General features: G+C 38.8%; 1 protein-coding gene and 1 long non-coding RNA gene across 30 annotated transcripts; one reads left to right on the forward strand and one right to left on the reverse strand.

Annotated features, from left to right (window-relative positions):
- The first annotated feature begins 154814 nt into the window (after positions 1 to 154814).
- On the forward strand, positions 154815 to 484021 carry CAMK2D (calcium/calmodulin dependent protein kinase II delta). 29 transcript variants are annotated; one of them, XM_004009602.6, is made up of 20 exons: positions 154815 to 154996; positions 156607 to 156701; positions 256668 to 256727; positions 323296 to 323350; positions 399486 to 399551; positions 403019 to 403091; positions 413486 to 413588; positions 420951 to 421034; positions 429631 to 429725; positions 432383 to 432505; positions 432751 to 432834; positions 433276 to 433318; positions 436640 to 436677; positions 440905 to 440964; positions 443161 to 443202; positions 445660 to 445708; positions 471928 to 472003; positions 475597 to 475691; positions 477555 to 477783; positions 481957 to 484021. In XM_004009602.6, the coding sequence occupies exons 1-20, from the start codon at positions 154932 to 154934 to the stop codon at positions 481958 to 481960; spliced, it is 1539 nt and encodes a 512-aa protein (XP_004009651.2). In that variant the 5' UTR covers positions 154815 to 154931; the 3' UTR covers positions 481961 to 484021. The 29 variants fall into 29 exon arrangements, with proteins under 29 accessions (XP_004009651.2, XP_060272685.1, XP_060272696.1 ...); XM_060416702.1 differs by having other exon boundaries at positions 436643 to 436677; XM_060416713.1 differs by lacking the exons at positions 440905 to 440964; positions 481957 to 484021 and adding exons at positions 438055 to 438087; positions 480718 to 480813.
- LOC121819804 (uncharacterized) lies at positions 458810 to 481703 on the reverse strand. The gene is made up of 2 exons (XR_006060104.2): positions 481389 to 481703; positions 458810 to 474036 (listed from the first exon to the last, which is right to left on the reverse strand). It is a non-coding gene; the product is annotated as an uncharacterized LOC121819804 (long non-coding RNA).
- Positions 484022 to 487587: the final 3566 nt, after the last annotated feature.

Consider the following 487587-nt stretch of genomic DNA (forward strand, 5'->3'; position numbering starts at 1 on the left):
CTGACTCTGCAGCCCCATGAACCATACCCACCAGGCTCCTCTATCCATGGAATTCTCCAAGCAAGAATACTGGAGTGGGTTGCCATTCCCTTCTCCAGGGGATCTTCCTGACCCAGGGATTGAACCCCAGTCTCCCACACTGCAGGGCAGATTCTTTACCGTCTGAGCCACAAGGGAAGCCTGTAGTATCTTATCTAACGAACCAAATAGAAATCAAATTTATCTTTCAGAATAAACATCCAAAAACAATTTTCAACATGACATTAATTTCTCTGGAAACAATACTTTAAGACTTAAAGTCTCTTCCACCTTAAGAGTTGTGAATGACTGGGGAGTAATTTCAATTGAACATCTAAATTCTAAACAACTGTGGGAAAGAGTGTTTTTATAACCAAGATTAAAAAAGTAAAGCAAAACTTGAATTTTACTTAATTATCTGAAACTATATTCTTGTGTCACCACCACCAGAAATTCCAGAGGCTCCTTTTCAGCAAAAATGATGGTAAAACTCATTAGTCATAGAGTCATTTTGTCTCTAATATGTGTCCCACTAACATCCCTCTATTTTAAGGTTTTCCTGATTGGAATAATCAATCCTCTTTAGCACCTAGAAGGTAGGGAATTATCGCATATAACACCCACATTGTCTACTACTCGTTCAGACTTAACAGCAACAAATTGTAGCCGTTCAGACCAGGTCGTCCCAAAACATGCCTCATTGGAATGTTAGCTATTTCGACTTAAAGCCACTTTAAAAGCAGCAGATCAAGCAGGACACTTTGATCTTCCTTTTTCTCCTAGAAAGGAGACAAAAATCGCAGGTGAAAGGCACCTTCTCTGTATCAGGAGGTAAAAAGACATCACCAGAGATGGGAAGTTAAGGCTGAGAGAAAGCTGTACCAATGAGCTTGTTAAACTAACCCTCATCTTCCTCGTCACATTTCCAGAAATCACTGCACTAACTCAAACCCCTTGGCCTTGTCACGTCTTCACAGTTTACCATCCTTTGTCCAACCCAAGCCATAAGCTCTAATTGCTTCTCCTGGGAAGCTGCCCATGTATATGTAAAAATAAAATATAATCTTTTTATTAAATTTGTTTTTCTCTTCTTCAATTTTTGTTCAGAGCTGTATGAGTTAACTTAGCATTTCAAAGGTCACAGTCACAGGTGTCACAAAGCTATGATCTCCCTGCAGGGAGGAGTTTGCAGTGACTGTGTAGGTGGGGAGGATGAGTGGAGAGGTTCTTCCCTCCTTTTTTCCCTGGACTCGGTGCTTGTGCACTTCCCAGCACCTGGACTGTGGCTGGACTGTTTCTTCCTGTCCTTTCACATAGAACCATGGCTCCACATGTTACATTCTTGGTACTTTTATTATCCATCTCTGAGTCCCACACCTTTTCCTGCCCTAGAACTAGGCACATAGATGCCTGTGTCCAAAATACTGTTATTTGAATCCATCCCATCCTGAAGTTTCCTGGCATAAAGGGATGCATGTGTAGAGCTACCAGCCAGTTGCTGTTGATTAGTCGCTAAATCATGCCTGACTGTTTGCAATCCCATGGATTGTAGCCTTCTAGTCTCCTCCATCCATGGGATTTTTCAGGCAAGAATACTGGAGTGGCCTGCCATCTCCAGAGGATCTTCCTGACTCAGGGATCAACCCTGCATCTCCTGCATTGGCAGGCGGATTCTTTACCGCTGAGCCACCTGGGAAGCTCTCCCTTGCCTGGAAGAGAGAGTAAAATCCAAAAGCACCATTTAGACCGTTTGTTTCAATCCTACCTCCCAAGCCTTGGGCAGCAAATGTCTTTCAGTCCTTTCAACCTGTCAGCTACTGGTTTCTGTGACCTTCTCTCAAATCCTGTCAGCCTATGGGGATTTCCTCTGTCTCTCCCAGCAAATCATGTTTCAAACAGGAACCCATCCTTGTCAGCAAAACAGATACATTTTTACTTCCTATATTTCTTCATTGTTATCCAGGAAGCAACCATGAAGCTTCCAGAGCAGAGATCGGTCATCATTTTCATTACTGACTATAGTGACTGCACCAGTTGCCCTGCCTCAGGTTACCAGATTCTGTGTCTCCCTAACTGCAGTTCTTAATGTGGCTAAACCTGGACTTGGGTCCACTCATCGTAAATGCAGCAAAGCCAACCTTCTGACACTGGGTTGTGGTAAAGAAAAATATAGCTTGTTTGTAGGGCCCCAAACTTATATGCAGAGTACATCATGAGAAACGCTGGGCTGGAAGAAGCACAAGTTGGACTCAAGATTGCTGGGAGAAATACCAATAACCTCAGATATGCAGATGACACCACCCTTATGGCAGAAAGTGAAGAGGAACTAAAAAGCCTCTTGATGAAAGTAAAAGAGGAGAGTGAAAAAAGTTGGCTTAAAGCTCAACATTCAGAAAACGAAGATCATGGCATCCGGTCCTATCACTTCATGGGAAGTAGATGGGGGAACAGTGGAAACAATGTCAGACTTTATTTTGGGGGGCTCCAAAATCACTGCAGATGGTGACTGCAGCCATGAAATTAAAAGATGTTTATTCCTTGGAAGGAAAGTTATGACCAACCTAGATAGTGTATTGAAAAGCAGAGACATTACTTTGCCGACTAAGGTCCATCTAGTAAAGGCTATGGTTTTTCCAGTGGTCATGTGTGGATGTGAGAGTTGGACTGTGAAGAAAGCTGAGTGCCGAAGAATTGATGCTTTTTAACTGTGGTGTTGGAGAAGACTCTTGAGAGTCCCTTGGACTGCAAGGAGATCCAACCAGTCCATTTTGAAGGAGATCAGTCCTGGGTGTTCTTTGGAAGGAGTGATACTAAAGTTGAAACTCCAGTACTTTGGCCCCCTCATGCGAAGAGTTGACTCATTGGAAAAGACTCTGATGCTGGGAGGGATTGGGGGCAGGAGGAGAAGGGGACGACAGAGGGTGAGATGGCTGGATGGCATCACCGACTTGATGGACTTGAGTCTGAGTGAACTCCAGGAGTTGGTGATGGACAGGGAGGCGTGGAGTGTTGCAATTCATGGGGTTGCAAAGAGTGGGACACAACTGAGCAACTGAACTGAACTGCACTGAACTGAAGCAAGGAAAATGGGCAGTTCATGCTCAAAAGACCCAAACTCCCCACAGCGGTTTTCAGGGGAGGGTTTTCAAAGGCAGTGTGAGGGGGAGCTGTGGGGTGCCTAATCAGCTTGTGCTTGATTCTAGGATCAGTTGACATCAAGGTGAAATTTCTAGCATCGTCAGTCTTCTGGCTCTAACTGAACCAAATCTACGTGATTTTGGTCAGCAGTTTTCATCTGGTGGGGATCTGGTTTCTGTAAAGACAACTTAGGAATGTGTGTGAGACCTTTATCTATATCTCTGAGGGAAGTGGGAGTTTGGTAACTCTGGGATGGGGCTGATTTATAGTCCTACTTGTTACCAGTTCCCCAGCCCAACAGGTGTTCTTTGTTTCTACGTGTTTACATTCCTAATTATTGACTCTTGAACCAGCTTTTGAGACTCAGGGGAGGCCCGGAGACACTAGAGCAAAAGTTGTTTACTTCAAAAGATGGGGACTTAGGGGATTGTATACAATTTGGTTAGGACCCCAAATAAACCCTTTCCTTATCTGCAGCTTCTTGCATTGTTTTGTTTTGGTTGTCAGTAGGAGTGCCTACTATGCACTTATCCCGTGCTGCAGCAACTCCACCCCCGGATATTTACCCCAAGCTAGTGATCAAACCAATGCATACCTAGCAGAGCGTTTTGAACACTGTAGTATTTACTTAACATTGAACACAAAATAAAAAAGGCCTAATATAATCATTTGTTATTTTAATCATTTTTCTACCATGTTAACCAACACGTGGAAATTAGTGGAACCTAAATAAACATCTTACCTGTTACATATTACTGAGGGCTGCCACCAAGTGTCATGCCAACAAGTTTCCTTCAACTGGTTGAAGCCATATGTAACTAGTTTTTAGTTATTTGAGTCAAATCCTTTAAAACTGGGGCTTTCCTGGTGCCTCAGATGGTAAAGAATCTGCCTGCAATGCAAGAGACCTGGGTTTGATCCCTGGGTCAGGAAGATTCCCTGGAGAAGGAAAGCGACACAATGTGAATGATTTATTGAATGCTGAAAGTGTTCGTCATTCAGTTGTGTCCGACTCTTTGCAACCCTATGGACTGTAGCCCACCAGGCTCCTCCAGGCAAGAATACTGGAGTGGGTAGCCATTCCCTTCTCCAGAGGATCTTGCCAACCCAGCAATTGAACCCAGGTCTCCCGCATTGCTGGCAGATTCTTTACTTTATATTGAATGGTAACTACAATTAGATCTGTATATACATTTCACTCACAATTGATCCATGTCTAATCATCATGATTAAAATTCAATTCTGACCGAAATTGCTAATAAATATAAACGGAAATTAAAAGGCATGCAGATGTGCATATATGACTTTCTAATTGTAGGATGCACTGCTTAGGAAATGAGAATACTCCTCAGCTCTCTCCACGTCACTATCTCTGCAGTGACTACCCTTTTGTTTCTGTGCCCTGCCCCACTCCACCACTGCCTCTTTTCTTGTGCCCATTTGTCTGTCTCCTATTTCTCTTAGGCTCTCGTCTTTCTGATACTTTGCTAACCTTACCCACCTTTCAATAAGTATAATATATTTAAAATCTCTAAAAAACTAAACAAACCCACTTGTTGAAATTTAATATTAACTTCTGTTAGTTCTGAGCACCTATCTTTAAAGAAAGTCTTTGAGCAAACTTCCATGTTTAGGATAGTTTATTCCAAATTGCCATTTATGTTCCAACCTAATTTGAGAGTGAACAAGACTACTGATTGAAATTTGTATTTTTACTTACAATCAAGGTAGTGATAATATTTCAACAAAGATAACTTTATTTGCTAGTACCAGATTCACAACTATTTTTGTGTGTGGATTTCTATATTTAATTATAATCGTATAATGTTTGCTTGAATTATGGTTCCAGAACTAATTACAGCTATTACTGGCCATTAAATGAGGAAATGTGTTTGCAGCTCAAAAATTTGTCTTGTATTTCCTAGTGGAAAAGGGCATATGCTGACAGTTATATAAAATTATAACTAATTTTAAGTGGATTCATATCATTACCCTGCATAATAAAACAATAAGCAAGTCTCTGCCTTATAGATTATGAATTGTTAAATATTTGTATTATTTCTGCTTGCCTAAATTGCCAATATTTTTATATTTATGTTCAATTTTGCAAGTAAAATTAATGTAAGATTTAAATAGTTATGAACAAAAAGATGAATTACCATTTTTCTATTAAATTGCATGAATTCTTTCCATCATGAAGTAGTTTATTAAATTATCTCCCATTCACTTTCAGAATTGATGCATTTGTCAATTACCTAACAGGTTGTGTTAAAGTATAATTGCAGTAGAATATATTTTGAATTATTCTAAATTGTGACTGACACAATTTAAACAATTAACACAGTCTAAATTATGACTAACAATTTTAAAGAAACTGTAACTATTTCATGAATTACCTAATCCTACCTCTAAATTTCACCTAACCCTTCCTATTAAAAATGAAGTTATAGTTTCAATAAATTTCATATTATTAATATACTGTAGTCCTCCTTTTCCCTCTGAACATCATTTGAATATTTTTTCTACCATGAATTATTTTGTTTCCTTTAAAATTCTAAATAAATGTTGGATTTTTTGTCAATATGGAAATATTCTAATTTCCTTATAATTCATACTAATTTACTTCATAATTTACTTGCTCTTTATATTGTCTTTCTCTTTTGACATTTGTCTTTAAAATGTCTTTTTAACCTGCCAGTCACTGATCTGAACCATTTCTTTAGTTGATTTTGATGTTGTCCATGCTCATGAAATACTGCCAAGTAAATCCTTGAAAATTTTCCTTATCATTACTTGTCTTTTCTCTTACACTAAAAAAAAAAAATTTGTGTACTATTTCCATGCAAGATATAAATTTCTGCTATCTGACTTCTGAAGTCTATTATCTCCACTTCAAGAAGTGAAGAAACTTGAACAAATAGATTTCAGCTATTGTTCAAGTGTTTTATCCTTTTATCTTACATATGTTCTACTGACATTCTTACTATTATTATTCAATATCTTTTTTAAAAACTTTGATGTATCCTTCAAGATTTGAGTAAATCTTGAATTGAGTAAATCTTGAAGGATAAAAATAATGAGCAATACAGTAGAATTTGCCATGCTAAAACCCTTCACCTAGTTCTCACATTCACAATCTGTGTCATCTTAGGAATTCTCCAGGAATCAAAAATTTAACCAGTGTTACTGAATGAACTTTCTATAATTGTGTGTGAAAGAGAGGAAATGCCTGTTTCACAAAAACACTAATAACTTCCCTTTATTTATTTTACCGCCTTTCTCTGAATCAGAAACCCAATCCTGATGCATAAGTAGAAGAAAAGTAGTTATCTGGAAGCTTCACATTACTGATATATATATATCCTCTAGAGAGAAAAAAAAACAAGAATCACAAAAGTTTTATTACTCAGATCCAGGTCTTTAATTTTAGTGTTTTTTTTTTTTTTTTTTTTGCAAGATGAGAAACATGAGAAGTCTGTAGGAAAACAGTGTTCTCTTAGACCATTTGGACAGGGCATACCTTCTTATTCATTAGAGTTACTAACAGAAAAAGGATTACTAGGAGGCATATCATTGTTAAACATATTATGAGAAGCAGTTTAAACTCACTGGAGCTCATGACTAGATTAAAATGTTTTTCAAACTGCATACATAGGACTAACAGACTGAAATAACTGACAAGAAAATTTTGGCTCAGTATAAGCAAGGACTTTCTAGCATTTCATGCTGCTGGCAGTGCAACGTGGTAGACTCAAGAAACACTGTGTTTCTGTTATTAAAATAAATCTAACAGAAGTGAAACACTACATGTGAGGGGTATATCCAGACCTGGTGTGTTAATCGGAGCCAGGAGAGTCACCCAGAGCCGAGACTGCTACAGCAGTTTGGGTCCAAAACCACCTTACACAGACTGCCAGAAAAATGACCTCCCATAGTTTCCCAGTCCAAGTTCCCTTCCCAGGAGTGATTGTAATGAAGAGAGTATGTGTGTACACTATTTATTTTTCCTGACTTCAACTGAAATCAGGAAAAAAATTAAAGAAAAAGAGGTTTGTGCCATCCTCAGAAGCTTGTGAGCATACAACTTCTCACTCTGGGATATCATTCAAATCTTCAGTCTCATGACTTCATCTTTAGTTGATGGCGTACACCCATTCTAAACTCATTTCCAAACCTATGTCCAAGAAAGATAGGGCCACCTCTATTTGTAATTTACTTCATGTCCATGTGGTTTTCTCATTATAATGTCTTCACATAAGAAGGCACACCTGTTGCCAGGGCAACCTAAAAGCACAATTTTTTCCCTTAAAACCTACACCACCTGGACAAATTCCCTCGGTATTCTTGGTTGGCCTCACTTTTGTGCTATTAAAATGCAAGCATTCTGCAGTTTCCTCATTACTTTTCCTGTTTTTTACACAGTCTTGTTGATGTATACTCTTTTCTTTTGATTCGCTGATATTTTATTTTTATTGACTAGTTTGAATGCATTTCCCCACCTTGAAAGCATGGTAGTTCTCCCATCTTTTGCATATGTCTGTGTCAAAATTTTTATCTTCATTAAAAAATAAAGAGGGATCAACTTTTGTATTTTAAAAGCCTATAGTTAATAAAATCTTCAGTGTATGTTTCAAGGAATGAAGGTTAATACATTGCATTTTTGTACAAGCAGTGGAACCATGTATGAGCATTACAACCACTTTTTAACTTGTGCCATTTTTATTTCATCACAGAATCATATCTCCTTTAACTTGCTTAACATGCTCAACTCATCTGTAATCATTTATTTCCCTTTCGACATTAAAATTGAAATCCTGGCCCCTGGAAGCCCTCTCACAAACTAACCTCTTGTCTTTTTCCATACTACCTCAGATATTTCTGAAAGCATCTTGGTGTTTCCTACTGTTCATGGGGCTCTCAAGGCAAGAATACAGAAGTGGTTTGCCATTCCCTTCTCCAGTGGACCATGTATTGTCAGAACTCTCCACCATGACCCATCCATCTTGGGTGGCCCTAAATAACACAGCTCGTAGTTTCAGTGAGTTAGACAAGGCTGTGATCCATGTGATCAGTTTGGTTTGATGGACATGAGTTTGAACAAGCTCTAGGAGTTGGTGATGGACAGGGAAGCCTAGGGTGCTGCAGTTCGTGGGATCACAGTCAGACACGACTGAGCAACTGAACTGACTGAACTGATCTTAGTGTTTGATATCATTTAAGATATGTCAAGCCTATTCTTATTTTTCCAATCCTAAGAGGTAGAATCATCTATGTTTCAGAAACTTCTGGATTACATGTAGAGGCAAATAATAATAGTAATACTGATACAGTAATACTGAAACAGCAATACTGATATTAAATCATACATTAGACTATCCCATGTGACTACAAGAGGCAAGAAGTGACACCAGAGGACCCAAGAAGTGTCTGCTTGCTTCATTAACACATATTGAACATTAAAAAGTATGTCCACAAATAACATAGTAAAGCGTAATGTTTTAGCTTATTCAAAATTATGAAACTGTTAAAAGGGCAAACATAGATTACAAAAGTGAAACTTTATAACAGTGTTTTTCTTAGCATGTTGAAACAAATCATATTCAGCAGTAGAATTTCTCAAAAAGAAGAGACGATCAGAAACAATAGTTCTTGTCAATAAAATGTCCTGCCCTTTCCTCTAATATATTCAAGACTGAAGAATGCATCTTAAGGAACTTTAAAGTTAGTTCTTTGCTATAATGATAGGACTTCTAAATTGGTAGCTTGGGAAAGAGGTCAGACAACCTATTTTTTTCTTATGCATCTTAGCCAGTTAATTACTATTAAAAAATCAGTAAATGAAGGAGACATTTCATGTTTGTTTTGAATAATTAGAAGACATTTCCAAAATGAAGTTCTTATAGTATATCCTAAAGATATATTTCTTCCATAAAATGGAATTTTTAAAAAATATTTCTTTTTCCTTGAAGTGTGGCTTTGTGGATTTACGGAAAATATTGTTCTTTATTTTAACTGAATATGGAAATAGGGAAAGACCAATCATTGCCAAATTTCATTTAGCCAGCAGTCATTCATATAATGCAGATGTGTGTGATCAAGTCTCCTTAGAGAGCTTAATGTTGCATCAGAAGGTGAGAGTCAGCTTAGCTATATTTTCAAGAGCTGTCATTTTTCCTAATTGTATCAACTACAAGTGTGCTAAATTCATTTATAGATATATACTGAGCATCACATCAAAATCAAACTTCATTCATCACACCTATTCTTTACTTTTTAATTACTGAGAAGCTTATCAATGGGTAAGACTATTGTCATACCTTTGAGTTAGGACTTCTTAATCTTTTTTCCCCCCTGAAGAAGTATAATGGCTTTGAAAGAGGTTAGATGTGACAGGGATTTGAGTTTTTCTTGAAGGACCAAAGTCTGAAAATAACAGTTAGTATAAAATCGTTAAGAATTTATCAAGAAATAAGTATTAAATTAAAAAAAAAAACTCAATTGATCTTTGACTATCAGAAGGCAAGGTCTTGAATCAACTTTTTATTTAATTATACCTTGGCTGAATATTCTAGGTAGAAAGAACTTGCCTTTTTCTTACACTAATTTGTAGAGACTAGATTAAAATGTTTTACATAGCCAAATTTTTACTATTGTGTACTATACTAATTTGATTAAGAATAGAGGAAATAGAATGAGAATAGAAAATAAATTTTTTCCCAAGTGTTACATAGTTTAGGACTCAGAATAAGTCTCTTGGAAGAATGAAATTGAATTTATAAAGGAAATTAACACCCTAAAAGTTTCTCAGGTTGAGTAACTCTATATACGATTCATTCTGAACAATTCAGCAAACCACACAGCTTTGTTATCTATATTTACCTGTACAGACTTTACCTTCACTGTGTATTTCTAATGCTATTTATAGTTTGAAGTTAATCAGCAACTACTGTTGTCCATATTTTAAAATGTATATTGTTTTACTACAAACATTAATTTTTAATATAGTTCAGTTCAGTTCAGTCACTCAGTCATGTCCGACTCTTTGTGACCCCATGAATCGCAGCACGCCAGGCCTCCCTGTCCATCACCAACTCCCGGAGTTCAGAGAACTAAATGATTGTCAATGATGTTTACAATCACGTTTATGGAAAAGGCAATGTTTGTCAATGATGATAAGCTATGATGTTATAACATGGTGTTGGTAGACCACCACTGGAAAACTTTATTACTGTCCCAGAATTAATGTCTAGGGTTCACAATATAACGCCAAGTGAGGCAAGTATATTTTCCTATTTTCCCAGAATAAATGTCCAAATCTACATTATGTCAAGTAATATCAAATTCTAAAATCAAAAAACTATCAGCTGCAGAGCCAACCACTTTGAAGAGAGCATGGCTGAGATGCACTATTTCAGCTCAGTTGGAACCATCCAGCACCCCAGCCCTCCACCTCCCTACTTCCTCTGCACTATATAAAAAGAAGGAAGACCAGAAGTCATCTTTTAAAGGAATCAGAGGTGATGAAGCAGTTTTCCGTACTCCTCCAATCGAGGAGGAGGAGTATTTCATTTATTTTGCCCCATCCTACAGTGTTGAGGATGCCAGAACCTTTACTCTTTCCACTAAATTATGGCTGCTGATCATCTGTGGGGATATAAATGCTTCTTTCTCAAGGCCCTGTTTTCTGGAGACTGTTGTGTCTTACACTTTCCTTACATGTTCTTTCTCATGCCCTTAAGACAGATGTCTTGACTGATACATCAGCCTCAGCGGGCGTTCTGTGTGCAGAACAAACTTCTTTATCTTCAAAGCCTTCCTATATGACTCCCTTGTCCAAGAGGAAGACTCAATACATATGTACTCAGCGTTTTCTCAGAGAGGTGCCCCTTTGCAAGCTCTCCCTACACTGTCTCTCATAATACTGTGTGGCTCTGAGAATTAATTAAATGTGACCCCGCCGCAATCATCCACCTTGTGAAATTTTCTAAGCTACTGAACCAGCAGGGTACTTGGTTTTCTCAACTTAAAACTGGTAAGAGAAGAGAGGAGCAAGAGACAAGATGAGAGAGAACTGCAAGGGGACGTAGCCTGTACTCCCACTGTGTGATGTGGCAAAGATACCTGTTTCCCACAATTACACGGGTGTAGGTTAGGCACAGAGTTATATCACCAGCACTCCCTAAGAGAAGTACAGTCTAGGATAGAATTCCCAACCGCAAGAGGTAATGAAACAAACTTCTCTTGGCTTTACTTACCTCTTTGGAATTCACTGGTTTTCCTGTATTTGATATTGATGTATCTGAAATGATAATTATCTCTTCAAATAGTTTCTTTACACCATCTTTACATTTTATTATTCTGGAACTATCATTAGGAGCGTGTGGGAACACTTCCCTCTTTTCTCTCTTAAACATATTTTCATTTCCTTCTCTTTCTCTGCTGCACCCCAGGTAATTTCTTTGTCATTTAGTGATTCCTTTTTCAACTGTGTAGTATAGTATTTTATCCATCAATCCGGTTTTTAAATCTAATTTTAATTTTTAGAGCTTCTGTTTTGTTCTTTATCAACAGTAATCTGATCTTTGTTTATATTTTTGATTCATTCTTTTTCTTTAAGGAATTAAAAAATACTCATTTATTTATATTTTTCCGATTATTACTGTTAGGTAGTTAGAATAGGAAAAAGGAGTCCAAAATGGTGGTGGCTATAACACAAAGAAGGACAAAAGCCTGCAAAAATGAAGCAAAAGAAGATCCATGGACTGGAGTGAGAATTTCAGGTGAAAGAAACACACCCCCTTCTTGCTAGCCCAGTTTGTACAGGGCAGGCTCGAGGCGGGGAGGAGAAACATACAAAAGGAAGAGGCCAAGATGGATTGAGGCCTCTCCTTTGGGGTCAGCCTGCCCTCACGCCTCGGGGGTGTACTATCCTTTGCTTGCCAAATAAAACTGAGCTGTAACCGAGCTGTAACACCGATCCACCATTTCAAATCTTTGCTGTGGTGAGACAGAACCAAGAAAATTACACACTCTCCTGACATCTCAATATCTGCAGGCTTTGCGAGTATGGTTCATAACATTCTGTTTCTGCTAACCTTACTTATGGCTTATTTCTTCATGTTTTGAATGACATTTTATTAGGAAATGATATTCTTTGGAACTCGAAGAAACATTTGAAAAACGTACTGTAAGTTCTTCCGCCCGAAATATTTGCATGTTCTTTTGCTGGGCTCTTGGGGTCACTGCCAATCCAGAATCACCTGGGCTTACTTACTGGCTTGGATTTGAAGTCACACAGTAGCATGAATATCCATGGTCTTGGGGTGATGTAGGGCAAAAGGCATCTTAGCTTGGTGTGTGAGTTAGGTAAAGGAGGTGGTTGAGGATATGGACTCAGGATCATTTGGTTTGCATATGAAAGGCATGCTCTCAAGTAGTTGTTCGCTGACTCTAGGAATTAGGGAGCCCTGGGCAGGGCAATCTCTCCCAGATAAGCAAGACCCCAAAATATTAAAGTATCATAAAATAGTAAAAATCACAATACACAGGCTAGACTGGCAAATACTCTCAACATCTTCCTCTGAAGGGGGAATTTCTCCTCCAGTTCAGTCACTAAGGGTGTTGTCCTCTGGGAAGTGGGGTCTCAGATTTTTGAAGTTATCACTGACCCAGCCTTCTATGACAGCCTTCTAGACCCATGCTTTGCCTCCAGCCTCCCTGGGTGCTTGGGACTTTAATATCCAGGCCCTGCGCTATTGACAATTGTTAGGTTCTCTCTAGACAAACAGTGACTTCAGTGCTCATTTTTTGTCTGGATTGGTGTTTTCTTGTCACTTCTGCTCTCTGATGGTTCTTCTTCATTTACTACCACATTCGCAATGATTTTTAAAACTTTTTTTTAAACACTTAACTAATTATTTCAGGCACCTGATGCTGGGAGTGTTTTTTATGCTCGACTAGTCAAACATTTTTTCTAAAATTAAAGTCTTAGATTTACACTGTAATGACTCTTTGCTTTCTGAAAATTATTCTTAACAAATTCTATTAAAACCAAAGGCAAAAAACCCTAAAACAGTATCTAATGAAATTTTAATCTTGAAATTTTTTACGGCTTTCAAACAATTTTATGCATTTTGAACAATTGCCACCAGCATATAAGCTACTTAGAAACTTTGACTGTTTTGTAATTACTGTTTTCTCTGAGAAATTTAAAACTTTTCCTGTAGTTATATATATTGCAATCTGAAATCTAATTTTAAAATGTGAGAACATCTGCCTTCCTTTTTCAATATTGGAACTGTTTTTTTAGGGATGTAAATATTTTTAATATTTTCTCATTCACTGATCTTAGAATACAGAAGCTATTGCCCCTATCTTCTGAATACTCAATATCCTCTAAATGGGTGGTAAGAAAACATTTCAAAGCTAAACAAAGAAAACTCAATGTGCAGTAGACAAGAACATAAATGTGTAGGTTCCTAAATTATATTCAGAAAATTTGAATTGCATGATATATTATCTGTAATTTAAATATCAATTTTGTCACTCTGTTTTAATTTTTAAGTTCTGATAATACCAAAAAAAACACAAAAATTGATAATAGAGCTCAATTATTATAAAAACAACTATTCTTGGTTATTCAATAGAGCAGTTTGGGTTTAATTTGTAACCTCTCTGTTTAATTTTTTTTTTTTTTTTTTTTTTTTTTAGCTGCACCAGATCCTGATTCAGCACAAGGGATCTGATCTTGATCCTCCTTGCAGCACATGGGATCTGTTTTAGTTGGGCATGTGAACTCTTAGTTGCAACACGTGGTATCTAGTTCCCTGTGAAAGTGAAGAAAGTGAAGGTGTTAATCGCTCAGTCATGTCCAGCTCTTTGTGACCCCATGGACTGTAATCTGCCAGGTTCCTCTGTCCATGGAATTCTTCAGGCAAGAATACTGGAGTGGTTGCCATTCCCTTCTCTGAGGGATCTTCCTGACCCAGGGATCGAACCTAGGTCTCCTGCATTGCAGGAAGATTCTTTACTGTCTGTCAAACTTGGGCCCCGTACATTGGAAACAAGGAGTATTAGCCACTGGTCTGCCAGAGAAATCCCTCACTTTTTATTATAATTAAACTAGCTAGATGCTCATAAGAGCAATGTGTTTTATGTTACCAACAAACATTGGGAATTCAAACAACTATTGTCACTAATTAATCATTATTTTAATTTTCTTAGGAATCAAGCCAGATTTGAGAACTAACTATTGATCAGGAAGTTTGGGAAAGACCTGTTTAGCAAAAGGAATATGAACAAATATGTTTTGCATGTATTAACTATTCCAAAGTTATTTGCCAGTTAAGTTATCTACCTTGCAAGAAGCTTTCTAATATTTATGTCAAGATTAGCAGACAGGAAAGATGAAGGAAAAGTTCTGAATAAATAAATTTTCCTTTCATGAGGATTGGCTCAATCTCCAAAACAAAGAAATGCCATTTAAAACAAGGTATTTTTCAACTATCAGATTACCAAAGAAAACAGTGTATATTACTAGGGTTAGCCAAGGGGGAAGTGAAATCAATGTTTTATGCACTGCTAATTTATATATAAATTGCTATCAGCCACAGGAGGAAAAATTGACACTATGTATTATTTAAAAAAATTTTTAATGTCTACATACTTTAATCAACTAACCTTCAGTACTTTTCCTAAGAAGTAAAAATGTATGTTAAAGCTGTAGATACACAAATGTTTATCACAGTTTTGTTCATAATTCTGAATGTTTCTAACAAGAGTGAGGCTCTCTGCTAAAATGTAGGCTAAATAATTTGCATAGCTCTGCTCTTTCAGGAAGGACACACCTTCCAATGACTTAAGGTTACCTCCAACCCTCCTCTCGAAGGACTCCTCCTGCCAGCCTGCCTACAGCGCGGCTGAGTTTTCTGCCTGAACTAAAAATGACTTCTTTGGTTCATCACCTCAATATTGACTCAACACTTACTATTAATAACTTGTATGATGTTTTACTCCTGATTTTTATTCTAATTTTTAATTTTTATATTTTAGATTTTCTGCTGCTTATTTTTTAATTTAAAAACTTATTCTTATATTTTTAATAAATGTAATGTAACTTCATTTGATAGTCTTAAAAACCACTTTTAGTCTTAATAACCTCTTTCTTAACTTTTTACTGTTTAGACATAGCTTCTTTGACATCTATTTATTTTCAACTTTCATTTTCTTAAGTTAATTTCTTTTTTCATATTTTAAAAATTATATTTGTCTTTATAAATTTTTTACCTTAAAATTAAACCTTATTTCTACTTTTTTGTTTTCAGTTCAGTTCAGTCGCTCAGTCGTGTCCGACTCTTTGCAACCCATGAATCGCAGCATGCCAGGCCTTCCTGTCCATCACCAACTCCCGGAGTTCACTCAGACTCACGTCCATCGAGTCCGTGATGCCATCCAGCCATCTCATCCTCAGTCGTCCCCTTCTCCTCCTGCCCCCAATCCCTACCAGCATCAGTGTCTTTTCCAATGAGTCAACTCTTCGCATGAGGTGGCCAAAGTACTGGAGTTTCAGCTTTAACATCATTCTTTCCAAAGAAATCCCAGGGCTGACCTCCTTCAGAATGAACTGGTTGGATCTCCTTGCAGTCCAAGGGACTCTCAAGAGTTTTCTCCAACACCACAGTTCAAAAGCATCAATTCTTCGGTGCTCTGCCTTCTTCACAGTCCAACTCTCACATCCATACATGACTACTGGAAAAACCATAGCCTTGACTAGACAGACCTTAGTTGGCAAAGTAATGTCTCTGCTTTTGAATATACTATCTAGGTTGGTCATAACTTTTCTTCCAAGGAATAAGCGTCTTTTAATTTCATGGCTGCAATCACCATCTGCAGTGATTTTGGAGTGCAAAAAAATAACGTCTGACACTTTTTCCACTGTTTCCCCATCTATTTCCCATGAAGTGATGGGACTGGATGCCATGATCTTCATTTTCTGAATGTTGAGCTTTAAGCCAACTTTTCGCTCTCCTCTTTCACTTGCATCAAGAAGCTTTTTAGTTCCTCTTCACTTTCTACCATAAGGGTGGTGTCATCTGCATATCTGACATTATTGATATTTCTCCCAGCAATCTTGATTCCAGCTTGTGCTTCTTCCAGTCCAGGGTTTCTCATGATGTACTCTGCATATAAATTAAATAAGCAGGGTGACAATATACAGCCTTGACGTACTCCTTTTCCCATTTGGAACCAGTCTGTTGTTCCATGTCCAGTTCTAACTGCTGCTTCCTGACCTGCATACAGATTTCTCAAGAGACAGGTCAGGTGGTCTGGTATTCCCATCTCTCTCAGAATTTTCCACAGTTGATTGTAATCCACACAGTCAAAGGCTTTGGCATAGTCAATAAAGCAGAAATAGATGTTTTTTTGGAACTCCTTGCATTTTCCATGATCCAGCAGATGTTGGCAATTTAATCTCTGGTTCCTCTGTCTTTTCGAAAACCAGCTTGAACATCAGGGAGTTCACGGTTCACATATTGCTGAAGCCTGGCTTGGAGAATTTTGAGCATTACTTTACTAGCATGTAAGATGAGTGCAATTGTGTGGTAGTTCAAGCATTCTTTGGCATTGCCTTTCTTTGGGATTGGAATGAAAACTGACCTTTTCCAGTCCTGTGGCCACTGCTGAGTTTTCCAAATTTGCTGGCATCTTGAGTGCAGCACTTTCACAGCATCATCTTTCAGGATATGGAATAGCTCAACTGGAATTCCATCACCTCCACTAGCTTTGTTCCTAGCAATGCTTTCCAAGGCCCACTTGACTTCACATTCCAGGATGTCTGGCTCTAGATTAGTGATCACACCATCATGATTATCTGGGTCATGAAGATCTTTTTTGTACAGTTCTTCCGTGTATTCTTGCTACCTCTTCTTAATATCTTCTGCTTCTGTTAGGTCCAGACCATTTCTGTCCCTTATCGAGCCCATCTTTGCACGAAATGTTCCCTTGGTATCTCTAATTTTCTTGAAGAGATCTCTAGTCTTTCCCATTCTGTTAGACTTCACCTATTTAAATGTCTATTTCTTCACTTATCATTTCACTTTAATTTTTTTTTTTCTATTCTGTTAAACGATACCATTCCATGGTTCATGATCATGAGGAGAGTCCTGGTCCTGCCCACAGATGACTCCTCAGCCCATCTGCATGGATAGGTAGGGTGGCTCTCTGTTCTCTCACAGTCCTTTCTGAACTCAGCTTGAACAAGAGAATGTCATTTCTCCTTGCCAGCTCCACTGAAACTTAACTGGCAATAAACTTGAAATGTAACTGACAGTGTGTTGTAAAGGCAATCCAGTTCTTAACAGAGACTCATTTGAAAGAAACATGGTTGATTAAAGACTGCATTAAAGTTGTGTAATCCTTCCATGTCTCTCTAGGTGCTTCCACAAGAAAGTTGGTGCCTGAGTTTTAGTGTTACAGTCCCATCTAGATTGATCATACAAAATTACACTTTGGGGTGCTCTCATTGGCTTATTTTGAAGAATTGTATAAGAAATTGCCCTATGAAAGTGTTATTGCATTTACTGTGGAGAAGTTCCTGGGAGCATAGGGCTTCTCGTGCAATTGGGGTTTTTTTTTTGGTATGGCTATTGGTATATCAGCTTTATCTTATTGACACTGTAAATTATGTAAACCATTGCTTTTTTGTTGGCTGCTAGAAAACAGAGGGCTTGTTGGCCCATATCCAACAAGCACCCAGTATCTCTTGGCAAACATTTTAATACTCCCAGTTTCATTTTATTTCTCTTATTTCAATATTCCCTTTGTGGTGATTTTCTTAGTTATATATTTTTATTTTATCCAGATATATGCATAGTGATACTCCACTATAAAAAATTTGGAAAACAGTAATACTCTGAAAAAGGGAAACACAAAGAAAAGGTCAACATTATAACCCAATTTTGCACATTAAAAAACAAGGACAATGCGATAATTATAGGCACTCAGTTATTAGCAGAAGAGAAACTGAAACATCCACCTTTGAGTTATAAAATAACTTAAAATTCAAAGCCGTCAGATTCTGTTGCTATGTTACAACTGCCAGCTTTCCATCAACAGTGGGGATTAAGCACCAGTCAGAAATAATCATATTCTTTGTGCTGTTTTCTCTACTTTATTTTGAGTAATATTAAAGTTCCAGAAATATATCAACCCAGAAAAATCCAGTGAGTATAAGTAACAGAAACTGTTAGCTCCCTGCTCTTTGCCATATGCTCAGAAAAATCTTAGGCAAGTTCAACTAGATGTTTTCTGAATAACCATCTAGAAACACTGCAGTTTTACTGAGTGGGGTATTGTGATAATTTTAAACTACACACATTTAGTCGAGAATATATAGAAGAGCATAATGTAAAGATTCATTTTGCAATTTAATATTAAAATATTTAAATAATACCAATGAATATTTCAGGTAATTAATAAATATTTCCAAGCTGTAAAACTTTGAAACTCAACCACTTTTCAATGGAATTTTATATTTGCTTTGGAGTTCAATACTGTATTCAGTTCAGTTCAGTTCAGTTCAGTTCAGTTCAGTCGCTCAGTCGTGTCTGACTATTTGTGACCCCATGGACTGCAGCACACCAGGATTCCCTGTCTATCAGCAACTGCTGGAGACTGCTCAAACTCATGTCCATCGAGTTGGTGATGATATCCAAACATCTCATCGTCTGTTGTCCCCTTCTCCTCCTGCCTTCGATCTTCCCCAGCATCAGGGTCTTTTCCAATGAGTCAGTTCTTTGCATCACATGGCCAAAGTATTGGAGTTTCAGCTTCAGCATCAGGCCTTCCAATGAATATTCAGGACTGATTTCCTTTCAGATCTCCTTGCAGTCCAAGGGACTCTCAAGAGTCTTCTCCACCACTACAGTTAAAAAGCACCAATTCTTCAGTGATCAGCTTCCTTTATAGTCCAGTTCTAACATCCATACATGACTATTGGAAAAACCATAGCTTTGTCTAGACAGACCTTTGTCAGCAAAGTAATATCTCTGCTTTTTTTTTTTTAATTGAAGGTAATTGCTTTACAAAATTTTGCTGTTTTCTGTCAAACCTCAACATGAATCAACCATGTGTATAGATATAGCCCCTCCCTTTTCAACCTTCCTCCCATCTGCCTCCTCATCCCACCCCTTTAGTTTGATACAGAGGCCCTGTTTGAGTTTCCTGAGCCATACAGCAAGTTCCCATTGGCCATTTAGTTTACACATGGTAATGTAAGTTTCCATGTTACTCTCTCCATATATCTCACTCTCTCCTCCCCTCTCCCCGTGTCCATAAATCTATTCTCTACGTCCATTTCTCCATTCAGTTCAGTTCAGTTGCTCAGTCATGTCCAACTCTTTGCGACCCCATAAGTCACAGCACGCCAGGCCTCCTTGTCCATCACCAACTCCCAGAGTTCACTCAGACTCATGTCCATCGAGTCAGTGATGCCATCCAGCCGTCTCATCCTCAGTCGTCCCCTTCTCCTCCTGCCCCCAATCCCTCCCAGCATCAGACTCTTTTCCAATGAGTCAGCTCTTTGCATGAGGTGGCCAAAGTACTGGATTGCTGCCCTGTAAATAAATTCTTCAGTACCATTGCTCTGGATTCCATATATACATGTTAGATATAATATTTATCTTTCTCTTTCTGACTTACTTCACTCTGTGTAATAGATTCTAGGTTCATCTGCCTCAGTGGAACTGACTTGAATGTGTTCCTTTTTATGGCTGAATAATATTCCATGTACCACTACCTCCTTATCCATTCCTCTGTCAATGGACATCTAGGTTGCTTCTATGTTCTAGCTATTGTAAATAGTGCTGGAATGAACAATGGGATACATGTGACTTTTTCAATTTTGGTTTCCTCACGTATATTCCTAGGAGTGGGATTCCTAGGTCATGTGATGTTTTTATTCCTAGTTTTTTAAGGAATCTCCATACCATCTTCCATAGTGGCTATATCAGTTTACATTCCCACCAACAGTACAAGAGTGTTCCCTTTTCTCAACACTGTCTCCAGCATTTATTGTTTGTAGACTTTTTGATGAAGGCCATTGTGACTGGTGTGAAGTGATATCTCATTGTACTTTTGATTTCCATTTCTTTAATGAAGAGCATCTTTTCATATGTTTGTTAGCCATCTGTATGTCTTCTTTGGAGAAATGTCTATTTAGATCTTTTTCCCACTCTTTGATTGGGTTGTTTGTTTTTCTGGCATTGAATTATATGAGCTGCTTGTATATTTTGGAAGTTAATCCTTTGTCAGTTGTTTCATTTGCTATTACTTTCTCCCATTCTGAGGGTTGTCTTTTCACCTTGCTTATAGTTTCCTTTGCCGTGCAAAAGCTTTTAAGTTTAATCAGGTCTCACTTGTTTACTTTTCTTTTTATTTGTGTTGCTCTAGGAGGTGGGTCATAGAGGATCTTGCTTTGATTTATGTCATCGAGTGTTCTGCCTATGTTTTCTTCTAAGAGTTTTATAGTTTCTGGTCTTAGATTTATTTAGGTCTTCAATCCATTTTGAGTGCATCTTTGTGTATGGTGTTAGCAAGTGTTCTCATTTCATTCTTTTACATCTAGCTGTCCAGTTTTCCCAGCACTATTTATTGAAGAGTCTGTTTTCGCCTCATTGTATATTCTTGCCTCTTTTGCCAAAAACGAGGTACCCATAGGTGCATGGGTCTATTTCTGGGCTTTCTATCTTGTTCCATTAGTCTGTATTTCTGTTTTTATGCCACTACCATATGGTCTTGATGGATGTAGCTTTATAGTATAATCTGTAAGTCAGGAAGGTTGATTCCTCCAGCTGCATTCTTCTCTCTCAGGATTGTTTTGGCTATTCTGGGTCTTTTGTGTTTCCCTATGAATTGTGAATTTTTTTCTTCTAGTTCTGTGAAAAATGCCATTGGTAATTTGATAGAGATCACACTGAACTTGTATGTTGCCTTTGGTAGTATAGTCATTTTCACAATATTCATTCTTCCTACCCAGGAACATGGAATATCTCTCAATTTGTTTATGTCATCTTTGATTTCTTTCATTTATGTCTTATAATTTTCTGTGTACAGTTCTTTTGTCTCCTTAGGCAAGTTTATTCCTAGACATTTAATTCTTTTTTTGTAATGGTTAATGGGATTGATTCCTTAATTTCTCTTTCTGATATTTCATTGTTAGCATATAGAAATGCAAGTGATTTCTGTGTACTGATGTTGTATCCAGCAACTTTGCTAAATTCACTGATTAGCTCTAATAATTTTCTGATACTGTCTTTAGGGTTTTCTATGTATAGTATCACGTCATCTGCAAACAGTGAGAGCTTTACTTCTTTTCCACTCTGGATTCCTTTTATTTCTTTTTTCTTCTCTGATTACTGTAGCTAGGACTTCCAAAACTGTGTTGAATAATAGTGGCGAAAGTGGACACCCTTGTCTTATTCCTGATCTTAGGGGAAATGCTTTCAGTTTTTCACCATTGAGAATAATGTTTGCTGTAGGCTTATCATATATGGCCTTTACTATGTTGAGGTAGGTTCCTTCAGTGCCCATTTTTTGAAGAATTTTAATCATAAATGGGTGCTGAATTGTGTCAAAGGCTTTTCCTGCATCTATTGAGATGACCATAAGGTTTTTATCTTTCAATTTGTTAATATGGTATATCACCTTGATTGATCTGTATGTATTGAAGAATCCTTGTATCCCTGGAATAAACCCAACTTGATCATGGGGTATGAGCTTTTTGATGTGTTGCTGAACTCTGTTTGCTAAAATTTTGTTGAGGCTTTTGCATCCATGCTCATCAGTGATATTGACCCATAACTTTCTTTTTTGTGTTGTCTTTGTCTGGATTGGTATCAGGGTGATGGTGGCCTCCTACAATGAGTTTGGAAGTGTTCCTTCCTCTGCAATCTTTAAAAGAGTTTTATAGGATGGGCATTAGCTCTCTTCTAAATGTTTGATAGAATTCTCCTGTGAAGCCATCTGGTCCTGGGCTTTTGTTGTTCGGGGGATTTTTTTAATCACAACTTCAAATTCAGTCCTTGTAATTGGGTTGCTCCTAATTTCTATTTCTTCCTCGTTCAGTCTTGGAAGAGTGAACTTTTCTAAGAATCTGCCATTCCTTCCAGGTTATCCATTTTATTCCCATGTAGTTGTTCATAATAGTACCTTGTATTCCTTTGTATTTCTGCATTGTCTGCTGTAACCTCTCCTTTTTCATTTCTAATTTTGTTGATTTGAATCTTCTCTCTTTTTTTCTTGGTGAGTCTGGCTAAAGGTTTGTCAATTTTATCTTCTCAGAGAATCAGCTTTTAGTTTTATTAATCTTTACTATTGTTTCATTCATTTGTTTTTCATTTATTTCTTCTCAGATCTTTATGATGTCTTTCCTTCTACTGATTTTGGGGCTTTTTTGTTCTTTTTCCAGTTGTTTTAGGTGTAAATTTGGGTTTTCTATTCGATGTTTTTCTTGTTTCTTGAGGTAGAATTGTATTGCTACACGCTTTCCTCTTAGAACTGCTTTTGCTGCATCCCATAGGTTTTGAGTTGTCCTGTTTTCATTGTCATTTGTTTCTAGAAATTTTTTGATTTCTCTTTTGATTTCTTCAGTAACCTGTCCTGTTGGTTATTTAGAAATGTATTGTTTAATCTCCATGTGTTTGTGTTTCTTACATTTTTTTTTCTTCTAATTGATATCAGTCTCATAGCATTGTGGTCAGAGAAGATATTTGACATGATCTGAATTTTCTTAAATCTATGGAAGTTTGATTCGTGACCCAAGATGTGGTCTCTCCTGGAGAATGTTCCATGTGCACTTGAGAAAAAGATGTATTCTGCATTTGGATGGAATGTCCTGAAGATATCAATGAGATCCATCTCATCTAATGTATCATTTAAGATTTGTGTTTCCTTATTAATTTTGTTTTGATTAGCTGTCCACTGGTTTGAGGTGGGTGTTAAAGTCCCCTACTATTATTGTGTTACTGTCAATTTCTGCTTTTGTGTCTGTTACTGTTTGTCTTATGTATTGAGGTGCTCCTATGTTGGGTGCATAGATATTTAAAATTGTTTTGTTTTCCTCTTGGATTGATCACTTGATTATCATGTAGTGTCCTTCCTTATCACTTGTAATCTTCTTTATTTTAAGATCTATTTTGTCAGATATCTTCTTTATTTTAAGATCTATTTTATCTGATATCAGGATTGCTCCTCCAGCTTTCTTTTGCTTCCCATTTGCACATAATATATTTTTCCATCCTCTCACTTTCAGTCTATATGTGTCTTGAGGTCTAAAGTGGGTTTCATGTAGACAGCATATATATGGGTCTTGTTTTTTTATCCATTCAACCAGTCTGAGTCTTTTGGTTGGAGCATTTAATCCATTTACATTTAAAGTAATTATTGATATATATGTTCCTACTGCCATTTTCTTAATTGACTGAGTTTGATTTTGTAAATCTTTTTTCTTCTTTTGTATTTCTTGACTATATAAGTCCCTTTAACATTTGTTGTAAAGGTTATTTTCTGGTACTGAATTCTCTTAACTTTTGCTTGTCTGAAAAGCTTTTCATTTCTCCATTAATTTTGAATGAGATCCTTGCTGGGTACAATAATCTTGATTGTAGATTTCTCCCTTTCAGTACTTAAAATATATCCTGCCATTCACTTCTGGCCTGCAGAGTTTCTGCTGAAAGATCAGCTGTTGAGCTAATGGGACTTCGGTTGTAGGTTACTTGTTGCTGCTCCCTTGCTGCTTTTAATATACTTTCTTTGCATTTAGTCTTTGTTAGTTTGATTATTATGTGTCTTGGCTTGTTTCTCCTTGGGTTTATCCTGTATGAGACTCTTTGTGCCTCTTGCACTTGATTCGCTATTTTCTTTTCCATGTTGGGAAAATTTTCAACTATCATCTCTTTGAAAATTTTCTCATACCCTTTCTTTTTCTCTTCTTCTTCTGGGACCCCTATAATTAAAATATTGGTGTATTTGATATTGTCCTAGAGGTCTCTGAGACTCAGTTCTTTTCATTCTTTTTACTTTATTCTACTATTCAGAAGCTATTTCCACCATTTTATCTTGCAGCTTACTGATTCGTTCTTCTGCTTCAGATATTCTGCTATTGATTCCTTCTAGAGTATTTTTAATTTTAGTAATTCGGTTGTTTGTCTCTGTATGTTTATTCTTTAATTCTTTTAGGTCTTTGTTAATTGATTCTCAAATTTTCTTCATTTTGTCTTCAAGGTTTATGATCATCTTTACTATCATTATTCTGAATTCTTTTTCAGGTAGTTTACCTATTTCCTCTTCATTTATTTGGATTTCTGTGTTTCTAGTTTGTTCCTTCATTTGTGTAGTACTTCTCTGCCTTTTCATTTTTTTTTTAAACTTACTATGTTTGAAGTCTCCATTTCCCAGTCTTCAAGGTTGAAAGCTTTCTTCCTTTTTGTTTCTGCCCTCCCAAGGTTAGTCCAGTGGTTTGTGTAAGCTTCATATAGGGTGGGATTTGTGCTGAGTTTTTGTTTGTGTGTTTGTTTTTCCTCTTATGGGCAAGGCTGAGTGAGGTGGTAATTCTGTCTGCTGAAAATTGGGTTTGTATTTTTGTTTTGTTTGTTGTTTAGATGAGGTGTCCTGCACAGGGTGCTAGTGGTGGTTGGCTGATGCCAGGTCTTGTACTCAAGTGGTTTCCTTTGTGTGAGTTCTCACTATTTGATACAACCTAGGGTTAGTTCTCTGGTAGTCCAGGGTCTTCAAGTCAGTGCTCCCACCCCAAAGGCTCAGAGCTTGATCCCTGGTCAGGAACAAACATTCCACAAGTGGTTTGTTATGGCATTAAGTGAGATTAAAATGAATATCCAAAAATGAGAAACCAAAGATGAACCCCAGACAAATGGCAACTACAAAATCAGGCAAATAATAACTAAAATAATGGAATATACACATATACATATACACCCATGAGCAAAGTCAAACAGTCCAACAAAAATAAAGTGCAGTAGATTGACCCAGGGAACAAAGGAAATCAAAAATTATATTTACCAGTTAAAAACAAAACTGACTAAAGCACAAACTGGAAAACAAAACTAGACCTAGGTGCCAAGTGGGGAATAAAGCAATGAAAACAAAACCAACAAATATGTTGAGAGGAAAGGAAAGAAAGAAAATAAAGGATAGATATGCAAAGTTAAACAGAGGTAGATGAAGAAGATTTATATGCATTAGAGATTAACTGTAAGGGGAAATGAACAGTAGGAAGAGCAAACAAAGGAATAAATGTAAGAAAATATAATCAGTTTTTAAAAATTAAACATTAAATTTATTTTAAAAAGAGAAAAAATGGAAAAAGAAAGAAAAAAAAGGAAAACACAGAACTGCAAGAGCCCAACATAGACACAGAGGTTTATAGCAATAAAAAGTGTGATTGAATATACACATATACATATACATCCAAAAGCAAAATCAAAGCAGTCCAACAAAAATAAAGTACAATAGATTGATCTGCCGAATGAAGGAAACCAAAAATTATATCTACCACAACAAAACTAACTAAAGCACAAACTGGAAAACAAAACTAAAGTAAGGTGCCAATTGGGGGATAAAACAATGAAAATAAAACTAACAAATATGTTGAGAGGAAAGGAAAGAAAAAGAATAGGTATGCAAAGCCAAATTGAGGTAGATGAAGAAGATTTATGTATACATTATAGATTAACTGCAAGGGTAAAGGGACAGTAGGAGAGGCAATCAAAGGAATAAATGTAGAAAAATAATAATAGGTTTCAAAAATTTTTTAAGAAAAAAAAAAAAAAACTTCATAGAATTGCAAAAGCCCAACTTAGAGGTAGAGGTTTACAATAACAATAAAAAATGTGACTGAGGAAAAAAAACTCAAAAGCTTAATTAGATTTCATAGTGGCCCTTAGGAAGCATCACTATGAACAAAGCTAGTGGAGGTGATGGAATTCCAGTTGAGCTATTTCAAATCCTGAAAGATACTGTACTCAATATGCCAGCAAATTTGGAAAACTCAGCAGTGGCCACAGGACTGGAAAAGGTCCATTTTTATTCCAATCCCAAAGAAAGGCAATGCCAAAGAATGCTCAAACTACCGCACAATTTGCACTCATCTCACATGCTAGCAAAGTAATGCTCAAAATTCTCCAAGCCAGGCTTCAACAATATGTGAACTGTGAACTTCTTGATGTTCAAGCTGGTTTTAGAAAAGGCAGAGGAACCAGATCAAATTACCAACACCCACTGGATCATCAAAAAAGCAAGAAAGTATCAGAAAAACACCTACCTCTGTTTTATTGACTATGCCAAAGCCTTTAACTATGTGGATTACAACAAACTGTGAAAAATTCTTCAAGAGATGGGCATACCAGACCACCTTACCTGCCTCCTGTGAAATCTATATGCAAGTCAAGAAGCAACAGTTAGAACTAGACATGGAACAACAGACTGGTTCCAAATCGGGAAAGGAGTATGTCAAGGCTGTGTATTGTCACCTTGCATATTTAACTTACATGCAAAGAACATCATGTGAAATGCCGGGCCGAATGAAGCACAAGCTAGAATCAAGGTTTCCCGGAAAAATATCAATAACCTCAGATATGCAGATGACACCACCCTTATGGCAGAAAGTGAAGAGGAACTAAAAAGCCTCTTGATGAAAGTGAAAGAAGAGTGAAAAAATTGGCTTAAAACTCAACATTCAGAAAACTAAAATCATGGCTTCGGGTCCCATCCCTTCATGGCAAATAGATGGGAAAACAGTGGAAACAGTGACAGACTATTTTGGGGGGCTCCAAAATCACTGCTGATGGTGACTGCAGCCATGAAATTAAAAGACACTTGCTCCGTGGAAGAAAAATTATGACCAACCTAGACAGCATATTAAAATGCAGAGACACTACTTTTCCAACAAAGGTCTGTCTAATCAAAGCTATGGTTTTTCCAGTAGTCATGTATGGATGTTAGAGTTGGACTATAAAGAAAGCTGAGTGCTGAAGAATGGATGCTTTTGAATTGTGGTGTTGGAGAATATTCTTGAGCTTTCCTTGGACTGCAAGGAGATCCAACCAGTCCATCCTAAAGGAGATCAGTCCTGATATTCATTGGAAGACCTGATGCTGAAGCTGAAACTCCAATACTTTGGCCACCCGATGCAAAGAACTGACCCATTTGTAAAGACCCTGATGCTGGGAAAGATTGAAGGTGGGAGGAGAAGGGGCCGTCAGAGGATGAGATGGTTGGATGGCATCACTGACTCAATGGATGCAAGTCTGGGTGAACTCTGAGAGTTGGTGATGGACAGGGAGGCCTGGTGTGCTGCAGTCCATGGGGTCACAAAGAATCAGACCTGACTGAGCGACTGAACTGAATGCCAATAAAATCAACACTACAACAGGGTGGGGGGCGGGGAGGAGGAGGAAAAAAAAGAAAAAAAATGCAAAAGAATCTATAGAACAAGTCAAAACATAAGAATAATAAATGTTTGTCTTGAGTCACTGCTGTCAGAGTCCTTTCCCTCGCTGGGAGTCACAGTCCACCTCACTTTCCTAGGATGCCCTCCAACACTTTCCTGGTCTCTGGACCTGCTGTGGGGGCAGCTCATATTCTGATCTGGTCCTACTCCTGTGTGTTCTTGCCTCCAACGTCCACAGCTATCAGAACTACTGCATTTTCTTTTGAGGGAGCGCTCAATGACCTTTTCTATATTCCATAGATACAGAGTCTGCCTAGTTGATTGTGTGGATTTAATCTTCAGCTTGTACAGCTGGTGGGAAGTTTTGGGGTCTTCTTTCTTAGTCACACTGTCCCTGGGTTTCAATTGTGGTTTTATTTCCACCTCTACATGTGGGTCATTCACTTGGGTTTGCTCCTGAGGCTGCCCTGGAGGACTTGGGTTTGCTCTTGTGAGGGCCAGGTGTGGAGGTGGTGCAGCTGCTTGGGTCGCAGAGATTCTGGCAGCACCAGGTACTCAGGGGAGTTGGTGGCTAGGGCAGCAGGAAATATAGTGCTCTAGAAGGGTATGGCAGCCAATGCTGGCCAATATGCTCCAGTATTCTTGCCTGGAGAACCCCCCTTTGTAGGGAAGCCTACAAAGTCGCAAAGAGTCAGACACTACTGAAGCAACCCTGCATGCATAGATGCAAGATTTTTTTTTCCTGTGGTAGCTTTGCCCCAGTGAGAGTTGAGCGTGAAGGTGGCACAGCTGCTTGGCTTGCAAGGACCCTGGAGGCACTAAGTTTGCAGCAACACGGTCTGCCTCCACCACAGGAGTTATGAAAAGAGCAGAGTCTCTTTTCAAGCCTTTTGTAGCTGGTGATCAGAAGACCTCTTTGACCAATCTTTCTCTGTAGCTCCACCCATTGAGGCACTTAGAGGGCTCCCTTGCCTGGGGTCTTTCTCTGTTTCTATGTGCCATCAGGCACATAGAGGGCCCCCCCTGGCTGGGGTCCTACTCTGTAGATCTGCATGTCAGGCATTTAAAGGGGCACCCTGGGTGGGGTCCTATTCTGTAGTTCAGTGCGTTAGGCATTTGATGGGCTGGTCTCTCTTTTGTTCAGCTGCGGATGCTGGCCTGTGGTGAAAGAGAGGCTATGGTGATGGCTCCACCCCTTTTGCGTGACTCAGCAGTATCACCTTGCTTCCGTGGCTGCCTGGCTTTCCTCCCCTGGCATTCCCACCACAATCTCCTCCCTCACATCACCTGGATCCGTTTCTCCACAGTCAACAGCAGCTCTTGCCCTGGGATTGCCCCACAATCCCTAAACTCTAGCTCCCAGCTGCTGTGCCTTCCAGGGGACCTGCGTCCCTGTCTGGGGTATGTATGGCTGCGGTAAGGACTGTCTCATTCTCGTTCCATTTAGGCTCTCACAGGGAAGCTCTTTCACCCTCACCCTTAAATGCTTCCCCTCTGACTCAGACAGTTGCCCTGCTGTGGTGACTGGCCCCTGCTTCAGCTCCCCCACCCCTGGGGGCAGGTCCAGTCCTACCAACACACCTGCTTTTCCCCCTAGTGCCTTCATCCTACCCAGGTTTGCTTGGTTCTATATATTCTTTTCCACTAGTCAGGTACTCCTATCCGCTCTCAGCTGGTGTTCTGCAGGCACTCCTGTGTCTGAAGAAGTATTCCTGATGTATCCGTTGAAAGAGATGTATTCCATGTCCACCTGCTCTTCCACCATCTTGTTCTCTTATGTCTTTGCTTTTTAATATGCTGTCTAGGTTGGTCATAGCTTTTCTTTCAAGGAGCAAGAGTCTTTTAATTTCATGGCTGCAGTCACCATCTGCAGTGATTTTGGAACCCAAAAAATAAAGTCTCTCACTGTTTCCATTGTTTTCCCATCTATTTGCCATGAAGTGATGGGACCGGATGCCATGATCTTCGTTTTCTGAATGTTGAGCTTTAAGCCAACTTTTTCACTCTCCTCTTTCACGTTCATCAAGAGGCTCTTTAGTTCTTCACTTTCTGCCTTAAGGGTGGTGTCATCTGCATATCTGAGGTTGTTGATGTTTCTCCTGGCAATCTTGATGCCAGCTTCTGCTTCGTCTACCCTGGCATTTTGCATGATGTACTCTGCATATAAGTTAAATAAGCAGGGTGACAATGTACAGCCTTGACATACTCCTTTCCCAATTTGGAACCAGTCTGTTTTTCCAGGTCTGGTTCTAACTGTTGCTTCTTGACCTGCATACAGGTTTCTCAGGAGCCAGGTAAGGTGGTGTTACCTTATACAGTATACAATATTGTATTGGGTTGGCCAAAAAGGTGGTTCAGGTTTTTCCATAACATCTAACAATATAAGTACCATCTAGAGATTTTTCAGCAAAATTATTTGCTCTTCTCTGTTTTCTGATTATAAGATTAATTATTGTAGAAAATGGAAGAAGCAAAGTAGACAAATGAAAATGAAAACTTTACAAAACAATTATAAGCTAGCATTTATTCATTGCTTACAAGTATGAACACAAATCTAAGAACTGACATATATTTTCTCTACCTCCCAACAACACTGCATAGTAACTACACTGCTTACCCTTATTTATAACTGAAGAAAGAAAAACTCAGTGAAGTTATTTGTGATTAAGGTAATGGACCACTAATCATAAAAAGTGAAAGTGGATTTTGATGTATTACATCTCATTTTTGTTCACTTATTCATTTTGATAGATGATGCATGGCTAGATAAAGAGATAGATGATAGATAGATACATAGATAGATAGATAGATAATAGGTAAATAGGCCTTTCTTGATTTCTAAGTTGGTTTAAATTACATTTGGCTGGAAGGGACAACAAACCTAACAGATATCTTTAACATTTAAACACACAAGCACTTATTCCTCTACAAGAATTCTAGAGATAGGCAGATGTAAGCCAGTTATAATCGTTCAAAAATGCCATCAGCAAGCTTTCCATCTTTCTTCTTGCTATACTTAGCATAAAAGTCTTCATCCTGACTCTCATCACCTTGTTATCATATGGTAGCTGCTGCCTCTTTAACTGTCATATTTCAGGAAGGAAAAAAAAAAAAAAAACAAGGGGAGGAAGGATCATACCCTTGGCCCTGTGCCTTAGAAGCCCCTCTTTTCATTAGCCCAATCTAGTACATATAGTATTTCAGCTAATTCAGTAGTACATAACAAATTATCCCAATACTTTATGGTTTAGAACAACAGTGAAATGGCTGACAACCCTGCCTTTGTATAGGTTTGGATCAGTTGCACTAGGGGTAGCTAGTCTCTGCTCCAGGTGATGTTAGCAGGGTCAGCTCACTTGCGGATGGAGGATCCAAAATGCTTCACGCACAAACCTGGCGCTCAACTGGGCACTGAGAATGACTGGGAATTGACTAGGTCTCTCTCCTTTCTTTTATGATTTCACGTCCTCCAAGGCCATTCTCTATCTCCCCATGAACTTTTCCTAGCCAGATGGTTAAAATTCTTTACATGATGCCTGGCTTCTAAGACAGTGAAAAAACGGAAGATGCAAAGTCTCTTCAGATATATGCCCAGAAGTCAAGCAACACCACTGTCACCATTTACTGGTCAAAGCCACTGGTGGGGCCACTGGTGGGGCCAGCTCACATTCAAGGGCAGCAGAAAACAAATTCGACCTCTAGTTGGAAGGAGAGGTGTACATGTACAGGGATAGAAGGAATTTGGGATAGCCATCGTCACAAATAATCCAATGCACGTGTATGCTCTTATTCCAATCACTGTCTACAGAAAGCTGTAGTAAATCAAAAAACAGCCAGGCAAAAATAGGGTCTGCCTTAATTCAAGTCCTTTTTTTAACCAAGGAATTCCTATTCCCTCTTTCTCTCTCACCCTCTAGCTCTCTCATTCCCTCTAGCTCTATTTTTTCTCTCCCTCTCTTTACCATACATAACACTCAGATATAATCTCCAGGATAAATTTATACAAAGTGATAGGTTGAGCATTAAATCTACAGTCAATCTTAACTTTAAAGATAGGAAAAAATTAGACCTGAAAAAGTCTTCTTGGGGCAGGGAGCAGTGGGTAGGGACAGTTGAAGGAAACAGATGATGGGATCAAGAGGTACAAACTTCCAGTTATAAAATAAATAAGTCATGGGGATATAATGCACAGCACTGGGAATATAGTCAATAATATTTTAATAACTTCATATGGTGATAGAGGGTTATTAGACTTACCGTGATGATCAATTCCTAATAGATATAAACATAAATCACTGTATTGTATACCTGAAGCCAATACAATATTGTATGTCAACTATACTTCAATTTCGGAGAAGGCAATGGCAACCCACTCCAGCACTCTTGCCTGGAAAGTCCCATGGATGGAGGAGCCTGGTGGGCTGCAGTCCATGGGGTCGCAAAGAGTTGGACACAACTGAGTGACTTGCCTTTCACTTTTCACTTTCATGCATTGGAGAAGGAAATGGCAACCCACTCCAGTGTTCTTGCCTGGAGAATCCCAGGGATGGGGGAGCCTGGTGGGCTGCTGTCTATGGGGTCGCACAGAGTCGGACACAACTGAAGCGACTTAGCAGCAGCAGCAGCAGCATACTTAAATTTAAAACAGAAAAAAAAAATTTCTCCGTATGGTTAGGGTATCAGTAATCTGTTTGTTTGTTTATTAGGTATTTTTTAAAACTATTTTCTGATTTTCCACAAAGTGGTATTACTTCTGTATTAAAAAATAATAATAAATATTTTTTTAAAATCTGAATTTTCACCAGTGATGTATTCCATCATACAGATGCAACAAAAGGGATACACCATTCCCTTATAATTGAATATTTAGGTTGTTTATAATTTTTCTCTTTAAATCATGCAAAGATAAATGTATATAAATAAAAGTAAATGTGTTTTCTTAAAAATTGCTTTCCAAGAGATGTATTTTAGACTTTGACTAGCAATTTATGTAACAGCCTTTCTAATCATATTCAGCACTACTGGGTATTTCTGCAGTTTTTAAAATTTATAACAGCTTATTTTTTATTGCATTCTTTTTATTAATAGTGAGTTTGATTTTTTTTTCTTTTTTTAAAAATTTTTATTTTTAACTTTATTTTACTTTACAATACTGTATTGGTTTTGCCATACATTGACATGAATCAGCCACGGGTGTACATGAGTTCCCAATCATGAACCACCCCCCCTCCCATTACATTTATTGGCAGTTTGTATACTTTATTTTATTTTAATTGGAGAAAACATGAAGTAGCTATACATACACACATATATACCGCTGTACATATCTCCCCTCTCTCTCGAGTCTTCCCCACCGCTCTCCCCCACATTGCACCTCTCTAGGTCATCACAGGGCACTGGGCTGAGCACCCTGTGCTAGACAGCAGATTCCTGCTAGCTATCGGTCTCACACATGTATCTATCTGTCAGTGCGACACTCTCTGTTCATCCCTCTGTCTCCTTCCCCTCCTGCCTTTGTATATTTTCATGTATGAATTGTCTGTATCATTTCCAGTTTTTCTGTTAGAACTAAATTTGTATTTCCTTTATCTCTAAAAATCTCTCTGTAAAAGGCATATTAACTTCTTGTTTAACTTAGTTTATTATGTTTTCCTAATTTCTCATCTGCTCTTCTGAATTTTTTCTTACAGAAAAACTTCAAAATGTTTTACTTTTGAAATCTATCAATCTTTTCATTTACATTTTCTCCCACAGCATATATATCCTCATATATTCTACCCTCATCCTAAGATATTAAGTTTTCAGTTAAATTTTCTTCTAGTATAATTTAGAATTTTCTTTACTTAACTTTTTGATTCACTTGGGTTTTATTTTGTTATATGATGAAATGAGAAGGTTTAAACTAACACATCCTCTCATAGTAAAAGCTGTTTCTCAGCACCATTTATTGAAGGATTCATCAATCCAAACTACATATATATATATGTAAATTGTTATATATAATATTTTGTATATTTATAGCTGGCTTCCCTGATGGCTCAGATGGTAAAGAATCTGCCTGCAGTAGGGAGACCTGGGTTTGATCCCTGGGTTGGAAAGATTCCCTGGAGGAGGGCTTGGCAACCCACTCCAGTATTCTTGCCTGGAGAATCTCATGGATGGAGGAGCCTGGCAGGCCACGGTCCATGGCATCGCAAAGAGTCAGACATGACTGAGCGCAAGAACAACAGCATATATATATGTGGAGCTTCATGGTGGCTCAGATGGTAAAAAGTCTGCCTGCAATGCAGGAGACCTGGGTTTGATCCCTGGGTCAGGAAGATCCCCTGGAGAAGGGAATGGCAGTCCACTCTAGTATTCTTACCTGGAGAATTCCATGGACAGAAGAGCCTGGAGGGCTACAGTCAATGGGGTCACAACGAGTTGACACAACTGACTGACTAACACACACACACATATATATACACACACACTATGGTCTAATTAGTTTATCTACCAGTTCCTATGGTAATGAATAGCACTATTTCTAGTTTTATAATATATTTTTAAAATTTATTCATTATTAGGGCAAGATCCCAGTCCAACTTTTCCAGGCTTAAAATAAAAAAGGAAGAATGAAAAAACGTTTAGTTTCTCTCAGTTTTCTCTTTTTAACCATTCCAAATAAATATTCAAATATTTATTTTAAAGTTTTTAAATGATCTTACAATTATTTTCACTTAGTTATAAGAAGTATATGAATTAATTTGGGAAGAACTGACATGATTATACTCACAAAAAGTTTTATGCCTTTACCCATGAGAACTTTTCTTGTTTTCTAGTAATTTTTTTCAGTTTTCTTAATGCGCATCATGATATGTCTTATCAGAATATATCTCGTGATAGTATTTTGTTGCTATTTGGAATGAAATACTTTTCTTTCATTATACCTGCTAAGTGATAATTATTTAATGAAAAGCTATTGTTTTTCATGATTTTCACACACCTGATCCTTTTATTGAGTTATTTTCTGCTTTCTAAGGGTTTTCAAATCATTTTCTTTAGTATTCTTGGTATATACTGTATTGCCAGAAAATGAATATTTTCTGTCTCCTTCGCTGCAGAATAAAAATCTTATTTTTTTTTCTGTTTAATGTCTTATATATTGGCTTGCACCCCAGAAGAGTGTCATGATATGTTTGTTCATTTGACTGATATTTAGTGAGTGATCAGCCCTTGTCATGGCCCTAATTTGTGCTACAGTTAGGTCATTTTGTAATTTCAGAACCACATGCTTGTTCGAAGTTCTCATTCTATTTTTGTAATTATATTTCCTATACCAGTATTCAGACTTTTCATGGGGAAAATTCCTCACACTACTTTTTTTCTTCTTCTTTTTTGGTCTTTGCAATCCCAGCACAGAAATTCAATTATGTATTCACTGGATGTTTGATGAATGGAGAGATGAATGATGCAGTGTGTTGTTGGAGCCTTGTCTATGGAGAATGAGCTGAACAGGATGTGTTCACTTACATACACAACATTTCCACCCACCAACTTTCTCAGCCTCCAACCAAAGAGCTGTGATTTTGGAGAACAAAAATATAATGAGAAGTACAGCTGAACTGAAGGACTTATTCTAGAGAATGATCTGGTGGTGAAAAGCAGCAGGAAGCACGGAGGCTTTATCAAGAAATCTTATTTTTAGTCTGCTTATATGCAGGATGTTCATGCTTGTCATCACTCAGGAGTTTCTCAAGGAATAAACTCAGAACAACCTCTTCAATTTTTGGTAATGGGTTAATTACGGGAATGTAAAGTCGTTGTAGCTACACAAATGAAACTAAGGATTTCAGTATTAATGTGTATGCAAAGTTTAACTCAGACAATGGTAGGGTTAATCAATATGGAGACTAGTGGTCAGAAGGTATCACTTTTTTGCCTTTATTGTCAAAGTAACATCTAAAGTTGTATATGTGAATGTTGCACTCACCATTTAAAATTTTAATCCCAAAGTGTGATTAACAGATTTAAAATCATAGACTTTTAAAAACAGGTCTAGTTTTCAATATATATACACAAGTCTTTAACAACTCTAGTTGTCAGTTTGTGTAAAAAGTGATTTAGGAACAGAAAAAAAAAAAAAAAACAGATTCTCTAGTCTGGACCACTGGTTTTGACATCAGGAGTTTGTGTGTTTGGTCTGGGAGGAAACATCTTTAAAGAAACAGGTTCTAAAAATTCCTATTGCTCTAATTTTATAGCTAATGAATTTTATTCTGAGTCATAATTCTTGGATTTGTGCATGTTACTATCCCTTATTCTAATGAGTGGACCAGGAAGAAAGCATTATTTTCTAAAAATAGGGATGTTCACTCATGAAATTGTGAAATTTTGTATAAATATATTCTGAGTAACTTTAGAGCTCAGATCCAATCGTTTTCTAATCTGTTTTATTTAAAATTAAGAAGTGTGTCAAACAGAAAAGCTAAGGCATTCCTTTTGGCCAGTACTAGTGGACAAATGGGCTTCCCATGTGACAGAAACCCTGGCAGGTTATAGTCTAGTGAGTTGCAAAGAGTCAGACATGACTGAAGCAACTTAGCATGCATGCAGTGAATAAATGTTGTATAAAAGTACTCATTGCATACTCAAAAATAGTAAGATGATGAAATGAGATTAATTGTATCATTCAATTCTTTAAAATGAACAAATATATCCTAAGCATTTTGTGAAGAAAGAATCTGGCATATGCATGACATGTCAATTGTGTCATGAGCATGAAACAGCCTTTTTTATTGCATGAACATGGATATGGATATTTAACACATAGTTAATTGTGTTATCATTCATTTAGCTTTCAACAATTATGATGGGGGTAATTCTACACTGATATAGTACTGTATAATAAAAGGAATATGACAAAATGTATCATCAGGAGAAGAGTTTTATGTTTGTCAAGCTTTGTATTATTGTGTTCCCTATAAAGGGCCTCGGGAGATAAAGGGAAAAATAAATGAGAATTTTCTAATGAAATATTATCCCCAGAGGGAGAATAAATGGCCAGAAAAAATATAAATAATAACTAAGGTTGACCAGTAAACTAAATAGCTTTTTCCCTGGCTTCAGTATATTTTTTTAAAAATTAATTTTAAAAATGAACATTTCCCAAATAATACCAGCTATCTTTCGTAGAAACAAAATGTCATAAAAAATCAGGCATTTTTTTAACAGTGGTTCTGTGGTTATATTTGTATTTTGAATCAGGCCTTTCACCACAACAAATTAGATATAAAATGTGAAACTTTGCTTCAATCATTAGTGGCCAAATGCATGTAAAATACCAGCTTGACTTCTTACCCACTTTGCATAATGAAACCAAAGCTGCTAAGAAAAACACCTACTTTTCTACAAGTCTATAGTCTCACTTAATCTAGACAAACATTAAGAGAGAAGGACCTGCTAAAGATGGCAAATTTTACCTAAACCAATGAAATTTTAAAACATTTCTAAGTGAACAAAGCAAGACATGCCATCAGCTTATGCTGCCGCCTGAGGTTACATGCATATTAAGTGATTCAGATGGCTCTAGAGCTGACTCAGAAACACTGCAGTTTTGATAAGAAATGTAAACCATGTTGTGATTTATAGGGCCAATACTGGAAGTATTTCTGGACATATTTCAATTTATCTTTTTTCTAATGCATTATTGCAAAGCTTCTAATTTCCATCCTTGTCTCTCTTACTAAGTGTTGATATTATTTTCAATATTGATCATTTTATTATTAAGCATAACAATTACAGTGTTATAATTTAACATTTGCTCACATTCTTCATATGTATAAACAAATATAAATATAAAGGGAACTAGCAATGATCATATATGCTTATATTTTATACATTTAAATACAGAAATGCTTATATGTTTTCTAATTGAAATAGAGTTGATTTATAATATTGTGTTAGTTTCAGGTATACAGAAAAGTGATTTGGCCACATATATCTTTTATTCTTTCAGATTATTTTCCATTATAGGTTACTACACGATATTGAATACAGTTCCCTGAGCTATACAGTAAATCCTTGTTGTTTGTGTGTTTTATGTATAGTAATTTGTATCTGTTAGTCCCATCCTCCAAATTTATCCCTGTCTCTCCCCTTTCCTCTTTGATAACCATAAGTTTATTTTCTATGTCTGTGAGTCTGTTTCTATTTTGTGTATAGTTTCCTTTGTATTATTTTTTAGATTCGACATATAAGTGATTGCTGTTATTCTTCAGTCACTCAGTCATGTCCAGCTCTTCATGACCCCATGGACTGCAGCCTGCCAGGTCTCCCTGTCACTCACCATCTCCTGGAGTTTGCCCAAGTTCATGTCCATTGAATCAGTGATACCATCCAGCCATCATATTCTCTGTTGCCTTCTTCTCTCTGCCTTCAATCTTTCCCAGCATCAGGATCTTTTCCAATGAGTTGTCTCTTCTCATCAGGTGGCCAAAGTACTGGAGCTTCAGCTTCAGCATCAGTCCTTCCAATGAATATTCAGGCTTGATGTCCTTTAGGATTGACTGGTTTGATCTCCTTGCTATCCAAGAGACTATCAGGGTCTTCTCTAGCACCATACTTTGAAAGCATCAATTCTTCAGTGCTCAGCCTTCTTTATGGTCCAACTCTCACATCTGTACATGACTACTGGAAAAACCATGGCTTTGACTGTATCGATCTTTGTTGGCAAAGTGATGTCTTTGCTTTTTAATACACTGTCCAGGTTTTTCATAGCTTTCTTTCCAAGGATAGAAGGATACAAGTGATATCATAAATTTTTCTTTCTCTCTCTGACTTAATTCACTTCCTATGATACCTTCTAGGTGCATCTATATGTTGGCCATCTCAAGGTGAAGACAAAGGACCAAGTACCTGAACAATTAGGGACAGAGTTTCATAACATTGTACAGGAAGTGGCAACCAAAACCATCCCCAAGAAAAAGAAATGTAAAAAGGCAAAATGGTTTTCTGAAGAGGGCTTACAAATAGCTGAGAAGAGAAGCAAAAAGCAAAGGAGGAAAGGAAAGATATATCCATCTGAATGCAGAGTTCTAAAAAATAACAAAGAGAGATAAGAAAGCCTTCCTAAGTGATCAATGCAAAGAAATAGAGGAAAACAATAGAATGGGAAAGACTAGAGATCTCTTCAAGAAAATTAGAAATACCAAGGGAACATTTCATGCAAAGATGGACACAATTAAGGACAGAAACAGTATGGATGTAACGGAAGCAGAAGATATTAAGAAGAGGTGATAAGAATACACAGAAGAACTGTATAAAAAAGATCTTCATATCCCAGATAACCAAGATTGTGTGATTAGTCACCTAGAGCCAGACATTCTGGAATGCAAAGTCAAGTGGGCATCACCACAAACAAAGCTGGTGGAGGTGATGGAATTCCAGTTGAGCTATTTCAAATCCAAAAGATGATGCTGTGAAAGTACTGCATTCAATATGCCAACAAGTTTGGAAAACTCAGCAGCAGCCACAGGACTGGAAAAGGTCAGTTTTCATTCCAATCCCAAAGAAAGGCAATGCCAAAAAATGTTCAATCTACTGCACAATTGCACTCATCTCACACGCTAGTAAAGTAATGCTCAAAATTGTCCAAGCTAGACTTCAACAGTACGTGAACTGAGAACTTGCAGATGTTCAAGCTGGATACCTTTAGAAAAGGCAAAGCAACCAGAGATCAAATTCCCAACATCTGTTGGATCATAGAAAAAGCAAGAGAATTCCAGAAAAGCATCAACTTCTGCTTAATTGACTACACTAAATCCTTTGACCATGTGGATCATAACAAACTGTGGAAAATTCTTAAACAGATAGGAATACCAGACCTCCTTACCTGCCTCCTGAGAAAACTATATACAGGTCAAGAAGCAACAGTGAGACAACAATCCAGACAATAGCAATCCAGACATGGGATAATGGATTGGTTCCAAATTGGGAAAGGAGTACATCAAGTCTGTAACTGTCACCCTGCTTATTTAACTTATATGCAGAGTACATCATGCGAAATGCTGGGCTGGATGAGGCACAAGCTGGAATTATGATTGCCAGGAGAAATATCAATAACTTCATCTTATTAAGCCAATCGTATGTTGACGGACACTTAGGTTGTTTCCACATCTTGACGATTATAACAAGTACTGCAATCAACATTGGAGTGCATGTATCTTCTCAAATTAGAATTTTTGTCTTTTCCACATATATGCTCTGGAGTGTAATTGTCAGACCATATGATAGCTTTATTTTTCTTTTTCTGAAAAACCTCGTACTGTTTTACATAGTGGCTACAACAATTCACATTCCCACCAACAGTGTAGGAGGGTTCCCTTTTCTCCATACTCTTTCCAGCATTTACTATTTGTTGCCTTTTTGATGATAGCCCTTCTGACTGATGTGAGGTGATACTTCAATGTGGTTTTGATTTGTACACACTTACATATTTATATATGTATGTATATACATAGCTCACATGCATATAAGGTTTACTGCACACCAGACTCCCTTTTAGGCACTTTATATATGTTAACGAACTTTTCCAACAACCCTATGTAATACTATTATTATCCCCATTTTATTAAAGTGAAAACTAAGGAGCAGAGAGATAAGTAATTTGTCCAAAGTCACATATATTGTAGGTGGTGAGAGGAGAATTTGAATATAGGCAGTCCAGTTTCAACATTCATACTCTGAACTACTGATAGAGAACATTTGAGGAGATCATCATTTCATTTGTAAATAAGGAATGGACTTTAGTAGGTCAGCAGTAACCAGCCAACAAATAAAAAATGCTAAGCTACGGCATAATTTACTATTAAATATTTGACTAGGGAATGATGTGGCATGTATGTGTTTGTACACTTGGGTCCTTTTGTTAGCAGCATGTGAGGAATTCCAAAGGCATATTTAAAAGAACTTGCTAGAGATTAGTTATTATTTGAGAAAACATGCTTTGTCTACCCATTTAGTCTAGAAACTGGAAAATTTTTTTCTAGTTCCTGATTGCCGGGAGAAATATCAGTAACCTCAGATATGCAGATGACACCACCCTTATGGCAGAAAGTGAAGAGGAACTAAAAAGCCTCTTGATGAAAGTGAAAGAGGAGAGTGAAAAAGTTGGCTTAAAGCTCAACATTCAGAAAATGAAGATCATGGCATGTGGTCCCATCACTTCATGGGAAATAGATGGGGAAACAGTGGAAACAGTGTCAGACTTTATTTTGGGGGGCTCCAAAATCACTGCAGAGGGTGACTGCAGCCATGAAATTAAAAGACGCTTACTCCTTGGAAGAAAAGTTATGACCAACCTAGATAGCATATTAAAAAGCAGAGACATTATTTTGCCAATAAAGGTCCACCTAGTCAAGGCTATGGTTTTTCCAGTTGTCATGTATGGATGTGAGAGTTGGACTGTGAAGAAGGCTGAGCGCCGAAGAATTGATGCTTTTGAACTGTGGTGTTGGAGAAGACTCTTGAGAGTCCCTTGGACTGCAAGGAGATCCAACCAGTCCATTCCGAAGGAGATCAACCCTGGGATTTCTTTGGAAGGAATGATGCTAAAGCTGAAACTCCAGTACTTTGGCCACCTCATGCAAAGAGTTGACTCATTGGAAAAGACTCTGATTCTGGGAGGGATTGGGGGCAGGAGGAGAAGGGAACAACCGAGGATGAGATGGCTGGATGGCATCACAGACTCGATGGACATGAGTCTGAGTGAACTCTGGGAGATGGTGATGGACAGGGAGGCCTGGCGTGCTGCAATTCATGGGGTCGCAAAGAGTCAGACACAACTGAGCGACTGAACTGAACTGAAAGGGAGTTATGCTTCCCAGGTGGTGCAGTGGTAAAGAATCTGCCTGCCAATACAGGAGGCACAAAAGACACAGGTTTGATCACTGAGTTGGGAAGATCCCCTGGAGTAGGAAATGGCAACCCACTCCAGTATTCTTGGCTGGAGAATCCCATGGACAGAGGAGTCTGGCAGGCTGCAGTCCATGAGGTCACAAAGAGTTGGGCACAAGGGAATTACGGATCCTCTTGTCTTCCTTGTGACTTAACTGGTGGTTCAGATGGTAAACATGTCTGCCTACAATGAGGGAGATCTGGGCTCAATCCCTGGGTTGGGAAGATCCCCTGGAGAAGGAAATGGCAAACCACTCCACTATTCTTGCCTGGAGAATCCCATCGACAGAGAAGCCTGGTAGGCTACAGTCCATGGGGTCACGAAGACTTCACTTTCTTTCTTCCTTGTATCTTTAGAAATTCTCTCCACTTGGATGTTCTTCATCTATTCAAAGGCCTAATTTTCAAGAATCAGTGCCCTCTCCAATTTTATTACAAATCTTTCTTTGCTCTTTATGATCTAATAGTTTTCCCATCTTAGTTCCTATGGAACATAGTATATGTACCACTAGTTTAGCAATTAAACATTTCTTGTCATATCTTCTACTTCTGCCTCATTTCCCATCATCTTTTGAGTACCTACCTCTAGCTGAATTGAAAACTCTCTTGCTTTTTCCTTCTCTCTATAACCTGCCGAATATGGTGAAATACCTTGCACACAGAATAAATATTTGTTGATATGAGTTTCTTTAAATCAGCTTGGTCACGCCATTCATTTAATAACAGCCTAACCCAAGTCACAAGGAGATTAAGTAAATTGTTTATGGTTTTAATAGTCTTAGAAAAGTTGATCAAAATTCATATTTCCTAAATCTTGATCTGGTATCTGCTGGTGTGTCATGCTGCTTCTATATTTGGAAAATAATTATCAATAGCCCAGAGCTTTATCTTCACTTCATCTTTCCAAAGAATAAGAATATAATAATATAAATCCAATTAATAAACCTTAGATGAAAACAGTAATGTTTGAACTTAGCACGGAAATCTGCTGAAATCTAGAAATGCCTTTGTCTCATGCAACTACCCTAAACATTTTGCTTATTATTTTTCTAGGAATATTTTAATAACCATTAACTACTAGTCACACAGCATTCTCCTCCATTATGGTAAAATTCCTAAAAGAAGAGGCCCCATCTGCTTCATCCATGAGCATATGGGAGTCTAGTGCCTAATATAAAGGTATGCAATAAATATTTATTGAGGGAAAAATGAAAGAATAAGCAAAGACTACTTTTTATTGAGACTGTCTCCATATATTACAGTTTAGCCCCCAAAACAGTGCTCTAGGATGGTTCGAATTCCCGGCAAAAGGAAACAAGCTGAGAGAGGTGAACTGATCTGCGCACTGTTACACTGGCAGTCGAGTTAGAGTCTGTGCTTGCATTCTATAGGCTCACCATACCTACCTAATAATAATGTGCTATTGCTCTGAGCAGTCCTACATCTTGGCTTTTCCAGTTTAGATCTGAGTCTCTCTGCAACCAGAGACTGTTTTCCCTTTGTACTTTATAGGATTCAAAAGCTCACATTCTTCATTATTGTAGGTAGTTGTGGAGGGATATATTTTGTTGATGAAACTTGCTTGAATTTGTTAATATTCAAGAGGAAATTCTTGCAATACAAAAGTACTAACAGTCCTATCTGCTAATACTTACTATAGGTATTAGTAGAGCTTTACACTGACAAGCAGTATAAAATTGATCATGTACTTTTGTAAAGAACAAAAAGATTTTGGAGAAGGAAATGGCAACCCACTCCAGTATTCTTGTCTGGAGAATCCCATGGATGGAGGAGCCTGGTGGGCTACAGTCCACGGGGTTGCATCGAGTCGGACACAACTGAGCAAATTCACTTCCTTCACTTCCTAAGCGTATTCTGAACTTCCAACCTACAGAATCACAAGCTAAATAAATGGTTTAACAAAAAAAGAAACAACAAAAAAATTTGATGAGTATTTGATAGGTGAATGAATGAATAAGTGATATTAAAGTTATGTACTTGATATTTTTAATTATAAGATGACATTACTGGGTCAATAAATCGTGAAATGTTTGACATGAAAATAGTTATTTTATTTTATTTTATTGAAACGCTACTATAGCATATTTAAATTCTGACCAGGAGTGTTAAACATTTCTCAGTTTATTTTATCAGCTCCAAAACATACAGGTAAATGTACTGAATGAAATATTTCAAAACCACATTAAGGAATAATTCAGAAAGCTAAATCAAAACGGAATTCAGTATAATGAAGAAAAAAGCAAATGAAAATTGTTCTTAGTATGTTAAGTCTAATTCCCCTTTCTTTTATCAGATTACTAACTGAACTATGTAAGGTTCTGGTCATTCAATTTTAAATATGCTCTGAAACTTAGGGAAAACAGGAGGTAATGGAAAAAATATGTTAAATGGTGATTTAATTTATAACAGGCACTTGAATGTGAAATTTTGTCTTTTTTATGTGATATTATTTCTTCTGATTATTTTATACCTACTAGCTTGGGGTTCAGTACCAAATGACCCTCAGGCAAGAAAGGCAGTACAGCAAAATAATTTGTAAAGTAAAGCTAATTTTTAGCGAAATTTTCAAGCAATTCACTGCTTCTTAACATTTCAAATTAACCTTCTCATGTCACACATTATTAAAAATAAATCCAATTAAGTTACATAGCTTCTGTGAAGTAATTTCCACTTGGACCTCAAGATGCCATTTCTACCTCTCCAGGGAAAATAACATTAAAACAAAAAAGTCTTAAACTAAACTAGAGATACTGGATTTTTAAATTTATGTAATGCAAATATATATATGTTGTATTTAACACTATTACTTTCTTATATGTGCATTATATAAATAGCTTATGTAATCAAAAATACCTAAAAACATGTTCTCCCACATACCTGATACTCTCACATAAATAAAACATGGATAGCCACCAGGTATTAAGAAGAGAAATTCAACTGAGTACATTTAAAGATCTAACTGGTTTTATTCAAGGATTCATGAGTCACACAGCATCCCATATAGCAAATATCAACGGAAAGGAGCTCTGAGGATCTGTACAAAATGGAAGGATTTATAGGCAGAAGAGGGTAGAAAAAGGAAGCCTCTGGCAAAGAGTGGGTTGTTTCAGGGGAGGCTGCCCTCCACTGGGGGAAGGCTGAGGCCTATCAGGTAAATTACTTCATTAGTGCTGATCAAGTAAATCCAAATTGACTGGTTAAAGGTCACATTTCTGGGAGAGGCTGGAATTAGGTTAGATATTTAATCTTGGTGTGCTGATGTGAGGCTTAGCACAAGTGACCCCATTTTGCATCTGTTATTTCTTTTTCATAAAAGGTAAGATGCATCTGAAGAAATTTTCCATCTTATACTCTCTTTTTCTGTTGTTGTTTTTAAATTAAATGAAAGTATGATAACACATTTATAGGAGACTTGGAAAATACAGAACAAAGTTATAGATAGTTCCACTATACATTATAATCATTTTTAAGTAGATAAATTAAGATTTTTTAGGTGGAGTTTCAATATCAGATTCTCAAAAATTAATAGAATGAATAGACAGAAAAGTTGAATGATATAGTAGACCTGAAAAGCATTATGAACCAATTCAACATAATTAAGATTTATACATTTTTCACACAACAGTAGGAAACAAATTCTATTTTAGTTCCCATAGAGTATAAACCAGAGAAGGCGATGGCACCCCACTCACTTTCATACATTGGAGAAGGAAATGGCAACCCACTCCAGTGTTCTTGCCTGGAGAATCCCAGGGACGGGGGAGCCTGATGGGCTGCCCTCTATGGGGTCACACAGAGTCGGACACAACTGAAGTGACTTAGCAGCAGAGTATAAACCAGGAGACCCTGGAACATATCCAGGGACATAAAACAAGGTGCAAAAATTTCATGGTCTTTAGGTATTGAAATCATACAGAGTCTGTTCTCCTATCACTGTGGAATCATGTTAGAAATCAATACCAAGAGATATTTGTGAATAATCCACATATTTTCAAGTGCAATGTGACATTTAGCAAGAAAGATCTTTGACATAGACACAAGAAGCTTCAATAAAGTTAAAAGACTGAAAAAACACAGAGGGATGATTGCAAAGAAGAAAGCATTTAAATGAGAAATTAACATCAAAATGAGAAATTAATGTTAAAGATATTTTTAAAACTGCACATATTTGGAAAAATGTCCACTTTTACGTGATGTTACACCTTCTTTTTTATATGTTTATTTTCTCTTCCCTTTTGGAACTAAGACAAAAAAAAAATAAAGGAAAGTAGGCAAAACAGGATCATGAATAAAAGGAAAAGAAAATAACAATAAAGGATCAGTGATAAAGGGACTAAATACATTTTTAACTATACCAAATGCATATTCTTTAAGTGTTTAAAACAACAACAAAAAAGATTCTTAAGGGACACTGTTGGTCTGCAGAAACTTTTCCCGCATATTTCTCTGCTGAGGCCTGAATAGATTATCCTGATATGTAAACTGATCTCATGTTCCATACTTGCAATCCAGAAAAACATTTGTTTGCAACATTCATCTAGCACTAAACTTAAATTTTCATAATCATATTCTTGTTTTCAAACCAATGGATGTTTTCAAGGACAGCTATATGCTAGATGCTATGCCTTGTGTACAGAAAACATGTTCTATGAAAAATTAGACTACCTACGTTTGAGCTCAAATATCATACTTCCTCACTTGAAATCCTTGAGGACAAATCCTTTAAAAGCTCTCAGTCTTGCTTTCCTCCTCTGTAAAATGGAGATCATATCTACGGTGCTGATGTCAATGAGTTTATGTCAGATGCATAAATTATCTTGGCTTTTGGAAAACACTACACAAGCAGATAGCATGTGTCTAGTACCACAGAATGTGTCTTATTCATAGTTTTTATGTTTTAAGGTCCTTCATACAGTGTCTATCATGTTTACAGTGCTTAACAAATAATGACTAAATGAACACATTAGTGACAGCTCATAGCAATCAGAAGCTCTCTCACTAGAGAGAACAAAGGGACAGAGCTACAGTGGGAGTCCAGGCCCAGGTGCTTCTAATCCCCAGGCTCCCTCTGGAGATTACTTTCCCTAATAGTCTCAGAGACCTGGTTTGGAGTTGGGCTGGGCTCCCTGAAAGCAATAAGATGGATGGAACCAGCTAGCAGCAGATAAGATTTAGCTCTTGCATGTAGACTTATGTCAACACTGTTAATCATGTTTCTGCGAGTTTGCTCCACTCTGGTAGAGGGAATAGGAAACAGGAAATAAAACACAATGTCTTCCCTTCACACAATGTCTTCATTTACATTCATTTGTTGAATAAAATTTGTGCTGTTACCAAGTTACTGTTATGGTGGTGTGTACAGTAGCTGCTAGCAAACCCTCTGAGAAGTGGCTGATCTCATCTTTCAGATAATCAGATTCTATTTAATGTTACCAATTTAAATTCTATAGCCATTTATGGGCCCATTAAATACTTTCATTTACTTTCACAAGTCTGCCTTTTCATCTACCACATGACTCCTTTGGCAAAATAATGGCAGGCAAACCACATTTTTTCTCATCTATTGCTGCTATCTGCCTCAACATCTTCATGATCAAATGTACACATCCTTAAGGACTGTAAAATGGAATTAAGAGATATCCTTTGGCTAGTTTTAATCTAAGACCTCAAATAATAGCATACCCACCTAAAAAACATGCCATTTGGGAGGTGAGCAAGTATTTACCAGCTTAGTACAAATATCTGAGTAACTACTAGGCATTAGCACATTACTCATATAAAATATGATTACTAAATGTTCTTTGCTTATGAATAACGTATTGTAGATAAATATGTATTATTATTTAGTTAACTATATATAAGCTGGAAAGCAATGAAATGGACAGAAGGAACATCAGAAGGAACCCCAGAAGCCAGAAAGTTCAATGACCTTGAGTGAAAAAGAAAAGAGTTCAATTCTATATAGGGCATAAGTGTGGGCTTCCCAGATGGTGCTAGTGGTAAAGAACCTGCCTGCCAACGGATGAGGCATGAGCGACTCGGATTGGATCCCTGGGTTGGAAAGATTCCCTGGAGGAGGACATGGCAACCCATCCCAGTATTCTTGCCTGGAGAATGCCATGGAAAAATGAGCCTGGTAGGCTACAGTCCATAGGGTCACAAAGAGACAGACACGACTGAAGTAACTTAGCATGCGTGCATGCAGAGCAGAAGTAGGAGGGTAAAAGATTTTGTACATCATCACATCTCTGGGACTCAGTTTCCTCATTTATAGAGGTAGGAGAATGACTCATAGCTTTGAAGATTCTATGATGTGTGATAGTTTTAAAATATGTTCACAAATTCTTAGACAACACTCCTCCTTTCAGAGTGGAGACTAATGATCTGGACTTAATGAGTCACTCAGAATAGAATAAGGTGGAAGTGACTAAGTCACAAAAACATTGCTGCTTGTCCGTTGCTCCCTAGATCTTGGATTGCTAATTCTGGGAGAAGACAGATGCTCTGTCAAGCAGTCCTATGGAGAGGTCTTCTGCCAAAGGAATCGAGACCTCCTGCCAAAAATCATGAGACAGCACCATCTTAGAAGCAGATCCTCCAGCCTAATCAAACCTTCAGATGAATGCAGTCTGGTTGACATTTTGTCTATAACTTCGTGGGAAACCCAGAGCCAAAATCACCCAGCGAAGTTGCTTCAGTGATAGCAGTCATGAAATTGAAAGAAGCTTGCTCCTTGGAAGAAAAGCTATGACAAACCTAGACAGCATATTCAAAAGCAGAGACACATTACTTTGCCAACAAAGATCTGTATAGTCAAAGCTATAGTTTTTCCAGTAGTCATGTATGGATGTGAGCTGGACCTTAAAGAAGGCTGAGCGTGAAAGAACTGATGCTTTCGAACTGTGATGCTGGAGAAGACTCTTGAGAGTCCCTTGGACTACAAGGAGATCAAACCAGTCAATCCTAAAGGAAATCAATCCTGAATATTCATTGGAAGGACTGATGCTGAAGCTGAAGCTCCAGTACTTTGGCCATCTGATGCGAAGAGCTGACTCATTGAAAAAGTCCCTGATGCTGGAAAAGATTGAAGGCAGGAGATGACAGAGGATGAGATGGTTGGATGGCATCACCGACTTGATGAACATGAGTTTGAGCAAGCTCCAGGAGATGGTGAAGGACAGGAAAGCCTGGCGTGCTGCAGTCCATGAGGTCAAAAAATTTCAGACATGACTGAGCGACTGAACTGAACTGAACTGAACTGAAGTTGCTTCTGGATTCCTAACTTTCAGAAACTTCGCCAGATAATATATACTTGTTTTAAGCTGCTAGATTTTGGGAATAATTTGTTACAAAGCAATAGATAACTAATAATATGACACTGAAATAAATGAATGCTATATAATGAAAAATTCATATAAATGCATGTTAATGAATAATGAATCATAACTCTTTATTTTGGGGAAATCAGTAGCAGGATTAGGGAAATTAGTAGAGCTTTTCTTACAGAACCATTGAAGACTAAAACTGAAAACATATAACTCTGATAGAAATACTGGGAGATATAAATGGACCATATAACTTGATCATAGTCTTGACTTTGACTCTGAAATAATACAACCCTCTGGGGAAGTTCATTATAAAGCAATTTGTAATGAACCTGTCTCACACGCAATTGATATTTATTAAATGAAGGAACATGGAAAAATGACAGGGAAATGTGTAAGTCTGGAAACAGTATGACCATTAATGTTAGAGAATACTTATTTTGTACCAGACACCTTGATAAAGATTTAACATGAATAAACAAGGAAGTACTTATATTATTCAAAACAATTGATATGAAAGCATTCACTGCCTAAAACTAATTTAGAAAGAGAGAAAATACAGGAAGAGAACTGAATGGAAATAGAGTGTTGGTAGAAGAGAAACAGTAGCTCTATGAACCCAAGACAGTTCTAGAAAATGTGCCTTATCAGTGTCTCAGAAGATATTTCCCCTGGGCTACATGATTTTAACTAAGAGAAAAAAAAAAAAGGTTTACCTGGTCTGAATTAGTGAAATACAACTTTAAACCGTGTTTATTTAAAACTATCTAATGCCCAAAACAATTATACAAATAGGCCTACTTACTTCCTATTATCTTTAACGTTGCCAATATAATTATATCTTACTATTTCAAAATTTTGTCCTTTATTTCAGCATACTAAGCTAGAACTACAAATAAAGATACAATAATGGTGATGATAAATTAAAATTTAAAGATGTTGAAATATTTATTGGTTATATACAAAAATGTTTTACTTAAATCATGTATGTACTTTAATAATTTATAAATGTATATTCCATTAAATGTCACTTCGATTAGGATCTAACTATATTGGTAGAGTTATGAAAGAAGAAATTTGGGCTTAGAAACAGTCCCAATTATCTATTTTCACATCCTTTATCTTTCACCTTTAATTGGGATAATGAGCATCAATCCTGCTTTTTACTAGGACAAAGTGTTCTTGGACCACATGACTTGAGGTAGAACTTTTAAATACACTGTTAAATTTTGTTTTTTTGCAACTCAGACTCCTTCAAATACCAAAAGCTATTAATACACATCCTATCTGACTCGTGAAGTACCTTGAAGTGACCTTTCTACCTAAATAGTAATGGTGACTAAAAAAAAACCAAACAACAAATTGAACCATAGTCCCTATAAAAATACAGAGCAACATGTCTAACATCCTGGGTCCAGCTCAGTTTCAAGCTGTGCCTAAAACAAATGCCCTGGCCTGCAGCCTGCATTCCTTTCCCAACTGCCCCGCCTCCCTTGCTCTTTTTCTTGTTATCCTACAGTTAACCTTCATTTGTTCCCTGGTTCCCTTGCTGTTACTCTTGACACAGTGACTGGCTGCCATCCCAGTTCCAGACTTTTGGCTTCATTCCCTGCACTCCGAATCACAGTTCTTCTTCCTAACTTCATCTCAAATCATACCCTGATAAGGAGCTCTTTTTTTTAGAAGTGACTCCAATGCTTCTCCCACACATACCATTTCCTTGCAGCTGATATTTTGGTAGGGCTGGCCCACAGAATAGGTACAAGATACTGTAGGCTTGGCTTACATATGGGAAGTATCATCTGCCTATGGCATGCATGCCATTATTGGACATCCCTAGTGGAAATGGAACTCTGGGCCATCAGCCTCTTCCCTGTGTACTTCTTTTTGTTTTTAATTGAAGTACAGTTAATTTACAATGTGTATTAGTGTTTGGTATACAGCAAATTGATTCATATTACACATATTTATATATTCTTTTGCATTTTCTTTTCCATTATGGTTTATTGCAGGATATTCCCTGGGCCATACAGTAGGATCTTGTTGTTTATTTTGTATGTAGAAGTTTGTATCTGCTAATCCCAAACTCTAATTTATCTCCTCCCAGTCCCTTTCTCCTTTGGTAAGCATAAGTTTGTTTTCTATATCTGTGAGTCTGTTTCTGTTTGGTAAAGTTAATTTGAACCATATTTTAGATTCCACATATAACTGATATCATGTGGTATTTAGTTTTTCCATTATTTATTGTTGCTGTTTAGTCACTAAGTTGTATCTGACTCTTTCGCAGCCCCATGGACTGTTGCCTGCCAAGCTCCTCTGCCATGCAAAATTCCCAGGCAAGAATACTGGAGTGGATTGCCATTTCCTTATCCAGGGGATCTTCCCAAACCAGGGATTGAACCCACATCTCCTGCATTGGCAAGTGGATTCTTTACCAAGAAAGCCTTATTCCATTATATATGTGTAAATAGGTCCGTGGGGTCCCAAAAGAGTCAGACATGACTTAGTGACTGAACAACAGCAAACACATTTTCTTTACTCATCAATCTGCCAATGGACGTTTAGGTTGCTTCCATGTGCTGGCTTTTGTAAATGGTGCTGCTATGAACATCGCGGTGCTTGCATATTTGTGAATTGGAGCTTCCTCTGGATATACTCCCAGGAGTGGGATTGCTGGATCATACGCTAGTCCTAGGTTTAGTTAAGGAACCTCTCTGCTGTTCTCCAGAGCGACTACACCAATTCCCACCAAGAGTGCAGGAGGTTTCCCTTTCTTCCACACCCTCTCCAGCATCTGTTAGTTTTGACTCTTTGATCATGGCCACTCTGACTGGTATGCAGTGATACCTCATTGTAGTTTTGATTTGGATTTCTCTAATAATTAGTGATTTTGAGCATCTGTTCACGTGCTTATTGGCCATTTGTATGTCTTCTTTGGAGAAATGGCTATTAAGATCTGCCCCCTTTTTTTGATTGGGTTGTTTTTTGTTGTTACCCTTGTCAGTCACATGCAGATGTTGCCCCCCCATTTTGTAGGTTGCTTTTTCATTTTGGTGATGATTTCCTTTGCTGTGCAAAAGTTTGATTACCTATGTACCTCTTTTTAAAGAGATTATATTTCTGAAAGAGACTACTTTAATACCCTCTCAAGGACTAGATTACTTACTCCCAGTCAAACCCCCAGACCCGTGGAATAATATCAATTGTATTTTCACAATTGTATTTTGTGTGTGTGTTTGTGCTCTGACATGTCTGACTCTTTGCAACCACACAGACTATAGCCCACCAGGCTTCTCTGTCCATGGAATTTTCTTGGCAAGAATACTGGAGTGGGTTGCCATTTCCTACCCCAGGGGATCTTCCCAAACCAGGAATTGAACCTGTGTCTGCTGGGTCTCCTACATTGGGAGGTGGATTCTTTACCACTGCGCCACCTCCGAAGACCACACTTAAATATACACATATTCTATTCATGACAGGGGACTTCCACATCTTAAAAAAAAAAAAAATTAAACCAAGAAAAATCAGGCATTGGAAACTTGGCACCCAATATTAAAAGTTGGCCAATCCCTGACAGAAACGCACAAACAATCCAAAGTGCCTTGCTTGACTCAAGCAACAATTGGTAGAAGCTCATACAAAATCCTTAGGCTTTCTCTAATTTCAAAAACCTGATGAAAACTTCTTAGAATAGGAAAATATAAGGGAAAAAAAATGACTTAGATCAATATTTTCCATTTGTGCAGAAAGTTTACATGTAAAAATCTATAGAGAGGAAAAAAAGTTTTCCCTTTGCCTATGAATGCTCTATGTCCTTTCTGCATGGCCAGATCCTGCTATATTCCCAAGACTTCAAAGGTTGGGTGGTGCAATAGAAAATGAATGTAACATGGAAGATCCTGCAATTCAGTTTATTCATTTATTCACAATTACATTTTGAATTTTCCCACTGTCCACTGTGTGCTGGGAATATTAACATCCCTGTCTTCACACAGCTTATGGAAAAAATAGAGAAAAATCCAGTAAATAATTTAGAATGTATGACAGGTTGTGCTAAGTACTGTGGAAAAAAACAACAACAACAACTAAGAACAAAAAGAGCTTGGCAAGTGCTACTGTGTTAAACAGTGTGGCCGGGGAAGGCTTTTCTTAGGAAAAGACATTTGACCAGAGGCCAGAATGAGGGGAGCTGTGCAGGGGTGTGGGGAGAATTTCAGGCAGAAGGAATCATAAATGCTAAATTCAGGACAAAAATATGCTCTAAAGGGTCAAAGAATTTTTTAAAAAGGACCAGAGTACCTGCAACAGAAAGAGAAAGGAGATACGTCATAGGAAACTATTTCAGAAAAGTAGCCAAAGGCCAGATCATATAGGTCTTTATAAACTGTGAAGTGCCATACAAAGCCCTCCTGGAGAGATTTGCTTACTGGTCCCAGTTTTTCACCTGTGGCTAATAGGATTATACACTCAAGCCCTTGGCAACATTTCTTTGCGGCATCCTTACCCACGTGTAGAGAATATTTCCTCACACCGGCGGTCAATGGATGTTAGCGAATGTGATGCAAACAGTGGCCTTAAATGTTTTCACATGGTGCTGCTGCCGCTAAGACGCTTCAGTTGTGTCCGACTCTGTGCGACCTCACAGACTGCAGCCCACCAGGCTCCCCCGTCCCTGGGATTCTCCAGGCAAGAACACTGGAGTGGGCTGCCGTTTCCTTCTCCAATGCATGAAAGTGAAAAATGAAAATGAAGTCACTCAGTCGTGTCTAACTCTTCCCGACCCCAAGGACCGCAGCCTACCAGGCTCCTCCGCCCATGGGATTTTCCAGGCAAGAGTACTGGAGTGGGGTGCCATTGCCTTCTCCGGTTTTCACATAAGGTATCTTGGTTTCTGGGAACCCCTCAGATTACTATTGGAAGAGTGGGCTCCAGGAAGTCAATGCGCCTTCAGCCAAGGCCCAGAAGAATGTTCATGGAGCAACCAGAACCCATCCTGGAACCTAAAGCAGAGCCACCCCAGCTGACCTGGAAACAAGAAAAACAAATGCTTACTATTGTAAACTTCTGAGTCAGGGTGGTTTAAGGATCCTTACCCAAGCAAGAGCTGACTAATGTCCCCTTGGAGAATTTAAATCAAAGGAATAGTGATCTGAATTATATTTTTTAAAGATCACTGTTACAGGTGTTTACAGAGTAGAAGGAAGAAAGACAAGAGAGGAAATAGAACAGTTCAGAAACCACTGCAAAATCCCAGTGAGAAATGGTGACTGCTCAGACCAGGAGTGACGGAGTTGATAGGATTTGCTGATGGCTGGGATGTGAGACCTGAAACAGAGAAAGGAGTGCTATAACATTGCCTTACACCAATTTCATCATCCAGCTCGTAATTTTACCTATCCGCCAGCCCAGCCTACATTTCTAAGCATAAAAATCAACATATAAAGAGTGTTTTTGTCAACTGCCATATATCCAGGGACACAATTACTGTAGCAGCTGAGCAATTCTCTTTGGGTAGTCAGGTGGAAACCAAATTGTCTTGAAGAATACTAGAGCCGAACAGGGAAATTTTTCTCTAATACCGCATGACAAATTTGCTAATTGCCTATGTTTTTAACAAGAATGTCTAAATCAGGAACATCATTATCTTTTTCTGAAACAAGCTCTGTTTCCATTTTGCAGTATGCAGTGAGGGTTTTTACAGATGTTGCTGTTCCTGGTAGCTTACTCTGTCACACGCGAGGACATCTCCCTCCTCAACTGAATGGGTGTTGCTCTTTGGAGTCCAGTGACGGCTCAGGCCAAGGTCTACTTCTCGTTTTGAACCATGGCTTTTGTTTGAAATCTCTACATTCTCTCATAACCTATGAAACCATCAGACAGTCCTCGAGCCTCAAGGACTACCTGGTCCCCCTCTTGCCATTCTTTCTTCAAGCTTAGAGCCAAACTAAACCTGAGAGTCTGATCTTCACTCTCTTTCATATATGGTTAACTCACTAAAATCAAGATTTCCTACTGAATCAAAGTGTATCCTGCTCAGAAACTCTTGTGCAGTGTTCTGGGAGTGTAAATTGATACAACCATTGTGGAAAACAGTATGGAAGTGCCACAAAAAGTTAAAAAGAGAGCTACTCAGCAGTCACACTTCTGAACATATATCCAAAAGAAATGAAATCAGTATCTCAAACAGATACCTGCACCCCTATGTTTTTTTTTGAAGCAGTATTCATGAGAGCCAAGATATGAAATCAACCTAAGTGTCTACACATGGGTGAATGGATAAAGAAAGTGTGTATATAGAATATTATTCAGCCTTTAAATAGAAATCTTGCCATTTGGGATGACATGGGTGAACTTGGAGGACATTTTGCTAAATGAAACCAGTCAGGTACAGAAAGACAAATACTGCATGACCTCACTTATATGTGGAAACTGAAAAAGCCAAACTCACAGAAGCAGCAAGTAGAATGCTGGATGCCAGGGGTTGGGGAATAGGGGAAATGGAGACATATTGGTCTAGGGTTTCAGTTATGTAGGACAGAAAAGTTTTGGAGATCTAATACAGTGATTATAGTTAACACTGTATTATATACTAAAACTTGCAAAGAGGGTAGACCTTAAATGCTTTTACCACAAAACAAAAAAAATGACAACATGTAAGGTGATGGATATATAGCTGCATTGTAGTAATCATTTCAAAATGTGCATGCATGCTAAGTTGCTTCAGTCGTGTCTGACTCTTTGTGACCCCATGGACTGTAGCCCTCGACGCTCCTCTGTCTGTGGGATTTTCTCAGCAAGAATACTGAAGTGGGTTGCCATTTCCTTCTCCAGGGGATCTGCCTGACCCAAGGATTAAACCCACGTCCCTGTGTCTCCTGAACTGACAGGCCAGTTCTTTACTACTGAGCCACCTGGGAAACCTCAGCACCATTAGCCATATAACAAATGAAGAAAATCAACCTCCGGGACTCTTACATTAATAATCTCCTCACTTCTCCCATAAAAGCCTTAGTCTGCCATTATCTAGGTACACATACCTTTACTGCACCACACCCATCAGCTGCACGTATACAGACCCATCTTTGTGCCTTTACCTTACCGTGTCCCCAGTGGTCCTTGATGGGTATTTGTTTCCTCTCCTCTGAGAAATACAAATGAGAAGGGACCAGCAAGTGCCTACACTTTGATGAATTCATTATTACTATTTTTGATATTCACCATACAACATAGTAAATTAGGTTCTTTTACTATCATCAAGGCTGTATTTTGTTTCCCTGCTTATTTAACTTATATGCAGAGTATATCATGCAAAATGCCAGGCTAGATGAAGCACAAGCTGGAATCAAGATTGCTGGGAAAAATATCAATAAACTCAGATATGCAGATGACACCACCCTTCTGGCAGAAATCAAAGAAGGACTAAAGAGCCTCTTGAGGAAAGTGAAAGAGGAGAGTGAAAAAGTTGGCTTAAAACTCAACATTCAGAAAACTAAGATCATGGCATCTGGTCTTATCACTTCATGGCAAATAGATGGGGAAATAATGGAAACAGTGGCAGACTTTATTATTGGGACCTCCAAAATCACTGCAGATGATGACTGCAGCCATGAAATTAAAAGACGTTTGCTCCTTGAAGGAAAATCTATGACCAACCTGCTGCTGCTGCTGCTGCTGCTGCTAACTCACTTCAGTCGTGTCCAACTCTGTGCAACCCCATAGACGGCAGCCCACCAGGCTACCCCGTCCCTGGGATTCTCCAGGCAAGAACACTGGGGTGGGTTGCCATTGTCTTCTCCGATGGCCAATCTAGACAGCATATTAAAAAGCAGAGACATTACCAACAGAAGTCCATCTGGTCAAAACTATGGTTTTTCCAGTAGTCATGTATGGATGTGAGAGTTGGACTATAAATAAAGCCAAGTGCCAAGGAATTGATGCTTTTGAACTGTGGTGTTGGAGAAGACTCCTGAGAGTCCCTTGGACTGCAAGGAGATCCAACCAGTCCATCCTAAAGGAAATCAGTCCTGAATATTCATTGGAAGGACTGATGCTGATGCTGAAGCTGAAACTCCAGTACTTTGGCCAGCTGATGTGAAGAACTGACTCATTTGAAAAGACCCTGAGGCTGGGAAAGATTGAAGGTGGGAGGAGAAGGGGATGACAGAGGATGAGATGGTTGGATGGCATCACCAACTCAATAGACGTGAGTTTGAGTAACTCCGGAAGTTGATGATGGACAGAGAAGCCTGGCGTGCTGCAATCCATGGGGTCACAAAGAGTTGGACACTACTGAATGACTGAACTGAACTGAACTATTGTACCTATGACATTCAGGGTCAAAAAGTGCCTAATGTCTACCTGCCAGCCACAGAGGGAGCTGGTCTGGTAGATCACAGTGAAAAACTAGCCTATAAAGCTCATGGCATTGCCGTGAAAACTCATTGCAAACATTCATTAAACTCATTAAAGTCCTAAGAAACTCAAGAGTACTCAAAATAAATTGCATTTTGGCACAAAGAGTTTAAGTAGAAATCTCACAGGAAAAGAGTTTAGAATTGCTTGCAGTCTGTAGGAGGGTTACATTTCCTGCATTTTAAGAAGAAACCTCACAAATGTTCAAGAGAGATTTATTGTCTGTGGTTTCCATGCAGCCAGGAAGCGATAGGTAAATAAGATGCCTTACTGGTGAGAAAGCTGTTACTTGTTTTTCTCTCCTCGCGCAGTACGAACATGCTATCACAGTACAATTAAATCCACATTTGGAGACATTAAGCAGACACAAAACCTGCACGATGCAATCTCACTCCGCAGGGAAATGATTCTGCCTCTTGCTACATCCCTCATGACTCTTTTCCTTCCTGTTCAGGGAAACATGTGCCACTTAGCCTCTTCCATTGCTTACAGGTCATGGAGGACAGGTGGCCCTAAACGAGTCCAGATAAAGGACTAATGTCTTAGGTTTTCAAAACAGCCTAATACTCTCTAGAAACAATATCATTAAGCAGCCTTTCAAGAATCCATTATTGCTGGATTGTAGATGGAAGAGAAAGGAGAAATTCTTCACAATCTTCTGAGAAATTCAAACTACATTTCTCTAACGCTCTCTTGAGATAAACATTTGAGGAGTCAGGAAATGTAGTTAAGTTCCACTGTTATTTCCCATCAGACCTAGAGCAAATCCCATTCTTGACCTGTGTGTATCCATTGCTTCCATGGTGATCAGTGGTGTTTCTGTTCCTGCTCACTGAGATTGCCAGAGTGAAGGAGAGGCAAACGGTGCCAACACCTGTCACCTTCATTTTCCTATTGATTCGCCATGTGGAGTTGAGCACACTATGGCTAGACAGCGTAAGCAGATAACGCCTTCTGTTTTAGCAAATAAGAGATAAATGCTTCATAAATTTGTTTAAACACTTAAAATCAATATAGATTTTTGGGACAATATTTTAAAAAACATACAAAATATGTACTTGATCTCTAACTGCCTATTAGACATTTCTTCCAGGGGGTCCCTCAGAACCTCTGTCTTGACATGCTCAAAACCAAACCTTGTATTTTTTTCCTCTGTGAACAAAGTCTTCCATCTGTATTCCCTAACCCAGCATTTGTTTCCCTTGGCCAGTCCCAAATTCCAACATCATCCTGTACCCATCTCTCCCCCATCTATATTATCTAATCAGTCAGTAAGTCATAGAAATCTTGCCTGTAATAATCTCTCAAATTTGTTCATTTTTTCTCATTTCGCCATCACTGCTATACCTTTATCATCTCTCATGTGGGTTATAAAGAAACCTCCTGAGTAAACTCATTGCTGCCAGTCTCTCATTCTCCACCAATCCATCTAGTACACCTGCCAGAATTACCTGGCTGAAACACTTACCTGATAATGTCATTCATCGACTTAAAAATTGACTTGTTGCCTATAAGATAAACTCAAAGTCAATTCAACATCCTTTTTTTTTTTTTTTAAGTCTCTGCTATTAGAAGCCTTGCAGTCTACTAAATATGATGAATACAAAGATGAAAAGGCATGGACTCCTAAGGTACCCACGGTGAACTTCCAGGAGAGTCAGACATATTGATAGTTATTCACAATGCAATGCAGTATGTGCCCCACAGAATCATGCGCAAGGTATGGAAACCGCATGGACGGCCTTCAGAGTGGAAGATATCTGAACTTGGGATGGGTGTGCCAAGTAAATGAAATGGAATATAGAGAGTCCATAAGAATGAGACCGCACTCCAGGACTTGTCTGTTGCAATTATTTTTATTGGTGGGAATACTGATATCAAGAACTAAGACAGAGAACAGTGGAATATGAATAGTTCTTGGCGGAATACGAATAGTATGTGGTAGGGAGATGGTGGTAATGGTGTGGCGAGAAGACAGAAAGTGATCAAGACATGAGAACAATGAATGAGGAGGAAGGTGTTTAGGTTGAAACGTCCAAGTGCAGGTCTCAGTTCAGGGAATAAGTTGGGGCCAGAAATAGTCGCTAAACCCACAGAAAATGGGGTAAGTCTTCTAGAGAAAGGACATAATGTCATAAGAGATTTGGGGGACTTGGAGTATAACCCACCCAAAAAAATTAAGATGAAGCCTTTGAAAGTAAGATAAAACTCATAGAAGGGTGATGTCAGAATATCTGGAAGAAAACAATGAGTCAAAAATAATACTGATTAATACAGTTCCATTCTGACTGCACACTCCAACCACAGCCTACACTCTCAGCCTCACTCACTCCTGCCACTTCACCTTTTACCAATCTGCTCTGACTCTAGGAATAACAGGAATGTAAATACTAGTAGCTGTCTCTGAAGTGCATGTATAATGTGGAAGACACGACATTATGTGCTTTGGTATTTTAGCATACTTAATCCTCACGTTCTGTGAAATAAGTGCTATCACGAACTACCCCCATTTCACAGAAGAAATGAGGACTAAGCGGGATTTCTCTGAGACTACACAGATGGTCATACAGCATAGCTAGGATTTAAACTCAGACATACTTTAGCTATACTAGGTTATTTGCCAGTCCCAAACATAACTAAATGTCTTTATGTCCTCCTGATTTTATATTTGCCTGAAGTAAACTTTATGTACCCATTCTCTCTGATGAAATCACATTCCTCCTTAGAAATATAATTCATATGTTACCCCTGCAATGAAGCCTTTCTCTCTACCACCTTTATTCCAGACAGAATTGCCATCTCCTTGCTCTGCCTTCCCATTAATATTTCATTCGTACTTTTATTATAATATACAGAGTGCACAGAATGAACCCCCAAGGATGCTCATTCTTTAATCCCTGAGACCTGTGAATATATTACACTAAATGGCAAAAGAGACTGCAGATAAACTTACAGACCTTAAGAGGTTATCTTGGATTATGCATGTGAGCACAATCTAATCATAGGAGCCCTTAAAGCAAAGCTCTTTCTCTAGCTAGAGTTCAGAGATGTGTGAGAAAGAGGAAGTCAGAGATTGAAACCTTGAGAGGGACTTGATCCACCATTGCTGAAAGAGGCTTACATGGGAAAGAATTGTAGGAAACTCAAGGAGCAAAGAATGGCCCTTGAATGACAGCCAGCAAAAAACAACAACCAGAGACAGTCCTACAATCACAGGGAGTATATTCAGCCAACGATCTGAATAAGCTTGGAAGCAGATTTTCCCCTAGAGCTGCTAGTAAGGAATGCAGCTGAGCTGAAACCTTCATTTTAGCCTCGTGAAATCTTGAACAAAGAACTCAGCTGAGCTCACCTGGACTTCTGACCTAAAGAAATTGTGAGATAACAAATTGTGTTGCTATTAAATTTGTGGTAATTTATTTTGGCAGCAATAGAAAACTAATGCAGCATACTAGATAATGTTCCGGTTCGTTTTTTATGCATTGATTGTAATTGTTAGAGGTTCCACTCATTGAGGCAAGGAGTCTTGCATCATCTGTCTGTGAGGCTTAGGACTATGACTGACTCAAGAAGCCATGCAGTCAAGTGGAATGCATTGACTGGAAGATCTTTAGATTCACCATCTCTGCCCCATAAGGGACCTTCACACTGTGGCTTATTTGTTCTTAATTCCACCTGAACATAAGCGCTTCATCCTCTGTGCTTGGAAGAGCATCTCCTTAGCACCAGGGCCACAGAATGAACATACTGAGCTTCCAAGAACTGCAGATATTTTGACCAAGGGCTACTTCAACAAACTGAGATACTTTTTTGTAAAAAGATTTCTGTAATCTAGGCTCAATTACGTGCCCCATAACTTGCCCATTCCTGGGTCTGCCTGATAGCTGGTTCCCATGCTGTCTTTTAGTATAGAAGTTGGGTTCATGAACATGGATTCTCTTATCTAGGTAGGCCTGCCAAAAGCTACAACTCAAGCAGTCGATCTTGCAGCCCTCAGCTCAAGGTCATTCCCCTGGCCCCACCCCAGTGGTGACCTTACTCTAGGTCAGAAACTGCTCTTTTGGGGAGTAACATGCACCTTCCTTCCTTCTCTGGAAATATAATGCTTAAATGGCTGCAAGAAAGCATGATTTGCAGGTTAAAGAAATAAACCACGTTGGCTTAATAATATTAAAATTTTTTCTTTTATATGGTCTAAGAATTTTTTGGAGTTTAAATCTTTGAGTACCAAATAAAAATTCTAACTGCTTTCATTTACTAGATTTCTACGTGTGCCTGATTCCTCGTTTGAGAAAGGAGGACAATAATAATACCTATGCTATGGAAGGAATCAGTTAACAGATTAAAAGTGCTTGGAACCAGCAATTCCACTTTGGGGAATTATATAGACCTCAAAGCACCAGCTAATAAAAATATATGAATAAGGATGTTTGCTGCCAGATTGTGGAGGCGAAAATAAAACTGGAAACAACACAAATACCTATCCACTGTGTATTGTTACATAAATATGGCACATACACATTATGGAACATTATGCATTTGTTTTAGATTTCTCCTGGGGATCATTTCACATCCTCTCAGTTCACATTTTACTCTAGCTGTTGCTGTAGTAACCAGCTGCTCAGAGGTATAATTGACAGCACTTTCTTTCAGCTGCATCACATATTTCTCGCTTTGTGTCCAGACTCTTTACCATCAACACTTGAGACATTTGTAGGAATGCAGCCATTTCAATACAGCCGAAAACTTGAAGTCAAAAAGGGCACAGGGCATATCCTGACCACTAGGGAGCTGAAACCAGCATCCATGTGGTTTCTCCTTTGTCCCTTCAGCAAACAATTATGAGATGTGTTCTACACTGCTCCTTAGAAATCTCACTTTCCCACAGTTCTGATCAGGTTGAAAACAAACCACTGGCTGACTTGTCCTCCTTCCTGTTTCATTCTTTCCAGTCCTCCAGTCCTGATCCTCGGGATCACGTTCCAGAATAAACTGCCTTCAGGCAAGCTCTTGTCCCAGACTTTTGGGAGGTAACCCAGGTTAAAACAGTTAGCTGTGTTAAAAAGGAGAAATATATTTGTTGACCTGGAAGGCTATCCATATTATATTGTTAAACAAAGAAAAACAAATCGCAGCTTAATGTCCATAATGTCTTTTATAAAAACAATCAATACTAATGTGTGTATGTTTCCATAACCTTAGAAAAAGGTTAAAAAATGCATATAAACTTATTTGCCCTGGTATCCTCAGGGAAGTGGAAGGAAATTGTTAGCTTGTCCTTATTAATTTTTTTATCATTTCATTAGTTACAATGAACAGATATTAATTTTACAATTTAAAACAAAAGAAAAAGTTGTTAAAAATTAGCATCAAGCCAACATCCCAGGAAAAAGCACTGCAAACCAGAAAGAAAGAAAAATAACTATACTATTGGACTTCAGCTGAACTACACTCTATCATAAGCCCTTTTACTAACCTCGGGCAAAAAAAAAAAAAAATTTCTTACTTGAGACTGTCATTGTAAAACACATACCAGAAAGTATACTCACAGAGCCAGCATACTGGCTGTGACAGAGACACTCCAGAGACCCCTGAGTGAAGGATGAGTCACTCAATAAGGACTCAGGATGATCAACAGAGAAACAGATTCACATCCATTCCTGTAGCAGGGATTCTGTTGAAGAATGAGAACAGCTATTCTCAAGAAAAAAACCTGGTAGCGGAAAAAAAAAGATTTTGCAAAAGAAATAAAATGACGGCAATGCTAACATCACACGTGATATAAACCTCTTGTCTCGGACATCTTTGAACTTTGCATATAAAACAGATTTCACACAAGAGAATACAGAAAGTTAAAATCTAATCTGAACAAATTTCCGTTAGCTCCATTTGCTTGTATTCCTTAGATTCATTATGGATTACTTTAAGGGAACAAACATTAATTGTATGTGTGCATGCATTTTAAGGACGATGCTTTTGAGTTCCTCCCTAGAAAGCTAGACCTCAGATTCAATATCTGGTCCCACTAGTTAAATATACTAGAAGTGAGGGAAAAAATCTTTTAAGATCGTATGAGACAAAAGAATGAAAAAAGTATACCCTAAAAGACACTCTGTCAATAGATAGTTGACTTCCAGGGTATGATTATAGGTACATTTTTCTATGCTACTAAATAAGTGGACCAAGTAGGCAAACCCTGTGATGCAAAGGCTACGGTGATTTGCTACTGCAATGGATAATTTTATGTGTTAACTTAGCTGGGCCACAGTGTACAGATAACCGGTTGTTGTAGAATAAAAGTTCATGCCCCACCCCACCCAAAATCCGTATGTTAAATTCTGCCCCTGACATAATGGTATTAAGAGGTAAGACCTTTGAGAGGTAATTTGGTTCATTGAGGTCATGAGAATGGAACTTCTATGTTGGGGTTAGTGGCCTAATAACAGGAAGAGGGGGCTTCCCAGGTGACTCACTGATAAAGAATCCGCCTGCCAATGCAAGAGGTGCAAGATACGTGGATTCAATCCCTGGGTTGGGAAGATCTCTTGGAGGAGGGCATGGCAACCCACTCCAGTGTTCTTGCCTGGAAAATCCATGGACAGAGGAGCCTGGTGGGCTACAGTCCATGAGGTCTCAATCGATCAGACACAACTGAGCTCGCACACACATACAAGAGGAGGAAGAGACTCTTATCATTGTCTCTGGCTCCCTCTCCCCAGAAGGTCAAAATACAGCAAGAAAGCAGCTAACTGCAAACCTAAAAGGGGGCCTTTACCAGACACTGAACATTCCAGGACCTTGACTTTGGACTTCCCAGCCTCCAAAACTATGAGAAATAAATTGCTGTTGTTTAAGCCACCAGTTTATGGTATTTTGTTATAACAACATGAATGAACTGAGATATCAGTCAAGCATTATTCCAGATGTTTCTGTGAGGCTGTTATTAGATAAAATTAGCATTTAAATCGGTGGACTTTGAGTAAAGCAGATTGCCTTCCATAATGTGGGGGGTTGCATCCCTTCACCTGATGTCCTGAAAGGAACTGAAATCTGACCTCTCCAACAAGAAACAATTGGACTTCAACTGCTATCTTTGCTCTTCCTGGATCTCCAGCATGACTGACTGAACGGGATCTGCAACTCTTGCCTGAGTCTCCAGCCTGCCAAGCCTCCTCCATTGAATTTTGGACTAACTAAAGCTTCACAGTTGTATGAGCCAAATCCTCAAGATAAATATCTTTACATACATATGTCCTATGGGTTCTGTTTCTCTGGAGAACCCTGACTAAGACAACTCCAAAGTGTTCAAATACTCTGGAAAGTGCATTGTCTTATTACCATAATTAATGATAGGTATAATTTGATCCTCACTACATGCATTGGAGAAGGAAATGACAACCCACTCCAGTGTTCTTGCCTGGAGAATCCCAGGGACAGGGGAGCCTGGTGGGCTGCCATCTATGGGGTCGCACAGAGTCAGACACGACTAAAGCGACTTAGCAGCAGCAGCATAATAGTAAATATTCATTGAATGCTTACTAAGTTCTAGGAATCATTCTAACTATTACTTTACAATTTAACTCACTGATTCCCCACAGACACGCTGTGAAACTATCATCCCTATTTTACAGTTGAGGGCAGAGCAGGCACAACACTCAGGATTAAACAACTTAGTAAGTGGCAGAGACATATATGAAGTCATGTATTGCATTTTATAGACCACGCACCTAACTATTAGACTAATGATTTTCAGCAAAAGAACAATACTCAGCGAAGATATGATACTAAAATCAAATAGCATATCCATTTTTTTCCGGAGTTCAAATCTCCCTGACCCTGGGAATGATCTTTCTTTCACTGTGCACCTTGATTTCCGTATCCCCAAATACTCAATATCCTCAAATTTCTGAGCAATATCTCTCACTGTGACCCTCATCCTATGTCTACCTTCCTTTGAAAAAGCCATAATTGAGAATCTTCCACTCTTTGTAAGTTGCAGTAGAGTCTGATGGAATCCGTGTTGTATCTTGAGTCACATATCTGAACTCGGTCTTGGTTCTGATGTTACTGGGTCCGTGAGCCCTGACAAATAGCACACTCTCTTAGTTTCCTCATTGGTGAATGGGTGATATAGCATCACCCACCGAAAATGAACCCTGTGAGGATGATAGGAACTAACACCTGGCAGGAAAGTGTCTAGCACAAATGTCCTAATATTCATAACAAAGCCCTTTCAATCACATCAGAGTTTATGTTAATGAAGTAACTTCTGAAAAGCACCTAAGATTGGGAGCTGGTTGCCAGAGGAACCAATTATAAATAGAGGGTGGAATTTTCAACCCTACCCCCTGATTTCCTAGGAAGGGAGAAGGTCTAATGGTCAAATTAATCACCAATGGCCAACAATTGAATCAATCATGCTGATGTAATGAAGCTTTCATATAATCTCAAGTGGAGGGGTTCAGAAAGCTTCTAGGCTGATGAACACGTGGAGATGCAGAGTGACTGGAGCACTTGGAGGTGGCATGGGAAGGAGGTGCCTTTTTCCCCATACCTTGCCCTGTGCATCTTTCCATCTGGCTGTTCCTGAGTCATATATCCTTTTATAATAATTACTGGCAATGTAGTAAGTAAAACATTTCAGAGTTTTGTGAGCCACTCTAACAAATTAATAAAACCCAGGGAGCAGTAATTGGAACATTCAATCTCTAACTGATCCATCAGAAGCATAGGTGGCCACTTGGACTTGCATTTGACATCTAAAGGAGGAGGAAGAGGGCAGTCTAAAGGACTGAGCCCTCATCCTGTGAGATCTGACTCCATCTTTGGGGAAATAGTGTCAGAGTGGAGCTGCACTATAAACACCCAGCTGCTGTTGGAACATTACTTGATGTGGGAAACCCCCACCTACATTAGAATTGAATTAGAATTGTTGACTAGAATCCAGTTTCATCACTAATCATTCAAACTTCTTTACTATCTGGATCCAAGCTACACTTCTCATTTTTTCTCTAACTTAGCCTTTGCATACACTTTCCCTGTGAGCCAAGAGGACTTAGTTGCTATCCTGAGCATGTCTTTATGTCATGGTCCTGCCTGTGGTTTTAGTTCATTGTATCCCTCCCTGCATCAAATTCATGTTCACCTTTTATGGACAAGATGAACTCTTACCTTTTCTGTTTTATCTTCCATAACAACCCTACACAAATTCCCTTCTTTTAAAAACATATAGTAATGTAAGTATTCTTTTGCCACATTGCAAGTTGCACTTTATTCCTTTAAATATATATCCTGTTGCCCTAGAGACCAAATATTCTTTTATTCCCGTGTATCTACCACTATCCCTAACCCAAATGTCTCAATTTATCACTTAAATGGTTAACTGACAGGCACTCAGAGGAAAAAATCTTATATCACATGCCCTCTTCCCATCACCCATCCTATATCAAAACAAAAATACGCATGTAAAATCTAATACCTTTTATACTTTAGAAAATTACTTTTAAGAAAAATAAGTGGGTAAAAGACACACAAATGCAACAGTAGCTTGATTACACTCAACAGGGAATGCTTCTAAAATTCCTAGTTATGAATATTTTAATGAGCAGTATCGATAAAAGCCTCTTACCCTTTGGCCTCTTTGTGATGATAAAGATTCAGTTAGTAATAATAGCTCTTTGAAGACAGAGAGAACTCAAAATAATTTATTTTTCAAGAGTATAAAAGGCAATGATCCTCCAGGGAAGTTGTATAAGCCATTTCCAAATAGAAAGCTGTAGAGGCCAAACTTTTTGAAAGCATGGATGAATTATAGTTTTGTAAAAACAGACTGAAACTCTATCTGAGAAAAAATATAGTGAACAGACATAAGGAAAGCAAAATATTTGCCATAAGAAAGAATCCACAATTTCTACAAAACAGCTACAATGCTCAAATAAAGTACTCTTGCGTATCTTGAGATTTTTCTCGTGGTGAAGATCAGATACCTAAATTCAAAAGCTTTTGACATCCTCATTGTCAGCCTCATGCTCATCAAGAAAGCTGTGTGATGGAAAGCATAAACTTGGTAGCTGAGGTGCTGACTTAACCACTTATGTGACCTGGAGCAAGACTTTCAACCTTTCAAAGGCTTAAATGGGAGTAAGGATACTGCCTCAAAAGGTTCTCCTGAGGACTGAAAGAACCAACGCAATGGACTACTCTGAACACAGAGCTTGGCACACATCACACATCCAGGAGATGTCAGCTGCTATTACCAGGACTTAATACATTATAGGAGAAAGAAGTAAAACACTTTTGAAAAAGTAATGATAATTATTGAGACATGTGATATCTACAAAGCCAAGAGTACTTCAGAGTTTGCCTGATGCAGAATTCAGAACAGCTAAAGACTTAAAGAATGAGGTGAAGTGAGAAGCTTCCAGTAGGAATCACTGATGTAAGTGTCAAGGTAACTTCCTTTGTAGGCATTTCCTTCATCTAATAGACGATGGTAAGACAGAACATATTGAAAAAGTCAGATCTCCCTCAGGGTTTAGTTCATTATAAATGACTTTATTTAAAGCACACAGTTATAACCTAAAATCTCTATAGAATAGAGCCCACTGTATCACAGAATTTATTTTAATGACCCTGGACCTAATCCAGAGGTTTTTAGTTACATGGAGTTCCATAAGGGCTTTATTAAAAGGTGGTTACAGCAGTCATATGTCCTAGTCTCTGAAGGTGGCCTAAGGAATGCCAAATATGGTATATGACCATAGAATCATATAAGTTATGAATTGAAAGGTTATTACAGAATTTCTCATTCAACCCCTCCATTGTAGAGCTAAGGAAACCAGGACATTGGGAAACTGAGTGTATAGCCATGTTCTTTAGTGTACACTTTTTAAAAATGCAATTAAAGTGATGGTGCCAGAGAGGAACAACTTATTTTGACACATCTTCAGGAGCCTCTTAGCAGAACAGAACAAGCCAGGAATGAACCAGTAATTCTGAGAAAGATATAACAAAATTTTCAGCAGACCCATGTGGTTTTCTTCTTAAAACTATAATACTGATCACATAGTCTTTATTTCCTCACTTCCCCTACCCTGCTGAGTCTTGGTTTGTGGACATTTCATTTAGCAGTGTGTCTTACTACTCACATGCTGACTCTTGGTGATGGCAAATAGCACATGAACAGCACAGATTCCTTATCCATCTAGGATGAGGCTTGTGGTTTTTCAATCTAGACAGAGCCCTGGTTTCACGGATACTTGCTAGTCAGCTTTCCCCTCATCAGCACCCTGTTTAGCTCTCTATATGACTGACCCTATTAACCAAAATAACAGCAACAATAAAAAATCTTTTGTATGTTGATTTAACATTACAAATAATTAACTTTATTAATTATTTCTATATACCAGGCATTGTTCTAACAACAAACCCTAAAAGATAGGTTTACTTAGTATTCTTTATATAGAGATGAGAAAACTGAGGCCAAAGAGGGTAAACTGCCCCTAAAACACAAGCTAGCATCCAAACTCAAGGAGTCCAGCTCCAAACCTACATTTTTTATCTTTACATTCTTAATTCTTGCTGTCTTATAGTCATTAGATTCTATACATCATTTAGTCTCCAATAAAATCTTTTGGAATAAATATCATTAGCTCTACTTTACCAGGGATAAAGCTGGGATTTTGAGAGGTTAAGTTTAAAGAGGTTACAAAACATGCTGAGTAGCTAGGAGTGCCAGGATTATAATCCAGGTCTGACTGACTCCAAAGCCCAGTGATTTTTCTGGCCTTTAACAGCACTGTTTCTCACTGAGACTAGAGCGTGGAGTCCTGGCTGCGTCTTGCTCTCTGTAATCCTGGCTTAGGGAGAGGCCATCTGGAACCACGACGTGGCCATCTACACTGTGCTGACTACAGGTCTTGCAAACCCTTCCTGCCTTACTCCATCAAGCCGGGATCTCAGGCTTCCTTCACCACCCTTTGAACAGCAGATATTGGATGCTGGCCATCCCTCTGCCGGGAACCCAGCCACAAAACCAGTGAATTTCCTCAGCCCTGGCCCCAGCTTCTTTCCCTTTTCCCATTATTCTATAGCACTGAAGACCAGTATTCCTTCTGGCCCAAATGATCCAAGTTTCTACAACCATACACAGCATATTCTCAATTTAAAATAATTCAATGTGATACTATTTATCAACACAATTAAGTTACATATAGGCATATGAATCATATTTTTATTACATGTGTTCTTAGTCGCTCAGTTGTGTCTGCCTCTTTGTAACCCCATGGACTATAGCCAGCCAGACTCCTCAGTCCATGGGATTTTCCAGGCAAGAATACTGGAGTGGGTTGCCATTTCCTTCTCCAATATTATTATGCTAATAGCAGTATTAACATGTTTCAATAACACAAGAAATATAAAAAAACTTCCACCAAAATATATTCACTGATAGAAACACACATCTGCAACGTACTTAGTCTTAAAGACTACTTGTTAATCTTTATCATATGTGTTAATGCTTTCCTTTGATGTATGTATACACATTTGGCTGCTCCTGAATGACATGATTCCTGAGTCAGTGGATGTCCAACTGCATTGCTTAACAAGATGGGATGCTTTATCTGTAAATCATTAAACTGCAGTTTGAATTAGCTATGTGAAATTCAGCAAGATAATCCAGTGTGTCCATTTCAGTCGGGGTCGACTTAAAAATGCCTGAAATCGATCATGGCAGGTCCGCTGCTAATAAGCTGATTGCCCTTGAAAACAGCATACACCTCTTTTAGTGCTCTTGGGACTATTATAGGAGTAGTTTGTCAAGTATTTGGTCCAAGAGATCAAACATGCCCTAAAAAATATTTACCATATGACTTTCATGTATATTTGTGAAAAAGAATGAGTGGTTGACTTAACATTAAAGATAACTACATAAAATTAGATGCTGCCAAAAGTGGAAGAGAGAGGCTAGAGACCTTAAAGCAATTTGCTTATTTTTCTGTACTTAATTTTGCTCTGTATCATTTCCCTAATGCAAGACTTTAAGAAAAATCATTGCTTTGAGCATTTGACATATATTTTCTTTTATGTGAAGAGTTTAAAAACATTTAAACTAATGCCTATTCTAAAAGTGCTAACTGTTGAAAATATCTTTCCAACTAGATATTATTAATGTCTACAGTTCTAAAGAATAATTTTCCCTTAGATCCTAAGAGTCCCTGAAAGTTATGCATTTTGCCAAAGTCATAACTCTTAAGATGGAGACATAGTTGCCTATTCATTCTTGCAAAAACATTTTGGCATAATTATGTAATCATAAAGCGAAGATGCTCTCCTCTGAACCAAAATGACCTTTCAGAGGTAGAATTTATTATATTTATCACCATCTTTAATACTTTTGCTGAATGTCATTTTCAGTCAGACATTCAGCAAAAGACTTTACACTTAGCCAGACAGTAAAGTTCTAAGCATGCTGATAGATACGCAATTGCCCTGTTTTCCTTAGATTTTAAAGTGAAGAAGTATTATTTTTAATAACATCATTTGTAAACTCCCATCATCACAAGTGGATAATTCTTTTAAAAAAAAAAAAGTGTGATATTACAACTAACGATCAAGAGGGGCCAATGTCTAGACATAAATACTTAGTGTATAAATACAGAAATTTTGCTTCTATCCACTAGGAAAATTATTGTGAGTAGTGCTTACACACAGAACAGGCTCAAGGACTTGAAGCAGCAGTGTTATTCTCCATTATTCAGGAAATAGCCTGAGCAATAGAAGCAGATGGTTCTGTTCCTGGAGACTCGTTCTTCTTCTACAAATGTGGGTAATACTGGACAAGCTACCTGTGCTCTCCAAGCCTCAAGTTGTTCTCTAATTTAACAGAATTACGTGTAACATAAAGACCTAATTCTATTACTTTCTTTCTCCTGCTTTTGCCAAACCAAGCACCAGAATCTTAAATCTAATGGCAGATATGATCACAGAGTAAGCTCCAGGATTTGAGCAAGCTCCGGGAGTTGATGATACACAGGGAAGCCTGGCGTGCTGCAGTCCATGGGGTCGCAAAGAGTCGGACATGACTGAGAGATTGAACTGAACTGATGATCATTGCATCTAGAAATCCATGTTAAACAATGAGTTCATTATGAGCTTAATGAATATGACCAAAATGTTTACTTCAATTAACTGAACCCATGTTCTATTGGATCCCTGGGTTGAGAAGATCCCCTGGAGAAGGAAATGGCAACCCACTCCAGTATGCTTGCCTTTGAAATCCCATGGACAGAGGAGCCTGGCGGGCTGCAGTTCATGGGGTCACAAGAGTCAGATACAGCTGAACACACGTGCTCCTCCATACTCTGTTATGAGAAATCACCAAGTTTAACATGTAACCTTATCTATACATTCTGCATACATGATATATTAGCACATTCTCATAAAGGATTTGATACTTTTTTAAACTCTTTGTTACTAGACTGGATTCTATCTCTTTTTAATTTTTATTTAAATATAGTTTATTTACAATGGGGTGTAGGGTTTGAATTCTATTTTTATGTCACCTGTAGTTCACTGTCCTACTGAGTTGGGGCTAGGGTATCTATTTTTATCTTTCAGGCTCTTATTAGCAGGTTTTAATTATGTTTATGTACTTGCCCGAAATATAGCCTTCCAGTTTTGGTTTTTCTCTTAATAGATAATCATTTGGTTGCTATTATGTGTCAGATACTGTAGTTTTGTTGATTTTCTCAGAATCAGTTGATTTCTACGGAAAGGTCTGCGCTGGTCATCTCTGCTCTAACACACTGGCCATGTGAATGATGCTTTGTTCTTAGGGCCAAGATCAGTGTCTTCTGCTTTACGTGTTTCATTGTCTCTGCAGGACCCAATATTCTTTTCCATGCTGTGGGAACTTCACAAGGGTTTAAACGCCTTTCAGCGAGGAAGTGATTTCCTGTTGGAGCATAAAATGAAACCAGATCCATGTGCTCAGTGCCATTATATTTTCAATGTAATACATTAAATATTCCTAACAACCGTAGTTCAAAGTCATTTCTGTTTAATCATTGCATGCTCACTCTCTCCTAGTGGTCATGAAAAGTTACAAAGCAAAATCCTGGTGAGATAACATTTTTCTGTAAGTGCGAAGCTTTTAATCCCTGTTGTAATCAGAAGAGCATTTACCGGTGGGTGACAGGAAATAGACAAGTAGGTAATGGATTTTGAGTCATTTGAAAGAGGAGAGGAGAGCAGGAGCTAAGGGTGGGGTAAGAGGGTGCAGCTTAGAGAAGGGTGTTAAGGGCTGAATAGAAAAACGATCATTCTGGAAACTGGCCTAGAAGGAATATGCTTGATTTTTTTCAATGTTAGTTTAGAGTTAGATCATAGTAGGAGTGATTCTATAAAATTAGCTAACAAGTCTCTATCTGTTCCTGTAATAATACCTTCTATTCCTTCAATAAGTTTTCCTGGAAAATTTTTAAGACCACCTAAATTGTTATTAATTCCTGCCCTAGTCTACACAAGGAGGTAAATGCCTAACAAAGACTCTGTCAGAAGGAAAAGCAGTTTGTAACCAAAAAGAGCAGCATTCAATGAGAGTGATGCCATCAATGGAAAGATGACTTTGAAGAACTTTATGAGGCCATGAAGAGGTTAGTGATGATGAGTTAAGCTCCAGAGATGGAAATGATGTATACATGAGAAACATTTAATATTTCCTGTTGCACGGCTCTCAGAATAAAGACACCATAGGTAGCCCTGCAACAATTTAAGGTGAACTGACTAATGTGCAATGTGAGATTTCCTCTCTTCTTTCTTTGCTTTTTACTCCAGCCACTGTTTATTCTTCTGGAACTCTGAATGTTTAAGTTCATATTTTGCTCACACTGGAGCAATTTGGCCACCGTTTTCCCATCTAAATATTTCTCATGTTTTAAAACTCAGCTTAAAAATACTTACAGAGTCCCAACTAAATGCCCTTCTGTATGTCCTTGTCACTGGGCAATTATTAGTTACCTCTATTGTTTTATTTTCTGTGTTTAAGTTTGTCCTCTCCACTAGTTTACAAAGATAGTTTGCTTGTCTACACATGTTCACAGCACCTAAGAAAGCGCTTCATATCTAGTAAATGTTCAGTATTATTTGCTTAATTCAGAATAAGGTGTAGGGAAATATGAGAAGACAGACGTAAAGAGCTATGCATTAAGTGGTATGGTATTTATTTAGTTCTGGTTCCTCTCAGAATTTATCTTACTCTTTTATCAGTCAGTCCAGTTCAGTTGCTCAGTCATGTCTGACTCTTTGTGACTCCATGGACTGCAGCACGCCAGGACTCCCTGTCCATCACCAACTCCCGGAGTTCACTCAAACTCAAGTCCGTCGAGTTGGTGATGCCATCCAGCCATCTCATCCTCTGTCGTCCCCTTCTCCTCCTGCCTTCAATCTTTCCTAGCATCAGGGTCTTCTCCAATGAGTCAGTTCTTTGCATCAGGTGGCCAAATTATTGGAGTTTCAGCATCAGTCCTTCCAATGAATACGCAGGACTGATTTCTTTTAGGATGGACTGGTTGGCTCTCCTTGCTGTCCAAGGGACTCTCAAGAGTCTTCTCCAACACCACAGTTCAAAAGCAACAATTCTTTGGCGCTCAGCTTTCTTTATAGTCCAATTCTCACATCCATACATGACTACTGGAAAAACCACAGCTTTTACTAGTTCTAAGTCCAGTTCTAAGTGTTGCTTCCTGACCTGCATACAGGTTTCTCAAGAGGCAGGTCAGGTGGTCTGGCATTCCCATCTCTTTAAGAATTTTCCACAGTTATTAAAAAGCATCAGTTTTACTTTTTTATATTCTAGAGATAAAAGTCCTACATTACAGCATGGGATTGTTGGAAGGGTTACATGAGGCAAAGCAAATGAAAATGTACTATAAACTGAAGAACACTGTACAGAGATGGGATCTTGTTTTTATGACCTGAACTGTAATTTGACCACATGGCACATCAATTTGCTTCCATGATTACGCAAGCTTTCCTTTACCCTTCCACAATGACTTTGCAAATGGATATAGATTCTGAGCTACTCCCTCATGAAAAAGTGAAGTCTGATTCACACGTCCTGACACTGGATTCTTGGTTGTCCTTACGACTCTGTCTTAACTAGCAGAATGCACAGATCTGACACTGTTTAGTAACAGGACATGGAGCTTCCACACAGGCCTTCTGGAATGCTCCTTCTCAGGATGCTTCCTTTCAAATTCTGGCTCCCATACTGTGAAAATATCAAGCCTCATGGAGCAGTCACACGTGGGTAGGTGCTTCTGTGGACAGGCCCAGCCTCACCTGTCCTTCAGTCATTTTGTCCAAGTGCCAGGTTTGTGCATGAAGAAGTCCCTAGGGGATTTTAACCCCCAGCCATCCTTGTCATCCCGGCCACTATGTGCCAGAGAAAAGCTAGCCCCACTTTGCCTTTCTGAATTCCTAACTCATGGAACCCATGAGTGTAATACAACACTTATTATTTTATGCCACTAAGTTTGGGGGTGGTTTATTACACAGCAATAACTAACTAGAAAACCTTCTCTCATACAGCCTGCCACTATTTCCCTTACCATTCACTAGCTATATCAGCCAGGATGGCTTGATAACACTAGTCGCTCAGACGTGTCTGATTTTTTATAACCTCATAGACTGTACCCCACCAGGCTCCTCCATCCTCAGGATTCTCCAGGCAAGAATACTGGAGTGGATTGCCATTCCCTTCTCCAGGGGCTCTTCCTAACCCAGGGATCGAAGCAGTTTCTCCTGCATTGCAGGCAGAGTCTTTACCATCTGAGCTATAGGTATTCTGATAGGTAACACTGGGGTTAAATAAAGAAATGGAACTAATTTTAAAAATTAATTACAGCAGTTTTAAATAACAAAAGCTAATTCCTTATTCACACTGCACACCCATTTTGGGTCAACTGTGAAGCTCACTGATCACAGTTACTCAGGGATTCAAGCTAATGGATGATGCCAGTCACTGGTCTAGAAGGCAAACAGAGTTCTAGGGGGTCTTGTTGATCTTGTTCAATTGTTCAGCTGTGTTGACTCTTTGCAACCCCATGCAGCACACCAGACTTCCCTGTCCTTCATTATCTGCCTAAGTTTGCTCAAACTCATGTCCATTGAGTCAGTGATGCTATCCAACCATCTCATCCGCTGTCACCCCCTTCTTTTCTTGCCCTCAATCTTAACCAGCATCAAGGTCTTTTCCAATGAGTTGGCACTTTGCATCAGATGGCCAAAGAATTGGAGTTTCAGCTTGTACCAGCAGTTAAATGTTAAGACTGAAAATGACATGTGCCACTTCTTATAACTTGTTGACCAGAACTACTCATGTGGCTTCTCCCCTACACAAAGCTGCCGGAAGTATTAGTCCTATCGTGCATTTTAGAGAAAGAGAGCCAGAAATACCTGGGAATTAGCACTAATGACTACTACACAAGCTTTTTCATGGGCATTGTGCATCTAGGCATCCCAGATAAACACTTTACCACAGTCTTTGGTTCTGACTCTTCTGCTGTGACCTGTGTTAGTTCTTCCCACTTCCTGAGGCCAGAAGCTTTTTTATTGCTCCCATTTCAGTATTCAAGAACTGTATCTATAGCTAATCTTCCTGTCTACCCTTCCTGCACATTATCTGCATGTAAAGTAGTGGCTGTGGTGGTCTCCATGACAACCAAGACTATCTAGTGCTTTTGCTAAACCCCTAATCATGAGGTTGTTTTTTTTTTTCCCCACCTTTCTCTTTCTGTCTTTTCTTTATCAAAGCCAAAATCAGATTTATATAGAGAGCACATCATTTCTTCTCCACATCAAATAAAACATAAACCCTGGACTCACATCTCTGGCCTGAAATGATTACTCACAAGAGGTATCACTGGGAGATATTTATTTTTTAAAAAATCAAGAGGAGAATAAGAAGTAACAGAATGATGTTAGAAGACAGAGAGGATCTTGTTAAATGAGAACACAGGGAAGGATTTCAAAGAAGGTAAGAGAAGGTTAATAAGGAAGATCAGTGTATGTTTTGGTGCAAATCCTTGACTATGTATTACATGCAGTCCCCAGATGTTTTTATGTATTCGTTTTCTTTCATTTTGAAAGTTCAGATTCCTTGCATATAAAATGGGGAAATATAATACTCTCCCTACCTTACTAATGAGGTAGTTGTAAGAATAAAATTGACAAGTCCAAGTAAAAATGCAGTAAATGTAGAAAGTGCCGATCAGCTACAAAGTATTAGTATTACATTCATTTTTAACCAAACATAAAAATGATGGTTACTATTAAAGAATCTCTGATGACTTTGGGAGGTTTGTAGAAGGCTTTAGAAATTTTCAACCTAGAATATGGCTTAACTCAGATGATTAAGACTTTCAGGTACAAGGTGGTGAATGATAGGCATAATCAAAGCTACTGAATGTGAGGCCACCAATTAAATAGTTTGCAGGAAGTCTTGCCAAGGGCCAAAATCCAGAGACATACTCCTCTGATAAGTGCCTTTGAATGATACTGATGAACTAAATAATTTAATAGCCTCCTATCCACCCACATCCTTCTTAAGATTTTAGCAAAATCAGACCCTGTTTACCAGTGCTTTTTAAAATGCATCTATTTAGGTTTCCATGACTTTAAGTATGTTCCCTCTCGTATCTCCTGTTACTCTTTCTCTGATACTTTTCATGAATCCTCTTCTTTCCCATCTCCTAACTGTGGCTACTTTCCCAAGTTTTGATAATCTGTTGTCATACATTAAAATGGCATCAAATAGTCATGTTTCAAAGACAATATAAAGCTACACTTTTAGCGATGGCTTCTGGATCCACACTTCCTCCTTCCTCTTAACAACAAAGTGAAGTGAACTCGCTCAGTCGTGTCTGACTCTTTGCGGCTCCATGGACTGTAGCCTATCAGGCTTCTCCGTCCATGGGATTTTCCAGGCAAGAGTGCTGGAGTGGATTGCCATTTCCTTCTCCAGGGGATCTTCCCGACCCAGGAATCGAAGCCGGGTCTCCCGCATTGCAGGCAGACACTTTACTGTCTGAGCCACCAGGGAAGGCCATACTTAACAATAAGGTTATGGGCAAAAACAGCTGGCTGCTATTGAGACACATTATACCAAGCCCCGGAAGAATTTTACACAAATTATTTTATCTGCATGCAAACCTATGACTAGGTGAAAAAGCTATCCCCATTTTACAGAAGAGGGAACTAAACTTCAGAGAGGTAAAGCAATCTATCTATTTTATGGTAGACAGAGGAAGCATTCAAGCCCTAGTGTGTCTTATTTCAGGGCCTGATCACCTTATTTTTATGCTTTAAAATTTTTCTTATGGACACATTATCAGCATCTCAAAATCATGATACCCAGATTCAGACACGCAAGCCAACATTTTATCCTCTCTTCACTATTTCTATTAATATATTAACGTTTGGTTAATAGTTCAGTCTTAAAACCTCAGAATCATTATAAACTTCTCCAACGTCCTTCCACTGCCCCCAACCCCAGACACTAAATTCATTCACTAGATTCATTGTTCCCAATATATTTCCCACCCAGAGCTTCTGTTCCGTTTCTTCTACCATTTTCCTCATGCTTGTACTCCTACAGTAGCCTCCCCAAATTTCATTCTTATCTCACATCTCTCTCTCTGAACATTGTTCCCAGACTAAGCCTCCTAAAGCACTATTTCAGTCATCTCAATCTCTAAACTCAAATCTGAGCCCCTGAACCCGATGCTGCAAGCATATGCTAGATCTACCCTGAGGCATATTTTATATTACTCCCTTGTAAAAAAAAAATCCACCTAAGCTGAACTAATTGCTACTTCTTACATTTCTCTCCTCTGCCTTTCTTCATGTCATTGCGTAAAACTCTAAAAACCCATTTTTACTTATGAAATCCTACTCATCACTGAAAGCTCCAATCAAATGCTCTTTCCTCCATGAAGCCCAACTGAGTTTTTCCTTTAAGAAGTCTTCAGTTCAGTTCAATTCAGTTGCTCAATCATGTCCGACTCTTTGTGACCCCATGAATTACAGCACGCCAGGCCTCCCTGTCCATCACCAGCTCCCGGAGTTCACTCAAAGTCACATCCATCGAGTCAGTGATGCCATCCAGCCATCTCATCCTCTGTCGTCCCCTTCTCCTCCTGCCCCCAATCCCTCCCAGCATCAGAGTCTTTTCCAATGAGTCAACCCTTCGCATGAGGGGGGCCAAAGTATTGGAGTTTCAGCCTCAGCATCAGTCCTTCCAATGAACACCCAGGACTGGTCTCCTTTAGGATGGACTGGTTGGACCTCCTTGCAGTCCAAGGGACTCTCAAGAGTCTTCTCCAACACCACAGTTCAAAAGCATCAATTCTTCAGCACTCAGCTTTCTTCACAGTCCAACTCTCACATCCATATATGACCACTGGAAAAACCAGAGCCTTGACTAGGTGGACCTTTATTGGCAAAATAATGTCTCTGCTTTTTAATATGCTATCTAGGTTGGTCATAACTTTTCTTCCAAGGAGTAAGTGTCTTTTAATTTCATGGCTGCAGTCACCATCTGCAGTGATTTTGGAGCCCAAAAAGATAAAGTCTGACACTGTTTCCACTGTTTCCCCATCTATTTCCCATGAAGTGATGGGACCAGATGCCATGCTCTACGTTTTCTGAATGTTGAGCTTTAAGCCAACTTTTTCACTCTCCTCTTTCACTTTCATCAAGAGGCTTTTTAGTTCCTCTTCACTTTCTGCCATAAGGGTGGTGTCATCTGCATATCCTCTTCTAATTTCCAGAATATTTGATTCATACTACTATTAATGTGCTTTTCTGATACTACCTTAAGTTCTAGTTCTGTGTTTATTCTGTGTGTTTATTTTCTACTGTAACACTGTAACCACTAGAAAGGAAAATATCTTTATTTATACATCTTTTATACATCTTCATATTTTTTAGAGTATCTAAAATAATGCTTTGCACATAGTAGGAAATCAAACACTGCTTGAATGAGCATGAGAGAGAAATTCAGGCATTGAGCATACCTTCAGAAAGATATATAAATCATAGAAATGAACAGTTTGTAAAGCTTGAATTGACATTTTATGATATGCCTCATATATAGTGTTATATATTAGTCATCAGTGACTGTGTTCAATTATTTATCTTCCAGAAGCTACAACTCAAGCAGAAAGGGATTTATTTTGGAGAGTCTATCTTAATTAAAGAGTATTTGCTGGATCTTTAACAGTCAACATTGGAGAGAAAGAGAGGCAATCATTTCCAAATTTTTCTACATTACCTACTATAACCATGCTTCATGCCAAAAAAACATGATGTCTGTGTTGTGTGAAATGTAAGTTGAATTTATGGCTTATAACAGAATTGAGAACTAAATTTGTGTAATTTCAGCAAAACAAAACATCATTTATAACATTATATGTTAAAAATAAATAGTATTCTACTTTTTATTCAACCCCCAGCTCCTTTCCTAAGGCATACCAGCCTCATATATACAATATAAAGTCAGAAAAATTCACTATAGAAACTTAAAATTCAAAATGAGTCATTTTTAGCTGTGTTACTTCTTCTTAAACGGTTTAAAGTTGTGCTTTATAAAATATTTTAAAGCCATTGTCCTCTTACGATTTCTTTGATTGGGAATGTCCACACTAGCAGTCGTGGAGTGGGACAAAAGCTGAGAGTTCATTTCAAACCTCTGACTGCTGCGTGAATTTCTGTTCATCACTGATGAAGCCAGGCAGCCTCTGAACCTTGCCATGAGGTGCCTAACATGGTAACTACTTCTGTTTTCAAACAGCTTCCACTGCCAGAACATTCTCTGTTGAACAAAATTCTACTTCTGTCCTCTAGAGTCTTGAACAATTGCCCTGATGTTTCTGAACACTACTACAATCCTTTAATTACTTGAATACAGTTATCCTGCCTTCTCTTTCCCAAAGTGTTCTAAGAAAGGGGTTTACTTTCAATCCAGCATTAAAGGATATAATTATTTCAAAAGCCTTAGATACTGTCGGGACCAAATGATCTTTAAAAGTCTTCATTAGGAGTTTTGGCTGATCCTCATTCTCCCTCATCTCCTAAACACCCTCAGTCACCTGCTCTGCCTGCTTTATCAAAGGGAGTCTAATAGGATTTGTTCCTGACACAGGAAACCATTAGAATATTTAGAAGACATCTTAGAACTTCATATATTCATGTAGTTATGGAACTAAGGATCCATCTTGTTACCATCCTGACCTTGCACTCCCATGAACTGGCTCATCTCTGATTGCTTTGAACTCCATCTTTGTACCTAAACTTCACTCACTTTCCCTCTTTCTGAACCAGACATCTACCTATTTGCTTTACTAATATGGCTGGAGTATCCTTTAAGGAATTTGCTTGTGTACATTTTGAATATTTTTTCTTCCTCTCTTTCTAAATAGTATCCTGAGGGCATTTTCCCTAACCCACAGCCCCCATGAGCCAAGACCCAAAGAAAAAGGCCACTATGCACTGTTTGAGACAGAAAGATTTAGAAGTCAAGTTGAAGGCTGAATTTTTCTGCTCCTAGAAACAAGATGATTCAGAGGCCGTGAGAGGGGAGGAATTCTGATTGAGAAAGCTGAGAGGCACCTCAGACTAGAGAGGAAAGGGTGGAGAAGCCAGAGTCTTCAAAGTGTGGGTGGAGTCTGGGAAAAGTAGCGGGGGGTGAAATAGGTCAGGAGCAGGCACAAGAAGAATCAAGATGGTGAAAACTTACTGCTCAGCTATAGTCAGAGGAAGACCCACAATCACGGCAATTATTTTTCAGTGCCCTGAAAAGTCTATCTCTGCACCTTTCCTTTGTAGTATTTGTGGAATTGTGATTTTTACATTTGTGTCTGACTGTTGGATGACTGTGTGCCTCTCTCCAACTCAGGCTGTGTTTCCTGAGGAACAGACTGGACTGGGTCCAGTTCACGTATCACTGTGTCTCAGGCACCCGGAATGGTATCTGACACATAGTAGGCATTCAACAAATATTGGTTGAATGTATGTAGTATGAAAAATAAATGATATTAATGTGAAGAGACTACAAGTTAGTCAAGAAGAGGTAATTAGCTATCCATGTATGCTTAAGTTAACTAATAGGACCACCAGTATATACTTTCTCATAGTGTTGTTTGAGTTTTCCTCAACTACAACTTTGGTGCGGTCATAATACTTCATTAAACAGCCTACTTAGTTAGGCACCATAAAACAGACACATTTGAACTAAATAGAAGCCCTCGACAACCTGGAGGCCACCAGCATAGAGCCCACTGAGGAAGAGCAACACCAGCGGCATCCTGGCAGAAAGAACTGCACACGCAGTGCCTAAATGCAGAAGATTCCAAGTTTGGGTAAGCTGAGTGTTACATAAGAAGCTAGGGTCAGCCAACACAGGTTGCTCCCAAACATCACACCTAGCTTCTGTTCCAAAACTCATTTTTGGACTATATCAAGAGGTTCTTTTTAAAAGTTATTTATTCATTTATCTAAGTATTTCTTGGAGCCAGTTTGAATATTTGAAGTCATAGAACAATGATAATATCAAAGAAGCTGACTCTGTTCCATTTTTTGTTATTTGAAGCACTTAATCAAATGATGAGTGAATTGTTTGTTTGAATAGGAGTAATTTTTAAAGGAGTTGTTTAGTATATGAACTCTTATATGGAAGCCAGGCAAACCTCCTTGGACCTTGAAGCCCAGCTAACCAGACTGGTTTTTTTTCTCTTTCCTTGACAAAGGTCTTAAAGCCAGGCTAGATCTTTTAGAACCTCAAAATAAGTATTTATACTTGTTAAGGAGAGAAAGGGACTCAAAAGCAATTATTCTGATCTTATAAAGCCGCTGTCAGTTGTATCATTCACATTAGCCATGCAGCACAGGCATCTTTCCATAAGCTCTTCTTAATGAAATGTTTTGTTTTGGTTGTTTTGTCTTTGTGGTTGATTTTTTTTTTTTCTGCTTAAGTTGAGATGGAGAAAGAAATAAAGTAGACTGTTGCACCTTCCCTCCTTCTCCACAATCCTCTCTATTATCTTTAACTCAAACTTCTATATTCAATCTACTTTAAAACAACTTTGCAATTTGGGAAAGAGAGAAAGGGAATAGGGAAGGGAAAACAGGAATTCTTATTGGGACTGGTATAACAATTGCCAGAAAATTTGCATAGGCATAGCCTGGACATGGAAGCCACCTAGATGTCCATCAGCAGATTAATGGATAAGCAAGCTGTGGTACATATACACAATGGAATATTACTCAGCTATTAAAAAGAATGCATTTCAATCAGTTCTAATGAGGTGGATGAAACTGGAGCCTATTATGCAGAGTAAAGTAAGCCAGAAAGAAAAACACCAATACAGTATACTAACGCATATGTATGGAATTTAGAAAGATGGTTACGATAACCCTGTATGCGAGATAGCAAAAGAGACACAGATGTATAGAACAGTCTTTTGGACTCTGTGGGAGAGGATGAGGGTAGGATGATATGGGAGAAGGGCATTGAAACATGTAGAATATCATATGTGAAACGAATCGCCAGTCCAGGTTCGATGCATGATACAGGGTGCTTGGGGCTGGTGCACTGGGATGACCCAGAGGGAGGTGGGAGGGGGATTCAGGATGGGGAACACATGTACACCCATGGCGGATTCATGTCAATGTATGGCAAAACCAATACAATATTGTAAAGTAAGATTAATTAATTAATAGAAAAAGAAAAAAAAGCACCGAGAGGACAGAAAGCATGCTATCAGGATTCTTCCGCTCCCCTCCCCACACTAAGGTCACTGCTCTGTGAGAACGGTTGCTCTTCAAGATTCAGTCAATGCTTCTCTGACCATCTCAGAAGTTTCCTTCCACGCTATGATTTGAAACCATGGGTTTAATTTTCATTTGTTTCTTTTTTACGTCTTTCTTTCTTTTTTGTCTGTGGCTGTGCTGGGTCTTCATCGCTGTGCGGGCTTTTCTCTAGCTGTGGAGAGCGGGGGCTGCTCTCCTATCGCTGAGCTCAGTCTCTAGGACACACGGGACTGAGTAGCTGCAGGTCCTGTGCTCTAGAGGACAGCCTCGACAGTTGTGGTGCACGGGCTCAGTTGCTCCACCACATGTGGGATTTCCCCAGATCAGGAATCAGACCCACGTCTCCTGAATTGGTAGACAGATTCTTTACCACCGAGCCACCAGGAAGCCCCTCGGTTTGTTTCTTTTTATTTTATTTATTTTTTTATTTATTTGGTTTGTTTCTTTTTAAATGACTTGATTTTAAAAGTGATGAATGAAAACATTTTCTCGCAAATTCATACTATAAAATATAATAGACATTTAGAGTTTGTTATTTTCCATTCTCAAAAGCATGCAAAAAATTAAGATAAGAAAATAGCTCCAAAGAGCCACTAAATTATGCTCAGTGTGCTTACTTGAAGCATTGTTAAGCCAGTACTACATTTAAGTGTTTCGATTCATATATCATTTACTTAGGTACATAAAGGATAATTGATCTAATTTTGGAAACTCATGCTTTCTTAGTATTTGTCAAGGCCTGAAAACATAAAGTTATCATCTAAATGCATGTTTATTCCTACTCTTTTAAAATGTATACATCCTTAGCTAAGATTATAAAATACTGACTGATGTCACAATTTTTTAATGCTTACTTTTTCTTATTTAAAATTGATAGAGGCCAATTATGTCAAATATTGGGGGGGTGTGTATTTGTATATAATTGTACATAATGTAGAGATTTTATGATGCATATTAAATGCTATATATTTGTATATGTAATATAATATACATACTATACTGTATATGTAATATAATATTAAAAACAGTTCAGTTCAGTGGCTCAGTCATGTCCGACTCTTTGCAGCCTCATGGACTGAGCTTCCCTGTCCATCACCAACTCCCAGAGCTTACTCAAACTCATGTCCATCTAGTCAGTGATCCTATCCAACCATCTCATTCTCTGTTGTCCCCTTCTCCTCCTGCCTTCAATCTTTCCCAGCATCAGGGTCTTTTCCAATGAGTCAGTTCTTCACATCAGGTGGCCAAAGTATTGGAGTTTCAGCTTCAGCATCAGTCCTTCCAATGAATATTCAGGACTGATTTCCTTTAGAATAGACTGATTGGATCTTCTTGCAGTTCAAGGGACTCTCAAGAGTCTTCTCCAACACCACAGTTCACTAACATCAATTCTCCAATGCTCAGCTTTCTTTATAGTCCACCTCTCACATCCATACATGACTACTGGAAAAACCATAGCTTTGACTAGATGAACCTTTGTTGGCAAAGTAATGTCTCTGCTTTTAATATCCTGTCTAGGTTAGTCAAAGCTTTTCTTCCAAGGAGCAAGCATCTTTTAATTGCATGGCTGCAAGCAGCCTTCTACAGTGATTTTGGAGCCCAAAAAAACTAAAGTCTCTCACTGTTTCCATTGTTTCCCCATCTATTTGCCATGAAGTGATGGAATCCAATGCCATGATCTTAGTTTTTTGAATGCTGGGTTTTAGGCCAACATTTTCACAGTCCTCTTGCATCAAGAGGCTCTTTAGTTCCTCTTTGCTTTCTGCCATAAGGATGGCGTTATCTGCATATCTGAGGCTATTGATATTCCTCCCAGAAATCGTGATACCAGCTTGTGTTTCATCAAGCCTGGCATTTCACATGATATACTCTGCATATAAGTTAAATATGCAGGATGACAATATATAGCCTTAACGTACTCCTTTTCCTATTTGGAACCAGTCTGTTGTTCCAAATCTGGTTCTAACTGTTGCTTCTTGACCTGCATACAGATTTCTCAGGAGGCAGGTCAGGTGGTCTGGTATGCCCACCTCTTGAAGAATTTTCCACAGTTTATTGAGATCTACACAGTCAAAAGCTTTGGCATAATCAATAAAGCAGAAGTAAATGTTTTTCTGGAACTCTCTTGCTTTTTCGATGATCCAATGGATGTTGGAGAAGGAAATGGCAACCCACTCCAGTGTTCTTGCTTGGAGAATCCCAGGGACGGGGGAGCCTGGTGGGCTGCCATCTCTGGGGTCTCACAGAGTCGGACACGACTAAAGCAACTTAGCAGCAGTGGATGTTGGCATTTTGATCTCTGGTTCCTCTGCCTTTTCTAAATCCAGCCTGAACATTTGGAAGTTCATGGTTCATGTACTGTTAAAGCCTGGCTTGGATAATTTTGAGCATTGCTTTCCTAGAGTGTGAGGTGAGTACAATTAATAAATACAGATGTATCATAATTATGTGTGGACTTTACTTCATATATGATAATGCAATTATTGAGCATAAATAAATATATGTTTATATATAAATACATTATGTAGTGTGTGTATGGGCTGCCCTGGTAGCTCAGCTGGTAAAGAATCTGCCTGCCATGCAGGAGACCCTGGTTTGATTCCTGAGTTGGGGAGATCCCCTGGAGAAGGGATAAGCTACCCAATCCAGTATTCTTGGGTTTCCCTGGTGGCCCAGATGGTAAAGAATCTGCCTGCAATGCGGGAGACCTGGATTCAGTCCCTGGGTTGGGAAGATTCCTGGAGGAAGTCATGGCAACCCACTCCCAGGCATGGCAACCCAGTACTTTTGCCTGGAGAATCCACACAGGCAGCCCATGGTGCTGGTGGGCTACAGTCTATAGGGTTGCAAAGAGTCGGACATTACTAAGCACAGCACAGGACAGTGTGTGTATATACAAACACACAGGTCCTATAAACAACATAATATGAACATTGGTTTCCTGCATAGTATCAATAATACAAATTTTCCTTGGGACGCATCCTCAATCTCCCACCTAACCCTATCCTATCCCTCTTTACTTTCTATCCATATAGTATGTGTAGGTTCCCTTCCCCATTCAACCCATGAATGAAGAAATTACTTAAGCATAATCCAATCAAAGCAACATAGTCTGGAGGGATTAGATCAGATTCATTCTATCATCCTGGAAATTTTCAAAGTCATAATGGCCCTCAGAGTGGTTTTTCTTTACCAGTTGAGACAGACTGATTTTAAGATGGCTCCTGATGTTCACATCTTTGTATAAATTTCTCTTTTATGTGACTTACTTTCCACCAATGGAGTATAGCAAAGATGATGCGATATCACTCTAGTCTTTGCTGGTTTAATAAAGTAAGGAGTCAGGCTAGAAAAGCTCAAATGGCTTTTGAGGCTGCAGGAAGCCTCTAGGAGATGACAGTTACCTCTAGGAATTCGGAAAGTCTCTGGCCCATGGTCAGAAAGTCTCTGACCCTCAACCCTACAACCACAAAGAAATTTGGCCAACATTCTGAGTAACCTGGCAAGTAGACTCTTCAGCACTCAGACCTCCAGATAAGACTGTGTCCCAGCCAAAACTCTGATTGTAGTACTTTAAGACACTAGGACCCAGCTCAGTTGTGCCCGGACTCCTGACCTACAAGAGAAGTGGACTATTTTCCATCCCTGAGAATGGCTTTATTTAGAAATTCATCACCTACAGATGGAAAAGAATAAATCTTTTTAGATGTGGATTTCTGACATCATTACATCAATCAAAACCAGAGAATTGTATTCCATGAAAGTGACAGAATTGATATAGTATGTGTTGCCTGTGTTAACAGACAATTCATGGCTAATTAATCAAAGACACTCCTGGGAACATCTTTATCTCATCAAAGTTTAACTCTTAACTGGATATATTGGGCAGTGAGACTCTTCTGCTTGCTTTGGCTGGTTCAACCATAATCCACAAACATTTTTACCTCCAACTCTCGTCTTCTCTCTCCAGTATGACTAAGAACATCTCGGCAACATGTCAGCGTCAGCATCTCTTTTCTCTTTTTACTTTTAGGATGGCAACTTCAATTAGTGGCTTGTCCTCCTACTTTTATATGCTCTCTGTACAGCAATATTTTACTTGTGATTATCCCAGCCCTCCTACTGATTCCATTAAAGAGTAAGCCAGGAGCAGCTTTTTCTGACTCAAGCTTTCTGTTCCTCCTTTGTTTTTCCTGGCAGATACAGTTCCTTTATTATATGTAACACCTACGGTAATTGCTGCTGCTTCCAAAAATCCTTTCTGAATGTTATTAAGACATGCAAAATGAAAAAAAGTGTTCACAAAATAGAGATATTACTTTTATTTACATTTCTGCATTCTCTAAGGGAAGAAAGTAAGTGGAAAGCTTTCACCCTGGTGTCTCATTAATTCTGACAACACCCCTAGAGGCAGGGAAGTGACGAGAACCATTATTCTTGTTATAGTGGAAAAAACACTGAAAACCCCAGAGAGGTTAGATATCTTGTTGTAGGTGACACATGGTTATTGGGAGCCTGGAGGGAAAAAACATACACACAAACTTCGGGTTTCTGACTCTGAGGTACTTCAGTCATTTCTCTACTCTACTTATAGGTATCTGATTGTGAAGTCCACCTTAATTTCAAATGTTGCAGGCAATTAATTACATGAAAAAAATGTCGGTAACCCAAACCCCAAAAGACCTCAGACAAACCTTCTACTTGTCCAGACTTACCAATATGAAGTATCCCATTTCCGAGTGAACATTCAAGCATGAAGTACAAAAGGTACGATGAGGGAATGGCAAGCACAAAGGGCTGGCCTGCTCAGGATGTATCCCCTCCTCCTGGGATGTCACCATGTATAAGCTAGAAACCGGAAAGGTATCAATACATTTACTCAGAGTCTTTTGCAGTTAGGACACTGAGTACAAATTAGGCGCTGACAATAAGGTATACTGATGCAAAATGGCGGAAGGCAGAAGTGAGGAGGAAGCCATGTTTAGGCTCATTAGTTTGCCACTGCTGACAGGCACAGTCATGGAGATGTTTGGGCTTTTGCCTCTGCCACACATGGAGAGGTCAGCTGAGCTGACTTTGGGAAGCCAGTGCTTCATGGAGGAATCCAGGGCAGAGCGTCCTCTCCTCCCAGCAGCAGCAGTAGTTGTGCCTTTCGGTCCCGCGACCACAGCTGCGCGCTTCTGTTTCCTGCTTGTGAAGCTTGAGTGATGTAAATGGGAAGGGCGTAGGTTTAGAATAGATCTGAATTCTGCATTCTGCCAGTGTCTCTTATGCGCTTTGCAGTCATTAGTGACTTAACTCCCTTGGATCCTAAGGGGAAGAAACTGGATTCAGTTCCCTTTTCTGTAACATAAATATAATAACAACACTTCTAAGGATTATAAGGAAGATTACAGTGAATCTACACTGAAACATCAAGCATAGGGTCTGGGATCAGATGCCCACTCCATGAGAACAAAACCAGTGTTCTGTTTGACTCACCACGCTATTATGTAAGTGTTCAATAAGTATCTGTTTAATGAGTGTAAAAGCCTATCAAGTATGAATGTAGGAGTTCAAGTATTTCTCTGTAGAATCTCCCACTTGTGAAGAGTATTTGAGTACAAAAAAGATCTTCATGACATGGAAAATCATGATGTGATCACTCATCTAGAGCCAGACATCCTGGAATGTGAAGTCAAGTGGGTCTTAGAAAGCATCACTACGGACAAAGCTAGTGGAGGTGATGGAATTCCAGTGGAGCTATTTCAAATCCTGAAAGATGATGCTGGGAAAGTGCTGCACTCAATATGCCAGCAAATTTGGAACACTCAGCAGTGTCCACAGGACTGGAAAAGGTCAGTTTTCATTCCAGTCCCAAAGAAAGGCAATGCCAAAGAATGCTCGAACTACTACACAATTGCACTTATCTCACATGCTAGTAAAGTAATGCTCAAAATTCTCCAAGCCAGGCTTCAGCAATATGTGAACCATGAACTTCCTGATGTTCAACCTGGTTTTAGAAAAGGCAGAGGAACCAGAGGTCAAATTGCCAACATCTGCTGTATCATGGAAAAGCAACAGAGTTCCAGAAAAACATCTATTTCTGCTTTATTGACTATGCCAAAGCCTTTGACTGTGTGGATCACAATCAACTGTGGAAAATTCTGAAAGAGATGGGAATACCAGACCACCTGAACTGCTTCTTGAGTAATCTGTATGCAGGTCAGGAAGCAACAGTTAGAACTGGACATGGAACAACAGACTGGTTCCAAATAGGAAAAGGAGTATGTCAAGGCTGTATATTGTCACCCTGCTTATTTAACTTCTATGCAGAGTACATCATGAGAAACGCTAGGCTGGAAGAAGCACAAGCTGGACTCAAGATTGCCGGGAGAAATATCAATAACCTCAGATATGTAGTTGACACCACCCTTATGGAAGAAAGTGAAGAGGAACTCAAAAGCCTCTTGGTGAAAGTGAAAGAGGAGAGTGAAAAAGTTGGCTTAAAGCTCAACATTCAGAAAACGAAGATCATGGCATCCGGTCCCGTCACTTCATGGGAAATAGATGGGGAAACAGTGGAAACAGTGTCAGACTTTATTTTGGGGGGCTCCAAAATCACTGCAGATGGTGACTGCACCCATGAAATTAAAAGATACTTACTCCTTGGAAGAAAAATTATGACCAACCTAGATAGCATATTCAAAAGCAGAGACATTACTTTGCCAACTCAGGTCCCTCTAGTCCAGGCTATGGTTTTTCCTGTGGTCGTGTATGGATGTGAGAGTTGGACTGTGAAGAAGGATGAGCACCGAAGAATTGATGCTTTTGAACTGTGGTGTTGGAGAAGACTCTTGAGAGTCCCTTGGACTGTAAGGAGATCCAACCAGTCCATTCTGAAGGAGATCAACCATGGGATTTCTTTGGAAGGAATGATGCTAAAGCTGAAGCTCCAGTACTTTGGCCACCTCATGAGAAGAGTTGACTCATTGGAGAAGACTCTGATGTTGGGAGGGATTGTTGGCAGGAGCAGAAGGGGACGACTGAGGATGAGATGGCTGGATGGCATCACTGACTCGATGGACATGAGTCTGAGTGAACTCCGGGAGTTGGTGATGGACAGGGAGGCCTGGCATGCTGTGATTCATGGGGTCGCAAAGAGTTGGACACGACTGAGCGACTGAACTGAACTGAACTGAGGGAGGTGATTTGGAGCCTGGCACATGTTTCAAAGGAGTGTGCTACATTTAGTCCCAATCTAGCAGATGTAAGTCACCCTCTCATTATATTCAGTATTATTAATATAATCATCTTCAATGGAATACTTCATTTCTTGAAATATTGTTTCCCTCCACTTGAGGTTCTGAGTTTGTATGAACCATATGAAGAGATTTCTTTCACTCTCTAACATTATAAATTTCACCCAATTCTCAACCCCAAACCTCGAGCCTGTTTCTTCCCCTGAGTCTGTGCTACTTTAGTTATCCAGACTAGAATATTCATTAAATTCATATTATTGCAAGCAGCATCAACAACAAAATAGCTCAGAACATAGTAGGAAGATGAGGAATATTACTTTAGTTTTGTAGGGCTTCTCAAAGAACAAGTGGGTGAATGCAACTCAGCTTCTCAAAGGACTAAAATCCATAAGTGTAAACCTATTAATAATCATGAGAATATTTTTTCTTTTTGTGTGCTTCAGTCTTCTCTTTGGACTCCCTAGTTAATGTAGCAGAATTTGATTGTCAGCAGTTCCTAGTTTGCATGTTATAGCTCCAGTCACACAGAAACTGAATCCCTCTCTAGTTCCAGTTCCAAGCTCCTGGGTAAGAAACTCGAATTGACCCTGCTTGGGTGTTGACACACTCATATTGAACTGCAAAACTCCACAAGGGCAGTAACTGCGTGTGTTTTGATCACCTATAACACAGTGCACATAGCCAATGTTCAATAAATGATTACTGCATGAATGAATGGTCTGATCAATGTGCCAGACAAGTAGGCTCAGGCACAAATGTGGCGGCCAGGAGTCTGTCCTTGTGCACTGAATCCGGGATGCAGTTAAGAAAGCATTCCTGTGCTAGACTGACCCTCCAAAATGTACCAGCTATAGCTACTCTTTAATGTTGCTACTGTTTCCTCTCCAGCTTCCCCCCACTCTCTTCCCTCACTGCCCACTCTATCTGTTCTCTGATAACAAGTCTTTTCTTATATTCAGGTCTTTAGGGGCTTCCCTGGTGGCTCAGACAGTAGAGCATCTGCCTGCAATGTGGGAGACCCAGGTTTGATCCCTGGGTCAGGAAGATGCCCTGGAGAAGGCAATGACAATCCACTCCAGCACTCTTGCCTGGAAAACCCCATGGATGGAGGAGCCTGATAGGCTACGGTCCATGGGGTCGCAAAGAGTCGGACACGGCTGAGCGACTTCACTTTCATTTTCTAGTTTCAGTTTGGCCTGGAATCTGTGTCTTCTTGTCTTTTAAATGGCACTGTATTCCCATCTTTTAACTGGTCAATGTCACCAGATCACCTAATCTTCCTACCATAAAATGCCTCTCTAGTTCCTTAGGATCTTACCATGTTATTTCCTTCATAGATAGCATTTACCACAATCTTATAAAACCCTGTGTATTAATTTGCTTTTTATTTATTTTCTCCTCCAAGTAGTTCACAAGCTTAAGTACCATAGATATATCTGTTTGGGTCACTGCTTTAGCTCCCAAGTTTAGTACAGTGTCTGAATTACTATAGGGCTCCACATGTTTGTTGAATCAATCTGGTAAGACTCCAGACTCTTCTTATGAATGTTCACATTTTTCACAGAAATGATAATAATAAAACACAAGGATAAAATCAGAATATCTGAATTTATGTCCTAGATCTGCCATTCCATAGCCAAAAAAATTTTTTTAATCAGTAGCCTTCTGTTCCCTCATTATAAAATGGCAAAGTTTTAAGTTTAGCTGCCTAAATTTTCCATGGAATTATTTAAAGATCAAACAAGTTGTTACATAAGATCATTTTGTGATTGAAAAGTGGAATAACAATGTTATTTATAGTATAGGTATTAATTGTATAGAAACATTAATAATCAATTAAATTTAATAGTGACAGCTATTAACATTAAACAGTTTGCCAGCAGTCAACTGGCAAGGACTTAACTTATTCCAAGTTGATAGGACTATATGTTGTACTGTTTCTGTATGGAATAACACTTGATCATTTTCCCAAAGTTTTTAGGAGACTCGTAGCACAATCAATGACATTGTCTGCCCACAATGACACTGTCTTCCACAATGCTCTTCCAACTTTGCTCAGACCTGTCTCCCTATGAAGGCTTTCTTAAAATTCCCACCTGGAAATAACTGCTCCCTTTTCTAACTTATTCCACACTTTATGTGCTTTCCCATGGGCACTTCTCTTATCACTGCGTGAAATACAGGAAATCTGAGAGGACAAGACAGTGAGAATTCAAAAGCTACCAGTAGGACAGTCTGGTGCTGCCAGACTCTGGGCGACAACCTGCAGCAGAGAGAAGTTGCTGTCATTATTGCTGGGTTGCTTTTCCCCCAGAAAGAGGGAGAGGATAGGTCAGTGGCAAAGAGGAGGAAAAGTGATGTTAACCAGGAAAGGAAATGAACCGCAGGAAAACAAAGAATGTCACTAGGATGCCCATGCCCCAAGTACTGAAGAGACCATCCACTATGGTTTCTGAAAACTTGGAAAGAAACACTAAGAAAAGCAAGACTCTATGTGTCCTATAAATTACGTAGATATAATGATAATACAATAACAACAACTAATTTTAAAGTATTTATTATGTGTCAGCCACTGTGCTGTTTTCTAGGTCTTACTACCTCATTTATGTATAACAATTCTGTGAGTAGGCACTATTATTATATCCATTTTTGAGATTGAAAACTGATACCTATAAAGGTTAAGTTACTTACTTGAGCTAATAGGTGACTGACTGACTTAAGATCCTGCTCTGAACCACTAGGCCATAATGCCTCTCCACAATGAGATTTGAGTAGAAGGTATCATTAATTTCCAAATAAAATTCACAGATATTTGCTAAATATATGATATTTCTCATTGATTATTTTCTATAGCTTTATTTTATGCATATTTGCATTGAAGAAAAAAGAAAAAAAATTGTTCATATAGTTATTGTTCAGTCACTGAGTCACGTCTGATTCTTTGTGACCCCATGGACTGCAGCATGCCAGGCTTCCCTGTCCTTCACTGTCTCCAGGAATTTGTTCAAACTCATGTCCATTGAGTTGGTTATGCTATCTAACCATCTCATCCTCTGCTGCCCCCTTCCCCTTTTGCCTTTAATCTTTCCCAGCATCAGGGTCTTTTCCAATGAATCGGCTCTTCTCATCAGGTGGCCAAAGTATTGGAGCTTCAGCTTCAGGATCAGTTCTTCCAATGAATATTCAGGACTGATTTCCTTTAGGATTGACTGGTTTCATCTCCTTGCAGTCCAAGGGACTCTCAAGATTCTTCTCCAGCACCACAGTGCAAAAGCATCAATTCTTCGGTGCTCAGTTTTCTTTGTGGTCTAACTCTCACATCCATACATGACTACTGGAAAAACCATAGCTTTGACTAGATGGACCTTTGTCAGCAAAGTGACATCTCTGCTTTTTAATATGCTGTTTAGGTTTGTCATAGCTTTTCTTCCAAGAAGCAAGCATCTTTTCATTACTTGGCTGCAGTCACCAACTGCAGTGATTTTGGAGGCCAAGAAAATAAAATGTGTCAATACTTCTACTTTTTCCCCTTCTATTTGCCATGAAGTGATAGAACGAGATGCTATGATCTTAGTTTTTTGAATGTTGAGTTTTAAGCCAGCTTTTTCACGCACCTCTTTTACCTTCATCAAGAGGCTCTTTAGTTCCTCTTCACTTTCTGCTACTTGAGTGCTATCATCTGCATATCTGTGGTTGATATTTCTCCTGGCAGTCTTGTTCCAGCCTGTGATTCATCCAGCCTGGCATTTCACATGATGTACTCTGCATATACACAGGCTCGATCCCTGGGTTGGGAAGATCCCAGGAGGAGGGCGTGGGAAGTCCCATGGACAGAGGAGCCTGGTGGGCTACCGTCCATAGGGTTGGAAAGAGTAGGACAGGACTGAAGCAACTTAGCACTTGCACACCCACTCTGCATAGAAGTTAAATAAACAAGGTAACAATATACAGCCTTGTCATACTCCTTTCCCAGTTTTGAACCAGTCAGTTGTTCCTTGTCAGGTTCTAACTGTTGCTTTCTTGACCTGCATGCAGGTTTCTCAGGAGACAAGTGAGGTGGTCTTGTATTCCCATCTCTTTAACAATTTTCCAGTTTGTTGTGATCCACACAGTCAAAGGCTTTAGCATAATCAATGAAGCAGAAGTAGATGTTTTTCTGGAACTCCTTTGCTTTCTCTATGATCCAGTGAATGAATGTTGGCAATTTGATCTCTGGTTCCTCTGCCTTTTCCAAACCCAACTTGTACATCTGGAAGTTCTCGGTTCACGTACTCCTGAAACCTAGCTTGAAAGATTTTCAGCATAACCTTACTAGCATGCGAAATGAGTGTAACTGTCTGATAGTCTGAACTTTCTTTGGCACTGCCCTTCTTTGGGATTGGAATAAAATCTAATTTTTCCAGTCATGTGGCCACTGCCTTGTTTGACAAGTTTGCTGATATATTGAGTACAGCACTTTAACAGCATCATCTTTTAGAATTTTAAGTAGCTAGCTGGCGTTTCATCACCTCCACTAGCTTTGTTAGTAATTAGTATTTCTTAAGTGACCCAGATAGAGGTATTTCAAACAATAGAGACACTACTAAGCAAAATCCCACTGGGCCTTTTGTGGTGTCTTTTTATGTTCATATTAATCTCAATTACTAGACAGGCTGCTTCTTGTGGGCTGGATTTGAGCCCAGCTCAAATCAATTTACATTTGTCTGAACTTGGACAAATCATTTAATCTCTCTATGCCTTAGTTGGGCTTCCCAGGTGGCTCTGTGGTAAAGAATTTGCCTGCCGACACAGGAGACACGGGTTTGATCCCTGGGTCAGAAAGATCCCCTGGAGAAGGAAATGGCAACCAACTCCATTATTCTTCCCTGAAGGATCCCATGGACTGAGGCACCTGATGGACTGCTGTCCAGGGGGGTCGCAAAGAGTCAGACATAGCTGAGCATGCACCCTTTAGTAACCTAATATATAAATGGAGATGATATCATCGAACTATTGTAAAAAGTAAATTTCTGTTTCCTTAACCCTTCACAGGTTTTGCTCACAGAAAACGTCCAGTAAATATTATCCTGTAGTTGTTGTTGTTATTAGTAAACCACTGATGTTTGGTTGAACAACCTTTGGCGAGTACACAGGCTAGTTTCTCCCTGATGTTTCTTTCTTAGCCCTCGGTACTGCTGCACATGGCAAGTGTTAGAGAGCAGGAAAGAAAGAGCAAGAGAAATTGGGCATTTGATTTTAACCACATATTGGGATTTAGAATTTTTAAAAGTTTTCATAATCTACTGTGATATTGTACAATACACATAGTGAAGTGTATCATTTGGTTTTAAAAAGTAATTTTTCTAATTTTTAAAAATATTTACTTATTTATTTGGCTGCACCAGGACTTAGTTGTAACATGTGGGATCTTCAACTTTCACTGTAGCAGGTAAACTCTTAGTTGCGGCATGTGGGATCTAGTCTCCTGCTCAGAGATCAAACCCAGGTTCCCTGTATGGAGAGTGTGAAGTCTCAGTCACTAGACCAGCAAGCAAGTGCCCCAAAGTACATTTTCACTGAATTACTTTTCTTAATTACCACTGCCCTACCTATACTCTAGGTAGGATATAGCTTTTTCATTTCTATCACTTACACAGTGAGAGGCTAATGAAATATTTAGAATATTTATTCTTTCAATATTTAAATTTAATCAGCTTTGAGAATAGACAAAATAATCCAAAGAATCAACATTGAATAAGCCAAGAGCTGTGTATGCCGCGCATTCTCATCTGGACAACTGCAAGTCCTTTCCTTTGGCCCTGATCAAAGAGCGTACATGTTCCTGCAGCCAAGTGGGTTAAAGCACAATCAGTGCACATACACACACATAGAAAATGTAATGAACAAACCTTTTTCTTTAAACTTTGACATAGAATTAACTTTCAAAATAGGCATGAAAAATGGCTCAGATAATAAAGTAGAAATAGAGAAAGGCTGTGGAGTAGATGGATGAAGAAGCCAATCCAAGGAAAAGTAAGCACAAAGTCACATTTTTATTTATAATTTTAGCATTGATCATAGATAGAACTAGGACTACTCATTATGGAAGATAAGAGGGTAAATAAGTACATTTCAGAGAACCTTAAGTTGTATCCTTAATTAGTTTAAAAAATAATGAATCAAGGGAAGTGGAGACTGGGGCCTTATATAGAGTCCAGAAAACATTTTTCCCCATGATCACCATCATCATCATGACAGATAACACACTTACCATATATATAACTTACTTTATATGCTTTATCTCATTTAATCCTCACAATGATCCAATGAAATAGATTCCACTAATATTTTTTCTTTTATACAGAAATTAGTTTTGAGGATTGAAGTTATTGGAATAATGTTCTCAAGGCAGTAAATAATCATAATTCTTCACAAAGTATCTTTGACTGGTTGGTTAGATGATTGTTTTTCCTCACCAGCTGCTTAAAATATTAGGATCTTGTGCATTTTGAGTGAGATCTCAACTTTCCTTTTCTTCACAAGAACAAACATCTGGAGAGGTCTCATTTATCTTTACATATATAGTGAAAGAAAAGGAAGGTCATATCAAAGTTTCATTTCTCTTTTCAAATGCTTAAAATTTTAAAGGCTCCTCTGTGAATGGAACTTTCCAGGCAAGAATATTGGAGTGGGTAGTCATTCACTTCTCCAGGGGATCTTCCCCACCTAGGGATCAAACCTGGGTCTCCTGTATTAAAGGCTGATTCTTTACCATCTGAGCCACCAGGGACGCCCATATAATGAAAGAAAAGGAAGGTCATATCAAAGTTTCATTTCTCTTTTCAAATGCTTCCATTTTTAAAATAATTTAAGGGTATTAAATTGCAGCAACATAGGAAACATCATGAAAGGCTACATGTAGATTACTATGAATCAAAAGCACTAATTTTCCCTGAAATGATCCCTATACTTATCCAATGGATATGAGAGTCTTCCAAAACATCCCAGTAATCAAAATAAAGATAATATTGCTGCCCATGAGTCCCAATCCCTGATTTAAGTTTGCTGTACAAAGGAAATTTATTTAATATTGCATTCATTAGGGGTCAAAATACTGAGTTAACAAACTAACTAATCAGAAAAGCACATCTTGACACAACTCTTGTGTCCACTCAGTTCTTGAGGACAGCCCTTGCTTCTTTGTGAGAATATTAATTTTCTATCTGATTTCCTCTCAATTTTTCCATACGACTTGCATACTTGAGTACATATCTGTTAATTTAAAAATATTTAAACATTAAAAAGAAATAAGAAAACCCAGACCTGGAGGTAAATGTGCTCATCCCTTGGAGAAACTAATTTCCTGATAACTGATGTTTCAACTCCTGCTTTCCTTAGACTTCTGTCTCTCTTCAATAAGAGGCAGAAAATCAATGATCAGATGTTGTAACTTTCCACTTCAGAGAGTGCAACCTGTGTTTTCATTACAAGCCTGCCAAGTCTTAATTCTTAAATGCTGACAAATTGTCTGTGTCAATAGAACTATAATTCAACTTTATTTATATCTGTATGTAACAGTCCCTAAAGTTCCAAAACTATTTGCAAGTGGTTTGTTAAATATCTAGCATATACAAAGGTTTATCCTGTGGACTCTCTTCTGGCATTGTAATCTCTTCCTTTCATTGTAATCTCTTCCTTGTTTAAATAGAATACTTAAGCAGTTTCATGTTTTGATCATTGTTCCTGAATTGGCTCAGGATTGCTTCATATTTTTATTGCATCATTGGGACAAGAAAACAAATAGCCTATGACACTTGACTGCATTTGCAAATTGCCTAGACAAGGTCCTCTTCCAGAAGTGAATTAATTCTTTTCTAAAAGGTACTCAGAATCCACATTTAGACTTCCAATATTGAACTTTATTCTTGATAGGTTTTCTCCAAAAATGTCACAAGAAACTGGAAAGCTGAAGGTGTGAAAGGGGAGCTCAGAGAATTCTGTCTTTCTAAATAAAGACTACTCTGCCATGGAATGATTTCCTAAATCGGATTGATTTCTAAGGTTGGCAGAACATTATCTAATTTTCAGTAAAACCACATAAAGGACCATTGGAGATGGTCCCTAACAGGCATTTGGGAGACTTTTGATATTCTTGACAGCTTATTTTAAAAAGAAACATATATGGGGAGATATAATGAATTGGTTCTGTAAAGAGACATTTAAAATTTTATGTGATAGAATTGGCAGAATAAAGATGCATTTAAGGAGAAGCTTTGGTTATATAACGCTAAGTGCTTTGCCAGCTATCTCCTTGAAATGCATCTTTCTAACACATTTGTTCCAAAACACTTTCCACACAATAAGTATTCATTTCAACCAATGTGGGGATGACTCCAAGGTTCATGCATGATGTAATGATTCCAGGGATTTTTTTCGAAGTACTAAATTTGACTCATATAAACATTTTAAAGAAACTTTTAAAGAAGAAAGATTTCATTCTTGGCTTTTTCTTCTAGCAAATAAAATGTTTAAAATGTGTTAGAAATAAGAAAACTAGATATCTTCATTTCTTAGTTTTTTTTTCCCTGTGAATTTCCTATTTAATTCAGGCAATGAGTAATAACATCATAAAGATGTGTGCTAAAATATTAGCCAAGGCACAAGAACAAGCAGAGGATAAAAAATTAAACAGTATATTTTGTTTTAATTTTTATCTCTGAACATAAAATAGTGTCTTTGAATGGTTTAGTTATTGAAAATGATTACCTGTAAAAGGGGGGCAATGTTTTTGTAGACAATATGTTGGCTCAGATTCCTTACCAAATTATGTCTACCAAGGCAATTAGCAAAGAGAAGTTTGTGTTTAGTAACACAAACTTTTTTTTAAAACAAAACAAGCAATAAAATAGATGGAAAAGAAATTCTACCTTTCAGTATTTGAAAAATTAAAATTTCAGATAAGGGAAAACCCTTCAATAACAACAACAGAGTTATCACTAACCATGTATAACGTACAAAATCACTCTCCACCAAAATGCAGGACTTCTCCTAAGGGTAGTATCCATTTCAGTATGTAATTTGATTCAGTGTGTAATAATACAAAGAAGAAAATAAATGATGAAGAAAGACACACCATGCACACACACACACACACACACACACACACACACACACACACTTATTTCCAATGCATCAGAATGGTTGCAGAAGTAAAAAGAGTAGTGCAATTCCTTAAGACAAGATTCTTGACAGTCAATAAATTTTATGTCATTCAGTATCTCATAAATCTTTGTGTGACTCACCCTTTCAATACTAAAGCAAAGGAAAAAAATATATAGCTGCATTTTTGATACACATTGTTGCAAATCATACTAAACATTTGCAAAAAGAATCTGTGGGTCAGGAACTTCTATTAATATCCAGATAATCACTACTAACGAGGCGATTATTCAGAGCTATTACATTGAACACTGCTGTAATTTGAATTTTATGCTTACCATTTCTCAAGATCATGAAAAGGTTTTTGTTATATATTACTCTCTAGGCAGAAAAGGTTTTTTTCTCCCTTGAAAAGTCAAGCATAAAGAATTGGTCAAAATTCCACAGGGAACCCAAAGTCAGAGCTTTGTGATAACCCAGAAGTGTGGGATGGGGAGAGAGGTGGGAGTGGGGTTCAAGAGGAAGGGAACATATGCATAACTGTGGCCAATTCATGTTGATGTATAACAGAAACCATCACAATATTGTAAAGTAATTATCCTCTAATTAAAAATTTAAAAAAGAATTCCGTCAAAATTTAACAAAAAAGGAATATGTTAGAAATTATTTTAAAGCTTGGTATCTATAAAATAATAACTAATAGTGGGAATTCAGACACTATGCATTCTGGTTCATAAAATAATGTATTCTAGTAAACATAACTTTTTCCCTATATTTATACACCTTTATATTTTTTAAAAAAGAAGCTGGGTGAAAAAATATCTCCCCTGTAACATCATTCTGGGTGACTTTCAGACCTAGTCTTCTCTTTTAAAGGGCAACATTGAAGGGCCAATGAGATTGCAGCTGCAAATCTAATTTGGCAGATAAAACATTTCCATACCTAAGAAATATCTCACTGAGAGCATGCCAACTTTGGGATTGGTCAAAGCTTTAAAGTGGTGACAAGCACAGTCCACTTACCTGGTGAGAGGACAGTTGGCCACAGGCCCTACGTGACCAGGTGGGGAAGAGAGGGGCTGCCCTACCTGAGGACAGCAGTAGCCTCCTTGACCTTCAGCAGCCTTTCCTTCTTCACTCTAAGAGCTTTTTTCCTACTTCCCTTTTAAAGGGCAGCCCTAGGGGAAGACCGAGCTTCCTCTGTGGCTCAGGTGGTAAAGAATTTGCCTGCAATGCAAGAAACCTGGATTTGATCCCTGGGTTGGGAAGATCCCCTGGAAAAGGGAAAAGCCACCCACTCCAGTATTCTGGCCTGGAGAATTCCACAGACTGTATAATAATCCATAGGGTCGCAAAGAACAGAACTCAACTAAGCGACTTTCACTACTCACTACTAGGGGAAGACTGGTAGCTATGATAAGAGAAATTTTTAGGCTTTTTGAGTTATTTAGGTCAGTTCTAAATTCATATAAAGGAAGCCAACATTTTGGTGCTACCATGCATAATTTATTGTTCTGCAGCCATGCTAGGAAAAACAGTCTCCTTCATTGCTTTTCCTGGGTTTCAAACTCAAACAAATGCCAGAAGAGCATATCTATGAAAGTCAGTAAGGTTATGAAAGTAAGTAATATATTCCACTTAGAACATAATCATAACTTGGACTTTAGTTTAAGAAATAATTAAAACATATTTAATTCACTTGAGTTTTAGTTGTGTCTTTCTATATTCTAAGTATATTATACGTTTCCAAAATTTTAACTCTGGTTTTTAAAAAACCAGATTTTTTAACACAGGTAAATTTTAACTTTGAAATGTATTCATGTATCTTTAATTTTTTACATGATAAACGGAACTAAACGAGGAAAATATGATCAATACTGGCACATCAATGGCATAGCATAGAATGATTACAGCATATATAATTGGCACTCCAAAAACATATGCAGGCTTTGAGTTTAAATGTGCAATTGAGAGTTCACAGGTCCTTTACAGTTACTAATGTTTAGCATTCTTATTTTTTTCAGCTTTGGGCAAATCATAAGCATCTTTCATCTTCAGACTCCACTGCATGATACAGGGCACATTAAACCATGCTAAGTAATTTCCTCAGAGAGTATGCTCTCACTCACGGCCCCTTTCACTGGATACTATCCCATTCACTGTCTGTGGGCAATTCAGGTGGCCACACTTCTGTAATTTAACTCCACCACCCCAACCACAACTGCTTTTCCAGTGCTGGACTCTGGCTCGATTACAAGCAGGCTGTGGGTGGAGCAACACCAATCGGATTACCTCACCAGAATTTAAATAAGAGACAAAGTCTGGTTGTCCACAGGCAGGGCAACCAATACCCCAAACTAGCAATTTCAACACTTCCCCTTGCTGCACTCCTGGGCTCCAGCACAGTTGCTGTGTGAAAGTGTTAAGTCACTTCAGCTGTTTCCAACTCATTGCAATCCCGTGGACTATAGCCCACCAGGCTCCTTTTTGTCTGTGGGGTTTCCCAGGCAAGAATACTGGAGTGGGTTGCCATTTCCTCCTCCAGGAGATCTTCCCAACAGAGGGATAGAACCTAGATCTCCTTCATTGCAGGCAGACTCTTTACCATCTGAGCCTAAGTTTAATTTATTTATCTAATATGCTTTCAGTTTGAGGGTTTTCAAAAAAATTTTTAGGTGTACACTGAATATGTCACAAGTTATATACAAGTAACATGAAATAGCACTCATGAGCTGCTATGGGAAAAAATAGATAACCTAAAATGCTGCATATCACTGAATATGTTATTATATGAGGACAGTAAGGTACCAGAAATATTCACCAAATATAGAAATGTAGAGATCTAGCAATTCACATCAAAAGAGGGCAGATTCTGATTCTTATACCTGAAGTTAAATAAAATTAAGAGAGAGGAGAAAAGCAGCAAAAGATAACACAAATCATCTTAAGCAGCCTTGGGGAAAAAGTAGAAAAAGAGTAAGTTTTCTCCCTTATAAGTATGCTGTACTGATATTCAGCTAACACTTTGAGAGAGACTACTTGCTCCTAGAGGTAGAAAATTTTAAAGAAAACAAAATTAAAAATTTTATAGGGTAGTGACTTTAGGATAATGAAGAGTATGAAAAGGCAAAAGATATGACAATGAGAGATGAATTCCCCAGGTCGATAGGTGCCCAATATGCTACTGGAGAAGACTGGAGCAATAACGCCAGAAAGAATGAAGCCACTACTGCCAAGTCACTTCAGTCGTGTCCAACTCTGTGCGACCCAAGAGACGGCAGCCCACCAGGCTCCCCCATCCCTGGGATTCTCCAGGCAAGAACACTGGAGTGCACTGCCATTTCCTTCTCCAATGCATGAAAGTGAAAGTGAAGTCGCTCAGTCGTGTCCAACTCTTAGCGACCCCATGTACTGCAGCCTACCAGGCTTCTCTGTCCATGGGATTTTCCAGGCAAGAGTACTGGAGTAGGGTGCCATCGCCTTCTCCAGAAAGAATAAAGAGACAGAGCCAAAGCAAAAATAACGCCCTGTTGTGGATGTGACTGGTAATGGAAGTAAAGTCCAATGCTGTAAAGAACAATATTGCACAGGAACCTGAAATGTTAGGTCCATGAATCAAGGTAAATTGGAAGTGCTCAAACAGGAGATGGGAAGACTGAACACTGGCATTTTAGAAATCAGTGAACTAAAATGGACTGGAATGGGGGAATGTAACTCAGATGACCATTGTCCCTACTACTGTGGGCAAGAATCCCTGAAGAAATGCAGTAGCCCTCATAGTCAACAAAAGACTCCAAAATGCAGTTCTTGGGTGAAATCTAAAAAATGACAGAATGATCTCTCTTCATTTCCAAGGCAAACCATTCAATATAAATGTGATCCAAGTCTCTGCTCCAGCCAGTACTGCTAAAGAAGCTGAGGCTGAACAGTTCTATGAAGACCTACAAGACCTTCTAGAACTAACACCCCCAAAAGACGTCCCTTTCATTATAGGGGACTGGAATGCAAAAGTAGGAAGTCAAGAAATAGCTGGAGTAACAGGCAAATTTAGCCTTGGAGTACGGAATGAAGCAGAGCAAAGACTAACAGAGTACTGCCAAGAGAACGCACTGGTCATAGCAAACACCCTCTTCTAAAAATGCAAAAGAAGACTCTACACATGGACATCACCAGATGGACAATACCAAAATCAAATTAATTCTATTCTTTGCAGCCAAAGATGGAGAGCTCTATACAGTCAGCAAAAAGACCAGGAGCTGACTGTGGCTCAGATCATGAATTCCTTATTGCCAAATTCAAACTTAAATTGAAGAAAGTAAGGAAAACCACTAGAACATTCAGGTATGACCTAAATCAAATCCCTTATGATTACGGTGGAAGTGACAGATTCAAGTGATTAGATCTGATAGACAGAGTGCCTGAAGAACTATGGACAGAGGTTCGTGACATTGTATAGGACACAGGGATCAAGACCATCCCCAAGAAAAAGAAATGCAAAAAAAAGCAAAATGGCTGTCTGAGGAGGCCTTACAAATAGTTGTGAAAAGGAGAGAAGCGAAAAGCAAAGGAGAAACAGAATGATGTACCCATTTGAATGCAGAGTCCCAAAGAATAGCAAGGAGAGATAAGCTGACAGCGACAGTGCAAAGAAATAGAGGGAAATAATAGAATAGGAGAGACTAGAGATCTCTTCAAGAAAATTAGAGCTACCAGGGGAACATTTCATGCAAAGATGGGCCCAATAAAGGACAGAAATGGTATGGACCTAACAGAAGCAGAAGATATTAAGAAGAGGTGGCAAGAATACACAGAAGAACTGCACAAAAAAGATCTTCAAAACTCTGATAATCACGATGGTGTGATTACTCACCTAGAGCCAGACATTCTGGAATGTGAAGTCAAGTGAACCTTAGGAAGCATCACTATGAACAAAGCTAGTGGAGGTGATGGAATTCCAACTGAGCTATTTCAAATTCTAAAAGATGATGCTATGAAAGTGCCACACTCAAGATGCCAGCAAATTTGGAAAACTCAGCAGTGGCCACAGGACTGGAAAAGGTCAGATTTCATTCCAATTCTAAAAAAAAGGCAATACCAAAGAATGTTTAAACTACTGCACAGTTGTACTCATCTCACATGCTAGTAAAGTAATGTTCAAAATTCTCCAAGTCAGGCTTCAGTAATACGTGAACTGTGAGTTTCCAGATGTTCAAGTTGGTCTTAGAAAAGGCAGAGGAACCAGAGATCAAATTGCCAACATCTGTTGGATCATCAAAAAAGCAAGAGAGTTCCAGAAAAACATATATTTCTGCTTTATTGACTATGCCAAAGCCTTTGACTGTGTGGATCACAATCAACTGTGGAAAATTCTGAAAAGATGGGAATACCAGACCACCTAACCTGCCTCTTGAGAAATCTGTATGCAGGTCAGGAAGCAACAGTTAGAACTGGACATGGAACAACAGACTGGATCCAAATAGGAAAAGGAGTACATCAAGGCTGTATATTGTCACCCTGCTTATTTAACTTATATGCAGAGTACATCATGACAAATGCTGGACTGGATGAAGCACAAGCTGGAATCAAGATTGCTGGGAGAAATATCAATAAACCTCAGATATGCAGATGACACCACGCTTAATGGTAAAAAATGAAGAAGAACTAAAGAGCCTCTTGATGAAAGTTAAAAGGAGAGTGAAAAAGTTGACTTAAAGCTCAGCATCCAGAAAACAAAGATCATGGCATCTGGTCCCATCACTTAAGGCAAATAGATGGGGAAACAGTGGAAACAGTGTCAGACTTTATTTTTGGGGGCTCCAAAATCACTGCAGATGGTGATTGCAGCCATGAAATTAAAAGATGCTTACTCCTTGGAAGGAAAGTTATGACAAACCTAGACAGCATACTAAAAAGCAGAGACATTACTTTGTCAACAAAGGTCCATCTAGTCAAGGCTATGGTTTTTCCAGTGGTCATGTATGGATGTGAGAGTTGGACTATAAAAAAAAGCTGAGCACTGAAGAATTTATGCTTTTAAACTGTGGTGTTGCAGAAGACTCTTGAGACTCCCATAGACTGCAAGGAGATCCAACCAGTCCATCCTAAAGGAGATTGGTCTTGTGTGTTCATTGGAAGGACTGATGCTGAAACTCCAATACTTTGGCCACATGATGCAAAGAGCTTACTCTCTTTTGAGACCCTGGTCTCTCATTTGAAAGATGCTGGTGCTGGGAAAGATTGAGGGCAGGAGGAGAAGGGGATGACAGAGGATGAGATGGTTGGATGGCATCACTGACTCAATGGACATGTGTTTGAGTAGACTCTGGGAGTTGCTGATGGACAGGGAGGCTTGGCATGCTGCGGTCCACGGGGTTGCAAAAACTTAGACATGACTGAGTGACTTAACTGAACACTCACTAGCAAAGTAATACTCAAAATTCTCCAAGCCAGATTTCAACAGTACTTGAACCGTGAACTTCCAGATGTTCAAGCTGGATTTAAACTTTAAATGTAAACTGATTAAATGCTCCAACCAAAAGACACAGACTGGCTGAATGGATACTAAAGCAAGACTCATATATATCCTGTCTAAAAGAAACCCACTTCAGACCTAAAGACACATATAGACTGAAACTGAGAGGATGGGAAAATACATTCCATGCAAATGGGAAGCAAAAGAAAGCTGGAGTGACAATCCTCATATGAGACAAAATAGACCTTAAAATAAAGAATAGTACAAGAGATAAGGAAAGACACTATGTAATGGTCAAGGAATCAATCCAAGAGGAAGGCATTGCAATTGTAAATATCTAGGCACCCAACATAGGAGCTCATCAATACATAAGACAAACACTAACAGACATAAAAGGAGAAACTGACAGTAACACAACAATATCAGGAGACTTTAATACCCCCATTACACCAATGGACAGATCATCAAAGGGGAAATTAATAAGGAAACACAAGTCTTAAGTGATACATGAGATGAGATGGATCTCACTGACCCCTTCAGGACATTCCGTCCAAATGCAGAAGAATACACCTTCTTCAAAGTGGACATGGAACATTCTCCAGGATAGGCCATATATTGGGTCACAAATCAAACCTCAGTAAATTTAAGAAAATCAAAATCATACAAGCATCTTCTCCAACCACAGCACTATGAGACTAGATATCAATTACAAGAAAAAATATATAAAATGCACAAACACATGGAAATTAAACAATACATTTCTAAATAACCAACAGGTTACTGAAGAAATCAAAAGGGAAATCAAAAAAATTTCTGGAAAAAATGACTATGAAAACATGACAACTCAGAAACCTATGGGATGCAGCAAAAGCAGTTGTAGAGGGAAGTTTATAGCACTACAATCCTACCTCAAGAAACAAGAAAAACATCGAATAGACAACCTAACTTTACACCTAAAGCAACTGGAAAAAGAAGAACACAACAACAAAAATAAAAACAGTGGAAGGAAAGAAATCATAAAGATCCAAGCAGAAATAAATTTAAAAGAAATGAAAGAAAAAATAGTAAAGATTAATAAAACTAAAACCTGGTTCTTTGAGAAGATAAACAAAATTGACAAACCTTTAGCCAGACTCATCAAGAAAAGAAAGAGAAGATTCAAATCAACAAAATTAGAAACAAAAAAGGAGAGGTTACAGCAGACAATGCAGAAATACAAAGGAATATTCAGTTCAGGTCAGTTCAGTCGCTCAGTCGTGTCCGACTCTTTGCGAATATAAGATAATATTATGAATAACTACATGGGAATAAAATGGATAACCTGGAAGAAATGGACAGATTCTTACAAAAGTTCACTCTTCAAGACTGAGTGAGGATGAAATAGAAATTATAAGCAACCCAATTACAAACACTGAAATTGTAGATGTGATTAAAAAAAAATCTCCCAAACAACAAAAGCCCAGGACCAGATGGCTTCACAGGAGAATTCTATCAAACATTTAGAAAAGAGCTAATGCCCATCCTATAAAACTCTTTCTAAAGATTGCAGAGGAAGGAACACTTCCAAACTCATTCTATGAGACCACCATCACCCTGATACCAATCCAGACAAAGACAACACAAAAAAGAAAGTTATGGGTCAATATCACTGATGAGCATGGATGCAAAAGCCTCAACAAAATTTTAGCAAACAGAGTTCAGCAACACATCAAAAAGCTCATACCCCATGATCAAGTTGGGTTTATTCCAGGGATGCAAGGATTCTTCAATACATACAGATCAATCAAGGTGATATACCATATTAACAAATTGAAAGATAAAAACCTAATGGTCATCTCAATAGATGCCGAAAAAGCCTTTGACATAATTCAGCACCCATTTATGATTAAAATTCTTCAAAAAATGGGCATAGAAGGAACCTACCTCAACATAGTAAAGGCCATATATGATAAGCCTACAGCAAACATTATTCTCAATGGTGAAAAACTGAAAGCATTTCCCCTAAGATCAGGAACAACACAGGGGTGTCCATTTTCACCACGATTGTTCAACATAGTTCTGAAAATCCTAGCTACAGCAATCAGAGAAGAAAAAAGAAATAAAAGGAATCCAGATTGGAAAAGACGTAAAGCTCTCACTGTTTGCAGATGACATGATACTATACATAGAAAACCCTAAAGACCGTATCAGAAAATTACTAGAGCTAATCAGTGAATTTAGCAAAGTTGCTGGATACAACATCAGTACACAGAAATCACTTGCATTTCTATACGCTAACAATGAAATATCAGAAAGAGAAATTAAGGAATCAATCCCATTCACGGTTGCAAATAAAAGAATTAAATGTCTAAGAATAAACTTACCTAAGGAGACAAAAGAACTGTACACAGAAAATTATAAGACACAAATGAAAGAAATCAAAGATGACATAAACAGATTGAGAGATATTCCATATTCCTGTGTAGGAAGAATCAATATTGTGAAAATGACTATACTACCAAATGCAATATACAGATTCAATGCTATCCTTATCAAATTACCAATGGCATTTTTCACAGAACTAGAACAAAAAATTTCACAACTCATATGAAACACAAAAGACCCAGAATAGCCAAAACAATCCTGAGAAAGAAGAATGCAGCTGGAGGAATCAACCTTCCTGACTTCATATTACACTACAAACCTACAGTCATCAAGACAGTATGATACTGGCACAAAACCAGAAATATAGACCAGTGGAACAAGATAGCCCAGATATAAACCCATGCACCTATGGGTGCCTCATTTTTCACAAAGGAGGCAAGAATATGCAATGGGGCAAAAATAGCCTCTTCAATAAATGGTGCTGGGAAAACTGGGCAGCTAGATGTGAAAGAATGAAATCAGAACACTTGCTAACACCATACAAAAGGGTAAACTCAAAATGGATTAAAGACCTAAATGTAAGACCAGAAACTATAAAACTCTTAGAGGAAAACATAGGCAGAACACTTGATAACATAAATCAAAGCAAGATCCTCTATGACCCACCTCCTAGAGCAACACAAATAATAACAAAAGTAAACAAGTGGGACCTGATTAAACTTAAAAGCTTTTGCACAGCAAATGAAACTGTAAGCAAGGTGAAAAGACAACCCTCAGAATGGGAGAAAATAATAGCAAATGAAACAACTAACAAAGGATTAATTTCCAAAATATACAAGCAGCTCATACAACTCAATACCAGAAGAACAAACAACCCAATCCATAAGTAGGAAGAAGACCTAAATAGACATTTCTCCAAAGAAGACATACAGATGGCTATCAAACATGAAAAGATGCTCAATATTGCTCATTTTTAGAGAAATGTAAATGAAAACCACAATGAAATATCACCTCATACCACTCCAAATGGCTATCATCAAAAAGTCTACAGACACTAAATGCTGGAGAAGACTTGGAGAAAAGGTGGGAATGTAAATTGATACAGCCACCTTGGAAGACAGTATGGAGATTCCTTTAAAAACTAGGAATAAAAGCACCACATAACCCAGCAGTCCCACTCCTAGGCATATACCCTGAGGAAACCAAAATTGAAAAAGACATATGTATTCTATATTCATCGCAGCACTATTTACAATAGCTAGAACATGGAAGCAACCTAGATGTCCATTGACAGATGAATGGATAAAGAGATTGTGGTACATACACACAATGGACTATTCAGTTCAGTTCAGTTCAGTCACCCAGTCATGTCCAACTCTTTGCAACCCCATGAATCACAGCACACCAGGCCTCCCTGTCCATCACCAACTCCTGGAGTTCACTCAAACTCACATCCATCAAGTCAGTGATGCCATCCAGCCATCTCATCCTCTCTTTTCCCCTTTTCCTCCTGCCCTCAATCCCGCTCAGCATCAGAGTCTTTTCCAATGAGCCAACTCTCACTTAGCCATAAAAAGGAACTCATTTGAGTCAGTTCGACTGAGGTGGATGAACCTGGAACCTATTATACAGAGTGAAGTAAGTCAGAAAGAGAAAGATATATATATACATTCTAACACATATATACGGAATCTAGGTTGCCATCTATGGGATCGCACAGAGTTGGATATGACTGAAGCGACTTAGCAGCAGCAGCAGCAGCAGAACAATGGTACTGAAGAATTTATTTACAGGGCAGCAGTGGAGAAATGGACATAGAGAATAGATTTGTGGACATGGGGAGACAAAAGGCAAGGGTGAGCTGTACGGAAAGAGTAACATGGAACCTTACATTACCAGATGTAAAATAGATAGCCATCGGGAATTTGCTGTATAACTCAGGAAACTCAAACAGGGGCTCTATATCAACCTAGAAAGGTGGGATGGGAGGGAGATGAAAGGGAGGTTCAAAAGGAAGGGGATATATGTACAAGTATGGTCGATTTATGTTGAGGTTTGACAGAAAACAACAAAATTCTGTAAAGCAATTCTTCATAAAAAAAATATGTAAATTTAAAAAAAAAAAAGAAAAGAAAAGGAAGAAAAAAAGGCAGCAGAACCAGAGATCAAATTCCCAACATTGTTGGTTCATTGAAAAAGCAACAGAATTTCAGAAAAAAATATCTACCTCTGCCTTATTGACTATGCAAAAGCCTTTGACTGAGTGGATTACAACAAACTGCAGATAATTCTTCAAGAGATGGGCATACAAGACCACCTTACCTGTCTCCTGAGAAATCTGTATGCAGGTCAAGAAGCAACAGTTAGAACTGGACATGGAATAACAGACTGGTTCCAAATCGGGAAAAGAGTCCGTCAAGGCTGTATATTGTCACCTGCTTATTTAACTTCTATGCAGAGTACATCACATGAAATATCAGACTGGAAGAAGCACAAGCTGGAATCAAGAGTGCCAGGAGAAATATCAATAACCTCAGATATGCAGATGACACCACCCTTATGGCAGAAAGTGAAGAGGAACTAAAGAGCCTTTTGAGGAAAGTGAAAGAAGAGAGTGAAAAAGTTGGCTGAAAACTCAACATTCAGAAAACTAAGATTATGGCATCTGGTCCCATCACTTCATGGTGAATAGATATGGTAACAATGGAAACAGTGAGAGACTTTTATTTTCTTGGGCTCCAAAATCACTGCAGATGGTGACTGCTGCCATGAAATTAAAAGACACTTGCTCCTTTGAAGAAAAGCTATGACAAATCTAGACAGCATGCTAAAAAGCAGAGACACTACTTTGCCAACAAAGGTCCATCTAGTCAAATATATAGTTTTTCCAGTAGTCATGTATGGATGTGAGAGTTGGGCTATAAAGAAAGCTGAGTGCTGAAGAATTGATGTCTTTGAACTGTGGTGTTGGAGAATACACTTTAGAGTCCCTTGGACTACAAGAAGATCCCACCAGTCAATCCCAAAGGAAATCAGTCCTGAATGTTCATTGGAAGGACTGAGGCTGAAGCTGAAACTCCAATTCTTTGTTCACCTGATGCAAAGAACTGACTCATTGGAAAAGATCTTGATTCTGGGAAAGATTGAAGGCTGGAGGAGCAGGAAACAACAGAGGATGAGATGGTTATATGGCATCATTGTCTCCATGGGCATGAGTTTGAGCACGCTCTGGGAGTTGTTGATGGACAGGGAGGCCTGGCTGCTGCAGCCCATGGTGTCTCAAAGTGTCTGACACGACTGAGTGACTGAACTGAATAGACTGAGTAACTTTCTGATCTCTTCAAAGCTAATAACAAAAGAGGGGGGATTCACTCTCTGTTTCTTAAGTCTGCATCCAATATTTGATTGTTCTGTCCATTTTCTTATAGTGATCTAGCAAGCCCTGGACCTCCATATAAATTTTGGCCTTTCGGTCACAAAGACTGTTTATCACATGGCTCTAACCTAATTTTATAAAGCAAGATGATAATGTTTAATTGTTTAAATGAGCCCAACACCTTCATTTTATATCTGAGAAAAATAAATTTCAGGGATGAGAACTGCTTTGCCCGTGTGGACATAGCTAGAGGTCAATGGTCAAGATCCAAGAGCAGGTGTTAGTCTGCTCTTATGTCCCTGGGTATGTTCCAGTGTCTCCCAGTTTATAATCTGTGGAAACATGAATAGAGCTTGTATGCTGCTATGGTGTGACAGTTATGTAAACCTTAGTTATTTTGGACTGGCTCACAGCTCTTTTCAGCTCCACCATATACTTTGACTTTTCCATCTATTCATTCTATTACTTTTTGAGAGTTTGATATTGAAACTCCAACTAAAACATTAATTTGTCTACTTAAAATAACTATAATATGTATTCAAATTATATGGAACTTTGTTCTATATTTTCCAAGTCTCCTATAAAGGTGTTATCATACTTTCTTATTTTAAAAAATGAAAAAGAAAGAGAAAAAAAAAGAAAAAAAAAACAGGTGTCAGACGCTCAGCACACTCCTCACATGCATCTAGTACACAGTGCTAACTACTTCTGTTGGCTTGGTCTTTAAAAACAATGTGGACCTAGATGTCATACGTCGGACAGACAGCTTATTCTGATGCATGATAAATCCCTAAGTAAGACACTTTAAAATTACACTATTGTCTTAATTATGTTGATGTTCCCATGAAAGGGAAATAAATGGGAACTAAGATGCAGAAAAGCTAAGAGGCTTCCTTATTTTATGTTTTCCAGGCAGAAGATGACCCAGGTATAGAATGTTTTCCCTGCTGCCATCTCTGACACTACATCGGGAGTGTCATATACATGCCCTTACACAGCAATGACCACAGGACTAGAAAGTGTCAGTTTTCACTCCAGTCCCAAAGAATGTTCAAACTACTGTACAACTGCACTCATATCACATGCTAGTTATCTAATGCCCAAAATCCTTCAAGCTAGGCTTCAACAGAATGTGAATTGAGAACTTCCAGATACACAAGTTGGATTTAGAAAAAGCAGAGGAACCAGAGATCACATTGCCAACAGCTGTTGAGTCATAGAAAATGCAAAGGAATTCCAGGAAAACATCAACTTCTGCTTCATTGACTATGCTAAAGCCTTTGACTGTGTGGATCACAGCAAATTGTGGAAAATTCTTAAAGAGATGGGAAAATCAGACCACTTTACCTGCCTCCTGAGAAACCTGTATGCAGGTCTGGAAGCAACAGTTAAAACCAGACATGGAACAAAGGACTGGTTCAAAATTGGGAAAGGAGTACATCAGGACTAAACATTGTCACCCTGCTTATTTAACTTCAGTGCAGAGTACATCGTGCAAAATGTTGGGCTGGATGAATCACAAGCTGGAATCAAAATTGCTGGAAGAAATACCAACAACCTAAGATAAACAGATTATACTACTCTAATGGCAGAAACTGAAGAGGAACTAAAGAACCTCTTGATGAAGGTGAAAGAGGTGAGTGAAAAAGCTGGCTTAAAACTCAACATTCAGGAAATGAAGATCGTGGCATCTGGTCCCATCACTTAAGTGGAAACAATGGCAGATTTTATTTTCTTGGGCTCCAAAATCATTGTGAATAGTGACTGCAGCCAAGGAATGAAAAGTCTCTTGTTCCTTGGAAGAAAAGCTATGACAAACCTAGACAGCATATTAAAAAGTGGAGATATCATTTTGCTGACAAAGGTCCATCTAATCAAATGTATGGTTTTTCCTGTAGACATGTATGGATGTGAGAGTTGGACCATAAAGAAGGTTGAGCATCAAAAAAAACTGATGCTTTCAAATTGTGGTGTTGGAGCAGACCCTTGAGAGTCCCTTGGACTGCAAGGAGATGAAACCAGTCAATCCTAAAAGAAATCAACCCTGAATATTCGTTGGAAGGACTGATGCTCAAGCTGAAACTCCAATACTGTGGCCACGTGATGAGAAGAGCTGACTCATTGGCAAAGACCTGATGCTGGAAACATTGAGGGCAGGAGGAGAAGGGGGTGACAGAGGATGAAATGGTTGAATGGCATTATTGACTCAATGAACATGAGTTTGAGCAAACTCCGGGAGATAGTGAAGGACCAGGATACCCAGCATGCTGCAGTTCATGGGGTCACGAAGTTGGACCCGACTTAGTGACTGAACAATGACAACAACATTTAAGATGCTCTGCAGGATTCTAGATAATAATTATGTGCACAATTCTGTCATACTTGTTCAGATAAAATGCCACATGTGAAGAGAAGCTTTAAATTGCTAGCTATTGAATACTTTCTTCTTTTGTTAAGACAAAATATAAGTTTTCATGCAAGAAGAGAGAGTTATAGAGACATTATAAAATTGGGTTGCATGCTACGTGCTCAGTCACTTCAGTCATGCCCAACTCTACAATCCTATGGACTGTATCACACCAGGCTCCTCAGTCCATGGGACTCTTCAGGCAAGAATACTAGAGTGGGTTTCCTGGATCTTCCTGACCCAAGGATCGAACCCACATCTCCTGGGTCTCCTGCATTGCAAGCAGATTCTTTACCCACTGAGCCACCTGGAAGCCCCCAAAATGTGAAAGTGTTAGTGACTCAGTCGTGTCTGACCCTGTGCGGTCCCATGGACTGTAGCCCACCAGGATCCTCTATCCATGGAATTCTCCAGATAAGAATACTGGAATGAGTAGCCATTCCTTGCCTTCTCCAGGGGGTCTTCCCAACACAGGGATCGAACCCAGGTCTCCTACATTGCAGGCAGATTCTCTATTGTCTGAACCATCAGGGAAGGCCAGGCAGCTGAGATCTTAGTTCACTGGCCAGGGATTTTATTGGCATCCTCTGCACTGGAAGAATGGTGTCTTAACCACTTCCCCACCAGGGAAGTCCCAACGTTGGGTTACTGAACTGCAATTATCTCATATCATAATTAAATATAGTTATTTTCAGAAATATTTAAAATATGATACAACATTGTCAGGAGAAGGAAATGGCAACCCACTCCAGTATTCTTGCCTGGAGCATGCCAGGGACGAGGGAGCCTGGTGGGCTGCCATCTATGGCATTTCACAGAGTCAGACACGACTGAGCGACTTAGTAGCAGCAGCAGCAGCACATTGTCAGGACCTAGTGGTCGGTCTATAAATTCATTAAATCTTTCATAATGAATAGCCACTCACTCCTTAATCACCCATCACATATACACAAAAGACAATATTATATACTAATCTTTGTAACCATGTTTATGCTTTGTCCATGAACTTGCATTGGTGACATGTACTAAAAAGTTTGCTATCAAATCTTAGGATTATATAATTGTCCTTAAAAGTTAGTGTAGTTTAACTTTAGAATATTCACTTCATTTAATTTATGGCTCTTTAACATTTTAGATACTTTTAAAAAATCTTCAAGTGTATTCATCAGACTTGTCCAAATAGATAAAAAATTTACCACTAAAAATAAAAGAGGTCTAGACAGTTTAAAATACTGCTGTATAGAAATGAAAAATGCTGAATACATTAACTGCTTATATTTATGTAACAGGAAAATTTTTAATATTCATTTTTTTCATCAACTTAATTTTATTTAATTCATTAATTTGGTTTGTCATTTTCATAACAGCATTTCTTTAGTGGAACTAATTTTTCTACTAATGCTTAGAAACCTGACCTGTCAATTATCTTTCTAGATATCCATTGACTAGATTATCTTTTTCCTCAATGCCAACCCCTCTTATTGAACATTATATAGAAAAAATCACATAGAACATATTGCTTTCTATCTCATTTCATTTAAATGTTTGTAGAATCATCCATGTTGTTTTGAACAACAGTAGCGTGGGTTCTTTTTCCTTGCTGTATTATAATGATTGTCCATTTCACCAATTATGGATACATACTTGGATTATTTTCAGTTTGGGGCTATTAATATTATACTGAGAAGAATACTATTAGGTTATTTATTTTGTGCTATTTCTGTTTGGTGTAAAGCTAAGAATTCTAGGTCAGTTCAGTTCAGTTCAGTTCAGTTGTTCAGTCATGTCTGACTCTTTGCGACCCCTTGAATCGCAGGAAGCCAAGCCTCCCTGTCCATCACCAACTCCCGGAGTTCACACAAACTCATGTCCATCGAGTTGGTAATGCCATCTAGCCATCTCATCCTCTGTCGTCCCCTTCTCCTCCTGCCCCCAATCCCTCCCAGCATCAGAGTCTTTTCCAGTGAGTCAGCTCTTTGCATGAGGTGGCCAAAGTACTGGAGTTTCAGCTTTAGCATCAGTCCTTCCAAAGAACACCCAGCACTGATCTCCTTTAGAACGAACTGGTTGGATCTCCTTGCAGTCCAAGGGACTCTCAAGAGTCTTCTCCAACACGACAGTTCAAAAGCATCAATTCTTTGGCACTCAGCTTTCTTCAAAGTCCAACTCACATCCATACATGACCACGGGAAAAACCATAGCCTTGACCAGACAGACGTTTGTTGGCAAAGTAATGTCTCTGCTTTTGAATAGGCTATCTAGGTTGGTTATAACTCTCCTTCCAAGGAGTAAGCATCTTTTAATTTCATGGCTGCAATCAACATCTGCAGTGATTTTGGAGCCCCCAAAAATAAAGTCAGCCACTGTTTCCACTGTTTCCCATCTATTTCCCATGAAGTGATGACACCAGATGCCATGATCTTCATTTCCTGAATGTTGAGCTTTAAGCCAACTTTTTCACTGCTCTTTCACTTTCATCAAGAGGCTTTTTAGTTCGTCTTCACTTTCTGCCATAAGGGTGGTGTCATCTGCATATCTGAGGTTATTGATATTTCTCCCAGCAATCTTGATTCCAGCTTGTGCTTCTTCCAGTCCAGCATTTCTCATGATGTACTCTGCATAGAAGTTAAATAAGCAGGGTGACAATATACAGCCTTGACATACTCCTTTTCCTATTTGGAACCAGTCTGTTGTTCCATGTCCAGTTCTAACTGTTGCTTCCTGACCTGCATATAGGTTTCTCAAGAGGCAGGTCAGGTGGTCTGGTATTCCTGTCTCTTTCAGAATTTTCCACAATTTATTGTGATCCACATAGTCAAAGGCTTTGGCATAGTCAATAAAGCAGAAATAGATGTTTTTCTGGAACTCTCTTTCTTTTCCATGATCCAGCAGATGTTGGCAATTTGATCTCTGGTTCCTCTGCCTTTTCTAAACCAGTTTGAAAATCTGGAAGTTCACGGTTCATGTATTGCTGAAGCCTGGCTTGGAGAGTTTTGAGCATTACTTTACTAGCCTGTGAGATGAGTGCAATTGTGCAGCAGTTTGAGCATTCTTTGGCATTGCCTTTCTTTGGAATTGGAATGAAAACTGCCCTTTTCCAGTCCTGTGGCCACTGCTGAGTTTTCCAAATTTGCTGGCATATTGAGCACAGCACTTTCACAGCATCATCTTTCAGGATTTGAAATAGCTCCACTGGAATTCCATCACCTCCACTAGCTTTGTTCGTAGTGATGCTTTCTAAGGCCCACTTGACTTCACATTCCAGAATGTCTGGCTCTAGGTGAGTGATCACACCATCGTGATTATCTGGGTCATGAAGATTTTTTTTGTATAGTTGTTCTGTGTATTCTTGCCACCTCTTCTTAATATCTTCTGCTTCTGTTAGGTCCATACCCTTTCTGTCCTTTATTGAGCCCATCTTTGCCTGAAATGTTCCCTTGGTATCTCTAATTTTCTTGAAGAGATCTCTAGTCTTTCCTATTCTGTTGTTTTCCTCTATTTCTTTACATTGATCGCTGAAGAAGGCTTTCTTATCTCTCTGATTTCTAGATCATAGTGTACTATATGTTCACTAGATCCTGCCAAAAGCTTTTAAATAATGCCAAAGGCTTTTCAGAACTGATCCACTAAAGTACAATCCTACTAGCCAATGCTTGGGATTATCAGTTTAATTTTTTTTAATATTAATCATTTTAGAGGTGTACAGTTATATCTCACTATAGTTTAATTTCCTTTTTCTTATTACTATTGAAGTTAACTCTTCTTTTCATCTATTTTTTCCCTACTAGGGTATCATGGCCTCCCAGGTGGCACTATTAGTAAAGAACTCACCTGCCAATGCAGGAGACATAAGAGACGTGGGTTCAGTTCCTGATTCGGGAAGATCCCCTGGCGGAGGGCATAGCGACCCACTTCAGTATGCTTGCCTGGAGGATCCCATGGACACAAGAGTCTGGAGGGCTACAGTCCATGGGGTCGCAGAGTCAGACATGACTGAGGTGACTTATAATGCACACACAGAGTATCATATTCTGAAGTGTATGCTTAATTATTTAGCACATTTTAAAAATTGAGCTGTCTTTTGCACTCACATTTATTTGTAAGGAATTCACTTTATATTCTGGATACCAGTCTCACGTCTGTTATAAATGATGTTAGTATCTTCTCTACTGTGTGGTTTGTCTTTTCATTTTCTGGTGGTGTTTTTCGATTAATAGAAGTTTTAAATTTCATTGTAGCCCAATTCAGCAATGTATCCTTCATGATCTTTGCCTATTCTAAATTTGTGATGAAATGTTCCAATGATTTTCTCTAAAACAGTAGTGTTTTACTCTCTAAATTTATATTTGTGTGCCTGAATGCACAGATGCTTCAGTCATGTCCAACTCTTTGAGACCCTATAGAATGTAGCCCACCAGGCTCCTCTGTCCATGGAATTTGTCAGGCAAGAACACTGACTTGCCATGCCTTTCTCCATTGTAGGCAGATTCTTTACCCACTGAGCCACCTGGGAAGCCCAAATTTATATTTATAGGTTGATAATTGTGTATGGTGTGATTCACTTTGTTTCATATGGTTATTCAAGTACCATTTGCCAGGAAAGACACTCCTTTATCCATTACTCTGAAGTGCCAAAATTATTAAAAACCAAGTGATTATATACGTGTGGGTCTGTTTGGGGGCTTGTATCTTTGATTTAATAGTGTAACTAACCTTGGGCCAATGCCACATGTCATTTTATGAACTTTATATCAAGGGTAAATACTCCACTTTATTCTCCTTCCTCCAGATTATTGTGGTCATTCTTGACCTGTTGTATTTCCATATACATTTTACAATTGTTGATTAATTTGCATAAATGCACACATGCTCACAAAGTATTGGCATTTAGATGTGGAATGCATTTACTCTATAAAGCAATTTGGGAAGAATTTTAGTAGCTTATTTACATTGTGGAGGCTTCCAAACCATGAGCATAGTATATCACTCCATTTAGTTTGGTCCTCTTGAATTTCTCCTGATAATGGTTTGGTAGTTTCCTAAATGGAAATCTTGCATGTTTCATTATATTTACTACTAAATATTTAATTTCTATGCTTCTTTAAATAGTATTGAACTTTTATTTTATTTTTTAATATAATTTTGCTGGAAATTATAGCTCAATTAATTTATATCCAACCATGTCTTCTGATACATTTGGTTTCTTTATCTTCTATAAGCAAAAATAATACACTTTTCCTGGGCTTAACTCCTTGCTACAATGTAGCTCATTTTAAAAAATTCTTATTAACATTGATGCTTTGATTGCCCAGTGCTTTCCTAGATCACTTGAAAGTATTCTTTCATTATCACAAGGGTACAATGTGTTGCAATGGAAACACTCTGGGAAATCAATCAGACCTCAATTTTAATTCTGGCTTCTACATTCACTGTTTTGCTTGAAAATGTTACTAAAGTTCTGTGTTCTTATTGATAAATGGGTGTATGGCAAGTGACATCTAAGATGGCCCCAGTGATCCCACCTCCTCATATTCATGCCTTTATGTAACATTTCTCCTCTTGAGTGTGGGCTGGACCTGCTAACTTGCTTCTAGTTAAATGAATATGGCCAAAATAATGCAATGATACTTTCAAGGTTAGATTACGAAGAGACTGTGGTTTCTGCCTTGATGCCTTCTCTTGCTTGCCTGTTTACTCTTTCTGATAGAAGCTGCTGGTAGGTTGTGAGCTACCCTTTAGAGGAACTCACATGGCTAGGAACTAAAGGAGATCACCAGCCAACAGCCAGTAAGAAGATGATACCTCAGTCCAAAAGTCAGCAAAGGACTGAATCTTGCCAACAACCACATAAATGAACTTGAAATTACATCCTCTGCAAGTCAAGACTTTGAAGAAATCATACCCATGATTTCCATTTTGCATACAGTGTTCGTGGCAAAAGCACACAGCTAAGCCATGAGTTATTTTAATCAACAAGTTAAAAAAAACACTTGTTATTTTAATGCACAATTTGGGGGGGATTATTTGTTATTCAGCAATAGATAATTAATGCAGAATATAATCCACTACAGAGTATATGACCCTTAAAAGATGTTTAATGTTGCTAGTTAGTGAAAAGTTTTCTTGATTTTGTATAGAATTTAGAATTTAATTTTAAAAATTATTCAGGTAATTGAGTAAGAAATATAATCTCTGATCCACAGAAGTGTTGAAGTGGCCCTCCTAACATCCGTGCTATTAAATACAAGAGGAACTAGAAATACCAACGACAGAAGAAAGCTTGTTAATTTTAAAGGAATGAACAGATACATAATTTCTAGGTGACCTCCCCAATTTCACCACTAGACCCTCTAGTTGTGGTATTTAACCCAAGAAATTTTTCCTCTGGATTAAGCTGTGAATGGATTGTTCTTTGACTTTCACTGCAAAATTTCTATATTACAGAGCAATTGCAGAACCCAAATTTATCATGACTTTGGTATAAAACCAGAGTAATTATCACTATAAAAACAGGAACTGAGTTCCTACATGCTGTCTCTTTATGTATCCGAATGTTACCTTGTTTTTTCTGTCAGACATTGACCACTAGAGTTAAATTTGATTTCATTTATTTATGTTATACTGATTTGAGTTCCTTTCTGTCACATCTTCCCAAAAGCAGTTTGGTCCCATCACAACTTTATTTATTTAATTTTTTTCTCCCCTAGGCAATATATGTATTTTTAAAAATTTGTATACACCCACTTTTCTGGACTGTTTTAAGATATTTTATATTTTTAATTAAGTTCCTAGAATAACATGGATAAATAATAGTATTTGAAATATGTAATGCATATAAATTCTTCTGGATATTAATAGACATAAGGTCCCTAAGAATTTAATATGAGGGTGATAAATGAAACTGGGAAGGGAAATGAGTTAAACGGTATATTATTACAAATATTTATTGCAATGATTAAGATGCTTATATCCTGAACTATAAAACATAGCCATTAAATTTAATGGAAATAATTCTACCTAGAGCCCTGTGTATCTTCTGACATTTTCATAGCTCTGTTGAAAAACATGTCATCAATAATGAAAACTACCAATAAGCTCGTTAAATCACAGCATGGTTTTTTTTCCTGTCTCATGGTTTTGTCTAATGGGCTTTTCCTTTTAACAAGGAAAACAACAGGTACGTACTATCTGGTGTGTCCAGGGTAGCAGATGTCATTAAAGCTGCTTTTCTACTTTTGTGCCCTCTCTCTCTCTCTCTCTCTCTCTTTTTTTTTTTTTTTCAACAGTTTTGAAATAGATAGCTCCAGTGCTGGCATGAATTTTTAAAAAATACATCCATCATGACTCAGACTATTCCTGAATCAGGGCCTATGGGTCAGCCATAAAAAACATTTTTCTTTCTTAGAACATGAGAGGTCTGAATTTTGCCAGAGACCTGTCTGCCAGCTAACCAGAACCTGCCAGTGCCCAGGAAGCAGGGCTCTTATTTGAAGGTCTGGCTCTGGCTATAACATAAGAATCATCAAGACAAAGATGGACTCGGGTTGGTGGCTGGATTTTCTACCTGGCCACTCAAGAAATTCTCAGGATTCTTCATCTTTGACCATGCTAGCAAGCAATACCAGGCCACATGAACAGCCAGTTTTAAAAGCAGAGGGCAGCATGGTGACTGTCTTATTCTATCAGTGTGTCTTTTACCTGAATGTTTTTAGCTGTGGGAGAATCCCAGGGACGGGGGAGCCTGGTGGGCTGCTGTCTATGGGGTCACACAGAGTCAGACACGACTGAAGTGACTTAGCAGCAGCAGCAGAGAACCCTTAAACACACAAAAAACAAAACAATTAAATGCATCTTGCAGATATTTTTGAACATTTCCAAAACTAAGGAATTGCTTCAGTGATCATAATTTGTTTCAGACTCTTGGAAACATTTAGATGAGCATAATATATTCGTGGGGGTTATTGGTGTGTTAAACATCCAGCGGAATTTAAGTGGGTATTTTTTTTATCACATCATCACATCTAACTCCATTTTATTTTCCTACTCTGGAGGTAAAAAGAATTCATTCTTTATAAAATAATTTAAGCTTGTGAATTGAGAAATTTTATGTAAGCATGCCATGTGTTCTTTATGTTGCAGATACTAGACGTACATATGTTTTAACATCTAAACTATCATTTCACCTTGGTCAATGAGAAAAACTTAAAAAAAATCCTGCTTGAGGAGAGTAACTACCTTCCTTAGGGAGTGAGTTTTTACCTGGACTTTAAAAATATGCAGGATTCTCCCAGCCGGGAAAGAAAGATACAGGAATTGCTGGATGGAAAATAACCCTAGCAAAGGCCTGAAAAAACAAAATTTCCTGGACAGTTAGGAGACTCCTATTTCACAGCTAGAAATACGGAAGTGGACAACTAGAAATCCTTCTAAAGAAGTAAGAGTGTGAATGCCAGGCAAAGGATTGTGGCATTGATTCTTTGGGAGTTGAAGGACAGCAGATATCAATACTTTTAAGAACAGCAATGACATGTTACAGACAAATCACGGTTTGCTAATAGAGAGGAAGAAGACAGGAAAAATAATGGCAACAGAAAAGGCTATTTAAATGGCTATTCAAACAACAGCGGTAAAAGTATTTGGGCCATAAAAAAAATCAGAATTTATTTCCTCTAATTTTCTTGAAACCTCTCTTTCAGACCAGCATTAAAAAAAAAAAATCTTTATCATTCCGACTCTCCATTTAGCTCATTATCTTTGAACTTAAAGTCACCATGAACACCAATAGACTTTTCATTTTAATATACCTGCCCATGCTATTTCTAATTTTATATAATCTGGGAATGTTAATATGAATCATCATGCTTTAATTAACACTGATTAAGCTCTTCTCTTCTTGGATAATAAAGTAATTTCCTACTTGGTTCAATTCCCAATGCTATAAACTCCCATTTCCATTTATGAGAAATATATTATTGGAATTATGTCAAAGGAAAGCATTTATTTCTTGGGCAAGTATAATTCACTTGATTTACAACAGAAATTCTGAGAAAAGACTAGTCAATCCAAGGTCTATTTTGAAGCCAAGCCTAGTCAACCGGGCCATCTAATTCTCTGTTTATCCTCTTACTCACTGCTGTCCTTCCTACCCCCCAGGCAGATGCCTTCTTTCGTCATCAGAGTTCAGAGGCACAGCAGCCATCCTAGCACTATGATAGAATAGGTCAGAGAGGCTGAGCTGCAAATTGGACGAACTGCCCCAGTGGACAGCTAGTTTTAATTCTGGTCAAAGTTAGGCAGGACCAAAGGTAGAGCTGACAGCTAGCTGTAGGCTAACTGGAGTCAGGAAAGATAAATTGCAAGACAGGTACTCAATCAACTTCTGAGGCCTAGACTCTAAGCCAATCAGCCAGGGAGGACTGCAGTCCAGTACCCTAGAGCTCTCCATGGACAGGTGGGGTCTGGGAAGAACATTCATGCCTCACGATAAGAGCACATTTAAACAGAGGCAAGAAGGAGCGGAGGGAAGAAAACCATGCTTTGGCTATCTTATGTCTCAGGCAAAGGTAAGGAAGTAGCAAGGATGCCAGTATGTTTGGAGCACAGTTAACAAAGCAGAGTGGGAGCAGCTGGACTTAAGGAGAGACCAGGAGGCAAACTACGTAGAGCTTTGAGGGTCAGAGAGCAGGCTTTGAGTTTCATTCAGTACAGAAACAGATGGCGTCAGTTGACATGTATTCACACCAAATATTGATGGAAAATGGATTCTATGTATCTAGAACAGAAATAAGGAGATTGGTTAGAGACTCTGGCAGTAACTCAGGTGAGAGTTTATGATGTCTTAAACCAGAGTGGTAGCAATGGAGATGCTGAGAAATGAACAGATTCAGGATATATTTTGAAATATAACCTACAAAATTTGCTGGTGGATGGGATGTGAGATATAGTAAAGATGCAGGGAAGATTTAGAGTTTTGCCATGAGCAACTGCAAAAATGGAATTTTCATTACCTGTGTAATGACTTATGGAGGAGACCACTGAAAGAGCTGATCTGAATGTTTGATGGGAGAATCAGCAGTCAATTTTGAGGCAAGCACAGTCTAAGACATCCTAATCCAAGTGGAGATTAAAATGGAGTCAAGAAAATAACTGGATATATAAAAGTAAAGTTCAGGGGGAAAAAAAAAGTCTAGGCTAGAATTATGAAATTTGGAATCTATCCGATATAAATATAATTTGAAGTCATGAAATTGGATTGAGATCACTAAAGGACTAAGTATAATGAAAGAACAGTGGTGTTCCAAGGACTGAGTGTTGGGAAATTCCAAATTTTAGAGACCGAGAAAGCAAAGAGGGACCCTCAGGAGTTAGGGGAAAAAATGATGAGTGAGACAGGAGAGAGAATGTTGCCCAAAACTGCAAGTGAAGAAAGTGCTTTAAAAAAAAAGCATAAATAATGAACTGTGCTGAACTCTGAGGAGAGGTCAAGTAATTTGATTATTAACAATTGTTAGATTGAGTAACAAAAGGTTCCAAGTGGCCTTAACAAGAGTAATTTTAGTTGAATTGGGAAGAAAGACTTGTGAGTGGGTTCAAAAAAAAAAAATATGAAGATAGCAAATAGAGATACTAGGCAATTCTTCCTTGAATTTTTCTATAAATGGGGTATAATATGGACAGAAGATGTAAAAACAGACAGGGTTTTTGTTGTTGTTGTTTTGTTAGGTAAGAGATATTGTAGTATATGTGTATGTTCATTTGGATGATCCCAGTAGCCAGTGAAAATGTGATGACATGGAAGGGCAGCCGTGCTGGAATATGTGGGTGGGGGTATGTTCTGGGAGCAACCAGGAATCATATTGAGGTATGGAGTGATGCTTGCGTAATTGGTTATATTTGACTCTTCTCTCTCTCTGAATTCACCCTCATCCAAACCAGGGGTACTTTACTCCTAGAGTACCAAACTCAAAATTTCTGACTCATTAATATTCCATCTTCAATTTTCTGTCTATTAGACACACTTTCTCTTCTTGACATAGCTCTTTGTTGTCCCTGTTAATATTGTTAGAAATAATTTTTCATTCAAGTATCAACTTATTTTGGTATGTTTCAACTTTCCTCCCTCCCACTAAGATGTTCCTCACCCCAGCATCTTTTAAGTGAATTCTACATCAGCAGCAAAGGATGCTGAGAAAGCAAATGTCTCATATTTTTAATAAATATAATTGGGAGCAGGCCCATTTCAGGGTATTTTAATTGACTTTATTACCAATTCCTACCACAAGAGAATTCCATCAGTACTCTAAAATAAATCTCATTGATATCTACCATAGGAAATATAAATAATGCTTATATGGGTTTTTTAAAATCCCTTGACAAATTTTTGAATGCCTTAAATTTTAGATGTTGCCCATTTTATCAACCTGGTGTCTGTCTTTCAAAAGGAGAATACTTTCCAAACATGCCAAGTTTGTGGACTACAGTTTTGATCATCTGGACATCAAGGCAGATACTGGTGATACAAAGATGGCACAGGGAATTCCCTGCCAGTCAAGTGGTTAAGACTCCCACGCTGTCACTGCCAAGGGTTCCATCCCTGGTCGGAGGGACTATGATCCCACAAGCTGCATGGCCAAAAAAATCCAAAACAAACAAAAACCCACAGAGATAGTATATTTCCTATCATCAAATAGTAAAGAGTCTAGTGAGATGTATAAGACTATACTTAGTTCTATAAGGGATGCTTAAGTGGTAGACGAGGAAAAATGGAAGTTAACATTTACTGGATGGCTATTCTAAATCATACATGGAGCATATAGTATTTCATTTATTATCACAGCAACCCAATATATTAAATATAGAGATATTTAAATGATTTTAATTCAAAAATGGTAATCCACTCCAGTATTCTTGCCTGGAAAATCCCATGAACAGAGAAGCCCAGCGGGCTACAGTAGATGGTGTCACGAACAGTCAGACCTGACAGGGACTAAACAACAAGCAATATGATGAGCTGGAATGCAAACTGAAGTCCACTTCCTCCTGGAGTCCTGTAGATAGGAAAACTGGCTGGCTCCCCACCCCTCATTCTCCTTCTCCATAAAGGTCCCACTGGCCTCTAACTAACCATTCATTCAAGCCCAATGTTTTCATAATATGAGGCCTTACATGAAAGCTCTGTAAGAATCTCTGCTATAGTAGTCTTAACATAAGCTAACAAAAATAGCTAATAGCTCTTACTGCTGATAATGAGCTACAACTATATATACTCTGTGCTTTCCAGTCTAGCCTACGGCTACATATACTCATAAGTACTGGACCCATTTTTATTTTCCATCCCTTCGAGGTCTCTGATCTCCTTCCCAGTTTCTCTGCCTGGTATTCTGCTCCCTACCACCTGACAGTTCTAAACTCTGAATTTTTCATGTTAGCTTCTGTTTTTCAGTTGACCCCTCCAAACACAAGCTCTCACCTTTGTTATTTAATATCAGCCAGTATCATTCCAATGTGTGTACGAAGTCACTTGAGTTGTGTCCGGCTTTTTGCGCTGTCGAACTGTAGCCCTCCAGGCTCCTCTGTTCATGGGATTCTCCAGGCAAGACTACTGGAGTGTGTTGCCATGCCTTCCTCGTCATTCCCATATGGTCATCTCCAAATCCTGACTTCTCCTAATTTACCCCACTCCCTCAGCATTCAAGCCTTAGCAGGATTGTTGGTTCTAGGAAAAGGCTTAAAGCTGTAGTTAACAGAATCAGCAAGTGAAGGTTAAAGGTAAAGATAGGAATCTGAGATCATAGTTGATAAATTTAGTAATACCTGATAATACCCAGTAAATATTGTTCCTGTTTTCTACCCAAAATTTTTTAAAAGTCCGTGCAATAAATTCTATTGAGATGTGTCTGGCAGTTATGTGAAAGAATGTACCTGATTTTGCTTAGTCCAGACAGAAATTGTTGAGAGTCCCTTGGACTGCAAGGAGATCCAACCAGTCCATTCTAAAGGAGATCAGTCCTAGGTGTTCTTTGGAAGGAATGATGCTAAAGCTGAAACTCCAGTACTTTGGCCACTTCATGCGAAGGGTTGACTCATTGGAAAGACTCTGATGCTGGGAGGGATTGGGGGCAGGAGGAGAAGGGGACGACAGAGGATGAGATGGCTGGATGGCATTACCAACTCGATGGACATGAGTTTGAGTGAACTTTGGGAGTTGGTGATGGACAGGGAGGCCTGGCGAGCTGCAATTCATGGGACAAGACTGAGCAACTAAACTGAACTGAACTGAAAAGAGTCAAATGTGAGTAAGCTCCTGAAGGTTCTTTCAGAGTCCAGTAGTTCTGCCAGCTTAGCCAATGGAACAAATGATATTCTATCAGAGGTTGTGACCCACAGAATTAAATTCCAATTTTGATAGTCTGGCTGGCCTCTTCAAAAGGCTATTGATTACCTAATGAACCAACTACTGCTCCATGTGTCCTTAAACCTCAAGATATGCCCATGAAGCATCAAATGAAGTGAATATTTGCAAATTGTCTGCACACCTGGATGTGAACCCCCAACTGTCTATTACTAATTCAAGACCTAGTGTTTTACTGGCTTTAGTTATTTTATGGAATTATCTGATTTAGTCGGCCACTTGGATCAAGGTAATTAAATAAACATTGCACCTATTAAGGACTATTCATGGACACCAGCCCTTACAAATATCCTTGGTTCCAAAAAACACCTGCTGCTGCTGCTGCTGCTTTATCTTCTCTTATCTCTCAGGCGCAGTGAAATTACTGCTACATATACAGTACCAGCAAAGGAAAGTTTTGATTACTGAGTACATAGTTGGAATTCTTTTATTTGTCCAGTTGAACCTGATGTTCCTATAAATACGCCAGAAGATAAGAATAAAGAAATGGGATGCTTTGTTGCTTCTGAAGTCCGAAGATGTGCTCAAATCTTCCTCTCTCCAAAATGACAGTGAGCACCTGCTCTAGCCTTGCATACCTAAGCTATGACAAATGAAGGAAGTTTCTATGATTTTCTTGTGTCTCTTTAAAGGCAAAATTCACTTCAGAGATCCTCTGGGATTCCGATTTGGGCAAACTTAACATGGGCTCAGTATATTCAGCAGCTTTCAACTTAGAGAAGAAGAGTGTTACAAAGTTAAAAGTGCATGAGGCTACTTGGTCTCTCCTATTCTTAAAAAAAAAAAGTGCTGTAATTTCAATAATTTAAATGCAAAATAGTTTCATATTTTACTGCCGATGTCAGAACTTCTGTGAAACTTCATGACATTCTGGGACATTTCCATCTTTCTTATTGTCTGAGTGAAATTAGTGTTTGAGAGTTCTTTGCATATTCCTAGCTCAGAGTATGATTTGCATATTTTGGCGTTTAAACCAAAGTAAGTTTTGATCAAATTAGCATTATATCAGCCACTTTTTCCTTTTATATTATTTTATTCTCCAGAAAGTCTTTTTTTTTTAAAAAGAACCACGTTATTAAAGAGTAAATATAACAATAAAACGAACAATCTTCATTTTCTCTGTTTGTCACTGCAGTGTTATATCTGTGCTGGCAATAATTAAACTCCTATATCTTAGGAGTTTAGGATGAGAACATAAATGGAATCAAGAGAGCAGTTTGGTAGAACTCAAAGACCTTAGTATTAGATAAACTAGGACTGAGGGGCTTCCCTGGTAGCTCAGCTGGTAAAGAATCCACCTGCAATGCAGGAGACCCTGGTTCGATTCCTGGGTCAGGAGATCCCCCAAAAAAGGGATAGGCTACCCACTCCAATATTCTTGGGCTTCCCTGGTGGCTCAGATGGAAAAGAATCCAACCACAATGCAGGAGACCTGGGTTTGATCCCCTGGTTGGGAAGATCCCCTGGAGGAGGGCATGGCAACCCACTCCAGTAATCTTGCCTGGAGAATCCCCATAGACAGAGGAGCCTGGTGGGCTACAGTCCAAGGGGTCGCAAAGAGTCAGACATGACAGAGTGACTAAGCACAGCCCAGCAACTAGGACTGTTTCCTGGTTTTACATCCTACTGACTGTATAATCTTTGAGACTGAGTCTCAGCTTTTTTGTCTGTAAAATGACTGTAATATCATCTACTGTTGTGAGCCGAATGTTTGTGTCTCTCCAAAATTTATGCGTTAAAATCCTAATCCTCAATGTGGTAATATTAGGAGGCAGAGCATGTGGGAGGTAATGAGACCATGAGCATGGAGTTTTCATGAATAGTATTAATGGTCTTATAAGAAAAGGCACACACAAAACAACTTGCTTCTTTACTTTCTCTGCTCTTCACCATGTGAGGATACAAAGAGAAGAGAGCCATCTATAAACCTGCGAGAGGGCCTTCACCAAGAACCCAACCATGCTGGTACTCTGATCTCAGACTCCCAGCCTCCAGAAAGATGAGTAGTAATTGTTTGTTATTTAAGCTACCTAGTCTGTAGTTTACCTGTTATGGCAGCCTCTGTTGACTAAGACACCTACCAAATAAGGATGGGGTATGTATTATATCTAGCATAGTACTCACCCATAGGAAACTCTCAGCAGTTAATCATAATACTAATACTGCTGAACTGAAGTGAAAGTCAATCTGTTGTGTTCAACTCTTTGCGACATATAGTCCACGGAATTCTCCAGGCCAGAATACTGGAGGGAGTGGGTAACCTTTCCCTTCTTCAGGGATCTTCCCAACCCAGGGATCAAACCCAGGTCTCCTGCATGGCAGGCAGATTCTTTACCAGCTGAGCCACAATACTGCTGAAGTGGTGTTCTAATTTACTTTTGTTGTTGTTCAGTTGCTAAGTTGTTCAGTTGGTTCTAGTTAGTTAGTTGTTCAGTTAGTTAGTTGCTAAGTTAGTTGCTAAGAGTTGTCATGCACAACTCTTTTGTGACTCCATGGACTGGAGCTCGCCAGGCTCCTCTGTCTATGGGATTTTCCAGGTAAGAATACTAGAGTGGGCTGCCATTTCCTACTCCAGTTGGTCTTCCTGACCCAGGAATTGAACCTATGTCTCCTGTATTGGCAGGTGAATTCTTTACCACTGAGCCATTGGGGAAGCCTTTAATTCACCTTAAGTCACTTCTAAAAAGCTATTAAAACACTTAATAGTTTCTAAATTGGTTCCTGAGTTGTGCCATTAAGATCTATTTTTTAGTACACATCCAAAGTACGCCACAATTTGTGGCTCAAGGAGTTCACTGTATACTGGGAGAAACAGATATATACAAATATTTACAATAAGATGGCATACAGGTTCAAAGAGCTGTTTATGCAAAGTGACTTGGGTTATAAAGGAAATGACTAACTATGAGATGTGGAAGTATGGAAAGGTTCACAGAGCAGAGGACATTTGGTCTTATCGATTATGTAGGGTTTTTTCTAATAAATGCAATTACCTAGTAAAGAGGGCCCTTTATGGGAAGCAAAGGGCGCTGAATGGCTGCTTTTCTCCAGCAACTTAGGGCCCAAGATCTCCAGCTGCTGCTGTTATTGTTGCTATTGTTCAGTCGCCCAGTCGTGTCTGAGTCTTTGCAACCCCATGGATGGCATTACACCCGGCCTCTGGAGGAGCAAATGGCAAGCCAGCCCAGTAGACTTGCCGTGAGAACCTCATGAACTGTATGGAAAAGATCCACAGCTACCACTTGCTCTAAAACCCAGAGATGAGCCTGTGGCTCCACCGCCAGTCCCGCCTGCAACTGCAGGCAAAGCGAGCCACCCCATGACCTTTCATTACTGTGTCCTGTGGCTTCTGAAACAAATCCCTCCAAACCTCCAAATCCTGTTTTCCTGTGTCACCCATGAGAAGTCCATGCTTCCTAGATCGCTCAGTTTCAGGCAGATATTCATCCCCACCCTTCTCTCCGCCCCGCTGGTCTGACCACATGTCTCCTAGACTCTTGGCCACCTAAGCCCTTCTGCCCAAGCTTATTTCCTGTCATCAGAAAACTTTTCCTTCATTACCCTCTTCACTGAATATTTTCTTCAGAGTTTTGCTGAATTTTAACTTTGACTCTTAGAAACACCGCTTTCCCTCGAGCCCTTCAAATGAAGGGTTTATTTTCACATTTTCCTCTCATACTCTAAGTACCATTTTCGCCTGGAGCTTAAGAGACTGGCCTCTCTGCTCCAAACCGTCCCTCCTCTTTTCCCCTTCGAAACTTTCATGTCTTTTGAAACGTCAAGTCTCATACCTTGCCACTCTGTATCCCTCCTCATTGGATGTGTGTGGACCCCTGGGTAATTGATTTTTGCTCCTTATGTCATTTTGCTTACCTGTCATCATGGCTATCTATTTTCAAAACCCAACTAGATGATCCGACTAGCACCTTCGCCTCTAAATGCTTTTGTTTCCTTGGTTCCAATTACCTACCACTCACATGTCACACCGAGACCTTGTCATCACCTCAAACTGTGCCATCTCTGAATTTGTTTTAAATCATGTCATTCTATCTTCCTCTGTTCTTCCAGTCCACTCACTCTAGTACTTCATTCTTCAAGACCATCAGTTCATTGACCCTGTGACTTATCGTGATTCATCATAATCCCGTGTCTTCACATGTCACTCAATCCAGCTTGTTTTCATGATTTTGCCCTGTAACTGCTTCCCGACAAATGTCTTTAACTCCCTTTTCCCTTTCTTCCTCAAGCATGCCTTCCTAGCAAAACTTAAACTATAGTCAGATCCAACTATCTATTAACCTGTTCCTACATTTAAGTCGCTGAATACTCCTAGCAAATATTACATAATTATGCTTATTGGCATCACCCATGAATGACCTCTTGCCAGAGACAATGGCTAAGTTAATGTCTTCATCACTTTCTCCTCTGAAATGTTTTTTCCTCTAGGTATATTACTCATACTTTATATGATTGCCTTGAGTGTGTTTGCATTTAAAACCATCATACGGGAATTCCCTGGCAATCCAGGGGTTAGGGCTCCCAGCTTCCACTGCAGGGGCACAGGTTCAGTCTCTGATTGGGGAACTAAGAGCCCACAAAGGCTGCAAGAAGCAACTAGAGAGAAGCCCTTGTGCTCCAAAAAAAACATCCCCCATGCCCAACTAAACCCAGCGTAGCCAAATAAGTAAATTAAATGAATAAATACTTTTAAAAAAATACAGGATTTCCTCACTGCTAGCTGGGCCAAGAAATTTAATTGTCAGAAACTGCTACAAAACCCATAAGTAGTATATCAGACATTAGTTTTCTGTTGTATTTTGCTTTGTTTCATTATATAACGCCACTAAGAACTTGTGGCAAGATCAGCTTTGAAATGTCTAGTCATCTAACAGTGTAGCCTAGGTGTATTTTTCTCCCCCTTGGCCCACAAACAAGATTTTAGACCATGTTCAATTTCCCAGCTTCCAATGATCAGATATTTTTCATGACATTTAACTTCCTACTATCAGATATTATTCAATGCCCTGGCCTTGGTTCTCCCAAAACTCATGAAGAATGTTTCTCCTCCGAGGCCATTGCTTTATCCTAGATCTTGAACTCCATAAGCTCCTAATCTTGAGTCTTTATAGAATTCATCTGCTTAGAAAAGCTGCTTTGTATTTGCCATAGCCTTCACCGAATGTTTCTTATTTTAGGGTGGTGGGGCAAGGGTCTAAGAAGAAAGGGTCAGTTTCCTTATCTGTAAAATAAAAAGAAGAATAGAGAAGATATCTGAGGTGTATGAGACGTTTCAGTGAGTTAATATATGTCAATGCCTTAGTAGAGGCCCGGCATAGAACAAATCCAATAAATGCCACTTTTATAATTATTACTTAAATCAATCACTCAGCCCCTGGCTTCACATTGCCAAGTACAGGCCAACCTCTCCAAGGGAAGAATACTCAAATTTTTTGGTTGGTTTTATTCGCTCCTTTGTCATCTATTGCTTTCCTGCTCTCCAGAGGTTCTCCTTCAGGCTTCTATCGGCTTCTCTTCCCAGGAGGCATCCTAAGGTCCCCTCCATATTATTAATTCCAATACTTCAGTTACATTATATTCCAATTTCACTAAGATTCTCTGGGAAATTTATCAAATAGCAATTGTAAAATACTTATGCAATTTTATAATAATTGTAATTGGAAGATGCCCTAATAGTATAACTGTTTAGAAGTAAAGATGCCCACAAACATTAAAGTTAGACTTAATTATAACATTTGTTTGCCACATGAGCGCCATTGAGTCAGTTTATTTTCAGTGTATTTCAGTCAGTCTATTTCACTTTTCAAAATTTACCAGAAGCCCTTCATAAAATGTCAATCAGTGCGACTAGATTACTAACAAGAATTGCAGATTTTAAGCCCTCTAGTGGTCAACACCATGTTGATCAATTTTTAAGATTAACGGTATTCTTCAAAGATAAAAAATTACTCTAATTTATAAAAATATCTCCACCAAAAGATGACAGGTCACTATTTATGTGCCCTAAACGATTTACTATGTTTGAAGGTGAGTAATTCACTCTATCAAAAAAAGTTGTTGAATACTTAATTGTTGTTAAATACTTAATTTGTTCCTAAAATCATATATTTGTCTCTATTATAGTAAAAAAGAATTGAGAATCCAAGATAAGTCATCAATACCTCCTGCCTTGAGTGTGGGTCCAATATTTTAGTAACACAATAAGTTTAATTTTTTATCATGGTATATCATAAAGGCCAGATATGAGCACTTATTATTTATATGTATAGCTTAGAGGAGCTAATAAATATTTCTAAGTTTGTTTCTAATAGCTTTTTTAAAAACATAGATAATAATATCTACTTTATAAAAATTATGAAAAAGAAACAAGATTAAAATGTATATTTTGACTAGTATACTGTATGGAACAGAATATTTGCTCTTCAAATCTCTAAAATAATTATGGTAGTGTTACCTCTGAGTAATAAAGGAAAATTAAGGTATTTCTCTAATTTCTTCAAAAACCATCCTCTTACTGTAATTACTTGATTAAGTCTAAACTCAAGTACATTTTATGTGTACTTAAATAATAATTATTCCAACTTTTAAGTTGTAAATGACTTAATAAGATAGTTAGCTTCTTTCAGAATTCTATGATTTAAGTTTTTAACACACTTACTAGTGTGTCATTGGAGAAGGAAATGGCACCCCACTCCAGTGTTCTTGCCTGGAGAATCCCATGGATGGAAGAGCCTGGAAGGCTGCAGTCCATGGGGTCGCTAGGAGTCGGACACGACTGAGCAACTTCACTTTCACTTTTCACTTTCATGCTTTGGAGAAGGAAATGGCACCCCACTCCAGTGTTCTTGCCTGGAGAATCCCATGGATGGAAGAGCCTGGAAGGCTGCAGTCCATGGGGTAGCTGAGGGTCGGACACGACTGAGCAACTTCACTTTCAGTGCGTCACTGGGTGGGGGGCCGTGCTGGGCCCGTGCTGCTCTGTGTGGGCTTTCCCTAGCTGCAGCCAGCAGGGGCTATAATCCAGTTGCAGCGCACAGGCTTCTCATTGCAGTGGCTTCTCTTGTGGAGCATGGGCTCCGGTAGATGCACACAGGGGCTCAGCAGTTGCTCTGTGGTGTGTGGAATCCTCCCAACCCAGGGATCCAACCTGTGTCCCCTGCATTTGCAGGTAGACTCCTGACCACTAGACCACCAAGGACACCAACCATTGTGCCATTTGTTACAAGCAGGACTAAGTCTCAAGGACTAAAGGCAATATTAGATGATTTTTTAAATATTACTATCTACAAGTCATTCTATATAATTAGTTTAGATGAAAATGAGAAGTAAAAAGGGACGTGACAGTACTAATATATGGAAAATCATCTGATTTCTCTTAGTTCTAGAAATGTAAATTGGCTTTCTGATGAAGTTATGTACTATTTTGTTAGTTATATTTTACTTATAAAATATCCCTGCTTCATTATGTGACTGAGTATATGTAAATACTATAAAAATAATACAACTTAGCCGTCATTCATTTTCTTCAACATAGAAGTTTTTACTCATGTGGATCAGGTGACCATTTATCATATTTCACTGTAAAGCCACCACATTAAGCTTTAATATCCTTCATGTGTAAAGCTAAATATCTGTTTCTATTTTCTAACTCCATATCTCTGCCAAAATTAGATCTAAAAAATGTCTAAAAGCAATTCTCTAGGGTTCTACTTCTAAAAAAAAAAAAAAAAGAAAGAAGATTGTAAGTTTGTCGTTGCCAGATAAAATGAAAGATCAGTTAAGTAGTGTCTGCATCTTTGGAACCCCATGAACTGCAGCACGCCAGCCTTCCCTGGAGCTTGCTCAAACTCATGCCCATCTAGTCAGTGATGCCATCTCAAGTCAATTTGTTTCAGATTATCAATGAATGATTATTTAGTGTAAATTTTATGCAATAATTTTTAGTATATTTATGTCCCAAATGTTACTTGTTATTATTTATTATTCATTATTTATCTGAAATTCATACATTGCTGTGTTCAGTCACTAAGATGTGTCTAACCCTTTGTAAGCCCATGGATAGAAGCACACCAGGCTCCCCTATCCTTCACTATCTCTCAGAGTTTGCTCATATACATTGCTGACGTCCATTGAGGAAATCCAACCATCTCATCCTCCGTCATCTCCTTCTCATCCTGCCCTCAATCTTTCCCAGCATCAGGATTTTTTCCAATGAATCTGCTCTTCGCATCAGATGGCCAAAACATTGGAGCTTCATTTATCTGAAATTCATACATGCGGCATACTTATTCACTACCTGATATTTAGTAAAATTAAAATTTAACCAGTGGGCTATATTTTTATTTGCTGAATCTGGTAACCATTAGAGGAAGACAAAAATTATTTTGGAGGAAACATACAAAACAAATATTTCAAAACCTGCATCTTATATTTTAATTGAAGAATCAATGGATCTCCAGTCCCCGAGAAATGCAAAGCCAATCCCTAAAGAATTTTACATATGTGGAGAGACGAAAAGGACTAGTTTTGCTCCAAATCTAGATTGTTTCTATTGCTCCTGGCATACTTTCAATTCTGATATAAATCTCATAAATAATTGACTCAGGAAATCTCTGAGAGTTAGAGGGTAATGTGCAGTCTGAAATGTAAAAATTTAGAAGTATTGTAGATAACTGCCCTACCCACCAGAGACTAACTCACAATTTTAAAATATACATCCTTACCTTCTAAATCATAGCTAGTTGAACCAGAAGTAGATGACACATTCAACTGAAATCTCTTTACTAGAGATTTGTAGTTTGAATTATATTTTCTTTGTGTGACTGGACCTGAAATATGCAAAGGCACAGCATTTGATGGGGTCTCTACTTACCCATCAGAGAAGGCAATGGCACTCCCCTCCAGCACTCTTGCCTGGAAAATCCCATGGATGGAGGAGCCTGGTGGGCTGCAGTCCATGTGGTCGCACAGAGTGGGACACGACTGAGCTACTTCATTTTCACTTTCATGCATTGGGGAAGGAAATGGCAACCCACTCCAGTATTCTTGCCTGGAGAATCCCAGGGACGGGGGATCCTAGTGGGCTGCTGTCTATGGGGTCGCACAGAGTCGGACACGACTGAAGCGACTTAGCAGCAGCAGTAGCAGCCACTTACTGATTGGAGAAGGCAATGGCACCCCACTCCAGTACTCTTGCCTGGAAAATCCCATGGGTGGAGGAGCCTGGTAGGCTGCAGTCCGTGGGGTCACGAAGAGTCCGACACGATTGAGTGACTTCACTTTCACTTTCCACTTTCATGCATTGGAGAAGGAAATGGCAACCCACTCCAGTGTTCTTGCCTGGAGAATCCCAGGGACGGGGGAGCCTAGTGGGCTGCCGTCTATGGGGTCGCACAGAGTCGGACATGACTGAAGCAACTTAGCAGCAGCAGCCATTTACCCATACGCTGTCTTTTAGAAACTAGAAAAAGTCACCCTTTTTAGGACAACTCAGCCCTGAGGGTTCACAGCTTGGCTAGCAGAGCTAAATTGTGCTGCAGACTGTATCCAACGCTGGACACCTTTGTGTTCTCAGCAACCTGTACAATTGTATGTGATTGCCTTGACATTTTATGCCACGTGAATATATGGCACAGAAAGATGGATAAACGAGAGACAGAGTATGAATACTGCTAACTCTTTGATGGTTTTTCCATTTCTAAATCCCAAACCTCTCTGAGACAAACGTTTATTCCTACTATGTTTTGTAAAATATCCTTGAATTTGTGTAATACATTCTTCCATTTTGCTTAAGATAGTTTAAGCTCATTCTTGACACTTGAAAAAAGAAAATTGTAATTAGCTACATAAATGATGGCTTTAAAACAATATCTTAGGAATCACTGATGCAGTCTGATAAAATTCTGGCAATCAATAATCTGTATTCGATTGTCATTTGAATACACCAATGTGCCTTCTTTTTACTTCTGGTTGATCTTGGCTTCAGAAGCTAACAAATTCTTCAGTGAACAGAAAGGATTGCCTTCAACTGCATCCACAGTGAATTTAATTTTCATTCACTTCCTATGCATAATGAGTTCCTCAGAGTGGACTATAGACTGTACTGCTTGATATAAAATGCCTTTTCTTTCATTAGAACAATTTATAAATATAGAATTGAACGGTGGTAAAGAAGGAATCAGAAGTTTTATATAAAAACAGTGTAATGACATGAAGGCAAAAAGGATAGAAACAAAGGCATAAATAACAGCAAGAATGGAACCACTTGATTTATTAATAAGACCTCTCTGGGAAGTAGCTTATACCTCACTAGCTTTTTGTTTTGTTCTGTTTTGTTTCATTTTTATAGGGTGGAGAAAACCTCTACTTTTTCATAAACTATAGCATCTCGAGTCTTCACAGAACCATGTTCACAGACATATTTACTTCCCTCCCAGGTGGCCAAATAGGGAGTTATTTCTTTATTTATTTTGTGCTGTCTTTCTGTTATTTTACATGAGAGGCAAACTCACGCTAGCACATGAGTCATTACAGATAATCTCTCATATAATCGTGTGTTGACAAACATCCATTTCGCACATTTTCCAGAGGATGTCCCAGCCCTTGTTAACTGTAAGGTGGACAGTTTTCCTTCTTACAGTAATAATCATGGTTTGAGTATAAATAAACACATGGTCATTAAAGAAATTCAGTTCAGTTCAGTTCAGTCACTCAGTTGTGTCCAACTCTTTGCGACCCTATGGACTGCAGCACGCCAGGCCCCCCTGTCCATCACCAACTCCTGGAGTTTACCCAAACTCATGTCCATTGAGTCAGTGATGCCGTCCAACCATCTCATCCTCTGTAACCCCCTTCTCCTCCTGCCCTCAATCTTTACCAGCATCAGGGTCTTTTCAAATGAGTCAGCTCTTTGCATCAGGTGGCCAAATTATTGGAGTTTCAGCTTCAACATTAGTCCTTCCAATGAACACGCAAGACCAATCTCCTTTAGGATGGACTGGTTGGATCTCCTTGCAGTCCAGGGTACTCTCAAGAGTCTTCTCCAACATCATAGCTCAAAAGCATCAATTCTGTGCTCAGTTTTCTTTACAGTCCAACTCTCACATCCATACACAACTACTGGAAAAGCCATAGCCTTGACTAGACAGACATTTGTTGGAAAAGTAATGTCTCTACTTTTCAATATGCTGTCTAGGTTGGTCATAACTTTCCTTCCAAAGAGTAAGCGTCTTTTAATTTCATGGCTGCAGTCACCATCTGCAGTGATTTTGGAGCCCCCCAAAATAAAGTCTGACACTGTTTCCACTGTTTCCCCATCTATTTCCCATGAAGTGATGGCACCAGATGTCATGATCTTCATTTTCTGAATGTTGAGCTTTAAGCCAACTTTTTCGCTCTCCTCTTTCACTTTCATCAAGAGGCTCTTTAGTTCCTTTTCACTTTCTGCCCTAAGGGTGGTGTCATCTACATATCTGAGGTTATTGATATTTCCCCCAGCAATCTTGATTCCATCTTGTGCTTCATCCAGCCCAGCGTTTCTCATGATGTACTCTGCATATGAGTTAAATAAGCAGGGTGACAATATACAACCTTGATGTACTCCTTTTCCTATTTGGAACCAGTTTGTTGTTCCATGTCCAGTTCTAACTGTTGCTTCCTGACCTGCATCCAGATTTCTCAAGTGGCAGGTCAGGTGGTCTGGTATTCCACCTCTCAGAATTTTCCACAGTTGATTGTGATCCACACAGTCAAAGGCTTTGGCATAGTCAATAAAGCAGAAACAGACGTTTTTCCGGAACTCTTGGTTTTTCGATGATCGAGCAGATGTTGGCAATTTGATCTCTGGTTCCTCTGCTTTTTCTAAAACCAGCTTGAACATCTGGAAGTTCACAGTTCACATATTGCTGAAGCCTTGCTGGGAGAATTTTGAGCATTACTTTACTAGCGTGTGAGATGAATGCAATTGTGCAGTAGTTTGAGCATTCTTTGGCATTGCCTTTCTTTGGGATTGGAATGAAAACTGACCTTTTCCAGTCCCGTGGCCAGTGCTGAGTTTTCCAGATTTGCTGACATATTGAGTGCAGCACTTTCACCATTGGGGAGAGATTAAAGAAATTACCACTTCTTGAATCTGAGCTAAGAAATTTAGAATAGGTTACAGTGATATCTATTTTCTTGTATTTTTACTTAACCTCCTTCTGTATCAATAAGAATTCTGGGAGTGAGTTTCTTAACTTCATGGGGTTGACCTTTAAATTTTTCCTGATGTACAGTAACGTATAAAACAAAAATTTGTTTTTTATCCAGTTATTATCTGGTTTATACATGCTTGTAGCGTCATGTATTAAATTCTCAGAACAGGCTTTCGAATTCAAGAGACCTGAATCAAATGACAGCTCTATTTGCCTCCTAAGGTGTGACCTTATGAAAGCAAACATCCCATTAATTGAATTGTTTGCCCAAATGTGTACTAGGTATTATATAATAAACCTTACTTTTCTTGATTATTGAAAGTATTAAAAACAATATATATAAAGTGGTTAGCAAAGTGTTTGGCACATTGTAGACCCTAAATAAACAATAGTTATTATGGGACAAATGCAGATGAGCCTGAAAATTTATTTTAAGGTCTCATTTTTTAGCATGGCCTCATTTGTAATGGATTCCCTAGTGGGTCAGTCGGTAAAGTGTCTGCCTGCAATGCGGGAGACCCGGGTTAAATCCCTGGGGTGGGAAGATCCCTAGGAGAAGGAAATGGCAGCCCACTCCAGTATTCTTGCCTGGAAAATCCCATGGATGGAGGAGCCTGGCAGGCCACAGTCCATGGGGTCACAAAGAGTCAGATGTGGCTGAGTGACAAACACAAACACGCACATTTTTAATATAGAAGATGACTAATGGAAATCATAGAAGCCTGGGGAAAATGGGCTGGTGATTAGAGGAGAAGGCTCAGTGGGTAAAACAGTCCTATGATGATGGCTTGCAAATGGGAAGAAATGAATCCCAACAGGTATTTTTAATACAGATATCCCTAATATAAAATCTACAGGCTGTGATAATGTTGAAAGTGGGAACTATAAGGAAGAAATCAAATGATACTCCAAGGACTGATTGTGAATAGTGGGGAAATGGAACCGTTAACATAAATTGAAGCTTTGGGAAGGATACACTTTGGCATCAAAGCATGAAGTGAGATATAAGGATGAGCATTTCTGGAGAGCTATGGGGCTTGGGATCATGATTTGGGAGTTACCTACGTGGAGGCAAGAGTCGAGGGCTTTAGCAGTGTTATCCATTCCAAAATAGTGGGAAAGGCCTACATTCAAGGAAAAAGAAAACAAGAAAAGAAGAACAGGCAGAAAAATGAAGGATGAGTAGCAGTGAGAAAACCAGAACTAGAATTGAAGAGGTCAAAGAAAGCCAGTTTTAAGAAAATCTACATAATTGGTTATGTAGATTCCCATGAAGATGATGCTTGGGTCAAGTTGCCTGGATTTAGTCACTGGGAAGGGGTTAGTTGCTCAGGCATGTCCAACTCTCTCTGACTCCACAGACTGTAGCTGGCCAGGCTCCTGTGTCCATGGGGTTCTCCAGGCAAGAATACTGGAGAGGGTTGCCATTTCTTCCTCCAGGGGATCTTCCCAACCCAGGCATCAAAGCTGGGTCTCCCAAATTGCAGGCAGATTCCCTACAATCTGAGTCTCCAGGGAAGCTGCAGTCATTGGGAGTCCTTGGTTATTAGTAGGACCCTTAGAATGCTAGAGATAGTACCAGATCACATAGACTTTAGCAGGTGGCTAAATCACTGCAGATGGTGACTGCAGCCATGAAATTAAAAGACGCTTACTCCTTGGAAGAAAAGTTATGACCAACCTAGATAGTATATTCAAAAGCAAACTTTGCCGACTAAGGTCCGTCTAGTCAAGGCTATGGTTTTTCCTGTGGTCATGTATGGATGTGAGAGTTGGACTGTGAAGAAGGCTGAGCGCTGAAGAATTGATGCTTTTAAACTGTGGTGTTGGAGAAGACTCTTGAGAGTCCCTTGGACTGCAAGGAGATCCAACCAGTCCATTCTGAAGGAGATCAGCCCTGGGATTTCTTTGGAAGGAATGATGCTGAAGCTGAAACTCCAGTACTTTGGCCACCTCATGCAGATTTGACTCATTGGAAAAGACTCTGACGCTGGGAGGGATTAGGGGCAGGAGGAGAAGGGGATGACAGAGGATGAGATGGCTGGATGGCATCACTGACTCGATGGACGTGAGTCTGAGTGAACTCTGGGAGTTGGTGATGGACAGGGAGGCCTGGCGTGCTGCAATTCATGGGGTCGCAAAGAGTCGGACATGACTGAGTGACTGAACTGAACTGTGGCTGCTGTTGATAGGTATAGAAGACTTCCCTGGTGGCTCACATGGTAAAGCATCTTCCTCCAATGCGGGAGACCCGGGTTCGATCCCTGGGTCAGGAAGATCTCCTGGAGAAGGAAATGGCAACCCACTCCAGTATTCTTGCCTGGAAAATCCCATGACGAAGGAGCCTGGGCAGCAACCATCCATGGAAGTCGCAAAGAGTCAGACACGACTTGGCAGCTAAACAAGTGGTCGCTATTGATAAAAGACACGTAATCGTGAACCCTTCCTTATGTGTCTGAGTACTACCTTTAATATGGCTTTACCAGCCTGTTGGACGAGCCTGGAATGAAGTTCAGGAAGAAGACCTTGGAAATGTGCTAAGGAAATGAGATGGCCTCCAAGGATTCTTCTTTCCCTTAGGAAAGGGGTTTTCCTCTAGTCACTGTAATATCTAGTTATGATTTAGGATTTTTATTACATGTTTAATTTTATATTGGAGTATAGCTGATTAACAATGTTTTTGTTTCAGGTAGACAGCAAAATGGCACAGCTATATATGTATATACATATATATATATGTATATGTATGTATAGATGTACCCATTCTCCTCCAAACTCCCCTCCCATCCAGGCTGCCACACAGCAAAGACTTAGGATATTATCATTCAATTCCCCATCTTAACATTTAGTCACATTTGCAGATATAGTCTAACCTGGATTAGCCCTGAGGTTAAATAAGAAACTAAGTTGAGGAATGAGGGTACCAGAGCCAGGAAGAAGCAAAAACTGGGAAATAGACCTCCAAGGGAGAGAGGAAGGTTGGGCTCAGCCGAAATTCTGCAGCAGGAGGTGATAGCTACATAAGCAGTATGTTTAGAGAATGAGTCACCTAGCTCTCTGGAAAAGCAACTGTTGACTGGTTAATATTATTTGACACTTGGGGATTGGTGCAGTTAATTAGTGAAGCAGAAAATTCAGCTGCATTTCCCCTGAAGCCAAGTGACTTCTGTAGTCCATTTGTTCTTTCCACACTGTCCCTTCCCTTAAAGAGCAGCCAGTCCTAAGTAGCTAAATATTTTCAGAGTTAGCCATTTGAAAAATATGAAATATATGTATGAGTGTCTGGCTGTGGCATGTAAAGTAAAAATAAATAAAAATATGGAAGATAACATATAATGATTAAAAATACAGGCTCAGCTTACCTTGGTTTGATTCTTTATCTTGCTTGTCACTTCCTTGAGACGAACAGATCTGTTCCTGTTGACTCATTTGTAAAACCAATGCAATAGAAAGCTATCTCAGAGAGTCATGAGTCATGGTAAATTCTCAACAGATGCTACTAATTAGTATTTTAGACACTCTTGAGTGTAAAACATGAACTGGCCCTTGTTTCTAGTGAGAAGTAATGTTATTTAAATTTAGTCCCATTTTTTCACTTATAAGATGAAAAGTATCATTTGTCTTACATGATTACTGTGAAACTGTACCACGGAAGGAGTAGTTATTACTATTCCTCCATCCATTTTCTCCATCACCAAAACAAGAAAGCTTTAAGGAAGAAACTACAGTTAACTTTTTTGATTTTGGAATACATATTTCGATTCCCAAATATAAGCAAATTCAAAAGTTTTATCTCTTTATAACATTCATTACTTTTATTACACAAATGTATTCAGTGAAGAAAAATTCCAAAATATTGGGAAAAAATCATTCATATTCTTATCCCAAAAGATAAGCACAGTTAAAATTTAGAAGGTTGTCCTTTGAGAATTTTCTCTCTCTGTCTATCTATCTATCCTTCCAAACAACAAAGCATATCACACTGGGGTTAAAGTAGAATCTTTAGTAACTTGAATTTTTAGTTAATATGTTGTGACATTGTTCAGTGCCAGTACTTTGCTTCCACATAACTTAATACTTCATATGTTTCATTGTATGACTGAGCCAACGTTTGGGAAACTCCTTCCTATAGTTTGTCGTTGAGTTCCTCAAAATATCTTCAGACAATCTGTTAATCAAGTACTCCCAACTCATTAAAATAAGGAGAATACCATCTTGACAGGGTCTTAGCAGTGTTTCAGAAAGAGGTGCTTAGAGGTGAGATATTTATTTGAGGTCTGGCCTGACGAGGTGTAAGCAATCTTTCAAGAAGGGAAATGGAGAATTGGGCAAAGTTTAAAACTGGTGGATACTGTGAAATTAGTCTGGACAACTAACCTGGATCAAGCTATTTGATTAGGAGAGCAGATTAATATTTCTAAAATCTTGATCTGAAGAGAGTTCCTGAAGCAGTCTGTAAGATTATTTATTGATTTATAGTACTATATTACCTAGGCAGAGTTTTCCTAAAACAAAAAATAAAATCTAAGTCACATCAATATGTTTACATATTGTTAACATCTATAGCCTGCAGTTTTGTCTCACTCATATTAACATAGTTGATTTCAATTATCAACGTTTTTGTTTTTTAATTAGTTTTCCCTATACTCTGGTTTCTCTTCAGATCATATAAATCTTTCACCTTTTTAATATTACTTTTCCCTAGTATGTTTTATATATCCATTTATTTCTATTTTCACTAGCACTACCACCTAAATCCAAGCCTCTGCGTTCCTTTACCTTGCCTTTTGAGCTGATCTCTTTCAGCTGCTAACACTCATCCTCCACAAGGCAGTCAGAATGAATTTATGATGCAGAATGTCACGCCCATTCTTAAAACCTTTGCAGTATTTCCATATTGTTCTTCAAATGGTTTGAAGCTCCCCATGAGAGTCTCTCTGATCCACTGCTATGGCCTTATTCTGTCCACTGCGCCCTAATCCAATGGACCTCTTTTGGTTCCTTGAATTTGTGGTGTTCCATCTCTTAGAATGCTTTTCCCTGTACTTTCTTTTATATAGTTAGTTCCTACTTATCCTTCAGATCTCATTTTGCTCATCCTTTTCCTACCCACCAAGACAAATATTATACATTTTCATAGCTCCCTATATTCTTCCTTTGTATTATTTAATTTTTTTTACAAATAATTAATGCCTATTTGTAATTTAATGCCTATCTCCCCCACTCAAAAGCAAGCCCTATAAAAGTAGAGACACTATTTACTTTGCTCTACATTACATCATCAGACTCCGTGGCCCACTACACAAACACATAATTTATAATATAAATATTTCCCAATCAGTGGCACAAGCCTTCACATTTATGCCACAGGCGTTCTTTGTTTTGTTTCTTATGTACTTTGACAACTCACCCAGCTTAATTGCCTTCACCTTCAAAAACACCTTTTCACTCTTAAATTGAGGGCATGTCTTCTTTGTTAAATGAGCCAAATAATTGTGAAAAGAAGTGTTGCTCACAAATAAGCTACTAATTGAAGCTTTCTTTTTTTTTCCCCCCCCCACAGATATAATAAAGCATTGAAAATGGGAGGTTTTAGAGAGAGATGTGCCTATCTCTTTGCAGGGTATTGCTATAGCTTCCAGAAACTCTAAAAATATGTCCTTTTGAATGAAAATAGGAATGTGTGTGTGTGTGTGTATGTAGTAGGAAGTGAGAAGGGTAAACTGGTTCTTTTATAAATATTTATTTTTTAACTTGAACCATATAGATATGTGTTCTGACTGGAGTTGGGCCATTCTGTAACAAAGCTAACTCTCAGTTATCACACTAGTGAAAACTAGTATGATGTAGAAAAAACAAAATATGGTCATAACCCAATCATCTATTTCCATTCATTCATTCATTTGTAATTTTACTCATCATCTTTGAATTATAGTGATACTTTCTATCTGTCCAGGACTTTTGATTTTAAGAGTTTTATTTACATACTTTGTTTGATATATGGTAGACCAACCTGGAAAAAAAAGATGAGTTTAGCTTAGTCATTCAGTCGTGTCCAACTGTTTGCAACCCCATGAATCGCAGCACGCCAGGCCTCCCTGTCCATCACCAACTCCTGGAGTTCACTCAAACTCACGTCCATTGAGTCGGTGATGCCATCCAGCCATCTCATCCTCTGTCGTCCCCTTCTCCTCCTGCCCTCAATCCCTCCCAGCATCAGATTCTTTTCCAATGAGTCAACTCTTCGCATGAGGTGGCCAAAGTACTGGAGTTTCAGCTTCAGCATCATTCCTTCCAAAGAAATCCCAGGGTTGATCTCCTTCAGAATGGACTGGTTGGATCTCCTTGCAGTCCAAGGGACTCTCAAGAGTCTTCTCCAACACCACAGTTCAAAAGCATCAATTCCTCGGCCCTCAGTTTTCTTCACAGTCCAACTCTCACATCCATACATGACCACTGGAAAAATCATAGCCTTGACTAGATGGACCTTTGTTGGCAAAGTGGGGTTTCTGCTTTTCAATATGCTGTCTAGGTTGGTCATAACTTTCCTTCCAAGGAGTAAGTGTCTTAATTTCATGGGTGCAGTCACCCTCTGCAGTGATTTTGGAGTCCCCAAAAATAAAGTCTGACACTGTTTCCACTGTTTCCCCATCTATTTGCCATTAAGTGATGGGACCAGATGCCATGATCTTTGTTTTCTGAATGTTGAGCTTTAAGCCAACCTTTTCACTCTCCTCTTTCACTGTCATCAAGAGGCTTTTTAGTTCCTCTTCACTTTCTGCCATAAGAGTGGTATCAGCTACATACCTGAGGTTATTGATATCTCTCCCGGCAATCTTGATTCCAGCTTGTGCTTCTTCCAGCCCAGCGTTTCTCATGATGTACTCTACATATAAGTTAAATAAGCAGGGTGATAATATACAGCCTTGATGGACTCCTTTTCCTATTTGTAACCAGTCTGTTGTTCCATGTCCAGTTCTAACTGTTGCTTCCTGACCTGCATACAGATTTCTCAAGAGGTAGGTCAGGTGGTCTGATATGCCCATCTCTTTCAGAATTTTCCACAGTTGATTGTGATCCACACAGTCAAAGGCTTTGGCATAGTCAATAAAGCAGAAATAGATGTGTTTCTGGAACTCTCTTGCTTTTTCAATGATCCAGCAGATGTTGGCAGTTTGATCTCTGGTTCCTCTGCCTTTTCTAAAACCAGCTTGAACATCAGGAAGTTCATGGTTCACATATTGCTGAAGCCTGGCTTGGAGAATTTTAAATATTACTTTACTAGTGTGTGAGATGAGTGCAACTGTGCAGTAGTTTGAGCATTCTTTGGCATTGCCTTTCTTTGGGATTGGAATGAAAACTGACCTTTTCCAGTCCTGTGGCCACTGCTGAGTTTTCCAAATTTGCTGGCATATTGCGCTCAGCACTTTCACAGCATCATCTTTCAGGAACTGAAACAGCTCGACTGGAATTCCATCACCTCCACTAGCTTTGTTCATAGTGATGCTTTCTAAGGCCCACTTGACTTCACATTCCAGGATGTCTGGCTCTAGATGAGTAATCACACCATCATGATTATCTGGGTCGTGAAGATGTTTTTTGTACAGTTTTTCTGTGTATTCTTGCCACCTGTTCTTAATAACCTCTGCTTCTGTTAGGTCAATACCATTTCTGTCCTTTATTGTGCCCATCTTTGCATGAAAAGTTCCCTTGGTATCTCTAATTTTCTTGAAGAGATCTCTAGTCTTTCCCATTCTGTTGTTTTCCTCTATTTCTTTGCATTGCTAGCTGAGGAAGGCCTTCTTATCTCTTCTTGCTATTCTTTGGAACTCTGCATTCAGATGCTTGTATCTTTCATTTTCTCCTTTGCTTTTTGCCTCTCTTCTTTTCACAGCCATTTGTAAGGCCTCCCCAGACAGCCATTTTGCTTTTTTGCATTTCTTTTCCATGGGGATGGTCTTGATCCCTATCTCCTGTACAATGTCACGAACCTCAGTCCATAGTTCATCAGGCACTCTATCTATCAGATCTAGGCCCTTAAATCTATTTCTCACTTCCACTGTATAATCATAAGGGATTTTATTTAGGTCATTCCTGAATGGTCTAGTGGTTTTCCCTACTTTCTTCAATTTAAGTCTGAATTTGGCAATAAAGAGTTCATGATCTGAGCCACAGTCAGCTCCTGGTCTTGTTTTTGCTGACTGTATAGAGCTTCTCCATCTTTGGCTGCAAAGAATAAAATCAATCTGATTTAGGTGTTGACCATCTGGTGATGTCCATGTGTAGAGTCTTCTCTTGTGTTGTTGGAAGAGGGTGTTTGCTATGATCAGCGCGTTCTCTTGGCAAAACTCTATTAGTCTTTGCCCTGCTTCATTCCATGTTCCAAGGCCAAATTTGCCTGTTACTCCAGGTGTTTCTTGACTTCCTACTTTTGCATTCCAGTCCCCTATAATGAAAAGGACATCTTTTTTGGGTGTTTGTTCTAAAAGGTCTTGTAGGTCTTCATAGAACCATTCTACTTCAGCTTCTTCAGTGTTACTGGTTGGGGCATAGATTTGATTTACTGTGATATTGAATGGTTTGCCTTGGAAACGAACAGAGATCATTCTGTCGTTTTTGAGATTGCATCCAAGTGAAGGAGTGAAAAGAATCCACTAATTCAGCAACAAAGAGGACTCATAATACTATGTTAAAGATTGAGGATTTTTAATACTTTGGAAGACAAAGGCTAATGATAACATATACTCATTTTTGAAAAGAAAAGGTATTTTTAAGCATCTGTTAAGGTACAAGCCCTGTGTTAGTGCTGTGGCGAGGAACGGAATAGCTGTTCCTTACCATTACTCTGATTGTGAGTGTGATAAGTGTTGTAACAGAAGTAAGTGAGTCATTACCAGAGCGACTGACGCTGAAAGCTTGGCCTCTGTGCACTGGTGCCGAATTAAATCTTGGAGACAGAGTTTTGGCCGAAGAAGAAAAGACTAGCTTTATTGTTTTTCCAGAGAAAGGGGGCACACAGGCTCCTGCCCTGAAAAATTATGTGTCCCATCCCAGGAGGATTTGATGAGGTATTTCATAGCAATGATTCCAGGTTGGGGATGCTGATATGATGAGGGTGTGTGCAGGGCCTGCACTCCTCTCAGCTATTCTCAAGTAATCTTCTTGATTGGGCTTCCCTATTGGCTCAACAGTAAAGAAGCCATCTGCAGTGCAGGAGAATGGGGTTGGATCCCTGCATCAGGAAGATCCCCTGGAGAAGGAAATGACAACTTGTTCCAGTATTCTTACCTGGCAAATCCCAGGGATAGAGGAGCCTGAGCAACTAAATAACAACAAATCTTCTTGATGAGCTTCTCTGCTTCCTTTAATGTACCCTCAGGTGGCTTCTTGGCAACTCCTTCCTTGATTAGCAGTTGTTTGCATCTGCTCTTTGAAACTCAGGGAAAGTCATGGAAGCTGGAGGCCATTCTCTACAAACAAGAAAATGATGGACAGAAAGGCTCCCGAGTTTAGGAGCCCCACAGGGTCCTGCTCTGTTTCAAGAGGAAGACAGCATCTGCTAATTTTTGTTTGTTAATGACTCCAGTTATTTCAATTTATCCATTGTATTTAATACAATTTCTTACTACAATTCTTTTAACAGTGATAGGTATGCATATCTGGAGAAGGCAATGGCACCCCACTCCAGTACTCTTGCCTGGAAAATCCCATGGATGGAGGAGCCTGGTGGGCTGCAGTCCATGGGGTCGCTAAGAGTCAGACACGGCTGAGCGACTTCACTTTCACTTTCCACTTTCATGCATTGGAGAAGGAAATGGCAACCCACTCCAGTGTTCTTGCCTGGAGAATCCCAGGGACAGAGGAGCCTGGTAGGAGGCCGTCTATGGGGTCGCACAGAATTGGACAGGACTGCAGTGACTTAGCAGCAGCAGCAGCAGCAGGCATGCATATATGTTCTCGAAGCATCAGTATACTGGCTAGTATACTTGAAAGTGATGGGAAAGAGCTACTTTTTGGATATTGCTTATTTTCTTGTTTAGTTGCGCATTTATGTTTATTTTTAGTTAAAAAAAACAGCACATGATGAAACAAAGCAAACATTTCTGTTACTATCTTTTGTTTTATAAATAGTTAATTTCATCTGCACGTTTATCTTGCATAAATGGATGTTAGGGTGACCAGAAAATCCACTCACTTGTAGACTGTATTTGTGGTCTGACTCTATGTGGTTATTGTACCTTAGGAAGACTAACTGAAAAAAGCAGCAGCAGATTGCTTTAACAGAAAAAAAAAGCAACGGTGAGTTGCTTTTTTCCCCTTGACTCTAAATCTACTGAGTGGCTTACAATACAGAGCCGGGTAAAATTCTCACAGAAATCTACCTATTACAGATGGATTCTGCTTTTGAGGGAGCTGTGGAAATAGCCATCATTCCATTGTTTCCTGTATGCTACTTTGTAGCAAGGGGAAATCAATACCTGTGAATATCCACTTTGCTCATTTAAGTATTAGAAACTTATCCCTTCCTAGTAGGGCTACTGAAGTCTTGCAATGTTTAATTACAAGATTTCTATCCTTTATTCCCATTTTGTATTTGTATATGGTGATCATTTTCAGGTCTTCTATCTCTTTGCTACTGTTTGTCAGCTGATGCTATCACAAAAAAGGGATGGGATACATTTACAGCAAGATTTCCTTTTCCTCTTGGCACCGATATGATTTCATGTGATTGAAGTCTAGCAATCCAGGTAGTGTCAGGGCTCTGCGTACTATTACTTTTCCAACCACCAACCACCCCATACCCTTTCTCCTTTATTTGCTGTTATTGCCTTTCCAGTATTAATGGGTGGATTTTAAAAGATGATAAAATTATGAATACTTTGCTTCCACCTTAAGCAAAGTAGAAATCTAGAAGCTGAAAGCAATACACCAAGTGATCTCAATTTTTGTGTGATTAAACCAACTGAGAAACCAAACAAGCTACTATTTAGAAATTTTTTGTCCATTATGCACATGAAAAAATTCATTTCAAGCCACATTTTTCACTTTACATTGACTTTCGTCTTCACAATGAGATCTAGTCATTTAAAACTTTTGGCACTGCCTTTTATTACAATATAAAATTTAGTAAGGCCAATATATTTAAGGAAACACACTCCTTCTTCCTTGACAAGTAAATTAGTTACTACATTCTTTTCCCATGCTGTCAATTATTATTATATTTTAAAAATCCATTTCAGTGCATAAACACTTTTAATGATGGGATACTGTGACCACTTTGAAAATGATCACCCTCATAGTAAGAAGTCTTGAATTATCAACTTCTGACCTTAATATAAAACCTGTGATTAATCTGAACCCCCAAATAATTAATTTATCCATTCAACAAAGTTCATCAAGCAGCTATTATGTGCCAGAAACTGTTTTAGTCGCTAGAAATAGTGCCTGAACAAAACAGCCAGTAATTCATGCCCCTGGGGAGCTTAAATTCTAGTTAGGAAGTATAAACAATTAACAAGAAAAAATGTGTAGTACTGTAGGTGGTAATAAGTATCGAGGGGAAAAAATAAAGCAAGGAATGGGACTGGAAATCATGTCTGAAAGAGCCGCAGTAATTGCTGGAACAGCCAGGGAAGGCCACCCCGATAAGACAATATTTGAGAAAATATTGGAAGGAGGTGAAGAAATGAGATAGGAAACTAAGGGATGAACATTCTGGGAAGCAGAAAACAGCAAATGCAAAGTCCCTACTCCAGGAACAGTAGTAGGCAGCGTGGCCAGAGGAGAGTGAGCCAGGGCACCAACTGAGGTAAGAAGGCTAGTGGAGTAGGGGTGGAGGAGAGATCCTCTAAGGCCTTCTAAGTCATTTTTAGAATTTTGTTTTTCATCCAGTTGAGATGGTGCGAAGCCTTCAGCAGGTTTTGAGCATAAGCATGGTTTGTTTCAAGAGGATCATTCTGGCTCTTGAAAGCGAGGAGGCGAGGGCAGAAGCCAGAGACCAGGAAGGAGACAAGAGAAGATAATCCACGTGGACTTCAAGCGTAAGTAACCTCAGAAGGATTATTGTAGTAGGTGGTCCAAGCACTAGACATATCTTCAGTTTTTTATTATTCTTGCCTAGAGAATCCCGTGGATACAGGAGCCTGGTGGGCTGCTGTCCATAGTGTCGCACAAAGTCGGACACGACTGAAGCGACTTAGCACGCATGCATGCACTGGAGAAGGAAATGGCAACCCACTCCAGTGTTCTTGCCTGGAGAATCCCAGGGACAGGGGAGCCTGGTGGGCTGCTGTCTATGGGGTCGCACAGAGTCGGACAGGACTGAAGCGACTTAACAGCAGCAGCAGCAGTTTTTGATAAATAAGAGATATCCTTTAAGTAATACAAAATATAGATCAGGGAACAGCGAAAATATATATTAAGCAGTGTATGCTTAAAAAGCACACTTTTATTGTCTAGTAATGTATCAGTATTAAAACTAGGTTATGTTTGTTTTATTGTATCACACAGTTATTGTAACCATTTACAATTGTGGGTAGTTTAAATAACTGAGATAAATATAGTAATTATGTAGGCCTCATTACTCGAATATTTAAAAAGCAATTTTCTTCTCAAGTTGTAAAATTCTATCTTTATTTATTGTTTTAATTTTACTTCTGTTTAATTTTTAGATTCAGAGAAGAACATTAAATTATTACAGTATAACTTTTGGAACCATGTTGATAAATACTTAAGGTATATATTAAAAATGTTTAGCCTAGACCACATTGATTTTTTCCATCTTTCTAGCCAAATTATTAAGACACCTTGTTTCTTTTCTTCATATAGTTTTTAGTATCATCTTGTATTGCTCATTTTACACAGCATTTGCTTTTCATGATTAGGAATCAAAATATGTACAAAATTCAATTTTGTTATAAGCATTAAAAACTGTAAACATTTTGAGAACTCTAGTAAAAGCTGTTATTGGCAGAATAGCATTCCTCAGACCAGGAAATGGATTTAAGTTATGTGTGACCGTGGACAAATTCACTAGTTAAAGGCAACCTTTGGGAGCAAGCAGTAACTCCTTTCAATCTTAGACTCTCTTTCCTAGTTATGGTTCACCTTCCCGCTGTGAAATTTTGAGTTCCTGACATAATGCTGAGGATGAACAAACAGCAATAGAGTTGCAAGGTTTTTAGTTTCCTCATGCTAGAAACAAAAAGCAGTAATTTGGAGAAGACTTCTTGTTTTGGTCTGCCTTTATGAAAGACACAGGACTGGAAGGAAGGCCCATGGGTAGTTTCGGCTATCAGCAATTCATCTATTTTAAATGTAATGGATAATATTTTTGTCGTGTTTACTGCAAACAGTGACAGATACGCTGATGAGTAAGACGTGTTCCTGGACTGCTCCGTGCTTTTTCAAACAGCCATGTACAGAGTATAGCCAGGTGTCACTCTCCGATCAGATCTTTGAGCACACAAGCAGAGCGCATGCAACCTCTCCTTTCCCTTTTTCCTTTTGCAAAGCGAAAGGTACTAGACTTGTTCACATGATGCGAGTGACGTCAGCCCCTACTAGGTCGCGTGACCGACATCTAACCTTCCCACTACCCCGCCCCCGCCGCCACAGCAAGAAATCTCGCGAGAAACCGCCTTACTATCAGAACTTCGGGAGGTTACCGGGGAGTTACTCAGGAGGGAAGGTGTGGCTCGGCTGCGGAGTGCTCGCTTTCGTTCTGTTCACGTTCATGGCCCAAGCAGAGGCTTTTGGGGATTGCCAGAGTCTGAGCAACCCAGTCTAGAAAACGGCGGCGGAGGTGGAGAGTGAGGCGGCCGTCATATCAGAAGTGAAACGTGGCGGGGCGGGCGTCGCCCCTCGCCGAAGAGGCCGCGGGGGAGGGAGGAACCCCGCGCAGAGCGCCCGGGAGCGGGCGCAGTGGCTTCTGCCGGGGCGGGCGCACCATCATCGGGGCTTGGGGGAGGCAGGGACCCGTCTCTGGAAGCAGCGTTTTGCCCACATCCGGCCCCCACTGTGTCAACACCGACTCAAGCCGAGACGAAGCGCCTGCACCTCTGGCCCTACCGGGGCACCGCGGCTCGGGGGGCGGTCCCTGGTGCCCGGCGTCCACACCCAGGCTGGGGGCCCCCGCGACCCCCGGCCGCAGTTTCCGCAGTCCACGAGTTACCCCGCTTCTTCCCGCTAAATCGGCCCCACGTTCCGGCAGAAGCCTAATTGCGGGTTTAACTGTAATTTTCTTGTCTCGCCTCCTTCACCTACACCCTCTCCAGGCGTCTCCCCCGCACATCCTCCTCCACCCACCTGGTCTCTCCCTAGACGGGCGTGCGCGCGTGTGAGACCCGGGGAGGGAGGGAAGGGAAGGAGGAATCCGCGGAGGGACAGGGTGAGAGTCGCTAGCGGGAGGGATAGGATCGGCACCAGGGGGCTTCGGGAGGGAGGGGGCACTGGCAGGCGGAGGGAGCGGCGGGAGGAGGCGCTGGGGCGGAGGCGGAGGCCCGGGGACGGCGGACGAGGCTTCGCCCGAGCGGAGCGCTGTCTTTCGCCGCGCAGTCTCGGAGCCGCCGCGGGCTCGTGTGGAGCGCGAGGCCGCCGAGGTGCGGGCGGGAGGGAGGCCGGCTCCGGCGCGCCCCGCGCCCGCGCCCGCTGACAGCTGCAGCTGGGCTCGCGCCGTCCGCTCCCGGCTCCGCGGCCTCCGCCCCCTCGGGCTCCCTCCCCTCCGCCTCTACCCCTCCTGCCCCGGTGCGGATCGTTTCGCAACTGCTCGCCTCTCGCCCCGTGCCCGGCTGTTTTCCATCTCCCGGCCCCTCTTCTTGAGTACTTTGCGCCTGCATCTGGGGAGAGGGTCTAGAAAGGGGTCGGAGGGAGCGTCGGGAGAAGAAGGAAGCGAGGCCCGGAGGAGGAGGAGGATCGGCGGACAGCAGGGAGGAGACCCCACGCCACCCTCTCTGGTCATCTCCCCTCCCGCCCCGCCCCTGCGCACACTCCCTCGCCGGCGAGCTACTTTCGGACGAGGAAAGTGAGGGCGGCCCTGGGTGACAGCGCCGCGGGGCGAGTCCCGGGGAAGCCGCGCGTCTGCTTTCGTCTGGTCCGCCGCGCTCCCAGCCAGGGGGACAGCCCGGACCGAGGATGGCTTCGACTACAACCTGCACCAGGTTCACGGACGAGTATCAGCTTTTCGAGGAGCTCGGAAAGTAAGCGCCTTTGCCGGGTACTCGCACGTCCCCTTTCCAGCAGAGGGCGGGTCGTGTTACCCCCGACCCACGGGCCTCCCGCGTGGGGCGAGCGAGTTGGGAGACGGGAGGAGAGGGAGGAGGGCCCCCGGTGTGTCGGCTCGGAGGAAGGTGTTGTCTTAGTAAGAGGAGGGGACGACTAAGGGGAAAGACCTTCCACCCCGGCTGTGGCCCTTTCTGATAATCCTTAGCCCACCTTCTCCCGCTCCCCCACCCTCCTGCACTAGAGACTTAGTGGATTTACGATCCCTGCAGTTGTAGCTGTCATCCTGAGAAGTGTGCGAGCGCGCGCGCGCGTGCGCGTGTGTGTATGAAGAGGAAACAAGAACCCATGTAAAATGCAACATAGATCACGTTTTCTGTAAATAGAGATGCCGCCGGGTTCGCCGGCGAGTCAGCCATACGACCCACGTTCAGATGAGAACTCACTGCCCCAGACGGTGCCATATTTATTGATGCCGAAAGTTCAACTTGGCGTAGAGTCTGTTTCGCATCCAGTAGTTGTTCTGTCCGGGAAAAGAGCCTCCCAAACGAACTCGACCCCCTGTCCCATATCCACTATTATTCCTTGCACTAGATTGCTCGCTTATCATCACCCTTCCTAGGATTTACATGAACATCTTCGAGTTCTCTGGGAGGATTTATTTACACAGGCAGTGGAAAAGCCCTCTGGAGACTGGGAGAGTGCTTCCCAGGGGTAACCTAACGTTGTATGTTGTTTGAAAACGACCTTCTACACCTGACCGACAGGACTACTTGGCAATGTTAAGGAAGGAGACAGGAGACCTACTGAGAACCTGTGCAAAAGAACCTAGGGGCCGAGCCGTGAACGTTAATTTATGTAGCATCAAACCCAACCCCAGTTCCACTATCGCTAATGTCGAACATTACTCAAGAAAGGTGCATTTATGTGTATGTTGTTGTTTTCTACAGTTGAGTTAAAGGACGTGTAAATATCTTTTAAATGTAATGAAGATCACATCCTCATATATTTATGTTGTCTGCTGTGAAAACATGGAGAATATGTCGGAAGAGCAGCTTAATTCAAATCTCTCCCCTCCCCCAGTCCAAAACAGGGCAGAGAGAAATCACCACAGCAGGATTTGTTAAACCACACACAAATATTCCTAAGATTTATTTTAATGAAAGCAATCGCCATATTTACTTACTTGGAGCCACATTAATTTTTTTTTCCTACCAGAATAAATAGGCAGCAGATTTTTGCTGCTCCTCTTCAGCTCTTTGCAGGATTTTTTCTCAGAGCATTTGGTGCTGAGTGTGAATTGTAAAATGTTTTCAAATTTCATGTGCAAACAAGAGTCGTCATTATTGGCAGTTCCTTTCATTTTGTTGATTAATAATGTGTGCTCCCAGTTAAGTAAAATTTATTTTTGTTCTTCAACGTTAAAGAAGGCCTGAGTTTCCAGGAAGGATTGTTCGTTTTCTAGTTATTACTATATGGTGCACTGATATTTGACAGTTCACTAAATTCAATAAAAATACTCAGATGTAAGTTTTTAATAGAATATCAAGCTGATTATACTGATGACCTGCTAATTATTGGTTTTCAGGGGGGCATTCTCAGTGGTGAGAAGATGTATGAAAATCCCTACTGGACAAGAATATGCTGCCAAAATTATCAACACCAAAAAGCTTTCTGCTAGGGGTGGGTATTTTCAACCACATATATGTTAATTGTGCATTTGTCCTGTTGGTTATTGGTTCTGTTGTATGTTGGTTGTGTTCTATGTAAATAAGTCATTTAGTTATAATTGTAGCTGTAGGTATCATATTACCTTTTGAGATTATTTCCTTCCTGAGTGCTTCTTGGTTTGTGCAGTTTAAAAATGTGACAAAATACAATTGTTACTTGATAAATTGTTATTAAAATCTTACCTTTTCCGTGGGTAATAACATAACTAACTACATTTTAAAGCAAATACATGTCACTAAGTGCAATTTGCCTTTAGCTCCACTGTGAAATAACTTTCAGAAAAACCCTGGAATGGAAAAATGTAAGTCTCACAACTGTCATTATTCCCTTTTGCTTTTGAGAGGAAAAATAGGTCATAACTCAGTTAAATCATATATTTCAATTGTAGTTACACTTGAACTTAATTCATTAAGGTATATTTAACAGTAATGGCTTTGGGAGGAACATTTTATGGTTGCTATATTCCAGGAAATTCAGCTTGATTTTGATGTTTCTGAGTGCAGTTTAGACCTTTACTTGATCATCTGCAGTAAGACTTCTCACTCATGTAATGTATTTTACACATGCTTTATAACTGCAAAGATAATTCATACTCATAAAATAGCTGTTGACATAAGCAAAAAACTTGGAGGGGTCTCATTGCATTCTTTTTATTTTGTTGAACTCATGCAAAAGTACTTATACCAAAAGGTTCGGCATTCCAATTATTGTGAGCACGTGTCTAAGGTATTAATATTTTCATGGGAATTTATGGTTTGATGAAATTAAAATGAAGAAAATGCCATAGTGTAAGCCCCTTTCAGTGACCTGATTTAAGTAATGAGAAAAGAAATCCCATCAGGGTTGCTTTTCCTTCTTTAATTTGCTTCCTAGTATCTGGTATCATTGTATCTGGTCTCTGCCATAATTTTTTTTTTTTCCTCCTCTTTGTTGCAGATTCTGCTTTTAATGTGTAATTTAGGTTGACATTTCAGTTTATTCATTTAAGTGAAACTTTGTATTTCTTTCACCTGATTTTAATGAGTCTGAGGACCATCTTACATGTAAAAGTAACCAGCACCATAGATTCAGGACAGGAAGACTAATAGGATGCAGGTTATGCTCAATTATGTTCTCTCTTTCCACTTCTGTCTACTCCACTGGAAGATTTTTAATGGTAAAAAGGAGTTGCTATTGTACATGACAGTTTAGTGTAGAAAAGAAAAATGCAAAAATGTAGTCAGATTCTTTCAGCGCTTATATGATTCCTTCCTGTATACTTGATACTTTTGGCAAGAGTGGGGGTATCAGTTCTTTTAGAGGTGTTAAAACACCTATCCCCTATCTTTCTGTGGCTTTAACATTTTCTCTTAAAATAAATGTCTTGTGTTTCATTTTTACTAATTTCTTAATTAGAATCGTCCCTTTTCATCCACCACCTTTCACACTGGCTACACCAGGATGGTAAACACCCCTGTGTCTGCTCACATATGTTTCATTTTACTTTTGCTTCAAACGTGTGAAGATAAGTCTTCTCTAGGCTGCTGAAACGCTCTGCTGCTTTTCTGCTGATGTTCCTCACTTGTTCAAACTCTGCTTTCAACAACAATGTACCCCACAGCTACCTTGCCCCTTCTGGATTTAATGATCTTAATTGTTCAGTTATATTTAGGGAAAATAGGGCTAAAATACTTGCTTCATGTTCTCCCTTTTCAATTTTCTTGTGACTTTGAGCAAGTTTCTTAACCTGCTGAAGAATGAGGTGAAGAAGGTGACTCTGGAATTAGATGCCCTGGGTTTAAGTTAAGATTCCTCTACCTGTGATTTGTGTGATCTTGTGCAGTTTACATGCTTTCCATGAGCCTCATTTTTCTCATCTGTAAAACTGAGTAATAACTCTTTTATAGGGTTTTTGTGACAATTAAGTGACTTAAGATGCATTCCATGAATATTAGCTGCTATTATCTCATTGGGTTGTTGTAAAGATTAAATGGTGACAATTTAAATTATAAATCTAGTTGGCAGCCTTGATTTAGCTGTGAGAACCCAATTTGAATCTTGGCTCTATTACTAGTGTACTCAGTATGTAAATTTGGTTCTGTCACATAACTTTTTTGACCTCAGGTTGTTCTTCAGTAAAGTGGGCGAAAAAAATCCCCGTATGGTGTCATGGGTGGTTTTGAAGATTCAGTGAATTTTATGAGACTCACTTCTAAAATACAAAATGCTGTGTCAGTTTTACCTGTTACTTCTCACTTATATGATATTGTTGTACTTTTCCTTCAAAATGTTCAATTTATTTTGTATTGTCATGCTGATTAGAGTAGTTTATAAAATATTTGTACCTATGCATGTATACATTTGTTAAACCTCTACTCAAGCTATAAAGTCTTAATGGAAAAACACTATGCTTTCATTTTTTTTTTTTTTTACTATAACATTTCTACCCCATCGAGGGTGTTAGGAGGGGCTCATTACAGAGTAACTAGAATCACATGTGGCTGTTAGGTGGTTTGTAAAGGAGTTAGATGCCTAGTTCATTCCTAAGAATAAGCAAATACAGGATGTAAAGAAGTCTGTAAGGTTGTATACTAAGAGCTCGTGGTTAAAAATATGAATTCTCCTTTCAGAGCACTCCCTTTCCAGATTATGATTTTAAAAAATTTCTTTTGCAGAAAAAAAATTTTAATTAAGGGGAAATGTAGAATAAAATGCAAAATAACATTTTCACCCCAAGGTAATGAAAAAAAAATTTTTTTTGGTTGCACATGGCAGATTTTGTGAAACATGTAAATTTTTTGTACAAATTTGTTTTTGTATTTGAAATGCCATGCCTTTTGTAAGTCCCAGTTTTACACCTATTTGTTTCAAAGACCAAGCAGGTCTTCCAACTCCATGTTCTTTAAGTGTAACATTACAGCTGAAAAAAAAGGCCATTGTTTGTACATCTAAGACCATTAGAGAACTGCCAAAAATTTGGCTACATTCCTGGACGAATTTGCACCTCCAGTTATACTGTCACCTATGCATTTTTCTGTGCCTTGAACTTAGTGGATTTTGAGCAAACAATTTCAGTCACTTCACCTCCCAGCTGTTAGTCACATACATCATGTTTGGGAGACTCAGTAAGAAATTCTTTCCTTTTGCATTAACACATTCAAAGAGCATTCATTATACAATGGATCAGATAGAGAGGCACATTACAATGTAGTTGACTTGTTTTTAAAAGAAAAAACAGTGTAGATGTGTTTCAAGCATCTGATATTTTATATGTAACTTCTGTCCTCTAAAATTTTTTTGTTAGCTTGCTAACATTTACTAAGAAGACATGCTTAGTAAATCGTGGGTAGTGATAATAGAATTTTCTCATATTATTAGGATGAGAATTAGAAATTATCATTTTGATCAGTCAGGTCAGTAGTTAACACATGCTAATTTGCCTTGCTGTTTTGATTTTTTTGTCTATGTTGATGTCCTTATAACTAAGTTATTGTCAGATTATGAAAGGTCCGCAAAGGACTGTGATCGCAGTTCAGAACCCAGTGGATTGAAGCTTCTGAAGGTTAGATGTCTTTAGAAATAGTGCATGTGATTTTCTTATTTTAAAACTTGTGGTAAACGGTTTTTTATGGCGCTACTGATTTCTTGCCGTTCATCTCTTGATGAATTTTTTGATCTTTAGAAACCATTTCTTATTATATAGTCTGTGATACACTATGTTGTTGTTTTGTAAAATATTAAAAAGTACAGTAGAAGCTTGAAATAATATATGTTATTACAAGTATATTTTACCTCTATTGCTGAAGTTAAAAAGGGGTTTCATTTTATATTTATGTAAAATTTCAGATACAATGCAAGTGGATAATTTTGATCTTTGCTGGTTTTGTTAATTCGTAGATTGATATTACTAGAACATGAATCAGGATTTTATGAACTGTTGGATCATGTACACAAAATTAAGTCTCAGCTATGAAATCTGAATTCTGCATTTATGTTCCTAAGTAAGGATATCAACTCAATATAAAAACTAAAATATAGTAATTACTTTGAGTTTTTTCCATCATGAATTATCGTAAAGCACGTAATAGGATTTTCTTGGACATTTGACTTCTTTTGTTAACTAGAATCTTAATTTGTAAGTCTTTTCCTTAGGCTGATACAGAGGCAGGCCAACTCCTAGTGTCTCTAGGGCTGGGTTGGTGTTTCTTTTTTTTTTTTTTTTAAGATATCTGACCCTTCTCATTTATTGGAGTATGGTGTGTACAGTGTTTTTTTTCATAAATTATTGACAGTTAATTGCCAGTTAGTTAATTGGTGGTTTACATGGAAAGCTGTGTTAAAGCTTTTAAGTCATAATAGTATCATTTAGTGAACTGTACTGTGATACATTAAATGGGAGTCTTAGCAAAATATTTTTACTCTGAAATATGCCTTTATATTTTATTACTTTATAGATTACTAAGCACCTTCACAAAGGTGACCTCATTTTATGTTTTTATTTGATAAATATTTAATGATTAAAATGGGCAGAATGTTAGGAATAATAGGCCATCTACACAAATAGACATCATAGAAGACATAAGTGGTGTTTTAAGTCTAGCATGAATAAAGTGCTGTGGAATTTCCAAGGAGGGAAAGATTGTTTCTGCCAAGGGAGATGAAGGAAGGCTTTTATATAATATAAATTTAAATATTTAAAACCATAATGCAGATGGGTTCAAGTACCAAAGTCTAAATAAACAATTTGGAGAGTGTTCAAAATGGTTTAGATATCTGATTATAATGAAAGTTATTTTATTCATATGGTACTTTTGTTAAAACTATCAGTAAAAAGTTATTTTTGTTGTAGAAAATTTTTTAGGTTATAACTGGTTATGATTCCAGTTAAAGTAGGTATCTCAATACATCTTAAGGTGAACTCTTAGACCTTTCACCTGCTATAACCTCTTTCTTTAGAATACGGAAAAAGCTGATAGGTTTGGAGGAGGGAGAGCACAGCTCTGTTGTTTGGTTTTGATTTTGAAATCAACTATTCTTGTTTATGGGGCTTCCTAGGTGGCGCTAGTGATAGAGAACCCACCTGCCAATGCAGGAAACAGAAGTGGGTTTGATCCCTGGGTCCTGGAAGATTCCCTCCAGTATATTGCATGGCACCTCACTCCAGTATTGTTGCCTGCAGAATCCCATGGACAGAGGAGCCTGGCAGGCTACTGTCCATAGGGTTGCAAAGAGTCAGACATGACTGAAGTGACTTAGCACGCAATGTTATTTATACACAATCATGGAACATTATAATTGATTTTTTTTTTTTTTTTAGTTAGGTGAACCCCTTTTCTAATACTGTCTCATGTTAACAACATATGAGATTGCTTGTTACCACCAAAATCAATAACAATAATCTAATAGAAATGTTATAGCCATTATTTAAAGAACACCTTCTAAGTGACATGTATATATTTGTAAGATATTTTATTGAACCCACACTGCAGCCTTTAGAGAAGCAATATTATCTCCATTTATAAATAGTTACTAAGAGTTACTTTTACTAAATGGCAGAGTCAAGAATTTCAGCCCAGGTTTCGGTCTCTCTAAAGCCTGAATCTTGCCATCACACATCCTATTCCTTGCTGTTACAGAAAACTTAACCTTTCTGTATTGATCTGTATGTGCTTCACTCATCTCCCTGCTAAACTTCAGATTCCTTTATAAAAAGGACTATTCCTTTATAAAAAGTCTTATACATTTTACGTTTCCAATGCAATGTATGGAATTGACTGTTCGGGTTTCCAACTTGTGAGAGAAGATAGTCTTTTAATTGCTGCAGTAACATAAGATCAAATTAAAGTTTCAAAAGGCGTCCCCATGCTAATTTGTGAAAGGAAAACAATGTAGTGAAAAATCTTATTAAAATGATAGAAAGTGATTACAGAAGAATGAGATACTTTGGTGAACTTAATGTATTAACTAATTAAAAATATCTTAATATACAGTGAGCTCTTAGGATTACTTCTTCTAAATGATTTACTTGTTGCTCAAAAAAAGCACTCAGCCCTTAACCAAAGCCCAGAGAAACCTGCTGATAAAGGCATACTCCTTCTCTGGCTCATTTTGTTTGATCAGTGAAGAATGGAAGACAGATGTTTCTTGCATTGTTTCTTCTTGGACAGCACTGTTATGTGTGTCAGTTCTCACGGAAGTGTAGAAAATGAAAGAAAAATACAAAACTGTTAAATTTTTTATTGTTGGAAAAATAACTCTTAGGTATAACAAGTAGTGCGTGCTAAGTTGCTTCAGTCGTGTTCAACTCTTTGCGACCCCATAGATTATAGCCTGATAGGCAAGATGGGCACAATAAAGGACAGAAATGGTAGGAACCTAACAGAGACAGAAGATATTAAAAAGAGGTGGCAACAATACACAGAAGAACTATACAAAAAGTATCATAATGACCCAGATACCATGATGGTGTGATCACCCATCTAGAGCTAGACATCCTGGAATGCGAAGTCAAGTGGGCCTTAGGAAGCATCACTACAAAGCTAGTGGAAGTGATGGGATTCCAGTTGAGCTCTTTCAAATCCTGAAAGATGATGATGTGAAAATGCTGCACTCAGTATGCCAGTAAATATGGAAAATTCAACAGTGGCCACAGGATTGGAAAAGGTGAGTTTTCCTTCCAATCCCAAAGAAGGGCAATGCTAAAGAATGTTCAAACTACCACACAATTGCACTTATCTCACAAGCTAGCAAAGTAATGTTCAAAATTCTCCAAGCCAGGCTTCAACAATATGTGAACTATGAACTTCCAGATGTTCAAGCTGAATTTAGAAAAGGTAGAGGAACCAGAGATCAAATTGCCATCATCTGCTGGATCATGGAAAAAGCAAGAGAGTTCCAGAAAAACATCTACTTCTGTTTTATTCACTATGCCAAAGCCCTTGACTGTGTGGATCACGACAAACTGTGGAAAATTCTGAAAGAGATGGGAATACCAGACCACCTTTCCTGCCTCCTGAGAAATCTGTATGCAGGTCAGGAAGCAACAGTTAGAACTGGACATGGAACAACAGACTGGTCCCAAATAGGGAAAGGAGTGCATCAAGGCTGTATATTGTCACCCTGCTTATTTAACTTCTATGCAGAGTACATCATGAGAAATGCTGGGCTGGAAGAAACACAAGATGGAATCAAGATTGCTGAGAGAAATATCAATAACCTCAGATATGCAGATGACACCACCTTTATGGCAGAAAGTGAAGAGGAACTAATTCTCTTGATGAAAGTGAAAAAGTTGGCTTAAAACTCAACATTCAGAAAACAAAGATCATGGCATCTGGTTCCATCACTTCATGGTAAATAGATGGGAAACAATGGAAACAGAGACTTAATTTTTGGGGGCTCCAAAATCACTGCAGATTGTGACTGCATCCATTAAATTAAAAGATGCTTACTCCTTGGAAGAAAAGTTATGACCAACCTACGCAGCATATTACAAAGCAGAGGCAATTCTGCCAACAAAGGTCCGTCTAGTCAAAGCTATGGCTTTTCTGAAAAAGTCCTGTGTGGATGCGAGAGTTGGACTGTAAAGCTGAGCACTGAAGAATTGATGCTTTTGAACGGTGGTGCTGGAGAAGACTCTTGAGAGTCCCTTGGACTGCAAGGAGATCCAGCCAGTCCAAGCTAAAGGAGATCAGTCCAGGGTGTTCACTGGAAGGACTGATGCTAAAACTGAAACTCCAATACTTAGGGTACCTATTGTGAAGAACTGACTCATTGAAAAGACCTGATGCTGGGAAAGATTGAAGGCAGGAGGAGAAGGGGGTGACAGAGGATGAGATGGTTGGATGCCATCACCAATTTGATGGACATGAGTTTGAGCAAGCTCTGGGAGTTGGTGATGGACAGGGAAGCCTGGTGTGCTGCAGTCCATGGGGTCACAAAGAGTCGGACATGACTGAGCCCCTGAACTGAACTGAGGCTTCTCTGTCTACGGGATTCTCCAGGCAAGAATACTGGAGTGGGTTGCCATTCCCTTCTCCAGAGGATCTTCCCAACCTAGGGACTGAACACACACAGAATATAAAGGTATCAAGGAAATGGAACCAACTCCAATATTCTTGCCTGGGAAATCCCATGGACAGAGGAGCCTGAATCTGATATGACTGATAAATATAGTGCCCGTAGCTTTTAAGGGCTCTACTAGAGGTATTCACAGGGCCTTCCGTGTATAATAGATATGGTATAGACTGGATTTCCTGAAGAGATTTATGGGTGAGATTGTGTTTGGAATGGTAAATGGGCCTGACGGAAGAGGGAGAAATGGTCGGCCAGGTAGGGTAAAGCAGCCTGTTCAAAGGCAGAGAGAGAGTCCTGATCTACCCTGCAGATGCAGTGAGGACACCTGGTGCTGTTGGAATCCTTTCTCCTTTAAGACCCAGTTCAGGCATTGCCTCCCCGGTGAAGCTGTCTCTGACTTCTCCACACCTCCTTTGCTTCTCTAGACAGATATGATTATTTTTCTCATCCTCTGAATAGCTCCTTCATGTTTCTTTAGGAGCTTGTCACACTTCCCCCCTTATATTATGGTTATTTATGTTGTAACTTTCAAGCATTTTGTGGACATTCTAAAATTTATCTTTGGATCTGTGCCTGGCACAGTAATTACAGTATTGAATATACTTGTAAATGTTTTTTGAATGGGTAAAAAATAAGATTCTGACTCTTGAAATAGGCCTATGATTAACAAAGACTGTGACATATGAAATAAATGAAAATTGACCTGAGGCTTCATGTCAGGTGGCATTCATTAACTGAATGAATTAATTCCCTGTTATTCACAATTTTCTAATTATTCCATTAGTTTTCAGATGACATATTATCCTTTGTTGGAGTTTTGTATAATTCCATAAATTTGGGGGCAACTATGTACAAATTCTTACTGCATTTCCTTTTCGTAAAACCATGTGAAGTGATTCAGTAATACGGGGTAACATTTTCATTGTGTGTCCATCAGTACCTCTTCAGTAATGCCAAATTCATGGCATTATTACATTTTAAAAAAAGGGTTTTAAAATTTTCTATTTGTTCTCCAAAGGTAGTTACTTTTTCACTTTTCTTTTAACAGAGCTCACTTTAAAAAGCATTTTGGTGATATTTTATGAGTTTTGGATATGCGAATCATGGGTATTATTTGCTTAGAGTGATTATTGGATATTTTGATAAAGGCAGTTAGAGGCCGCAGCATCTATCAGTTCTTAAACTTGGTAAAAGGACTGGGAAGTGTACTTGTTTCAATATGAGGAAAGGGAACACATCTTAAAGCATATATTTGTGTTTCCTCTTCAGGGAACTTTTTCTTGTGTGTACTAATAGGAAATTGGGAATTTCACAATTCTGTAACTTTATAATTTTGTTATATATTTTAGAAAATATGTTCTTTTCATGAAAGCATTTTGATCATATTTTTAAATGGCAGTTTAAAGGTCAGATGTGGCAGAAGTGATTTGTAAAATTCATTCCGGCCATTTTGTAGAAAGTATTTATGATGAATTTTTTATTTTAATAGAACAAATTGTATATGCTTTTATATCAAAGATTTACATATATAAAGATTATAAAGGTCATATTTGTTGCAGAGAGACTTGTACACTTTGGATAAACCTCTAAAATCCAGTTATTATTATTTGTTACCAATTTAGATAAAAATATTTTAAAATATTATAAAAATGTTACCAAATTTGGGAAATACAGAAAAACAGAAAGAAGACACATTCAAAGTTAAGTTATCCCAAACATTACGGTAAAGATTTTGTTTCTTTCTTTCTTAGTTTGTCAGAATACTGGACTTAAATACACAGTTTTAGTCCTGTCTTTTGACTTAATTTTACAAAGTCTACCTGTCTGACTACAAATCCTTTGAATTACGCTTCACTAAGTAAAACATTAGTTTAGTATTGCTGTTTTTTATTATTATTATCCTTTGCTATGATAAATGACAATAGTAAACATTGTTTTGTAAAACTTTTTCATATTTCTAATTATTTTCTTCGGGAGTATCCATAAAGGAGAACTAATAAGTTAAAGGGTGGAATTATCAAAATTCTTGATAAATGTTGCCAGATTGCATTTTCCAAGCTCTGTACATTTCTGCCAATAATACTTAAATTTGCTAGTAAAACTGAACTTTGGGGAACACGATTCTTAATTTCAATGTAGCAAAAGAACAGTTACCTTGTTCTACACCCCTGCTAGATAAACAAAGATACAAAGATAAAGGTCCTTCATTTCAAGGTAAAATAGATGTGGAGTCAAATACGTTATCAAGGCATGTTGATAAGTGAGACGGTGCAAATGTTTACTCATTCTGGGGTGTAGAGAGGTAACTGTTGTTTGAAAGGAAAGGGAGACCTTCAGAGGAGGTGATCTAGGAACTGTGTTACGAAAATGACCACTTTTGAATTTAAAGGGAGAAAAGATACAATACTTTTTGTAGTATTGTATTGTAGTATTGTATTGTAAAAGAAACAAGGACATCAGTAGGTGCTAATAAAGAGAGAACTGGAAAATAGATGAATTTTCTTAACCCTGAGTGATCAACTTACGGTTTATAAAGTTTCGTGAAAGCATGCAAACACTGATGAAAAGAGGTGCAGTTTTTTTCTTTCAGTGAATCATTTAAGTGCAACAAAATCTGTGGGAAGGTATTAAATAAAGTGGGCTTCTGGGATTTTACAGCCCTGAGTCATTAGGTGTGAACAGCTGATAAGAGAGGAAAAACAACTTCTTATCTACCTTACATTTTGTTTTATGTAGCTTTGGGGCAAATACAAAAAAAAAAAAAAAAAGTGACTAAGTGAAAGAAAAAGGACAGGAGGATAATTAGAGTGGATTTTTAAAAAAGTTAACCAGTATTAAAAGTGCCCTAAGTAATCCCATTTGTGTTTATGAACAAGAAAAGCTAGATAGTTTCTGCAGTTGTGATACTGGATTGATAATTGTTTTTAAAATGTAGGTTTTCGTTTAAAACCAAAGGTAAGTAAGGTGTCTAAAAGTGGTATTGACATTCCCTGCCTGAATTTCCAGTGTCTAGAATAGTGCCTGGCACCCTTCACACATATTTATTGAATAAATGTGTGTGTTAGTCGCCCAGTGGTGCGACTCTTTGTGACCCTATGGACTACAGCCCACCAGGCTCCTCTGTCCATGAGATTTTCCAGGCTAGGATATTGGAGTGGGTTGCCATTTCCTTCTTCAGGGGATCTTCCCAACCCACGGATCGAACCCGGGTCTCCTGCACTGCAGGCAGATTCTTTACCGACTGAGCTACAAGGGAAGCAACTCATTTACTGAATAAATGAATGAATAAATAACTTACAAAACTATATCGTATCATGGTAAATGAATACATATTTAGAGAGCCAGAAGTTTTTAGATTTGTGTACATTGTATTGTTTCAAGTAAAGCTCAAAATTAGCAGATTAATTCTGATATGATATATAATTCAGCACAAGCTGATGGCTGAAAAATAGTCATTTATTCCCTTCATTTACATAATGGGGAAAAACTCACATTTATCAAGAAGATAACTTGAAGTGCTTATTAACCTCCCTAGCTATGCTTAACTGTGCAATATTTCCCTCCTATTATTACAGGGAAATGTGTTATAGCATCTATAAAACATTTTAATTTCTAAGATCTCTCCAGTTTAAAGTACTATATTACTTGTTTAAGGGGGATGATATTGTTTTACTCAATGTGTGCCTCTGTGTGTATATATATATAAATATATATCTAATTTAGAGTAGAATGTTTTTGTGTTGACATAGGAGCTTTGTCAAGGAGGAAGCCTTCTTTGACTTCAAAAGCAGCGACTCATGGTTGATATAGTTGTTAGAAAGTAGGGTGGGAAACATCCGAATTCCAGATTGTCAGCAGGATTTCAAGGTCAAAGTCTACTCCTGTTATCTGAGCACAGAGCTCCTGATGTCTGGCCAGTTTTCATTCTAGTAGATTTAGAGAAAGGGAAAAAGTGTCAGAGTATTATTTGACTCCTGTATAAATAGGATTAAGACCTACTTTCACTGATATTTATGTGCTCTGCACATAATTATCTTTAGGAAAAAAATATTCTTTGGATTGACTTTGCCCCCTGCTTCTTATGTATTTATGATCAAGAACAGGGGAAATAGAAATTGTTAACGTTAAGTCTATTTGAAAGAAAATATATGTCTCACCTTGACAGAGAACCAGTTATTGCAGAACTTAGAGCTCTGTGTGCTCCATTCGGTGCTCATAGTCACAGTGTATGTTATCTGCCAGAGACGTTGTAAAGAGAAGGCACTTCAGGCATGGACAGGAATGGCCAAAGTATCACTGAGATACTTGATCTTTTAAAGTAATAATGATTTTATAAGATGAAATAAGTATGTGTTGACCTTTTACAAACTTTGAGAGACTGTTTTAGATAGGAGACTATTTTAGGTAGGAGACTATTTTAGGTAGAGACTTTATGTTTAACCTAAACCAGCTAAATCCAAATTTAGAGATACCAGGGTTAGAAATACACAGTGAACATACAAAGGGTGAGTTTTAAAAATAGCACCTAGCTTTGAGAGGATAATTTCTCCTCCATCCTGGATGTAAGTGTTTCATTCATACTGTCTGTAGCAAGCTTTGGGGGAGGAAGGGTGGAGGGAAGTGAGAAATGTCTTTTGAAAAATTCTTGTGGCTCACACCAATGCTTATTTAGCATCTCTGCTTCTGGGATTTCAGACATTCCCTAACCAGGTCCCACAGTTCTGGATTCTTGTGCCTGGTGCTGCGAGACCTGTCCTCCTGGTGGCATGTTGCAGCTGTTACACAGAGCGCATCACATTCCCCCCGGGTTAGGGGGTGGAGGGGCCAGCATACCCAGCTGAAATAGCAGAGGGATCTAGGGAGCAACGCAGGAATTACCTGGACTGGAATTTGGCTAGATCTCTGAGTCAGTGGGCTTCCCTGATAGCTCAGCTGCTAAAGAATCTGCCTGCAATGCAGGAGACCCCAGTTCAATTCCTGGGTTGGGAAGATCTGCTGGAGAAGGGATAGGTTACCCACTCCAGTATTCTTGGGCTTCCCTTGTGGCTCAGCAGTGCAATGTGGGAGACCTGGGTTTGATCCCTGGGTTGGGAAGATCCCCCTGGAGAAGGGAAGGGCTACTCACTCCAGTTTTCTGGCCTGGAGAATTCCATGGACTGTATAGTCCATGGGATTGCAAACAATCGGACATGACTGAGAGACTTTCATTTTCTGAGTCAATAGCCCTAATTCCTATAAAAATATTTGATCATTAAAACATTTTATATCCGCTTTGGGCTTCCCTGTCAGACCTCTCCATCATTACCCACTTGCCCTGGGTTGCCCCGCAGGCATGGCTTAAGTTTCATTGAGTTAGACAAGGCTGTGGTCCTTGTCTAGTTTCTGTGATTGACTACTTTTCTGTGAGTATGGTTTCAGTGTGTCTGCCCTCTGATGCCCTCTTGCAACACCTACCATCTTACTTGGGTTTCTCTTATCTTGGGCGTGGGGTATCTCTTCACGGCTGCTTCAGCAAAAGTGCAGCCTCTGCTCCTTACCTTGGACGAGGGGTATCTCCTCACCACCACCCTTCCTGACCTTTAACGTTGATGGCTCCTCTAGGCCCTCCTGCGCCCACGCAGCCACCACTCCTTGGACATGGGGTTGCTCCTCCCGGCCGCCGCCCCTGGCCCCTGGCGTGGGGTTGCTCCTCCTGGCTGCTGCCCCTGGCCTCGGGCGCCTCCTCTGGTCTCCAACACAGGGTGGCTCCTCCCGGCTGCCACCCCTGACCTCAGACACAGGGTACCTCCTCTCGGCTGTTCCTGCGCCGTCGCAGCCTGGCACTCTAGGCCTCTGCCCTTGACCTCGGATGTAGGGTAACTCCTCTTGGCTGCCGCCCTTTGGGCATGGGGTCCGCCCGGCTTCTCCCCCGGACCTCGGCCATGGAGAAATATCAATAACCTCAGATATGCAGATGATACCACCCTTATGGCAGAAAGTGAAGAGGAACTAAAAAGCCTCTTGATGAAAGTGAAAGAGGAGAGTGAAAAAGTTGGCTTAAAGCTCAACATTCAGAAAACGATGATCATGGCATTTGGTCCCATCACTTCATGGGAAATAGATGGGGAAACAGTGGAAACAGTGTCAGACTTTATTTTTGGGGCTCGAAAATCACTGCAGATGGTGACTGCAGCCATGAAATTAAAAGACACTTACTCCTTGGAAGAAAAGTTATGACCAACTTAGATAGCATATTCAAAAGCAGAGACATTACTTTGCCGACTAAGGTCCGTCTAGTCAAGGCTATGGTTTTTCCAGTGGTCATGTATGGATGTGAGAGTTGGACTGTGAAGAAGGCTGAGCGCCGAAGAATTGATGCTTTTGAACTGTGGTGTTGGAGAAGACTCTTGAGGGTCCCTTGGACTGCAAGGAGATCCAACCAGTCCATTCTGAAGGAGATCAGCCCTGGGATTTCTTTGGAAGGACTGATGCTAAAGCTGAAACTCCAGTATTTTGGCCACCTCATGCAAAGAGTTGACTCATTGGAAAAGACTCTGATGCTGGGAGGGATTGGGGGCAGGAGAAGAAGGGGACAACAGAGGATGACATGGCTGGATGGCATCACTGACTCGATGGACATGAATCTGAGTGAACTCCAGGAGTTGGTGATGGACAGGGAGGCCTGGTGTGCTGCGATTCATGGGGTTGCAGAGTCGGACACGACTGAGCGACTGAAGTGAACTGAACTGGACTTCCCTGGTGGCTCAATGGTAAAGAATCTTTCTGCAGTACAGGAGATGCGAGTTCGATCCCTGGGTGGGGAAGATCCCCTCGGGGGGAAATGGCAACCTAGTCCAGTATTCTTGCCTGAAGAATCTCATGGACAGAGGAGCCCATGGGGTTGCAAAGGGTCAGACACAACTGGGCAACTGAGCACGTACACATGCCCTGCTTTATCCCCAGGGAAGTAAAGTCGGCCTCTTTTCCTCTGTTAGGTTTTGTGCCTTTGGGAGCTTCACACTTAATAATGAGGAATACTGTGGCCTATATATATTACTGGTGAGGAAGGAAAGCAAGAAAGCATTTTCCCTAGAAGATGTCAGAGCAGAACCATTTGTTATACCTCTAACGAAGCAACCTGTAGGTGGCATGAAAATAACAGAATATGCTCAGTTCCCACAAAACATAACTTAGAGCTTGGTTTGGAGAGTAGGAGACACACATGATTATAGAAGAGAGGAAGAGAAGTAGCAGCAGAATGTAGTGTACTCACTGGACCTAGCAGTGAGATTTAGTTGTGGAAGCAGGAGAAGTAACGTTGAGGAAGTAAAAGTTAAGATGGATGGATGGAAGAAAGGAAGAAGGAGAAAGGACACAGATGCAGAAAATCATGTAATGCTTGGGCAAAAGATAGAGGATCTGTGGGATATTAGGGGGAAAAGTTTGAAAACATGAAGATCTCTGCCAAGTTGATAACATTGTCTAAAATACAATGGAGACACTTTAAAGAGGGCATGTAAGACATTACTTGGCAGCAGTGAGTAAGCAGGATAGATTAGCATAGAGTGTAAGGTATTGAAATTCTGAAACCTTAAGATAATAAAGGATAAGGCTGACTGGGGTTTCAAGTTGAATCGTGGGGAAAATTGTAATCTTCATAAAGCAAATTGAGAAATCAAAATCAAGGACTGATTTTGATGAAGGACGATGATGAATCAACATGTGTTTAACCTGTGTGTGCTAAATCACTTCAGTCATGTCCAGCTGTGCAACCCTTGGGCTGTAGGCTCCTTGTCCATGGGATTCTCCAGGCAAGAATACGGGAGTGGGTTTGCCACGCCCTCCTCCAGGGGATCTTCCCGACCCAGAGATGGAACCTGCCTCTCTTCACTCTGCTGCATTGGCAGGTGGGTTCTTTACCACCAGGGTCACCTGTAAGCCCCCAATCTATTTGCAGGTAGAAATACCGAAAGAACCATTGAAAATTGAGTGGGGTCCTTGAGAAAGAACCACATGAAGCAGTGCAGTGTACTCGATAGGTTAAGAGCATCTACTCTGAGAGCTGGACTGTGAAGAAGGCTGAGCGCCGAAGAGTTGATGCTTTTGAACTGTGGTGTTGGAGAAGACTCTTGAGAGTCCCTTGGACTGCAAGGAGATCCAACCAGTCCATCCTAAAGGAGATTAGTCCTGGGATTTCTTTGGAAGGAATGATGCTAAAGCTGAAGCTCCAGTACTTTGGCCACCTCATGCGAAGAGCTGACTCATTGGAAAAGACTCTGATGCTGGGAGGGATTGGGGGCAGGAGGAGAAGGGGACGACAGAGGGTGAGATGGCTGGATGGCATTGCTGACTCGATGGACATGAGTCTGAGTGAACTCCAGGAGCTGGTGATGGACAGGGAGGCCTGGTGTGCTGCGATTCCAGTCGCAAAGAGTCGAACACGACTGAGCGACTGAACTGAACTGAACTCTGAAATCAGATTGCCAAGGTTCAGGACTTGTCTTTACCACTTCCTAGTTTTGTGATCTTGGGTTAACTTCCTAACCTCTCCAAACCTGTTTTTTGTTTGTTTTCAATCTGTAATAAACTGCAGTAATCAGTTTAGCTGCTATTTGTGACTTCTCTGCCCAGAGATGATCATAAAAGATATACTAGTGGAAAAGATCACAAAGGAGAGAAGATAGGAAAGAGAAGAGAGAATAGGACCGTGGTTGGGGGAATACCTTCATTTTAATAGATTAAAGGAGGAAGTAGAATTAGTTCAAAAGAAGTGAAAGGATATGTCAGAAAAGGAAAATGCAGTGCTTTGAACTCTGAGAGAGTTTTTGCAAAGGAGGGGATGGCTAGTCATGTTCGATGTTACAAAGAAATGGAAAGAAATGAAGACTGAGAAAAGGCCTTGGTTTTCCAGATGGCAGAATTTCAGTCGTGTGAAAGAAGCAGTCATGAGGATCAGGGTAGTCTGTTATTCATCTTTACCTCCTCCTAAATGAGCATATTGCGTGAAATGTAATTGGTATTTAATAAATATTTCCCAAATGGATAAAGAAAAGGCTATTTCTTTGGATTAAAGAATAAATGGCGATAACATGTAAAACCTGCTGCTTTAATAAAACAGGAAGAGAGACGCAGACACACATGCCAAGGGGTGATTTCAGGGATTAACCAGGTCAAGGGAATTAACTTTGGTGATAAATAAAACTGAAGCTTATTTGAAGGAAGAGGAAAAAGAATCCCTGGAAAATAATAATGTTAGGAAAGAGGGTAAAATGTATGTGGTGGAGTCCTGGAGGGTTTGGGTGTATGTGGGGAAAGGACATTCTTTCTCAAGGAGCAAGATGTGGGAGTGGAGAAGACGGCTGCAGTTCAGCTGACAATAGGAGAAATGGGAGCAAGATTGAGAGAACAGATTTGAGATGGCCCCTGGGGGTTGTAGTGAGGGGTCCCCCCAAAGCAGTGTACAGTAGATCATTAGCAGGTACAGTGAACGTGGCCTTGAATCTAGCCCCAGACTACCTAGGGCTCCACGGGGTCAGGCGACTGAGATGCTGGCACTTTTTAAACACTTAAAGGGGAAGGTTTCGCTTCCTTTAAAAAACAAACACACACACACATTAATTTGTACAGCCAGTAAGAATAGAATAGCTAGAATTTAAATCCAACCCTGAAAATGAAAGTGTTAAGTCACTCAGTCGTGTCTGAGTCTTTGTGACCCCATGGACTGTAGCCCACCAGGCTCCTCTGTCCATGGGATTCTCCAGGCAAGAATACTGGAGTGGGTTGCCATTGCCTTCTTCAGGGGGTCTTCCAGACCCATGGATCAAAGCCAGGTCTCTCACATTGCAGATTCTTTACCATCTGAGCCACCAGAGAACCCTCGGTAAAGCAAAAGCCCTTCTTGTTGTCGTTCTATTCTGTTCTTTCTAGGGTGGATCTGGCAGGACAGAGGAGGTGTGGAGGAAGTCAGATAGCAGAAAATTGGGAAGAAAATTTTATTCTACAGGAATGACAGCCAGAATATACCATTGTGGAATGTTTGGTAGCAGATTTCTTTTCCTACCTGAAAGGGAAGCTGAGGACTCTTCAGTTCACAATCTAAATCAGCTATTTCTATCAGTTTTATTCAATTTCTCTAAATAAACAAAACACTCTGCAGGCAACTTTTACTGTTTGAGCTGTATATCATTTCATCAGCAGGAAACCAATGCTGATGGAGAAAAATTATTACAGATCAGGAATATGAAATATTGTGAAGACATAAGCTAGTTTGCCAGCAAAAACCTTTGCCAACAAAGGTCTGTCTAGTTAGGCTGTGGTTTTTCTAGTAGTCATGTATGGATGTGAGAGTTGGACTATAAAGAAAGCTGAGTGCCAAAGAATTAATGCTTTTGAACTGTGGTGTTGGAGAAGACTCTTGAGCTTCCTTTGGACTGCAAGGAGACCCAACCAGTCCATCCTAAAGGAGATCAGTCCTAAATATTCATTGGAAGGACTGATGTTGAAGCTGAAACTCCAACAGTTTGGCCACCTGATATGAAGAGCTGACTCATTTGAAAAGACCCTGATGCTGGGAAAGATTAAAGGTGGGAGAAGGGGACGACAGAGGATGAGATAGTTGGATGGCATTACTGACTCAAGGGACATGAGTTTGAGTAAACTCTGGGAGTTGGTGATGGACACGGAGGCCTGATATGCTGCAGTCCATGGGTCACAAAGAGTTGGACAAGACTGAGCAACTGAACTGATAAGCTAGTTCATCCTGGCTGTTTTATTGGCAACCTTTAATAAGGTTTGTTGTCATGAACACTGGATTTTATGTGCCTTTGCTTACTTTCCTATCTGCATACCTCTGGTTCATTGATTGTAATGATAAGGACTTTTGGTTAGATAAGTTGTTTTTTTTTAATGGGAGGATAATTGTCACACAACACTGTGTTGGTTTTTGCCATACACCAATATGAATCAGTCACAGGTATATACTTGTTCCCTCCCGCCTGAACCGCCCCCATCTCCCACCCCCTCATCCTCCGGGTTAGATAAGATTTCCCTGAAGCATTGACATGCTGCTGCTGCTAAGTCGCTTCAGTCGTGTCCGACTCTGTGCGACCCCATAGACGGCAGCCCATCAGGCTCCCCCGCCCCTGGGATTCTCCAGGCAAGAACACTGGAGTGGGCTGCCATTTCCTTCTCCAATGCATGAAAGTGAAAAGTGAAAGTGAAGTTGCTCAGTCGTGTCTGACCCTTAGCAACCCCATGGACTGCAGCCTTCCAGACTCCTCTGTCCATGGGATTAGTGACTAACTTTCTTAAAAGTTTGTATCATGTTTCAGTTTTTCTAAGTTCGCTACAGAGGCAGTGAACCCAGAGATTGTTGTAGAGGTAGATGTGATCAGAATGTGTTTCTTTTTTCCTTTTTACGGAAAATATTTCCCACACCTGTATTCATTCCCTGTTCTTCCTCCCTTTGCTGTCACTGTTGATGTTTAGTGTCTAATTAGCCCTGCTTTTCCCTTCCTTTACCACCTGATTTCCCACAAACAACATTGTGTCTTGAGTTCTCACTTCTGACTTCTAAGCTCTAGAAAGCATCTTCACACCATTCTGAAATTTGGCATATTTTATGCTGAATTTTTTGATGCCCTGGATGTTGTTTCTGTAGTTCCCAAGGGGTCTCATGTCTAACTTGACCCCATTATATCAGTCCTCATTCATTTACTCATTTATTGAACACAAATTTGCTGAGCAGCTCCTATGAGTGGGCACAGTTCTAGATTCTAAAAATATAGATGTGAGCAAACTTGGTATGAGAGAGGCTGGAGGAGCCATTTGTATAGATAAGTGCTATGCAGTAAATAAAACGGGGCTATGTGTTAGACGGTGAGTTCAAGTGGGGTTAGTTTGGAGAGGCCTCTCTGAGGATGTTCACATTTGAGCTGAGACATTAATCATGAGAAGAAGCAAAAGATGCGAAAATATGAGAGAGGGACATTTGAAGTCAAAAGACCAAGGTGACGATGAGCTTGCATAAGAGTAGGAAGAAAGTCATTACATCTAGAGTATAATTAGGAGAGAAGTGCACAGTGATCTTTGGGAGGTGGGCAGAGGGCAGATAGGGTAGAGTCTTTCAGCCAGTATCAAAGAGTTCGAATCTTATTTTAAAGCAGTGGTAACTCAACATTCAGAAAACTAAGATCATGACATTTGGTCCCATCACTTAATGGCAAATGGAGAAACAGTGGAAACAGTGAGAGACTTTATTTTGGGGGGCTCCAAAATCATTGCAAATGGTGACTGCAGCCATGAAATTAAGAGATGCTTGCTCCTTGGAAGAAAAGCTATGATCAACCTAGACAGCTTATTAAAAAGTAGAGACATTACTTTGCCAACAAAGGTCTGTCTAGTCAAAGCTATGGTTTTTCCAGTAGTCATGTATGGATGTGAGAGTTGGACTATAAAGAAAGCTGGGTGCCAAAGAACTGATACTTTTGAACTGTGGTGTTGGAGAAGACTCTTAAGAGTCCCTTGAACTGCAAGGAGATCTAACTAGTCCATCCTAAAGGAAATTAGTCCTGAATATTCATTGGAAGGACTGATGCTGAAGCTGAAACTCCAATCCTTTGGCCACCTAATGTGAAGAACTGACTCCTTGGAAAAGACCCTGATGCTGAGAAAGATTGAAGGCAGGAGGAGAAGGGGACGACAGAGGATGAGATGACTGGATGGCATCACCGACTTCATGGACATGAGTTTGAGTACGCACCGGAAGTTGGTAATGGACAGGGAAGCCTGGCGTGCTGCAGTCCATGGGGTCGCAAAGAGTCAGACACGACTAAGTGACTGAACTGACTGACTGACTGAAGCCATATTGAGGATTAGCAGAGTAGTGATATGACTAGATTTTGTCTGAAAAATCTCTCTCTGGCCACCATTTGGGAAAAAAAAATTGGATATGTAAGTGGAAAAAAAAGACTAGTTAGAAGACTCTTGAAGCCTATGAGGGATGGGAAAGTGGTAGTAGATACAGTAAGAAGGATGCATTTTGGAAGGAGAAAATATAGGACTTTTTGATGGAAAGACTGTGAAGTGAGAAGGAAAGGGAAGAGGCATGGCTGCTAGATTTATAGGCAGATAAACTCTCCGGTGATGGTGCTGTTAACTGGGATGGGCAGTAGTGGAATAGAATTAGATTGGGGTGGGAAATCGAGAGTTCAGGTTTTTGATGTGTTAAATGTAAGATTCCTCATCCCGCAGAGAAACCTCTTACCTCTTAGCAACTTATTCCCCATTCCCACCTGCCTTCTTTCCCCTGCCAACTCCAGCCACTAGTCTACTTTCTATTTCCATAGATTGTTTTTTTTTTTTATTTTAGGAACTTTATAAATGTATGCGTGCTCACTTGCTTCAATTGTGTCCAACTCTTTGCAACCCCATGGACTGTAGCCCGCTAGGCTCCTCTGTCCATGGGATTCTCCAGGCAAGAGTACTGGAGTGGGTTGCTATGCTCTCTTCCAGGGGATCATCTCAACCCAAGAATCGAACCTGCATTTCCTGTACTGCAGGCAGATTCTTTACCGCTGAGCCGCCGGGGAAGCCCAGTAGACCTATAGTCATACATTATGTAGTCTGTTATGGCTGGCTTCTTTCATTTCGTGTAATATTTTCAGAGTTTATGTATGTTGTAGCATGTTTTATTGTTGAATAATGTTCTGTTGTTTGGATCTACCACAATATGTTTATCCATTCATTAGTTGATGAGTATTTGGGTTGTTTCCACTTTTTGACTATTAGCATAAGTAATACTTCCTTGAACATTTGTGTTTAAGTTTTCTGTGTAAACCTGTGTTTTTACTTATCTTCTGTATGTGCCTAGGAGTGGAAAAGATTATATACACACACAAAATACACGCATTCAAGGAATAAAAAATAAAGAATTTATGAAAAAAGCAGTTCCCTATGGTGTAGTATAGAAATTGATTACTAACCTGATAATTTTCATTATAAAATATGTACATGTAACACATGAGTAAGAAAATATTGTGACTTACATATTTTGATGTATGAAAAAGAAATAGAAATAGAATTTCAAAGGAAGAAAGTGAATTATGACCATCTTCCTTTATGTATGAGGAATAGACATCACACCAAATAAAATGGTCTTTGTTTTATCATTATTTTAAATTAGTTGTGCCCAGAGTTGAAAGGAACATCTGTTTCATGTCAAAAAATCATCAGTCCAACCTGTCTATTCCTATATGATCTCCTTACTCATCTCAACTGTTACTAGAAAGAATTTGACATGGGGATCTCTATTTTCATCATGGATTTTTTAGAATATTGATACAAATATGTATTTTTCTTTTGAATGGGATGTGTGGTAATATTCTTTTACTAGCCCCACCCCTCCTTGTTACCCCTTTGTAGGAAAGAAGTCTGTTTCTGCCCATTACTTGCCAGGCTGTGGTGAATACCCACAGTCTGTGGACAGTGGACAAAATAACTTGCTAGATATTTTGCTTTTGTGGTGGGGAGCTATTTGGGGAAATGATTGGGGGGTTGGGGGCTGCTGAGAAGTAGACTGAAGTTATCTTTCACTAAATTTCCAGATTAACTTTGATTTTCAGTGAAAAGTTTCCATTTTCATCTTTTAATTGAAGACTGAATTTAGGATACACTAAAGGCCCAAGAATGTTGCCTTTCTCATGAAATTTGAGTAATGAATTTCAGTTCTATTTTGCAGCAATGTATTGATATTTTCTTGATCTGGAAACATAAGATTAACCCATTTCTGCATGTATTGTACTTCTAAGTGCTAAAAAAGAACTAAGGAACTTTTTTTTTAAGGGATCTTCTAATTCAGTTAATATTTGTTTACAACATTAAAAAACGCCCACTTTGCATTAATGTCAAGACATATGTTGAATGGATTCTATATTGTCATGTATGTTTACTATTTGATGGATATTTCCAAGAGAATTGATAAGTATTGTTCTCCACATGACATCTTTCCTAAAATGATTTAATTATTGAGTAGTTTTGGAAACTATAGGTTGGATGAATTGCCTTTCAGGTTTGACTATCCTCAATAAATTTTTAGTGACGTGCAGAAATTCATATTGGAAAAGCTTGCTTTAATATTTGAAATAGTTAATATTTGCTGATGTTATTTTATTATGTAGTTTAGTTTTTTCATTCAAACCAAGTAGATAGCCAGCCAGATGGACAGGATTCCCAAGGAAGAAATAACAGGGATTGAGTAAGGTACCAGATATATTTGCCAGAATCTAAAGGGGAAGACAACACATAAAAGATATAGTTTTTTGCATTCACCCATGGTGCAACATTGTATTTTTTATTAAATAAAATCAGGTTGGTAAGTCAACTAGAAATATGAGACTGGTTAACTTTCCCACACATTCTTTCTCCCTTGTGGGTTTTTATATGGTTATATTTAAACAGCCTCATGAAACCATTATTTATGAAGGATATTGGAAGGGAACATGTACAGACCATTTTGTATAATATTAAGACCTAATTTAGGAAGAACTATCAGAAAACAAAGTGCAGTAATTTCATAGATAGTAGTTTAATTCATTGATTCATCGAACTTAATTGTCTGCCTTGCAGTAGTGATTTTCAGAGAGATACTTGATTCTTCACTTGTTCTTATGAGTCTGCAGTATCTGAAAGTTGTGATGTCAGTTCTTTGATAGAGAGTTGGAAACTTTGATTTCTCAATCAGCAAGATAACCTTAGGTAATTTACTGAACTGTTCATGATTTGAAAGGCTAATCTGGAGTTGTGAAAAATATTGAGGGAACCTACAAGGCACATTGTTGTAGATATGTATATTCCATCTGACTGTAGCTTCCCAGGAGAGGGTACATTGCAACTATGACCCAAACGTGATCTTCCTTCCACTCTTTCTCAATGCATGTTCTCATTTATTATTGAGCTAAATGTTTTGTTTTGGACCTATTTCCAAGTTTAATTATTAATGTAAAGAATATATTCATTAACTAGATGACACAAAATGTTTATTAAAGAATTATGGAAATGCTATTAATTCCTTAGCAAAAACATTAAAGAGAGACAAGCGTAGATGTAATTAGTAGGTTATTGTAAGAAATACATAACATGAAATCTACCATTTTAACTATTTTTAATTGTACAGTTCAATGCTGTCAGGAACAGTCATATTGTTGTGCAACTATACCAGTATCCGTTTTCCAGAAATTTCTCATCTTCTCTAACTGAAATTCTGTACCTATTAAATAACTCTCCATTTCCCCTCCCCTTCAGCCCCAAGCAACCATTTGATTTTCTGTCCCCATGAATTTGACTCTTCTGTGTATTTCCTTGCAGAAGGAAGTGGCAACCCATAGTGAACTAATTCAATATTTGTACCTTTGTGACTGGCTTATGACACTTAGCATAATGTCCTCAAGGTCCATCCAAGTTGTAGCATGTGTCAGAATTTCCTTCCTTTTTAGGCTGAATGATACCCCATTATGGCTATATACCACATTTTGTTTAGTCGTTAATCTGTTGGTGAACAGTTAGGTTACTTCCATTTTTTTGGCAGTTGTGAACATAGTAGGGATTTTTAACAGTCTATCCAAAAGGCTATATGACCATTAAGTTGAACATCCTAATTGGGTGAAAAACAAAGGAATAGAAAGGGTTTATAATTTTGATTTCTGTATTGTACATGGTAATGTGTGGGGTCATTTTATTCAAGGATATTTATATTTCGTAAGCTATTTACCGTGAATATTCTACTACATGGAGTGTTGCAGTATATATCATGATGTATGTTTATTTACCTGAAGGCAAAAATGTCATTCTTAATAATATATACGTTTGGCATTATGATAGGGTTGGCCAATTCTAAACTCTCATTTCTTTTTTGACTTTTTTAGTGTATGATGAGATGATAATGAGTCAAGAGAAGTGAGGGGGATATTTTTGACATTTTTTTTTAACCCTTTACCTTTGCGGTTTATAAAGATTTTTTCTCTAGCCTTTGGCCTGACTTTAGTAATTAATTTTCATTTGACTAGTTTTATCATATTAAGTTTAGTATGAATGAAGGACCATTCTATTTCTGTTTTCAAGTCTAAATGCCATTATTAATTGTAGTAATACTTTGAAAAATTGTGGTTTATTGAGTACCTCATTGCAGTGATATATGGAGTGCTCTCTGTGCCCTAGGCTTGCAAGGTGTCTGCAAACTTTATTAAAAGAAAGTATATGCCATTGTATTGCCTGCTTCTTTTGTTTCACTTGTTTTAAGACAAATATGAAACAAACTTTGATTAAATCCCATTATTAATTTTTGTAGTGAATTGCCTTTCTAAATCAGTATCTTTTAAGTGCTAGGGTGTATTGAAGTATGATATGCAGTGTTGTTTTCTGGGACTAATCTAGGTGGAGAGTTTAAGGTTTAAAATACTTTGTTGTACATTTAATGTCTAATACTAGATACAATAAAACTGTGTTTAAAATATGTCAGTATCAAGTAGCAGCATCTAAAATTCCTTTGAAATAAATTGGATGACTTGAAAGATCTGATTGCCTGTGAATATTTTAAAGAGACATTTTAAGTGGGAAAGAAAGCCTCTTTAAAAAGTATTCTAGAAGTTTGCTATGTTAGTTTTTATTTTTGTATCTTTAAAATGATTTATTGGACCAAATGATCAGATCCTAACTCCATTGCTTCTAAGTGATAGATTTGTTATTGAAAGATATTTTAGTGATGAATCAGTAGACTTTTCATTCAACATAAGATATAAATGAGGAGATACTTTTTCCTAAATGATCTCGCTCTATATATTCTTGAGTAGTTATATAAAGCTGGTGGAGTCTTTAAAAATCTGTCCTAACAAAGAAAGTAAAAGGATAGTTTGCATTCTTATTATTTCTGATACTCTAAATTTTAGCCATTTTATTTGTAGGAAGTTATGGGAACTCATATTCTGTTGCTCTTAGCAAAGGTGATATGCTAATGTATTATGTAAATATATTTTCTCTAATGCCATGCGGTTTTATATGTCTACTTGTCTCCCTTTTGTTTTTCCTCCTAATTGTTTTATCTTCAGTGTAAAAATGTTCTCAGCCACCTTTTTGTTTCTTAGAAAATTGCTGTTTATTAAGTTACTGCAACTATACTTTAACCTTATTGAGTGTCTTTACTATTAGAACAGGAATTAATAGCCCTTGTCTTGAGTCTCTCTCAGGGTTATTGTGAAAATCAAACAATTTAATGTGAAACATTCCGCAAATTGTGAAGCACCCCTATACATTTTATTTATGTCTGTAAAGGCAGAATTTTAAGTATGTCCCCTGTGTGTTATTCTGCCTTAGGCTCCTATATGCTATTGGTATTACAGTTTCTCTAATAGGCAGGAATTTCATTGTCGTGTGTGTGTGTGTGTGTGTGTGTGTGTGTGTGTGTGCGCTTATGTGTTGTGGATCATTTTCAGAATCTACTTTATTAATTTTACTGTACAGTATAAGCTGCAAGTTTGTCATATAAAAGAATAAAAAAATCTTGGTTCATTTGATTTTTTTCTGCCCTTTTTTTTTTTTTTTGAGACATTTTAAAAAAAGTGGGATGTTCACATTTTATTCTCGTTTTCCCTTTGTAGTAGCTTGAATGTATGTATTGCATTTAGAGAAATACAACTGTGTCCACAGTAAAACATGTCTTCACATTCGCTTTCCAAGTTTGTTGTCTCTTGTTGGTTATAAAGGTGTTGTCAGCTTAATAACCAGTCTTTCCAGACTACCAGCTAGCTCTTGAAATGGTGAAGCTGCTTTGTCGTTAATGCTGGGACTTCCCACTCTCTTATTGTCAGTAGGTAAGACTGAACAGTTGGAGCTATTTGGTTTGCATACTCATTAAGTGCTTTGTATATATGCTATCTACTTGGAAAACTTATTTTTGAGAAGGTTAAATCTAATAGGTCAATGAAAAAAGAGCAATATTCTATATTATATTCTAATTAGTATGCCCTGCAGTATATTAGAATATAGTACAATATTATTCTGGAAATTTGTTAGTTGTGATTTAGTAGGAGGTTCTGTGACTTTTCTTTCAGTTATCAAGTCTGAATTAAATCAGGTAAAAATCATCACAGGTTTTCCATGCCCGTACACCGCTGTATTTTAGAAAGAGCTAAGACAAAAGAAATAAGGAACTTTAAACAACTGGACTAATCTCTTACAACCAACATCTAGAATAGGGCTTTTATATTACTCTTGATCTTCTGTGTTTCATAGGGATTTTGTGTGTTAACATTTTTATACCCTCAGCTGAAAGATAAAACACATCAATTACCCTTATTTTTAAAAAAAATTGCTAAACATGAGAACTTCAAACAAAATTCCCATTTTTTTCATTCTATTATAGAAGTCAGGTGGAAATGTTATATTTAAAAATAAAAGTTGTTTTTTCCTTAAATTTTTTTTTCTCTTGTCAGTTCTGTTGAAAGGCAGAATGGAAACTTGTTCTCATTTGTACATATTTGGCTTACTCTTTGGCTTACCAGTGGTTGAGTCATGAACACAGTTACTTTGTGCTATGTGTTTTAAAAGGCAGATGTCAAGTACTCACCTTATGAAAAGGCCTATTATAATTATATGTATGCATCAGAGTTTACTCATGAAGAAAATGACACTTATATAATTTCATACTTTAAAAACTACATGCTTGAGCAGAGCATATATTTCTATATTTAAGAAGTGAAATGGCCCTTTACCTTTAAGTAAAAACATGTTTAGAAACTCTTGTTTTTTTCTCTGTCTCTGCTTTTAGAGTGATAGTCGAACTTTCAACAGAGTGGCAAATTAACTTTTGGTAATTTCAACGTTATGGAAATTGTATTTAAATTTATGATTTTCCCTGATCCCTTGACTCTTATTCTCTTTACTTGTGGATTTTTAGCTCATTTAACTCATTTAAAAGTAGTTGAAAAAGTAGGAATAAAACTGATGTTCAGTTTGGCCATTAAGAAAGATAGGTACTTGCTGAGAACAGGGTTTTTTTAAAATCAGACCAGCATTTAGTGTCCTCTTTGATCTCTCATTTGTGGTGTTCATGCCTAGACATTTTAAAGCTAACCAAAGAGAAAACGCTTTTGTAGGAGAAAAGACCCTGAGGACTGAGGCTCCTTTCCATAAATATAGTGAAAGTTGCTCCGTTGTGTCCAACTCTTTGTGACCCCATGGACCCATGGAATACTCTAGGCCAGAATACTGGAGTGGGTAGCCTATCCCTTCTCCAGTAGATCTTCCTGACCCAGGATCAAACTGGGGTCTCCTGCATTGCTGGCAGAGTCTTCACCAACTGAGCTATCAGGGAAGCTCTCCCATAATTATTAGGCAACCGCTGACACAGGTGTACAAGGGAGAGTCACAGATACTTCTTTTGGAAATGTGCAGAAGCCTCAAGAGATGGTGCTGTTCTTGCTGCTGCTTTGCTGAATAGCCAGGAGCCATTCACACGCTGCTCTGTCACTTCAGCCTGCCTCTTTGCACGTACAGCTCTAACGGTCTGAAGCCTCTTCCTCATGCCTCTCCCCTAATCTACCTGTTTCCGTTCAAAATTTACACCTTCTTTAGTGGGCAGAGGTTTGGTAAATCTGTCCTATGTGGGCTCTTTTACTTTATTACCTATTTTTATTAATTTTGTCCTTTGTTTGAGATTACTTGGAAATTAGGGAATAACTACTCGTACATCTTTTTCATTTGTATTGCCTAGCACTTCTCATAGAGCATGATTTCTTGACATGCATTTTTTAACACAGCGTGCTATATGGGCAAGGTACGAATGTTTTAAAGAAATAGGCACATATACAGGGTTATCATTACCATCTTTCTAGATTCCATATATATGAGTTAGTATACTGTATTGGTGTTTTCCTTCTGGCTTACTTCACTCTGTATAATAGGCTCCAGTTTTGTCCACCTCATTAGAACTGATTCAAATGTATTCTTTTTAATGACTGAGTAATACTCCATTATCTCCAATTAAAATAAATAAAGTTATATTTTAAAAAAAGAAATAGGCACGGACTCTTCAAGGAGGAGTCATAGTGACTAATAAAAACTCAAATTTCGTTCCTTTTGCTTAAATATTGTGTAGAAAGTCACATTTGAAAGATGGCCAAAGAAAGATAGCTATAGGAAGAAACATTTTCAAGTCTTTAAAAAGGGATATATTAAGTATTCAGAAGAGCTAACATTTGCTTTAACTCATTAACTTACCCTGTGAGTGTTGCTGAAATTTTGGCTGTGAATATAGATACTGTGTCTTTTAACTTATGTTCCCTCCTTTGTATAGGATCATCACACAGGGCGCAGGGCAGGATGGGGGAGTTCTTAAAGGTCTTCTAGTTCAAAAGTTCCCATATCGCAGGCCCAGGGCCCTTGTCATTGAATTACTTCTCGAGGTCTTTGTATCCATGTCTACTGGTTAACCTGTGTGAAGATATATGAACTCCCATACCGTGACAACATTGTGAATGAGTGCCATTTTGATTAAAGGCAAATTCATTTAAAAGTTTTACTGAATTCATACAAGCCCAACCAATAATACTAGGGCCTCCACCACCGTCATGTGATAGTTGGGTGTTTTGACTTTGGAAGGTGGATGCTGATGCCTCAGGAGCCGAGGCACCACTGCAGGAGAGCAGTTGCCTACTTTTACAGATGAGGAAGCTGGGCCCCAGGAGGTGAAATGACTCATCCGACATTACAGTGGAGAGTATCAGGGCTAAGATGGGAGCACAACTCTCATGTCTGTGGCTTAGAATCACATAGAACCATGAACTTATTAGAGTATCAGGCGGTGTGGTGGTAAAGAATCTGCCTGGCAACGGGTTTGGTCCTTGGGCTGGGAAGATCCCCTGGAGTAGGAAATGACAACCCACTCCAGTATTCTTGCCTGGAAAATCCCATTGACAGAGGAGCCTGGCGGGCTACAATTCATGGGGTCTCACAGAGTCCAACATGTCTGAGCACAGAATAACAATGAACCTAACAAAGAGGAATGGAATTTGTGAGAAGGAGTGATATAAAGAGAGCAGTAACTTTTTCTTAGATTAAATGTTTTGAAGTGTTTTTGTTTTTTACCACTGGGGAGTAAGAGGCAAGGGATAACTTGATTAGGGAAGATAATGTTATATAGTGTTTATGGAAATTGTTTCTGTTACGCTGTTAACTTTTCACTCCTTGGAAACTTACTAGTGATAGCAGAATCATCATTTTGATAATACTCTTAAACTTTTTGAAGTAATTTTTATAAATATAATTTTATATCTTTATAAAGTCTGAGAAACAGACTTTAGGGAGGGTTTGATGAGCTCTTTTAAGACTTGGGAATGCTGTTAAACAGAAATGAATGGCCTATGGTCTCTTAGTTTTTGAATCTATGTCTCTTAATCTTCAGTTTTATTTTATGTCCATTGTCTGTATTTTAATTTTGTGGCATGTTTTTGCTTTCCTGTGTTTCTTTAGTGAGGGAGTATATTTATAGGAAAGAAGTTGAAATGCCAGTCCGTCTGTTTTGATTTTTGTAGCATGTCTTAAAGAATCAATTGGTGAATGCATTGAAATTGATGACTTAACGTCCAAGGGTTATATATGTTGCATTTTTTCAAGTCAATGACTTGAAATACGTGATACCACAGTAGCTGCTAAATACGAGACTTTCTGATAAGACTTTACCAGTTCAGTGGTAACTCTGAAATGTCATGTAAGTTGGCAAGAGAAGGTGTGAGTTGGTGCCTTCTACATTGTCTATGTGACTGGCATAAGATTACATAAGATTAGAAAAAGCTCAGTTACGCATTCACTCTGCAGAAGAAGGGTCAAGTCACTGAGCTGAATTGGAGACCCAGTAGAGGAAAGTTGCTCTGAGGAAAGTGATTTAAATAGCAGTACTTTCGATCCTTTCTGTAGCCAGGTAAGGGAATTACAGGAAGGCCCAGAATTCTGTGAATTTCAGTAAGCTAATGTCATATAAATAAAAAAGGGACCTCAGTTACAGGCCTGGTTCTGTTAATAATGTTGCAGCTTTGGTCCCTCTGTAATTGAGTCCTTGATGAACCTATTCAAGGTAACAGTTCCTCTGCAATCTGTGTTTGTAGTTTATGGTTTCTATAGCAAATGAAACAAAGGATATGGCCAGTATCACTCGTGAGTGTCTTAGTGAAGTATCTCTAAGAAATAGGAAATACTTTATGCCTTTATATGAAATTCTTTCATCTCAGGAGACCTTGCCTTCATCATTTTAATTCATTTTACCACTTAGAACAGACTACTACCCAGACAAAAGACATGAGACTAAGAAGTTATCAGAACCTTTAAAAAATGAACTTAGAAAAAAGTTCACAATGAGTGTGTTGTGGAGGTGAATTTGCTGTTAGTACTAGCTGAAAAGTTAAGAAAAAATTAGAGTCACCCTTATGGATTCATTAATATATCAATTCTGCATTGAACAGTTACTGCTGTGAGAGACTCAGGATGCTGGGTGAAAATGAGAGTTTCTGTTCTCATGAAGCTTATACTCTAGTGGTGAGAGATACCTCCGTTGTGTGCAGGAGTTTATAAGTATTATCAAGGGGCTGTGATAGAAACTGATCCCGGAAAGCCAGCTTTACACAGAGTGGCCAGGAAAGGTTTCTCTGAGGATGAGACATGGAATTGAGGCTTACACGAAGAGGAGAAGTTGAGCGTAAGTATAGGAAGCAAAAGAAATGGCAAGTGGAAAAGCCGGGAGATAAAACAGGATTTGGCATGCTGGAAGGACAGAAAGGTCATTCACATGCAGTTAGGAAGAGTGGAGGGGGCTGACTGCAGATGGACAGATAAGAAAGAATTCCATCATGGAGGGTCCTTGCGGTCCATGGAGTCTCTTACCGATTTTATTTTGAGAGCGTTGCTTAGCCATGGAAATAACTTAAGCAGGGGATGACATGGTCTAAATTATGTTTATAAAACAATCACTCTGGCTTCTGTAGGGTAGCAGATTGAGAAAACATCCAAGAATAGAAGCTTCAAGACTAGTTAGAAGACTATTTGAAATAGTGCAGAAAGGGATAATGATTTGAATATGGGTTTGAGGGTTTTGGGGTTTTTTCTGTAATCTACAGTTTTATTGCTGCAAATTCAATCCTGTGTTTCCCTATTGTCCATTGGAAAGCAATTTTACAATAATCACTGTTTTTTAATCAAAACTATAATACCGTAAGAGGCTTTTTGTTGTAACTTACTGTGGCAAGAAATTAGTTTTAGATGGAAAACCCTGTATGTCTTTACCTATGATTGTATTAGGCATGCTCTTTGGAAAGTTTTGATTAATAATGAATTAATTATAATTGTGCAGGTTTTTTAGCCGCCTTTTATTTCAGGTACTTCATTAAGTGTTTTCTAATCCACTATCTCATTTAATCTTCACAATAATCCTGTGATGGACATAGGTACTTACTGCTGTTATCTGCATATTCAAAGTAAGGAAACCAAGGGATTTAGAAGTTAAGGAACTTTTCCAAGGTCATGCAGAGAAGAAACATGCAATTCGAATTTGAACCTAGTTCTCCCCGATACCACAGCTAAAATAGTTTTTTTTAAATTAATAAACTAACATAGTCTGAGTGAGCTCCGGGAGTTGGTGATGGACAGGGAGGCCTGGTGTGCTGCGATTCATGGGGTCGCAAAGAGTTGGACACAACTGAGCGACTGAACTGAACATACCTTTTATTAAGAAACAATTTAGGCCTAGTAAAATACACAGATCCTGTGTGTCCTTTGATGAATTTTGGCAGTTGTGTCCATCTATGTAGACACTTTCCCAAACAAAATACAGATTTCTGTCACTACATAATGTTTCTTATGTCCCTTCCAGTCGGTTCCCACCCCCATAAACAACTATTTTTTTCTGGCCTCCATCACCATGTATTGTTTTTGCCTCTTCTTGGACTTCATGTGAATAAACAGACACTGTGTATTGTTTTGTGTCTGGCGTCTTTCACCCAGCATAACATTCTGGAGACTCACGTATGTTGTTGCTTACTCCTTCGTATTGCCAAGGAACACTGTATCGACTGTATCAGTGTATGAACCCATTTACTTGTTCAGGGATTTAAGTTCTTCTAGTTTTTGCTAGTTTGTGAATAAAACTGCTGTGAGCATTTGTGTGCAAGAACATCTGTTCATTTCTGTTGTGTAAATACAGGATTGCTGGTTCATAGGTAAGATGTATATTTACCTTTTTAAAAGCTGCCAAAGAGTTCTCTGAGATGGCTGTAGAACTCTGAGTAGAAGAATTCCCTGAGCTATACAGCAGAGTGCCTAGGCACTCTGTATGAAAATTGCAGCTGCTGTATTCTCTACATCAATGTTTAGTGTCGTCAGTGTTTTAATTTTAGCCATTCTAGTCAGTGTGACGGAGAAGGCACTGGCACCCCACTCCAGTACTCTTGCCTGGAGAATCCCATGGACGAGGAGCCTGGTAGGCTGCGGTCCATGGGGTCGCTAAGAGTCAGACAGAACTGAGCGACTTCACTTTCACTTTCCTGCACTGGAGAAGGAAATGGCAACCCACTCCAGTGTTCTTGCCTGGAGAATCCCAGGGACCGGGGAGCCTGGTGGGCTGCCATCTGTGGGGTCGCACAGAGTTGGACACGACTGAAGCGACTTAGCAGCAGCAATCAGTGTGAAGTGGTATCTCATGGTTTTAGTTTGTATTTCCCTAATGACTAATGATGTTGAGTACCTTTTGATGTATCTATTGACCATTTGTACATTTTTTCTGTTGTTGCTTTTGAGTGTTTAGGGATTTTGTTCTTTAAATATTTTTGATATTTCTGTTTTTTCCCAGATTGTAGTTTGCTCATTTATTTCCCTAGTAGTCTTTTGATGAGCAGAAATGTTTAATCCTGATGAAAATTTATCAGTTTAGTCTTTCATAGTTACTGTTCTGTCTTATGAAATCTTTGCTTCACAAAGGTGTTTTCTCCTAGAAGATTTATCTTAGCTTTAGAATTCAGTCTCTGATCCCTTTAGAATTTATTTTTGTATGTGGTAAAGGGCAGGGTTCATCTTTTTCATGTTTATCTCATTGTTCCAGCACCTTTATTTAAAAGACTTTTCCCCACTGAACTGCCTTGGCACCTTTGTCAAGTCAGTTGACCGTATATGTGAGGGTCAGTTCTGGACAGTAGCCTGATTGATTTGTCTGTCTTTATACCAATACCACAATGTCTTGTTTATAGCTTAATTAGATAGTGTATGTTGTCTAAGTTTGTTCTTTTTCAAACTAGTTTTGTTTCTCCTAGGTTCTTATTTTTTTATATAGCTTTTAGAAATGACTTGTCAATTTTTCTTACAAAAATAACACACCAGGATTTTTATTTGAATGGTGTTGAACTTGTATATAAATTTTGTGAGAATTGACCTATTAACATTAAGTCTTCCAACCTGCGTACATGGTTTTGCCTCTCCATTTATTTCATAGGACAGACTGCATGATCACTTTACTTTAGTGGAGCTGGGGAATTCTCTTTTAAGTCTAGTATAACACCAATTCTTAGACAACATACATTTCATGTTAGAAGAGCCTGTCTCACAAAAGACTATGTTTCATTACATCGTGAAGAGTAGTGAAAAATTCCCCATGTATTTGGTTCTGAAGAAACTTTACTTTCCCCCCAAAATTGGTCTTTTACTACTAATTTCTGTTTTGTACTAATGAAAGTATGATCTCTCATGGTTTAATTCAATTACCTAATAAGTTGGTCTGTGATAACTAGTATTCTCATGAAATATTGCAAATGGTGCAATTTATTTTATGTGGAGGCAGTCAGAAAAATCTCTCAAAGTAATGAATATGGCTACATTTTCTAAGTTCAGGAGAAATATGTTTGCCTTATAAATAATGAAAACAATAGCTTTGGGAATTTGACTGTGCCAGTGGTGATTAAAATAAAGAGTAATTGAGAGCATTCATCTTTCAATATGTAACATCGGAAGAGTTACCTCATGGGGTTATTGTGTGCACCTCACGGGGGGTTATTGGGAGCTTTGCAGCGTGAAGTGTATGTCAAGTGCTGAGTGCTTGAGTACATTGCTGGGCATAAAGTAAGCTCTCAATAGACTTCTCTTTTTAAAAGTAGTTTTTATTGCCTTGAACTTGCTTGACAGTGTTAGGTTTTAATGTAAAGCAAAGTGAATCAGCTATACGTATCAGCTATCCCCTCTTTTTTTCATTTCCTTCCCATTTAGGTCAGCACAGAGCTTCCAGTAGAATTCCCTGAGCTATACAGCAGTTTCTCATTAGTTATCTATCTTATACATAGTATCAATACTGTGTATATATTAATCCCAATTTCCTAATTCCTTATACCCACCCCTTCCTACCTGGACCTAGGGATTGTCAAACTTCTATCTCCTTGTTTATATCCTTTTTTATTAAAAATTTTAAAATATTTGTTTGGCTGTGTCCGACTGTGGTTGCATTATGCTGGTCTTTTGTTGTGGCACACAGACTCTAGTTGTGGTGTACATATCAGTTGTGGCACACATACTCAGTTGCCCCAAGGCATGTGGGATCCTAGTTCCGTGACTAGCGATTGAACCCAGGTCCTTTGCATTGCAGGGTAGACTCAGCCACTGAACTACCAGGGAAGTCCCTCTTTATCTATATCTTGATCCAGGACAAGCTCTAGGTGTAGGCATTCAAACTGTTGAATCTCTTGTGCTTTTGCTTTAGAATGCTATCATAGATCTTAGAGCTCAGATCCTTTGTAAAAGTGCTGCTTTTTTCAAATATTAATTTGGTTTTGGATCTTGCCTGCCAATCAAGTAAACTATACCATTGTTGTCCTTAAGTTGTGACTGGCACTTTGCGATCCCATGGACTTTAGCTCGCCAGGCCCCTCTGTCCTTGGGATTTCCCAGGCAAGAATACTGGAGCATGTTGCCATTTCCTTCTCCAGGGGATCTTCCCAACCCAAGGATCGAACCTATGTCTCCTGCATTGTAGGCAAATTCTTTACCTCTGAGCCATTGGGGGAAGCCTGTGAGTGTGTGTATGTGTGTGTGTGTGTGTGTGTGTGTGTGTGTGTGTGTGTTTTTGTGTATCACTGTTCATTATACTTGAAGGATTTTTTTTTCTTTTACTAGACTGGAAATTATTGCTAATGTATTGGAATGAAACTCCATCAGTTTTTTTTGTGTCCAGTGGTAGTGGTTAATTTATGGTCTCATGGCATTTGTTATTACCTTATCACTAGATATGTATTATTTTTGAATTTAATTCCTACATAATAGCTGGATTTTACCATATTCATCTGTAAGATATTACATCACATCATCTTTTATGGTGTCATTTGGAATGTGGAGCTAATTGGTATAAGTTAGCTACAGACATAAAAGACTTTAAATGTAGATATTAGCTATCAGTTTAAGTCTGAGATGGAATAGAGAGGGTGGAAAGGAGAAAGGAATACATTGGAATATAGTTTAGTGCTTTTTGTCTAATACTTAGGCTAACAGGTGATTTTTAACATTTTGGAAAATGGCATCTCACTAGACTCAGATTTATGAGTCCCTTTCCCCCCCTGTGACTAGGATATGAATGTGTGTCTGTGTGCTGTGAATTTGTATCTATATCTCTAAGTCTATTTGTATAAATTTAAGTACTATGAAGATTAAATAGGACCTCTCATCTTTGGCAGTGTGCCCAAGAAACTCAGAGACTATTTATCTCCAAATCCTAAATTGATGTTTAAGTGAATAGATGTCGCACAGTTCAAAGTTGAAAAGATACCTGTGAGGACAGAGATTGTTTCGTTTGAAATATCATTTCCTGATTGGAGTGTTTCATTTGCAATACACCCTCCCTCCCCAAGGCAGATTGCAGCTGGCCAGAAGAGTGATGTTTCCTATGTCCAGATCAGCTGGCCAGTGACAGAAGTGATCAAGTTTTCCAGAGATTTTAATAATAAATACCTATTTGGAAAAAATATGATAGAATTCTAAATTTTAAATATCTTGTAAACAAATAGTTCCATGAAATCTCCTAACAAACATGCCTATTAAAATATTCAACAATCCACTTGAACTCACTTATCCTACTTATTAGTATAATAAATAGGTTTATTTATTATATATATCTTTATTATTTTATTTATATTTATTAAATATATTTTTATTTATTACATTTATTAACCTACCTAATAAAGTAGATTCTTTATTTCTTATATTTTTGGTTTTGGCTATGTAATCATAGCTTAATTTTAATTTTTGTAGTTGTTTTAGTATAAAGATTTTAAGAAAACAGTTGGTACAAATAAATTAGATAATAAAATCAGATTCATTACAATTTGAATATTAAAAGCCAGATATGATGGTTCAAGCTCAAAGAACATGTGTAACTTTAGGTATTTCTGAGGAAAATGATCTAAATGAATTGCTTCTTAGCATGCTTAATGTGTTAGGCTCTGATATGAAAATAATTGCATTTTTAAAATGAGCAATAATCAACTTTTCACATTACTACACCTTCCTTTGAGAGTAAAAAGTTCTTGTTAAGATGATAGTTCGTTATTTCTACCAAATAAAGCTAAATGATTAAATATATTGATCAACTAAAGCTTTTCCCCCCTTCACTGGAAAATGAAAAGGAAAGGATACTATATGTGTGTGTGGGGGGGGTATGGTGAGCCTATCTATGTTCATATGTATTACTGAAATTGCTTTGAAATACAGTAAGTGTTCAGAATAAATTCTTCGAGTCTTAAGAAGTAATATGCCACATTTTCTGCATGTGTGTGTATCAGAACCAAAGCAGTGGGGTGTTTCATCTGAGACTGTGCTATTATTATCAGTAGTATTTGAGAAAACAGAACTCAGTGGACTGAATACAATTTTCTTTACAAGTTTCTTTGAAGTGTTAGGATTCATTTTATTAATATAAATTGTGAGGCTATATACAAAATTCTGGGAGTGTTATGTATGATGTTATTGCAGAAAGGCAGTTTTTTCATTTTAAAACCTGTCTGTGTCCATAAGATGTATGTATGTTTATCCATCTATTTGTCCACTTTATTTTTTAGAGCAGTTAGGTTTTCCATATATTTCCTGCCCCAGTGTGGACCTCTCAGCAACCATCAACATGCTGCACCACTTGTCCATTGGTTGCAGTTGATGAACCTACACTGACACATCATAGTCACCCAAAGCCCATAGTTTACACGAGGAGTCACTTTTGGTGATGTACGTTCTGTGGGTATGGACGCATGTATGATGACATGTATTCATCTTTATGGTTTCCTACAGAGTAGTTTCACTGCCCTAAAAGTCTTCTGTGCTCTGCTTATTCATCCCTCCCTCCTCACCGCAAACCCTGGAAACCACTGATCTGTTTACTGTCTCCACAGTTTTGCCTTTTAGACTGTCTTACAGTTGGCATCACACAGTCCATAACCTTTTCAGATGGGCTTCCCTGGTGGCTCAGGGGTTAAAGAATCTGCCTGCTTTGCAGGAGAGCTGGGTTCAGTCCCTTGCTCTGGAAGATCCCCTGGAGAAGGAAATGGCAACCCACTGCAGTATTCTTGCCTGAAGAATTCCATGGACAGAGGAGCCTGGCAGTCCATTGGGCTGGAGTCGGACATGACAGTGACTAACACACACGTTTACTCTGTGGCTTTTCCTGGCTTGATAGTTCATTTCATTTTAGCATTGAAGACTCTTGCATTCTCTGGATGAACCATAGTGTGTTTATCCATTCACCTACTGAAGGATGTCTTGATTGCTTCTAGATTTTGGAAATTATTAATAAAGCTGCTATAAAATGTATGTGCAGATTTTTGTTTGGATTTTTCAACTCTTTAAGGAGTGCAATTGCTGGATCATGTGGTAAAAGTAAGCTTATTTTTATAAGAAACCACCAAACTAACTTCCACAGTGGCTATACTCTTTTGAATCCCCATTTGCAGTGAATGAGAGTCCCTGTTGTTTCACATCCTTACCAGCATTTGGTGTTGCATTTTTGGAGTTTGATCATGCCCATAGGTGCATTGTTGTTTTCATTTGCAGTTTACTAATGATACCTGATGTTGGGCATCTTTTCATGTTTATTTGCCAGTTGTGTATCTTTTTTGGTGAGATATCTGTTCATATCTTTTGCCCATTTTTAAGTAAGATTGTTCATTTTATTGTTGAATAGTAAGAGTTCTTAGTGTACTTTGGATGTACCGTTTTCTCGTTAGAGTATTTGTTTTTTACTCTTGAGTTTGAGAGTTCTTTGTATATTGTACAGTAATTACTAATCTTTTGTTAGGTATAAAGTTTGCAAATATATTCTTTTGCCTTTATGGCATGTTTTGTCATCTTTTTAACAGCAGGGAGGGTCTTGTACAGAGTGAAAGTTTTTAATCTGATGAGATTCTATTTATCACTCTTTTATAGGTTATGTATTTGGTATCAAGTCTAAAACATTTTGTTTAGACTTTTCATCTAGCTTTAGATCCTGAAAATGTTCTCTCAATTTTGAAGTTTTCGTTTTGAGTTAATTTTTTGTTTAAGAGGTTTAGATTGAGGTTTTTTTTTTTTTTTTTTTTGCCTTTGTGTATCTAATTGCTCAAGCACCTTTTGTTGAAGAGAGGCTATCCTTCTTCCATGGAATTGCTTTCATATCTTTTTCAAAAATCAGTTGACCATGTTGTATGGATCTATTTTTGGGTTATTTATCCTGTTACACTGATTCATATGTCTGACTCTTCTCCAGTACTACATATTCTGACTTACTCTCTATTTTAATGTCATTTAGAATTATTCTTCTGACTTTATTTTCTTTTTCAAAATTATTTTTGCTAGCCTCCTCCTTTGCATTTCCATATATATTTTAAAATTCTCTTGTCTAATATCTGCAAAAATAATCTTACTGGAATTTTAATAGGAACTAAATTTGTAGATCAATTTGAGGAGAATTAACGTCTTTTCTGAGTTTTTCAGTCTATGAATATGTCTCTCCCTTTATTTAGATCTGTGACTTCTTTTATCACTGTTTCGTAATTTCAGCATGCCAATCCTATACATGTTTTGTTATATTTGTACTAGGGAATCCACTTTCTTTATTTTTAGCAATTATAAGTGGTATTTTTAAAATTTCACTTTCTACATCTTCATTGTTGGCATATGGAAATATGGTTGCATTTTGTCTGTTGATCTTATATCCTATACCTCTTTTTGGTATATTCTCTGGGATTTTCTATGAGCTACATATTTTTAAAAGATCACTCCGGCTATTGTGTGAAAGGTAAGTTATACCAGAGAAGAGCATAAACAATCGGCATAGTCAAGAAATGATCGATATAATCCAAGCAAGAGATAATGCTTTTGTGTAGGATAGTCAGTTATTCAGTAGTGAGAAATGGCTGGATTTTTTATATACCTGGAAGACAGCACTTATGGGAGTCTTCAGTGAGAGAAAGAGAGAAATTAAATTTTCTCCAACCAACCAAATCAAGGTATACTTACGATTATATAAAAAGTCTTCTACAGAGGTGGGAAGACATAGGTGTGTATATACGTTAAAGGATGGAAGGAGATAGTCTCCCCGTTGTTTATAATTTGTTTATTTTTGGCCGTGCTGGGTCTTAGTTGCTGATGGGCTTTCCTCTAGTGGCAAGCGAGGGCCACTCTCACGTTGCTGTGCGTGGGCTTCTCGTTGCAGTGGCTGCTTTTGTTGCAGAGCACGGGCTCTAGGGTGCAAGGGCTTCAGTAGTTGTGGCCTGTGAGCTCAGGAGTTGGGGCTTCCAGCCTCTAGAGCACAGGGTCAGTAGTTGTGGTGCACGGGCTTAGCTGCTCCACTGCATGTGGGATCTTCCTGGATCAGGGATCAGCTCTGTGTCTCTTGCATTGGCAGGTGGATTCTTTACTACTGAGCCACCAGGGAAGCCCATCTTTTAGTTTTTTAAGAGTGTTTAGGAAGATCCCGTGGACGGAGGAGCATGGTAGGCTGCAGTCCATGGGGTCGCTAGGAGTCGGGCACAACTGAGCAGCGACTTCACTTTCGCGCATTGGAGAAGGAAATGGCAACCCACTCCAGTGTTCTTGCCTGGAGAATCCCAGAGACAGGGGGCTCCCGTCTATGAGGTTGCACAGAGTTGGACATGACTGAAGCGACTTAGCAGCAGCAGCAGGATCACTATAAAAGAATTAAGTTATGGACAGTTAAGGTGCCCAAACTGTATACAGTGCTTTAGAGTCACCCCAGATATGCTTGCTGGTGATAAATTTTAAAGTGATTTAAGTAAATTAGTCCTATTAGTAGCTACTTGTGAACTATTTAGGGCCAGACTGCTTTACTTCATGTTAGCGGCTTAGAAAGGCATAAAGACTTGTTCCTTTTTAGGCAAGGTAAATTTGATTCAGAGGAAAGAGTTGGCATATACTTATTTTAAAATAGCATTTTATATTATTTAAGTAATTTACCTTTATGAATAAAAACTAAATAGCCAAGAGTTACAGTGAAAACATAGATTCTTCATCAAATCCTGCCTCTACTTTGCAAAAATGATCCCTGTTTATCTATGAAAGCTTCCAGAAATGTGATGTGCCTTTACCTTCTTAGCCATTCATCTTTTTAAAAAAACGTAGTTAGATTTACATAGGATTTAGGTACTACTCATTTGAGGCTCTTTCTCTCATTTTCTATCTTCAGAATTCTTACCTGCTCTAATTTTCATTTGATAAGATTCATTCTTAATCCTACATCTTAAGTTTATTAAAGAGGATTTTGATGCATTTAAAATATTTTTTTTCAGAGATTGATCTTTTTGAAATTAGAAAGCTTGATGAGGAAAACATATATTTTTAAAATGCACAATTGGATCAAATGAGTGGAAAACAGATTTAGCATGTCAAAGTCTGAAAAAGAAAATGGTTTTAACATTTCATTGAAAAGAAAAATAAATTTTAAAACCAGAGGAATTACATCAATAGAAGGATAAGACATTGATCAAAGATGTTATGAAAAGAAAAACTCTTATAGTATTAGCTAAATTTAGGATTTGAACTAGATATTAAAAAACAAGAACAAGAATATTAGCGATTTCTTTCTCCCCTATTCATCTCAAGGGTGGCCTTAAAATTTTGGAGTTGGCGTGCTCAATTTTATAAACTCTATTTAGTTCTATATGAGTTGTGTTGCCTTCATCCTGTTTCAGACTAATGCTGGGAGGATTAATGGATATAATATTCTAGGAGATTAGAAGATGACAGGTGTACAAGGCTGTATAATTATTTTAATTGTTCATAAGCAGTTTGCATTTATCCTGTATTCTGTTATCACGCCGCTTTTTGGACGAGGATAATAGTTTGCATATACTTTTCTTAAATTGTTACCTGTTCTTTTTACTCATTTAGGTCTTTACCAGCTTTTCTTAATGTTTAATGTTATTTAGTTTTCTTTCTAAAATTAAATAATTTGTCATTAAGTGCTTTTGTCTAAAATTGTATTGTGTCTATCTTTTGTCTCCATTTTGCTTGAAAAATAATTCTTATATATTTGCTAAAAGTATGTCTTTTCCAAGTTATGTTCCTTAACAAGTTCATTTTATTGAAGACTGTTTTGAAAAAAGCTAATGGAAGCTCAAAGGCAAGATATAATATTTAAAGGTTATCAGCATAACCATGATATATGAGATATAATTCTCTTAGTTTTGCAATATAACTGAGGTCAGTGGTCTGAGTATAGCTTTGATATTGCCTTATGACTATAACTTTAAGATGTTATTTAATATTATTCCAGAAGGAAATGATAATAATAAGAATATGAATGGTTTTCTATCCAATAATCAAATATTATAGGAATGCAAATTAAACCCTCCTCTCACTGCCTTTGTGATTTAAAATTAGAACATGGAAAGTTAATGAAATCATTTCAAGATGTGTTCATACACACACACACACACAATTTTGTTTTATCTCAACACTCAGTTTTGGAGATAAAGATTTGTTTTTCTTTTGCTTGTGTGCGTAATAAAAGTAACAATGAAAGAGAATTTTATAACATCAGTTTCAAGTACTATCAAGTCCTTGAAATTTTTGAGAACTTAATTATGAGTACACTCATAAAACTCATTATACTAAATTCTCCAAGAGGTTTCTATAAAAATTTTAAATCATTTATTTTAGCATCCTTATTTTTAAAATTCATATTGTAGAGACTAGCCAAGACAGTTTTTCTGCCATCAAGTTGGGATTTTTGTCTCTTACATTTTGTTTTTGTAAACATTTCCTTTCGTTATTGATACTATTTCTAAGTGATCTTAAAAATGAATAGAAAAGATAGACAATGCTGGAAACTATGAGCTACTTGTAAATTAGAATTTATTGCTTTCTGAGATGTTTGCCTTTCCTTCTTAATTTGTGACAATGAGTGCCATTCTGAGAGAGACGGGGAAGACATATCCCAGTGGCTTATTCAGCAAAATGCCAGAAGAGAACACTTTTTAAAGTTAGACAAGGTAAAATAGGGTGGAAAAATGTATTCTTTTACAGGAATCCTTTCAAACTTCTAATTCTAAAAAAACGAAAATAATGGGAACTTTATGAACTCTGTTTACTTGTTCACTTTCATGTGTTCATAGCAGTATCATTGGGTTACTTTTCTTTTGGTTCACAAAATACTTCTAAGTAGAACCAAGCATGAGTTTGTAGGGATTTAGTGTTAGGAACACATGAAACTGAACATTTTGTTCTTTAGCGAGTGTCCTTACTTATTTCACTGGTACAGTTTGTTGGATGTCGTTTGTTTTATGCAGTCACTTTGTTAAATATCTGAAAGGAAAGATTTTAGCCTGGAGGTGAGTTGTTATGATTTGTTCAACATTCATCAAATGACAAGGCAGTGTCAAATAACAGACCGTTTCTTCGTGCCATGTAATAGGATGGTATTCTGCCCTTCAAATTCATGTTTTCATTCCTAAAAGCCAAAGACTTGGTTCGAAGTGTAGCCTGAGTTTAGTATAACAGATTCATCTGGGATCCATATTTTCACTATGCCACAGAAAACGACTTGAGGCGGAACAATTGCAGATACACACTTAGAGGCTTTTTGTCAATACCTGAGGCAATCTGGGAACAAACTCTTTGGTAACTTTAGACTTGTGAGGTGACAAGAGTATGGCCTTTTCTCTGAGCTTTGAGTTTTTCAGAGGAAAATAATGGTGAAAGCTGTGTGTGTGTATGTGTGTCTGTGTGTGTGTGTGTGTGAAGCTTAATGACTCTCAAAATTACTCCAAAGCAAGATCTCCCAACCAGTGTTTTGTGGTGCAGTGATGCTCTGGAAATTGCAGTCTAAGAAAAGAGAGTTATTTGTCCAGGTGAATTTGGGAAACTTTTGTTAAATATTTAAATATATATATATTTTTACTCTAGGATATCTCAGAATCAATATGTAGGGACATCATTGTGAATTTCTATGAAGGAGGTGATAGTTCATTTTCCAAAGCCATTTTATCACAGAAACTATTATAGTGTCTGAGATGATAGTGCTCCATAGGAATCAAGGATAGTTCCTAAAAACATGAATTTCTTCCCTTTCTTGAAGCAAAAGATATTGAAAACAAATGTGGCGAAATGTTAATATTGGTTTAAACGTGTGGGAATGGGTAAAATTTTTTGTTATTATTTTCTATATAATTATAGATTTAAAAATTAAAAAGTATTCACAGAGAGTTGAGCTTTTGCAGTTTTAGAATTAGAGAAACATAGAAGGAGGAGCCTTTTGCTATTACTAGAAAGGTAGCTAGTGTCTTAGTGCTACTTGAGTGCACCCTCAAATTGTCTATTATGTTCAAATTGTCTAATTTGAGGTAAAAGAAGTAATGGCATATAGCCTTTGCCAGCAGTTGTGTTTAAGAAGCATTGTAGTCTTTAAATAGAAGTGTACTTGTACAATATCTAGTTTAGCATCCAGTTTGGAAAACACTGTTTTTCTTATCAGCTTTAAAATATAACCCTATGAACTTGAAGCTAACTCTAAAGATAACGAGTAATTTACAATAACGGCTAACGAATGCAGTCCTCCTGGCTTGGTCTTGGGCATGTTTTCAAGTAGGTCACAGTTAATTGTTGGCCACCTCATGTGTTCCTCATGGTTGCCTCTGTTCCTCAGGAATTGGTGACTCTCCTTTACTGAAAAGTTTACTGTCATGAGTTGATAAATTCACACACAGTCAAGGGTAAGTGTGTGAGGATGAATAATGAGATTCCTTTCCAGATAATACTTGTGTTTTGAGGATGTTCAAAAACTTAAGCAAAATAATGAATTTATAAAAGTATAATAGAAGTTAAGACTTCCTTCTGTAGAGTGGGGGTAGATATTTTGACAAGGCCCTCAAATGACATCTTAAATCTGTCATACCTAGAAAGTATATGCTATACTTAGGAAATGAAGGAACACTTCTTTTTAAATAGGAAAATGAGGGAAAAGTATATTTAGTGGAAGTGATAGTTTTTTAAAATTCCAACTAGCAACAAATAAGAAATCACACCTCTTCACCTTGAAAAATATTTAATTTTCAGATATTCTTCATATGCATAGAATGAAGTATATGTAGGCTAAAGAGATGACATAGTGGAGAGTTAGTGAAGGCCCAGTGATTAGCTTCTAATAAGCTGACTGTAGGGTTCATTTCACTGTGATAGCCATTAAAAATGTATTGCTAGATCGTTTATTTTCATAGATCAACTCAAAGGCTAGTTTCAAGCTGATATGAATCTTTGGGGAATAACCACTTCATTGTAAATCAATATTATTATATTATTTCAATTTAGTTTTGCAGTTGCCTTGAGGCCAAACTTTGATCAACTCAGTTTTTAGCTCAAATAGGCCCAAAGTCTTAAGTAGAAATATGTTCACACCTATATAGGTAGATATTTTACCTTGAGCATAGAGTTTGAATTCCTCAGTATTTTAAGTTTGTTACAGCTTCCATTGAAACACTTTTATGTAAAAATGGGAGACTTAGTGGCATTATTCATGCACATGTTAGTGTTTTTAAAGTGTATTGCAAAGGATAAGTTGGGAAATTCTAAAATATATATTCATTATTATACATACATCTGTATATACATACATATATATGTTCAACTTTATATGACACAATAGATAAAAAATAGATATGTATATGTATATATTTATAAATGTCAGATGTAGAAATGTTAACATTTATTAAGTCAAGTAAATTTTTTGTAAATTCATCACAGTCTAAAATCTCAAATAGATATTAAGAAGCTAAAACTACTATAAACAAATTACTAAATGTTAAAGGCTTCCCATGTGGTGCCAGTGGTAAAGAATCTGCCTGCTTATGCAGAAGCCACAGGAGACATGGGTTCTAACTCTGGGTTGGGAAGATCCTCTGCAGAAGGAAATGGCAACCCACTGCAGTATTCTTGCCTGGGAAATCCCATGGACAGAGGAGCCTGGCGGGCTCTAGTCCCTGGGGTCGCAAAGTCAGACATGACTGAGCACGCACACACACAGAGACATTAAAACTACTACAAACCAAACTTCTGGCCATCCCACAGGATTTAGATCTCAAAGAGTATTTGCTGGAAAGTATTTATATGGAGAACACATTTCAGAATTAATCCAGAAAAAGACATACATTAGAGAAATGTTCGATCTCTTCCTGTGGGAGTTGTGCTCTTGGATCGATAGCCCTACTGCTTATTTGGGCAGTTTCCCATTTCTCAGAATGAATTTAGCATACCTTAAGTCAGCAGTCTTTGATACTGTATTTTCTCTGAAAATAGAACAAACTTGCCTTCCCTGTCTTTCATTTCCTCATCTAGCTTCTGAAATTGTAGTGGCAGCAGCAGCTGAGATGGCAGTGGCAGGCAAGTAGAAACAGTCCATGGGGATGGAACTGCAGCCACCCAAGGTGTTAAGACTTGCTTCAGCTTTGGTTACTAAGGCACATTCTACCAAGGCTGTTTGCTGTACCAATTAGAATATTTATCCCTTAATTATAATCCCTCGATTTTCATCTTCCCACAATAGATGAAGAAAAGAAATAATTGACACTTGGGAGTGATGGTGTGTGTGTGTGTGTTCAGATGTTTCGAATAGTAATTTCAGGTAAGTGCCAAAGAGTAAGGTGTTTCTTGTCTTCTTCAAGTGGAGCAGAAACATATGGCCTCAAAGTCCTGGGAGCTTAGGATATCTCTGTATTTACAGCTTTAGTTCCTTAGCTTTTGTTCCTCCAGCCTTAAAGAACCATTTGCACATCTTGAGTTTGTGCCAGAGGCCTGATGGGAATCAAAACCCAGCCAAGGACTTATGAGTTATCAATGCCCTGTCCTCTTAAGTTCTAGAATTGTCCTCTTTCATCAGTTGAGTTGATGAGTTCCTAGCTTATGTCCTGTATCCTAGTAAATAAATACAGCTTAATTTATTTCTGCTTTATTGACTATGCCAAAGCCTTTGACTGTGTGGATCACAATAAACCGTGGAAAATTCTGAAAGAGAATGGGAATACCAGACCACCTGACCTGCCTCTTGAGAAATCTGTATGCAGGCCAGGAAGCAACAGTTAGAACTGGACATGGAACAACAGGCTGGTTCCAAATAGGAAAAGGAGTACGTCAAGGCTGTATATTGTCACCCTGCTTATTTAACTTATATGCAGAGTACATCATGAGAAATGCTGGACTGGAAGAAGCACAAGCTGGAATCAAGATTGCAGGGAGAAATATCAATAACCTCAGATATGCAGATGGCATCACCCTTATGGCAGAAAGTGAAGAGGAACTAAAAAGCCTCTTGCTGAAAGTGAAAGAGGAGAGTGAAAAAGTTGGCTTAAAGCTCAACATTCAGAAAACGAAGATCATGGCATCCAGTCCCATCACTTCATGGGAAATAGATGGGAAACAGTAGAAACAGTGTCAGACTTTATTTTTTGGGGCTCCAAAATCACTGCAGATGGTGACTGCAGCCATGAAATTAAAAGACTCTTACTCCTTGGAAGAAAAGTTATGACCAACCTAGATAATATATTCAAAAGCAGAGACATTGCTTTGCCAACTAAGGTCCGTCTAGTCAAGGCTATGGTTTTTCCAGTAGTCATGTATGAATGTGAGAGTTGGACTGTGAAGAAGGCTGAGCGCTGAAGAATTGATGCTTTTGAACTGTGGTGTTGGAGAAGACTCTTGAGAGTCCCTTGGACTGCAAGGAGATCCGACCAGTCCATTCTGGAGGAGATCAGCCCTGGGATTTCTTTGGAGGAATGATGCTAAAGCTGAAACTCCAGTACTTTGGCCACCTCATGCGGAGAGTTGACTCATTGGAAAAGACTGTGATGCTGGGAGGGATTGGGGGCAGGAGGAGAAGGGGACGATAGAGGATGAGATGGCTGGATAGCGTCACTGACTCAATGGACATGAGTCTGAGTGAACTCTGGGAGTTGGTGATGGACAGGGAGGGCTGGCGTGCTGCAATTCATAGGGTTGCAGAGTCGGACACGACTGAGTGACTGAACTGAACTGAAATCTGTTTTAGTCTACATATATGTCATTGAAATCTTTTGACCTTTTAAAAGATGACAGATTTATTCACAAATATGTGAATTTGTTGTCAAAGTATACTAATTTTTAAAATATCCTGAAATGTCTCTGCAAATCTGTAATTCTGAGATCTGGTATACCAAAAAGGTTGGAGCTTTAAACTGTTACCTTCTGAATACTCTAATTTCTTTCTATATTTTACTTCTCATATCAACATCAGACTATGGAAATAGTTAAAGATAAAAGTGCAGGTTTGCCCTTCTCCCCTCATGGCATTAAAGTAAAAATAAGTGCCATACCAAAACCCAGGTGAAAAGTTAATTCCTCTTGATATTCTGGGATGTTTATGTTCATTTATGAGAATTCTCTTGTATATGCCTCTCTCTCATAGCTGTAACTTTTTACTTGTATGTCACAGCAAAGGCCTTCTTGAAAGAGAGTAGGTTGCACTTCATCTATGTATGTAGATAGATAGCCTGTGGCATTTGGGTCATTCAGACACTTTGGATCCAGGGTGCAGGACATGTGCAAGACATCAGACCACAGTTATTCTTTGGTGCACTCTACTTAGGTTCATTCAGTCAGCTCCCAGTTAAATCATTCCAGCCTGTATCTCTCACCTTTTATCTTTGACCATATCCAGTCGTCTCTTCTCTACTAGTTATGCCTGTCCTGCATTCTAATTGAACTGGAATAGAGGACCAATGTTTTAAGCACTTCTTTCTGTTCTGAGCCTGATAAAATTCAGTGAACAATTAATGTATTTAAATGTATAAAAACTGCATTCTTACACTGCATAGAAATGATCACCGATCTTAATTTCTCTGGAATCAAAAAAGCATTTTTGACTACATGTAAAATTTTTCTAACAAAAAGCTGGATCATAATACTAGTTGCTTAGAGAAATAAGATGATTTTTGAGAGAATGTAATTTGTTTTACAGATGATGGGATGATTTATGCATAAAAATAGACAGGACAACAATTTCCTGTGTTTATAGCCAAATCAGCTGACTGTATCAATATTTTCTGTCCTTAAAATTTTTTATACTTTGGTTCCATTAAAATAAAAAACCACAAAACCCAAAACGCTTTTTATTTTGAAGGGAATAAAACAGACTCAATTTGATAACATGTTTTTTTTTTTTTATGGGTAGACTATAGACTCAGAAAGGTTTAGCTTTTTAAAAAGATTATCCCTAAAGCTGTGAAGAAAACTTTCTCCTACTCTTGATGTGAAAATCACCAGGTGAACTGTATGCTCGAATAATTTTACTGTAGCATCTGTGAAGTGATCAGAGTGTAGAAGTAACCCTAGTTACCAAGCAACAAGATAACAAGGCTGAAAGATGTGAGCTGTAATTCTTCTTTTATTTAATTATCGGTAGAGATTCTCCAGTCAGGCAGCATAGGTCTTGGGGTTGTTTGCAGAGTTAGTTGTTCCTGGAGAATCTCTCCAAATTGTGTTTTCTGAATGCTGAAACACCTCAGAAGCCTTCAGATTATACCAGCATTGACCTTGTCATGGACCGCTTGAGCGGTGAAGGCCTGAAATGGAAAATGTGGATTCCTTTCGGTTTATCACAATTTGCCTGTACTATAGTAATATGATATTCAAAATAAGACTCAGACCTGTGAACTCCAGGAAAGAGTGAAAAAAGTTACAGAATAGAGAGAAGTCTTTTTTGACTGCTGGTACTTGTACTTTCCCACTTTCTGGTTCTGTGACTAACATGAACAACAACAGCAAAAATTCAGGTGAGTTTCATGGTATATATGTTTATTCCTTTTGGAAAATCCAAAACCGTATATATTGCATCTAAGGGAGTGAAAGAGAACTAACATTAACTGAGCATCTAATATGTCTGTAAGAGTTGTATCAGATCAGTTACACGGATTTTTTTTTTTTTTTTAAATCAGCACAGTACTTTTACAAGGTGAATACTGTTACAGTCCCTTTCTGGTGATGAATAATTCCACAAAACTGGAGAATCCTGTGGTTAAAAATCTTGTCCAGTATCTCACATTATGGTTTGATCCCAAGCGATTTTCGTTGCCTTCTATGGTTCAGAATATTTGACTGTGTTCAATGATATCTAATAGTTCTGTATGCATTTTAATATGTCTTGATAAAGTTATGTAGAAATGAGCATTTAAGAGAGTCTTGGAAATCAGATTGTAGTTCTCACTCCTCCATGTTAACCACCTTAGGTCATTAAATATCTGTCTAGTTTTAAATAATTCTGGAAAAGACTTCACAATTTCCCTTAGTAACCCCAGTCTGTCACTGCTTTGATTTAAGCCATTTTCTTCTGGTTTGCCCTAAATAGAGATGGGGAACAGCTGGTTACCATTGTCAACATCATGGTCCTTATATTTCAAGGACATTAAAAAGTATCCCCTCAGCTCTTTCTTCCCAGCCTGCACACTTCTGTCCTTTGGGTCTTTCTTCTTTTTCCAGCCCTTTCATCATCTGTGTGGGCTTCCTTCCCTTTTATTTCTCTGTATTCCCTTTCAGATGTGGAGATCATAACTGGGCATGGACATCCAGCATGAGTCAAGCGGTGAAGAGTAAAATAAGAAGCTTACCTCAGAGTTTCTAAACTAATTTTCTATTTATGAACCCCTGTAATGTTATCACATTCCCCTTACAGGTCTGCTGTGGGGCAGGATTTTATTTTCCTCTGCTGTATTTTACTTATTTCACGTGGCCCACCTATCTGTATATGCTGTGTTTTGTATTCCACAGCATGTTGTATGGCAAAACGACAGAAAATACTTGCATAAGTATAAAGACTACTTTGATAGAAAATTAAAAAAAAAAATTTTTAAGTGTTCAAAGTAATTAAGAATACTTTGAAAAAAAAAAAAAGAATACTTTGTTCCTTATATTCAATGGGGCCTTGAAACATTTCATACGTACCCGAATACACCTTTGCCTCAATCATTTTATAACATATGGGTTTTCTGATATACATTTTTCTCATATGCATTTATGAGTTGCATCAAGGTTCTGTCTTTAGTTCTGGCTTATTCTCTGAGAACTCAAGAAGCTTGCTCTCTATTACACTGTTTTACTGAGGAAATATTAAATACTACTAACTAACAAGCCAAGTTTTAGCCATGCTATTTTTTTAAACTCACTCTAAGGTATCCATTTTGTTAAAATAGCCAGCCTTTGTCCTTCCCACATAAGAACATTTGTCATTTATAAAAATCACTTTGTTTCTTGGGAGGTGTTATTATTTTAGTGTGTTTTCAATTTTTTATTTGCTTATTTTGCTAGGCTTCCCTGTTGGCTCAGTTGATAAAGAATCTATCTATAATGCAGAAGACCCAGGTTTGATCCCTGGGTCGGAAAGATCCCCTGGAGAAGGAAATGGCACCCCACTCCAGTACTCTTGCCTGGAGAACTCCATGGATAGAGGGAGCTGGGCAGGGATCACAGAGAGTCGGACACGACTGTACAACTTTCACTTTCACTGTTCTGCTCAATTTCATGCTGTTACTTTACCTTTCCCCTTGGGTAAGGAGTCAAAGTTGTTATGGTTTAGCTAGGGAATGCCTTGTTTTCATCTAACTTAAATGGGAGAGTTCCTATTAGTGTACCGACCGTTTTTATTCTGTTGTTGCAGAATTTGCCAGTTTGGAATTGGAGTTCTTCACACATGCTTTATTTAGTTTAATTAAAAGTTTATGTTCACTCAGTGAGTGCTATGTAAAGTGCTTGAGAGGATGTTCATCACTGATTCAATAACAGTAAATCAATTCTTGATAAAAGTGAGCTTCTTTCTGTAAAATACATGCCTATTATAAGCTATTTTGTGTATGAAAAGAGCTTGTGACTCAGTGAAGCTATTGTAAAATCATTTCAACATCACTTAATGTCTTACCAGTTGATTAGCATCTGCTTGACTTATGAATGGCCCATTAAATCTGACAGTTTTTTCAAACGTGGCAGTTTCTTCTCGTTAGCCTCTATCTTGACACGAGAGGTGCTGCCTGTGTCTCCCACCGCCACAGGCAGGAGTGGGCTGCGTGGCACAGCTACACGTGGCCCTTCCTGACAACTCTGCCGGTGCACCTGTTCTCCGAGAATGCTTTGTTCAGAGACTGATAGCATGGTTTTCTTTAAATTCTTTCTTTACTTTTGAAAATATGTTGGGGACTCTCACTTTGAAGCCAGATGTAATATTTCTTTCCTTTAAATCCCATCTACCGTCAGTTTTTAAGAAAACTCAGTCCCCAGCCTGTGTAGGTCTATGGAGCAAACAAACACTGCTACTGAGTAATCTCTCAGAAGAACTCCTTTGTTAGAACTTTTTATTTTGAAATAATCTGACATTTACCAGAGAGTTGCCAAGATAGTGCAGAATATCCTCATATACCCATCACTTAGTTCAGAGCTGCAACTTTTGAAGGCAGAGTAGCTTACAGTATCTTCTCCTTAAAGTCCAGATCCTGGCCACATTTTAAAGGTGCAAAGCCTGCCTTTTAAACAAAGCATCCTTCAGATGTCCGAGGGTCTTTCGGTGGAGGTAGTGTGGAGTAGCTGCTGGCCCTGACACGGAGCAGGAAGGAGAGGAACTGAAGCGTCTGAAAACGCTTTTGAAGTAGGGAGAGCTAGGCTTCATCTACTGCTTTTTAAGAAGGGAGTGGTTATTTCTGGCACTTTCCCTAGGTCTGATCAATATAGCCTGGTAACAATGACTGAGTGTAAGCGAATCTGCTCAGAATCTGCTCATCATTCTTTGTTTTACCTGTTGTGGCTTGATGCCTGCTGTAACTTTTGAACATTCTTCTTTTATTGAGGCAGCTTATTCTCATGAAACATTAACTTGCGGTACTATAAAAAGACTCATCGACGATACTTTCTTGCTTAATTTCAGTACTTTGTTCTTCATCGGTAAATTTGGTCTACTTTTTAATAGGATCTTAGCTTGGAGTAAATGAACTTTTATGGATTCCTTATGAGCCTATAGTGTGTATGAAAATTTGAATTTTTCCAAGAAGAGGATTTATAGATTTTATGAGATTTTTTTTAACCAGTGTCTATAACTACTCCCTGCTTTCCCCCAGCTCAGTAACTTTTCTGCTCCAGTGTGAGAAAGATAGCATAGGAAATGTCAAGCAAATTAGGCTGACATTCTACATTACTAATAAGATTTTAAATGTATGTTTATTCTCTTTCAGTATGTATTAGAATATTCATGTTTCTATTATGAATAAAATTTAGTTATGAACTAGCTTTAAATATGGTTACTTTAGGTTAATAAAGTTTAAATGCTAACAGGAAAAATTAATTACCCCTTTTCTTATAACAGTCAAGTTCATTTTTTACAGTTAGTCACATATACCAGAATATTCCAGTATAATCAAATAGCTTATAACCATTAAATTTCAGTAGGCACAAAGAATAATAAGTACAGGTTATGTTACTTTCATGCTAGAAGTGTTAAGGACAAAATGCCTGGGAACCTGGTTAGATTATTGGGGGAAAAACTTGATGGGAATGCTTATTTTGGATTTTTATAGAAGTTGGAAGTTGTTAGTCGCTCAATCATGTCTGACTCTTTGTGACCTCAGGGGACTGTAGCCCACCAGCCTTCTCTTATCCATGGAATTCTCTAAGCAATAATACTGGAATGGCTTGCCATTCCCTTCTCCAGGGATTTTCCCGACCGAGGGATCGAACCTGGATCTCCTGCACTGCAAGCATATTCTTTACAATCTGAGCCACCAGGGAATCTGATATTTATAGAAGATATTCAGATTTTATTTTTGTCTGACTCCCAGGTAAACACCGTAGAGAAAATGGGCCCTATTTTATCTCTTCAGGAATAATACTGTATTTCTAAGGCTTTCTTTTATCAATTGTATTTTTGGGGAATAATAAAATTTGATTGCACAAAAATGAGAAGAAAAGCTTTTCAACTATTTGAAATTTCAGAAGGCATAATTTTGCCACATGAAGTGCCTGGTCCTTTTAAAAAAAAGTTATGAGAAATAGAAAGATGCACCTGTGGTAGAAATTTGAAATATATTTTCAAAATTACATTTTTGAAATAATACCTTCCATTTTATGCCTTCTGTAAAATGGAATGATCATGAGAGGTTATGTACTTCTTACCCAGCTGTGGTAGAGTTCTGTTGTGTATGAAATTAATTTCCCTCATGAAAGTGAAACTGAAAGTTACTCAGTTGTCCGACTCTGTGACAGTCCGTGGAATTCTCCAGGCCAGAATACTAGAGTGGATAGCCTTTCCCTTCTCCAGGGGATCTTCCCAACCCAGGGATCTAACCCAGGTCTCCCACATTGCAGGCAGATTCTTTACCACCTGATCTACCAGGGAAACCCAAATTTCCCTCATACAGAGGGTGTTTAAGGAGAAAAAAATTACTTTTTAAAGTCTGAATTATTTTAACTTAAAAAATTATGATGTTAAAGAATCTATAGTGCATTGAAGAAGTTCTCACAGATTTGGTGCCCAATTGAAATCTAACTCCTTTTCTTTAAATTTACTGTAGCACTTTCTGTAGACTACTACCATATCACAGTGTTATTTTATCATCTGTTTTATCCTTCATTGAACTCTGGGCTGTTTAAGGGCAAAAACTGACTCTTATTTAATCTATATTCTCATATTTAGCACAAACCATTCTGTATTCTCAATGGCTAGAACACAGTAAATGCCGTTGAAATAAACCAACTCACAGTCATCAAAAACACCATCCTTTGTATTGCTTGGTGTTCTGTCCTATGTGGTAGCCACAAGCTCTTTGTGGCTAATGAGCACTTGAAATGTGACTGGTCTGAATTGAAATATGATGTAAATATAAAGTACACACTAGGTTTCAAAGACTTAGAATGTAAAATAGCTCCTTGATATTTTCATGCTGAGTCCATATTGAAATAATATTTTAATATTTTTGAGTAAAGCATTAAGTTCACAGATTTCGTTTTGCTTGTTTAATGTAGCACACAATTTAACATTACATATGTGGTTTGCATTTGTGACTTGCATAAAATTGCCGCTTGACAGTATTGTTCTGAAGCAAAAGTTGGTAACTGATACCCTGTGGGCCACATCTGACCTATATATAAATGGCCTATCAGCTGAGAAAGGTTTTTACATTTTTTAAAAGTCATGTGTTTTTTTTTTTTAAAGTATTCCACAGAGACCATATGTGATGTGCAAAACCTAGAACATTTACTATCTGGCCTTTAATATAAACAATGTGTTTATCCCTGTTCTAAACAAGTTCTCAGGATACATAACTCATGGTTTTTTCCCTCCAGCAACCTGTATAGTTTAGGGAAATACTATTTTTGAAGTATTACGTGACCCAAAGTTTCATGAAGTGTTCGTAATATGTGTTCAGGGCCTGTATGATGTAGAACTGGACTAGAGGTGAGCCTTAACAGATGAGATGATTGGGGCAGGGAGAGTTTTGTGTATGGCGGTGTCACCGTTTCCAGGTCACCCTTCAAAGAAGGTCTTACTGTCTCAGCTACTGGGAATGTTATCAACCCCTTCAGGGATCACCTCTGTAGAGCCACATCACCAGAGGTCACACCCTTCCATGGCGGCCGACATGCAGAGAGTGATCAGGGTGGAATATAAAGGCCTCACCATTTCAGCAAAGCTGAGCCAGCTCTGCAAGGCCTCTTTAGCCACAGATATCCTCAGAGTGTTGGCTGAGGCTGCCGGAGCTGTGTCATTGCTCAGCTTCCCCCCTACACAGTTCCATATCCTTCCTCTCCTTTCCTCAGGTTTTGATACTAAGGGCACTCTCTAATACATGTTTGGATTACTGACCTCCATCTCAGTCAGCTACCCAGAGAATTCAGCCTGCTTCAGGCAAAAAGGTGAACAGTATTCCACTTGTTATGAGTTGTGGGAACAAAGGAGCAGAAGCAAGAATGGATAAAAGCTCTGTTTGGGGACAGTGAAATTAATTACCTGGTTAGTGTAGAGTGTTTATGTTTGAAATGACAGACTGTAAGATTGCCAAAAGGGCCTTGCCCTAGGGAGAAGGGCGGGGTGTGATATGAAGAAAACAGTGCAGCGGGGGGATTTGTCTCGTCAAGAGAATTGCGGGTCATAGGAAACAGAATTATTACAGAACAATATATCCGTTCCTATGCTGATTTTCCATCAGTGCCTGATCTTGTGAGTGGCCAGTCAGTGCTGATGGAAGACATCGTTTAGCTAGAACCTTATTAATTGAGATTTAAGAACTTGAAATTATGCTGGCAATGTATTCTTTTGGATCTTTTTCGAGGCTAGATCCGGTTTCCTGCCTTTAGTCTATTCCTGAAGAGGGTAGGAAGGGTGCCCTTCTAGAGTGTCCTGGGCTCATCCAAGGGTTGCCTGGCATTTTACCTTCTCCAGTTTTTCCAAATACCAGCTGACACAGCTGAGCCTACTCTTGCCAGTTGAGTTTGCTCTGACTGCTCTCTCTGCTCTTCCACGGGGAAACAACATTGCCCACAGCTAGAATCAGGCGAGGAAGGCTGAACTGGGTGGGCTTCCTGGATAGGTAGATGGCCCAGTTTGTTCAGGGCCCCGTGTGTTTCCCTCACAATTTTACATCTCTCTGATTGGTTTGGAGGGAGGTGTTTTTACTTCTGTGATTGTTTCTTCTCCTGAAGGGGTCAGTTATCTGATGCTATTTAGAGCTAAAGAGAAGAAGCATTTGTTAGCAGGGCTGGGAAGTATGGCATAAGCCTCGGCTTTGGAATTATGCAGACAGAGCCAGTATCCGTGACTCCTCTGGAGTTGAAATAGCTGACTTTCTTTTCAGTGCTGTAGCTCCACCAAGAACCAGGAGGGAAAAGAAATACTATATTCTGTATATAGTAATTTTCTCAACCAAAGGGTTTATCTTCCTTTGGCCTTTATTATGAATTGGCGGAATTTGCTTAAACTTCATTGACAAAAACAAAGATGGGCACCATACAATTATGAGCTTATTAAAAAAAACCCCTTTGACAGGGCAGTGAAATGGCTGCCTGTTTAAAGCTGGCAGAATTTCTCAGGGTGTTTTATAAAAAGTAGCTTCAATTTTGGCGGTCTTTGGTTAGTACCTCTGAAATCAGTTCAGTTTCATTTGCCCTCTCAATATTATATGCTTGTGTTTCCACAGAAACAATTTTGTAAAATTTGATATTCAGAAAGTACCAGATGGAGATGTTATGGACAAGCAGAAATGTAGGCTGCTTAAGTACATAGTCATTTGAAATGAAATAAACAAATAGAACTAGTTTAACATGACTCATAATTTCCCAGCAGCATTTGTATTATGAAAGCATCCGATAATTTTCTTAAGACTGTCTCTTCTTCATAAATCTGTTCCTAAAAGTTGGTGCCTTTGGTTTATCAAAACACAAGTTAAGATGTGTATATTTTAGTCAATAGATGCATAGAAAAGAGTTTCTTAATTTAAATTTGTATTGGAGCGATTTGGTCTCTAGATTCAAAATATTTTGTGTATACTCTCTGTGTAACTATATTGGCGTTCCCAGAGTGTGGTTTGTTTTATGTAGGGCTAATTTTTTTGTTTCCCATAGGTCTTATTATCTTTGTTGGGGATGGGAATAAGATGATTATGGATTACGTAAATCTCTTTTTAGGCATGGAGGGAGATTGGAATGTGGGGCAGAATGGGAGGGAGAAGGAATGTGGTTGTGTCACTGTCTCTCCAACTTGGAGACTGTGGATTTAGGTCAGGGTTAACTGCTGGATAAACCTTAGCTTGTATCCTTGAGTATCCAAAACATACTGTTAAAAGGTATTTACACCACCTAAATATGTCAGTGTTTTTCTGAGACTGTGTTGTCTGAAAAGTAGTATCTTGGTAGTGAAATTATGCAAGTGGTGTTATGAACAATAAGACAAAGATAGCAGATAAGCAGAATAAAAGTAGCATTTTACATGATGGTCTTTTTCTTTTAATTTCGTGGTGTATAACAGAGTGCTACCTCCAGTACTTCCCAGAAAAGATCTTCTGTGCTTCTGGTCTGTTCAGGCTGATTCCTTAATCTCCTGTAACTACCTGTACCAGTAGATAAGCACAGGGATCAAGCTGCTGGAGTCCATGTATTTCTATCCGTATTAGATTAATGTAATCTTTAAGACTTCAAAAGTGTACCACTGAGGTATATAATTTCCTAGAGACAGTCTGGCAGTTATATAATAAGATACTAACTATATTTCAATTACTAATTGAAATATAAATGTAGCCATTAATCCAGCGAATGTACTTCAGATTGACAAAAATCACCAAAATGTGTAACAACACATATAAATATTTATTGAAGCATTGTTTGTTAATAGTAACAACTGGACACACCTCCATGTCTGTCAGTTGGAGACCAATTAAATGCATTGTGGTGCCAAGTGCATACAAATTAACTGCTGTGTTAAAAAAATACAAACATATAGAATGTGTACAAGATACATCATCAGATGAAAGGAGAACAGATTGCAGAACAGTTTTTGTAATGTGATCTGATATATGTAAATTAAAGTATCCAGGTATATAGTTATATTTCCTGAAGCAAAATATGTCTGGAAGGACCTACAGACAATGATACTTTTGGAGAGGAGGATTAAGGGAGCCAGAGGTGATAACGACAGGATTTTCATCTGGACTTTTTCTCTTTTGTACTGTTTGAATCATTTTAGCAGCGAATGACATTTGTAAAATATTTTTGAATTTTAAATAAAAACCACTGATAGAAAAATAAAGATGTGTACAGTGATAACAATGATGAAATCTAGTATTTGAGGGTTTACAGTGGGCCAGCATTATTGTACCCATGTGGCGTATTTAATCATTAAATGATCCCCAGAAACCCAACCAGGTAGCTCTCTTGTGATTCTGTTTTGTGAATGGTGAATATGAGGCACAGAGATCTGTGGTATGTGACCAGGTCAGTGTATTAGGAAAGAGTCAAATAAAAGCATTGGGTATAGGTATTGAATGAATACTGACATTTATAAATGATTTTTCCTTTGTGATCTAGTGACTTGCTAGTTTTGTGAGCAGGAAGGAAAGGGAAGGTGGGTTCTTTTACCCTGTGCCTTCTACCTTGGTTCTTAGGAGTTTAATTCAAGGAGAAAATGAGCTATTTGATCAATTCCAAGGACTTCTATTTGAGAAAGTCATTTCCGGGGGTGGGAAGGGGGGAGTGGGGAAGAAAACCAGCCATGTTTTGTTATTTTTTGTAGGTATTTCAAAACAGAGAGGTATTATTTATATGAGTCATTTCTCATAAGAACTGGCATAGTATAGTAAGAAAAAATCCTTTTCATATTTTCCAGGATTATTAGTGGCTTGAGAGATGCTAACAAATGATTGTCTCTCTTGCAATAGTTGTCCAAGTGCATAAAAGAGAAAAATAGTGACCAGGCCAGGGCTTTGCATGCATTTTAAACTTGTGACATTTCATTCAATGGATGTTTATTTTGTATGTCATAAATCTACAGCTAATATTAATATATTTTTACAACCAAATTCAAACTCCTCTGACCCTCAAAATCCTCCATAATCTCTTCCCTTTTTATCTGCTAACTTCTTCCCTCACTGTTCTCCAGAAAACTCACTCTGCATCTTCTGGCCTGTTCAGGCGGGCTCTCTAATCGTTCCTCCGTAACTGCCTCTGTTGGAAGGTGAGCTCCTTAAGCACAGGAATCGTCTGTTTGTTCCTGTGTCCCTGATAGGTGTAACAGTGTTCGTAGCACTGGGAGCTTACACTGTTGAACAAATGAGTGAATGAAAGCACTCGTTTCTGTCTCCATGCTCTTGCATATATCTACACTCCATATGTAGATTTTTGCCTTCCTTTTCTTTCCTCAGCCTTTTCCAAACCTTTGTTCCAGTCAGTCCCCTTCTGCAGAGACTGTCAGTCAGTATCACCGAGTTCCTGACTCAGGTGCAGTGGGGGCCCCTTGCCTCCGGTACCAGGTCTGGCGCCTTTGAGGTCGGGAACGTTGTGCTCCCTTGTACGTGCTTTCATTAGGCTGTTTGTCGGACCAGCCCAAAGCGCACTCACGCGCTGCCGTCCCTGTTCTGCACGAGGGGCGCGTCTTTCTGTTAGATGCAGCTGGGGAAAAATGGCATTTGGGTGATCCAGACTCAGATCCTTATTCTTTCACTTCCTAGCCATGATAAAGTTTATAAAGTCTCCTTTTTCCCCTTCTTTTCTTCCAATCTTTATTGAGCTGTGATTGACATATAACATTATGTAAGTGTAAGGTGTACAATGTGAAGATTTGATACATATAGCAAAATGTTTATAATAAATTTTAATATTTCCATCACCTCAGGTAATTACCTCACCTCACCTCAGGTAATTACCTTACTCTTTTGTGTGGTAAGAACACTTAAGATGTACTCTTAGCAACTTTCAGGCATACAAAATGGTATTTTTAACATAGTCAAATCCTGTACATTAGATCCCCAGAGCTTATTCACTTTATAACTAGAAGTTTTACCATTTGACTAAAATGTCCCTCCTTCCCCTCCCCCCCCCCAGCTTCTGGCAACTACTTGTCTACTCGAAGTTTTTATGAATTTGGGATATAAGTGAGTATTTATCTGTATAGCTCACATTTTCCTTATTCACACATTCATCAGTAGGTACTTAGGTTGTCTCCGTGTTTTGATTATTATAAATAATGCTGCAGTGAACATAGGTGTGAAGCTGCCTCTTTAAGACAATAATTTCATTTCCTTTGAATACCCGGAAGTGAAATTGCTGGATCATACAGTGGTATAGTTTTTTAAAGTCGCTATGCTTCAGTTTCTTCCTCTTAAAAAGAAAGAAATATGTGTTTTAGAATACTGTGAGGATTGACTAACGTATTAAAGTGCTTAACACAGTGCCTGCTATATTGTAAGCACTCAATAAGAGTTAACTTTTATGATTGGTTTGCTTATATTTTGTCTCATCTCTGATGGAGATGAGAAGATCACAGCTGCTTCTGGACCACACAAATACAGTTAAACTTAATAGCTGCTCTTAATAGAGAATTAGTGATGGATGGATTACTAGTAACGATGGATGATTATAGTACTCAGGAGTGCAAGGGAGATGACTGCAATCCATCCTGAGCGAGTATGTGGACAGTATTTCTCTCTTGCTTCTTAGCGGCCCACTTATTTATTAAACAAATAATTACTGATTGCTTACCATGTATCAGGTACCTTTCTAGGTCCTGGTGATACAGCAGAAATCAAAATAGAAGAAAATACCTACCTTCATGGAGGTAACATTTTAGTTATAAATCTGAGTATTAATATAATAGTTGGTAATAAGGGCCATGAAAAAAAAAAAATGAAGAGAAGGGGGCTAAGGAGTATATGTGTATAGGTGTGGGTATGTGTATCTGTTGAGGTGTGTGAATTGTAATTTAAAATAAGATGGTTAGGAAAGACCTCACTTAGTATGGCATATTTATGAAAAGTTCTGAAAGAGGTAACGGAATAAGCACAGAAATACCTGTGGGGAGAGCTTTCTGAGCAGAGGAATCAGGAGGTTCAGGGATCCTGATTCAGTAGCATACCTGATATGTTCAAGGAACAGCAAGGAGGTGACTGTGTTTGGAGCCAGGGAGAGAAAGATGAGATTAAGAGTGTGTGTGTGAGTGGGGGGTTGTTGGGGTGGGAGCTGGGGCACAGATCACGCAGGACAGTGTGAATCATAACAACACCTGTATCTTTTATGCTGTGTGAGATGGGGAACCTTTGGAAGGTTTTGTGTGCAGGGGGTAATATTTATCTGACTTAAGGATCATTCTGGCTTCTGTGTTGAACATAGATTGATGGGAACCAGGGCAGGATCAGGAAGACAAACTGGAGGCTATTCTAGTGTTCCAGGTGAGACATAATGTTGGCTTGGACCTGGGTGCTTAGAGTGGCTAGGTTCTGGTTATATTTTGAAAGCAGAGCCAGTGGGAGACGCCAATAGTTTGATATAGGATATGCGGGAAAGAGAGATGTCGAGGATAAAACTTTTGGCCTAAGCAATTTAGAAGGCTGGAGGTATTATTTATTGAGATGGGGAAAACTGATTTCTCAGGTGGTGCTAATGGTAAAGAACCCATCCGCCAATGCAGGAGACATAAGAGATGCAGGTTTGATCCCTGGGTCAGGGAAGATCTCCTGAAGGAGGGGATGGCAACCCACTCCAGTACTCTTGCCTGAAGAATCCCATGGACAGAGGAGCCTGGTGGGTTTATAGTCCATAGGGTTGCAAAGAGTCAACTAAAACGACTTAGCATGCACAAATGGGGAAAACTGAAGGAACTGTAAGTTGGAAGGGAAAGAACAAGAGCTAAGTTTGGACGTGTTAAATGGGCATTTTTCAGATGTGTAAACAGAAATAAGAACTGACCCTTAGCTACCATCTGGAGTTCAGGGGACAGGTCAGGGTTGGAGGTAAAAAGTTGTATTTGTTGACATATAGATGGTAAGTTCCCCCGACCTCCCCACACCCCTTTTCATTTAGTTTCTCTATTTATTCTACTCATTTTAACCCATCTTCATATCCCAAAAAGTCCAAAATGGCAGTACTGTGGACAGTTATCATCCAGCTCTGGGGAGGTGAAGGAATATCTACTTTCCTCATTTCGAGATGTAGCCAGAATAAACACTTATTTCAGTAATATGAAGGGCTCTCTTGATGAGTCCACCTATGATCAGATCCTGTTCTAAATAGAAAGTTGGACACTTGCTTTCATCTTCCTTTTGTTAGCAATATTCATTTTTCCATCAGCTGTGCTAATCAAGGGCTACGCATCTGTGAATCATCCTATAAACGTGTATAGAACACTGGGTACCTGTGCTGTGGATGACAGAAGTGTTGTTAAAAGTTTCTGGCTTTAAGAAACTTGGCAGTCAGTTGAGAGCCTAGACTCACACAGGTGAACCAATTAGAGCACAGTGTCAGGCAATATTTAGTCGTACCTTAGGTTGTGTAGTAGAAAAATTAAAATTAAGCTTTTGAAACTTTTGATGTTTTTGACAATATTCTGATCAATTGTTTTCATTCCATCATATGTGATGAATTAGAGCACAGGGCAAGAGGGCATGCAGTGTAAAGGGCTCTGTCCTCTGTCTGTCCTGCATCCCACAGATCATGGTGATGCCCGCAAGAAGTATTAAAGAAGTATTAGAGTCAAAGCTGTTTGCCCCTTCTCTCTAAGTTAATGAACATGTGACCCACATTCCCAAGTAAGTGCCTCTTATAAACCCAGAAGTTGACTTTTCATTCATAGAAACACTTACTTTTTGAGAGAGACGTAAAACATTCTTTCTTAGTGGGTTGCACGTTCTTTTCTTATTCTTGACTGTTCTCAAAATATAAACATATGGATGGCACATGGAGAACAGCTTCACTGTAAGAACTAAGAGCATTAGTGAAAGCTGGTATTAATGCCTCATTAATAAGTCAGCAGTGGGTCAGAAACTAGATCTTTCTTTTCCTGAAGACTTTAATGTATGCCCATGCTCCATTGGTCAAGGAGTCAGGAAACTCCTAAAGTTTGAGGTCAGATGATATCATATGGTATTTCCATTCTCTGGACAGATTGGCTGTTTCTTACACCCCTGGATTAATCCATTTACCTCCAGAAAAGCTAGTTGGTTAACATGGATAATAAATGAGTCTTTTATTTTCATAAAAGATATTTAAAGACTGAAAAACAGGAGAGGTTTGTACATGTAGGGGGAAAATTTTAGCTTTTGCTTGGTGATCTACTCTAGCATGAATAAGTGAGAGAGAGTGGATACATTAAACTCATTTTCATTTAGCTTTGGAATGCTTAAAGAATGGTTTTATAGCAGATAAAGTCTTCTTAATTGGGTTCATTTTAGTAGATTTTAAAATTAGAAGATATTATTTAGGTAGTATAAGAAAGTCTAAAGTGTTTCCTTTAGCTAACCCCCCAAAAGCTATAATCTAGACAAGTGAAAACATTTTTATTGATATCATTTTATTTTTGTAGTTATATTTGTTTATAGCTATATTTGACCTCAGAATTTGCAGAAATGTTTTTAAATTCTTAGGACCTGAACAAAAATTTCCAATAGCGCCCCATTAACCTTTCAAAAATCAAACATTTCCATCCCAGTTGGAATGCAAGGAATATGAGTAACTAATAGACCCAAGGAGAAGGGAAATAGGGCATTAATTCTTTCTGCTCTGCTGCTTGCTGTCTCTACTTGATGTTTCCATTTTCTCTGTAATGATCAGCAGAGGAGTATTTGAGTCTAAGGAAATGAGAAGCTGATTTTTAGCAAGGGCTTAACTGAAGCTACCAATGAAAGACAATATTTTATTGGGAAATCTCCAAATACTTTACACTAATAAAAAATCTTTAACAAATCTGTTAACATTTTGGAATTTAGCCAAGCTAGCTAAGTCTTTTTTTGGTTTTCTTGACTTGCAGGCTCCTAGGAATTTTTTTATGGGAGTTTTGGTGCCCATAAACTTTATAGATATTGCTTCTGACAACGTAATGAAAACCACATCAGAAATACCAGAATGCTACCTGAGGACGTTATTTAGGATTGGCTTTCTCATCCAGCCCCTTACTTAGAATTATTCTGGCCTATCCTAGTGGCTCAGTGGTAAAGACTCTGCCTTCCAATATAGAAGACATGGGTTCAATCCCTGGGTCGGGAAGATCCCCTGGAGAAGGGAATGGTAACTCACTCCAGTATTCTTGCCTGGAGAATCCCATGGACAGAGGAGCCTGTCGGGCTACAGTCCATGGGCTCACAAAGAGTTGGACATGACTAAACAATGACAATTGTTCTGTTCTGTGGATGGTATCTATCAGGAAGGTGAGCTCAGAGTCAGTTTTTAGCCAGTTTTTTAACCAGTCTGCTACAGACTGGTTTTATTTACTTTTCACATCTCCTGTAGACACGACTGAGCGACTTCACTTTCACTTTTCACTTTCATGCATTGGAGAAGGAAATGGCAGCCCACTCTAGTGTTCTTGCCTGGAGAATCCCAGGGACGGGGGAGCCTGGCTGGCTGCCATCTATGGGGCCACACAGAGTCAGGCACGACTGAAGCGACTTAGCAGCAGCAGCAGCACATCTCCTGTGGGTCAGAGGGAGTATAAAGGACTTCCTATGGGTTCATAATTAAATAAGAAATTAGAAACTTTCATGAATACTGTGCTTTATGAAAGCCATTATAAGCAGTTCTGAAAATTATATTAATAGAACTTGAAAACAAAATTCATCGTAAATGAGTCAGTGAAGATAATATTCCTAAGCATAATGTAAAATTCATACACCCATGTTCATGAAATATACTATATAACAAAAATATTTTATGCAAGCATGTGTTCTATAAAGGAAAAGGAATTAACTGTATATATAAATCATTTGTTGCAAAAAGAATTAACTCTATGTAAATCATCAAAAAATAATATTACTCAAAAAGTTCACAAACTGAAGATTATGGATGTACTTTTATTTAGTGAATGATGTTACCAAATTGATATTATACTTATTTTAAATCTATTTTATCAGGAGGAGTGGGGATACCTGTTTTTATCCTCTCAAGATGAATTGGTATTTTCCTGTATGAATGAAAATAAATAAGGCTAGCAGAGAACTCTTGTGCAGGGACAAGGCACCTGGAATTCATGAAGAACTTTTGCCTGCTGGAGATAATCTTTTCTTAGAGAAAAAGAGGTTGAAGATTGAATAATTTGTGTCCTTGCTAAGAATCTCAGTGATTTCCTCAGTAGCATTTTAAGTCATGCTTATGGAATTGTTTCATGGCTGACTTTATTTTTCTCATGTATTGCTTATTTTTCTGTCCTTTTCTCAGGAGTAGAAAGAAAATTTCATCAAACACAAAACAGAACCCAAGAGTCATTGTGTGACTTGGCCATTTTCCCACATCACCCATTTAAGCAGTGTGGTGAATGTAATTAGGATTTCCTCTGTCTGCTTTTGGGAACATTGATTAATCTTTTAAAATGTAGATGTAGCTATTGAATATAGCCCAGGAAAATCTACAAAACCTGATGCCATTGCTTTTAGTCCCATCATCAGACTGTGTACTTCTTTCAACCAGTTTTCCAATTTAGGATGCATAATTAGCTTTAATATTCTAAAGAGTATATACTTTCATGTTCCAGATTATTAGTGGAGCAGATATGGTACCTAAGGCTAGGACTCTATGCAGAGCAAGTAGTGTTTTCAGTCTTCCAGTTTTTGAAAATGTTGTGATGGATAATCCTTGTACTTTTAATTTTAATGGAGAGTGTTCCATTTTTTAAGAGTCTTTTTTATGATGCTAATGACAATGAATGCCTTAATGCACTTGGATTGTTGTGAAGGCAGAAAATTTTATATTAAGGAATACTTTGTGTTGTATATCGCAAGACAATCGTGAATTTTAATTACTCTGTGCTTGTGATAATAAATTCTCTAGTGTTGTAAAATATTCTTATTTTGTGTCTCAGAATTTTAGGCCTCAGAGCATTCACAAACAACCCCTTTCATATTTCCTACGTGATTTATTACCAGTATCAGTAGAGCAGTATTCAGAGAGAGAAACTGGCTCAAGATTGAAGAGCAACTAATATCATATGTAGAACTGCCGCTCATGAATTTCAGTCTTACAGTAGCTTAGCGCAATACACAGTGCACAATGAAATCTGTGAATATGTGTTGAATACGTTTAAATTAAAGCCTGCCTAGGATCAATCTGGAAATCATTCAACATTTTAGGAAAATATAGATATTTTAAAGTGGGACAGAGGTCCAGTCATCATCATACATGGCAAACAGTGAAGGCAGTTGCTAGGAACTGCTTAATAATGTGGGGAAGGCAATGGCACCCCACTCCAGTACTCTTGCCTGGAAAATCTCATGGATGGAGGAGCCTGGTAGGCTGCAGTCCATGGGGTCGCTAAGAGTCGGACACGACTGAGCGACTTCACTTTCACTTTTCACTTTCATGCATTGGAGAAGGAAATGGCGACTCACTCCAGTGTTCTTGCCTGGAGAATCCCAGAGACGGGGGAGCCTGGTGGACTGCCGTCTATGGGGTCGCACAGAGTCGGACACGACTGAAGCGACTTAGCAGCAGCAGCAGCAGCTTAATAATGTGGAAATCATTCAATAGACATCTTGAAGGATATAAGCTTGGTTATTAAAATGAACATCATAACAACATTTCCATTATTTTTTTGTCCTTAGTTTCTCCAAGGTAATAATTCTTTACAGACTTATATGTAAGACCACAGTCAGGATGGGCACAGACCTGCTAGGAGGACCTTTCACACCTGGGAGCTCATTTTGCCTTATTTCATATCACATCCTTAACATTATGGAATCTTTCTCTATAGATTTCTTGCTGGAAGCCTTAGGAATGTAGATGGGATGTTCTGTTGGCCAGGGTGGTAGGGCTTATAGACCTGTGATTTTTGTTCTCCTCTCATAGTTTTATCAGTACCTGCACCAGTGTGAATTCAGGAATGAGCACCCACTATGTGCCTGGCACTTTTCTAGACTTTGGAGAAACACTGATGAACACACAGGTCCTTGCCTTCAAGCAGTTAATATTTTAGTGGGAGTGGGAGAATGGTAGGAGGTGGAAACAGATTTATTCTAAGCAGGTAATAAACACACATGGTCATTTCAGATTGTGTTGAATGTTATGAAGGGAATAAAGAGGGTGATGTGATTCAGATTAATTGGATTAGAGTGGAGCTGCTTGGGAAAGAGTAATAAGAGGTGTGGCAGTAACATTTGAGCAGTGGCCTGGATGATGAGATTGAGCTTCCCATGGAAAAACCCAGAGGAAGAATATTTAAGCCAGAGACAAAAAAGAAAAAAATAAAAGCCACCGAAACTAGAATAAGAAAGACAGATGGAGGAAAAGAAAGGCCATTAGTGTTTCTGGACTGTAATGATCAAAACTGAGAGTGGATTGAAATGAGGTTGGAAAGATTGGGAGTGATTGGTTTAGATAGGAACTTAGAGGCCTTATATCTTAGGTTCTCAGGAAACAAACTCTGGGATGGAGATTTGCATGAAGAAAAGTCCCAGGGAAGTTATCTAGTCACACTTGGGTCAGCATCTCTGAGGCAGTGAAAACGAAGGACTGGGCAGTGTTAAAAGTGGGACTGTAATGCACCCCAGGGAAAGGCCTTAGTGTATTCTACAGTGGAGCCTAGAGTGGGACTGACCCTTCAAAACTGTCCCACTTTAGCTAAGGAGGTTGAATGTTTAAACCTGTCCATGGAGCCTCAGTAGATGCCGTTCACAGTCCCTGGAGAAGGACTCGGCTGAGAGCCAGCCACCTCCAACGATTCCAGCAACTAAGGAGTGAGCGCCTGGGTCCCGAAGCGGGATACCACTGCATTTTATCACATTCAGTATTGATGATTCAGCTTGTTATACAAAATAATTTACATGTCTTAAAATACGTTTGACGCTTGAACACTGTGGGGGCTAGGATGGCAGTCCTCTGTGTGCAGTCGAAAATCTGACTATAAATTATAGTTGGCCCACAGTGTCTGCAGTTCCTCTGTATGTGTGGTTCTGTATCCGTGGAGTCAGTCAACTGTGGGTCATGTGGAACTACAGTACTTAGTACTGGAAAACGTGTGCATGTAAGTGCGTTCAAACCCATGTGTGTTATCCAAGGGTCAGCTGTCCTTGGTAAAAACTGAGATGAAAACAGACCTAGTTATACACACGTGTAGAATTATGCATGTGTATGTGAAGTGCTCTCATTAACATATATGTGCACCTGTGAGTTTTAAGGTCAGAACTTGGAATGGAGGGCATTCAGCAGCAAACAGCTTTGTTCCAGTTCAGAGTGAGGCTGAACAGGGCAGGAAGAGTGATAGGGATTAAGGAAGAATCTCCCATCTTCTCCCCTCCCTTCTTGTTCTAGTAGTATAGTGTTAGTCGCTCAGTCCTGTCCAGCTCTTTGTGACCCGATGGACTGTAGCCCACCAGGCCACTCTGTCCATGGGATTCTCTAGGCAAGAACAGGAGTAGGTTGCCATTTCCTTCTCCAGGGGATCTTCCCAACCCAGGGATCGAACCTGGGTCTCCTGCATTGGAGGAAGATTCTTTACCATCTGAGCTACATATTCTAGTGTGTTCTAATTTATCCTTTTAACTATTTTTTTTTCCCAAATGTGTTCATTCCTCTCTTTGTATGTTAATCTGTTTTTGCTCTTTTTTCTTTGATTGTCACTTTTTGGTATAGGATCAAAAGAAACTGAATGACAGGGTTATAAATCCAGACAGGAAGCAATGACAATGTGGCTTAGGGCAGTGGAAATGGAAGATGAGATGGATGTGGGTTGGATTTGACAGTTCAAGGTCAGAACGTTGACAGCTGAGCAGTGGGACTGAATACACTGATGAAGCAAAGTCAGGAGTGAAAGGGGAAAGAGCAAGTCTGGGCACCGGGAGCCGGAAGAGGAGGAGTTCCAGTCTGTGAAGGAGGTTTCAGAAGCCCCTGGAGGACAGCCTTGTGAAGATGGACACCTGGCAGCCGGAGATATTTGGGAATCAGAACAGAGACCATGCTAGAGACACGAATTTCAGAAACATCTACATGGAGAAAGCTGATTGTGTAAATAGATGGTTTACTAGGCTGTTTCTAATGGCAAGTACATATAACAGAAACCATGTCATTTAACTGGAAAATAGTGGGAAGATGTTTTATTTTCACATATTTAAAGACTGAGCATGGTTAGAAAAGAGACTGCCTCCTCCTTCTCCACAGGGCATCTAAGCTCTTTTGAACAAGGTTGTTTTAGGGATGCATTTCTGAGAACAGACGTCCTCGTGAAGGGGACGGGTTTGATAGATACATGATATAAAGGAGAAGTCTACTTATTTTGCCTCATGATGCTTTTGGATGGTAAAAGTTTTGGACCCTCATTGCAGTAGACATGGTTTTAATGGCTAACGTTGAAGTGCCGAATCTTCTGGAAGACTTGTTAGCAACTAGAGAAATCAGTCATCATTGTAATTAAGAGAGTTGTTTTTCTTTTGCTGAGCCTGATCCACCTAATGGTTTTGTTTGATAAGGTGTGAAGCTTTTTTTTTTCCCTCTTGTGTGTGTGTTTCAATTTAAAAATGTCAACATTATTCTTTAATAGTATTTTAAGTTTTAATTCATATATAATTTTGTAACAAAGAACTGTTTGAAAATTATAAAGTTTGTATGAGGTTCTCTGTGATAACTGAACCAAGAAAGGGTGTAGGAAACAGAGTGCCTGATGATTTACTATTTTGTTAAGAGTAAAGAGAGAATAAAAATATCTCATTTATGTTTGGCTACTCCCATGTTATTGACAAGAACAGTCAAAAACTACCCATTTTCAGCTGGTGGGTGGGTGTGTAAGGAATTAAGTTTCTTATTTTTATAAAGTATAAGCCAGATAAAAAGCTTTGGAGACTGAAGATTTCCTTGTTTAACCTAAGACATACCTGAGGCTTACTTGTAGCAGTTAGTTTTATTGTCCTTTGTCTGGCTTTATGGTTAATTCTAAATGCCCATCAGTCCATTTTGGTCATTGGTGCCCCTGATAAAGGGACTCACAGCTTTTTAGGCTATCCATTTTTCCATCCTAGTTGGCTAAACTACTTGAATTGGATTTGATTGATGACCTGACTTGCCCTTAAGAAGATGGTTTGTTGACCACAGGCCACGTAAAATGACATGTAAGGCCAGTTGATATTTATATGGTCAATAAACATTTATACTGATGTATCACACATTTGTGTGGATATTGTACTGCTAGGGGGTTGTTACTGTTGATCACATCTAAGCAATGATTTATAACAGATTACCTAGGAACATAGGAAATGGTTACTTACTGTGTGCTCTAAATGTTTTTTCCTCCCCTTCAATAGCACACAGCTTAAAATTTAACATCAACTTATTTCCCTAAAATGCAGAAAGGGGGAAAAAATAGGGGAGGATTGTTGATAATTTACTGTACTCCATTTAGGAAAAGACACAATACACAGATTCAAAGAAGAGAACGTAAGTGCTCCTGGCTAGTTCCCAGGTGAATTTTGTGAACTAAGAAACTTGTATCTCCGTTAATATTGGATTTTTGTATTGTGAAACTATTATTTGAGCAATCTAGTGTGTGTATATGTGCGTACATGTATTTAAAATAAGAAAGGAGTTTACTATGTTGGTATTAAGACCTGTGGGATAAACTTACACTAACCAGGATGGATAAGAATGGTTCTTTTACTGAGAAATCAGGACTGAAAGCTTTTTTTCCCTCAATGATCATATTAAAAATAAATCTCTGTTGTTGTTCAGTTGCTTAGTCGTGTCCTACTCTTTGTGACTCCATAGACTGCAGCATGCCAGGCTTCCCCATGCTTCACCATATCCTGGAGCTTGCTCAAACTCATGTTCGTTGAGTCAGTGATGCCATCCAACCAGCTTGTCCTCTCTCATCTGCTTTTCCTCCTGCCTTCAATCTTTCCCAGCATCAGAGTCTTTCCAGTAAGTCAGTTCCTCGCATCAGGTGGCCAAAGTATTGGAGCTTCAGCCTCAGCATCATTCCCTCCATAGAATATTCAAGATTGATTGCCTTTAGGATTGACTTGTTTGATCTCATTGCAGTCCAAGCGATTCTCAAGAGTCTTCTCCAACACCACAGTTCTAAAGCATCAATTATATCCAGAGCATTGCAAGACTCCAAATACTTGGCTTGTGGCCGATTTTTTTTTTTTTTTGCAAATTTAATTCCCCAAATTTCTAATTACTTGGGAAAAAAAGTGGTTCCAGAACTAAGATGTGTACTTCCTTCTTAAATTTAAAGGTCAGTACATCAAGGGTCTAATAAAAATCCTTCTTTAGCAAGATGAGATCTCCCCAAAATGTGCAAATCATGGCATTTAGAAAAATAACTTAAGATTTTGTTGTTGGGAAGATAGGATAAATAAAATGTTCCTTTTAGTACCATTGCTTATGAATATTTTTTCAAAGATTTGAGAAAAGGTACAAGGGCTGATGGGATACTACCAGCTACTATCAGCTACCTTAGTGGCTCAGTGGTAAAGAATCCACCTGCCAATGCAGGAGACGTGAGTTCAGTCCCTGAATCAGGAAGATCCTCTGGAGGAGGAAATGGCAACCCACTCCAGTATTCTTGCCTGGGAAATCCCATGGACAGAGGAGCCTGGTGGGCTGCAGTGCATGGGGTCACAAAGAGTTGGACACGACTCGGTGACTAAACAACAGAGACTGATACTACAGAGGTGTACCAGAGGGCACTTTTTCATAAAAGTACATCTCAATTATTTGGACTTGCTTATCTGAAAATATTTTGATAAATTCTTCCCATTACCTCTGAGATAAAAATTTATTCAAATTTCAGTGTCAAGGATGTTACTTAGAATCAAGTACATTGTAGTGACTTGCCATTCATTCATTCTTCATTTTTTTACTGTATCTTTTAATTGTATTTTTTCAAGGAAAAGAATTAGGAAATAGTAACTAAATGTTTATCTCTTCTGGTTCTCAAAAATGCCTGTGTATTCTAATAATTTCTGTGATTATATTGACATAGAATTAAAACGTCCCTGAACAGTGAAAGTGTTAGTTGCTAAGTCATGTCCAACTCTTTGTTAACCCATGGACTGCAGCCCGCCAGGCTCCTCTGTCCATGGAATTCTCCAAGCAATAATATTGGAGTGGGCAGCCATTCTCTTCTCCAGGATCTTCGTGACCCAGGGATTGAACCTGGGTCTCCTGCATTGCAGGCGAATTCTTTACTGTCTGAGCCACAAAGGAAGCCTCACATTGCCTATTTTTGTTTATTTTCATAGCTGATAGATGTATTTTACTGTCCTCTATAAGCTCATGAGTTTCCTTTCTGAAATCTGAATGTAAGTTATATATGTATCTGTTCAAACCATGTAAGGTGGTATCAGGGGCTCTTACACAGGATAGCGGGCCCTGGACATTTACAGGATTCTGGGAGATGGGCTCAGCTGCCATTTGGAAAAGCTACTGTATTTGAAGGATCTGTCCTTTCATTGGTGTGCTCTCTCCGGGTGCGCCTTACTGAAGGCAATCAAACAGAGTGAAGGACTTGGCTCGGCCTCTGCTGTCTCTGAGGCCTGTCCAGTTCTCTGCTGCTGGTTCTCTGCAGGTGTGTGCATCAGAGATGAGGACGAGCAGGTTTGTCCTTTCAGGGAGCCCACCGCCTCCAGTGGGATGCCGTGGGGCCACAGCTTCTAAAGCTGCTGCAGCACAGTATTTGAAACTGACCTCAAGATTTTGATCTGCTCGGTTTATTTTTAGAAGTAATGACAGTATAGCACTTTGAGGCCTGGATGTTATTTCTAGACTGAAGAGAAATATTATTTTTCTGAGAAGTAGAATTTTGGGATTTTAAATGGATTTTTGGTAAGAATTCCTGAAGCTTTTCCAGTAAATGGGACTTGCTAGCCAAAAAGGATAGTTGGGAAGCCATATATTTACCCTCTTCCTGCTGAATTTCGTCTCTAGTCCTGGGCCTGGGAGATGTCTCCGAGGGGATGTGTGATCTTCTTGCCCCTCATTCTTATCGAATCCCAGATAGAAAAGAATGAATGCTGCTTTCTTTGTGTGCTTTCCAAGTTACTAAGTTTTAAATTACATTTATACATACCATACCTACTAGGTTGGCTATAGGGAGTATATTTATAACTTGTAACATGAAATATCTGTTAGTTTGCCTGGGAATTTGGAGAGACACATGCATTTATTTGTGTCTCATTTGGAATGAATGAACAGTAACTTTTTATGTGTATGTGTATATATATTTTGGATTGATTATATGTTAATTTCGATGATACATGATTATTCTGTTTGGAGAAATGTCTTCATGAATTTTAATTTTTGCAGATACAATATTCATTAGTCTCCTAATTGAAATCCTTGCCTATAATCAATCTTTTTTTCTTTGGTTTCAGACTCTATAATACCATCAACTTGATTTTTCTAAAATAATACCAGCACTTTGGTACTGCTCACTGTACGCCAGACACTGTTCTGTTCCTATATAAAAATCTCTCTACAGCTGCATGAAGTTGGTACTATTAATATCCTCATTTTTTCTAAGAAGAAACTGAGGCACAAAGAGGTCAAAGCACTTACCCCAGGTCACAAACCTCGTGGTAAGTGGATGAGCTGGTATTTGAACCCAGGCAGTCTAACTCTGGAGAAGGCAATGGCAACCCACTCCAGTACTCTTGACTGGAAAATCCCATGGACAGAGGAGCCTGGTGGGCTGCAGTCCATGGGGTCGCTAAGAGTCCGACGCGACTGGGTGACTTCACTTTCACTTTCATGCACTGGAGAAGGAAATAGCAACCCACTCCAGTGTTCTTACCTGGAGAATCCCAGGGACGGGGGAGCCTGGTGGGCTGTGGGGCTATGGGGTTGCGCAGAGTCGGATATGACTGAAGTGACTTAGCAGCAGCAGCAGCAGTCTAACTCTAGAATCTCTGTACATAACCACTGTATTATACTTCCTTGCAAAAAAAAAACAAAAAACAAAACCCTGTTAGTTCACCCTTGTTAGTTCACCCTTCTAATTAAAGCCCACATTCTCTGCAGGATGGTTCCCATCTTCCCAGTATTGGATTGCAGTTAACCCTTCAACAGCATAAGGGGATTAGAGATGCCTATCTTGGGTGCAGTGACAATCTCTGTGTGAGTTACAGTCCTTCTGTGTCTGAGGTTCCTCCACATCCGTGGATAGAACAAATGGCAAACTGTATATTGCTGTAATATTTACTAAGAAAAAAATCAGTATATATAAGTGGACTAATACAGTTCACACCTGTGTTGTTCAGTGGTCAGCTGTAATTTGTCAGTTCTTTAAGGTTCTCCCTAGCTCATGTTTGAGGTCTTTGTTCACAGCAAGTATATTAAACTATTTGCTCTTCTCCAAACATTCCGAATACTTTTTTGCTGACTCTGTAGTGTTAGTCATGCTATGCTTTTTGTCTAGAATCTGCTGCATCATTATCTCACTGGAAAACCCATACTTTTTCTTCGAAGCTCAGATGGGACTTCACCTCTTTTTCTCTCACCTGTTGTTCCCACAGTACTTAATGTGTAACTCTGCTTGGGCGCTTCGCTCACTGTATGGTGCTGTTTATCTATCTTTGTTTTTCCTTCTTGACCTGCAGGGCTTCTTGAGGTCTGGGATCCATTTTTCTTGTCTTTGTATCCTCAGCACACCTAGCATAGAGCCAGACTCATGGGTGGCACTCAAGAAATATTGTCAGTATTTAATTAAATGAAACATTGAATCAGTTTGCTTCCTAGAATTGCAAGAAGGTCAAGGCAACCAGAATCTGGCAGCAGCCTCTACTGAGAGGAAAGCATGTCAGGTGCTGGGAGTACCAGGCCCCCTGCTGATCTCGTGTGACCATCTCCTAAGCAGACTCAGCCCTCAGGCCCACTGCCATGTCCTGGGTACTGCGCTCTCAGAGTTTCCTGTGCAGGTGGTGGAGGATTTTGAAATGCCTGAAACCAAACCATTACACCCACTTAAAATAGTTTCTCTTGTCTGGGTATGATAAGAGGTGGGTGGGAAAAAATTAGTGCATACAGCCCATTTCTTGGGAGTTGAGGTTGCCAATTAAATGTCATGAATGGAATAAAATAGCACATACAAGTTGTGTTTAAAATATTTTGCTTCTTATTTTTATATTCACTTTAATTTAGAATGTCAGTTTCCAGATGTTGGATGAGCATTGACTAATTCCTCAGTACCCTCTTTCATTCTGTTTTCTTGATTATAGATCATCTGACTCAAGTACATTTAGAGAAGCTGGCAGATGATTGAATATGGTGAAACTAAGAGCCTTTTATTTCTCTAAAGAAGTGAATTCAGTGAGGTTTATTACAGTCACAGAGCACCATGTACTTTAACCCTTCTTTGATCCAGCAAAACTTTGATGACTATTTTGACTTTAATTGAAGAATGGTTGAATTGAAACATTTAATAAAAATAGTGGAGGAGCACTTTTCTTTACTAAATGTTAAAGATGACATTATTTCTAATTGAAAATAAAAGCCAAATTAAAGGTCTTCGCATGGTTTCACTAGAACAGAGGGTTAGAGAGATGGAGTTTTTTTGAGAATTCTAGGCATTTGTGATGTAGTAGAGAAGGAAATGGCAACCCACTCCAGTGTTCTTGCCTGGAGAATCCCAGGGATGGCGGAGCCTGGTGGGCTGCCATCTCTGGGGTCACACAGGGTCAGACACGACTGAAGCGACTTAGCATCAGCAGCAGCAGCAGAGAAGGAAGAAGTAAGAACAAAAACGTGGCCTACTCATAGTTGTGCTATAATTTTAGTCAGTGTTGGACTAGAAATTAAAGTCTGAATGATGCTGCAATAAATTAGGGATTTGAATTGTTATAGACTTACAAATTAAAAAAATGAACCTAAATGAAAATACTTTGCACTTTAGAAAAATTAAGGGACCTAATATTTTTAAATCAATTTATAAAGATCTCTGTGTGTAGTTTTCTCATTTACCTTATTCTCTTTTTAAAGTAGTTCATATTTAGGAATTATTAAGCAAAGATCTAATGTATTGTTCTTCCCATATCAAAATAGCTAGAACATGGATCTCATGTTCTGTGATGGAAGTTTCCATGCATGCAATCTAATTTAAGTCTCTCAGTTGTCCTATAAAGCATTTTCATCTTCCATCATGTAAGCACAGAAAAGGAAGCTCAGCCATGGCCCCAGAAAGTAAGGGCAGGATTCCAATTCGGGTCCACAGTTCCTGCATCTCCTGCTTCCTTTCACTGGATTGAGAATTTCAGTTTCAGAAATATGCCTTGCCTAGGAAATGGCACCCCACTCCAGTACTCTTGCCTGGAAAATCCCATGGGCGGAGGAGCCTGGTAGGCTGCAGTCCATGGGGTTGCTAAGAGTCAGACACGACTGAGCGACTTCACTTTCACTTTTCACTTTCATGCATTGGAGAAGGAAATGGCAACCCACTCCAGTGTTCTTGCCTGGAGAATCCCAGGGACTGGGGAGCCTGGTGGGCTGCCGTCTATGGGGTCACACAGAGTCAAACACGTGTTAGCAGCAGCAGCAGGGAAACAAACGTACTGAAATTGCAAAACTAATTGAATAGCAAATTTTAAATGGAAAGGCCATTTTTTTTATATGGGGTATATTGTTTGGTATATTTTAAATGGAAGCCATCTGTCTAAATAAAATATTTCATTTTGCGTTTATTTAAATATTAATATAGGATTTGATTAAATGGTGGACTAACCAGGTATTAATCTATGATTTTTAACTCTTGATATGATCACTCATATGGTCTTCCCTGATAGCTGAGCTGGTGAAGAATCCGCCTGTAATGCAGGAAACTCCGGTTTGATTCCTGGGTCGGGAAGATCCCCTAGAGAAGAGATAGCATACCTACTCCAGTATTCTTGGGCTTCCCTGGTAGCTCAACCGGTAAAGAATTCACCTACAATGCAGGAGACCTGGGTTCGATCCCTGGGTTGGGAAGATCCCCTGGAGGAGGCCATGGCAACCCACTCCAGTATTCTTGCCTGGAGAATCCCATGGACAGAGGAGCCTGGCAGGCTACAGTCCATGAGGTCACAAAGAGTTGGACACAACTGAGCGAATAAGCACACATGATCCTTGTACATGTAGCTTGGAATGAACTTGGGATAAAATTTAAGGCCAGATTTTATTTCTCAGAACAGCTTTGGAGTTTTCTGTGGCTATTGAATGACCTGCTGGGATTGGGCATATCACTATCTTTGCAATGAAAATTGAATGTACAGTTGATCTCATTTTTCATTTTTTATATAGAAGTATCATCTATGATAGATGGGAAGAAGGAAAGGAGAAGAAATAGCTTAAACTTAAGTACAGCTTGCAGTACAGCTGTTGTATTTGCCTCGGAAAATGTGGTCAGCAGGGAGCTGATGCCTGATCTTCTACTGGTGCTCCCTTAATTTACTGGATGAGTAAAGGGAAACCACAAGAACCCTTTTTGTATTTCATTCTCAGTGGCTCTTAATTTAGGGTTATGCTCTTTGTAAGCTACCTATCTCACAGGGAGATGGTGGAGATTAATTATACCGTGCCGGCCAGTTGCCCAGCGCTGCTCCAGAGAAAGGGGCAGGCCTGCCATTAGGAGGCCTTCCCTTGCCTCACGTCCCTGCACAGGATGGTGCCACCACTCCGTTTCCTAACGGGAGGTCGCCTCCATTCAGGCCAAGGACAGGTTTTCCCATGACACAGAGAACATTTTCTCTTCTGGTTCTGTGTGACCAGGCAGATTGCCATCTCTGCGGACCTCAGTGTCCTCATCTGTGAAAGCAGCAGCCCTCAGCCCCATGACTCCTAAAGGGAATTACCCTGGAGTTGCTCTCATTTTGTCCTTTCGCTTCTCTCGTCTCACCCAGTTTCTTGAACCTATTAAGCTTTTTTTAAGCTCATGTGCTGTTAAGGAAGAGTGGCAGACGCTGGGGTAGGCCTTGCTGGAGGGGCCTTGCTGGGCGGAGGAAGGGGGCAGGCGTTAGCTTCAGCTGCAGAGATCTCTTGTCCTGGGTCCAGTGAGCCAAGGCCTGTTGGCCTTGCCTAACTTTCATGTCTCGCTCTGTCTGATCTTCCTTCCTTCCCCTTTCTTTTATGAGACTGATCTCTCTAAATAGCTTCTGGTTCCATTTCCACAGAACTTGGTCAGTGAGAAGAGCTTAAGCATGTGAAGACAGGACTAGTAGAAGGAATTTCCTCAAGTCACAAATGAATACACTTTTTAATAATAAGCTGTGTCATATTCTGTAATGTATTAATTTGGAAGTAATATTTTCATATTAAATGAAGATACCCCAAAAAGAAAAGTCCAGTCACTATTAGATTTGTGATTTTCATATAGATTAACTGTATAGGATTTTTTTTTTACTGGACATGAGTGAAGCCTTTGACAAGTAAAGTCCTTAGTTCTTTTAGTGATATTTGTAGTAAGTCGTAGCTTTAAAATCACCATTCTTTATCCCTAAATACATCTTTATTAAGTTTTTTTTGTATAATCAACTATTAGTCCTTGCAAAGAAACAAACAGCAAATATTACAGCTTTTTCCTGTGTGCATTAGAGATATTTAAAGTGTTCTTTAGCTATTCTTCAAATACATCATTTTGGGTATAACTGAGGCCTTCTCTTTTCTCCTTTCTTCCTTCTCTCTTTTTCTTTATTCCTTCTTCAGTGGTTTGGGTATTGTTATCTTTGACTTAAAAACAAAAAACAGTGAGTCTGACAGCTACTATGGAATTGATCTTATTATGAAGGATATGTGCTGGGCATTTTTAAGAAATTCAATTTTATATTGTAATGGGGGAGTTGATGTCTCCTTTCTTGTGCTTTAATTTCAAATTTGCATTTAGATATTTGTCTTACTTTTTTATATTTTGAATTTTATATTTTTTCATATTTTGAGAGTTGTCAAAACTCAATGTAGCTTTTAAAAAATTTGATTTTTCCCTATCTGTGGTTAAAGGATATGACTCAGTATTTCTGTTTTCTTTCATGTGTTATTGTTGATTTTTCTTTTCTTTTTTTGTTCACAGTCCACAGCTTGTGGAATCTTAGTTTCCAACCAGTGGTTGAACCCGAGCCCTCAGCCCTGAAAGCGCGGAGTCCTAACCCCTGGACTACCAGGGGGTTCCTGATTATTGTTGATTTTTTAACTTAGAGCAGAGAAGCAGAGAAAACGTAAGAGAAAAACGTAACTAGTCTCATGGCAGACACATAGAGAAGAGTTTAAAGAAAAGCGGCTTGGAGAAGGAAGCATTTAAATGACAATAGCATGTATCAGAAGAGAAGAGGATAAGAGACTGAATTCTGACCTATGTGTGTTTAGTAAATACGAGCTGCTTTTGATTTTGTTCACTATTTATTTATGTTGTGGATAGAAAGTAGATTATGTCAGTGACATCAGGCCATTGAAAGTCTACCTCTGTAGCATATTTCCTTCATATTTCCTTATTTGTTTTTGCATCTGCCCATTCATCCATTTTAACAAGTTTTCAGCTCTTAATGGTATTGCTAACATCAGACCCCAGAACAGTATTACATGAATGGAATGTATTCTAGGTGTGAAATACCAAAGCACAGTGCATACCATGTTATTCCTTTTATGTAAAGGACAAAAGCACACTAAATCTATGTGATTTGAAGTCAGGATAGCGGTTACTGTGGTGTGGGAGGTGGGGTCTGGGAGTATCAGAAGGTTCTGGGTATTGATTAGGTTCTGTTTTTTTATCTGGATGCTGGTTTCATGGGTGTGTTCATTGTGGGAAACATCATTGTGCAATATACTTATGGCATATGTAGTTTTCTGTCTGTATTTTATACTTAAACATATTTTTTAAAATATCAGGCTAGGGAAATTCCCTTGGGCTAGATGTACTTTGCCTCTACCTAGACTTCTAAGAATCGCATATCCAAAAAACAAAGAAACAAACTCAAACCACAAACAAGAAGCAATCCCAGAATTAGTACAGAATCACACAAATGGAAAAAATCTTCGTCTAGCCCACTGACATCATGAGCCTAAAAGACTTTGGAGTCTTGCATGTGTCCTGTGGTACTGTGATTTCACTTCTTACAGCCAAGGGGACTGGTGTTCAGAGAGGCCCAGTAAGTTGCCCAGGGACCACTCCCCACCCCCCACCCCCCGCCCAAATCTGCTGGAGAGCACCCTGATCCACCTGCTGCCTCTGCATGAATTGTACTGGTCTGCTGCTAAAAGCAGCTTCTTCGCAGGACTCTGTTATAAAAACTTTTAATGACAACTCAAGCAGAAAGCGTTTCTTTCATTTAACCCTCAGGTAACCTGATTTTCAGCTGCCCAGAACTATCAAATTATGAAGGATTCCATTTGTTTGAAAGTTTACCAAGTGATAGCTGTCCTGTCACTTAGCTATTATTTTCATGGTTGTTTTAAAAAAGAGCTTTGGAAGATCTTTGAATCTGAGTCAAGATACTCTTTAATGCATATTTATACATATTTCCTACATAAATAACCTTGTAAGAGATCCCCTTTCGATTTTTGTTTTCTAACACCATGAAAGACACTTTTTACACATGGGGCTATTTCTACTTGAATGATAACTCTCCTTAATTTATGACCTACAATTTGTATATAGATACATATATGTATGTGTATATGTATACGTATGTGTGTGTGTGTACAGATATATAAACTGAACTCAATGATAGCTTTCTTATAATCTAATGAGTATCCCCATCTTAATCCAACAAGCATTGCATTTTCTAGACTCTAGGTTCATTTCTCACCCCATGGCCAGTGCTGACACAGGGCTTTCTTACTCAAGAGTCTTGTCTGACTCTTCTAACAGCTTCTGGATATACTGACTATATAATCTTCATATCTCTGTGGCCACCTGGAGAAGGAAGTAAGCCAAGTTGTATCAGGAGCAGTCTCTATTCTTATTTTTATTTCTGTTTTCCTGTTTGTTCTATATTATTTTTCCCTGTTTATTCACAAATTCATTCAGTAAAATTTCATTGCTTATTTTCTATGTGCCAGACACTGTCTTAGATGTAGGGTATAGAATGGTGAACAAAAATCGACATATCCTGCTTTATTGGATCTTACCATTTGTTGCAGGGAGATCATTAAAAAAGAAAAAAAGATCTTACAACTAAATGAAAAGTAAACTGTGGCAAATAACTATGAAGTGGAATTTTTGCTATGTGTGAGCAATAATAAGGAATTGCAACCTGTTAGAAAAATGCTTCCTTGAAGAGAAAATACTTGTTTTATTATGTGGAGAATAACCAAATATAAATCAAAAAGAGGTGGAGTGAGTTTCCAGCAGCACAAAAATCCTGAGGCAGGAGAATTCATGGCATTTATGAAGAACTCAAAGAAGGTCAGCCCATATGGCTGGAGTAGAGTGCAGAGGACTATGGAGGAAAGTAAATGACGGGTTAGGAAAGTAGAGGACTCGGTGACCTCATTTTCCTGATGGTTTGAGAAGAGTTACCTAGGAAGTGTTGAATGAACATTTTGGAAAGTGAGCAGTTGGTGGCTAGAGATTTGAATTTTTACCTTCCTGATTCCGGAGGAGGATGCCCAAGTTTCAGGGACTGTCTGCACGAGAGGCAGCCAGACTGGAGTGGAGGTGAAGATCACTGGATGGAGAGGCCAAGGAAACGGAAGCCTGTGACTGGTGATCCGCGTGTGTGTGGAAGTAACCTGCCATGTTGTGAGGACAGACTCTGGGTGAAGTGGAAGACGGGCTAGGCGCCAAGTCTTCAAACAAAATAGGCTGAATTATTGGGGCGGGGGGAACCACTTAATTCAAGGAAACATTTCATAAGATCTGAGTAATTCATTTTCCTTTGTTTACATGAGAACTTAACCTTTGATGCAAGTATTGTGTTGGCCAAAAAGGTCATTTGGGCTTTTCCATAACATCTTATGGAAAACCATAACGAACTTTTCTGGCTGACTCAGTATTTTGAGGAGCCAGTTAGTCACATCGTTTTGACAGATACTGTACAGAGGGGCACACAATGGTCTAATTGGAATGGTCTGGAAGGGATATTCCCTCTCCCCAAATTCTGGTTTGTGGGCTTTTATCATTCATCTAACCAGTCAGTCAGTAACACCTCTGTTCTAAAGCAATTGCCTGGGGCGGGGGGGGGGGGCAGTCTACAAAAGAACTATTTTTAAATCATCCTTTATACACTACTCTTTTCCTTTGCTTATGCATAATTTTAAGTCATATTTAGGTATATGCAAAGGAAAAGAGTTGGAGAAGGAAATGGCAACCCACTCCAGTGTTCTTGCCTGGAGAATCCCAGGGACGAGGGGAGCCTGATGGGGCTGCTGTCTATGAGGTCGCACAGAGTCGGACACGACTGAAATGACTTAGCAGCAAAAGAAAAGAGTAGCAAGGAGTGCATCAAAATGTAGACAATGGTATATCTGGGTAGGGTGGAGTTTTTGTTCTTTTGTGTTTTGTTTTGGCCGTGCCTCATGGCCCGTGGAATCTCAGTTCCCCAACCAGAGATTGAATCCAGGCTATAAAGTGCCGAATCCTAACCACTAGACCACCCAGAAACTCCCTGGGTAGTAGAGTTTTAACAGATTTTGTCCTATAAATATAATTTTCCAAAAAATGAAAAGATGCCAAAGTTGCTTAGAGAAATCGCTGACTCCAGGGTTGGAACAGGGAGAGAACAAGAGAACCCTGGAACATTTTGAGAATCTATCATTTTTATAATAAGATTTTTTAGAAAAATAATATTAGAGTGAAAGAAATGAGGATGGCAACAAGTCAGAAATAATTAGGCTAGGTGGAAAAGAGAAAAGGTTTGTTGAGGAGGAGATGCATGAGTTGTCAAGATTGGGATATGCAGGGTGCACTGTGGCCGTGTCCTGGCTTCTGCTGCGAGAGCTCATGCAGAATGTTCTCTTTTGGCCTCTGGTCACAGCCCTGCATTTCCAGGTCACTTGGCAGAATTCCTGGAGTCTCAGGTTTTAAAGGAGCAATTGGTATGGGTTTCTCCCTAGTGCCTCTGGTGTTTTATTCCCTGAGGAGAGGTTTAGCTGTTGATTTCTTTTAACTGTGATGCAGAAAACCTCAGCAAGCTCCTGGGGTTTCCCCTGTCCCCCTGTATAGCTGTTAGGGAGCTGTGCTTTGATTCTGATAATACCTGTGGATTAACACAGATCAGAAATTGTTTTCAGTGTCACTCTGTCTACAGCAGCTGGGCAGTGGGTCTGTTCATTTATGTGGAAGTGGCTGTTAACTTCACATGTCAACCCAGGACAGTTTTTTGCCTGACAGCTTTAAAGTTTACCACACAGAGACCGATATCTTCCTCTTTCAGAGTTTAGAAGTCACCAGAGTCAGTTGAGGTGGCATTTAATATGCCTCCTTATAAACTGTGGGCATTGGGCCAGGCAGGGTTGCAAAAAGCTCTTGCTTTAGAGCTGGCCCAGTTTGTAATGCCATGCCAATGCCAAACCCACGTCCTAAATGATGCAGCACTTACTTGAGATGGAGCATTCTAGGTAAAAGAGAAATGTTCATCCCTGATGGATGACGAAGACTTACATCTAGAATGACGATCGGTTAAGACTGCCTGCCACTCATCTTAAGTCCAGGGAACGCTGTCCTACAACTTCAGGATCAGAAAGAATAAGATGGTACGTGTTTAAAGTGTACGTTACCTAGAAAAATTTGAGGTAATTGAAAAGTATGCATGAAATGCTCTCATGTAATGAGAACCTAGACTATTCTTCATGACTCTGTTTCCAAAGGAAACTAAACATGGTACTCTGAAAGCAGAGGAGTGGACAATGCGAAGGAAATGGCTATGACAATATTATTAGTAAATTGTAGTAATTATAGTATATTTATATATTTTATATATATATATATATATATATGGCTTCCCTGGTGGCTCAGATGGTAAAGCATCTGCCTACAATGCGGGAGACCTGGGTTCGATCCCTGGGTCGGGAATTTCCCCTGGAGAAGGCAATGGCAACCCACGCCAGTACTCTTACCTGGAAAATCCCATAGATGGAGGAGCCTGGTAGGCTATAGTCCATGGGGTCACAAAGAGTTGGACACAGCTGAGCCACTTCACTTCACTTCACAGTATATTTAGTACTATAGTAATATAATGGTTATAATATTATAGTAAATCCAAGCTCTAGATGGTTGCAGATTTTTTTAAAGAAAATATTTATAATCTAAATCAGATCATTTGTCTCCCACTGAAACTACCCTTTCTCAGCTCCTGCGAACCCATGTACATATTCACTTTTGTCCTTGATGAAATCTTGGTCAGATTTCAGAGCTTTGCAGTTCCTTTTAGTCACAAGAGCAGTCTCATTTCAGAAATGTAGAAGTCCTGACCAGTGTCATATTTAACACTTGTCCCCTCTCTCATATTTGGGTTAATGGCTCAGTGGGTGAAAAATCCACCTGCAGTGCAGGAGACACAGGTTCAGTCCCGGGGTCAGTAAGATCTCCTGGAGAAGGAAATGGCAACCCGTTCCAGTATTCTTGCCTGGGAAATCCCATGGACAGAGGAGCAAGATGGGTTACAGTCCAGGGGGGCGACTAAGAGCACACCCACCCACCCACCCACCCTACTTCTCAAGTCAAGCTTGTTTCATGCTTGAGAGCCTCCGTGGACCAGGTAAGGGGTGTGATACCTAACATTTTTTTTTTAACCTTATTTCCCCTTCTAGTCACCGATTGCTGTTTGTGGCCCTTGGGGACAGAGCTGTAAGGAGCCACGCAAGTCTCATTCCAGTGGCGCAGTTCTAATCTGCATTGCTACTATCTGATGGGTGCAAGATTGCCAACTAGCTTTCAAGGCACGTCTTTGTGGGCTTTTGAACAATTTGTCTTGGGGACCTCTGGGGATAGTTATGCTGATGATGGCCATGCTTCCCCTGGCAGGATGTTTGGGTTGTTTTCAGCTGTCTTTCCTGCCTCTGGGCTTCCGGCATTCCACCCCACTGTTAGGATCACAGTGCCTCCCTGGGTAACCTCTTCAGGATCGTCTATTAGAAAACAATCAGTCCCTCCTACGGGCTCACAATCTGTTTTCATAGAAACAAGGTCTTAGCATTGTGGAAGTATAACCTGATGACAGACCTCTTTGTTTTACAATTCCAGGGGTAGCTGTTCTTATTTTTCTCAAAATCAAAGGGACGCACCTCCTCTGATATTTCTGAGTCACCCTTTCTTTCCTTACTTCGATACCTTTGGGTAAGCTCCATTCCAGTGTTGGGTAGGAGGAGATGCAGAGTGTTCTGATGACTCTCTCTGGAGCAGTTCTCCATAGTCATCTTATTATCTGCTCCAGTTTAGCTGGAAATGAGCAGTGGGCTCATGACTGAGAATGGCTTCAGCTGACCTCTTGACAAGTCCTGAATATGGGCTCAGCACCCTGTAACCGACAGCTGCCTTTAGCTTTCAGGATTTCAGCTAAAACTGAGACACTTTCATTTTAATATCTTATCGTAATAGTGCTTTTAAAACTCTCAGTTAGATGGTTACATTAAATCTCATATTTGTGCAGTCTAGTAAATAAAGTACCTGTAAGTGGTAAACTAGGAATATATGATTAAAATATGTAGTGGCAAGATCTTAAGGTGCCTTGAATTTTTTTACTTGGGGGGCACACTAATAAACGATAGTGTCACTTCTCCAATTTGATGGGTATTTTTATTATTAAAACCAATAATTTCTAGTTTAATTTGAAGTTCATGAGTAGCTAGACTGGAATAAGTTACTTTACCTTCGAAACATCATTCAGAGTCTTGTGTCTGCTTAATAAATATGCTTGAGTACCACATCTGACATAGGGATTTCCCCCCAACTATAAAGGTAAGTTATCTCAAGTCTGTGGTATTCTGCTAGGATAGAAAGGACTAAGTATAGCTTTTTACAGACACAAGATGTGCTGAATTTTGCCCTTATTCCTGGCAGAGCCTCTACTGGGAAAGCCATTTTTTTTTTCCTCCTAATTTTCTACTTGTGATCTTTTCACTGTGGTTTGTCACTCATGATTGATATGTATATGACTTTTTAATGACCAGTTTTAGTAATGGAAATGAGTTTATGCTTATATAAAAGAGAAAGTTAATATACATTTTGTGAAGTATTTTATTTGTGGTTGTTTTATGTTTAGAATTTAAACAATAATTTATCTTCCTTTTTTTTAATAAGTATAAGAAGGAGTGAGGATTCAGGATTAGTAGGGTCTGAAGCTTATGCAGTTTGGAAATTCTAAGGAAAAGAAAACAAAATTACAAACACAAAATTAAACTCAAAAGAAGGGAGCTCATGTACACCCGTGGTGGATTCATGTCAATGTACGCCAAAACCAATACAGTATTGTAAAGTAAAATAAAAAAATAAAAATAGTCACAAGAAATTATAAATTTTAAAGCTGATAGGTACTGCAAAGCACAACAAAATCTAGAAAAATAGAAAAAATGAACCTTGCTCTCCCTTCTCTGTGTCCTTACTTGTGGGGTGAATGGCAGTACAAGGTTATATCATGATGCCTTTTCGGGGGTGTCCCGCCATCTCACACCCGGCTGGATGCAGGTGTATTCCTGGTAGCAGCCCTGCACTGGGATGACTAGCAAGAACATAACTATACCCAGAAGTGACTGGGAACCATGTAAATGTATCATTAAATCCAAATAAAACTGTATCTTCAACTCAGCTTCCCCTTAGCTAGATCTCAAAACAGTTCATGCCCATTTCAGTATCACTCAATGCAAGGAGAAGTGTGATGGAGCAGAAGAAGGTGTGGAAAGAAAGAATGATCCTAACTGATGATGTTAAAACATCTTGTTTGGTAAGTTTTATGAAAACTTATGATTGTGTTGTTAAGATGCTTTTGGTGGCCAGTGTATCTGCAAGGCTCTGAGGTTTAAGTTTTGTTAGCTTCTGTTACTTCTGAGGGGAAAATGTGAGTAACTGAATATTCCAGATGCTTAAAGGAACCATAAGAATCCATGTTTCTTACATTTCTTTTTTACATTCTTCTAAATTACTATCCATACTCATTCTTTCATCTGTTTTTAATGTTAACATTAAACTAGATAAAGGAAAAATGTGTAAATGTTTTATACTTTTCATGTTTTGAATAAATTGTGTACTTAATTATTAGAAAAACATATTCCAGCTCAGTTCAGTCGTTCAATCATGTCTGACTCTTTGCAACCCCATGGACTGCAGCACAACAGGCCTCCCTGTCCATCACCAGTTCCCAGAGTTTACTCAAACTCAAATCCATTGAGTCGGTGATGCCATCCAACCATTATATCCTCTGTCGTCCCCTTCTCCCACCTTCAGTCTTTCCCAGCACCAGAGTCTTTTCCAGTGAGTCAGCTCTTTGCATCAGGTGGCCAGAATATTGGAGTTTCAGCTTCAGCATCAGTCCTTCCAATGAATATCAGGACTGATTTCCTTTAGGATGGACTGGTTGAATCTCCTTGCAGTCTAAGGGACTCTCTTTGGCACTCAGCTTTCTTCATAGTTCAACTCTCACATCCATACATGACTACTGGAAAACCCATAGCTTTGACTAGACAGACCTTTGTTGGCAAAGGAATGTCTCTACCTTTTAATATGCTGTCTAGGTTGGTCATAACTTTTCTTCCAAGGAGCAAGTGTCTTTTAATTTCATGGCTGCAGTCACCATCTGCCATGATTTTGGAGCCCCCACAAAAATAAAGTCTGTCACTGTTTCCACTGTTTCCCCATCTATTTGCCATGAAGTGATGGGACTAGATGCCATGATCTTAGTTTTCTTAATGTTGAGTTTTAAGCCAACTTTCACTCTCCTCATTCACTTTCATCAAGAGGCTCTTCAGGTCCTCTTCTCTTTCTGCCATGAGGGTGGTGTCATCTGCATGCTGCTGCTGCTGCTAAGTCACTTTGGTCATATCCGACTCTGTCTGACCCCAGAGATGGCAGCCCACCAGGCTCCCCCATCCCTGGGATTCTCCAGGCAAGAACACTGGAGTGGATTGCCATTTCCTTCTCCATATCTGAGGTTATTGCTATTTCTCCAAGCAATCTTGATTCCAGCTTGTGTTTCATCCAGTCCAGCATTTCTCATGATGTACTCAGTATATATTTTTTTCTTGGGCTCCAGAATCACTGCAGATGGTGACTGCAGCCATGACATTAAAAGACACTTGCTTCTTGGAGGAAAAGTTATGACCAACCTAGACAACATATTAAAAAGCAGAGACATTACTTTGCCAGCAAAGATCTATCTAGTCAAAGATATGGTTTTTCCAGTAGTTATGTATGGATGTGAGAATTGGACTATAAAGAAAGCTGAGTACTGAAGAGTTGATGTTTTTGAACTGTGGTGTTGGAGAGAGTCCTTGAGAGTCCCTTGGACTGCAAGGAGATCCAACCAGTCCATCCTAAAGGAGATCAGTCCTGAATATTCATTGGAAGAACTGATGCTGAAGCTGAAACTCCAATACTTTGGCCACCTGATGTGAAGAACTAACTCATTGGAAAAGACCCTGATGCTGGGGAAGATTGAAGGTGGGAGGAAAAGGGTACAACAGAGGATGAGATTGTTGGATGGCATCACTGACTCAATGGACATGAGTTTGCGTAAACTCCGGGAGTTGGTGATAGACAGGGAGGCCTGGCATGCTGCAGTCCATGGGGTCACAAAGAGTCGGACATGACTGAGCGACTGAACTGAACTCTGTATATAAGTTAAATAGGCAGGGTGACAATATACAGCCTTGACATATTCCTTTCCCAATTTGGAACCAGTCTGTTGTTCCATGTCCAGTTCTAACTGTTGCTTCTTGACCTGCCAACAGATTTCTCAGGAGGCAGGTCAGGGGGTCTGGTATTCCCATCTCTTTCAGAATTTTCCACAGTTTGTTGTGATCCACATAGTCAAAGGCTTCGGTGTAGTGAATAAAGCAGATATAGATGTTTTTCTGGAACTCTCTTGCTTTTTCAGTGATCCAACGGATGTTGGAAAAACATATTTAAGGATAGCAAAATATGTTTACCACAATAAGAAAAGCTAAAAATAAACAGCACATCCATGGTGTAAATGCTCTCTTGTTTTACTGTGCATCTGCTTGTAAATCATCTGGGCCAATGGAAAAAAATGGTACAGTGTGGATTGCATATGTTTTGTTTCCCTTCTGGGTCCATTTAGTCTCTAGGTAGTAAGTTTGAAAGATTTAATGCAACATGTCTCAAGTGATTTAACTGTTTCTTAAACAGGAATTTGGAATTGTGCAGCAACTCCTTCCAAAACAAGTAAAATTGCACCTGGGGCGAGTGCTGTGGTCTAGACCAACTGGTGGAAACTGAAGGCAGAATGACATATAAAATTTATCTCATTGCCTCTTTCCAGGAGTATAATTAGAATTTTTTTAAAAAACTTGTATGGATTAAATTATTGGTGTAGAATTAATATAGAGATACATGAAAACATCTTTAATTCTTTATATGTTCTGAATAGTACCCTCATAACTTGTTTCTATAGGGATTTGTCTTTTATATTAACAATCACTTAAGACATAATAGTTTAAAAATGGTACCTTTGACAGGCAGCCACATGTTGTGTGTGAGCTCTGACACCTCGTGTCTAAATGTGTCACCTTGGCACATTTTGCTCTCCTCCTGTGGACGAGTCCTGATCGTTGCCTTCTGTGGGACTTTTCCTGGCTCTCTGCCTGTTCTGGATACCACCCTTCTTTTCTTAGGCTTCTGGTTTGCTTCTCCTGATGGACTCCTGGCGACCCTTGCAGTACTAGACTGATGTCCTAGAACACGCGGCGAGTGATACTGCCGTCTTAGCAGAACGGTGGACACGCAGGCAGGCAGGGGCACCCCCTTGAGAGGGAGACGGCAGCGCCATCAGAGCTTGTGGACTTCGGAGGAGAGCTGGCTGAGTTCACTGAGTGCTCTAAGGGCGCCATCGGGGCTTCCTGTCCACCCTCTTATCATCTGGAGGAAATCCACACTCCAGCGACAGTCTCCTGTTTAGAGCCCTGTGTCTGGGTTCTACACAGTTACACTCCCACTTCCCGTCCCAAGGAATAACAGCTCAGTTCAAATTCCTCAGCTGATTGGTTACCCACACCTAGTGAGAGGCTTGCTAAGAGACTCCCCTAAGACTTCTGTTAGGTCTGAATGGAGTGTTCCCACCTCCTCACTATATTTTTGGTAGCTATGTAGATATTCTGTATAATCAGATATTAAACATCTATATGAAAATATTTTGTGTAACACTGTTTACTATTTGCAGTTTTAAAAGTTCTATAACATTGTATTCTACTTTAAATTGCTGCTGAACAGAAGCCTTTTTTTTTCTTACATTTGCATACTTTTGTTTAAAGCATTATTTTCATAGCAGATAGAATGTCATGTCTCTGAATGGATGCCATTATTGTGGTGGAAGAGGGAAGTTTCTTCTCCTGCAGGGCAGCATTAGAATGGTTGTATCAGATTTCACTATTTATTCCTTTACAGATACAGCAAATAGGCCAAATATATCATCTACCAACTCCCTCTAAAATAATAATATATGATAAATTATTTATCAGAACAGCATTTATTTTGGATGTGTGAAATGGATGAAAGAATATCATTAGTTTATATGTAACTGGTTAACTTGTTTAAAAGTTTTACATTTATGCAAATAAAAATTTCTTTTATTCTTTTTGTTGTTCAGTTGCTCAGTCATGTCCGACTCTTTGCGACCCCATGAACTGCACATGCCAAGCTTCCCTGTCCTTCACCATCTCTGAGTTTGCTCAAGCTCATGTCCGTAGAATCAGTGATGCCACTGACTGTATTCTTTATTTTGAGCTGTTTAGAGTACACCATGAAATTGAATAGCTATGAGTTTTTGTCCATATTTGACTGTATTGATTTTGTCTCTATCTGACCATTGATATCCGTGGTTCTCTCACTGTTTCAGTTATCAATGGCCTGAATAGCATAATCATATGATTTTATGGAAAATCAATTTTTATGTTAAAATGCATGTAGAATGAATAATATTTGATGGAATTAGTATACTTTTCACCTTTCTTTTAGAAATCTAGTTCTTTTAAAGTTGGACAGATTTTTTAAAAAATAATGATGCTATAATTTATTGATGTCCTACTTTTTTTTCCAGATACTGTACCTGATGCTAGATAATTTATGCCCATTTGATAAACTATTTTTTGAGAGGTCTGGGAACTTTGACATCCAGTTGATAGTAAGTGGAAGAATCAGAGAGCAACTCTTGTCTGCTCTGCTCTAAAACCTGAGATCTTCCTCTCCCTCCAGGATATTAGTGGGCGCAGAACTAATGGAGAGTGACCAATACCTGATGTCAGAAAGAATCTAGGTCAAGTGCAGAGTTTAAAAAATCAGTTTTATGGTGTGGATTAAAAATAGTTCAAAATTAAAGAGTGATGTGGAAGTATAATGTTTAATTATGAGTTTAAAAATCCTTTTGTTAAATGAATATGAGAGCCTCAAATCCATATACGTCATACCCAGGTTTTGTAATGAAGTGAACCTTTAAATAGTTCCTTTTAACTTACAATGCAGTTTTAAATATGACCTACTTAAATAAATGGACAGAATTTATTTTTCTACCAGAGGAAGGCCTCGTTTAACGAGAAGTAATCTCTCTAACAAGAAAAATATATTCAGAATGTAATTCCAAAACCTCCAGGAATAAGACTTCTATCTAAGGAACCGCATAATAGTGTTCCAGAATCTGATTATTAGAGTCCATCTTTTATGCAGAGAAGATCTCTTCACATTCTTACTGCCAGGTTATTTGTGATTACTTTATATTTTTATATCCTTGTTGGAGAAACTCAAAGCAATAAGAAATGGCAACAAAAAAACTGAAGAAATAGAAAAACGGTAATAAACAGATGCAGCAGTACACACTGTGCAGTAGTTCACATGACATGTGTAACCTACCTTCTTCTGAGAAAGGACAGCCAGCCAGGTTTGGTTTTAGAAGGAGAGTAGGAGAGTCTCTTATTTTAGGCTGTAGTTTCTTAGAAACTGAACAAATGTGAGAGAAGTTGAGAATCCAGTTGGGCTGGTTGTAGTGCAGAAGCCAGAGAGGCAGGGTTGCATGGACAGATCTGAGGCTCTGGTCTCCCACTGGAGCCCAGGGCCAAGGAAGAACAAGGAGACAGGAGGAGTGAAAGCTGCAGCTTAGGATGGGAGCCCCGAAGGCCAGCAGGACAGAAAGGAGGGATGGAGCTGGATTTTAAACTTCCCATTTTCCTGGGCTTCAGGGGTGACCCCTGCTTAATTTCCATATAAGGTGGTTTTAAGAGTGCCGATCTCTTTGTAAGGAGAAGGAACTGGAAGACTTAAACCTTGGCCGTAGCAGATCCATGCCTTCCTTAGGCTGTAGGTTTACACTCGTACGTGTGTACGTGTGTGTGCCTGTGTGTGGTAGTGGGTGCGTTTGGGGAAGGAGGTGGTAAGTGACTGATGATTGGAGACTGAGCTCAACCCACTGCCCAAACCGTCCTTTGGCATTGCCCATGCTGCAGCATGACTCCACACAGAGGGACGGGGCAGGCAGGGATGCAGGGTAGCTACCTGTGGCTTTTCACACCACATCAGGCCTCTGAGGATGTCGCTTAAATACAGCAGAATAATAACTAAAGCTAAAATGGTGACCCTGTGGTGTCAAAGATATTAAATTGTATATCTTCAGTGTAAAAGACTACCCCCCCTCCCCTCCCCAATCAAGAGGTTTACCTTTTAAAACTTAATCATTTTTGTGGGACAGTTGCTTTTGAAATTTACTTTCTGATAAAACTCATTCCCTGTTGCTACCAGATAAGTAAGTTGTTGCTCTATGTAGCTTTAGTAATACTCCTGTTGCTTTGTGAAGGTGATTCAAGGATGGCACTTTAAGTTCACTTGCGATCAGTTATTTTGCATAAAGATTAAAATTTGATTTGAAACAGGAGTGAAGGATGTATTTCATTAAGTCCAAATTCAAATTTTTGACCTCACTTGAAATAAAATATCTGAAGTTAAAGTATTAAAAAGTACCTTAAAACTGGGAAGAAATAACTACATTTTCTCAAAATTCTCAGAAACTTTTGTAACATCTAGAGTTCTCTGTACTCGGTAATACTAGTCCCCACTTATTCTGTGTTTAAACTGGACAATGATGTATTTTCCTTATGGCATTTTTATGTGATAGGTCTTCAACCATATATTGCTAACAGCATGTACCTTGTCACACCTGACAAGATTGCAGCCTGAAGGGTTATACGTTTATTTGTATTGTGGACTTGAGCTTCAAAAGAAGAATAAAGCCAAACTATTATAGGTTGAGTACTTTAATAAATATTAAATGATAAATGAAGCTGGTTCTGCACTAGCTGCAAGGTGTGTGGATAATAAAAGAAAATCTTCAAACAGTGATCTGCAGTATTATGGATCTCTTTCTTGCCTTTTTTGATCTGTTTTTGCCTCTTACCATCGTAGTTGTAATTGCTGGGAATGATGAGGTAAGGTGTATAATTATTGTTGCCCCCTGAATGAAAAGTAAAGGAAATGTTAAATGTAGAACTAATTCTTCTCTCTAGCAGGATGAATACAGAAGTGTGCTTTTGGTAATAATAGGTGCTTAATAACTCCTCCTCACCTACCTGCTCCCTCGAAAGTCATGAACTTGATGTTGAATGTGGAGCACACCAGGCAATACACATTTCCATTTAATGAAAACTTTAGTTCTGTCATCATGTCTGAGATGTCACAACATCCCCCAACGGAAGAGTGCAGAATGCCTTGTGAGTCATAGGAGATCACTAAGTTATGTGATTGTATGGAAGAAAAAGTACGTGAACCCGGATATCAGAAAGAGACTCGTGAAACCTCAGTCCTTGTAGTCAGGGGTGGCACACAGCCTCTAAGGTGGCCTTAACAATCCTTACTTCCTGCTGTTCCTGCTCTTGTGTAACTATTTCCCCTTAAAAAGTAAGCCAGCTTAGTGACTTCTTTTTTTTTTTAATTTATTTATTTATTTTAATTGGAGGTTTATTACTTTACAATATTGTAGTGGTTTTTTGTCATACATTGACATGGATCCGCCATGGTTGTACATGTGTTCCCCATCCTCAACCCCCCTCCCACCTCCCTCCCCATCTCATCCCTCTGGGTCATCCCAGTGCACCAGCACCAAGCACCCTGTCTCATGCATTGAACCTGGACTGGTGATCTGTTTCACATATGATAATATATGCGTTTCAATGCTACCCTCTCAAATCATCCCACCCTCACCTTCTCCCACAGAGTCCAAAAGACTGTTCTTTACATCTGTGTCTCTTTACCATCTTTCTAAATTCCATGTATATGAGTTAGTATACTGTATTGCTGTTTTTCTTTCTGGCTTACTTCACTCTGTATAATAGGCTCCAGTTTCATCCACCTCATTAGAACTGATTCAAATGCATTCTTTTTAATGGCTGAGTAATACTCCATTGTGCCTATGTACCACAGCTTTCTTATCCGTTCACCTGCTGATGGACATCTAGGTGGCTTCCATGTCCTGGCTATTATAAACAGTGCTGCGATGAACATTGGGGTACACGTGTCTCTTTCAATTCTGGTTTCCTCGGTGTGTATGCCCAGAAGTGGAATTGCTGGGTCCTATGGCAGTTCTATTTCCAGTTCTATCTCCACACTGTTCTCCATAGTGGCTGTACTAGTTTGCATTCCCACCAACAGTGTAAGAGGGTTCCTTTTTCTCCGCACCCTCTCTAGCATTTATTGTTTGTAGACTTTTGGATAGCAGCCATTCTGACTCGTTGTGAGATGGTACCTCATTGTGGTTTTGATTAGCATTTCTCTGATAATGAGTGATGCTGAGCATCTTTTCGTGTGCTTGTTAGCCATCTGTTTGTCTTCTTTGGAGAAATGTGTTTAGTTCTTTGGCTCATTTTTTGATTGGGGCATTTATTTTTCTGGAATTGAGTTGCAGGAGCTGCTTGTATATTTTTGAGATTAATTCTTTGTTAGTTGCTCCATTTGCTCTTATTTTCTCCCATTCTGAAGGCTGTCTTTTCACCTTGCTTATAGTTTCCTTCGTTGTGCAAAAGCTTTTAAGTTTAATTAGGTCCCATTTGTTTATTTTTGCTTTTATTTCCATTTCTGGGAGATGAGTCATAGAGGATTCTGCTGTGATTTATGTCAGAGAGTATTTTGTCTATGTTTTCCTCTAGGAGTTTTATAGTTTCTGGTCTTACATTTAGATCTTTAATCCATTTTAAGTTTATTTTTGTGTATGGTGTTAGAAAGTGTTCTAGTTTCATTCTTTTACAAGTGGTTGACCAGTTTCCCCAGCACCACTTGTTAAAGAGAGTGTCTTTTCTCCACTGTATATTCTTGCCTCCTTTGTCAAAGATAAGGTGCGTGGATTTATCTCTGGGCTGTCTATGAGTGACTCGCTGCTAACCAAGCACACATGGCAAGTGTGGTGGTTGTCACTTCATGATTAGGCTAGACAGATAGGGACTTCCTTTTGCTAGCTGTTTCTTTCTTTTGGTGGCTTTGATGAAGCAAGTTGCCATGTTGGCATGTAGCAAGGAATTGAGGGCAGCCTCCAGTCAGTGGCCAGCTAGGACACTGAAACTCTCAGCTCAGCAGCTCTTGGGGAACTAAATACTACCCCCAGCTAGGGGCTCAGAAGCAAATCCTGCCCAGTCAAGATTCTCGATGGTACCCCAACCCTGACTGATACCTTCATGGCATCTTGTGAGAAACCCTAAAACAAAGGGCTCACTTAAAATATGCCCATGTTCCAGATGCACAGAAAATTCAAGATTAAAAATACGTATTGTTTTAAGCTTCCAAGTTTGTAGTACTTGGTTTTATAGTGATGGAAAGCTAATACTTATGTCTATTAGTTAGCTAGAGGCTGCCATAACAAAGTATCACAGACTAAGCCGGAATGATAGAAATTTGTTTACTCAAATTATGGAGGCTGGAAGCCTCTCTGTGGTTTGTAGCTGTCCATCTTCTCCCTGTGACTTCACGTGGTCTTCCCTCTTGGCCCATCTGTGTCCTAAACTCCTTTTCCTTTAAGGACACCAGTCATATTGCATTAGGGTCCACCCTTAATTACCTCATTTTAACTTAATTATTCCCTTTAAAAACAATACCTCCAAATACAGTCCCATTCTGAGGTACTAGAGGTTAGGAGTTCAACATAGGAATTTTATAGGGACACAGTGAGTCCATAAGAATAGGCTATTAAAATTCTATGTTTATCTCTACAGCTAAAACTTGATACCACTCACTTATTGTCCATAAAGGTCTTTTGCTACCTTCTTCTTCTTTATTTTCACTTAATTGTAGGTGTATCAGATGATATATAGCTCACATGGTTTAGCATACATGTTTGCATTTTCCTGTCTCCATTACAAAAATTATAATTCCTAAAAGTGTATGCTTTCCATATGCTTTATGTGTGTTACTTCTGCAGTATTTAAGATGGTGTTAGATGCGTCTTTAAAATCTAGTTTAACATTTTGTGTTCATTTGTATATGCTGGAGCTGGAAAATCAGCACTTAAGCGTCTATTGTTACCAAAAGCACACCAAATTAAAGATTGGTTCGGGCAAGAGTTATCACCGAATGCTAAATGTAGAGGGAAGTTTTTATGAAGAGCAAGATGTTTTCATGATCTTAAAATCATGAAAAAAAGATCTAAAAATTCTTCCCACATACTTTTTAGTTACAAAGAAAATTAAAAAGATAATTAAAGAAATTCAGCAGCACCTTGACCTGGTTATCATTACTTTTGAGGAGCGGTTGGACAGTGTGTACATACAGATGTGAGAGCCTGAGAAGGATAATGTTCTAGCTGAGAACACATAGCCTTAATCATATCATGAGCGATCATTTGGCAAAACCAAAAACCAAAATGAGAAATATTCTCTTTGAAAAATAGACATGATGGTATTCTTCAGAAATGTCAGGTCACAAAAGATAAAGGGAAACTGTGGAAATATTCCAGACTAAAGGAGCTAAAGAGAAATGACAACTAAATGCCATATTTGACCCTAGACTGGATCTTGCACTAAAGGGAGAAAAGTGCTATAAGGGACATCCTTGGGTTAAATCGACAAAATGGGAGTGTGAATGGTAAATTATTGTCTTATTGTTAAATTTGTGGAAGTTGATAACATACTGTGATTATAAGAGAATATTCACAATTCTTGGTAATTCACACTGAAATTTTAGGGGTAAAGGACCTTAATGTTTATTAACTTACCTTCAAATGGTTCTTTTTTTTAAATAAACATATGTATTTATTTGTATACACGTGTTAATTAGGTAAATATGTATAGATACACATGATCATATATATGGAGAGCGGGTAAAATGTTAATAATATATCTGGATAAACAGTACCGAGGATTTGGGGGAACTATTCTTGGTCCTTGAGTTTTCTGTAAGTTTCAGTTATTTCCTAATACATGTTTAAAAATTAAATGCAGTCACTTATGTTAATATAATGGGTTCATTATTAAGTGAATTTATAAATATCTATTTAAAGTTTGTCTCAGTTTTATTTCTAATAAGCATTAATAGATCTAATCCACATAATCAAAAGCTTTGTTGGGGGGTTCCCATTTACTTTATGAGTGTGAAGGGGTTCTGAGCCCAGAGTGTGAGGACAATTGGCATAAACTGTGTGGGGTGGTTAGGTAGATGCCCCCCTCAGTCTCTTGAGGCTGTCTTGTGACACTAGTTAGTAAGAGCAGATTGGTAGATGCCAGTAACTAATTTTATGATCTTAACCTTTCTCTGCCTTAGTTTTTGTTCGTGTAAAGTAGGGATAATAAGATTGCCTATCTTAGAGGGCTGTTGTAAGGTTTAAATCAGGTCTTTCAATAAGGAGCACTTGACAACACTATTCTTACTGGCAACATGTGTTTCTGCTATGTTTCTGCTTCTCTCTCTATTACTTTGTGCTTTGGCTAGTGATTTTGGTTATAATTATGTGCATATGAACCATTATAAAGAAACCAAAGAAGAGTATCAGATAGTTTTTAAGATGCAAGTTTACAGTAATCTCTGTGCCCCTTCAAAGAAATGGTTAGGGATACAGAGAAGGGTGGAGGCGAGCAAACAGTGTGGTGTTTGGAGTCCAGGATACATGGAAAAGTATCGTAAGCCTAGGAAGCTGAACCAGAAGTTGTGTGGAGTAGTTGATAGAAAATATGTCTGGACAGGAAACACTTTGTTGTTAGGAATAAATTGTTACTAACCCTGCTTAGCACTGGTTCCATTGGCATTCTGATTGCTAGATAGAAATCCTTTGTTTAAATGTATGTCCGTATTGGCTAAAGTTGTTTTAACGGTATATACCTAGGGTAAAGATAAGAAAGAATGTTATCGTTTTGTGCCATTTTTACTGTTTTCCCCAGCTCAAATCTAAATTCAACCCTGTTCTATACGGCAATCAAACTTCAAACCAATAAAAATACTTAGATTATTAAACTATTGTGTTCACCTAATTCCCAACTCAAATGACTTAAAAGAGAATTACATGTAAAGTCTTCATGTCATTTTAATATGTTGTTTATCATTGCTTCATCTTTTGGCTAAATGGAATTCATTTATTTATTTATCTATTTTAATAGATCATCAGAAACTGGAAAGGGAAGCTAGAATCTGCCGTCTTTTGAAGCACCCCAATATTGGTAAGGAAATGTTTTCAGCCTGTTTTAAATATTAATTAAAATTTTACATAACATAATTTTATACAACTTAAGATATTTAATAAACTAGAATATTATTTGTAATTATTAACTAATAGGTTCCTAACTTTTGACATTAGTTACATTGATTGAGTTTTTGAAAGTTTTTCAAGAGGTAGCAATTCTTTCTTACAAGCACGTTGGAAATAATATAAGGTATCTTAGTTGAATAGTGCTTTTATGTATCTTTAGCGATTCTTCAGCTGCTGATACTGAAGTATGGAGAGACAGAACTTAAGCCATTATGTTAGTCAGCTAAGTTACTTTTCACCTCCAGTGTAAAGTGTTTACTTTGTAATCATTGATTCTATTCTAGAAACTAGTAGAATTATTTCAGAATATTATCCCTCATGAATATAATAGCATGGTAATGTTCAAAATTGAACAATAATTGTGAATGTAAGAGAAATAGAGGAAAGAAACAAAGGGAAGGAAAAGAAAATGCTATATTCTGTGACAGTAGTTTTGATTATTTTTGAAAAATGTTCCTGTCCTACTCTGTTAGTTTTACTGTCAGCCAAAATGTTTCTGATGTAGGAGGAGGGAAAGAGGGAGCGGCAGTGCAGTAAAAATAGCAAAATCATTCACTGACAAGGTCTAAGTTTCTCTATTTTTATGTATAGAGCCATTCTGGTTCTATTCCTCCCTTGAAGTTTTTAGTATCCTTCAATTTGTAGGTACTTCTTAGGTTCTTGAGTAAATAGACACTAACAAGTAAATCTGAAGCATTAACAAATTAGTGGCTGTCTGATAAAAGCCTTCTGGTTACAGAGAGAACAAAACAACTTCTGAAATGTAAATATGCCTCTTTCTAAGTATTTTACCCTGATGAAAGTCTATGGTGTTTCTTAATTGGCTGGATTATTTTGCTAGGACTGTCATAACGCCAAGTTCCACAGACTGGGTAACTTAAAAGAGAGAAATACCTTTTGTCACAATTCTGGAAACAAAAAGTCTGAGATCAAGGTGCGGGGAGGCATGGATTCTTCTGAGACCTCCCTCCTTGGCTTGTTGGTGGCCATCTTCTTATGTTTTTACATGATCTTCCTTCTGTATAATGTCTCTATTTTCATTTATTCTTTGAGGGCACTGATCACATTGGATTAAGGTCCTTCCTAAAACCTCAATTACTCTTTTAAAGACCCTAGCTCCAAATATCCTCCCATACTGGAGAACTGGGAGTTGGGACTTCAACATGAATTTTGGAGAGACACAGTTCAGCTCATAATACTGACTAAAGAGGACTTATACAGTACAAACTGATTATAGTTCAAAGACTGTTTTTCTCACTCAGGTTTAAGGTAAATGAAATCGTAGTTTACTGAACTTGTTATTCATATGAAAGAAAGTTGTTTTTGCTCATTTGTTTTTAATAGGGATCCTTCTATGAAACTCAGCTTCTGTAGATAATGAAAGCAGATGCCTCCATTTCCTTTAGCAGACCAAAGTCGAACCAAAGAAACCCAAAGTAAAACAAGAATGATTTTCGTTTTGACTCCCATACAGAATAGCCTTACCGAAAAAGGGGAAGCTGTACACTGGGGAAAGTTCTAAAGTCTTGTGACATTGCACCATCAACACAGTCTGACACAAAATAGTGTTTTCTCAAGGGTCCGTGGCAGCCAGTGTCCTTGGCTGCTGCACTTGAGGTTTTCTCTCTCTCAGGTCTTTTGAACTTTCAGACCCGTTTCTAACCACAAGAGAGATTTCTAGTAATCCTGTACTTTAGTGTATAAATCATAGGTATATTAAACTTCTAAGACATGATCTCAAATCATTATAGAGTAGCAAATTCACTCATATCATTCAACAAATTAATATTTTGGGAATATAGTGAGAATACAGCAGTCTAATACTCCTCCCTCTGTGGAGCTTGCATTACTGGGGTAGACAGACCACACATAGCGGATGTTAGGCTGTGTTAATTACTGGGAGAGAAAGCAGCGGAAAAGAAATTGGGTATGATGGGGGATTATATTTTAAAGGACTGATCAGGATGACTTTATTAAGAATGAAATTTGAGTGAAAACCTAAGAAACAGGAGGAGGCAAGTCTGAGGGAAGAGACTCTGGGAAAAGAAAGCTCTACAGGCAGAGGGAACAAACTGCCTTTGCAAACAGGCCCTGAGGCAGGCACTTGCTCCGTGGACTCCACCAAAGCTTTTTTTTCCCCAATTGGAGAAATGAGGATGAGTCGTTTTTATTTTATCTTAATTGATGGAGCTCCATACTATGTAACGTTGACAATGTTGTGTTTACCCATGTAATGACAAGTGATGAAACAACAAGGACCACAGTGATGTGAAATGGTCAGCCACCACAGACAAAGGTACACTTGATAGACAGTTGCTTCCATGGACATCTGCTGGTGGACTGGCAGGTGGTCCTGTTGAGATCGTTAACAGCTTCACAGGGATCTGTTGCTTACTTGCTACTCATTCAGGAAGGGTTTTGGTTTTTTTCTTTTTTTAATGTGTTTATGTATTTCTTTGGTTGTGCTGGGTCTTAGTGGCTGTATGCAGGATCTTCATTCTTCATTGTGGCTTATGGGATCTCTTTTTAGTTGCAGCCTGTAGAATCTAGTTCCTCTACCAGGGCTTGAACCCAGGCCCCCAGCATTGGGAGCATAGAGTCTTAGCCACTACAGGGCTTGAACCCAGGCCCCCAGCATTGGAAGCACAGAGTCTTAGCCACTGAACTAACAGGAAAGTCACAGCATTTGGTTTTGATTTCCTTGAAATAGATAATCTGGTATCTAAAGAATATGAGATTCTTATCCTCCTCTACTTCCTCTGTTCTATTATTTGCTTGGTTTTTTTAAATCTGTCAGGTTTTTTGAACTTCAAGGAAGGAAATACTATTTCTGACAATTTTTTCCCCTGTGAAAATTGGCTTGGTGCATTTTTATTTTTGTGTATCTTTCTCTTGGCACAGAATCGATAATCTGAGGATTTACAGCAACTGAAATGTTGCTCCCAAAGAAATATATTAAACCAACTAAAAGTGGTCATTCACTAAACCACTTTTTCTTCAGCAGTTTTTTTTTTCATGTTTTTCTGATTTTCAAAGTAATACACACATTTAGTGGAGAATTTGGAAAATACAATTATATAGGAAGAAGAAACCAGAGAGAACAACTTTTTAATATTTGTTCATGTCTGCCTTTTTATAATGAATCTTCTGTGTATGCTAATTTCCAGCATTCTCTTGTATACATTTTCATTCCCCTTTAGACAAACCATGAAAATATAATTTTTAATTGTAAACAAAGTTTATTAGTGTGTAGCTATCACCAGCCCATGTTCTAGGCTTAACATACTGGTAATGAAACAGTGATCAAGAAAGATAATATCCCTGCTTTTCCCCAGCCTTGGAACCTCATGGAAGGAGAAAGGCCGTAAACAAATAAACCTTGGGAATAATGTCATGGGAACTGGTTCTCTGCAGAGAATTAAATTAGGGTAATTTGATACAAGGGCATTGGGTGGCCACTGTCAAAGAGAGACACCGAACACACAGTTAAAGTCAGTAGACAGATTTGATTCAGTATTAACTGCAGTAGAAGAAAGAGCTGAGCTAAATTCTGATTTTAGCAAAGACAACTGGAGATTTTATGGCCACGGAGCAGAATGAGGGGTCAATGAGTGGAAAGTTATTAAGAAGAGCTATCAAAAGTAGGGGGGATTCTTGCTAAAGTGGCCTCGAATAACAAAATTCTTACTAAAGGCAGACTGAAGAACTTAGTTAGATGGTGAGGAACCTGATCAGATTTCAAGGGTAAGCAAATATCAAAGGTGGGAGGATGACTTCCCGGGATTCTTTGCTAAATCTCACTCAGGTAGTTTGAGAACAGGACCTCAAAGGACGTGACCTAGTTGAAAAGATGGCTTGCTGCTGCTGCTAAGTCGCTTTAGTCATGTCCGACTCTGTGCGACTGCAGAGACGGCAGCCCACCAGGCTCCCCCGTCCCTGGGATTCTCCAGGCAAGAACACTGGAGTGGGTTGCCATTTCCTTCTCCAACGCATGAAAGTGAAACGTGAAAGTGAAGTTGCTCAGTCGTGTCCGACTCCTAGCGACCCCATGGACTGCAGCCTACCAGGCTCCTCTGTCCATGGGATTTTCCAGGCAAGACCACTGGAGTGGGTTGCCATTGCCTTCTCCGGAAAAGAGGGCTTAGATGAGCCTAAAGCTGGGTCGAGGAAAGAGTCTCTGTCATTACTTTAGAGTGGCTTGTCTGGCACAGTATGTATGTGGAGGTCACATTTAAAGTTATATCTCTATGACAGGAAGAAGCCGTCATGGAAAAGCTCAGAGGAAGGACTATGAGCAGAGGAGCTTCTCTTATTAGGCGGGGAGTCAGGCTCCAGCGTGTGCCCTGCCCTGGGGGAGCAGGAGGTACCCTTAGATGAGTCAGAAGGATAGTGGTACCTGGTGGGAGGGCCTTTAAGCCAGGTTAGAGGGTTTGGGTTTTATTCTAAATGCAATGGGAAGCCAAGTGAGAGGAGTGTGTCACAGACCAATTTGCTCTGTCTGCGGTGTGTGAAATGGGTTGTAGTCACCTAAGCAGAGTCAGGAATAATAGTGCTCCTCCAGTTCACCAAAATCCGGTTTTTATCACCCTGATGCCCTTGGCTCCATTGTCTTGGGTAAGAATTGAAATAGCTCCAGTGTGGCGCCCTTCTCTGTGTGGACCGTGTAGTCTCTGAAAAGCACCATGCATGCTTTGACGCCACTAATTTGAAAGTAGAGGCAATTTCCTCAGTAGCCCCATCATTTTTCTCCTTGGAGCAGCGCGTCAGTTTTGTTTGAACAAACTGGAAGGATTATATTGATGTCTAACTCTAAACTGGCACCACAGCGTTGATGAAATTTGGAGAGATTGTCTGACCTCATGCTTCTGTTAATTAGCTTGTTTTTGATTGTTCATCTCTTATTTGAATAAAATGGCTTATTTTCTCTTGAGGTATGAAAAGATTTGTGGTAAGCCAGATAGTTTGAGCTACATGTCAACACATTTACTAAACCAGGGGAAAATGCCATTAAGGTAGTGAAATGAAATATTGATGCTTAAGGTAATAGCTAAATCGTTTGAAAAATGATCCTGTATTTCCAATGCTTTTGTGCTTGATCTTTGATCAGCATTCTTACTGAGAAATTTATTTAAACCTGTAGTGAAGCCCCAATAATTAAAAACAGTAAGGGAAAACTAGGAAGAGAAGCAATATACTCATTAAATTCAGCTATACGAATCTGAAAAGAACTGGACTAGGGAAAGAAAAGAAAAATATCAAGAGCTTTGATCTGACAGATTTGATGCCCTCAGTGAGAAAATGCCAACTGACAATCCTTTTCCGAGGACATCAGTATTTGAGACAACTTTGCAGTTAGTGTTACGAAAAGATTTCGTTCCTGGGTTATCCCATTCTCTAAGGACTTGAATTTACCCTTTTTGTAGATGTTGGAAAGTGCAAGACAAGTGTTTGAAAGTTTGAAGGAACGTTTCTATTTGTAGAGGATCAGCATCACCTTTTTAGGGGAGCCTTTACTGACGAGGCTTAGCGAAGCCCAGTAGCCCGAGAGTCAATGGAAGGGGTATGTGGCCTTTTCCAATCTAGTCTGTATTAGAGCCCTGGAACCCCACCTACAATGAGTTAACCTTCCTGAGATCACAGTCTCTTCATGATTACATCCTTTTTACTATCTCTCATAGCCACCACCCTAGAACACACATAAACGCAGTCACTCATATGTCGTTATGAAGTGCTATAGAAAATTAAAGATGTAGTATTCATGGAAAACTCTATAGACTTGTGGACCCCACTTTATTCTGCTTCTGATGCAGGTCTGTTCTGTGAACTGCCAAAGCACATTGTGTCTGCTCACTAACTTCTAGCTGTTCTCCTTGTAAAGACGAGAAGATTTTGATCATTTTATTTCCTTCTGAGAATTATTAGAATTAAGTAATGCATCATGTCATTTTGGTGAGGAGTTAATAAACTTTGGAAGCTATTTAATGTAGATAAACAACTGAATAAGTTATTACAGAGCCTTACTTACCAGAAACTACCTAATTAAACGTTTTATTTTTTAATTGAGGTATAGTTAGTTTACCATATTGTTTTAGGCGTACAACATAGTGATTCACTTTTTAAAGGTTATATTCCATTTATAGTTATTATGAAATATTGGCTATATTCCCTGTGTTGTGCAATATATCATTGCAGCTTATTTATTTTATACAGAGTAGTTTGTATCTCTTGAAACCCTGCTCCTATCATGCCCCTCCCCCCACACACTATAACCACTAGTATGTTCTCTATATCTGAGTCTGCTTTTGTCTTGTTGTATTTGCTAGTTTTGTTTTATTTTTTAGATTTCATAATTAAGTGATATTATACAATCATTTCTTAATGTTTAGTAATTTCTTCCTGAGAGGTATATGTACTTAATAGTGGGAAAATATATTTCAGAATCTGTTGTATATTATTTGTATGATATAAACTGTCTGTGTATATATATATCATATTATGTATAATATACATATTATAAATAATCAGAATCAATATTGCAGTGAAAGAGATCTCATAGATTATCTAGTACAAACTCTTATTTTTATCAACCATTAGGGAAACTAACGTTTTCTAAATCTATATGACTTATCCAAGTCACAGTTCTTTAATGACATTCAGTTCAGTTCAGTTCAGTTGCTCAGTCGTGTCCGACTCTTTGCGACCCCATGAATCGCAGCACGCCAGGCCTCCCTGTCCATCACCATCTCCCGGAGTTCACTCAGACTCACGTCCATTGAGTCGGTGATGCCATCCAGCCATCTCATCCTCAGTCGTCCCCTTCTCCTCCTGCCCCCAATCCCTCCCAACATCAGAGTCTTTTCCAATGAGTCAACTCTTCGCATGAGGTGGCCAAAGTACTGGAGTTTCAGCTTTAGCATCATTCCTTCCAAAGAAATCCCAGGACTGATCTCCTTCAGAATGGACTGGTTGGATCTCCTTGCAGTCCAAAGGACTCTCAGGAGTCTTCTCCAACACCACAGTTCAAAAGCATCAATTCTTCGGTGCTCAGTCTTCTTCACAGTCCAACTCTCACATCCATGCATGATCACAGGAAAAACCATAGCCTTGACTAGATGGACCTTAGTCGGCAAAGTAATGTCTCTGCTTTTGAATATGCTATCTAGGTTGGTCATAACTTTTCTTCCAAGGAGTAAGTATCTTTTAATTTCATGGCTGCAGTCACCATCTGCAGTGATTTTGGAGCCCAGAAAAATAAAGTCTGACACTGTTTCCACTGTTTCCCATCTATTTCCCATGAAGTGATGGGACCAGATGCCATGATCTTCATTTTCTGAATGTTGAGCTTTAAGCCATCTTTTTCGCTCTCCTCTTTCACTTTCAAGAGGCTTTTTAGCTCCTCTTCATTTTCTGCCATAAGGGTAGTGTCATCTGCATATCTGAGGTTATTGATATTTCTCCCGGAAATCTTGATTCCAGCTTGTGTTTCTTCCAGTCTAGCGTTTCTCATGATGTACTTACTATGCATATAAGTTAAATAAGCAGGGTGACAATACACAGCCTTGACATACTCCTTTTCCTATTTGGAATCAGTCTGTTGTTCCATGTCCAGTTCTAACTGTTGCTACCTGACCTGCATACAGATTTCTCAAGACAAACCTAAATTGTTAATACCCTCTATATACAGAGGTATTGGTGTTTAAGAACCTGATTTGTAGCAATATGCTTGAAAAGTCATTGTTATTTGTGTTTTCCTTTCTAGGAGAATTTTGATGATGTTTTTGGTTCAAATAAGTCTTCCTTTCATATAGGGTAAACATTAAGTTTAAAAACTACCAGTACTAATATAAGAAAAGAAAATTCTGTAAGTTTTGGTGAATATAAGTTGTATCTTATATATTTACCCTGGTATGAATCAGAAAGATGCTCTGATTGAACGAGTTTTGTAATTTGACATATATAACAGTACAAGAAATTACATTCAACGACAGGTAGAAATTAAAGAATATGTATAGACATTTCTTTCTATATACGCAGTTTTCCCATGCCTGCGAGTGATAATTTATGGCATTGAGGGTATGTATAATTTCCTTTTCCTAAAATATAAAACTGGAAGAGTCCTTAGGAATTATCTAAGCCCAGTATAGAGTCTACGGATAGAGAGTAGAAGTTTTAGTAGGGAAGTAAATCCAAGGTCACTCATCTCTCTAAAGAGATGATAAATGTGCAACTTGCTTATGACCTCACTGTGCATGACTGTCTCTTCTTTCACTTGATCTTGGAGGTATGGTGTCATACTGTAAAAGCAATATGTTAGCCTCACTTTTAGATCTCCCTAGTCTTTTCAAAAATTTGTTGGGTCGACTATCATCCTTCTGATTTTTACAAGATAAAATTAATGATTCCATGTTCCTATGTTTCTCACAAAATTTTACCTTTATATCTGCATGCAGCTTTCAAGTTTCTAGAATTTATAAGAAACCAATCCAATCACATTTTGTATAAGCTTAAATTCAGTAAATATTAATCTTTTTTAAAATATTTATTTGTCTGTGCCAGGTCTGGTCTGTATGTGGGATCTGGTTCCCTGACCGGGGATCTAACCCTAGCCCCCTGTATTGGGAGCTTGGAGTTTTAGCCACAGGACCACTAGGGAAGTCCCAGCAAATACTAATCTTAGACATTCTCAGTAGTTATCAGATGATTAAATTGCCTTACATGGCTATTGCTACAGGATTTTGATTTTGAACCCTCTAAAGAGTCACATGGGGAAACAGCTCATGTAAGTAAATGTTAATTGCTGTGCTGAGAAGACAAAATTAATGTTTTTGTGAATGACAGTCAAAAGTTTTTTTCAGTGTTGTGAGAAACTCAACAATGTTCCAAGCACATAATACTTAGTTTTTCTCTATGACCTCCTTCATTTATTGGCAGTTAGGCCTAATATTCATGTTTGCAGTTACTCAAGGATGTATCATTTTTATTTTTAAACAACTTTCTCCAGTGACTCTCCAACAGATAAAAGGTAATTTCACACTATTCAGTAATAAAAACCAAAGTACTCTTGGTTTACCTTCACCTTTTATTTGATTAGATCTCACTTCTTTTGCTTGATTATTTGGTGTGAAGGCTAAGTTACTTTTTAGAATGTCTTGCTGTCTGCAGAATTGATAATCCTCTTCTAACAAATGTAGCACAAACTTTTTTTTCCTCCCACCAAATAAATATTTTCAAAAATACTCATTATCTATTAACTTTTCCTCTGTCCTCGCCTCCTTTCCTTCCTTTCTTCCTTTTTGTTTATTTAATAAGGCCGGTAACATACACTTCATAATTTTTGGTTGAAAGTTAAATTAATAATCTTTAAAAGTAAACATCTTATTTAGTAGAAAGGTAAAATACTGTGGTAAAAACTTAGATTCAAGATAATATTTTAAATTCGCTTTTAATTAGGGAGTTTGGATCTGAGTCCATTTGTTATCGGTTCCTTTGTAAGTCCTGAGTTACACTAAAAGTAGCTGGACTGTGCATGAAATGATAGAAAAAACGGTCCTGTTAGAAATGAAGGGCAATTTGTGATTGAGACTTACTGGGTAGTACCCCTTGATCTATCAATGCATATTGTTTACCTGAACGTATCTCCTGATTTTTCTAGTAAACCTATTTTGTCTCCTCCTTGTCCCATCTTCCCTAGTTTCAGGGTAGACTCCCCTAACAGAGTAGAAGTTTGTGTGAGTTTCTCAGGCTGAGAATTAGACCCCAAACTAAAACTTGGAAGAAAAATAATTCCAAGTATTACTTGCACCTTTTTCTTTGTTTGTTTTCCTGGGACTTGAGTTGGTTGGAATCGTCTCCTCTCTCTACCCTCACGACAGGCAAGAAGAGTCGTCAGGAAGCCATGAAAAGAGCTCAGGAATCTTTTAATCACTTAAAAATCATTGCTGTACTCCCTGTCTTCTGATAGCTTCAATAATAAAAATAAATTGAGGTATAGAAAGCTATTGTGTTAAGATTTGAAGATGGGCTGAATGAAAGGAAACATTCCAATAAACTCTGTCACCAGAGTTACTAACAGAACTGTTAGCTGTGCTATCAGGCACTGGTCTGAGTACTGTCCATGCTCATAGTCTTTTAATCCACAATGCAAACACATGCCCTTCTTATCTCCATTTTACAGACCAGGAATCTAAAACCCAAAGAGATTACACAGTTCACCAGAGTTATACAGCTGTGAGTGGCCAAGCTGGAATTCAAGCCTGTAGATGCTACTGATACTCTCACAGTCCATGCTCTAACTTCGGATTACTCAAACTGTTGTTTAATAAGTAGAGAAAAGAAGCTCCAAGTTTTGTGAAGATTGATTAAAATAACAGTAGACTAAGACCCTTTCCTAGAGATATTGTGTAATTTTACTATTTATCTTTATTTCTAACCACAGAGGGGAAATATCATCATGAGATTATTGAAACACTCATAGCAGATACAGATATTATGGAAATAATTTGATTTTCAGTTCAGTTCAGTTGCTCAGTCATGTCCAACTCTTTGCGACCCCATGAATCACAGCACACCAGACCTCCCTGTCCATCACCAACTCCCAGAGTTCACTCAGACTCATGTCCATCGAGTCTGTGATGCCATCCAGCCATCTCATCCTCTGTCGTCCCCCTTCTCCTCCTGCCCCCAATCCTTCCCAGCATTAGAGTCTTTTCCAATGAGTCAACTCTTCGCATGAGGTGGCCAAAGTACTGGAGTTTCAGCTTCAGCATCATTCCTTCCAAAGAACACCCAGAACTGATCTCCTTTAGAATGGACTGGTTGGATCTCCTTGCAGTGCAAGGGACTCTCAAGAGTCTTCTCCAACACCATAGTTCAAAAGCATCAATTCTTTGGCGCTCAGCTTTCTTCACAGTCCAACTCTCACATCCATACATGACCACTGGAAAAACCATAGCCTTGACTAGGTGGACCTTAGTCGGCAAAGTAATGTCTGCTTTTGAATATGCTATGTTACCCTGTAGAGAGATTCATAATTATGATTCCCTTGAGTATCAGTGGTTTTGCGTATTCAAATAACTTTGGGTTAGATTATTTGTAAAAATAAATAAATAAAACAATGCTTTGTTGATCTATTTTGTATTAAAAGCAAAGCTCTTTAAAATCAAAGTGGTGGAACAGTATTTTATACTTTGATTAGCTCTGAAAATATTTTAACTTGAAAAATATTATTTAAAGATACTGATTTAATTTGGCACTTAAAATACTGAAAGGCAACAGAGATGAATGAGACCTAGTCCTTAACCACAAGGAATTTACAGTTTAGGAGGGCAGATAGTGATGTCTGCAATTAAAATAAAATGTGGTTATATACTATAATGAAGCAATTACTGAGTGCCATGAGAACACTAAGGAATAAGCTAAAACGTTTAACTGAAATACATTGGGTAATGAACAGAATTTTGCCATAAAGAAGTAGGGATCAGACTCTAATAGCATTACAGAAAGGACATCAAAGGCAAAGATCAGATGTAAGTGTCCTTATCACACTTGAGGAATGATAGAAACTCTGTAATGATTAGAGTGTAACTTGTGTGTTGGTTGTAAAGATTGACTGAGAATAGTAGTGGAGCATCTTGACTTTCTATGCCAAGGAATTTGATCACTAATCTATAGAAAATAGGAAATTATTAAAGATTTATTTAGTCGACACAGATGATTAAATCAGTTTTCCCTGAAAGACAAATTTGGTAATAATAAACATAATTGTTTAGTGTCAGGAGAAATGTGTTGAAAAGCCTTTAAGAGTCTTTTGAATTAATGTATGTATAAGACATGATGAGTTCCTGAACCATTGTAGAGGTGTCTAGTTTGGGTTACTAGAGAGATGTTGGACCCTTAAATTTAGGGAACAAAGCAGGAAAAGAATGTTGGGAGATACTAGAAATTTAGTTGAATTTGAGAACACGAAATTATTGTTTTTAATGGTCGGAAAGTATATCCTTTGAGGGACCATGGACCAAAAAAAAATGGAGACTAGAAACAGCACACAACACCACCTAAAACCTGATCCCTTTTTGCCAGAGAGTGTAAGCCTCTCACCACTTGGGCATCCCTCTTCAGGACTGAAGTGATTTACAGTGATTATGATCGTCCCTCCTAGACCAGTGCGTGACTGTAGCTAGATTCTTGGTTTTTGGTCTTTTGTTTTTATGGAGGAAGTCAAACCAGTCAAGTGTTCTCAAAGTGTTCTGAACAAGGAAAATAGTTTCTGTCCACTCTGTCACTTAACTGTGTGATTCAGCATTTCTAGGATGTTCTTCCTCCCATGTCTCTCAACGAGGCTCATTTCTCACTAGTCCCTCAAGCCTCAGCCAAACATGTATCTTTTATGGACTCAGGACTTTAATTATTTTAATTTGGATATATCTTATCTGACTTACATGTGAGACATGACAGAGGGCTCTAGAAAATGTGAATACGTATTTGGAGACATTTACATGTAGGGAATGGCAACCCACTCCAGTATTCTTGCCTGGAGAATTCCATGGACAGAGGAGCCTGGCGAGCTACAGTCCATGGGGTTGCACAGAGTCGGACATGGCTTTGCCTGCATGTACTGAACTGAACATATAGGGGATAGGCTTTCCAGGTGGCGCTGGGGGTAAAGAACCCTCCTGCCAGTGCAGGAGACATAAGAGATGGGGTTTGATCCCTGGATTGGGAAGATCCTCTGGAGAAGGAAATGGCAACCCACTCAGTATTCTTGCATGGAGAATCCCATGGACAAAGGAGCCTGGCAGGCTACAGTCCATGGGTTTTCAAAGAGTTGGACACAACTGAAGCAACTTAGCATGAACACGCATGTAGGGGATAGTGAGAGTGGATAAACACACTCGGTGGCATAATGATTATGAAGGGGCCAAAGACAGATGATAACAAATCCCTACTTGTAAAGGGCATGAAAAACTTCTTTTCAAAAGAGTTTTAACAGCGACTATCTTTATTCTCAATGTGCTTTAAGAAAATGTTCAAATAAAATAACTAAAATTTCCTAAATAAATAAAAGGAAATTATATTTGGGGGCAACATATTTAGAAGTATACAAGAAAGTAATATTGACTTCATTTTTAGTGATAATAGATCAAATGTGTTGATTTTAGGTAGACTTACATCAATTTACTCTTGTAAGTACCAAGACTATATTTTATTAACAGACTTAGATTTATTGAAGCTGTAATGAAGTTACAATATTGAAGATCATATTTTTTTCTTTAGCCAATTTCCATTCCCCGAACAATTTCTCATTTAGGAGCTAGTAATTCCAATTATATATTTAAATTTATTTGTTAGGAACTTTCTAAAAGAACTCTGACAAAACATGGTTTTCAAAACATATGTCATTCTTATATGTGTAGATTATTTCAGTGAGCTTTTCTTTAGATATTCCTTATCTAAATCTGCCTTTCAAATTACATCTCCTGGTTACTTTCCAATAACCCATTCCTAATATGGGCAAGAGAAATAAAACAAGGCCTTTTCCCCCTCAGAAAGCCAAAGAATCAGTGATTTAAAATTGATTGTTAGCCTGGAGTGATTTTGTCCCCTTCTCTCTCTCCTTCTCCTGGAGCTATTTAGCAGTATGTATTTTGCTTGTCACAGTTGAGGGTGTCCATATGGCATCAATTGAGTAGAAGTCACAAATGCTGCTAAATATCCCACAATTCAAAAGACAGCCCCTCACAACAATGGATTATGTGGTCTAAAATGTTAATGATAGGTAATGGAAATTTGCTGTATGACTCAGGGAACTATGACTCGGGCTATGAAATAACCTAGGGGGTGGGAAAAGGTGGGAGGTCGGGGGAGATTCAAGAGGGAGGGGATGTATTTTCCTATGATTCATTCATATTAATGTATGACAGAAATCGAACCAATATTGTATATCAGTCTTCAATCAATTAATAAATATTTAACATTTTAATATTTTTAAACTGAAATTGAGTAGATTGGAGTTTAAAGTAAGAATGACAACATTAACAATAAGGCAAATAGCCAGACTAGCTATAACTCTGGATACTTGCAATTTCCCTACATTAAAAAAGTTTAATCAATGTGTCCCCTTAAATGAAGGACAAGTAGGCAGTGGTACTTGCATAGAATATCCTGCAAGCAAAAGTTTCTAAAATATTTCATTTTAACAACAAAGTAGAAAACTAGTTTAAATGTCAGTCGTAAATAAGATGAAATACCAATTAGGATTTTGTTTTTTCTAAGTAATTTTTTTTTTTAAAGAAGGGTATTTGTACAATGAAATGTTACTATATGTCAGTACCCCCCAAGAATCAGATAAATGGAGATTAAAAAGAAATGTAATTCTCTAGTGAAGTAATTTTGTCTTTATTGTGAGTCATTTAGAACAGTGGTTCTTACCACTTTTGGATCTTGAACCTCCTTTGGATAAATTTCTATAGGTTATAGATTCTCTTCACAAGATAACATATTGACGTCAAAATTTTCATATAGTTTGGAGTATTTACAGAGATCAGTAGAACCTACATATGGGCCTTTGGACCGTAGATTTCATAACAAAACAAAAAAAATTATTTTGAAGAAATTTCCTTTTACGCTTAAACGTAACTCTCATGTTATTCTTAATGATCTTGTAATTCACATAAAAAGATTTGCACAGTTCTCTCCACCTCAACTCCCATCATAATAAAGCATGCATTTTGAGATGGAGCTGCAGCCCGTGAAAAGGAGAAATACCACCCAGTTGATTTGGGAAATAAACCCCTAGACAGGAACTAAGCTAATCTCACATTTATTTATGCCTATTTGTACTTTTACATTATTAATCCCCCCCCAAAGAATTTGTTAAGAAAATGAATGATGTAAGGTTTTAGGTCTGCATCTAGTGAAGAGAATAAACTGCTATTGAAAGAATTCAGAAGTATCTAATTAAAGTGAAGCCTAGAACTTGCAATGTAAGCAGAAGCCAATGTACCAGAGACTGGTGCTGACATGTGCTAATTGCAGTCCTTTAAAAATCTGCTCATGAAAACAAGTTTTATTAGGCAACCTTGGCAAACCTGATTCCTTACTTCACATACCAAAGGGTAATGAAATTTGTTTAAATAAGATAGAATAATTCTGCCCTCTAACTAATTTTGACAGGTCCTGTTCCCATTTAATCTGAATCAGTGATGCATTCGGAGAAGGCAATGGCAACCCACTCCAGTACTCTTGCCTGGAAAATCCCATGGGTGGAGGAGCCTAGTAGGCTGGAGTCCATGGGGTCGCAAAGAGTCTGACACGACTGAGTGACTTCACTTTCACTTTTCACTTTCATGCATTGGAGAAGGAAATGGCAACCCATTCCAGTACTCTTACCTGGAGAATCCCCGGGACGGAGGAGCCTGGTGGGCTGCCATCTATGGGGTCGCACAGAGTTGGACACGACTGAAGCAATTTAGCAGCAGTGATGCATTACTATGCTGTAAAAGTTGCAAAGCATCTCCCAATAAAACAGAAAAAAATGTAACTCTCTCCTGAGGTCTTCCTGTAAACTGGAAAATGTTATTGATTTATTTTTTTTGAGACTAAATGAACGGAATGTTGTGTTGCAGTGAGTTGTTTTTAATTTGAGAACATTTTCATGTTTCAGTAGTGAATTTTACCAGGATTACGCTGTCTGCTGTGGGTCTGACCGTGTCTGTCCTCTGCTCAGAAACTGCTCAGCAGCTTCTCAGGGGACAAGCCCTAGAGCCTTCTCGATGGCCTGAGCCTCTACACAGGGATCACCAGCCGCTTTCCCTTCCTATCGTAGCTCAGCTCCATTTGTTGCCCCAACACCTGGGCTGGTCTGCTCCACCCGCTCCGGGCTTCTTGGTTCCTCACCTGTGCCCTGTGTTCCTTCTGGGGATGCTGCCTCCACTAGGCCCCCAGTAGTCCTGAAGGCTGCTTCTCTCGGACCTCTGCTCAACCATCACCTCATGAGAAGGCCTTCCCAACAGCTCTGTGTTAAAGGATAGCCTCCTCCCCACATGCCCACCACACACAAGGCCTGCCTTCTTTGCTTTCCCTTTTCTCCTTCACACTTACCACTATACTGTATGCTTAGTAAAGTATACTAAAGAGTCGGACACGACTGAGCGACCAAGCATAGCACAGCATTTAAAACCCCACAAAGACAGAGACTTGGCTTTTTAACCATTATATTGCCTTGTACCTAAAATAGCCTCTGACATAGAGTCTGTGCTCAGTAAATGTTGCAAGGATTAAACAATGCATGGGTGCATATATTCTTAAGTTTAGATCATCTAGCGGGGAACACACACCCTTCTATTAATGTGGTGGTGATGATTTAGTTGCTAAGTCATGTACAGCTCTTGTGACCCCATGAACTGTAGCCTGCCAGGCTCCTCCGTCCATGGGATTCTCCAGGCAAGAATATTGGAGTGGGTTGCCATTTCCTTCTCCAGGGGATCTTCCCAACCCAGGGATCTAACCTGGATCTCCTGCATTGCAGGCGGATTCTTTACCAACTGAGCTTTAAGGAAGGATTTCTATTAATATAAGAAAAACATAAATTTCAATTTATGATGTAGTTATTTTATTCAAGCACAGAGTTCATCTATAGAATTTTGGAATCCTTCTGGCTAAAGTAATATCAGTGGCTTAGGGCAAGACCACAGCTAGTTCAGTTCAGTTCAGTTCAGTCGCTCAGTCGTGTCCGACTCTTTGCGACCCCATGAATTGCAGCACGCCAGGCCTTTTTCCAGTGGTCATGTATGGATGTGAGAGTTGGACTGTGAAGAAAGCTGAGCGTGGAAGAATTGATGCTTTTGAACTGTGGTGTTGGAGAAGACTCTTGAGAGTCCCGTGGACTGCAAGGAGATCAGCCCTAGGATTTCTTTGGAGGGAATGATGCTGAAGCTGAAACTCCAGTACTTTGGCCACCTCATGTGAAGAGTTGACTCATTGGAAAAGACTCTGATGCTGGGAGGGATTGGGGGCCGGAGGAGAAGGGGACGACAGAAGATGAGATGGCTGGATGGCATCACCGACTTGATGGACGTGAGTTTGAGTGAATTCTGGGAGTTGGTGATGGACAGGGAGGCCTGGCGTGCTGCAATTCATGGGGTTGCAAAGAGTCAACACAGACTTTAAAACCAGAGAGCAAACTTAAGATTTCTATCTCGTTGGGCAGATCAAAACACCATATGGCAGCTTACCTCTTTTTCCTGCCTGGTCTTCCTAAATAATCCCTTGTCACTTAGTCTGAAATCCCCACCCTGTGGCCCAGAATCTTGGCCCATACCCTTCTTGGTGCCGTTTGAAGTATTTCCGGTGCAGCGTGGAGAATCTTAGATATTTTTGTTGGAGTTTCAGGGTCTCCCTGGCAGACACCTACAACTGCTGGCTGCTTCCCCATCTATCTGGGGGGCATTCTCTTGATACCCCAGGAAGCAGAACTGTTCCAGCAATAAATGCCACCAATGCCCCCCTTTGCCAGACCACATACTGATCTGGTTGTGAACCTTATTCTTAGACACTTATGGGCTACCCCTTAATTTGACTACTTCACTCTTCAAAGCAAAAGCCTGCTTTTCAGATGAAATTGCCAAACTGCTGAGTAAAAAAAGAGGATTGGTTGTTTTTCTTACTATTGCTTGGCCTGTCCTCAGTGATTCTTTTGAGGGCCTCTGGGAGCCCTTCTCTGGAGCAAGGATTGCCAAACATTTTCTGTGAAGCACCCAATAGGAAATATTTTAGACTTTGCTGACCATGCCTTCTCTTGTCCTAACTGTTCTGACTTTGGCATTGTAATGCAAAGCAGCCATTTGTTGCTTTTCTCTAAGTCATGTCCTTATCTTTGTGACCCCATGGACTGTAGCAGGCCAGGCTTCCCTGTCCTTCACCATCTCCCAGAGTTTCCTCAGACTCATGACCATTGAGTCTGTGATGCCATCCAGCCGTCTCATCCTGTCACCCCCTTCTCCTTTTGCCCTCCGTCTTTCCCAACATCAGGGCCTTTTCCAGTAAGTCAGCTCTTCACATCAGTTGGCCAAAATATTGGAGCTTTAGCAGCAGTCCTTCCAATGAATATTCAAGGTTGATTTCCTTTAGGATTGACTGGTTTGATCTCCTTGCTGTCCAAGCAGCCATAGACACTTCCTAAATGAATAGGCATGACTGTGCTCCAGTAAAACTTGATTTACAGGCACTGAAACCTGACATTTATTTCTATATGTCATAAAATTATTCTTCTTTTGACTTTTTTTTTTTTTTTCAACCATTAAAAAAACAAAACAAAAAAACCCCCTATTTTTGGTTTATAGACCATTCAAAACTAGGCACCGGGCTTGATTTGGTCTCTGGGCTGTAGTTTGCTAAGGCCTACTCTGGAGTCTAGGAGACCTTCCTGGGTGGGTTGCTTGGACTTCAGATATCTGCTTGACTCCCCAGTGCTTTCTTTCCTGGGCCTAGGAAACAGCTTGATCTTGATTTCTTGGCCAGCTTATTCTGAATCTCAGAGGATAGAAGCTAAAACATCTCAGTGCAATAATGACTTGTATGGCTTTCCATGTCTGACTTCCTCTAATTCCAGAAAACAGTTGCATTTCAAGTCTGGTTTCTGATGTGGTGCTTTTCCAGACTCGGTCTGTCTGTTCTTGAGATATGAAAAGCCTTGACTCTTGCTTAGTTTCTTGTCAGACTCGCTATTGATCTTGCTGTTACCTTTGCCCCTAGTTGACTCTTGCCTGGATTTCTTGCCCTGCAGTGAGGTTCTAGATAGCTGTTCACCAATGTCCACCTTGCTCACCAACTATCTCACCTAGGTAACCTGTCAGTGTTGGATTTGGTTTAAAGGTTGGGCTGACATCACTCACAGCTTACCTGTATTGCTTTTTTACCTGAAACATGATTGTCTGTTTCAGATTACCTCTGTATTTACACATACAGGTACTATTTCTGAAACAATTTTGACCCCTCACTTTTTTATTCATCTTCCTAAACTTTTGGATTACACAGAACCCAGGCCAGCTTTGTCCATATTTGACAGATTCACTGCCTTCTCGGATGTGACTCTGCCAGGAGATTATTTTTTCTGTTTTTTCTGTATATTTTTGAGGTGTTTTTCTTTATGAATCTAATCTTTCCCCCATCCTTCCCTGAATATCCTGAGTCTACTAGAACCTGCCTCTTATAAAATGGAAGGAGGAACAGCCTCAGTGAGAACTTGCCTTTCTTAATAACACAAAAATATAATGAACTAATTTTGGCAAAATAGAGGACTGCTTCTCTGAGAGTACAGAAGAGAGCATCTTATATTCATCTTCATGTGCAAAGATATCCGGAGGGAATCCCCTGTATCCTTTGGACCTGTATCCTTTGTGAAATGGACCTGCATTCCCCTAAACACTCTGCTAGGTTACTCAGAATGGGGCAGGGGGAGGGAGGGTGATACCTCCTGAACACGCTGGCCTTTCAGGTAGAGCACAAGGGTCCCTAGCGAGGGAAATGAGCAAACCTCGCCTCAGCCCCGAGCCATTCCAGCAGGTTATCAAGATGGGCAGTGGACGGGAATTCTGCTGGTTTCTGCTGTGGGAAATATTGACCCGCTCTCCTTGTAAATGCCGACTGCAAGCTGCCAGCAGCGGTCAACAATTCTTTCTTTGTGTGTCGACAACTTATCTGAATTCCCTGGCCTCAAAAGACCATTCACACAGTCCCAGACCCTGTTCTGCCTCAGGTGATTGATACTGCTGGCATGGTTCTTGTTTTTGACTTGCTCTTCCTGGGCCCCGGACCATGTGTTCTACACACTTGAAGTCTGGGCTTATGAGCCCCTGGGCATGACTTTGCAGATAGCCCTATTTGTGACCTGAAACTGTGATAACTGTCTCTGGCATCCAGCTTCCATTGTTCCGACTCTCCACACCTTTGTCCTTGCTCTTGTCCCTGCTTGACCTTTCTACCCTGTCTGCCTCCGATATCCTGGGAGACAAAATTATTCATTCCCATTGAAACATCACATTTTAAAGCAGATATTTGACTAGATACAGACTGAAGAAAGAAATATATAAATACAGTTTTCGGAGAAAGGTTTTCACTTTTGTGAATTTATCTGGTATTTTGATTACTTTCTAGTTCTTAAGTTATATAACATAGAGATTATTGCTGCTCCGTGTGTGTGTGTGTGTGTGTGTGTGTGTGTGTGTATGTATGTATAACAATTGATCCTTGAACAACTTAGGTTTGAGCTTTGTGCATCTACTTATAGGTATCTTTTTTAGTAAGTATGTATTACTTATACAGTTTGAGGTTGACTGACTGTGCAGATATGAAACTACAGATATGGAGGGCCAGCTGTAAAATTATATAGCAATTTTGACTGCAAGAAGGGTTGGTGTTCCTTACCCCTGTTCAGCGGGTGAAGTTCAAGGGTCAGTTGTATATATGTGTGCATGTATGTACATATATATGGGTATGCATTTGTATATAGTGTTCTCTCTTTCTTGTTCTTGATTTAAGTTGTGTGTCTCATTTCAGAGATATATTTTCACCTTTAGCCCTATGTTCATTTTGCAAATTGAGAACTTGAATAATCACCATGAGTGGGCCGTTACTTAGCCTAGCACAAATTGTATCATGATTTTTATTAAGTTGTCAATAGTGAATTTACTGTGTTTATGTTTTCTACGATTATTCGAGACTCCTGACAGCATTTTATTTCTAATGATATTCTTTCTAAGAGGTATCTTGGGAGAGTATGAAAATCATTCATAGAGTGTTTCAATATCACGTGACATTCAGATGGTTACATTGGCAAATGACTGGGTAACTTTGGGGTCTAAAAGGCTACTAATAACTCTCTGAGCGAAGAACTGAAGAAACAGATGCATTTGAACTGTGGTGTTGGAGAAGACTCTTGAGAGTCCCTTGGACAGCAAGGAGATCCAACCAGTCCATCCTAAAGGAAATCAGTCCTGAATATTCATCGGAAGGACTGATGCTGAAGCTGCTGACACCCCAGTGCTTTGGCCACTTGATGCAAAGAACTGACTCATTGGAAAAGACCCTGATGCTGGGGAAAGATTGAAGGCGGGAGGAGAAGGGGATGACAGAGGATGACATGGTTGGATGGCATCACCGAGCCAATGGACGTGAGTTTGAGTAGGCTCCAGGAGTTGGTGATAGACAGGGAAGCCTGGCATGCTGCAGTCCATGGGATTGCAAAGAGTGGGACACGACTGAGCAACTGAACTGAACTGAAAATATACATTCCAATAAGTGATATTTTATTAATCTAGTCTTCTAATCTGTATCAGCTAATTAAGTTCCTTTTGCTGCCATGGGTTGTCCCACCAAATGGATGATCCTTTTCATCAGAGATCAGGAAGAGGGATCTGGCTTCCAGCTGTATCTAGGGTCAGGAAATCTTCCCATGCCCTTTGTGAAAAGAACTCTCTTAGCTTCACCAGCTCCCAGAGACAGCTGAGGAAAGTTCTGGTTTCACAACCTCTTTGTGGAAAAGAAAATAAGTCTTTAGGCTGAATGGTGAACACTGCACAGAAGAGAAAGATAAATAGGCTCACTCCCCCTGCCACACCTGACCTGGAAAGATTCTGGAGATTCTGAGGGAAGTTCCCTTCTGAGTATGTACATCATCCATTTCGGTTTAATTCAGCCTGAGCTGTTTGTTTATCTGCTTCTGATGGTGTTTGCATGTTTGGGAGGCAGGAGAGTGAAGGTTCTGATGATGACCAGATGCTCCTTGATTTGCTGCAACTCCAAAGGTTGTAGTTCTGTGTTCTTCATATCCATCCCTCTACCTCTCACCCCTCTTGAAGATTCTGGCCTCTTTGAGAAAAAGTAACTCTGTAGAGCTCTGCAGGATCCTGTTAGGAATCCTAATGAATAATTCAAAACCACAAAACTGAACTTGTTTCCTGGTATTATTGGAACACAGTAAGTCAGGGGTGAGCTGGACTGCTAGTGGGTGGTTCTAAAATACTCCTTTGATAAAAGTACATATTTGTAGGCTTCACTATCACAGATTAACCAGGGGTGGGCTCTTGGAATTTGCCGTTGATTTACTTATTGCTTAAGTCAAGCACCAAGTGTTTCTGATACAGATTTCCAGGGACCACCATTTACAAATGGTATTGTTCTAGAGGTGATGTTACAAAGAGCTAAATCCCCAGTAAAACTTCGGGCCAGTTAGCTTGTATTCAGCTGTGGTGAATCACCAGACAGACTGTTTGTCTTCTTTCTTTTCCATACTGAGTCTAGAGAACGAAACCATTAAGAAAGATTCTTAGGTAGTGATAACCTGAAACCTGTTGTGTCTAAACACTTAGTATGCTCACCGTATTTCATTTTTTCAACAGTTGCTCTGCAGGTATTAATATTACCTCCATTGTTTAAGTGACTCTAATAAATACTGAGCACTGTACTCATGAAGAGGTTGAGTATCAAAGGGAATTGATTCATGTGCCTGAGGCTACTTAGTTTGTGAAGGGTGGAACCAGGATTCAGATACATTTGTTTGATTCCAAAGTTCAGGTTTCTGCTGCACAGGCTTTCTGTTCACTTCCTCCTCTGCTTGAAGCCGTGAGAGCTCTCCGCGCAACTCTCTTACTTTCTTATTTATTTAAATAAAGCACTAGAGTGTGACCAGTGCAGTACCAAATGTTGTTGACATGGAAGGGGTTTCCTACTTGTGCAGGAAGTTGGGACATTTGCACAAGAAAATACTTAACATTTCAAGGGAGCGTGAAATTACGTGCCCCAATTAGATACATAGAGAAGAGAGAGGCTCCCGTGTTGTATGTGAAATGTCTTATGCAGGATATTGGACAGACTTGAATATCTTGAAGGACACATTTAAAGGCCTGGGAGCAATGTTGCCCCCACATCATGGAAGTTGAAATGAGTCCATTCTGGGGGTAATGCTGGGTAATCACCCTTCATATGGTCTTCACAAGGAAGGCTACGTGCATGCTAAGTACTTCAGTTGTGGCTGACTCTTTGTGACCCCATGGACTGTAGCCCGCCGCTCCTCTGTCCATGGGATTCTCCAGGCAAGAATACTGGAATGGGTTGTCATTTCCTTCTCCAGGAGATCTTCCTGACCCAGGGGTCAAAACCGTGTCTCTTATGTATCCTGCATTGGCAGGTGGGTTCTTTACAACTAGTGCCACCTGGCAAATCCCTAAAGACGGGTGAGCACCAAAAACTTGATGTTTTCGAATGGTGGTGTTGGAGAAGACCCTTGGGAGTCCCTTGGACTTCAAGGAGATAAAATCAGTCAGTCTTTAAGGAAATCAGCCCTGTCTATTCATTGGAAGGGCTGGTGCTGAAACTCCAATATTTTTGCTATCTGATGTGAAGAGCCAACTCATTGGAAAAAACCCTGATGCTGGGAAAGATTGAAGGCTAAAGCAGAAGAGAGCAGCAGAGGATGAGATAGTTAGATGGCATCACTGACCCAACTACGTGGATTTGAGCAAACTCCAGGAGATAGTGGAGGACAGAGGAGCCTGGTGTGCTGCAGTCTTTGAGGCTCCAAAAGAGTCAGACATGTTCAGTCTTAGTGACTGAACAATAACAACAGTCAACCTTCTACAATTTAGAGGTAATGAACACCCATTTATCTGTATAATTAATTCCACCTTGTTTCCTTCTCATTGACTACTTTGTGAAGAAGGGGCACTCTTTCCATTCCATCAGCCTTGTATTCAGGCCTCGTGTGTTCCAATGGAATTGCTCTCATCATGATTAGCAGTTGCCTCCTTGTTCCCAAGTCCAGTGGAACCTTGGAGTTTCTGGTCTTACTTGATGTCTCTCTGCAGTTGAAAGTGTGAGTCACCTGCTTTGGCCTTTATGTTCTCTGGATGTCTTCTTTGCCTCTAACAATTCATTCTCAGTTTCCTTCCCGAGTTCCTCCACCTTTGTCTATCCTTTGAATCTGCCCAGGGCATCTCAATCATAGGTGTTTATCCCCAAATCTATTTTTTATAGCCTAGCATTTCTCTCCAAAACACTTCCCACTACATACTGGAATGTTCCCTCGGATGTTGTGCTGGTGCCCTACTGGTGAAACACTGCGTCTGAACGGGGCCTTGTTTTCTAGCCCTGCTCCACCCGCCCCCACCCAGACCTGCTCCTCTGCTTACAGCCTCGCCTAATCCAGAAACCTGGTGCCATCTGGTCTACCTCTGTTTCCTTTGCCAACTTACATAATCACCTAGCAGTGCCTCTCACTTCAGCTTCCTTAATGGCTCTTAGGTCTCTCCCCCTCTTTTTACCCACATCCCACAGGCCAAGCTCAAATAAGCATTTCTCTCCTCTGTTCTTCACCTTGCTTCTGAGAAAGGTACCTTTAAAATGCAAATCCTATCTATCTGTCATCCCTTTCCTTACAGTCTTTCCATGGCTCCCTAGTTTCTAAGGCTAAATTCTAAAATCCTGACTCTGCCGAAACTGGTACATTTCAGCTCCCTCCGTTGTCCTCTACTCTCTAGGCACATAGACCACTTCCCCTCGTTCAACCCCAGTTTCTGGTTTTCCATTCTCTCTCTCTCTTTTTTAAAATTCTATTCATCTTTTTGCTGTGCTGAGTCTTCTTTGCGGCGTGGGCTTTTCTGTAGCTGCGGCCAGCAGGGCTGCTCTCGGGCTGAGGTGTGCGGGCTTCTCGCTGCAGCCGCTTCCCCTGCTGCCGATCACAGGCTGTAGTGCGGCAGGGCCCAGTAGCTGTGGCTCACGGGCGTAGTTGCTTTGCAGCATGTGAGATCTTCCTGGACTGGGACTGGACCCATGTTTCCTCCGTTGGCAGGTGGACTCCTTACCACTAAGCCACCAGGGAAGCCTTTCCGTTTCTCTTGATGCCTCTTCATTTATCCTCTTGGTGGGAAATGCTCTTTCTTTCTCCTCCTTTGTCTGGATACTTCCCTCCTTTTTCTGCAGGCCTTGTCTCTGAACGGAGCCCTCAGCCTCCCTTGACCCCTCACTGATCCTCTGAGGAAGGTCGCTTAGTGGACAGAAGTGCCCAGTGGAAGGTGTGCGTTAGGGCTGGTGCAGGCCTGCCTTTCCTTGGTGTGCACGGAAGTGCTGTGCTGGCCAGAACAGCTCTGGCTCCACGGTGCCGGTTACAACAGCCACAGGGCAGCTGTCCTGCCCTGCCAGGACAGCTTCTAGGCCTTAGGAACCTCAGTCACATTTCGTCTTCAGAGACTAGCACACACATTGTCATTGACCTAGCCAAACTGGGACATGTAATCATGGCTGTTCATGAATATTGCTTTCACAATTTACTGTGGATTTTAAAAATTAATCCATGAACTTTTGATTCACAATAAGCCTGTTCCTTAGCCACCTGGGAAAGGAATGAAGTCAACTAAAATGTTACTTTTTACTTTACCTGGGAAGCCCTGCCCTTACCACCATTCTCTCCCTAATAGCACACTTTGGATCGTCCCTGTGTTTTTCTGAGTCTTTTCTTTCTTGTTGGCTGTATTGAGTTGGGAGCAGATTTGGGAGATGTTTGAATAGTACTTTCTCTAGAGCTGCTCCAGGGTGAGCTGGACAGGGGCACAGTCCTGATGAGTTTGCTTTATGGAAGCAGGCATACGCGCAGCAAACTTCCTTTATTTTCTTACAGCTCTCTTGGCTGAGGTCCTGAACTGGTCCAGTTGCCTCCGACCTCTCACAAGCTCCAAACTGTTCTCCTAAATGTGCATCTGACAAAGCTGAGAGAACGTTGTAAGCATGCTGAACCCTTCAAGTGCCTCACCTTCCCCCGAGAAAGAAGGCATCTGTAGGAATCACACCTCAGAAGAGAGAGGAGGGTACTTCCTGTTTAGCTCTCTGATCCCCAGTCACACTCTCTGACACCTACCTCATTTTTCTTCTGGTACTCTAGAGGTCCTCACCCTGGCTCTCATAGTCTCTCTCTCTCTCTCTGCTCTTTTTTCTTTATTTTGGTCCACAAACCGCTGCAGAGCCTAGTTTACCAGTTCAGAGACTTGATATCTGACTTGATTTCTGAAGATTTAGGATTTATTATTATTTTAAGAGCATTTCAACTCTGTTTGTCCAGGTAGCCTAGGCTTACATAGTAAAGGCCTAGAAATCAACCGGCAGACAAAGAAATTGCACTTTCAGTTTCTGAAGAAAAAAAATTCAGATTACATCTTACCTGATAGTTGTTTTCTAGCAATTTGCCTTCAAATTGTATCCCATGGTAGGTCTGTAAACTAGTTTTCAGAGGAGTCTTCTGAAGAGCCAGATTATGTCTTGCTTGCTGCTAAAGATTGTTGATTACCTGCCCAAACAAAAACAAAAGAATGCATTTAGCTTTTTCAGTGAGGATATCTGAAATCAAACATGAATGAAACCAAGAAACCAAAGATAAGGGCTCACAAGTTTATGAAACTTGCTAATGGGATTTTAAGTAACTCCCTTTAACACTTTACTCTCCCTCAGCTCTCTTCAGAGAAGGCGATGGCACCCCACTCCAGTACTCTTGCTTGGAAAATCCCATGGATGGAGGAGCCTGGTAGGCTGTAGTCCATGGGGTCGCTAAGAGTCAGACATGACTGAGTGACTTCACTTTCACTTTTCAGTTTCATGCATTGGAGAAGGAAATGGCAACCCACTCCAGTGTTCTTGCCTGGAGAATCCCAGGAATGGAGGAACCTGGTGGGCTGCCGTCTATGGGGTCACACAGAGTCGGACACGACTGAAGTGACTTAGCAGCAGGAGCAGCAGCTGTCTTATTCTGCTTGGTATACTTTACGTTCTTTTGAAAAGTGAAACACTTGAGAATATACTCGATTTTGGATGTAGAACTATTTCAAGAATTGTAGGGAAATCCTCGTAGCTTTGGAATTATACTTGGCCTGCAGAAACAGCCTCATTCATTTTTTTTCATCTATTTAGCAGATATTAAAAAATATATATCTAACATGTTAGGTCTTTTCTAGATACTATATTATAACAGTGAACAAAGCTGACAAAAATCCCTTGCCTACCGCTTATACTCAGGAGCAGGGCTGGGGATAAACAAACAAAGCCTGTGAGTGGTCAGACTGATAAGTTGACCAAGCCCAAGAGGAAATGGGGGAACAGGCTTTGCAACACCCAAAGGAAGAGCCTTTCGGGGCATGTGAGCTGGAAGCGTGCCTGGCATAGCTGAGAATAACACAGGCCAGTGTGGCATGGCACGACGTGGTGTGAGGGGACAGCAAGTTGTAGCGTTGCCACCAGAAGTGTGACAGGAGCTTGGAGAGCGTGGTGAGGCCTTCACTTTGCCTGCTAGTGAGAACGTGCTACGGACTGTTAGAGCTGACTAAGACAGATGGGAGGTCTGTGAGAGTTCCGAGAAGAGGAGGGAGCTGATCTGACCTGTTTTGAGAGCCTCACTCTGGCTTCCACATCACTGGAGGACTGCAAGGGAAAAGCAGAGGCTGGGAGACCTGTGAGGAGGCAGTGACTGTAATCAGTGAGTTGCGCAGGGACAGCAGAAGTGGAGATGGAATCTTACACCATGGTAAGATTCAGAATTGTTTTGAAGGTGCTGGTTGTTGTCACTCAGTCATGTCCGACTCCCCATGGAGTCGGATTGCAATCCATGCAACCCCATGGATTGCAGCATGCTAAGCTTCCCTATCCATCACTATCTCCTGGAGTTTGCTCAAACTCATGTCCATCAAGTCAATGATGCCATCCAACCATCTCATCCTCTGTTGCCCTCTTATCTTCCTACCTTCAATCTTTCCCAGCATCAGGGTCTTTTCCGGTGAGTCAGCTCTCTGCATCAGGTAGCCAAAGTATTGGTTTCAACTTCAGCATCAGTCCTTCCAATGAATATTCAGGATTGATTTCCATAAGGATGGACTGCTGTGATCTCCTTGCAGTATAAGGGACTCTCAGAAGTCTTCTCCAGCACCACATTTTGAAAGCATCAGTTCTTTGGTGCTCAGCCTTCTTTATGGTCCAGCTCTCACGTCCATACATGACTACTGGAAAAACCATACCTTTGACTATCTGAATATATTGAGGACTGGATTTGAGTTGTCCCAGGCAGAGGGGTGTCAATGATCAATCCTGAGAAGCTGGAACGATGGAGTTGCCCCAGGTAGAGATGGACGTGACTCGGGTGGGAACTTGTTATGAAGGAAGATGAGAGGATTAATTATTGGCACGTAGATTTTAAAATGCCTGTTAGACTTCCAAGTGGAGATGTCACATAGTCATTAGATATGAGTCTGAAGTTCAGTGGGAGGTCAGGGCTGGAAATATAAAATCAGGAGTTGACAGCATGCAACTTGGAATGATACTTAGAGCACTTTAACTACTAGTATGAACTGAGTACCAACCAACCAGTTAAGACAGGTGCCAGGCTTAACAATCGACATAGCTATACAGCTGCCTATCAGCAGAATATCAGCCTAAGAAATGGTTGCATTTGACAAAGACATACCTTTCCACTTGGCCCTTCTGTCTTTACAGATAAACAATAAACTTTACAGACACCCCATAAATATACATTTCCCATAAAAACAAAAGTATGAGCAGAGTACATTTATTTTCTCACTTCTCCACTCCCTGATTCATATTATATGCATTCTGTTTTCCTGTAGGAATTGGTTAAATAGAAACATTTAATGTATTTATACATTTTTGAAGACTAGTTTGAAAGTACTGGCTTTTGAATACAACCAACCAGTACTTGGAATCCTGTATCTTCCATTCTACAACCTGTTTGCAGAAACAAGCTCCTTTTCCTTCCTTTTACTGAAAGCAAAATCTGTGAAACTGAAAATAAGATTATCTCACTAAATGTAAAGGACCTATCAGAGTGCCCATTGTTTATGATACAATTTCCTACCAATCTCGTAAGATTTGAAGGGACCTTACCTTCTCTTGTGTTCTTCGTGATAACTAGTGAATTATTATTAGCAATACTCATACCACCAAAGTTGGATTTAGAACCTAACCTACATTCAGAAGTGTTTGGGCTTATATTTACTCACATTTGGACACCCATATTCACCGAAAGGAAATATCGGTGGTTATCAAAGGAAAGACCTTTATTTTGATTAGTTCTTTCTCATGAATCAGACTTGAAAAGGTGCTTTCTCTTTCTGTGTAAACTTTCAGTTATAGCTTTATGTAAATATTTGCTTGTCCCAGCATTCGCCCAGTGATTGTGAATGAGTCCCCTTTGTTAATAAACTCCTATGAGGTATAAGAACATGGATTCTATTTCTTTCTTGCTCTGAGTTTTCAGGGCCCAGTGCAGTGCACCATGCTGCGTGCATGCTCAGCCACTTCAGTTGTGTCTGACTCTGTGCAACCCCATGGACTGGAGCCCGCCAGGCTCCTCTGTCCCTGGGATTCTCCAGGCCAGAAGACTGGAGTGGGCTGCCATGCCCTTCTCCAGGGGATCCTCCCGACCCAGGGATGGAACACATGTCACGTCTCCTGCACTGGCAGGCAGGTTCTTACCACTAGTGCCACCTGGGAAGCCCTGCAGAACCCCATTTGTGAGGCTAATTACACGGCCAGGTACCTGTGTGTGTTGAGTAGGAGAGGGTCTGGATTTCTAAGTTTCTTCAGATCCTGTGCATTCTAGTCCTTAATGCCACTTGGTTCTGGGGAAAGGTGGGGAGAACGCCTTGGCTGCCTTCCCAGATGGGTGAAATTGATTCCTCAATATCTAGGAAGTTTCCTAACACAAACTGGAGCTCAGTATTTGTTAAATTAACGCATGGGGGCAAAGCATACAATCAGTAGCTATTGTACCTCACTGTTATGTGGAATTTTGAGGGAGGCAGACTCTGAGTGAGTGTCTCATTTTTGTGCGTGCAGCTTCTGACTTACAAATGGCATTATTTGGAGCGGTGACTGCCACTGTTGACTGTCTTGTTGCACTGAGTGTTGTTTTTTTCCTCTCGTCATTAAGATTATGAACTTTACTTGCGTTTCTACCTCATAAATGAGGTAAAGAAAATACTGTCCTCTCCATTTTATTACTGAGTGACTGTTAATTGTTCAGTTCTCTCTTCTCTTGGAAAGATTTCTCTCCTTGAAGGGACTCATAGGCCCTCTTTAAAGCAGATCTCATTTCTAATTGGTCAGACAAGCCTAAATAAAAATATCAGACCGCCTCTTCTCCACAATATGTATGTGGAAACGTGGACAGATATAGAGCCTCAGAAAAGGGAGAGAAGAACAGAAAAACCTTGGGGGCAGCTGTTTTGCAAATAGCACTCTGGAAGGCTGTGGAAGATTTTCAGTGTTTTGTAGGACTCTGTTAGGGATCATAGTATGCCTTCTTCTGTGCATTTTGTCCTTTTTTAAAAAACAAAGGCTTTCTCCAGAAAGGTTTCTTAATAAACTGTGTACAATATCCTGGCCTTTCCGACTGTTAGTGATTGTAAATTCTTTGAACCCAATTCTTGAAATTATAACAGCTGTTCAAAATGCACTGAGTGTATGTCATGAGTCAGGCTTTGTGCCCAATACGCTGTGTACATTGTATTGTGGAATACTCACGCTAGATACGTTGTTACGTTATTATGTTCAGTTTTAACAAATGAAGGAGAGAGTTCAGGCCTACGAGCACCTTGTACACACAGTTGCCCAGCAAGTGGTCAAGCCTGGGACTGCAGGCTGGCATTGCGCCTGCAGAGCCCACACTCACCTCTGCACTGTGTCTCTCAGTGGTGGCGGTGGAGGCTTGGGATTCCTTTGTTTATCCTGTTGGACGGTTGCAGTAGTAATGTACTGTGACGTTAATTTCCCTTGGAAGTGTGATTTGATTATGTTTGGTTAAACTGAACGCGCGTCTGATTTCTATGAATGCAGCTTTTAACTGATTTACAAGTGGCAGTCTTTGGAGCCGTGACTGCTGGCATGGGGCTCGGCGTCCTGTTGCAGTCGACACTCAGGCTTTTCCCCTCTCCACGTTGGCAATGTTTTCTATGTTCGGCTATTTTAATCATGTCCTTTGAAAGTAGCCTTCATAAGTAACTAAGTCAATGTGGCCACTCTGGTGATAGAGCCTTCAAATGGAAACAGACAATACCCACACGCAGTGGGAATTGCATTTTGGTTGTCCCCCTGTGCACGCCAAAAACGGTAGAGATGGATGAATGAATTAGATGACTAGAAAAAGTTTATTCTTGTGTATATATAATCTTATAACCATGAAAACTTCTATTGTGGGTACCTTTTACTGCCTAGATTGGGTTTCCTCATACCGGCTTGCTTGTGAAATCCCTGATATCGTCTTCAGTGGAATTTACTTTGTAGTTTTATGGCCAGATTTCCTCACTTTGGTGTTTGCACGAGAAAGCAACAAGTTCTTCCACATAGAGCAGATGGTTGTAGGAAATGAGCTACCTTTTGAAAACTGTATATACCTTACGCCTCGGAAAAGATTATTTCCCCGTCCTAAGGAAGTATGCATTGAACATTACTTTGTGATACTTTTCTTTGCCGCTCTTGTCACATTCCAGTCAGAGCTGAGAAGGAGCTAGTATTGGGGCCTGAAATTGTCTAGATTTTATTCCTTTTCTTCCTAAAAGCATTTTTCAGTGTTTACAGTGTTTGAAACTGAGACCTAGCAGGAGAAGTACCATTGAGTGACCACATTATGGCAGGATGATGACTCACAGCTCATATGAGTATTTTATAGCTCTCTGTACTTCCTTCAGATTTTTTTTGGGGGGTGTAGGGTGGGGAGTGTATTTGGCTGTCTATTTTCATATTGAAAATACTCCAAAATGTTTTGAAGTTGTACATTTATGATCAGAACCTATAAATGTGTGAATTAAATTACTGCAAGTTAAAGATTTTAATTCTGAGTCAGGGAGCATGAAAGTTTATGCTAACACAGAGAATAATGGATGATAGATTGTTTCATTTTTGCTGTGAGTTGTCTCTATTTAGAAATAAGCCCAGCCTTAATGTCCCATTGGGGTTCATGCTCCAGTTAATAGCAGAGAAAAAGATTTGAGAACCAGAGAGAAACATGAGGACACTTAGTGTCAAGAATGAAAGGGAAGCTGCAAGAAGTTTGATAAGGAATTTATAGGTTTGGGAAAATTTTTCAGTTTGCTCAGGAACCTCTTTGTTTACCTCATAGAAATTCTGGATAAAAATGATAACCACTGTATTTATCCCATAACTTACTATGCCAAAGCTCCTGAGAAAGGATCACAAACATATGCTTATTATCCTCTCAGTTGTACATAATAATGCTTCAAACTAACAAAAGTAGGCTTTAGCTGCAGTTTTATCATTGGAGTCCTCTTTTTGCATTTTTCTTAAAAACTTTGAATTAAATAGAACTCTATACTGATACTCTCACTTCACCATCATAGGAGGAAACCACGACCATCATCTAGAACACTTGCTGCTTTCCTCACTGTGTGCATATACTCGTTTTCTAAATTACTTTTTAGATCCTCTTGCTAATTGCAAGCAGGCTCCAGGCACCGCAGTTTCACCTCCATCCTCCCCTGACTCATCTCCCTGAAGCTGCAGCCCAGTTCCAACCTAATGAAAGGCAAATAGATGCCAAAGACAGTATTTACCCAATTAACATGTTGTTTTTGTTCCGGACCATCCCTCTGAGTCATTTCACGTGTTGTTTTGTATGTTGGTGAGTAGGGGGAGTAGAAATATTCCAGGAGGCCTCTAACTCCTCGGCAACAACTCACAAAATCACTGGCTAGCAAAGTCTCTCAGGTGAGGGCAGTGTTAGTTGGATGTTAGAGGTATCAACTGAAACCAGTCTGGATACTGTTTAAAATCAAATGTACCACCTTCAACATAATTCCCGGTGTTTTCAGTTGAGCCATTATCTGCTCACAGATAGCGCCAGGGGAAAGTAAGAGAAGATTTTTGAATGAAAGTGTTATTTGCTCAGTTGTATCTGACTTTTTCTGAACCCATGACTGGGCTCCTTTGTCCATGGGACTCTCCAGGCAAGAATGCTGGAATGGGTGGCCATTCCCTTCTCCAGGGGATCTTCCCAATCCAGGGATCAAGCCCTGGCCTCGTGCATTGCAGGTAGATTCTTCATCTGAGCCACCAGGGAAGCCCAGATTTTTGAATGGTCAAATGCAAATTTATCATCTGCTTTGGAATAACTGTGTGTGGCTCTGATTTAAATGGATTAAAAAAACACCCTAAAAAAATAAATAAAAATAAAAAAACACCCTAGACTCCATTTGAACAACAAAGGGCTAGATTGTGGTTGACTTTTTAGGTCTCTGTAAGGTCTAAAATTCTGGGACTTAATTTTTAAAAAATACTTTGTGTTAACAGTATGTTACACAAAATACATGTGTGGTGGACAGCTACCATATCCCGTGGTCTTTTGAGTAGCCTTTCTAAAGTTGTGAAATCACAGCATTATGAGTCCCGTCTTACCAAGGTGGCAGTCAAAAATCAAATTCCCAGCCTCCCTTGCAACTGGGCTGCAGGCATGGCCCCGAGGTATGTCTAATCTGACAGATTTTTGCCATACTGAAATTGGAGGATTGATACTGGAAAACAAGCACTGCACACATCTTCCATTTTGTCAGTGAGTGTAGTATTAGACAGCTCTGATTTGAGGTGTCAGCTGTGTAATGTTTAATTCTTGGTACAGAATCGACATTCATCCTGGAGGCATTGGCAGTTACAGTGCGTTAGTATGAATGGTGGCAGATAGAGTGGCAGCTGTTTTCTCATATGAGCCAGTTCTGGAGCCTGGTTTGGGAATTTTTTTCCCCTGGAACCTTAGTCCTGAGCCCTTTCAACAATCCTGGAAGCTACCTTAATAAATTTCTTAGATTGAGTGCATTCAAATGTTTCTAGTTAGTAGTCTTAAGAACCCTAATTGAGTAAACGTGTTATCATTTTCTTTAAGACCACATATCTTATATCTGATAATTTAGTATTGATCATTTTAGTGTGAATGGATTAATGAACAGACTATAAAAGGTGACATAAATATGTATTTGTGAGACCTCTGACTGCAAGCATTACAGAACATATGTTGATAATGCTTTCCAGGGCAGTTTTACACCAACACAAAACTGCCTCTGCTTTGTTCTCTGTCCCCTCCCACCCCAACTCGGTGTAAACATTTCTTTCCATTGAAAATAACACTCATTTTTTGCTACCCAACAAATGGCTGTTTAGCACAGTGTTTTAAATTAGATGTGAATAGGAAGAAAGATGAAGGTGAGCCTAGGTAAAGTGTTGAATTTATGTCTGAATTGTCTGGTTTATAGATAACAAGGGTCTGATTCATCATGCTTCCAGATGAAATTGCTCTTCTAAGTCAATATCCCAAATTTCTACCAAAGAGCTTTTTTAACATGGTGAATTCTACATAATTTCCTTCACGTAAGTGTGCCTGAGGGAAGTTGCACTTGAACACTGTCAAAGTAAAATGGCAGAATGGAGAATTTGTTTCTCCATCCTTTCTGGTTTTTGCTAAGAACACAATCTAATTGACAAGGGTAAGTTTATATGACATATATTAATATTGCCACCTAAGGAAGTTTGGAAGAGATGAAATTCTTTTTCACTCTTAAGGCAATTCACTACTAGCATTGAGGCCCCAAACAAGGAAAGAGATGACAAATACGGTTGTCCAGCGTGTTTTGAGCAGCACATCAGTGACAGCTGTGCTGTGCTGCGATGAGTTGCTCAGTTGTCTCCGACTCTTTGTAATCCCAGTAGCCCGCCAGGCTCCTCTGTCCATGGGGTTCTCTAAGCAAGAATACTGGAGTCAGTTGCCATACCCTCCTTAGGAGTTTTCCCAACCCAAAGATCCAGCCCAGGTCTCCCACATTGCAGGCAGATTCTTGACCATCTGAGCCACCAGGGAACCAACTGGATGTAATGAAATAAACAGATAATTGACAGCAGAGTGTATTACATGCAGTAAGGTTAAGTGTCATTTTGTGAGTAGGAGTATGCATTTCTGTGTATATATGTACTATATAAAATGTAATTTTTCTGTCATTTCTTACTGAAAAAAGTTTAAAAGACCAAAAGCTTACTTTTAATTAGTTAAGATTATCTATATAGTTCCTTTAAAAGCAAAATTATTAAAATTCTTTGAGTTCATTTTTGGTTTTCAAAATTGACCATGGCACAAATGTTCACAACAGAAATTATTACCCTACTAGGTTCTAGGAATTTCTGCTACAAACTTATTTATTCAGATGATTCAGTTACATCGGCAGTGTATAAAAGCTTTTCTGAGACTCAGCCCATTGGGTAGCTCTGTTCAGTCTGGCAGTGAGCACAGTTTCTTCCTCACTGTTTTTTGTGTTTACTGAATTATGTAATTGAAAGAATATGTTTGAAATTAAAAACGTTAGTCCTTTAATTCCAGTGTAGTATTGATTTCCAAGATTTTTTTTTTTTTTTTACTATTTAGATTTTTTTTCGTCCAGTTCTAGAAATACAGGACTTTTTAGGTTGGTGGATATGGCTTTCCAACCATGCCTGACATTGCTGGATGCTGTTGTGCTTTGTGTTACTCTAACTTGAAGCACGAGGACCAGATACAGCAGCCCTTTTTTTCTGTTCTCAAATTGTGCATATAAGCCTTCAGCCTGGTTTTTTTTTTTTTTTTTTTTAAATTTTTAGTTTTTTATTTTTAAATTTTAAAATCTTTAATTCTTACATGCATTCCCAAACATGAACCCCCCTCCCACCTCCCTCCCCATAACAACTTTCTGGGTCATCCCCATGCACCAGCCCCAAGCATGCTGCATCCTGCGTCAGACATAGACTGGCGATTCAATTCACATGATAGTATACATGTTAGAATGTCATTCTCCCAAATCATCCCACCCTCTCCCTCTCCCTCTGAGTCCAAAAGTCCGTTATACACATCTGTGTCTCTTTCCCTGTCTTGCATACAGGGTCGTCATTGCCATCTTCCTAAATTCCATATATATGTGTTAGTATACTGTATTGGTGTTTTTCTTTCTGGCTTACTTCACTCTGTATAATCGGCTCCAGTTTCATCCATCTCATCAGAACTGATTCAAATGAATTCTTTTTAACGGCTGAGTAATACTCCATTGTGTATATGTACCACAGCTTTCTTATCCATTCATCTGCTGATGGACATCTAGGTTGTTTCCATGTCCTGGCTATTATAAACAGTGCTGCAATGAACATTGGGGTACATGTGTCTCTTTCAATTCTGGTTTCCTCGGTGTGTATGCCCAGAAGTGGGATTGCTGGGTCATAAGGTAGTTCTATTTGCAATTTTTAAGGAATCTCCACACCGTTCTCCATAGTGGCTGTACTAGTTTGCATTCCCACCAACAGTGTAGGAGGGTTCCCTTTTCTCCACACCCTCTCCAGCATTTATTGCTTGCAGATTTTTGGATCGCAGCCATTCTGACTGGTGTGAAGTGGTACCTCATTGTGGTTTTGATTTGCATTTCTCTAATAATGAGTGATGTTGAGCATCTTTTCATGTGTTTGTTAGCCATCCGTATGTCTTCTTTGGAGAAATGTCTATTTAGTTCTTTGGCCCATTTTTTGATTGGGTCGTTTATTTTTCTGGAATTGAGCTGCATAAGTTGCTTGTATATTTTTGAGATTAGTTGTTCGTCAGTTGCTTCATTTGCTATTATTTTCTCCCATTCAGAAGGCTGTCTTTTCACCTTGCTTATAGTTTCCTTTGTTGTGCAGAAGCTTTTAATTTTAATTAGATCCCATTTGTTTATTTTTGCTTTTATTTCCAGAATTCTGGGAGGTGGATCATAGAGGATCCTGCTGTGATTTATGTCTGAGAGTGTTTTGCCTATGTTCTCCTCTAGGAGTTTTATAGTTTCTGATCTTACATTTAGATCTTTAATCCATTTTGAGTTTATTTTTGTGTGCGGTGTTAGAAAGTGATCTAGTTTCATTCTTTTACAAGTGGTTGACCAGTTTTCCCAGCACCACTTGTTAAAGAGATTGTCTTTACTCCATTGTATATTCTTGCCTCCTTTGTCAAAGATAAGGTGTCCATATGTGTGTGGATTTATCTCTGGGCTTTCTATTTTGTTCCATTGATCTATATGTCTGTCTTTGTGCCAGTACCATACTGTCTTGATGACTGTGGCTTTGTAGTAGAGCCTGAAGTCAGGCAAGTTGATTCCTCCAGTTCCATTCTTCTTTCTCAAGATTGCTTTGGCTATTCGAGGTTTTTGTATTTCCATACAAATCTTGAAATTATTTGTTCTAGTTCTGTGAAAAATGTGGCTGGTAGCTTGATAGGGATTGCATTGAATTTGTAAATTGCTTTGGGTAGTATACTCATTTTCACTATATTGATTCTTCCAATCCATGAACATGGTATATTTCTCCATCTATTAGTGTCCTCTTTGATTTCTTTCATCAGTGTTTTATAGTTTTCTATATACAGGTCTTTAGTTTCTTTAGGTAGATATATTCCTAAGTATTTTATTCTTTTCGTTGCAATGGTGAATGGAATTGTTTCCTTAATTTCTTTTCTACTTTCTCATTATTCGTGTATAGGAATGCAAGGGATTTCTGTGTGTTGATTTTATATCCTGCAACTTTACTATATTCATTGATTAGCTCTAGTAATTTTCTGGTGGAGTCTTTAGGGTTTTCCATGTAGAGGATCATGTCATCTGCAAACAGTGAGAGTTTTACTTCTTCTTTTCCAATTTGGATTCCTTTTATTTCTTTTTCTGCTCTGATTGCTGTGGCCAAAACTTCCAGAACTATGTTGAATAGTAGCGGTGAAAGTGGACACCCTTGTCTTGTTCCTGACTTTAGGGAAATGCTTTCAATTTTTCACCATTGAGGATAATGTTTGCTGTGGGTTTGTCATAGATAGCTTTTATTATGTTGAGGTATGTTCCTTCTATTCCTGCTTTCTGGAGAGTTTTTATCATAAATGGATGTTGAATTTTGTCAAAGGCCTTCTCTGCATCTATTGAGATAATCATATGGTTTTTATTTTTCAATTTGTTAATGTGGTGAATTACATTGATTGATTTGCGGATATTGAAGAATCCTTGCATCCCTGGGATAAAGCCCACTTGGTCATGGTGTATGATCTTTTTAATGTGTTGTTGGATTCTGATTGCTAGAATTTTGTTGAGGATTTTTGCATCTATGTTCATCAGAGATATTGGCCTGTAGTTTTCCTTTTTGTGACATCTTTGTCAGGTTTTGGTATTAGGGTGATGGTGGCCTCATAGAATGAGTTTGGAAGTTTACCTTCCTCTGCAATTTCTGGAAGAGTTTGAGGAGGATAGGTGTTAGCTCTTCTCTAAATTTTTGGTAGAATTCAGCTGTGAAGCCATCTGGACCTGGGCTTTTGTTTGCTGGAAGATTTCTGATTACAGTATCAATTTCCGTGCTTGTGATGGGTCTGTTAAGATTTTCTATTTCTTCCTGGTTCAGTTTTGGAAAATTGTACTTTTCTAAGAATTTGTCCATTTCTTCCACGTTGTCCATTTTATTGGCATACAACTGCTGATAGTAGTCTCTTATGATCCTTTGTATTTCTGTGTTGTCTGTTGTGATCTCTCCATTTTCATTTCTAATTTTATTGATTTGATTTTTCTCTCTTTGCTTCTTGATGAGTCTGGCTAATGGTTTGTCAATTTTATTTATCCTTTCAAAGAACCAGCTTTTGGCTTTGTTGATTTTTGCTATGGTCTCTTTTGTTTCTTTTGCATTTATTTCTGCCCTAATTTTTAAGATTTCTTTCCTTCTACTAACTCTGGGGTTCTCCAACTCTTCCTTTTCTAGTTGCTTTAGTTGTAGAGTTAGGTTATTTATTTGACTTTTTTCTTGTTTCTTGAGGTATGCCTGTATTGCTATGAACTTTCCTCTTAGCACTGCTTTTATAGTGTCCCACAGGTTTTGGGTTGTTGTGTTTTCATTTTCATTAGTTTCTATGCATATTTTGATTTCTTTTTGATTTCTTCTGTGATTTGTTGGTTATTCAGAAGTGTGTTGTTTAACCTCCATATGTTGGAATTTTTAATAGTTTTTCTCCTGTAATTGAGATCTAATCTTAATGCATTATGGTCAGAAAAGATGCTTGGAATGATTTCGATTTTCTTGAATTTATCAAGTTTAGATTTATGGCCCAGGATGTGATCTATCCTGGAGAAGGTTCCATGAGCACTTGAAAAAAAGGTGAAATTCGTTGTTTTGGGGTGAAATGTCCTATAGATATCAATTAGGTCTAACTGATCTAATGCATCATTTAAAGTTTGCGTTTCTTTGTTAATTTTCTGTTTAGTTGATCTGTCCATAGGTGTGAGTGGGGTATTAAAGTCTCCCACTATTATTGTGTTATTGTTGATTTCCCCTTTCATACTTGTTAGCATTTGTCTTACATATTGTGGTGCTCCTATATTGGGTGCATATATATTTATAATTGTTATATCTTCTTCTTGGATTGTTCCTTTGATCATTATGTAGTGGCCTTCTTTGTCTCTTTTCACAGCCTTTGTTTTAAAGTCTATTTTATCGGATATGAGTATTGCCACTCCTGCTTTCTTTTGGTCTCTATTCGCGTGGTATATCTTTTTCCAGCCCTTCACTTTCAGTCTGTATGTGTCCCTTGTTTTGAGGTGGGTCTCTTGTAAGCAGCATATAGAGGGGTCTTGTTTTTGTATCCATTCGGCCAGTCTTTGTCTTTTGGTTGGGGCGTTCAACCCATTTACGTTTAAGGTGATTATTGATAAGTATGATCCCGTTGCCATTTACTTTATTGTTTTGGGTTCGGGTTTATACACCCTTTCGTGTTTCCTGTCTAGAGGATATCCTTTAGAATTTGTTGGAGAGCTGGTTTGGTGGTGCTGAATTCTCTCAGCTTTTGCTTGTCTGTAAAGCTTTTGATTTCTCCTTCGTATTTGAATGAGATCCTTGCTGGGTACAGTAATCTGGGCTGTAGGTTATTGTCTTTCATCACTTTAAGTATGTCTTGCCATTCCCTCCTGGCCTGAAGAGTTTCTATTGAAAGATCAGCTGTTATCCTTATGGGAATCCCCTTGTGTGTTATTTGTTGTTTTTCCCTTGCTGCTTTTAATATTTGTTCTTTGTGTTTGATCTTTGTTAATTTGATTAATATGTGTCTTGGGGTGTTTCGCCTTGGGTTTATCCTATTTGGGACTCTCTGTGTTTCTTGGACTTGGGTGATTATTTCCTTCCCCATTTTAGGGAAGTTTTCAACTATTATCTCCTCAAGGATTTTCTCATGGTCTTTCTTTCTGTCTTCTTCTTCTGGGACTCCTATAATTCGAATGTTGGAGCGTTTCATATTGTCCTGGAGGTCTCTGAGATTGTCCTCGTTTCTTTTAATTCGTTTTTCTTGTTTCCTCTCTGATTCATTTATTTCTACCATTCTATTTTCTATTTCACTAATCCTATCTTCTGCCTCCGTTATTCTACTATTTGTTGCCTCCAGAGAGTTTCTGATCTCATTTATTGTGTTATTCATTATATTTTGACTCTTTTTTATTTCTTCTAGGTCCTTGTTAAACCTTTCTTGCATCTTCTCAATCCTTGTCTCTAGGCTATTTATCTGTGTTTCCATTTTGATTTCAAGATTTTGGATCATTTTCACTATCAATATTCGGAAATCCTTCTCCGGTAGATTCCCTACTTCTTCCTCTTTTGTTTGGTTTGGTGGGCAACTTTCCTGTTCCTTTACCTGCTGAGTATTCCTCTGTCTCTTCATCTTGGTTATATTGCTGTGTTTGGGGTGGCCTTTTTATATTCTGATAATTTGTGGAGTTCTCTTTATTATGGAGCTTCCTCACTTTGGGTGGGGTTCTATCAGTGGCTTGTCAAGGTTTCCTGGTTAGGGAGGCTTGTGTTGGAGTTTTGGTGGGTGGAGCTGGGTTTCTTCTCTCTGGAGTGCAGTGGAGTGACCCGTAATGGGTTATGAGACATCAAAGGTTTTGGGATAATTTTGAGCTGCCTGTATATTGAGGCTCAGGGAGTGTTCCTGTGTTGCTGGAGAATTTGGGTGGTATGTCTTGTTTTGGAACTTGTTGGCCCTTGGGTGGAGCTTGGTTTCAGTGTAGGTATGAAGACATTTGATGAGCTCCTATTGCTTAATGTTCCCTGAATTCAAGAGTTCTCTAATGTTTTCAGGCTTTGGGTTTAAGCTTCCTGCTTCTGGTTTTCAGTTTTATTTTTACAGTAGCCTCTAGACTTCTCCATCTATACAGCACCAATGATAAAACATCTAGGTTAAAGATGAAAAGTTTCTCCACATTGAAGGACACTCAGAGAGGTTCACTGAGTTACAAGGAGAAGAGAAGATGGAGGGGGTAGTTAGAGGTAACTGGAATGAGATGCGGTGAGATCAAGAGAGGAGAGAGCAAGCTAGCCAGTAGTCACTTCCTTATGTGCGCTCTATAGTCTGGACCGCTCAGAGGTATTTACAGAGTTATACGGGGAAGAGGAGAGGGAGGAAGTAGACAGAGGTGACCAGGAGGATAAGAGAGAGGAATGAGTAGGAGAGAGACAAATCCTGCCAGTAACCAGTTCCTTAGGTGTTCTCTACCGTCTGGAACACACAGAGATTCACAGAGTTGGATAGAGAAGAGATGGGGGAGAAAAGAGACAGAGGCCACCTGGTGGAGAAAAAGGAGAGTCCAGAGGAGGAGAGAGTGGTCAAGCCAATAAACTCGCTCTCAGGTAAACTTGGGTAGTGAAGTTTGGGTTTTTAAATGTACAAAATTGACAACAAAAACCTAAGAGCAAAGATTAAAAATCTGGAGTAGAGGTTGGATTTTCAAAGATACAATATTAAAGAAAAGCAGAAGGAAAAAGGAAGAAAAAAAAAAAAAAGCATTATTAAAAAACAAGCAAACAAAAAAAAAACAAAACAAAACAAAACACCAACAACCATCCAAAGAGTATATATGGTGTTTGCCTTAAAAAAAAAAAAAAGTCTTTTTTTTTTTTAAAATAGTAATACTAGGTTATAGAAATAAAAATTAGAGGAGAAATAGAAGACTTAACAATTAAAAAAAAGCTCGGAAAAAAAAAAGGAAAAAAAAAGCAAAAAGCAAAAAAAAAGAATGATTTTAAAAATATATTAAAAATTAAAAATATATCTGGCTCTTCTCTGATGTTATGGGCCGTGTGGGCTCACTTCCAAGGTGGTTCCCTCTGTTTAACTTCTTCTGTTTGCTGGTTTTTAGGCTCACTAGTTCAGTCGCGCTGTGGGGAGGGGGGATGCTGCAAACAAATAGCACTGTCGTGTGTACACAGTATCTCTGCCCCGCTTGACCTGTCCTTTCTCGCGGCGCACAAACCGCTCCGGCTCTATGATGCTCAGCCGGGAACCGTCTGGGGCCGGCCCTAGGCTGCGTGCACTTCCCGGTCCAAGCCGTTCAGGTTCGGCCCTCAGGCAGCCCTCAGAGGCACAAATGCGGCTGGGACTGCGCTTTGTGCCCTTCCCAGGTCCGAGTAGCTCAGGAGTTTGGCAAGCGCGATCGCCGCGGCTTGTCACCTTTTCCGCCGCTGCCGCTCAGCTCTCTGGGTGGACCGCTGGCGCACCCCGTGAGGCAGACTGTGACTGTCCAGCACCCCCAGAAGTCTTAGCAAAGGAGCCTGCTTGCAGTTAGGTAAGTAAAGTCTCTCCGGGTCTGCAATTGCCCCTTTCCAGTCCTTACGGCTCTGGCTGCCTGTCCCCGGCGGGGAATGGTCCGCAGCCGGCTTTTTCCGCTCCGTCCTTTGTTCTGTGCTCGGTCCTGGCGGTGTCCTATGTTCGAGCTTTTCGCGTGGTAGCTATCCCACAGTCTGGTTTGCTAGCCCAAGTTAGATCGTTCTGGTTGCGGGTGGGGCGTTCCTGCCCGATTCTTGCAAAGCTCTGCAGCCCGCGCCTCCCGCGCGTCCCTGCCCTGCCTCCACTTCCCAATGGCGGATGCAGGCGTCTGTGCTGCTTTTCCGCTGGGGGAGTTACTGGTGGGCTTGTAATCTGTTGGTTTTAATTATTTATCTATTTTTCCTTCCTATTATGTTGCCCTCTGTGTTTCCAAGGCTCGCCACAGACTCAGCAGGGAGAGTGTTTCCTGGTGTTTGGAAACCTCTCTTCTTAAAATTCCCTTCCCGGGACGGGCTTCCCTTCTCGGGACGGAGCTCCCTCCCCACCTCCTTTGTCTCCTTTTTCGTCTTTTATATTTTTTCCTACCTGTTTTTGAAGACAATGGTCTGCTTTTCTGGTTGCCTGATGTCCTCTGCCAGCCTACAGAAGTTGTTTTGTGGAGTTTGCTCGGCATTGAAATGTTCTTTTGAGAAATTTGTGAGGGAGAACGTGATCTTCCCGTCCTATTCCTCCGCCATCTTTCCCTCTCTCCAGCCTGGTTTTAAAAGCCTTTCTGTTTAGGAGAATTGTAACTTCTCAAAAATGACACTGAGATAACATTTTATTTTCTAAGATTTCACTGCCCTTAAAAAAGGAAAAAAATGAAAATAATAAAGAAGGTAATTCACCTTTACCAGAATTACCTCCTTTTTTAAAAAATTATATAATATACTTTTCTTTTCTACTCTCTTTATTCATATGCATCCTCTTTAGAGAGTTGTTTTTGCCAGGGAGCCCCAAATATGTCATGAAATGATGAATAATTTTAAAGCTCAAAGGCTTTGTAGCAAGAAAGATAAGTCCTTTGAGAGGGATCAGAGAAGGTGATGGATATCAAGCTCTCTTCAGATGGCACTGTTCCACGGCAGGAATCCAGGAGAAAGGTCACCTAGACTTCTGATTTTACTGCTCTTTTTTAAGTGTAATTTTCACACTTTAGTGTTATTCATAGATCATATTAATCTTAAAGATGGCTTTTTAAAATTAACCAGGCTGTGTATCTTACCCCTGTTTCCTGAATGGAAGCCAATCTTTTAGTAGTTTATAAACTGCAGTGTAAGTTCCTAATGTGGCGTCTAACAAGCATCATTATACATAGCCAGTCTTTTGATAGTGTTTATGATTATACATAAAAAATGAAGTATTTAGGAAGGTTCTTTCTGGAAAATGTAAGCTTATAAAGTAGATTGATCTGATGTTAATTGATGTCTAAAAAAGTTTTAATTTATAAATGGTTAACTACATAGGTTTAGTGTACTCATAAATAATTGTATTTATTAATAACACTCAATTATAGTGCTAAAGAGCAGATAAATATAATAAAAGAGCTGAGATCCATGATCAATTAAAGTTGCATAAAGAAATAAACTTCCGTGGCAACTTAGTCAGTGAAGAGTCCATCAGCAATGCAGGAGATGTGGGTTCAATCCCTGGGTTGGGAAGATCCCCTGGAGGAGGAAATGGCAACCCATTCCAGTATTCTTCCCAGTGAAATCCCATGGACAGAGGAGCCTGGCAGGCTACAGTCGATGGGGTCGCAAGAGTCGGACACTACTTAGCGACTACACCACCAAGGAAATAAACAAATTGGTTATTTTTGCAGGTTCCATATCTGTGAATTCACCTCCTTGGTAAAATTTATTTGTAATTTTAATCAATACTTAGGGTGGTTTCATGTTCGTTCTCAGACCTTCGCAGATAACCTGAGCAGCAAAGAGTTGGAGCCGCCCAGTGTGCCTGGCAGTCCCAACTGAGGACTGACAGGGGACACTCTGCCTTCTTGTGTTAGTTCTCGGACTGAAGCCAGAAGTCCTTGTCGCCACCTCTGTAGTGCCTGGTTTTGCTGTTTAAAGTGGCCCGAAAGGATAGGGCTGAAGGGCTGTCTAGTGTTCCTGAGCTCGGAAAGGCTGTGATGTGCCTTATGGAGAAGAGTTGAGGGAATGTCTTAGACAAGCTTTATACAGCAGCTGCTTTAAGGCATGAGTTATAGTGCTGTTGGCCATGAGTTCAATGTTAATAAATCAGAAATATGTACTCAGTAAGATGTCTTTCAATAGAAACATCCATAAAGCAAGGTCCTGTATTAGCTGTCCAAAATGTTGTGACTGGAAGCTTACAGGAAGCTAAGCCTATTATTTCACCTAGAAGCAGTGATTCAGTATTTGCTAACTCAATGTTCACGACAACTTTGTAGAACACACCTGCCTCAAACGATGAAAACTGACTGTACTAAGCAATCTCAAATTTGTTGTAGTGAAAATTTGTGGAAAACTGATTTGAAATGAAAGAATCACTTTTAAGGGAGTGCATTTCTACATAGAACAAACAACATAGTTATTTGAAAAGTATTCTTTTCTACTTCCTTGAGTTTCAAAGAGAGCATCTTTTGGCAATTAATAATTTAAGGAAAATAAGGGAAAGTTTCCAGGTGATAATCTGCTGCCTTATTCATGGGTAGAAATAAGCCTATTATTTTAAAACGTTTAAAAAATAAATTTCCATAGAAAAGCTTAAATCTCCCTTTCTATAATCAGTGTTATGGGAAGTATTTCTTAAAGTTAGATGCTGGTAGATTGTTCTAGCTGAAGGAAACAGCTCCCCATTGATCCACATATCTGAGGTTGTTGATATTTCTCCCAGCAATCTTGATTCCAGCTTGTAACTCATCCAGCCCAGGATTTCACGTGACATGCTCTGAGTATAAGTTAAATAAACATGGTGACAATTAACAGCCTTGTCATACTCCTTTCTCAATCCTGAACCAGTCGGTTGTTCCATACAGGGTTCTAACTGTTGCTTCTTGACCCGCATACATGTTTCTCAGAAGATAGGTAAGATGGTCTGGTTTTCCCATCTCTTTAAGAGCTTTCCACATTTTGTTGTGATCCACACAGTCAGAGGCTTTAGTATAGTCAGTGAAACAGAGGTAGATGTTTTTCTGGAGTTCCTTGCTTTCTCTTTCATCTAGTGAATGTTGGCAACTTCATACTATACACCAATTAAAGCATTGCATGTCTATCTGTAATATCAAAGATTCACTTAACTAATCAGTAAAGGAACTAGCAGGATGCCAAAGATAGTTCAAAAACATGTAGAAATAACACAAAATATTTATAGTCATGGAAAGAAAGAATTCTGGAATGAGACCGCTACAGTAGTAAAATGATTATTGCTCTTCAGGCAATAATACTATAACCTTTGTGAATCGCTTTACATTAATATATCACAACACTCATTTGCATGGCCATCAGATAAGGGTCATTCTTACTGACATCCATTTTGACACGTGAAATACCCTAGCCCACAGAATGTCAAATTTTCAGCACAATAGTAAAGAGTTTAGGCTTTGTTGGCCACATAAGTTCTCCCATATCATCTGGGTTTTGTTTTGTTCCGACAGTCACTTAAAAATGTAGAAACTCTTTTTATCTCGTGGACTGTACAAAAACAAGCTGCTGTCCTGTCATTTGCCCCATGTGCTAGAGTTTACAGACTCTTGATTAAGGCCTTACAAATACTAAATAATAAAACAGAACAAAGATATCGGTACTATCTTAGAGAATTAGATAATCCTTGGGTGAGCCAGTTAGACAATGTCCTGTTATATTCAAGGGGCATGGATTTGTCCTTTTGTCTGTTTGGAGTATATATATTTTCGTGACAGATGTATGATGCTATGAAAGTATTTCTTAGAGCACATGAATCAAGTCATCTGAGGGGATCACTTTAGTGGAAAAGACAGTGTTAGTCAAGGGACCATGTGATCAAAGATATCATTGCAAGTGTGACCAGTCCCATGAAGGAGAGATGGGCAGTGCTCTGAGGGCTTCTTTGGGAGCCAGAGGGGACTTTCCTGATAAAGTAATGCTTAAAATACATTGTGAAGTATAGATAAGGATTGATAACCTGGAGAGGAGGAAAGAGAATGCCAAGCTTCCGAGTTCCCAGTGAAGATGTGAGTTATCACAGGAGGAAACTGAGACGAGTCTGAGCTGAAAGATGACCTCTGTCCCTGGAGGGAAAGAATGAGAGAAGTTGAAGAGGGAGAGGCTTCTGGGTGGGTGACCGGGCTAACCTCTTTTCCAGGGCCGTCCTGGTTTACTGATGTGACAATTAATCACCCTCTTTCATTCTCAAAGTGTCCCAGTTTGGATGATAAATTATATGATAAATGGGTCATGTCAAGGAGTTTGCTCCTTAACGTCAAATCAAATGGCTGTGTAGCCATTGAGGAATTTTAAGTTGGGCAAAGATGATATAATCAGATTTGCATTTTGAAATGATGGCTGCCTTGTGGATATGGATTTGGTAAGTCACAGGGGATGTTAAATTGATGTTTACTAGGAAATGTGTCTTTCAGGTTAAATAACTTGTTTTCTCGATAGCAAGGCAATTCAGGGAAAAAGAAAAATCAGGGAGATATGTTTGATGAAATCAATTGGTCACTGGATAAAAAATTGTTGTTCTAGTAGCCTGGTATAAATGGAGACATTCTGTAGTGCACTTAGTTAGAGCCCTTGGCCTGTTTAGATGTGTTTGCCATGTAGTAACATGTTGATATGCTGCCATAGGTGTGGGCAATGAGGTGACCATAAAATGAAACTATTGAGATATGCTTTAGTTGTGACTCTGATCATCTAGAATTTGAGTCACAAAATTAGCAACACAATTTTGTCCCCAAAACTGAAAATTGTATGAGGGTCAGGCCACCACTGACTTGCTGCCAGTTACATCCCCAGCTTGCAGTTTCAGGAGTCGGCTGAACAGCCGAAGGAATGAGCTCCTCCCCTCTACAAAGAACATTGTTTCCTAAAAATCTTAGCTACAACCTTCATAAAACTCCTTAAACATTTATCCCATTGGCTTAGAGCTTCTGAATAAAGACTATGGTCAAGATTATAGAGGTAAAAATATTTATCAATAAATCTGGAAATGTATTGATGTTTCAAATATATATATCTATTTTTTTTTTCCTCAGGATTAAAGGTCAGTGTGACACAACATTTTGCTTAGGAGAATAGATGACAGAACCAGTTTCTGTTAAAAAGTAAAAAATAATGCCATGCAGTTTTCATTGAGAACAAATTTAAAGCTGTATCTTCAAATTGCCAGCTGTAACACCTTTTGTTGGCTTTCCTATTCCCCTTATTGATAAAATAACAAATCTATGTTGTAATCTTTGCCAGGTGGCCTCTGGATGCTCATTTCTTCTTGTGCTCCCTGCAGTCTGGCTTTCTCCTGAGTGTCTTGTGCGCTGGAAAGTGTCAGTTGTTTTCTGTGTCCACCACGTACCTGTGAACCTGGGGGTTCATAGGTGTTTTCTTGCTCTTCACTGCTTTTGCAAAACCACTGTTAATGCCTCCTCCGCTCCAGCACCCCATCATTGAACATGTTTTCACAGATTACAACATTTTATACTTCTCAATGCCATGGTTTCCTGCCCTTGTCTGTTCCCCTCCCATCCCCATTATTGCATCGTATGTGTGTGTGCGTGCTCAGTCGTGTATGACTCTTTGCAGCCTCATGGGCTATAGCCCACCAGGCTCCTCTGTCCATGGGGTTTTCCAAGCAAGAGTACTGGAGTGGGTTGCCTTTTCCTTCTCCAGGGAATTGTATCATATAGAAGCTAACTTACTATGCTCCCTCCTTCCCCACTGCTAACCATCGTTGTTGGTGGCTTTAATTAGTCATGGAGATTGTACTACACCCTGGCTTCTCACAAGCTATCTTCTCCTTTTCAACATTTCTTTTCCTTCCATTCAGGAATCAGCAGACTGTTTCCTCTAAGGGGCCAAATAGACATATTTTCATTTTCATCGCTATAGGGTCTTTGTTGCAACTACTAAACATCACGGTCCTAGCTTGAAAACACCGTCGATAATATATAAACAAATATATTCCAATGAACTTTATTTACAAAAACAGGTGAAAAGCTGAGTAGGGACTTGAAAGAAATGGGATAGTGAGCCACAGCTGGGAAGAAAGAGTTCCAGGCCAAGGAAACGGCAACTGTGAAGACTAAGACAGGACTCTGCCCTGAATTCTTTCTGCAAAAGCAGCAAAGAGGCCACTGTGGAGGGAGTGCAGTGAGCTGGGGGAGGGGGGGCGTGGTGGGGGTGCAGATGCCAGACAAATCAGTGTGGGGATGGAGCTGGACTTTGGGGGACCTTATAGGCTGTAAGTAAGGAGCAGTGGCTACGCTTCACTGGAGCAGCCATGAAGAGATACCCCACTCCCAAGGTAAGAGAAACCCAAGTAAGATGGTAGGTGTTGCAAGAGGGCATCAGAGGGCAGACACACTGAAACCACACTCACAGAAAACTAGTCAATCTAATCACACTAGGACCACAGCCTTGTCTAACTCAATGAAACCAAGCCATGCCCGCGGGGTAACCCAAAACAGGCGGGTCATGGTGGAGAGATCTGAAAGAATGTGGTCCACTGGAGAAGGGAATGGCAAACCACTTCAGTATTCTTGCCTTGAGAACCCCATGAACAGTATGAAAAGGCAAAATAGTAGGATACTAAACGAGGAACTCCCAAGGTCAGTAGGTGTCCAATATGCTACTGGAGATCAGTGGAGAAATAACTCCAGAAAGAATGAAGGGATGGAGCCAAAGCAAAAACAATACCTAGCTGTGGACATGACTGGTGATAGAAACAAAGTCCGATGCTGTAAAGAGCAATATTGCATAGGAACCTGGAATGTCAGGTCCATGAATCAAGGCAAATTGGAAGTGGTCAAACAGGAGATGGCAAGAGTGAACGTTGACATTCTAAGAATCAGCGAACTAAAATGGACTGGAATGGGTGAATTTAACTCAGATGACCATTATATCTACTACTGTGGGCAGCAGTCCCTCAGAAGAAATGGAGAAGCCATCATGGTCAACAAAAGAGTCCGAAATGCAGTACTTGGATGCAATCTCAAAAACAACAGAATGATCTCTGTTCGTTTCCAAGGCAAACCATTCAATATCACTGTAATCCAAGTCTATGCCCCAACCAGTAATGCTGAAGAAGCTGAAGTTGAACGGTTCTATGAAGACCTACAAGACCTTGTAGAACTAATACCCAAAAAAGATGTCCTTTTCATTATAGGGGACTGGAATGCAAAAGTAGGAAGTCAAGAAACACCTGGAGTAACAGGCAAATTTGGCCTTGGAATGCGGAATGAAGCAGGGCAAAGGCTAATAGAGTTTTGCCAAGAAAATGCACTGGTCATAGCAAACACCCTCTTCCAACAACACAAGAGAAGACTCTACACATGGACATCTCCAGATGGTCAACACCGAAATCAGATTGATTCTATTCTTTGCAGCCAAAGATGGAGAAGCTCTATAAAGTCAGCAAAAACAAGACCAGGAGCTGACTGTGGCTCAGATCATGAACTCCTTATTACCAAATTCAGACTTAAATTGAAGAAAGTAGGGAAAACTGCTAGACCATTTAGTTATGACCTAAATCAAATCCCTTATGATTATACAGTGGAAGTGAGAAATAGATTTAAGGGACTAGATCTGATAGATAAAGTGCCTGATGAACTATGGAATGAGGTTCATTTCATTGTACAGGAGACAGGGATCAAGACCATCCCCATGGAAAAGAAATGCAAAGAAGCAAGATGGCTGTCTGGGGAGGCCTTACAAATAGCTGTGAAAAGAAGAGAAGCAAAAAGCCAAGGAGAAAAGGAAAGATATAAGCATCTGAATGCAGAGTTCCAAAGAATAGCAAGAAGAGATAAGAAAGCCTTCTTCAGCGATCAATGCAAAGAAATAGAGGAAAACAACAGAATGGGAAAACTAGAGATCTCTTCAAGAAAACTAGAAATACCAAGGGAACATTTCATGCAAAGATGGGCTCGATAAAGGACAGAAATGGTATGGACCTAACAGAAGCAGACATTATTAAGAAGAGGTGGCAAGAATACAAAGAAGAACTGTACAAAAAGATCTTCATGACCCGGATAATCACAATGGTGTGATCACTCATCTAGAGCAGACATCCTGGAATGTGAAGTCAAGTGGGCCTTAGAAAGCATCACTACGAACAAAGCTAGTGGAGGTGATGGAATTCCAGTGGAGCTATTTCTAATCTTGAAAGATGATGCTGTGAAAGTGCTGCACTCACTATGCCAGCAAATTTGGAAAACTCAGTAGTGGCCCCAGGACTGGAAAAGGTGAGTTTTCATTCCAATCCCAAAGAAAGGCAACACAAAAGAATGCTCAAACTACCACACGATTGCACTCATCTCACATGCTAGTGAAGTAATGCTCAAAATTCTCCAAGCCAGGCTTCAGCAATATGTGAACTGTGAACTTCCTGATGTTCAAGCTGGTTTCAGAAAAGGCAGAGGAACCAGAGATCAAATTGCCAACATCCGCTGGATCATGGAAAAGCAAGAGAGTTCCAGAAAAACATCTATTTCTGCTTTATTGACTACGCCAAAGCCCTTGACTGTGTGGATCACAATCAGCTGTGGAAAATTCTGAGAGATGGGAATACCAGACCACCTGACGTCTTGAGAAATCTGTATGCAGTCCAGGAAGCAACAGTTAGAACTGGACATGGAACAACGGACTGGTTTCAACTAGGAAAAGGTGTACATCAAGGCTGTATATTGTCACCCTGCTTATTTAACTTATATGCAGAGTACATCTTGAGAAAGGCTGGACTGGAAGAAACACAAGCTGGAATCTAGATTGCCAGGAGAAATATCAATAACCTCAGATATGCAGATGACACCACTCTTAGGGCAGAAAGTGAAGAGGAACTAAAAAGCCTCCTGATGCAAGTGAAAGAGGAGAGTAAAAAAGTTGGCTTACAGCTCAACATTCAGAAAACGAAGATCATGGCATCTGGTCCCATCACTTCATGGGAAATAGATGGGAAATAGTGTCAGACTTTATTTTTGGTGGCTCCAAAATCATTGCAGATGGTGACTGCAGCCATGAAATTAAAAGACACTTACTCCTTGGAAGAAAAGTTATGACCAACCTAGATAGCATATTCAAAAGCAGAGACATTACTTTGCCGACTAAGGTCCATCTAGTCAAGGCTATGGTTTTTCCTGTGGTCATGTACGAATGTGAGAGTTGGACTGTGAAGAAAGCTGAGTACCGAAGAATTGATGCTTTTGAACTGTGGTGTTGGAGAAGACTCTTGAGAGTCCCTTGGACTGCAAGGAGATCCAACCAGTCCATTCTGAAGGAGATCAGCCCTGGATTTCTTTGGAAGGAATGATGCTGAAGCTGAAACTCCAGTACTTTGGCCACCTCATGCGAAGAGTTGACTCATTGGAAAAGACTCTGATGCTGGGAGGGATTGAGGGCAGGAGGAGAAGGGGATGACCGAGGATGAGATGGCTGGATGGCATCACTGACTCGATGGACGTGAGTCTGAGTGAACCCCGGGAGTTGGTGATGGACAGGGAGGCCTGGCATGCTGCAATTCATGGGGTCTCAAAGAGTCGGACACGACTGAGCGACTGAACTGAACTGAAATATAGGCTGTAGGATTTTGACTTTTATTCAGAGGCAGTTGGAGAGCCATTGGAAGATTCTGAGCAGTGGGCTGTTAATCAGATTTAAGTCTTAATAGGTTTATTCTGTGCACACCAGAACCCAGAGATCTCACAGAGACTGAGGCAGGACTGTATCTGAGTGTCTCCTGTGGAGGTACGGGTCAGCAGTAGACTGCCGCAGGGGCTCTGGGTGCAGCAGACCTGGGTATGGCATAAGCCCTCTTGGAGGAGGTCACCATTAACCCCACCATAGAAGCATCAGAACTTACACAGGACTGGGGAAACAGACTCTTGGAGGGCACAAACAGAACCTTGTGTGCACCAGGACCCAGGAGAAAGGAGCAGTAACCCCGCAGGACACTGACCCAGACTTTCCCATGACTGGCCAGGAGTCTCTGGCAGAGGCGTGGGTTGGTGGTGGCCTGCTGCATTGTTGGGGACAGTGAGTATAGCAGTGCATGCATGGGACCTTTTGAAAGAGATTGCCATTATCTTCATTACCTCCACCATAGTTTGGCCCCGGGTAAATAACAGGGAAGGAACACAGCCCCGCCCATCAGCAGAAAAATAGATTAAAGATTTACTGAGCATGGCCCCGCCCATCAGAACAAGACCCAGGTTCCCCCAAGTCAGTCTCTCCCATCAGGAAGCTTCCATAAGCTCTTATCCTTCTCCATCAGAGGACAGACAGACTGAAAAACACAGTCACAGAAAACTAACTAATCTGATCAAATGGACCACAGCCTTATCTAACTCATTGAAATTATGAGCCATGCAGTGTAGGGCCACCCAAGATAGACGGGTCATGGTGGAGAGGTCTCACAAAATGTGGCCCACTGGAGAAGGGAATGGCAAACCACTTTAGTATTCTTGCCTTGAGAATCCCACTAACAGTTTGAAAAGGCAAAAAGATAGTATACTGAAAGATAAACACCCCCAGTTGGTGGGTGTCCAATATGCTACTGGAAATCAGTGGAGAAATAACTCCAGAAAGAATGAAGAGACAGAGTCAAAGCAAAAGCAATACCCAGTTCTGGATGTGATTGGTGATGGAAGTAAAGTCTGATGCTGTAAAGAGCAGTATTGAGTGAATATTAGATCTATGAATCAAGGCAAATTGGAAGTGGTCAAACAGAAGATGGCAAGAGTGAACATCTACATTTTAGGAATCAGCAAACTAAAATGGACTGGAATGGGTGAATTTAACTCAGATGACCATTATATCTACTGCTGTGGGCAAGAATCCCTTAGAAGAAATAGAGTAGCCATCACAGTCAACAAAAGAGTCCAAACTGCAGTACTTGGATGCAATCTCAAAAACAACAGAATGATCTCTGTTCATTTCCAAGGCAAATCATTTAGTATCACAATAATCCAAGTCTGTGCCCCAACCAGTAATGCTGAACAAGCTTAAGTTGAATGGTTCAATGAAGACCTACAAGATCTTTTAGAACTAACACCCAAAAAAAGATGTCCTTTGCATTATAAGGGACTGGATGCAAAAGTAGGAAGTCAGGAAACACCTGGAGTAACAGGCAAATTCGGCCTTGGAGTACAGAATGAAGCAGGGCAAAGGCTAATAGAGTTTTGCCAAGAGAACACACTGGTCATAGCAAACACCCTCTTCCAACAACACAAGAGAAGACTCTGCATATGGACATCACCAGATGGTCAATACTGAAATCAGATTAATTATATTCTTTGCAGCCAAAGATGTAGAAGCTCTATATAGTCAACAAAAACAAGACAAGGAGCTGACTGTGGCTCAGATCATGAACTCCGACTCTTTGCGACCCCGTGGACTGTAGCCAACCAGGCTCCTCTGTCCATAGGATTCTCCAGGCAAGAATGCTGGAGTGGGTTGCCATTTCCTTCTCCAGGGAAATCGGACTTAAATTGAAGAAAGTAGGGAAAACCACTAGATCATTCAGGTATGACCTAAATCAAATCCCTTACGATTATACAGTGAAAGTGACAAATAGATTTAAGGAATTAGATCTAATAGAGTGCCTGAAAAACTATGCACAGAGGTTTGTGACATTGTACAGAAGTCAGGGATGAAGATCATCCCCAAGAAAATGAAATGCAAAAAGGCAAAATGGTTGCCTGAGGAGGCCTTACAAATAGCTGTGAGAAGAAGAGAAGTGAAAAGCAAAGGAGAAAAGGAAAGATACAAGCATCTGAATGCAGAGTTCCAAAGAATAGCAAGGAGAGATAAGAAAGCCTTCCTCAGCAATCAGTGCAAAGAAATAGGAAAACAATAGAATGGGAAAGACTAGAGATCTCTTCAAGAAAATTAGAGATACCAAGGGAACATTTCATGCAAAGATGGGCACAATAAAGGTCAGAAATGGTATGGATCTAGCAGAAGCAGAAGATATTAAGAAGAGGTGACAAGAATACACAGAACTATACAAAAACGATTTTCACAACCCAGATAATCACGATGGTGTTATCACTCACCTAGAGCCAGACATCCTGGAATGTGAAGTCATGTGGGCCTTCTGAAGCATCACTACTAACAAAGCTAGTGGAGGTGATGGAATTCCAGTTGAGCTATTTCAAATCCTGAAAGATGATGCTGAGAAAGTGCTGCACTCAATGTGCCAACAAATCTGGAAAACAACAGTGTCCACAGGACTGGAAAAGGTCAGTTTTCATTCTAATCCCAAAGAAAGGCAATGCCAAAGAATGCTCAAACTACCTCACAATTGTAGTCATCTCACATGTTAGCAAAGTAATGCTCAAAATTCTCCAAGCCAGACTTCAACAGTCCATGAACTGTGAAATTCCAGATGTTCAAGCTGGATTTTGAAAAGGCAGAGGAACCAGAAATCAAATTGCCAGCATCTGTTGGATCATCGAAAAAGCAAGAACGTTCCAGAAAAACATCTACTCCTGCTTTATTGACTATGCCAAAGTCTTTAACTGTGTAAATCACAATAAACTGTGGGAAATTCTTAAAGAGATAGGACTACCAGACCACCTGACCTGCCTCCTGAAAAATCTGTATGCAGATCAAGAAACAGCAGTTAGAACTGAAACACTGAACAACAGACTGGTTCCAAATCAGGAAAGGAGTACATCAAGGCTGTATATTGTCACCCTGCTTATCTAACTTATACGCAGAGTACATCATGCAAAATGCTGGCTGGATGAAGCACAAGCTGGAATCAAGGTTGGCTGGAGAAATAGCAGTAACCTCAGATATGCAGAGGACACCACTCTTATGACAGAAAGCAAAGAAGAACTACAGAGCCTCTTGATGAAAGTGAAAGAGGAGAGTGAAAAAACTGGCTTAAAATTTAACATTCAGAAAACTAAGATCATGGCATCTGGTCCTGTCAATTCACAGCAAATAGATGGGGAAACAATGGAAACAGTGACAGACTTTATTTTGGGGGGGGCTCCAAAATCACTGCAGATGGTGACTGCAGCCATGAAGTTAAAAGGCACTTGCTGCTTGGAAAAAGTTATGACCAACCTGGACAGCATATTGAAAAGCAGAGGCATTACTTTGCTAACGAAGGTCTGTCTAATGAAAGCTGTGGTTTTTCCAGTAGTCATGTATGGATGTGAGAGTTGGACTATACAGAAAGCTAGGTGCCGAAGAATGGATGCTTTTGAACTGTGGTGTTGAAGAAGACTCTTGAAAGTCCTTGGACAGGAAGGAGATCGAACCAGTCATCCTAAAGGAAATCAGTCCTGAATTTTCATTGGAACCCACTCCAGTACTCTTGCCTGGAAAATCCCATGGACAGAGGAGCCTGGTAGGCTGCGGTCCATGGGGTCGCGAAGAGTCAGACACGACTAAGCGACTTCCCTTTCACTTTTCACTTTCATGCATTGGAGAAGGGCATGGCAACCCACTCCAGTATTCTTGCCTGGAGAATTCCACAGACAGAGGGAGGAGTCTGGCGGGCTACATTCCATGGGGTTGCAAAGAGGCGGACACGACTGAGCAACTAAACAGTTTCACGCTTTCACCAGGTGCTTACTGGCACTGATTAGCATACTAGTGCCTGTGGCTATATATATGAATATCCCTTATTACTACTATGATATCTAACTCTTGAGTAAATTCATAAATAATTTTCATGTTTGAACCTAAAATTAGAGAATGTTCTTTTTCATGTGCTTTGTCTTTTGTGTATATTATCCATAGGAGATAGACTGATATCTTTAAGTACTTTCAGCATGAAAGTAGTTCTAGAAAAATATTGAAATAACATACTATGGATACAGTTTTACATTGCACTTTTTTATAATTTTAGTAGAATTTTAAACTCATGTATTTCCTGCTTCAGTTCAGTTCAGTCGCTTAGTCACGTCTGACTCTTTGAGACCCCATGGACTGTAGCACACCAGGCCTCCCTGTTCATTACCAACTCGCGGAGTTTACTCAAACTCATGTCCATTGAGTCGGTGATGCCATCCAAGTATCTCATCCTCTGTCGTCCCCTTCTCTTCCCATCTTCAATGTCTCCCAGCATCAGGGTCTTTTCAAATAAGTCAGTTCTTCTCATCAGGTAGCCAAAGTATTGGAGCTTCAGCTTCAGCATCAGTCCTTCCAATGATCATTAGGACTGATTTCCTTTAGGATGGACTGGTTGGATCTCCTTGCAGTCCACGGGACTCTCAAGGACTGTCTCCAACACTGCCGTTCGAAAGCATCATTTCTTCGGCACTCAGCTTTCTTTATAATCCAACTCTCATCCATACATGACTACTAGAAAAACCATAGTCTTGACTAGACCTTGACTAGACAGACCATTTCCTGCTTATGGAGTGACTAAAATTTGGAAAAATACTTTATTCAAGAAATGAATTTCAGAAAGGGGTTTGAAAGATGAGAGCATTTGGGCTGGTGAATCTCTAGGGAAAAGTCGGTTGTAAGTATTAAGATAATATGGCATTAAGTTGCAAAGAGAGGATGACTTATAATAGTAAGTTTTCCATTTATTCTGTTCTCCAAGGGATATTATCAGAAAAGCAATGCATCTGCTCAGTACATTTTTGAAAAGGACTTAATTTTAATTGGTTGCAATAAATGTTTTAAGTTTTTCTCTCTGGTTATTTATTAAGACAGATCCAAAATAAAATGTAGTATTTTTAATTTTTTAAAAGTTTTTAATTGGAGGATAATTGCTTTACACGGTTGCCTTGGTTTCTGCTGTGCCACAAGTGTGTGTATATACGTGTGTGTGTGTGTATACTCTGCCTCTTGATCCTTTTTCCCACTGCACCCCTGTCCCACTCCTCCAGGTGGTCACAGAGCGCTGAGCTGAGCCCCCTGCGCTCTATAGCTGCTTCCCGCTAGCCATCTGTTTCCGGCATGGTAGTGTGTATATGTCAGTGCTACTCGCAATTTCTTCAAATTGGAATATGTTTTGAATTTAAATGTGTTGAATGTTGGAGAAGGAAAAGCCTTAAATGTCGGTGATTGTATTCAACCTTGTATTGGTAATAAATGTATTGCTTCTTTCCCATATTGTTTATTCGCTATAATCATGTTGAGATGGAGACACTTAGGGCTGGAAAGAACCTTATGGGATCCTCTTACAGGCTCAGGGGTGTGTGTGTGTGTGTGTGTGTGTGTGTGTGTGTGTGTGTGCTCAGTCGCTGTCACATCTGACTCTTTGTGACTCAGGCTCAGGGGTGTGTGTGTGTGTGTGTGTGTGTGTGTGCTCAGTCGCTGTCACATCTGACTCTTTGTGACTCCAAGGAGCCCACCAGGCTCCTCTGTCCATGGGGTTTTCCAGGCAAGAATGCTGGAGTGGGTTGCCATTTCCTCCTCCAGAGGACCTTCCTGACCCAGGGATCAAACCCATGCCTCCTTTATTTCCTGCATTGGCCGGCGGAAGCCCAATAGGTTCATGTAACCCAGTACTAATCAAGCATTTTTCTGTGATCTATGGTTATTTTTTAAGTATATAAAAATATATATATAACTCAAGCACAAGTTTCCCAAAGCTTAAGTGGTTACCTTTAAATGTGAAGCACACTTCAGTATATTTTATTCTTATTTTAAATACTGCCTTGATCTGAACTTTTGAAAAAAAAAGAGGGGGTGGGTCTTTATCTGGTCTATTCTTTGGCATGATGCAGAATCCTTCGAGTGTAATATCCCTAGTTTATCATAAATAGCATAGCTCTTGTTTAATCTTAAATGTAGCTTAGTACTGTAATACTTTAAGAGATTTAATGTGTTGGTGTCTTGCTGATTAAATATGGAGCCCCCTGAGCAGCCTGGTGGGCAGTTACCAGCAATAGGGCTCCTCTTTTTGACCCAGATGATAGCAGGCTGAGAGGTGGATCAGTGCTGGGCTCTGCAATGGGAATTATAGCGACGCTCTTCAGGTACTTAGAACAGAGGAATTGCACATGGCCAATTTTTGCCTTCTTCACCAGACATTCTTACCCATTTGATACATAGTAGATAGGCGTGTACATTTTGTACAAATCCATCAGAAATACAGCATTAACTCAAGCCTCTGTTAACACCTTATAATTGAAGTGCAATATGAAAGTGCACTATCTTGAGATTTCTTTAATAAGCAAGTCATCTGACGACAATAACTCCTTTTCTTTTTAATATTCCTATTATTTGAAGAGATACATGAATGATCTCATTAGCTTTGCATAAGTTTTAGAAGGTGGAATAGCAGAAAAATAAGGCAAGAAGAAAGTGAAGAAAGTTGGAATCACTTATTTAGATACATAAACCAATAATATTGATGCAGAATTGAAAGAGGGAAGATTTTTTAAATACAAGAAACATGAATTGATGATTGACTATTCCAAGAAGTGACTATGTACAACCAGATAATCTCAAGTTACTCTGCAAAGAAAACAAAGAATATTTCCAGATATTACTCAGTGTCTGTAACTTCTTCTCACATACATAATTTATTTTAAAAATGAGCATGAACCGATATTAACTACCCATTTGTCTGTTTCATTAAACATCTCTGAAATTCTGTTCTTTCATGCAAAAGAATTGTTCTCTCTGGTCTTTTGATGTCATGCGATCGGTGTAGCTGGTGACCATACAGTTTATAGTTAGTGGTCATTCCTCCTCACTTTTACCATCTTCCCAGACTGTAATTCTTTGACCAGCCAGAAGCTCCTTTGCATAATGTGAACTTGTAACTTGATCTGAACTCTTAGAAGACACTGTGATTTCCTCTAGTCAGCCCTGAATATTACTAACCTGATCCTATAGATATTGAAGCTAATCTAAACTTGACTTTAGATTAGCTTCGAGAAATCTGAAGGGAATTTGAGAATAAGGATGCAGATCGTGGTCAGCAGAGTTGATATGCTCTAACTCTCAAGGATGGATCTTGTGTTCCAATGGGTTTTTGTGTGTACAAATAGAATAGTTTTAAAATTAACACGGATGGCATTCCCCATTGAATTTTCATGTAATAATTATATCTACTTTTCTCAATAAGTCCTTAATTGTAGTTCCTTTGTCTTAAGTACTAGTGATGAATTGCTTTTAAATACAATATAATGTTAATTGTTGTTGTTTAGTCCCTACGACATGTCTGACTCTTTTGCAACCCTGTAGACTATAGCCTGCAAGGCTCCTCTGTCCATGGGATTTCCAGGCAAGAATACTGGGGTGGTTTGCCATTTCCTTCTCCAGGGGATCTTCCTGACCAAGGGATCAAACCCACATCTTCTGCATTGACAGGCAGATTCTTTACCACTGAACCACCAACGAATCCCTAAATGTTAATTAATGCTAAGTTTACAAAGATTTTCTTGTCACTTCAGAAAAAAATTTGAGATTTTATTAAAATAAATTTTGAGAGACTTCCCCTGGCAGTCCAGTGGTTAAGACTCTGTGCTGCTAATGTAGCAGGTACTAATTTGATCCCTAAGATCCTGCATGTTATTACACAGTAGGCAGCCAAAAAAAAAATTTTTTTTAATTTCTGGTTTTAAAGTTATTTTACTTTTGAATACTGAATAGTGGCTTATTTTGCTTTTATTAATGAGGCATATTGCTCAGAATATTGTCTAAATACATAACTCAAGCAACCTTAGAAATTTATGTGTCTAGTATCTAAAATTCGAATAAACTGTAGTTTTCATCTGATCAGTGTGTTTGCCTTTGACAGCTAAATCAAATCTCCAAATGGTTTATGCCCAAACTTTTAAAGTTTCTTGTTAAGACAAGTGGAAAAAAATCAGTTTATGAATGGTATATGACTATTGACTTTGACCAATAATAACAAAAGAAATATCTGTATATCTTTATCTGCTTTTCTCTTTTACTTTAAAATAAAATAAACTATATATACAAGGATTCATATTTCAAAGAAATAGAGTGTGTATTTTTCAAATCCATACAACCTAAATTAATATTTTTATCCTGGGGCGATTTTTAAAATTAATGCTGTTTTCACACGTGCTGGGGAAGATGCAGAGTAACTGGATCACTCATACATTGTTGGTGGGAATGTAAAGGGGTCCAGCAACTCTGGGAAACGGTTCGGTAGTTTCTTCAGAAATCAAGTATGCAACTGTCATATAAGCCAACAATTAAAATTATAATCCTGGGCATTTATCCTATAGAACTGAAGACTTAGGGTCACACAAAACATACACACAAATTTTCACAACAGTAATTTACAAAAAAACAAAAACTTAAGAGGAAAAAAAAAAAGCCCAGATGTCCTTCTATGGTTGACTAACCATGGCACAGCCATATAATGAGCAGTAAAAAGGGATGAGCTGTGGATGGACAGAGCAACCAGAAAGTCAAAGTGAAAGTGGCTCAGTCGTGCCCAACCCTTCCTGACCCCATGGAAAGTCCATGGAGTTCTCCAGGCCAGAATACTGGAGTGGGTAGCCTTTCCCTTCTCCAGGGGATCTTCGCAACCCAGGGATCGAACCCAGGTCTCCCACATTGCGGGTGCATTCTTTACCAGCTGAGCCACAAGGGAAGCCCAAGAATACTGGAGTGGGTAGCCTATCCCTTCTCCAGTGGATCTTCCAGAAACAGGAATCGAACCAGCAGGGGACAACCACCAGAGAATTATACTAAATGAAAATGACAGTCCCAGCAAGTTACATACATTATTTCACTTTGTTTCATTCCTGAAATGATTAAACAGTACAAATGGGAAAGAGATTAGTGATTGGCTGGGCTTAGGAGGGCCTGAAGAGAGCAACAGGAATGATCCTTAAAGAAGTTGTTTCTGTATCCTGACTGGATCCATGTCAACATCCTGGGTATGATAGTGTGCTATAGCTTTGCAAAACGTTGCCTTTAGTACATAGGCACGAAAGCTAACATAATTTACATAGCAAATTGTCTAAAAGTAAAATTTAATTATAAAATTTAAAAATGGTGTTTTATTAAATGTATTACTCGTGTTATAAGAAAGACTAAGAAAAACAAAGCATTTATGCAGATGTGCCTTCAGTGTTCTAGAAATGTTGCTTTTATTTTGCGTTTGGTTTTCGGTGCTTCTTTGTTTTGTATTTGTGAAGTTGGCTGTCTAGAAATGACAAGCTTTGCCACAAGAGCCAAGAGTAATGGTTGAGCCAAAATTTCCTTCTGGAGTAGTGCCGTTTGACTGTTATAATGTCTGAGACTAATAAATATGTTTTAGAATTAACAAATGAGCTACATAGTGGCATCCCTGTTTTTGATAGGGGCTTCCCTGACAGTTCAGTTGATTAAGAATCCTCCTGCAATCCAGGAGACCTGGGTTTGATCCCTGGGTTGGGAAGATCCCCTGGAGAATGGAAAGGCTACTCACTCCAGTATTCTGGCCTGGAGAATTCCATGGACTATACAGTCGCACAGAGTCGCAGAGTCGGACATGACTGAGCTACTTTAACTTCAAACTTTCACTTTTTTGAGAAGGCTTGGTGCCTTGCATGGCCGAACTTAGCTAATGCTTGCTCTAGTCATGAAATAGATGTAATTAACTGCCAGTGAGACTATGAAAAGTATCTGACTAACAAGCTGTCATTTTTGCACCCCAGTATGTGAGACAAATCTACACCCTCAATCCTCGCAACAGAGAAAACTAAAAATGCAGAACTCCCCTCGTTTATAACCAGGACTGTTGCGCAGAACTGACAGTGACTATGAGGATGCAATGCAGTCTGTTCGGTATGAATGACTCTTTTAGTATTATGATAACATTGGCAGTACTGCCCTACTATGTTTAGTTTTAATTTAATCTTGAATGATTTATAATATCATTCAAGAGAGAGAGGAAAAGTAATAGGCTTTGGGTCAGCTAAATTTGGAAACATTTTAGCCTCAGAAGCACCTTTTCCACCTTTATAGATCTCCTACTTAATGCCTTAGAATTTTAATGTTTATCCTGGATAACTATTACACTTGTTTTTACCTCTGAGCAAACTTCACAAAGGGTTCCCCAGGTGGCTCAGTGGTAAAGAATCCACCTGCCAGTGCAGGAGATGCAGGTTCAATCCCTGGGTCAGGAGGATGCCCTGGAGACGGGAATGGCAACCCACTCCAGTGTTCTTGCCGGGACTAAATGCACACACACGCTCTCTCTCTGTCAAGGAAAGAAAGACTGCTGAAAGAATGAGTATAACCTTTTCTCTCAAATGCTTTTCTCACTAACTTGTTTAAAGTGTCTTTCTAAAGGCATCTTAGGGCTGAGTGTAATTAGGTTAGCTGTGTGCACCCGTCCGTGCCGCCTGTGGCGATAGCATAGCGCGGTCATAGCAAGAGCCTGGGGCAGCCTGCCTCCTCGTGCGGCAGCTGCGGTGCTCTCAGGGCTGGCTCTGCAGTCAGTCTGGGTTGCCAGCTGTGGTGAACAGAACATCCCATAATTCCTCTGGTGTGAAAAGGAATTGGGTTATTTATGTAAGCTTTTATAAAAGTAAATACGGTTTTCAACCCGTGAGAAACTATTAAAGAGGAAAAAAGGATAAAAGAATGGATACTTTCGACCGACAGAGAAGGCTGGAGAGAAAGAGAAATGTCCGACTGTGCAAAACACCATCTCCAGGCTCTCAAACATATCGCCAATAACAAGAGACTAGTAGTTGAAGAGCTAGAAGTTTTAAAAGGAACAAAGCCTTCCTCCAAGCAGTTGTACACATATGGCACATCCATGTGAAGACTGTATGACATAGTTTGGTTGATAAATGAAAATTATAATTTCATTTAGTTATGTGTTTTTAATTCTTTTTTTTTTAAAGGCAGTAGAAGGGAGGAAAATCATAAGGAAGAAATGAAGGAAGGAATAAAGAAAATGTGTATTTATCCCATGTAAAGATAATGCTACTTTTTTTTTTCTGCTGTATCAATAGCAGAAATCATTCGCAATTAATCTCACCTGGTCAAATGGCTGGTTGGAAATAATAGAGATTATTTTAGAGTTGTGTGATGCAAAACGATTGAACTTTATCACATGGTTTATTTTTAACCATTATCATGTGCTTCCTGACAAAATGCTTTGGTGAAACTGGTTTTGACCCCATATAATGTAAGTTTGATGATCAGGCTTGAGCAACTCTTGACTTGTTCAAAAAGTTATTCACTTCCAAATGATAATTATATCCAGGTATTAATAAGGTAGTGGTAATCTGAAATTTTATTCCAGATATAACCAGAAATTAGTATTGCTTCTCCACTTGTACCTGAAATTTCTACCTCTGTAGCCATACCGTTATTTGAATGTACACGTGGAACTCTGTTCAGTGTTATATGACCGCCTGAATGGGGGGAATTGGGGGAGAATGGATACATGTATGTGTAAGGCTGACTCCCTCTGCTGTTTACTTGAAACTCTCACAACATTGTTAACTGGGCATACCCAAATAAAAAATTTTGAAAGTTTTTTAAAATTAAATATAAAAAGCCCCACATATTGTGTTATAGCTACTCAGTGAGGTATCTATGCAACTATGTCAAATAAGAAACTCAGTGAGTTATCACCCATGGTGTGGCTTTCCTCACTGTGCTGAATGACTGTGAGTGGAAGACTCATCATTGAGCCAAACTTTTGATTTTCTTTGGCAGAATAAATTTAAGCAAAGGTAGCAGGCATATTAAAAACAGATGACTGAGACGTAAGCACTCAGCAGTCTTCATCTCCTTGTCTTTGTCACTCCGAATTTATGGATGAAGCTTGTGATCTCTGATATTGCCAGTTAAAGTTACAAGAAAATTGCACATTAGTCGTTTTGTTTCAGACATATGTAGCTATACTGAGCTTTGATGATTTTGTTTTAGATACTTATAGGTATACTGAGCTTTGATGAAAATGTTTATCCAAAAAGAGGGAAGAATGCCTAGCATGTGGCATAGTAAATACTCAAAACTGAGTTTAAGAAAGACCATCTACTATTTGCCAAGTCTGTGCGGGATGCAACGACTTTTTAAAATATGGTTCCTGTTTGGTAGTGTTGATGAGAAAGAAATTCTATGTACTAAAGAAAGGACAGATATTCGAGTTTGTTAATAAAAATAAAATAGGCTGCATCCTTAAATTCAAAGGTGACACTATGAGAAACCAGGTAAGAGGGGAGCTCCAGCGTGTTTACATTCCATGTGCTCGAGAGACAAACAGAGGAGCTGAGCTGAGCTGAAGTGGCCACACTCCCAGGTGCCTGTCGTGTGGGCCCCCTTCTCATGTTCGTGATAATAGAAAAATCCACGTTTTACAAATGATAACCCACAATTATGGGGGAATAAATGCCTCTCTTTCTCTACTTTGGAGAAATTTCTGGAGAGGGATTCAGAATAGACTAACAGTGGGCCAAGGATGATATCTTCAGGGGATGGAATTGGATTGTAAAGAATGGCTTGGGAGTTTCATGAGTACTACAAACTCCCTTTGTGGCTTACTGTAGCTTGTGTGACAATGTGTGTCCTACTGAAACCACATTTTCCATATGGCGGTCATCACTGCACCAGGATCATACTCAGGACAAGTCACAATATTAATAGATGTCCTGATCCTTTTGTGGTGACTTTTGAAAAGCACTGTGTCCTGAGTTGGTTGCTTTTCCTGGCCTCTGTGCTTTTCCTCTGCTCTCAGTGAAAGCCAAGCTACCCTAAGTGATTGTATAAATAGGAAGAATTTACCATCTATGGGGGTGAGTTGGGGGAGTCAGGGGGCTTATTTGAAATAAACAGAAGGAAGAACAGTGCGGGAGTTTTACATGTGTGGTTATCTTCCAGTAAACAATGAGCACATTTAAATTCAAAAGAGAGAAACTTTGGTTTCTCTCTGAATGTTTAGCTCTCTGAAAAATTTAAAGTATTAATTTGAGGAATTAGTAGATTATCTTGTTAAAACTTCTAGCTGTACTGTGTTTTAAAACTTGAAGGTTCTCCTTTTGTATTAGAGTATGGGCGACTAACAGTGTTGTGGTAGTTTCAGGTAAACAGCAAAGGGACTCAGCCGTGCATGTCCATGTTTCCATTCTCCCCCATCCAGCTTTACAGTTTTGACTGATGACTTGTTAAATGGATTTTGGTGACTTGACTTTAGAAGTAGCGTAATTTAAAAAAAAAAACCGTTTTGACAGGTTGGCTGGGGAGTGCCATATAGAAATTCCCCAGAAAAGGGTGAGCAGAGGCAAAGAGACCACTCACTAGTCTTCTGAAGACCTGAACTAGGATGATAGGAAAGGGAATGGCAAGGTAGAGGCTCTCAGAGGTCGAATGGCCTGAAGCATGTTAACATACGGAGATGTAGCAATTATTAATGTTTAGTTTTTACATGGCAATATGCAAATTGCTTTACCTTTATTTAATATTATCAACCTTTCTGTAAAGTATAGGTATTGTTATCTTTGCAAGTTGATTAATTTGCTTAAGATCACACAGTTAATAATGATCAGAATCAAAACTTAAACCTAGGATCTGTGTGAACGCAAGCCCTGCTAATAAAGGATTCTGACTCATGAGAGGCTAAAATAGTGTTGCTCACATTTTAATTTAGGAGACATGCCTATTCAATGCCTGGCTTAAAGTTTATTGTTGGCATACACATAACACAAACTGTCTTCTCTTTTTCCTGTTTTCTTCTGTTTTAGTGCGACTTCATGACAGCATATCAGAAGAGGGCTTCCATTACTTGGTGTTTGATTTGTAAGTACAGCATACTTTGTGTTTTTGTGGGTTTTTTTTTTTTTTTTTTTGCTATTTACTTGAAGATTTTGAGTTAAAGATCGTTTTTTCTCCAAGTAGGAGTCCAAATTAATGACCTGATAATATTTTCAAATGTAATTCTTTTGAAAAAAGGTGAATACTCAGCATCGTTTATTTAAAATTTAAGCTAATCTTCCTAAGAGAAATAGTTACGAGTGTTTGCTTTGGGATTGTTCATTGTGATCTCATAAGTAGTTCTCAGTTTACAATGTACAATATAAACCACGTATACAATGGTGGACCTCAGTGTACATAAACATAATTTTCCATTGAATTTTTAAAAGTATTTGTAACTATCTTACATAAAAAGAACACTCAAGAACCCTTGAGATGTGTTACTTCAGGGGTTCAACAACATCATCAAACTCCCATCTTTTACCCCAGCTCACTGTCTTTGTTCTCAGACTGGCGTGGTTCAACTTCCTACATGCAGACATGGTAATTTATCCTGGAAGATATTGTACCGTATTTTTTTTTTTTTTAGAATGAACAATTCATCTAGTAAACCTTCCATTTTTCACCTCATGGGCCAGGACTAGGTTACATGCCTGCCCCTCACCAGTCACTGGCAAGAAGAATGGAAACACCAAAATTTACTTACACTAAGAATTAGAGACCAAGGTTCTATCAATAAGAATAAAGGGAAAACCATGCTCTTGGGGAGCAGTCCATAGCATCCCACCTGGCTGAATGGGATGTAGTGAGACAGGCCACTCACAATACTTCTCGAGGTTAAATGAGAATACACTTTCTGAAAATCAGATTGATACTCCAAATCAAAAATGTCCGTATTGTATAACTTAGTAATTTTGGTTCTTGGAACAATGTCCATGGAAACTGTTACTCTAAATTCAGATAAAGCTTGAAAGATGTTTATGCATTGTTCTTTATAGGAGGCTGGGAGGAGGGGGAAGAAAACCAACTTAAGGATCCAATAATGGAGAATCAGTTTTCTTAATTACAGTGCATTCATATGATGGACTACTCTCTAGCATTTATTGTGATATTGGGGAATAGATAAGAAAAATATATTATTTCATCTAAAATATGTCTAATGACAGGTTAATACTAGGTTTGGTTAATTCAGTCCTCCAATGATGTCTTTAGGAAACCAAGTTCATTCCATCTTTCAGTCTGTTCCTTGTAGTTTGTGGGTTTATCCTCACTCTCAGATACCTCTTACGTTCTCACATTTGGTGCCTTATTTTAGCTATCATGGTGACTTGCAAAGGCAGGGGAAAAGGAATATTAATCCCATTCATATATTTTTATTTATAGGGAAAACCTTTCCCAGCAGTCCCTCAGAAGATATCTGATAGTGCATTATTGTTTAGAATTGCTTCTGATGCACATGTCTGAACCAAGTAGTAGTAAAGGGGATAGAATAACAGCAATTGGCATGGACCAACTATAAGTTCAATCCATAGCAGGAAGGGAAGTCTTGCTTGCTGGGGATAGGAAACCAGACATGTCTGCTGTTACTATGAAATGTGTTGCAATTATTCTTCAATGTTTAAAGTTCAAGAGGAGAGTTATCAACAATTCTCATCAAAATGCTTTTCCAGTAAGTGAGATTAATAAACTAGTTAAACACAGTCCAGTAAGTAGCATCAAGGTTTAGAGACAATTGGAAAACAATAGTTAAAAGTATAGATGTTCAGTGAGTAAAAAGAGATTATAACAGATATAAATAAATAACCCTCTATTTAATTGTGGTGGTATTCGAGGGAGAAGAAAAGGAAGTAGCTTTAGAAAAATATACATTCAAAACATAGTTAAGAAAAGTATGATCTTAAAGACATCAATGAAATACTTACGGAAAAAACTGGAAGTTACTTTGCCAATTGGTTCCAAGATAAAATAACTACTTAAATTCCTAAAGATGGAATGTTCTCTGTGTTTGTCCTTTTGATGATGGTTTTGGCAGTGTGGTACTTGTGCATACTTCCTGTGGAATGTCAGCTATTCAGAATCTAATGGGAAGTTCTATTTTTATAGGTGTGTTGAGGCTTCTTCTATTGGAATACTTTTCTAAAAAGCAGAACAGAAAGGGCCATGAGTTCTTAGTTTCTTTTTGCTAATATTAATTTACATTTTTTATTCAAGTATTTGTCCATAGTTTCCAACTACAAAGTATTAATAGTTCAGTTTTGCAAATAGACTCAGGAATCGGTGGGAAAGGGCTTCATGAAAGTGACGATATCTTCACAGGAAAAACTTAACTGCTTGATTTTTTTAGAATCATATTCCTCAAGGTCTGCCCCTGGCATGGTTTTTAGGCATACCTCAGCAACTCCGGGAGGCAAGAGATGTGGGTTTATCTGAAATCTAAGGGAAGGTAAGACAGTGGAGTAATGGAGCTAGAACTCTAGTCCTCAGGGAGGGGCCTACAGGCAGAGCCATTGGCCTTAGGAAATAGAGCAGATCCAGTCCATTTCTAGGACTGATGGCTAATAAGGCTTTGACAAGGGCAGTCATTTGAATATGACTTACATATTTCAGGAACTGCATGTCAAAAAAGATCTGTATGGTGTGTTTGGTGGGTGAATATACACAATGAAGTATAGAAACATCACACTCTTAAGTAAATACCGTAAGAGAATAATTACGTTAAGGCTTACTGGAAAGCCTGCTGACCCAGAATGGAAAGATTTAAGTTTCAGGCTCAGAGCTACCTGGGGCTAAACATTTTACATTCTTTTCTCTAAGCTTCATTTTTCTCAAATAGAATGAGGCCATGGGACCAGATGAAAAACTTGTTAGACATTTCTTAAGTTCTTTTCTAGTCTATGGAGCCAGAATGCTTTTTGCATCCATTTGAGATTTCTGGTAGAATTAATGGAACTCCTGATGCCATTTTTAAATATTAGAAAATTTCTTACGAGTCTTAACTATTGGAGAAAAAAGGTATCATTGCGTCTTTAAAAAGAACAATTTTTTCCCCTAGCCAGCACACATCTTGGTATATGAAGTACTTTTTTCCCTCTGTTTTAAAGCGTTTGTGTTTTTGTCCCCAGCTAAGAAATTCTATTTATTAAGTATGTGATAGATGCCTGCTAAGAGCAAGATACTTTGTCTAATGCTTTAGAGAGGAAGAAAGCAGTGTTTTTGAGCATTTTAAAATAAATGCCGCATTTAGATAAATTCAAAAAGAAATACTCTGAGAGAATCTGCTGTACCTCCTCCTCTTGCCCCATTTTATCATATATGTATTCATCTGAAGTCCTGGTCAAGTTGCATGTTTTGTGGTGTTAAGAAAACATGTATATTTTCCATTTTTACAAATTTCAAATTACAATGCTAAAATTTTTCAAAATACACTCCTTATAGTGGGGAGCTGAATGAACACTTGGTGTGTAGTCACTCTGCACCAGGCAGTGCAGATAAGCTGATCGAAGGGAAGGTGAATGACCACTGTTGGCCTTCAAAAAAACATGACTAAATATTCTAGCATTTTATCACGTACGAGAATATTTTGGTTATATAACCAACAGGTCAGCAGAATTTACAACACACACACAAATATAACGAGTTTCATAGTGTCTGTTAAAACATCTGGTATGTGCTCCTAGTCACTTGGTCATTTTTATGATAATTTGGTAAAATTCTATTATGCTGATAATACTCTCCAGTATTTCACAAGGCGTATATTTTCCATTGATTATCACTTCTTTTGGAAGGTGGAGGGCTAGTTTAATTTTTTTTTTTATGAATACCTTTTGTTTTTATTCACAGAAAATTTTATCTGCCTTAAAACCTACTAAGCATAATATTTCCTTTAATTTACATCTCTAGAACACTGTAGATAACAAACAATAGTAGCAAAATAATTTCACACTCAGATCAAAATGTGAAAGCAAACTATGGAAGACTATTTTCTGTTGTAAAACAGTACTTGAGAACAAGTCTCTAGGTTAAAGTCCTGTCAAGAGAAAGAAAATAAATCAATAATTATAGCATAGGATGCCTTGTGCCATGATATTGTGCTGCGTACACAGACTGAAGAAAAGAGTGAAAGTGTTGAATCCTGGTCTACTAACATCCAGGTAGATGATAGTAAGTCCCTGAAATATGTAAGGTGTTGGTAGGAATAAAGTAAAAAGATACTGTGGGCCCTCCATATCCTAAGGTTCGACATCCACAAATTTAACCAATCTTAGATCAAGAAAAGCAAAACTGGAATTTATTGCAGCTGGCAACTACAAGTATTTGCATTTTATTAGGTACTATAAGTAGTCAAGAGATGGTTCAAAGTATAATGGAGAATATATGTATAGTATGGGCGGCGCTGCTGGTCCAGAATCCGCCTGCCAGTGCAGGAGGTATAAGAGGCATGGGTACACAAGAGACACAGGCTCAGTCTCTGGGTCGGGAAGAGCCCCTGGAGTAGGAAATGGCACCCCACTCCAGGGCTCTCGCCTGGAAAATCCCATGGGTGGAGGAGCCTGGCAAATCCCATGGGTGGAGGAGCCTGGCGGGCCACAGGCCGTGGGCTGCAAAGAGTTGGATGCGACTGAGCACATGCGCCTGGTATAAGTTTGGGAACGCATGTGCACCCATGGTGGATTCATGTCAATGTATGGCAAAACCAATACAGTACTGTAAAGTAAAATAAAGTAAAAATAAAAATTAAAAAAAAAAGATCATTCTGTATCGTTTTATGAGGGGCTTCCGTGGTGGCTCAGACGGTGAAGAAGCGGCCTGCAATTCAGGAGACCTGGGTTTGATCCCTGTGTTGGGAAGATCTCCTGGAGAAGGGCATGGCAACCCACTCCAGTATTCTTGTCTGGGAAATTTCCATGGACAGAGGAGCCTGGCAGGCTACAGTCCATCGGGTTGCAGAGTTGGACATGACTGAGCAGCTAACGCAAGGAAAAGTAAGATACCATTTTATATAAGAGACTTGCACATCCTCAGATTTTAGTATCTGCTGGGGATTCCCACAGATCTTGAGGGATGACTGTAAAATCTGTCTGAAAATATTTTTTAGAACAAAGTTGAGTCTATGGAATTTTGCTTTTAGTTGGCAGTTTATATGCAAGAAACAGTCAACTTAAAATGGAGGGTATTTTAATGACAAAGAAACTCTGGATGCTGTAAGTTATTGCATTTCTTATTTGTTTTCAAAAACAGAATTGTGTTTAAATCAAAACATATTGGCTATTATTAAAAATGAAATTTAATGTCCATTCCAGCAGAAAGCTATAATTCTAGAACTGTAGAAGTTCAGTGATGGGAAAATACAGGTTTCACAAGGTTATACTAAATAATTTCAGTCTTCTGTTTCTTGGAGAATTAATAAAATGGTAATGATTTTGTTCCAAGCATACCCTGCTGTATTACTTTGCTTTATCGTGCTTCACAGAAAGTGCATTTTTTACAAATTGAAGATTTATGGAGCCCTGCATCCAGGAAGTTCATCAGTCCCATTTTTTTCAAGCATTTGCTTACTTTATATATCTGTGCCACATTTTGATAATTCTCACAATATTTCAGAACCTTCCACCAGCAAAAGAGTTATGTTTTGATGAAGGCTCAGGTTAGCATTTTTAAACAATAAAGTATTTTTTAATTAAGGTATGCACTTTCTTTTAGGACATAATGCTGTTGGACACTTAAAAGACTACAGGATAATACAAACATAACTTTTACATGCACTAGGAAACCAAAAAACTCATGTGACTTGCTTTACTGTGATAGTCGCATTATTGTGGTGGTCTGAAACAGAGCCTGCAGTATCTCAGGTGGTATGCCTGTGCATTTTTTAGGAAAAAAAAAAAAAGAACATTTTAAATGACTGACATCCTATACTTTCAATAGAAAGAGGCAGAGACACTCATATCCTTATGATTCCTTTCTGAATAAAAGGCTAAAAACTAACACTCAGCTTTTCTCATGTATTATGGTGCTGCTCCAAGGTGGCAAACTCAACCCTTTCACCACACGTCATAATTCTTTAATGTTAACAGACACTGTGAGTTTGTGTGGGATAGGATGCAACCTCGTTTCATGAGTACTTTTTAGTTGACAACGTACAGGAGGATGGAGGCTATTCAAATGAATATCATCTGATGCTTCTTTAGAATTACTGTCAGGGATAATTACGTTAAATTCCAAAGGACTAATTCTTTAATGTAAATCTGGATTTTCTTGAGACTATATCAAAATTCCCATATTTGTCTTTATGAAGTAGGAGAAAACATTATGCAATTTAGGACTTTTGGAAACTTTTAACTATTACACTTCTGTAAGATATCTTTTTAGAGGAGTTTTGGGTTCAAAGCAAAGATGAGCAGAAGTTTCTGAAAATTCCCAAATACCCCTATCTCCAAACATGCATAACACTGTTGACTTCCCACACACAGTGGTGTATTTTTTGCAGTTGAGGGCTCTACAGTGACGCATCATTATTACCCAAAGTCCATAGTTTTCATTGGGGTTTACTCTTGGTATTGTACATTGACTGGGTCTTTTTGGTAGTTTAATGAAGAATAATTTCATTGTCTTAAAAATCCTCTGTGCTCCAACTATTCATGTCACCCTTCTCTCTGCCTAGAAACAACTAATTGTTATATTGTCTGCATGGTTTTGCCTTGTCTAGAAAGTCATAGTTGGAATCATATAGCATGTAACCTTTTCAGATTGGCTTCTTCCACTTAGCTGTGGATATTTATGTTTCCTCCATGTTTTTTCATGTCTTGATAGTTCGTATCTTTTTAGCACTGAATAGTAATTCCCGGGATGAGCTGCAGTTTGTTTATCCAGCTCCCTGCTGAAGGACATCTTGGTTGTTTCTGAGTTTTGGCAGTTATGAATAAACTTGCTGTAAACATCCATGTGCAGGTTTTTGTGTGGACTTAAGTTTTCAGCTCCTTTGGGTAAATACCAAGGAAAACAATTACTGGATTATATGGTAAGAATATGTTTAGTTGTATATAAAACTGCCAAACTGTCTTTTAAAGTGAATGTATCATTTTGATTGGAGAAGGAGATGGCAACCCACTCCAGAATTCTTGCCTAGAGAATCCTGTGGACAGAGGAGCCTGGTGGACTGCCGTCTATGGGGTCACACAGAGTCGGACACGACTGAGGCGACTTAGCATGCATGAATACATTGGAGAAGGCAGTGGCAACCCACTCCAGTATTCTTGCCTGGAGAATCCCATAGACAGGGGAGCCTGGTGGGCTGCCATCTATGGGGTCGCAGAGACGGACACGACTGAAGCGACGCAGCAGCACCAGTATTATTTTGCATTCCCATCAGCAATGAATGAAGAGTTCCTGTTGCTCCATATCCTGCCAGAACTTACTGTTGTCAGTGTTTTGGTCTTTGGCCACACTAATGGATGTGTAGTGGTTATCTTGTTTTAATTTGCAAATGCCTAGTGACATGTGGTGTGGAGCATCTTTTCATATGCTTATTTTCCATCTGCATATCTTCTTTGGCGAGGTATCCTTCAGATCTTTTGCCAGTTTTTAAGTCAGATTATTCATTTTCTTATTGTTCAGTTATAAGAATTCTTGGTGTAGTTGGATAACAGTCCTTCATCAGATGTTTTCATAAATATTTTTCCCAGTCTATAACTTGTCTTCTCATTTCTTGACAGTGTCTTCTGCAGAGCAGAATTTTAAAATTTTTAAGCAAGTTCACCTTATCAATTGTTTCTCTCATGGATCATGCCTTTGATGTTGTATCTAAAAGCCATCCCCATGTCTAAGGTCAGCCAGATATTCTATGTTATCTTCCGGGATTTTTATAGTTTTATTTATATAGTTACAGTTTTACATTTAGGTCTGTGACTCATTTTGAGTTAATTTTTGTGAAGGGTGTAAGGTCTAGATGTAGGTTTTTCTTTCTTCTTTTTTTTAAATATGTGTCTGCTCCAGCATCATTTGTTCAAGAGTCTCATTTCTCTGATGTATTGCCTTTGCTCTTTTATCAAAGATGAGAGACTACATTTATATATGTTCATTTCTGGGCTTAATTTTCTTATAATCTGTGCTTATTCTTTCATTTATACCACACTTTCTTTATTGCTGTAGCTTTATTGTAAGACTTCAAGTCGGTGGTGTGAGTCCATCATCTTTGTTCTTCTCTTTAACTAGTACATTGATTATGCTTGGTCTTTTGGCTCACCACATAAACTTTAAAATCAGGTTTTTGATATCCACAAAAGGACTTGCTGGATTTTGATTAGGATTATGTTGATTAAGTTGGGGAGAACTGTCATCTTGACCTCCTACTCATCTACAAGGAATATCTCTTCATTTATTTAGTGATTTTTTCTTTCATCAGAGTTTTGTAGTTTCCTTATAAAAATCTTTTACATATTTTGTTAGACTTATACCTAAGTATTTCACTTTTAGGGAGTATAATATAAATGGTAAAGTGTTTTAAATATAAATTTCACTTGGTCATTTCTGGCACATAGGAAAGCTGTAGATTTTTGCATGTTAACCTTGTATCCTGCTTATATTAGTTCAGGAATTTTGTTGTCAATTCTTTAGGATATTTCTCCATAGACAATTATATCATCTGTGAATAAAGACCATTTTGTTTCTTCCTTCCCAGTTTGTATACCGTTTGTTTCCTTTTCTTATCTGATTACATTAGCGAGAACTTCTCCTCTGATGTTGGAATGGGATGATGAAAGAGGACATCTTTGCCTTGTTTCTGATCTTAGTGGGAAAACTTCATGTTTCACACTTTTAAATATGATGTTGCTGCTGCTGCGTCACCTCAGCCATGTCCGACTCTGTGCGACCCCATAGACAGCAGCCCACCAGGCTCCCCCGTCCCGGGGATTCTCCAGGCAAGAACACTGGAGTGGGTTGCCGTTTCCTTCTCCAATGCATGAAAGTGAAAAGTGAAAGTGAAGTTGCTCAGTCATGTCCGACTCTTTGTGACCCCATGGACTGCAGCCTACCAGGCTCCTCCGTCCATGGGATTTTCCAGGCAAGAGTGCTGGAGTGGGGTGCCATCGCCTTCTCCAAAATATGATGTTAGCTTGTGGTATTTTTTAAATGTTTTTTATTAAGTTGGGGAAATGTTGCTAGTTTACTAATAATTACTGTCATGAATGGATGCTGAATTCTGTCGGATGCTTTTTCTGCATCGACTTATATGATTATGTGATTTTGCTGTTCTTGCCTGTTGATGTGATTGATGGATAACATTGATTTTCGAATGTTAAACCAGCCTTGCATATTTGAAATAAATTTCTTTTGCTTGTGGTGAATAATTCTTTTTATTCATTGTTGTATTCAGTTTGTTAATATTTTGTTGAGGATCTTTATATCTGTGTTCATGAGGGATATCGGTCTAAATTTTTCCTCCTTGTAGAAGTTATATCCGATTTTGATGTTTAGAGTAATGGTGGCCTTATAGAATGTGTTGCAGTGTGTTCACTCTGCTTCTGTTTTCTGGAACAAATTGTGAAGAAGTGGTTTCATTTCTTCCTTTAAGTGTTCGGTATAACTTACCAGTGAATCCATCTGCTTTCTGTACTGGAAGGTTATTAATTATTGATTCAATTTCCTTATTAGATAAGACTATTCAGATTGTCTATTGTCTGTCTTCTTGTGCACTTTTGGCTGATTGTGTCTTTCAAAGAATTGATCCATTCATCTGGGGTATTGAATATGTGGGCATAGAGTTATTCATAATATTCCTTCATTATTATTTTAATATCTGTGGTGTCTATAGTAATGTCTCCTCCTTCATTTCTCATATTAATAATTTATGTCTTCTCTCTTTTGATCATAGTCTGGCTGTAAACTCATCTGTTGCATTGATCTTTTCAAAGAACTAGCTTTTTTGCTCTTGTTGATTTCCTCTGTTGAATGCTTTCAAGTCTATTGATTTCTGCTCCAATTTTTATTTTTACTTCATCTTACTTTGGATTTAATTTGCTCTTCTTTGTCTTATTTCCTAGTGGAAGCTTAGAGTATTAATTTTATGTCTTCTCGTCTAAAGTTGCATTCAGTGTTATAAATTTCCCTATATATAGCTCATCCCACAAATTTGGATAAGTTCTATTTTTCATTTGCATTTAATTCAAAATATTTTAAACCCTCTCTTGTGATTTCTTCTTTGACTTATGTGTTTTTTAATCTCCTTGTATTTGGATCATTCAGTTTTCTTTCTGTTACTGTTTTCCAGTTTAATTCCATGTACTCTGAGAACAGACCTTGTGTGCTTACTAACCTTCTGAACTTGTTAAGGTGTGTTTTATGACCCAGGATGTCATCTGTCTTGGTGAATGTTCCATATGGGCTGGAAAAGAATGTGTATTATACTGTTGTTAGATGAAGTAGTCTATACATCTCAATTATATCCAGTTGATTTACAGTGCTCTTGAGTTCAGCTGTGCTCTTAATGATTTTCTGTCTGCTGGGTCAGTCCATTTCTGATAGACGAGTGTTAAAATCTCCATCTGCAGTAGTAGATTCACCAGTTTTTTCTTACAGTTCTATCAGTGTTTGTCAAAAGCTAAGAGAATTCAGCACCACCAAACCAGCCTTACAACAAAAGCCAAGAGAACTTCTCTAGCAGGAAAAAATAAGAGAAGGCCCACAAAAACAAATCCTAAATGATTAAGAAAATGGCAGTAGAAATGTGTATATCAATAAGTACCTTAAATGTAAATGGATTAAAAGCCCCAACCAAAAGACACAGACTGGCTAAATGGATACAGAGACGAGACCTGTGTATATGCTGCCTACAATTACGCACTTCAAACCTAAGGACACATACATACTGAAAGTTCAGCTCGGTCAGTTCAGTCTCTCAGTCATGTCCGACTCTTTGCTATCCCATGAACTGCAGCACACCAGGCCTCCCTGTCCATTGCCAACTCCTGAAGTCTACTCAGACTCATGTCCATTGAGTTGGTGATGCCATCCAACCGTCTCATCCTCTGTTGTCCCCTTCTCCTCCTGCCCTGTATCTTTCCCAGCATCAGGGTCTTTTCAAATGAGTCAGCTCTTCGCATCAGTCCTTCCAATGAATATTCAGGACTGATTTCCTTTAGGATTGACTGGTTGGATCACCTTGCAAAGTTAGGGGATGGAAAAAGATATTCCATGCAAATAGGAAGCAAAAGAAAGCAGGAATAGTAATACTCATGTAAGTGTTTGTCGTATATTTTGGTGTTGTATTGTTAGGCATATGCACGTTAAGAATTGTTACGTATTCTTGGAATGTTGGCCCCTTTGTCGTTAAGTGAAGCCCCTCTTTTTCTCTCATAATTTTCCTTGCCTGAAAGTCTACTCTAATATTGATATAAATATTCTCACTTTCTTTTGACTAGTGTTAGCATGACATATAATTCTCCATTGTTTTAGTCTTAATCTGTATGTGTCTTTATAATCACAGTGAATTGCTTACTGACTGTGGATATTTGTGCCTTTTTTTGATCCACTCTGACAGTCTCTTTTCATGTATTTGGAAAGTGATTATTTGCCGGGGTCCAACCCCGGTGGATCCAGGGAATTTGAAGGGTGGACCGCGTTGGCATGGAAAGACTTGTTTATTTATTAATATAAGATTAGATTAAGAAACTATAGTGTAGTAGGAAAATTAAGTGAGAAAGAGGGCTGAATAGCTTGGTTCATGTGGAAGACCAATAAAATTCCAGACAAGGAATTTGCACCATCTACGTTGGGCCACTGCACCCGCTTGAATATCTAAGGGTGCCTCGCCTTAAGCTCCCTTTCGCACGGGTCTTAACAGCCAGGGCAAGTAAGTAGACTTGGCGAGCCTCCGCGCCCCAGATGGAAATTCAGCCTGAAATTAAAGTAAAGAGCATAGGGAAGGGAAAGGGAGAGAAAAAGAGAGAGAGAGAGACACGGGGGAGCCAGATTCCCAAGAAACCAGGCCGAGAGACTAGTCCGAGAAACTGGTCCGAGAAGCTGATCCCATCCTTTATTGTTCAGAAGGCCTTTTATACTTTTGATAAAACATGGAGATCAATGGGTAACACAAACTTATGTAGCGTTCGCAGCCCAGACTCTTTCTGTATATCATTTTGTATACAAAAGGTCTCAGGTGATTTACATTATCTTCTGGCCAAGAGGCTTGTTAACACTTTTGGCTCTCTTCCTTAATGAATGTTAATTTTGTTTCCCCTGAAGTGTTTTTCTTTAATCTGCATCTCCTTAAAGCATTAAAGTTACATCTCTATAGAACAAAGGTGCAGTGGGTTATAACAAAGAAGGTACTTAACTCAAAGATCTAATGTTGCTAATACAAGGTCTACTGCTTGTTTTTCTATATACCAACTATATCTAAAAATAAAGGATATGAAAATTTGGCAGCAAGTATTGACTCAACAAATGAAACTTTTAATCAGTCCTATTCTAAAGATTTTGACTCTTCGGAAGCCCCTACATTCCTAGGATGTTTTAAGCTTCCTGTGCCTCCTGCGGTCAGGAGGCCTCAAACAATCACATGTGCAGCTGTACGAGTCCTGCAGGCAGGCTAGAAAGCCATCGGAGGGGTTTTTGGATTGAAACACTCTTTCAAATGCAGAAGACTAAAGCCCTGAATTGACTTTTTCCAGAAAATGTCAGAAGAGTGGAAAAGCAGAGCACAAAAACCGGCAGATTTTTGTTGGGGTACATGCTTAGGAATTTCCAGAGGGGTCCCTGAAGTCTGAGCACGCCTTGCGTATGTCAGCTTCCTTCCTCATGACCTTGTCACGGGCGGGATTCCTCACGCTGGCTCTGGGCAATTATTGATATATTTAGATTAATATGTACCATATTGGTTACAGTTTCTTCCCATATTCTTACTGTTATCCTCTACGTTTTTTTCTTCTTTGGGAAGTTTCTGTTGTCATTTCCCCAAACAGAGAGTCTATCCTCAACTGGGTCATTTACTAATAAGTTCATCAGTGGTATTCTTCATTATTGTTACAATGTTTTCTTTTTATCCTGGTGTTTCTTTTTTCTTCTCAGAGTTTTCATCTCTCTGCTTACATTACCCATATATTCTTGCATTTGTCCACTTTTTTCCATTAATGTCTTTAACATATGAATCATAGTTTTTAAAATTTCTGGTCTTTTAATTCTAACATTCCTGCCACATCTGATTTTGGCTCTGATTCTTGTTAGCTTTTTGCATGTGTGCATGGTTAGTTGCTCAGTCGTGTCCAGCTCTTAGCAGCCCATGGATTGTAGCCTACCAGTTTCCCCTGTCCATGGGATTCTGCAGGCAAGAATACAGGGGTGGGTAGCCATTCCTTTCTTCAGGGGATCTTCCTGACCCAGGGATTGCACCTGGGTCTCCTGCATTGCAAGCCAATTCTTTTTTTTTTTTAATTAATTTATTTATTTATTTTACTTTACATTATTATATTGGTTTTGCCATGCATTGATTTGAATCTGCCATGAGTGTACATGTGTTCCCCATCCTCAACCCTTCTCCTGCCTCCCTCCCCATGCCATCCCTCTGGGTCATCCCAATGCACCAGCCCTGAGCTCCCTGTATCATGCATCAAACCTAGACTGGTGATTCACTTCACATATTATATTTTACATGTTTCAATGCCATTCTCCCTTAACATCCCACTCTCGCCCTCTCCCACAGAGTCCAAAAGACTGTTCAATACATCTGTGTCTCTTTTGCTGTCTCATATACAGGGTTATCATTACCAACTTTCCAAATTCCATATATATGCATTAGTGTACTGTATTGGTGTTTTTCTTTCTGGCTTACTTCACTCTGTATAATAGGTTCCAGTTTCATCCACCTCATTAGAACTGATTCAAATGTATTCTTTTTAATGGCTGAGTAATACTCCATTGTGTATATGTACCACAGCTGTCTTGTTTATTCATCTGCTGATGGGCATCTAGGTTGTTTCCATATCCTGGCTATTATAAACAGTGCTGCGATGAACATTGGGGTACATGTGTCTCTTTCGATTCTGGTTTCCTCAGGGTGTATGCCCAGCAGTGGGATTGCTGGGTCATAAGGCAGTTCTATTTCCAGTTTTTTTAAGGAATCTCCACACTGTTCTCCATAGTGGCTGTACTAGTTTGCATTCCCACCAACAGTGTAGGAGGGTTCCCTTTTCTCCACACCCTCTCCAGCATTTATTGCTTGTAGACTTTTGGATCGCAGCCATTCTGACTGGCATGAAATGGTACCTCATTGTGGTTTTGATTTGCATTTCCATGATAATGAGTGATGTTGAATATCTTTTCATGTGTTTGTTAGCCATCTGCATGTCTTTGGAGAAATGTCTGTTTAGTTCTTTGGCCCACTTTCTGATTGGATCTTTCATTTTTCTGGAATTGAGCTGCAGGAGTTGCTGCAAGCTGATTCTTTACCATCTGAGCTACTGGGGAAGTTTCTTAAAGTGTGCTTTTTGCCTTTTGGTACGTCTTGTAATTTTTTGTTGGGAGATGGATGTGATGTATTGAGCAAAAGGAATTGTGGTTAGTGGACCTTTAGTGATGCAGTGGTAAGGTGTTGGGGGAGGGGAAGTGTCCTCTAGTCCTGTGATTAGGTCTTAGGTGAGCCTTACCTCTTAGACTGTTAACTTCACCAGTGCTTCTCGGTTTTACTTTATTCCCCCCTACCCTTTCAGTTGAACAAAATGGCTAGAGAATGCTGGAGTTGAATGTTTCCCTTCTTCCATTTGCATTGCTCCCTGAGTCAGTCAAGACTCTGGTAAGATTTCCTCATTCAGTTCAGTGTTGCTCAGTCATGACTGCAGCACACCAGGCTCCCCTCACCAACGCCATCACTAACTCCCAGAGCTTGCTCAGACTCATGTCGATCAAGTCGGTGATGCTATCTTATCTTCTCATCTTCTTGTCCCCTTCTCCTCCTGCCTTCAATCTTTCCCAGCATCAAGGTCTTTTCAAATGAGTCAGTTATTCACATCAGGTGGCCAAAGTATTGAAGCTCCAACTTCAGCATCTGTCCTTCCAATGAGTATTAAGGACTGATTTCCTTTAGGATTGACTGGTTTGATCTCCTTGCAGTCCAAGGGATTCTTCTCCAATACCACAGGTCAAAAGCCTCAGTTCTTCGGCACTCAGCCTTCATTAATGGTCCAACTCTCACATCCATACATGACTACTGGAAAAACAATAGCTTTGACTAGATGGGTATTTGTCAGCAAAATAATGTCTCTGATTTTTAATATGCTGTCTAAGTTGTCATAGCTTTTCTTCCAAGGAGCGAGTGTCTTTTAATTTCATGGCTGCAGTCACCATCTGCAGTGATTTCGGAGTCCAAGAAAATTAAGGCAGCCCTTATTGAAAAGAACAGAATGCTCTGCCATATTTCGAAATGGTTCCTTTTTCCATCTCCCTGCTGGAAGCACAAGGAAGATTTTTTCTCCAGTATTCACTGTGACAACGTGATAGAACTCCTGGAGGTCCACCTTTCAATAACTGGGGGCCTCCCATGACCAGATGCCCCTGGTGTCTTATCTTCCAGACGCATCCACCCTGAGCCATCAGCATTTTGTCAAGAATAGTTCAGATTTTCCTACTATGACACTGGTTCCTACAGAGGTTTCTGTTCCAGTAAGTTGTGATTTTCTGTATGTGCCTGTCAGTTTCTTCAGTTTTGGGGGTAGCAGTCTGCCTTGTGACCTTATTTGACAGGTCTATGAAGCATTGTTAATTTTTTTAGTTTTTATAACTTTTTACTTGTTTTCAGAACAAAGTGACAACTTCTGAGTTCTTTACATACCAGACCAGAAACCAGAAAACCCTACACTTAAAAAAAAAAAGAACCTTGAATATTTTATAAAATTAGTTAAAAACTCCTAAATTGTTTGGAATTGAGATGACAAGCAAGGCATAGTCATTTATCAGCTGGAGGTCAGAAATCAAGGCTAGAAATTAAAATTTTTAGACATGTTTTAAGATTTTTAGAGGTCTGAGCTATGTGTTTCTCATATGCTATAAGCCACCAAGATTTATTATTTATTGATAGAATAAACAACTGAAAATTATTCTTAATCACACTTCATTGGAAATTGTTGCCCAAAGTCATTAAAGAGATTTACTGCCTTTTTTGTTCATCCAGATTTTGAAAGCACAGTTTTCTCAAAAAGTTTGTTAAACAAAAATCTTGGATGCTTATTAAAGTGTTGCCTTCTTAATAAATGCCCTTCAGCTCCTGAGTCAGATGCTTCTCCTTGGACAAAGCTGCAATTGCTATCTTGGGTATTAATTGTCATTTTAAAGACAGCATCTCTGGACTGTCAGTGACATTCTGCTACGTAAAATAATCTGGAAAAGTTACAGTTCAAAAGATGTTGGGCTAAGTTGAGCAGTCAGCTTCTTCAGGATGTGATGATATTTTCTGCCATGCTCTCATCCAGTCCGTCTCCCAGCCTGGACTCTGTAGGCAGGAAGCCCAGGTCCCACTTGATCCCTGCTTACTTTTCACTTCTGCTTGAGACACCCAGGCGTGGCAGGTGCTGCTGTTGGCTTGCTGTTAGTTTCCCCCCAAGCTTCGGCACATTAGACATTTTCTGTAAATAGATTTGCTATTATCATACATTCATCCAATGACTAGAATACTGATTGGGTGCTAATTATATGCCAAGCACTTTGCTAAATACTAGAGTTAAAACCATGAATAAGTCATAGTCCCTGCCCACTAGGAGCTTAGAGCCTAATGAGGAAGAGAGGCAATAAACTACAGTGAGCCCTGAGATGCAGTGAGCTCATAGGAAACAGTGGTGCCTGATGATCTCAGGGATGAGAGGAGGTGACTCTGTGCTGAGACTTACAGGATAAAGAGAATTTAGTCAGCCACAGACTCTATCTCCTTTCTGCAGTGTCAAGAGGAATGGCATGTGCAGTGCCCCAGAGGAAAGAGACTGTAGACAGTTGTAGACGTGTGCCTCAGTCTGGATGAGCCATTGATTTGAGGGGAGAAAGCACCATGAGGCTGTGAGACTCAAGAAACGGGCAAGGGCCAGTTCTCAAAGCCCGTTTCTCGTTTTCGTTCCTTGAACTAAAGCCTGATTTCTAAAAGGGAGAATGAAAGGAAATGATATAATGAGGTATTTTCAGAAAGTCATCCCAGATACAAGTTGGGAAACACTAGCATCCTAACATGAGATACTAGTTTCTGGAGCTAAGGAGTGCAATGGGAATGCAGAATGTGGAAAGCTGCTTTGAGTGTAATTTAAGAGATAGAGGTAATATATGGTGATTAATTGGACCTGAATCTCTTCTATTGAAGCCTACTGTTGGTTTGAAAATTCCGTTTCTAAAATAATTACAGTAATGTGATTAGAGAAAAGGATATTTTTTTTTTTATTTATTTTTTATTTTTTTTTTAAATTTTAGTTTTTTATTTTTTAAATTTTAAAATCTTTAATTCTTACATGCATTCCCAAACATGAACCCCCCTCCCACCTCCCTCCCCATAACATCTTTCTGGGTCATCCCCATGCACCAGCCCCAAGCATGCTGCATCCTGCGTCAGACATAGACTGGCGATTCAATTCACATGATAGTATACATGTTAGAATGTCATTCTCCCAAATCATCCCACCCTCTCCCTCTCCCTCTGAGTCCAAAAGTCCGTTATACACATCTGTGTCTCTTTCCCTGTCTTGCATACAGGGTCGTCATTGCTATCTTCCTAAATTCCATATATATGTGTTAGTATACTGTATTGGTGTTTTTCTTTCTGGCTTACTTCACTCTGTATAATCGGCTCCAGTTTCATCCATCTCATCAGAACTGATTCAAATGAATTCTTTTTAACTGCTGAGTAATACTCCATTGTGTATATGTACCACAGCTTTCTTATCCATTCATCTGCTGATGGACATCTAGGTTGTTTCCATGTCCTGGCTATTATAAACAGTGCTGCGATGAACATTGGGGTACATGTGTCTCTTTCAATTCTGGTTTCCTCGGTGTGTATGCCCAGCAGTGGGATTGCTGGGTCATAAGGTAGTTCTATTTGCAATTTTTTAAGGAATCTCCACACTGTTCTCCATAGTGGCTGTACTAGTTTGCATTCCCACCAACAGTGTAGGAGGGTTCCCTTTTCTCCACACCCTCTCCAGCATTTATTGCTTGCAGATTTTTGGATCACAGCCATTCTGACTGGTGTGAAGTGGTACTCAAAATGGATTAAAGATCTAAATGTAAGATCAGAAACTATTAAACTCCTAGAGGAGAACATAGGCAAAACACTCTCAGACATAAATCACAGCAGGATCCTCTATGATCCACCTCCCAGAATTCTGGAAATAAAAGCAAAAATAAACAAATGGGATCTAATTAAAATTAAAAGCTTCTGCACAACAAAGGAAAATATAAGCAAGGTGAAAAGACAGCCTTCTGAATGGGAGAAAATAATAGCAAATGAAGCAACTGACAAACAACTAATCTCAGAAATATACAAGCAACTTCTGCAGCTCAATTCCAGAAAAATAAACGACCCAATCAAAAAATGGGCCAAAGAACTAAATAGACATTTCTCCAAAGAAGACATACGGATGGCTAACAAACACATGAAAAGATGCTCAACATCACTCATTATTAGAGAAATGCAAATCAAAACCACAATGAGAAAAGGATATTTTAATCTCTTTAATGCATTGACTAGCTAATTGATAGCTGTATGATTGAGAACAGTTAAAGCAATGACCACCTGACCTGCCTCTTGAGAAACCTACATGCAGGTCAGGAAGCAACAGTTAGAACTGGACATGGAACAACAGACTGGTTCCAAATAGGGAAAGGAGTCCGTCAAGGCTGTATATTGTCACCCTGCTTATTTAACTTATATGCAGAGTACATCATGAGAAATGCTGGGCTGGAAGAAGCACAAGCTGGAATCAAGATTGCCAGGAGAAATATCAATAACCTCAGATATGCAGATGACACCACCCTTAGGGCAGAAAGTGAAGAGGAACTAAAAAGCCTCCTGATGAAAGTGAAAGAGGAGAGTGAAAAATTTGGCTTAAAGCTCAACATTCAGAAAATGAAGATCATGGCATCCGGTCCCATCACTTCATGGCAAATAGATAGGGAAACGGTGGAAACAGAGTCAGACTTTATTTTTTGGGGCTCCAAAATCAGTGCAGATGTTGATTGCAGCCATGAAATTAAAAGACACTTACTCACTGGAAGGAAGTTATGACCAACATAGACAGCATATTCAAAAGCAGAGACATTACTTTGCCAACAAAGGTCCATCTAGTCAAGGCTATGGTTTTTCCAGTGGTCATGTATGGATGTGAGAGTTGGACTGTGAAGAAAGCTGAACACCGAAGAATTGATGCTTTTGAACTGTGGTGTTGGAGAAGACTCTTGAGAATCCCTTGGACTGCAAGGAGATCCAACCAGTCCAGTCCTGGATGATCAGTCCTGGGTGTTCTTTAGAAGGATTGATGCTAAAGCTGAAACTCCAATACTTTGGCCACCTCATGCGAAGAGTTGACTCATTGGAAAAGACTGTGATGCTGGGAGGGATTGAGGGCAGGAGGAGAAGGGGATGACTGAGGATGAGATGGCTGGATGGCATCCCTGACTCGATGGACATGAGTTTCAGTGAACTCTGGGAGTTGGTGATGGACAGGGACGCCTGGCATGCTGTGATTCATGGGGTTGCAAAGAGTCGGACATGACTGAGCAACTGAACTGAACTGAAAACAATGACTTTCTGTTAAAAGACACTTAGCAGACTCAGAAATAGTTACCAGTTCAGTGTTTTGGAATTTTGACTGTGTAAATAAAATAAGTAAAACATCTAAAAGTATGTAACTTTTGACAAATAAGCACATTTTGAAAAAAAAAAAAAAATCCTGTCTTTACCAACCTAAGCAAGGATATAGACAGTCCTGAAACATAGTAGGGACTCACTAAATGTTTATTGGATAAATGACTTGAATGTTTGACATTTTAAGTAAGTAAAAAATATAGAAGCCATTATCAAATGTGTCAGTTTCAGTTGCCTAGATTCTTCAGTGATGTATACGTGTACAGTGGGTTGCACCAGTTCTGTGAGGGGATCAGGGCAGATATCTGCTTGAGCAGAGTTACTCTTTCTCAGTAGTATGGATAAAGCTTACATAAATTATCAGTTTTCTAATTGATTTAATTTAGAAAAGTAGAACTGAAATATTTAAAATGGCCGCCATGATTTAGTAATAATTCTGTGGATAATATTTGACTAATAATATAATTTTAGTATGAGTATTTAAGCATTTTTTATGTCTGTGTATCTGTCTGTCTTTCAGCCCCGCTTTCTTCCTGTTTAACCACCAAACTCTCTAGCCATATAGCAAGCCGTTTGCTTGTGTGCGTCTGTTATGTACAGTATGTATTTCATATGTGTCGGTGTGGCTATTAATTTGTTAAGATGTTGGCAGACAAAAATAATTGTTTCAAGGAAGATGTCTCTTTTGTTTAAAAAAAATATTTGAAAGAGAAATAGTCTGATTTTTCACAAATGCATTTGAATTTTTTGAATTCCAAATCAGTAACCTGACAATTAGGGCCATTATTCAACCCTCAAAAAAAAAAAAAAAAAAAGAAAACTTCTTCAACATAAATTTTGATGAAAATTATTATAATTCATGATCTTGTTCGGTTTTATTCTTTGCTTTTTTAGTGTAGTGATAGGGTTTTTGAAAAATTTTATATATGGATTTAATATCTTGAATTATGATTTTCTATCCATTGACTTTCACTGTAATTTCTCAAGTATCTTGCTAAAATGGAAAGTAGGGAATCAGATCTTAACAAATATGTTATTTAAAGGGAGATCTCTTATTCCCTTTAAAGAATATACTATTTTTATCCATTCCTGATATGTTTATTAGCTTGATGCTGCCCTCGGCAAGAAATTAAACCAGTTTACTATCAACTTAACCCATCTGTCTTCTCTGTCAGACAGGTGTCTATTTACATACCTTTCTTTCTCAGTGTCTTGCTCAATTTCTGAAACTAGAAAGTGTTCGGAAATATTTGTTGAGTTCAACCGAACCGTCAAAATCCTGAATTCACTTATTCATTCAACAAATATGTTTGGTGTTTACTATATAGTTGATACTGTACTGATCCTTATGGCCCACAGTGGGTTAGATTTTGTCCCTCTCCTGAAGGCATTTGAAGCTTTTTTTAGATATTCTTTTTTTTGTTTGTTTGTTTTTTATTTTTAAAATCTTTAATTCTTACATGCGTTCCCAAACATGAACCCCCCTCCCACCTCCCTCCCCATAACATCTTTCTGGGTCATCCCCATGCACCAGCCCCAAGCATGCTGCCTCCTGCAACATGCATATGTTCAAAACACCTTAGAGGTAATTCAGATGTATCGTATAGGAAATTTTGTTCTGTCCTTCTGTGTCTTCTTTGCTGGTTCTTCCTCATCTCCTAGATAAGTGATCCAAGAACATATTCTTTAGGCATCTTACATTTTCTGCTTATACTCCCATTCCGTTTCATGGCTTTCAGTTTCATCTATAAACTAAGCAGCTTAGCCTCGACCTGAATTCCAGACATATGCTGTTACCTAACCATCATCTCCATTTGGATGTCTGACTATCACTGCAAATTTTAAATCTCTAGAACTGACTTCCTCATCCTACTGCCAAACTCACTCCTACCAGTTAGTGGCAACTCCATCTTTGCAGTTGCTTAGGCCAAAAGAAGGCAATGGCACCCCACTCCAGTACTCTTGCCTGGAAAATCCCATGGACAGAGGAGCCTGGTGTGCTGCAGTCCATGGGTCGCTAAGAGTTGGGCACGACTGAGCGACTTCACTTTCACTTTTCACTTTCATGCATTGGGGAAGGAAATGGCAACCCACTCCAGTGTTCTTGCCTGGAGAATCCCAGGGATGGGGGATCCTGGTGGGCTGCCATCTATGGGGTCGCACAGAGTCGGACACGACTGAAGCGACTTAACAGGAGCAGCGGCAGGCCAAAAGCATTGTAGTAATTATTGACTCATTTCTTTTTCTTAAATACTGTATCTGATTTGTCAGTGACTCCTGTTGGTTTTAAAATTAATTCAGAATTTGGTAACTCATCACCATGTCGGTGGGCCTCACCATGGCTCTGGTACCACCTTGGCCCAAACCACTGTCATCTCTTGCCTGGATCACTGTAAAAGCATCCTGACTAGGCTCCCTGTTTCTGCATCTCCACTCAACACAGCTCAGAGCATTCCAGGATTACCCTTCTCTTCCTGCCTTCTCAGCTCCAGCCACACTGCCTTCATCATAGCCTAGGACAAACTAGACATTTATTCTTCCTGTTTCCTTGGCCCTGAGTGTTCTTCTTCTAGCATAGCCCACCTCTCCCTCCCTTCAGGGCTCTGCTGATAGGTCTCTTAAGGAGACCTTCCTTGTGTCCCTAAATGGCACCCTTCTTTCTTTATCAACTCTTCCCAACTCCTTGGCTCCCCACCCACATTCCTTAACACTCGTCACTGCCTAACCTGTCAAAAACTAACCTTAATCTATCTAGTCAAATTTTCTGCATCGCCCACAAGAGTGCTCCATGAATACAGGGACTTTTTCTCTTTTATTTTACCCCCAATGCTGAGAATAGTTCTTGCACACAGTAGGTATTCAATAATTATCTTTGCATGAGAGCACATGAGGAAGCTTCTGGAAAGAATACCAGATTATTTTGTAAAGAGTTTAGAGAGTTTAAAGTGAATATTTTAGGTTTCCCTTCATTTACTTTGCTACTTTGGGTATATATGGTGCCACAGTGCTAGTTATTTGAAGATCTTCTTGCCTTAATAAGGGCTTCTGTGGTGCCTCAGTGGTAAAGAATCTGCCTGCAGTGCAGGAGTTGTGGGTTTGATCCATAGGTAGGAAGATACCCTGGAGGAGGAAATAACAACCCACTCCAGTATTCTTGCCTGGGAAAGCCCATGGCAGAGGAGCCTGGTGGGCTCCAGTCTGGGGGGTTGCAAAGAGTTGGACACAACTGAGCATGCACGCTCTTGCCTAAATACCAGTTGGCAAACTCAGAATCATAGAGATGGATTTTTAACTAAAACTAAAATTGGAGATTTTGTTTAGCCAAGTATCTACTTTGGAGCAAATGTGACATCACGCACACACGTTTTAAGAAATGTGAAGTAGTTAAGGCTCTGTGATCAAAGTGGATGTAATGTTCTCCAGCATGATGATTATGATGTACTTAAATTCAAATACTAATTTTTCTTGATTGTTATGATGCTTAATTAATTGATATTTACCATCTACCTTGACTTTTTCTTGGGAACATTTTGGTTACTTATTTTTAGCCAGCAAGCAAAGTAAGATATTCAGTTACCCTCTGGGAGCCTGATGTTAATGGCTGTAATTATTTAGACAGTTGAAGTCACTGTCATTCTCTTGCTCAGACCTGCAAGGTGCCAAGAATGAAACATGCAGTGTGTTCATGGCCTAACATATTTCTTTAGTGGTCACATTCTTCACTGGAGTCTGAGGAAAGAAAGCCTCTTTTGTTTGCTTTTTTAATCTCTTATTTTGGAATTTGAAAACTATTTAGTCCTTTCCAGAAACGTTGACCCAACTGGGGCTTTTACATGGGCCATAAGAAATCCTTTCTTCCTTCTCTTACTTGAACAAAGAGGCTACTGATCTGGATGACCTATATCACCAGCATCTGGTTTCTGGTCCTAGAATGAGTGATGATGTGGACTTTTACTAAGGGCATGCCTGGCTGATGGTCATAAAACCTGAAACACTTGGGGATTATGAATAGAGTGAAATGATGAATAGATGCGGCATAGTGCCTTAGGACTTGGAATATTTAAACTCTTGAAATTTATCCCTGGAGTTTGCAAAAACTTGTAAGTGATAGTTGCTGATAGGCTAGAGGAGGAAAAACACATTTCTTATGTGCTCATACTTAAAGCTTTGCCTCTGTAACTCTGTGCGTCAGCATTAACTTTCTCTTATTGGACACATCAGTGTGGAGATTCTCTTTGGTTGGTCATATAATCTCTACCTACAGAAGCAAAAAGGGATTAAAAACAAAAGGCACACTTTTCAGTGTTGCAGTGTAAAGAGAGTTTTAGAGACAACTATGATGTTGACTTGGTCTCTGCTGATTTGAAGCATTCATTGTTTATATGAAGCAAAGTTACAGAGTGTGTGACTCTGCAACTTCAATTAATAAATATGCAAGTAAAATTTGCCTAAATGAGCATTGTTGAACGGCCCTTATCAGTGCATTCTATTACTGGAAAATCATTTGGGTTTTGAAAATGAATGTCTGACTTAATTAGAACTAATATGTGTTAAGCAATATGAACCCCCTTTCCCAAAGCGTGTTGTTACATGTTGCCTCCTTTATTCTGCACAGTAACTCTAAGAGGTATATAGTAGTATTTACTTCTTTGCAGGGAAGGAAATTGGGACACTAAAGATTAATTGCTTTGTCCAAGGTTACAGAGTAAGTGACTATACTATGACTTAAGCTGGGATTTTTTGACACTGAAGACAATGTTATGAGCTACTGTGAAATATTGCTGTGTACTTAACAAAGCTTAAATGGTGGAGTATCATATACTTGCACCTGTTTTGGATGATTTGTTTTTATCTTCTCCCCCTTTAGTCCAAATATTAATGTGGGACCTTCTGAAGTCTGATATTTTTCATTCAAACTCTACTGGTACACTCCTCTCACACTCCATAGATGAGTGCTTTTAACTTCATGCCCTGAGCATGGAGCTAAGAGAATATTTTTCATCCTCACCCCTACCCCTGCTTTTTTTTTTTTTTACTTTGACTAGGAGGTGTTCATAGAAAAGAGGATTTTCTGTAAGCTTCTGAATGTTATAACCCTCAATCAATAGTATTAGAGATATTTCGTTCATGGAATACAGAGGTAAACCCTAGGTTTATGACAGTTGGACCTATCTGAACTAAATCCAAATGCACATAACCAGAAGATGCCTGAGTAAAGAGGAATTGAGCTGATCCTCACATCCTAAGGTTGTTTTCTGTTGAGAGAAGTGGGAACAAAGCCATGAGAGCTAGGATCTCCTGGTAGACAGCATTTGGGAGATCACCACAAAGTAATGCAGTAAGTTGTGAAAGTAAATCTGGTTTCAAATGTGGCTCAAAAGTAACCCAAGTTCAGCTAGTCCCAGTTTTTTCTGGTTGATTGTTCAAGCACATTCTCCCAATATGGTGGCCCTCGGAATTCCAGGCTTATATTTTTCTTATAGTATTAACTCTCATTGCAAATAAAGCCTCTCTTTCCGTTTAATTCCAACAGTTGTACCAAAATTGAGTTGTGTTGTACATCCCTGAACCAATTATTCTGACTAAGGTAATGACGCAGTAGCCTTTGGAACTGAAAAGGGAGGGTGGTCAAGCCAGATTACTGAAAGGGAAAAGGGGTATAGTTAACAGAGAAGAAATAATTGCAGGTAGGCAAAAAACAAGAGATCCACAGCAGGCAGATAAAGAGAAGAGGTGGGCAGGAACCAAACCAAAGGGGGAAATGCCTTTGAAGAAGACAGTGGTCTGGGAGATGAGAGCCAGGCTTGCTCCATGCCAGTTGACATCCTCTTAAACACAGTGGCTTCCAGTTTAATACTGGAGGCAATATTTTAAAAGTTCTCTTTGCAGAACAGGAAATGAATATTTTAAAATTGCTTTTATGTTTTAGGCATAAAAGTCTATATACTAAATCATACTGGGAATTTAAAATCTTTCATATTTAGTTTGAAAGTGACTTGCTCAGTCCTGTCTGACTCTTTGTGACCCCATGGACTATACAGTCCATGGAATTCTCCAGGCCAGAATACTGGAGTGGGTAGCCTTTCCCTTCTCCAGGGGATCTTCCCAGCCCAGGGATGGAGTCCAGGTTTCCTATATTGCAGGGAGATTCTTTACCAGCTGAGCCACAAGGGAAGCCCAAGAATACTGGAGTGGGTAGGCTGTCCCTTCTCCAGCAGATCTTCCTGACTCAGGAATCAAACTGGGGTCTCCTGCATTGCAGGCAGATTCTTTATCAACTAAGCTATCGGGGAAGCCCCCATGTTTAGTTTACACAGTGTTAGATAAACTCAGATGACTTTATGGATTTCTGCTTAATGCATTTTCCTCTCATTGTATGACTTTCTGATTCAAAATGTCAAAGAATGAAGATGTATAAAGTAACGTAAAAATTTATGAAATCAGAGAATACCTGTGAATTATCTTCGCTCTGTTGTATACTTTTTATTGTATAGTGTATGTATATACACATATATATGTACATATATGTGCATCTGTATGGGTTCCCCAAGTGGGTCAGTGGTAAAGAGTCTGCCTGCCCATTCAGGAGACATGGGTTCGATCCCTACGTCGGAAGATCCCATGGAGTAGGAAGTGGCAACCCACTCCAGTATTCTTATTGGAATAATCCTACGGACAGAGGAGCCTGGCGGCTATAGTCCATGGGGTTGCAAAGCGTCGGACCACTGAGTGAGTGAGCACACATGTGCATCTGCATATATACATGCATGTAGATGTGTGCCTGTATGTTTGCATGTGCATATATGCACAAAAGGAGAAGGGAGAGATTCAGTGAGACATAGGGAAAAAATCACATTAGAGGTTCATCTTTAAGCCTGAAATTTCATACTGATTATAACAAAATATAGTAGTTTTTGTTAATTTTAAAATGTATTCCTCAGTTTGAGTTTAAAACCCAAGCATTTCTCGGTCTTATTTTAATCTATAGATAATTCAGTCAACAAATAGGTCACATTTCTAGCCTGTGTCATTTCCTCTCCTTGAGTGAAAAAGTTGTGGAGACTCTTAAGAAGCTGAAAACATCATGTTTAACTAACATGATGCCACTATAATAAGCTAGGAAGTCCCTAGTTATGTTTGATCTACAGTGATGTTGATGATAAAGGCCTGCAGGCCAGTATGGGACCCAGAAAACCAGCAGCAGACAGTGACTCAGCCTGTGGCTCCATCTTCTGTAGAGACCTGTGAGTAGTGAATAAGGCTGTGGCTCCTTAGGCAATAATGGATAAAGACCTAAAGAACATTTCTTTTTTTTTAAGATAAAAGATGGGCATCAGGAATACCTTTTGCTTTTGTTGTGCAGCATCTCTTCTGCCCTTTTTTTTTTTTTTTTTTGGTAAATACCACAATTTAACTGTGTGACCAACCCTTCTGCATTATATAGTTATCTCTCAGTATCTGTAGGGGGTTGATTCCAGAATTCTCTTTGAATACCAAAATCCACAGATAGATACTCAGGTCCCTTATATAAGATGGTATAGTTTGTGCATATTCTCCTGTACACTGTAAATCACCTCTAAATTACTTATAATGCCTGCTGCTGCTACTGCTAAGTTGCTTCAGTTGTGTCCGACTCTGTGCGACCCCAGAGACGGCAGCCCACCAGGCTCCCCCGTCCCTGGGATTCTCCAGGCAAGTACACTGGAGTTGGTTGCCATTTCCTTCTCCAATGCATGAGTGAAAAGTGAAAGTGAAGTCGCTCAGTCGTGTCTGACTCTTCGCAACCCCATGGACTGCAGCCCACCAGGCTCCTCCGTCCCTGGGATTTTCCAGGCAAGAGTACTGGAGTGGGGTGCCATTGCCTTCTCTGCTTATAATGCCTAATACAATGTAAATGCTGTGTAAATAGGTGTAAACACAGTGTAAACGCTGTGTAAACGCTGCCAGGGCACAGTAAATTCAAGGTTTCTTTATGGAACTTTCTGGAATTTTTCTTTTTTCCTGAATATTTTTGAGTCTGCATTGGTTTGAATTTGCAAATGTGGAATCTGTGAGTGTAGAGGGCCAGCTGTGTCTAGCCTTGTGGTTCTGTTCTAGAAGGTGTCTTGCTCTCCTTCAGGTAAGGGTGGGGGTACATGACCTGAGTTAGGACTGTCAGGTGCTTCCCCTTCTCTCTGCAATCTGAAACCTGGGCCAAGTAACTAACAGATACACAAGGGTTTAGGAGTGGACTTATGATGGTTTAGGAGTGCAGCCTGGGAGAGAAGCTGCAGTTCTGGTGGCCTGGGAAGGGGAAGGTACCCAGGTTCTTGACTCCTGACCCTGCTTCTTCAGGCCTCCCTTTGATTCTGCGAGCTGCTCCATATCCCGCCAGTGGACCCCTTTCCTTCCTACAGAAGCCCGTTGCTTTCTGTGGCCTTCAACCAGACGAGCCTAGTTGAAACAGAAGGAAATGCAAAGGGAATAACATAGAATAGAAAGGAAAAGCAAAGAAGAAAATAAGCAAATTAAGAAAAATGATCCCTCAACCTGTCTAGTCTTAAGGAGCTATCTTTCATCTTTTCTTCAGAAATAACACTTTTGCCTCCAGCTCTGTCCTTAGTCCACCAAGCAGACTGTGAATTAAGTACAGGTTAGGTACAGACCTCCAGAGTCCTGACACCAACTTGACCAGACCCTGGCTCTGCCGGTTACTTCTTGTCTGACTGTGAACAATTTGTTTAACCTCTCAGAGCTTCAGTTGTTACACAGAAATAGCAACACCATGTGACTTCTGAGACTTCTGTGAGAATCCAATGATTTGATTGATACAAAACTTCCAGAATAGAGCAGAACTTGACAGGGTCTGCACTTAGTAGGCGTTACCTGTGACTGTCAGTCTGAGCTCTGTGTGGGGAAAAGGTTTCTCTTGCATCTGCCTCATTGTGTCAGTCAGCAAATGTTTATTGAGCACCTAATGCATGATGTTACTGTGCTCACTGGTGTAGGGAATACAAATGATAGCACTGTTTCTGCCATCAAATTGCACAGAATATGATTTTGGTAGTTAATGTGGTAATATATCAGAGAAGGCGATGGCACCCCACTCCAGTACTCTTGCCTGGAGAATCCCATGGATGGAGGAGCCTGGTAGGCTGCAGTCCATGAGGTCGCTAAGAGTCAGACACGACTGAGCGACTTCACTTTCACTGTTCAGTTTCATGCATTGGAGAAGGAAATGGCAACCCACTCCAGTGTTCTTGCCTGAAGAATCCCAGGGACAGGGGAGCCTGGTGGGCTGCCGTCCATGGGGTTGCACAGAGTAAGACACGACTGAAGTGACTTAGCAGCAGTAGCAGTAGTAATATATAGCACATGATAGAAAGATTCCATAAGAAATGTATAAGAGTTGACCATGAAGTTTGGAGAAAACCTTTTTTAAAAAAAACTAGAGGATTAAAAAGCATTACCTGTATATGATCTTGAATTCTAGTCAGAGATCAATTTGAGCCAGAGTGAGAATTGATGTGTATTTTATTTGGGTGACAAATAGATTTGTCCAAAGAGGCCTTTTACCCCATTCATCTGGAGTCAGGAGGAGGCCTGCCAGCAAAGACCCTATCATCATCAGGGGTATAGAGGAGGCCCAGGAACCTTCCCTGGCTATACCCTACAATCCGCACAGCCCTGGTGCTTTGAATCCACTTGCACTCACTTCATTATGCCCTTCTTTAGCCCTGCTTTTGGCAACCACTAGACTCCCAGGTTGCTCCTCATCTTCCACACTTTATTCCCCATGAGGTTTTACACAGCCTTACCAAACTGTGATGCTGAGAACATGAAATTCCAGAAGATGCATTCCCCTGAGCTATGAAAGACTATGGCAACTCTTGACCCACTATAGATAAGAAACTCCTTTCTGCTGACCGTGGAGAGAGATTGCTGGAAATACCTGAAATACTCACGTATACTGCATTCCACTGGACCTTATAATGCAGATACAAGAATCAGATTTCGCCATGGCCCAACTTAATGATTAGATTTCACTGACGAATACCTTAGGTTTTTCAGGTCTGTAAAGGCATGTGTTCAGTTCAGTTCAATTCAGTTGCTCAGTTATTTCAGATTCTCTGCAACCAAATGGACTGCATCACTTCAGGCCTCCCTGTCTTTCACCAAATCTCAGAGCTTATTCAAACTCATGTCCATTGAGTAGGTGATGCCATCCAACCATCTCATCTTCTGTCATCTCCTTCTCCTGCCTTTAGTCTTTCTGAGCATCAGGGTCTTTTCCAATGAGTCAGTTCTTCGCATCAGGTGGCCAAAGTATTGGAGTTTCAGCTTCAGCATCAGTCCTTTCAATGAATATTCAGGACTGATTTCCTTTAGGTTGCACTGGTTGGATCTCCTTGCAGTCCAAGGGACTCCCCAAGAGTCTTCTCCAACACCACAGTTCAAAAGCATCAATTCTTTGGCACTCAGCCTTCATTAATGGTCCAGCTCTCACATCCATACATGACTGCTGGAAAAACCAATAGCTTTGATTAGACATACCTTTGCTGGGAAAGTAATGTATCTGCTGTTTAATATGCTGTCTAAGTTGGTCATAGCGCTTCTTCCAAGGAGCGAGTGTCTTTCAATTTCATGGCTGCAGTCACTGTCTGCAGTGATTTTGGAGCCCCAAAAATAAAGTCTGTCACTGTTTCCATTGTTTCCCCATCTGTTTGCCATGAACTGATGGGACCTGATGCCATGATCTTTGTTTTCTGAATGTTGAGCTTTAAGCCAACTTTTTCACTCTCCTCTTTCACTTTCATCAAGAGGCTCTTTAGTTCTTCACTTTCTGCCATAAGGATGGTGTCATCTGCATATCTGAGGGTATTGATTTTTCTCCCAGCAATCCTGATTCCAGCTTGCTCTTCATCCAGCCCGGCATTTTACATGATGTACTCTGCATATAAGTTATATAAGCAGGGTGACAATATACAGCCTTGACATACTCCTTTCCTGATTTAGAACTAGTCTATTGTTCAATGTCTAGTTCTAACTGTTGCTTCCTGACCTGCATCCAGATTTCTCAGGAAGCAGGTAAGGTGGTCTGGTATGCCCATCTCCTGAAGAATTTTCCACAGTTTATTGTAATCCACACAGTCAAAGGCTTTGGCATAGCCAATAAAGCAGAAATAGATGTTTTCCTGGAACTCTCTTGCTTTTTCGATGATCCATTGGATGTTGGCAATTTGATTTCTGGTTCCTCTGCCTTTTCTAAAACCAGCTTGAACATCTGGAAGTTCATGGTTCATGTATTGCTGAAGCCTGGCTTGGAGAATTTTGAGCATTACTTTGCTAGCGTATGAAGTGAAGTGGCTCAGTTGTGTCCGACTCTTTGTGACCCCATGGACTGTAGCCTATTAGGGTCCTCTGTCCATGGAATTTTCCAGGCAAGAGTGCTGGAGTGGATTGCCATTTCCTTCTCCAGGGGATCTTCCTGACCCAGGAATCAAACCTGGGTCTCCCGCATTGCAGGCAGACAGTTTACCATCTGAGCCACCAGGGAAGCTACCAGGATGAGTGCAATTGTGCAGTAGTTTGAGCATTCTTTGGCATTGCCTTTCTGTGGGATTGGAATGAAAACTGACCTTTTCAGTCCTGTGGGCACTGCCTGGTTTTCCCAGTTTGCTGGCATATTGAGTGCAGCACTTTCACAGCATCATCTTTTAGGATTTGAAATAGCTTAACTGGAATTCCATCACCTCCACTAGCTTTGTTTGTAGTGATGTTTCCTAAGGCCCGCCTGACTTCACATTCCAGGATACTTGGCTCTAGGTGAGGAGTCACATCATCATGGATATTCTGGGTCATGAAGATCTTTTTTGTATATTTCTTCTGAGTATTCTTGCCACCTCATCTTAATATCTCCCGCTTCTGTTAGGTCCATACCAGGCATGTGTAGCATGCCACCTCAGAGTGATTTTGGCCCTGATTCAGGCATTTTAGTTTGTCTACACTGTACACTGAGCCACTGGGAGGTTTGTCCACAACTGGAATAAAATGCATGCTCAGGTGAGGTAAATCTGTGTGCTGGACTCTGAATTCTGTAACACGTGAAAAAAAAATTGGGTAGCTGATTGTATGAACTATGTCTCTTGGACTATATTTTGATTGTACTGTTGTCTTTGGAAAGTTTAGCTGTAGCAAATAAAACTGGAAATTTCATTTTCTCTTAAATGATTCCGTTTCAGGTCATAAATACTTTAATGGTAAGTATCAACTGAATTTTCCCACTGGCAGTAGTACTGGAGACATGTTAGTTCTGAGCAAAGTTATCCTGAGGAATCTTGCAGCCTTGCCTTTTAGAGGGGTTGAGTTTCCTATCATGTGATATTACTCATTTTTACCAATTGAGTCCAAGTAGCAACCCATAACACTGCTGCAATGCACTTCTAAATAGCATTTAAATAGGACCTCTAACTGGACCCCTAGGAAACAGTGGTATTTGTTGTGAATTTCTTCCTAGCAGATTCTCTTATCACAGTGATATCAGCAGAGGTGAGCATTTTTGTAAGTTAACTTATGTATACTAATGATATATATTCAAAATGGGTATATAAGGCTTTCGTTCAAATTCTTAATCATCTTGTATTGCTTTGTATCCCATGCAGGCTGTGCATTAAACAATAAAGACTGAAATCCACAGTCCTGGGACATTCTTGTCTAAAACCAGGGTTTGATCTGAACAAACTGGGTGGAGACTCAGAGAGATATTCAAGATGAAATTTAGCATGGCAGCAATTTAAAATTAGAAGCCCTTGGTGAAAGATGAGACTTGTTTTAGGTCACTTGGTGAGCCCCACCTTTTAAAGGCAGGATTTGACTCTGCTAAAGGGCTGAGCAGTCACTGGAGGACACACTGTCTCTGTCCCAATAGGGAATGCTTGTCTTCCTGTTTGGTGTGTGATGATGTTAAATAAAGCTATGACCTTTGATTATCTCCCAAGCTTTTCTACCTCTCCACTGGCAGAGTGCCATGGGATAGTGTATATTTGTCAGCAAGCTGTAGTCTAAATTCAGACATTGTCTAAACTTATAACAATAAGTACTATGTATACCAGAGAGAAACTTTACCTGAGAGTCAAGTCAGTCAATCCCCGGAGAGTGGGACCTCCTACACATTGAGTTTCATGAAGTCTTAAGGTAGTTTCTTCAGTATTTATGTAAATAACAGCCTGAAGTAGGCTATGAGTAGAAATAGCCTATGTTTTGTTTTACTTATGATCCAATCACTTGAGTCCCAGTATCAATATATACAATTTTTATCTCATTCCTTAAAGACTAAATTGTTTGGATGAAAGCCCTAAGTAATAGCTGCTTATTGACTTGTTTCTTAAAAGGAAGAAAGATTCTTGATTGTGAGAATTTTTAGATAAAAGTGAATGATGGAAACTTTCTCTGTCCAAATCACATGGAATGGTTACAGGACTCTGCATTTATCAAAAATTATAGAACTGTTCACTAGAAAGGATGAATTTTGCCATATGCAAATTATAACTTGATAAATGCAGGTCAAAGAGATAGCTGTACTAAATGGAAGCATGTGTCCTAGATTTAAATGCTCTATGTGTTTATATGGTTTATATACAAATTTCCTTCCTACTCTTATCCTCTTCTTGGAGAACAAATCCTCCCTATACCTCAGCATGAGCCCCTGTGCATGCCACATGGTTCTGTCTTTTTGGACACAGTTTACTGGACACCTAACTGGAGCTAGGTCAACCTGAATTTGGAGCCAAGACAGACCAGAGTCTGAAAACTGTCAGTTTTTATAGATTTGGGGCCAGAGTCAGTGTTTGCACTTTAAAAGTCATTGGGCAGGTGGGTGTGCCTAAGAGCGAGGGTGAGTTCTGGTTTTTATATAGTGAAGTAAAGTGAGAGTGTTGGTCGCTCAGTCATGTCTGATTCTCTGTGACCCCATGGACTGCAGCCCACCAGGCTCCTCTGTCCATGGAATTCTCCAGGCAAGAATACTGGAGTGAGTAGCTATTCCCTTCTCCAGGGGATCTTCCCAACCCCTGGGTCTAATGCATTGCAGGCAGATTCTTTACAGTCTGAGCCACCAGGGAAGTTCCAAGCTTTTTATATAATGAACAGAAAATTACCCAGTTACACATGATATTCTCCATCCAAAATTATAGACAAACACCAGTTTTTGATAAAATACCACTTACAGTTCTGAAGTAAATGTCTCTGGTAGTAGGAAAGAAGAATTTTGCATAAGTCTGGGCTCTATCTGTCAGCTCAGTTTTCATTTGGAAATTTCAAACTTTTTTTTAAGTCAAATATCTTTTCTTTTCTGGAAAGTTATTTAGATACAAAAATGTAAAAGAGAGTCACAGTGATTGATTTTAGCCGTTTTTAATAAAATTCTCTTTGTGAGAAAACCATTTTACCTCTGCTTTCACACAGGGTTTTTGCTGACTGATATATTTTTTGAAGACAAAAAAAATTAAAAAAAAAAAAAACCTTTTCTGTAGAGATTGGAATGTAGCTTTAAGAGTTAATTATAACCAACTTGAGTTAAGTGCCTAATGTGTGCTAGCCACTCCACTCAGTGCCTTGAATATAGATTGCATTTCATTCTCCTAACAGTTTGATGAAGCGGTTGCTGTTATCATTATTTTACAGATAATGAGCCTTAGTGAAGTTAAGTAAGTTATTTATAGCTTTACAGTAGTAAGCTTTAACACCTGAATTTTAGCCCAAACAGATCTTCTTCTGACCCCTTAACCACAACAAAAAGTATGTTAGTGTATTAGAGACAAGGAAGAAATTATCAGGTCATTTTAAATTTTTAATTATTTTTCTGAATCTCTTGTTTAACTAGAGAGAAGGTTATATCCATGTTTAAAAAGATGTATTATAGTCAGTCTCACAACTAGTAATTATTATAAAACCAGTGCTAAATTTATTATTTTATCTTTTATGGTATGCTGGTATGTTACAGAAATTAATGAACATGCCCTGAAAGACCATTTCTATATATGTTCCACTGTGTGTATAAATTATATTTTTAGATAATATTTATCAACTATGACATTATAGAATATCCCAAATGTTAAAGAACCAAAAAAAAAGAGCATTAGATTATTCATTAGGGCATCAAAGATGTCATCCTCTGCTGATACTGCTGCTGCTAAGTCGCTTCAGTCGTGTCCAACTCTGTGCGACCCCATAGACGGCAGCCCATCAGGCTCCCCCGTCCCTGGGATTCTCCAGGCAAGAACACTGGTGTGGGTTGCCATTTCCTTCTCCAATGTGTGAAAGTGAAAAGTGAAAGTGAAGTCACTCAGTCATATCTGACTCTTAGCGACCCCATGGACTACAGCCTACCAGGCTCCTCCATCCATGGGATTTTCCAGGCAAGAGTACTGGAGTAGGGTGCCATTGCCTTCTCCAATGTCATCCTCTACTGCTTTTTAAATTGGCCAAGTATGTCAAATTTGAATGCAAAAAAGTTTAGTAAAGGGTCATGGTATTTGGCCTTGAAATAAAGCAAAATGAACAGGAGATTATGCCCTTGTTTTGGAAAATAAAATAGTGTCTTTCATTATGGATCCTGGGACCTAGAGGAGGAGGAAACCCAACAGTTATTTAAGCAGCTCCGTTATCAAGCATGGCCTTAAATGTGTGTGAGAATAAGAAACCTGGGATGAGAAAAAGCTCTTCTGTGCTGTCAGCTGGGAGTCTTGGGAAGAGGAACCTAGAGGTTGGGAAGTTGACTTTTTAAAATATTTTAATGAAATATTTCATTAAATAAATATTTTTCAGTAAATATTTTAATGAAACATTTTGTTTTCTTTAGTTTACATTCGAAAATGTCAGACTATTTCCAAAATGCTGACTTGATACAGGCAAAGTAAAAGGGAGAGCTTGATGTTGCTTCGAAAATGGGTGTGCTGACAGAGAAGAGTGCCCCCAAAACGGGAAACGACGCAGCAGTGCTAGGGCCCATTGTGTGCCGCTGTGTGGATGTTCCCGCCCACAGAGCAGATTCTCTTTAGCACTCCTATGTCTAGAAACATTCAATAGAATAATATATTTTTTTAACTGACCTAGATAAGCAGTTGGCACACAAAACTCAGACCTGTGTTCTAATTTATACAGTGTGCTTTTTGTCCTTTGCTTTCATAGTTAAACCTAAGAGGAGCTCCCTACTTATGAGAGAATGGGAGGTTTGTTTTTGTTTTTTTGAATTTGTTTATTTGACGGCTCCAGGGCTTAGTTGCCCCATGCAGGATCTTCCGTCTTCATCGTGGCGGGTGGGCTCTTCGGTTGTGGCCTGTGGGATCTAGTTCCCTGACCAGGAATCGAATCTGGGCCCCAGCATTGGGAGCACGGAGTCTTAGCCCCCTGGGCCACCAGGGAAGTTGCAGGGAGTTTTTATTTTCTAAGATTTGTTTTTAAAAATTAGTTTTCATCCTTCAGATAAGCTCAGCTTTACTGTAGGATGATTGCAGTGCTAACCCAATCGTCATTTAACAGTGGTAGCAAACTATAGCTCCATGTTGCTTTCTGTGAAAGGCAAGGACAAACCTCTTCAAGTTATTCTTCACTACTTTGGAAGATGTGAATTGACAAGAAAATAGCCTTTTAGCTCTTATTTCCTCTTAAATTTCTCAGTTAAAAACATAAGCTTTTTTTTTTTCTTTTTGAACACTAAGAAAAATGAAGAAAAAACAAAACACTTTGGATTCATCTTTCTATTTTTAAATTCTCTCTTTAGCTCTATGAAAAATTCTTCTGTTACATGATTAAATTTTCTAGCCTAAGGTATAGTATTGAAACTACAGCATAGAATCTAACTGCCCCTTCTCCCTCAGTACCTATGAAGTAAACAAAATGAGCTAAACATTTTTTTTTAAACTAACATGAATCAATAACTAATGAGCCGTGTGTGTGTATGTTAGCTGCTCAGTCGTGTCTGACTCTTTGAGACCCCATGGACTGTAGTCCACCAGGCTCCTCTGTCCATGGGATTTCCCAGGCATGAATGCTGGAGTGGGGTGCCATTTCCTTCTCCAGGGGATCTTCTGGACCCAGAGGTCAAACCCGGTCTCCCGCATTGTAGGCAGATTCTTTACCGACTGATTTATACCAGGGAAGCCGTAATAAACCATGCCTTAAAGCAACTTTTGGAAACTCTTGTCTCCAGTTAAAAAACAAACAGCTCTGAACTGGAACAGAGAAGTATAGTGCTGCTTAGTCCTAAACCCGCTCTGTCTTACAGAGTTGCACCACTGAGTTGACTCAGTTCTGATACTTCTCACAAATACTCGTTTGTAGAGAAATACACTTTGTGGGTCCTTATCTTTCTGTTCTTTTGACTAAGCGCTAGAAGCAGAGACCTGCTAGAAATGAATGAAAGGGGAGACGGGGATAAGAATTTAATGGCCATTTTACTGCTGGGAAAATAATCCACAGTATGAGGATATCTTTCCACAGAAGCAGAATATCTTTCCCCAGTGAGGTGGGTGGGACTCTGGTAGAAAGCATCTACTTAGAGTACAGCCCAAGTATTATTCTACTGAAGAATACCCACCACATAGCCAAACTTCATCCCTCTTCTCCCAAGCTATGGAAAGATGGTAGGATTGTGAGGCACCAAAATCAGCCATCAGTTAGTAGCTCAGAGTGGGGGGAAAAGCATACCAGTCTTATTAATGGTGGTGGTGGTTTAGTCACTAAGTCCTGTGTCTGACTCTTGCAACCCCAGGGACTGTAGCCCACCAGGCTCCTCTGTCCATGGGGTTTCCAGGCAATACTGGAGTGGGTTGCCATTTCCTTCTCCAGGCATCTTTCTGACCCAGAGGATCAAGCCCAGGTCTCCTGCATTTCAGGCAGATTCTTTTTTTTTTTTCTTTCAATTAATTTATTTTAATTGGAGGCTAATTACCTCACAATATTATGGTGGGTTTTGCCAAACATTGACATGAATCAACCACGGGTTTATAGCAGGCAGATTGTTTACTGACTGGGCTACAAGGGAAGCCCAGAGAGAAACTCAAATCAGGTACAGTCTTTCAGAGCATATGTAAGACCTTGACTGAAACCAAGCATGTGCAGAATGAAGAAAACAAAAAATATATCTATAGCATAGCACTTGTGCAAACAATTATACAGACCTGGTAGAGCTAAATGGAATAAATACAGTGTACACCAAAAACTCCAAGGGAAAAACTGTAACCCAAATAGCCCAAAGAAAATCTCACAGTTGCTTCACAATAAAGAACAAATTAATAAGAACACATATTCAATAAAGTCAGATACCAAAGCCTAGAAGACAAAAGGGATATCGTAATACATCTGAGGAAACATATTGAGGACCAAATGAAAACCATTATTGATTAAGTGACTAACCAAATATAAGGTAATGGATAAATAAACACCAGATTGTCTTAGTGACATAGTAAAATCACTTGTGATAATGATAGTGTATATGAATGAAACAGATGAGAATAAAGTAGCTTTTGAGAATCTTACAGGTATGGAACACAGCTAAAGTTAATTCAACATAAGTGTAATTTGTGTCCCTGAATGGAAGACCCAAAATATGGAATAAATCATATAATATAGGAGGAATTCTTTAAAATGAAGCATTGAATCTGTGTATTTTAAAAAAACACGGTATATTTTAGGAAATTTATAATCAGAACATGAGTTTGACATGTGTCCTAGATAAGCCGATACACTTGTAAGAAAAATAATTCTTTAGACATTCAGGCAGCAAGATGGTATCAAAGGGAAAAGACAGTGATAAAGATTGTCAACATCAAAAATAATCCAAAAATACAAAATTCACTGAACTCTTACTGTGTATGTATTTAAGGATGTGACGGGGTTTGCAGAGCTGGAGAAATAGCTGAAAAAATTAAAATTCAGTAAATCAATCAAAACGAAGAATTCATGAATGAAAAAACTGTAAAAGATGTGGCTGTGAGCATTAATCCTCTCTGAGATGATGTGAATGTTAAACAACTTGGGGAATAATTGACAACCAAGAGAGTGCCAATATATAAATCCAGACAATTTAAAACCTGTAATATAATTAACAAGATAGCAAGGTTATAGAGGAGAATTTGGAAGAAGCATGAGAATGCTAATACCCTCACCCCTCATTGAGACCAGGGAGTTAGTTGATGCCAACTAAACTAAACATGTAGTTAGAAATTATTCTAGTCTTAGTTTTTTTTTTTCAAAATTTTTTTCTTTTAAAAAATTGATCTTTTAAGAAATATACCTGCTAACAGTTTTTAAGATTCAATTTGAGAAATCTCCACACTGTTCTCCATAGTGGCTGTACTAGTTTGCATTCCCACCAACAGTGCAAGAGGATTCCCTTTTCTCCACACCCTCTCCAGCATTTATTGCTTGCAGACTTTTGGATCGCAGCCATTCTGACTGGTGTGAAGTGGTACCTCACTGTGGTCTTGATTCGAATTTCTCTAATAATGAGTGATGTTGAGCATCTTTTCATGTGTTTGTTAGCCATCCGTATGTCTTCTTTGGAGAAATGTCTATTTAGTTCTTTGGCCCATTTTTTTTTTTAATTTTAGTTTTTATTTTTTAAATTTTAAAATCTTTAATTCTTACATGCATTCCCAAACATGAACCCCCTCCACCTCCCTCCCATAACAACTTTCTGGGTCATCCCCATGCATATCAGACATAGACTGGCGATTCAATTCACATGATAGTATACATGTTAGAATGTCATTCTCCCAAATCATCTCCCCTCTGAGTCCAAAAGTCCGTTATACACATCTGTGTCTCTTTCCTGTCTTGCATACAGGGTCGTCATTGCCATCTTCTAAATTCCATATATGTGTTAGTATACTGTATTGGTGTTTTTCTTTCTGGCTTACTTCACTCTGTATAATCGGCTCCAGTTTCATCCATCTCATCAGAACTGATTCAAATGAATTCTTTTTAACAGCTGAGTAATACTCCATTGTGTATATGTACCACAGCTTTCTTATCCATTCATCTGCTGATGGACATCTAGGTTGTTTCCATGTCCTGGCTATTATAAACAGTGCTGCAATGAACATTGGGGTACATGTGTCTCTTTCGGTGTGTATGCCCAGAAGTGGGATTGCTGGGTCATAAGGTAGTTCTATTTGCAATTTTTTAAGGAATCTCGTTCTCCATAGTGGCTGTACTAGTTTGCATTCCCACCAACAGTGTAGGAGGGTTCCTTTTCTCCACACCCTCTCCAGCATTTATTGCTTGCCGATTTTTGGATCGCAGCCATTCTGACTGGTGTGAAGTGGTACCTCATTGTGGTTTTGATTTGCATTTCTCTAATAATGAGTGATGTTGAGCATCTTTTCATGTGTTTGTTAGCCATCCGTATGTCTTCTTTGGAGAAATGTCTATTTAGTTCTTTGGCCCATTTTTTGATTGGGTCGTTTATTTTTCTGGAATTGAGCTGTATAAGTTGCTTGTATATTTTTGAGATTAGTTGTTTGTCAGTTGCTTCATTTGCTATTATTTTCTCCCATTCAGAAGGCTGTCTTTTCACCTTGCTTATAGTTTCCTTTGTTGTGCAGAAGCTTTTAATTTTAATTAGATCCCATTTGTTTATTTTTGCTTTTATTTCCAGAATTCTGGGAGGTGGATCATAGAAGATCCTGCTGTGATTTACGTCAGAGAGTGTTTTGCCTATGTTCTCCTCTAGGAGTTTTATAGTTTCTGGTCTTACATTTAGATCTTTAATCCATTTTGAGTTTATGTTTGTGTGTGGTGTTAGAAAGTGATCTAGTTTCATTCTTTTATAAGTGGTTGACCAGTTTTCTCAGCACCACTTGTTAAAGAGATTGTCTTTACTCCATTGTATATTCTTGCCTCCTTTGTCAAAGATAAGGTGTCCATATGTGTGTGGATTTATCTCTAGGCTTTCTATTCTGTTCCATTGATCTATATTTCTGTCTTTGTGCCAGTACCATACTGTGGATGAAACTGGAGCCGATTATACCGAGTGAAGTAATCCAGAAAGAAAAACACCAATATATAGTATACTAACACATATATATGGAATTTAGAAAGATGGCAATGACCACCCTGTATGCGAGACAGCAAAAGAGACACAGATGTGTAGAGCGGACTTTTGGACTCTGAGGGAGAGGGAGAGGGTGGGATGATTTGGGAGAACGGCATTGAAACGTGTATACTATCGTGTAAGAAACGAATCACCAGTCTATGTTTGATGCAGGATACAGGATGCTTGGGGCTGGTGCACGGGGATGATCCAGAGAGATGATATGGGGTGGGAGGTGGGAGGGGGGTTCATGTTTGGGAACGCATGGACACCCGTGGTGGATTCATGTCAATGTATGGCAAAACCAATACAGTATTGTAAAGCAAAATAAAGTAAAAATAAAAATTTTAAAAATAAATAAAACAAACAAAAGATTCAATTTGATTACTGCTGTTCATTTCAAATTTAATTAAGTGATATTCTATAAATTAAGATTAATAAGCAGATGAGTCCCATTTTTTAAAATGTCTGTGTTCATCAGTTTATCTTCTTCCACATACACACACATACATGCCCGCACACATATGCAATTTCTAGTTTGTGGGTTTGAAATAACTTTTTCCTTCTTTTTACTTTTATTTTGTATTTTTCTGCATTGTTTTAATTCTCTGTACTGAGCATATCTAGCTCTTCTGAAAATCAGTTCAGTTCAGTTCAGTTGCTCCATCATGTCCAACTTTGCAACCCTATGGACTGCAGCATGCCAGGCCTCTCTGTCCATCACCAGCTTACTCAAACTCATTCCACTGAGTGAGTTCTGAAGATAATGGATCAATTATTATTTTCTTTTAAAAATAAAGACAAAGTGAAAGTAGGTTGAAAGCAAATGTGTCAATATGTTAAGGTGTTACCACAATTAAACTTTGGGAAGCTGTGAATGTAGGTTTTTATTCCATTCTGTATTTTTTTTTAAGTCAAAAGTTAAAATATTAAAAGGACTTAGTAGCTGATGTCTAGATATCGTCTTACTTTAGTTAGAATATACTTATTAGAGACCTGCAAGGCTTCTCAAAAATAAAAGCCATAGTTTATGTTTCATATTCCCATGTATTAGGAAGTGAGTAAGCAAGAAAAATATTTAATGTGACCAAAATTTTTGTCAAAAAACCTATGCACTAAAATGCATGCAGTCTTTTCCTATAACGAATCTTAGATTTTCCATCAGAACATATTGACTTTTATATATTTTAACAGGTTTTATAATGTAATACCCAAATCCTCTGATGATTAGAAGCTAGAAATTGGAGGGGAGAAGTACAGACCAAAGAGTAACAGGTGGTAGAGTGACTGCAGTAACGAGAATAAAAAGAGCTGACTGCCTAACTGAGCAAGAAGTGAGCAAATTATAAATGAGGAAAAAATGAAAAACAGAGAAACAAGAGCCAGAACATCATCATGGTTTGAGAGGACTGAGCGCAGGAGTAAATTTTTCTGCTCACCTCTGTAGTTCTTAAGCACCACATACTGTAGAGAACACAGAATTCCATAATCCTAATTATGATCCTGAGTCATTAAAAGATCACGTGCTGTATATTTAAAATAGGGACTTCCCTGGTGGCTCAGTGGTAAAGAATCCACCTGCCAATGGGAGTGACATGGGTTCAGTTCCTAGACTGGAAAGATCCCCTAGAGAAGGAAACGGCTACCCACTCCAGTATTCTTGCCTGGAAAATTCCGTGGATAGAGGAGCCTGGAGGGCTTCAGTCTAGGGGTCACAAAGAGTCAGATATGACTTAGCAGCTGAACAATAACAGAAATATTTAAATTAAGAACTCAGAGATATTTAAATAATAATCATTTTGGAACTTAAAGGAGTAATTTTTTTTATTATTTGGAAAAATAACTTGAATATCCCCACGCCTAATGATGCTGAATAAATGAGGCATTTCTCTAATTATTGTTTTACATTTTGTTGCATGAAAACAATGCAATTAGCATACAGGCACATAGCATGAGTCTTGTCTATTCTCTTTCTCAGTAATGGATGGTAATCTTCAAATAAATAATTACCCTTCTTTTTAAGTCCTTAAGACAGAAAATGTATAGAATATACCCCTTTACTTCATAGTTTAATAACCTACATTCTCCAGAAGGGAAAAATAAGTACATTTATTACCTGAATTTTGTGAGGCTATAAATATTACCGTAGAAAACCTAATTGTCTGTTAAAACTGGAAAAAGTGAGTGCACAGATGCTCCGTTTATTTTTTTCTTCAAATCCTTCCACCTATGTATCACGCCATATGCTGTTGACAAAGGAAGACATATCCTGGTAGAACTGGGCTTGTAAAAACCTTTGTGAAGTTCTCAAATCTAATCATGGTGAATGACAGCATCTTTCTGCTGCTTATCAGGTTATTATTTCCATTTACAATGTTCTCTAGCCATTTTTGAATGCAAATTTAACAGAATTTGAGAGCTGGCAAGTAGTCTCAGTGATTTTCCATTGACATCAACGGAGAGAAGAAAGATTATTCTCAATGAGATTTGTCTAGTGACAACTCGTTTGTCAAAACCTTCCTAAGATCCAAGCACTTAACAGTTGGTGCTCAGTCATATCTGACTCTTTTGCGACCCCATAGGCTGTAGCCCACCAGGCTTCTCTGTCTGTGGAATTTTCCAGGCAAGAATACTGGAGTAGGTTGCCATTTCCTTCTCCAGGGGATCTTCCCAACCCAGGGATCGAACCCACATCTCTTGAGTCTCCTGCTTGGCAGATGGATTCTTTACCACTGCGCCACCTGATTGCATTCTATTTAAAGTGAAAAAGAAGTGTCTCAACTTACAAACTAAGACTCAGTCTTGGAAATAAGCTTTAATATGTATGCAGTGAGGAATCAGGATGTTTGAGTTCTAACGGAGATTTCTTAGTGATTAGAAATAGTACCCCACTGTTCTTACTAGAATAGATGATCTCAATAGCCCTTTCTGGACTCTAAAACTTTATAATTTATTCACAGGCTATTCATAGAATCTAACATGGTCATACTGCTTTTTAAAACAGTCAACTATAACAGAAATGTGGAGAATGTAGAAGGTAGAGACGAATTTAGAGATAAAAGGCTGTCTGCTGGTCTGTGTGAGGCACAGTGAAGCTGTAACTTTGGGACGGGGTAGAGAGGAGAGGATCAAGCCCAGAGGTGTTTTGGAACTAGAGGTGAGCAGGACATAGTAAACCACTGAATGCTGTGGTAGGAAAGAAACTGGAATTTGGCTTGACTGCAGTGGGGGCTATGTAAATAGTAGGTCCATTATGAGGATGTAGATTAAAATGAATAAATGTACGTACAGTATGAAATGTCCTTGAGACATTGGCTGGAGCTAGTTAAAAGATGAGAGCGTAATAATGGGAGAGAAACTGAGAGTAGACAGATTTGGTTGGAAGACTCATTATAGGTTAATTAGGAGCTAGTGAAGATGGGGATATTGAAGACCAGGAAAAAAGAGGTGAGAATCAGGGGGAGCTCAAGAGTAAGACTCAGAAGGAAAAAGCCGGAATAAACTAATACATTTGAAGCCTCTAATTTTGAAAGGAGGGAAACTTCTTTGCCTGAGGGTAGGAGGGAAGAATGAGTTTGGGTTTACATCAGTTCAGAGGTGGGAGTTAGAAAATGTATATAGTTCTACAAAGCCTCTCTATTATCTGGAAGCTTCTGGTTGCTTAAGCGTACAGTGGTTGCTTAAGCGTACAGTGTCTAAAGGTTATACTTGGAATCACTGTCCATTACGTGGCTGAGCCAACGTAATGTTTCCCTGACTCTCACCAGCAGGTTCTTCAGAATCTTGGTGTGTTTTATTGTAATATCCAAGATATGCCAAGAGGGGAAGAGTTCAGCTGAGGAAATGGTTAGTAACTCCTTCAAGCCCTCATATCCTGTGTTTTTCCGAAAAGAAGAGAATTGAAGTCAATACTAAAATGCTCAGGAAAATCAAGAAACATAATTATAGTTTCTGAACAAATTAGTATTCCAAGCATCACCTCAGACTATCCGGTTCCCTTTTATAAAATCAATTTAATTAGTGTGTGTGCATTTTAATAAAAAATTTATCTCAACCTACCAGATTGAAATTGCTACCAGTAAACATTTTACGCATCCTCTTCTTTGTCTGAGTTACAGCCACTTTTGAATCTTTTAAATGGTTTCAGAGAGCTTTCATTGTAAAAGTAAGAGTTGAAGTTCAACCAGTCCTTGTCAACTAATGATGTGTTTTCAGGCACTTTTTCCTTTACCTGCCAACATTCAGAGTAAAACAGTTCATATATAAATGTATCTGGTTTAGCAAGCCATCCTGTGGAGAGGAAGAAAGCACCATCTCTTAAAGGATACCAGAGCCAAAGATTAAAAAAAAAAAAAATGATGGATATTGAGACTGTTACTTGTATTTTCTAATTTAAGGACTGTTTGGTGGTCCTGGTTTTTACCTGTTTTGAAGTAAAATCATTTTGTTGCAATTGAGGACAACATGTCTCTCCACCTAAGGAAGTTTAATGTGGTCTCTTGAAGTTTTTTGAGTATATATTTTTAGTTAATTGAATTTATTGCATCCAGATGGGTTTTCCCACTTCTTGAGTGCAGCCTGTGTTCTGTTAATAACATTTATGAAACTAACATCTCCATAGAAAAAGTATAATATAGAGAACTAGACTGATAGACATACATAAGTATGTATGTCTACATGCATATCCGGAGAAGGCAATGGCACCCCACTCCAGTGCTCTTGCCTGGAAAATCCCATGGATGGGGAAGCCTGGTGGACTGCAGTCCATGGGGTCGCTGAGGGTCAGACATGACTGAGCGACTTCCCTTTCACTTTTCACTTTCATGCATTGGAGAAGGAAGTGGCAACCCACTCCAGTGTTCTTGCCTGGAGAATCCCAGGGATGGGGGAGCCTGGTGGGCTGCCATCTCTGGGGTCGCACAGAGTCGGACACAACTGAAGCGACTTAGCAGCAGCAGCAGCATAGATCCATAACAAGACACCTTTACATAGATTTTATGACAAGAAATCAGAAACCTATCCATAAATAACAATTGAAATATTAAAGTGATTTTTTTTTAACTTGTCATTTCTGCTTTTGTGACTGCCATTGGGAAATGTAATCATTTGGTTTAACTTCATGTAGTTTCAGGACTTTTTTTATTAACTTATTATGGACATGTACAGATTGAGTTTTCTAAATCCCTATCAATTTAGATGATGAACTGTTAGCAATTTTGAACTCTGTACTTAAAAGAATAAATTTAATAAAGGAAAGGATTTTAGTGTAAATCATAAACTTCTAATGAATGTACTCTTCCTATTATTATGAGCCTTTTTAAAGTTGGTGCTGTTTATGTTAATATTCAGAGGCTAGATCTCAGAACAGTTAGTTTTCTTTGTTCATATATACAAAAGTGCAAAGTATATCTTTATTTTTATTTCTATAAGGATTTTAATCTGAAATCTTTTCAGTTGTCTAACGCACTTTCTCCAAGGCAACTTTGAAGCAACCTGACCTACAAGTTTCTTAGGTCTTAAATATGCCTTTCTTTGAAGATCTTAGGGGACTAATACAGGCTGCAGAGAATAAAGACCTGTTGTATGTACAGGGTCACTGAGCCTGAAGCCCCTTTGAAACCTAGATGCCTTCCCTGTCAGAAGGTGGGATGCAGAAGAGATAGTGTTGAAGTGTCAACCTAAGCCTCAAAGGCAAAACACCCATAGTTCAATCTGAGCAGTCACCTTTACATGTCCATTTATCAAAACTAAATTCCCTCCTGAAACATGAGCAAAGCTGTACAGGACTCTTGTTTACAGCAGAACTCTGATAATTACTTTCTGATTTTTCTTCTTCAGACATGGAAATTTTATTTTGGGCATTGGCTCAATCTTTCAAGATAAATGTCTGTTAAAATGTCTCTGCCTAATGTTCATTTTAGAGTTCACAATTGTTTCATTTTTATTATTTTCTATATTTTTTCTAGTGTCAAACATAATTTATAGTTGATATAAAATAAGTTTTAGATATAATATGGCCCAGATTAAGAACCCATGCATAGGAATATGGTGAAAACTAAGTAAATTCATAGTAGGATGCAATAAACATTGGTTATGAGAACTCCAGGAGTTGGTGATGGACAGGGAGGCCTGGCGTGCTGCGATTCATGGGGTCGCAAAGAGTCGGACATGACTGAGCAACTGAACTGAACTGATGAGCTTTCTACATAAATTAAGATCCATTTATTGGTCCCAGGTCAGCTATGTCATTTTCTGCAACTTACCTGCACCAAACTTCATGTTTTTTATCTCTAAAATAGATCAAATATTATTTTCTTCATAAGATGCTTGAACAGAGTAAGAAAATGTTCACAAAGTACCCAGGAAAGCCAAGTGTTTAATAAACTTTATCTGTGTCTTTAAATGTTGGCTGTTATGGCAGAATACCCTCAGAGCATAAAGTCACATTTGATAGTTGGCTACCAGCTCAGTTCCTCAGCTGTGGGAGCAGAAGTATGTATATTTCCCGTTAGAACACAGAAAGTGGGCCAAAACAAGCAAGTCTAGGCTGGCCTTTCAAAAGACCTCAGGTATTTGGTTGTTTTGAGCCATTCAAGCTGCTTGCCTCTCGGCAGCTGATAGGTTTAACAAAAACAAAAGAACATAATGAGAAAGAGGCATCTAGATACACATATGTAGTTTTGGATACAAGAAAATTGTAGCAATGGTGGGACCAAGGAGAGATGAAATTCTTGTGCTATGAAGTAATGTATTTATAATTACCAAGCTTGGATACCCATCTATAAGTTTCTGTATTGATGGATCTCTGGGGATACAGACATTTGCATTTTATACTTCTTTTATTGTGATAATCTGACCAGAAAGAGTGAAAGTTTGAAACCTTGAGATTATAGTAAGTTTGCTTATTATAAATACATAGCCAATTTGTATGTCCTTGGATACATCATCTTTTCTCTGTGTCATAGTGTCTCTGGCTAAAGAATGCAAATGGAATAAATTATAGACCAGGTAAAAGTTCCAAAAATGTATGCTTCTTTGTATTTTTATTTAGAACAAGATATAATATTCTTTTTAAATCTTTGCTTTGCACAAATTTATTCTATTTGGTTTATAAATAAGCTTTTTATTGTAAATCTCTATTCATGCATCTAGAATAGAAGCAAGAAGTAGTGATGGTTGACACAGAAAAAGTCCATGCTTTTCTAACATTGTAATAATAATAAAAATAGATAACATTGTTGAGCTCTTAATATATGCAAAGTAGTTTACTGTGTATATTAATAAGCTTTATCGTATGTAAACCCAAAATAACTGTTGACCTACAAATGATAGAGAGGTTGAGAACAATAAATGGTAGCGCAAACATTCAACCAGCTCTAACTTGCACCCTGTGGATGACAAACTTCTCCGAATGCTACTCAGGGTATCTAAATCTTATTACTGGATTATTTCTAGGTGGTATTCATCTTTACATTTTCTGTTCCATTTCTTCCTTATACTTATTTGTGCTATTCTAAATATGAATGCCTTTCTCCTAGTTGATAGCATTGCTTCTGATAGAACATCTCAAAATGGATTTGATTGTTTTGTCTTTCTATAGGATGATTATTAATACTTAAAGTCTTTTCATAAAAAATAATATTATTTCCCTAAAATTAATTTGATTATAGTGAATAAAACACCATAGCCATATTTTTGTAATACTTATAGTGATAAATGGATAGAAACTTGAAGATTTCTTAGCACATGTGTGCATACTCAGTTGTGTCCGACTCTTTGTGACCCCATGCACTGTAGCCCACCAGACTCGTCTGACCATGGAATTTTCCAGGCAAGAATACTGGAGTTGGTTACCATTTGCTACTCCAGGGGATCTTCCCAACCCAGGGATTGAACCCATGTCTCCTGCATTGACAAGTGGATTCTTTACCACAGAGCCACCTGGGAATCTTTATAGACATATAAAAATTTTAATCGCCTTTCAACCACTTTCCTATGGCATACCAGAATAATTAGAGCCTATCTAGATATCTATAATGTAAAATAATCAAGTTGGACCCTTACCTTACACTATATATAAAAATGAATTCAAAATGTATCAAGGACTTGGTACATTAAGAGCTAAAACAATAAAACTCTTAGGAGAAACTATAGGGTAAAATCTTAATGACACTGGATTTAGTATTCCTGGAAGATTTACAAGTGGTCAATAATCACATGAAAAAGGTGCTCCGCATTTCTGATTTTTAGGGGAAATACAAATCAGAACGCCACGAGTCACTACTTCATACCAATCAAAATGGCTATATGAGAAACAACAGACAAGAGAGAATAACAAGTGTTGTCAGGGCCGTTGAGAATTAGGGAGCCCTGTGTGTTACTGGCAGAGATGTAAAGTGCTACCACCACTGTGGAAAACAACCGGGTAGTTCCTCAAAAATAAAGCATAGAGTTGCCGTATGATCCAGCAATGAACTTCTCAGTATTTATCCAAAAGAATTAAAAGCAGGGACTCAGATACTGGGTTTATAGCAGTATTATTAGCTATAAAATCAAGGTTTATAGCAGTGTTATTAGCTATAAAATAGAACTCAGGTTTCCAACATCAAACAAACAGATGAATAAAGTATGTTATATACTTAAAATGGAATATTATTCAGCCTAAAAAATGAATGAAATTTTGAATGATGAACTTTGAAAATGTTATTCTAAGTGAAGTAAGCCAGACACAAAAGGAAAAATAGTTTTCTATATAGTTCCACATATACAAAGTAACTAAAATAGGCAGAGTCATAGGAGGAGAATGTGGACTGGAGGTTGTCATGGCCCAAAGGAGAGAAGGCAGTAGGGAGATTTTGTTTCATGGATACAGAGTTCCAGTACCCATTAAACAAACAAAAAACAGCATCCCCGAAAAAAATCTTCTCCAATGGATGGTAGTGATGGTCACATATTGTGAATGCACTTCATACCAATAGATTGTACCCTTGAAAATACTTGAAAGACTAGCTTTTTTGTTATGCATAGTTTATCACCATGAAAAATCACTTAAAAAAAAAAGTTGAGACATCTATCCACAATATATGGATATATTCTATTTATAAACCTTGTACTTTAAGTATCAATCTGCTGTTAAGTACTTCTACATTTGAATTTATAAACTTATAATACCCATACAATGATGCCTAGTTATGTGGTTGCTGTATAGTAACCAAAGTGGAACCAGAGATCAAATTCCCAACATCCCTTGGATCATCGAAAAAGCAAGAGAGTTCCAGAAAAACATCTACTTCTACTTTATGATTACGCCAAAGCCTTTGACTGTGTGGATCACAACAAACTGTGGAAAATTCTTAAAGAGATGGGAATACCAGACCACCTGACCTGCCTCCTGAGAAATGTGTATGCACGTCAAGAAGCAACAGTTAGAACCGGACATGGAACAACAGACTGGTTCCAAATCAGGAAAGGACTACATCAAGGCTATTATTGTCACCCTGCTTATTTAACTTATATGTAGAGTACATCATGCAAAATGCCAGACTAGATGAAGCACAAGTGGGAATCAAGATTGCTGGGAGAAATATCAGTAACCTCAGATATGCAGATGACACCACCCTTATGGCAGAAAGTGAAGAAGAACTCAAGAGCCTCTTGATGAAAGTGAAAGAGGAAATTGAAAAAATTGGCTTAAAACTCAACATTCAGAAAACTAAGATCATGGCATCTGGTCCCATCACTTCATGGCAAATAGATGGGGAAACAATGGAAACTGAGAGACTTTAATTTCCTTGGGCTCCAAAATCACTGCAGATGGTGACTGCATCCGTGAAATAAAAAGATGCTTGCTCCTTGGAAGAAAAGCTGTGACTGACCTAGACAGCATATTGAAACGCAGAGACATTACTTTGCTGAAAAGGTTCATCTAGTTAAAGCTATGGTTTTTCCAGTTGTCATGTATGGATGTGAGAGTCGGACTATAAAGAAAGCTGAGGACCAAAGAATTGATGCTTTTGAACTGTGGTGTTAGAGAAGACTCTTGAAAGTCCCTTGGACTGCAAGGAGATCCAACCAGTCCATCCTAAAGGAAATTAGTCCTGAATATTCATTGAAAGGACTGATGGTGAAGCTGAAACTCCAAAACTTTGGCCACCTGAAGTGAAGACCTGACTCATTGGAAAAGACGCTGATGCTGGGAAAGATTGAAGGTGGGAGGAGAAGGGACGACAGAGGATGAGATGGTTGGATAGTATCACCAACTCGATGGACATGAGTATGAGCAAGCTCTAGGAGTTGGTGATGGACAGGGAATCCTGGCGTGCTGCAGTCCATGGGGTCGCAAAGAGTCAGACACGACTGAGCGACTGAACTGAACTGAACAAAAGTGGACATACTGTATTGAAATGATAATTATTATAGCTAATGTTCATTGGGTACCTGATCCTGTTTGTTTTCTTCAACTACTTTAACCCCTTAATGCTTACATCAGTAGTACTAGGGACTTTTTTTGGCGGGGGTGGGGGGGTCGTTTTATAGGTGAAGACACTAAAGCTCAGATAGGTTAAGTAACTTTCCTAAATCACAGAGATAGCTAAGTAGCAGACCTGCAGTTGTAACACAAGATGGCTAGCTTCTAAGCTTGTCATTTTAACCAATTTCAGTTCCATCCAGTATTTGCTATAATGTACATTCTTTGGCTCTGATTTTTTTTTCTCATTGACCAATCTTAATGCCAATGAATCTGATTATTCATTAATTAATTCAGTGAAAAGTTTTCATACTTGCTATATGCGTATGTTCTTCCTAGCCCTGAAAATACAGTGATGGAAGAGACAGAACCTATGTTGTAGTGGTTGAGGAAAGAGGAAATAGATAATAAGTAAATAAGCAAGTAAAGCCAGTAAGATAATCTTTGTGACCCCGTGGACTGCAGCACACCAGGCTTCCCTGTCCTTCACTGTCTCCCAGAGCTTGCTCAAACTCATGTCCATTGAGTCGGTGATGCCATCCAACCATCTCATCCTCTGTCATCCCTTTCTCCTCTTGCCCTCAGTTTTTCCGAGCATCAGGGTCTTTTCCAAAGAGTTGGTTCTTTGCATCAGGTGGCCAAAGTGTTGGAGCTTCAGCTTAAGCATCAGTCCTTCCAATGAATATTCAGGGTTGATTTCCTTAGGGATTGACTGGTTTGCTCTCTTTGCTGTCCAAGGGACTCTCAAGAGTCTTCTCCAGCACCACAGTTCAAAGCAGACCCGCTGTTGTGCTGTGTGCTGTGAGGAACCATTGGAAGGCTTAGAGCTGGGATGTTGAGGATCTGTTTCTCTCGCAGTAGTGTGGTGAAGCAGTTATAGGAGGCCAGATGGAAGCAGAGGAAGTGGATGCTACAGGACTTCAACAAAACAACAAAAAGATAGTGATTTAAGTAAGGGCAGGTGAGAAAAAAAACCTCAGTGTCATCTTGAGAAGGTGAATTGGACTTTCTGGAATGAACTGTAGATATATATATTTATATATATTACTATATATATATATATATATATTTATATAGTAAACGTATAAAGAACATTCAGAGCTTAGAAAAGGACAGGAATTTAAAAGAACGGGATTCCTGCTCCTTTTACTGGGGCAGAACTGCAGAGCAGATTTCTCACTCATAACATAGCATCTTCAGCTCATTTTCCCTGGGGAGAACCTTCCCTTCCATCCATCCTTCCCTCTTCTGACGGAGTCTCTGTCTTAGTCCTAACTGAAGATAAAATTGAAAGGAAAATGTGACCACCTCACAGGATAACTGGAAGAGCTTAAAACATTTTACAATGAGGAAAGTGTATAGAAACTCTGGTATTTCAGAATACCAGATAACAAACACAAAACAATCTTCCAGAGGTACATCCGGGAACCGTTACTAGCCTATGTTAAATTTTTCTGTTCTGCAGGAAGTCCAGCTCTTGAGTTCAGAAAAGCTCCTTCTCCACTGTTTGTTCAGCGTTCCCAGAAGTGATTCAGATTAAATGAATCTGTTCTCTGGGTGGCGGAGATCGTGTCCAGTGGCATTTGTCTCCATACACACATTCACTTGTTCATCTACCGTATCGCTTCTGTGTTAAAGGTATTCTGCCAAATACTTGGCAACCAAAAAAAAACCAAATTGCATAACCCTTCTAAATTTGAGTAAATTTATCAGACCACGACCCTATCTAATCACCAACGCCATACCCTGTTGATTCGCCTTTGCCAACCAGCACACTGTGGCACTGGCTGAAAACAGTTTTAATTATAGGCTTATCTGCATCTAGTGACCTAGTGGTAAGATATTTGTGGTCTGATTGGGGAGTGACCACATCCTGTGGTTTAATGTTGTGTGTTTTTTTCTTTTTTTGAAGATTCTAAACTTAACTGTTTTCGTTTCATGTTTCCACTGACTTATTTATAGTAATAGCTAAGCATTTATGCTTCAAAAATTTGAATTGATATATTTTTACATACCACATGGGTGTTTGGTTAAATTGTACTTGATGATGTCCTACTATGTTATATATTTTCTAGTTTTTTAAGGTTAGGGATCATCATATCCATCCACTAGTATATGTCTCATACATAGACATTTTGTAAATACTTATTCTAGAAAAATAAATGTGCAAGTGACTGGAAAGACAGAAGTTTTATATCCCCTCTTTAAAGGAAAATTTTAATAACAGAAATTCTCCATACTTCCACTTCTCTGTTTTAAATGATTTCATATTTGCATCTACTCTTCCCCAGTAATGTTTATTAAGTTACTTCTTTTTCAAGTAATGTTTTTGAGCTACTAATATGTCTCAGGCATTCTGTTAGACTTTGGTGTTACTCTGCGTTTTGGGATATCTCATAGAAGATACGAAAAAAATGAATAAGACATAGTCTTTGCCATTCCTGATCTTGAGATACAGTTAGGGATTTAGGTGTAGAGCAGGTGGTCTCAGTGCCATATGTAATTTAAGTCAAACAAGCACAGTGTGTTGTTGGTGGGTTTTAGGGAAGCCTTCCTGGAAAAGCCTTGGGCTTCTTTCTTGAAGAGTGTAACCTGAAAGAAAACAGAATATAGGCATTATCAGCAGGGAATCATTAAAAACACATGGAGATGTAATGCATGTAGCTGAAGTCTAAGGCAATTTATGTGAAATAGAAGGAGCTCTGCAAGAGAGCTACCCCATGAGGTCTGTAATGGTAAGGTCTTGAAACTATATGCTACAGATGCTTTTGAACTGTGGTGTTGGAGAAGACTCTTGAGAGTCCCTTGGACTGCAAGGAGATCCAACCAGTCCATCCTAAAGGAAATTAGTCCTGAAGATTCATTGGAAGGACTGATCCTGAAACTGAAACTCCAATACTTTGGCCACCTGATGTGAAGAACTGACTCATTGGAGAAGACCCTGATGCTGGGACGGGTTGAAGGTGGGAGGAGAAGGGGACAACAGAGGATGAAATGGTTGGATGGCATCACTGACATGATGGACATGAGTTTGAATAGGCACCGGGAGCTGGTGATGGACAGGGAGTCCTGGCATGCTGCAGTCCATGGAGTCACAAAGAGTCAGACATGACTCAGTAACTGAACTGAATGAGTCTTAGCTTTACAGAAGAAGGTCAGTGATGCCTTGATGTTGCTCTTGAGGCCCATATGTGCAAAACGCCCCTAGTAAGAAGACATAGAGAATGGGTAGCCATGGAAGAGCTTGTAGCAGGGAAGTCATAGGATCATATTTGCTTTTTTTTTTTTTTTGGCAGATTGTGCTGGTTGCAATGTGGGACAAGGTAAACATGGAAGAGGGTGACCAGTCACAAATCTGATCTGTTTCTCTGGTTCAGAGATTATGTGAGCTTGGCAGCAGTAGGAAGAATGAAAAAATATTAGAGTGAATCAAGAAATATTTAGAAGGTAAAATTAACAGAGCTTATTAACTGATAGAAAAAAAAGGATAAAGTTAGTCAAGCATAATTAGCCAGGTTGTTGGCTTGGTTAACTTCATTGTACTATTTAATGAGATTTGGGATATGAGAGGAGAAGCAGGTCTTGTTATAAAGACAATACAGTTAATTGAATTTAAGGTGCTTTGGGGACATCCAAGCTCCATATTCAGTGTCATGCATAGCCAGTTTGAATCATAGGAAGTATCATTTGCACAAAAGATCATCTTACTCCATGTCAAAATTTAAGGAGGTGACTGCTAGGAAAACAAAGGAGTGTTTATGAATGAGACAGGAAATTCCTAGAAGCAGACTCTCATGGAAACAAGAAAATATGGAACTATTGGTCAGGAGTGCTAAAAGCAGTGCAGACCCAGTGTAAGGTGCAGAGCGACATAAATGAGATGTGAGAGTGCTGATGAGTGTTCTGGCGACATCCCCTCAGTGTGGCATGGACGACGAGAGCACTGAGATCAGGAGGGGGCTTGGAGGAGTCAAGACGCAGGGATGCTTTTTCTTATGTTTTATTGGAGCATAGTTGATTAACAATGTTGTGTTGGTTATGGGTATACAGCAAAGTGACTCTCTTATACATCTACAAATATTTATTCTTTTTCAAATTCTTTTCCCATTTAAGTTATTACAGAATATTGAACAGAGCCCCCTGTGCTAAAGAGTAGGTCCTTGTTGGTTATCTATTTTAAATATGTACGTGTGAGTCCAGACCCCCTAATTATCTCTCCTACCACCATTTCTTCCTGGTAACTGTAAGCTCATTCTTTAAGTCTGTGAGTCTGTTTCTGTTTTGTAAGTAAGTTCATTTGTATCATTTTTTTTTTTTTTTTTTTAGATTCCCCATAGAAGCCATACCATGGTATTTGTCTTTGTCTGACTCACTTCACTTAGTATTCAACACGGTCATCTCCAGGTCCATCCACGTTACTGCAGATGGCATCATTCCATTCTTTTCCAAAGGCTGAGTGATAGCGCTGTATATAGCGCCACATCTTCTTTATCCATTCATCTGTTGACGGACACTTAGGATGCTTCCACATCTGGGCTATTGCAAAACTGCAGTGAACACTGAGGTGCATGCATCCTTCCCAACCGTGTTTCTCTCTGGATATATAGTCAGGAGTGGGATTCCTGGGTCACATGGTAACTCTATCTTTAGTTTTTTAAGGAACCTCCATACTGTTCTCCATAGAATCTGTACCAATTTACATTCCCACCAACAGTGTAGGAGGGTTCTGTTTTCTCCGCACCCTCTCTAGCATTTGTTGTTTGTAGACTTTTTGATGATGGTGATTATGGCTGCTGTGAGGTGATACCTCACTATAGTTTTGATTTTCATTTCTCTGATATGATTAGAGATGTTGAGCATCTTTTCATGTGCCTCTTGGCCATCTGTAGGCCTTCTTTGGAGAAATGTCTCTTTAGGTCTTCTGCCCATTTTTTTGATTGGATTGATTATTTTTTGATAGTGAATCACATGCGTTCTTTGTAAAGTTTGGAGGCTAATTCCATGTCGATCATATTGTTCACAAATATTTTCTCCCATTCTGTGAGTTGTCTTTTTGTTTTGTTTATGGTTTCCTTTGATGTGCAAAAGCTTTTGAGTTTAATTAGGTCTCATTTGTTTACTTTTATTTTTATTTCCATTGATAAAAGAAATGGATCAAAAAAGATTTATGTCAGATTTTTCTGCTTATATTCTCCTCTAAGAGTTTTATAATATCTGGTCTTATACTTAGGACTTTACTCCATTTCAAGTTTATTTTTGTGTATAGTATTTAATAAAGAGTGTATGGTATTTAAAGAATGTTCTAATTTCTTCTTTTTTTTTTTTTTGTATGTAGCTTTCCAGTTTTCCGAGCACAATTTGCTGAAGAAACTGTATTTCCTCCATTGTATATTCTTGCCTCCTTTGTCATAGATAAGGTGACCGTAGGAGTATGGGTTTATCTCTGGGCTTTCCTTTCTGTTCCATGGATCTGTATTTCTGGTTTTGTGCCAGAGCCGTACTGTCTTGATTACTGTAGCTTTGTAGTATAGTCTGAAGTCAGGGAGCCTGATCTGATTCCTCCTGCTATGTTTTTCTTTCTCGTGATTGTTTGTCTGTTTGGGATCACTGTGTTTCCATTCAAAGTGTAAAGTTTCTTGTTATAATTCTGTGAAAAATGCCATTAGTAATTTGATAGGGATTGCATTGAATCTGTAGATCACTGTGGGTAGTATAGTCATTTTCACAATATTGGTTCTTCCAATCCAAGAACATGGTATATCTTTCTATCTGTTTATGTCATCTTGATTTCTTTCATCAGTATCTTATAGTTCTCTGAGTACAGATCTTTTGCCTCCTTCAGTTCAGTTCAGTTCCATCACTCAGTCATGTCTGACTGTTTGAGACCCCATGAATTGCAGCATGCCAGGCCTCCCTGTCCATCACCAACTCCCGGAGTTCACTGAAACTCATGTCCATTATCTCGGTGATGCCATCCAGCCATCTCATTCTCTGTCGTCCCCTTCTCCTCCTGCCCCCAATCCCTCCCAGCATCAGAGTCTTTTCCAATGAGTCAACTCTTCACATGAGGTGGCCAGAGTACTGGAGCTTCAGCTTTAGCATCAGTCCTTCCAATGAACACCCAGGACTGATCTCCTTTAGAATGGACTGGTTGGATCCCCTTTCAGTCCAAGGGACTCTCAAGAGTCTTCTCCAACACCACAGTTCAAAAGCATCATTTCTTCGGTGCTCAGCTTTCTTCACAGTCCAACTCTCACATCCATACATGACCACTGGAAAACCATAGCCTTGACTAGACGGACCTTAGTTGGCAAAGTAATGTCTCTGCTTTTGAATATGCTGTCTAGGTTGGTCATAACTTTCCTTCCAAGGAGTGAGTGTCTTTTAATTTCATGGCAGCAGTCACCATCTGCAGTGATTTTAGAGCCCCCCAAAATAAAATCTGACACTGTTTCCACTGTTTCCCATCTACTTCCCATGAAGTGATGGGACCAGATGCCATGATCTTAGTTTTCTGAATGTTGAGCTTTAAGCCAACCTTTCACTCTCCTCTTTCACTTTCATCAAGAGGCTCTTTAGTTCCTCTTCACTGTCTGCCCTAAGGGCGGTGTCATCTGTATATCTGAAGTGAAGTGAAGTGAAGTTGCTCAGTCGTGTCCGACTCTTTGCGAGCCCATGGACTGTAGCCTACCAGGCTCCTCCCTCCATGGGATTCTCCAGGCAAGAGTACTGGAGTGGGTTGCCATTTCCTTCTCCCGGCAATTTTGATTCCAGCTTGTGCTTCTTCCAGCCCAGTGTTTCTCATGATGTGCTTTGCCTCCTTAGATAGATTAATTCCTAGGTATTTTATTCTTTTTGTCTCAGTGGTAAATTGGATTGTTTCCTTAATTTCTCTTTCTGGTCTTTCATTGTTAGTGTATAGGAATCCAAGAGATTTCTTTGCATTAATTTTGTATTCTGGAACTTTACCAATTTCATTGATTAACTCTAGTAGTTTTCTGGTGGTATCTTTAGGATTTTCTATATAGTAGTATCCTGCCATCTACAGTGGTAGTTGTACTTTTCCAATTTTTATTCCTTTTATTCCATTTTCTTCTCTAATTACCATGGCTTGGACTTAAACTATGGTGGATAAAAGTAGGGACTAGGATTCTTTTTGAGGAAAAATCATAGGCCATGGTCACAAATTCTGATATGTGTATAAAGTATAAGTTTATACTTTAAACTTACGTTAGCTATTCCGGTCCTTGCCTGCATCTTTGACCTTGTCATTACCCAGAATTGCTTCAAGGAACTAAAAGGGTAGAGTGAGGGAAGTGCTAAGTAGACAGTTAAGTCAATGAAAATAATAAATGGAGGGCATGTGTGGGAGGGGGTGGAGGTGACCATATATAAGTGATACGGGTAACAGTTGAGGGGATGATAGATAGTAATACGGCACATGGCATAAACCCCAGAGGAGTAGGGTTTTCTACAAGTAAATGAAAGAAACATATATATTTACATTTTTACAACATTATGCATGTACTGAGTTATTTTATATTCTGCTGATTTCCCTGATACTATAAACACATTTTTTGTTCATATATCACCTTCATTGTTATAAATTTAGTGTTAGTGTAATACCATATTGTTGTGTGATAATTATTAACCCATTCTTGCAAAGATGGTCCTTTAGGGTATTTCTCTGATTTTGTTGTTAGTGATAATGCTATATTAAATAGCTCCTGTTACATAGTTTTGAAACTCTTAATTTAATTCAGATGCTTCTAAGTTTAATGATTTTGTAGCTTTCAAGCAGCATAAAATGCAAATTCCTAATGGGAGAACCTAGCAGTCACCCAGAATTCCTTTTGTAAATGTAATAGTACTATTTTAATCTAACAAATTATAATCTAAGTATAGTATACCTCAGGTCAAAGACTCAAGGATGATAGCAAGAGTAAAGGACACAGAGAAGGAATTATGCCCAGAGTAAATAATTGGAATATTTCAAATTCAAAGAATGAAGGAAAAAAGATATTGTTCTTAAAAGGTCAGTGATAGTTTATATATATATAAAAGTCTTCCCATTTGATGCTCATTTATTTCAGTTTGGGTATCAGGCAGTTAAGTAGCTTTAGTGTAAATAATTAATATAAGGTAACATTTTATAAATGGGAAAGTAGATATTTAATAGATACAAATGGAAGTTTAAAAGAAGCATGAGTGTTTATTTCATAGATTTCACTAAGAGATTATTAAATTCTAAGGCTAGCTTCCTTTTACACCATCACAGTCTATATTTTTCACTAAATTCTTCCCTCTTCTTTTTCCAAGGACTGCTAATGTTAAAATTTGCTTAAGCAAAATACAGATTTTAACATTGACTAATATTTAGGGGATTTATGACACTATGCTGAATTTTCTTGTTCCTTCTTGTTCTTTTTCTTATTGGAGGATAATTGCTTTATAATGTTGTGGTGGTCTCTACTGCATATCATCACGAATCAGTCATAATTATATATAAATCACCACTTACTTGTTCTTTATACAGAGTTGAATATAGGTACACCGCAGACTTGAATTAACTAAAATAGAATTCCATGTGTTAGACTTGAAATCTCGGGTTCAGAGCATCTGTGGTTTTTATTTGGCATCATGCTAAAGTTGATTAGCATTATGCTTACTTAGCATTTATATTCCAGGGATTATGTGTTATCACTAATAACTCCTACAAATACAGTGTTTAATATGTATGTAAGAATATATTTCATCTTTAAATCCACATCTAAAGATCATGTTGTCTTCTTAATGACTAGTGATAAAACTACTACTAACTGTGAATTAGGAATTTGTAGTTCTGCAGTAATTAATTAAATTAAACCTTATATTCCTGAGAAGCTAATTGTATATTTTAGAAAAAACCCATTAAACCAAATGATTAAACCAATAAATTAAGCATTAACACAGCAGCTTGTGCATAATAAGCAACAAATAGTTTTTACTCAGTGAACAGTTAATTATTAAATTTAAGCACCTGTCTTACTGAGCTATTGTGACAAAAATGGAGCCAATCTAAGATTGGGTAGATTCTTGTAGGTAGCAATTAAGTACAAACTTGTTACTCCTTTTATATGTTAGCTTGAATAAGAAACATTAGTACATGCAGTTAGAGTTCAGTTGAGAAAATTTGATAATTCAGGTAATTTGACAGATAATAAGCTGATTTACATCCCTTTTGGAAGGTAGTATAGGTAATGCACAAATACACAAATAGGTGATTCATTTTTTTAAATTGACAGTAATTGAATGATCTAGGTCTTTCTATTCTAGATAAACAACATGCTAAGAAAGTAGTTATAAATGAGATTTCAAATAAGTACTTAACACAATAATTTGCCTGTAGCATTTTGATGTAAGATTCTTAGCTCTTTCTTAAGGGTATTCTGACAAAGAAGTTACCAGAACCAGAGGAGTTGCTTCTCATTTGCAGAGGACACAAAGAAGGCTCTATTCCATTTTTTCTAAAAGAAATGTAGTTTCCTTTCCTTAGGGAAAAAAAGAAAATCCATATTTTAGAAATGTGGCTATTCTGCTAATTATTCTGAATTCCTGTAGCTTTACCATGATTCTCATTTTTTAAAATTCACTGAGCATTGTATAGCCAATAAAAAGTTAGATAAAATTACCATAGCAAATGGAACTCTGTGTTTTTCTCACTTATGAAGTAAATGGGTGTGTGTGCAAGTGTGTGCATACTCATGTGCAATAAATCATTGTTGTATTCCAGTGACCCAACTAAAATATACAAAGTAAAAGAATACGAAATCCATTGTCCAATAATAAGTGTAGTGCATTGGCAATAGAGTCTTCAAGCTGAAACGTGAAGAAGAATTTGTGAGGATGAGTGCTAAACCTAGACACAGGTACTAAATTACTTATTTGCTATTGACTAAATCAAAACATTGGGAATATAACCAAGACTAATTCTTGGTATATTTGTAAAAGTAAGATTACTCTCCCAGGCATCCCTTCAAGAAGCATTATTTCTGTAACCTGTGTGAAAATTAATCCAGCATTATATTTTGAAAAAACACACTGTAGATTCTAGTTTGAGTCTTTGTTCATGTATTTGGGGAAATGTTGTGATATTAGAAATTAATTTATGACTAGTTTCCAATGTGAAAGCATGACCACTAGAACGTACCAAAAGGAATGTTGTTAAAAGTAGGAAGTTTTTTAGCATCTGGAAATCCCTTTAATAAGGTATATACGGAGTATTCATTGTGACAACAGACAGAAACAATGCAGAGACCCAATAAGAAGACTGAGATTCCTGTTTCCAATCCTTTTGACCCTTTTCTCTCTCCATCTTTCTCCAGCTAAACTCCCATCTCTGCCTTGACATTACTGTCCCGTGCTTCCTCCTGCCCTGCTCTTCCTCATTTATGTGTTAATACATCCCTTCTCCAACAACCTCTCAGTCTTGAAGGTTTCTCTGACCCCCAGAAAGAATCTGTGACTTGATTACCCCCTCCTGTCTTTTCACTTTTCCTCTATACGAAGATTGTGACTTCTTGAATTCATATAGCAGTAGTGTAAAGCCCTCTGTGAAAATGGAGAAAGTGGCAGGAATTGTTCATAAGCTCCATCAGGTGACAGGCTATGAAAGGACCCCCAGCGTTACTGATATTGGGCATCCATCAGTGTATTATTCCAGGGTGGATGGTACTTGTTTACCAGTGAGCTCTTAACCGAGTCCACACTCATGCTAATTTTTCTTCATCACACCAGAAAGATGAGTATTGGATGAAATATTTTTTACTTACAGGTGCACGTGGTTCCTATGTAAGTGAGAAGAGTTTCTAGTTACTAGGATTTGCCAGGTCTTAAGGATTTAAAAACAGACCTATGCTTTGACGCATATTCCACAGGAAGATAATTTTCAATTTATTAGTCTGCTGTTTCCAGTAGAACAAATGCTTGATGATAAAACTTACAGTTTGATTCTTTATATTTCTCTCTGTTGGTATGGGCAAGCCTCGTACATATCAGGGATACAGTTTAGTAATATTTGTAGAATTAGCTTGTAAAAGATTCTGAGGTATAGGTGACAAGCCTAACTCCTCATAGTTATTTATGCTATCAGGAAGAAAAAGTTAGAACACATCTGTCTCTAACTGGAGAACTTAGTGGGGAAATTCCTATTATTCCCTGAATTCACAAAACAATAAACACCAGCAAATAGCTTGCAGCCACATAAGCTTGAGTCCCTCCTTTGTAAACATTTGCACATGCAGAGGCATCAGTGTTTTAGAGCATTGTCTTACAAGGATGGATCACTGAATCCCTAGGCTCCCTCATCTGTCGTCTCTAGTCCAGGAGTCTTTCCAGAGTAATGTTGGTCAGAAATATGTTAGAATTTGGGTTTGGGGGTATAAATTCACCCATCATTTGCAGTCGCTTGCCTGCTTTCGTAAGGTGATCCAAGCATTTTGTGGCTAAATATAGGCCCATTCTTCTGGTGGCTAAAGCCAACTTTTAGATGAATCACTGAGATAAACAAACTGTTTCAGTCCAGTTAACTTGTGAAACCAAACGTAGCTGCAGTAATATTTTCAGTCAAAGGCAGTTGTCTTGGCATTAACAATGAAAACAGGAATTGACAGGAAAATCCAGTAGAACCTCAGAAGCAGTCCTTGGCTGGTTCTGTATATGTAAAAAGATTAATGATTTGTAGTTTATGAGGTGATGATGATCACTTAGTAACATTCATCAGAGTGTTAATGGCAGAATCTTTTTTTTTTTAAGTGATTATCATTTTTCTCTGGTTATCCAGGCAAAATAAATAACAAAATATGGGCAAAAATGGTGGTATTGCAAGAGATTCTTTAATGGCAGTGATTTTAATATGAAGCTAAATTTATAATGGGCTTCTCAGGTGGGGCTAGTGGTAAAGAACCCACTTGCCAGTGCAGGAGATGTAAGAGAAAGACATGGGTTTGATCCCTGGGTCAGGAAGATCCCCTGGGTCAGGAAGATCCCCTGGAGGAGGGCATAGTAACCCACTCCAGTATTCTTGCCTGGAGAATCCCATGGACAGAGGCTCCTGGTGGGCTACAATCCGTAGGGTTGCAAAGAGTTGGACATGACTGAAGATTTAGACACCTGCAGATTTAGAATAATCTTGTCCATGTTGTAGTGCTTGAAACTTAGTCTAGTAAATGACAAGGCATAGCAAAGTATCAAGACTTTATCTTTTATGTAGCGGTACTTCTGATAACTTTACTGAATTCCAGTTGTGCAGTTAATAGATAATTTCTCCACACTACTCAAACTGTTTCTAATCAGGTAGATTTTTACACTCTTTTAAAAACATAAAGTGAAGTGAAGTGAAGTCGCTCAGTCGTGTCCGACTCTTTGCAATCCCATGTACTGTAGCCTACCAGGCTCTGAGGAACCTTTCAGTCCATGGAATTTTCCAGGCAAGAGTACTGGAGTGGGTTGTTGCCATTTCCTTCTCCAGAAGATCTTCCCAACCCAGGGATCAAACCGGGTCTCCCACATTGCGGGCAGACGCTTTACCGTCTGAGCCACCAGGGAAGCCTTTGTACATTTTCTCTTATGATTCTTCAGAATATCCATAGGATATGTAAATGCATAAATGGTGATTGCTTTCATTCTTGTTTCTGGTTTTTATTTTATGCACATTAGAGTATTGCCTATCAAGTACGTTGTAAATACATCTTGATCATACATGTATGATATGTTAGAAATCTCATTTCTTGAAATGAGAATCTATATATTTTTTTATAAGGGGAACATTATACACATATATGGGCGTCCCTGGAGCTCAGTGGTAAAGAATCTGCCCACCAATGCAGAAGACACGCGTTTGATCCTTGGGTTGGAAAGATCCCCTGGAGAAGGAAATGGCAGCCCACTGTAGCATTCTTGCCTGGGCAATCCCATGAACAGAGGAGCCTTGCGGGCTATAGTCCATGGAGCCACAAGAGTCAGACACGACTTAGCAACAAACAGCTAAAACGTGTGTATACACATGATATATGCAAAACTAATACATATAATTTATAAATTACTAAAAATATTGATGTCATAAAATATCAATGACTTCATTATTTTTTTTAAACTTGCTATAAATACATAAATTGACTTCTTTTTAAAATGTGACTAGGATATGCAGTTAGCTTGGATAGGTGAAGCAGAATGGAATTTTTCTCTCTATGATTTATTTATACTGCAAATTACCTGAGTGTTGAAAAACATTTCTCCTTTGTTCTTGTATCTTCACCTGAAGATTATTGTTCCCAAACTGGGGGGTCCAGGCTGTAACCAATTCCCTTCAGTCAGATCCCTCACCTCCAAGAATGTCTTACACATTTGTGCTTGGGCCCGGCTTCAGCTCCAAGGACTGGAAATCTAAGGAACCAGAGCCCCTGCTTGGCAAGGAAGCCTGATGCCTCAGTAGGGCTGTCGCCACATCTGCCTGGACGGATTGTCAGTTATGCCAGTTTTCCTTTTCTTTTTAGATAGGCACGGGCACTGGAGATGTGAGTGTATTATTACACCAGCTCATCCATCCTCAGAAAATACATTCAGGTGCCACATGGGATTTTGGTGAACTAAGACTGGACTGGTGCAAATGGTGTAATTGCGAGTCATCAGTTGCCAAAGAGATAGCCTGCCCCTGAGTATGCCAGGGCGCTTCCCTGGTGGCCAGATAGTAGAGAGTCTGCCTACAATGCAGGAGACCCAGGCTCCATCCCTAGGTCAGGACCCTCAATATACCAACCCCAAGTCAAAAAAGGTATGTTCATGATAAGACATGAGAGGGGCAAACGATTCTGCTGATCTCCAAAGACAGCCTGCACAGCGTTAAATTTCAGTTTTAAGATTTTCATTAGGACTTACAAAGGATTGTAGAGATGGCTCACACAGACGCTGAAGAGAGACCATTTGCTTTCTCATTGGATATTCCCAGGGTGCGAACACTTCGTGTGCCTCACTGGCTGTCTCTGGGCATGCTAAAGAGGCCCTAGGGTCGTGGTGGTCATGTCTTGGTGAGGAGGGGATAGTATGAGCGCAATTACTCATGGAACTTTGTCAGATATGGAGACTGTTGGTGTTTCTGTGCCATTCGGAGAAAACTCCGGGTGCGAGCATGCTGCTTAGAGCGGAAGGCGGGGTCCGGGCTCTCCCTTTGCTCCCTGGCTTGTGCCTTTGTGTAGAGCGCAGATTGAAACAGCCCTCATCTCATGGCTCTGAATAGGGGGAAAAATGCTGTATCTTCTCTTTGCATTTTATGAATAGGCAAAATACAGCACACAAAAATCTTGGCCTGACCTGACCTCACCCAGTTGGCTAATAACAAGCCAGTTATTATGTTGAATCGGCTTCATTCTCATGAGCATGCTGCCTAAAGTGAAAAGTAACAGTGGAACAAATTATCACTTTTAACAACTAGCTGATACAGAACTTTTCATTAGCACTCAAGATGATGGTGTGGATAACTTTCTAAATCTCTCTGGAACTCATAAAAGAATAGGAAATAGCAATATTTATTTAGTCTTCATCACATTATACTTTTTCGTTGTCCTCATATTATTATCATCAAATAATTTGTTGTGATTAAATTTTTTTTTGTAAAATACATGTAACATAAAAGTTGCTGAACCGTTTCTGTGTCCAGTTAAGTGGCGTCAAGCACATGTTCATTGCTGGACAACCATCCATCTCTGGAACTCTTTTTATCGTTCAGGGCTGCAACTCTACATCCACTATACAATAACTCCCCATTCTTCCCTCTCCTCTGTCCCTGGCGATCACCATTCTGCTTGCTGTCTCTCTGATTTGGACTACTCTAAGTACCTCATGTAAGTGAAATGATCAGTATCTGGTTTTCCTGACTGGCTTATTGCACTTAGCATGATGTCCTCAGGATCCACCCATGTTGTAGCATATGTCAGAACTTACTTCCTTTTTAGGTTCATTGACGGCATTCACCACATTTTGCTTATCCTCTTATCAGCCGATGAACATGTTTTAACCATTGTGAATAGTACAGTTAAGAACATGGGAGTGCAGATGGCTTTTCAAGAACCAGTTCTTTTGGGTGCATAATGAAAGGTAGAATTGCTGGCTCATATGGTTAGGAGAAGGCAATGGCACCCCACTCCAGTACTCTGCCTGGAAAATCCCATGGACGGAGGAGCCTGGAAGGCTGCAGTCCATGGGGTCACTGAGGGTTGGACATGACTAAGCGACTTCCCTATCACTTTTCACTTGCATGCATTGGAGAAGGAAATGGCAACCCACTCCAGTGTTCTTGCCTGGAGAATCCCCAGGACGAGGGAGCCTGGTGGGCTGCCATCTACGGGGTTGCCCAGAGTCAGACACGACTGAAGCGACTTAGCAGCAGCATGATAATCCTATTTAAATGCTTTTGTAACTGTCTTACTGTTCTCCACAGCAGCTGTACCATTTTGGATTTCCACCAATGGTGTACAAGTGTTCAATTTTTCTACATCCTCACCAACACTTATTATTTTCTTTTTTTTTTTTTTGTGGTAACCACACTAGTGGCTGTGAGTTGGTATCTCACATTGTGATTTCAATTTGCATCAAACTTTTTTTAATGCATAGAATTACAGTCTATTTCTTGCCTTCAGTAAGTATTCATTTTGATATATACATCTTTGCAATACATTGCCTGAGCAATTAGTCTTAGATTAAGGCATCTTATTAAACCACACACACACACTAATATAATAAGCTTAGTGGCTGATTTGCTTTCTTGAAGAAGTCTGGGATAGTAACTGAATAAAAATAACCTATCTCATTTTTACTTTTGCTTTATTCCATGTGCCCTTAATTGTGGTTAGCAGTGCTGTTTTTATTCATGCTTTTTCTTGTTCATCAAAGAGGAAAAGCAACTTTAAGAATATGAGCTTTTGATTGTGGTCCAAATTTTTCACCTGCATTTGTGAAAGATGGAATGAGGAGGGGATTGTTAGGTAGAACTGGCATGAGTTTTATAACTGAGGGAGATTACAGAAATCGAGGATGATATTGAAAAGGTAGATTCAGCCACCAGAGCTTAGACAGAAAAGCAGGAGTAAAGGAAGCTCTCCTCTGAAGAGTTTAGGATCCTGCCGCCCCACTCCGCTTCTCCACTCTGCATGACTCTTCAGGCTGGACAGTGTCCATGAACACAGTCCTGCTTCTAATATCCCCCACGGGGCCTCCTCCAGCACGGCACCTTTCCTCCTGGCCTGATTTGGGTTTGTATGAAACACTTCCAATGGCTTGTCTCAGTTTTATCATCTTGATTCTAATTCTTAGTATGACTCAGCAAATCTGTCTCCATCAGAATCAATAAGAAACTCTTTGGACTTTCTATTAAAGCAACTCTCCACCTCTTTTGATTTCCATAATACAATTTGGAATTCATTCAGAAAAACATTTCTGGACAACCTCAAATAATCTACTACTTCAGAGGTTTTATCCAACACTGGGTATTCAGCTAGAAAATAACTTACAGAATAAATTGATCTTAGCTTTAAAAAAAAAAAAAAGGATACTAATAGTGGCATTAGCAGTGAACCAGAGCTGTGTCTTGTGTCAGCCACCCCCATGCCCACCATTGCCGCTCTGTCAGGACTGTCTGACACAGCTGATGGTGCTTGGTCGTGGCCGCACCACTCAGCTCGTCTTAAAACGCATTATCCACCAAGAATTCTGAACGTTTCTGAGCATATGAGAGGGGCATAATGTCAAATAGAATTTGAACATACAGATGGTCCTGGTCTGTTTACTCAGTTATAGTAAATAAAGACATATATGGGTTCAGTTCTTCAAAAAATGAAATAGAAACATAGCTAGTTACCTTGCTCAATCTCTAATCTAAGTATGTGCCTTTATAATTAATTCAACAAATACTTCTTGCATTTGTGATCAGACATGATTAGTTCACAGACAAACTCTGTCTTACGGGAAAGATACTATAAGTCCAAAACTGAAATACGTGATTTCTAGGGAAAAACTGCCTGAGAGATCCCCGCTTTCTTATAAAACATAATGGTAAGTGATATGATGTCAGGAATATCAACATAATGGCATTGATATGTGATCATCCCACATATCTGGCTGTCTGTGAAATATAAAACTCTGGGCTCATTCACTTAATAAGCATTTAATGTGCTTGTCACAGGCACTGTGAGTCAGCACTTTATATTTTATAGTGGAAAAGCAGGAGCAAATTTACCCTCCCAAAGCAACCATACAGGTAGAGAGACAAACATTAAACAAAGACAAACACAAACGAATACGTAACGATAAGCATTAGTGATAGGTGTTATGGAGAATAAAACAGGGTTCTAAGGCAGTAAGACAACTTAGATGAGTAGAGGCCTGGGGATAAGAAATTTAAGCCAAATTTTGAAGGATACGAGGAATTTACTCAATGAATATAGACAGTAAGGGAAAGTTCTAGAAGAGAAACTAGCACAGGAAAAGGCTCAGGGGTGAGAAGGAGCTTGGTGTATTTAAGGAACTGGAGGAAGGCCAGTGTGGTCGGAGCAGCATGGAGAGGGGTGCCAGGGAGGCTCAGGAGACAGGCAGGTACTGTGCGGAGTTTGCCTGAAGGAGCACTGGGCAGGTACGTAAGAGCATCCTGTAGGCATGAGATAAAACTCAACGTGCATTTAAAGCTGCTATCTGGGTAATTGATGGCAGAGGGGCAAGAGAGGTCATGGTGTGACTTAGGAGGCCGTTGTGGTGGTTGGACTGGTGACCTTGTGGTGGAGATGGAAAGAAGTCTTGATCTGTTTCAGAGATAAAGTCAGCAGGATTTGTCTAAAGATTGGTAGATAAATAACATGAAAGGTACTTGGGCCTCTTCCCCTCAGATCCTACCTTAAGTACAGGTTAAACCGTAAAGTTGTGGATAGCTGCATATGTCTTCATTAATCCATTGGATTATTTAATAGTTTACTTACCCAGCAAAGGGGCTTCCCTGGTGGCTCAGAGGTTAAAGCGTCTGCCTCCAATGCAGGAGACCTGGGATCGATCCCTGGGTCGGGGAGATCCCCTGGAGAAGGAAATGGCAACCCACTCCAGTATTCTTGCCTGGAGAATCCCATGGACGGAGGAGCCTGGTAGGCTACAGTCCATGGGGTTGCAAAGAGTCGGACACGACTGAGCGACTTCACCTTCACCTTCAAAGATTCATGACACTCTTTCTGTCTGCCAGGCAGTACTTCTGTAAGGTACTGAAGATACAATGTTCCATCATAGATGTCTGCCCAAAAGGCCCTTGAACCATTGATTGGCATGAAAGGTGAAAGTGACAGTGAAAGTCGCTCAGTCGTGTCCGCCTCTTTGCGACCCCATGGACTATAGTCCATGGAATTCTCCAGGCCAGAATACTGGAGTGGGTAGCCATTCCCTTCTCTGGGGGATCTTCCCAACCAGGGATCAAACCCAGGTCTCCTGCATTACAGGCAGATTCTTTACCAGCAGAGCCACCAGGAAAGCCCATTGATTGGCTTGTTTGACTGTATATGTTAGATGTGTTAAGAAGGCCTAACTTTTCAGTTGTATTCCATAGACTTTGTTCCCTTAGCTCAGTGATTCTCGTCAAGGGGGCCTCGGGGGAACCTTGGGTGACTGGTGGAAGCAGTGGGGTTGACGCACTGACAAAGTAGTGTCTCTGGCACCTGCTGTGTGGCCTGGTGCCAGTAGTCTTGCCACTCAAGGGACATTCCACATGGTGAAGGATTGTCTGGCCAAAAAAGCCAGTAACGCTCCTGTAAATAAACCCTGATCAGCTTCACTCTGACCAGCCCTTACCAGCATCTGGTCTGACTTTAATCCAGGATTTAAGAGAGATATAAGTGGGAATGCCTTTATGTCACTGTGATTCCGTCTTTTCACGTGATCCTTTGGGCTCTCCAGACATCTTTGACCTGCCCTCTCCTGCCCTCCAGGTTGTGTCTAAGGGGCAACGATTAGGGCAACACAATGAGAACTCGCAAACCTTTTTCTCTCATGTTGTGCTTTCTTGGGAAAAGCCCTTAACCTCCACTGCTTCAGTGTCCTCATGTGTAAAATGGAAATACTTGTATCTGCCTCATGAGGTTGTTGGATTAGAACCCGAAGAGACTTAGAACAGTACTTGGGCTTCGCATCTGGTGGGCACCCAGTGGATGTTTGTTGTTATTGTTAACAGTGTGGAAAGCAGTGTGCCAGGCACCTTGCAGGTAACACATATAAACAGGTCAGCGTTACAGCTTCTACCCTTGAGATCACTAGAGCACACACCCGCCACCCAGATGCAAGGGAGCACATGTAATGTTTTGGGACAGACAGGCAAACATCTGACCCTGGTGATTCTTTGCTGACATGACTCCTGCTGGCTCTGTTCACAGCCTTGGGTTTCAGGTCTGGTGGCCTCTGCTCGTTGGGTTTGTTCTTCAGCACTATACTTAAGGGTTCCAGAGAGAATTACTCCTTTTTCTCCTTAGAGATACTCCTGGCCCTACCTTGGAGACATTGCCTCCTCACCATGCATCCGCTGGGCCCTGCTCTGGGCTCCTGTTTCCCAGTGTGACTACGGCCTGAGCTCCCTAGGTTTTGCCCTGCCACCTCAGGCACCAGTCCCGTCTCTACATCAGTGCTGGCTCCTGACTCAGTGTGGCCCCGTTTTCCCTCCCAAAGCCCAGTCTTGGACATCTTGGACTCCAGCTGCTGCTCAGTGTCATAGTCAAAGTTATAATCCTTGTGAAATTTAATGTTTTATTTAAGATGAAACTACTTTTAAGCATTTCTGATATAACTCACAAATATACTAGGAGCACAAATCATTCTTGCTGGATAACAGAATGATTCAGCATCTCAATAAATAACAAAAGCAACAACAAAAATATTCATCTCTAAGATATATGGAGCCTCATCTTTTCATACTTCCAGAATTATCTTTTTTTCCTGTAAGCTCTAATGTTCTGGAGGTTCATAAATGATAGTTAATGATTCAAATATATAATTGATATACCTCATGTCATACAGATCCCTAACATCAATTTATTTACAAAATCTCTAATTAATTTAACAATTTATTTATCAGACTGATTTAATTTGTGAATTTTATGAAACATGACACACTAAAAATTTCCCGAAATCTGTAATAACTCCTGCTTAATTTTGTGCTCCATTAAACAAGTAATGTGAGTATAGAAAAAAGTATAGTAGTTTCTTTTTAAGGCATTGTGTTCTATTAGAACTCCATTTTTGCCTTCTCAGACGTTTGTCATACATATAGTCAAAATGATAAAATGGCTTCACTGCACAAGGATATTTTTAAATCATGAGAAAAATGAATGCTAGAAAATGAGAAAGAGTGCTCTGAGACAGTTGACTACTTAATCTCCAACTCAATATAGGACTCTATACCCCTTATATTTATATGTTTAATAGTTACACCTGATTTTTCAGTATTCTTCTTTAGATATGAACCCTCAAGAAATAAAACCTATTATCATGTGCAGCTAAATTTTAGTGGGATTTATTTTTTCTTTCTAAGCTCATATAAATTCTAAACCTGTAATAGTAGATGGGTAGCATAGTTCTCTGACTTGGTTAATTCATTTGATCATTATTTCGTACTCATTAATTGAATAAATGTTATGTCTTAGTTGCTAGGGTAGGTACTAAAGTAACAAAGATCAGTAAGTCCTGATCCTAGTATTAATAATTTAGGATCCAACAGTTCTCATGGAGCAGATAATCTATTTAAGGAGCTACTACATATGCAGCAGCAATTTGATTAATGACAGTAGGCTTTTTAATTAATATTTGTTAAGCACTTTAATAATCCAAGATTGTATGTAATATATACAGATTTTCTTGGTACCTGTGGTCAGAAACAGGGATAAATGTGAGTATGCATCATATCTATGTTGGTCACATTCAAAGAAAGAAATCTCACAAAACTGTTATCATCATTACAGAGACAATAGATTTGTTGGAAGTACTTTCTCTCTAATATTTAATTACTTTGTATTATAATTTGTCTAGGGCACAAATTATCATACATTATAACTGGGAGAAAAGCTTAGCTATGCCAATAAATGCAGTTTTATGTATATGTAGCCATAGTTTTCATAACAAGCTCATGTGACGCTTTTTTGTTGTTACAGGAATTTTTTTTTTCTGTTTTCCTTGTGTTTGTGTGTTTTTTAATTGGAGGAAAATTGCTTTATAGTGTTGTGTTGGTTTCTGCCCTACAACAATGGAAACCGATCATAACTATATATGTGTATATGTCTCTCCCCTCTGTCTCGAGCCTCCCACGTTCCCGCATCTCACCCCTCTGGATGGTCACAGAGCCCCAGGCTGGGCTCCCTGTGTTGTGCAGCAGCTTCCCGCCAGCTGTGCTACACGTGGTAGTGTTATATGTCAGGGCTACTTTCTCAACTCCTACCACCTCTCCTTCCCCCACTGTGTCCGCAAGTCTGTTTTCTACATTGCACCTATCAAGCTTTAAACAATTTTAGGTGTCCATTTGATATCTAAAAATAATAGAATCAAAAGTTGTAACTTCAGCATTAAAGAACTTGCAAATATCCATAATGCAATGGAAGCTACATAAACTTTGAAATCTATAGTTTTAGTATCACATCTTTACATTTAGGAGAGGAAAACACAGAAGAGAATAATAACTGGTGATCTCCAGAAAATGTTTTCATTTGATGTTTCAGAATTTATTAAGCAAAAAAAAAAAAAAAAAAGAACAGTGACAAAAACCCAATTTTAGGGTAATTTTATCTCACACTTGCATACAGCAAGCCTTATACCTTCACCCTATGCTTGACCAAATGACTCATACCTTCTAAACCTCTGGAAAGACGGACAGTGTGATGACTGGAAAAGCTGTACTGTGTAGTGATGCCGAGTGTGGGCTGTGCCGTGGATGGCCCGCCTGTGCCACTCAGGGCTGTGTAAAATTGGGCAAGTTACTTAACTTCTCCGTACTTCCATTTTCTCATCAATAAACTGGGCTAGTAGTAAAACCATCATAAATTATGAGAATTTCTCAATGAATTTAAAGCTTAGCACACTGTGTGGCACATGGTAAGCACTTGACAAACGTTAGCTATTTTAAGATTGAATGCCGAAACACAAATTTTCTCTTAAAATCAAGTCAGATCATAATAAGAAAGGAAGAATGACTGACAAATACCTAAGAAAAGGATTCATTTCACTCATAATAAAATTCCTATTAACATGAGCTAACCTTTCCCCAATTAGGTAGGCATTTTTTTAATTGACCATAACCATCATTAGTTATATTGGGGGCCCGTCAGTACTTTCACAGTATTGGAGGTGCAGCAATTTGGGAAGATAACGTGCCTTCCCAACAACGTTGGGATAGTTTGTCTTCCCAACAAATGTTTAAATGTGGGCACTCTTTGACCCAGTAATTTTACTTATAAGAATTTATCTTTTAGAAATACTCTCAAAGATGCACATGGTCATGCACGCACATACACGCACTACTTAGTTTAATAGGGGGAAATTGCTTCTGACATGAAAGAGTGCCCATGATTTAATGTAAAATGAAAAACACAATTAACCTAATTTTTGTGATTGCACAATTGCACTTTAGTGAGATAAGTGTTCCTTGTATGCGTTTGAAGAGGGAGAAGTATAAATGTCAAAAGACATATAAAAAATGGAAAGGACACACATAAAGTTAAAATTAGTTTATTCCGGAGAGTGGAATTGGGATCAAGAGATAGGAGAGGACTTGGTATGTTTCCATATATTTTAAATTTTACTACAAAGTTTTGTGACTTTAAATTTTTAAATCATTGTTTAAGCAGGGAGAAAAAAAAAAAAAGCGTAAGACAGAGAATCACCACTTAAGGAATTCTGGCCCAAAATCATTATGTCTGTCAGACCTGGAAAACAAATGAATCCCAAACAGAGTTACATCGCCTTTGCTAGAGAGCCTTGAAGTCCATGACTTGAATGAACTTCCTGGAGTAACCAAATCCAGTTGCTGAGCTGTGGGAAAGTCTTCACTTTATTAAAAAGGGCAGACAGATAGACTCCTTCCGAGTTGGAAAGGGATCACTGCTGACTCCCAGGACATTGCCAAAGCCTGAGTCTTAGTTTACTGGTGAAGACTTGGACCCTATAAGGAGATCAGGGTGTTTTTACACGGAAAAGTGAGCACTCAGCCCCCGAGTGACATGGATTTTGGAAGGCCACCTCTAGACCACAAAGACATGTTCATTGCAGTTTAAAAAAACAATTTCCTCCAAAGAAATACAGCCTGCAAATTCACACTCTACATCCATGATATGTATCATCTTCTCTTTCTGTTCAGAAAATACCCTTGAATGGTTGCACACACTTTGTCAGACCTTAGTTAATATTTAGAAAATTGATGAATTTCATAGAAACCACTTTCTATGAGAGATGTGCCTGGATATTTTTATGGTGTACAGAAAAGTGTGTGCCCAGGATCTAGTGATGTGTAAGCAAATAGGAAAATGTTTAGATGAATATAAAGCAGCCATTATGGAGTCTTTTATGTGTGGATCACAATAAACTATGGAAAATTCTGAAAGAGAATGGGCATACCAGACCACCTGACCTGCCTCTAAGAAACCTATATGCAGGTCAGGAAGCAACAGTTAGAACTGGACATGGAACAACAGACTGGTTCCAAATAGGAAAAGGAGTACATCAAGGCTGTATCTTGTCACCCTGCTTATTTAACTTATATGCAGAGTACATCATGAGAAACACTCGGCTGGATGAAGCACAAGAAGGAATCCAGATTGCCGGGAGAAATATCAATAACCTAAGATATGCAGATGACACAACCCTTATAGCAGAAAGTGAAGAACTCAAGAGCCTCTTGATGAAAGTGAAAGAGGAGAGTGAAAAAGTTGGCTTAAAGCTCAACATTCAGAAAACGAAGATCATGGCATCTGGTCCCATCACTTCACGGGAAATAGATGGGGAAACAGTGGAAACAGTGGCAGACTTTATTTTTTGGGGCTCCAACATCAGTGCAGATGTTGACTGCAGCCATGAAATAAAATGATGCTTACTCCTTGGAAGGAAAGTTATGACCAGCATAGACAGCATATTCAAAAGCAGAGACATTACTTTGCCAACAGAGGTCTATCTAGTCAAGGCTATGGTTTTTCCAGTAGTCATGTATGGAGTAAGAGTCAGACTATAAAGAAAGCTGAGCACTGAAGAATTGACACTTTTGAGCTGTGGTGTTGGAGAAGACTCTTGAGAGTCCCTTGGACTGCAAGGAAATCCAACTAGTCCATCCTAAAGGAAACCAGTCCTGAGTGTTCATTGGAAGGACTGATGTTGAAGTGGAAACTCCAGTACTTTGGCCACCTGATGTGAAGAGCTGACTCATTGGAAAAGACCCTGCTGCTGGGAAAGATTGAAGGCGAGAGGAGAAGGGGACAACAGATGAGATGGTTGGATAGCATCACCAACTCAATGGACATGAGTTTGAGTAAATTCTGGGAGTTAGTGATGGACAGGAAGGCCTGGCATGCTGCAGTTTATGGGGTTTCAAAGAGTCAGACATGACTGAGCGACTGAACTGAACTGATGGAGTCATAATATTTTAATATACTTTATGTTTTTATAATAATTTATTATACTTTATGTTATATAATATGAAAACCAACATTCTGTATGAACATTGGTGCAAATCTATTGATGCCTAGTTTTTTCTTCTTTTTTAATGTAATCTTGTTTGTCTTCACAGAGTTACTGGAGGTGAACTGTTTGAAGACATAGTGGCAAGAGAATATTACAGTGAAGCTGATGCCAGGTAAGTGACTTGTCCTGGACAAGATAGAAGACTCAGCACTCACATAATGCTTGTTCAGTATATCTCTGCAACTATGTCATGGTACTTAGGGTTATGAGAATCTCATAATATCGTCTTGGACTTTTCACAAGTCCTCTCTCTCTTAAGGATTTTCAAGATGATTCTTTGGGGGAAAAAAAAAAAAACAACTATGAATCTGATGTAAACTTTACTTTTAACTAGTATCTATAGTTAGAATATATTTATTTTTTTAAGCCTAACTGGAATGACTTCTGATAAAGAAATATACTTTTTATCAAAGTTATGTGAATAAAAAAAAAATTGAAACCCTCTGGTCTGTAGATGCTAGGCTTCCCAGCATGATAACCTCTAGTCACATATGACTCTTTTTTAAAAAATTCATTTTATTGAAGTATAGTTGATTTACAGTATTGTATTGATTTCTGCAATACTTTGCAATACAGCAAAGTGATTTTTTGTATTCTTTTCTACCTTGGTTTATTACAAGATATTGAATATAGTTAGAATATTGAATATGAATATGAATTTTTAAATATTGAATATGGTTAGATAGCATCACTGACTCAATAGACATGAATTTGAGCAAACTCTAGGGATCGTGAAGGACAAGGAAGCCTGGAGTGCTGCAGTACGTGGGGTTGCAAAGAGTCAGACACGACTTAACAATTGAGTAACAGCAGCAATTGAATATAGTTCCTTATGCTATACAATAGGGCTTTGTTGTTTATACATATGACTTTTAATTTCGGTTTCAATTACTTTAAATAAAAAAATTCAGTTCCTCAGTTGCACTAGCCCCATTTCAAGTGCTTAATTACACGAGTGCCTAGTGCCAACTGACTGGACATAGCAAATATAAAGCATTTCCCTCATCACAGAAAATTCCATGAATAGCCCACGGCCAATCAGAGGTCATAAACAGAAACAGACTGCAAAACCCCCAGTGGTCTCCTTAAAACATTATGAACTATTTAACTCTTTGGAAATTTCATTAAAGTCCTTGGAACTCTCACTTGAAAAAATATTTACTCAGGTACTTCAGAGGGTTCAAGATTTCCCAATCTTGTTAATTGGCAACATTTTTACAGAAGTTAAAAATGGCTAACATTTTGTCTCATTTGAGACTTCCTAGGCTATGCGAAGGCAATGTTTTTGGAGTGAAGTAACATTAATTTACTTGCTGAGGCATTACTTAGACTGCATGGTGTTAATTTCCTTGGCATTTCTTATATATATTCTGTAGTTAGTACTCATTTTGAAAAATCTGGCCCTGAGTGGTTGGCTCCTTACTAGCCATGTAAATGAGAGGTTATGTGTATCCAGTTAGGGTGGTCTGTGCCTGCCTGTCCTGTCCGTGCTCTCAGAGCTTCCCAAGGCTGCTGCCTTCCTGGTAGCCTGGCCCAGGACATCAGTCAGCTGGTAGCAGGCCCCCATCCCTCCAAAGTAGCACATGCATACCCAGGCTCTTCTGAACTTCCCATTCACCTTCTTGGTTTAATGTTACTGTTTATGACATTTTATGAATCTTATCTGTACCTGACTACACTCTTTAATTTTTTTAATGGAATTTCTACTGCCAAAGTCAAATAGAAAGTTCCATGTCACTTAGGATGAGTGAATCATCACTTGTTCAGTTTAAGCCAAAATCCTCCCATTAGGCCTCTGAAAAGCACTTCAGAATAGCCTTGGAAGTAGCTATTTTCCCACTTGCCAAGAGAATAATGTTTTTATCAAGGTAATAAAACAAAGTTGAGAAATTTCCTTTATTTTGCTTTTCAAAGTTATTTTAAACAGGTTGTTATTGTGTTTCAAAATACTGGTTGAAATTAGAGACTATTTTCAGCCCTAAGATAACAGGGTAGACCCTAAGTGTTGGATCATTTCATATACATGCTTATATTAAATTTTGAAATTTACTGTAGGATACAGTTTAGGGTAGGTCTCACACATAATTAAGGAGAAGAAACATTCTCTTGTCAACCATACGCATAAAGAGCAAGTAACTTGTAAAAATCTGTTTAGTACTAGCCCTCAAGAAGTTAAGAATTGAATTCATTCTCACTAGTCACATATGGTGAAGCTTATTTAATATTAATTATTGTTTACTTTTCTATTTTCTGTTATTCATTAGGACTAAAAACTTATACCAATGGCTTGAAAGAGTAAAGTATTCCTAACAAGAAGTATAATGTGAACATTACTGTAGAAGGAAGAAAAGCTATATGATTAGCAAATAATTACCAACAGTCCAGGAAGCTGTGTAGTCAAAAACAACCAATCTCAAGCTCTTTTAGTGGTACCTTAAATCGACTTAGAGCTAGAAAAATCACAATCATGATCATTGTGACACTTAATTTTAATAAATCAGATAGATGATGATTACTTTTTTAAATTCAGTAATTTACTTTGGAGTAGTAGTATTTTGTACATCAAGTGATTGAAAATGTCCTCGATAAAGTGTTTGCTTAATCCTTGAATGAGTGAATGTAGTTCTATAATACACCTGTGTTTGAATCACACAGTGAACTTGTACAGAATTCATCAGTGTGATATGTCCTACGTTGCTGTATGTCAGATGACAGCTCATGCGACCTTACCGATGCCCATCAATGATGTCTTCCTTCTGATTTAATTAGCAGTCTATTTGACATAGCATAAATTGTACATTTTAACCTAGGGATAGAAGTTTCCTTTCACTGAGGTGATGGAAATGTGTCAAACAACCACCAGTGCTCCAGGGGATTGAAAATTTTATTTTTACTTTTTAAGTTTTTATTCCTTCCCCAAAGTATGGCTATACTGAAGAGCGTTTTATTTTTTTTTTTAATACCATGTATTTACTTTAAATTCTCCTTCTGTTACTGGAGACGTGCATTAGGTTTCCTATTATGTATTATATAAGCAGCACCATTTGTAAGTCAAAATGGTAAATGTCTCCCTCCGTTTTTTTTAACCCTTGTCTCACCTGCCACTTCATTTGTGTTACCCTCTTGTTTCAACACCTATGTTTAATTGTGACCTCAGATTTTAAACAGTTTAGATGTGTATAAGAAATACTCATAAATTTTATTTCACTAAAGAATTTTCCCAGAACATTGTGGGAATTATTTTAAAAATTTCCTAGAATTATTTATAAAAATTTTCTCCCTGAATATGGAAATTTTGACTTCTATAAACAAATGATTAATAGAGTTGCAATGAAAGAAAACACAGCTCAAATTGTTTTGTCTGAACATGTCACAAATTCTGTGTTGGATGTCATTTTTGTTACTGCCAGAATTAGCTTTATCCAGCATTATTTAATTCCAGTGTAAAGCTAAAAATGTGAAAAATATGATTTTTGTTCGTTTGTGTGTTTCGTTCAGATTTTCATTTTATTTTGTATTCAATGTGATTCTGTGCCTTTAAAATGTTCTCCCTTCCATTCTGCCCTTGTATCTTTGCAGTCATTGTATACAGCAGATTCTAGAAAGTGTAAATCATTGTCACCTAAATGGCATAGTGCACAGGGATCTGAAGGTCAGTATATGGAGTCCGTACATCTGAATCAGAGGAAGTGTTTTTTTTGTTTTCTTTTTTTTCTGGGGAAAGGGCAGAGGGTGGGTGCTGTACAGTTGTTCCCTTGCCTTTCCCAACTTTTCCTTAAAATGACTAAATGATGATATAATAATGCATGATGCCTCTTTCAGTTTGCTCATCTACAGGCTAAATATACATCATAGCAAAAAGGGAAGGACAGCACTGGAAACACAGCTCTTAAGGTTCCGAGGAATAAACCACAGAGACGGTTTGGGGGCAGGCTTTCCTGAGATGTCCAGCATTGGCCTGGAAATAACCCTGGCCTGTGATGTATGTCCGCCTGTAGAGCTAAACACCACTTCTGTTCTGAGACCATGGGTTGCTGTAGCAGAACAACTGGTTCCTCATTGCTCCGTTTGAGTCTGATGAACCCTCAGGCAAGAGATAATAATTGCCAGCTAAATTAAAGCATGCGAAGTTAATGATTTATCAAAAATTCATTACGTATCCTAATTTAACCTTAATGGAGCCTTGACTGCTAATGTGACAGCTTTCAAATGATACGAGAAAAATGGGAGAGAAGAGGGAAACAGCTTTTTTTGTGTGGAGTGAAGGAGAAACACAAAATCTATAAAAATTATACTTGTGTTCCAGTTCATTTCCTGTGAGGATTTATAACCAGGAAAAGAGCTCCTGAATTGAATGTTTTTACGATGGATTTTTCTAGAACAAGTGAACCTACATTTTGGCCCATATCTGGCAAGATCCTGATTGTCCTGAGGTAGTAGTCACTCTACTCGAGCGTACGTTTACGTGACTGAAGATGTTTAAACACAACCCCAGTTGTCTGCTAGTTCTGCACTTTAACCCAGTCTCTCTGAGGGTATACAGACAGTGAGTGGAAGCTTGGAACTAACACACGCCCCCTGGTGTTTGCATGCAGTCATTGCATTCAGCAGATCCTGGAGGCTGTGCTACACTGCCATCAGATGGGCGTAGTCCATCGGGACCTGAAGGTGAGTAATGCCCTTGGAGAAGACAAACCACCACACAATTCCTAACGACTGTTCAGCTGCAGCTATGCCTGTAAAGGCAACAACATGAGCAATAAAGTTGTGCGGACTCTTTCCAACACATAATGAAAACACTTTCCCTCGCCACAGTTCTCTAATGCACAGTTGAGATTTATACAAATCCCATTTCATCCAGAGAGAAATCATTTCCTAACATTTACAATAAGCAGGTTATATTTTCTTTCTCCAAAGCAGAATACAGCATATAATGTGACTTTGAGTAGGACTGATGATCTCCTCTTCTCTTTAAACTTGTTCTGTGAATGTTTGGCATGTTTGTTGATCAAACTCATACTTCATGTACCTATATTTTGTAAGTGGTTATCAGAATTATAAAGTAAATAGAGATGAATGTATTAGGTAGATTTTTGGCCCACGAGATTGGTGCTAAAGGCCTCCATTATGGGTAGTAAAGTCTTTTTCCCTTAACATTAGTCCCAGGAATTCTGAGGACATTGAGTCTTCCTGTTTTATTTATATTTCTAAGGGTCAAGATACTATTGTTTTAAAACAGATGGAAAAAGGGTAAAACAAATCTTATTATCAAATAGTATATATGTAACATATAGCTCCATACTAGTACTTTTAAGACTTGACTCAGTTTCTGATAACCATTGAGAATGAGAAATGTTTAGATCATTTAGAAATTAAACATTTCAGAGATGACTGTCTTGTTCTTAATTCTCTGACCTCTTCTCTCAGCATTCTAGCTTTACTGAAGACATTTCAGAGAAATTGTGAACACTTAGAAATTTAAATGGAGGAAAAATCCTGGGTGGGCAACATAGCGCATGGGCTCACTGTGTAGCTGTGATTTTGCATTTGAAACCTCAGCCTTTTCCGGGCTTCAGTACAAAGGTGGCGAAGGGTAAGTCAGAGTGTCTTAGACTGTGACGTGTGCAGGACCTAGGCATACTTCCCTTGTCACAGTACTTTCCACTCATTTTCTGTGTTCCAGAAGAATATTTCTTCAGTGATTCACAGCAAGTTGCTTGAAGATGTGATCTGTAAGCAAAACATTGCCTTTTCTAGAACCTTCCTTTGATTTCAGTTTGAGTCTGAGAGCTTGTTCTTTTGGAGAGCCGAGGTAGAATTGTGTCCATCTGCTAACACTGACCAAATTTACCCATCAGGAAAAAGGAAAAAGAATGTGTTCCTTTGAAAATTCATATATATGGCAATCACCTCAAAACCTGCTTAGTAGCCACATAAAGACAGTGCCCCTTTTTGTTACTTCTTAGAACTCACAGTGCTGCTTTCCTTTTTAAGTGACTGTGTGTAGACATACAGCTTGTTTGTGCTATTTTTATTGTTTAATAAATTTATCATTTGAGATATTTTACTTCATTTTATGTAATTATAAGTATACTCTAAAAGCCATGATGAAAAATGCAAATTTTGTTCCAGGACTTTCGAAATATATTTTTTGAGGTCTTGATATTGCACTTCCGTAAATGTCCAAACCCAGCTGAGTCTTTCAAAGACTGGAACTTTTATCAGAGATGGCAGTGAGCCTAGGCTGTGGAAGGGGAAGAAAAAGATATTTTCTGACATATGAGCTAAAGTCACTAGTTAAAAACTCAGGCAGGTGATTTCCAGAGAGGCTACTACTGAAAGAAATTAGCCTGCTGAATCACCCCACAGATTTCTTTCAAGGGAGAAAAGTGTTTTTGCTTTCCATTCTTACTCTAATTTAAGGAGAGGATAGAGATGAACTTCTGATGAAGCTTGTTATAATTTCTGTAATTGTTGTCTCAGTTTCTGTCAAATTGCTGACTTGAATAAACCTCAGTTGAGTCTAGTTCTTAATAGGCCATGGCATAAACTTACTAACAGAGGCCCGAACCTGTGTGCAAGGGGCAGCTTAAGTGTGTTCTGTCGCTGGGTTTGATTTGTGGCTTTTATACCCACGATGCATAATCTGATAAGTATACCGCTTGTAACAGCACATTTCCCAATATATTAAAATGAAAAGGATCAACTGCTGAAATCTATTATCAGGCTTTAAGCAAAAAGGTTGCCCTTACAATTATTAGGCCATATATTTTTGCTTCCAGAGCAAGATTCATATGGTAGTTCATGTCCAATAGACACAGTTTAATTTGTCCATATCAGTGAGATAAAGACACAGGTTGTATTATACTTATCATCATCATCGTCATCATAGGCACCTGTGAGTATCGGAGTACTGTACAGGTTGTCTATAAACCCCTCTGAGGATAATAGTCATTTGTGTTCCTTTCCAGTACCTAACGTGGAACCTTGTCTCTAGTTAACACTTGCAGCATAGTCCTTCAATTCAGGAATGAATAAAGTTCAACCCAAAGTACACTTGTCACGTAAAAGCTAACACTGAGTAAAACAGGCTGTTGTGACGTATTAATTAATGTTGAATAAAAGAGGAAAAGCATATCCTCTTTGATTTGGTGGTAACATGAAGATCTCTTTTTAATATTTTAGTAATTTCCACTTTGAGGGGCTGTTTAGACAGTAGACTCCACCAGATGGAACCTTACCAGGACCTAGAGACAAGGCTAGGGCACAGCAGGCAACTTGAGGGTGTCCCAGAGACAGCAGCAGGTCAGGGTGGTGAGACGCTGGAGGCGCTTCAGGCCGCCCCAGGCAGCATCCGTGGGCCACAATCTTTTGTCTAAGGTGCATTCAGGCCAGCGGATGCAGATCTGCTCGGGGGTCCAGCAGTGGTGACATAGTTATAGGATTCTAGTTCAGGGCTACGAGAGGGTTTGGATCAAGGCAGAACCTTAATAAAAGGGCCATAGCTGCCATTTATCAAGCAGTTGCTCTATACCCTGCCCTGTATTATCATACAAATATTCAGAGTAACTTCATGAGGAAGGTACCATGATTGTCTCCATGTTACCTAAGAGGAGATTAGCAACCATGAGGAAAAGGACTTGTTCAGATTCGCATAGCTAGTAAGACAGGATTTGTGCCCAAGCAGCTGGGCTCCAGGGTCTGCAAGCTTAATCCCTACCACTTCTCAGTTCAGTTAGATGAATGAATTGAAAACCCTTATAGAGACCAAAGAAGAGTTCAAAACAGTGATGGGAAACTAATTTTACCAGTAACATTCAGAGTTATTTGGGGAAATGGGTCTAAATTTAGTGAATCAAGAGATTAAAATAATCCCCATCTGTGGCTTTTCAGAACTATACAAAATTTGTATCATTAGGAATAAGAGAATACGGTATAGTTAAAGACATAATGTAGAGTAGGAAGACAGCATAAATTTTGACAGAAGACTGCTGTAAAAAGTGAAAATGTTCTGTTTAGGAAATCAGTAAGGTGGCATTGTCCACAGCCTTTAGAAAATGAGACTTTGAGAAGAATGAAATGGATTTGCCACATTTAATTTAGGCCACATCAAAACAATCAGTTTGGAGTCCTTAAGAAATAGATCATTTATGAAGAGAGGATTACTGTACTGTGGTGGGATATTTGTGTGAACTGATCATTTAAATTCAGGTATCAAAAGAGAAGAACAAACATTAATCAAGTATTTCTTGAGCACTTACTAAGTCCCTGTCTTAGCTTTAGACATATATTACACAGCAAAACAAAAACAAACCTTGTATACATGAAACATACAAGCCAGTGAGTTAAAGATCACTTAAACATATGCGGGAGACGTATCCGTGCTGCTCCTCCCAGAAAGACGGAAGTGTATCAGACAGGCACCGCCTCCGGAAATATACTAGGTCGGAAAGAGGCTGCAGTAAGAAGCGACAACTCTCGGTGTCACAGGAAATAAAGGAATATCAAGTCAGATGTGTCCTCACGTAAGAGCCTGGAGAATACAGTTTCTGTGAATCAGTTGACAGAAGGAAGGAAGGCAAAAGAGACAGTTATATAGCTGTACTTTTTCAAATAACCATTTCTCACACAAAGTAGTAAAATTTCTTCAGCTCAAAGTGTATCAGAAGTGGTTACTAAACGGCCTCATGAGCAGCTCTCTGGATAAGAGGCTGCATACATACAACTGAATCTTTTAGCAATGAATAGTCACTGGTGAATTGCCTTGGTGGAAAATACTGTCTTCTTAAAGCCTACCTCCTGAAGAACAGTGTTATTTAATGGAAAAATCATTAGATGGGTAAATGAATATAAGATTGATAGGTAGATAGATAGAAGGATATATTTTAGTGAAGATAGTAATTCTGGAAATTTGGGAGGATTTTTAAGACTTTCATAGACACAAAATTAAATGTATGAGCAGAAAAGAAAGAAATTCATTTTCTGGAAATGTGACAAGCCTTCAGTAAGTCCTTGTCACCATGGGGTAGCTATGTCAAATAGTGATTTCTGCATTTTCCTTGATTACAAAATCACAAGTATTTCACTTTCCACAGAATCATCTTTGAAAATAAAGGCTTAAAGACTATATCATAGTCGTTAATGTACATCTAGATACATTACAAACTATGTGACAGATTCCGGAATTCATTTAGCCATTCTGCTGTTCCTTTATGAAGTACTTGGTGTGTGTCAGGCTGCAGAGAAACGGTAGGTGATTGGTGAAATCCCACTGTGGTTACAGTCTGGTTCTTTCAATCTACTTGATAGTGTGTGCTGATAATTAATGTTAGAAGTACATCAAGAAACAGGAGTGTAATACAGGGTGATTCTTTTGAACTTGCTCATATATGCACAGTGATAGAAATAGAACTTCCTCATCCCAAACTTACAGCGCATTCCTCAGCTAGAAAGTCCCCATGCTGGGTACATAAATTCAGGCATCCACCATGTGAAAAGCAAAGCAGAATCAAAGCAAAAGCCGCTTGTACCATATGCACCAAAGGACCTCCACCATATGTGGGAAAGAGCCTGACATGCAGGCTTTTCAGTTCATGCAAGATTTCATTTGGTTGAATTTTAGGAGCTTTGTTCACACCTTCTTTGGCAAAGAAGTGACTGAAAACACACCAAAGCACTGACTGATTAACTTCATATTGGAATATTGATACTTTCCACTAGAGGAAAGAAATTTAAAAAGACTATTTCACTTCTTAAAAGCCAGTATCCAGGGGGGTGTAAGAATCAAATCATATTGAATAATAAAACTCATAGCTTGCTGTTTTATATTCATAAAGAGCAAAACATTTAAAGAAAGTAAAATACACATGATTTCACTAAACATAAGATCCACATGTTTGCGTTTACTGGCTAGTTATCATGTATGTGCACGGATAAATCTGTCTTGTGACTAATGTTGAAGATGTTTATATGACTCATGTTGAAGACGATCATCACCTCTGCTGAATCAGTTCTTTAATAAACATCATGCTAATTTAGAAATCCTCGTGATATGTTTGTGACATTTTTAAGAAGCAAAGATTAAATTATGCCTTTTTCATTAGTTTTCCCATGTTTTAGTTGAATATGGGTAGTAAATATTTTTGAGTACTTTAGATTATTCTTAAAATATCTACTGAATGGATTACCATTTGAAAATGAATGATTTTTATATCTCAGAATCACATCGTTAAAAGGAAGGGATCAGGAAATCTGACCTCAAGCCCTTACTTCATCTTTTTGAACCTCCCTACCTCATTTAGAAAAAGAGGGATTTGAATTAGTTTATCTCCCAAGTCTCTTGCAATTCTGAAAGTGATTCCAGAAACTTGCCTCAGTACTTTGAGATGCTTGAACAGTTTCAAAAAAACCCCAAGTCGTGATGAAAGAAGTTGCCATTGTATCCATATGGAAGTACAGAACAAAACTTGCAAACAGTTGCTGCTCATTACAGCTGATATGCTATAAATGGTTGTTGACACTAAGACCAGATGTCGTGGAAAATCCTGCATCATTAGGAAGCAATGGGGTGGGGAAGGAACCTGTGTGTGAGAATGTCAGTAGAATCTATTTAAAAACCGATCTAAACAGTGATGCATTATAAGAATCTAGGGGTAATCTCAATGTGTAAATATTAACATAATAGATTGCACTTACTTTAGAAATGCGGACATTTTTCAGGTCATGAGCATTCATTATAGATATTCAGTGTTCTGCACATTTGAAATGGCCAGCTGCACTGGACTGTAATAGCTGATCACTAATGCATATAATGTCCCTTACAGAGGACAAACCCCTGTGATAAAATCCAATGGGGTTTTATAACTTTATACATACTGTTATAAGATTTTAAAATATATATATTTGTAATGTTCATTTACGAGGTGAAGAACTAGTTAATTAGCTTCAAAGGTCTGAATAGCCCAAATCCACATAGTTAATAAGAATCAGGCCCAGGACATAAATCCATGTCTTCCTTTTCTGTCTAGATCATAGTGCTGTGCCCCCACGTTCAAACATAGTTGTGTTGGAAGACCGGAGTTTCTGATCTCACCTTTCTGATTTGTTTTAGAAGGTCAGAATAGCAGAATATTAGCAATTAATAGTGTAATGGTGACCCTTCCTTAAGGAAGTAGCCACTAATTCGGTGAGAGATTCTATTTCAACTTTTGTGGAATATAACCACAAATTAGCTTACTTTCTGTAGACATTCATAATCTAAATTTATCTACTTGCCAGTGAACTTTTGTAGTGCAATATGTTCTTAAGTTGGAAGCTATCTGAATGGTAGCAATTAAAACCAGGATAAATGTGTACTGCCCTGGTTTAAATGCTACTTTAGAAAATCTTGGTGATTAAGTCTCCTGTATCCTTGCAGAACATGATAAAAAGATTATTCAAACATATTCGAAAGAGTTGACTATAAATCAAAAGTATGTGATATTTTTATTGTTTCTTTGATGCTGGCCATTATTAGAAGCAATCTTGTGATAAAATATTTTATAAAGCAAGTAATCCTTTAATAAGGGCAGTAATCATCCTCATTTTTTCAGTTTGTATTCCATAAATTCTATATTTTAGGTTTGCCTAAAAGATATGCTTAAACATGAAGTCATTTCAGTGCTATTAATATTTGAATCTATACAGTAACCTTGAAATAGCCGTGCCTTTTCCTGTGCATAACTGCAGCTGAACAGTCTTCTTGGGTGTAAGGTGAAACACGGATCCAGATGGACTTATTATTTCCTGGATAAGTCACAGGGCCCTACAGAGAGGTCTTAGAGATCTTCTCTAGGTATGAGTATTTGCCTCAGTCATTCAGAGACTGTGCATCAGAAAACTCCAAGGTGTTCCCTTTCTTCTGAATTGGCAGATCCTTGGTGTACAAGGGCATAGTGCACCCAGCACTGCCCAGAACTTTTTGATTTATTAATAAGAATAAAAGAACATTGAATTGTTTATAAGTTTATTCATTGATGACACTGGCGTTTGGTCAACAAACTTAAATACCACTTGAAATTGAAAAGACCTAAAATGATTGCGATTTCTAAAGCAATTGGAACTCTTTCCCTAAATGAGTCTGTGGGTATTAGCAGAGATCTCTGACGTCTCAGTGCTTTTGAATATGATGGTCACAGAGAAATAAACTATTACTGTTTGTGTTTTCTTCCAAGGTATTTATTCCATAAATTAATAGCTGGCAATCACTTCTTGATTAAATGAGAAGGTACATAAATGCAGTGACCATAAGCTTTAGCTGTGAAAATAAAATGTTAAATATTAATCATATAGCATGATTAGATACTATAGTATAGTGACAGATAAACAAGAATTCTAAGTAATTTCAAATGTTAGATTTTACTGAAAGTTATTTTAGCGTGGAGATATTTCATATTCTTAAGACATGTTCATCCCAACATCCAAATTAAGTTTTCATGTTTTTAGCGTTTAGGTAAAAACCCGTCAGCCCTAAAACATTATAAAGTTTTCCTTAAAATTACCATTTGTCATAACAGTGGTGAATCTGATGGCAGTGAGCAGCAGTAGCCTGAAGAAGTCTGGTACTCGATTAAAACTTACCTGCCTACACTTCAGTTCTTGTAGACTTAAGCTAATTTCTTCTGAGCTCTGGTTATGAGTCTTTGCTAACTTGCATGGCTGGCTTAATTAATAAATTAAATATTGGTTTAGGCTGTGTTTACACAAGGTCAAAACAACAACAGAATTGACTGATTCAGTAAGGAAAAAAAGTAGCAAATTTCATGAAAAAAAATTGAAATCAGTTGTTTGTTAACATATAAACAAAACCAATTTGATTAACGGAATGTTTAAATGTTTCAGACAGTTGTTTTGGCATTTGGAGAGTCCATTGTTTCCCAACTTTTTTCAGCCTGAGACACCTCTAAATTTGCTGAGTTTTAGCCCAAGGTTAGAAGATGTTGAACCACTCTTCCAAATACACATACCAATCCAGACAAACGTTCATCCGGCTACCTAAGGATCTAAGGATGATAGATTTACATTATGCATTAATCGGCCTCCTTTTCCTGACCAGCTTTTCCCTTCATTTCTTAAAACCCACAGAGGCTGTCCAGGGAAAGTCAAGAATTTGTCATGGTGCTTATTTTCAAAGTACCAATGTGTCTCAATGACCCGGTTGGGAAACAGTGGTGTAGACACAGCCTTATTCCAGGATTGAGTTATCAGTCCTTGAGTGTCCTTGAGTAATGATAAATACCTGAAAAAATTAAAATATGTCTCTCTTATAGTATTCTGAGATGTGAAAATAAATATATAAGTAATATTTTGAATCACACTTTGAAGACATATACATTATATTTTTAAAAACTAGCTTATGAAAAAAAAAGCCAACTATAACATTTGGCACATAAGAGTAGACTCTTTCTGCCTTTAAGAATAAACAGATTCTTAAAGACAGCAATTTTAATACATAATCAGAATAAGACTCCAAAATTTGTACAGAAATTGTTTGGAAACAGTGAGGAATGAAAATCACTACATTTGGGTCCAAACTCTTGAAGTCAACTAGGATTTAATTTGCACAGTTTCATTTGCCAAATGTCTGTAGATTGGTCCAACTCTTGTTATCATTTTGCCAAGTTCCCTTCTGCTGAAAAATGTCTGTGCTCAGAAAGGCTTCTAAGCCAATGTCCGTGGCCAAGTCTGGACCTCAGGCAGCACTTGGAAGCATGTGAGCAGGTCAAGACAGGTGCTCCCATTCATTTGCACTCTCCCCAAGTGTATCCTCTCTTCAGCCCAGTATCTCTCCAGGACATACATGCATCTGTCCGAAGCCTGCACACATGATCGCTTGTAATCATTTTCTAACCATATTTTCCCTGGGATTTAGGAATGACAGTCTCCGGGAGAGAGGACAGTGCATGACTTTTTCTTTTTTTCCCCCCTCCTAATCTTACAAAATGTTAGTTTTGAAGAGTCACTCAAAATAGAATCTCACATCAGTCTCTCTTTTCTTTCTAAATAAAGCCTGAGAATTTGCTTTTAGCTAGCAAATCCAAGGGAGCAGCTGTGAAGCTCGCCGACTTTGGCTTAGCCATAGAAGTCCAAGGAGACCAGCAGGCGTGGTTTGGTGAGTCGGGCCTCCCCCTCATGCTGTTTCCACTCTCTGGGCTGCGGTCCCATCCCACTTACAAGCTACGACAAAACAGAAATGTTCATTCTGACAACTTGGCTAGTCTTAAGATAGTGGACTTTTATAAGCACCTAATTTTAATGACATTAAAAAAGTATAAGTCAAAAAAATAAGGGAAAATATAATAGAAGAGCAGTAACACAGACTTTTTTTCTTAAAGGCCTGATGAAAAATGGGTGCTGTATTAATTAATAGGAGGACTGCCATATTCAGAGTATTTGAGAGAAAACTGATTGTCCAGATACAGCCTCACTTGATGCTGAAATCTCCTATGTAACTAGGCACATATTTGTACAATATTTTGCATATTTTGTGATTAGCAATATTAAGTTTTAAAAGTATTATAAAGTATATAGAGAGAAGTTTACATAATACATGGTGTTATGTATCTATATATGTGTGTGTGAGTTTCATCAAAGTGCCAGTTTCTGCTCTACAATTTTGAAATTTCTATATGATGAAATTTCTGTTTCCTTGCAAGTAAGGACAAGATTAACTCTAAACAAATTTAAATTATATACAGTATTAAATATTTCGGGATTATAGTATTTCAAGTTTATGAATTGTTTTGATAAGTAAATTATTGTACCCACTGAATTTCTCATGCTTTTCTGCCATTTCCGAGTATTAATCCATTTTTCAGGTGGTATTCTAAAATACAACCTCTCCACGAGCTTCAACCTTACTTCTATTCTCACTTCCAGTGTATTGAGATTAGAATTGGAATATAGTTGATGTGGCTCAGAGGGTAAAGTGTCTGCCTGCAATGCAGGAGACCTGGGTTCGATCCCTGGGTCAGGAAGATCCCCTGGAGCAGGAAACGACAACCCACTCCAGTACTATCGCATGGAAAATCACATGGACAGAGAAGCCTTGTAGGCTACAGTCCGTTGGGTCGCAAAGTCAGACACGACTGAGTGCCTTCACTTTCACTTTCGCTTTCATAGCTGATTTAAAATATTGTGTTAGTTTCAGATGTACAGCAAAGTGAACCAACTATACATATATGTATATCCACTCTCCTTTTAGATGCTCTCCCGCTATAGGCCATGACAGAATATTGAGTAGAGTTCCTTGTGCTATACAGTAGGTCCTTATTAGTTATCTGTTTTATAAATAGCAGTGTGTATGTGCGTGCATGCTAAGTCACCTCAGTCGGGTCTGACTCTTTGTGACCCTATGGACTGTAGCCCGCCAGGCTCCTCTTGTCCATGGGATTCTCCAGGCGAGAATACCGGAGTGGGTTGCTCTGCCCTCCTCCAGGGGATCTTCCTGACCCAAGGGTCAAACCCCTGTCTCTTATGTCTCCTGCATTTGCAGGCAGATTCTTTACCACTAGCGCCACAGTCGTGAGTATATGTCACACTGCTTTACCCCAGATTTATGTCTGTTTTCTACATCTGTGACTCCTCTTTTGTAAAAAGTTCATTTGTACCTTTTAGACTACACACAGAAGCTATATCATATGATATTTGTCTTTGTCTGACTAGCTTCACCCAATATGACAGTCTCTAGGTCCATCCATGTTGTGGCCAGTGGCAAAATGCCCTTCAGTTTGAATTGCTTATCCTCTAAACAATAACAACAAATAGAAAGAGAGCTCAAGAAATGCTTAATTCTTTTGTTTTCTATACAAGTAGTTTTCTGTATTCCTAAACATACAGATGTATTTGCGAAGTACATAGATCTCCCAGGATTCACCATCTCTGTCTCATCTGCCCCAGCCACTTACCAGGAGTGGCTGGTGGGGCAGCCTTATCCACCTCCTCTGAAGGCAGCCTAATTCAGGACGTCATTTTGTGCTGCTGGTCCTGTTTCAGTGGTGCCTGACCATTATCCTTGTCTCTAATACCTCTGTTCAATACTGCCTTTTACATTAAGGTTGTCCTTACTTACCAGGTGAACTTAATACCTCCAAATTTGTCATTTGCTGTGTCATATTTTCTCATATAACTGGACAAAGCTATTCCATTAACTGCAAACTGAAAAGAGGTAGGACCTAGAATTAGTGCTGTAAATTTGAGATGCAGAGACATCATTTTATCCTAGTAAGGAGTGTAATTGACCCTGATAAAGAGCATACAGTTACAGGAGTTGGGGTCCAATAGGAAGTAGTGGGGCTATCACCGAGATGGGCAGAGCAAATCACTGGAGATAGAGAAATGAATTAGAAGGTCCTGCCCTTCAAAATGCTCATACTTGCGTATCAATAAGTATTTAGCAGGCAGCGTGGGAGCACCTTAAACAGAAGCAGGTGTAAGGTGCTCTGGAGCACAAGAGGAAAATTGTGGAAATTTCAGTGACTGGGACAAGGCTTCCCCCTTTCTGGTGGCTGAATGGAAGTTTTGTTCACTGGCATGCAAGGAGATAAAGGCATTCCAGACAGAGGGATCAACACATTCAAAATTTCAGAAGCGTGAAACAATTTTTTTTCTATTTCAGGAATAACAATAGGTTGATTACAGCTAAAGTAGAAGGTATACTAAGATGGGGAGCTGATGAAGTAGGAAAGGATTTTATGTTCTTGTGAAGGATTTAGCATTTATCTTAGAGGTTTCAGGAATCTGGTGAAAATTTTTGAGCAGAGGAGGATGTAAGTGGGTTTCTGTTAAGTAAGGATTTGGTAGGAGGGTGGCTTTAAGGATAGCCTTCAGGCAAGGGGCCAGTTAAGATAAGGCGGGTGTTCAAAGTACGCATGAGGACAGCTTGAGCTAAGGAGCGCACAGGAGCGAGCAAGCGCCAGGTAACAAGCAGAAAGGACAGGAACCCTGAATTTTAAGGGAATCTGTGTAGAGGAAGTCGGAATCCTGCAAGCTGGGTTCCAAGACAGAACTCTAGTCATTTCTAGAACAAAGCAGGACCCCACTTTACAAGGTACCAAAAAGGGACTTAGGCTCAGGGATGTGATTGCCAGAACTATGTACAAGATAATAATTGGATATCGGGACTAAGCCAGAAGCCTTATTACGGAGCCAAGGATCAAATTTAACACTGACAACTTGGATGATGCTTATAAAAGTATTGAAGTTGAGCTCCTGAAATCTCACTTGTTTGGGTGAGATTTCATCTCTTCTGCTAGATCACAAGCTGTTTGAGGGACTGTGTGCAGTACAAAGTTTCTGCTTTTTGAATTAAAATACTGCAGCTGATATCCTGGCTCTGATTCTTAACAACTACATAATATTAGGCAAGTCGCTTTAACTCTGTGAGGTCAGTGTCCTTTTTGCAGATGGAAATAATAAACACTCTTTCATGAGGCTATTATGAGACAAGTAAAGTAGACCATTGGAAGATGCCTGGATTTTCAAAGCTATTCAGTAAGTTTTCAAAACTGTCTTGGAATGAAACATGTCACAGAACCAGCCTACGCAGTAAAAGTTGTTGAGTGAATAACTAAATATTAGGCTAGTGAAAGCAATAGCATCCATATAAAGGTATACAAATTTTCAAATTGTGATAATTCAGTTCTCAAGGCAAGCTGGTCTCAGAGAAATAATGACAGATGGGAAGTAAAATTCCCCCTTTTTCTTCAGTATGATGATAATCAGCTAAGTTCCTACCAAGATGCCTATTAGGGTAATGACTTTTAAAAGATGCATTTCAAGGTCTAAGAAAATCCATCATTTTAAAAGTATAAAAAAACATAGTTTCTAAGCTTGGGAGAATACTTTTTTTTTAGCTTTCTTTTAAAGTCTGTTTGTTTTTTAATGGGTTGCAAAGAGTCAGCCATAACTGAGCAACTGAACACATTCAACTCAAATTAAGTGAAGGGTATGTGATGTACTGCCTTTCTTTTGGGGATATTGCCTGATATATTTTAGGTTTTAGGAGGAAAGGCATATTTTAGTATGAATGGTTTGTTTTGGTAGTTATTCAGTTTTCTGCCATAGTCTCATGTATTTGACTGGTTAATTTTACATTTTAAAAGATGTAAAGGTTTTGAGTGGGGAAACATTGATTTTAATAAGAAAAAAGCAGAACTCTTTCTTCATTATGTATAATGCCAGAGTTTCAAGCTTTTACAGAGTTTTGTTTTAATAAGTTTGAGGTCTACTCCAAATAAGAAAAATTATTCAAGCCACTCTAGAAGCTCTCTTGTGTTCGGTTATTTTTTCCCTTATTTTCAAGTTCAGATACCTGTTTTGCCCATGTGACTTCTTCGGTCTTTTTTGTATAGAGCCAAAAAGGCTAGAAGTAGTAGCACCCTGTAACACTCGTGTGAGGTAAGCTAGGAGATTTACCAAAGAGAACAATCTGTTTCTCCCGTGGGATTGGAAATGCTGTTTGCAATCCATTTCTTTCTTTTGTTTTCTTTTTTTTTTTTTTTGCTACTAGGAAAAAAGGATAACTACAATGATCTGTTTCTTATGGAAGAATTATTTTGCTTGGTTGCTATTATGTTATTATGTCTGTTGTTTAAATATTAAGGGTGTTTTAACAACGGTATGTTGCAGTGGATTCTGTATGTAAATAATTCTGTTTTCTCTTTGATCCTTTCTGGTATTCCTACTGGCTTTTCAGAATGAGAAACATACCCTGTCTCTAAAGAAGGCAAGCTCCCATTAAATTCCCATTGATAGTATATATCATAATAAACTAGATTTTTAGGAGTTCAGTCTCATGCTAAAGAAAATCTAGTTTGTCTTACCCTCAGTGTTTCTGTATTCGTGAGAACATGTTGTAAAGTGCACTGTTTTAACATCTGTGCATCGTAGATGTCGGCTGCACTATTCTCAAGGGTAAGGACCCCTAACTGCTCAAATGATAGTTGTGCCAAATAGGAGCAAGTGTCTCTTAGCATTTTAGTCTCCAGAAGAGGTTTGTAATAATTCACACTTAGGGTTATCACTTCATTTCTTGCACAGTGGTTACTTCTTGATCTTTTCTGCCTCAGTGAAATGTTAACATTTCCTACTCCAGGCATGTATTCTACGAGTTATTTAAGACATGCATTAAAGTTTACCAATTCTAGATAGGAGGTTACAGATGGCATATAAAAGGGTAGTCGAAATTCAGAGAAAGAAAGGACCACTGAGAACTGTAGGAGATGGAAGTAATTTAGAGTCACCGTATGCTAGAGAAAAAGTACTCCCTCCCACACATACACCAAAAAAATCGAGGGTTCAAGAAACAGAAAAAGCATCGTTAAGGGTGAAAATGGAAGGTTTATTTTCAAGCAATCTTAAAGAGATTTTTTAGGTTAAGTGCTCAGAAGTAGAAAGATACTGCGTAGACTGAATGAAGGGGAAGTGGTGGGTAGGACCGGATGACAAGGTATCTTAAAATGCCAGAGTCTGTTTGCCACTGGATTCCCTTTGTGTCTCAACATTGGGAGGAGCTGGAAAGGAATGGTCGGAATGAGAGAGCAGATATGGCAGTGAGAAGCCCTGGAAAGCTCTTGGAAACTAGTGTGCCTGTCTCTACCTTAGGATAGCAAACTTCCACATCACTCCTTCAGGTAATCCTTGAGCTTCAGCCAGGGGAACCAGCACTGTTGCTCACTAATTCTTTTGAGCTCACAACTACCAAACAAACATTTCTATCAAATAAAGTTTGAGCTAGAGGTGGATCCACTGTGGTCCATGTACAGTTTAAACTGCAACATACAGGTCTTTTCTTGAAGTTCCTTCTCACTGTCCTCCTCATCCTCCTCTAAAGCAAGCAGAGGAGAGGACAGGCAGTGAAAATGGGGGGAAAAGTGAAATCCAAAATCCTTTGCCTCAAAATGTAATTTTGTGGTAACTGTGTTATTATATATATGCTTGTTTCTAAGTACAGATTTGTTTTGGAGGTGGGGAAAAGCTCCTTTCTTGGATGCTTTGCATCCCAGTAAATACATAATGTGCTTCATCACTGATTTGTAGTCAGAAGAATTCCTGATTCCATATCCTTTTAAAGAACACTTTCCAATTTCTGTATGCATTTAAAGGAAATTTCCAAATAGCAATAGCTATTTTTGGTAATTTTTAAAGTAAATATTTTTTATTTGAAAACCATTATTTTCATAAATAAGTATTTTACTCTAGATGCTAGCTATTAATTATCATTTAAGTATACCTTCTTGGAAGTACTGATTTATCTAATAGGAAACTTTCTTTAGCCATCTAGTTTTGCATACCTAATCTTTTAAAAATCTAGCTGATACTTGTTTAGTAGTGACTCATCTAAATATTCCTGAGTCTTCTCTTCAGTTGCCACTTATAAGTACACAGTGATTATTTATTAGTACAGAGTGAGCTCTTTGATATATTATGAGTGCATTTCTTCTCCTAGTGAGTTCTTCAGTTACTCTCAGCCCCCTCCCCCTCCCATAGGCTACCTCACTATCAAAAATATTTACTGAAAATTTGTTTTAAATTTATCCCCAGGATCTATGTTTTGGGTCCTTCTACTTTGTAGATAAGTGTTAGTTATTCAGTTATATCGACTCTTTGCAACCACATAGCTGCTGTAGCCTACCAGGCTCCTCTGTTCTTGGGATTCTCCAGCAAGAATATTGGAGTGAGTAGCCATTCCCTTCTCCAGGGGCTCTTCCTAATCCAGGGATCGGAAACAGGTCTCCTGCATTGCAGGCAGATTCTTTACCATCTGAGCCACCAGGCAGTCCCCACTTGATAGGTAAATATCCCTCATAATAATGCTTCCCTGGTGGCTTAGTGGTAAAGAATCCGCCTGCAGTGTGAGAGACACAGGTTCGATCCCTGGGTCAGGAAGAGCCCCTAGAGAAGGAAATGGCAACACACACCAGTATACTTGCTTGGGAAATCCCATGGACAAAAAAGCCTGGCGGGCTACAGTCTGTGGGGTCGCAAAGAATCAGACACGACTTAGCAACTCAACAACAGCAACAGCCTCTCATCATATATTATGTAGGCATCGTGATAAGTATCATCTTTTGCAGTTTTCTCCTAATTTCTTCCCAGGTATACGGTAGCATGTTCTGACCCTCTCACAGGTTTAGTTTTAACTTCCACATGAACAGGAATCAGAACTGCTGACCAAGTAGTCTGAAGTATATACACTGACTGTGCAGCACCATAGAAAGGTTTTTCTATGCTGTGGGGCGGGGTGGGGAGGGGGTGTGTTTCTTCTAATTAGCTACAATGCAGGACAGATTGATGTTAAGACTGCTACAGAGAGAAACTCGTCCACGTTATTTTATTTCCCTAAGAGCCTTGTCTTATCTTGACAAGCAGATCAACAGATACAGAAGCCCAAAGAAGTTTTTCTTCCTTCCTTTGCCATTTCATATCGGTTTTGCCAAGTTGCTTTTCATTTATTAACATCTGTTTTCCCTAGGTTTTGCTGGTACACCTGGATATCTTTCTCCAGAAGTTTTACGTAAAGATCCTTATGGAAAGCCAGTGGATATGTGGGCATGCGGTAAGGAATCATCTTCATGCAAATTTTGCAGTGCACCACTATTGTTATAATAAAAATAGTATCTGTCAAATCTGAGGTTGATGCTCTCTAGCAATCAACTTAAGAGTTACGTTCTCAGACTTTAGCCTACAACAGAGTCGCCTGGAGAGCCTGTTACACCAGATTGCTGTTTTCTGATTCAGTAGGTCTAGGACAGGAGTGTTTGCATGTTTAACAAGTTCCCAGGTGATGCTGAAGCCTGAGGCCCAGGAGGCACTTTGAGATAGGGCCATAGAGTGTCCTCTACAGAGGGCGTGGTGTTTATGCTCCCATCCTCTCACCTCCTCCAGGGAGCCCTGACCACAGCTGTCCTGTCTGCAACACAAGGTGCTCAGCAGGGATTAGCAGAAAAAGAGTGACTCTTGGAAAAGAGTGAAATTGCCCTGTGGGGACTGGGCTCTGGTTTAGCCCTGGCCTTTAGCAACAAGCTCTAATCAAAACATAGCCTGTGTAGGCTCAAAGAATGGGGAGTTTCCACCACAGCTTTTATAGCAGAATTTCTGTGTCAACATACACTTCAAATTGGTGGGAGACTGATATAAAAGGGGTATTTCGGGATATTCTGAAACATTTTCTGCTGGAGTTACTGGGCAGGAGCTAACTCTGTAGGCTTCTGACACTGTATTATTAGTACAACCAACAACTTGGTGTGTGATCTCCAGCTGGGTGTGTCTTGGCTTTTATTCACTTCCACACCTAAGAAGGCAGATGTGAGACGAGCACAGCATTTAGAAGCACAGTGCCCAAATTCAAGTCTGCTCTGCACCAGCTGACCCCACCTCCTCAGCAGCACTGACTTGGCTTCTTTACCTGTACAGCAGAAATATTCACCTTCACAGAACGGTGTACCCCACCCCAGCACTCTTGCCTGGAGAATCCCAGGGCCAGGAGAGCCTGGTGGGCTGCAGTCCATGGGGTCGCTGAGGGTCGGACACGACTGAGTGACTTCACTTTCACTTTTAACTTTCACACATTGGAGAAGGAAATGGCAACCCACTCCAGTGTTCTTGCCTGGAGAATCCCAGGGACGGGGGAGACTGGTGGGCTGCCGTCTATGGGGTGGCACAGAGTCGGACACGACTGAAGCGACTCAGCAGCAGCATAGAACTATATGAGGGTCAAATAGGGTTTTTAGAGTTTGTAAAGATCATGGCATCCGGTCCCATCACTCCATGGGAAATAGACGGGGAAACAGTGGAGACAGTGTCAGACTTTGTTTTTTTGGGCTCCAAAATCACTGCAGATGGTGATTGCAGCCATGAAATTAAAAGACGCTTACTCCTTGGAAGAAAAGTTATGACCAACCTAGATAATATATTCAAAAGCAGAGACATTACTTTGCCGACTAAGGTCCGTCTAGTCAAGGCTATGGTTTTTCCAGTGGTCATGTATGGATGTGAGAATTGGACTGTGAAGAAGGCTGAGTGCCGAAGAATTGATGCTTTTGAAGTGTGCTGTTGGAGAAGACTTTTGAGAGTCCCTTGGACTGCAAGGAGATCCAACCAGTCCATTCTGAAGATCAGCCCTGGGATTTCTTTGGAAGGAATGATGCTAAAGCTGAAACTCCAGTACTTTGGCCACCTCATGGGAAGAGTTGACTCATTGGAAAAGACTGTGATGCTGGGAGGGGTTGGGGGCAGGAGGAGAAGGGGACGACCGAGGATGAGATGGCTGGATGGCATCACTGACTCGATGGACGTGAGTCTGTGTGAACTCCGGGAGTTGGTGATGGACAGGGAGGCCTGGCGTGCTGCGATTCATGGGGTCCAAAGAATTGGACACAACTGAGTGACTGAACTGAACTGAACTGAACTGAAAGCAATTTGAAATGCAAACAGCTATTATTCTGAAAAGTTGGAATTGTCACTTCAAGGGTAGTATCTTAGGTGAGCTCCAAGCTCTGTCTTCCTCCCTGAGACTGTTTCCTAAGCAGGAGCTGTAAAATCCTTCTGGTGAGAGCATTGCCACAAAACGCTGTTGTTCAGGTCCACATGTTAATGGCAGATAACTCAAAATATTTTGTTTGCAAGAAATCAGCCTCCATCACAGATCTGTTAAGAGACTGACAGATGCGGATGGGTTTTATTGGGGCGGGGGAGCTAGAGCGGTACCCAGCACTGAAGAGAGGGTGTGGTACAGACAGGTCCGGACCAGAGTGAGTCTTGGTATCTCAGCTTCCGCTTTTAAAATGGTGATGATAATGGTACTTGCCTCCTAGAACTACCAAGAGGAATTTTTACACACACACATCTCATGAATGACTCTAGAAACTCAGAGCCACTTGGCATCTTTCAGATTTCAGCTCGTTTTCCCATGGGTAGAGTTATCTTCCATTTTGCTCCGTTATCTCCTTACCTTTTCTTTTTACATGTTTTTTAAATTTTTTACTAACAGCCAAATCCCTTTGTGACAAGCCTGCCCTATTTAGGGCCACCAACCCTTATTTTCTGTAGAAATTTTGGCATGCTTTAATTGCATGCTGAAAAATGTCCTTGGGATCACATAGTTAACTGCAGAAGTGTCTTAGATATTATAGTGTGACATAATTGCGAGAAATTACACACACACACACACACACACACACACACACACACACCCCACACACACCCACCCTCCCACCCACCCACTACCTAGAACATAATAAGAGACTTTTATGCCTTTTGTTACATTTCTGGGTCTCTGCTGCTTGGAATAGTTTTATCATTTTATTATATGTCTTGAAGGTTACATTAAATTCACTTTACTTACAAGATGGTACACCTTTTCTCATTCCCATTGTAATAGTCACCAAAGTAATGTACACTTTATTTACTGCTTTTAGGTAATGACAGTTCTTGAGAGAATCTCTTTTTCAACCATCCCTGAACACTAGCTCTTAATAACTACTTCTTTGCAAAGGTAGACATTAGATAGTATGGTGAAAAAATGAGATAACCCAGATAAGAAAGGAAATACAGAATAAGCCATTTAGCAAAATGGCAAGTAATCTTTGTGAATCAAACTCTATAAGTACTCAACCATAGCTGCCTTTGGGCAGTTGACATAGAACAGAGTGAAGTACAGTTTTGGTATAATGGCTTAAAGAAATCTGTGCATTTTTTTCATTGGAAACATACAATAATCCATACACAGAAAATTTAAAACACTTATCCCCACTATTTTAATGATCTCACACAGAATATAGCCTGACTTATATCTGGGCTTTGAAAGCTACTAGTCCATTACTGGAAAGTAAATGCTAGACATTAATGAAGCAAGAATATAGTCCTGTGTTCTGCCATTAGCAACAGTAAGTTGATTTAGATCGTTTTCTTGCTTATATAGGTATTTCCATAATTCCATAGTGGGGTGAGCAAATGTTGTTTATAGATGTCACTGAATGACTGGTTTTTAACTGAACTTCCTTCTACATCTTGGTTTTAAAAAATAATAAATGTAAGTCTGAAAACATAGTGGACGCACAGCTTGTCTTGTTACTTCTCTACCTGCATTAGACATCAGAACAGTTATGAGTAGTAACAAACTAGTGGCTGTCCCAGAATATATTGTAACTTGTAACAAACCTTTGAAATCTTAGGAGGATGTGTTCCTTGTTTTCTTTCATGGCCAGATTAGGTCCAGCAGTTGTGTTATTTCTCAGCCTTAGCCTTTCCATATTTCAGCTGGAATAAGTCAGCATCAAGCGCTTTTTAAGAAAGTATTTGCCATTGTGAAATCTCAAGCCTGCTGGACCATGTGTTCCTTTCACCAGTTCTGTGGCTCTTACACTGGACCATCCAGCTGTGCCTCACATTTAGAAGGCTCTCTACCTTCATCCCTCACAACCCACGTCTTCATTAGTCTTCAACCCTTGGAGCTTTCTTCCCATAATCTCTACCAACATTCTCTTATTCTGAACTGACATACTTTCGGATACTTCTCTAGATATAGTATTTATTTATTTCCCTGACTTGATATTTTTCAAACTGTGGATCACAGACCACATGCTTCAAGGTGACCTACCTGAGTGCTTATGAAAAATACAGTTTTCTGGGACCCACCCATGAAACCACTGAATAAGATTCTCTGTGATGAAGTTCAGGAATTTGCATTTCCACAAACTTTCTGATGCACACCACCATTGGGCTGCATAACACAGCTAGTTGGGAATTCCTGCAGGGCAGCAGATTTAGGATTCTTACACAGTAGAGCTCAAATTGCAAACAGGTGATCTACAGCTCTATTGGCCAGACACTTGGACCATTTATGGGTCGGGGGATTGACATTTATCTTTAAATTTATATAATAAGTTATATAATTATCAGGAGATTTCTTTGGCAATTATCAGTTTCTGGCTTCCCTAAAGTAATTGAAAGAACAAATAGCAAGATGCTTGTGTTCTTACGTGGCTGCTGTACTGCCAGACAGATGGACACAGGCTCTCCCTGGCACCCTCCCTCCCTCCTGCCCGGCAGGCATGGGCATTCACCTTAGCCTGATGCCAGAGAACCTCTCAGTTTGCCAGCCCTACCACATGGTAGAAATAGTTTTCATCATCTGAAAAATAATTTGCTAACTTGTTGGCCTTGATCTTTTAGATCTTTGTTCTACCCATCATTGGCCCCTTAGGTCCCCCCTATTTGAATTGTGTTTTGGTTTTGGATCTTTGTTCTACCCATCATTGGCCCCTTAGGTCCCCCCTATTTGAATTGTGTTTTGGTTTTGGATCTTTGTTCTACCCATCATTGGCCCCTTAGGTCCCCCCTATTTGAATTGTGTTTTGGTTTTGGATCTTTGTTCTACCCATCATTGGCCCCTTAGGTCCCCCCCTATTTGAATTGTGTTTTGGTTTTGGATCTTTGTTCTACCCATCATTGGCCCCTTAGGTCCCCCCTATTTGAATTGTGTTTTGGTTTTGGATCTTTGTTCTACCCATCATTGGCCCCTTAGGTCCCCCTATTTGAATTGTGTTTTCGTTTTGGATCTTTGTTCTACCCATCATTGGCCCCTTAGGTCCCCCCATTTGAATTGTGTTTTGGTTTTGGGTTTGCATAAGGGATAAAAGGAAGCTGTTCTATCCCTCACTAGTTAATTTCCAGACTCCACCTGCATTTTGCACATAAGCTCGTGCTGTGCCCTTTACTTTTTGAGAATTTGAAATGGGTACTTGTTAGACTGCTCCGTTAACTTCCCACTGACTTCTCAAGAGTTTCTCAGCATTGCTGCTTCACCTTTTTTTCGTAAGAACAGCCTTTAGAATGTTTTGATCATTGATGTGATTATAAGCTGTAGCTTTTATTAAAATCAGTTTTGATAATATAGTCTTTCTACCTAATCAGTAATCAGTGCTTCTCAACTCTTATTAATCAAACATCTCTTAGCGTATTCCAAGCACAAACGTGTACGTAAGATAATGAAAACTTGTTTTAACTTTCATTTTTTTTTAATGTTATATGAAGTGGACTGTGTCAAATAGTTCAGCTTTTATGGAAAATTTGTTACAGAAAATTATCTCTACGAAAGCAGAGAGGATAGTAGTATACTGAACTGATGGCTAATCTTATTTCCTCTTCATCACTTGACTCAGTCTTCTACCAAGATTATTTAAGTCACACCCAAACGTCATATCAATATATCTATAAATATTTTAATGAATACTTCTAAAAGAAAATGGCTTTTTAAAAAACATATTAATAATAGAAATATTTTTAAATGTCATATTATAATAATAATATTTTAATGAATACCTCTAAAAGAAAATGACTTGTTAAAGAACATGTTAATAATAGAAATATTTTTAAATGTCATGTAATAGTAATTGCTTAAAATAATCAAATATGTAGTAATTTTGCTATTTGCCCCTTTGTCTCATAATTTCATTATCAGCTTGGTCTCTTAAGTCTCTGTTATTTGTAAGGTCTGCTCCTCTCTCCCCCTCTTCTTCTCACTCCTCTTTCCTTGCTTCTCCATTTATTTGTTGAAGAAACGTGTAGTTCCAACAGAGCACACCTCAGACTTCCCAGTCTGGTCTCTGTATACTGTTTGCCACCATAAGAGTAGAAGTGGCTGATTCCAAGTCTAGATCAGGGAAAGTAATGATCCAAGAGCATCTGGTGAAACCAGAAAGAGCAGAAACTATTAAAGGCTACAGAACTTGTATTAACAGGACTCAGGAGCCACTTGGAAGTGCCTTCAACTGATTAAAGATAGGACAGTTAGAAGATAAATAGGAAAAATAACAGTGATGGATTAAAATTTTAAATTTATGTTTGCACTCAGTAATAGTAGTCAAAATGCAACCTAAATCCTGGCCTTTGGAGGATGTTTGGGGAACCAATGTGTTATTTGAAAGCTGATTATTAAAGAAGGAAAAAACTAATTACTCTCTCTTTTCTCTATGAGCCAGATCTCAGGGTAGCCAAACAGCTGATGAAATAAGTTATTCTTAGACTAAGGAAGGCGTAATAGAACTATGCTCAGCTGTGTCCAACTCTTTGCAACCAAGTGTACTGTAGCCCACCAGATTCCTCTGTCCGTGGGATTTTTCAGGCAAGAATACTGGAGCAGGTTGCCATTTCCTACACCAGGGGATCTTCCTGACCCAGGGATCAAACCCGCGTCTCTAATTGACAGTTTCACATCCGTCTGCTCAATAGTGTCTTGTAGCCTGAAAGTATTTTTAAAGCTATTATATTTATGCTATTATTTTATTTAAAGTGTATTTTTTGTAGGCATCCATCAAACAAATCATGAGCATTTATTAACATAGTGGGTGCTGATTCTTAGGGAATGAAATGTCTGTGAGTCTCCCTTCCCAGAAAAGTACCACACCAAGTGTCAACCAGTAGACGTAACTCACAAGAACAAAGCTTCAGAAGCAGGCCGTGCCCAGGTCCAGAATGCTAAATGTTGCAGATGTGGCTCTATTTTATAATTTTATAACAACCTAACTCCAGATGCTTATTAGAGAAATGAGTATTTTAAAATGACTATAGACTGTTTCCATTGCAAAGCTGATTTTCTTCTTCACCCGCTAAACCATAGAAAAGGGTTAAAGCTACTTAGGTATATCCTCTTTTCTACTTGCATCCAGACACTCATCATCCTAATTATTATCATCATTAAATGCATCTGTTAAATCAGATAGGAAAAATATGAAAATAAATGAATGAACATTAAGTCAGTGATATAGTGAAAGATAAAAAAAACATTTTTGTATTGCAAAGTAAGGTGCCAATATTGTATTTGATTTTCTGCACTGTCCTTTTTTTTTTTTTTTTAATTCCACTGTGGTGAAGTCCCTTTAGATCTTGATTTTAAAGCATTGTTGGGTTTTTATTTAAGAACATTGTTTAAAATGCTTTATTCTGATCATGATCAGCTTTTTGAAGTGGGTCTTCCTGAAGCAGGTTAGAAAATCCTAGGGTGATTAAACCCTTGTTTAAAGTCATCTTAGCTGCAACAGTGTCTATCATATGAATATGTAGGGTGTCCCTAACAGTAAAGGTAATGAAGAGACCAGCTTTGGGAGACAGGAGATGCAGGCCCACCAGGCAGCATGTCGCCTATCTTACCACCACTCCCAGGCTTCCCTGGTGACTCGGCAAGAGAAAAGCAGGCAGGAGACAGCAGCGCAATGGCAGGCTTTCCTCTGGGACAATGGGCTAGAAATGAAAGATCTTAAGCAGGGCATAAAATGTTTCAAGAGTAGAGGAAGGGACATATGATGACAAAGAGGATGATCCAAGGAGACATGTAAACCTCAGATTCGATTTCAGGGCAAGTTAAAAACTTCCAGATACAAGAATTTTGTTTAATTTAAAGATTAAATCAGGTATTGATCAATTTCTCAATAATTACATATCTATGAAAAAGGTATTAAATTGTCTTAAAAGCTGAGCATTTAACTCTTTGGATTTTATGCACAATTTCAGTCTTCTCTTTTCCCTCTTTGTAGTATATACTCCTGTAGTATCACTGGTTTAGTTGTTTTATTGAAGAAGCTATCTTTGAAGACTAAGATCATTGATGAGGAAAGGATTTTCATCTTCTTATATGGTACCCACACTCCCAGGCACCCTGGATATTTAGAGCATGAATCTGTAACCAGGGCACCATTGCTCCACAAAATGTCCTAATTAGCAAAATGACTAAGAGGAAGTAATAACATGTTACGTATTTAAATGTCAACCTCTAAAGTGACTAAAATCACATGGTATCTAAATCGATAAGAGCACCAGGAGATCGTGTGTGCACAGCGCTCAGGGAGGCCAAGTGCCTCACCCGCAGCGGCAGGTGGGCTTCACAGTTAGGTGTTGCTCTGCTGTGCACCTTTAGCATTAGTCCTCTGCTGCGTGCATTGGACTCTCACGCTGTCAGAGTCCTTGGGCAAAGGAGGAACAGCGTTCACCCTCCACGGAACACTTCAGAGTGCATCATAACATGTCTCTGAAGTTTACCAGCCATCCAGTTTTCTGTCTTTGAATGGACGTGGCTTAATATCATTGTGGATCTGCCCTATTTAACTTCTTGGTTTCTCTGTGACTTAACATTGCGTTAATATGCTCATTCCCTCCAGGAGTCATCCTCTACATTCTACTGGTTGGATATCCACCATTCTGGGATGAAGACCAACACAGACTCTATCAGCAGATCAAGGCTGGAGCTTATGATGTATGTAATAAATATCCATATAGCTTTATATTAGGGTTTGTTTTTTTATTTACCAAAAAACAAATTTTTCATTGCTATTTTAATAATATCCCTTATTATTTTCCTCTCTTTTAGGAAAAAAGAATAAGACATGTAACATATATATTTAGTTTCTATTTCCTTTAGCCCTTTATTTCATAAAATTGAAAGGAAAACAGTTTGAAGTCTCTAAGGAAGTACCTTGCTTGTCAAAGTTTTAAATCTTAGTGCATTTTAAAATATATAAAAATTAAAGTATTTTTGCTTTAGAAGTGGTTACTGTTACTACCTGTTAGCTGACTTATATTTTCAAATGCTTACTGCAAAATTATATGTTAAAAATATTTTGCAGTGATCCATGTATCAAATAGAACATTGTTCCTTTATGTCAGCTTTGACTGGTTTTGTTTTGTTTATCCATTGAGCTTCTGTGAAAGCTTTCATTTGAAGAATGGTTTTCACAGTTGAAAAATATTGAAAAATCACAGTTCCAATACATTTAATATACAATCAGAACATTTGAAACTAGGCATATGAAAAAAGGTCTGTATTGAAGAGTAAGGCCTTAACTGCTTTGTCTTTATGGCTTAGCTTTGTGCTCTTTGGTGTAATTTTCTCTCCTCTGATAAATATGATTTACCACTTCCTCTGATTTTCCCTCACACAGCCCTCGGGAAGTCAGAATGCAGGTCCGGAGATGCTTTTCTGTGTTATTAAGTGGGCTGACTGAGTGGTAGGCAGTGACGGGTCCACCTTGTGAGCACAAGTCAAGAGTGCAATGTGGTAAAGAGAGAAGTGATGAGAAAGCTATATTATATTGTATCAGGCATCATGGACTCTCCTGACTAAATGTAACATTTAGAGAGATGGATGTATCACAGACGTTTAAAATCTATGATTTTGAAGCATTCCATTCCAGCCAGACTAATCATAACTAATCCAAATTGTGATTTACCTGGCCATTCTAGAGCATTCACCATCTTTACAGACTAGAACTAGGAACCCCCTGGGAAGACAGGGGCTTCGCCTCTTCCCTGGCGGCTCAAGACGGTAAAGAAGCTGCCTGCAATGCAGGAGGCCTGGGTTCAATCCCTGGGTAGGGAAGATCCCCTGGAGAAGGGGATGACTACCCACCCAATATTCTTGCCTGGAAAATTGCATGGACAGAGGAGCCTGGCAGGCTACAGTCCGTGGGGTTGCAAAGAGTAGGATATGACTGAGTCACTAACATTGCCACTTCTCACCCAAAAAACATACCTCTACACATGCACTGCTTGGTGAATGTAAAAAAATGCCTTTGTGAATAGAGAAATAAGAGAAGGACCCACTTTTATCTAGGTGAATTCAGCCCTCATTTGTTGTCAGAAAATCTCCACGTCATGAAGAAGCAGACTTGAGTGTTTCCTCAGTAGTTCCTGATGGTTAGCAAGTTTTTACAACTGGCCAATGGAAGCTTCTGGAATTAAAATGATAGCTATTAAACTGGCAAAAATGTGCAAGTATTAAAGAGTCAGTATCATTTTTCTCGTGTTTCATTTTGCCAGTGGATCACAAATGCACGTGATCACAAATGACAGTTGCACATCACATGTCACACGTGGCTCCTAAAAGTGAACTAGCTGAAGTCCGTTAGGCCACAGAGACAATGGCTTTTTTCTCAAGATTGTCTATAAAAATTCATAAGCTGGGAAAAGAACCTAATATTTTGTTAGAAACCAGTGGGATATGCATTCTTAACCCATCAAGAATAATATTTCTACTAAATATGCTTATTAAGTGAATATGAGGTAACATAGTTATCAACAAAAAGTTTACACAGAAATTTAAAATAAATCACTTTATGACTATACATGGTTACTAATAAAAGTTATGAGTTGGTTACTTTCATGAACTTAGTTTTAATGAAATTTATAATTAAGTAGATTAACCTTCTTGAGGTATTAAATGAAATCCTGCTGGGCACTTATAGTCTCAAATTTCATCTCACTGCTGTACTCCAAATAGTGACAATTAATAGGTCCATTTTGGAACAGGAATTGAAGCTGTTTTGTTTTCTCTGCTGTTACTGCTTACGAGATATGGAAGTATGTAATACATCATTTTGAACCTTGGCATAGTAGCATGATGGTGTGACAACTCAGCTTTATTGACTTTTGTAAAATTGCATAAGTAGTTATGAGAAAGATTGCATAAAATTGAATTTGCAGATTGAACAAAGATTTTTTAGAGGACTAGAAGATTCATTTTGTTTTTTCAAATTTAGAAATGTATCACTAGTTATAACATGGCAATTTGATGTACATCTTTGTCCCTTATAGTTACACTCAATATCTTAATATATAGATACATACATAGAGAGGGAATAGATATATATCTCTGTCAGTTTGGCTACATGTATACCTATGGCTGAGTCCCTTTGCTGTCCACTTGAAACTATCACAGCACTGTTAATCAGCTATCCTCCAATATAAACTAAAAAGTTAAAAAGTTTGTCTACATGTAGATACAATTTAACTTCTACAAAAAGTAAATTTATGAAGAAACACACTGCTTAAGGAAATGATTAGTATATTTGGCTCTTCTCTGTTCCACTGAGTATATCTCTTTTTTAAACTCTTTGTAAACTTGTGTTTTTAAAGTTTCCGTCGCCAGAGTGGGACACCGTGACTCCTGAAGCCAAAGACCTCATCAATAAAATGCTTACTATCAACCCCGCCAAGCGCATCACAGCCTCAGAGGCACTGAAGCACCCGTGGATCTGTGTAAGTGACAGTTCCCCAAGACCCCAAGAGCTGCAGTGAAAAATATACTCTCCTTTGATTTTTTTTTAACAAGTAGTCTTGGCAAAATCGGTCTTTCATTATTAGGAAACTCTTGTAATTGAATACTTACAAGTCCATCGGATGGATGCAGAAACCACTAATAAAAATTTGATGAAGTTGAGGATACTGTTATGCTTAATATCTTTTAAATATCCTCAATTAAGTTTCTTTTTCTCCTCTCCCAGCAACGTTCTACTGTTGCTTCCATGATGCACAGACAGGAGACTGTAGACTGCTTGAAGAAATTCAATGCAAGAAGAAAACTAAAGGTAAGAAATTTTACTTTTTTGTGTGGAGGGAAGTTTGGCAGAGTGAGAAGTGGGATTCCATATGAGGAACAGAACTATATTAAAAAGGGCTTTAAAATGTTTAAACCTCAAAACTCTTCTTCTGGGTCTTGGGGAAGTGTAATATCACTGGACTTCAGACTACCCTGAAGAGCTAGAATCACTGGTGATGCGATCCCTCCACTCAGTGAAAAACAGCTGTGCAAATTAATAATCAGAACCTGGCTGCACCCACCAGGGTGGTCCCAGCATTATTGTAAGAAACATAGGCCTGCTACTCCGAGGAAACCAAAAACTGAAAAGAAACCAAAACCTCCTGACTGAAAATAAGGTTAGGAGAAGACTTGTTATCAAAAACACTTACTTGTTACGTTAAAGACTTGCAAAAGCAGCATTAATTTTATATTCTTATTGCTCTGACAGGGTGCCATCTTGACCACTATGCTGGCTACGAGGAATTTTTCAGGTACATGTGTTAAGAACTCTGCTCTTTCTCCTCCTCTCTTCTCTAGTAGCTTTTTTTGGAATTTAAAATTTTTAGTGATTACATAAAACACTGTTGTTCAGGGATGGCAAAGAGGTGGCATGGGTTCCTTCCACACCTGTTTTCCGAGTATTTTCCAAGTTGCCATGTTGGACTTTACGTGGGTGCTGCCTCACAGAGGTGTTAGCTAGCCCATGACTACACTCTTCCCTCTAGCAACCCGGCAGCCCCGCCACTAGTCAGCGCTGGAGCAGAGCTCAAAACCCAGCTGTCTTCCATGCTGAAGTTGACACAGTTTGTAACTATACTCTCCCAACCTGAAGCTCAGCATTTTGAATGTAGTATTAATTGATATCTCATAAAGTAATAACTATGAATAGTGTCTTTTTGTATGTGTCTCATTCTCTCAGGGAATCCCAATAAGAAAGATTTTTAGAAGGCCATTATTGAGGAACCCAGTTCTCCTAGGCCTAAGTTCTTTTGAAATTACAGTAGTGTAGTATGTTGGCATGCTGTGAGAATGATTACAACTTACAAAGGTATCTAAACTTAAGAATTTACAAAGAACCTATCCCACAGTAATAAACTCTTTGAAATGGTTTCCGGGTAAAAATAAGTTTGTTTAAATAATAGACTGAAAGAAGCTAAACTCTTTCTTTTATTGTAGGTGTGACTCTCCAGAATTGACATAAAGTTTATACTATTTCCAGAAATTGAGTTTTGGAGCCCCCCTTCTTTGATGGGTTACCTCAAAGGATCAGGTTTCCAAAACTTAAATTTTGGTAAAAGCTAATCAGTCTTATGTATGGGGAGGGACTGAAGCATTAAGACAGCTGCACTGGTAAAAACTTACTGTTTAGCTATTTAGACTTGGAACCATTGTCAGACAGTTGTACCAAAAATACCACCATTTTCGTTTGCTTACTGTCTATATGAGAGTGCTGTGCAGCGTCCAGTTACCCAGCTATGTCTTAAGAGCTTTATCCCTGCCGCACACCTCACCTGCGTGTCATAGTGATCTCAGGTGACAACCCATAACGTGATCATGTTTTCCAAGCCGCTCAACCGATTTCTGTTTATTGTTTACCATTTTATTAGGTGGTCACCTTTAATCCCCCATTGTAAATAATGTGATTTCGTAGGCTTTTCAAAGACTTCACTAACCTGTTAAACCACACCAATGGTGACGATGCAATGAGTAGTGCTGCAAATTGAGGGGCTGCGTTAGTCAGTTGTATGTATTTTGTCCAGTTTGTTTGGTGCAGTAAAACTTGTTACTACTGCTGTCAAGTTACCTGTTTTATGAACAGTTGATTAATATATTTGACATTTATATGGGTGAATTCAATGTCATCTCATTAAATATTAACTGATATATGCTATACTCAAATAAATCAATATTTCACTGTGGCCCAATAATTAGTGAATCACTAAAAAGTAGGATGGTATGGTATATATAGTTGACGACAGACTGACTAACAGGGAAAAAAACTTCAGAATTAAGATTGTATATTTTGTTTCAGCTTCAAATACACCATTAGGCATAAATTGGGCCTTTATTAATATATACACCCATGTATGGAAGCTTTTTGTTTACCTCATGTTTTCCTTTCATCATCGTGTAAACTAAAAACTCATGACTAATATGTGGATTTGATATCGTTTCTGAATGTCTTAGCATGAAAAGCAAACTTTTTTTTTTTTAATCCATCACTTCAAAACCAACTGAATAACATTAGACTCCGTTACACCTTGTGGTTTATATTGCGTTTTACTTTTGAGTATTCATTGTGTTTCATTACCAAACATGCTCTTTAAAGTAATTTGTCCATGAGTATATGGTTATAAAGTTGTTTTTATTTTTTCTTTTCTCCCTTTATGTGGAATGTATTTCTTGTGAGGTAAGGTAAATAGTAACCAAAAGGGACATTTCTGCATCTCCCAGGCCAAATCGCTGCTTACCCCAAATCATTGTCTTCTCTTTGCTTGCTATTGCAATTCTAATTATTCTGAGTTTGCTTTCTAATGTATTAACTGCCACAGGATTTACTTAATACTGCTTTTTAGCTCCAGGCACACAGTATTAGTGCTAAGGCTACTATTTCTTACAGTCTCATTAATAATAAATTAATAGCTCTGTTGCTAAAAGCTAAATAAAATTAACATGTTTGTATCTTTAAAGTTAAAATTGTACCAACGTGATAGCAAAATAATGGCCCAAATCAAACAGATGTGAGGAAATTACATGTTCATGCAGTTCTATCATAGCTAGGTATTTCCACTTCAGATACCAAATTCTACCCTGATATATTTAAATATGTATAATTAACATTAAATTGAAGCATAAATGTGTACTTTATCCTGCATATTTATAAATGTTCTAAACTTGATCTACTAATTGTCATTGACAGCTCTGTTGTATGTGCCCATTCATAAGTATATTTTTTGAAAGGACAGCATTGCTCTTTAATAAACTCAAGGAGCTCAGTAACAGGAATGCTGAACGCTCCCGCCCAAAAAGTGAAGTCTCATAAAAGACCGTGTACTTTAGGAATTCTCTGAAGATTTCATTTTGTTTTCTTTCTTGCCTCAACTTTGTGATTTTTAGTTTTTCAACGTAAAAGGCTTTTGTTTATGAAGCCTTTGTATTCTGATTTTGATGCATAAAAAAATACCTTTTTTTAAAGTTCATACACTAAGTGTGAAATATTTGCTCTAGGCCAATAATATACCATTTCCTTTTAAATACAGTTATTATTAATAATATTTTTATAAAAATAAAGTGATCTGATTTCAAATATACATATTAAAAAGAATGCCATTTAGCCAGAGCAGATTTTCACAAATGAGTTTTAAACCTCTAGGAAGAGCGGCTTAAGTGGCAGAACTGACATGGCCACCATACTTTGGTGTGAATGAACATGTAATACAATCTGTGAGCTGATGTCTGAAGACTTGAAATCAACTTTCTGGATTACCAAAGTATAGTCCAGTTAAAGTTCCAGTATCCTTTTCGCAACCAACTGTGAAATAAAGTCCAGTAATGTAACCGACAAAGTGTCCAATTATTTTCGATGAACTAAATAAGAATTCAGTTCTAAATTTGATGTGACAAGACCAAGAAAAGTGATACTGTATTTCAGTGTCCTATAAGCTCGCGCTCATCAGTGTGACCTTGATAATCGGGCATATGTTGGCCGTAAATAAGGGAAGGCAGCAGAAGGAAACGATAACCTGTTTTGTTGCCTGGCTGCGGGTTTCTGTGGATAACTCACTAAACTGATTTTTACCCCCATTTTGCAGCAGCCAAGAGTTTGCTGAAGAAACCAGATGGAGTTAAGGTAAGTTAAACAGGTGCTCCTAAACTCATTTCTGACTCTCAGATGCTGGATCATTTTTAAATGTTAAATATAAGTTCTAAGTCATTGTAGCTCATACTTTTTACAGTTCCTGATACAGGATGCAGAATGAAATATAAAATAATTTAATATACAGAAATGACTAATATTTATACCAAGAAAAGCTACATCTTTTCTACTTGTTATATATTAAATAATCATGACAAAACAATACTTTATATGGCATTATTTTAGAAATTGAGCGTGTAAATCCTGTCTGCTTTACTATAGCCTCAAACTGTCATGGTGACCTGAAAATTCATGAAAACCAAATGTTTTTCCAAAGAGTTATGTTGTGTTCTTTTAAAATTCTGGCTGCTAAATTTTATAGACTAAAAAAACAAATCAGGTCTAGGAAATCAAAATTCAAAACAGTATTTTCTCTGCTTGGACAGTATTTATAAAGGTCTTAATTGTTCCTGTTCTTCTGTCCTAAGATTTTGAGACAGAATTAACATGAATACTCTGAACAAATACTAGAACATTTTCCCAAGAAAGACAGCAGCAGAGTATTTTTACTTTCTAAAAGTTGTGGGTTTCCAAACAAAATAATACAATTTACTTTCTACTGATGCTATTTTTTTTTCCTGTGGGAATTTACCTTTGATTGAATGTAACCTTATACATGAATTATGTTTGTTATCTTTCCAGAGTATTACCTCAATGTTTTATTTCTTTAATCTTTTTCTTTCTCTTCCAATGGCAGACGCCAACATTCCTCATGAACCCTTCAACGTTCTTGGAAATTAATTAATTTTCTAACATTTGAACTTGACCCAAAGTCAAGTGGTCCGTTCATTTTGAATATAGAACAGAGAATATCATCTGTCACTTATGTTCACGGCCAGTCATTTCTTCACCACCTGTCTGTGTGTGACCTGGGAATTTCCAGAGCTATGATGATCATGCGCTTGTGATTCCCATTAGGATGGCGTTTACCTTTTCCTAATTCCTTTCCTCAGTCTAATATTCTCTTCCCTCTGCTTAGTTTATCCAACATAAGTTTCAGTAATGACTGTTGATGTCTGCTTTTTTCCCAGTGTTACATTGGTGGAAATGTGTTATTTTAAATTTTCCAAATGTTTTATTCACCTCTGTTTTTCTGTGGTGTTCAGTGATGCAGAGCTCATAGTTTCTATTAAGAAATTTATTTTCACTAATATTCTTACATAGAAAGAAACATTTCCAGAACTTTTTTCTTCCAGTCAACTTACAGCTCCTCTTTAAAGACAAATTATTCTGTGCTCCATGCTTTGATACTTTAAAAATTCAACCGGTCATATTTTTTTCTTTTCCTTTCTTTTTGACTGGTCAATTCAGAAAAGGAAGTCCAGTTCGAGTGTTCAGATGATGGTGAGGATCTCTGCCAGATTTCTCCTTCTGTGAAAATTCACACTTAGGAATAGACTAGTCTTGTTTACCTAAGTTAGTGTAAGTGGAGAAAGTATAGGACCATTACAAGTTAATGTTAATTAACTATCAAAGCACAGTACCCATCTTCAATTATTGTTTTCCTTGAAATGGAATATTTGAAATATGTAAAAAGTTTACACTGTCATCCATATATTATTAAAGGGTCTTTTATAAAACAGTGCAATTTTTTTTATAAAACTGAAGACTATGACAGAGTTAATGTCTATAATTATTGTGAAAAGTGAAAAACTACTGTAGGATTACCTTTAAATAGTTAATCATGGTTACTAAAATAGCAGTGATTCTTAGATAAACCATAATACATCCACCATGGAGTTCTATAAATAGCATGAAAGTGATGTTACCATGGACCCATCCTAGTTAAGCACCTTTTGAAAAAAAATCTATTAACCTCAAAACTAAATGAACTCAGCACCTGAAAAATAGGAATATCTTGCCCCTGCCTCATAAGAATAACTCACTGTATCATTTAAATATTGGTTTCATTTAATTTTTTAAATGATACTCTGCGTCCATAATACAAAATAAATACATTTCACAGACAAAAGTGCCAGAGCTCTTGTATATTTAAAAGGCAGCTGTGGTTGAGCCCATGCTTGATATTCAACCCTTTAAAAGGAAGTACTCCTAACCTTTTACCTAGGAATTATCCTGTTGTTTTTAATTAATGTTATAAAAACCTTCAAAAGATTTTCTACAGTCAAAAAAAATCATTAAGGTAATCTTTAACAAAAGTTTTTAGTTGTACATTTAAACACAAGCAAAAGTGGTGGTTGAGGCACATATTCATTGCCTGACAATAAAGGACAGCCCGTCCAGACAGAATGGGCTTCGTTTGGAAGAGATGACAGTGTGTGTATGCTGTGTGTGAACGCATGTGTGGGTGTGTGTGTGTGTTGAGGGATGTGCGTTTGTACGGATAACTCTGTGTGCAGAGGTGTGCACACGGAACATTTCCACTAAAACAAAATAGTTCTTGACAAGCATATCCTAGGAAGAAAATCAAGTCTCATATCTCAAAACAGAAAATATCTCAGTATATTCCTTTCATTCTTTGCAACCACTGATATAAATTAAATGTAGTATATTAAATACACATGTGCTTTAATCGTGAGCACTTCTGATCATTTGATAAGTTAGCTGTGTTTTGCCAACGATCTTCCCAAATAGGAAATTATTTGCATGTGTATCCTTCTCCCTTTCTTATATATTCTATACCAAAGTAAATACTGAATTTTGACCCCTCTTTAATAAACTCCATTCTCTCTTATCTCTTTGTTTTGGCTGTTGCACAAATTTTATGTTAAATTCTGTGCACTTTTATTTAAAGAAAAAATTTAAACTATCCACAAAATGTAGATTGATGGTTTCATAGTTTTTCAGTAAAGGGCACCAAGTTTTCTCTCTTCCTGCATGTCACCGAGCGCAGTGTTATAGCTTATTTAAATAGTACTGACACCAAGTAATCACACACATAGGAATGAATAGAAAAGCAAAAAATATTACATACCCAAGTTAATTTTTTGAAACTTCTATCCTCCTCTTGGCATTACCTTAAATATGATCCACAGGTATAAAATATGAAAAAAAAGGATTCCCAGAAAGTCTAAACAATTAAATTGGTATAACTGATCATAAGTATTCATCTGGTATTATTTTATGCAGAATGTTTTCTCTTTAAATCCTTAAGTATATTTATACTACAATCATGGCATGTTTTTTTAGATGATAATATGTAAAGAAAATAGATAATACAGTGCAAGAAATGAATGTTAATTTATATTTGTTTGATAACCACAATGTAAGTTGTCATGCATGAGTTCAAATGAATGTTGATTATTAGTCTTTGATTCTTTAGTACCCAAACTTAATCAAGTACTTGAAACTCAATTTCAAGTTGCCACTTGTCAACAGTCTTCTCTGTGGGCCATTACAATAATTATTGACCCCCCTGAATTGTTTTCACAGCGTGGATTCCGTAGTGATAATTATCTTCCTTTAAGGTCAAAACCAATTATGTTAAAGCAAGGGAATGAATGGTATGGCCAATGTAGTCTTCAACAATAGCCGTAGCACTTTGACAGAATGCATGGTGTTTCCTCTCAAACGACTGTGAAAAATAAAGTCATTTTGCATCCAGCACATAGTAAAGAGTTCAGTTTGCCCACTTATAATTGAAGATGTATTTTTAAAAGGAGACCCAGACTTATCATTTTAAGAAATTTATTATAAAGCCTGCATTTCCTCAGAAGATCTAAGTTTTTCACTGGATACCTACTAAACAAAATGATGATGGCTTTCCAGAGAAAGTCTGTATGTGACTTCAGGCTCAAGAATCAAATGCAAAAAAGCAATGTACTCATAACAGAGAACGATTGGAAGCTGGGAAACAGAATCCAACTTGAAGAGTATGAAAACGTTTACATTCATTTCATACTCTGACACTTGATTTGAGCTCTGCTGAAGCAGCTCTTGTCTGTCTGCTAAGGTGGCTCAGCCAAGGCAGCCAAGTCCATTTTTTCATTCCACCATCACAGATGTGGTCCTCGCCTGGGTGCAACCATCGGAGACTAGAATTGACCACCATTCCTGTCAGTCATCACAGTGTCTTTCACACTCATCTTCAGTGGCTCTTTATTTCCATGTCTATATCTCCATGTAGACATGCTGCGTACGGAGACATTGGCTACCAAGGGGTTTAAGGCATCTCTGTTTCTATTTTCTGCATACCTACAGATAAACAACAAAGCCAACGTGGTAACCAGCCCCAAAGAAAATATTCCTACCCCGGCGCTGGTATACCTGGACTCTTTGTAACCCTTCTTAAGTTCTTTACTGTTTTTGTTGTTTTCTCTCATTTGCTTTCACTCTATAAATACGTATATATTTTATTTTGGTTTTTTTTTTTTTTGGATTTTGTTCTTGTTTTTGCTTTGTAAGATATGAAAAAAAGTTCATTTCTTTTCTTTTTGTTAAGGTAGTTGTCAAGCAGTGTGTTTCTAACATGAGATGATCTCATTTCCTTGTTGACCATTATATGGATGATAGCTGTGGTCTCTGTAGTTACAACTGTTGCATGCTGCCTTAGAAATACAGTAGACTGCACTTTGGTTCTCTCAGCTCTCCTTCTGATGATAGCTGTAGATATGCAAGCTGTGGTTTCTTCTCTTCATGACACAATATGTTGACATCAGGAAGAGCTAAGAGGACTATGGCTAGACAAAAGTGAATGTAGACCTTATTCAGAGTTCCCGTTTCTCTCTTATTAAGACAACAGGGCTTTGTAAGACCTCACTTTCTGAGATAAAGAGGCACTGGATAATTTAAAGCTTTTTGTTTGCTGTGTTTTAAATTAAATTATCACTGTTTCACTTTAATCCAGAGAATGAAATTGCATAGCTCCGAGCTTTGAATTATCAATGGGCATGAGTTTTGTCCATTTCTACCAAATTCATACTATTAACAACTCAATCAGTGTAATACTGTGAGACCCTATCTAGTTAAAATTCAAAGTCTGAATAGCATTCAGTATACTTAGTTCCATAATATATCCCCCAAACTATTCCATGTTTTGACTCATGAGTTCCAGAAATGTTTTTGATTTTTTTTAACTGTCCTCTGTACTGTTAATTTCAAATGAATGGATAATGTTATGAGATTATTTCACCTAAGGTTAACCAGAAGGCTCAACCTGAAAGCATTTGAAGGAAAGACAGACTCATCAAGATTACTTACTAACAAAAAAACAGGTTGATCACACCTCTAGCCAAGGAAAGGAAGAAAGGAAGCAGTAAATATGCTTTCAAAGTACTGCAGCATAAACTGGTGGCAGTGAGATGGTTGAGGGGGCAGAGTGCTTCTGATTGAAGCACATTCTCTGTGGGTTGCAGTAACTCCCAGTTACTAAGGCATCATGTAATGAAAGTGCCAAACATGCCATTGATGTATAGACACTGAATATTTTTTGTATACCAGTTATTTAACTATTATTTTCCACTTGGGAATATTTCTTCAATTTTCTAGTAGAAACAGTAGGAAAAATAATAGTATTTTCTTCATGGAAAAGCATGACTTCACAGACAAATCTTCCATGTATATAATCTATAAAGCAGAAATTTCTTACATATAAATTAACATGGGATTTAACAGCAATACGGGGCTTCCCTGGTGGCTCAGATGGTAAAGAATCTTACCTGCAGTGCGGGAGACCCAGTACAATCCCTGGGTCAGGAAGATCCCCTGGAGAAGGAAATGGCAAACCACTCCAGTATTCCTGCCTGGAGAATTCCATAGACAGAAGAGCCTGACGGGCTACAGTCCATGGGGTTGCAAAGAGTCAGTCACGACTGAACAACTAACAGTTTAACAGCAATACATCTCAAATCATAGTGATCGATATGATTAGTTCTAGAACCCTTTCAGTGTTCCTTATAATTTCTTATGGACTTTTGAAATACATTCCTTACAATAGCCCTTTTTAAAGTGTGATCCAATGATTCTAGGTTTTCTAAGAGTATTTTTCTGTGTGTTATGACAGCACGATTGGTTCTCCGACTAATACAGCTGAAAAATGTCTTCACAGACAATCTGAGATCATCTCAGAGAGTTCTAATCTCCAGTGCCAGGTTCCCATGGGACAGATATTACCAGGTCGTGAGAGAAGAAAGGAAAGCTCTGTCTGTTAATAGGACTTTGTGAAACAGCAAGTGCCTCTTTAGGTTTCCAAACTTCAAAGCCTTGTCTGTCTGCTGATCACGAATAAGGTCCTTTGCATGCTGCTGCTGCGTACCAAAGCACTGTATCTCGTGGGCTCACCAGGGAGATCTTTCCTCAGAGATCTTGTCAGCTGCAGCCTCTGACAGTAGTTAGCATCGCTTAAGCTCTTGTCACTATTTAGTTGTGTCAGCTGGCTCACTCTGCTCTGTCCCTGCACTAGTTAAGAATGTACTTACCAATGCGAACTGTTTCTTTCTCTATTTTGTTCTCACTCAGGAGCCCCAAACTACTGTAATCCACAACCCTGATGGAAACAAGGTATTCAGAAAGAATCAACATCATCTTGCTTTAACAAGATTACACATCTCATCAAATACTCAAAGCAAAATTAATTTATTACCTCAAATTAGGATAGAAAATCCTTACCCTTTTCTACCTTACTTTCTCTTGGGCCTAATTTATCTGGAACGATACACATACTTCTTTCAAAACAAAAATGAATGACATCGTGAAAGAGAAATGAATGGTACCATTAGTCAGGAAAAGTCCAGTTAATAAGTCTTTATGTCGAGATGACTGTGTATCTTAAGCAGTTCCATCTGTTTTTCCCTCCATGCCTGTCTGTGCATTGTATCTTAAATGTATTCTGCATGAAATTTTAGAATTTCTTGCTATGTCATCCCACTGTCTTCAGAAAAAAATAAACTTGAGTTTACAGTTATTTGTTTAAATTTAATGTTACTTTTGAGTTTAATTTATTCTGTTGTCATAGTGTTTTGTGTTTTTTTTTTTTTCTTTTAATTCCCTGTTGTTGGTGGTGTTTTTGTTGTTTGGCACGAATTTAAGGAGAATCAGGGAGTTTCACTTCTTGTGAAGTATGTTTGTTTTTGTTGAAGTATGCATTTCATTAAACAGACATTTAACTCTTCATTTGGCCAAAAAGTTCATTCGGGTTTCCATTAAGATGGTATGGGAAAACCCAAATGAAATTTTTGGCTAATCCAAACTTTTCCTGAAAGTGTTTCCTATTCACTGTAAATTGTTTGCACAGCATATTAACTAAATTACACTACTTGTGTACACATCTGTAGGATGAAAGGAGACAGTTTCTGAATGTATTCCATCTTTTCACTTTATTACTTCTCATCCATTATTACATCTCTAAGGGAAGGAAATAAATACTTCATCAGATCTTTCTCAAATGTTTAAAGTATAGTCGCTGGTTACTTTTCCTTACTATTATCAACAGTGTTAAAGTCTTAGAAAACAGTTCTTCTGATTTAACATTTAGTTGGTTAACATTAAAATCATTAAAGTAAAAAAAAAAAATGAAGTGTTATATTCCTTAACATGAGATGTAGTTTAGAGTCATGACACTTAAATGTTCTAAAGCCCCTGAAAGACTCCAGAGAGTCAGGAGCATCACACACAAGAACAGTTATTTTCAATATCATTAGCAAGTGAAAGACCAAGCCCAGCAGCTGGAGCGGGCACTTCGATAATTCTAGCTCTGTCATTTGTAAGCGCTGTTGCATGATATTTCTTGCTTACATGAATTAGTTTATTTTTGCAGTGCATGGGTTTACCCTCATCTTGAGTTTAAATTTGAACGCTAGGTCACATTAAGAAACGCATGAAGACTCTTGGCTTTGGTTCTGTGTGTGTGGAGACTCTGGATATATATTTGATTAGTCTGTCCCTTTGGAGTAACTATTATATATCATAGTTACATAAATCATTTTTTGAATATTGAATCTCTAAAAGTGCACTGAATGTTTGCATCATTTTCCAAAATTTGTTTTTCATCACTGACCATATATCTATTGGTTAGAAGTTTCCAATTTTTTTCAGTAGTAGCCTTTAATCATCCTAAGTAGAAAATTGTCTCTTTCTTATGAATATTACTAAATTTCTTTGCTAGAAGTATTTTATTACTATGTTATTAATGAAAAAATTTATCAACCATTTTAAGGAACAGATCTTAATCCTGGCAGCTACAGTGTCCATTTAAGTGTGCTTACTAACCTGCAGTTTCATTTGTAGTTTTACAAAGAAATAGTTTTGTCTTTTCATAATGGGAGCAAGTTTCTTATCAATAACAGCCAGTTTCTGATTTAGAAATGAGTGAGAAAAAAATTAATTTTCCTTGAAAGTGAATTATTCATATAATTCCATTGTGCTGATCACAAACATGGAAATTCTTCTCAAAAGCACTTTCAGTTTTTCTTAGTGCTACCCTTAACTTTTTCATCAAATGACTCAATGAAATGCTTTTTCTCTCTACAAAGAAGTCAGGCCGATAAATAGCTTACAAATTTACTGCTTGATGTCGTGCCTTAGACAAAGAGGGGACTGATTGCTAATTATTTGGGGGAGATAATGTTCCTTTTAAGGTTCAAATCCATTAAGCTGATATATTCAACTTCTGATAAGTCCTTATGGAAGCACACCTTATGGGGCACTGTAACACAGCACGTCCTGACACGGCTCTTAAAATAAGTTGCATACTTTGGCTGCGTCTACACATCGCCTCAATTTATCATGCTTCAGGGGTTAGGCAACCAGAGTCCTCCTTTTTGAAATGTTTGCAGCATTTGGCATTTTATTTCTGTTAAGACCACGTAACAGATTTGTCCATTTGCATGTCAGCATATGCACACAGCCTGCTGAAGAATTTTGCATGATACATACATCACTCGCCAATTTTTTTTTTTTAACAAAGAAAAGTCAAGCTATTCATGATTTGCAACTTTAAATGTGTTTTCTTCTCAACAGGAGTCAACTGAGAGCTCAAATACAACAATTGAGGATGAAGATGTGAAAGGTATGATTAAACCAGAAATAGAAAATCCCAACTCAGTTACATATACATCAGAAGAGAACTATTTATTTCAAATAACTAATAAGTTTAGGAACTAGGCCTATTCTAAAACACAAAAATACTTGTCTTTTAATAAGTACATTATTTTAATTATATATCCTGATTTTGTCAATTTTCTTCATATTATATTATTTTCTCTATCTTGAAACAATATATAACACGTAGTATATTCAAGAATATTGTGATGTAAAACTAGTAATGAGTGTTTGGGATCATAATATCAAATTGTAAATATATCAGTCTAAAAGGTAATACAAAAGATTTATGCCTGACTAGGAAATAACTTATATTTGAAAGTGGAGTATGAGAATAACCGTTTTTCCTAAACTTTCAGTGGTCTCAAGTGGGCTTCAGTGAAATTCTGAAATTGGCAGCCTCCTAAACCTAGACTTCCGTGCACTTTCCCACCATATTCTCGATCTCCATTCAGTTCACTTGCCATTCACTCCATTCACAGGTTCTCTTAGCTCCACATGGGAGTCCTTGCCTGTGCCCTTACTAGCATCTCCTCAGTGCCTCTGCACACACATACTAAACACACAATGGCAATTAATTTTCTTGTTTGGGGCCTCAGGGTAGTTTTAGAAGTTAATCTTGCAGCAATTGTGTTTTTTCTTTTTAAATTCACTTTTGGCTGCACTGGGTCTTTGCTGCTCCATCTGGGCTTTCCTGTCGTGGCGCGCAGGGGATGCTGCCTAGCTGCGGTGCACAGGCTGTTCATCGCAGTGGGTTTTCCCATCGCAGGGCGTGCACTCTAGGGCACATGGGCTCAGTAGTTGTGGAGCGTGGGCTTAGTTGTCCCACAGCATGTGGAATCTTCCAGGCCAAGGATCAAACCTGTGTTCCCTGCATTGTCAGGCAGATTCTTCCACTGCAGTTATTTCTGCAATTTTGTACTCTTTTTTTTAAATTTCTTGCATGTATCTGCAGTTTCTACAGGCCGCTGTCTAAAAGCAATTCCAGAAAAAGAATGGTAAAAATAGAGATATTTAAAATAGAAGTGTTAAAGGAAAAGAAGTGTAAAACACAAACTAAGAGGAATGATTCATCAGATAATTAAATATTATCTGGAGAGATTATTACCTATCACCAAAAGTATCACCATAGGCTTTTATTCTTTAGGTGGCATTGGTAAGATACAATTTTGAAAATTTGTTTTCATGTTGCAGAATAAAGAACCTGGAAATGCTCAGGTCAAGGAGACATATAGGCAATTTGGGAAATTAAAATGACTATAGACCGCGAGTCACCTCTGCTGACTTCTTCCTCTTCAGTCAAACAGAACAGCTGATACTATTGAAGTGCAGTCTCTCTTTATATTACTAGCGCACTGACCTAGCTCTGCTAGAGGTAGTCAGTCATTATTTTCTACAATGGAAAGGTGGATAGCTGTATAAAGGATTTTATTTGGTAGGTCTATTCATCTCTCTCTTGTCTCTTAACTAAAATTTGAACTGAAGTAATTTTGTGAATCGTTGATGCCAGTCATATTAGATAAAAAGATTTTTTTTTTAAGCAGATGTGCCAATAAGCTTTCCCAGTGATTCAGAAAGCATCATCTTTATAAGTATCTTGGATTCATTAGCTTTTTCAGTCAAGCAAAATGTTTATATGACTTTTACATTCTTCTCTTGAGCAAGAATCAAAAGGAAGAAATAGCTTATGCATTATCCACTGGTGAGACTGAATCTTTAAATAACTAAATCAAATTAGGAGAATACCAAAACCTTACTGTATGCAAGTCATCCTCCAAGGAATACGTTTATTCTTAGGTGATCACAATATGTGGTCTTTCTCACATGAATCAGACTCTTCACGGTGCTGCATATTAGTTTAGGATGATTGCTTTTAATCTGTGAAAATGTTAAGATGTAAGCAGAGTCCCTGACAGTCTCACTTTCATAGCGTATATTTACTTGGTGAAATGAAATTATGTCAATACTTCTCAGAAAACACTTCTTATCTTGAAATCACAATGATACTGGTTTCATCTTTCTTCTGGGATTTCACAAATTGAGACAGTATTTGTCTTTATAGTTAGGCTGAGTCTTCACACACCAAATGTTAGAGAAATTAAGCATAATATTGAGATCAAAAGAAATGTCCTCCTGATAACTGAGCCCAAAATGCTTTGGTTCATTTCCTTGAACTCCATGAATAAATTGACGTGTCTGCTTCATTTTCCTAGGGTGGCCGTGGCCACAGAGTCGTAGATACAACACATCAGGCTTCATTTGTGTTCTCTCTAAGACTCAACAGTCTTTCGGCAGTTAACCTTTTTAATACTGAATGACATCAGAAAACATTAAGTCTAGAAAACCCTTTGGACGATCACTCACACTGTCATTTTTACTGTAAGACAGGTGGTATATAAAACTGTCAAATATTTTTAACATATTTACTATGGTCCGTCTAGTCAAGGCTATGGTTTTTCCAGTGGTCATTTATGGATGTGAGAGTTGGACTGTGAAGAAAGCTGAGTGCTGAAGATGCTTTTGAACTGTGGTGTTGGAGAAGATTCTTGAGAGTCCCTTGGACTCCAAGGAGATCCAACCAGCCCATTCTAAAAGAGATCAGTCCTGGGTGTTCTTTGGAAGGAATGATGCTAAAGCTGAAACTCTAGTACTTTGGCCACTTGATGCAAAGACTTGACTCATTGGTAAAGACTCTGATGCTGGGAGGGATTGGAGGCAGGAGGAGAAGGGGACGACAGAGGATGAGATGGCTGGATGGCATCACCGACTCAGTGGACATGGGTTTGGGTGAACTCCGGGAGTTGGTGGTGGACAGGGAGGCCTGGCGTGCTGCAGTCCATGGGGTCACAAAGAGTCGGACATGACTGAGCAACTGAACTGACTGAACTGACTATGGTGATGATACGATTGTGTGGGGATCTCTGCATGTATCAGTGCACTGGCTTTCAGGACGGCCCTAGTATATCTATTCATCTGAATGACTGTACTCTTTTTCTCTTTACCTCAGAGTTTGCCATAGCTCTGAATAGCTTGGTAGGCAGTGTGTTTATGGCCCAGCTCTGTTAGAGCCCAAAGGTACACAAACAACGTCCAGGAGCGCACAGAGACTGATCAGGTATATAACCTGAGCAAGATGATACCCTCACTACGAGACTATATCCTGTCCACAAAGTTGCATGTCTTCCAAACACACACTTTTCAGCTCTTTCCTTTCTGTATACAACCTTGTTATCAGGGGGAAGCACCACACCTTTTAACACACCTTCAAGACACAATCCCATAGCACACTCCTCTGTGCAGCCGCATTCTCCATCCCTTCCTTCTGGTTGCCCTGCCTAAGGTGGCACCTAGACTTGCATCTTCCCGTGCTGGTGGCCGATCCTTTGAACACTGTATCACATGCTGCCTGTGCCAGTGGCATCACATTCTGGGCCGTGCCCAAGGACCAACCCGGCAGGGACGCTGTAAAGAAAATGAGGTGGGGAACCCTAACACAGCACAGCGACCTACCAAAGGAAGAAACCAGGGGGGCCAATGGCAGAGTGCCATTTTCTGACCTCTTCTGGAGGAAGAGAAAGACTAGCAGTTGTGTGTAGCTTTTTTAAAAATTATTTTGTTTTAACTCTCTGGATCACTACCTTACCTGAAGTACATTTAGAGTAATAAGATCTACGGATGTTTGAAAATTCTCATTAGTTGTCATTTTTCACATAGACTTTTTTTTAAATATGCTTTTCCATTATGGTTTATCATAGGATTCTTTTAGGATTCTTTTTTTAATTGGTAGATGATTAATGGTCCTTTCCATTTAGTGGAACCTGGAAAGCCGGGATTTGGAACAGACCCATTTTCCTTCAACTCTGCTTGTTAGTTTCCGTTTAAAATGGCCTTTGGCTTTCGAGTGGCCTCAGTCCCTGTTACTCTTGATCTGTATTTAGGCTCAGTTTCTTCATTCGCTAGGGAGTATTTATTAAATGCCTGCTATTTGTCTGAGCTCCCCCTCTCTTTGTGAGCTAGTTTTATTCAAGAGCTTTCAGCAGCTCAGTCAAATTACTCTTTTGTATGCTTTACATAAATCTGTGCTATAATTTAAGCTATTCCTTACATTTAGTTCAGTAAATATCAAGAAACCTTAACTGGAAAAGTGAGGCCCAAGATATAGGCACTTCATATCTAAAAAGTCTCTTTATTTTCTTTTTCTTAAAAACCTTTAGCATTTAGTAATAACCACAACATGTTCCTCCCCAAGCTCATGGTCACCCTAAGGGAACTTGGCGTTGCTTTACAGCTCTTGTTTGTAAAAAGCTTCTGGTCCTGTGTTTTCTTTCTCCAACACTACAACTTGACTTCCTCATGTTGACCTTGTGAGCAACTTCCTAATTTTGCCCTGGATTCAAAAACCAAATATTATCTCTAATGCTGTGTCAATAAACTGAGTGTAATGGAGAGATATTAATAGTTTAAAAACAAATGAGCATCTTAATGAAGCATATTTATCGCCATAGAAGCACTGTGATGATAACACACCATTATATACTTTAAAGAAGTATAGAATTCTTGATGTTTTCAAAATATGATCTTTTAGGTCCGAAATTATTGAAATAGTCATTCCATTTTGAATATATTTCTACCAACTCATGAGTTAATTAATTTCCAGTGTTATCAAACAGCTGGCAGCAGCAGCCCTTGATGAGTAAGGGGCAGTGCTGACGATACTGCTTTCCGTGGCTGTGGGCATACCTAAGGCCTGTGATACGGAGCAGTGGCCCTTTCAACTCTGTGTATGTGTCAAGACTTATCCTGTGGTTTGTGACTGTTGCCCCAGTGTCCTGGGCCTGTCCTTGTGTGCTGCAATGCCTCTCCACCTCCTAGCCTGCACAGCACCATTGCTCAGAGCCAGCTGCTTCCTCCTAATAGGTGTGCTACAGTTTGGCCCACCTGCTGCTCTTTCCCTCAATGCCAGAGCTGTATGGCGCCTGTCGACACTGAGCTCCTCTGCGCCCATATGTGCTCTCTGTCACTCATCCTGCATCCAGCACCTCACTTCAGCTCACTGTTCAGCAGCTGCCTGCATCTCTTGCTGCTTTTCGTCTTTGTTACAGCTGTAGGCCAGTGGAGCTCTGTACTACAAGCAGAAATGTATTGTGGTATGCGGAGACTTCAGGCTTGTTTTTCCTCTTTTTCCTTTTGCTGACAAGTAAGTGATGCTGCATAGAATCACAGGTCGTGAAGCTGCGTAGAATGTTTGCATAAGGCCCAGTTTAAAGCACAGGAGCTGACAGCCTTATCTCTTGAGTGGGGCCTGGAATGTGATGACACCTGGATGTCAGGGTATCAGCTAATCCACAGAATCACTTAACTGCTGAGATGTTTGTGTGTGTCTTTTGTAAATCCGGGCATGAGTAGACAGTGTGATGACTGAATACTCAGATTCAACTGTTTAGTGCAGATCATGGCTTCTGTGTAGGCTTTCCTGGGGTAGAGGCCCTCTTGGTGCCACTCTCCTTCCCATCCTTACGAAGCCTGTAACTCAATACTTGCTTTCCATGCATTCAAAAGAATCTGCAAATCAAGCAACTCCTGGATATTTTATTTAAAGACTTTGGATAATCATGTTGTTCCATTAGGTTGAAAGTATCTTAGAAGACCTGTAGTATATGTGTGTGTTAGTTGCTCAGTTGTGTCCAACTCTTTGCAACCCCATGGACTATAGCCTGCCAGGCTCTGCTTTCCATGGGATTTCCCAGGCAAAAGTACTGGAGTGGGTTGCCATTCCCTTCTCCAGGGGATCTTCCTGACCCAGGGATTCAACCTGAGTCCCCTGCATTACAGGCAGACTCTTTAACATCTGAGCCACCAGAGAAGCCCAGAACAGTGTATTAGTAACTCCTTTTAGGTTTCTAATCCGAACTTTGATTTTTAAAACGATTTGGTAAGAAAAATTTCTGTTTGCAAATTGTGTGTCTACCTGTTTATCTTTTATATCAGGATCAGTAACTTACAGGACTGATGCAGAATGCATTCCGCTCTACCACCAATGGAAAATTATTTCATTTTCTCTTTCTTTCTTTTCCACATTCCGTTTTTTTACCCTCTGTACTCAGTCTGCTTTTTTTTTTTTCTTTACTCTTTTGCTTTCTGTGAGATTTGAATCTTAAATTTGTCAGTGATAGCCTCAGGCTTGTTTAGCCCTGCTGACAAAATAGTATGGGGTCAAAAGTGAAGTGAAGTCGCCTAGTCATGTCCGACTCTTTGCGACCCTGTGGACTGTAGCCCAACGGGCTCCTCAGGCCATGGGATTCTCCAGGCAAGAATACTGGAGTGGGTTGCCATTTCCTTCTCCAGGGGATCTTCCCGACCCAGGGATCGAACCCAGGTCTCCCGCATTGCGTGCAGACGCTTTAACCTCTGAGCCACAAAAGCTCTTGCCAAACCCAGCTTAAAACAAAGTCTGAAATCAAATCAAAACAAATGAAACCAACCAATAAAAACATGTAGCTACTAATTTTATCATTAGAAAAGCATAAGCTCATTCTATAGTAATACCTTTTCTCAGTTCAAAGTTTCTTTAAATGGCTTTACTTAGCACGTCTGTAAATATTTGTCTGCACTTTTAGAAAACTAGGAAATAATAGGTAATCAACTCAGTTTATATAATCAAAATTTTAGTGATCAATCAGTTTTAAGTATCTAATTTACATTATAATACAGCTGCATATATTGATTGTAAACTTTTTGTGTTATCTATTTTTCCCATTACCTGCTAAAAATTTAATAAGCTGCTAAAGTTAACATGTACAAGTTCTCAAGTATTTTATTACTCCCCTCTGGCTCCTTATCTTTTCCGATAATAACTTAATTACTTTCTTCAACTGATATAAAAAACACCAGAAAAGATCTGATTTTTGCTGGAATTCGCCAGTGTAGAACCTGGCGTCTACACTCTGTTTCTAGTTCCAGCTTTTATGCAACTTGCATTAAACAAGTCGCATAACTTCTCTGTGGCTCTGGTTTCTCCAAGTTACAGAATTTAGATGATGAAATCAATAATACAGAATTGCACTTTTTTTTTCCTATACCACTTTAATGCAGTACTAGTAAGGTCCATATTTTTAAAGATTTTCAGTTATACATTATAAAATAATATATAGTAAAGTAATATATGTTAATAATATAACCTGTTGAGAATAATTATAGAGAGACACTTAATTCAAAGTTGGATTAAATCACTGGGCTCATAGGAATAAATCACTGTAGTTTTAGGGAATGTTATTAAAATGGGAAAAAAATTGTCTACTGACCTGTATATCCAAAGGTATTATAGTACTAATGAACTATAAAATTAGTACTTTAATTAAATTCCAGTAAGAATTATTATTGGGGGTGTATTTCATGTTTTTAAAATATCTACTAAGTAAAATTACTTAATATCTAAAATTATTATTTGACTTATGCATTTTCTATACAGAATTTAAATATTTTTAACTATAAGCTTTATAATTCTGAAGTTATTTATTAGAATAAAATAATTGCTTTAGTAAAATAATCACTTTAGAGTCTTTTGCTGAGTTTGTATTATTCTCTACTAATTAAACATATCTAGAAATTATGTGATGAGATGGCTGGATGGCATCACTGACTCGATGGACGTGAGTCTGAGTGAACTCTGGGAGTTGGTGATGGACAGGGAGGCCTGGCGTGCTGCGATTCATGGGGTCGCAAAGAGTCGGACACGACTGAGCGACTGAACTGAGAAATTATGTGAAAGTATATGTTTATATTCTTTAGTGATTCTTCTTGTCAGTGAAATGGCCTTTTTTTTTTTTTTTTAGTTTGGATTTCTGCAAAAATAATTCCTTCGATTTTTTTCAGGAGAAACCAGTTCTAAAGTGGTCAAAGAAACAAATCTCAGTCCTGTGCATTTTTAATCCATTCCACCAGCTTATAAATGCTTCAATTTCAGACCAGTATATTAAATGGAGAATATTACAGGAGAAGCAGAGAAAGCATTACTGAATGAAGATGCTTTATAGAGTAGATTGTCTGGAAGTAAATGGTTTTTATTTATTTGTATTTTGGAATAGGATTTTCATTATTTAATTTAGTGCAATAAATACACCACACTTATAGTATAAGGTGCACTAAGGAGGCACTAGTCACACTTCTTGCCCTCATGAGCAGGCCTAGAACAGATAAAGATGATTCTGCTGCTAAGTTGCTTCAGTCGTGTCCAACTCTGTGTGACGCCAGAGACGGCAGCCCACCAGGCTCCCCCATCCCTGGGATTCTCCAGGCAAGAACACTGGAGTGGGTTGCCATTTCCTTCTCCAACGCATGAAAGTAAAAAGTGAAAGTGAAGTCGCTTAGTCGTGTCCGACTCTTAGTGACCCCATGGACTGAAGCCCACCAGGCTCCTCCATCCATGGGATTTTCCAGGCAGGAGTACTGGAGTGGGGTGCCATTGCCTTCTCCTGCATGATAATATATTTTCCTTGTTTTGGGCTTGTATCCAGATAACTCTGAAACAAGGAATAATATGGTCATTGAAAAATAAACATAAGGGCATAGCTACAAATAGTCATATGTGAGGAAGTACAGAAAATTTCAGTTGCATGTAACACACATGATTCCTAACAAAATATTTGAAAAATTTGGATTCATGCAGTTTTTTTTTTTAAAAGATCGTTGAACACCTACTATGTACTGGATATGACAGACTAGGCTGAGACTAAAAGAAGGCTTACCCTTTGCCTCAAGGAGTTATCAGTCATCTAGTACATTGTTTTGTTTTTGTTTTGGCTCCATCCCTTCATTCAGACTTAAATTGAAGAAAGCAGGGAAAACCGCTAGACCATTCAGGTATGACCTAAATCAAATCCCTTATGATTATACAGTGGAAGTGAGAAATAGATTTAAGGGCCTAGATGTGATAGATAGAGTGCCTGATGAACTATGGAATGAGGTTTGTGACATTGTACGGGAGACAGGAATCAAGACCATCCCCATGGAAAAGAAATGCAAAAAAGAAAGATGGCTGTCTGGGGAGGCCTTACAAATAGCTGTGAAAAGAAGAGAAGCAAAGAGCAAAGGAGAAAAGGAAAGATATAAGCATCTGAATGCAGAGTTCCAAAGAATAGCAAGGAGAGATAAGAAAGCCTTCTTCCGTGATCAATGCAAGGAAACAGAGAAAAAGAACAGAATGGGAAAGACTAGAGATCTCTTCAAGAAAATTAGAGCTACCAAGGGAACATTTCATGCAAAGATGGGCTCGATAAAGGACAGAAATGGTATGGACCTAACAGAAGCAGAAGATATTAAGAAGAGGTGGCAAGAATACACAGGAGAACTGTACAAAAAAAAGCTTCATGACCAAGATAATGATAGTGTGATCATTCACCTAGAGCCAGACATCCTGGAATGTGAAGTCAAGTGGGCCTTAGAAAGCATCACTACGAACAAAGCTAGTGGAGGTGATGGAATTCCATTGAGCTATTTCAAATCCTGAAAGATGATGCTGTGAAAGTGCTGCACTCAATATGCAAGCAAATTTGGAAAACTCAGCAGTGGCCACAGGACTGGAAAAGGTCAGTTTTGATTCCAATCCCAAAGAAAGGCAATGTCAAAGAATGCCCAAACTACCGCACAATTGCACTCATCTCACATGCTAGTAAAGTAATGTTCAAAATTCTCCAAGCCAGCCTTCAGCAATACGTGAACCGTGAACTTCCAGGTGTTCAAGCTGGTTTTAGAAAAGGCGGAGGAACCAGAGATCTAATTGCCAACATCCGCTGGATCATGGAAAAAGCAAGAGAGTTCCAGAAAAACATCTATTTCTGCTTTATTGACTATGCCAAAGCCATTGACTGTGTGGATCACAATAAACTGTGAAAAATTCTGAAAGAGATGGGAATACCAGACCACCTAACCTGCCTCTTAAGAAATCTGTATGCAGGCCAGGAAGCAACAGTTAGAACTGGACATGGAACAACAGACTGGTTTCAAATAAGAAAAGGAGTCCGTCAAGGCTGTATATTGTCACCCTGCTTATTTAACTTATATGCAGAGTACATCATGAGAAATGCTGGACTGGAAGAAACACAAGCTGGAATCAAGATTGCCAGGAGAAATATCAATAACCTCAGATATGCAGATGACACCATCCTTAGGGCAGAAAATGAAGAGGAACTAAAAAGCCTCTTGATGAAAGTAAAAGAAGAGAGTGAAAAAGTGGTCTTAAAGCTCAACATTCAGAAAACGAAGATCATGGCATCTGGTCCCATCACTTCATGGGAAATAGATGGGGAAATAGTTAAAACAGTGTCAGACTTTATTTTATTTGGCTCCAAAATCACTGCAGATGGTGACTGCAGCCATGAAATTAAAAGACACTTACTCCTTGGAAGAAAAGTTATGACCAACCTAGATACTATATTCAAAAGCAGAGACATTACTTTGCCAACTAAGGTCCGTCTAGTCAAGGCTATGGTTTTTCCAGTAGTCATGTATGGACATGAGAGTTGGACTGTGAAGAAGGCTGAGCACTGAAGAATTGATGCTTTTGAACTGTGGTGTTGGAGAAGACTCTTGAGAGTCCCTTGGACTGCAAGGAGATCCAACCAGTCCATTCTGAAAGAGATCAACCCTGGGATTTCTTTGGAAGGAATGATGCTAAAGCTGAAACTCCAGTACTTTGGCCACCTCATGCGAAGAGTTAACTCATTGGAAAAGACTCTGATGCTGGGAGGGATTAGGGGCAGGAGGAGAAGGGGACGACCGAGGATGAGATGGCTGGATGGCATCACTGACTCGATGGATGCGACTCTGAGTCAACTCCAGGAGTTGGTGATGGACAGGGAGGCCTGGCGTGCTGCGAGTCATGGGTTCGCAGAGTTGGACATGACTGAGCGACTGAACTGAACTGAACTGAGTACATTGTTTAATGAAATCATATCTGCTAATGTATTTCCCTAATGAATGGCTGTTTTACATTCAAATTTTATTCTATGTTAAAGAATATTTCTTCCAAGATACATGAATAAGATGTTTGTCCTTAACTCTCAGTGAATTAGGTAGTCTGTCATTATTTCTTTTGATATTTAATAGTGTGACATTTTTCCATTGGTCAGTGTTTTTAAGTTTGCCAGTACATCATATGAAAAGTAGCATCACATTTAGTAGAAAAAGACAGGTTTACTTATAGGTATTGGTGGATTTTTTGGTCTCCTCAGTTTTGCTTTTACACCTGGTCAATCATATCAGCAAATCCTGTTGGTTTGGCAATCAGTCAATCCTGTAGATTTTCCTATTTGTCAGATCAGTATACACTCAGTTCCTTTATTTTTTTTTTAATTGACTACTGCTCACTAGATCTGTTCCCATCATCCTGGTCCACAAAAGCATCAACATCATTTGCCTGCCTTATTGGCATGACTTCGTAGCCAGTCAGCCTGTTTTGGTATCACCTTCCTGTGGTCAGTTCACAAGATAGTAGTCAAAGAGATGCTTTTACAGTGTGTCAGATCATGTCTTGTTTCGGGTTTGTATTCTCTAGTGGCTACTAACGCAGTTAGAATGGATTATGGGACGCTCAGAGATCAGGACCTCTTCCAGTCATACCTCTGTTTACTATCTGACTTCATCTCCTATTATGTCTCAGGAACACTATCCTGACACATAGCAAACAGGTTGCTGCCTCAGGGCCTTTGCACTTGCCATTTCCTGCCTGATATGTCCTGATATATAGATTCCGTATGCTTGCTGCTGCTTCTTTTTTTTTTAGTTTCTGATCAAATGTTACATCCTCTCAGATCTTCCTGCTGCTGCTGCTGCTAAGTCACTTCAGTCGTGTCCGACTCTGTGCGACCCCATAGATGGCAGCCCACCGGGCTCCCCATCCCTGGGATTCTCTAGGCAAGAATCCTGGAGTAGGTTGCCATTTCCTTCTCCAATGCATGAAAGTGAAAAGTCAAAGTGAAGTTGCTCAGTCGTGTCTGACTCTTCGCGACCCCATCGACTGCAGCCTACCAGGCTCCTCCGTCCATGGGATTTTCCAGGCAAGAGTACTGGAGTGGGGTGCCATTGCCTTCTCCACTCAGATCTTCATGAAAGTGAAGTGCTCAGTCATGTCTGATTCTTTGGGACCTGTGGACTGTAGCCCACCAAGGTCCTCCATCCATGGGATTCTCCAGGCAAGAATACTGGAGTGGGTTGCCATTTCCTTCTCCAGATCTTGCTAGATGACCTTAATTTTAAACTGCTACCCTCCAAATCCAGTGTTCCTATTCTCCTTCTCTGCTTTCCTCCTTTCCTAGATATATTATTATCTGGCTCTTTTCCCCTCAGTTTAGTTCAGTGCAGTCACTCAGTCGTGTCCAACTCTTTGCGACCCCATGAATCGCAGCACGCCAGGCCTCCCTGTCCATCACCATCTCCCAGAGTTAACTGAAACCCACATTCATCGAGCCAGTGATGCCATCCAGCCATCTCACCCTCTGTCGTCCCCTTCTCCTGCCCCCAACCCCTCCCAGCATCAGAGTCTTTTCCAATGAGTCAACTCTTCACATGAGGTGGCCAAATATTGGAGTTTCAGCTTCAACATCAGTCCTTTCAATGAACACCCAGGACTGATCTCCTTTAGGATGGACTGGTTGGATCTCTTTGCAGTCCAAGGGACTCTCAAGAGTCTTTTCCAACACCACAGTTCAAAAGGATCAATTCTTCAGCGCTCAGCTTTATTGTCCAACTCTCACATCCATATGTGACCACTGGGAAAACCATGGCCTTGACTAAACCAACTTTGTTGGCAAAGTAGTATCTCTGCTTTTTAATATGCTGTCTAGGTTGGTCGTAACTTTCCTTCCAAGGAGTAAGTGTCTTTTAATTTCATGGCTGCAGTCACCATCTGCAGTGATTTTGGAGCCCCCCAAAAATAAAGTCAGCCACTGTTTCCACTGTTTCCCTATCTATTTACCGTGAAGTGATGGGACTAGATGCCATGATGTTTGTTTTCTGAATGTTGAGCTTTAAGCCAACTTTTTCACTCTCCTCTTTCACTCTCATCAAGAGGCTCTTTAGTTCTTCACTTTCTGCCATAAGGGTGGTGTCATCTGCATATCTGAGGTTATTGATAGTAGGAATAATAAGTATTTAATTGAAGGAGGAAGGAAACATGATGGACAACTGACTATGCCATGTCTTAGTAGCCACTCAAAAGGCTAGAATTCTCTATAAGTTATGATCACGTCCCAACTTTATTTTCATAGACTTTTGTCTACATGTTCCCTGCCTCTGCCCCATAATTTAGGAACTAAAAATATAGAAAATGAAAATTGAAAAAGTGAGTTACAGGATCCTCTTTCCTGTTTGGATGGAGCAGGTGTTTTGGTGTCAAATATAGTAGGGTTGAAATACAGCCCAGCCCTTTATCAGCTAAGCAGTCCAGCTGCCCATGTAAACCTCTCTGAGTCACACTGTGTACAGTGGTGATAATGATGTCTCAGTACTTACCCATTTTTTACCTTCAAAAGTGCTAATTTCATATGTTTCAAACTTAATAATGATAACAATATCAAAACATGGTCATGTTGACTAGAGCAGAAATTTGTTAAATGCCTCACCCATGATAGCAAAATTAATTACATTATTTCTGGCCATTCTTTCCTGTGAATACATGAAATAAACACAGAAGTTCACTATTAAAAGCATCTGTAAATCTAAAGGGATCTGTGTTTTTTATTGTAGTTTCAGTGTTTCTATATTGTAAGCCATTTATTTTCATAAGTGGGTAAACATCTGTAAATTTCAAGACCCACAATATAGAATCCAGCCAGTCTATATATATATAAGCAAACATAGAAGCTCCCCAAGTATAGAAAATAAATTCACTTTTGGGTTGAAACAAAAGCCAATATTTTTAAAAAGCTTTTATGAAGGTAACAGTATTAACTTGTCATGAATTTTACACAGATTATTTTAATTCACCATTTTTTCCCTCGATGATACCATATAGTAGGCACTTAACAAGTTAATGAATTAATTATGAGGTTTTTAGATTGTTAAATTTGTTTTAAACTCTTAAAAATTTTGAGAGACATATTCTGTTTTTAATTAAACAGGATATTTTAAGTAATGACTCCGTCTTCCCTCATTTAAACTGATTATTTTATCCCTGAACGTTTTCAGGTGTTTTGAAAAATTGGCTTATTCTGAGTATGTCTTGATTATCCCTGATGAGAATAAAAGATAAGTATGTAGACTGATTGTTTTTGACAAAAGTAAAATACATTTTAAAAGGAGCCTGCCTATGCCAAATTACTTCTCAAGCAAACTCTCTCGAGAACTATAACATAAAATATCCCTCTTAGAGACTGATTACCCAAGTCATTGATTCCTCAGAGAGACGCAAACCATCATGACAGAAGTTAACAGCTTAAGTGTAGAAGATCTGTTATCTGTTGGTTCTTGAAATAATTCATTACAGGATTGTTGGGGTCTTTGTTAACATCACTACATGTGGTTATTTACACTATATCTGAAGCAAAACACAGATGGCAAATGTTAGCAGAGAATTTTAGATTTATGGGCAAGTTTGAGTAATAGACAAAAACCCATCTTCACTATGTGTTTTCAAATTTTGAAAGAAAGAAATTCTGCTCCAAAATGTCATTTGTTTTCAGTTTGAACTTGAAAATGTTTTCAGCTGGGGAAAATAACTTGCTGTGGTGATAGCTATTTTGAGTAGAGTATTTTTACTCTCCAGTTAGCCTACTTTACTAAGAATTACAGTATTCTAACCAAATATTGTATTATAGAGAGTTAAGGTGAAAAAATGTAAAGATATTGCTAAAGAATTACCTCTGAAAAGATTAACAGTCTTCAATGACAGAAAAGATAGCTTACTTTAAAGAGACTCCTATAATTTTTTTTAGAGGTTTTGTGACCAGTGTAGTAACAGTGTGAGCATATGAGACTGTGTTTTTAAATCTCTCTTCAAGAAATAGAAGCTCTTCATTCATAACCTTTATAAGTTAAAAAAATAAAATAAAAGAGACTAAGTTGGAACTTACTAATGCTAATTTTTAGTTGATTTTTAGTGGATGGAGTGTCATTTCTTTACAATGTTCTGTTAGTTCCTACTGTACAGCATATGTATGTATCCCCCTTTTTTTTGGCTTTCCTTCCATGTAGGTCACCACAGCGCTCTGAATGGAGTTCCCTGAGCTGTACAGTGGATTCTCTTTAGTTATCTGTTTTACACATAGTATTAATTGTGCCTATATGTCAACCCCAGTCTCCCGGTTCGTCCCACTCCTCACTTCCCCCTTGGTATCCATACATTTGTTCTCTGTGTCTGCGTCTCTATTTGTTTTGCAAATAAGATCATCTATGCCATGTTTCTAGATTTCACTGTGCTTAGTCCCTCAGTTATGTCTCCTTGCAGCCCCATGGACCTTAGCCACATAGATGCGTTACAATAAACAACACTTGTTTTTCTTTTTCTGACTCACTTCACTCTATGACTGTCTCTACATCCATGTACCTTTCGGCAAATGTTTGTTCCTTTTTATGGCTGAGTAATATTCTGTTGTGTATATGTATGACATCTTTATTCATTCTTCTGCTGATGGACATTTAGGTTGCTTCCATGTCCTGGCTATTGTAAATAGTGCTGCAGTGAACATTGGGTTTCATGTGTCTTTTTGAATTATGGTTTTCTTTGGGTATATGCCAGTAGTGTGGTTGCTGGGTCATATGGTAATTCTACTTTTAGTTTTTCAGGAACCTCCATACTGTTCTCCATAGTGACTGTATCAATTTACATTCCCACCAACAGTGCAGGAGGGTTCCCTTTTCCCCATACCCTCTCCAGCATTTATTGCTTGTAGATTTTTTTAATGGTGGCCGTTCTGAGGGGTGAGGGTGATACTTTATGGTGGTTTTGATTAGCATTTCTCTAATAATTAGTGATCTTTAGACATCTTGTCCTGTGTTTGTTGGCTGTCTTTATGTCTTCTTTGGAGAAATGTCTCCTTAGGTCTTCTATCTATTTTTTGATTGGGTTTGTTTGTTTGTTTGTTTTATTGAGCTGCATGACCCATTTGTATATTTTGGAGATTAGTCCTTTGTCAGTTGCTTTATTTGCAAATATTATCTCCCGTTCTGAGGTTATCTTTTTATCTGGTTTATGGTTTCCTTTGCTGTGCAAAAGCTTTTAAGTTTTATTAGGTCTTGCTGTTAGTTTTTATTTTTATTTTCATTACTCTAGGAAGTGGGTCAAAAGAGATCCTGCTGTGATTTATGTCAAAGAATGTTCTGCCTATGTTTTCCTCTAAGAATTTTATAATGTCTGGCCTTACATTCACTTCCTTAATACATTTTGAATTTATTTTTGTGTATGCTATTAGGGAGTGTTCTAATTTCATTCTTTTACATATCACTGTTCGGTTTCCCTAGCACCACTTATTAAAGAGGCTGTCTTTTCTCCATTGTATGTGCTTGCCTCCTTTGTCATAGATTAGGTGGCCATAGGTGCCTGAATTTATCTCTGAGCTTTATATCCTGGTCCAATGGTCTACATTTCTGTTTTTGTGCCAATATCATACTGTCTTTATTAATGCTATTTAAATATATGAATAGTTAATAAAGATGAAATGTGCTTTTTGTTATGGAGGATAAAACAAATAAAACATTTGTTTGGGATAAATATTCAAGACCCTGTATCTGAGTATTAAGGTCCTTAGAGTCTAAAATTCTAGTACAACTTGAATTTTCTAACATGAGCATGCCTTGAACTATTGAAGAATTTCCTCTTTGATGGTTTGTGACATGTTGTATATAATCTGTCTATGCAAGTGCTAAAGATAACCTTTATAGGCATTCCCAGTGGTCTCTCCCCCTGGAATTTCCAAGTTTATATTTGTGGACTGTTAATTATTCATCAAATAACCTAAATGGTGTCTTTGATGAATGTTCTTTTTTTAATCCAACAAATAAAGAAAAAACAGTATTTCATATTCACAAATATGTATTTACTATAAATTACATCTTCAGTTCAGTCGCTCAGTTGGTCTGACTCTTTGTGACCGCATGAATCACAGCACGCCAGGCCTCCCTGTCCATCACCAACTCCCGGAGTTCACTCAGGCTCACATTCATCAAGTCAGTGATGCCATCCGGCCATCTCATCCTCAGTCGTCCCCTTCTCCTCCTGCCCCCAATCCCTCCCAGCATCAGAGTCTTTTCCAATGAGTCAACTCTTTGCATGAGGTGGCCAAAGTACTGGAGTTTCAGCTTTAGCATCATTCCTTCCAAAGAAATCCCAGGGCTGATGTCCTTCAGAATGGACTGGTTGGATCTCCTTGCAGTCCAAGGGACTCTCAAGAGTCTTCTCCAACACCATAGTTCAAAAGCATCAATTCTTCTTACCATCATTTATATTAAATAAAACAGGCATATGTTGTTAGTTCAGAGATATATGAATCATAAATTTAATTCTTACTGTACTCACATTGATTAAAACAATAATTTTACTGGTCCCATAAAATTTGACCATGATATTCCAATAAGTACTTGTTGACTAGATAAATAATGTATAACTTAAAAGCTGAGAGTTAATGTTTCGCTTGAGGACCTTACTGAGGACTGCAGCCTGGGAGGCAACCTCTCAGACAGTGCTGAGGAACTGCTCTCAGAAAGCAAGGAGGAAGGGTAGTGAGTTTTTGCTGGAAAAGTAAATCAAATGGGGTGGAATATCAAAAGATGACTACTAATCATACAAAAACCCAGACACCTGAAGTTAATGATTTTAGTGCTTTTCTCTGTGTGGGAAGATGCAAGAGTCTGAACTTGGTGAAATTCCCCTTCTGATATGCATCGTCATTATCTAGGATCAGTGTTCTGGTGTTTTCCATCCTGCGTTCCCCTCAGGGGACATCATGAGGGGTGGCTGCAGTGGCTGATGGCTTGATGGCAACAACAGTTACTCAACAGTACTTTACTGAAATGACAGGCAACATTTTGGGTCCACATATTTGAAATGAATTCTCTAAGCTGAATTTTGAGCAGAGTATCTCAGAGCTAAACTGGTAACATAGTCCAGTATGAGGTATCACTTTAGTAAAAAACCATTAGCCATGAGGACTCATTTAAGAACTTCTGGTCTGAAAGGCTGTTTTCACCCTCCCAAATTAAGTTTTGAAAAAATGTAGCAACCAACCATGGACATGACTCTTGGTCCTCAGAGTCTTATCACTGCTGTCTGTCAAATGCCTGGGGACTTCAGAAGAATTACAGGAACTCACATCATTTTGTGAATGTGTGTGTATGTGTTTGTGTATGTGGTGAAAATGGGAATTTATTTTCTCCCAAACCTAAGTTTATCTTGCAAGTTGTGGTAAGCCATTATAAGTTTATCCAGACTGACTACTGCTGTGCCTTTTCAGTCTATGGCGCGGCATCTCAGAAGGCTATACAATTTTCAGATCATCAGTTAAAGCATGTAGGCACATATATTACATTGGGCCCTGGTCTTTGGATCTACAATGTCATTGACAAACTCATGTTTTTAACACAATTGACACATTGAGAGTCTTTTATTTTCCCATAATTTTCCAAATTGAAAAAAAATTGTTTAAATATGTTATTTGTTGCATAAACTTTTTTCATTAGTTGAAATTTACTGTTGATAATTTACTGTTGATTGTAGATGCTGTAGGTCTTTTAAAAATGTATGGGTGGGACTGGGTTCTATGACATGTTTTGTGAATTGGCCTCTTGTCTTTCCACCACACTAGACATGATCTGCCCTTGCAATTCCCATTCATTGCTTCAGGAAGCATGAATTGGATAATGATAGACTTTGCAACGAAAGCTGCTGAAGATGAGAAATTTTTAGCAAGAAAGTGTGGGATTACAATGACAGCAGATGCTGCTGAGTTTTCTTGGGTGGTAGTAAAATCTGCTGAGTTATCTTGTCAGTCTTGTCAAGGGAAATGGGTCAAAATGAGATGAATATTATTTCACACAAGAAAGTACAATGCTGTTCTTAAAGTATCTGTGTTATCTGCACAGTGGTGATTGAGAACACTGCTTAGTTTCAACTTCATTGAGGCACGCTGGTGCGAGCAGTGCTGAAGTATGATTAGGAACTTGTGTGAACCTGGAAATACAGGGAACAGACCTTTAAAAAATATCATATGGAACTCAATAAATGTCACAGAGTAACATATTTTTATAACTATAGTTAGCCTGTGCTGTGCCGTGTGCTAAGTCACTTCAATCGTGTCCAACTCTTTGCAACCCCATGGACTGTAGTCCGCCAGGCTCCTGCATCCATGGGATTCTCCAGGCAAGAATACTGGAGTGGGCTGCCATTCCCTCCTCCAGATCTTCCCAAGCCAGTGATCAAACCCAGGTCTCTCGCATTGCAGGTGGATTCTTTACTAGCTTAGTTCTTTCTCAAAAAAATCCAAAGGTAACCACACTTCAATTAATTTTGATGGATCTTTTTGTTTGGTTGGTTTTTGTCTTTTGCAAAATGGAAAAAGAAGATGGTTGTCTAACACAGAGGATTGTGTCTTGCATTCCTCCTGCATTCCTGATGCCTGGAAGCACTCAAGAATCTACCAATTAAATTATTCAGGAAGGTGTAGTTATAAATAAACTTGTCTAAGAATATAGTGAATTCTTTTTCACTGAACTCAGTGTTTGTGTGAACTAATTTTATACTTTTTATAAAAGAATAAGTTATTTAAAAGAAGATAAATTAATTATAAGCTAAGCAACAGCAGTAGAAATCATTGAAAAATACACCTATCCTCATGGCTGCACAGAATTTTAACCCTTCTCAGTATTTGACACTGCTGCATATTCATACTGAAGGACAGAGCATGTTGACCTTAACTTTTGACCTGTTTTGGCTAATATCATGTAAAATTGATTGGAGGGGTTAGTTGGAATCGTTATAGTTCCAAGATTTAGGGAAAGCTGTATTTCCTTCATGACAACACACCACCACCAAAAAAAAAAAAAAAAAAGGCTAAAAAGAACTTTCCACATATTTAAAAATCCTCTCATTGTCACTTTTATAAATCTGATTTTTTCTTTTGAGACAGTAGTTTTGACTGTCACCTTATTTAGTTCTGCAGTGGAGGAAAGAAATACCTCTAGAGAATGCTTAGTATTTCTCTTGTTATGCAAGTACATAAGCCTGATACTTAAAGAGTACAATTTTACTCTTCAATCTAAGCAGTTGACATGAATCTTTGAACCAGTCAACTCTTAACTGGAAGTGGTGTGACACCAATCTTATTAATAAAACATCTTAATATTTAAAGTACCCAGTGGTATTCATAATGTTGTCCTATTTCTAGCTTCTGGCAGAACTGTTACCCAGTTACTTAAGTGTGGATGCACTGAGTTTTTTCATATCAGCAGACATTCTATTTGGTCTCATACAGCTTCTTTAGACTCTGAAACGTGTATGTAAGCCATTTTTAATGAAAATCCTCATAAATACTTTACAAATACTTCAGTCCTTTTTAAAAAGTAGTAAATAGTAATTTTTTTTCATCTTCAGATTCAGACTCATCTTAGGAATGACACAGCCATATTTTGTAACCCAAAGATATTATCACAAACCTTTTTAAAAAAATCTAAACACACTTTCACTTACACCAAATGATTTCGGTGCCATACATTTCTGTTTTTAAATATTTGCTAATCATTTATTATCAGGCCATCGCAGTGTAACAGGACTAATGGTACTTCTTCCCCAATTAACAATTTATACTTTGAAACTAAGAGTAGATTTTTATAGAGCAAAGTACATAGATGATTTGAATAATTTATTTTATCTTTTAAATCTTGAGGATCTCCAGCAATTAAAAGGCTAAAATATTGATGTTATTGAACAGGTGATTTTTGGGTAAGTGAGCTACTTGAAAGCAATCTTGAATAGAAATTTGGTAATTTCCAGCTGTTATATTTGAATAAAATATTATAAATTATTAAACCAATCAACTCCAGAATCCTGGACTTTGATTTTAAAAGCCAAAATAATGGAAATTACTCTCCCAACTGTTAATAATCTATGAAACTAGTGAAATAAAAACAGTGACTAAGAAACAAGCTGTTAATTCCACAGGAAACTCCAAACATAGCTAAGTTGACAGGTACCTTTTTTGATAAAACTACCAAGAGCATGAGAATGAAACTAATTTGTATATTTGCCTAAGATAATAACTATTCCAAATCATTATTTTTGTTAATGGCAGCATGGAAAAAGATAAACCATGGGAGATCCAATTTTTTTGAATTGGTGTAATAATTAACTACAACTCTGGCCCAGTAATTAAGTTGTCAGTCACCTTGCCAGAGAAAGTGCAGAGGCATTTAGGTGGTTCATTTAAGTTTTTGACTTCAACATATTGAATTAGGCACTGTGGGCTGCAAAGGAACATAGATTAGTGAATTAAACAGCAGACAGCACCTCAGCCAAATAAAGTTCCAGTCCTGGCACAGCTTTTGAACTGATTGGATGACTTCAACAAGTCACTCAATCCCTGTGTCCTTTAAGTCTCTGGCAGGCAAGTACCCAGTAACTCTGTGAATGTAGACGTAGTAGTTAAACAGAACAAATATTTGTTCAATTTATTATAGTTGATTTACAATGTTGTGTTAATTTCTGTTGTACACCAAAGTGATTCAGTTATAATGCATATACATTCTTTTTCCTGTACCTTTCCATATAGTTTATCAGAGGATGTTGAATATAAGTTCCCTGTGTTATACAGTAGGACCTTGTTGTTTATCCATTCTCTATATAATAGCTTGCATCTGTTAATCCCAGACTCCTAATCCATCCCTCCTGCACCCCTTGGCAACCACAGGTCTTTTCCCTGTGTCTGTGGGTCTGTTTCTGTGTCATAGGTAAGTTTGTGTCGTATTTTAGATTCCACATATAAATGACATCATACTCTGACTTCACTTTGTGTGATAATCTCCAGGTCCATCCATGTTGCTGCGGATGGCATGATTGTGTCCTTTTTGTGGCTGAGTAGTATTCCACTGTATGCTTGTATACATTGTGTGTGAATATCTATACACACACATATATGCACATGGGCTTCCCTGGTTTCGATTTTACAAGGTTTTATAGTCCCTCTTTAGTCATTTATTCTGGATAAGAAATGATGGTTGGTTGTACCAGAGTGATGAGGAGAAAAGAAGTGGATTAATGTGTAAGGCCTTTAAAAGGAAAACTCACTATGGCTTGAACTACTGGATTGGGAGAGGTGGGATGAGGGAATAAAAAATGATTCTCAGGTTTCTTTCTGGCTTGTGTAAATGGATGATGTTGCCATTCACCAGGATGAGGTCCCTGGAAGAGCAAATAGGTTTGTGGTGACAGAAATTCATATGCTCAGTTTAGGGTGTGTTGGGTTCAAGATGCATCTGAGATACCCAAATGGAGATTCCAAAGTAGGCGCTGACATACAGACCTAGAGGAACAGTCTAGAAGTAACGACCTGGGAGTCATGGGATACTCAGTGATTTAAAGTACTGGTATAGACAGAACCGTAGGGATAACAGTGTATGGTAAGAGGGCCTCAGACTGTGGCTTTTAAAAGGAATTGAAACATTTAAAGTCCATGTGGCAAATGTGAGTGAGATGCTGTGAGCAGATGGTTGATAAGAAAAGATGGGAAAAGTGAAAAAAGAGTATTTCAAGATGGTGTACTGGAGTAGTCAGCAAACTCTGTGGCTTTGGGCAGTACCTGTACTCTCAAATTCTTTGTTAACAAAGAGGGGTAACATCTGTCTGCGTATCTCAGGGAACTGCCATGCTCAGATCTCATACTGCTTGAGAAATGTTGAAACTATCAGTTATTTTACCATATAATCACTCTCAGTTCCCAGGGATGTTTGTTTTGTTTTGTTTTCTTTTTTTTTTTTAATACTTGGACCATTCACACTCTTATCTTACTCTTCCAGGCTTCTTTAGAACAATAAAGAGCCAAAAAATATGAATTGGAACATGACGCTACTTGCAATTCTTTTGCAGAATTGCATGGGATGTGAGTGTACTCAGGATCTGGAATATTTCTCCCATTTGCTTTTCTCTCCTGCCTTTCCCTTAGGAACCTGGAAGTCTTCTTTAGGACCTGTGGGTATAGGCTTGAGCACCTCAATTCTATCAATAAAACTATTCGGTAATCAGTTCTCTGTGATTAAATGCTTAGCCACAAGGTAGAAGCCTCGGGTATTCAGGGAACACCTTACTGGTACATTCTTCCCTCACCTTTAGAGTAGTTAGTGCCACATCCCGGATCTCCCCACTTGGACTTCTGTAGTGGCCATTGCTTACTCTCAGGGAGTGGGAGGGCTAGAGGAGAATGGCCCTCCCCACAGAACGGAGGCACTGAGGCACTTCACCCAGCGAGCATCCCTCAGCCTCACTGTGGAGGAGAGGACACCTGGCTAGTACCAAACCCTTCAGCTTCCTCTAAGTCACTGTGGCAACCATTCCAACCACAACAGACTGCTATATACAAACGATTCATCCCCAGCCTCCTGCTTTCCTTTCAAGAGTCAGCTGTCATGTGCTGCCCTGACTCACTCGCCTTTGCTCCGGGGGAGTAAGCACTCTAGAGATTCCTGAGTTCCAGGCCCCTCCCAAGCCAAGAGCCTCACGTCGTTTTTATGGTGATGCAGCGCAGAGGCATCCTGGCCGCCTCCCATCTGCCGTCCTGCCAGCCCCAGCATCACTGTTTCTGAACATAAGAACTAAGAAGGCAATTTGTGTCACTGTAATTATGCAGGATGAAGATTAAGCCAGTTGTAGGGATGCCAGCTGTTGAAGAACTAGTGAGTATTTGCACAGGAGTTCAGAGTGAGTCAAGGCCATGTTACCCCATGTTTCTCATACCATACTATGCTTGTGAAGGAGTCCAGAGACTTGCAGAGAGTGACTCTGAACTTCGCACACTTTGTAAACTAACTTGGCCTAATGAAGCTCTTCAAAGGGCGGTAATCTTACATCCGTTTTTTCCTTTTCTTTTTGTTCTAAAAAATTGACATTGTTTTCTAAACTATAGTTTTTACCAATTAGCCACTCAGTGTCTTAGGGAATCTATTAGTTTTAAATGAGGATTTAATACAAGGAGCAAGTTTTCATAGTCACATTTTCCTAATTTCATTTTCTGAGCTCCCCCACACCAGTGTCCTGTATATTCTGGAATCGGGTCAGCTGTCATGCCTTTTTGCCAGATGTTCACACTGTTGAGGCCAGAGACAGATGAATCACTTATTGCCTAAATAAATTTAAGCTAAAATGTGCCTCTGGCACCATCCGTGTTATAGAATTATTCCCTGACACTATCTCTGTCAGTATGTTTTCATATTTGGTATATTATAGCTATTCATTCATCAAAAGAGCACGGGCAAGAAATGTTTTAAGTGTGTATAGGAACTAAGAAACTCTGTGTTATTTTTTTTCAATATAAATGAAATAACTGAGTATGGAATCTACCCTCTATGGTGATTATTTTTTATACTATCAACCTTGACATTGTTAGTAACCATTTTATCAACAAACCATATTTTATAAGGTAGTCTCATATAGTCTCAATGAAGTCAAGTTAGGTTTTACAGAACATTTATTTTAAATAAGGGATATTTAAACCTAGATAACCTGAAGTTTTGAAAGTAAGTATAAACATTTAAGTTTGTGGTTAAGAATGTATTTTAAAAAGATCAGATGCATTAAAAATGCAAACTGGTTGCCTTTAATCAATAAGAACTAAAACCAGACTTCAGTTTTTTCTATGATGAACAGCAGCCTTATTACCTCAGTATAATTTGATTTCAGCCTTGTGATAACTTGAAAAGAGGGACCAGGTGTATTGTGCCTAACTTCGGGCATACAAAATTGTTAATGAATGAGTATTTTTCAAGCCAAAAAAAAAAATAGATTGGAAATAACTTTTTGTGATTACCCTGTTTATTTCCAGTGATTTAAGGAAGTACCACAATGTTCTTAAAACAAAATTCAATGAAATTTAATTTTTAAAATATTTCATGCTTTTATTTCGTTAGTAAAAGAATAATGTTCTGAAATCAGGAGAAGGTTTTCAACATCAGTTGACCAAATTCACAAAGTTATTGAGTATCTCTTTTATTAAAGACATTGGATAAAGCTTTTTAGAGGATACAAAGAAATAACATGTTCTTTGCCCACAGGGAGCTTTTAATCTAACTAGGAAGACATTAGAGAGTCAACCAAGTTTAGTAACAATTTACAACAATAATTTAAAGAAATTGTCATGGTATATTGTATATCCTTAATTGCCAAATAATACAAAGTAGGCTTTCCAAAAAGGAAAAGAACACTTGAGGCAGATGAAATAGGTGGAATTTGAGCCAAGTCAACTATTTTAACAATTTTACCAGTTGTGGGCTAGGAATAGAAGCAAATCATGTTTGATGTCAGTGTTGACAGCTATACAGGAAGGCTTCTGGCTCCATTCATAGCATTAATTCATACATTGTTTTTCCAATTTACAGTTTACAGAAGGCCATTTATCTACATATGCTAGCAATTACAGTGTTAGCATCCCCTTTCATAGAGTTAGTTGAGCTAAACAGTAAAATAATAATTTTATATAAGTTAAATGTCTCAATGCATTTCAGCAGTACTATGAAGAAAGACATATTAGTAATGTAATACTTTAAGACTGTCTTTTAAATAACACAGTTGTTAATGGCAAGAGAAAAATGTTCATAAACTCAATCATGTTGAGATAAAGATAATAAAAACTAATTTGTAAAAAAAATACAGCCTTGACCTTCCAGGTGAATGTCATTTTTTTTACAAAGGGGATGTAGTGGTGCTTGCCCAACGTGAACCTGCTTCTTCAGGGGTCCTGTTAAAGTTAGGCTGTGCCTCTGCAGGTCTGAAGCAGGGCCTGAGAACAGTTTCCTGCTGTTTCTGCCAGGCTCTCAGAACAAGGACCTAACATTGATCGGGGAGCTCTGGGCAGCGAGACTGTAGAGGGGAAAACACCACGATTCTGAGAGGGCTGTCTTAAATGGGTAGTACCCTGTTTGAGGAAAATAGCAGTATCATTAGAATAATCTTATAAGGCTTCTACCCTTTATTCTCACCCAACTCTTTCTCTTTGCCTTTAGCACGAAAGCAAGAGATTATCAAAGTCACTGAACAACTGATTGAAGCCATCAACAATGGGGACTTTGAAGCTTACACGTGAGTAGAGGCACATTTGTTTTGCTTTCATGCATATGACTAAAGTGTTCTCTATATGAATGTATTCTTCAGTGTACCTGAACTCGTGTATATTCAACCCAGGTTTGATACAGTAGCTTCATTTCAAGGTATAAATGACTTAAGTGCCCTAGGAGAGAAACAAGTGTATTTTAAATTGCAGAGAGAGATTAGACTTCTGACAGGAAAACTGGGGATTTCTTTGTCAGAGCTCATCTCCATGTGAGAGAAGGCTTTCCAAGCAGAGCAGTCCATGAGGTTAAAAACACAAGAAACAGGAAAGCACAGAAAAAGTGCATCTGGGTTTCGGTGTGTTTTTCCTCACCTTTTGCAGAAGTGATGGGACAGAGAGAGATCAGGAGGCAACATCCAATACAGCTGAACTTTATCTTCATCTCTTTTAGGAGTTTGTCTCTTAAATAAAATGTTCTTTGAAGAAAGGGTTTTAATGTTAAATTTAAAGTATACTATAGGTATTAGAGGAAGTCACTTTGAGCAAATAAAAATAAAACTTTCAAATAAATAGGGCATGGAGGATTATCGTGCAAAGAATGTGGGTCTATAAGTTAGCTATTTGAGGGGAGATAAAAATCAGTTCTCAACTTTCCCTTTATACCATACTATAGGTCCTCTTGAATGAAAGGGTTAAATGTTAAAAAAAAAAAAATGGGATTGCTCTCTGGTTGGAAAGGTGTAAGTTTAAAAGCAGGGGACTCATAGAAATGAGAAAGTAAAATGATTGGGCTACCTAGAGAAGAGAACTTACCTATTTTAATTTTTTAAAGCCAAAATAAAACTAACAAAATATTTGTAAAATGTACCTAAAATTAATATATATTGAAACGATAAGATTGGAAAATGGAGAAATAGGTAAAGGACCTGAGCTGACCATTAGCAAAAGAGGAAATATAAATGACAGACTAAATGAGACCATACTGATGCCCACTAATCAAGGGCAAAACTAAACGTAGGAGGTTCTCTGCCCGTCAGATGAGCAGGGACAAAACCCTCGCTGATCACAGAGGCCAGGACACCAGGGGCTTTCCCCACTGCCTGACAGGTATAATGGGGACACTTCCATGGCGGTGGCAGCGGCTGGGGCTTGGGTCACAATTAGTTATTATATACCAGAAATTTTATAAAGGTCCAGGTTACTACTTTAACCCTGTATTTCTAGTTATAAAAATTTAACAGGGGCATGGATTTTGAATTTTAAACAGGGACAAAAATTGTGAACAAAAGATACTGCCTCTGGGAGATGAAACTGTACGGTATTTTTTTTTTTTTTTTTGCTTCTTTCCAAGTTTTATATAATAAGATATTTTTTATCAGCTACAAATAAATAACCAAATATAAAGTATGGAAGACAGTAACTGAATATAAGAACTAAATTAATCCCAGGACTCCCTCTTATAAATTTAATGTGTGTGAAAACACGAGCATATACATATATATTTGTGTGTGTGTATCAGTTCTTTAACATGACCTAATAAGAGTATATTTAGAATGAAATAAATAGTAAGAAATGGAGTTTTTAAAATATTGTTTGTTGTTAGAAAATTAAACCATTGAATAGTTGTTAAAAGAGTTGTTTAGAATCCTGCACCATAGGACTAGCTCTCTTTTATTCTTTTGGTTGATATAACTTTGTTTGTTAGACCCATATGATTCATCAAACATAATACACTTAAAAAAAAATATGGCAATAGCTTTCCCCTGTGGAATGGTGGAGTTTGTCGGCCAGGCCAAAATGGCGAAATAGAGCACTTGCTATATTCTCAGACACTTTTAAATAGGGTGTTTTAAATAATTCAGTTCCTCAGCTCACTAATTCCTTTTCCTACCTTCTGGCTTGATTTTGTATACTCAGGTCCAGTGGTTAACCCAGAGCACCTTCCATTTGGGGATGGTAGGATGTATTGGTAAAGCTGTCAGCTGGTCTTTAGAACACCTGTTTGGAGCATGCGCCCCCATGGGTCAAGGAGCAGTTTGTGACTCTTTTATTAATCCAAAGCCTGTGATAGAAGAGAGAGATACATAGATTACTTACTTCCATAGAAACAGAGAGAAAGAACACATTAACAGGTTTTCAACTATGTTGACTCAGTGGTTGGGTAAAAAGATCCATCATAGTACAGTGATCCTCAGATGATTTTGGTGCTGATAGAAAGTAGTAAAAATTTTGATTCACTAATGTTGACAGCCAAAAGTCTATTTATAGAGAATATAATAGCCCCTGGCAGAAAACAAGTCCCATTACCATGGGAACACTGTTCTTGCCATTTTGCTTCTTAGAGATTACAGATATTTAACTTTGAGTTTAATACCTGCCCACCAGGAAGTCTGAGGTGTTTAAAGTTCAGAATCTCTACCCACTCCCACCCTATCCGCACCTGAGGCTTTCTTTACCACAATGAATAAACCACTTTGATATTTTAAAGAGTATTTTCTACTTTAAAAGTATTCTTTAAAAAAATCAGTTCCAAAATTCTATGAACTGTACTTTTAAGAACCATAATGATCTTTTAAAAACTTGTATTCTTGTTAAAAACGTTTTAACTTTTCATCTCCCACATGGGGAATTTCTGTAGGGAATTAGATGAAGCCTCACTAAATTAACGGTCCCAAATCCTTCAGTATGCATTCTTTTTATCTAAGTTTGTGAACTACTAAATTCTTCAAATCCAGATTTTAGGTGCCTTCTCTGAGACGCCTACCCCTCCACGTACTTGGAAAACTCTTACTCTAGAAAGTACAACTCAAATGTTCTCTCTTACATCTTTCCTTTCTCACATATAATCTGGGTTTTGGGCACTTTGTGTTTATTTCCATTCCAGTATTAATTGTTGTGTTTGTTTCAAAGAATATTTGCTACATAGTAGGTATTTAACAAATTCTTTGTTGAATTTTTTCAAGAAAGCCCATTGGCTTTCCCTGAATATACCATTAAAATGTTATCTTTTTTTCTTGAATCATAATTCTAGGATTAAAAAGTAAACTAATGTGCACCTGAATCTCTCAATTATAAAAGTTAATTAAGCTTGTATTTAAAGTTTAAGTCTTGAGGACATTGCCAGAAAATGTAAGATGTGACACCTAACCTTCACATCAGTCTAAATGACTGACATGAATGTAGATAGCATCAGATTATTCCAAAAATATTTCATTTCCAAGGCAAAGTTTATTTTATAGGACTTAGAGATTGACTCAGACTTGGAGAGCATTTCAAAAATAAACTTATAACAACTAGAAAACTAGGGAATTATAAAAACTGGGGAAGGCCTAGAGAACTCCCCTTGCAAATTAAAAATTAGAAATGTTTCAAAGGAAACTCCTAAAGCATTGTAGATCATCAGCTGCTGGAAATGGTTGTATTATCTTGCCCTTATCTGAAGTCACTGCAAAATTCCTTTTTAGGGTTTTCTCTTCAACCCACCTTGGGAAGGCCTGTGATAGAAATTTTATGTTTGTAGTGTTTTTAAAGACTCCTTCCTTCAGTGACTGTTTGATAAATTAGAAATGGATATGTATGAAACAACAAAATACATTAACTCATTTTATTTTTTTTCCTACAGAAAAATCTGTGACCCAGGCCTTACTGCTTTTGAACCCGAAGCTTTGGGTAATTTAGTGGAAGGGATGGACTTTCATCGATTCTACTTTGAAAATGGTACATTTACTTTAATATCATGCCTTTTCCATGCTTCTCTGAATTTCTCCAGAATTTCTAGATTCTTTGGCTCTTTCCTGCAATGAGCATTCTTACTTTAGTCATCCTACATCATAATTTTGTAATTTGAAATCAAAAAACACAATAGCCGTAAGCTTTGGTATGTTTTCAAAAATACCTAATTTTATATAAAAAGTGATGGTGATTAAATACATCCCATAGAAGTCCCAGTAAATATGTAAGCTGTGAAATAAGTTACCAAAAAGTATTTAGTTATTTTAGGTTTTCAAAACATTGTTTATATGAAAAAATAAGAGAAACTACAGCATGCCAGAATATTTGCCATAGTGATTTCAAGAATAATAATCAGTGCTCATTGCCAAGGTAAAAATGTGTATTAAGATGAGTAATGAGGTAAATATTTGTTCAGATTACAAGAATTTTAATGGTATCAGATAAAATAGCCACATTTCAGAGAAAGTGATAAAAGAAACTCCTGCAGAAATCCTCAAGGTCACCAAAAAAAGTATAAAAGAGAAGTTCCTCTTATCCTGCTCCTAAAGACATTAGGTATAAGGTGTTTGCATGATGCAGGGAGTAAATTTACCTTTTGCAATGAAATTTTTATGAATTAAAGAGGAATCATAGTAATGATTCAGATAATCAGGTTTACATCCAATAATTATAAGCATTGACAAGAATATTTGTGTTGGCATGCATTTTTACATTCAATGAATTTTTCTTATATGCACTAGATATTTGCAATGAAACAAAGATAATTATGTGGTAAACTAGCCTTAATGAAACTTCAGTAAATGTTTTCATGCTCTCTGTTTCGTGCTGTGATTGATAGCACGTCATGGTTCCTTCAGTAGGCTGTAGCTTGATACCACCTGATCTGTAGTAAAAGAATAATGAACCCATTAATATTGTAACCTACCTCAACATAACACTGTACTTCATTACTCTCCATAAATAAATATCATAATAATGGGATATTGTGTTTTATCAGACTGTAGCAGTAAGTAAGTAATTCAGATCATTCCTAAGAATGAAGGATATGTTTGGATAACAGGTAAAACAGTTCTGCCTGTTTTAGTGATCAAAGAGAGTAGTATCAATCAATATCTGCACTAAATCCTCATCTCTCTTAGTCATTGAACAGTCAGAATAAATAGATGTTGTCAAAACAACAAAGGCTGGAGCCTAGTGAGGGCTGCTAAATCAAAGGAGAGAGCTAGAGGATCAGAATCAGGCTATATGGCCAACACCAAATTTTGGATTTTTACTGGCTAACCATAATTGGACTACTAGAATGGACTGTACTAAATAAAGGAGCCACTGGATGAGATGGGGAAACTGGTTCACACCATGGCCAGCCTATTTAGAAGACAGCAGTCTCCATGCTTAATACATGATGTATTTCCCTTGCCCCATGTACTTTACCAACTGGCAAAAAAAAAAAAAGACAAACCAGGCCACAGGATATCCTGTCAACTGTCCCAGCGGTTCCTTTATTGGAAAAATAAACTGCTCTGTGCACCTGGGCCAGCCCTTCTCCACCTCTGTTCATTTTATGGCTTGTTCCTAACCACTTCCCATTATAAATAATATGTCTCTCCAGCTTTTTCACCCAAAGTTTGAGTGGCGTACAATACAACCACAAAGAAAATAATGACTGTATCTACTTCTGCTATTTTTCTTTATACTTTGCACAGTACAGGCACTCAATTATTTGCATTAGTGAATAGTTGAATGAATGAAAGATATTCTATTATTTATTGGTCCCAAGGGAAGTCATTATTGGTTTCGGTTTACTTTGCATAGAAACTAAGTTCTCTCTTCCACATTCTTCTCTTTCAGCTTTGTCCAAAAGCAATAAACCCATCCACACCATCATCCTGAACCCTCATGTACACCTGGTGGGCGATGACGCTGCCTGCATAGCATACATTAGGCTCACCCAGTACATGGACGGCAGTGGAATGCCAAAAACAATGCAGTCGGAAGAGACACGTGTGTGGCACCGCCGGGATGGGAAGTGGCAGAATGTTCACTTTCATCGCTCAGGGTCGCCAACAGTACCCATCAAGTAAATATTTCCAGGCTGCCAGCTTCTTTGTTAATACGCCCATGGTCAGCGTCTTTTCCTCATTCCACTGTTAATAGCATGGTATCTGTTATTTAATGCTAGTGGTTAGTTACACTGGTGAGACTCCATGTTTCATAAGAAGCGGTCTGTAATTCTGTGGAAAGATCAGACTAGCTATTTGTTGGTTGAAACTTGTCCTAGAAAGCATACAGTCAATTTAGATAGGTAAACAGTTTATACAACTTCATTGTCACGCATTGGCAGAGGAAGGAGACGTGGAAGGAAAAAGTTTCTAAAATGGCCAAAACAGTCAAACCTCTTTACTCAAAGCTCCCTCACACATAGTTTCAACCAGTCTTGGATCAAAAAATTTCAGTAGTAGAGAAATTCCAGTATGTTTCAAAAAGCAGAACTTAAACTTACCTTGCAGGTAAATGATTTACATAACATTTACATTGTATTAACGATTACAAGTAATCTCTAGAGATTATTTAAAGTACATGAGAGTGGAGAAGGAAATGGCAATCCACTCCAGGACTATTGCCTGGAAAATCCCATGGACAGAGGAGCCTGGTAGGCTACAGTCCATGGGGTCGCAAAGAGTCGGACACGACTGAGTGACGTGAGTTCACTTGCTGTTCTCTGAAACTCTGCATTCAGCTGGATATGAAGAGAAAGCTACTAAAGACTTGGAAAGATACAATAAGCAAATCAAGAGAGCCATCGAACAAGAGTCACAAGTATCATTAAAAGATGGCAAAAAAAGGATGAAACCCACCGGTGTTTGGAATTTGGCACAGAAGCACAAGTTGAAAACCTCACTATCTAATCAGCCAAAACTTGATGAGCTCTTTCAGGCCCAAATTGGAAAAAAACAGAACCAAAACATTAAAATAGTTCAGATTCCCTTCTCTATGGAAAACTTAAAAAAGAATTTTGATACACAGAAGAAATTTGACTTAGAAGAAAAGGACGAATTTTGCTTGATCCATAATCTCAAGTTTCCTGACGCTTGGCTAATTACATCCAAAACAGAAATAATGTTGTTAAATCCATATAGAGTGGAAGAAGCTCTGCTATTTAAAAGACTTCTTGAGAATCACAAACTTCCTGCAGAGCCACTGGAAAAACCAATTATATTAACAGAGAGTCTTTTTAATGGATCCCATTATTTAGAGATTTTACATAAAATGACAGCAGATGACCAAAGGTACAGTGGATCTATTTACCTGTCCAATCCCCGTCTTACAGCAAATGGTTTCAAGATAAAATTGATACCAGGAGTTTCCATTGCTGAAAACTACTTGGAAATAGAAGGAATGGCTAATTGCCTTCCATTCCTTAATGCTATATTAAACAAAAATGCAAAGGAAGTTTATGAATGTAGACCTCGAAAAGTGATAAGTTATTTAGAGGGGGAAGCAGTACGTCTGTCTAGACAATTACCCATGATACTTATCAAAAGAGGACATCCACGATATTATCTACAGAATGAAGCACCAGTTTAGAAATGAAATTAAAGGGTGTGTTCATGGTCGCCCATTTTTTTCATCATTTAACCCATCTTCCAGAAGCTACATAATTATGTTTAAGAAAATTTGTTACTGTTGAAGTCAATATGGTCATAAAATAATGAATCAGGTTTAAACTAAAAAAAAAAATAAATAAAAATAAAAAAATAAAGTACATGAGAGGATGGGTGCAGGTTAGATGAAATTCTACACCATTTTATATAAGGGGCTGTGCATCTGCAGAGTTTGGTATCCTTGGGGGCTCTGAAACCAATCTGCCACAGATACTGTGGGGTAACTGTATCATATAAGGAGTTTCACTTCATAGATTTTTCTACTGGTGCTCTATTAAAGATATTAGAAACTCATGAAACATAGCATTTAAAATGCAAGTGTTAATATTTCAGCATCTTTCTCACTATACCACTGTACCTCAGAGGTCATGGTTGCTCTTCCATTTATATCAGCTAGGTGCTTACCTTGTCCAGATAAAACGCAAGGTGAAAGACATTGCTGTATCACCAATACCAAGGAAAAAACTAAAACTTCATAATCAGCTTCAGAGTAGAAGGGAATGGATAACTTATGCAGCAAAGTGCTTATAACAAGTTGGAAGTATACTTTGTAGAGAAGACAGAAATTTGAGCAGTCTTAAGTGAGGAGTGGAATTTGGCAAAATAGAAAGAACAAAAGGAACACAGTCCAAGCTCAAGGAGCATCAGAGGAAAAAGCTCAGCGTCAGCCATCAGCTCTCTGCGGCGTAGGACTGTGGGTGCAGAAGGCTACCTGCAGGTGGCGAAGGGGGGATTATGGTCGTGTGGAATAAGTATAGTGAGATGAGGACAAGAAGGCGTGTTCAGACTCAGCAGTAGTTCAGCCAGCTGCTGACCTTGTTTCAGATTCTCTCACCTGTTCATATGTGGGGGCCTTGGGATGGGTAGTCAAAACGACACAAACAGCCATTCAACACACTCCAGAGAATAAAGATGCCTTGGGATGGGTAGTCAAAACGACACAAACAGCCATTCAACACACTCCAGAGAATAAAGATGTCTTAGTTTAATAATGTCCCACCACAGTGGTTTTCAAATGGCCTTATTATGCATCACTGTTGGATTTGTCGAAAGTGGGTCAAGAAGGAAAAAATAGGTTGAAATTCACTCAAAAAAAAAAATATATATATATATATAATTAAAAGACAGGAGAAATGTAACAATAATGAAGATGCCTATCTTTGTGCATTGCTGAGTTTTTTACCCCAAAGAGGTACAGTACCAATTGCCAGCTACTACAGAAGGGATCACATTCATTCAGTACTAGAAGGTCAGGTTTTCCTACAATTCCCTGCAGTGTTTATGGATAGAGCCTACTTGAGAAAATTTCATTTTATGCCAGGTGGCTTAAGTGAGGCTTCTCTTAATAGGCCACCTTGTATTCCAAATGGGAAAGAAAACTTCTCAGGAAGCACCTCTTTGTGGCAAAACATCTAAGGCCTGAAAACCATTCACATATGGGTCTTGTAAGTAACATCTCGCTCCGTGATACTTTGTGATTGGAGCTAATGACTGAAAAGCTGCATGGCTGTTTTTCCTCTCTTTGAGGATATTTTCTTGCATTATAATCAATGAAAACCATAAAAGGTCTTTGAGAATTCACAGCATTTCTGCATGAGCTCTTGAGTCTAACGTTTGGCAACATTGTGTAGCATAACCCTTATTTTCAAGGTATTAAGTGCTGAAAAGACCCTACCTTCAGCATATAGATCATGGCATTTCAAATATTGTGGAGTTCTCACATCAAAAGTCAATTCTATCTGGGTCAATTCAGACAACTCTCAATTATCCAGATCTAATTTATATCTGGCTCTAGGATCCTTTGATGTCTGTTTTTCAAAAGGTTACAGTTCCTGTTCTGCACTTAGCTAAGGTTAATAAGTACATTAATTTGCTGTGCCTGGCCAAGTTTAATGGTATTTGACCACAAGGAGGAAGTCAGGCTGAAATTTAGAACTCACAAAGTGAGTAATTCCAGAGGATAATTGAAAGTTGACTGTAGTTAAATTCATGCCTGTGTTGTTTAAGGTTGGCTTCTTACCTTGGATTGGAAGGATTCAGATATGTGTGGCAGCATTGTGAATTTGTTCCCCATTCAAAGCACTGAACTTTGTCCAAGTTTGGAAGAAATAGTGCTCCCAGCTGTTGGTTTAAAGAAAGAAGACCTCTGGTTAAATAAGAATAATCCCACATTCCCTGTTCTTGAGGCTGTACAATTGACTTCTAGGGTTGACATCCAGTGGAGTCTAAGAATAGTGACAAAAGCTAAAAGACGAAGTTAAACTTTTAGTCTCTTTCAACCAAATAATACGATTCATTTATTAATTTACCTGGTAAGCATGAATGCTTAAACTGTATATTTAATCATGAGATTGCAGCCTGAGTATTTTTAGCTTTGCTCTGTGTGAACAAATTGACAGATTAATGCAGGAAATCAATATTGTCTAACATCATTCATTTTCTCTCTTAACGGCCGCAAGCAAAGATCTCTTATACATAGTATTTTCAGTCTGTTACTTAGCTATAAAAATCGTAACTGCGCCTCATCTTTTGCAAAGCAATCTGATAATGCTTCATAAAACAGTTCATGTCTCCCTCTCTCTTTGCAGCTAAACATCAACAGTGCCACTTCTGCAGTTCTCTGTCCTCAAGGCACCTGGATGGTACCCCTGAGCCGTCCTCCCCTCCTCTTCATGCATGTTTCCGAGTGCATGAAGTTGTGAAGGTCCTCTGTGTAATGCCTATGTGATGCATCATCTTGTCATAGATTCCTTCCTATACATTGTTTACACTTCAACTATGGGGATGTTCCATGCAAACTTCAATCATTGTTGGCAAACAGTAGGGGGAGGTGAGCAAAAAAAAAAAAAAAATTCCACAATATTCTCGAGTACAATCTAGTCATCCAATTTCTGTTTATGCCAAGACTTAACAGACTTCAGAATTACCATTCTCTGAATGAGAGTTTGTAAGAGAAAAGTAAATTTTTAAAAACTCTTTGCTGTTCATGTGTTTTAGCTTAACAAAAAAAAAGGCAAAAAAAACAAAAAACAAAAAATTACCTTCAGTTTCCTGGTGTGATCCTGGCTGCAATGGATGATTTCTCACTGAAAGCTGTGTTGCTGTTAAACAAAGTGAGTTGAATCATTTATGAATGTGGAAGTGAGAATTAGTGGGTTTGCTACGATCTAAAGTCATGTTTTTTTTGGTCAAACTACATAAACTGGAAAAACTCACATCACTGACAAGTTTGATCACTTTAGGGTATACGCGCACTGTTCTGGTGAAATTTGCCGAATTGAATTTTCTTGTTCCTTTCTCAAACCTGTGCTTTTTAATTTTTTCTTCCTTTTATCCTATTTCTTTATCACTTTCGTTTGCTTCCTTTTGTATCTTTTTTTTCATTCTTTACCTTTTTTTTTCCTGTTTAGTAGTGTGAAAAAGTGAAATTTGCATAATGAAGGTAAAATAAAAACTGAGGCCTCTTGGAGGGGGCTGGACTCATACTTTGAACATCTTCAGGGCCCATAGAGATGAGGTCAAGAAGAGCTCAAAGGTTTGTAATTCTGCTCTAATTTGGACGTAGGGATCCTAACTAAGTTGCAGGTATTAGAACTGTTTAAACATATAGGAAAGCAAGTAGGACCCTCCTGTACCTGCAGCTTGTCTTACTGAGTGGAGCAGTTGCCAGGACAGCGCCCAGCCGGTCGTGGATCTGGATTTTGTGCAGAGGCACTTTCTTCTGCCTCACCCCTCCTGTGTGATCACTGCTAGGCTTCGGAACTTCAGAGGATGGGGAACACTGCAGGCCTCTCTGAGTGTTTTGAACTCGATCTCTGCAACTCGTGGTTTTATAGCTACTCTCAAGTGTCTGAATAAAATTACGCTTCCTTTCTTGGAGTTAGGATTTTCCTGCTTAAAAAAAAAAAAAAAAAGGGAAACGTCCCTGTTTTCTTTGTGCTTCTCATTTTTCCCTTGTTCATTCAGTTCCTGTGGGGCTTTTTCTCCTCCCTGAAATGCTTTATAGTGCATGGTATCTTCATCAAGCTTATTTTAACAGCAGTAATTCACAATCCTCAGAAGCCTATTTTTAAAGCAGAAGCAAAAAAAACGAAAAAATTTAAAAAAAAATCAACCCTCCCACTTTTCTCTCATTTCACATTTCTGTGTTGATTACTAATCACCTTAGATATTGTTACTAGTGGATGTATGGTAGATGGATTGAAGCTTTTCTGATAATTATTACACAATTTAAAACAATATATATTTAAATATAAACAGTAAATGTATTGAGCCATGTTAACCTGCCAATGAGATCTGTGAAAAAGTAATGGCCTCATTTTTCCCTTTTTAATTTCTTTTACCTTTTTGTGAAATGGCTATACGTGGCATACATGTATTTTAGAAAAATATTAGATATAGAGTTTTGGGGTTTTTTTTACACTTTTAGCATGTGGTGTTGAAGTATTACTGTAGATCAAGTTTGTCTTCCACACTAAGATGTGAGGAAATTGTGATTTGTTCTTTCCACCACAACAGAATTCACATTTATTATCTTCTCTCATTTTGAAACACTGCAGTTTACCATGGGACACTGTATATATTTCTTGCCATAATGGTAAATGACTGATTGATATATTTAAGAGTTAATAAATTTGTGATTTCTGCTGACAATGTGTCCACTTTTATTTCTTCAGGGTTACTCTATTTATGCATGTGTGAGGCTGGCTAGTGCCAACAGCCACACATCCTATATGGTCGTCTTATTACAGAATTCACCTGTGACATTAAGATGAAGTTACTGAACTGAGCTTCCCTCTAAGAATGAACTTGGTGATGACGACAATTCACTGTGTTATTTGTGTGCACAAAATAATGGTCTCTCCTAGGAAAGCTTTTCTGAGAACAAACCACTTGACGCAAGAGTCCTAAAAATTTCTGAACTTGCCCTCATCCTGATGGTTGCTAGCTCACTTCCATTTTTAACTCAAATCTGACATCTGACGATGTAACTTTTCTGGATCATCATTGCCGATATTCAGGCAAGCACCTTATCTCCTGTTACTCCAGCTTAAATCTGAGTGTACATAACTACTGAACTTTGTTCAGTTTATTAAACGCCCTACCACACAAGGTTTGTTTCTAACCTAGAATATGCTTCTCCTACTTTTTCAACATAATTCATACTCATTCTTTGAAATTCAATTTAGAATAACATCCCCTCCAGCAAACCTCCCTAGACCATGCTGTAAGCTCGCTCTCTCTCAATACTTGCATAATAGTTGGTGTTCACCGATCCTGCCAAGCACCTTGGTTTTGGAAATACATCTTTATTTGTGTCTTCTCTATAAGCAAGAACTGTGTGTTTGTATCTGTGAACCCATATGAGATGTTAATAACTACTGAACTGTGGGCAAACCAAAAACGGGGAACTCACAGTGTAGAGTCCTGGATTTAATGTTCAGCTCTGTTGTCTTTGACACTCGGAGCAAGTTGCCTCTTCCCTCTGAACCTTCATTTTCCTAAAGTGAAAAAATACCAATTAATAAGGATATTGTGAGGGTTTAGAGATAATGGATAAAGAGTACCTAGAATAATATTTGGTGGATAATATTAAGTAGCAGCAGCTATAATTGTTCCAATCACTGATATTAATATTCCCAATGTTCTGGTTACTCCTTACTTAGAGGTGTACATAAATTATTTTGCTATGAGCTGCCCTGTTTATGTTGGTTTACCGATATTGCTGAGGATATGTTCAAGTGAGAAATAGTGACGTAGTCATCTAGCTGGAAGTAGGGAAAATGACAGGGAGTAAATCAGTATATTCTGGGAAAATTCTCAAGGAATTTTAGCCTGAAGTAACTGAAGTTTTGAATCTCTGTATAAATAAAAACTATATATAATGTAAGAGTAAACACAGCACAACCTTTTGAATGAGTGATCGCATTAAATAAAATTCTACTGACTTACACAAATATCTCACTGTTTCCATGGTTGTCTGTGTCAGATAAGAGTGCGAACGGATAGATAATGGACATCAGCATACTGAACTGTGTGTCCATGGTCTGAATAATCAGCAGTCATAAACCACCTGTCTGAGCAGCAGCATGAAGTAATTACGGTACTTCTACCTTTCTGTCAACGATTCTCAGAAATAAGCTGGCATATTCTCCGAGGACGCAGATTCTGCCTCCACAGCAAGAAATGATCTCTGCATTTCTGTCTACACACTGCACCCTGCCTTCTCTCCCGTTGCTGGGGATCAATAGTTCATGCACCCTGCAGAGGCTGACACCCTTCTCCTCCAGCTGACCCTACCCCTGCTGGCAAGCACTACAAGTCCCCCTCCTCCCGCCCCACCTTGTCATAAATCATTTCCTCTGCACTGGACATTCTACTTAATGCCCTGTTTCTTTTCTTTCCAGCCAGGTACCTTCAAAGGCCTGCATGTGCTTGCTCTCTGCCACCTCTCTCTTTCATGCCCCTTAAGCCCACTCCAGTTTCCCTCACGAATCCATGAAGCAGTTACCCAGAGTCACCAATGTCATTAATTTGAGGGGCCAATGTCTAGTCTTCACCTTACCCAATCTCTCAGCAGCATTTAACACAGCCATCTCAATCTTAGAGAACATTTTCCTCTTTCAGACAATGAAGGTGAAGGTGAAGTCGCTCAGTCATGTCCGACTCTTTGCGACCCTGTGGACTGTAGCCTACCAGGCTTCTCCATCCATGGGATTCTCCAGGCAAGAATGCTGGAGTGGGTTGCCATTTCCTTCTCCAGGGGATCTTCCTGACCCAGGGATCGAACCCAGGTCTCCTGCATTGTAGACAGACGCTTTAACCTCTGAGCCACCAGGGAAGCCTCCTACCATTCTCCATACTCCTCCTCAGTCTCTGTTCCCTTTTCCTCAGCCTGGCTTTTACATTTTGGAACTTTTTTTTTTTTTTCTATCTTCACTCAGAATAATTGGCCCTAATCTCAATGGCTTTAAGTTATGTTAATGACTCTCAAATGTATATCTCCAGCCCAGATCACTCATATATTCCAAACATGTAGATCCACCTGCCTACCTGAAATCTACATTGGAGATCTACTAGGCATCTCAGAATTTGCAAAGCTGAGCTTTTAACTGTCTGTGACAAAACTTGCTCCCTTTACGATCTTTCATATCTCAAGAATTGGCAATTCAGTTCTTCCTTCAATCAGGCCAGAAATCTCAGTGTCTTTATTATGCTAACCATTTGAAATCCCATGATTTTTACCAAGTTACAACCAGAATCTGACTACTTCCAACAGCAACTTCTGCTGCCTCCCTTGGGCCAGATCACCATCATATTCTCTATACTATTGGAAAGAAGGAAAGTGAAAGGAAAGGGGACTGTACTATTGGAATGGTCCCCTCCCGGGACTCTCAGTCACTCCCCTTACCCTCTCTTCTGTTCACTATTGGTGTGCGTGTGTGCTCTCTCACTCAAGTCATCTGACTCTTTGTGACCCTTTAGATTGTAGCCTGCCAGGCTCCACTGTCCATGAGGTTTTTCAGGCAAGAATACTGGAGTGGGTTGCCATTTCCTCTTCCAGGGGATCTTCCTGACCTAGGGATCAAACCAGAGTCTTGCATCTCCTGCATTGCAGGCAGATTCTTCACCGTTGAGCCATCAGGAATTAAGTAGCTTGTTAAAACATAAGTCAGAGCACATCACTTCTCTTCACAAAACCCTCCAGTGGTTCCCCTTACCACTCGGAGTGAAACCCAAAGTCCTGCGCATAGCCTTTGAGGCTAGACCCAACACTGCTCCCTATTACCTTTGTCACGACTCCTCTGCGGACGTGCTAGGCCGCTTCCACGTCAGAGCCAGTGCTGAGACTCTTTCTCGGAGATCCGAGCGGCTGTCTCCACTTACTTGTTTGCAAAATCAAGTCACTGTCTCAGTAAAGCCTTCCCTGACAATCTTATCCATAAGACTTCAAACCGTCCTATTCAAGACTTCAAACCTAACTCCTTTACAGGACTTCATATCCTCCTTCCTTGATTTTTTTCCTCCTTACGATTACTATTTGACATGTTGTTTCCTAATATTGTTTATTTTATGAGGGTGGAGATTTTTCTCCCTCTTGTTCATGATGTACTCAAAGCTTCTAGAACAGTGTTTAGAATGCAGTGATTAATAACTATAAATAATATTTAAATAATAAACTAAAATATCTTTAGTTGAGCAAGTAACGGATTGCTCAT

Source organism: Ovis aries, chromosome 6, assembly GCF_016772045.2.
Source record: "Ovis aries strain OAR_USU_Benz2616 breed Rambouillet chromosome 6, ARS-UI_Ramb_v3.0, whole genome shotgun sequence".
Taxonomy (NCBI): Eukaryota; Metazoa; Chordata; class Mammalia; order Artiodactyla; family Bovidae; genus Ovis; species Ovis aries.

Excerpts from the sequence above, each read along its gene's own strand:
- CAMK2D (XM_060416698.1), top strand. The coding sequence starts at position 154,932 with ATGGCTTCGACTACAACCTGCACCAGGTTCACGGACGAGTATCAGCTT. Across the intron at positions 154,997-156,606 it reads CTTTTCGAGGAGCTCGGAAA|GGGGGCATTCTCAGTGGTGA; the intron begins GTAAGCGCCTTT and ends ATTGGTTTTCAG. Across the intron at positions 432,835-433,275 it reads ATGCAAGAAGAAAACTAAAG|GGTGCCATCTTGACCACTAT; the intron begins GTAAGAAATTTT and ends TTGCTCTGACAG.